This window comes from Chroicocephalus ridibundus, chromosome 17, assembly GCF_963924245.1.
Source record: "Chroicocephalus ridibundus chromosome 17, bChrRid1.1, whole genome shotgun sequence".
Lineage (NCBI taxonomy): Eukaryota > Metazoa > Chordata > Aves > Charadriiformes > Laridae > Chroicocephalus > Chroicocephalus ridibundus.
This window is the reverse complement of record NC_086300.1, coordinates 3,799,399-4,333,558: the sequence shown is the minus strand read 5'-3', so window position 1 is coordinate 4,333,558 and position 534,160 is coordinate 3,799,399. Positions and strand designations below refer to the sequence as shown.

The window sequence follows — 534,160 nt, the reverse complement described above, 5'->3', positions numbered from 1 at the left end:
AGCACAGGCCCTAATTTGTTTTACGTAGTTTCTGTGTCCCGTGACTCCTCTGTTGTCAGCCCTCGGTTTCTCTGCATCTTTCTACCGCATTAAGCTAGTGATTTTTCCAGTCAATGGAGCTACTTGGACAACTTAAAAACAACCCCAAGGTGACTAAGAAAGCACATGCTCTTGTGTGCGTACACTTGGCAAAGTCTTAGACAGGTCCGCAACCCCACTACAAAAGCTTCAGATGGTCCATAACTTTAAATAATCACTGATTTTTGATGCCAATTACACCATCACCACCTCCACATACACCCCTCCATCCAAATCGGCTGAGTAGAGAACTGAAGGGGGCAGGGGGGCTGGACTGGACCGTCTCCAGAGGTCCCTTCCAACCCCGACCGTTCTGTGATACTGTGACAGAAAATGCTCTGGATCGGGCCTGACAAGACAACCTTATTTTACTGAGTAAGGAGACGGAGAGGAGACCCACACAGGATACGGCTGTGTTCTGTCAAACTTTATTTCAGTGTACATCTTGGCCAAGACATAATCTAAATCTTTAGTTGTAGAGAGTTCCTGTCTCAGCTGCTCCGTATTTGGTTTCTGCACATCCTTTCTCATCAAGCTGGGTTGTTAGTGTGGGATAAAACGGCGCCAGCTTCAATAAAACACCCAGCTTAGGGTAATGCCACGGGACCATCGACAGACACTGTAAACCATGCTAGAAGAGCTACGTCTGAATTCTCAGCTTAAATGATAAACACAGGCAAACAACAAAATGATAAACATAGGCAAAACAACTACGTATGTGCACTGAAAAGATACAGACAACCTGTGCCTTTGAGAGGAAGGCGCCAGTGTTCTTCGATTAGCTGTGCGCGATTAGGAGATCACGTAGATGCCCCAGATAGCATGTCTAGATATCCCATATAGTTTAGAATATCCTATATTTTATTGTCAAATCTCACAGCCCCTATAAAAGCAATTGCGACACTGCCTTTTCCGTATCCAGGAGTAATAGATATCTTTCCTAGACCCAGCCGAGAGAAGACGATATCTTAGACTAATAAATAAAAGATGCGGCAATTCTGACAACAGGTACTTTACAGCTACTGAGCGCTGTATGTGTAGATGATCTGTGCAAATGTGGATGGAAAGGGAAAATTTTCCGGCAGGTGTGTTGAGCCTGTGTATAGACATACATTCGTCCGGTCGCGCCATCTGAGAGCGTTGCCCTGAAACTCCCCTGGTTGGTGTTTCCTTCTTACCCATTAGGAAAGCAGTCCTGCAGTTTCTTTCAGAATTAGCAGCTCTCCCTTTCCACCTCCTAAGGCCAGGCATCATCACGTCTTCCCGGCTCTGGGGGAGTGACACCAAACATTAATCTCTGCTGAGATGCTGCTCTGCTGTAGAAACAACAGCCTCTGTCAGCGTAATGTGGAAAAAACCTAGCCTGCCATTTTTCTCTCTCTTCGCTGGATACACCTTATCACATAGCCAGAAAAGCCTAATGTTTTGTTAAGGAGTGCAAAGGTTAACGCACACCAGATGGCAGAGAAACGCACTTCTGTGGAAGCCGGAGGAGCGTTCAGCTGAAAGTACAGCGGGCGGGAAATCTGGGGAGGAACGCTCAGAGGTTCTCTCAGCATTTTACACAGTAAAAAACCTGGTCCAGATACGAACCATTGAAAGTCCTGCTGCCTCTTAAAGGTCTCTAGAGCTGGCCTGTCTCATGGAGCATCACCTAGATCTATGGGCAGCTTGAAAATCTGCATGTGTATGACCCACTGTGGAGACACGGAAAGCCCTCGCTCAGGGCATTGTGCTAGCTGCTGAGCTCCCCCCCGCCCCCCGCCGTTTCAGCTTTACCAGAAGAGTAGTGGAAATTATGTGCCCGTGTTTAGCAATAACTAGATTTTTAGGGAGGGTGAGACGTTATTACTGACACGAAAGCAGGGGACTTGGGGGTGGCAAGAGGTCCACTTGATCACCTTTACCTCACGTTTATATTATCATCCCAGACTTCCTCCCCTCCTAGCCAAGAACTCCTATGCTCCCACCTCTAAATAGTCTTTCACATCCCAGCCACTGGGAAATGACTAATTTACAGAATGGTTCAGGTTGGAAGGGACCTTAAAGATCATCCAGTGCCACCCCCTGCCCTGGGCAGGGACACCTCCCACCAGCCCAGGTTGCTCCAAGCCTCATCCAACCTGGCCTTGAACCCCTCCAGGGATGGGGCAGCCACAGCTTCTCTGGGCAATGTGTTCCAGCGCCTCACCACCCTCACAGACAAGAATTTCTTCCTGATATCCATCTAAATCTCCCCTCCTTCAGTTTGAAACCGTTACCCCATGTCCTGTCATTACACTCCCTGATCCAGAGTCCCTCCCCAGCTTCCCTGGAGCCCCTTTAGGGACTGGAAGGGGCTCCAAGGTCTCCCCGGAGCCTTCTCTTCTCCAGGCTGAACCCCCCCAGCTCTCTCAACTCTCTCATTTCTTCCCATTCACAGATGAAACAGGTCTGGGGGCACAGAGGTGTCACGCTGCTCCCTGCTTGGCGCACACCCTTGCTGGCACCCAGGGTGCTGCGGGAAACACAGCTGCACCCAGAGCACGGGGGTGGCACACAGGGTGCCTGATAGCTGCCGAAAGCACATGTTTCCCCTCCAGCTCTCCTCCAACCTCCCAACCCGTCATGAGCTAATGAGGAGAGTCCTTGAAGTCCCCACACGTCCAGTCCTCCTGATCGGGAATGCGCGACACGACTAAGGAACCAAACATTTCAGTTCACGCTGTCTGGAAAACAAGAGAGCTCTTTTAGAAAACACTTCACAGCCAGAGATTTTGACTGTGTCATATTCCACATAAGCAAATCTTACAAATCCCACTTCCAGTAGAATTTCCTACGCACGGAGCCAAGCACACACAACGGATCAGGGCAGCTCACAGAACAGACGCACCATTTTTCAATTACCCCACTTTATTCCCCCGCCTCTAGCAGTGCTCGTATTAAGTTTCATCAGCCACTATCTCATATTTTGGGTAATTCTCTTCCCTTGAGGAAAGCGTACAGCCCCTTCAAGAAATATTATATGTCTGCGTTAGTGGCTGGGCTCTGAATGCTGGATCCGCGCAGCACTTCTAGGCAGATAGACAGGAAATCCATTTTCTTCCAGTGATTACACTAGAAGGGCTTCTGTCTGACTGGAACTTGCCTATAAAATAATCTCAGCATCAGGCTATCACCTTTCAGGCTATATTTGTGAATTACGATGGGGCAGTTTCCGCTGCAGTACTGGGTACGGGCAGGTGTCTGCAGAGCCCTACAGCTCCTTATCCTCACCCTCCTTCCCCCACAATGCCCACATTGTTTTAATTTCTACACAAAGGAAGGATTTTCATCCAGGATCGGACTTTTCCACCACTAGTCCCTCCTTCTACACCGTAACTTTTTATTTTATTGTTTTAAGTAACTTTTACACAAGGGTAAGCAGCTGGTTGTCTGGGAGCTCCTTTGGGAGCAGATTGGAAAGAGATAACGTGAGTGAGTAACAGAGGATGGTGACTTCATACCATGGAGGTTTGAGTCACATTTCTCTCTTTCCTTTTCAGAGAAGAAACATTTTTTTTAAACCTCCCTCAATTACGCCGTGGGTTCTTGGCTTTGGAGCAGGAAACAGACGTGTGAATTGACACTTATGCTTTCTTACAGGCTTTAATTTTTAGTTGAGTGAAAGATTCCGATGCCCCGCACTCATCCCCCGTGATCATCTGCAACCCAGAATCCCCCCCGCAGAGTATTTCCTACGCTGGGGAGTTTATCACCAGGCGAGCATTAGCGCAGCAATGCTACCGTGAAGTCAACGATGGGAGAGAGACGCCAGAGAAAGGATTGTTTCCTCCTTTCAACGCTCACCACAAACATCCTTACAGTTTTATACTTTCGTCTACTTTTCATTTTATATTTCTGTATTTTGACTCGTTTCTGTGTGTCTACGTTTCGACCCTTTCCATTCGGTATTTCTCTCACGAGAGACGATCAAGAGAAGTGATGTAACCGATGAGGACCTGTGCATAGTTTCCAATTCAGAGGAAGAAAAATCTCTCAGATCTAATTTCCTTGCTCCGTCCGCTTTCCTTAACTGCGGGGAGGGAAGAGGACAGACCTCTGTTCCCAGTGTCAGGGTCACTAACAAATGTGACCAGGAAGTTATTTTCCAGGGAAAAGTAGTACCACTCTCCACGATAATTATTGATGATTATTTCTGCCTGAAGTCAATTGAAAAAGGAGATTCTGGGAAAAAGTGTAGCTCAAGAAGCTGAGCTTCATTCAAGTGTTTTGAGATTTCTTGCTCGGGTCAAGTTCGGCTCGCACCCAAGGTCAGCCCTACTCTTCTTTCCTTCAGTGGGGCTATTTCAGGCTAGCTTCAGGTTATGCTTCTACATCATTAGCTGATTTTTCTCAGATTATCTAATTTAATACATACCTATCCAATAGCCTAGTCTATAGATTCTACACAGAAAGCGACACAAAGCGTAAAATAAGGCTTCTTATTTAAAAGGACTAACAGCACGAACTTGTGTCAGGCTACTCGCTGCTTTCAGGAGGCCTGAATTCAGCCAGACTGAGTTACAGCAAAGTTATAATAAATGTCTTCAAAGTATCGCCTTAAAAAAAAAAACCCAAAACTATTAAAAAGAGAATAAAATAACAAGATGAGAAATTGTCTGTCTCAGGGAAACATTTTAGGCACCTCTCTCCCTTGTTTGTTTGCAGAAGAGAACACAGACGCAAGGGGGGTATGTTTTACATTACACAACATAAGGGTTTGTGGCACTTCTGTCTGCACCGAAGACGTGTTTATACTGGTAGGTTCCATTCTGAATCTGTTTAATATCCTGGGAACGCTCAGAGTCCTTTGCGCGCTCCAGGCAGGAAGTCTGTCATGCAACATACTGAGAAGGCATTTCCAACCATTCAAACGTTAGATAAATAAGCATGAAAAAAAAAAAAAAGTCATTCTGCGGCAATAATTAAAATTCTTCTTGTGATTTTCCAAGATTTCTTAGAGAACAAGCCTCCCAATTCTAGAAGAGTTGTTCGTGAAGTCCAAGAAATGCATAAGGGAAACAAACTCAGTAGAAAACATCCCAAATCATTTACTGTGTGTTCTGTAGTGCCAGGAGATATTAGCTGAGATCAGAGCCCCACAGTGCCCAGCTCAGAGCAGGCCCCGTCTCAAAGACATTTTGCCATTTAAAATAGATAAGTATCAAGAAGAAAGTAAAATTAGTCCTATGGACTCTCCTTCTCTAGGTTGTAAAGCGGGGATTTGCCCAACGCTGGAAGAGCGCTGGTAAGGCATCCGAGACGCCTGGAGCCCTTACCTGGTAGATCAATGACAATACTGTTCTTATCCTGAGGTTATTATAAGAATCACAGAATGGTTCGGGTTGGGAGGGACCTTAAAGATCATCCAGTTCCACCCCCCTGCCCTGGGCAGGGACACCTCCCACTAGATCAAGTTGCTCAAAGCCCCGTCTCCAGGGGCTTGAACACCTCCAGGGACATAGATAAGGAATAACTACCCATCTCTGAGAGATCAAGTCTGGCCCACAGCATCTTATTACTGCTTATACGTAACAATTTCTTTTGTATTTCTTTTCTTTTTGCATTGTGAGAATTTCTCAGCCAGTAAGGAGAGCAGCTAGAGAGCGAGCCGTGCCTGAACCTTTCCAGAGCTGAAGATGAAACCACATTCTGCACCCGGGAGGGAGCAACACCAGACACAAGTAGAAATGGGGAGAGGAACCAGCAATAAGGAAGCATTTCTTTACCAAGAGGGTGGTCAGACCCTGGAACAAGCTTCCTAGAGAGGCAGACAGTGCCCCGTGCCTGTCGGTTTTTAGGAGGCATTTGGACAAAACCCTTTAACTTTTTGTCAGCCCCGAAGTGGTCAGACAGTTGGACTAGATGGTTGTTGCGGGTGCCTGCCAACTGAACTCTTCTATTCTATTCTAGTTGCAATTTCTTCCCCATCTTTTACATACGTGACGAATATAAGTCACCATTTGGTAAACACCACAAGGCTAATAATGTTGGATTTGGAATTTGTGTATAACTTCAAATATGAAACTTGGCTTGAATTTTCACTTTCCTTCACAGTCGCTAGGGCCAACTTGACCAGCGTTATTTTTAGGGGAAAAATGAGCTCTCTCTTTACAGTCTTCTCTCTGCTGTAATTTCAGTGCGTCTCTGCCAGAATCAAGATGAGATGATGCCAAGAAAAAGGATGAGCTCATTGCATCGAACGGTATGAGGTTTCACAAACGAAAACCTGCATTACTCCATTGAGAAGTAGGCAATGGTATACAGCAGGGTTAAAGGCAGGTATTTTTTATTGGAAATAAAGGGGAAAGGCTTTATTCTTCAAGGAAGAAACTGGCTGCTAATGCTGAGAGGGCATTTCTTGAAATACTAAACAGCCTACGCCACCGCTTGCCAGGCTGACACACCACTCACTAATGGCCACGTTTTCCTGTCCTACGGCTGCTTACAGGAGAGCCACGTTCAAACGCACTGGGCCTCGGCAGCCCTGACTTCTTGTCATGACATTTTGTTCCTGTTGTTTAGAATTGGAAATCAGGCCATTGCTGAAGTCAGCGAAGATAGAATCATAAGGGCACGTGAGAAGATGATGCATATGTTTTTAAAACGCACCTGTGTACTTTGTACATGGATTAAGCCCTAGAATTTAAGGTCTAGTCAGGTGTTTAAAAGCTGCAGTGCCTGAGATGCCTCCACCTCCGTTGCACGCCACCGGAGCATCGCAAGCTGCTTTTCTCCGGCTCTAGAGGATCCACCGGGCTTTTAGGCGCAGAACCGCAGAACGTAGCCTGCGAGTGGAGTACCTGAGACTTCGCAAGAAGCTCTTCAGGCACAGCGGGGAGAAGGTGGACTGGGTGCCTGCCTTGGTTGTTTGCCAGGTACTGGAATTTGTGCTTAAGTGCACGCTGCTGCTCCGTTCAGCCCCTGCTCCCATCTCGGAGGATTTCCTGCCCGCGGTCACTTATGTCTCCTGTTATACACGTTAAACCTTCCCTTTAAGGCCGGTTGTTCCCGCCCCAGCGGAGGCGAAGGCAAACGCGACTGCTGTTTGCAAAGTTACGCGTTCAAATTGTGAACTTCCAACTCCCGATGCGGCAGGTGAGGAAACGGTCGGGTACAGCACCGCTGCCGTGTGCCAAGAATTATGTCAGAAAACACAATCACCTGTTCACACCCAGCCTGAAAGCTTTCTAGTTTTAGGACTTGCCTATCAACAAATTACTAATCCAAAATGCAAGCGCTGTACTTCTACCCTGGGTCCAGTTTGCAAAGGCCCTTTCTCCAAAAGCTTCCCTTTTTCCATGCTGTGTAATGTCTACGCTATAACCAATAATATATTAATAAAGGATTTTGGTGGCCTGCTCCCGTCTAGGATACAAGCTGTCTGGGACGTAGAGGCATTGGAAATGTTGAACCTCAGAGAGTCCCAGGCAGTACGGACGTTTCCTTAGCTAGATCTTGGGGGCTTGTACAGCTGTGATTCAATTCTGCGTCTCTTTGCGTCTTATCACATGGGCTTTTTAAAGGAGAAGGGACCTAAGAAATTTCTCCTGATGGTGGTCCTTAGGGATGTGATCTGATTGCCTTTCCATAGGGACGGAATTTCTGATTATCCACCATTATTGTGTTGTTACTGCACTTTTATGACTTAATAATAAGTGAGCAAGATAAACGTTATTGGTAAAACAACAGTGAAACCAGTGAATTATAAGAAAAAAAAAACCCATGGATTTGAACAGGAAAATCCAAATTACAACTCTGAGCCTCTGGAGGGACGGATTCAGCATCCTTTCCACTCCTGGTTGATATCCAGGTCACACCGAGCTCAAAAAGTTCTTATTCCACAGCACAACGAATCCTTCTCGGTGGTGCTGCGCTAGCTCAGGGGAATCTCTTCAAGCAGAGAGATCTATCAACCACCACCTCTCCAGCAGCGCATTTTCCAAGCCCATTAAGTGCCAGAGGCACCGTCTCTTACACAAGCCCCGTGCAGCGTTTGCAGCGTGTCGCATAAGAATGAGGGCGGCTTCAAGAGGGAAAGACAATTCAGATGCCCACGGCGTAAGTCTGAGCTCATGACGTGTGTGACCGGTCGGCTGGATTTTTGCGCAAGGGCTTGGACAGATGCGACTAAATCCTTTTGTGCAAAATAGGTAGCCGTAGGTGTCAGATTGCCTCATTATGTGACCAAAATTTAAACAAAACTTAAAGGTATATAGTTTTCCTGGATCCTGATGAAACTCCTTTATGCTGCCGGGTATCCTGTGGCTCCTATTTAGAAAGCAATAGGAAGAAATGACCCGTTCTGTCTCCTTCGCTCTTCCCGCAACACAACTGGATCCCAGAGTCCCCTGTGACTTTCCCGGTGGTGTCTGCTCCAATGTCTCACTGGCACAGAATGACCTAATTTGTTATGGCTGCTAAGAACCCAGAGAAACGAAATGCAGGGTCTGTAGTTAATTGGGGTCGGGTTGAGATGATTTAGGATCTGAGGAATGTACTCGCACTCTCGACACTATCATACGAACAACGCTATCAACTGGGCTCAGCACCCTTTGGAATCGAATGAAAATTGCCGTTTTCCAGAAAATGAGAAACGGCACGAGCCGGAGCGGAGGGAGAAGGCGGAGCAGTGGGCAGAGGAGGCTGTATTTGATCTACAAAGCCAGGCACCTTCTCTTCCCACACCGTCAATCGGTTAACCTCCAAGTCCTGATTTATCTTGATTCAGAGGAGAGATGTTGCCAGGAATGGGTCTACGCCAAGAAAATTTCATCTGTCTGGAATCTGACAGGGAGGCGGGGGGGCAGGGAGAGGTTTGGAAATTTCAGAGGAAGGTGGGATTAGTCCTAGTTACAGTGTCCCTGCGTTCACTCAGACGGCCCACTGAAAAATAGCGTCAAGCGTTTTTCCATCACTCGAGAACCTTGAGCTTGATCCCGAGCCAGCGGGCTGTGCCGCGCACCCCGTGACCCTGAGCAGCGGGAGCCGGCAGCAGGGCACCCCACGCCTTCTGCTGTATACGGCTGAAATAAACAGCTACCTCTTCTCCAGGGGCTTTAGAAAAAGGATTACAGAAGAGTGACTCCATTCTCAAGCCCGAGTCACTTTATCACAGTTCAGAAGTCAAATGCAACGTGAGAATAAATTAACTCAATACCGATTTGCCTTGAAAAAAAATTCACCGGCGTTTTCTTTCCTAGTTATGACTCTGTTTCTCAATTCTTGCTAACTTTGGACGGGAAAGGAAGCAGCTGTCTCCTGATGGCATGTTATTACACCTAAGCACTGTACACATCCTGAAGACTTAGTTTTGTTCCTTTTTTTCATTGTTTTGGTTTAGTTTTTTAATCCCCATTTTTTTGTTGGCATTCAGACAAAAGCCAACGAAACAACCCGTGGAGAGCAAAAGCACTGAGAAAGATCGAAAATCTCACAGACGACGCTTCCCTACTCCTTCCAGCACTCACATACCTCCCAGAGCGCGGGGATAAGATGTTGTACTGCAGGTCTTGTACTGTTATCTTGGGCTTTTTTGTTTAAAAGAAAAAAAAAGTAAACCAAACCCCAACCTATAGCATATGGATCTAAGCATTCATATTGCTTTAGCCACCACTTCGGCTGAGATGCAGACCAGCATCTTTCATAGGTTGAATAGCTTTGTGTTAAACGGCGTTAGCCTCAGCTCAGAGGATTTGATATTCTGTGAGGGGGACAAAGTCACAATTATTCTAGAGCTCAAAGAGAAGCACCTTGAACCGGACAAGAATATCGCCAAGAGAAGAGAAGACAGGAGTCACAGGAAAACACAGGCCCCTCAGAAGGCTCGTCTACCTGAAAGCAACACGCCTGATCTCATTGTTTTGGAACTCGTGTTATTCAAGAAAAAAAAATAAAAATAAAATGGAGTAAACTCATTCCAGCATGCCCACCTTCTTCTACGCTACCACTTCCCTAGCCGTGAAATAGAAAGATTTCATCAGCACAGAAGTCATTTCATGGGAAAATTTTGCCCAAAGATACTATTTATATTTTTTTTTAAGAAGAAACATCAACTTTATTCTGCCAACGTCTATCAAAATAGGCAGAGGAAGCGAAGGAGAGAAGGAAAAATTGTTGCAAGCCCAGGCATCGGGGTTATAAGAACTCTCCGTAGGATCCTGGGCTTCTTATTTAACCCAACCTTACTTACACATTCCAATTGCCAGCAGGTTGAGGTGAGTGCATTAACCCTTTACCTGCCTGGGCCGTAAGAGGGTCTTGGCACACTGTTCCACAGGCACATGAGCCCAAAACATATAACGCTTCTTAGGAAAAAGGAATTATCACTATGGAGCGGTGCAAAAAGCTGTACAAGGGCAGAGATGATCTGGCAAAACCCAGCCTACACTGGATCATCTACGCTACATCTCAGAGACTCCATCTAAAGGCACGGGCTGAAAGAGCGGAAGAGCAGGAGACCGAGTCATCCCCCGCCCCCAGTGGAAGCCCAGAGCGCTCCACTTCCAGCGCAGGGACAGCTAGGAATGTAACTCTCTCGTTATAAATCTTTCTGACCCACTCTTATCTGCGAGACCGTCAGTGGATGCAGAGTGGGGCAATAACTACGTTTGGCAGCGCTCTCTGCTACCTGCCGCGTAACTCCCAACCGAGCAGCCCGCAACAACACGGGGTGTTTATTCAGCTGTGCCTCTCTTGGGGACGCGAGGAGAGAAGATCTGTTGGGGCCTCATTAATCACTTCGTTCTTTGCTGGAGTAAACAGGAGGAGCCACGGGGGGCTGTCTTTGCTCGGGAGGTTCTGCAGCGCACAGGGGTTGCTGAGAGGGACACCTTCACGAAAAGAGCACAAAGTTCCTTCACTGGCAGGACAGGAGATGAGCTGGGGGGACTACAGATGATACAGAGCGCAAAACAGGACTGAGCAATGGTCCGAGCAACTCCTTGCTATCCCTCCCAACAAACCAAGCAGCATCTTGACTGGTGTACCCTGTGCTGCGCCCAAGGCGGGAAGCGCTTCTGACCATCCAGACATTGAAAAAACTCACACAGATGAGCTACTCCCTGCTCCTGCCTGATTTGTGCCAGCAGAGCAAGGGCACACTCCCGTGCTGCAAACGCTTCTGGGATTGAGGGGTTTGGGATCTGGCCAGGCTGGCAGAGGTGCAGGAGGCCAGCAGCTCCAGCAAGATGCAGCCTTTGATCTGGTGGGACAAGGCTGTTCCTCACCTCTCTGGTGAAGAAAGGCTGAGGGATTTGGGTCTCTTCAGCCTGGAAAAATGTTGACTGAGGGGGGATCTTATCAACACTGATAAATACTCCAAGGGGGGGTGTCAGGAGGATGGGGCCAGGCTCTTCTCAGTGGTGCCCGGGGACAGGACAAGGGGTAACGGGCACAAACTTGCCCCTGGGAAGTTCCATCTCAACAGGAGGAGGAACTTCTTTGCTGTGAGGGTGGCAGAGCCCTGGCACAGGCTGCCCAGAGAGGTGGGGGAGTCTCTGTCTCTGCAGACATTCCAACCCCGCCTGGCCGCGTTCCTGTGCCACCTGCTCTGGGTGACCCTGCTCTGGCCGGGGGTTGGAGGGGATGATCTCCAGAGGGCCCTTCCAGCCCCGGCCAGTCCGGGATTCTGGGATCTGCTGCTCAGGAACCTCATCATCCCCACACCCCAAAGCGCACAGAGATGGCTCCTTCCCCAGCTCCAGGGAGGGCACACATCTTGAACAGCGGTGTCTCCTCGTGTCTTTTACCATTTACCTTTACTTACGGCGGGGTTAGGAAGGGGACTTTCCTAGCTTCCCCATAGAAATATGTCCACAGTCAGAAAGAGACGACACTATTCACTCCTTCAAGACCAAGGGTGGACTATTTCATGAGGTATGTTTATGCTGACTTAAAATGGCTTTTAAATTGTAAATTTTAAATTCATTTCATATAAGATACATATTCTTATTTGTGTATCTTTAGGTTTTCGGTATGCCACATACCAGTTTGTCTGGCAAAGCAGCATGAACCCCACCCCACCAGGGGCTTCATTCAGAAAGGGCGTTGTGCTGTAAACGATGACTCATTTCTTCCCCTCACTAAGCACCAAGTTCTCTCTGCCAAGCCTCCTTGGCCAAACACCAGGACTAAACAGTTTATAAAGAAAACAAGGTAAAAAAAAAAAACCACCCTGATCCTCTTTTCAGACTTTCAGAATCTGGACTTTTAACATAACGGTTACTACAGGAAGAAAAAAAAAAATATCTCAGCTCCTGCAGCTCTATGACCTTCCAGTCCCAGGGCGGCTTCTTTAGAAAATAAGTTTTCTCAAATTGTAATTCTGTGGGGTTTTCTTACTGCTTTTAAAAAGGGTTGCGCAGAGGTTACACATGTTTTTCACCCCGTCTCCCGGCGTTTACAAGCTTTCTTCCCCCGCCCCCAACTCTTTTCTTCTTACATGTAATAAAAAAAAGTCAGAGGCAGCAAGTGAAGAGAAAAGCAAAAGGGGCTAAGTGTCCCAGGGGGCAAATTTGCTGTATTCCTTCCAATACTTTTAAAACTGAAAATGAGGAAACAGATTTGACCGCTACTTCTGCTTCCACATGGATGTTCTTAGCTTCTTTACAGGGACTCATGAGCAAGGATAAAGTCTGTATTGATTGATCAAGAGCCAGCTCCGGGTAACCGATTTTCCTAGATACCTGACTTAATTTGCATTACTGCATTTCCCTTCATTTTTACGTAGTGAATGTGGATGATCCAGCGCTTTGTAAAAACATTTTACAAGTTAACTGAGCCAAATCGGGCTTAGCTGGAATTTAATGCATAGCATAACCTGACTGATTAGATTTTCAGGAGGTCCATATTAATTAATAACTTCTCTCAAGATGCTTTTCCCAGTTTTGTTGTGATTTTATTCTGTTCCCATGTCTGTTGGATCCCTGTTTAGTTTCTGACATAACAGAACGATTTCCTGATAAGAGGCAGTAGCAAGGCAGAGACTCTGCTTTTTGTCTTCTAGTCTTAACAATCAATCAATACTGTCCGAAGCTAGACAACAGACGGCTGCTTTTGGGACCAAAAGGAGAAGCCTATGATAAATGGAATAATTTTTTTTTCCCCCCACCTTCTTTTGTTGGGTGGGTTATTTTGAATTTGGGTGCCAGAAAACCCTTTCCTTGGTAATGCGCTCTTGGGTTTCCCAGATTCACCTTCCGTACTGTCTTCGGCTCAAGATGCCACGCTGATTACTAGGCTTCTGGCTGACTCCTTTAATACAAAGAGAAGCCGAGTGATAATTCTAGGCGTACAGCGAATTGATTGTTGGGCAGGGGGAGAAATCAGTTCAAAGTCTTGCCTGTCACTAGCCCAGCGATCACCGTCGTCACCACCCACGCTGCGGGGGCCTCTGCAATTCCCTGTGGTGGAACTTCTCAGCTGAGCCCGAAAGCCTGCCCGATGGCCCGGGTGTTCCTGCTGCATCTCATTCCACCCCATCGGCATCTCCTGGCCAACGAGGGAATGGCCAAGGTGTGCGCGGGGCTGTCTGCAGTGCCCTCTACGGGACTACAGCAGGACAGATGGCCCTCTTCTGGCACGGCAGCACTCGGAGGGTTAACAGTCTGCTCTGGCTTTTGTGGCTTCTTTCCAAAAGGTTTCAGTTAACACCAAAGGTCTCCTTATAGCTCACTCGCTTTAATAGATTTTTCCCATTGACTTCTCACTTTATAGACTATCATTTCCTTTTCTGCAGGGGAGCTATTTTCTGGGTCACTGATCCAACCAACTTAAAAGGGATTTCATTGATTAGGTTTTATTGGTGGTTACTTCAACCATAATGGGATAAGTTGCTAGTACCTGCTAACAGCTACGTGTCCTGCCTTGGTCCCCTGCCTCTCTACAGCGAGAAGCGAAGTCTGGGTTGCTCTCTCCCGCCTTGATTGAGTCCTTGGTGATTACCAGCGCCTTCTTTACCTCCTTTTTTGCTTTAGTCCTTTTTCTTTGCAGTACAAGTCAGCTGCACGGCCAAGCGTTGCAGACATAAATCCCTGCTTCTTGCATGTGGCCCCTTATTCCAGTAGCGTCTCTGTGTTTATCCCTGGGCATCCCTGCAGCCACACAAACATCCCCCAGCTGAAGAGCTGCACAACAGCCAGCATCACAGGAGCAGATGCAGCCAGGACATCACCACTTTCATGACAAAACCGAGCAGAGTGCTTTAGGGCAGAATTTTATTTTTTTTTTTAAACAGTGAAAACTGAGGAGTAGAGCAAAGAAAGGGAAAGAGAGCAGAGCCTGCAGATCTGACTACACTGAGGGGGCCTCTTCTCATGCTCTTGGCTTTTAATGCTTCATGGTGTTGCTTTGCCCTATACGGAAAAAGGTTGGGAGCCTTAAGGTCATGCGTGTTAGAAGCACAAAGTGGTAATCAAGGCAGGCATTTCTTCAGATGCCTTACAAAAAAAGGTACAGCTCCCTTTTGACCCCTGAACAACGCAGGCTCCGTGCTCTAAACTCCTCTAAGCTTTGCTCAGCATCATATTCTTCGTGCTGCTCAAGCTGTGTGACTCCCTTCCAGCCTTCCAGATTTTTCCCCGAATCCATAACACTTTGCAGAGTGATGGCCCACACATATCTTTCACCTGCGTATGCCTTTCAATGCCTTTGTTTTAAGTAGCAATGTAGACATTTAGGGAGAAGTTGCTGTGATTTCTGTAATTAGAGCAATAAAGGTGCCAAACTGTCTTATAAGAAAGCGATTATTATGCTTATAATTATCATAACTTTCATTGCAACAGATTTAATGCAATCCTTTCCCCTTTCTGGTCAACTTCAGTACTCTGCATGTGCTAATTAAAGATGTGCCTCCCGTGCCCGTGAAGTACCCTGGTACCTCACCCCTCTGCAGATGAGAAACCGAGGCACAGAAGCTGAGCGCGCTCAGCCCGATGCAGACAGCAGTGGGGCTGCAAGCAGGAGCCCTCCCAGCCCCAGGGACAGGCTGGTGGGTGTGCACGCATGCTCCTGATCCGCCCTGGGGAATGCCGTCTGTGACCCGAAACTAGTTTAGGTTTTTTGGGTTTGTTTCTGAGCTTCATGGAGCTGCAGGGCAGGACCCAAGCGGTCACAGCAAAGGTACGAGCCGTGCTCAAAGCGAAGCAGAAGACTGCCTGCGCATAGCGTGAAATCTGTGAGTACCAGCAAGCACAGAGTTGTCTTCAAAGATTTTAAGAAAATAATTCTTCAGAGCAACGACACGAGTGATTTGCAACTTGCTACTCCCAGCTTCATTTCCTTTCCTCCAGTACAGCTGCTTCCCTGGCCAGAGGCTGCACGCTTCTCTGTGCTACACAAAGTGCAATGGCCTCATGGGAAAGGATATCATCTTCTTCCAGCTCCTTTCAGAAAACCTCTGACTAACAGCCCAGGAGCCTTTGCAGATTGGCGAGTGCTCTCAGAAAGAAAGAGGCTGCCGGTGGCAGGGCTTGTCCAAAGCCGCAGGGCTCCGTTGCCGGTGCTGCCAGAGCAACCTCTGAGCTGCTCCCATTTTCTTCTGCATCTCCCATCCCTGTCGTGAGGAGAGCCACGTGTAACTACACACAGCCTTAACTATGTGTGACCTTGCAGCGTTAGGTTTTGGAAGCTGAAGAGAGCGATAGGGAGTTTCTCTGTACTTCCCTTCTCTTCACAGGATCCAGGGAAAAGGGATTGAGGGTGGGAGGCGGCTGCTCGCTTCCATTTCCCTAGAAGACACGTCCCTCTGCCTGCGCCCCGTCTCCATACAACTTGGTCAGACGTTTCTCTATTTGCTCTCACAACCGCCCTGATACATTATAGCAATGTGACAATCAATTAACTGCTCACTCTATCACAATAAAGAAGCCACCCAACCTTATATAATTCTTTTTAATTGTTTTCTTACATTACAACATTTTGCTAAACTTTTTCTGCCATAACTTACATCATTTAATTTCTCAAAGTGCTAATAATTTAATTGCTTCCTTCCTGCAGACAAAGTGCCTGAACTGTCTTCTCTCATTCAGAGCATTATAAAAAGCAGCTGGCAGGAATACCTAAAAGGGAGGTTTTAGTCACAAGACCTTACAGAAAACTGCTTTCTCCAGAGTCTCTGCGCTGCCTCTCAGACAGCCGCAAAGGTTACAGAAACCCACCCAGACAACTCCTTGCGCACTGGGAGCGCTTTCATTATGGAAAGTCACCTAGAGACGAAAAGCACGGCGAGTCTCGTAAGCAAACTTCTAGGGGCTCTGGGGCTGCAGGGACAGACAGCCCCATGCCACACCTCGCGCAGTGGGGATTACACCCTTGGGATAAATCTATTGCTAATGCTTTGTAAGCAAGAACCAGTTCTCCTCTGGTTTGTGTATCGCTTCTGAACCCTTCACACGCTCTACGCTTTAAGAAAAAAAGTAGTAGAAGGTAATCAATCACCCTGAATGCTAATTGCTAAGCCTACAAAGAGAAACCCCAGAATCATTTTCCCACATTTGATTAGTCAGCTTTTGAAAACAAACGTGACATATTTGTACAACAAGCACATGAGGAAAGGAGGAGAAAGCATCAAGCAAGCAAGCTATGTAATCTGTTCTTTATAATTTCTACTAACCTTTTGCCTATCCTGAATATTTCCTCACGTGAAGTCAGCAGCTTTCGCAGGAATCCAAGCCACCTCTCCTCTCTCACGCCCTGTTTATAAACTCTACATCCTCCAAATCATTTCCCAACAGTATTTTTACTGTTTCAATTTTACAAGAACAGAAGGAAGGATTCACACAGATCACGAAGGAGAGCACAGGCAGCAGGTGGCCAGGCAAAGTGATTTAAAGCGTGGTTCAGCCCCCACCAAGGCCATTGTTGTCATCAAGGGGTAATCAGAGACAGCCTTGCTCATGATCAGCAGCATCAGTTTCACCTTGTGACACTTAACTCCCCATGGAGAGCGGCCGTGCCATCAGAAGGACTGCCCCATTCCGTTCCTGCGTCTCTTGGACTGTTCCTGAAAGGTTTCTTTGCTTTTGAGGCCATGTACTATGTGCTTTTTGTTTCCAGCCCAAGAGCTCACCATAGAAGTGAAATGGGTCAAATAACTGGACTAAATTGCCCAGACCAGTGGATGAAAAATATTTTTCTGGTTTTGTGAATTTTATGCTTCTTCTCTTTTTATCACTAATTCCTGCCTGGATACTGGGACCTATTGAATCCTACTCAGTGGAGTCAGAATATTTCCTAGAGACAAAAGGAACAGCGCATCGCTTTATATTAATGTCAAACGCAGCTAATTGAAACTAAAAAACCAAATCCCCAAATATCTTGAAATTGACTCAAAGTCATGAGGTACTTTAAATGATAAATTTAGCAATTTAGTTCCATGTGTCCATTTGCTTTTTAACTTTAGCACTGGGATTCGTGCTTTCTAGCTTTTTACTGATAGTAAATTGCTTTGACAAAAAAAAAAGTGGCCAGTATGTCTAGCCCTAATTAATACCGTGCTTCTAATTAGGCTGTGTGGCGTTTTTTACAGGCTCAAGAGCAATAAAACACCTGCAAAGTTTGTCCCAGATCCTGCCTCTGTGCAGCCGTCAAAAAAAGCCTTTCACGTAGTTTGTCTTCTGTGGAGTACTTTTATGGGTGTTAGGAAAATTTCAGGTATCCTACACAGGTATGTGTAGGTGTAAACACACACACATATGTCAACAAGTACAGACATTCACATTACAGAAAGGTTCCAATACAAACGGGAATGAGTTGATTTTAATTTAATTCAAATCAATAGAAAAAGTAATGGATAGTGCTGGCAACACGTCTCAGTCACAGCAAAAAAAAAACCCCACCAGCATTACTGCCTGGTTCGTGCAAACGGTGACTTGGCTGTGTCAAACACACCCCCTCGGTCGCGGGAGCTCACACCCACGCTGCGCCCTTCTGCTTTTTCATCCACACGCACGCACTCATCAGCTGTAGTGACCGCTCTGACGAGGAATCACAGAAGCATTTCGGTTGGCAAACACCTTTAAGATCACCGAGTCCAACCGTAAGTCTAACACTGCCAAGGCCACCGCTAACCCATGTCCCTCAGCACCACGACCACGCGCCTTTTAAATCCCTCCAGGCTTGGTGACTCCATCCCTTCCCTGGGCAGCCTGTTCCAAGGCTTGATAACCCTTTCGGTGAAGAAATTTTTCCTAATATCCATCCTAAACCTCCCCTGGTGCAACTTGAGGCCGTTTCCTCTTGTCCCATCGCCTGTTCCTTGGGAGAAGAGACCGACCCTCCGTTCAGGGAGCTGTAGAGAGCGAGAAGGTCTCCCCTCGGCCTCCTTTTCTCCAGGCTGAACGCCCCCAGCTCCCTCAGCCGCTCCTCGCAAGGCTTGTTCTCGAGAGAATCTCTAGTCTCCCTTAGTGACAGGGAAGTGGAAAGACAACTGTGCTGAGACCCAAGGCTCCTCCTCCATCAGCAGTTCTGTAACTGCCAGTTGGATGGGAAATCAGAGCACCACAAAGTAAACCAATATTACAGTAGAAAATCCCATCCGGTTTAGAGTTCAGAGCACAGCCGTATATTGAAATCACATCTAAAGTAACAAAGGTTGCGTTATCTCTTAACCAGGAAAAGTAGCGCTAATAAATGAGAGTCAAACTGCCGGTTTGCTACGACGTGCGTAGGTAAAAGTGCAAAGCATGAATATCTGTTGACACTTAGACTTTGTAAGACATTTGAAGTATAAATTGCCTAACAACAATCTAACTGGGAGAAATATTCTCTTCCGATAAAACTAGATTAAAATTAAGAGCCTGAATAGATTGTTACAAAATATACGGAGCAGAAACAAATTCAGTAAAACTGAAAATTCAAAAGATTAACTCATATGCTTCAGTGATCTTCTCAGAGTCAGTTTAAATTCCAGCGCTGTATCTAACCGCGTGTACAATGTTTGGGGACGTGGGAGCAGTTGCTGGATGTAAACTTCCTGACAATTAGCATGTGTTCGTTCTGCTCTCATAGACAGGTTAGAACTGTGTTTCAGTCAGGCGTCCTGGCAGAGTGGGGTTCTGGGAGCACTGGAGCTGTAGCCTGCTAGTGTGAAGATCAAAATATATATTGTCCAGATACTTAAACATGTCATTCTGCATCACAGATACCCCTTTCATAGCAAGCATGTAAGCAGATCGCACTGGTGGTGTTAGCTATAGAGAAAACACGTCCAAGATGTACAATTTCCAGTCAGCCTTAGGGATCTTTCCCCTTTCCTTCTTTTTCTCTTCCAGAATTTCCAATCATTCCACGAATGATTATCTTCTTATCACCAGGTCCCAACTGTAACTGGTATTTTTTTTTGTAGGATAAATAGGATCAATAAATGTTAAATATGATCATGGAACTTTAAAGGAGAAATTTGAAAAAATAACACGATGCATGTGCGTTGCACAGAAGACAGCACCTGCTATGCACAAAAGCACGCAATCCCACTTTTTTGGTGTGCAAATCCCAGGACTAGGTTTTTCCTATGTGTTCTTGTCCCTAAATATTTGTGAGAGTAAAACCGATCTTGGTAGCCAGGGCTTTAATTATTTTCACTCCAGATGCATGACTGAGGTTTGTATTTTTTTTTTTCCAAATCTTGTTGAAACTTAAAAAACTTCCCCGGAACTGAACTGAACGTGCCTGAAGACTGTTTTAAAACGACTGCAGCGCGCGTGAGAACGGGCAGGCCCGGTCGTGTGCCACGCTGGGTGGGAGCCGGAAAGTGCAGGCGAAGCACGGCTGGAGCGCCTTTGCAGGCTTTCATGAATGAACTTCGGGAGGTTTTCTTATGAATGGGAGCTCCGTCCTTGAATGAATTCCAGAGTGCTGCGGTCTGATTGGCCCCGAAGGCTAAAGCTCCTCCCACTTTTGACTGGGTGAGGGCCAGGAAGAGCTGGGATTGGCGGGCGTGTCCTAACCCCCGGCTTCATTCACAAAAAAAGTCAATGAAACAAAGGAGCAGCGAGACGGGCCCCTGAGCGCGGCGATGCGCCAATGGGCGGCCGCTCCCGGGCGCGCGGCGGCCTGAGGGCGCGGCGGGGCGGGGCGGCCCCGGGCTCCGCGGGCGAGCGGCGGCCACCGGGGACCCGCCGGCCCGGGGCGGCGGGGGCTCGGCCCGGCTGGGCGCTGGCGGGCTCGGTCCCGCCTCGTATCACAAGTTTCGGCAGCTGCGGCGCGATCGCCGCCTCTCAGGGGCGGCGGGGAGCCGCGCTGCCCGCCCGTCGCCCGTCCCGCCGCCGCTGACCTCGGCGCGGGGCGGCCGCACGGCGGGGCCGGCCCGGCCGCTGCCTTCCGCAGGTGCCCGCCGAGAGGCGGCGGCTCCGCGCCCGCGGAGGCAGCGCCCGGGCGGCAGGATGAAGGGGTACCTGGACCAGCAGGTGCCGTTCACTTTCCCGCAGGTGAGCGGCGGCTCCGCCGGGCGGGGGGGCTCCGGGCCGGGCCCGCTCCGGTCAGGGACCCCGCGCTGATCTGCTCCTTCCGCAGCAGCCTCCGGGCCAGGCTCCGGGCGGCGGAGCTCTGATGGGCGCTAGGAAGAGAGCCGGGGAGCCGGGCCCGCCGCCGGCGCGGGATTCGGAAGGTGAGGGGGGGGCCGGGACTGGAGGGAGGGATGGGGACGGGAAGACGCCGGGGCAGGGACCGGGTCCTCCCCCCGCGCCTCCGCCCCCACCTCCTCGTTCCTCCCGGATCTCCGTCGCTGGAGCATCCCGCTGTTCGCTGAGGAAACCTCTCCCTTTCCACGCAGAGCTCTTCCAGGACTTGAGCCAGTTCCAGGAGACTTGGCTGACAGAAGGTAGGCTCCTTCCCCCGGCCCTGTTGCGTTTCGCTCCTCTTTCAGTTGTTTGTCTTCTGATGTTTGTCCTGCTCCTTTGCTTTGTTTGCCTAGCTCCAAACACGAAGTAGTTTTTTTTTTTCGGACTCGCCAACCTCTGGCTTGTGTAAATGAAGACGCATGAATCACACCATTGTGCTGGGTATTTGCTTATGAATGGAACTTGGCAGTTGGCCCATTTTCCTGGTTACAATTTTCCTTTCAGGCTCCTGGTAACTGGTTGGATTTTATGCTAATTTGTCACTCAATCTTTGTTGGTTGCCAGAACGTCGATATTTTCTTAAGCAAACAATAAACTATTCTTTAATTTGGAGAACAAAATGCTTCTCAACTTTTTTTTTTTTTTTCTTTTTTAAGATAATTCTTTGAGGGGACCTTCCTGTAATTTACACACCGTTCAGTTTGGTGTCTAAATTGTTTTGCCTTGTGACCTCAAGGAAGAGAAAACCTCAAATCCCAGGGAATCCCGTTAATTCCAAGTGAAACTAGTTTTAAACAGTATTGTGAATTTGCTCTAATTCCAGTACTACAAGTGATCCATTTTCTCGAAAATTCAAAACACATCCTCAAGTACAGACTCTTGATAAATCTAAAAGTACTTACTGTGATATAGGTACTTAGCGACTACTTAACAATAATAATATAAAAATACGCATGGCATTTTGAGCAGGGTTATTTCCCCTAATTTTACGACAAGCGAAGGACAATCCTGTCAAACAGTTCTTTTTTTAAACCTCCAAAATTTGCCAACTAAGTAAGATTATTAAGGGGGGAAAGAAAAAATAATCAAATGGTTTCTGTTCGTTTCAAGCTGAAATGCGGTTACGTTGATGAGGCAGCGTTCAGGAGTGTAAGGGCTGCAGGGATGAAAGAGGAATTACCTGGAGGCTCTTCCGGGATGGAAACACCTAACTTACATCAGAGCAGAAAAATGGGTATTAATCGCTGGTCATCTAATAGATCTGCTGAATGTGCACGCAAGCTCCAGACTGGTTTCTCTTAAATCTTCAAAAACCTTGAGCTGCCAACAAGATAAATTTGTCTCGGGATTGATTTCTGGTAGACTTTCAGTTTTAGGCTTTCTAAGGCTTTATAATATCTCTAGCTCACTGTTCTAAAGAACTGGCATAGAATCTCTTACAATCTGCAGCAAAATCTTCGTAGAATAAATTCATAAGTATCCTGGGGTGAAGGGAAGGTCACACGTGGTCTCACAGCGCTGTATCGAAAGAGGTAATCTGCTCTTATACGTGATTAGTAAATGATAAGGCAGATTTATTTATTTTTTTTTTAATAGCTCATAGCATCTAGTCAGAGTCCAAGTGAAATCTCTGGGAAATTCAATGCCTGTTTTAATATCCTAGTGTATTATTTTAGACCGCGTATATAGGGAGCTACTTTCTCCCACGGTGACTCCCATTTCCAGACTTTTAAGAAGGAAAGTTGCCCTCTGAAGCAAACCGTCATTTGTTTTTCTGTATTCACCAGTATGTCAAATTATTTTCCGGAATGGTGAAAATAATATTTTTTTTCATTAGTGTCTTGTACGTGTCTGTATGGTAGCATTTGTTCACGAGAAGGCAACTGAAAACTTAAGAGTGCCTTCCTAAACAATGCAGAAGAAAAAGAAAGTGAAAATATGAAATGTGTTATTTATTCTCTGCCTCTGCCACATTTACTTAAGAAATTTAGCTATTTTATTTACAGTTCTTGGTGTTACTTTTGAAATAAGAGGAACAAACCTAGGAAGGAAGCAAACTGGAAATATAATTTCACAACAAACTATCAGTCATAAGAAAAATGTTAACAAATTTAAAGCACATACACGTGTGTGTATATGTGTCAATATATGTATTTGTGCGATTTCATTCATAGGGGTATCCCTGTGTTAGCTTTTTAGAATATTTTTAGTAGTGTAAATTACCACCCGATTTCTCCTTTGCAGAATAACGTCTGCATGTAGATGACTCTTAAAAGAAAGAGGTGCTGAAAAATCCTAGGCCTTGGTACTAAAAATCTAGTTTTCCTCTACGCCGTTTTTACCTCTGGGCAGGTAGTTAGTCATCCGTGCTGACTGCAAGGAGGAGAGGTGCGCTGCTCTGCGTGTCCTTAGTCAGCCAGCTCTAGTGACGGTGCTCCGCGTCTCGAGAACGGCGCGGGAGATGGCGAGGCACGGGTGGATACGTGCAGTCTGAGGGACTGAAATAAACCTGGGCTTAGGCTTTAAACATCTGATTAGGTATCCCAGTTATTTTAAGTATAATTATAGTTCGGGCGGAGAACAAGAAAATGTCTATCTGTATTGGAAGTATATAACAAATATAAAATTTTAAATTTTCTTCTGGCAACTGGCACGGTAGCCAGAATAAATATGAACCCTGAGCCACGAAGAGGCATCTCCTCATAAAGTGACTTTTCGGGTCAGCAGACAGACACGCAGGAGCCTCACCAGTTTCTCTAAAGGAGGCATTAAACCTGAAGCCTCTTAACACTGCTAAGCTGATGTTGTTAACTATTTCACTGTTGTTAACTATTTCACTGTTGTTAACTATTTCACTGCTTACCGCGTTCAGCAGCAACTTGTTCGAGTGAGGTGGGCTGTTCCGAGGCACATGAGGCCCCTGCAGGCTTTCAGATGCCTTTATTAGGCAATCTTTGGAATACTCAAATATCGTAGACCTTGCTGTTGTCCTGGAGCTGTACTAACAGTGCTGTCCCCAGGGCGGATGCCTACAAATAAGCTTTAGTGCACTGATTTGTGGGGAAAGAGCAGCTGTTTGCTGTCAGGTTCCCTGTGACTGCACCAGCACTTCCTCCTACGTTTCCCATTTGCGAAATCACGCATACATGCAAGGCGCTATTAACAACTTCCCTCTCCTGCTACTGGATAACTTCTTCTTATTTTTTTTTTTTTCTTCTGAAATGGTCTCCTCCGGCTGATGTACCAGTGGTAGCCTGTTCCACTAGTGCCAAGCCATCCGCTGCTTCTGCAGCTCCTGAAAAGATTGTATACGAAGGCGCAGATGCTTCCTGTTCTGCTCATCGTTGCGGCATAGCCTTTCCAAATTGATCGGTTGTTTTTCCTACGCAAAATGCTTAAAAATCCCTACCTGTTCTGTTTCTAATGAAAACTGTGAACCCTGAGCTAATAAGCTTGCTGTTGTCCTTATTTCCAAGGTAAGGGAGGAAGAAGCTGGCAGGCTGTTAAGGGGTAAATCTGCGGGCAGAAGGACTGCAATCATTAATCCCAAAGGGAAACTATCCCCAGTCACTAAAGTGCATCCCAGCACAAAGCTCAGATCTTTCCTGCATAGGCTTATTTCTGCCTTACTGTTAATTATACCGTACGAAGTGCCGAATCTAAATCTCGCCCCTCTCTCTCTTTCCCCCTCCCTCTTCCCTCCCACCCCCTGCCTTCCCTTCCTCTCCTGGCAGCTCAGGTTCCAGACAGAGATGAGCAATTTGTGCCTGACTTTCATTCAGAAAACTGTAAGTAGCGTGGGGGCGATCGCATATCTCAGGGGAGGAGGGCAGGATACACTTTAACCAAACAAATATATAAACGCAACACCCAGACATTGAGGATAAAGTACTCATTTCTACATTGTGATGGTGACCGAAAAAAAGAAAAAAAAAAAAAGGCTGTCTACATCTGGACAATGCAAAAGTTATCTTTGTGAGGTGGTAACTACCGCAGTCCTTTATGCAGAGTGGTTTCAAGGGATGTGTATTTCAGTTGGTGTGTGTGTGAATAAGTAAGTACCCCTGAACAGCTGAGAAAATGCATTCCTGTGACAATCAAAGGTAAAATTTGTGCTGTTACTCCTCCCAGAGCCAAAGAAATTGGACTGTACGTGGAATTATTGGTGCTGTGTCTCCTGCAGGTGCTTTTTTGGGGGCTCTGCTCACCTCTGTGGCCTCTGGCTGAGCAGCTGCTGCCAGCGTGGCCCCTGTGAGGTATGGGTCTGTGCTGCCTGGCACGGTATCCCCGAGGCGATGCGCTCGCTAGCCTGCTTGCTCTCTGCCCCTGGGGACTGCCCACTAGACTGACTGCGTGCGTGTGTCCAGACTCTACAACTGGTCAAAGCACACTTCGCCCTACAAAGGAGCTGAACGTTGCACAGGTACAAGCGTACGGACAGGAACCTTCCACACAGTGGCCACGCAACATTTTTCTGCTTCAGCTGGACCTCACAGCGTGCCGCCGTTTCATTTGGAAGCCAGTGCTGGGCTAAGGCTACATGCCTGAAGTGAATACGGACTGTTGTGAACAGCTCTGAGTCGCAAGCAGCTGCAGGAACGCGGAGCCTGACGTTTGCCAGGCGTGTCGAGGCTACGAGAAGATGCCTCACCATTCCCTGGGGACGTACACGTCTGGCAGCTAACTGAGAGTAGAGATGTCCGCTTAAAGTCAACTTTGGTGCCCTTCCTATGCTGAAACCCCTCTCTGCCCAGGGTGGTTTTCCCCATGAAAACTAAAATGAAGCATTTTTACTGGTTCTTCTTGTCTACCTCCTTCCCCTGGCCTTGCCCCTGCAGCACAGCTGGGCTTGTTCTCTGAGTCATACATCTTGTTTCTTCCTCTTTTTGACCTAGAACTGAGGAGAGGGCTGGTCCCGTGTTTCACTCCGAATGAATGAATGAGCCAGTTGTAATGCGATAGCCTGTTCCAGCTATTAGGGGCTGGAAAGAATTGGCTGCTCCTAGCACATGTAGCTTCTTGAAACTTCAGTGGAGTTCAGTGTGCTGACCAGAGCAATTTATTATTTTTTTTCCCCCTGAGACTCAGCTAACACATCGGTATTTTCAGATGTTTACTCTACACATTGAAAAGAGCTGCTGCAGACAGAAGGGAAATGGATGCCCCAGGCATAGAAAGACCCTTTTCTCTTTCAACCCGTCCCTGGGCCTGGGGTGTTTGCGCAGATGATGAGCGTCACGCTTGGGATACTGAACCCACCCCTGGCGTGGGGCAGGCCCACGGCGTCAGCGCTCTCGCACCTGCCATCAGTTTGGACGGTGCCAAGAGCTGTTGGTGAACAGGCCCCTCGGCTACGACTGACGGCAGCCCCAGGATGGGCTACGGGAGCCAGTTGTCCCTGAGAAGGAACAAAAGCCAGAAACAATATGACTTTCTGGTATCTCACAGATTTCTTTCTTTATATTGATTCTTTATATTGGGTGCTGGCGTGATGTAAAGATGGGCTTTTCTGGTGTATGCAGAAACCGGAGGCAGGCAAAAGAGGTCAGGTTTGGGCTTGGTTTTTTTTTTCCCCTTCTGGCTGAGAAAATAAATTTTGGGGAGGGATGGTCACAATAGAAAGTGGCCTTAATATCCCGTGCTAAGAGAGACAGCAGCAGCCCCTTCTCCAGCCCTTTTGATGGCTGCTTGCTGCAGCACTTCTGAAGGGACAATTAGAGCTTCCTGGGAAGGAGAATGGCTTGAGGACAGCTGGTGCATGTGCGGTTCAGGTCAGTCCCGAAATAAACTCAGCAAAAATATGAGGTATCGACAGATCGGGATGTTACTCTTCATCCTTAAAACTGTAATCACAGCTCTGAACGTCCCAGGCTTTGCAAGCGGCATTGTGGCAGCCTGAACAGGTGGGAGTAGGCTGGCGAAGGAGGGCTGGAGCTAGCCTTATTAAAAGCTTACAGTTTTGATTTTTTTTTTTAAAAACAAGCCTAGACTTTTCTAGAGTTACCTTTATTTCCTTCCTAAGTGTCAGTGACCTCCTAACAGCGGCAGCAGAGCCCAGAGGCAAAGGTGGAAGATGCTTACCACGTCCTTCGGCCAGGACGAGCTTTCCTCAGGAGCTAGTGAAGAAAGTTTTGCTCCCTGCTGGATTTAATTAGGCATAAGAAGTAACAATAGCCACATCCTACTTCCTGTTGCTCTAAACTGCAACCCATAGTTGTTATTCATGAAATTCTAACCAGCCCAGAAATATCCCTCCTCGTCGGCATCAGGCTACGACCACAGAGCAGCGCACCAAAAACGCCAAGGAACCTTTTAACTTTTTTTTTTCTGTCACTGGTATTTCGGATGAGCAGAGCAGTTACGAGGTTCTCCCAATGCCACGTTCAGGGATGTTTGACCGTTAGCACAGAAGAGACCCAACAAAGGGAAAACCGCATTTGGAACTGATCCAGGCAGCTGCTGAGTGCCAGTGTGGCAGCCTCCTGCCCAGGAATCACAGCGTCCTGTAGAAGGGCCTGGCCTTTTTCCTGAGCGCTGAAGTACAAACCTGTTCTAATTAATGAAAGGAGATAATTCAAAGAGAAGCTGCTGAGAGGACGGCAAGCTGCTCTTCAGACTTTGAGGTATATTATAGCGAAAGCAAGGTCTTGTAAGTCAGGCTTCTGTTTCGTGCTGTGCTCTAACGCTGCCGCAGTTCCTTTGGAAAAGCAACTTTAGCTTTCTGAATTGGTTGGGTGCTCCTGAAAACACTGCTCGTGTCAGGTGTCTGTGAGCAAGTTAACCTGGTGTCAGCCCGTAATAGTATGCAATACATATAATAATATTTTCCCACAGAAAATGTTCAGCTTTGGTACCTGTGTCTACAAGAACCTTACGTTTATTGTCCTACAGGACAAACGACACTATCAGGAAATCCACGACGTGTCATCATATTAATGCGCTATAATTTAATGCAGTGCTACACGGTAATGCTACTCACAAGACACGCTTACCGGGTATGTCAATGAAAGAGCATTTTGCATGATGCAAATCAAAACTTTGCTTCTATGTGTTGAAAAATAGAGTATATGCCTGCTTCCCCTTACGAAATAACAGAAAATGTCTGTCCCAGCCCTGAACAGGTTAGGAAATACCCTCTCTAAATCCTTTTCAAAGCACTCTGGATTATCATGGAGCATGTTAACACTACCTTAGATGTGCTCTTTGAAGGTTGGTGTATCACACAGACCTTACTAAATCAAGGGCAGAGCTCAGGACAGACCAGTGAAGGGTTGTGCGTGTTGGCATTTCGTTTCTCTCGGAGCCGTCTGAACAAGGACAAGGTGGTGGCATCTCAACTGGCTTTTTACTGGCTGATAAAAACGTCTCTCCACAGACGAGGAAAGTGTCAACTTGATCTTTCATTTCTCTCCCACAGTAGCTTTTCACAGTCCTCCTGCTAAGATTAAAAAGGAGCCGCAGAGTCCCTCCTCGGACCCCACGCTGTCCTGCAACCATAAGCAGCCATTCCAGTACCGCAATAGCGAGCAGTGCCTTTACGCCAGGTAACGCGGCTTACGCAGGGGAGGGACAGGAGCTGTTATGAAATCAAGTGCTACTGCTTTCTCTAATAATGAAGCGTTCCGACAACAATCTGGTCTGCCTGCTGGGTAAGGGCAGTGCACGCGTGCTGCCACGCAAATTAGCCGGAGGGTCAGCTCACGCCTGCTCCGGCCTGCGCAGAGTAGATCCGGGCTTGCCTCTTTTTTTCTTCTCCCTAGTGCTGTTCGTCAGCTCTCCTGACGCTAAGAGCAGTTTTGAAGCAGTTTTGACGTCTATCACGTGCCTCTCCCTCTCTCTACTTTGCTTTCCAAAAATCTGTCCCGCAAGGAAATTCCTGATGCTGTTGCCCACAGTCCCAGCTACTTGCCTGAATTTTAGTATGGCTTCTTCTGTACAGACACCTTCCTCAGTTTTCTGCTTGAAGGGCTATTGCGTGTGGGGGCAACTAATAATCAGAAAGGAAGGAGTTTATGCTGGGAGTTTTCTGGCCGAGGTGGCCGCGCAGTGGGACAGCGTGTCTGCCTGTGACGCGTTCTCCCCCCGTGCTGCCACAAGTCCTTCTTGGAGAACTGTAATGCTCCGATATTTGTTTGACTGTCCCAGTGCCTATGATCAACCCAGACAAGTTGGAATCAAGTCCCCCAACCCAGGAACCCCGATACAGTCACCGCTCCAACAGTTCCCTAGACAGGACAGGAGCTTCCTGACCCCTGCGGGGCCACCCCGCCTCATATCCAGCTGTGGATACCTCAACGAAAACAGGTGAGTTACTGCCAGGAGCAGGCAGCCACTGGCAAGACGGATTGCCCTCCTTGGAGATTCAGGGAGGAGGGGCCGCAGCATCCAGATAAAAGTGCTCGGTTTCCAGCAATCACAGGATCCCCCCCATCCAAAGTACCTGGGACCCACCACTGCTCTCTAGAGTTCCAAGAAGTCTATGACCTTAAGTCCGCCAGATTCTGTGAATGATGGGCTGCGTAGCTGCCCTCAAAAACATCTTTCTTTGACGTCTCTTCCTTGCCCCAGCTTTGCGCGCAGCTCCTGCAGCCCCAGTAACAGGCTGAGGCCGAGGAAGTTTCTGTCCCTCAACCAGCCCTGCGCCAGGGCTGAGATCAGAGGGCCAGGGAAGCAGCCGTCTCATGTCCTCTCCCCTCTTCTAGCTCAGCGTACCAGCCACCTGTGGAGATGTGCCATTCCTTCCCCTCCTCCCAGGGCATGGCCCAGGAAGATCCCGCTGCCCACCGGCGCCAGATGTCTGAGCCCTGCCTCCAGTACCCTCCCCAGGGCTTCAAACAGGAGTACCATGACTCACGGTATGAGCAAGCAAACCGGGCGGGCAGCAGCCATCCGTACCCAGCAGCTGTGGTCATCAAGCAGGAGCAGGTGGACTACGTCTATGACTCAGGTAGGCAGAACGAGCTCTTTCTGATCGCGTAAGCCAGGCATCAGTGGGGGTGAGCAACCTCCTGGGTGAACACTGGTGGTCTTTGGGTTTTGAAACACTACTACTTCATCTTCAGGAGGGGCCGAGCCCTGGCACAGGCTGCCCAGAGAGGTGGGGGAGTCTCCGTCTCTGGAGACATTCCAACCCCGCCTGGCCGCGTTCCTGTGCCACCTGCTCTGGGTGACCCTGCTCTGGCCGGGGCTGTGTAGCAGGAAAAGTGAACAGTTCTGTCTGTGTCGTGGTTTGGGCTGGACTGTCCACTGATACGGCATCCAAGAGAAGGCTGGGACATTCGCGTTCCGTACCGTGTTCTGAGAAGGACTTCCTGGTAGATATTTAACAAGATACGGGAGCTAGAAGGTGATGATAAACCCATTAGATTAAAGGCAGGCATTTTTTTCCAAGGGAATAAGTAGCCATTGTGGGACTCTCAGAATTCATAATGACCCCACTGACACCACCAGAAATAGAGAAAAGGGCATTCCCAGTTTCACGGTGAGCTTTTGTTTTCAGTTGGATGCGTGAGCTGGTAGGTCGTAAAAAGGGTAAGAAGTGAGGTCAGCTTTGCAGAAATGATGCTGAAAATGTTCTGTAAATGGCAGCAGAAAGGAAGGAATCAAATATCTTGGTGCTTGTACAGAAAAACTGTCTCAGATCCCTACAGCGGGAGGGGACCTTGAAGCAGTGGCAGAGGAAAGCTGCTCTGGGTGTAGGGATGGCAGCGCACAACCCTGAGCTGCGGCTCCCGACACCGCCTGGCCCTGTGCCTTTTCCCTGACTGGAGGCAGAAGATTTGAATTCACAAAACGGAGACAAAGACGCAGCTCTCCCAGCCCCGCCGGTGGGGGTCAGCTCGCCCTGCTGAGGTCTCTCACCGGCACCCGACACCCACCGCAAACTGGCTGCAGGTCACAGGGAGAGCTGATGCTCTGTTTTGGAGCTTACCACATGAGATAAACCAGCTTTGTTCGGACAAACAGGTCTAAAAGTCTAAAACTAAAACAGTTTAAAGAGACTTGAATAAACTGGCCGATTCCAAGGACAGGCATAAGCGCGGAGCACTCGGACAAGTGCAAAAGTGCTGCTCTGTGTCTCTTGTACTGTCAGTCTCCACCTGCTACGTCCCATAGAAACAGGGCACACAGAGCAGACAGCAGCGATTCCAGAGGATCACAAGATAAAAAAGTTTATAATTCCATAAATAGCTCTCTAGATGCCAGATCAATCAGGTAATCCTCTTATTTTTCCACAAGGGATAAATCTTATTTTTTCAGCCGACCTGCCTGAAGACTTGCTACCCTGCCATCACAATACCCTCTTCTAGAGGGAATGTTACTTCTGGTTTGCTGGTATTTTAATGGACATTTTGAATAGTTTCCTTTAGCATAAATAAACATATAAATAAAAAGCTCCTATGAGGGTATAGAATCCACCTGATATTGCGCTTTCACCGGGTCCTTCTGTCCAGACAGGGGAAGAAAATGTGCAAGCCCAGAAGAGTGCTTTTTGTGAGAGTAGTTTACGATCGTAATAATACACAGTCCGTCAGCTCAGAGTACCCTTCTGCCCTTAGCATCAGCAAAACGCCTACCGAAAGCAATGGCTATACACAGGGGTAGGAGGGAAACAAGGTAAATCTTTCCGAAGCTCCCCGTTACAGCTTCCATTTCAGCTGTGGATGGAAAATAAGTTTGGTTCAGGAAATGCAGGATTCAGAAAAATGCAAGATACAGAAGACATAAATCGCAGTGCCCAAGCAACAACATACGCTGCACAAAGATAATGAAAAGACTTTCTGCTTGTTTTCAAACTCAGGCTATTTTTTCCTTTATGTTTTCGCAACGGTTTGTGAGAAGGCCCTACTGTGATGTGAAAAAGCCAGAGAGACTTAAGGCATCTGAAATGACATTTGTGAGACGCTGGCTGTAGTAAACATTCAAATGCTGCTGCTCTCCATTAACATCATCATATTACCCCTGGAAAAACGTAACGCCTCCTCACCTGTGAAAGCAGTAGCAGAGTGCACGCTTATCTTAAACTGAGATGAAGGAGAGGTGTCATACAAATTGAGCCTATTGTCCAAGATTTTGTATTAAGAGTGGTGTACGGGTGATCGACTGGCTATCCTGGCTACTCTGAAGGGTGTCGTGTAGTAGTACCACAAAAATTTACTAGTGTAATTCACGATTGGAAGTGTAGAATCATAGAATTGTCTAGGTTGGAAGGGACCTTTAAGATCATCGACTCCAACCATTAATGTAACACTGCCAAAACCACCACTAACCCATGTCCCTCAGCACCACGCCTTTTAAATACCTCCTGGGACGATGACTCAACCACCTCCCTGGGCAGCCTGTTCCAAGGCTTGATAACCCTTTCGGTGAAGAAATTTTTCCTACTATCCAGTCTAAACCCCCTCGGTGCAACTTGAGGCTGTTTCCTCTTGTCCCATCGCCTGTTCCTTGGGAGAAGAGGCCGACCCCCACCTCGCTACCCCCTCCTTTCAGGGAGCTGTAGAGAGGGAGAAGGTCTCCCCTCAGCCTCCTTTTCTCCAGACTAAATAACCCCAGCTCCCTCAGCCGTTTCACGTAAGACTTGTGCTCCATCTACACGATGAAGTTGTGGTGGGCTGGCTGAGGCATAAAAAGCCATCAGTCTGCCACAAACCCTTTAGGATGGCTCTAAGAGGACATTGATTAGACGGCTGCACTTAACTATCCACCTATGGAGAGCAAGATCATTCTGCCTCCTGTGCTTTTTAATTAAATGCAGTTGTTAATTGTTCTGTAGATGTTCCCGGCTGTCCTTCCATGTACATAAATGTTGAGAGTTATCCAAGCCATTCAACTACAGAAGACACGTTAGGTAAGAAACTCAGTGACTCTTCTTTTCCCTGCATTTCATTGCCCTCCAGTACTACCCTGGTTTTGTCTCTGACTGCCTACGTGGCTTTCTCTTTCAGGCTGCGGCTATGACAAGCAGATGAGGTCCTTTACTGATGATGTCTGTGTTGTTCCAGAAAAATTTGAAGGTTGGAGAAAGAATGATCTGCAGTTTGGGTGTAAGATAGGGTTATCCAGCCTCCTTGCTAGCCGCTTGGCCACTGTCTACATAGTCTGTTACACTGTGTTCTTGCAGGTGTGTTAGCCGTGGGTCATACCTGGCTTTTTGGTATCCCATTTCTTGAGCTTTTTTAACAGCAAACAGGCCTTCTAGCATAAGTAGCTTAATTGTGATGTTCATCAGAGCTCCTCTTGGAAGAGCTGCTGGTGAACCAGCGACTCTGTTTTATGTGAACTGAAACGCTCCAGGTAAACATTTGTGAAATGTGCTTTTTTCTGCAACTGTTTTTGCACTGTTACCCTTAGAAACGCCTTGTCTGCTCTTCTCAGCAGGAGACATCAAGCAGGAAGCCGGAGGGTACCGGGAGGGACCTCCATACCAGAGACGGGGATCTCTCCAGCTCTGGCAATTCCTTGTGGCTTTATTGGACGATCCAACCAATTCCCACTTCATTGCCTGGACTGGTAGAGGGATGGAGTTCAAGCTCATTGAGCCAGAAGAGGTGAAACCATTTATCTTCTCTGCAGGCTCAGGGGGAGCAGCCACCTTTTTTGAGGCTGTGAATTCCCAAGTGGCTTTTCCTCTGCCCCACGAGGGCTCCTGCCTACCAGTGGCACTCAGGAGACCCTGCAGCAAGTCAAGGGTTTTAGAAGAGGCCGGAACACTTGGGTGACAAAAATATGAGGTTTAAGAAAGGCTGTTTGTAAGTTTAGAGTCTCAGCAATGCAGCGAGTCAAACTACCCACTGCTTCCATTTCCCTAGACTCTTCACTCTCAAGCTTGCGGTGACTTGTGCTGTCTTATCACACTCCATACTTGAGGCTGACGTTGGGGTTTGGAGTTTTCAGCCCTGCTGATCACGTATCAAAATGATAGCTGACAGTATCTGGCAGACGCGTCTGTAATACCTGTTCATACCTTGCTCCAATTAGAACTGCATTTATCACTGTTCTTGCTACATATCAACCTTTACAGGCACTCTCAGTGCAGGCGCGTTGTTTTGGTGGGCTGACACATGATTACAAGGGATTTCTGAGTCTCATGGACAAAGCTGAAAATCATGTAGTAGGAGGAAGAAAGGCACAGGGGCCTTCCAATGGAGGTGTTCCCTCCTACTCGGGCTCCTGGTAAAAATGTCATCCTTGAAGACAAAGTGCTGCATAGGATGAAAGAGCTTTAGCAAGCTCAAGCTTTCAGAGTCCTGGGGAGAAAGGAGAAGTGGTGACAGCAGATGAGGTCTGTAGCGGCAAGGAGAATGTCTCTCTGGGACACAGGGTGCTTCAGTTTGAGTTCTACTCTTGTTGAAAAGTTGCTAAATAATTATTGTTTGAGTCCATTATTTAAATGTTGTAAATATTTGTACGTGCTGTGGCACCCTTCCTCAACAGAGAATCAGCTGGATAATGTTCTTTTGCCCCTGGGTTGGGTTCGCAGACATTCATGCACTTTGATGCTTTATTCTACAGGTAGCCAGGCTGTGGGGGATCCAAAAGAACCGTCCGGCCATGAACTATGACAAGCTGAGCCGATCCCTTCGCTACTATTATGAGAAAGGCATCATGCAGAAGGTCAGTTTGCAAAGCAGACAGAGTTTATGCCTTTAGTGATGTTTCTCATTTGAGACGGCAAGTCTTAGAGGTACAGAATGTACTCGAGCTAGCCAGGCATCCCAAGCTTTCTTTCCCCATAACTTCTCTTTGCAGCAGTTAAATGAGGAAAGTGTAAAGGCGCTGAATCTAGACAACACATGGGAAATAAAACAAAGGGGAATCACGATGTCTGTCTTTTGCTCTGTATGTCTGCAGGTAGGAGAGTTGGAATTTATGCAGCTGCAAGGACACATAACCAGCCTAGACTTGCTGCTGGGGAGAGAAAGGCTGCTTGGGGGTCAGTCCTGTGTGGTAGGGGTGGTCTCTTCCAGATGCAGGGCACTGGAGAGGGTAACTGTGAGTGCAATTATGTCACAGCACAGACTGGTCAGGGACCGTCGATGCTGTTGCTACCGGGACAAAGAGTCTGCTGGCAGCACCTCATTTCCTCGGAGCTGCTCCAGAGGAGACCAGAGCAGCAGGAGGACAGCACAAGGAAATGTTCACAACTCTGACACGTCTCAGACCAATGGGCTAGAGCAGCCAGATGTTTTTGCCAGCCTTCTCCGCTGCTGAGGAGCATTGCCTAGTGCTGCTTCTGTGCCTGCAGCATTCCTCTCATCTCTTCCCTGCAGGTGGCTGGAGAGCGCTACGTGTACAAGTTTGTGTGTGAGCCTGAAGCCTTGTTCTCTCTGGCCTTCCCTGATAATCAGCGGCCAACACTGAAGGCGGAGTTTGACCGGCAGATCAGTGAGGAGGACACGGTGCCCCTTTCTCACCTGGATGAGAGCGCTGCTTATCTGCCAGACCTCGGGAGCCTCCCTCCACAGCTTTACGGCAAAGGCTACCCGTACTAGCACTGCTGGGAGCACACCGTGCCACCCTTGCTTGTGTATATAAGGAGATGGCTGGTGCGTATTCAATCAGTACAAGCATTTTTCCAGGCCAGCCTAGGGCGGCACTAAACTATGGATACCTGCTTTGGTCAGGAAGAGTGTTCAGGTATACATGTGGATAATCACCTGACAGTTGACAGGGCCCTTGTGTGCTTGTGATAATATCCTCGTATTTGTCAGGATGGGACTCGTTCTCAGCAATGTAGACATCTTCTGAGCAGCGGAGCTGCAGCTTCGGCAGCGTATCAGGTAGTTGCTCCCTCCAGCCGGAACAAACGAGCCTGTCACAGTCCCTCTCATGGGCGAGGGAGGAGATACCGTCCTATCAGGATTTTTTTCGGATATGAGGATGCTACAATGCTGCTGCCGACTCCATTCCTCCAGCACTGAATCTCTGTATAACCTGCCCTCAGCAGGGGATGGCTCTGACCCACGTGGACACACCTCTGCAAGACCAGTCTTGCCTTCTTCCCAGGATGGCTGCAACACCGTGGTCACAGATCATATGCCTTCCCTGTGAACTGCTTGGTGGGAACAGGGAATACCTGTTGTCTTGTATGTGCATGCTCCTGCCTTATCACCTACCGCTCGTAACTCTTTGTGCCAGGGCTCTCCGGTATTTAGGCACTCTGTCTGAGCTGGGGAGCTGGAGGCACTGGCCGGTATTAGAGCAGTCCCGGAGTACATGGCACAACACACAATTTAGGGGAACCACAGAGCTGCCTGATTGCCTTGGTCCGGGGCACAGGTCACCTTCAGGTAGATGGAGCGCAGGAGGCAGCAAGGCCTGAGCCACCAGTTCATTGTAGCGTTATGGCTTTTCCAAACCGAACAACTTCTTCTACAACCATCCTCGGGATCTTTGAAGACCTGTCAGGCTCTTGAGGGTGCCCATCCTGGGCTTGGCTGCAAAATCATTCGAGGCAAGAAAAGAACCTGGTGGAGGTGTGTTAAGTAAATGCTTTGCAAAGTAATCTAAACCATACCTAGTTCTTAATATCTGAATTTAGACTTTACCTCCACAGATGTCTGCATGTTTTAGGGAAATCCTGATGTGTTGGAGTGGCAGCTATCTCTGCAGCCCAATGCAGTACACGCAACTTAACTAGATTTTGACTGGTTTTCCACAATAGTGAACCTTTATAACGGGCATCACATCCTCATTCAGAGGTGCCTCTATTTTTAATTAGCATCTGCAACCGTGTGCCCAGTTAGAGATGGCGCAGCAGAGCGTACCCATACAGAAAAAGCCTGTTTCCTCCTGCTTCAGGGTCTGTTCCAGCTGCTGAACAGAGAACATTGCCAACGCTGCCAATGTGGTAGCCTGTAGAGGAAATTCTGTATATCGATTGAAAAGCCTGATTTCCCCCAAGCCTCTCCCCTGCATGGCTAATGCCAGCTCTCCCAGCCTTGTCCCTGGGCACGAGGGCAAGGAAAGGCAGCTCTTCCTGCCCGAGAAGAGGCCAGATATTCAGAGCAGCCTGCTCTGCGTGCCCTGTGCGGTTCAGAGACTTGGTGTTCCGGCAGCTCCTGGCCCTCCTGCCTGGCCCTGCTCCCACCTGGCAAGCACACATCCTCCGGTGTCCCAGAAGTGAGGGTGAAGGGGAACCCTTCCATTGGTATAAGCTGCCTTTACTATTTATGAGTGTAAAAATACTATAATTAATAAATTGGTCTATGTCTTTGGCCAGTGCACCTTCATTCAGCCCCTGGCTAGTCCTCCCTTATCTTCTGAGCTTGCTTTGCCCATCTCCTTGGCACCAGCTTGCAGCTTCGGGTAGCTGACCCAGAGAGTTCAGGGATGCATGTTTATTTCTGAATCTTGGTGGAGTTCACGAAATGAACATTTCACTCCCTTGACATCTTCACAACCAGTCATACAACCAGGACTGAAAGATCACAACGAAATACGCAACCTCCGGCTGCACCTGGTGTCAGGGGAACAGTTCTCTGCAGCTGCAGAGAACATCGCCCACGCTCCCGCACTGCAGTACGCTGGCCACTGAGCCAAGCGCCACGGTTTTAATTAGCTTTTCCCTGAACTTCATCTCTGTCTTAAGCAGCGGCACGTCAGGTTGCTCGCGAGGAAAGTGAGCGTGTTACCGCCTGCTGAGCTGGTACCGCGAGCAGGGCAGCGCAGGGCATGCCAGCCATGAGAGTGTGCCAGCGGCGGAGCCGGGAGAGCCCTGCCAGGACAAGCCGCCCAGCGGGGACAGGAGTTACCCTGAGTGGAGGAGCCCTTTCACGCTGCACCTTCCATGAGAGTCAGGTACCTCCTAAGGGAAGTATTTATGCCTTCTGGAGGCAAATCGTGGGCTGTACCCTGCTGCAACGCTGTGTTTCTAATAAATGAGACTAGTAGCTTGCTTTTATTTGATATCGCAATCTGCAAGATTCCCAAGGATTTTATGTTTATCCAATATTCTTTGGGCTACCCTCTGCCCAGCCAATCTTCCGTCCAGAAAGGGAATTCAGGGAGCCAGCTGGCGTTTGGATGAAATTTTAGCTCCATGTTTCACTGAGGTTTGTCAAGTCAGTGCAACGGATCGATACCTGCAGAGCAGTTCTGGGAATGGGCAAGATCAGGTTCTCATAATCGAGGGGCAGTGACCTCCAAAGGGCAGAGAGTCAGCAAAGAGCTGGAGTCAATGCATACATTCTGTGTTTCCAGTTCAGCAAGACAGAGAGGCAGCCGATCAGAGAAAGATTTTGGAGGTTAACAGACAAGTGTCATAAATTTCTCATGCTTGTCCTGAAAGCGCCAGCTCCATTCCCGCCACACGGAAGATGTTTCAGCCTTGCTATCTGGTCGCTCACATTCCTGGTCGTACAGCAAAGTTGCAACAACTCTCGATACAGACAGCAGAGCTGTATTTTCCCCAGCTGAATGCTTTTGGCACTTGAGTGGGGAGAAGCGCGTGTTGCTGTGTGACAGAACAGACCGCCAGTGTAACACCTTTCAGCCAGTATCCCTTCACCACACAAACTCACAGCTGCGCTACGTCAGGCAGGTAAGAAAGGTAAGGATGACATAATTCTTAACGGAAAACCCTCTAAAGACAGAGTTCTGCTCATGGCAAGCGCTGACACCTGGCTACAAATATATCTAACGTTCTCACACTTTTTTTACTATTGTTTACTTGTTATATTCAAGATTTATTTTAGCAGCTTATTCCTCAGGATGTGATGATGCTTTGGAACCAGCCAGAAATAAATTCTAAGCAGTCATTTCTTCCTAATGTAATTTTTTCTAGAATGATTTTTTTTTTTTCCATGTGGTTGCTATTGCTGCAATGGCTTTGCTGTTACTCCTGCTGTATCAACAGTACAAAGCCCAGCAGGAAACACCATAAATCATGTTACCCAGAACATGATGCAAAGCTCCTTTCTGGTCATAGTAAATAATTAACATGCAACGTTACAGCACGTCCCAGATGTACCCTTAGAGCGTACTGTCTAGGGCAAAGGAATTACCCCTAGTATTAGCGGGTTGCCAAGCAGAGCTGAGCTATCTGATGCAATGTGCTGAAGCTAACCCAGGAAATATTTCTATTACCAGACTCCATACCCTGAAATAAGTATGAATAGTGATAACGAAGAACGAGGACCGCAGCAAATCTCACTTTATGGATTGAGCACTAAATGGGAAGGCAAGAGAGTTGCTAGAAAGCGCGTTCATCTTTTTTCAGGCTGCAAACGGCACAAAGAGCTGACGCCATCTGGCTAGGCCCAGCCTCCACAACGCCTCTCGGGGCTGCGGGCAGGTCGGAAGGGACGATGCATCGTTCCTAGCGGCACTGGTAAGAGCGCCAGGACGAGATCTGCCAGGAATGAACTCTGGCCTGGCCAGGTCAAGACTCCAAAAGCCACAGGAGCTGAGCGGTGTCACCTCGAAGAGGAGGAGAGCAGCAGAGACCCTTTTGCCCCTTTGGTGCCATTCCTGTCCCACCACACGGAGCCCGGCGGGAGCAGCGAGCGCCCTGCGCCAGGCAGACGCTGCTGTGTACAGCACACTCTCACTCACACCTATTTAAGCGGCTCAGCAGAGCAAAGAAAACCAGAGCCGGCCAAGACCCCTCCTGGTCAGTACCTTTAACCTGAGCCCAGGAGGGACTTGTCTCCTTTGCAGCACTAAGCTCTTGCAAGAACACATAACAGAGAAATTATGAAGCCTGCTTGCTTTCGTTAAGAGAAACATAGCAAGAAATCAGCACAGCAAACTGCACTAACGTCTCAGCAGAGGCTGAGGAGCGCCCATTCTGACCATCTACATCTGCAGGGCCACAAGGCCTCGCCGGCCTGCAGAGTCCCCGGGAGGCCTCCCAGGCTCCGGCTCCGGGGAGGTTTCCCCAGGGGCTGTTCCTAGAGAAAGGGGTCGGTCCACCCCCCTCGCCAGGTCGGGGTCCTGGAGACCCCTTCGCCCCAGCTCGCCCTGACGCCACCTCAGCCTGGCCCCGCCACACGGAGAACGGAGGCAGCCGGGGGCCTTTGGCTGCCCCAGCGCAGCACCGGCGCTTTCAGCTGAACGTCACCCCTTTTTCTCAACGCACGACAAACGCGGTCCCGAGTGCCTCGTGCTCTACCAGTTGCCATCGGTCCTTCCAGAGGCCACCCGCTAGTGTTCGCCCACAGCAAGGGCTCAGGAGCGGCGGGGGCCAGGCCGGAGGCTCGTGCTGCGGGACGGCGGGCCCAGCACCACGCGCAAACCCAACACATCCGAGGTGGGGCACGTCCTGCCCTGACCGCCCCCAAATCCTAAGGCTAATTAAATGCAGAAAAGACCCTAGAGACCCAACAGCCCCCGAGACGAGAGGCACAGAGAACAGCCTCCAGCCGTTCCCCTCTCAAACAGGGCAGGGAGCTCTGCTTTCTGCACCGGCAGCGGCCACCTGCGAGCCCTCGGGGCACGGATCAACACCTGCGTCACCCGGCAGGTCCTCACCCTTCTCTCTGGCTGTGCCCAACTCAACGGCGCAGACGAGTGCTCCTTACCTCTGCTGCCCGAGAGCTCGTTCCCAACACCGCACGCGTCCGCAGCCATGGCTTCCTCAGAGGACAGGCTCCCCGCAGCCCCGGGGTTGGTGGCAGCCGGTGTTTAGCTGAACACTCTAAATCCTGGATGCAAAAGCAGCCAGGGAATTCCTGCTGATCCTGCTTCTCAGCAAGGCCAAGAGCTTCCCGGCTGCAGAGAGGAGCTCGAACAGGAGCACAGCACAGAGGGCAGGGGAGAGAAACACAGCATTCTAATTACTGAAGTAATAAACAAACCCACCTGAGGGCCATGAGTCCCTCTCACCTTTTCAGGGAGGCAGGCCTATGCGTAGGGGTAGATAGGGCAGCGCAGGCATGTTTAAGTCCTAAATGGACGTGGTGGAGAATTAATCAAAGTCAAGAGAGGCGTAAAAATTTATAAGGCTTGTCCCCACACCTCTGATAGACTTTATGTTTCCTAAACTTGAAGAAAATCTAACACTAGATTTCATCAACAGCCTTTTCAGACACTGTCACTGTGGCAGACCTAAATGGTAGAAACTAACATTCACGTTCCAAAATAGCCAGGATCTGCCACTGACTATGATCCAGTTCACTTCCACCTCCTTGCCATTTTTCCTAGAAGTGAGCTAATGCTGAATTCAAATAGGAGACTTTTCAATGCTCAACAAAAAGCACCCCATTCAGCGTAGCTGGCAGAGCAGAGCTGTGTTTGGGCAGAGGGACAGGTCTACCAGCTACAAGAACTACAAGATCATCTTTGATCCAAATAAACCAGCATATTCGGATCAGTGTCAGCCCCGCTTCTCCACCTCGTGTGCAGCCAGACCAGCCAGAAGATTTATGCAGGTTACAGAACATACACATACAAAGCACATTTGCTAAAATCAGATCCTCACTCACTGTATTCCCAGCTGGCTGGAAAGAACAATACATTCATAAATGAAAAATTCCATGAAACTGCTAATGGGTCAGTATCACAGCCTTCTGCAATTGTCACAGGAATCTCATGAAAACTGAATTACTAAAAAACAAAACCCCCATTGTGTAAGTAGCACGTTGCTGTCACACCCGCTCTGGTAACAAGCCCGTTAACAAGGTTAAGGTCGTTACTATAACAGATGGAGCATGTGTGCGGCTGGCTGTGAAAATCATATTTGTCTTTCTTGCATTAGGGCAAAGGTTGGTTTGGGATGTGTGCAAGCGTGTGTGTACACGCGAAGGTGTGTGTTATTCTTGGGCTGCGAAGCCTTGGCTTGCGACGACCAGCCAACACAGGCCAACTGGCCCATGGCACACGCTGCTGGAGTTTGAGACAAAGGATTGTTTGCTCCATCCATCCATCCAGATTCACATCTCCACAAGCAGAATGAGGTCCCCAGCAGGCGAGGGACACCACGCCAAGCTCCGGGGGACCAGAGTAGGGACAGGAACCAGCAATGTTTAGTCCATGCCACTTGCATTAAATGTTCCACAATGTTTGAAGAGGTTCACAGATGCCTTGGAATTCCTCAGGGAACCATTCGGCATTTGACATCACTCCTTGGTCTTCCAGGAGGCGGGGGGGAGGGAAAAAAAAAGGCAACAATAGCTTGAGCCTTCATCCACATCCCCTCCCCGCTCCCAAAGGCTGGTGCCATATTGCCAGCGGCACTCCTTGTGATCCTTCGGTTACTCTTAGAATAATAGAATGATACTCTTGCTTCATTATTCTCACTGTGTCTGTATCCCTGTTTTCCCCCTCTGTTCACTTGTGGCTAACTACCGTCAGTTTGTACCAGCGGGTATAAGAATAACCCCAGCGCTTTGGCAACCTAAACTTCGCCCCTTAATTACAGCTGAAGCCTCTTTTCAACACCTTAACCAAGTCTTGCTGGAAGCCCAGAGTCACCCGAGCCAGAGGGCGACCTTTCAGTGCCTGTATCAGCTCCTCTTGCTGGCAGTAACGAGACGGCAGACAGGGCAAGTGCATCTCTCCTCCTGGCACGTGAGACGGCAGACAGGGCCACCAGCACTTCTTGTATGCGTCTGCAGCACAACAGTTGCTCAAGGCAAGGAGACAATTTATTGCTGACAAAGGGACACACGCAAAGACTGCGCACACCCGCGTACCTGTATTACCCAGGAAATTTTTCGCCGTTATGCTAAACATAACACCTCCAAAAAAACATTCCAGAGTAGGCCAGTGGCCTCTGCTGGCAGAATTTTTCCCTTTAGGTAAGAAACTTGTGTTACCGGTTCTAGTGCATTAACTTAATACTGTCAAAATGACCCAGAAGTTCTGCAATTTATACTATTTAAAATAAGGCAGCTCAGTTACAGGCAGGTTGGCAAGTGCTTACACAAGCACCTCAAGGAACACGCTCCCACCAAGGGGCTAAAACACCTATCCAGTGACGCAAGTACTGCCAGAACAAAGCCTGTGGTTTTATCCTAGGATCAGATTTCTTATATACACAATTTATATTCAGATTTTTTTTTTTTTTTTAAATCCACAATAAACCAACTAAGAATCACATAAACAGTAGAAGACCTTAGGATGTTACGGTCGGAAACCTCAGAGCGGTAAGAGGTTGATAAAACTCGCTTTTAAAAAAAACGTGGAAGTGGTTCAAGTTTGTCAGCTAGCATTCTGGTTTCACAGGCTAGTTTTGGATACGGAGTATTCCCAAAGCAAGCAGCTGAAGTTGACAAGGAAAAGTTGTTTGTAAATGAATTAAAGGCTATTACTGAAGAAAATACACCAAGGAAAGAAATAAGACACACACACAGAGAACAGATGACAATTGTTCACTTAAAAAAAGAAAATCCTCGCTGTTGATGTTTTCCCCTACCGTAAGTTAGAAAGAGGTTACACCGGAGAAGCAAATACAAAATTAATTTGGAACAGAAATACCTCAAAGTATGCTGCACAACCAGGACTTCCACCCTGTACCTTTTCTCTTTTACAGCTTGCATTTGACTTTTGAAAGTCAAGTGCAAATTTTCATGGAAAACAGTACCGGAGGCAGCTGCAGAGCTGGTGGAAGGAGGATATGCCTGGAAGAGTGGTCAGTAGGACAACCTTCTCTGCCCAATGCCATAATGAAAAAAGGCTCCAAACTTACAAACTTTTTAATTCTATTTAACTTTAAGAAGATGTAACACCACGGGAAAGCTCAGGGCATTTATACAACAGAGTAAAACAGTATATACACCCCCCCTGCCCACTTCTGTACACACATCCAGATTTCCAATATAGCTACTTTTGCGCGAAACATTCTTCAAATTCATTGAGTGTAAAACAATCAGCTAACTTAACTCTCCTCATTTCAACAATAATCTTAGCAAATGTCCCAGCTTTTCGGGAAGAAAAAAAAAAAAAAGGGCATCTGCAGCTGTAAGTGAAATAAGTTTCATCTATTTGCAAGAAAAAAAAAAATAATTTAGAGATAGCTTCAGCATGACATAGCACACACTGAAGAGTCAATTCCCTTTTTAACAAGGAACCGTGACACAATGTTTTACAGACATTTTAAGCTGTAAAAGCATATTCTATTAAAAAGCCCAACAGTGGTGATGTCACCAAACACTGTAAGGGGAAATAAGACACATGACATATTGTATAGAAAGCCCACACATCTGTAACCACTTATGTTCACAGACGGAGCCGTGCTGCAGAGTGGATGTGGCTAATTACCGTTTGATATACTAGCCTTCAGCACACAGGAGATGGTGATGAAGGATAAGCCTTGCAGTCTGACCCGCGCCATTGTCCAAGTATAACTGACATTCTAGCTGGGTTTCAAGGGATCCTTCCTGCCTTACCCCAACGCCACAGATACTAAATATCTCACCACAGATGGCTCGCATAAAAGACAAATAGTTACACTGAGCAGGAAAACGCATAAAATAGGTAAAATGGAGAACAAGCAGCTCCCAAAAAGCAGCCACCGTTCAAGAGTGTAAGCAGAAATAAATCCCTTTTAGCAGGGTAAAGAAACAAACTTCCAGCCTCTATTTGTCTGGTCATTCAGAACAGTCAGGCCGGTGGACAACTACTTTTGAATCATTATCTTTTTGTTGCTGCTCAACTCAGTGCCCAGATTTCCGAGTCTTAAGTTTTGTCTCTTAAAAGGGGAATGACTCAAGAAGTGCTTCAAGAAGCATTTCTGAAGTGATACAAAACACTGAGCAGACTCGGGACGTTTGTCACGCAGCTGTGGCATCTCAGGGATAGCTGACATGAGCACACATCGCCCCCTTGTGCTTTTGCTCACATAATACTTATTTTCTGTTCATTTTGTAGGTAAGCTTCAACGGAATGACCTTTGTTTGCACTTGAAACAGTGCAAAAAATCACAGTCCCACAGATATAAAACCAGTAAGAGTCTACGAGGGAGCTAGGCTCATCGCCGTCTGAATGCACGCGATATCCGCCAAGCATTGGGCTCCTCATAGCGATTGTACAGGGGTTCCAGCCGCTGCTGCTTTTTCTGTTTGCTCAGCTTGGTTGGATCAGAAACCTTGAAGAAAGCCGGGGCAAATTCCACCAGCCAGCGAGGATCGATAGTTGTCACTTCACGCATATATTCCTTGGTGGTCAGCACCAGTTCATGATACACCACCCTGTGAAAAGGGACAGCAACTCTGGAAATCAGTTTTTCCAAATGAGAAGAGACAAGGCAAGGCCTGGAGTATCTGAGCTTGACCCTTTATCTCTGTTTCATCCTCCTTCAGATAAAGCTCCCTATAAGCTCCACCGCAAGGTCCAAAAGAACCATCCAGAAGAGCTATCTTCTTTTTTCCCCCCCCCCTCTCCTACTTCACAACTACTCTTCAGCACAGAACAACTTCATTCAATTTAGAACAATTCTCTCTCTCCCCACTCCCTCCCTCTCCCTCAACACTCAGCGATTTAAACTCACTTCCACAATACAGAAAGACAGAACTGCAGGCTCCCGGCCTGGCCTTGGCTCAGAAAGTAAGTCTCATCTCTGCACAGGCGCTAATTTCAGCAGCGGAAAAGAGCCAAAAGCAGACTTGAATCTTTTCTCACTCTGCTCATCGCTAGGAAATCAGCAGCCTGTACTTTGGTCTGTACCCCACGAATAGTGCACACCACAACCTTTTCGGTTCTGAAATCCAAACTGAAAAAGAAAATTACACACTATTGCCTTGCTTACCATTCTGGCTGCCTGTTGAAGAGAGCACTGGAGGGGTGGATATAGACTACTTGTTGATCAATGAGTGTCCGATAACCTTCCTGGGGATCCTTCTTTGCTGCATTTCGGAAGAAGCCACTGCAGATGGCCTTCTGGACTCGAACTGTTGCCTTCCCACAGGATACCACATCCAGCTTGTGCCTGCCAGAGAAGAGTTAGGAAGAAGAAAAAAAAGAAAAAAAAAAAAAGAGAGAGTTCTCCAGATTTGGATGCAGCTATCAACATCAGATTAAGAATTTAGTTTAGCTACTACACTGTAAGAACACTAAAAAAACAAAGTCACTACTTGTCCTCCTTGACATGCTCACCTGTCCATAATGCCCAACATCTGCTTGCGGATGTCCTGTGCCCTGCGTAAGGATCGGGCCTGGATAAAATTTTCATAGCACCAGGGATTTGAAAACTTATTATTCTTCCAGGAATTGTACACAGCCAGTAGAGTGAGGTGGTCACCTTCTGTCTGATGGAACTTGGCTTTCTTTTGATCAGCAAGCGCTTGTTTATCCTAACATACAAAACACATATCAATCAGGTATCCACATCACAGAGACAATCCTTGTGCAACGTGAAGGAGGACACGGACTCCTTGTCATACCATGGCTTTTTAAGTCTACCAAAAAAACATAAGACTGAGAAGATAACACAAAATTTTGAGTTGTGAGTGACTAAAGACCAAGCGATCGGAAACTAAAGGTCACTGGGACTGCTCTCATTAAGCCAAAACAGGTCATCATAATGAAGAAATAACGGATTCAAGAGGAGCCTGCTGTTGAGGAATCCCACCACGCCATAGTCTGCTGCTTGCTGACTTAGAAGAAATCAGCACGGGATAGGATTGCCACGAACAAATACATTCTGTGTATCTGAAAGTGACAATGGCTTCTGAACTCCAGAGCTGGGACTGACTTGGCTCAGGGTTGTATGTGTTTACTGGGAAATACAAAAGAGAATGTGAGACTTCTAACTGCCATCTTCCCATCTACAAAGACGCTACCAACATCCCCAGCTACGGGGTGTTTAACCAAAAGGTACGTACAAACGTAACACATGAGCACAGTCTAACCAAGCCACAGGTTTACTCTGGCACGTATGCTCACTCTCTAACGCCTGAGGCACGCACACAAAACCCACCCAAACCGTAACGCTGCTGCTCCTTGGCTGCAGTCCTTACCTTCGGCCTGTAGAACACGTTCTGCACAGACAGCATGGAGACTATTGTCAACATTTCCTCACTGCATCCCAGATGTACGGACATGATCAACATCTTACACAACATCGGCTCCAAGGGGAATTCTGCCATCTGCAAGAAACCTGTTTCAGGGTACCCTGCAGCATCTTGAGCTCTCAGTGCAAAAGAGATCAACACCCCCTCTTCCATGCTTCCTTTCCAAAGCAGTATGTTTTACCCAGGATAACTTTACTGGACACGGCATAAATTATTTGTCTATATTCACTATCAGGAGAATACCCTAATACTTACAGGAAATGTTTAGACATGAATAAAAGTAACCTTATGAATAAGGAGAAATAAATAGATGCTCCTTAAAAAGCAGAAGATACGTAACCAGTAAGTGAAAAACAACCAATAAAACACAAGAGAATAATAGGAAAAGGAAACCAAAAGCGCTAGGCAAGTCCTTATACAACTACTCGCATGTCACCCCCTAAATATTTGCAACCCAGACAGCAGTAAGAAGTATTCTATTTTGCCTACCCTGCGCCCAAGTCGAGTCAGCAGTCCTTCATCATCCAGAGCTCCCAGGGTGTAGAGCTGCTCCATGGCAGTTATGAGAGTTTCCATCGGGGGAGCATCCATAAAGTCAAAGGAGAGCAAATCGTTGATGCCCATAGCCTGAACAGAGGGAGCGGAGAAAACACTGAGAAGGGAGACACCAAACTCCAGCCAGAGACATATAACCATCAAACAACGAGGCACTACAGAACTATAACCAACCCTAGCCTCATGCTCTTCGCAGTCACGTATACATGGCTGTACTTCTACACTTGAGATAATCCGCATTGGCCCATGGGTTTCACCCACTGTCCAGTTTTCCTGTCTTGTTCCTTTGGTACTGTTCCATCCACCTCAAGCAAGATGATTTCACCGTAAGGAGACATATGTGCTGGTTTTGAGGACTTCCTGCCTTATCAAAGAGCGTGGCTTGACAGCTCCAATGGACACTAAACACATCTCCACCCTTCCCCTTGTTCTCAGAAAGGGGGAAAGGCAGCAGCTTCCCCAGCTGCTACGCACTGAGTTAGATTCAGTTTGCAGACTCCCAGAGGAATGGTACACAGATGTTTGGAGATCAAAAACCACCCTAAACCAGTATGTCTCATCTGTTAAGAATATAAATGTACCTTACATAGCAAATGTGTACTGCCCATAAGATTCCTGTTTTTCAAACCTCCTGCGACTAACTGTTCTATGCAGCTGAGACTTGTAATTTCGGTGGATGTTCAACATTATAACCCCCAGCAGAAAAACGCAGGAGAAAGCTCAGTGCCTGAGAATTGCATTTGATGCAGCCTCCCTCTCAAAATACCTCTGTGCACTAGAAGGATCTGAAATTACAGAAGTACTTCCTGAAGCTCATAAAGGCAGAGAATCATTTATTGAGACACTTACGATCCTGTTGACTTGCTACACGTCGGTGAAATACCCACCTTCAGGGAAAGTACAGTACTGGCCAGATTTGTTCTCTGGATTTCAGGCACGTTGGTGGTCAGCATTTCATCTCGATAAGCGCGCTCTGTGTATAACCTATAGCATTTTCCTGGTCCTGTTCTCCCAGCCCTTCCTGCTCGCTGCTTTGCTTGAGCCTAAAGGTAACAAGGCATCTCAATGAACAGGCGCGAACAGGCACAGGTGAAAACAAGTAAAATAAAATAATTATCCACAATTTTACTTGTATTAATAGAAAGATATTTCCAATACAACCCAGGAGAGCATACATTCCTTAGGCACAGCCTCAAGGAGTCTCAGGGAGTTACCAAAAATGAGGTTTTATCATTGTCTCGCTTTGCTTCCACATGCTTGGACACCCACATTATCGAGATACACATTACCAGCAGGAAAAAAAAAGTAAAAAAAAAAAAGTTGTGAGACACAGAATGCCTACCTGTGAGATTGGTGTAACAACCAGCTGGTCAATTCCAGTCTTGGAGTTATAAACTTTCTGCTTCACAAAGCCAGGATCGACGACGTAATATATTCCATCAATAGTCAAAGATGTCTCAGCAATGTTAGTGGCGATGACAACCTGCCAACAACAGTTTGACTCAGTACCAGGTCTGTCTCTGGTTGCCAAGCCAACCATGCTGCTCAACTTAAACAACCCATTCTACGTGATACCAGCAGTTTGTTATAAGTGCAACTACTATCATTTAACACGGAAAGGCAGAGACGGATAGATTTTAAGTATCTACATTTGGTTTAGATTTGGGCAATATGGGAAAAAAGCATGATAAAATCTGTAATTAAAAGCAAGTGAAAGATCATTGTAAGTTTGTAAGCAGACTGCACTGACTTCAGGAAGAATTTCTGCCTATCACCCAAACACAATCCATATGTAGAGAACAATCTTCTACAGAATATATCTCTAGACGTTCATTAGCTGTTTGGTAGGAAATTTACATCCACCCAATGGCAACTGCATTTAGATTTCACTAAAGTTAATATCCTTTAAAGGCAGCATTAAAAAACACCCCAAGAACATCCCACACGGAGGTTTGCCACACCAGATGTTTCTATGTACATTTTCAAAGGCTTAGATAACACGTATAGGCGTGTATGCAACCAAAAACATGCTCTAAGCTACATAAGCCACCTTTTCTCCAAGACTACTTCATTTTGTCTGAAGTTGTAACTAACAGAATCAGAAGTGCTAAAAAAGAAAGAAAAAACCACCCACATCTGATTAGCAGCGTAATACACCCCACTATTAAAATGTAACAGCAGAAGATGAAGCCACACTTGGCTGAAATTACCTTTCTGCTTCCTGGGGGGGCTGGGTCAAAGATCCTGGTTTGCATTTCACTGGGTAAAGCCGAATACACCGGTAGGATAATTAACTCTGGAACATCAGGTCCTAGAGATTTCATCCTCTCATAGAGGATTTCACAGGCTGTGTCAATCTCTTCCTGACCAGTTAGAAACACCAAAATGTCACCTACACAGGAAGTAAATGAAAACATCCACGGAATCAATTCTGTTCAGTACAACTCCTGCATTACCACACTGCCATCCCTCACTTTCTCCATTTAAAGCAGAGGATCCCCAACTTTTGCTAGCCCCTGGGCAACAACTCCTAGCCAGAAGCAACATACTTCAGTCTTTCACCCAACTTTTTCAGCATATTATTTACTGTATTTGCAAAGAATAGAGGATAGTGCTGAGAGTATTTTCATCATGTTACTAATACATGACCCATGACTTACAGAAAGACCTTGTTCATAGGTGTTAAGAGTCCTTGAATCACCAACCAGCCTAGACCATTCCCCACTCACCTGGTGGCTCTGTTAAGTGGATCTGCATTACTGTAATCAGACTGGCATCCAAATAATCTGTCTCTGGCTCTTTGGTGTACAGGATTTCTACTGGGTATGTTCTGCCAGGAATTGTGAAGATTGGTGCTTCGTAGAAATACTGTGAGAATTTCACAGCATCCAGCGTTGCTGACGTCACTATCAGCTTCATATCCTGCCGCTTCTGCACCGTCTATAGCGGGATAGAAGATTCCAGTCATTTATTGCCTTTGGAACTATTAACATATGGCACTTGATTTAAGTCAGAGGAATCTGACCAGTAATATCAGGCATTCTAATGTCCGAGTAGAGGGGCACCTCATTCCGGTAGTCAGAATTTCAAACACTTGATCGCTAAGGTCACATTTCAAACTTTTCTCAGCAGCACCTATCACAGAAAGCCTTTGTCAGAGAAGGAGGAGCAAACCAAGAACATTCCTCTGTCTCATCCATCGTTATGAGCATCCTGGGCTGCCAATTCCCAGTGTTTCTGCTGAATTTTGCTTGCTTTGTCTTCACACAGAGGCTCATCTCATGAAAATTTGGACTACAAGCCCCTAGGAGCATTTGCTTTGTTTCAGGAGAGACTCTTAGAGCACATGAATGAACTTGACTTGTGTGACCTTGCCTTTCCCTGCGCGCTCCTATCCATACACAGCATACAGAGGACACTGAAGCAATAAATAAAAAAAATAATCAGATGCTACATCACCTTTTTCAGTAGTCCAAAGAGCACGTCTGTATGTATGGTTCTCTCATGGGCTTCATCCAGCATGATAATGGCATACTGAGTCAGATCCGGATCTATCAAGCACTCCCTCAATAACATACCATCTGTCATGTATTTGATAACGGTTTCAGGGCTAGTGCAATCTTCAAATCGAATGGTGTAGCCGACCTAGAAAAAAAGAGTTGCACAGAAACGGAAGCTGCAGAATTAAGTGATTAGCGTCACTAGTTCCCAGTTTGATTATTCTGCAAGCTCACAAGGGAACAGACACACGGACACACAAGCAAACTAGCTCCAATACTGATTTTTCCTACTTTTCCTCATGCTTATTTTGACATGTTCTTTGGCATGGAAATTCACCTCTTGTCCCAAGCAGCAACCAAATTCCTCTGACACCCTCTTCGCAACCGACATTGCAGCCACTCTGCGAGGCTGAGTACATCCAATCTTTCCTCTTGATGTATAACCTGCCTCAGCCAGGTATTGGGTAATCTGTGTCGTTTTCCCAGATCCCGTCTCTCCAATAACAATCAGAATCTGGTTGTCATGCACAGCCTAAAAAAGATCATAAGAGATACGCTTGTCAAAATTTTAAAACAAACAAACAAAAAAGAATCAACACAGTACATCTAGGACTAGACTGAGTATCTACTGCTCTTGCTCCAGCTGACCCAGACCAAAAATCATACAAGTGTTCCTACTGATCAAGTCAGCAAACTGCTTAACAGTTTACCCGACTCATCCCTTGCCAACACGGTCCTGGTTTCTACCTGGACTTGTGCAAAGCATTTGACACTGTCCCGCACGACATGTCACTAAATTGGGGAGACATAGATTTGACGGATGGACCACTTGAAGGCTAAGGAATTGGCTGGACGGTTGCACTCAAAGAGCTGCAGACAACGGCTTGATGTCCAAGTGGCAACTAGTGACAAGTGAGGTTCCTCAGGGGTCGGTACTGGGACCAGTGCTGTTTAACAACTTTGTCGCCGACATGGACAGTGGGACTGAGGGCACCCTCAGCAAGTTTGCAATGACACCAAGCTGTGGGGTGCAGCTGACAGGCTGGAGGGAAGGGATGCCATCCAAAGTGACCTGGACAGGCTTGAGGGGTGGGCCCATGCAAACCTCATGGAGTTTAACAAGGCCGAGTACACAGTCCTGCACATGGATCAGGGCAATCCCAAGCACAAATACAGGCTGAGAGCAGCCCTGAGGAGAGGGGCTTGGGGATATCAGTGGATGAACAACTGAATACGAGCCAGCGATGCGCACTCACAGCCCAGAACGCCAACCACATCCTGGGCTGCATCAAAAGAAATGTGGCCAGCAGGTTGAGGGAGGTGATTCTGCCCCTCTACTCTGCTCTCGTGAGACCCCCAATATAGGAGGACATGGATGTGTTGGAGTGGGTCCAGAGGAGGCAATGAAGATGATCTGAGGGCTGGAGCATCTCTCCTATGGGGACAGGCTGAGAGGTCTGGGGCTGTTCAGCCTGGAGAAGAGAAGGCTCCGGGGAGACCTTAGAGCCCCTTCCAGTCCCTAAAAAGGGGCTACAGGAAAGCTGGGGAGAGACTCTGGATCAGTGAATGTAGTGATAGAACGAGAGGTAATGATTTTACACTGAAAGAGGGGAAATTCAGATTAGATATTAGAAAGAAATTCTTTACTGCGAGGGTGGTGAGCCCCTGGCCCAGGCTGCCCAGAAAAGCTGTGGCTGCCCCATCCTGGAGGTGTTCTAGGCCAGGCTGGACAGGGCTTTAAGCAACCTGATCTCGTGGAAGATGTCCCTGCCCACAGCAGGGGAGTTGGAACTAGATGACCTTTACGGTCCCTTCCAACATGAACCATTCTGTGATTTTAAACTGTCACTTGCTCGAGCGAGAATGCCATTTCAAGAGTCTTACTTGTATCAGCTGCTCTTTCAGTCTGAAGATAGGGAGACTCTCTCTCTGCTCAATGATGGAAAGCTGGGTCTTCTTACCATAAGAAGCTTTGTTGCCACCAAATGCATGTTTCTTCCACTCTGGGATATCATTTGGCATCATCCCAATACCTCGCATGTTTGCAGCAATTTGTCTTCCATCCACTAGAAGAGAAACAATTTCACCATTATATTCAGGTTCACACAGCACAGACTCCGATGATCCTGCTCCTACTGTTCCATCATCCATGTCTTCTACACTCGTGTGTTTAAGTTCCCACATGCATACCCCCACGATTACATTAATTTCCATGTAAAAAATTGATTCACCATCTATCGCATCTTTTAGTAATGCATCCTTGAAGGACAGCAGGATATACCTGTTATCCTATCCTATTTCCACTTCAGTGGAAAAGCATTTCTTCTCTGCCTTGCTTTTGAAGTGAGGCAGACAAACACAACATCAAGACATTTCTCCTGCCTTACTCAGCTATCACAAAAAAGGCACAGTTTAGACTTAGATGTGTTCAGACATACCATCAGGGAGAGGATCTACCCAGTGTGTGTTCAGTCCCATGGGGATAGAATCCATCTCTGCTTCTCTCTGGGCTTGTTTAAGTTCTCGTCTTTCTTTAGCTAAAGCACTCTGCATCATTGCAGCCTGGGACAAGGAACCATCCGGATTCTGCAAAGCAACAAAAAGGTTAAGATTTCAAGCACTCCCAATCCTTCAGTTATCTCTTTGTCGCCACTGTCCTTCAGAAGCCTCTTCTGAAGATGTTTTAAAAGATGTTAGTTTTTTAAGTCTTTGAGTTCCAGGATATTTCCATTAGCCCAGACTCATGAACTTCCACAGTCATGACTAACATGGAGTGTTCCTACACTGTCCAGTCAGTAGGATTATGGGTACAACCAATGAAAATGAAGTATTTCTCTACCACCTTCTACTTTCAAAATTAAGAAAAGGCAGAAAAGAGAAAGCATGTTCTAACACACCTGTATGAAACGGTTGCTGCTGAATGTGCATTTTGGTTCTATTATTCCACTTCACTGTCACCAATTAAAGTAAGAAATCAGCTTTAAAAGTAAAGAAAGGATCCTCAGTTCAGTGGTAACGTTTTTCAGGGCTCTTAGTAATGTCCAGGTAGAAAACTGGTTGTTAAATTACCAAATATTTATTTAATTAAATCAAGTATATTGGTTTTAGTCCTGGAAATCTCTTACCTTTACTATTTTGATGGGACTCATATCCATGCTCTGTTTAGTATGACCTCGAAGGAACGGTGGCTCTTCTTCAACTAACTCAATCTCAAGGTCCTCATCTAAAATTCAAAAGTGACAACTTTTATAGGACAGTTAAACATCATCGTTCAGGTACATCAAATTACCTCTTCAAATGGTGCTTGCTGTGTATTCTTGATTATAATGTAATTCAATAGTTTTAAAAGTGAAAACACCACAAATAAAATGAATACGCAGACAGGGCACATGCAAATACCACTAACAGTAAGGCCAGAGGAACACTAGTTCCTAATGTTTCAGATGACAGCAAGTTGTGAGACCCTTCACATCCACTTATCATCCCTTTTTGAACCAAAACACATCCAGAAACACAAGGAATTTACAATAAAATAAGACTACTTGGGAATACTACCTTCTTCATCATCAACTTTAGGAAGAATCCCAGTCTCCTCATCAAAGTCAGGAAACTCTTCCTTGGAAAGCACATTAGCTGCAATCATCTGGGAACAAAACGAATACAACATTAATTTTTGCCCACTAACGAACACAACACAACTCATGCCTACGAGGTCTCAGTTCTAATGCTATTGCCAGACTTGTAAAACAGGAAAAAAGGAATGTTGCGATTTCAGAACAAAGGAATGGTCCTGCATTCTGGCACGTGTCTCCCCAAGTCATCCAGCCTCTGAGCAAACAGTCCTTTTGTTATTCTAAATACCATCAGTGTGAGATGCATGGCAGGACCGCATCGACAACCAAATACCACCTAAATATCGCTGGATAAAGATCGTCATCCCCCAGGTCAGAATGATCTCTGGTTACCTGGTCCAATCTCCCGCAAAAAGCAGGGCTAACTTCATAGCTAGAATTAAGCTAGGAGTGCCAAATGGCAAGAAGGCAGCAATTTAGAGGTGAGAAATAAGTTACACAAACAAACAAGCAATCGAGGAGCTATATTCTAGTTCACGAAACTCCCTAGCAATTTTACTGCCTGACACCCTATTTCCCTGACTAATAGAAAACACACCTGTTTTATTTCCCATTTTTCTGGGTCTGAAATTCGGGTAAGGCGTTTTCGTTCAAGGCTATCATCCTCCACCTCCGGCGCGTTCACCAGGGACAGGTGACTGGGTCTGTCTGGGTTTCTCATAGAGGTTTCTTCATTAGTTTCTCCAATCAGGTTTCTCCTCCGGTTTGGGTTCAAATCTTCCCCAGTGTTTTGATCAACGTCCTACATTAGATTGATTAATCAATCAGCTGTAACTGTATTGCACTTCTTATCTAGTAACACCGGTGCTTCCTCTAACACGAGGGAAAACGCAGAATACATTACTCAGACTATTGCCAACTGCAGCCCATACACGGAAAATGCTATTTTGCATGCCTTTTTTTTTTTTTTCCAGCTGGCATTGTGAGGTAAGTACACCCCAAGGCCTGGAACACTCTACTCCGCCTTGGCAATGGCAGCGATTTCATTTAAAATGAAATGCTTCGCTCATACTGAAAAAGGAAGACAAACATACCAACGGCTTGAGGTTTGCCTCGTCACTTCGCTAACACAAGTCAAAATATTGTTAGGAACATTATATCAAAAACAAGAACCTACAGAAAATGAGTAAAAAGTATTAGGTCACAAACACAGAACGGTAACTCAATTTTTTTTAACTCCCACTTGGACAGCTCTGTATCAATTTTCATCAAAAAGAGAAAAAAAAACAGCAAGAGAAGTAATCTTTAAAAATTTTGGCACCACAAGCTATCAGAAGCACTACATTATGTTTTCCATACCTTCATGCTCAGGCTGGTTTTGGATCCAGTAAAGGATAACACTTTGACTTTTACTCTTTGTCCTTTGCTCACGACATCGGCAACATTGGCAACCCGTCCTTCTCTTCGAAGCTCTGAGATGTGGACCAAGCCCTCCCAACGCTTCCTGCAGGCGAAACGAACAGAAGGGCATGAGATGCCGCGCTTTATTACTCTGACAGTGCTTCAGATCATTCAGAGTCTAGATTAAAATATTTTGTTGTCAACTGATCATTTGTGTACATTCATAAACTGGTTTTTATAAGGAGAACGTTCTCTGCTGTCGAATTCCTTTTTCTGAAACACATCTTCATTTTGGCATCAAAACCCCGCATACCTTATTGTAGCCTTACCGCCTCTTTAAGATACTAGCAGACAAGAAAACTCAGACAGAATAGTACCAGATTGATTGTGAACATCAGAAGGTACCTTAGTCCTTCCAGCTGCACAAAGCATCCAAATTGCATTATACTCGTGACTTTGCCATTGTAAATGTCTCCGATGGAAGGCTCCTCAGGGGGTGGACGGTCTACGTGTTTGTCTCTCCACCTCTCGTTGCTCTTCTCCACGTACTTCTCTCGATCCCTACGGTCCCTACTGGGACTCCGACTTCTGCTCCTTGACCGGTATCTGGATTTTCCCCTGTTCCTATCCCGAGTCCTAGAACGAGACCTAGAGCGAGATCTGTGCCTTCGTCTCCCGTCCCTGCTACGACTTCGGCTCCTCCTCTTTTTCTTTGCCCTGCCAAACAAAGAGTACACATTTGCAGTGAAATTCCACATAAGACCAGAGTGAGCAGGCGATACCAACTGCCAATACCCATCCCTCAAAGGCATATTGGAAACCTACCGGTGGTCGCTGTTCCTTTGCTTGCTGTGCCGGTCTGCACTAGGCATTAGAGCTTCAAGTTCTTTAAGTGCATCAGCTGCCACTTTCACATCATCTTCATCCAACATATTCTGCAAGAACAGAGAACCATTCCGTAAGAAGGCTGATAAAAAGTCTGTCACAGAGAATTAATCTACAGAAAGGACAAGCACATACATATCTATTTAGAAAGAACGTAAGATAAAAAAAGATCAGACAGAATATGTGATATGAGGAAAAAAAAAATAAAGCTACCACTGTATTTTGCTACAATACTGAGACAATTCTGCTTTTATACAAAAGACAGCTTAATCTCAACACCTCAAATTATTACAGAAACATAAAATGCAAGTCCCTCATAGCACGTGAACATCCAAGATTTTTATCTAGTTTGTAATCCATCGTTACTGGAAACATTATGTAAGAAAGGCCAGGTGACAAATTTCATGTCACAAAAGCCTCATTTTCCAGATATTCTGCAAAAGAGTATCAACGTGGCAATTGCTGTAACAGCTGCTCCTGATAACGACATGCAATAATACCAGCCTTCTGCCTCTTTTGCATTGATTTCTCATAGTCCACTTTTATCCACGTACTAGTAGGAGACACTCACGTTAACGTGAAAAAAAAACTTGAAACTAAGGAAAACAGAAAAAAAAAAAGAGATTTAAAAATATTATGTTTTCACGTACTCACAAGAGAAACATGAAATTATGTCCTTACCCTGATGTTGGGATTGTCTGGCCTGCAAAGGGCTGGAAACAATTCCTTCAACTTTTCCTTCTCCGATTTGGGTTTGACAACTGTCTCTGATTTTAAGATTTAAAACAAAAAAACAAACAAAACCACCCAAACTTAGAACGATTCACTCTTGTTTTTTCTGTAATTGAAGTTTAACTTTCATCTGAATGCAAAGGTTGATATAGATGTTACAGAGATTCAATTCAAAGATTACAATGTTACTTTCCTATAAATATTCTGATTATTAATAAATCTTTGAAATACATAACTACTTAATACAGGGTACTCAGTATGTTTTTAGTGCTTAAACAGCTTCGCTAATCTCCCAGTAACAACAGAGAGACTCCTACTGCAACAGTAAGATACAAAGTCTTGCCTTAAAACACTAGAACAATAACTACATCAATCTCACCAAACGTGGCCAAAACCTACAAAAGACTAAGAGTTTTGTTTTTCTTTTTACACTGAACTGATAAGAGGAACAAGATTACGCGTACCTTTGCTCGTAGATGGTTTTGGTGGAGGCCGCATCGTCTGTATGAGACGTAGCAAATTACTAATAAGGGAATCCTAAAAAATTTAATAAAATACTTTATTAGAAGACAAAAAAGTGAGGGTTTATTAGCAGGATCAAAAACCCACCCAATTCTGAAGATGCAGGTTAAGAAAGCATCACTACATCCTAAAAATATACAAGTTGAATCTGAAAATTATTACGATGATTCCATTTAAGTGACTTTTCTACTGTTATTTTCAACCACCTATTTAATTCAACTACAGTTATTTCTGAGAAACTCATGAATCCAGCATCAAAGGATCGTAAAAGGACTTATGACAACATTTGCTTTTGTGAAAAGTTGTTTCTTCTGTATTTTATATGCTCAATGAGACAACAAGCAGTTCAGATCCTCAGAAGAATGCCTCACAAAAACTACAAAAATTAAAAAAAAAGGAAAAAAAAGAGGGAGGGAGGCATGGCTTGATGAGACAGAAATACTCAAAAGCTAATTAGTGCAGTTTTAGAATTGAAGAAAACCAATAATTACTCCTCACACCTCTCTCTCTTTAAAATAAGCAGCTCTATAAAATACACCAAGACAAGAAAACCACGTAAATAACGTCCACTTACAGTGAACTCGGCACCATTCTTTAGAAGAACTGCTTTAAACGTATCAAATGTGGTATTTTTCTCAGCAAGACTTATCACAAACTCGGCTGCGAAGAAAAAGCAGAAAGTTAATTAGAACAAATAATCAAAAGGGAGCACAAACACTTCACGTTTGGACAAAGGCTGTTCTCCCGGCGAGGCCGAGACCAGCTGGGTCCATCTCCCCACGGAAAAGCTGCGTCGCCACCCGCCGAGGCAGCGGCTCCTTCCCACCTCCCTCCCCGGGAGCCCACAACGGAGCATTTTGTTTTTCGAAGGAAAATCCCGTTGTCGTGTTTCTTGAATTCGAAAAGCCCCTTGGCAAAACGCCTTCTGTCCGACAGAAACGGCAACAACAGCCCTCGGGCCGGTCCGGGAGCGCCCGGCCCGTGCTGGCCACGGCGACTCCCAGCCGCAGGCCGGGCCCGCCGCACTCACCGAGGTCCTTGTCGTTGATGCCCAGGTGGTTATCGAGCTCGGTGCACACCTTGGAGACCAGCGACAAGTACTCGAGCTTGGCGAGCTCCTCCAGGGTCGCCAGGTCCGCCATGACTCCACCGCGCGCACCCGGCACTTCCGCATCCGGGGCGCGGCGGAAGTGGCGAGCGACGGCGGCGGGCCGGCGACCATAGAGAAGGCGGAGAGGGACTAGAGCGGCTCGCGCCCGCGGACGGTCTATGACGCGGGCTCTGTGGTTCGCGGCGGAGGAGGAAGCGGGGCGGCGATGCCGGCCCGGGGCCCAGCGCCATGGCGGCCGGCGGCGGGCTGCAGCCGCGGAGCGCTCCTCGCTCGAACGCGGAGTGAGCTGCTGCCGCCCCGGGAGCGCGGGTCCCTGCCCGGGACGGGCCGCCGCAGGGAGCGGTCACCCCTCGGGCTGCACAGGGGCCTTTGTTGTGATGGAACCGGAACAAACGGGGGCCAGAAGCGTTACCAAGGAGAAACTCCTCTGTTTATAACCATATGCTAACTAAAGCGTTGTTTGTTTCCTACTAACCTTCTTACTGTGTGAGAAAATAGCTAATTACTGACCTTCTTACTGTGTGAGAAAATCGTTAGTCACGGAGCTGCTGTTACAGGTAGTGATGAGGAGACAGCCAGAAGTAGCTCGTCACCAAGGATGGGATAACGAGTAGTTAATCACTTCAAGGTTCTATTACGTCAAGTGTGTGCTCCTGTACCAATGAGGACAGAGCTGTGGCTACTTCAAGGAACATCCTTATCATCCTCAAGAAGTTGGCAAACGTACAGTAAACTTTTACTGTCCTGAGATGACTCCAAAGGATAACGTGAGGAAGGGTCTCCTTACCTAAACCACCACCGAGACACCCAACGCTTGCGCAGAAGTGTTTTGCCGACACAGCAACACTTAATACGCATGTGCAAAAAGGCTATTTGGTCATCCTCATGAATGTGTGAGTCTAGGTGGAGTTATATATTAGGTAGGCAGAATTATGAGAATCTTTCTGTCTATAAATAATAAGTGAAGATGCCCGGGGCGGTGTGCTAGATTTGTGGGTTTTCTCCCTAACACCTGACGTCGAATAAAGCAGTATCTCCTCGCTAAACTACTTTTGGTTTCAAGAGCTTTTATTTCAGGTAACAGAAGCGCAGCCGGGAGCCAGCAATGCGGCACTGGGGAGAAGTGACGGGGAACGTGGAGCTGCTTCATCCCCCCCTCAGGGACGACGCTGCCCAGATCCCATGGTGGTGGGATGGCGGTGGGATGAGGAGCACCGCTCTGCCGCGGCTCTGCCAGAGGTGCTGGTATAGGAAGCGTGTTTTGAGGACAGGATCAGAGACTTTCTTCAATAGTCTTCAACTATTCTGATGCTTTGGTTCTACCCTTCAGTGGGACCGATACAGGAAAACGCTAAACTGCTGAGTAAAAATTTTAATCCAGCAGCTCCCAGGCTCCTATTTTACCGTCTAAAAATGCATCAGGCAGCATCTAAGCTAGAACCTAAGGAATAATGTTTAACCCCTCCATCGTTTGGGGGGTACAGCTGCCAGCCCTGGGAGAAGAGAAGGCTGCCAGGGCTGCTCCTTTGGTAAAGTCTGTTGGGCAGTTCTGAAGCTTTAGGAAAAAAAAGTGAGAAAAAAAAAAAAAAAAGAGAACCTAAACCACCACATCCCAAAGCTGTTTCCTGATATTTGTGCAGACTAAGCTTTTCCAGTCAGCGATGAACTCTCTCATGCTTGTTCAAGTTGAAAGCATTAAATGCCAAAGTACACAAGAGAACAATATCACAAACGGCACGTGCTGTCCACCAAACACCACTGGCTGGAAAGCAGCAATCTTCTTGGTCCGCAATACAGAATGCATTTTCTTCTCACTGAAATGGACGCCTGAAAGGAACAGCTAGCGGATGAGCTTGTTTTAAAAATACCCGTATACAAAAATGCATATTCTCACCCGCTATAGTGGACAGCTTAACACAGCAGTCACCCAAGCGTCCTGCTCACGGGGTGTTTTGGCATGACATGTGGTTTTTCTTAAGACTCAGAGAGACTGAGACATTGGTCCTGATTCTTGCTCCTGTTGTGCAGGTTGTGCAAGTGTCAGTAGGTTCTGGTGATGTAGATGCGATCCAGCCAAAAAGTCTCAGCACAATCCTTCTTTTTCAAGTTATGAAATACTTAAATTTAGGACAGAAGTGCAAAATTATGCAAGGAGGAAACAACAAGAGTTAGTCCAACTAATCAGGCGCTGCCTCCAAAGCAGCACTGGAACAGTGCATCCTGCTCCGATCAGCCAGGCAGAGACACCCCTGGTCACTGCTGAAGCGTCAGCCACGATAAGGCACTGAAAAAAGAAAGCTGCAATCCGAGGGCAGTGGAGACCACATTCATAAGGCCAAGGATGTTGCCATCTTTGCATGAGCGATGGAATTCTTATCCAGGAAACACCGAGCCTCCTGTCTAAGGCATAGATTGAGAAGCCGCCCCATAGGTTTGTCTCCCTGTGACTTGCCTTTGTGGTGGAATATGCTGCACCCAAAAGCTCGGCCAGCCCGGCCCTGTCACGGCAGGCGGTGGTACAGTGGGTGAGGTGGCGTAGCATTCCCCCGGCAGTCCACGTACTGGTAGTCCTCAAAGGCCAGCTGCTCTGAATGGCACAGGTATGTGCAGGTCAGGGTACCCCTGGAAGGCAAAAGCAGACCAGAACCGACCTTGTGATTGTCCCGGCTGAGACTTCACAAAGTGTAAAGCTCCCACTGCCATCCTGTTTTGTCCCTGTTACACAGCCCCAGAACACAACACAGCCAAGATACCCTCAGCCCAATGTCACACGTTGGAGAGGGAAAGCATCTTTCCGACCACATTAAAGAAAGCCTTTACAAAATCACTACCACCACAACAGATGTTTTGGCCATTCCAGAAGCCTGTTAAGACTTCCTACCCCAGCACAACACTCCTGTACCATTTCACCATTCACTCGTTTCCAAAGTGCTAGTGCAAGTCACAGTGGGTGGCTGTTTATGGAGTTGGCTAGACGAAAGCATTTATCTTTCTGTCGCTATCTTTCTGTGCCACCTCGAGAGCTGTTTGCATCAAGTAGTTTCTCCTAACGCTATGCAATCCATCAGTGGGTGATGCTGGCAGGAGATGTGGTGCAGAAAAACGCAGAGATACCTGGAATCTTCTTCAGCTTCTGGCTAATAGACAGCTTGCAGGTAGAGAGTGCAAAGGCCCCGTCAGCCCGTAGCATCAGCTAAGGAGGACTAAGTTGCCTTAACAGCCAGAGCCATCCTCCATGCTGTCCAAAACACACCATTTTTACCATGCTTTGAGTAGCGTGGGGCTTCTCTGCATACTTTACCTGTTGAAACTTCACATCACTCAGCGTTGATTATGGTTAAAACCTGCATTAAGACCCATAAAACAAAAAACTTGACAACACGGCCCTTCAAATTGCAACAGAAGACCAAGATTTAAACACCTGTGTTTCAGGAGATCACCAGTGACGTTTCTTTAATGACTTGAGAGAATTCCAGCCTGGCGTGCCTCCAAGAGATTCACATACTTTCTCCCATCAAACGCTTTTCCTAATATTCACAGGCCATTTCCAGATGCAGCAGGTGAAGCCCTGGCTTTAGATTTGCACAAGAGACAACGATGCAAAAGCAGTTTCTCCTTCCTGAAGGAATCATGGACTCAGTGACAACAGTCCGCAGCAAGTGAACCTAGAGGTCCGTCTTCCAAAATGGGCTCTCAACCAGGAGTCTGTCACCTCAGACATGCAGGGAGATCCCTCTAGTGGGCACAGGCTACACAAGGAGACAATTTCTGCTGCAGTTTTCCAAATTGGCTTAAACTCAGCTAATAAAGACCACTCTTCTTTCATGGCTGCATGGAGGTATTTAGCACTGCTATATCTCGTAAGAGCTTCCCTGTCTCATGCACCGGTTTTAGCTCTAACTCAGACCAGAACAGTAGCAACCTGCCCCAGCAGGAGCTGTATTCAGCTTGCCCCAAGTAACAATGACAGCGTGAGCTGTCAGTAAGCCTGAATCCAGGGGACTTCTCAGGACAGCGATGGCTTTGGAGAAGAATTATCTCCTCCTCACACCCCAGCACACCTATCTGGGTAACAGCACATTCACCCCGCACTGGCCTCGAAGAACAGTGACTGCAGATCTCCTTGAAGGGAGCTGAGAAACAACGTAGGTGACGTGGATGTTAGTCATAGCTCTGAACCAGGCATCACTTACTGTATATGCAGCAGAATATTGTGAACGTTGATTTTTGTCCAGGTGCAAATGTTACTGCAAGAGAAAAGAGAGAGTTAATTTCACAGGAGCTGCCTGCACCGTGCGTCTCCTGTCCTCAATTACTCCATTGCTTCTCCAAAAAGGTCTGTCTTTGCAATATTCTGACAACAGCTCTGCAGGCAAAGCTCTTCAAGCACAGCATTATCGACATCAGTACAACATGTTTTTGCTGGTGTAACTCTAACTGTGGATCTAGTAATCACGGGCCTCGTAGATGTGCAATGCACCACCCTGTGTGAACAGCAGCCTTGGGTGCTCTGAACTTCACACAGTTTGCTGGTCAGCTGCAGAGAAATGCAGTTTGTACAAGGTACCTTTAGCTGCTTGCAAATGGAGCATTTAAAGCTGACGTCCTAGACATCAAACTGATATCATCACTTACTCACCAGAACGTACGGAAAACAACGTTGTTGAGCCAACTCCATGCAAAGAATACCAATAAATGGGAAATGAGTTTAAAATGGCTGTGCCAGACTTGTATCCGGATCAGCTCCACACATTAAACTGAAAATGACACAATTGCTCGGCTTTGCTCTACGGTCAGGACCAGCACAAGAAATCTCGTCACGAGCAGCCTATAAGCATTAGTGCTGCTTACTAACCCAGGGAAGAAATCTTCAAGAATTACTCACTAGGTGTTGTCGTCTGATATCGTACTGGCCACCATATAATGGATCTGCAAATGTGAACAGAAGAGAAAGCAGGAAGCATACAAGAACCGCAGTTACGTTTGTAAAAGATTCAGAGCTCTGAAGTGGGGAGAACTGGACTCTCATTAAGTGTCTGAACCTGAATTTCCAGGTCTAGCCTAACAATTGTTTTTAACAGAAGGTAAGAAAATAGAATCAGAAATTAGATCTAAGAAGGCCTTAAAAAGGTCACCTAGGCCACACACCTGACCTTCACACCAGTAATGGATCAGCTGTGCTCAAACGGTTCCCACCAGGGTTTTGTTTAACCTGTTTTTAAGCTTGCCATCATTTTAAGGCAAGCACACAATCCAGCCCACTGTTGGAAGAGCTTCAAACTCAGCAACACATAAAGCCTTACGACACCCCTTCCTGCCGCGGGATGTGGGAAGCTGCACATGGAAGAGCTTTGAGTATTTGGCAAGTAACAAAGGAGCAGATCAAGTATAAGATAAGCACCTCCCTGTCCAGGACACCCAGATTTGTTTAGGAGAAAGTGCAAGAAAGAGCAGAGCTCACCTGGCCACTCTGCAAAGGGTTCATATTCAGCAGGGTTTTCACGGTGGTCTTCCCTACTACCAGCGACTGGTGCAAAACCTCCATGTCCAGCTGCACTACAGTGACCACGTAGAAGTTGTTATTAGTTACATTCAGCACGTTCTAGGGAGAGAAACAGAAAGAAAACAACCCCCAAGTACGTATCGCCTTGCAGCGTGGCCATATGTTACTGTTGCAAAGCTACTTTAAGCATCCTCCTGCTATGACCTTAACAGCAACACTACACCACATCGTCCCCTTCAAATCCTCAGACGTACATCCAGCCTGGCCACAAAGGCATGTACGCTGCAGCGTCCCATGACGGTCAAAAGGGGACAACCAAGCACCTCAAGGATGCAAAAGAAAAAGGATTCCCAGAATTAATTACAGTGCTGCTTCTACACAGCCTCTTTAGACACTGCACGGCTTGCTCGCTCGCAGTCAGGGCAGCCACATCTCTGATGCCGTAACACACTCTGAACATTGATTCCAAGCAGCCAGAGAGTGGTCTGAGACAGTGGGAATCACAGAATGGTAGGGGTTGGAAGGGCCCTCTGGAGATCATCCCCTCCAGCCCCCGGCCAGAGCAGGGTCACCCAGAGCAGGTGGCACAGGAACGCGGCCAGGCGGGGTTGGGATGTCTCCAGAGACGGAGACTCCCCCACCTCTCTGGGCAGCCTGTGCCAGGGCTCTGCCACCCTCACAGCAAAGAAGTTCCTCCTCCTGTTGAGATGGAACTTCCCAGGGGCAAGTTTGTGCCCGTTGCCCCTTGTCCTGTCTCTGGGGATGGTAAGACTAACTTCAGACTGTGATCGGTTAGTTAGTCTACACATGGAGTGGCACAGGAGATAATCAGGGAGCGCTTCAGATCCACCCTTTGACAGTGAACCGAGCACTTACCGTCATGTTGAGGTACATACTGGTGGTGTTGGCATCAAAGCCAATGGAGGAGCCAGTCAGCCCTGCAGGCAGCACAGCAATGGAGCGAGGAAACAGGAAGAAAATACTGAGGGATGTTGTCAGCAGGCAGATTGTCACAGCAAGACACACATAGAGTTTCCTGCAAAACAGCACCAGGGCCACAATCATTCTCTTGGTTTGTCAGCTGCAAGCACCTGGAGTTCTGCTCCAGCTCAAACGCTGGGAGACAATAAAAACTTGAGTGCCAGAAAACTGGGATGGGTTCGTGCAGAATTATCTGCCAGCTACCAAATCCCAGCAGAAGCAGGGCAGAGTCCCACACACTGACACGGTGCATTACAGTACAAATTGCTGGAGATCCCCAACAACTGCTCCCAGAAGACTCTCCAACATCTGCTATTGCTGAAAAGACACAGTAAACACCAAACTCACTGCAAGACAGAGCACCAAGAGCAAAACACCCAAAGGACTGAGGCTTTCCTTCATACGCAGAGCATTCAAAAGCTGAGAAAAGGGCAAAATTTAACAGGACTTACGTTCGTCTAGGCTTCAGCCTCTGGTCACCATATGGAATGAGAGCCACCAGCTCCTTCTCTTGCTCTGAAAGAGGTGGCGGCAGATCAGAGACCACACTAAACACACAAGTAAATAAAGCAAATTGCTTCACAGACATCGCACAGCAGCCTAGTGTCCATCTGCCCTCACTTCACGGGTAGTGCAAATGTCCAATTAGAAGGCAGGTGTGATGCAACTGAAAGCATTCCCATCGCTGGGCAGAAACGACGACTCCCCAGGGGCTCCAGGGTGGGCTTTGAGCAATTACCTAGAAACAGCACTACCCGCCTTCCCACCCCATCCTCCTCCAATAGAGACAGCCCATGGAAGTCACAAGTGAGCTGGAGGTACCAAGGCAGGACATTCCTAGACTGAATAAAATAAAGACCAACCGGTTCAACCAAGGCCTTTAGGCAAAGAGACGCGTACCAACCTCAGAAGGCTCAACATGCACTCACGCAGCACACACAAGTATCGCCTACCCCCGGGGATCCTTCCCGTTCCCCGACACGTTGGACAGTTGACACAGCTTTGACGTGCGATGCCCACACAGGACGTAGCAGAGTCATTGATACTGGCATAATTGGCGATTTCATCTCCAGCATCCAGTTGCCTGGGCAAGATCTGTTTGTCTTCACTCTCCTTTTGGTCAGGTGTTTTCCACAACCGTGAAAGTTCTCCACCCATGGTTGAAGGAAGAATTCTCACTAGGCATCCAACACAAAAATGCATTAATAAAATTGTTTCTGTGAATCGACCTCCAGGAGCAGCACCATTAGTAGTTACAGTAGATCACAAGTATCCTAAGCTTTAGGAAGTTTCTTAAAGGACAGCCCTGAAGTTGCTTTAAAAGCTGAGTTACTGCAAGTAACTCCCTCTTTTAAACATTCCATCTTCTAGCATCCAACAGGGAACTCACCTGAACATCGAGGCCTTGGCATTGCCAATCAAGCACAGTATGACTGACAGTTAACAGCAGCCTGACTGAAATCAAATAGTGTGCTAACAGAAGCTAAAACCAGACAAAATAAACAGAACCTAAAGATAGTCTATTTTTAAAAGTTAAAAATAGAGTTGAACTTATTTTCCCAGGCTTTTCAAAGTCAAAATCTCTTACGTCAGCTCCCAGTAATCCTCCCAAAAACATTAACAATACCAAACTGAGTAAAAGCAACTGTATTTTCATCAAAGACATCAGTTGAATGCAGTTTCCTACCTGCGCCAGTCTCTCCTCTAGGCAGTCTTGTTTCAGCCACTCAATATACACATGCAGCTTCTACAGTTGCCCAGATGATCCAGAGGCTTTGCGTGAAGAATCCCTCAGGGCTCTATTATAAAACACGCTGGGGATGGAAGTCCCTGCCTGGCAGCGGGAGAAATCCACAGCAATTTATTGTCGTTTAGACAATTACTCCATCACTCGATGACACCTCCCCACCCGGGAAGGGGAATCGGGGGAAAAAACCCAAGGAAACCCGAGGGCTGAAATATAACTATCTCGTCTCATTCTATTAGACTTGTTTAACATTAACACTAAAGAACCAACATTGATCCTGATACCGATATAAAATATACAAGGATTATACTCAGTCCATTCTACATCAGGAAGCCGTGCACTCCCCGCAGGGACAGCAAATGTGGGACCCTGCGAGCGCTGCAGTTTCAGGAGGAAGGGAAGGGCTGAGGGCTCCGGCACCAGGGCAAGGAGTTCTCAGAATCGCAGCCATCAAGGAAGAGAGCGCACTTTACAGCAGACTTTCTAACTTATATTGAGCGTGCCATTCATGGTATGACATAATCCTGTTGGCAGCTCCGGTCAAGTGCCCAGATCTTGTTCCTCCTCATCCCTGTACCTGGGTAACTCAAAAACACTGAGCCCTTTGAACCCACACACCATAGCTGGCTATAAAGTAAGTATTTTCACAAATTCAGACACTTGAGTCTTCTAAAAGCACAGTTTTCCCAAGCACTAGATGAGAAATTAGCCCCGTGTCGCTCAAGCCAGGACAGAGGATCTGATTTGACCGGCGGAGGCGGCCGCGGCCATAGCACAGCCGATTTGGCCCCGGACCGTGAAACTCCCCAAGACGCTGCCCGGGGGCCCAGGGGGTTCCAGAGCCCCCCATGCTCCTGCAGCGCGCAGAGGGGCAGGGAAGAACAAAGCCCTGAAGGATCTGGGCTTTTCTAACGTCGTGCCACACGTCCCCATCCCCGCAGTCTCTTGAGGGCCGCAGGCAGCGGGGCTGCAGCTTCAGCTACGCCCTCAGTTGATGTTTTCTAGCTTTTCAGGAACGAGCGGCGAGGAGGAGCCGCGGCCTTTCCACAGAGCAGCCACAAACCCCCCGGAAAGCCCTCAGAGCGGCGAGGGGGCATCAGAGAGCCCCGGCGAGAGGCGCAGCGTGTGGCGAAGTCCGACCCCTCCATGCGCTGCCCTTCGGCGGTCCCTCAGGGTGGCCACGACCCCGACGCCCCGCCGGGAGGCCCCGCTCGGCGAGGGGAAGCGGAACGCGGCGGCCTCGGCCCAGGCAGCCCCGGGGGAAGGCGCCCGCCACGACCGGGAAGCGCCGCAGGGGCCGGGGGCGGCCCCGGCTCGACCCCGCCGCGCTGCTCCGGGACCAGCCCCGCCGCCCTTCCCCGGGACCCCCTTCCCCAGCCCCGCTTACCCGGCGCCCGCGGCCGAGCGGAACCGGGGGCGGCCCCGGCGGCGGAAGGGAGCGGGGCCGGGCGCGGGGCGGGCCCGGAGGAACAGGGTGAGGGAGCCAGAGCTTTACGGCACCGTACCCCACCTCTTCGCAGCCCAGGGCAAGGCCCCCACCCTAAATAAAACACAGAGGTCGTATGTGCACTATAGAATATATTATAAATTATACCATGCATCCATTAACAAAATATACAAAGCCAACAGAAATATATCTATCTGAAGCCTGAGCATACATTATCTAAACCCTAGTAAAAAGTAACCTAAGGAAAACAGCATTTCACACTGCAATGAAGTGTTCCTTCTCAAACGCCTTAGTGTTTTGTTAATTTACAGAACACACTGACACTCCAAGGATGAAGGGACACGTGTCCTGGCCCAGGCCACAGCAGATGACAAGCCCCAGCGCTTGGAAACTTCACCAGCTGCGGCACTTCATCCATCTCCTTCCCTCCTCCTCCTTCTAGAGTAGGCATAAGCCCAAAGGTACTCAAAACAGTATGTGTAAGTTCAGGTAGGGGGAAAAAAACCCCAGTAGTTTCATGTGACAGAAAGATCTTTATCTGGTCCACAGCAGACGGTTGTACTGGTCTACAGAGAGATGGGAAACACTGCAAAATAGTTCTACTGTATTTCAAAATAAACATTTAAGAGTATATCTTCCACAATCTATAAAAATAGGTTTAAAACAAAAATGGTATGATACATTTATTTTTTTTTTCTTCAATTATTTTAATGGTATCTTATCTCTAAGGGTATTATGTCTTTTAAAAAAAAAAAAATTACTACTACTGATCACCTGGTCAGTCACAATACTGATACCACCTCAGCTATCTTGTGACAAAACCTTAGTTTGAAGCAGCAGTAATAAAATATTTTAGGATCAATGGTCTCTTACTGCAGCAAGGAACAAAGTTTGCTTGAAAGTAAGAGCGTAGCCAACACTGTTGTCCCCTTCAGAGGGACTGGACTCTGAAAAGTTACGTATGGATACACCACTGCACAGCAGGGTTACGTGGCTCGTTTCTCGTGATTCTTCGGAATCAAATCTCTCTCAGCACATTTTGAAGGGAATTCTTGGGATTTCCAAATTAAATATGGGCATCTAAAAGCAAAATCTTGTGAGAAAAATGAATGCTACAGGTGTGTCAATGGAAACACAGGAGCAGCTAGAACCATCACAGGAGACTGTACACTTAAAACTACTTCAGTTAATGCGTTTTTCAAACTATAATGTAAGTCACGCAATCCCTACCTCAAGCATTCTTCCCATTCCTAAATACTACTAGAACTTGTACTCCAATTCAGGGTCTAGGTTTCTACACATTCTTCAAATCTTCTATGTGGTCTTAACAGAATAAGAGGTTTGTGCTATACTGGAAAAAAAAAGATAGTCAATTTTTTTAACACTTTTACAAAGAGCCTGTAGACATTCTTAGAAAGGTATTTCCTGCGCTTACACTCCATTTTTAACAAAATATTTGATGTAGGCTATATTTTCCTGTTGGAGATACATTTTGCACTGTCATTACTCGAGATGGTTCAATCGCTGCTGGTAAATTCACTCCCCTGCTTCATTCTGCTACAAGAAACAACTTTCCTGGTGGTTACACTTTCAGACTTTACAAAGGCTGACGGTTCAAGATGGCTTTTGTTTATGAGCAACCTTCTAAGAATCATTTGTAAGGTTTAAGTCTGTTACATTACTATCATGCATTGGACAAATCAATTACTAAATTGTATCAGAAGAAATACCTTGCTAGTTGTGGGGATCTCTCGTAAATTAGGCAAGACTACATTTTACAGCAGCATTTTACATTGGTTCCTACTCCAAAGCTTGTTAAAAGTCAACAAAACAAGTTTCCAGCTGCCTAAAAACAAATTTACACACAATAAAAGGATAAGTTCTCATCTGGGTGGAAGTTTAAATTAATTCTACAGGATTCCCTGACAAAAGGGTTCAGTATGAAATCAGAGACTTAAAGACTGTGAGTTCCAAACAACAGTTGAAATTCTGGTCTCCAATTCATAAGATGCTGTGACAAATACTGTTTGACATTTCCATGAGGAAAGGAGGAAAAAAAAAAAAAAAAAAAAAAGAAAAAGAGTCAAAAGCTCAAAGAAAAGCCAAAGTTTTAGTCACACCTCCAAACAGAAAGCAGCTGAGGAGCAGCCTGCTACTGTTGCAGTGTTTAATGCGAGTTTACTCAAGGAAGATGGTTCCTCCCTCCACCAGGAAGGTTCAGCATCTACTGCTGTACCAGTCACTGTTACTGATCTGAAGCAATTCAGTTACCACTTGAACCATATTATTGTTGTGTTTCTTCAGCAGTTGCAGGTTTAACTGCCTGTCACAGAATCCCATCTCACACAGACTGGATAGAAGGGTAGCAGTGTGCTCTTCCGTAGCTGCAGGCTGCTGAAAAAAAAAGATATTAAGGTAAGCTATAAAAAGATAATTTATTTTTGCCATTTGGAGCAGTGGTCCTGCATTATAGTGGAATATATTTAAGGCACAGAGGCCCTTTTGTCCACAATTAATCTGTTTATATTCACTTTCACTGTTCACTTAAAGGTGAATTACTACTCTTTACATGATGCTGGAAGAGCTACACTACTGTCCCCACGCTATGAACTTCCCTACCTGCTGGTGGAACAGCATACTTCAAACTTCAAAGCTGTGCCATCAAACTTGGCATTTTACTGTTGCAAGAAGTCCTATACAGAATATTGATTTTATAAAACACAGACCTATAAAATTTTAAGGCTGGCATTCTGTGAAACTCACATAGCATGCAGGAAAGACATTTACCTGTTCTATAATGGGTGGTCCAGCAAATAATGCTTTGTAGGCAGAAGCAGCAACCGACAAAGCTCCTTTAACTAGTTCTCCTGCAATGCTGCTTCCTTGAGGGTATCTGCAGAGAAGTCAGGTATTACTTTAGCGTCAGTAAAGCCAAGCCAGTGTTTCACATGAAACGCAAGTTTTTCCCTTTGATGTGCCAACTGAGACGTAGTTCTTGTTGGAGAGAACAGCCTATGATCCAAAGGAATCACCGCTGTTTGGGAACTGAGCTATCCAGGAAGCTCATTCCTTCTTTCTTGATACCTTCCATTAAATTGTGGTTTTATGCTAAGTACATTAGTTTGCCTTCCATAACATAGCCATTTGTAAAGAATTAAATATTCCCACACAGAAGAGTACACCTATACCTGAGAGGTGTGCACTGTGACACATCCATTCAGGCCAGAGTAACTCCCATTTGTTTTCCGTCAATTCTTAAGTCACTTAATATTCTGCTCGATGTTTTGTCTTATTCCTCCAGTCTCAATATCTTAAGATGCTTAGCTCTGTAGCTAACTTCAGAAATCCCTATTCTAAGAATCCTGAGATTTTCCAGAAGAAAACCCACAGAACTTTAGAAGGATTCATCTTGAGCTTCTCGTACACTTTTCCTTGCCAATTCTGCATCTTTCAAATTCCTGTCTAAGTAGAAACCAAGATCTTATGAAACCATAGCATTATGTAATTCAGCATGTTTCCTTTAAGAAGGGAGGCCTTTCTACCAAAATAGTGACTCCATCTGTAAGCCAATGCGTTTTGCTAGGCGACTGATTTAGCAGTTCTTAGTTTAAAGCAGTATTTGTGCAGTCACAGCTTCATTACCTTGGATATTCTGAGCACCTCTGTTTACTAGTGAGAAGTCCAGAAGATCCTGGTTCATGACTGTCTTCACCACTGGGTTCTGGAACAGGAAGAAAAAAATATCATATCAACATGTCGTTAATGAGATGCTGAAAAGATGCAACATGTACGTAATTGGAAAGCAGTGGGATTTAGACCAAAATTAGTACTTTCAAGTTTAGTCATCCAGACACAAACTAGGATATAGGATTCTCACTGCAGTCAAAACAATCAAAAGAATTTCCAAAGTAATTTAGCTGATTAGTCAGTGGGTGTTTACTTTAACATGACATGAACTGCTGTCTGAGCTCCCAGTGACTTTAACAGCTTAAATACATAGCTCATTAATTCCAGAGCAAAGTAATTTTCCAGATGTCTACAAATACTTCTGAGTACCCTCCTACACTTTCTAATTAACGTTCTTAGCCGATTCACAAAGCCAATTATTTCTTTATTCAAATCTTCTATACAGCAAAATTTCAACGCCCAGAAAAAAAAAAAAACACCAATCATGACTTGGTAGTTTTTTTGCTTTCCTCAAGCACAGGACAACATCAAATCCAGTACTAAGCATAAGGAATAGGTGATGACAACTGTGAATGCATCCTTCATTAAGTACTGTCAATACCTTCTCTTATTTGATTACGAGGAGTAGAAGAGATATTCTCTGAAGCTGGTATGTTTGGTTCTTGGAAGATATGATTCTGAAGAGATGCAAGATTCCTGAGAATATAGAGCAAAAAAAATTACTTTTACTACTTTAATTCTACATGTACACATGTAGGTAAGTCAAGGTCATCAGACAAGAGGAAAAGCTTCACGTGCTCCCTTCTCTCCCTCGCTCGCACTCACCTCATCAGTGAGTACGGGCTTTACAAAGAGTTGCAGGATTTAGGACATTCACTCCAGGACGTGACAAAGCTTTTGTTGCAACAAAAGCTTCTGTTTGGACACTGAACTTAAGCACAACACCCTGCAGACTCTACAGCAACCCTAACACAACCCTTCTGTTCTTGTCCAAGCAGCATACCTCTGTGTCTGGGGTAAGGTGTCCGCAGCCTCTGGGGTTAGTGGTACTACAGGCAGCGTTTGTGACGTTGACAAAATATCACTGACGCTGTGGGTCTGTGGCTGGCTGCCCCCTTCTGCATTCGCTGCTCCTGTTTCAGGTTCTCCTGTCTTTTCCAGACTGGGCTGAGAAAGAGCCGAACTATACATAGACTCCCCCAAAGGGCGACTGGTGTCAAAGCACTCAGGGAGAATAATGATATAATCCTCTGATGAAGCAGAGGAGCCTTGACTTTGAACATCATCTTTATCATCATCTTCCTCTCCATCAGAATTGCCAGTATCACTACAGGCGATTGCTCTCTCATCAGACAGCGGAAGGTCCCCTAACAGGAAAAGAAAAGTGAGGCATTAACAATTGTCCATTTTGTATGGATAACAGCAAGGACCGTATTGTCTCAGATATGAAAGGCAAGTATTCAGAAACAACTGTAAACCTTTGCTGCTGATATTAACGCTATAGTTTTCTTTGTCTATTGGGAGGAGGGGGGGGTGCAGTGTGAAAGGGTAACAGGTCTTACTGTTAAGCCTATGCAGACATGCTGCTGATACTAATGCTTATAATAAAAACAGGAATAGGAGCTACACTGAGAACTTAAACAGTAGTTTTCAGCTCCTGAATTACACGCATCACAAAGTTCAAAGCACCGACCTGGAAAAAGCACCAGCCATGCGCAACATATGAGCACTTATCTGAATACCCCACTGGAACCTTTATGTATCAATTTCACTTTTTCAAAGCAACTGTTAAACTAGCTGCTTGTTCAGTCCTGACACCAATTTTCTGATGTAATAATGATTCTCTTGATCTAATGAGGATCAGTTTCCTAGAACAGTGTCAGATCTTTTTTACACACGCAGATTTTTTTTGTAGCCCTTATTACAGTTTTATCTTAAATTCAAACCTATTTTACTTACCACAGGCAATTTCTGTCATTGCTTCTGACTGATGAATCTTTGCTTCCTTTTTGGAAGTGGAATTGGTTTTTATTCTAGGACATTCTTCATTTATCATATTGCAACCGAAGGTGTCTTGCAATGTTTGTAAAGAGTCTAATAAAACAAGCAGGAAAAACAATTAAAATGATATCGCCACCTGCACTGCAGGGCAATTGGTGGCCAGTGTCTGACTGCTAAAAAGCAAAGCCACAGAAGCCACCTAAGGCCAGTACTTACTCTGCAGGATTTTCTTTTTTTGTGGAGGCTTATGGTCAGGTGCAGCATCTAGGGTTAGAGAGCGAATTACAGTTTCACAGACAAACTGAGTCCCACTCATATCTTCTTCCCCTTCCTCCTGGTTCAACGGATGTTCAGCTTTCCCTTTCACCATGCAAGTATCTGCAGGAAAGCAAGCTTCTGTCATTCCTTTGAAAGGGAAACATAACAGGTTATTTTAACACCACCAGAAGGAAATGTAAGCATAAAAAGATATTTTTTTTTAGGCTAGCCAAGGTTAATATTGACTCTATGTGTTAATTCTTTTTAAAAATTCAAAGATTTTGGAATTCAGTTCAAGTTGAACGTGAAAGTGATTGAGAAGCATGGGGGCCACACCTGGAGTGTTTTGAGTGTGATCTAGTCTACAAGAGGCAAATTGTCAATTCTCCCAACAATTCCAGTAGTTGGACAAATCAAGAGAAGCATTTGTATTTCTGAATTCTACATATATTACGCTCCAATCTCTACAATCAGAGAGTGGGATCAGACTACAGGTTTATAAGCCAAACAACTGCTTGTTTCTCCACAGAAGGGAAAGATAGAAGTTAACATTCTTTTTAGACAACAAGACTGCTGACTGAACAAAAGTGACAATATCCTCCTCCCCTCACACCCAAGCTCCCCACAGCTACTGCTTACCAGGCACCGGTTTAAATCCGCTCCCCTCATTCTCCTCCTCTATCTGCCCTAAGCCAGGTTTCTCCAGCAAGGGGCTATCGTGTGGCAAAGGGGACATGCATGGAGTCATGTCTGAAAAACAAAGGTAGCAAAGATAATTGGCCCTAAAAGAGTAGGAACTTTCCTTCCTCCAGGAGGCAACCTTTTAAGAAGTTATCCTTTTTTAAGGGATATTCTTCCAAGACTGAAGAAGCCCAGTTATCTTCCCAGATAATTTGGAGAAATAAACAACTAGCTTTGCATTACACTGGCATTGGCTGAGCAAAGAAAGTGGCAGCCTTCTTCACTGTCTGGAATCTTAGAGTCTTGCGGATGTGAAGCTGAAAAGAAGCCAAGACTGAAAAATACAAAGGATACAAAGCACTATCAAATATATCCTCTAAGACTGCGGCGAGAATTTAAATGAAAAGACAGGAGAGCTGGGAAGACACTCCAGCCTGAAGAGCAAATATGTCTTTTGCACAAATAAGTTCAGCTTTTCATTGGGTAAGCAGTTAACTCAGAATACTAGAGACAGCACACAGAATATGAGAAGAACCTTACCAACAGGAGTATTGTGTGGCACTCGCTCCAATTCCTGCACAATATTAATGTCCAGCAGCTCAAAGGACAGCAAATCCTACATAAAGAAACACCACACGTTTTTTAATCAGCAAACCCTGAAATGGAAATCTTATGCTGTACTTCCCAGCATCAGATCCCATCAACTTACAAATAAGTCTACTCCACCTTGGTAGCTACCTGGCACGATCTTGGAGGTCAGTTTTCCCATAATATATATCTACATTGTAGAATATGGTACACAAATTAGGTTAGCAAGAGGCAAAGGTAAGTACCCCCTTGCTAGGGGCCAGAGAAAGACCCAACTCTGTGACTCTTTATTGAGAAACTTAGTCTGTCCTGCATGTACCTTCCGTACAGTGACAGTCCCCAATACTAATTTAAAAAAATAGTTCTGCTATATAAAATACAATATACTCTTCCTGAAAACACAGTGGCTATTTTAGAGCTCAGAAGCTTTTTGTTCTTATAGATGTCTATGTATCTAGATATCAAACTCAAGGTGGTTTATCTCTACCTGAATTTTAGCACTTTACCTGTGCGGTGAGAAGATCAACAGATGGGATATAAAATTCCCTCTCACTTGGCAGATTTTTGATCTTTAAAGGAATAGTTGGCAGAGGTATTTCAGCCTGCTCCATGATTTCACCCATCAGTGGAGCACCTGCTTCTGTCTTTAAGGTAGCATCCTGCAAAAGCAAAAAAAAAAAAAAATTTGCCACAGAAGCGCCTTAAGGCAGGCAGCAAATAAAACAATTGCATGAAACGTAATGCCTGAATAGTGTGTACAAGAACACAAATAACTTAAAAAGAGATTTAATCTAACTCATTTTACAGCCAAAAAGACAAGATCTAACATAAAGATAAATCCTGCAGTGTTTCAGTTCAATCAAAGAACTAGACAAATAGCTGCAACAGACTGATAACTAATCCCATGCCTGTCAAAAAGAATGACCATCTTAGAGCTCACAAATGCAATAAACATTGTTTATCTTCTATTAAAAATAGAAATTAGAAGCAAACAACTAAAAGAATCCCCTGGAAATCAATATAGCTAGGGACACTACGCCATTGCAACAAACGATATTCATTGCTCCTTCCACTAAGCAACTTATAACTGCCCCAAATACCGTGTGAGTTACTTGCCTGTTTGGTGCTGGAAGCTTTCTCCTTCCAATTGCTTTCTACAGAGTCAGTAGCTGGGGAGGGATCCACAACAATACTGCACCAGATCCTGGGCCCAAACTGTTCCCCTCGGTGTGACAGTCTCCAGTGAGAAGTGTAAGTTCCTTCTATATTAGGAGCTACAAACTCAACTGAAACAGTTCCTACTTGTCCCGATGGAAGGGATGGCACTAACACATCTTTTTTTTCAGAAGATGCCAAGGTCAGATTTCCCCACATAAGTTTCAGCTGAAATATACAACAGAAAAAAGCAAAAGTTAACTTCACAAACTTCTCTGCAAACTGCGGGCAGTAAGGAGCACTTCAAAGCTCCTTTGCTGAAAGGCCACGCAGACGCCAGGCATGGAGAAGAGCGGCTGCTAGGAGACATTCTCACATTAGTCACTATCGCCACAACTTCCACCTTTCAACAGGAACTCAGTCACTCACACAGGAAAGGCTTTTTGAAGTCAGAAAAGCAACACACCTATTGTACTCCTGCACTCCGCAGTTGTAAAGAGTACCTAGACAGCTTATTGCCCCAAAAGGCCCAGCTTGTGAATTAACAGGCCAAACAAAACGCTAAGCGGGTTCTGACACAGAATTCAAATTCCTAATGCATATAAGTATTATCTTCCAGAACTATTTTAATGTGTAAAAGGAATAGCAAAAGAAAGATACCTTTGTGTCTGAGCTCCATTCCACATTGCCAGTATTTTTCATTCGCCAGTGTTTGACAAACTTTGTTCCTGGTTGCAAGTGAGTCCCATCTGGCAAATTCTCATCCACAAATACTGCACTTAGTGTTGGGACAATTGCCTGGATGGGTTGACTAGGACTCCTGGGATTGGAGGGGAGGAAACAAACAAACAAAAAAAAAAATCAGCAAAAAACCAGCAAGACTGAGGAAGTCCTTCAGCTGCTATTTCACTGGCTAAAAAAAAAAAATGGAAGAGGCCATTTAGTTTGTTTTCTTCTTTTATCTCTAGAGGCATTTCAAAATATTTAACATTTTAGCTACTGTTTTCATCTTAAGTCTAAACACCACGTAGCAGTTTGCTTTCCTTTGCTTAAGGAAAAAAAAAAGTGCATCAAAACAAGATTTGCTTATTTGGAAGAATGTTATCATAATTACAGAACTCAGGATTAACAGAGAAAAGTTCACTGTTCTTCACTCGATTTGATTTAGTCTGACAGAACTGCGGGCTATGCTATTCTGCTAGAGAAAAGTTGTCATCTTTATGATGCTGAATCAAAAAGATTGTACCATAGTCTTAACACTAGTGTCTTATTTGGCCTTACAAACAACATTTTCAGCAAGATACTGCAGTTTTTTCCTGAAAGGGGCTCAAAGAGTTTTAATCCAAAGCTTTACTGTTAATTTGGGCACACTGAGGGGAGACTGGTGAAACGGTTCATACACATGACAACTTTAGAAGACCTAAAAAAAGACTTTGGACTTAAATTAGCATGGGTTTTGTTCCTGTAATATGCCTGTTCAGCAAAAAGGAAGCAAAGACAGCTATTTCAAGCTCTCCACAAACATAAGTAACTGATTAATGTTAATTTGACATTTAAATGCCCTAAATGGAAGGGATAAATTAAAGAAACTAGAACTATACAAGTTTTACACCTGTACATTCATAAAACTGAAGGGAACAGAAAATGCAAAATGGTTGCCTGCAAAGGCTGCTGTCTAGTGAGCCTCAGCCTAAGATCACAGAAAAAAGAAAATGAAAAGGGCGCTGAACATAAGCACACGGAATGTACTTGACTTTAGGCAGAGACACATAATATACCAGGAAGATCCAGGCTTTTTTAAAACTGGCAATAACGTGAGTTTACACCATATGCGCATGCATGCATACACATGTGATCCCAGGCATTCCCCTTCCTCCTAATCTATATAACTCTGTAAGTTTCTGTTAATAACTATCAGTTGCTTTTTTTCTTCTGCTACTCTCCTCCCAAGTAAAAAAAACAGTAAAACCACTCCACCTTCCAAGTTCCATTTAGACAAAATTCTCACAGAATCCAATGACAACTGATACTTTAAATGAGCAATTTCATAACCTTCCTCCTGCTACGCTAACTTGGTCTCACCACAAAGGACAGACAGCACAACTAAGGAATGCTCAGCTGTCAACATCTCTTACATGAAGGTATTAGGTTGGAGACTCTCAGATTTCAGAGTAGGTGAGCCACTAGTTTCCAATACATGGACGGAGTTCCACAGATGAATTTTCCTGTGCAGTTTTAGCTGCTTTTTGAGCTCTCGGACCTCTGCCTTTCGCTGTTTCTTCTCTGCTCGTAATCTTTGCTTTTCTGCCTTCAGAAATCTTTTGTCCATCTGTTTCTGGAGCCTGCAGAGAAAGTAAGCCACCTTGTTACAATACACTACATTCATCAGAATTCAGCTTTAGCCAACACAGCCTTAGTCTCAAAGGGAACACTCCAGGCAACGTCTCATGCTTTTAGACTGGAGAACAGATGATTCTAAAAGAATAACTTTATAGTTGCTTGTGAAGATATTTTGAATGGTCTCAGTGAAAGAGCAAACTCAAAGGCAAATTACAGTATTCTCAAAGAAAAAGCAAGCTCTCAAAGTTTGCTACCCACCTACAACACAAAATTCTGCCTTTTCTACTTTGTTATTAAAAATGCTGTAAGATTTATGACTTAGGCCATTTATAAGCATACAGCTATTTTTAGCTACTTGCAATGAAGTTTGAGTACCATTTCCACTTCTTGTTATCTCTAAAACAAAACATCAACCCCAATACAGGTGTTTCCACTTTGCTGTCAGCATAATCTTGTCTGGTACTGACAGATGTCACTATTTACCTAACTTGCTCCAGAGTAGCAGGCAGGCGAGGCGAAAACTCCGCAGGGCTGTAATTCTCAGCAACACATAGTACAGGTCTTCGCAGCTTTAACAAGACATGATTAGGATCGTGTGCATACGTTCCTGCTTCACACTGTTCACAGATATTGTAGGCTGGACAAAGGCTGCAAAGCAGAAAAACCAGAAGGTTACGAAGAGGCAGACACTAGAAAAAGACAATGAAGGTTAATTAATCCTTACATTTCTGCAGAGAAACAATTCTGTATCCCACTACCATTGTAAGTAGTGCCTGAGTGAAACAGAAGCTGGTCCTCTCACTTAAACATCAATATTTGGAGCCATATGGAATATCTAGATCAGTATCTCTATTCTTGGCAAAACTGCCACACAGTTCTCACTTCCTTCTTGAACACACGCTGAAAAAAACCTGACACTTCCTTTAGCACAAGTGACTAACAATTGTCGCTATAAAGGATAAAACATTATACTGAAATCCAATGCCAGAAACACCATCTTATAAAAATACAGAGGATAAAGTCAACTGAAATACTCAGGGATGCAAAGCAAATTGCTTCTGCAGGAACAGGACTGGTAAAAAACACTGTCAATTCCTGCCAGCAAGAAAAATAAACATCCAAAGAAAAACCCCTGTTGGCATTACATTCACTGCTGCTGCCTAGTCCTAAGATACTTACCTTTGCATCAGTTGCCTCACTCAAATAAAACCCTCACTTCTGACACATCACTTGAGACACTTATCAAAACCTATTTCATAATATTAGACTGACAACAGTAAGATCATTAAAAAAAACCATGACCTGCCTTAGTCTCATTGGCTGTCAGAACTAAAGGACTATTACAGACTGGTGGTTAAGTTTTGCTTTTTTGTTTAGTTAACTGAAAGGAAACATCTTCCTTTACAATTATTGCATGTTATATGCAAAAAAAGGTAAAAAGTGCTTGAGAATACAGGAGGTGCTATACAGTTCTCTCACTCTGTTTTAACAGCCACATTTTCTCAAAATAGTATTAATCCTGCTCTTACGCAGATAAAGTCTAGTCACCATGGCAAAGAACATAAGCTGTTTGTGAGACACATACAGAGGTTCTGAAATGTACAGCATGCTGCAGATCAGAAATCTAGAAGTCTACGACATCAAGATAGTTTCTCAGACTCCTTCCCATGCCCTACGTGTTAGGGGTGCCCCACACTCCCATCTCCCAGCATATGCTACCTGCACTGGTAGCGAACTCCAACAATTCGGGCCTGGCAGTTGCAGCAGGAGATCAGCCAGTCACACTGGTTTCCATTCACTGATTCACTCTCTGAAGCTGGAGGTGCTGCTGTAATAGAGCTCTCGGAAAAATCTGGAGGCTGACTGTGATGAACAAGCTTCTCATACAGCTTCTGTTCCAGTTTCTCAACAGTTTCCTTAACTACTTGTTCCCTGAACTGGAAAAAAATTAAAGTTGTCACGGATGAGACCCACCCATGTGGCTTCAAAAGTTCAACTACTTGCCCCAAGTCTCCCAATCTACAAATCATAAAGCAGCTCAGAATCCACTTCCCACCTCCCCGCAGCACATTCCAGATGAAACTAAACAAGTATCACATTCCTCAAAGAGGATTTGTATTTTAGAAAATATCAGCCCATTGGTTTTATCAAGGCAAATTAAAAATCATACATTCATGTTCGCAATATTAAGGTTCTTCCATAACCTTGCATGAAGGGAAGGAAACTAATCTCTGAGATAATTAACACAAACCCCTAACAAACCCTTCTGGCGCCTCTATCAGTAAGTCCTGATTTTGTCCACCAGGGATGTTTTAAATACAACCATTAAGTTCCCGACCCTTCAGTTTGTATAAAGAGGTGGCAAAGGAAGGGAGATTCTAGGAAAAGAAAAGCTTCAACATAAATGCATATACTATTGCACCACCGTACCTATTAGTTTCAAGAACTCACTAGCTTATTAGTTCCTAGCATTCACATCCAACTGTTTCTCAGTGATATTTATTAGCTGTTCAAAACAAGGTAACACCCACATCTTATTAACCTATAGGTTATACTCATTGGCTTCCTGAAAGTATTTTCTTAAACTGAACAATCAAGAAAAGCAAGGTCATCAAATGCTTCAAATCCCAAGAAACCCTAAGTATTACCCTACTGAAACTGGTCAAACAAGACTCTCCAACAGCAACACTGTATTTCATGCTCACCCTCATCACGAGTACCCTGAACTTCCTATGACTATCTGGACTGCAACAAGGATTCTAGCGTGGGAGCTGCTTAAAACTACACTCAAACCAATCAAATCCATAAACCAAACAATCCATTTTTGACAAGCGGCATGTATCAACATTTTTTTTTTTTTTTTTTTTTTTTTTAAGGTAACACCTACACTGTGCTGTCTAGTGATTAGCTGCCTAAATGCCCTTTAAGATCGTGGTCACAAGCACTGAGAGCAAGTGTGATCGTATGTACGAGAGGCATCACAGGTATCTTTTCCACCCACAGCCTCCTATGTATTCCTTTAAGAATACTAAAATTCAGAAGAAAATGCACTTACTGTTTCCAAGTAGCTAGTAAACCATTCTGGAGGATTATCATTTGTTCTTCCTGTTCTAGTGTGATTTAACTTTTGCTGGAGTAAAAACAAACAAACAAAACAAAAAAAACACACCACAAAAATAAATTACAAACCTTATGTATGCAAAGCTGTAAAAGCCCTCAATACAGCAAGGTAACCACTTTCAAATAGCTCTCCCCTCAAATGCCTTTACAAAAAAAAAATATTCAAGGTCTTTGGAAAATGGTGGAAAAGCAACACAAGAAAGTCACTGACATTTTCCTAAAAGATTTCTGCTTTATTAGCATTTGAGTGTAATTACACATCAAAGCCAAAGAAATCAGGTCAACTGGAAGTTATTAGATGGCAATCAGGGCTTCAGGAGACCGATACTTAAGAATGGTCAACATGAAAGAACCTGCATTTCTAAACGCAGCACCAAAATATCCTCTTGAAGACATTCAAACAATTTTGCAAGCTTCAATGACTGCAGGCAGCTGAAAATGAAGATCAACTTCTGAACTCAGAGGTTTTATACGGGTAAAGATGATGATCAGCCTATAAAGTGAATTACAGTTATGAATTCTTTGTTTTAATGAATATCCGATCCAGCTCTGCATCCTACCTGAATTGTCAGCTCCTTTTCATTTTTTAAGTTTTCCTCTAACTCCTGAGCTAGCACGGAATAGGGCGAAAGAGGTTTCTTCTCATCTTTAAGAAGTGCTAACTTTTCTGTCAGAGTTTTTTCACGTAGTTGCGAAGAACAAGAATATGAAGTTTCTTTCGGAGAAGAGTTTTCATCATACACATTCATCTGAAGTTGATTTCCTTGTTTAACTGCAATCTAAATAAACAGTACATACATACATATTTACTCCACTTACAAACAACATACAAAATCCTGTAAAAATACAGCACTAAACTGGAGAGGTTGGGCAAGACTAAGACACACAAAAAGAAAAATTGATAGAAATGCCAAGGTACGGCCAGCTGATAGTCTATTCTGCCTTTCTTAAAGGTTACCAATACGCTTATTAGAAAGTTTACTAAAAGCAAACTGTTAATTATCCAGATATTTTGCAGGAATTTTTCAATCCGCAATAAAGCTGTTCCTGAGAGCCAGCAAACAACATAGATTCTGTCCAGGAACTTACAGTAAATTTCCATCTATTATTATTTTAAAATTGTTATCAGATTTGAAATTCAGACCATGAGCAAAAAGTTTGGAAAGCATTAGTACTGTACAACTAAAATTTAAAGGAATGCAATTCTTATTTTGTCTAAGTAAAATTCGCTGCTTATAAAGTAACTAAGCATTGATACCAACTGAAGTTTTATTGCCAGAGAGCACAACATTAGAGTCTATGTGGCAAGATTTTTAAAGCGATCCCGTTAGAGCCCAGTACCTCCAAACATGAGATTACTGTTTGAGTGTTTGAGAAAGCCATTTAACCAAAGAATTGGCTGCTCAGGGCCCCGAACTACAACTGCCTATTCAACTAATTTATACAGATCAAGATTAGCCTGGATGGAAAAAAAATCATAGCAAAACATTTAAGCTCATGTCCAAAGCTAGAAACTGAGCTATTCTGATTTCCATGGGCCAGGTAATGCTGTTTTTTTCCTCAGCTACACCAAATTTAATTGGAGAAGGATGAATATATTGAAAAAAGTCAAAGAGAACATTTACCTTCAGAGCTTCTTCATATTCCTCTAAAGAACAAGAGAAAGAAATGTGAATTTTCCCTGTCTCAAACAGCAGATCTAAATTTAGCACATAGTATTTAGGGACCCTTACATCAAGGGGTGTCTCCCATAACTTCAGTAAATTCTTTTAAAATAGTGCTAATGAAGGAAGAAGTTGTATATACAGCAACAAGCAAATGTTCTCATGGCCTAGAGACTTAGCATTCCATTAATTTAGTAATTTCCAATTTGTTCCTATAGATCAAAACCTCCTTCCTTTGGGAAGAATTTGATACCCAACCATACACAAAATCCAAAAATCAAAAAGCAAACATTCTCAACTGCTTCTCCAAAACCATGAACAACAGTTGGCGTCTCTTTACTGACTTCACTTCAGTAAAATAGCAGCTCACCTTTGCTATTCACAGAGACCTGCAAAGAGAAATAATAGTGAATAATAGCCATCGATATATTTTTGTGATTCTCTTAAAATTAACACGCTTTCAGAATAAATGCACTTTTATTCACAGTTTCTAAAATACCACTCCTTCAGGTATTTGTTATTGCTGCCGTGTTTAATCATTAATCAATGTTGTGTTGGTTTTTATTAGGTTTGCACAATAAGCAAGGCCTCTGGCACCTACTAGCATCCAGAACACGTGCTGTTTCATCTACTGGAAGTACACTGGCACCAGTTCCACTGGGTTCGCTACACAAGCACACAGAGGTTGGACCCAGATGCTTTTAATGCCCAGCGTGAAACTATTCTTTGATTTAGATACAACCCAAGCCTATCTTCTACAGGTGCTCATTTATCAATTTTGCATGTAGAAATTACTCATACAAGAAGATATTTAATCACTACAGCACTGCATGATTCTGAACGACGTTACTCTATTAGTATTTGAAAAAGATCTTTAGCAGATGCAGTTATAAATTTGTATACATACAGGCTGAAAAATAAGGGGAGAGTCTCTCATAAATGTTAGAAACATCCTGACATTTCCCCTTAGGGGGAAAAAAAAATACCCACACAAAGATCCCCATCTCTGCAATTTAGTAGAGCTACAAATCAAGTAGTGGAACACAGAGTTTGCAAAAGTTACACTTTGTTTGAGAGCTACATTCTACTCTAAATCTCTAGATAAACAGAAAGAGTATGAGAGGGTGAGGTTATGCCAAGCAGGAAGTTACTCAACAAGGACAACTAGAAGTAACCAATTTGTTTCCTGAATCAGTAATCTGCTTGGAGATTATAGCATTTGCATAAAACAAGCAGAGGATTTGAGTACACCAGACCACTGAAGCAAACATGTGCTAATGACAGGGGATCTACGTTTTTCCAGAGGAAGAAGTATAGATTGAAGAGACAGGGTTTTACCATGGCTGCAAACACAAATAGTTACAACTACCTAATCCTGATTAAAAAAAAAAAAAAAAAAAAAAAAAAAAAAAAAAAAAGAGTCCCTCAACAGAAGCATCCTTCCCTCAGAGCACATAGAGCCACTGGCTGCTTCTATGGGGTGGGGAAAAAAAGGCAGTAGCTCCTAAAGTAATATTTTAAAATAAGTATGCCACATTAAGAGTGAAACCACAAGACTTATAGCTATTTTCTTACCAAAGGGGCAAAACCATAACCCCGACCCATATAACAGACACTCCCGAAAGATCCACTATAAATTATCAAGAGGCGAAAAGGTTCACACCAGTCATATTTTGGTAGACCTGCTGGGAGAGTGGGGGGCATTTTACCTCATCGTTATCCTCATCAACGTATTTGATCTGAATGTTGTCCAGGTCAAATGAAACTTTAACCTGTAAGGCAAAAGGAACACAAAACCACAATGAGACAGGACTGTAGATGTTTTCAGTTAACCATAATTATTGGCAAGGAAAAATGTTTTAACCCTTCCGTCCCTCCCTCCAGTTTCTCAGTTGAAATAAACACTGTTTTACAAAATTCATTCTTCTGAAGTTGAACAACTCTACCCAGTGCCTTACCTCCAACCTTTACTAACTTTCTATAATGAAAAGAAAAAAATTCATTTCTTTCTTGTGTCACCTTCCCTAGTTAATGTTTACCCCAAAATAAATAATAACAACCTTTCCATTATAAGAGGACTAGCTCAGGGTTAACAAACTCAGGCATGGTAAACAGTGCAATATACAAAGGCTAAAGCAAACAACCACCAAATGCTAACTTTTACATTATAAAGCACAAGGAAGACAGCTCACACTGGTGATCAGACTTTTTTTTTCCACAAAACTATTTGTACTTCGAGAAACTAGGATTAATTCAAGTACTAAAAAGAGCGAAGTATCTCATTCTGCTACTCACTGGCTGATGCACTGTTCATGGGAACATATAAATCCATTACACAGATCAGAATTAGGAGAATAAAGCTGAGTAGCTATTTGTATTTTGCCTTAATAGGGCAGAATGAACAGCATCAAATTAAACATGAATTAAGGTGGTTGTTTTCCTGTGTAGAGTAACAACAGTCTTTAAGGCTCATGTGCATTTTTGTACCATTTACCTACTCAAGATGTATTTTTCTTGACAGAAACTCTCTCTGAAAAGCTGCTATGTCCGAGACGCATTCTGCTAGCCTAGACTTAACATAAGAACACTAGCAGCCTTAGAAGACAGCAGATGGCTGGGACTTCATAGCCCCACAAGAGCACAATGACATAGCTACATACATTCTGCAAAGAATGTGCAACAGGCAGGTTCTTCCAGTGATATATCCCAAATCAGTTTTGGGAGTGCACCGAGAGAATCAATTCAGCTTGTCAAGAAGAAGCTGTGATCTGTATCTACATCATCTAGTACCACAGATTGTTCATGTAAAGCTCAAGCTAGAACCAGAGATGGGGTTATGCCTTATAAATACCGGATGTTTAATATTACATTAAAACATAGGAAAGACACAGTTTAATTAATACTATCTTGAAACAGTAATTCACACAACATAGTGCAGAGACACCCAGCGGTACTACCTTGGTTAGAGAAACATTATTGTCATAGAACACCACACCTTGAACAAACACACCCTCGCTCTCGGACTACTTAAGATTAAGGGCAACACCATGCTGACGTAGCAATCTGCTTCCAGCTTTGAGACAAGCAGGATTCTGACTAGTTCAGACATTCCTGCAGGGTCCACTCACCAACAAGTATTTTAAGCCTGAACTACCCCCTCTTCTAGAAGACTGAAATACAGTGAGCGAAGATGATGCAGGTCAAACTTTGAATTTGAGTAATTCACAATGCAAGAACCTCCTACAAGGTACACTGGAATATGTTGGCTAAAAAAAGAACTGAAAGTGAGAAAATAAAACACTGGCAAGATCTCTGAAGATGCAACTTTGAGAGCAAACTAAAAAAAAAAAAAAAAACACCAACAAAACAGCTGCCACAACACTGAAAAAAAATAAATCACTGCAGCTTCATCATAGCCAAGGGAATCCTCACTATGCAATTTCAACCTCAGCCAATACAGGAATTTTCACTAGATAACACTACAAACAAATGTCCAAACAAAAACTCTTTGATATACCAAGTGCATGATATACACACCCTCATAAAGCAACTGTCTATACGCTTACGGCCCACTACCAAAAACACTTATATCTCACCCTGCACGCACAAGGCACCAGGAAGGCAAAAACCAAAAAAGTACGTTAGTGACTTGGTATCCCCGAGAGCAAAGATAAGTCTTCAGGAAAACGTTCTGTAAGCAACACAAGCGTGTGACTCCACCATATTCACTTCAATGAGTACAAGAACGGTAGGCAAGAGGCACACACTGTACTTTATAGGGGTGCAGTGCCAAAACCAAGTATCCACAACTGCGGGAAAGAGCAAAGCACACAACTATGGCCACCTGCTCACACAGAAAAACAAGCGACCCATAAGAAGCTTTACCAAAAGAGGCTTTCCGCACCACTCTAAGTATATAACAGGAGGAAAAGTTACCGTTAACGCTAAACGCAAAACTGAGACTGCAGCAGAACAGAATCCCAGTTCTAACAGCCTATGAAACGGGGGACACGGATTAGGAAGCCGAGAGAGAAGATGCCAGGCCCTCAGAGAGACGCTTACGCCCCCAGCGCCTCACCGCGACGGCTGCCCGCGGCTGCGGCCCCGCGGCGGACCGGGCCGTACTCACCATAGCCTCCACGTCTGCCCACGTCGTGTGCGCCGAGTCTGACACCAGGAAGCTCTGGGTCTCCCCACGGCAGGTGACGCGGAGGTTCACCTGCGGCTCCATACCGCGCTCCCGAGGAAGCGAGGGAAGACCTGTCAGCCGGCCCGAGGAGCCTAACATGGCGGACCGGCCCCGGCCCGCCCCGCGCCCCCCGCGCGGCCCCATTGGCGGCCCTGCCTGCCACTCATCCCCCCCCCCGCACTGATTGGCCGGCGGGGGCGGGGCCAGGCGCAGTGGAACCACAACAACAAACAGACCGGGGAGCGCGCACGCGGGGGCACGCGGCGCGCCGCCAGCAGACACGCACTTCCGCGGCTGCGCCACGGTTCCCACAATCCACCGCGCCGGCCGCTGCGCACTCCGACGCAATACGTGCGGCTGGGTCACGCGGCAAGCGGCGGACCCAATCAGCTGCGGCCTTCCGACCCAGCGACGGGGGCGGAGCGTGACGCGACAGAAAGGAGCTAATAAGAGGCCGCTTCTCGGCCCCCTTGCTGTGGTTGGGGCGTGTGATTGGCTGCTGGGCGCGCGGCGTCCCGTGGCACGGGAAAGGGCGCGAAATGTGATGGAGGCGCGCCGTCCCTGAGGGAGGGTGGGCGGCCCCTGAGGGCGGCGCGCTGGGCCTTGGGCCGCGCCGCTCCGTCCCGCCCGCAGGACCCGCGCGGGACCCGTCCCTGCGCCCGAGCTGCTGCTGCTGCTGCTGCTGCTACTGCCGTGTAAAGGTCAGGGGCGTTCTCTACGTTTGCGGTACTCGCTGCGGGCCCTCCCCGCGCCGGTCGGTGCGAGCGGTCCCCAAGGCCCTTGGCGCGAGCGCGTCGGCTGTCTCCTTCACATCTCATCGAGAAATCTGTTTCTGCTGTTGTGCTTGTGCGTACCCTTGCTGGGTTTCTGCTGAATGCTGCTCCTGTGAACCCTTTGTAAGAAAAACCTAAGTTGTGTTTTTGCAGAGGAACAGCTTGGCCGGTCTGCAATGATGTAGCTAGGGAATGATTAACAACACAAAGGCTTATTAGGAGGTATGCAAGAATGCTCATCCCTTAGACAAAGGAGAAACCAGCCTATGCGGGTCGGTGGCTTAACGCGAGGATGAACGTTTAACTAAGACCGGCAATCATGGGTAATATTACCAAAAAAGGGAAGAAGTAAGCAGGTGAAGTAAGAGGTCTAGAAGAGGTGATGGGGAGAAGTAAACAGAGGTGGAGCAAACGGAAGCAGTTTTAGGCGAATCGGATAGGCTGTAAACCCTGAAGTACCTAGCCAATGGGGAAATAGGGGAGGGAAACTTCGGCCCGGAATAGGGAATAAAAAGAAGTTATTTCAGAAACCCAGGGGTGCCTGCTTGCTGGGAGACCCATTCTTGCAAGAGTGTTTAAATAAAACGTGCTTTGTGTCGATTATTGCCTGAGCTGTTGTTATTGGTAAGGAGCGTTTCTCTCACGTTCCAGTCTGCTCCTTGGACTACAGAGACTTGACTGGTTTTGGCTGTAAACGTTCAGAGTGAGAACACTGATGCTGTCAAGCCTCACTTAAGAAATAGCAGCCAAGTGTTCGATACTGTTCAGCATGGTCTAGAAGAGCCATACAGGAGGAAGCATGGTCATGGGATGCAACAGATCAGAAGCAAAAGTGATTGCTTTTTTTTTTTTCTTTTTTTCCTGTAGAGTATTTTTGGATCTGAAGGATGGACTTCTCAGTGATTGCTATTGGAGATGTACAAAATGTGCTTTCAGCTATGCAGAAGAACTTGGAGTGCCCAATATGGTATGCTGGGAGAATAATGTGAACTTTCTATTAATCTAGTTAACAAGTCTTTTTCTCTTCATTTCTTTTCAAATGCTTTGTCGGTTCTATGGGTTATCAGAAGGCAAAAAGAATTTTATTTTAAGGCTAAGTATATTGATGTTTTGTAAGGCTTAAGTGAGAAAGTGCAAGACAGAACTGTATTTTGCTCTTATGTTCTTGTAAATTTTGCTTTTCTATTACAACCTAAATGTATCAGTCCTCCTTTTTTTTAAGTTCAGAAAAGTGACTGTATTTCTGAATCTTACTTTGTTGCTCCTCTTTTATATGTAACTTCTGTGTTCTTGTTTTCCTTCATTTTTCTTTTTGTAGCTTGGATGTGGTAAAAGAGCCTGTTTCGACAAAATGTGATCACATATTCTGCAGGTAGGTTTGAAAACTTGTAATTGCAATGCTTAGTCAGTCTGTTCTTATTCTCCATGCGTACTTCCTCTTTAGTGCTAGTGTTTTGATAACTTAATATGTAGCTATATTAGGGGAAAAATCAATTCTGAATAAGAAATAACTGTAGTTTCACAGGTGTGTCAAAGGGGATTGATTAATTCATTGTAATACCAGAACAAGAATACAGGCATTCAACTTCATTATTAAGTTTTTCTACTAAATGCCTAGGGGCAGTTTTAAAGAAAATAAAATCCCTTTCGTTACCATCATGATTGTTCTTTTGTCCTAGGTTCTGCATGTTCAAACTCCTCAGCAAAAAGAAAAAAGGTGTGACACAGTGTCCTCTGTGTAAGACTGAAGTTACCAAGAGGTAATGCATTTTTGCAAGTGAGCTTGAGGATGAGAAGTTTGACATCTAAGAAAAAGTTAATCACTGTCTGAAAAATGTCTTGGCAGAAGACTAAAATAAAGAAGAACAGGTGGTTATTAAGTAGATTGTCAGTTTCTAAAGGAGTAATGCTTTAGTGCCTTAAATCAATATAAACTTTTTTGAGTGGTCGCAGGTGAAGACACTATTCTTAGCAACCATTTGTGCTATCAAGTATAGTCTGTAATATTGTTCAGTCATTACAACTAGTTTCTCTGTGCTAAACCTACATGAGGAAAAGTATGAATTTTTTACTTTGTGATAGTTTTAGTTCCTATAGTAATGGTTGTTTTGGGGAACTGTGTTGTTATTTCTTGGCAACAGTTTCTCATTGTCTCATCTTCCACTTTGGAGTTCTACTCTGTTTTTTGTTCAGCCTAAATTCTAGGATAACTGTTAATAGTTAACACACACATTTGTCTTAAAACAACACGTGGTTATGTTATTTCAGAAGTCTGAAAGAAAATTCCAGATTTAAGCAACTAATTGAAGGATTGTTGGAAACTATCCATGCATTTGAGCTTGACACTGGAGTAAAATGTAAGCGTTGTGAATGTATACCCCCCACTTTTATAAAATTAGATTTTGACATTTGTATTATAATTATTTGCAGGGTATCTCATTTACTGTGCAGTACTCAATATGGGAAGAATTATCAAGCTTTTTCTTGAATGTAGAAGCATAAGTTCCATTAAGTTCCCAAGTTTTTCCTACAGTAACGTTTTGGACACTCTTAAGGGGTTTTACTGTGCGTTTGATGACTCCAACCAACCTTATTTTCAGTTCCTGAAATATGGCTGAATGTGTACCAAATAATCTTTAATCTATAATTGCGTGGCAAAGTCTTGCTCTTGATTATGCCCAACCTTGCAGCTTTAACTTCTTAAACAGTCCTAGAGCCTGAATTAGGAAGTGCTATAACAGTGTACATTAACTTGTCCCGTTCAGTTATATCTTTTGGAATCCAAATTTATCCTTTCTACTACTTAGTGCCTTGTAAAGGGTATTGGCGAGTCAGATACATACTTGTTTATGTTTTGGGAAACAAGATATTGTTGTAGGGGGCAGGTGGTGGTTGTGGGTTTTAGTTTGTTGTTTTCTCTTAGTATATTGTGCTATAAAAAATAGACTTTCTTTTCAATTTTTTTTTTCAGCCTGTTCAGTCATTCTAAAATCACTGGTATTAGATCCTGTTCTTGTTAGATTACCCATGTAAGCAAAATTGGTGGGGAAAATAGTTGGTAAGATCATATTTTACTTAATACTTGAAAAGTACCCATAAAGAGCGGCTAGACTAATAATTCAAGCAGATTTTTTTCTTTGATAATTGTATTGTAGCTGTATATGTGCTAGTTGCATAGGGTCTATGCAAGGCTGTTTTATTCACATGTAATACCTGTTGTCATGCTCTGTGTAAGAAAATATTTTTGCCTTTTTTTCTTCTATTGACATTTTTCAGTTTCAAACAGTCATCACTTTCCTAAAACATCCACAGAAGCCACTGTCGCTGAGTTCCTCTGTAAAGAAAGTTCAGTCATCCAAAGCAAGGGTTTCAGAAACAGGAAAAAAAATGCTAAAGAAAATGGACAAGAAAACTGCACCTTGGTATTTTCTTTCCCCAATTTATTTCTGTGCATTGTTTAGTGTTTTATTTAGAATGTGTATACATGTATACACATAGATGAATGGAATAGGAGATTTTTGGGTTGCTTTCAGATCACTGTTTGATTTGAATATTATTCCAGACAAGGACATAAAAATATTTTTGTCTTCCTAACCTACTTTAAAAGTTGTTTGCTTAAAAGGATCTGAACTTAAAGATGATATTTCCATAATATATTCTGCTACTGAAACTACGGTTGAAACTGCGTGTTTAATGAGGCTGTATAACTGTTGGTAGGCTTCTTACTTTTTTTTGTGGTAAGGCCATGAATATGTCATAAGAATTCTTAAGACATTACCTGACTTAGGGTGATTGCTGTGTGTATGAGTTTGTTCATGGTATGTTTCTTGTCTCATCTGCTCGTTACTGAATACAATGTTAAGTAAGATAAGACTGTTAATGATTTCAGCTGTTAAATGCATGATAATTGTTTCTATTAACACATTCTATTACTGATATCAGTGTGATAAATTACATGTATTGGATTTTTGTATAGAGGCTGCAAATCTAAATATTTAGTTCCTATGTATCAGCCCCACCCGCTGCTGTAGTTTAAGTAATTACTACTTATTTTTTTGGCAATAACCTACTGTTAGAAATAACTATTCCTCTCTATTTTCCTCTCAGCAGGAAGCTAATGTGGATACACGGCTTACAGATACCAGGGTCAAAAGGTGTTCCCTGAGAAACAAAACCCAGAAATGTGCCTCTGAAAAAGGGGTTTATATAGAGTTTGGTAAGATCTGTTGTAGAGCCACACTAGTTGAGCTTATGTCTAATGCTTGCAAAGTAATGAAAGGTGATGAAGTTCAAAGTCTTTGTAAACACTGATTTCTTCTTAACACCCAAAATGACAACAAAGGGACAAATAATGGACAACTTGGAGTTGGTAAATCAAAGGGGTTTTCACATAACTTGTTATATTGTAGGAGATAATGCTGCTGTAGTAAATCTTTAAGCCTCAGTGCAAAAGATCCAAAGAAGAGAAGATGCTTATAGATGTGAAAAAAGTTATAGCTGTTATAACTAACGATAACTATGGTTTCCTAAAGAATACTAAACCTTGTAATCAGTACTTGAGGCTCTAGTTAATAACCAGAGATAAGATGAAATCTAATTGAGAAAAGAATATTTAATTTCTCTCTATCCTGGATTTTCAGAACTCCCTTTTTATCTGGTGCTGACTGCTGTGAGAAACAAGACAGACACTGTGAATAGTTTCTTTTCTCCCTGTTTCCTTAAGGAAGAAATGGCTCCTTTTAACAGAGAGTGTTCAGTGCCTCTCATTTTTCCTTATTGCTTCTGCCAAGATCAAAGAATCTGAGACAGATATTCGAATATATTGCTGACTACCAGTTCAAAATTCTAAATGCTACCAGCTGTTTCATGTATAATTTTAGAAACTAGAAACTAACTCTTAAATAATGAACTCTTAGTAGCTCTCTATAACCAGTCACTATATTTAAACAGAATTTTATGCCAGAGCCATGTAGATATTTTTACATAGGAATCATTATAATTAGGTAAAATACTGCACAATTGGACTTAATTTAATCTAATAAAAGTTGAAAACATCTACTCTAGAAAGAACTAAGCACACATGCTTCTGTGATAATAAACACTGAATCTGGCAAGTCATCTTTCTCTGAATCATTTCAACCAGAGTAACAGCTGATTTGTTTTTAGGTTCTGATTCATCTGAAGAGCTTTTTAAACAGGCAAGCAATATTGGGTAAGTAAAGGTGTTTAAGGAATTCATATTTTCTAAAGACAATAGTTCAGTATTTTAATTCCTGTGTTTTAGTTTCTTAGCATAGGACTGATAGAATTTTTCAAGCTGACAAGTGATTTTCAACTTCAAGGGCATCAGGGTAGAATGAGTAGCTGACTCCGATCAGTTTGTCATATAAGAGGCTTTAAATATGTTTTCTAAATGTTCTGTTGCTTACACAGACATTAGATCTTCAAGAGAAAAGCATGTACTATGCTTTAGAAAATAAATGTTAAATTCAGGAATGTGGGAGGAGATCAGTGAAAGCAGATTTCCTGTCCCAACAGGTTAGAAGACAAAGAAGCACTTCAGATTTCATCTCAAGAAAAGCTAGAAGAACTTAAGAGTGCTGAGAAGGGGAATGACTATTCCTGCAATACACAGCCTGACAAGCTGGGTGCTGAAGAAGTAATTCTACCAAATGTCAGAGGTGTGTTTGTTATTTTGGTGAGCAAACGATTAAGCTTGAAAAAAGACCACCAGTTAATGTTTTGATTTCACGTGATTAAATATATATATACTTGCAGTCTTGTATATTGTAGTTTTGTTTATGCCTAAAGCTAGTGTCTATACAAGACTTTATCTGTAGACTAGATACTTAAAATGTGGATGTTCTGTTGCACTGGAACAGAAGGAAAAAAAGTAACTTCATCAAAGTGCAAAACTTACTATAGTCTACGTAAGCCATATTATCCCTTCTAATACAAGTTGAGAGCGCTGTCTGGTAATTCATGTAAGAAGCTGGATGAACATGTTATATGTAATTTGATCTTTCTCCTTTTCTCTAGAGGGAGATTTGTGCAGTGTAATATTCTGTTTTGGGGGGAAATCAGAACAGTTCTTTTTAAACTTAGCAGCCATGAAGCTTGTCATTGTTCTTGTACATGTAAAATAGGGCTTAATAATTTATAATACCTATAAATCTCCAGGTGAAAGTGATTCCTCAAAGGAAGGCTTGAGCAAGAAAAGCACTCGGAGCATCACTGAATATGCCAAACCTGGCCAAGTGAATATGACTGAATACTGGAGTTCTCCTTTAAATGTTCTTGCTGTAGACCTACTCACAGAGCAGTGTGACAGAATAGGTAATGCCAGTCCCTTAAGCAACGGGGACACATCTTTCTTTAAGCACGCAGAAGAAATGGCTGCAGAGCAAACTCAGTGCAATACTGAAAGCAAAGAGTTTGACTTAAAAGATAGCTCAAAGAGCAGGTTGGATAAAAGCAAGGAAATAGATACTGTTGTACAAAGTGTGGAAGCTGTGGAAATGCACGAACCTGAGAATGATTCTGCCCATGAAAAAGAACCTCCTCTGGAGAAACTACTTCAGCCGGAGACACTTCACTGTGCTACCGTGAATCAAGTCTCTAGGAAGAGACTGAAGCGAAGCATTCAGAAAGTCAATGAATGGTTTTCAAAAAGCAACGAAACTCTGTCTTCCAGTTCTTCCCAGGATGATTCTGCTGGAGCAACTGATGTTTCAGGTGAAGGAGATACATGTTTATCAGATAAAGATTCCTGTATTTCAGAAAAGACGGACCCTATGGTAGACTCTATGGAAATTGCAGTGGTTGAAGGAAACAAGAGAAGGTCAAAACAAACAGCAGATAGCATCAAAGACAAAATATTTGGGAAAACATACAAGAGAGAGAGGAGGTCAAATGCCCCTATTATCTTGAGAGACATTTTACCTACTACAAAAAAGGAAGAAGTGACGGTTGATAAGAAATGCTTGAATAATTCCAGTAAAGGTGGACTAAAACGAAAAAGGAAGACTGCCCGTGTCCTGCAACCTGAAGATTTCATTCAGAAAAAAGATACAGAAGAGGCAGGTGGGTGCCCTCAAAGTGTTAACCGGTGCCTTGAAGATGCTGAAAAGAAAAGATGTGATGAAAGTTCTGCTGTTAGTGAGAGTCACTTCTCTGAGAATGGAGAGGATAATGCACCAGCAGAAACGGAGGAAGGAGGAGGAGGATCCATATGGAAAAAAGCTACTGAAAAGGTGACTGGCAAGCACTGTGACAGGGAACTAGAACTGAATAGCTCTGATCAGAAAAGCACTAAAAAAAGTTCTGCAGCAAAAAAATGCAGGCGTTCTACTAGAACCATGTGTGCTCTGCAGTTAGTAGTGGATAGAAATTCTGTTTCCCCTGATCCAGGTGAGCCACAGATTGATAGCTATCCAAGCAGCGAAGAACCAAAGAAACCTGATTCTGAGCAAAGACAAGTCAGGCGCAGCAGGAGGCTTCAGTTACTTTCTGAAGAAATTACAAAAGAAACAGGAAAAGGAGTAGTAATTAAAGGAGCAAAAAAGTATGACAGTGATCAGGAAGAGTTCTTTAAAGTCCAAAGAAATGTGTTAGTTCCCACTTCTGAGTGCAAAGACCTGTGTGAGCCCCAGGGTACGTTAAGTTACAAGCCACTCACTGATCTGAAGGGTGGTGATCTGGAAGCAAATGAAGTACAGGTTAGTCTAAAGAATTCATCTGACACCGCAGAAACTGGAAAAAGTTTCTTCAATCCTACATCTTCATGTCAGCGTTCAAACTATAGTTCCTTTGCACCTGATGCAGGTTCTCAAGGAGACGAAATACTTGATAGCTGTTCCCTCCTACAGCCTCCTTCAGTGACTGTCGTGCAAACTGCTTCCCACCCGACTGAAGAGATGCCTGCATCAGGTACTACCTTCCCCCAGGATAGCGGACATGATAAACAAAATGTTCCAGGGGAATTCAGAACTGAAAAGTTGCCAATGGCTAAAAATGTTTTGGAATTGACGAAGGAAGCTGAAGATAGTGAGTTAGACACACAGTATCTGCGAAATATATTTAGGCATTCAAAACGCCAATCATTTAGCCTTTATCCTACACCCACAAAAGTGTGTGCAGTAGAAGATGCCACTTCTGAATCTCTAAAGATACCATGTACTGATCAGGTAGAAAATAAGCACGACAAATATTTAAAAGCAGAAAACTTGCAAGAAAAGAAAACAACTGCTGAAAGCTTGAGTAGGGTTTGTGAGAAAGAGGAGCTTAAGACCTATGAATCTGCTTGTGTTAGTCCTGTGACTTGCTTTGTCGACAGTACTGAATGTGCGCACACAGGGGAACATCAAGAAGATGTTTCACAGGTTGCGAATCAAGGGAATCTGACGCCAGTAAGAACTGTTACTGCTAGGACTGAAAACAAAAGCAGATCACAAAAAGGAGAACAGGGAAATGAAAAGACAGTGTCAACTGACGCAGGAATAGAAAGCGAGCTGAGAGAGAATCCAATCAAAAGTAACAGAAGCCGAAGTGATCAGAGTGATACAGAAGAGCACATTTTCAAAAGAACTGATTTAAACACAGTCGATGAAATGTGCTTCAGTTCAGAAAGCTATCAAGCAGGAAAAGCCAAAGTTGTTGACAGCAGAGGACCAACACCACATTTTCAGCCCAGATCAATGATTTGTCCTGCAGCTTGTCAGCAAAAGCCTGCTGAGTTCACCTGTGAAGTCACTGGGGAAAAAAGCAGCAAAAGAGAAAGAAAACAAGTAAAGGGGAATGAGGAACAAGCAACCCAAACTGCTAGCACAGGGATGCCTGAGTGTTCAGTCATGGAGGCTCTAGAGGAGCCCCTTCAAGGGAACGGTGATTTTACAGGTTTGTCTGAAACCCCCGATGGCTTACTGTGCTCTGATGACGGTATTGAAGAGAACAGCTTTTCTGAAACCGATAGGAGAGAGAGATCTGCTGTGTTTGTAAAAAGAAGTGACAATGCCCTGGTAAAAGAACTGCACGATAGAAATGTTAATTCTAAGCCAAGTTCTCAAGGTATTCAAAGATCTCGAAGAAGAGCGCGAAAATTGCAATCTTCAGATGAAGAATCTAGTGAGGATGAAGATTTACCGTGTTTTCAAACTTTAATATTTGGCAAATCGATGAGCACACCTTTGCAGATCAATAAACAAGGGACATTTGTGGTAGCGTCCTCAGTAAGTCCTGTCACATTGCCTCACAGTGGAAGCCATGATGACAATAATATGCAGAAAATGCCTGAAGCTGCCCTAAGTAGTGGGTGTGTTTCACCAAGCCAGGAGTCAGAATGCTCTGTCAACTTGTTTTCTTCCCAGTCCAATGTTTCTGAAGAATCAGTTGATGGAGCACAAGAACTCAAGAAACCTTTAATACAAGGTCATACATCCAAACAAGTGAGCAATGAGAATGAGAGTAAAGAAACTTTTCAAAGTTGTGATGGAGAGCGGAAGAGAAGCAAAACTAACTTCAAAGATGAATGCCAGGAAGACCCAAACATGGGAGCCAACCTAGGTACAAACCAAGATTTTTATCTCTGCAGTTGTGTTTGTAATGTCATTAAACCTAAGGTTTTGGTGTTTGCATGGGAACTTTGTTCTCTATTTATGTGGTGCTTGCTCTTTTAAAGGAATCATCCCTAAACAATCAAACAAAAACCCCTCAGTGGTTTATTTCCTGAAAATTAAGTTCTCCCAGTGTCCCGTGTTCAGAGCAAAAATGAGTAGACTGGGCACTAGAGGCTGGACTGAGTCTGCCTGATGGGAATGAATTCTTGAGTGAAATGCTAGCTTTCTTACTGCAATGTGATACTTGCATCTGTCAGCAAAATTTCATAAAGCTTACCTAAGCTGTTTCCCCAGATGAAATGTTTGTTGAAATTGGCTGTAGAATTCTGTAGTGCTTATTTTGACCTTTTTATGGCTTTCATAAATATTTAGGACTCTCTCATCACTATTGGAACACTTTGAGTCCTATTTACTTTGCCGTATGTGTGACATGGTATTCAAAATATTCTGTGCTTTTAACTTCAGTGTTCTCAAAATGTGTCATTTTATTATAGTTAACAGTTGGCTAAAAGGTCTGTGTGGTAAGAGATTATGGGTAATGTTTCTTGGTTTGTTTTTTTTCTTTAATTAACTCAGATTTTCTTCCACCTTCAAGGTGAAGCATCTGGATATGACAGTGAAACAAGTAATGTAGAAGATTCATGTGGACCGTTCTCTCAGGGTGAAATCCTTACTACTCAGGTAAGTGAGTTTGTGCACTAAATTCTAAAAGTAGTTTGCATTCTAGGATATAAGCTAGTACATGAAAGCTGTGAAGTCAGGGTAGTGGGAAACTGCTTTCATCATAATTCTTTGTGTCGCTAGATTACTTTGAAGAGCATAATTAATGAAGAATTATAGAACTCCTTCTATGCCATTATTTGTCCAACTTTGCCTTCCATGGTGACATTACATTCTAATGGCCGTAATTTGTTTTGTGGTATTGATTACAGTGCTTAATTGTGGGAGATGCTAGTTAATGAATCTCCACGCTTGACCAATGCTGGAAGCCTCAGCTTCTTGTTTTTAAAAGCTTCCTTGGTAGTAATTTATAATGATTGGTGATAAGGATTGTATTTGCTACATTATGATATTAAAAGCACGGTGACTTGCCTTCTAAGGGTAAAGACTAAATCAAATCATTCCATATTAGAATATCAAAGATCTAAGACCTAACAGGAAGTGTCCAGTCCAAGGTGTGCCTAGCACAGTATGTTTTCTCTAGTATTAATTTCCTGGCTACTGCTTAATGGCCTGACTTTATGTATCGAGTCATTGGTGTGGGGGCTTTTGGCTGTTTTGGGGGATTTTGTTGTGTGTTTTGGGTTTTGTTTTGTTTGGTGGGTGGGGTTGTTTTTTGTTGTCGTTTGTAACTTCAAGGTAAGTCTTATGCCAGATCTCTCTCTTCAGCATTAACAGCCCTATGGGTTTTAATATTTGTCAAAGAAGACTGAATTTAATTTTTGTGCTTCGTGAGTGGTTCTTTACACTGCATCAGTGTAAAATATGGTTAACTGGCAGGACGTTGCTCCCTGACGTAGCTTCATTCGTAGAGATTCTGGGATATGCCTGGATTGAATGGAATAGAGCGGCATGGCTTGGTTTTGGTTTGTTGTGTGGTGGGGGTTTTCTGTGTGGTTGGGTTTTTTTTATTGATTCAGTAACAAGGAAGTTCCACATGGTGCCAGTGCTAGAGCTACAAATGCAGTATTCAGCGCTGTGGAAACTGCTTTATCTTGTATGGCGAAGGTTTTGGTTTTTCAAAGGATCATTTGAAGCCTTGAGCTCCTCTTACGGAGTTGTAGATTGCATGTTTTTAATAGAGGATACTTTTCAGAGAGAAAGTAAGGAAGAGTAGGATGAAATATTTTATTCCTTTTAAACGGTCTTTGGGGTTTTTCAGTAATGGTGGAAAGTGCAGAGGCTCCATACTTGATGATCATTATTAAATTTTAAGTGGCTGCAAACTAATACAGTTGGAGCAAAATAATTTGTAAAGAAATCTGTGCAGATGTTTGTGGGTTTTGGTGTTGTTTTTTTTTTCCTGACTGATTAAGGTCTGGTGAGCCGTCTAAACTGAAATAATTTGAACAGCAGAATGACTGTGGTGGTGGTGGTTGGGTTTTTTTGGTTTGGTTTTTTTTTTCTTTTGACATAGCACGTGTGCATTATTTATTACAGTAAAAGCCCCACAGTCCCCTCTGGAACACATGGTAAAAACCAATTCATAATAACTTTGCTGTTTCTAATTTTCAAGCTGTTGTTAAAGAAATTAATCTTACTGTTTAAAACTGACTTTGCTGATGTTGGCATAATTGTGTATCCTTTGCAGCAGAAGAATGCTATGCAAAATAATCTAAAAAAACTTCAGCAAGAAATGGCTATGCTTGAAGCAGTGCTGAAGCAGCATGGAAGTCAGGACCATGAATTTCTACCTACGCATAGGAAACTGCCACATTCCAGTACTGAAGGAACACTTGGAATGGAACAAATGGGACAAGAAAGAGGTAAAGAGCAATGAAAACCTTTCCCAGCTTTCTTACAAACACTTGTGTGACTATTACTAGTTCTTTTTTCACCTTTACCACAAGTTACAGTGTTAATTTAAAATTGATACGTTAGCAGTATTTTACCTAAATTCAACTGTTCAGTGAGGCATACATGTTTTATTTATAGCTTAGGTACTACGCTTAGTCTAAAAAACTCCTGTTACAGATCTATGTGAGATTACGTGGTGTAATTGTATAAACGGTGTGAGTAGGCCTTGTGGCTTGGCAGTGCTAATCCAGGTTGCTGTTCTGCCAGCTCTACTTGCATTCTTGTTTTCTTTTGCTGGAATGGGTAAGGGACTGGGAGCGTGGCTGGAACACCCTTAGGGACTTGGCCTCTATTGCTGTGGCAGAAACTGTACTTTAGTGTATCAAGGAACAAGACAGAAATTAGGTTAGGTACATATTGGCTGCCAAAAGTAATACCCTACAGGTCAGGCTGCTGATGGGCAAAGGAGAGGAGAATACCTGTAGTGGTGTGTAAAACCCCTGCACAGGACATTAACAAAAAGTTCCTAGCTGGGAAGTGCACAAGGCAGTAAATAAATGGTGAAAAATACTTTAGTAATCACCAAAGGCTTATTGTATATTGAGGATAAAGTGAGTTGCTGCCAGCTATGTAAGGAATAGTGAGAGGGCTTTGTTTAAGGTTTTCCTGTGTTATGGCAAGACATACTGAGATTACTGTTCTGACAACCTGTCTGCAACAGAACATAGAGCATTCTTTGAACAAAGCCTACAGGAAGTCCAGATGTTCATCGTTGAACTTCTCAGTGTTCTAGAACGGCACCCAGTGCCGATTTAAAGATTTCCAAATATGTAATGCTTATTGAACTCTTAGATAAATGGCACCAGTGCTTTATTATCCTACTTGCAGCTAAAAATTTATATCTAATTCTGTGGTCTTATTTCAGTCAGTTATCTTTCTTTTTTGAGGGCAGCTGGAATAACTAACATCCTGGATTTCAAAGTTATTTATTGTCTTATGTGTGCCTTTAGTCTGTATGTATCTGTGTCTTTAGTGCCTTTACTGTGTGTGGTTTTCACTGTGGAGTCTCTTCTATCTAAATTCATCGTTATTGTGAGTGTTAGTCAAATATCACAAAATGATCTGTAGATTGCTTTTGATCTCCTGAATGATGGTGGTGTACTGTGTGAGACCTTTAGATTAACCTCCACCCTTTAAAAAAAAAAAAGTCAGCCAATATGGTGCAGCCATACCAATAGATCTGCTGCTTGTATGTTAGTAAGTTGGTTTTTGTTGTCAGTGTAGTCTGCATCAGGAAGCTCCTTCATGGAGAAAAGGGAGCTAAGACATGGAAAAAAAAAAAATGAAGAGGCTGAGCCTTTGAAGGGTACACAGTGGTTTGGTCAAGTCATTCAAAAATCAGAGGTAACGGCATCCTTCCTTACTGTGGCTGCTGCTTTGGTACCTGGATTCCTGATAGGAAAGTAGGGCCATTTGTTGTGCAAGAAACTCACTGTAATCCTCTTCTGATTTTGTGTTCCTGATTTAACACCTGCACTGTGTTTTCAGCCTTCTCTCTCTGTCATCTTTTGGACATCTTGTGCTGTTAAAACGTTAACAGTATACTTAACGCTAAAAGACTGGTTACAGTCCACGCTTAATTAACAGAGCTCATTGAATTGCGTGGCATTCAACCTTGCTACAGTTTGAGAATATTATTTCATAGAGAAGACTTCAAAATGTGATATTTCTAAGCCCAGTAGGCCTAATTCGTAAGATAACTATAAATAGAGTGCTTGAAAATTAAGTCAGCAAATCAATGGTTAGTTTCATTCAGATGGGAAAACTATTTAAAATAATTTCATTAATACAATTCATGTTTACATTGTTATGCTAGGATATGGATTTCTGACTCATACCACTTACTGATTAGAGGTATTGATGGTTTGATAAAAATTACAGGCATCTTTAGCTGTCAAATAAATGCCTCTACTGCTTTTGAACAGAGATAGGGTAGTGCATTGAAGTAATTCGTAAACAAACGGCATTAAATAGTGTAAATTTGCTTTCGGCCTACTTTATATCCTATTTTTTTCCACCTAATACATAGCTGAGATCTTTGTTTTGTAGATGATTTAATATGTGAAACAAAATGTAGTTGTTAGCCATGCTTCAAATGGCTTAGTATTTTGTGTAGATTTCTGCTTTGCAGAAATTGCACTTGCATATCTGGATTCAGATGCTTGACTTCTTACCTGAAGAAACATTTAAGAACAGTTGCTTTTATTTTGCTTTTTTAAGAATTATTTTTCTTTTTTAAAGGGGCAGAATCAACCTCAGAAGGAAATTCTGGAAATCTTAATCACAGAAGTTCAAAGGGATTTTCAGCCAATGATTTCCATGTTATGCCAAGTGATTGTCTCAACAGTAAAATCAAAGAGTTAGCAAAAGAAAGGTAAATGTGCTTGGTTTGGGGTTTGTTTGTTTTTTTTTTTTACTTTTATTTCTAATCTTGTATTTAAAAAGGAAAAAAAACGAAAACCCCAAAAGTCTTGAAATAAATAACTCTCAGGTTTTGAGCGATGACAATAGCTTACCTGTTGCTATATGATTCTGATACTTAGAAGAGTAAAAAAAAAAAGTATTAAAAGCAATTTCCCTCTCTCAAGGTCTCCAGAATTGTTGCTTCCATCTTCTAAATCCCGTTTGTTAAAGAGACCAGATTCGGAGAAAGGCCTTCAGTGTGACAATGTTCTGAAGAACAAAGCTCCTTCTGGAAAGACAAAACCTGTGCAGGAAGCAGTGCCAGAATATAATCAGTGTCAGCTTGAAGCAGGTAACATTTAAGAGGGGTCCAACATGTTTTGATTTCTGCTCTTTTCCTGCTTTTTTCATGTTTTCACATATCAACAAAATACAACTTTTTCTTGTAAATCAAGGATTTTAATTTGTATATTGCTAGTCAATTTAAAAAGGTGTTACTTCTCATTTGGTTGGTTTTGTTTGGTAGCCAAACTGTAGAGCTGCCCGTCACAATTGGGCTGGATAGCATTTTTGACAGTAATGGGGGTTGTTATATGGCTCATGTATAAATTGTTACTTCTTGACAGATGTGCTACTGAAAGTTTCACTGGTATTCTAGTGTCTCGGCTATAGATCAGGAAAAAGTAATGATAGAGGCAAAGGTGAAGTAATAAACAAATAAGGAGAGAAAGTGACTGCAGCATTTAAACTTAAAAGGTAGAGCAACAGCCTTCCACCATGACTACAAGGATGAAATTGTTTCAAGGAGTAATTTCTCTTTTCCTTCAGAAAATGCAGATGAGCAAGAATCTGGGACCAGGCTAAACAGTGCATCTGTCTTATCAAATCTCTCTGGAAATGTGTCCAGGAGTCCAAATAAGTCTTCCTCTTCTGTAAGGCTTCTTAATCCTCGGACTGCAGAAGCAACGAGTCGTTCTGTTGTAGCTCAGAGTGCTAAGAAAAGCTCTGCTGAGGAATGTAAATCAAAGAGAAGCGTGTGTTTTCCTGTACCTGTTCTGCAAAATGCAGCTGGGACAGACAATGCTACAAGTCTACCTGTGACTAACAGGAAAGAAATGTCAATTGTGGCATCAGGTCTGAATAAAAGTGAACATGTAAGTATATTTCAGAAGTTTTAGTGATCATTTGTTAATTGTTCCTGATTTACCACTGTAGTCCTCAACATAGGTCTAAGTGTAATGGAAACTAATCTTACAGGAATTGCAGATGAGTAATACAGCAGCTCAAGTCAAATTTTTTCACTCCTAAAAATACAAAGAACGTTGTCTGTGAACAGCACTGTTAAGCTTAGTGAAGTTTGAACTTTTTAAATGACCGCCTACTGTGTAGGGGGAAAAACCCCATTATTCTGAAGCAAGAGGACTTTACTTCTAGAAAACCTTGGGGCTTGGAATGAAGGGGGACTGGTTGGTTAGTTCCCTTAATGTTCTCAGATAATGCTGTTTTTCCCGTATTCTGATCCATAGTGAGGATTTCTGTAATTAATTAATTCTGTATTGCTAATAAACCTGTTTCCACAATCCATTTTTAGGAGGATATGGCTTTTGATTTATAAACTACTGACCAAGAGCCCTTTAGCCTATTGAATAGCGCCAAAATTATTGACTTTCAATGAGATGTACATTCTGTGTGCCAACACAAATATAACCCTTACTTTAAAACGGTTATTATTATGTTATACTGCCATAAACTGCAGTTGTTGTCTTTTAATCTGTTTTGCTAACTATTACTTTTCTTAACTGTTTTTCAGTTGGTGGTCCAGAAGTTTGCCAGAAAAACTCACAGCACTTTATGTAACCACATTACTGAAGAAACAACCCATGTCATAATGAAAACAGGTTTGTTGGGAGCTTTGTGAACAAATCCTATGTTTGCACACCATATAGAATTTTAGCTCTAGGCTAAGCAGTAAGCAGACAGTTCAACAACAAATTTGGTTAAGTTTGAGGAGTAGGTATGAATTATGTTCTTCTCTGTCCTAAATTTTTGTTTAAACTTGGGAATACTTCTATTTCACAGTATTAGAGTGAGGGTGTGCTTGTTTCCTTGGGTGATTTGAAGTTAATGTCACTTAATTTTCTTCTCCAGCTGTTTGGTCACCATTTTCAGGTGTTTACAGCATGTTAACATGAAATAGTTCAGAACCAAACAAAAAGAAAGCAAGATAGTTCCTAAAGAAATAGGATACAGACATTCTGGAAATAAGATGCTGTTTTGGTTTCCTAATTCCTTGCAGAGATTATAAATGCTGTTTCATTGTAAATTTTTGAAAGAAACTTATCTTTAATAGAAAACTGGAAGTGGGATTTAACTTTATGTATAACTGATGGTAGTTGATAATGAAGGCGTGCTTCCACAGGAACAAAGCAGAACTACCGTTTCATCGTAACTATTATTTGTGTGCTTAATTACGGTACTTAAATTAGTTTTTGCTCTTTGGTAGAGCTCAAGAATCCCGTTATTAAAAGCTTGAAGGAACTTTATAGAAACTTCAGTACAATACTACAGTTTCAAATTCGAAAAATGTATTCTGGAAGAGGTAGGGTTATATTGACTTCAGAAAAGATTAACATTCATCAGTAAAATTAAGTTACTGTATTGCTGTGTCTAGGCATGGGTTATATTTAAGCTTTCTACTGAACCTAGCACTTAGCTTTTAACCAACATTTTCTTAAAGAGCAAAATATTTTCAGCCAAATCTGGGTGTGGGTATGATATATATCGTGCTTGCATTTTGCTTCGTAGAAGCACTTCTAGCTGACTCGTATTTGGGGGCGATGTATCCCACAAGCCTTCCTTGCTTTTGAAAACCAACATAGAAAAGAAGCCAGAAAATCCTGTTACTCCAAATCTATGGACTCAATTTTTGCTGCTTTCTTCAGGGAGTGTAGACATATAACCATGTTTTTGGAGATGTGGAGTGTTTACTCTTCATACAAATGCAGATAGGATAAACTGCCTTCTGAAGTTGTGCTTGTTCTGGTAGAGTAGAAGATGACCTTGAATGGCCAGTCATCTGAAAGTTTATGCTAACGTTAGGCACAGAATCCTACTGTTGGCGTCCTCTGTCTTGACCAGTATTCATGCTTTTGCTTGCCTCTTGTCTTCACTGAATAACTAGAAGGGTTCAGAAGTTGTACCATCTGACTAGTTTCTCCTCATTTCCTTCAGTTTAGTAGAATCAGGACATGAGAATTTCCTAACTTTTCTATAGATGGTGTTGATATTTGCTGCTGCACTTAGCGAAAAAACTTTTGCTTTTGGATATAAATAACCTGAGCTGGTTTATTTACTAATGGCAAAACTGAAAGAGATACTATTCTTGTTTGATCTGCAGATAAGGAGCTCGTGTGTGAACGGACACTGAAGTACTTTCTGGGTATTGCAGGAAGAAAATGGGTAGTTAGTTATCAGTGTAAGTATAACTTGTTTTGGAGCTAAATGGTCTCTGCCCTCCTACCACAAATGTGTTCCTTGCTTGTTCCAGTAAAAAAAAAAAATCTCTTCATGTCTTGGCATCTGGTGTCTTGCAGAGTTTCTTCCAAATACTTTTAAATAAATAGTAATATTTTAAAAACCCCCAACAAACAGCAGTATCAAGCTTCTTTCTCTTCTGAGTACTTTTCCTGCTTTCAAATAAGCACATTGGATTGCTTCCCACCCGGACAAAATTCTTTTCTCCCTCTTAATTTAAGTCTTTGAGACACATCGCATCAGTGCAAAATTAATATTATTTATAAAAAGTAAATAAAATTCTTTAAGATCTTTCAGGCATCATGCTGTATTCAGTTTCCCTTAGTACTAATACCTTCAATTTAATATAGCAAGGGAGTCAGGCTATTGGCAGTGGAAGAACAATTTTGCTGGATAAAATGACTTGTCCTGTTCTGCTCTTTTTATTTAGGGGTAATTCAGTCTTTTAAAGAAGGAAGGATACTGGATGAGGTAGGTCTTTTATCTTCAGAGTGAAACATCAAATGTGTAAGCAATGCTGTTACATTGATAGACCTATTAGTAGCCTCGGATATTGTCAAAGCATTTAACATATGAAAATTTGGTTCTGAAGACTGGGATTCTGATTTTACCAAATGTGAGCACGAAAAGCCACACTTAGGCTGTATCTATTCATTGCTATTGAAGACATAATGGGTCCCTGTTATTTTTTGGAACAGGTTATAGGTGTATTTTTTTTAAGTGTTCCTACTAATATTGATGGATTACAGCATAGAGGAAGCTATCTATTGTTTGCTTAAGGAAATAACATTGGAACATATCTATATATATAGCTTTGGGGATTTTTTAAACTTTAGAATATCTAGCCAACTACTGAAAACTCGTTCCAGCATTTTCTACCTTTCCTAATAGAAATCGCTTATTTGATGTGACACTGATTTAGGTGGATTTTTGTATTCCTGGGTAGTATTTGGATTCTCATGCTCTAGTAGAGATTTTTGGAGAGTGTCATATTTGTGACACAGTATGGATATCATACATCTAATGAGCAGAAATGCCGACTTTTTGGTATGAAGTCCATATGCCCCTTTGTCAAGCCAAGGGTGAAGAAAAATCTTAGCCTCAACAAAGCCCTAGGAAGGGGTAGTAAAGGCCCTCCTGTGCTTGGGGTGAAAGGAGGAAGTTGCTACTGAATTGACAGGGAACGCTAGAGTATGGGACAGCTGTTAATGTTGTCGTACATTCTCACATTGATTTAAGCAAGGAGAAGAGCCTCCAATTATAAGGAAAACCATCTTTTTTTTTTTTCTTTTTTTCTTCAAGTAAACTGAAAATATGCAGCTGTTCTTGTAGCAGGTTAGGCTGCATGGAAGGCTTGGAGAAGTTTCAAGACAGTATTGGAGATATGGGAGTTTGTCAGACATAGGCCTGAAATGATCAACTCCAGTGCTGAATTTTTTATTGATCTATACACTAAGTGAATGCGTTGAAATCAAATAGGTGTTGAAGATCTAGAGCTTATGTACTGATAATTAATTTCTATCAAGTGAGACTTTACTGGTAAGTTAATTGTAGTCCTGCAGTGTGCCCCTTCTTTTATACAGTTTGCTAGGCTACTATACAGTGTGACTATAATTTTGTTTCTTTAAAAATTGTTCTAGCTGCAGGGGTTTCGTACTGCTTTTCATCATTTTTCTTGAAAAGCCTTTTAGTTCCTTTTCTGCACACACTTAATTGTAAGATTTCCAGTTCTAAAATCTGACAACTTCTTCCTGTTCTGATTGCAGAACTCTGTCCAGGAAAGCGTTCTTAGTCTCTGACTTCTGATTGCTTGTTTGTGCTATGTTCCAGGAGAACTTTGAAGTTAGAGGAGACGTAATCAATGGGAGAAACCACCAAGGTCCCAAGAGGGCTAGACAGTCTCTAACTGAAAAGGTATGAGTACATGCGGGATGAAAATCCTGTCCTGCCGTGACTGTTTCAGATACGTGGCTACGCTAGCTGAACGCCTGGAACTTCTTCCAATTTCTCTGTGCAACTCTGTGTATACAGAACAGCAAATGAAGTGGTTTTATACATGAAAGGTGAGCTCTGTCAGCAGCAGAGCGGATATGCTCAAGTGACTCGCTATGCTTAGAGTGAATGCTATATTTTAAAAACATCAATATAGGATAGCACGGGGTTGGGTTTTTTTGCTAATATTCTTTTGTTTTGTAGGTTATGAAGAGCTTCAGATACACTTTGTGAAACAGTGGTAGCTTGATAACCAGTCCTAGAAGGGCAGTGAAACCAGCATCCCTTAAAGATACCATATGTACTCTGCTAACATGTTCCTTGTTTTTCAGATCTTTAAAGGCTTTGAGATCTGCTGCTATGGACCTTTCACTGATATGACTACAGGTGTGTCATTTTAGTGGAATTAAATGATCTCTTAGCATAAAAAATATTTGGAGGGAGATTGTGTGCATTCACCAAAGTTTTACATTTGGCCTCTTCTGGGATAATTCTGTACCTCTTTTACTCTGGAACTTTCAAAATACCTACATGAGGTATAGTGTAGGTAACGAACTTTATCTGGTTCTATCTTCAGAATGGAAACAGTGTTCTCTATGTGGATGTCCTCAGAGAGCTGCTCTGGCAATTTTGCTCTGTTTCAAAACAGGTCTTTTTATCTAATTTATCTCTGATTCTCTAGCAATGAAGGAAAAGCATTAATATCATGCTGTCTGGTAATTGCTTTAGATTCTATTGAACACTTGTATTTGAGCATTTTTCCTCTGTCTTCCTAAGTATCATTTTTCTGGCAGTTGACACATCCTCAGTGTAATCGTTCTAGCAGAAGATGTTAAAAATGAAACACACAACAAAGACAGAGGTTCATACACAAAGAAAAAACTGGGCAGGATGGCTTCTTTTTGTTAGTTTAAAACTGAATAAAGTATAGTAGATGTTTTGAAAATTTAAGCTAGAATTTTTCTTCTTAAAATATTTGTACCTCTCTTCCCATTTTCATGGCGCATTCAGCAGGTACTTTCTGATTTGTCCAATATAACTTTATTTTTGACTGGGTGAAATATCCTCACATCTCTTGACATTTACAGTAATTATGACAGAGGATGCAGTGCTTTCAGCTGCTGCAGCGATCATCAATTATGGCTCTTATACTTGAGAGACTTATTTATCCTCACTATCAATTCAACAAATTGGTGGGAATTAAATACTCTGGCTACTTTTTTTAATGAGAGATAATCACAGTTCTGACTTCTGATTTTTAATTTTAATTTCATGTCTTACCTCCTTATGATAAGAGGAAGTAAATTGTTAGTAACTTTCTCTTTAAGTTTTGGCCGTGTGATGTTTTGCTTTTTCAGGGCTTTGTGTTTTGTTTTGTTTAGTCCTGAGGGAAGCGAGGGAGTTGATGTTCCTCAGCAGGCTAGAAAGTGAAAGGACTTATTCTCTACTAAGGCTTACATTTCGTTCAAACAATGATAGTTTATATCTTGGAACAAACACGTGAGGGCTTAGGGAATAGCATCAGATTCAATGGGATATAAAACATTGAAGTAATATACTGTTTATCTGATTTCTTCAGAACATCTAGAATGGATGGTGGAGCTTTGTGGTGCCTCTGTAGTGAAGCAGCTTCATCTGTTCACGCACACAGCAGTAAGTGCTAATGAGTGTTACGCTTCCCATAGTGAATGGTCTATAGTTACGTAGCGTTGAAAGATTACCTGGCCTTTCCCGGGCTTGTCGGAGCCTGATGCACGCAGGAGCTGTCTGCACGGGAATGACACCAAACTGCATGGCAACAGTTCTTGTGTTCTAGGCTCTGGCCACTCTGGATTAGAAGACAGGCTAGTTCGTAATGGAAAACCGTTCAGAGTACTCCATGTAGGCCAGATAGCTAATCTCTCTTGAATTCCGTGCTGAGCCTCCCTTTCCAGTGCAAAAAGCCTTTAGTGCCTTAACTTAGTCACAACGTTCCTGGAGTGAAATCAGAGAGAAATCTTAGGAACTAATGTCTTTGTCCCTCTACTACTGCTTACAGTCCTCTCTGAAGTGATGCTCTGAAGCAGAGTTAGCACAGTTATCGCGCTCTGCAGGTAGGTGTGAGAGTGATTTAATGACAGACAGATAACAACAGCATTTTTATTTTCTTACCTTGAAATCCTAGAATTCTACTGCTGTCGTGGTTGTGCAGCCAGATGCTTGGATGGAAAACACGAATTACAGAGGTAATATGACACACAGTCATGAACTCTTCTATAGTACGCACCGAGTGTCTTTATCATCTCAGTCCTTTTAATAGTTAAATATCAGAGAGGTTTGTGGAGGAATTGAAATAAAATCATACTGCATCTGGAGATGGAGATAGGTCTTGGAATAAAAATCTGGAAAGACAAGGTGTATTATCTCAAGAATCAGTGGTAGAGTCTTAAAAGGTAGTCTGGCAGGCAAATCCTATTCTTGACTCAGTTGTCCTGCATGTCATAAGCTTTACAGAAACTTTTCTGATTGCAGATAGTTTCTAAAAGGTGAGGAAGCGTGCCCTTGGAGGACTAGTAAGATCTAGGAGAAAGCCTCAGGTGGGGCAAGATTCTCTTGGTCTGGAAAGAGTATCTAGCTACAGGGTGTTGAGTGCTAGAGCTTTGCCTTTGATTTAAAAAAAAACAAACAAACAGGAAAAAAAAGTGCTCCGGAGAAACCACGAGACTTTGAAAGTGCGAGTGTTCCAGATTAACTTACTTTTAAATGAGGTAGTAGGTATTCTGGGATGAATGGGAGCTGGTTAGGCTGTAGTGGAGTTCAACAAAAAAATGGAGCAGGAAGATGATGTAAAAACAACCGCTGTTTCCATGGCACTGAGAAAACGAGAAAATAAAGAAAAAGACCCTGAGATGGTGAAGAACAGTCTGGGAGCACTTCAGTAATTTTCTGTTGCTTCTCTCTTAACGAGACTCATTGCTTGTCATATACTAGTACGCCTGAGCAGACAGGAACTGAGGCTCTGTCACCGAGGTCCTAAATTAAAAGATAACAAGGACTGCACTCTTTGCTTTTAGTGTTTATTCTGTGGTGTTCATAACTTCCTGCCTGACCATTTGCCAAACAGCTCTTCTTTTTGGAGCAGCAAAATTATCTGCATTGTTAAAAGGAACAGCAGTGCCACGTTCCTGGTTTTTATCGAGGCCTTCAAAATGCCAGAGATAAAGCAAACAGCTTTAGAAAGACATCGGTAAGCTCACCTTAAGCTTGCTTTGCCTCATTGATAACAGTTTTATCGTTTGTGTCTTTGTCTTGCAGCAATCCAGCAAGAGAACAATGTTGCCATGGTGACTCGGGAGTGGGTGTTAGACAGCGTTGCCTGCTATGAGTGCCAGGAGTTGGATGCTTACCTTGTGTCCTAAGGGTGATCTGCAGTTCTCTTTCACTGCTCAGAAAGTCTCATCAGTGCTGGTAGTCTGGTAATTGTTTTAAGGACTGAGAATTTTTAAGTCACTTATGCAGAGATTATGTGCATGTAGTGTTCCTGTTCAGAGTAAAATAACTACATTTTTTTAACAATAAAGTTACTTAATAGTATTACCATATGACGACAGAATTACCCACTGTTCTTTAAAGATGAACATTTCTCATTTTGAAATAGTCCTTTAAATTAACGTAAAACAAATTTAAAAAGTTAGAAAATGTCAAACACGGCCGCCTCGAAGAAATGGTGATGTAGTTATTTACCATTGCAGCCAGTTCCTGTTTATGTACCTGAGGACACTCTGGGGACTGTCATTTAAAAAAGTAATATTGGGCTCAGGGCTTGAATTAAAATGTACTTGCGCTCCCGAGTAACCTCCGCATTTTCATTTTGCATAAATACATGCCCTGAGTAAGGGGGTATACCAATACAATAGAATATTATTTTGTAATTGCTAATGCATCGGCCTGGTTAATCTTAGGCCATGGATTATAGTTGTGTTGAAAACTATACGAACAGCTCTCCTATTGTATACAAAAGTGGCGACTTGCCCTAATCAGCCACAGGTACAGCCCCTGAAAAGCCAGTACTTGATTCTCAACATAAAGCAATCCTTAAAACCACAAGCATATACCAGTCGGTCTTATTTCTGAGAAGCGTATGTGGCACCTGTGAAGAGGTAATAAACAGATGCACTTTAGTATCCCAGTGACTTTTAATAAGCCCTATAAGAATCTGCTTCCTAATAGTTCCTGCCTGCAAAATGAGAGTGCAAAGAAAATAAATTGCTTTTTATGGAAGAAAATATGTTGCTTGTTTCTGTTGCCAAGCAATTCAGCTTCATAAATAATTTTGTACTTTCAGAGCAGAAAGAGAACCTGTTTTCATAAAGCTGTTTTAAAAAAAAAAAAAAATAAAAAAAAATGTAGCTAAGTTCAGAGAATTGTTTGGTGCCCAGATGCTGCTAGGTTGTCTTGGAAAGTTATAGAAAGTGTGTTTATAAGTATTGGAATGCTCAAAAGAAATAAAATTATTTTGGCAAGTATTTTGCTTAATTGTGTAGCTCTTCTTACATGAATCAGTCGCTCAGTCTCTGCATTGAGGCATACGGGAAAAAAAATACTTGAAGTCCAGCCTCCTGGAATGGGGGAAAGGAGTGGAGACTTAACTGGAGGAGGTCAAAAATGGAAACTAGAATTTCAGAGCTGGAATCAGAATTGTAATTTCCATCAACCTGAAAAGCAAATGTGTTATCGAGTGTCTTGGCAGTTGCCAAGAGGTGGCAAATGTAGTCTAACTAGGCATTGCTCCTGATAGCATATATGCTGAAAGTGTTTGCTTGGTTGACGTACATTATTTTTTTCTTTTATATGATAGTATTTCATAACTGCTGAGGCTGTTCAACAGAGCCTTGCCTTTGGACTGATGCTCCTCTTATCTCTAGAGCCCAGGTTGGTTGGGGGTGGTGGTGGTGATGTTTGTTTTTGTTTTTTTTTTAAATCTACATTTCAAAAGATAGCTGGGGGGGACGGCTAAGTGCGGCCTGTTAGATGTGAGTAAAAGGCCCAGCATCTGTTTTGCATCTGCCATTGAGAAATTGTCCCTCAGATCTTGACACAAAGGTTGTACTTTCTAGCAGGTGAGGTACTAGCTCCAGCTAGAGAATTGTCTGTAGGAATGGCACCTGTGACATCACCCTCCTTCCTTGGAGGTGACTAGACTAGATTTGTGGAAACTTTGTTTTTAATTAAGTATCATCTGTGGACTCTTGTAGTAACCTGTGTCTCATTTAAGATTTGAACAAAGTGAAACAGTTTGAATAAACAGACAGCTAAAGGAGGGATACGCTTCCAGAGAAGTAGACTGTCTAAGGGGAGCGGATGTGGCCTCCATTGTGGAATCCAAACTGACTTCTCTCGTCTGAGTTCCGGCTTCATTAATAAAACTCCAGCTCTTGGAGCTTCACGGCCACTACCTTGGTTGGAAAAGCCATTTTAAACATGAGGATCAAGCTGCATTTCCTCCCTGTTCACTGATATGCAGGAGCAGCTTGCTTTATGACGCTTCCCAGGGTAGGAAGCCTCTGAGGTGAATGTATTTTTGAGACATGACTAGGCCATGCTGTGCCTTTTACGGTAATTACCTGAGGGTAGTGAGTAGCAGAATCAAACATCACTGAAGAACTAGACACCCAGTTAAGGGGGCTGCATACAACCTGTCTGTAGTAAGCAGTACGTGCCTCTTATACTATTCACTAGAGTGAGGGAAGAAACAAAGGCAAGGCTGGTGTTGGCTGTAAGTTTGCCCGAGGCATTGCCATCAGGTAAGTACTGTATTTGTAATTAGAACTGCTCTGCTTTTGTAACTTAACAGGAGCTTTTCTCAATGCAGCTGCTTCCAAGAATGCCGAGCTCTGCTGCTGTTCAGGGTACGTACCCCTCCCTTGTCCCAGCTGCAGGAGGAATCCCTTGGACCAAGCTTTCACCCGCTCTTTCTGGTCAGTCCTTTCTCGACATCGTGTTCAGGCCGTGCTTTCTCTGAATCGGTGGGCGCTGGCGCGAGAGAGTGATGCTTTACTGTACACAAGTTTTCAAAACTACACGAGGGGGTGGGGCAATTGAATTCTTTCCTTCCCCTTTTCTTGAGGGTATTAGAAGCTAACTAATTCCTAATGCAAAGGAGAGGAATTTACTACTTTTGGGGAACAAAGTACATCCTGTGCCCATGAGAGCTGACCTTGCACTGGGGCAGTAGCAGCCTGGCTTCGTCTTGCAGCCACTGCACCGCCGTTGTTGCAGCTCATCCCTTTTTCCCTGTAAGGTGTTGCTGAGAATCCTTAGCATCTGGTTTTGGGTAGTATATTTTGCCTGATTTTTGGCTATGCCATACACGGTTTCTATTGTTCTTTACTTCACCAAGCCTTCAGCTATGTAGAGCAGGAATCACAGCCGTAGCACCAGCCTGGCTCGTAAAATCGTGTGGCCTGGATCTTGTCTACTGCAGCATCTGCGACCGGGCACAGCCCAGAGCCTCAGGCCCTGCGGAGGTGTTCTGGGGCTCCATTCCTGCCTTTTCACCAGCGTACGTGAGTCAAAGTGTTTCTCTGAGGCCGCCTTATCTCACCAGAGAAACTGTTAGCAAGCCAGGGAGGGGCAGAAGCTGTCCAGGGCTCGTTTTCTAATATATGGGAATGGATTCCTGGTTAAAATTCATGAATGTTAATTAGGTTTAGCTTTGTCTTGCATCCTTCTCAGCCGTGCTGATGTGGAGGCCAGCAGAGAGTAAGCAGCCTCTTGCCAATTCAGACTGTCCTTTACATTTTGCTGCTAGGCAGCATGGAGTTATGCATTGACAGAGCTCACTCAGGTTACGTTAATGTTGCCGGAATAAATGTGTAATTGCTGTTTGCTTCATAGCTACTGCAGCGGCTGCAGACTGAAGCAACGGGGAGAGGTTTGTGGACTGTAGGGGGTAATTAATCATCAAAGTAAAAATATTACTCAGTAGTTAAAAGCCCTTTGCATTTGGTAATATTGAATTTTGACGTAGGGTTCTGCGGCTCCTCAAAGGGACTTTCTGGTGCTTAAGAGAACAAAACAGCCGACTCTCCTGGAAGATGGTGCAGGACGTGTGTATCTAAAATCCATTTAACGTACGTAGGAGGCAAAGGAAGGAGAAGAGGGCAGCTGGGATTCCTGCGGCAGGTCCTGTTGTGATTGGGCTGTGCAGAGATCCCCCTCGTTCTTTCCTGCTTGGGGGCTTAGGGGGGGAAGCTCTTCAGCCTGCACTCCCTGCCTTGCCACTTCACTTTGTCAGTATTGTTTGGAAATGGACTTTATTGCAAAAGTGAGTTTTTAATTTACTGGAACTCCAACTTGCCTACCTTCTTCCCTCAAAGGAGCAGTAGCTCCCTGCTTATGGGACTGGCAGAATTTGGGGGGTGCGTTGGGGTGGCACAGGGCTTCCAGAAGGGAAGGCTGGGTTCCAGTGGGGCTGGGTCTTTCTCTGCACAGCCCCACAGTGGAGCAAAGATTCAGGAGGCTTCACTGATTTATGGAGTGTGCCTGAGCCTTTTCTACACTGGAACTGGTGCACGCTGACTAACGGACCGTGGGCTCTGGCAAACACGTTGTGCTGGTGCTGCCTGGATTTACAAGGGTCAGTCCTACAGCAATCACATTGAGTGGTGTATCTTGAAACACTTTACAGGTGTGATTGATCCTTCTCTCCTGTTCCTATTCTGCTCGGGGCTGGGTATTACTGCCCCTACTTTGAGTTGTTTCTGGTCCTAGGTAGGTCAGGAGCATTTTTGTGTAGAGGCTGGAGGTGTCCCAGCCTTAGAGAGTGCCTGTTTGCCAGACCGACTGCTCCTGCCCTGTGAAAGGAGGCTGACAAAGGGCTTGATTGTGGCTTGTGATGGCAGGGCTTTGTTCAACAAAGGTATCTTTTTGCAACAACTTTATTCTGCCGGCTTTTCTGTGGGTGCCTTAAATTTGAAGTGGTGTTCCTTTTGAATTCTGTAAAGTTGTATTTATTTCGGTACCTGACCCACTAATACAGCTGAAGAGCAGCAATGACTACGTGTGTAGCTTTTTGCTGAAGTAGTTTACTCTTTAAAATCCTCCCTCTGCATTTGGATCCGTACCCTAAGAGTTATTTCCTTGCAGATCTGAAGCCATTTATAAGAGAGCAGCTTATTCATGGATGCAATTAGAACACTTGTCTGACTCATTACTAGAGTTAATGGTAAATCAAAGAAATATTCAGTATGTTCCTATAATTATTCGTGGTGATTTGCTGGATTGTTTTCATCTTGGATCTGGTGTCAGTTTTATTCTGCTGATCTTATGAATAAAAACCTAGTGCATAATCTATAAAATCTGTCTTGGTAGAAAATGCCCATGAATTGACCTGGTTCGCAGGACAGATGACGCGAGCTGAGGCTAAGCAGTGACAGTAAGGGCTTTGTCCTCCTCTCTCTAAATTGTTCTGGAAGCTTGCTGTCTCTCCTTTAGAATCTTAACTGTGATCCCGAGACTGCAAAAGGACTGCTCAGACTCTCCAGCTTGGGTGCAGGGATTCTTTACTGCAAGTTGCAACCTTTCTCTGCTGAAGATGTGCATTAAGCGTTTGTCTTGGCTCAAAGTGGAGTCTGCTGAAGGAGATGAATTTGATATGATGTTAATTGTTTGAAGTTATAGGTTAATAGATTTTCTTGAACAGGCAGTAAGACCAGACACCTTCCCAGAAAGAGGTGAGAAGGGCTTTTCTGAAGGTATTCCAAGACTCGATCTTATGGAATCAACGCAGCACTTTCAGACAGGTGGGGAATGTGTGCGGGGGCTGCCTGCAGGGTAAGGGCGGAAGGTGTGGAGGCCGGGGTAGAGTATGGGCTCTGTTCTTCTGGGGTAGCAGAGGCAGTCGGAGACTGTTCTGCAGTTCAGAGGTGGGTTCGTAAGGTGCCATGTTGGACTCGCATAAGAATGCCTGCTGATCGTGTCTGTGCTTTAACAAGTCATTCACCCGTGAAGCACAGCAGCGTGTTTTCCAGAGGTCAAGAAATTTGACTTCTGTGGTGGCGGTGTGACTGTGTCCTGTAAAAGCTGCTGGAGCAAAGCGAAACTGTGGGTTGTCACTTGTGCTGCCCAGCTGATTTTAGGGCCGCTGCAATCGATCCTCAACCACCTCTCCCACAAGCAATGGTCTGAGTTGAGGCGTCGCTTAAGGAAAGCAGAGAAGCAGTTGGTGCTGACAGTCCTTCCAAGCATTTGCGTGTGAGCTCATCTCTTCATCCTCTCCTGGGTAGGAATGACAGAGTGCCTCTTGCTTTGCCTTTTGCCCAAAGCCTGGAGACACTCCGCCTTCAGTTGCAGCTGCCTGCTGGGTAGCAGCAAGATGAGGGCTGAAGGTGACGTTTTATTCCTTGCAGTCTATGAAAGGGCCGGGATCGGAGGCAGGCAGTTGTAGCCTTGGACCAGCGTATTACCAGGGGGTTACAGAAGAGAGGAGGGTGGTACAGTCTCTCTCATGTCATACAAACATTAGACTCTGAACTCATCTCCGCAGGTTCGTCTCTGTTTGAAAGGATGTGCTGTTTATTTTGTGCCTACCAGCAGCTTATAAGCCTTAGCTCAGACTTGAAAAACATCAATTCTTGTTTGCTTGTTTCTTTGATGTAAAGAGCACTTCTCCCGAGCAGTTCCTTGTTCTGCCGTGGAGCAAAGACGTTCACAGCTCATCAGGCTCTGAGCCTTTAATGTTGAGAATACTGGAAGGATAGCATTCGGCAGGCAACAGGTACTTATCTTCACAGGCCCATGAGGGAGGGCAGATTCTGCAGGCTGTGACTTATTCATGTGTTGAGTGCTGCTGCTGCAGCATCCAATTTAAAAAAAAAAAAAAGCTTTCAGGAGATGACTTACTGTACAGTTCAAATTTCTAGCAGAATACGAAATCTCTCCCTAAAGCAGGATGCAAAACAATCGTATCTTCATGTACGTGCTCAAATCAGTAACCAGGCTCTCCCTTCTATATTGCTCGCTGCCATGCCTGCTAAATAACTATAGCAGTTAGTCCTTAGCGGTAGATCTGAATGCAGCTCGATAGGCGCCTGGCTTGACATGGACTTTTGATGTGAAGGTGATGTGCTGCCCGCCTGCATTAAACAATTCCGGTACTGAAGTTGCTATCGGAAGACAAAAGGTCGCAGGAGAAACTGTTGCTAGGATTGTTGTTGTTGGTTTTTTTTTTTCATGAGCTACAAGTCTGGTTATTGAAGGCTTTGAAATGAAGTACTCCAGTTGTACGAAGATCGGACAAGTTCTTTCTGTGAAAAGCAAACTTTTGTCTGACGGGTTGGTGGTTTTGTTTTGTCCTCCTTCCCTGATCAGTGCCCTACTCCTGGATGAAAAGCACAAAAGTCAGACTGTGCTCAGTTAGACCAAGTTGTGCGGTGAAACGGTTCTTTCCTTCCAGCTCCCCGTGGGGATGGGACCCAGCAATATGAGAGCTGGCTTCCCTATACCCGCCGAACGGTGCTGCTGTTCAGCAAAAGAAATTGTTTGGGTGCACAGCTAATTCCTCTGACTCTGCAGTACTGGCTGTCCCAGCTCGTTGTGCCCACCGTGCAGGGGTTCATGTTTCTGTCAGGCAGGATGGGCGCGTAGCCAGTACACTCGTGCTCCTTACAGTCCTTTCTGTTTCTGTCCAGTCACAATCCACGCAGCAAACAGATTCCTGGATGCCATGGCTTTGTCAGCTGATGAAATCTGAGACTGTGTCTGTTTGAGCATCTCCAAAGCAACCTCTAAATTCTTTTCCCTGTGAGCCAAATGTCCGGAAATACTAATGCTGCATCATTACCAAAGAGTTTCCACGCGTGCGTCTTGCAGATGGGTACAGCACAATCACCCGTGTTCACATGGACGTGCCGGGTGTTTCCAAGCTAGCTGATGAAGACTCATCTGCAAACGGAGACTCATAACACCAGTGCCCTGTCCTGAGGCTGGGGAGAATTGCCCTAGCTGGATTTGGGTGGAGACCGTCGCTGGTTTATCTGTGGGCTCTGTTCTGGTAGCCTGCTGCCGATTTGAAGGGGTGGTACCGAACTAAGAGCGGATGAAGTGCTTCAGTCAGGGTACGCTGTAGTGGGTCTGTGTTAAGCTGGAAAGTTGGACGTGTCACGTTGGGCCAGGTTTTACTGAGCAGAAAGCCCTCACAGGTTGAGTGGCGAGCCAGAGGTGGAAAAGCTATCAGCGTGTGGCTGTGTCCTGCTAATGAATCTTGCTGAAATGCAGTTTGCAGGCTAGATAAAAGCCCCATTTCAGCTCAAGCTGGTGTTCGTGCACAACACTGCTGTACTCGTGCTGCTTGGAGCCAGCTCCTCTGCGTAGTGCGGAGTTGCCAACGCCGTTAGCTGTATTAGGGTCTGGCTTGGCTCTTCCAGCCAAGCCCGGCTCTGGGAGCCCGTTTGGTGGAGAGGTGCAGAACAGGAAGAAACCTTGAAGTAAGACGGGGCTTTTTCCTGAAGCTGGCAGGGCTGCTGCCGAGATATTTTTCAAGCATTTACCAGGCAAGGTTTGACAAAGGGCAGACTGATCCAGTGTGAATGCAGTGGATCAGGGCAGCTATTTATACTACTCCTGCAGGGATGCTGGGTCAACCATTTCCCACGAGCTCTTAATTCCTTTGTTCGTTTTCTCCTATTCATAAGAACCTCTCCAGAAACTTTCTTAGGCGGTGTGTTGAGGCTTCCCCCTCTGCTTGCACTATTCTCATTCCTGGCTTGGGGGACCTTTTGATTCACCGAGGCCCTATTTCTTAAGTAATCTCTCGAGGAAAATCATCAGTACTGGTGAGAAACACCTAAAACCTATTCAGGATTAGACAAACATGTATAAGCTTTTGATCTTGTAGCGGAAGGGGAGCTGGTGCCCAAAGCCTCACCATCCGCCAAGTACTGATGGACTGTCCCTGTGGCTAGAACTGAGTGTGTGAGAGGGAAATCTTTAAAGAATTTTCTAGAACCTGTTTCTCACCTGACGATTGTGATTATTTGTCACGTCAGGGAACTGGAGCCTTTACTCGGATTGGAGGGCTTTGACGTACGGGGAACTCCGGAGCTGATGCTGTTCTTGTCCCTCTTCTCAAGGCATGAGGTCTGGCCTGCCTTCTTGATGGTAATCTGGGGAACTAAGTTCTTGTGCCTGGTGTACCTGTAGCCTGTTAGGCCCTTTTACCTCACCGGGCTTTTGCTCTAGATTAGCAGATGAAGGAAACCTATTTTCCCTTGTCCCAGGAAGAAAACTCAGTGCTGAGTCCCTAAAAGGATGCAGACTTTAGACTGTTCAGTGTATCCTTATGGAGGTCTGTATCCATTCCTCGAACTGCTGAGCGCAGAAATATTGATTTTAATTTTTAAATTATTAGTTAATTTTATTTTTTCGCATGGCCAGTGAATTGTAGAGAGGTTTGTGTGCCGTGTCCTGCTGTTAATACTCCTCTTGAGAGTTGCAGAGGAGGGGGGAAAAGAAGGCTGAATTGTCTCTACCCTTAGCCAAGCAACCAGACGTGCATCTGCGCAAGTGTGTGCTGGCAATACTAATCAAAGCGCTGCTGGCAGGGCGCTGCCCAGCAAACTCTCTGTTTGATGGTAGCGGCTCATTATTTTGCTGATCACCGTGCATTTTTCTAAAGACCACTCACCCCTTCTTAATCTGAATCTGACTCTGGCAACCAGACTACAGGGGTTGCGATTTCCCGTGCCGCAGTCCCAGAGCGAGTACAATGCTTTCTGCTGTTGCCAATGAAAACCAAGCAGCTGAGAATGTGGCTGGAAGTGGGGAGAGCATACACGGGTAAACAAGCAAAGACATGGACTTATACCTGACCTACAGAGCGTTTCTTTAAATCTCCCCAATTATGGGGGATTATAACAAAAACAGCTGTAAAAAACCAAAGCTAAGTCTAGGAGTAACCGCACAGTGTAATTTTCTCATACCTCCATTGGATAAAATCTGTGGAAACCAACGTATCTACATGAACTGTCCCTGGTTGATCCTGTAAATGGGGGTAGAAGGCTGGAAGAGGATAGTCACCAAGTGGATCAGTTTCAGCGCTATGACTGGGACATATGCGAACTCTCTCTTGCAACATGTCCTGGACATGCTTCTTGGCCTTGACTCCAGGTAGAAACGCTCCAATGGGCTTGTGACAGGCGGGAGCTAAGCTCCTGAGTGAAAGTTCCTAAGGGTCAGCGTCTTGCCTACTGTTTAGAAAGGTTTTCCTTTCCTTGAAACATCCAAAACTCATGATAAGTCTCCTAACTCTAAAAAAACAATATAGAGAGTAGTTGGACCTGGGAGCAGCCGTGATGGAGGTGGACGTGCCTGATGAGGTGCTGGGGACATCTCCCGCAGACCACAGCACGGTGTGGAGGTGCCTGAGGGGGCCTGAAGGAAAAGGTGACTGCAGCGACCCAGCCCCCTTCAACAGACTGCGGCGCAGACGGAGCCTCGCCAAAGGAAAGCAAACGATTTCCCCGGGGCCGGAGGCTGCGTCTGGCTGCTCCCATGGGGGAGCTCGGCTGCGGGGCGCCACGGTGGCATCACGGCAGAGGTCGGGGGCTCTTTTGGGGCAGGGTGCTTTGAGGACATCCTGCTGCTTTCACTGGGGCAAGAGACTCCCGGAGGTGTATTGCAGAGAGGGCTAGAAACTACTCTACCCTGCTGCCGACAGTCATCACGTACCCGTGCGAGACAGTAACTGCCCGGCAGCAGGAGCATCTCTTCAGTCTCGGTTACCATTTCAAAGCAACGTGCCAGGCTTGTTCCACTACCTGGATGTTAAGCAGCTGACTCAAAATGGAGGAGGAAATTTCATCTGTGTCTTGCACGTCCTTATCTTTCCCGATCTGACTGCCTTTGTGCCTCCCCAACTTTCTGTGGAGATAAATCAAGAGCCAAGGATCTACTCACGCAGCACAGGCACAAGAGACTCGAGGAGGAGGTTCTCTTCATGGAGCCTCCCCAGGCCGGGGCCTGGCATGCTCTTACCTGCCAGAATAAGCACGTTTAGTTACCCGCATTAATATTCAGGCCATGAATTCATCAGCGTTTGTATTTATTCACTTATATAAACGGAACAGGCTTTCCAGAGCGCGGCTCCTGGCAGCGCGTTCCCTCAAGGCCCTTCCTGAGACAAACATTTGCCATTTTGCATACATGCATTTCAATTAATCACAATGGCCTGATTGATTAAATGAAATAAGATGATTAATTAAGTGACAGTTGGAGAAATCAGCTGGGGTCGGAGTCAACACATGGGAAAGACAAGCGGTTCACTTGCGGTTCGATTTTCACCTCAGATCAATGGTTCTCTGCCACGTCTTAGAGATGGGGATTTTGAGGGCTTTATGGGAACGGTGCATTGATAAAACATCCCCTTCCTTCCCTAGACTCACCCAACCAGGGTGGCATGTACGTTTCCACAAGTTGGTTTGACCTGTTGACTGGCTTAGAGTCTTCTCTCCAGCTCCCTCTGTTGCTCTGGGATAATAAACTCTTTTGTGGTTCCAGCTCCAGTGTGGAGATACCTCTTCGGTGGACGGAAAACAAACAAACACCTCAGCAGAGAAGGGCACAAGCCCATTCACCACAATCTACCTTTCCAGTCTTAAGAGGGCTGACTGATCGTTATCTGGATAATTTTGGAGAAGTAATCAGTAGGAAGTCTGTTACTGATAAGCTTTGCTTATTTATTACCGAAGTGACAGGGGTTTCCAGGGGAAGGGGTCTCATTCTGACACCTTCTACAGGAGAGACGGATAACTGAGGGCCAAAAAGGTGCCACAACAGGAGCGCTGAAATCACGACAGCTCCGGGAACCGTCACTTCTGGCAAAGTCTGGAGAATCATCTTCTGCAGCAAAGCAAGGCACCATCCCCCCTGCTCTTGTGGGTGGCAGCTGGGTCCCTATCTCTGAAATTGCTTTTCCACAAGTGCGAGCGCTGGCTGCAGGGATAAAGGCAGTGAAAACCGCCCCAGCACTCAAAGAGCCCATGAAAGAGGGCACAGCTGGAGCACTGTGTCCAGTTCTGAGCTCCCCGGTTCCAGAAGGACGGGGAACCGCTGGAGAGGGGACAGCAAAGGGCCACCGAGATGCTGAGGGGACTGGAACACCTCTCTGATGGAGAAAGGCTGAGGGATTTGGGTCTCTTCAGCCTGGAAAAAAGGCGACCGAGGGGGGATCTTATCAATGCTGATAAATACTTCAAGGGGGGTGTCAGGAGGATGGGGCCAGGCTCTTCTCAGTGGTGCCCGGGGACAGGACAAGGGGTAACGGGCACAAACTTGCCCCTGGGAAGTTCCATCTCAACAGGAGGAGGAACTTCTTTGCTGTGAGGGTGGCAGAGCCCTGGCACAGGCTGCCCAGAGAGGTGGGGGAGTCTCCGTCTCTGGAGACATTCCGACCCCGCCTGGCCGCGTTCCTGTGCCACCTGCTCTGGGTGACCCTGCTCTGGCCGGGGGTTGGAGGGGGTGATCTCCAGAGGGCCCTTCCCACCCCGGCCAGGCTGGGATTCTGTGAAATGAATTGTGAGAGTGGGAACCTCAGCAATGCCCATCTTTGCTGGCAGAGCTTTCGTACCCCTAGAATGGAATAGAAACGTTGTCTTTCTGATAGAGTATTAGGCATTTTTAATGTAAATAGCAAATTACTGCTGGCTAATTAGGGACCTTAGCCCCAGAATTAAGTCCTAGGGTAGGCCGGGTGGAAAGGTAAAAGCCCGGCTTGAGAAGCTGCATAATGAGCAGACATTAACCATCAGGCACAAACCTAGGAGAAGCAGAGGGCAGCGCGAGAGTGTTTGATAATCTCACAGATAAATATATGGGTAGACACATTAATATGTAGGTAAACAGTACTCTGTTCGGTATACTCAGTAATTATCTCAGGGATCACCGAATCCTCTTTGATTTAGCTCACTTCCATGCTACTGTATGAAAGCAATCACGGCATTATTCCTGATTGTCGGATCCAATACCGCATCTCTTGGTTTAATGAATTGCAGGCAAGTCGTTGAGATTTCGCGCTGGGAGCAGACGTGCAGGAGTGTCTACGCAGCGGGGAAACATCCGCGCTGCTGGTGAGCACGGCGGGTACAAGGAAAGGCCCTGGTCCCACCTGTTCCCTGGGATTTCGAAGAGGCGGCTCTGCGCGGAGCGGAGACACGCCTGGCACGGCCGAGCGTACCGGCTGCACCCAGGTGGGTCGTACGAGCTGTGAGTAAAATGAGATTAGTCTTGCGAAGAACACGATTCCCTGGGACGCCGCTCAGGTTGTTATACCGCTCTTCCTGGGCGCTTTCCAAAGGTCTCAGGCAAGTTCCTGAAATTTTATCTCATGCTGAAACCGGCTTTATCCCTGCGGGGGTGGGGGGAGGACTTTTCAACTGTGTGGGAAAAAAAAAAAAAATAGAATTAGTTTTGTTTCTAATTCTTATGCTAATTCCTCTTTTCACCCTGCACACGTCCTTAGGTGCATCCATTCCCACCTGTATTTCCTGACCTTTAGGGTGGTTTGTAAGGATAAATTCATGGGTTTGCAACGGCCAGCAGCAGGGGCCACTGACCCCTGGGAATAAATGCAGCGATTTGGATACATTGAGGAGGAATCTGCCTGTTTATCAGCAGAAAGTGCTAGGTGTTCTCCAGTCGGTGGGACGTCTGCAGCCCTCCGCTCTCTCCTTGTTCCAGCAGCTCCTCCCTCAGATGCTCCGGTGCTATTCCTTATGCCACCCGTGCAGTTAATGCCGACTAGCGATGCAGAGGCACACATACCGGCTTAATGACGTCAGCTATGTTCATTAATCGCCACCCAACTGGCTGATTACAAAAACCTAGGAGTTTAATTTCCTTAAAGCCCACTTGGCAACCTCAGGAACCGAAGAAGGTTCCTCATGCAGACATTTAATAAGTGAAATGACTTCTGACACCAATTACACAGTATCTCATGCTTATATTCCTTCTTCAGACAAAGACCAAGGTCAAATCTGTAATTAAAGCTTATCAGGGAGCCCATATGAGTGGGCTGCAGCACGAGGCCTGACTTCAGTTATGTTTTCTTGCATTTTGACCAAGGCACGCTATCAATGCTTATTATACTCGGAAACCGCTAAAAAGGCTGTTCTGTTGTGAACTAAAGAGATAAAGCAAACAACTCACGGGCAAATACTTCTGAGTCCTCGGTCTGTGACCGTTGCTGTTTGACCACTGCGTACGCTTTGCTGTGTTAATCAACAACAGTAATTATTGACCCCTGAAGCGCTAAGGTGTTTTCAGCAGCGCGCCTGGCCATGCGGAGAGGGCGCTTTGCGCTCCGCGGATCCGCTTGCCCTGGCTCTGCGTTACCCCATCCTCTCGCTGCCGCAGGGAGGGTCTCCGCGCCGCTGTCTCCAAATGCAGTTACCTGCCCTCAATCCACGAGCACTAAGGCGTGCGGCACACCTCTGCGGCAGCGGCAGACGAGCTGTATTCAAACACGGGCCGAATTACAGTTGTATTACAGCTCTCCTGTGGAATCACAAAGGCTCGGATGGGCTACAGATGTGGTTTTACGGCAGAGCAGCGTAAGCAGGAATTAGCATACGTAAGAATGAAGTCTTCAGGTTTTCCATTTCTCGCTCCTGTGATCTCCTCGTTCAACAGAAACGGCGGCAGCTAATACCTGAATGCGTTAACCTGAGGCCAAGGGCAGGAGTTTACAAGGATTTCAAATCCAAATATCTGGAGGAAATGACGTAGTAAGTTTTTTTTTTTTCCCTGACCCTTTGGGCTCTCGAAAGAGGATTTAGTAGGATGAGAAAAATATGCTTCAGCACAGAGCATTACACGGGTGGTTCTCCCTGAGATTAATTTTGCTGAAGTGTCATTACAAAATTGTGTCATGAGGATTTTCTTCAGAGGTTCAAAGTAGTTTTTAGGTGCATATTGCTCAAATTATTAAACACTGTGATTTTAGTGCCGAGTGACACTAGGCATGACACAACGCTTTTTTTTTTTTTTTTTTTTTTTCCCCCTCATTCCCAAGGGAAAACAAAATAAAATCAGAACTCAGGGCAGGTATTCTGAGGTTTGCTTAGAATTTCTGGCACGTTTGACAAATTTCTCTTCATGAGAACATTTCGTTGTTCTGGGAAAAATTTTTAATCTGTTAATTTCTGGCCTTTCTGGGACACGATAGCATTCCAGTAACCCAAATCAAAGCTGAAGCAGCAGAGGTCAGGTTTGCGAGGTCACATTGTTAAGAAGTCTGGCACGGGCTTGTCTCTGAGAAGGCTGAAACTCTGGCGTCTGGTAATGGATTTGGGGGCTGCTGGAAAGTCTTTTCATGGCTAATAACTCATAGCAGCGCCTGCGGTGAGAGACGGACGAGGAGCGTTTGGTTTCCCAAGGCTCGGTGCTGACACCCAACTGTTGCATTCTGGCATTAGACCCTTTCCCAGGTAGCAAAAGGGCTGTGCCCACCTCTGTACCCACCTACGCTGTCCTGCTCCCGCTGAAATTGCCGCCAGGAATTTCACTGCTCCTGAGCTTTCAATACCAGAGCTGCACTGAGTTTATAGGATCATATGGCATCCTGGGATGCATCAAGAAGAGTGTGGCCAAGTAGGTCGAGGGAGGTCATCCTCCCCCTCTACTCTGCCCTGGGGAGGCCACATCTGGAGCGCTGGGTCCAGTGCTGGGCTCCCTGGTTCAAGAAGGACGGGGAACCGCTGGAGAGGGGACAGCAAAGGGCCACCGAGATGCTGAGGGGACTGGAACACCTCTCTGATGGAGAAAGGCTGAGGGATTTGGGTCTCTTCAGGCTGGAAAAAAGGCAGCTGAGGGGGGATCTTATCAACGCTGATAAATACTGAAAGGGGGGGTGTCAGGAGGATGGGGCCAGGCTCTTCTCAGTGGTGCCCGGGGACTGGACAAGGCGTAACGGGCACAAACTTGCCCCTGGGAAGTTCCATCTCAACAGGAGGAGGAACTTCTTTGCTGTGAGGGTGGCAGAGCCCTGGCACAGGCTGCCCAGAGAGGTGGGGGAGTCTCCGTCTCTGGAGACATTCCAACCCCGCCTGGCCGCGTTCCTGTGCCACCTGCTCTGGGTGACCCTGCTCTGGCCGGGGGTTGGAGGGGGTGATCTCCAGAGGGCCCTTCAGCCCAATGCGTTCCGTGATTCTATAGAATCACAGAATGGGTTGGGTTGGAAGGGACCTCTAAAGGCCACCTAGTCCAACCCCCTGCAGTGAGCAGGGACATCTGTAACTGGATCAGGTCGCTCAGAGCCTCATCCAGCCTGGCCTTGAATGTCTCCAGGGATGGGGCCTCCACCCCCTCTCTGGGCAACCTGGGCCAGTGTCTCACCACCCTCAGTGGAAAGAACTTCTTCCTCATGGCTCATCTAAACCTGCCCTGCTCTAGTTTAAACCATTGCCCCTCGTCCTATCGCTACGTGCCCTTGCAAACAGTCCCTAGGAAATTGTGGGAAGGGGCAGGAACAGGCTCCTTGGGATGCTCAGTGCAGGCTGTGTCACGGTGGGGCTGTCAGGGGACTCCTTCCTGCTACTGTTTTAAAGAAGATGCTGAACTCAGTGAGCATGAATTAGCTATTTGTTAAAGAATAAACAATCTATGGACTGAGAAGATGTAGGCTTAAATTTAGCAGAGCCCATGCCTTGCCATCCGACGCTGTCTCTGCATTCCTGTGCCGTGGTGAGTGAGTTGAGCGAGGAGACAGCCCTTCAGCGATGCTCTGTGTCACACATGGCTCGAGAAAACAATTCCCATGGCTTTGCTTCCCCTTCCCTTCCTCATCACAGGCTGACTGACACTAATGGACAATATTCATCGATCCACATGGGATGTTATCGATGGTCCGCTGGCTGGGGAGGTGTTCCACGCACCCTCTCTCCACGGGTATCTAGCTTGTTGAATAATTTGCCCAGAGCGCGTTGAGAAATGCCAGTGAAATAAAAACCGGGAGACTGACAGGGAGGAGATGTCACACGTTGGCAGTTTCCCACCTGCTGGGTGCAAAGGTTTGCATGGGTGCCACTCCGTGGAACGTGACAGGTCTGTTTGGAGAGGGAGGGAAACCCTGCGAGAGAGGCTGTGGTGATTTGTGCACCGCGGGTACGCGTCATTAATGTGTTGCTTGGATCCGATCCAAAAAGTCTGGACAAAAGCAAAAAGTCTTTCTAGCTCGTGAACGACATTTCGTTCTTGCCTGTAAATATGGGACAACGGAGAAGTATATCCTTGGAGGGCAAAGAGAAAGGCTTGGGAGTTGTTTGGTGCCCCGACTGCTTGGATTAAGCCAGAAGAAGGTCGGGAGCTCAGGCTGAGTTAAATCTCGCCCGTGTTCCCGCGGGGAGCTGCTCTGCCCCGAGAGCGGGGGCGTCTTCGCCGCTGCCCTCTTCGGCTGGGACAGAGTTAATCCTCCCGAGCAGCTGGGAGGGGGCACAGCCGGGAGAGCTGACCCAGCTGCACAAAGTGGGTCCTGCACCATGTGGCGTCAGCTCGGTACATAACCGGGCAGTCTGGGGGGGAAATCACTGCTCGGAACGGGCTGGGCATCGGCTTCTGGGCGGTGAGCAATTCCGCCGTGTATCGCTGGCTTTGTATATTCTTTTAGCAGTATTATTGTTATTATTTTTCTCTTCCTTTGCTGTTCTATTAAACTGTTTTACTCCCAACCCAGGAGCTTTACCTCTTTCTTCCCATTCTCCTCCACATCCCACCGCGTGGTGCTCAGTTGCCGGCAGGAGGTAAACCACGACATCTGCCCAGTTTGGCGACCTGGGGCGTGCTTGGCTCCTGTCTCCTTGGGGTCTCTTCTGCGGGGGGCTCTGGGGTTCCTCTTGTGCTTGTGATCCGGGCTGGGAGCACTTTCAAGTTTGCCTCCATCAGTGAGTCAAAACACAGATTGATCATCTTGGAAAAGAGTCTTGTTAAATGTGTTTTAAGGCAAATATTTACTAAACAGAAGAGATCATGCAAAGTCGCCTCAAAATACGATTACTTTTTTTCCAATAGATATTAAATAAACATTGCTAGGAGCCATCCAATCTAAGAGCTAATGGAAACCCCCCGGTGTTATTTGCTTGGTTCAGTTCCAAAGGCAGCTTACGAAAAGGTACATACATTTTCCCATATATGTATCATATCTAACTTTTTCTTTTTTCCTTTTTGAAATACAACAGATTGCATGTTCTTGTGCTAATTTCTGGTGCAGGCACAGCACTAAATAATCAGATTGACGCTCAGTTGGAGTGCTTCCAAAGACTACAAGCACGAGTATCCGATTTCTTCATAAAGCTCTTATGACAACAAACGCATAAAGGGGGTAAAAAAAAAACCTGAAAGAATAAATAAAAAATAATAGCTGCAATTGCAAACCCTGATTATTTTTTTTGTCCGCCGTTAATGTTTGCATTTGCGATTCATCTAGTGTGTCTTAAAATGTAAGGGAAAAAAGGAGATATACAGGTTTTGAAGTCAGACAATGTGGGCACGGGAGAAGTTGGCTCCTAAAGGAGCAGACGCGCTAACAGGGGAACGGATTGTCAGGGGTTATTTTCTCCTGTTACTTGTAGAAATATTATATAGAAACAAAGATTGTTGGTAATTATCTGTTTCTCGCTGGTGAGCCCAGGGGCAGCTGAGCACGAAGCATCTCTGTTCTGTGCTGGATGGTTTGTTTTGCTGTCTCTGCGTTGATTCTTTCAAACGCTTACGGGAATTCACCGTTTCCAGTCTGGTTACCCTTTGGAAAAGCGCTGGATGTCTGTCTGTTGAACAGCACTGTGGTGTCAACTCGTACACACCGAGATAAGGCCCCATCCGAGGGAAAACGGGATCATTCGGTGAGCAAAGGGCAGAGCTGAAACGCGACGTTTCCTGACCCAACTCCTTGCAACGTGGCAAAGCGGAGCCCAATTCTGAACCAAACTGTTCCTTTGCAAAGCAGGAGCCCGGCGGCCGCTGAAAACGCGATGGTTTTTCAGATGTCTTAGCTTAAGGGAACCTGGAGACTTTGCATATTTAAAAATCGATAATGTTTAATTCAAAAGTGCGGTAGTGCTCAAAAAAAAAAAAAAAAAAAAAAGGCAGAATGGCTCATAGAGGTAGAACAGCCGTGAGAAGTGTTAAACACACCGAAGGGGAAAGGTCAACGCACACGACTGCGCTCGGGAGACCACACGGTTCCAAAGAAATAACAATAATGTGCTTTTACGAAATATACACACTTTGCCCTGCAAAAATTGAAAAACCGGCGCTCCGCTTAACAAAACTGATTTGTCCAGGTATTGTAATAATTGGACTAATAAAACCAAACTTCCAGCAATGCCTGTATCCAGAAGTGTGTGGGCATCTGCTCATACTGCCGCTGCTGAAAAACACGTTATTAAATAACAGAGTTCGGAGATTGCAAGGTCGAATCAGAGCAAAAGATGGGAGGCTGACGGTTTTGGAGCAAATGATCTCATTTCATTCCTGGAAGGGTGGAGGTCTAAACAGTCTGGAAGTGGATATAAACATTACAAAATATACCGAAGGCAAACGCCTTCTTGTACGGAAAGAACGGCACGCCTGAAACAAAGCCTGTGAGAAAGAGCTGCGCGTGCGGTGTCGGAGGGACGATTCCCTTTGGCTGCGTGTGAGCTGTGACAGGTTTCCGTTCGAAGAGGCTTTGATGTGAGTTGCGCTTCGCTGTCAGAAAGCACAAAGATGTTTCACGTTCAAAGAGGCGTTCGGCGCGCTGCGTCTCGGCCATCCCACCGTAGCCTCTCCTTCCAATGCGACGGGAGCCTAACGCAGTGGTCAAGTCTGGAAAGACTTCTTTATACCCCTTCATAAAGGGGCGTAAAGTTCATGAGCCTGAAAGTAAATTGAAGCAGAAGACGTGAACTCTTCAAATGCTTTTGATTTCTTTCTATTTGGTCATCCATTCTTCCTTTTCCCTTGGCTCCTCTGATCGTTAATCTTACAGGTCATGGAACTCCATTAAAAAAATATACCAGGAAGACGCTATTAATGAGTAATAAAGGCTTTATATGTTTCTTTTCAATAATTTAAGTTCGTTATGGTCAATACTATTATACTAAATACCAGATTAATTAGTAAAGATGGGATTGCTGACAGGAAATTTTCACTGTAACGTTACCCTGCCCTGGAAGGTGCCCATTAATTACCACTTCAAACTCAACTTGGAATCAGACCGGAGTTTTATTATGGTTCTTGCCATTCTCGCTTATACCGATTAATTATCTCTCATCAACAACGTGACTGGAAGGACCGTTGCAGAGCAGGTGACCCAGCGCTGCCAGCATGGACGTTTCACCAGCCCTTGCCGAGGGGTGGGAAGCTCCTCTGACCCCGTCCTGTCCCCCGTCCCGTCCATGGCGCCTGCTCCAGCAGCGCCCGCGTGCCCCAGCTGCCTCTGGCAGGGCTGGTGGCCGCATCCGGGGCAGCCCAGCCCAAGGAGGACCTCGGTGTCCCCGGCGGCGAGAGCACCAAGGCAGGGTTTAGACAGCTCGAGGAACCCTTACCTCATGCTCTTTTCTTTGACTTGTCATTTTCTTTCTTCTTTCTTTTCAGAAGTAAAGATCACCTGAGCTCATTACAGAGACCGTAAACTTGTCCTTGAGGAACACTTGGAGTCCTGATGAAGCTCAGGACAGGTTCGCTCTGAGTCTCTTGGTGACGGACTTCACAGGTAGACGAGGTCTCAGCGGGCTTCCAGACAGAGTAACGTGGAATTATCAAAGCAAACCTTAACGTCACGTTCGCTCCCCTCCAGGCTAACCACGGAGAATTGATTTATTTTTTTTCCTCCGCTTTTCCCGGTGCAGAAATCACTTGCAGGGCTTTTGTGGCCAAACTGAAATCCTGTACAATTAATTGCACGGGATAAGTTGCGCTGGGTGCACAGACAGGGAATGAATCCGAGCGCGTGTGGCAGCTCAAGGGCTGCTCTGGCATTTAAATTCGCATTCTAGATGCGAGCCAGAAAAATGTTGCCATACAAGAAATTATCAAGTAACTGGGGCCCTGCAGATAAAACCTATTACTACCACGGAACGCAATTATTCATTAACTGCACTTAACCTCGACGTCAAAGAACCTGGTCTATTTATAATCTCTTTCAGCAAGTGTCCAGAACTCTTAAAAACAAAGTAACCCGTTGAAAATGGGAGAGACATCTTTTAACGAGCCCCGATTGTTGAATCAGTGTCTTTACAATATCACCTTTTCCCAAGACTGTGGAAATAGTGAAATCTCACATGAGAAAAATATTTCCAGTACGTTACAGTCCTAAATGATTTTTGGAGCTGTATTTTGCGTATTCGTGTCAGATAATCGCAGATACCGACCTATTAACCCCATGATATTTGGCATTTAAAGCAGAGTTGCAGTTGAACAGTGGCAGTTCAACTCCAGGCAAACCCCTGCCGTTTCCTTGCCGCGGAGTCGGCTGCAGTGGGAGACATCGCACCCTGGGCACGTGGGATCGTTCTTAGGCCTGACTGAAATTAATGGTAAAATTCAGGTTGGTTTCCGAAAGCGAATATACCGGTTTTGGCCTGTTCATCAGCCACGTGGGGCCTGGAACTGTCCTGCGTTGTACCAAGAAACAGCGCGGCGTTTTGAGCCTCAGAAATACGTTACACAATCAGAGGGTTTTTTTAGTGTTTTCCTTCAAAACGCTTCAGTAATTCACCAAAGGAATAATGTCCCTACCATTTATTAGCATTTTCTGGTAGTATCGTTCTTGGTGACTCGCGCACGGTGTCTTTATAATCCAATAATGGTTTTCAATTTCCACATTGTGTCAGATCAAGTTTCTTAGTAGTTTGTGGAGGTTTAGGAGCGTCTCTTTTTGGAAGAAAAAAACCCCGTTTTCTTCCTACATTCCCTGTTTTCAGTCTTTCTAGGAAGTAGAAATCCCATGGAAACACGCAGGTGTGCTTTTCTTGTGACTTTGCCAGCTTCTGAATCCAATGGGAAGCCTCTATAGGTGCTGGGAGGCGTTATCAACCCTTTGGGGATCTCAGCATCCCCAGCAGAGGCTAAATAAGCAGAATCCAGTTAGGATAAAAGAGAGACATATTTGGGCAGGCTATAGCAGCCCTTCTGCTGCCCGATAAGAGCTGGGGTGTCAAGAGTAGTGGACTGACGACGGGAAAACAAGGGCTGGAGGTTCCCGTTTGTAATCCACGGTCTGGGTCAAGTGTCTGGGGAGCAGCTCTGTGGTCCCCTGTCGCGGATGCACCAGCAGCTTGTCCTCATCAACCTGCTCCCAGTGCCGCCTAAGGAGCTCCTGTGTTGCATGCGGGGTAAAAATCCAAGAAACCCCGCACAAACGTGGCGAGAAAAGGCCTGGTTCCCTCCTGGGGGCAGGCGCAGCATTGGGAAGCTGCTTTTGCAGTGTGTCCCTCTTCCCTGGGTGAGGCGAGGGGTAGAGCAAGAATGCTGATTTCTACATGCTAATTAGCTACGGCAGCCTGGGCTTGGGGGCTGCAAACAATGGTGCTGTTGTGAAGGAGTCCAGCAGCCACAAACGCGCTTTTCTCAGCGTGCGGCATCACTCGGCATCACTCGGCAGCCTTCGCCCAGCCGCGGCCCGACGCCTGGTATCCGGAGGGGGTGCGCTGGGCTCTGCACAGGAGGGACCCAGGCAGCTCTCCGCTCCCGGCTTTCTCACGTCGGGCTTCCCGTTACTTTCAAGAATTAACAACTTATACACCTGCCAATCTTATAGTGTGAGACGAGAGAAGCGACACGTTCTGTGCCTGGTAAAAGTGCTTCGGTGATGAAACCCCGTGAACCTGCGTTGGGTCTGTCCCTGGGGCGAGCCGCGGGCTTCCAGCCCTGCAGAAGTCCTGCAGGAGGAGCGGTGCCACCCCAGCGCCCGGTCTGCGCTCCAAAGAACGTCTACGGCCAGCTGGGTAGAGCTCAGGGCTCCCCGACAAGCACCGCCACCACCAGCCTAAAATCCACCCGTCTCAGGCTGGGTTGCCCGGCTGGGAACTGGTACCTGCTGGGGTCTGGGCACACGGTCCGGGCTCAGCCGGAGGCAGGAGTGAGAAACCCCGGGGAGTTTCTGTGCTAGACTGGGGAGGGCTGGCTCTGGGGACAGAGTTTCTTTCCCTGGCTCTGCCATACACACGGTCATGACCTGAAATCAGATTTCTCTCTGCGTCTACTTCTTCATCCCTCGGTACGTGCCAAAACGCCCCTCCTTTGCTTGGCGGCGTTAAGCACCTTTGACTTGCCTGTGTTCCAACAGCTCCAAGAGCAAATTAAAGGATCCATCTCTGTGCTGACACAGAAAACACCAGAGGAGAACATTCACCCAGGTCCATCGAGAAAGACCAGACGCTCAGGGTTCTGTTAACACAGTCCAAAATTCCTCCAAGTCTCTACACATTTATACAAGAGGATTGCCTTTGGGGAAAGGACCCGTTCCCATGTATACAGATGCACACACCCATTCATTTACAGGCTCGGGACTGTGAAAATCCCAGAGATCAATATTGATGCTCAGTCACATAAGGTAGTGATACATAATGAGGAGCAAGGAATCCATTTGCTTCTCAGGTGGTCTTAATAATGGAATGTTAATGGTTAGGGGGTATTTGTTGGTATAGATGTCCTCTCCTTTCCTATAGGCAGGGGCTTCCCTTTTCTTTAGCAGACCTAATTGGCCTTAGTTTCTGAGATGCGACTATTCCCTGTAGTAAGATCCTAATGACGAGAGTAATGAGAGAGTTACGTACATAGGGTATAAACATATATTGTGAGGAAGTTAATTTACTCCTAGATATCCAGAAATCACCCCAACAGGAAAACAGACCTCCTGCGGAGACAGGCAGGCAGCCGAGGACACAGGTTACTAACGCAGGCTGGCAAGAGGCACCCGCTCCTCCGTGGCCCTGCAATTATCGCAGTCAGTCACGGACGTGCGGGATCCAGCAGCAGCTGCTCTGCCGGTTCTTGCTTGAGTCACCCCTCCGTGCCCCCAGCCCGCGGATCCGTGCAGCCCTGGCGTCAGACCTCGTCTTTCCCAGAACACGTCCTCCCCCAGCGGGGCATTGCCTACGGGTGCGCCGGCACCTGCGTCCCTCCCCAGAAGCTGCAGCTCCCATGGCGGGGCACCGGCCTTGCGGCCGCAGCTGGTGCAGAGCTCTCCTGGGAGAGGTCTGGGCTTTACGAGAATTAGCAAGTTACTGCTCTCGGGAGCAGAGCGTTTTTCTGTCGTGACCCAGACTGACAGGGCTGTCTGTCCCAGTCAGCTATCTGCTCATCATACCTCATGGGGATGGAACGCTTTTTTAGGCGAGACACCTGCACTGGCAGAGTTGCTCATTAATTTTTCTGCAGGCACTAATTAGAGGCCTCAAGTCCTCCTCGCTTGCGATGTCTTTCATGTGTCAGTTCCGCTCCTTCCATCTGCTTGGGTTTGTTTCTCTCTTTTCTGAGCTGGCTCATCTGCCGAAGCAGCCTGCCCATGTCGGGAGCCCCCCAGGTGGCCGGTGGCCATGTCCTGCAGCCAGCACCGGGGGCAGCTGCTCCTCTTCTGTGCCGAGAGTCACAGGTTTGCACCGTGGAGCGGGCAAGGTGTGAAGCTGGGCTGCATCAAAAGGACTGTGGCTGGCAGATCGAGAGAGATGATTCTGCCCCTCTGCTCCGCTCTGGGGAGACCCCAACTGGGGTACTGTGTCCAGCTCCGGAGCCCTCAGCACAGGAAGGACACGGAGCTGTTGGAGCGGGGCCAGAGGAGGCCCCGGAGATGATCCGAGGGCTGGAGCCCCTCTGCTGTGGGGACAGGCTGAGAGAGCTGGGGGGGTTCAGCCTGGGGAAGAGAAGGCTCCGGGGAGACCTTGGAGCCCCTTCCAGTCCCTAAAGGGGCTCCAGGAGAGATGGGAAGCGGCTGTTTGCAAGGGCATGTAGCGATAGGACGAGGGGCAACGGTTTAAACTAGAGCAGGGCGGGTTTAGATGAGCCATTAGGAAGAAGTTCTTTCCACTGAGGGTGGTGAGACACTGGCCCAGGTTGCCCAGAGAGGGGGTGGAGGCCCCATCCCTGGAGACATCCAAGGCCAGGCTGGATGAGGCTCTGAGCGACCTGATCCAGTTACAGATGTCCCTCCTCACTGCAGGGGGTTGGACTAGATGGCCTTTAGAGGCCCCTTCCCACCCAACCCATTCTGTGACTCTATCAGCTGGCATTCGTAGAGGCAGCGGAGTGTTCACCCCAGGTAAGTACAGCCAGCTCTCACAGGGTCCAACGCTCCCAGTTGACCAAGAGCTCTCTGGGCTGGGATTTGACCAGAAGGTAGTTTTGGTGATTTGAGTCACTCTTTCGGGGACCTTGATTCCCTGCGTTGGCGATGCAGGAGTCTGGCGTATCCCATCTCCTAAGCTGACCCCCCTCCCCACCTGAGCACAGGGCCGTCCAGCTCGCGGTCGGTACCGTTCCTGCCCTCCTTGTGTGCTGGAGCCACCTACTCCCTCACAGATACGAAAAAGAAACCTCTCCAAGTGCTCCCAGGCAGGCTGCTGGCTCGGTTTGGAGAAGTAGGGACCCAACAATGGTTTTATTTGCTCTGTTCTGTGGCTGTGGCTCTCCTTTCCTCCTTCGATTTTTTTTTTTTTTATTTTTTGCCTTTTCTCTACTTCTTTTGATTTTGCTTCCTGTTTTATCTTGTTTATTCCTCTGCAGAGAAGGAGAGGGAGGGAGAGGGACTCCTTTGAAAAGTCTGGTTAAATGAACGACTGTGGGAGTCCAAATACTCTTTATAGTCAAGCAAGCTGGTGGAGCAGCGAGTGCCAGCGTATTAAGCTGCGTGCTGAATGGTGACTGCAAAGCGCAGCCCTCGCAGGAGGGGGAGAGAAGGGGACGGGGACACTCGTTTGCCCAGAATTCGATCCCACTCCGAAGGCACAAGCCCAAGCCTTCAAAGAAGGCTTCCAACAGTCGATGTCTGGGTTGTATGGGAGTGCGGCAGATGCATGTTTTGGGTTCGGTTCAGCCATGGCAGCAGCTACGTTTCAGTTTTCATTTGCTTCTAGCAGAAATGCACATTTCTGTGTCTAGCTCCGCTCCGGCAAGGTCTGCATCGGAGCTCTGCTCCTGCTCACTCCGGCACAATACGTGTTTTTTGGCTGCTACATGTTTGGTTTGGTTTTTTTTTTCATTTTATTCTTTTTTGGCTGTTGTGGAAGCAGCTGGGCACAAATTACTTTCATTCCAACACCGTTATTTTCGTACCGCAGGCTCCCAGCTATAGCCAGAGCTATACTGAGGAGAGCAGGGGGGGTGGGGGGGGGGGGTTGGCAATGACATTTCCCTTCAGCGCAGAAAATAAACAAGCTCATAAAACCAGAACCAGAAGCTTTCAAGAAAGATCCCGTCGCTTTTGTGTAACCCCAAACACCAGCTGCTTTTCTGGCGCTGCAGCTTCAACCTGGTGTCACCTGGCTGTGGCTTGTGGAAAGCAGAGGGAAGCCCATGTATGATACAGCTGCCTCTTCGCAGGGGCAATTTTGAGTTTCGCGGCCTCCTTCCCTTACCTGGGGGGGTCTTGTGGGAGCGGGCACTGTAGATTCCCCCGACTGTAACCAACCTTGTTCTTACAGCCCGCTACGCCCGAGCTGCAAATCTGGATCAGCACATTTGTTCTGTTTTCCCTAGTCTCGGCAGCGCTGTAAGCAGCGCGCCCACGCCAGCACGGCATCCCACACGGTCGAAAGAGCTCCGTCAATCCAAACAGGCGATGCTGAGGCCCCCGCGTTTCCACAAGGTGCGCTTTGGGAGGTTTATTTCGGGAGGTTTAGTCTGTCTTGCCGCGCAAACGCCGCGGCGATGCATGCGGTTGAAGGCTTGGTGGAGGGGAGGCTGCCTGCGCAGCCCCGCTCGCTCAGCTGCGGCCCCTCCGGACGGATCCCGGGCAGCGTCACGCCGTCCCTTTGTCTGTCTGACAGCTCCCGGGGGATGGCGTCCCTGCCACAGCCCCACCATCGCTTCCAACTGCGGGAATAAACCCCAGTTTGCTCCTGCTGGGGCTGTTTCGGAGCAGCGCGGTGGTGGATGCTGCTCCCGCCTCCCGCTCGGAGACGAGGCAAAGCACGGGGGCAAGAGCTGGTGGACACCCAGTGCCATTTATCCCTTCTGTCCTGCGTAACACATTCCGGCACTCGCCCATACGGCCTTTGCAGTGCCCTAACCACACGGTGCCTGCAGACAACAGCAGCACGGGGGGGAGTCAAGGGGCTCAGGCTGCCAGACGGACGCCCTGTAAATACTCTCTTGCCCCTCTGCTACAGCTCTCCTCCCTGTTCCCTCCCACTCCAAGGGCAAACAGGCACTAGATAACGCTGCAGAGGCAGCAGCAGAGTATTGACTGCCTGCCAGGGGGTGGGAAGGACCACCAGCATCCTTCCTCCTCTGCATTCCTGCGGCTGCGAGAAGCCAGGCTGCTGTGTGAAGGCGGGGATTACGGCCGGCTCCCACCGCCCTCTGCCCTCCCAGCCCCAGCCCCGACTCACGGAGGTCAGGCTCTTTCCTGCCTTGGGCTTTTGATCTGTAAAGCTTTGCCTGTCAGCGGTGACCCAGCCACGTCTCTGCGCATTTCCAGGACGCTGCAGGAACCCTTCGTGAACGTCAGTTTGCATTTAGTCCTGGGCCCGTTAACCTTGACCCCCGGCCCAGCGTGGGCTGTGGCCATTTAAGCTGGCTGTCCGGGCTCTCGTCACCATGTGGATCGTCTCTGCAGCTCTCCGGTGCTGGTGGCCTTCTGCTGGTGGGGATGGCCGGGGACATGCGGGTCCGTACAGCGGCCGTGCTGTGCTGGACAAGCCCCTGGCACCACAAACCTACCCGAGCGCCTGTTCCCGGGCACCCTCACCTTGGGGTGTACGGCCCGCGCCGCAGCCAGCCTTCTCCAGAGGGAAGAGCTGAGCCCAGGGCTTTCGTAGTGCCTTCTGCAGAGAAGAGAAGAGAAGGTTGAGGGGGGACCTGATTAATGTTTACAAGTACCTAAAGGGTGGGTTTAAGGAGGACGGAGCCAGGCTCTTTTCAATGGTTCCCAGCGACAGGACAAGGGGCAATGGGCACAAGCTGGAACATAGGAAGTTCCGTTCAAATACACGGAAAAACTTCTTTACAGTGAGGGTGACAGAGCACTGGAACAGGCTGCCCAGGGAGGTTGTGGAGTCCCCTTCTCTGGAGATTTTCAAGACCCGCCTGGATGCAGCCCTGAGGGATGTGGTTTAGGCAATCCTGCTCTAGCAGGGGAGTTGGACTAGATGATCTCTAGAGGTCCCTTCCAACTCTGAAGATTCCGTGATTCCGTGATTCTGCCAGCTGCCCCTGGTGCACCTCGCTCTTCTCTCGTGGTCTCCAGGGCACGTATCGCTGGGAAGCCTTGGGCTGTAGTAGCCTTCTCTGAGTTTGCCAGTCGCAGCCTCCTGCCCCTCCGCGTCTCTCAGCTGGGACTGTGTCAGGTCCCTAAGGCAGGCATGAGGAGAGTCCTGCTCCCACGGGAGCTCCCCCACGGGAGCATCTCCCACAGGAAGGAGATGCTCCCGCAGCACATGGCGAGAGCCCCAAGTGTTTAGGGAGGTCCTGGGTACCGTGCAGAGGCAGGGGCAGGTAGTAAATGCGCTGACACAGCAGGACTGCAACGCTCCATCCTCCTGAAACCACGTCCTTAGAGGTCAGCACCCTGAAATACCTTCAGCTGTCCCGGGTTCTGTACCTGGGCCACGAGCAGCAGCAGAAATGCTCACTTGCCTGCAAGAAAAGAGCCTGCTGATGGAAACTGAGGGTATAAGGGCTTGCCCCCATGGGCTTTAACATCTCTGCTTCACCCTGCTCACGGATCCAGCTCGGATACTTCATGATAAATGGGCTTGGAGGCTGTTTCACTTGCCTTAGTCTCTTGAGAGGTTTTGGTTGCCATTAACTCTGACTCGTTCTTCCAGAGCTGCTGCTGGGATGTGTGTCTTTACACTGCCACAATCCGTCCCCGAGGGCCATTTGAGCAGCAAGAGCCTGGGAAGTTCAGCGTACAAAAAGAAAATCAGCAGCAGCAAGGGAAGCACGGCTGTGGTCGCAGCAGAGCTGACAGCTGAGTTATCTTTCCACACCGATGCCCCAAGAAAACAGGAGAGCTTTGCTGGGAGCTGCCGGGCAGCTCGAGCCTGTCTCCATTGAGGACCAGCCCAGCATCATCCACAGCAGCGTCTCCTGAAGTGCGGGACGGGAGGGTTTGTGCTGCCTGGCAGGGCGAGCAGACGGTCCCAGCATCTCAGTCCTGCTGCTCCCCAGCCCGCCGTGTAGGCAAATGGGGTATTCTCTCTCCTGACAAACTCGTCAGTTTGGTCTGTCACAGCCTCAGCCGTCCCCCCTCCTGTTTATCTCCGCGCTGGTTAAACAGCCCGACGCTGCAGCACGGCTGCAGGCTTTGCTGGGTTTCTTGCGTGTCTCCAGACCTGGAGGGTCTGGAGTTGCTGCAGGAGCTGGAGGGGCGCAGGCACCAGCTGACAGCCCCGGGAGCTTCCCAGCCACCTCCTGGAGCAACAGCCCCTTCCTTCGGACACCTACACTCGGCACAGCTCAGGTTTGGCAACCGCTACCCACTGCTGGAGATACGCTCATAAGGTGAGCTAACAAGTCGATATAGGGCCACTGTGAGTTTAAACTAATCGACGGACCAGAAACTGTATTTGTATAGACTGCCAGAATAAATTCAAAAGCCTAAAAGGTGCTAGGTGATGGGAGGGAGATACGCTCGCCAAATACCGTTGTGCTCACGTGGAGAGGAGGAAGACACAGTGACGATACTGCACAAGGATGATGAGAACAAACGCGGGTGGGTTAAGAGGACTCGGTAGTGACACTTGTGAGCCGCGGCTCGAGCAGGGACACGATTTTGTTCACTAACGTTTGCAAAGACCCTGCAGAGGCAGAGACAAGTACGGTGATGCCGAAGGCTGTTCTTGGCATAGCGCCTTGCTCGGTTTCTTTCCTCCCAGGCCGCAGGTGGGCACTTTCATGCTCTTGCAACCCGCACCCAGCACAACAGCACCCAGTCGTCGCTTGAGCTTTCTTCGTGCTGGGAGCGCAGCTGCTCCGATTCCCAAATAGCCTCTGTGACGCAGCCGAAGTCTAAGACCTGGTGGGGGGAGAGCAGACACAAAATATTAAGTCAAAAGCCGTCTTCACTTGCTACTGACCCAGCGAGGACTCGGGCAGCTCATGTCAACTCAGAGCGGAGGATCGGGCACAGACAACCTGCAAATGCTCCACGGTGTTTAAGGGCTCAGGGTGGAGTGAGAGGTTATTCAAGGCAGGTGTTTCAGCTCCAAAAGGAATAGCTGCAGCTAAGTCCTCGGCGTTTTTCACTCGAGTATATGCGTGAGTGTGTTTCGAGAGCCAGAGAGACGCATTAGGACACAAATAGCAGGCAGGCAGGCAGAGATTTTGAGAGGATGCCTGGTCTGACTATTAGAAATGAAGAGAGTCAAGCACTGTGCATTTTCCAACGCTGTTTATTTGTTTTCTGGAGCCCACTGACACAGCTGGAGCTGGCAGTGGAGCACATTCTTTTTTCCTTAAAGTGTCTATGTGACATTAAGTCAAGGCTAACACTGTAGTCAAAGGCATTTAGAGAGGGCAGCAGCAGAAGCGATGATGAGAGGTGTTGGGAGGAGGCTGTACAGCAGGGCAAGAGGCGCAGGCAGCACCTTCCCTCCCACCGCCACAGCGGAGACGGGGTGCAGATGCGCCTATCATCTTTTTGGTTATCTGCACCAGACAAACACAGCACCATGCAACACAATCTGCAGCTGGGAATGGGCGGAGAGCAGGATGTGGATAGTTATTGCAGTCTGCCTTTTCGGAAGCGCGGCTGCCGGCGGCGGGGAGCAGCCTGACGAGTCACCAGGCTGCCAGCGGCTGGGACGCCAGCTCCCGAGTAGCGTTTGCTTGCTGAAGGGAACCACAATACTCAGGATGCATCTACTGGGATAAACCTCTCCCTTGGAGCCAGATCCACTCCGCCGCATTTCAAATGGAGTTCAAGTATCTAAAATACCGTGTAAGAGCCACCTATCTATTTCCTTCGCAGGAGGTGGACTGCCGTGGTGTCTCGGCAGGTTAAGGTTCCTTCCCAGGGTGCCTTCTCTCCCAGCTCTGGCCCAGACCTGCACCTTCTGTGGCGACTCACTGTCCAGCCTAGCTGAAAGCAGCACCGCCTCAAACATCACCTCTCTTCTAAAGGAAGATTGGAAGAATACCTTCTCCTGACCGTACTCCGCTGCTAGCAACAGCACCCCCCTCCCACCCTCCAGCCCAGGTCCCGCGCAGCCCGCCGCCCCACGCTGTGCGTGCTGTATCGCTGCGCAGAGGCTGGGCCGTGGGGGCAGGAGGGTGGCACGCACATGGGGGTCGCTCCCTTTTACTTCGTTTCACCCAGTCACAGACCTTCCAGCACCTCAATACTCCTCCGCCAAGTGGTTCCTTCACCCCAAGCAATCCGCACAGCAGCAGCCAGCCCAAGAATCTCCACGGTGGGGGTGACTCCTGCACCCCGGTTTGCAGCCGGGACCTTTGCTCAGCCCTAGAGACTGAGAGAAAGGCTTTGGAAAGGCGGGCTGGCTCCCGCAGCCAGCACCATGCCCTTGTCTCAGCCAGTAACTGTACAAAAATGGACAACACACACACGTTATTTACAGCCTGTTTTTCACATGATGGAGCAGCTCTTGGCTCGGTCTTTCCTGATCTCTGTGTCGTTGAGTAAGTCCGTCCTGCCAGACATCTGTGATGCCCGCTTCAGTCCCCGTTTGGAGTTGCTGCGCTTCAAGTTCTTGTGCACCCTGTTGACGGAGGCGAGTGTGGTCACGTGAAACACATCCCGTACGCTGTTCTCCGAGACCTTGGAGGAGCACTCTGCGTAGGCCACTGCCCCGATCTGCCGCGCCAGCGCGCTGCCCTGCGGTCCAGAGAGAGTGGGAGGAAAAGGGAGGAAGGTTAGGAGACCAGAGCTCTGCAAGGAGCATCCTTTCGCATCCCCGTCAGCCCCGCCTTGTGCTGGCAGCCCCGTCAGAGCGCCGCGGCACAGCCGGAGCGGCTCGCTCGCAATGCTCAACTCGCCACCTCTGTAAATAAAGCGCAAGCAGCTAAAGTGCAACACGGAGCCGGGCACAGAGCAGCCCAGAGCGCAGCCGCCTCTGCGCTGCACCACAGAGGTTGCGTCTCTGGGCCAGCCTGGAGACACTGCGGGGTCCCCCGGTGGCCACAACCGCCCCTCAGACCCACCCCCCGGCTGCAGCTTCTTCCCCCCTCAGTGTTTCCCCAACACTGAACCCAGCAGGAGGGTCACTCGGAGCAGAAAGAGCTGCACTGATCTAGGAGATGCAGAAGGACAACACTCCCCTTTAGCCAGTCCAACTTATCAAATCAGGCACCTCCACCGCCTTTGAGGAAAGATTGCTCAGCTGCCCACCAGGAGGCTGTTCAGCGGAGCATCAGGAATAAGTCAAGGTCTGCCAGAGCTGGGCAAATGCGTGCTGTACGCGTGAGCAGCTCAGAGTCCATCGGCCAAGACCAAACCAGCTTGAGACCAAGACCTGGCCACAGCGGGTGATTTGCCGCTGAGCTTCCTTCTACTATTAGGTCCTGCAGAAACGTCCCACCTCACCTTCCCGAGCCCCGGGGGGACGGCTGCTCAAACACACCTGCTCGTGCGTCACAGGGATGAGGCGCTGCTTGGAAAGCTCCCGCAGCGTGTTCAAGTCCGTCCGCATGTCCAGCTTGCAGCCCACCAGCACGATCTTCGCATTGGGGCAGAACTCTTGAGTTTCCCCTTGCCACTACAGAGGAGACAAGAGGGAGAAGGTGCTCAGGGGCTGCTGATGGACCAGAACACTTCAAGAGGCCCGGCAGCACCTCCACGTCAAGTTGATTTTGGCAGCAGGCAGCCTGCGAAAGGGTCAAGGTTGGAACAACAAAGGCAATCACAGGGTCTCAGCTCGTCGCTCCCAACCCCGTCCAACCAGGCCGAGACCCCCGGCCCTGGAGGGAAGGACGGGCCAGGAGACTTGTGCCATCAGTGCCTACCAGAGAGCATCATCCCGATGCTAGAGCAGGGTATCACAGAATGGTTCGGGTTGGAAGGGACCTTAAAGATCATCTAGTTCCACCCCCCTGCCCTGGGCAGGGACACCTCCCACCAGCCCAGGCTGCTCCAAGCCTCATCCAGCCCGGCCTTGGACACCTCCAGGGATGGGGCAGCCACAACTTCCCTGGGCAACCTGTTCCAGCGCCTCCCCACCCTCACAGTAAAGAATTTCTTCCTGATATCCGATCTAAATCCACCCTCCTTCAGTTTGAGGCTGTTACCCCGTGTCCTGTCATTACACTCCCTGATAAAGTCCCTCCCCAGGTTTAGATGAGCCATTAGGAAGAAGTTCTTTCCACTGAGGGTGGTGAGACACTGGCCCAGGTTGCCCAGAGAGGGGGTGGAGACCCCATCCCTGGAGACGTTCAAGGCCAGGCTGGATGAGGCTCTGAGCGACCTGATCCAGTTACAGATGTCCCTGCTCACTGCAGGGGGTTGGACTAGGTGACCTTTAGAGGCCCCTTCCAACCCAACCCATTCTGTGATTCTACGATCCAGCCAACGCCTCCGTGCCTCACCGCCACGGCAGAGCCCACCACCCTGCTGCAGGCCCACCAGCCGCTTCTCCTGCTCCCGCCAGCGAAGGGGTCTTCCCTCCACCCCAGCGAACGGCGGCGGCGACGGCAGCCGGGGTCCCAGCACCGCCTGAGCATCAGCACGCGCTGCCAAGGCACCATGGCCCGCCCCATCCGCACAGGACCCGTCAGAGCACCGGCACTGCTGCTGGCAGCCGCCGCTTTGAGGTCTCTTGCATCGGACCGGCGGTGCCCGGTGCCAGCACTGAGGCCGGCCACGGCCCCGCTGCAGCCGGCACGGCCGGGCTTCAGGATGAGGGGACGGGGCACAGGCAATGACGGTCACCACAGTCAGGGTGGGACCCTCCCGGCGAGGACGCAGACTGGGAGCGGCGCTGGAGGCCGAGCTGAAGGCGGGAAGCAGCGGGACAGCCACCTTCCGTGTTCTGGGTAGAACACGAGGCTCTAATGGGACTTCAGACCCGGACTCTGGTGTGTGTGGCTTTTCCAAACAGGGGTCACAGCTGTTTCGAGACTGATTGGCTCGTCAGGGCACTTTAACGACCGCCACAGGCAATGATGGGAATGGCCGGAGTGCGTCTCGGATAACTTTATGCTCGCTTGCTCCAGACATGCCCCGCAAACCTGCTAAATCTGAGCTGCGGTGCCCCGCGCTGGGCCAGGGGGGAACCGTCCTGGGCATGACAGTGGAAAAATCATGCCCACTGCAAAGGTCAACTCGCTGGACCTTTTGAACCGTGGTCAGCGGGGAGCTGTTTGCACAGCACACTCATTATTTGTGTATTATCGAGAGCCACATGTTAAAAACATTACGACGTTCAGAGCGTAGCTACAGCCGGGGAGATGAAGAATTGAAACGATGGCAGGAGAAGGCCAGGGCAAACATCCACGTCCTTTGTGCTAACAGTCCCTTTTCGGAGCTCCAAAAACGAATGCCCGGTGTGCAGTTAAGTGTCCCCAGCAGTAAATAAAACCGTCCCCTGTGACCTCCCCCAGGGGAGACCTGCACAGCCTCATCAGCGTGTCCACACCCTGGTTACTTACCTGGTGTTTCTGAAGTAGGATGCAGATGATAAACTGAGATTACCCCGGCTAAAGATATCACTTGTAATTAGCAATTTCCTGCTGCGCTAACTGCTGGTTAAGCACATACCCTAGGCAATTAGAAGGGGAAAGAAAACCAACCCCCCCAACCTGGGGGTCCATAACCTGGTGGGGAATGGAACTGCCAAGAATGACCCAAGTTTCATTCAACCAATATCACACCAAAGCAGCTACAAAATATGGAAAAATCTTATTTTCCACCAGGAGGTGGGCTCAAGCATCTTCACCATGACCCCCCTTTCCCTGCTGCCAGGGACGTTTGTCCACCAAGACCCAGGCACATCCCAGCACCCGGGCAGCACGCCGAGTTCACAGCTCCTGGGAGATTTCTGGTGTCATGGCCACACAACATCAAGGGCTAGCACACCCACAAGAGAAGGACGATGCAGTCCTTTTGGAGCTGGAATTCAAGCACCCTGATTTACCTGAAGAATGAAAATCCTTGAAGGGATTGAGCTATAGGGTCTGCTCTTACCAGGCAGAGGTCACAGAATCACAGAATCCCAGCCTGGCCGGGGCTGGAAGGGCCCTCTGGAGATCACCCCCTCCAACCCCCGGCCAGAGCAGGGTCACCCAGAGCAGGTGGCACAGGAACGCGGCCAGGCGGGGTTGGAATGTCTCCAGAGACGGAGACTCCCCCACCTCTCTGGGCAGCCTGTGCCAGGGCTCTGCCACCCTCACAGCAAAGAAGTTCCTCCTCCTGTTGAGATGGAACTTCCCAGGGGCAAGTTTGTGCCCGTTACCCCTTGTCCTGTCCCCGGGCACCACTGAGAAGAGCCTGGCCCCATCCTCCTGACACCCCCCTTTCAGTATTTATCAGCGTTGATAAGATCCCCCCTCAGCCATCTTTTTTCCAGCCTGAAGAGACCCAAATCCCTCAGCCTTTCTCCATCAGAGAGGTGTTCCAGTCCCCTCAGCATCTTGGTGGCCCTTTGCTGTCCCCTCTCCAGCAGTTCCCTGTCCTTCTTGAACCGGGGAGCCCAGCACTGGACACAGCACTGCTGCAGGTCATGGCTGTCGGTAATAACGTGGGGCTCCCCAGTCTACGGAGAGGGACACGACCCCCTTCTCCCAGGACTGACACCTTAGGGAGCCTAAGACTTGCTGCGCTATCGAAGCTTGTCGGAACGAAGGCACCAGCCCACGAAAACCCGCTTTGTCTGAAACGAAGAGCTGCTTGTTTGCATTCTCTCAGATGGCCCCTTCCCTTCAGCTGTACGTGCTGTACAGGCAGCCCCGGCATCCGAAGGGCAGCAGTAGTAAAGATTTCCTCTGCTGAATTAGCATTTTTGCCTGAGGCTTGAATAGGGAGTGTTATTTTCCTTATTCGCCTGATATCAAAAGCTGAAACCCATCTCGACTTCATGGTGTCTTAGGAATTTTCCTCACCTCCATAGGCTGCCAGCCTGCACCAAAGGAAACACGGCGTCTACTCAGAGGCACTTAAGAAATCCCCTGTGATTTAGGGTTTATTTTAAGTCGCCGTATCAAAAAGGCGTTGCCTAACAGTGCTCAAAGCATCTGCGAGGCTGCCCGGGGAAGACCTTGCACCGAGCAGCGCAGACCCACACGAAGTGTGTGCGGAGAGACAGAAACAAATCCCAAACCCAGCTAATTATCGATGGGTTTGCATCTCATTAAGGTATAAGTGATTTGCTTGCATTATTACCCTGCTGACTCCCGAGCTGAGCCGGGAATTCTTTCAGTCCGCATGAAAACACGCCTCCTTCCACCCGGCGCGCCTGGTACCCGGGACCCGCTTTGGAAACGAACACTGAGCCATTGACCGAGTTATCTGAAGGGTCTTTGTCCCCTCACCAGGACACCGCTGAGACACAGCCCCACTTCTCAGCCCTCCCAGCAGCTGGGTAAGAGGCACTTGCTTCGGCACAACATTTGGCAAAACGCGGAGAGGCCAAGAGGGCAGTCGGTACAATGTGACTGGTTCAGAGAGTGGCCAGTCCAGCGCCGGCAGCCCGGGGCTCACTGGGGAGAGCAGCAAGAGGAATCGCTGCTCTGTAGTGCTTTTCACGCCTCGGTGTCTCAGCGAGATTCACAAACGAGATGCTGGCCAAGACTCGCCTCTGGGACAGGATGCAGCCGCCAGTGAGCTCTCTGCAGCTCGGCTGCACAGCGGCAAGAGCTCCCTGGAACCACGGCTCCTGAATTTCATGGAAAGAGGCAGGGAACGGCCATCACCCAAGGGATGCGAGTGGCAGGGAAGCCATTTACCCTCTCCCCTGAGCAGCATCCTGAGTTGCTGGACTTCACACCATCTCGGAGTAAAGCCTCACGTGGGGACCTCTCCCTGGGTGCCACCGTCTCCCCCGGAGCGTGGCAGGCAGGGACCTCTGGGAGGCCAGCCAGCGGTGCTCCACGGCAGGTCCCCAGCCCCTGGGGGGCTCTCCAGGCCCTGCCAGACCTGCCAGCTGGAAATATCTGCTTTGCCAAAAGGCGCTAACGTGCAGGGAGAAAACTCTCAGCTGCTAACGCAGAGCATGGCCCGGCAGCTCCGCAGGCAGACGGTGCTCAGGGCCCTGCTGTCCAGTCCAGTGGCATTCTGCCGTCTCATTTTTTTCATTCCCGGGTTTGAAATTCAGTGCCACAGCTCATTATTCGTGTTGTTGAGCTACGGGGAACCGACTGTTGTCTTTCTTACTGTGCAGACGCTGAACTGAGGGAACAGCCAAAAAAACCTGAGCTCTCTACCTGCCTGGAAACAGGCACCAGGGGCCAGTTCTCCGCTGCTGCAAGCGATCCATGGCACACTCACCGGTGGTCATGCTAACCAGAGATGCACACCACCTTCCAAGGTCTTCATGAAAAGCAGAACAAACGCCCTACATTTCTCTCTGTCCCCACATTTGTATGTGCACACGCACAGGCGCCCCGCACATGCTGCAGGCTGCCATTCACTGGGCCCCTTTCAAATGGAAATATCTCGCTTTCTGCTGTCGGCAGCAGCAGACCATTCTCATCTGAGCACACAAACTCCAGCCGAGGTTTGGCCACAGGGCCGGAGCTTTTAGCCCTGATGGCTTCTCAGGGACCCCAGGGCGGCTGCGGCGGGGGACATGTCTCCAGCCGGAAGGCACGCCGGGCACTCACCTTCTTGAGCACACTGTCCAGCGTCTCCGGGCGGCTGATGTCAAAGCAGATGAGCACAGCGTCCGAGTCCGGGTAGGCCAAGGGACGGACATTATCGTAATACGCTGAGCCTGCAGAGAGGAGCGGGAGGAGAGCGGTGAGCAGAAAGTCCCGTCCCACCGACCGCCCGTCACCCCAAGGCAGGAGCCCCAGCCCTCTCTGCCAGGCAGAGATCTTTAATTCCAGAATTCCAGTAAGAACTGGAGACGCTGCCACACGACGCAATGCTCTGTCGGAAATAAAGGATGTTGACCCAAGCTTTTGACCAGTGACCAGACACCATTAAGGTTCAGCAGAGTTTGGTTTGCAGAGGATTTGGTCCCTTTGTTTAGACAAGAAGTCAGAGGTTTGGTCCTCGTGCTCTTACATTTATCCCTTTGTGAGGATATAAACGCGAGTTTTGCATCCCTCTCCCTCCCTAGGAAGCATCTGGCAAGTCCGAGGCTGGAGCTGTGCTGCCAGGGCACGCGGGCTCACTGCAGCGCAGGGACCTGGGCAGGGCTGTGACACCGAAGAGCAGCCCCCGCCTCTCTCCGCCACTCGCATCCGTACCCAACACTTGTCATGCCGTTGCCGTACCACCGACAGGGGAAAGGTGTGGCTGAGAGAAGCCAGGGAATGCTGCTGCTATTTTTCATCCTCTCTTGCTATCTTTATACGGGAGGGCTTGCTCACATGGATTGTGAGAATTTAAGGCAGGTAAAAAAAAAAAAAAAAAAAAAAAAAATCAGGCAGATTCTTTTTGGTGCATAAAAGATGTGACAGGATTTGGTGAGCGAGCTGGAAATTGGCGGGGATGATTCGGTATGCTGCAGGATTTCTCAGTGAGCAGGCAGAGAGCCCAGCCTGGATCCTGCACAGCTTCTGCCGCACACGCGCGCGCGTACACACACACACACCTTCGATGCAAATTTCAGGCATTAAAGCCATTGTCCCATAATGGTTTTTTTGAAGTGCATTCTGTGCGCGATTGTAGATGCCTCAGTAAACAGTAATGGAGCAATCAGCTCGCTGCTACTTAAAAACACTGTTTCGGTTTTATATTTGGCTTTACAATGGCTTAAACTTCCTGGAGGGATGAGAAGCAGATGTTTATTTATGAAAAGGGGAAGCGGAGACACCAGAGTCCTTGTTGAATCTGCCTCCTCTGAAGGAAGGATCGCCCACCCCGAGGCCGAGGGAACCGGACGCGCATCCTGCCCCGGCCCCTCGGGACGCCCGGACCCGGCACTTTCCCACCCTGGGGAGGAGGGTGGAGCACCCAACCCAACCCCGGTGTCAGGTGGCTCCTTGATGAAGTTCAGCACCTGATGAATTATGGATGATGGTGGCTTATGTTTCCGGGAGGATGGGAATCTGCCTGGGATAAGCGTGAGAGGAGAATAGGCTGATTCTCCCCAGGGGCTCCAACTCTGGCTCTTGTCTGCAGGGGGGCTCCCAACTGATGTACGGCAGAGAGCGGGGCACAGCCCCTCGGCACAGCTCTGCGCACCAGGTGCTTTGCAAACACCCCGGAGCCCACTTGCGAGACTCATCCGGGAGAGCAGACCTGGCTGCGACCGCTCCTTCCTCCGCCCAGAGCCCACACGGGCAGGCTGAGGGCATGCGTTGTCCTCCCAAACCCTGCCCAGCTCCCCAGCCTGGCCACGCGCTCTCCCCTCCACACCAGCCGACAGCAAAGTTCCAAGGGCGGCCACCACCGGGACCTCCGCAGCACAGAGCCCAGGGCACGCACAACCAGCTCAGCCCCAGCTGTGCCCACGCAGCCCCCACTGCTCTCGTGGGGGGATTCCAAATCATCTACAGGGATTCTAACCACCAGGGATTCTAAATCATCTACAAAATCATCTACGGGTATCTCCAGCTCTTACAGGCAGCCACACTGCCGCCAGCCCGCAGGAGCAATGGCACCCCCTGCTCCCAGCAGGGAGAGAAGCCGCAGCCCGGGTCTGTGTCCCTGCAAAGTCACCGGGAAGAGAAGCAGCTGGGATCCAGCACAGAAAAAAAAACCCCAGACCCTGATCTGTGCAGAGCCCGGCCCTCTTCCCAGAGGGAAAGTCACATTCCCTGCATGGAAAGGAGCCAGCCCCTGCGGTGCCTTGGCCAGCATCAGGCTGGTGCACCGGGCACAGCGAGCCGGGGCGACCCTGCAACCCAGGCGCGGGGATTTCTGACACAGCTTCAGGCTGACGCTGCTTCAGTCCGTGACTGGCAGAGCTGGCACCAGCGAACGCTCCCTCCTGCAGCGCAGCAAGGTGACCCAGCTCCCGACGGGGACGCTTTCGAAGGCAGCGCCAAGCTCAGTAGCGCCGAGCTCCACTTTGGGCCGAATTTTCAGTCTCGCGCCCGGTGTGGGTTTAACGGATGGGATGGGAGATCCAGCACCGATCCGCATGCTTGGATTCGCTGGGTCCTTTATCAGAGCCATACCCTCTCCCCCACGCACACAGGGGTATCTGCCTCCAGACAGGGCTCCCCAGCACACGCTGGAGGAAAGCGTTCCCACACACATCCTCTCCCTGCGGCTCCTGAGTTTTACATAAACACTGCAGATAAATCTGCCCCCTCCCAGCCCAGGAATGCTCCTTTTGTAGAGGTGGTTTTGGCTCCATTCAGCACAGACATTGCCACAGCAAACTGTATCATAGCAACCCGCTGCTCCCCTCAGCAGCCAGCCAGCTCCTCGGCCGCCGATGCGCAGCCGAGCAAGCCCTTCCGTCATCCCGCAGGACCACCACCATCCCCACCCCGGAGCCAGCAATCGAGCTCTCGCCACCCGGGACCACGGGAGGAGAGACCCCTGTGCTGGTGCCAGGAGCTGACGGAAGGGATGCACCAGGTCAAGAACCTCGTTTTCTTCCTGAGATCAAAATTGCCTTCACGTTCATTAACTTTCTGCTCCAACTCCGAAGCGCAGGAGCAGCCCCTGGCACCTTCGCTGGTAGTTCAGCTCACCAGCTGCTCCGGCAGCAGCAACAGCCAGCGCTCCCGGCCTCGGCCACAGGAGACCGATGGAGACCGATGGTCAGAGCTCCCAACGGGGCAGGAGAGCTGCTGTCCTCCAAACTTAGGTCATCTCCAGCTTTCTTCGGACATGTCTCTATACCGAATCGGCAAATTCTTTCTGTTTGGGGGATTATTCTTCTAGTTTTGGCATCTATTACTTTTTCATTGAGTGTGGCAATTAAAAAAAAACAACAACCAAACCAGTCTCAGTTCCCTCAGCTCCAGGTCTTGAGCTTCATTGATTCTAAGCAGCCGACACCTTTCAGATATTCCAGCAGGACGCCCCAGGGACCCAGAGTCTGGCACTTCGGAACACAGAGGCACCCAAGGTCGTGTGTCTGCAGATCCAGCCTCCCTTCGCTGCGTGAGTCATTCTCCCACTTGGCACCCAAGTTTGCAAGAAACAGGACCTGTGTGCATCTGTTCATGATTACAGGGAGAAAACTGGAGCAAGCCAAAAACCAGCTTAAAAATAAAATCCGTGCGGGTTGTTGTCTGAAATATGGGGGCAGATACAGCCTCTTTCTTATCAGCTGGCAGCCCCTCAAAATGCCTGGCACTGTGACTCGGAGACGCAGCTCTCGGGCAGGGGACTGAAATGTGCTGTTTCATCTATACCAACATAGTGTTAATCTTCATTTGTTCCTTATTAGCTGTTCCGAGCGATAATGAGCCTCCTCACATGGGCACCCTCCATCCCACAATAGCACGTTACAGACCAGGAAAGCAAAGACGCACGCAGAGCCGCGATCTGCTCTGCGAGGGGCTCCCGCAACCCCAGCCAGCTCTGGCTCCGAACGGAGACGAGCGCTGCCAAGACCTAAATTTTTTCAGCATCGCACTTGTCTCGGAGGGCTCACTGTAAACCCTCCCCATGGAGCCAGCAACGCTGCGGCGCACGCTGCTTTCTGCGGGGACAGCCAAGAACATCCTTCACAGGATGAAGCAGAAATTCATCCCAGCTTTCTGGAGAGCCGCATCGACAAGCCCGAAGAGCCTCGAGTTACCTCCCCGCAGAGCGGTGCCAGACGAGCAGCGGCCTTTAGGGACTACAGAGGATGTTTTCTTTGCTTGACAAATCCCACCACCAGCTCAGCCAAGCTTTTCTCTGGAGGACAAAGCTGTCAAAGGAGGACCAAGGTGCAGCTGTCACAGTAGCCTCTCTCCATGCATGGCAAGAAGCCTGTGTCACCTCTCAGCTGGCATCAGACATGAGGAGACCATCCCCTCCACTGCCAGGGGTCCACATGGCCGAGCTTCACCGGCTGCATGTCCCTCCAGCACTTCCCAACACAGGGGCTCACAGAATCCCAGCCTGGCCGGGGCTGGAAGGGCCCTCTGGAGATCATCCCCTCCAACCCCCGGCCAGAGCAGGGTCACCCAGAGCAGGTGGCACAGGAACGCGGCCAGGCGGGGTTGGAATGTCTCCAGAGACGGAGACTCCCCCACCTCTCTGGGCAGCCTGTGCCAGGGCTCTGCCACCCTCACAGCAAAGAAGTTCCTCCTCCTGTTGAGATGGAACTTCCCAGGGGCAAGTTTGTGCCCGTTACCCCTTGTCCTGTCCCCGGGCACCACTGAGAAGAGCCTGGCCCCGTCCTCCTGACACCCCCCCTTGAAGTATTTATCAGCGTTGATAAGATCCCCCCTCAGCCGGCTTTTTTCCAGACTGAAGAGCCCCAAATCCCTCAGCCTTTCTCCATCAGAGAGGTGTTCCAGTCCCCTCAGCATCTTGGTAGCCCTAACTCTTTGCTGCTAACCCTTTGGAGCTGCCGCGTACCAGCACGCATGCTCAGCGTTTCCCAAGGTTAAGCAGAGCTTCTGGAGCTGAACTCACAGCTCCCAGTGGCCTTTTGTTGCAGAGAAATTTATCCGAGTGACTGCTTCCTAGCGGCAAAGGCCCTGGGTGCAGAGGCCACGGCTCTGAGCCCCCTCGCGCCGGCCATGGCTCGTGGACGCAGCTGCCGCGGCTGTGCTTGGGGAGCAGGATGCTCGTGTTCCACCACCGCACGCTCTCCCCACTGCTCCAGAGCTGGTTAATATTACATGAGGTGCCAGTGAACGTGACGGCTTTCATGATCAGTTGTTCCTTTGCCAGGGCAGAGGATGAAGGTGTTAATAATAATAATAATAATATATTTTATTTATAACACACCTAAGAATGAAATCTCTGCCCGATTCACGGACGTGCTGGGCAGGGAAAAACCCACCCAGCTGCTCCTAGTTGGGACTGTGGCCATGGGCAAAGCGGCGGCCGGGGAAGCGGCCAGCAGGAGCCCGGCTGTGCTGGCCCAGCCCCGCACCAGCGGGCTCTCCCAGCCAGGCACCATTTGCATCAGAAAGGCCCCCAGCCCCCTCAAAGCCCCCGCTATTGTCCCCTCCCAGGGCCCACCGAGGGGAAAGCATAAAAATGCTGGATGGAAACCCTGGTGGCGAATGAAAGGGCAGAAGTGGCAGCTGTCCCAGACGCCCGGTGCAGAGGCCGGTCCCCATGGTGAGCCCGCAAAAATCTCGGCTGCTTTTTTCTGAGACGTCCAGGACGCTCCAGAGCTGCCATTTCCTCTGCAGATGCAACAAGAGGGCACGGAGTCACCCTAAAATATTTCTCACTGCTAGAAAAGGGGAAATCAGCCCAGAGAAACAATGGCAGAGTTTACGGCGGAGGGTAAAGAGGAATTCAGCCTCAGGGAACACACAAGAGCAGCGGTTAAACAGCCCCAAAGGTCATGCCCGCTCCCTTTATCCTACTGGGAGCAGACTAGGAAGGAAATTTTTCTTCTGTGGTCCTTTTACTCAATGCAGTGAACGCACCACGGCCCAGCCAGTGCCTGAGGGAAGGGGCAGGTCACGGCCCCGGCCAGGAGCTCCCCGAGTGGGCACACCTCGGGCTCAGACCTCCTTTGCGAGGACAAAGCCGCCCATGATGACAAAACATGTCACCCGTGTCCACCAGCAGCTGCCATCCCCACGGCCACCTCCACCCCGGCCAGTCCCGTGACGCGGCCCCAGCAGCTCCCCGGGTGTCTGGGGGTGTCCCCTGCGTGCGCGAGCCCCCAGGCCATCTCCTCTGCAAGACCCGCTGCAGCTGGGGCCCTGGGCATCCCAGAGCCCAGGGACAGGCATCCACAACAGAGAGGCCATCTCTCACCCAGGAGGAACCACGAGCGTGGTCAACTCTGCAGACACGGCTTCCCGCCTCGGGGATTTACTGTGTCCAGTGCTGGGCTCCCCGGTTCCAGAAGGACGGGGAACCGCTGGAGAGGGGACAGCAAAGGGCTACCGAGATGCTGAGGGGACTGGAACACCTCTCTGATGGAGAAAGACTGAGGGATTTGGGTCTCTTCAGGCTGGAAAAAAGGCGACCGAGGGGGGATCTTATCAACGCTGATAAATACTGAAAGGGGGGTGTCAGGAGGATGGGGCCAGGCTCTTCTCAGTGGTGCCCGGGGACAGGACAAGGGGTAACGGGCACAAACTTGCCCCTGGGAAGTTCCATCTCAGCAGGAGGAGGAACTTCTTTGCTGTGAGGGTGGCAGAGCCCTGGCACAGGCTGCCCAGAGAGGTGGGGGAGTCTCCGTCTCTGGAGACATTCCGACCCCGCCTGGCCGCGTTCCTGTGCCACCTGCTCTGGGTGACCCTGCTCTGGCCGGGGGTTGGAGGGGGTGATCTCCAGAGGGCCCTTCCAGCCCCGGCCAGGCTGGGATTCTGGGATTTTAGTTGCCTTTATAAAGGCAGAAGGCAATGTTTGAAGAGCAATAGCTCAGTGTGCCTGGTATACGACAGACCAGAATATGCAAATGCCCTCCTCATTCCCTGTATCATTAGTGCTGATGGGCTTTATATAAACAGCAGACCAGGAAATTAGCCACTGCAGCCTCCCAAACTGCGAGAGCTGCACATCAGGGAGACAACGATCTGAAGCATCACAAGTTCAGAGACCGACTTCATCCTCCCAGTGTGAAATCAGACCCTCTCTCCTGAGAGAGAATCAGAGGATTTTTTTTTCTTTGAAGATTGATAAACTGCAGCAATGTTCCTGAGCACCCTGCAGGTCCCCGCTCAGCCGGGGCTCGGAGGCGGGTTAAGGATCCCTGCCCTTGCCTGGCTGGTTATTGTCTGGAAGGGGAGGATAATGCAGATCCCACTGATACAAAAAACATGTTCCTGACACTAATATAGTGCTCATTAGAGTCCAGTCCAGAAGAGTGACAAGTGGCAGAGACAGGAATTAAAGCACTGGTGACAGACTCAGAGACACTGGTAATGACGGACTCTGGCAGCACCGTGGTCCAAAGCCCAGACCCGACAACTCTGGGGTCACAATTACGAAAGAAGCAGCAATTAGTGACATTAGAGATTAAAGTGAGTGGCACTAAGAGCAAAGCAGACCTGGCAAAACAGTCAGAGAGAGCCGCCATGGCGCCGCGTTCCACTCCGCAGTGCAGACCCGGCTGTCCCTGGTGAAATCTGGGCTGACAAATCCGTCCCGCTGTCCTGCCGGCACCGAGTGCCCTGTGCCGCTCGGGGTGTCCCGGCTCTGCCGGCACCGAGTGCCCTGGGCCGCTCGGGGTGTCCCGGCTCTGTCCACACCAGCTGCACCTTCCCTCCGAGAGGCCATCTCCACCACAGCCCGAGGCGCAGAGCTTCCACCACGGCATCCCCTGCACCTTCCCATGGAAAACCATTGCTTCGCCACAAGAGGAGACCCACCATCCTCGCAGGCAAGGCCTCAGAAAGGTTTTACTCCAAGTGACGGTCATGATTTGTTCTTCAGAAGTTAGGGTGTGACAGAGCCGCGCCACGGGGAAGGGCCTCAACGCTCTGACCCCGGCAGGCTCGAAACGACAGAGTTTCTTGAAACGAGACAAAGCCCTACCTGCCAGAGAGAAAGCGGGAGAAACAAGGAGAGACGAAGCATCCCACCAAAGCCGGAGGGAGACAGAAAGCAGCAGAGAGAACTGCTGGCCGCTACTCCGAGGGACCGAACGTAGCACGGCCATCGGCCCCGGGACTTTTACAAGCTTCTCTCATGGCCGGACCGTGACGTTTCTCTTGTTTGGGCGACATCACTGCAAAACCCTGAAGTGTAGGAAAGGCATCCATTGACATGGAACAAGCAACCGTCTGGAAAGCGCACGACTGAAACAACAGCTAATCAGCTTGGACAATTAACCTCTGCTCCTAATTCTTACGACGCACGTACAAAAATGAGTAAATTACTAAACAGCCCAGCTGGCATACCTTCAGGACAGCCATGATCAGGATGAAGGGAATGGTATTCACGCGGGCTGAGGTGGCATTTCTGGGCCCCTCTCCAGACCTTATTACTGGAAACCTGTCGCTCGGGAGGAGGCTGTTCTGCTGGATTTACCGGCAGAGAAATCCCCAGCCCAGGCAGGAACAGGCTGCTTCTGCCTTACCCAGCTCCTGTGCCCCGTCTCACGCGTGCCGCTCGCAGAGGTTCAGAGGAGCTTCCTCAGGTGCAAACCGCACTCTGCCGACTGGGAGGCAGCTCTAGAAGTCCCTGCCTGCTCCTTGCGGGGGTCCCTGCTGGCACCTCTGGCTGCTGGGGCTGCAGGGGAGCAGCTCGACCAGGCTTCTCACAGCGTGCTGGAGGGAAATCCCGCCCGCGGCAGCTGACACGGGAGACAAATGGGAGCCAGAAGTCCCTTCCTGGCACTCTTTCATTGTCACAGGGGCAGCTGGCATTGCCACAACCTGCCTGTCATCCTTTCTACGGGGTACAACAAGGACTAGGAGTGGCAACAGATTCCCACAGCATGGCCCAGCCAGCACACGCTCCGGCTCCAGGGAACAGGTCTGGGGCCTGAACCAACACAATTATCTTTATGCAATGTGGCACATTTCAGGTTTGCCGTGCATAAGCAGCAGATCCCTCCCTGACTGCTCGGCTACCAGATAAGGTTTCTCCCCGCAGGGAAGGCTGGGCCCGCACACTGGTGAAGTTTCACTGAGTGGAGATTTTATCGTCAGAATCTGGGGCAAAAGGAAAGCTGCAAAAGTCCTCACTGCACGCATGGGGCCCGGGGCACACGCCAACCGGCTCCTTCAGAGCTCTCCCTCCCACAAAGCCTCCTGCCGTCCTCCATCCGCCGTCCCAGAGCACCGCGTGGTGGGGCGAGAGGGGCATCCTCGGCACCGCGCTGGCTGAGGGCTGGTAGAAAGGCAAGCCACCGCAGGCAGAGGACGGGGCATGACCACCCCGCACCAGGGAGTTTCTGCAGGTCCGTTTATGTGACCACCTCGTTAAGCAGCTTCCGCTCGCCCTAAACATGCGTTGAAGTGGCATCAGGAGGTGCCACGGAGCAGCCGGACCGGCAGAAGAAACGGGGAGAGCAGAGCTGTGCTGTCCTTGCCCACGGGAGAGAGCGGGTCCCCTCCCTGCTGCGGGAAGGGGGTCTGCGTCACAGCCGGGAACAAACCCACCCCACAGAAAGCCCTTCCTTGCCTACGAGGTCACAGCAGCCAACAGGGTCGGCTGGTTGTCGCTAATGGCACCGTTCCTACTCAGCACCCCTCGTGACTCCCAGGACACGCCATCGCCCCGCTGAGCCTCCCGGCTCCGCAGGGGAGACAGGACGGATGCTGCCACGGGGCGTGCTGCCCTGGCTGAGGGAGGTGCAGGAGAAGCAGCCTCCGTCCCTGAGCCACACAGCATCACGGCACCCCAACGCTGCGCCCAGCCCAGCGAGGCGATCCTCCCAGGGACTGTCATGTCATGTCATGTCATGTCATGTCTTCTCAGGTCCATCCTCCACCCACTCCAGCATGAGCATGTCTGATGCCGTTTCTGCTGCAACTCTTTAAACTTCTGTGCGACTGGTTACTGACCTGCCTGAGAACGTGACCCAGCTGCACATATTTTTAGGCTTAACTATGTATTTGTGCTGAGGCAGAACATAAGTATGCTGGTTTCAGGCTCCCAGCCTCAACAGGGAGCATGGGAGGAGCTATTTTGGTATGGAAAGGGCAGCTCCACATTTTTTCTCTGCCTCAGAGTGCAAGCGGCATTGAACTCTTCCCAAGAGAGAACTTGCTCTTGCGCTTTGGAAGAGGCAGCCATGGCAATCCCGGAGCCACGCGCTGGGAATCCAGGCACAGACAGCTCAGCATCCATGGAGATGCCATCACTAAACTCGGCCCCTTTCAGCTCGCTAATCTCATCAACATTCCTCGGTGGTTCCCCTAAAGAAGGCTCCGTTACCGCAGCCTGTAGGTTCCCACGCAGGCTGTACCAAGGCAGACTGTTTGCTGAGCACAGGCGAAGAGGGAAGAAGAAGGGGATTTGCAAGTCCCAATGTTATTCTTGTCTTGAAAGCACATCTGCTTAAGAGACAGAAGCCCCGGCCAAGGACCGGCAACTCCCCTGTCGTGAGCCGAAGCACAGCGGGGGCAAAGTGGCACCGCTGAACCTGTGGGCACTGGCTGTTGCAGGTTGCGGTAGGCACTGTGGCTCTCGGCAGCACTGCGTCCCGTTGGTCCACAAAGGACAGAAAAGTCCTCTCCAGCAGCTCTCCAAGAGGGCAGAGATGACGTGCAAGGTGCAATGCCAGGCCTGGGCACAGAGGATGCAGATGCCCCTGTCAGAAATGGGCAGCTCCACGCTGCACCGGGATCTGCATCAGCAAAAGATGCACCAAGCAGGTAAATGGCCTCAGGTCACGTCACCGCTCCGCTGCCTGCTCCTGGAGGCCACAGACACAGAGGGCAGGCAGAGCCTCCCAGCATCAAGGGGTGCGCACCAAAATCAAAGAACTGAGCCCAGGCTGCCATGCACAGAGCAGCTTCCTCCCCATTATCACTGGAAACAAACCCAAACCCCCACCCGGGTACAGGGCAAAGCCTTGGACGCGCCAGCACGGAGGCTGCAGCACTCTGGCCTCGCCGAGGCAGTGTTGCCTGAGCCCGTCTCTTCCCCTGCTGGTACCCGGTGCTGGGGAAGGGGCTCTGCGGGGACGCCGGTGTGGTGCGTGGGACAAGCAGGGGCATCGGGCCAGTCTGGAGCTGTGGGCAGCAGGTCCGGAGTCACCGCGGAGCCCACTGAGGTCCCTGGGAAGGAGGTCAGCCAGCGCCGAACGCCCTCACTGACGGAGAGCTGTGGAGCACCGCAGAGGCTCCGCTCCAGGCGTGAGACCTCCCGGAGCAGGCAGACCCACGGACACTCCCCGATCCCACTGGGAATGCAGCTATCGCATCGCTGAGGGAACCGACCTGCCCGGCGCACACCTAGTGGTAATCGCACACCCTTTCCCACCTCTGAAGCACGGAAATGAAACTCGCCTACTCTTTGCAAAGCATTGCTAGCGATCCCAAAACCACCCGCCCTTCCTCCGCCCGGCCGCGAGGAAGAGGGCTCCTCCTGACAGGTCTGGGGCACCCCGCGGGTCCGGGAGGCACCCAGCCCTTTGGGAGCAGCACTCCCAAGCCACCAGGCATCCCGTCGAACAGGAGTTTCCCCCCCCCGCCACACGATACCGGCGCCGTGCAGAGGAGTTGTTTCTGTGCCGAGCACATTCGGCCAACAGGCAGCAGAGAAAGAATTTGCCAGAACGGGAGCACGAAGAGCAGCAAAGAGCCGTGTCCTCCATCAGGCTCAGGAGCGGAGGTGCCGGGGCACGGCGGAGCCCCGTACGGCAGGCAGGCTCCGCACCCCTTCGCTCACCCACAAAGGTGTCAAACTGCTTTTTAATGGAGGCTTTAGAAAATGGCACGTAGCGCAGGCTTTCATGGGGACGGGAGGGACGGGACGTCCCTGCTGTGCTGTAAAATGGCACCCGAAGCAATTTCGCTCCCACCGCGTGCCCCGAGGTGGGACGAACTTAAACCGAAACAAACTTGAAATGCAACCAGCACCTGCAGAGGATGGACAAGGGGTCAAGCTCAAGCTTGGTTCACTTTTCTCCCTGGCAGGTCCCGAGATCCGAGGCCCTTCAGACAGTGCCGAGTCCTCGCGTTTGCCCTGTCTGAGCGGCGCGGATTTCATCCCTGTGACGGATTCTCAGTGCTGGAAACTCTCCAGAGTCACCCTCCCGCCTCAGAAAAAACTAATCAATGGACAAAGGGATAAAAGACATTTAAAGGAAATCAGAGGGCCCAATACAATTTGATACCCATTCCGTTCTCCATCGCTTCTGCCCCCCCTTTTGTCAGTATTTCTCTAACTCGATTTACCGCCTGCCTGCCGGCTACTAACGTCACAGCTGCATTTGCCACTTCACACGAGGGGCAAATTCACCCTGAAAGGCTGCATTTTCCGACGCACTTATATCACTACCAGCCCTGGGGAGCCGACAACGTCCCGGTTCGCACAGAGATTATCAACGGGGCTTTGGAGCGGCCAGGGAGGCTGTGGCCAGGCTCAGTCGCAAAAGAAGGGAGTTTTCCGGGCAGACTGCTCTCGCCCCAACACCCATTGCTGGGTGATGCTCAGCTCACCCTGCGCAGCTTCCAGAGTCTCCGACCACTTTCACAACTAACTAGGGGAGGGGAATTGAAAAAAAAATAAAAATGAAGTAAATCAATAGTCAGCTCTTCCTTCCAGGTCTCTCCTGATTTCTGGAGGAGACCTTCAGCTCCGATTACTTACCTAAGAGATGGTGAGGGTTTAAAAGGTAAAGGGTGATCTTGAGAGGAGGAGGGGAGCAGTTTCCCAGCACCTCCCTTCCCGCTCTTGCTGGGATGGAATTTATCATGAGCAATAAGGCCCTGGGTGTGAAGCTGCTCAAAAGAGACAGGAGGCAGCACAGCGACAAGGGAAAGTGCACCCCGGTGCCCATCATTCTGCAGGAGGAGGGCAATTAGCCGCTCTCCATCCCTTCAGCTCAGCTGGGTCAATTCACTATTGTGCAAAATTTCTTTTGCTACCAAAGCACCTGTTTACAAGCGTCTCCAAAGGGTAGGGGAAATTCAACAGCAGCTTGCAGTCTACCGCTAAAAATATCAGTTTACCAGGGAAAATTGCTGTGTATTGCTTGGCAGGACTATTTATCGAAGAACTAGCTCCTGTGTAATTCAAATCAGAGCTGCAATGGAAGCGGATTTATCTGGAGAACTATCTAGCAAACTCTATCTACAACAAAGCTGTTAAACAGGTCTTACATTTTTCATAAGGAGGAGAGAGAACAAATCAAAGTCCATCTCTTGGCTATAGAGATAAACGTTAGGCAAACTTCTATCTTTTGTTGAAAAGGGTAAAAATGAATGGGTGACAGCATCAGATGCAGGTATCGGATACATATACACAGCTTTAGAGACTTTTTGTCATGTCCTTTTCTTTTAACATTTGCAAGATCAAAGCCAAGCATTCCGGAGAATTCCTAAAAAGCAGACAATGCATCAAACGTGCTTCCGCACCCTCAAAAGGTGAAAAGGTGAAGTTTTTCCTGTCAAATACAGATGCTCAAAGCAAAGCCATGCAGTGCCCAATAGACACCCCCCACCCCAGCCCCTTTTCGGAGGCTGCCCTCGGTTCGGAGCCCCCCACAGCCAGGGGGATGCTCAAGCTGCACGACAAGCACCCCGGTGACATGGGGGGTCAGCCACCCCTCATTCCCAGCGCACCCCAACCCGGACTCACCCCCTCGGAGCAGCTCCGGGGACCTTCTGTGGGGCAGCCCCCGGTCGGCCAGGATGGCTTCGCTGTTACCAAGCATGAAGGACTTTGCGCAGCCACGTCCTCCCAGCACCAGCCACGTCCTCCCAGCACCATCCACCATGCAACGCCTGCACCTCGTAGCCACCATTCTGTGCCGCAAGCACAGCTCCCCGGCGGGCGCTGAGAGCGAGCCAAAGCTCCATCCACAGCTCCAGCACCCAGAGCTGCCCGACGAGCCAGCATCCTTGCGGCTCACAGAAGAGCACACGTCATATGGGCAAAGCAAAAGGCTCCTTTTTGTCTCAGGGAATAAAAAGCAGCAAAAGCAAGACCTCCTGGGTTGGAAAGCTCCAGAGCAGACTCAACAAACGCATTTTACGCCTTAGAGCTAGTCCAAGACTCAGTAAAGCCACTGCTCTAGCTAGAGCTGTGCTGATCCTACAGCTGTAATTTGACGGATGTAAAATTATAGCAAGGAATTGAGAGTACGAGAGCAAAGAAAGTCCTAGGTCACGTTTTAATTTATTATTGCTCTCGGACACTGAGAGGACTTCATTTGTCCTAAGGACTCCAGAAATTATGGGGAAAGAGCATGAGCGAGCCTGTGAGGTATGCACACCGACATCCGCAGCATTCAGCCGCACTGTGTGTACGCAGCAGTCCAAACAGGTTGTCAGAGGCAAATTAAAAGGTGCCCATGAACTTTGCTGGATGCCAATATTTTTATGAACTCTGCGTCAAGCACTTCACTTGCAACTCGCGCCTCCACAGAAAGACAGCATTAAGTACGGGAAGGGTCTCGGGGCGGGGAGGGGAGGGGGGGCTGGGACAGCTGTGCCCGCAGCTTCATGCAGAATCACAAATGAGGACACAAAGAGCCAAAATCAAAACAACAACAAAAACAAACAAACAAAAAAAACAACCAAAAAACACAAAGAACCCCAGACGCTCTGCCAGGGAGTGATGAAAGGACGGCGCATTCCCGCAGCGCATTCCTCCCCAAGGTGAGGTCTCTTCCCAACCTGCGCCTTTGCCTTTTCCCCGTTCCTCCCCGCCCGGCAGGGATGGAGCCGTCCCCGGGGGGAGAGATGCCGCCCGGGCAGGGACGGAGCCGTCCCCGGGGGCGAAGGGGGGGGATGCCGCCCGGGCAGGGACGGAGCCGTCCCCGGGGGCGAAGGGGGGGGATGCCGCCCGGGCAGGGACGGAGCCGTCCCCGGGGGCGAAGGGGGGGGATGCCGCCCGGGCAGGGACGGAGCCGTCCCCGGGGGCGAAGGGGGGGGATGCCGCCCGGGCAGGGACGGAGCCGTCCCCGGGGGCGAAGGGGGGGGGCCTCACGGCTGCCGGAGCCAAGACCGGCACGGCCGTGCCTGGGAACCAGCCGGAGCTGCGGGAACTGCCCGGGACCGCCCGACCGGGAAGCCGGCAGGATGCGTGATGGAACGCGGGGCTCCGGGGGAAGGGGAGACCCTCGGCCGGAGGAACGGACGATCGCGACCCCACCGCCCCCCCCCTCCCGCGCCGCCCCCGGCTCACCTGAGGTGTCCCACATGTTGAGCTCGGTGCGCTGCTTGTCGATCTCGAAGCTGGCCGTGTAGTTCTCGAAGACGGTGGGCACGTAGCTCTGGGGAGGGAGGGAGAGCAGAGGTGAGCGCGGCCCGGCCACCAGCCCGCCCGGCCACCAGCCCGCCCGGCCACCAGCCCGCCCGGCCACCAGCCCGCCGCCGCACCTCGGGGTAGCAGTCCTTGGCGAAGACGTGGAGCAGCGCGGTCTTGCCGCACTGCGTGTCCCCCACCACCACGATCTTGCAGCGCGCCAGGTGCCCCTCCATGGTGCGGGGCCGCACCGCCCGCGCCGCCGCTTTACCGGGACGGCCCCGGCCTTGGCCGCGCCCCCGGCCCCGACGGCACCAACCAGGCGCGGAGCGGAGCCGGCGCTGGGCAGGGCCGTGCCGACACGGCCGCCCCCGACCGCGGCCCCGGGAGCCGCCCCCCGCCGGCCCCGCCGCCCCCTCGGGGCGTCCCTCCGCCGGCTCCGTGCGAACCACCCCCCCCACCCCGCTCCCGGGCGCGGCGCGGGGGTGGGAGCGGGACCGGGACCGGGATGGCCCCGCCGCCGCCACCGCCACCCCACAGGCCCTGCCCGGCACCTCCCACCGCATCGCGGCCAGAAGGCTCGGCCCGGAGGCCCGGGGCTACCGGAGCCCACTCCCGACGGGTGCCCCCGGCATCCGCCCCCGGCAGGGCCCGGCTCCGGACCGGCGGGGGAGGCCACCGGCCGCCGCCGTTCCCCGCACGGGGGGTGCCCCCCTTCCCGCCTCCCATCCTGGCGTTGCTGGAACGGGACTCGTTTCCCAGAGGAATATGGCAGAAATGGGAACACCCAACATTTTATCCGCCTCCACGCGAGTTTTAGGAATCCCGTATCTCCGATGCCCACGGGCAAGTTCCCCCGGGGAGGGCCGGAGCCCCATCTTTTGTAGAGGCTGCACCCCCCAGGCCTGGCTGCACAGGGCAGCGGTTCCGCTTCCCCTTCCTCCCTGAGCACAGACAGCGCGTCTATAAATTACAGGCAGTGATTTTAATTAGCAGAATTATTGAAAAAGGAAAGGCTCCTCTACTGCTTATATTTTGCTGGCCACACTGCAGAAAGATTTACCGTAATGGCAAACTTTCATTTGTCAGAAACAAGCTGTCACAAAATGCAGTAAAAATAGAAACCGTGAAGACAAAGCAAGTCTGAAGAAGTGGAAATTAAAACGTTTTGGCAGTGAAACCGGATTTATTAATGGACTGAGGGGGCAGTTTGTTTTTGCTGAAATCGCAGCCATTTTTCCTACATAAATATTGGTGCTGTGCGTGAAGTCGGGCTGCGCAAGGAACAGAGGGGTGGTGCAAGGCATGGGGCCATACAGGTACCCAGCGGTTCCACGCGCTGATTCGCTTTCTGCGGGGTCCGCCAGGCACTGATGGGGGCATGTCAGCCCCGGCCAGCGGGCGCCGAGGAGATGAGGCTGTCCTGGACCCACGGTAGCGTAGCTCACGTCCTCCCCTGGGCCGAGTCCTGCCCTGTGTGGGCCAGGAAACTGCTGCCAGCCGGTTCCTCATTCCGTCGCTTTGCGCTGTGCATTGCTGCAGCATCTCTGTGCCTCCCAGCCCTGCCTTAAGCGATGTGATGAGTAACTGTCACATGCTTGCTTCCTTCCACCCTCCCCGGGGAAAGGAGCCTGTGCGGCACTGTGTCATGTTTTGTAAGCCCCGGAGGGTTTTTTTGGCCTTCTTACATATCGTTCAGCTTTTATGTGGGGGGACGGAGAGAAAAGTTCGTTGTGCTTGCGACTGCAGGTGAAGGAGTGCTGGGTGGCCATAGGTGTCACCCGGAGCCAGCTGCTCCCCTGGCCAATACCTTTCTTCTGAGAGCTTTTCGCCATTATTTCTCAATAGGAGTTAGGGTTTGGTTTTTTGGGTTTTTTTTTGGCTTCCAACCAACAGATTCTTGTGGCCCTGCTTCGGAGGAAGCAGGAAACTTTCCGTAGTGAATACTCGCGGCCTTCGCAAAGCCACCAGCTGCATTTGGCTCCCCCCGGGGGAGGGAAAGCAGCTGAGAGCGCCTTTTGCTGAGAGCCACTTGGGGCACTGTCAGCGCTGAGCCTGGTGTCCCGTTTGGTGCAATGCACCTTTTGGCAGGCAACACTTGCAAAATGTGTTAGGCAACCTCCAGTCGCGGTGTAAATTTGCAGAGTAGGATGCGGAGAGAGACATGCTGTGACTGTCACCACGTATGGCGAGGCGACAGATGGCTCCCACACATTTGCTCCTGAAAAGGCTTCTCCGGTGGCTGGATCCTCCCTTGCTGATCCCTGCTCTCGGGGATTTTTAATTGCTGTTACGAATTAACTTTATTGTGTTACAAAGAAGCTACGAGACACCCTCAGGAGCTGTGCTAGGGAAGTGTACTAGGAGAAACCAACCCTTACCGGAGGACCCACAGCCGGAAACCCCGGGGCCTGAGACATTTTATTCTCAAAGTCCGGTTCTCTGCAGCCAGTCGCAAGCTCTGGACCTAATTTTAGATGTGACGAAGCAGGTGAACGTAATGAGTGAGGAATCTCCTGTACCGTATTGTATGGCCGGGACCCTGCAAGATGCGCGCATGTACCTCATGAGAGGTGCCTGAGTGTCACCCCTGAGGACACGGCCAGAGCTCCCGCCCATCACATTGTGCACCGGCGCTTTGTCTGGAGCTTTATGGCGGGTACATTGTTCACTTCGTACCTATCGTTTCTGTGCTATTTGTCTTGGTTTGCAACATCTTATTTCCACTGGTAAGCGGGAATAGAAATAAGGGACGCACTTTAATTTCTCATCAGATCTAGTCTTAAGTATCTTTTTGGACTCGTCAGAGATGTGACAGAGCTAGCAGGTTGCCAGGCAAAACTGCAGAGCGTATCGCTATCCGTTAACACTCAGCAGTTAAATCATTCCGTCCTGAATGGCGTGTTATTTGGTGGTGCCCCCTAGAAGATGAAGAGGTGGAGAAGCAGTAGAGTTTGAACACACACAGCAAAAAGATACAAATCAACAGCAATTAGGAAGGTTAAAAGAAAGGGAAAAAAAAAATCCCAGCCAAACCCCCTTTCATGTGTCCAGCGTGTTTACATTCCGTGCTAGAATAACGCTGATCTGGCTCGCTGCTGGCATTAATGAAGTTTGCACCTCTGGGTGAGCAATTTAATTTATCTCAGCAAGCCAAAGCTCATTATAACAGCCCATAAATGCTATCAGATGAAAGCAGCATCCTTCAGCAATCTCGGGGATTAAAGCAAGGAGGCATTCAACTGACAAGCCTTCCGCTGGCAAGCCTGCAGTCGGAGCATGTGTGTTAGAGGCTGAGGCAGCACCGTGCCTCCATTTCTGCTGCGGATTTCTCCGTAGCGAGGAAGTGAACTGGAGCCTCCGCAACACTCCTCCGGAGGAGAGCGGCTCCCTCTTTTCCCCCCCTCTCTCGACACCTCTCCTTAGGATTCATCAGCCCCGGCACCAGCCGGGGAGAGGAGTGAGGGGCCGGGGACTCCACAGGTCGGCCGCGGAGCGGTGGCTGTGCTGCAGGGAGCGGGGGGCTGGCGGAGGGGCAGGGGCTGGCGGCACGAAGGCACACAAAGGGGTCAGGGTGGGAGGAGGAAAACGGCCGATTCTCTCATTCTGTTCCCTTGGGTGTGGAAACCTCCTTGTCACACGCGTCCATCCCCCCCCTCCCCGCCCCACGCCGGATCCAGCTACTTGAAACGCGGCTTCCACCGCGGCGCCGGCCTTCCCTCCTCTTGCTCTGGGTGAGGCCGTGCAGCGCACGCTCCGTCCTTCCCACCGCGGCCTTTCCGATGGGCTGCCAACAGCTGCGGCACACAGCACCAGTGACCCCATCACACAGCACCAGTGGCTCCAGCACAGAACACCAGTGACCCCATCACACAGCACCAGTGATCCCATCACACAGCACCAGTGACCCCATCACAGAACACCAGCGACTCCATCACACAGCACCAGTGATCCCATCACACAGCACCAGTGACCCCATCACACAGCACCAGCGACCCCATCACACAGCACCAGCGACCCCATCACACCGCACCAGCGACCCCATCACAGAACACCAATGACCCCATCACACAGCACCAGTGACCCCATCACACAGCACCAGTGGCTCCAGCACACAGCACCAGTGGCTCCAGCACAGAACACCAGTGATCCCATCACACAGCACCAGTGACCCCATCACACAGCACCAGTGACCCCATCACACAGCACCAGTGGCTCCAGCACACAGCACCAGTGACCCCATCACACCGCACCAGCGACCCCATCACACAGCACCAGTGACCCCATCACACAGCACCAGTGGCTCCAGCACACAGCACCAGTGGCTCCAGCACAGAACACCAGTGATCCCATCACACAGCACCAGTGACCCCATCACACAGCACCAGTGGCTCCAGCACACAGCACCAGCGACCCCATCACACAGCACCAGTGACCCCATCACACAGCACCAGCGACCCCATCACACCGCACCAGTGATCCCATCACAGAACACCAATGACCCCATCACACAGCACCAGTGATCCCATCACACAGCACCAGTGATCCCATCACACAGCACCAGTGGCTCCAGCACACAGCACCAGCGACCCCATCACACAGCACCAGCGACCCCATCACACCGCACCAGTGACCCCATCACACCGCACCAGTGATCCCGTCACACAGCACCAGTGACCCCATCACACAGCACCAGTGGCTCCAGCACACAGCACCAGTGACCCCATCACACAGCACCAGTGACTCCAGCACACAGCACCAGTGACTCCAGCACACAGCACCAGTGACCCCATCACACAGCACCAGTGACACTGTCACACAGAACCAGTGACCCCATCACACAGCACCAGTGACTCCAGCACACAGCACCAGTGACCCCATCACACAGCACCAGCCATTGGGGTGACAGAGCGAGCCCAGCGGGACGCTCCCCGGCAGAGGTGCTTGGTGGAAATGGTTTCTCCAGCAGTAGGAGGGATCTCCACCACCTTCAAACACCTTTTGTGTTTGAAATCACTCCTCCAAATGAAACATTTTCAGTTTTGCAATTCTCTGTCCCGTGGAAAGTGGTGGAACGAACAGAAATGAACCCTCCAAACTTCAGTTTCTTTTCCATTTAGTTTCAAACATGAATTGCACAGCCGAAGAACAAATTGGGGAAAAACGGCTTTATTTTTAGAGTCTTCCTCCAAGCGGGTCTAACTCAGTGAGGCAGCACCCGACGGGCTGCGTGTGCTGGGCTGGTCGGTCCCTCCCGCACTCCCGGGGGGACCTGGGGGGCCGCAGGCTGGTGGGACAGTCCCTGTGCGGTCTGAGGGACGGGGCTGCCCCGGTGAGGGTCTCGGGCTCTGCCGTGCCCTGCCGTGTTTCGGTGCTGTGGCCACTTTTCCTCGCAGAGCAGGTGACGTGGCCGGGCTGAGGCAGGGGAACGCGGTGCAGCCGGCACCGTCGGTGCGCTGCGGGGACGCGCCGGCAACCGGGGCCCGTGAGCAGCGGCAGAGGTTTCAGCGGTGCAGAGAAAACCATCTCCCTGCGGTTTTCTGCGTGTCGTGCCGTCACCTGGTCCCTCGAGAGCCACGATGAGCACACTGAGAGGGAGTCTGGGCGTTTTCAGCAAGGTAAGACGTGCTGACCAAATAATCAGCTTCTAATGGGTGCACAGCATGTGGATGTGCCAAGCCTGTGATTTTGGGACTATAATTGTCAGTAAATTATTGGTGCTGTGGTGGAAGGTTGAAGTTAAGGATAATGATTCTTATTTCACAGGATTGCTCCAAGGGCCGCGGTACAGAAGGCGCCTGCCTCCCGAGGAGGACGCGGTGGCATGCTCTTCTGTGCACGCTTGGAAACCGGCCTGGCAGCGGACGCGCCGCTCGCTTGTGCTGCATTTCCCCAGCCTCTGCTGCTTGGGTTTGCGCCGGAGCAGCCTCAGCCCAGCCCAGCGGTATTCTTCGTGGGAACGATGCTCTGTGCTGGGAGGATTTCTCCAGTCTGCTGTCACCACCAGGAGTGAACTGACGTGCGCCGAGCATCAGTTACCCCTTGACAATCGCCTCCGTTGTCTCTGTGATCAAAACAGCAGCGCGGGGAACTGCGGCTGTGAGTGGCAGGTACGTCGGAGGGGTTGTGTCAGATCTTTTCCGCCCACTGCTCTACCTGTCAAATCTAAATATAATTTACTGTGATACAGGCACGGTGTCACCCAGGAGGCACAGCATTCCTGGTACGTGTGATGCAGCTGGGAGATCTCGTCTGTGTCTACCTCCGTGTGCATCCCAACACTCCGCAGACGCAGAACAGGAAAAACAACAGGAAAAGGCAGAACAGAGACAGGAGGAATCTTTCTCTTGAGATCCCGACAAATGCAGACAGATGGATCGAGGTCAACGCTTGCTGTAGAGTCAGGATGCTAAAATATACAGCCCTGAAAACATCGCTGTGGGCCCGGCAGCCCGTGGGGTCTGACCGCAGCCCCACAGCCCCTTCCAGAGCCACCCCCTGCGCTGGTCTGGGGCTGGAGCGGGGTCTCGGGCAGGGTGGGCAGCGCCAGCAGGGCAGAGCAGGGAGACGGCGGCACCAGCTCAGGACCTGGGCGGGAGTGGGAAACCTCAACTCCGAGCGGCTCGGTGTGGAGAAGCCCCATGTTGGGCAGCCGGCCCCTGGCCCCCAGCGGAGTCTCAGCAGCCTCCCCGCATGAGGGAAGGCTTTTGTGGGCTCCCAGGGTCCGTTCTGAGCGCGCCCTGGGGCCAAGGCCAAACTCCCACGGGCTGCTGAGCAGCAAACCCTGCCAGGCTTTCTTATCTCCTGGCCGCTCCTTGTTCCCGTGTCCTTGAGAGCAGAGAGGGGCCGTTAGAGCCCTGTGTGAAAATACAGGGAGGGGGAACAAAGAGCGGGGCAGGGGGGGCTGGCACGTCCTCCTCGGCCCTGCCAGGGGCTGGGGGAGCAGCAGGGAGCTTAGGGAGAGGCGCAGGGCTGAGCACTGGGGAGAGAGTGAGAATTTCCTCGGTGGCCTGTGCCTTCCTCTGGCTGTAAATCACAAATCAGCGCCGTTCAGAAGGGCCCAGCGCCTCGGCTGCGTGCCCCTGTGCAGCGAAAGCCCGCATTTGGAGAGCTGGCTGGAAAATGGGCCAAAGGAGTGACCAATTTCACTGGGAAAACTTGTTCTCTCTGGCTAACACATCCCCTTGGTAGCCCACGGCAGCGTCCCATCCCGGCGAGCAGCAGCCAGCGCCATGCCACGCTGGGGGTCGCAGACCTGCAGCTCGGAGCGAGCGCCCGGCCCCAGCACCCGCAGCGGCACCTCCCCGACAGCTCCCCCAAAACAGCAGCACGTCCGTCCCCCCCCCGACACTCCGGCAGGGCAGCGACCAGCCAGAACTGTCCCTCTCAAACCTGCAGCTTAAAAACTGTGGGAAAACTACCCCAGCAGACACACACAAAGTGAACGAGCTAAAGTAAGATTTATAGGGGAAATGTTACTAAACTGAGCTGATAAGATTGAGTCAGGAGCACAAAAGAGACAAAGGCAGCAAGAGCAGCCTGCCCAATCAAACAGCCCGGCCACTGCACAAAAATACCCTGATCTAATCCGCTTTAGAGCTGAGTACAGCTGGAGCGGTCTAGCAGGAGAGGAGTCTGACTCCCAAAACGCGCTGCCTTCTGCTACCACTCTCCGAGCCGTTGGGAGTCATCCCCTTATCTCAGGTGCCTACAGGGGCTCCCTCCTGGCCAGCATGTTTCGTCCACCACAAGAGCCCCGACATCTGTGAAAATAAATCACTGAAAGGACAAACTCTAGGAGAGCTCCTAGGGAGAGCAGCAGGAGACAGAGGATTGTGCTTTGACTGCTTCTTCCTCATCTGGGGCGTGGGAGATGCCCAGGCATCAGGAAGGCACATCTCTATTTCTCAGAGCTGAGCAACAGCAAACAAGGGTGGAAAGCAACCGTCCCAGCCGGGCCGCTGTCCTGTCGTGCAGCTGGACATGAGCCTCCTCCGTGTCCCCCACCGCAGCCACCCAAACACCCATAAATCTGCCACCCGCGGAGCCCGGTGCTGTGCAGCCTGCGCCAGGCCCCTGCCCTCCCCGCTGCTTTCCTGCCTTTGTGCTCCGCTTCCTGAGCAGCGCCTGCAGCGCGGCCCCGCAGGACAAGGACGCAGCCAGGCAAAGCTCCGGCTGGCCTCGGCCCGACCGCTGCGTTCGCGTGACAGCGGGCTGCCGTCGCAAACAAAGCCCCTGGAAACCCGGGGGTTTGCTCATCCGCGGGCTGGCCAGAGCCTTCCATCAAACACTGCCAGCAGTGCTGGGAGTGCCCTGCCCACAGCGGGCATCGTGCCGGGTTTTGCTTGGCTTGGGAACTCTGGAGCACCGGAGTGACACAGAAACTCCCCCAGTACGTGTTTTGATTATCCTTCAGGTGATCTTTGCTTTCTTTTTGGAGGGGGGATGTTTTTCTTTTTCAGGGGCTCTTTGAGCAGCGACCCTGCAATGGCTGCGGGTTATTAGGGACGAGGACGCGTTCGCCAAGCAGCGGACGAGCGAGGCGTGGATCCGACCCCGCTCTTCACACGCAAAACGGCACGGAATCAGCAGTCTTGATGGCAAGTGTGATACCCGGGAGCTGGGTACGGAGCCCAGTGGTGAATTCATGGCTGCTGGCAGACGCTTCACGAGCAGGGAGCGGGGCTGGATCCATTGATCCGTCTACACACCCCGCCTTATTTATTTGCCTTTAGTTGCAGGACTAGAGCTCTACTCCTCCCTCTTGTCTGTGAGCCAGTCCATGCCTCAGCTCCGCTACACGCAGCCATTTCAGGGCCACGAGCAGAGAGACGTTGATGAAACCTCCCTGCAAAGCGACGTCGCTTAATTCACCACAAACTGCCCAAGTAACGCAGCGAGATGCCGCTCCAGCGAGACAGCCGTTTCAAACGGGCCTCCAGCCAAGACGCGGGCCGTTTGTCTGCTTGAAAGGAATCGTTAAATAAATAAAAAAAGAAAGAGAAGGGTGGCGTGGGGGGAGAGGCCCGGTGCGCAGGGCAGCGCGGCCGGGGTGGGGTGGGGGGGGAAGGGGGGGGGCCAGGCTCCGCAAAGCTGCGGCCTACGGGAGCTTGCAGTAATTAACGCAGTAATTAACGCCCAAGCCGCTGCGGCGGCCCGGCGGGGACCGGCCGAGCATTTCCCCCCCCCCCCCCCCGCCGGGGGAACGGAGGACGGGGGTTCCCCTCGGGGGGGGGGGAGCGGCGGGGCGGGGCGGTGCCTCCCCCGGGACACCGGACTGCGGGGGATGGCGGTGGCGGGGCGGCCGCCGTCGGGCCGGGAGCGGGGGACGCTCGGGGGAGGCGCAGCCCCCCTCCTCCCCGCCGCTCCGCCGCCGGCCCCGCCCGCCCCGCCCCGCCCCCGGCCGCGCCCCGCGCCCCGGCTTTTCCCCGCCCGCCGCCGCCCCGCGCCCGCAGCCGCCGCCGCCGCTCCTGCCGCTCCGCCATGTCCGCCGAGCCCGCCCCGGCCGCCGCCGCCCCCCCCTCCGCCGAGCAGGCCCCCGGCCCCGAGCCGCCGGCGGGCGGCGAGGAGGCGGCGGAGCACCGGGCGCTGGTGCTGACGGGCTTCGGCGGCTACGAGAAGGTGAAGGTGCAGGCGCGGCGCGGCGGCGGCCCCCGGCCCGGCGAGGTCTCGGTGCGGGTCCGCGCCTGCGGCCTCAACTTCGCCGACCTGATGGCACGGCAGGGGCTGTACGACCGGCTGCCGCCGCCGCCCGTCTGCCCCGGCATGGAGTGCGCCGGTACCGTCCGCGCCATCGGCGACGGCGTCGGCGACCGACAGGTGAGGGGCGGCTCGGCCCCGCCGCACTGCGGCGGCCCCGCCCGGCCCCGAACCCCGGCACACCACCACCCCCCCGGAGCGCCCGGTGCCGGCACCCCCGGCCCGCCCGCTCCACCGCGCCGCTCACCGTCCCGGGACCGGGGTCCCCGTCGGGGCGGGCGGCGGAGCCCCGGGGAGCGCCCGTCGCCATCCCGCCGCGGGGGCTCCCGCGGCGGACAAAGCCCCCGGACAAAGGGGCCGCGGCTGGGCTGCGTGGGCAGGACGTCCCTGTCCCTGCCTGTCCTTGTCCCTGCCCGTCCCCGCCCGTCCCGCCTCCTGGGCCCCGCGGCAGGAGCATCGCCGCCCGCCCTTCCCCAAGGGCCGGCATCTTCGGGCTCGGGGGTCTTGGGGAAAAGCTGGAAGCGGTGGGGGTTCCTGGGTGGGGGTGGGATTCCTGGGGGACTGGCAGGTGCATTTGCACGTACAACATTTAGTGGCGTTAGTGCTAGCGGGGCGTTGGGCTCAAGCATGACTGTGCTGTTTCTGAACACGTTGGTGACCGAGCTCTTAAACTACACGAACGTGGAAGGAAAGAGCTCCAGCCGCTGCAGCGTTGTCCAGAGCCATCTGAGGGTGGCGAGGTGTGGGCAGGAGCAGGATGGATGCTCCTGGTGCTGGTTTGTGGCCCGCGAGCCTGTGGCTGCTGCGTTTCTAGCAGCTCGGGAGGGTGGGGTGGGGGGGGTGGTGTGTTGGCTCTGCGTGGCCCAGACCTTTGGATCTTACGGCTGTTGCAATTATGGTGCTTTAAGATGATTCTTGGATGCGCAACTGGCAAAACAAAGTGTCTCAAAAAAAAAAACAACCCACAACAATGTGTCAAAGATGATTCCCTCCCCTCCAGGAAAACATCTTGGTTTATTCAAGTGTAAATGCCAAACCCACACTCCAAGGAGCATTTCTGCTCCCTGCCTTGGCTCTGCCTCTTGTCTGCTTGCTGATACGACTGCTTGGTGTTTTGCTGTCTCCCTCCCATTGCAAAGAGAGCAGCTGTTCCTCGCCCAGTGGGATAAGAGCGGATTTGTCGGGGTGCCTCATATTTCAGGCGTGTGCCTCTCTGCGGGGAGAGGTGCTGTGGGGCAGTTTGCCCCACAAGAGGAGAAGGGGCTGAGCTCGAGCTCGGGGGTGCCGCAGTCCCTGCGGACCTCTGCACAGAGAATGGCGCACGTGTACCCGGCTCTGGCGTACAGAGGGCAAGGGTGTGATGCCTTCTGCTAGCCTGGGGCTTGTTTCAGACCACCTTGTCCTCCGCTTGATTTTAGGTTGGCGATAAGGTGATGGTCCTGGCTAGGTCAGGGCTCTGGCAAGAAGTCGTGAACGTGCCGGCTGGTCAGACTTTCCTGATGCCTGAGGGGATGAGCTTCGAGGAAGCGGCTGCTCTTCTTGTCAACTACATCACTGCTTACATGATCCTGTTTGACTTCGGAAACCTGAGACCCAACCAGAGTGTCCTCATCCACATGGCTGCAGGTAAATAGCTCTTGCCAGCCCGTGCTGGGGCTCTTGGCCTCAACGTGCACCTTCTGAATGGGTGTCACGGGTGAGGGAGCGATCGGAACGGAGCCCGACTGACAAAACATCGCCTGCCAGAGATGCAGGCTTCACGCCGCCCCAGGCGCTGGCAAATGCTGGACCCGTTTCCCAGCAGCCGGGCTCCGTCTCCTCCAGCGTGTCCCAGGCATCAGCCTGCTCCAGCAAAGCCTTTATTCCGTACCCTCCCGGCACTGTGCGAGCGGTACCAGCAGGGGTTATTTGCCCATCCAGAGGTTTTTCTGACTGCTGGGCTGTTTGCTTCTAAGTCTTTCTCACTGCTGCTTTTCAGGTGGTGTGGGAACTGCTGCCATCCAGCTGTGCAAGACTGTAGAAAATGTCACCATTTTTGGCACAGCATCTGCCTCCAAGCATGAGGCGCTCAAGGAGAGTGGAGTCGCTCACCCTATTGACTACAGAACGATGGATTACGCAGAGGAGGTCCGGAAAATCTCTCCCAAAGGTACCGTGTGGTGGAGGACTTCCACAACTGTCCTGCACTTTTTTTTTTTTTAAGTGGAAAGAACTTCTACTTACTTGCAATTCCCTCCAGGTGTTGACATTGTCCTGGACCCCCTGGGAGGATCCGATACATCCAAAGCATTTAACCTGTTGAAGCCGATGGGCAAACTCATCACTTACGGTAAGTGCGAGCAGCTGCCCGAACCCCAGCTCCTGCGTAGGAGGGACCCGTGATGGCAGGGTGGCCGTGGATCTGCACGGGAATGCTCCGCGCTGCTCCGTGCCTGGATGCACAGCCGTGAGGGAGCATCGCTGTTACTGACTGCCCTGTGTGTGTTGTAGTTCTGTTAGTTCACACCGGCCTTTGGGATGCTTCTCCTGGGTGAGGCACCGGGGGGACTGGCATTTGTGCCTTGTCCTGAGAGCTCCGGCCTCCAAGGCTCTGCCCTCCCATGGCGACATCCCTCTCTGAGTACGAGCCGGTGCCTGCAGGGGGAAGCTGGAATGTCCTCACGGAGGAACGCTGGCACAGCTGCTTTGTCCAGGCTGACTTAATGCACAGCACTAATAGAGCCTTGCTTTTCTCCTAGAGGATGTGTGGGTGATGAGGTTTGGGGCTACTGAATACTTATCTCTCCATTCCCCAGCCCTGAAACACTGTGATTTTTGTCCCGTAGACAAAGCCCTCACACAACCCCCAGTGGGATTCCAGACACTCGCACCACTGTGCGGCTTCTGTTGTCCCAGCCGCTGCAGCGTGTGTCTCCCCTGAAGGAGCCTGGCCGCAGGAGAAGGGGAGAGCTGCCCTCCCAGCCTGGCTGGACGGGACTCGTAACCCTCTCTTGCCTCTGCCAGTGCCCCAGTCTAGCCGCGCTGCTGCCGCCGCCCTCCTAAGAGAGGAGGTGTTCTATATTTTTGCAATATATGGGTGCCGATAATCCAAATTCTGCATATCTTGAGGCTGAGGCAGGCGCCCGTTTCCACCGAAGGTTGACTGGGCAGATCCTGATGCGATCCAGTTCTCACCTCTGTCCTCCGTCGCTCTGTGAGCTGCTGTTGTCTGAGCTGTTACATGGGATGCCCACTGCCTCTCCTGTTGGTTCCAGCTCATCTGCGGCTTGCCGCTTTTCTTTTTTTTTCCCCTTTTTTTTAGGGGTAGCAAACCTGCTCACGGGGCAGAAGAAGAACCTCATGGCTATGGCTAAAACCTGGTGGAACCAGTTCAGCATCAATGCCTTGCAGCTCCTACACCATAACAAGGCTGTGTGTGGCTACCACCTTGGCTATATGGATGAAGAATTTGAGCTCATCGGAGGCGTCGTAGCCAAGCTGATTAACCTCTATAGTCAAGGCAAAATCAAGCCCAAAATAGACTCTGTATGGCCCTTTGATCAGGTAAGTCTGAGCTAACGTATAATTTCTAGCACCTAGAAATTACCAGGCGATTGCTTTCTGCACAGGGAGCTGTGCATCGGCGTGAGCATCTTGTTTGGGGGGGCTGAACTCTTGCAGATGTTTAATAACCGTCTGCTCTCAGACATCCAGTGCCTTTTTTTTTCCTTTTAAGAATATTAAGGGGGAGTGGAGTGGCTGGGCTCTTCTGCTCCAGTGCACGGAGCTGGGCAATGCCAGACAGCGTCCCTGTGGAAGACAGGGCGGGGGCGCTCAGCTGCGCTCCGGGGGCGGCAGCAGCAGCCCGCGGAGGGGCTGGGTTATCCATCAGCCTGGAGACGGCCGGAGTCTGCACTCTGTAATTAAGCAGACAGCTGGGAAGGTTGCTGCTGCCCTTCCAGGAGAGAAAAAGAGCCCAGGCAGCGAAGCAGAATGAGGGTGTTGGAGGGGAGCGGCAGGTTTTTCGGCAGCTCTGCTATGCTCAGTGTCGGTCCATGGATGCGCCTGGGCAGAGTCAGGTTCTTCCCTTGGAAATCCTTTGCTGGGGTGGGACTTGCTGCAGGGGAGCAAAGGACCTGGTAACGATCAGGTGCTCTTGGTACCTCAGGACTAGCCTGATGCAAATGCTTAAGGAAAACTCTGTTCCTCCCAGGCCTGGCCCAGGTGCTGTTTTGCTTAAAAAATAATAATAATCTGTGCACGTCTTGTTCTGTGGCTGTGTAGATGGTAGAAGCATTGTCCTTCTGGCTGTTCACTGGGTTTCTGCAGCGCTCCGCTCCCTTTGGAAAGGAAGCTGTGCTGACACGCGCTTCATTCTCCCAGGGTTTGCGTAGCAGAGCATCCTTGTCTATGTTACGGTTGCTCTGTGGATTCTTGAGGACAGTTTCCCAGGGGCAGGCTGGGGTAGCTGCCCAGCTCTGTCCAAAATACATCCGTGCAGAGGCACCCAAATGCTTGGCGATTCCTTGGACTGCCGGGAAAGCCGCCTCCCGGGCGACCCTCGGACCAGTCGGGGTGGACCAAGGGGCGCAGGAAGGGCAGGACCACGCTGTGTGGTGGGTGTGGGTCTCACCGCATCCCTCCTCTTCCAGGTGGCAGATGCCATGAGGCAGATGCAAGAGAAGAAGAATGTTGGAAAAGTCATCCTGGTTCCTGAAGCGCCCAAGGAAGAATCCAAAAAAGAAGAGAACTAAAGAGAAGAGATGTGTGTAGATTGTGAATTCGTGGTTTAACTCCCTGATCTTTGGGACCTGGAAATGGACAGATCGGTAGCTTCCATCTTCAATCCACCAGTGCGAGAACATCGTGGTTAAAGTTCAGATGAGGTTTGCATGCTCTCGTTGTGACTGACCCTTTGCCAGACACGCCTCCTGCCCTAGCTCTCTGTTTTGAAGCCTGTTTATTTCATACATTATTTTTTTTTTCCCCAATCACTTGTTTTTTCTATTGAATTCCCGACCTAACCTGATTTTTCTCTGGCAGTGCAGCCGAAGCTTCTGGGCAGTTGGTGCGTACCGGCTGTGTAGCCTCTCACTGTAAAATCAAGATGTAACGCGCTGTACCAACTGCCGAGTGTCTCCGCAGGAACCGAGCCCTGCTGAAGCAGTCGTGCTGCCACCTCTGAGAACTTGTTCAGCAGGAGAACGGACCGACGTAGGATGTGTCCTCCACAGCCAGAGGAAAAGCACGGCTGGCCTGGTTTAATTCTAGCACGGGCTCCTCTTCCGTTTACACTAACCACGCTCTTTCCCCTCTGCTTTCGTTGGCCTCTAACACCGGGCGGATAGTAACGGGTCACGGTGTCTTTGCCTTGTGAATAACCACCCTGGCGTTTTCGGAGTCTGTGGCGTATTGCACTTAATTGGCAGTCGCTTCTCTCTGCAGTCGGCAAATAACCTGACAGGCTGGGCTGTGTCTGAACACAGAAGAATAATTTCAATTAGGTATAGCTTTGATCTTGTCCATTTTCTGATTCCAAACTGTACAGGGAGATCTAGGCCGCGTCTGATTTTTAGAGACCATGAGGACTCGACTGTGTCTCAAATGACTGGAATGATTGTTGTTGGCTCTGTGCTTTATTAATGTTGGGCTCCAAGTTGGTATTGTTAAGGCTAAACTTCACCCCTGTGTTTGTATTTCCAAGGGCTGCGGTGTTGAATCAGACTTCAGCAAGATGGGAACAAAATTAAGCCCCTGTTAATGCTCGCTTTGTGCTGTGCCCTGTGTGCTGGGGAGGTGTCGAGTCCCGTAAGCCCGGGCTTCCCGGGAGCCTGGCCTGGCTCCTTCTGTGCCACCCCAGCCGGTAAAGCTACCGCCCGGTTACCGGTGCGGGTGGTAAATGCCCAGCTCTGTGTCAGACTCTTGGCCTGGGCATCTTCAGCAGCTTAAGTTGTGTTTTCCGTTCTCTTCTACCGAGCTCGTTCGATACCCGCTCAGAGCAGCTCTCACCTCCTGGTTCAGTGCTGCGGAAGGGCTTGACTTTTATTCCCCTGAAACCGCAAGTCTTGGGACCTTTGGGCTCCCTTCCAGCACCGAGGGTTTAGGAGCTGCCTGGGGGGCTCCTCCCAGACCAGAGCGCGGTTTCTCTTCCTCTTTTCTTTCTTCCCTGCATTTGGGAACGTAGCTGCGCAGAGACCCAGGCCTAGTTCTGCGAGCGCTTCGTGTCCTGGGTGGTGCCCCCCGTCCCTGCTGGACCCCCTTTTCAGCCCTGAGGGACTACGGTGCTGTTTGTGTTTGCTTTGAGGCTTTCTCGCGGATTGTGGGTGCTGCGGGCTTTTGGGCTTCATTTGGGATCTGAGAAGGTAAACCTGAGGGTGCCAAGAAGAGCTGCCCGTCACGGGGGAGCTCAGGCTCCAGGAGCAAACCTTGCTTCCAGGGGTCCCGCCTGACCAAACCCCGAGGAGGGAAGGTGCCAGCTGGGCCGTAAGCGAAGCCCCTTCGCTGCTCGAGAGCAGCCGAGCCCCGCGCAGAGCTGGGGGTCCCTGCGCAGGTGAGGAGCCTGGCTCCTTCCTCGGCCAGCCCCGTCCCCCAGCGGGGCTCCTTCCTATGGGGCAGCTTGTATTTCGGGTGCTGGGGGCTGCCCCTGGTTCCGCTGCCTTCTAGAAACACGTAGGCACAGCCCGGAGGGGACTTGCTCTGGGCAACTTTAAGTATTAAGCCACCCCGTTCCCTGCGGCTTCAGAGGAGGGCTGGAGCCCTGTGGCAGATCCCTGGCAGTCCATCTCTCACCCTTGATACGTGAACTTCATAAAGGTGGTATCATGAAACTCGCAAGCACAACTCTTAACCTTTCTGAACCCAAAAATCTTGCTGCTTCTCCTTTCCACCTGCCCTGTCGTGCTAATTTAGTTTAAATCCAACAGTGTCTAATGCTGCTTTACCAGGTCTGACAACAGGAGGACTGTCTAAAATTGCTGAAATGGGAAGTCTTGGACCCGTTCCTTTGAGAAGCTGGACTTCACCTTGATGAAAGAGCAGCGTGCTCAGACGGCGCACACAGCCCTGCGCATCGTCAGGTTCCGCACGCTCGTAAAGGGGAAAACCATCGGACTGTGTTTCGCAGTAGCATCCTCTCCTTGCTTCTCTCTCGCTCGGTGCCGTACTTGGGTGGCCTTGGATGGGGCAGCGCGGCCGGGCTCTCGCAGCCCGACCTTCTGGGTGCAGCGGGGGTGGGGGGGGGAGTGGGGGGGAGTCTCGCAGCTCCCCGCGGGAAGCAGTGTCTCAGTGCCTTCTTCTACGTGCCTGCGAGGACTAGGAAGTCACTGGAGCCTTTTCCATTCTGGCCTTTCAAAGTATTACCAAAAACCCGTGATGACTCTTGCTAGCTCTGTCTTGTGAACTCCGTCGTAGTCTGACTTACTGTGAACAAGACGGTCCCTTTCCATGTCTTGCAGCCTTTCCAGGGCCGTCCTGGTGGTTCTGTGCTCCCCAGCTCCCCCAGGGTGGCCGTTCGGCTCCGGCTGGTCCTCGAGGGAGGCTTTAAGGACTCCTGAGGCTTTGTCCGCTCCCCATCCTTGGCTCCCGGGAAGCAGCCCCTGTTCCCGATGCTCATCGGGTGGCAGCTCCTCTATCTCCTACCTACACGCTCCTGAGGCCGTTCCGGGGCCGGGGGCTGAGCGGTTACTGCCTGTCAGAGTTTAGCACTGACTGTTTTACATCCCCTGGTAGCAACAATGTTTTTTACGCAAAAACCAAAATTAAATGTAGCCTTGCTCCTCTCTGCCTCACTGGTCAGTGCTCTGCTCCAGGGGCTCCTGGCTGGTCAGGTTTTTTTGGCTTTGTTTGGTTTTTTTTGTGTTTCTTTTTTTTTTTTAACTTTTCTTTTTAATGGACAAACATTTTCTGGGCCAATAAGCATAGAACCTACGTGAAACAACTTCAAGTGTCTTAACTCAAAGTTAACCAGCAGGTTTGTATACTAAGGACCAAAGCAAAAAAAAAAAAAAACAAAAAAACAAAACACCCAACAAAACTCCTAGGATAAAATCATTCCACTCGATGTTGCTTAACTGTTTAGGGCCGAGTTGTGCTATGGAGGAGACGGGAGATTCCTGTGTTTAAATCGCGTGTGCCATTCCAGCTTATCAGAAGTGCAATTTAATGTTTATTTTACTGATTGTCTGACCCCGAGGTTGTGCCGTGAGGAGTCCCGAGGAAAGCGCAAGGGGCTCGGGAGCAGGGGAGGGGGGTCCCCATCCCTCCCGCGGCCGCTCAGCACAGGGGGGACCGGGCCAGTGACTCCCGTGCTGTCACTGCAGTTGCCTTCCCTCGCCTGCGCTGCCACTTTCGGACAAAACGCAACACCTTTGCCGTCACCAGGCAGCTTTTGTCACGTTTTTTGACTCTCTGGACTCTCTCAAGCTCGCTCGTGTTGCGTACAAGCTGCAGGAGGGAGGAAGCAGCCTGGGCTGGTGCAGGGGAGCATGGCCCCAGCCGAGCACCCGGGGAAGGGGTTTAGTCGGATGCTTCATTTCAGAATTGACTGAGCAGGGAGAAGTGAGGAGCGTTGTGGGCCTCAGGCTTTAATTGGTGCAGGATCCTGGCCCTCGTGCAGCTGCTGTTATAGGTGTAAAACCACTCTCGTTGCCTAATGACGTCTCCGGTGTGCCAAGCCCTGGCGCTGGCAAAGCGCGACGGGCGCGTAGTGCATGAGCGTGATGTGACATGCGTTAGACTCTGAGCCTCTTACAACATACGGTCTGGTCCCCCCTGTCTGAGTCGTGTTCATTCGCAGATCTGTGACATGAGTGACATTCATCCGACAGCCACATGGGAAAAATCTTTGTTTAAAAAAAAAAAAATTAAAAAAAAAATATATATTCTGCTTTGTGCGTGTAACCCAGTTGGACGGAAAGCAAGTGTGCCAATGCTGTTTACATGACTATAATGTGTAATGCTCCTGTCTAATGTTACCATATGCCTTATGTGTTTCGAATGTTAATTAAAAGCATAACAAACCCCCCCCCCCGTGCTACGCTGCTCCCTCTTTTGTTGGAATGAGCCCTCTGCCCCCCGCTCAGCTCTGGGGCGCTGGCGCTGCTTCTCCAGGCAGTCAGTGGGTGGACACATTCGGTTGATAAATTCTGACTCTCCCGGGGTGAGAAGATGCCTCTGCTCTCAAGCACAACTGTTAGTTGTTGCCTCGAGTGGTGCGTTGATCTTCTAAGCCCTGTTCGGGAGGGCAGCTGCCGGGATTTTTGTTTGCAAAGCGCTCGGCTGCTCTCTGCGCTTTACTCTGTGTCCGGGTTTCTCTGTAGCCAGTTGAGATCGAAACGGGTGCCTGGGGTGAGGGTAAGACAAAGCGCGAACAACCGCTGCTAAAAAAACGCGGGGAATAAATCTCGTTTATTTGTGCTTTTTCACCAGCGACTGTCCATGCCTGTATATTCCCCGGGGGAGGCAGCTCTCCTCGGCGCCGAGAGCTGTTTGTGCCCCGCAAGAGAGCAGCCGGTGGCCTGCTGGCCCCAGAGCAGGTGCTGGGGAGGGACAGGAGCCCGGGGCTGTCGCTCCGGGACTGAAATGTCTGGGTGAGCAGCTGCCATTAATGACAGCCCAGCCCTGGCACAGGCTCTGGCGGGGGCCGAGCTGGAAACCGCCTGTAGTGGCTGGAACGGGGAGAGGCTTCCAGAAGATGGGGCTGGGCTGCAGGGAGGCTCCGGAAAGCCGGGGCTCAGCTTGGAGCTGGTGTGGGAACACGCTGCCTGGGGAGGACAGGAGGAGCTGGAGTCCCAGGGAAGCTCTGGTGGGTGCTGAGGGGCAGGGATGGGGGCGGCTGCTGTCACTAACGTGCAGATTTCTGGCTGCCTCCGGGGACAGCGGAGCTCCTTGGACAAACGTCGGCTTTTTGCTGAGTTGTCTGTGTCAAGCTGCAGTTTTGCCAGCTGGAAAGGAAGGAGAAGCGAAGGCACGGGCTGCGGCTGCTCAGGCGATGCCCAGTTTCTTCAGCACTGTGCAAACCTCGCGGAGATACTGGGCATCCGGATAGCCGTTCCTGCGGGGAGAGGGAAGCGCTGTCAATCCCGCTGACGGTGCTAAACACCCCCCCTCACCCCCCCCGCCAAAAGGGAGCAGCAGTTTATTTTTACCCCATCCCTTCGACAGGGGCTGAGGGTGGAAGTCCTGCTGCCGGGGAGCTGCTGCTGCTGCCCGCGGGCACAGCTGGCGCCCGGAGCTGGCTGCGGAGCGCTGCCACGGGAAAAGGCAGGAAAGCTGGGAGTGAGCAGGGCCCGGAATTCTTGGCCATTGGGAACTTACAGTGTGGGGCGGGCAAGGGCTTTAGCTCCAGCTGGAGGGTGCCAGGGCTGGTGTCCCACACCACAGCTGCCCTCAGAGCTGAAGCAAAGGGAGGCACCAGCTCTGCCATGGTGGGAGCCTGGGAGAGCCACCCCGTGCCAGGGTTTGTTGAGCTGGAGCCTATGGTCTTCCTCCTCCTCCAATTGCTAAAAAAACCCAAACCACCCCACACCTGGAAGCTTGGGGCGAGCTGGGCCATACCTGGCTTTGCCTCCATCCCAGGAGGTTTTGTGGGGGATAAGGCCCCACGTCACTCTCTCCTCGCCATTAAAGGACTTGATCTGGAAGGTCAGCCCCTGCTCAAACGCTTTCTTCAGCAGCACCGCTGTCTTCTGCCCTTCCCTGTTGTCAGGCAGGAAGGCACAGAAATTCCCCCCCTTGTAAGGCTGCCCTGGGCGGGGGTCGCCAACCTTAGAACAGGAAAGAAAGCATTTTAAACAACCAACCTGAGCGCGGTGCCGCTGAGCTGGCTTATGAGATTCTGTCAGTATGAAAATACACAGACGAGCGTGGCTTCCCCCCATGGGCTGCTGGTCTTTTTGAACTAAAACCGGAGGTCACACGCTCTTCAAAAGCAGCCAGCTGCTCCCAAACCCAGTGTGGAGCTTTTTGCCTTCCCCGGGTTGGTACCTCCGCTGCTTTGCATGTGGGGCACAGAGCTGTAGCTGCCCCCCAAGCCCACCAACAGGCCAAGTGCAAGTTCCTACACTTGGGGCGGGACAATCCCCCTTATCAATACCGGATGGGGGATGACGTGACAGAGAGCAGCCCTGCGGAAAAGGACTTAGGGGCACTGGTGGATGAAAAGCTGGACACGAGCCAACAGTGCGCACTCGCAGCCCAGAAGGCCAATCGCATCCTGGGCTGCATCAAAAGCAGTGTGGCCAGCAGATCCAGAGAGGGGATTCTGCCCCTCTGCTCCGCTCTGGGGAGAGCCCACCTGGGGTACTGTGTCCAGCTCTGGAGCCCTCAGCACAGGAAGGACACGGAGCTGTTGGAGCGGGGCCAGAGGAGGCCCCGGAGATGATCCGAGGGCTGGAGCCCCTCTGCTGTGAGGACAGGCTGAGAGAGCTGGGGGGGTTCAGCCTGGAGAAGAGAAGGCTCCGGGGAGACCTTGGAGCCCCTTCCAGTCCCTAAAGGCGCTCCAGGAGAGATGGGAAGCGGCTGTTTGCAAGGGCATGTAGCCATAGGACGAGGGGCAACGGTTTAAACTAGAGCAGGGCGGGTTTAGATGAGCCATGAGGAAGAAGTTCTTTCCACTGAGGGTGGTGAGACACTGGCCCAGGTTGCCCAGAGAGGGGGTGGAGGCCCCATCCCTGGAGACATCCAAGGCCAGGCTGGATGAGGCTCTGAGCGACCTGATCCAGTTACAGATGTCCCTGCTCACTGCAGGGGGTTGGACTAGGTGACCTTTAGAGGTCCCTTCCCACCCAACCCATTCTGTGATTCTAACAGAACCGACAGTCCCGCAGCGGGATGGGGAAGCCCCCGGGGCAGGGCCGGGGGGGGGTACCTACCCCTTGCACGCCGTCAGGGATGGTGTAGGCAACCTGGAGCGTGGGGTCTCGATAGTAGCCAGGCAGACTCTGAGACAGCAAGGAGGTCTTGAATGTCCCCGAGATCTTGCGGCTTGGGGCAACCGAGGCGGAGCTGCAGCAAGCCGGCTGCGTACTGTCCTCTGCGAAACACGTCCTGCACAAAGCGTGACCGCAGGGGGCCTGGCAGGTCACACCTGAGCCCTGGCAAGCATCACACCGGCCCGGGGGGGTCTCGTCGCTTTCCTGTCCGAGGCTGGGGCCTCTCTGCCACGAGGAGGGCTCAGGCTGCTCCTGCACATCGCTCCTGCCCGCGGGGAGCAGGGCCCTTTCCTGGCCCCTGGCCTCCGGTGACAGTGGCTCGGTGGCCGCAGCCCTGTAGAGCCACGTGGGCAGGGAGCGAGGGGCTGCGTCTGCCGAGCGCAGCGGTGCCATCGCTTCACCGTGGCCTCCTCTGCTCTTGTCTCTGGCAAACTGGAATCTGTCTGGCAAAACCTGCTTTCGCCGTGCAATGTCAGGCTCCCCCACAGAGAGTTTTGTCTTTGGTGGTTCCTGGGAGTCCCTCAGACCAGCGGGACTTGCCTTATCCACCGCAGCAGGGCTCAGAAGACTGCTTCCTCCCTGCAGGGCCCCAGGACCAGCATGGTCACCGGCCTCCTCCTGCCCCATTGCCTGCTGGAACCTCCAAGGACTGGGGGACCTCTCATCCTCTGCCTCTGGCAGCCGGGGAGCCCTGAGCACGTCTGCGTCGTCCGCTCTGTCGCTCGTGTCCAGGTGCCGCAGGTCCATCTGCAGGGACTCCAGGCTGCCGGGAAGGGCTGAGCCCAGCGCCATGTCCCGGCTTCTGCTCGCCTGGTTGGCACCCGGGTGCCCTGTACTCTCTGGTCCTGGAGACAAGGAGGAAGACTTCAGGGCACGGAGCCTCCTGGAGGAAAACACGTGGAAAGCCTCAGTCACTGCTGGCAGCATCTCCTTGGGGCAGGCAAGACAGAGCTTGTCCTTGTCTTTGCTGAGCCCAACCCGGGGGGGGTTTCCTCGCAGGAGGCTGCACAGTTCACCCAGGGCACTGTCATCTGGACCATCCACGGCGAGCTCCGAGTAGCTCACGCTCTGGCACACGAGGTCAGGACATTTCTGCACAAGAGCTTCCACTTTCCACTTAGCCTGGAAGAGCTTGCTCCTGTCCGCCGCCCGTAGCGCCAGCACAGCGCAGTCCCCGGCACGGCGCTCCGAGATCTGCACGGCTCCGTCCCTGCGCAGCTCATCCAGAGCAGGGCGGCAAACGTCTTTCAGGTAAGACCACTGCAGGGCGTCCAGGCTCATCTCCTCACTCACCCTGCTGCCCGCGTCCTGGGGCTTCTCGCTCTCCTTTGGCCTCGGCAGGGAGAAGCTGTTGGAACGTCGCAGCGGAGGCCTGGATTCAGGGGGTTTGGAGTCTAAATCAGAAGAGGTCCTTGTCATGTCAAAGGTACAAGACGTGCTAGCGCGGGGTTGGTGCTTGATGGGACTTGGGCCTTTAGAGTCCCCAGGATGCTGCAAAGTGCTGTTTTCTTTGTCCCCGAAGGAAGACAAAGCCTTGTGTCTTGTAAGCCTGGCACCTCCTTTCACATGGTCCCATTCTTCGGGGTCCTTCTGCTGAGATCCTGCAGCTACAGCCACATCTGCGCTAGAGACGCGAGGCTGGGGCTGCTGGCTGAGCGCTGTTGGGTCACTTGGACCCAGAGCATCTCTCTCGGGTAAGTGTTTTCCAAAAAGCTGCGCCCGTCCCACCGGCGGCGAGTCCTGATTCAGCAAGAGGCCCCGGCTGGCCTGAGCCCTGCCAGCTTTCAGAGCGCGGAAGTTGGCAGCCAGCTTGAGCTCAGCTTTCAGCTCCGTCCTGCCCGGGCTGAGCCTGGAAGCCGGGGTGTCCGCGGGCGCTCCGGGCTCGTGCAGCACGGTCCCTGCGGTGCGGGAGGCTGCTGGGTTCGAGGGCAGGGAGCTGCCCACCGCGTGTGCGGCACCTCTCCTGCTGCTGAAATTCTGAAGGTTCTGCTTGGCCTGGGAAACATCAACGAGGTTTCCAATAAGGTAAAGCTGCTTCTCGTCCTCGTGGCAGAGCAACTGGGGATACAGTTTCTGCAGCTCACGTGTCAGAGCCCGGAGTGCCTGGCTGTCCATACCCAGCCCACCCTTGGTGATCTTCTCCTTGCGCAAGTGCACCTCCAGCTGCTGGTAAAGCTGCTGCAGGGCCAGGCGGGCCTCTCGCAAGGCGTCCATGTCCCCAGACATACCTGCAGATGGTTGGAGGTACAGTATGGCGATGCCATCGCTGCTAATATCCACCACGTCCACACGATGCTGGCGTAGCACCCCTTGGTACTCGGCAGCACAGAACCTCTGCATGTACAGGTAAATGTCCGAGTCCAGCACCAGGGAAAAGTCCTCCAGCTGTTCCACAGCTTCCCCATCCACCGGGTCCCGAAGCGATGGGACTTTAGCTGCCTTTTCACACACCTGGTCCCAATTCGGCAGGTTTGCTGTTTCTTTTGCTGACTCAGAGGAGTCAGGCACTTGCCGGTGATCATGCGTTCCGGTCTCTTCGGCCACGTGGCTGGCACCTGGCAGGAGGATCTCTCCAGCAGCTTGGCTCTTGAGGTTCAGGCTGCCCAGCAGGTCCCTGGTGAAGGCCTGCAGCTCAGTGAATGGTCCCTTGACAACACAGTGGGTGTTCTTGGAGTCGAAGTTGAACTGCACGTTGCTGTAGCCTTTATGCAAGTCCCTCAGGAGGGTTTTGCCAGCAGGAAGCTTGCCATAGTCAACTATCACGCAAGCGCGTATGAAGATCTGCAAATAGATAGCAAGAGAGTGAGAGAGCAAGGACCAAAAATAACCCCCCTCCCAGGCACAGGGGGAGGCAAATACACCCGACGCTTGCCACAGCCCCTGCGTTATTACGACGGCAGAGATGACGCGACCGCCACCTCTGTCTCGGCATCTGCTTTCAAATGAGACCGAGCGTAACGCGGGCAGGACTGAAAGGCCCAGGCAGCCCAACCAACTCCTGGAGGTTGCACGCGTAGTCAAAAGCTTTCTGCGAACAAGGAACGCGAGGGGCAAAGCGCACAGAGATGCAGCCCCCACTTCTACATGCTGGCAGCTCTGCAAACAGCCCAAACCCAGGAAACCCCCTGTCCCTCCTGCATCTGAAGTGCCGCTGCCCTCTTGCTCTCCCAGAGCTTCAGCTGCCGATCTTCAAGCAGTCTGGCACCACAGGCTTGCGGGAAGGTCTGCGGTGCCAGGCTAACTCCCATGCCCTTGTTTTCAGTGCTCAGACACGAAAACGTGAGACGTGGCTACTGCCATACTCTCTTGAAACTGGAGGAAGAGGCAAGAACTTGCCAGTGCTTCCTACACACCAGCACGTCTGTCTCCTAAGCTCTCCTGAGAAGCAGAAAGGAAAAATAACTGCGTCCAGCTAATGACACGGCAGAGGCATTAACGGGATCCCTTGTGTGGCACCAGATGGGCTGGGGAAAGATGCCCCTTCCCTCCGGTCTGACTGTTCTCCCTTGCTGTGACAGGCACAAACAGCCGAGTGCGCAGCCGGCCGGGCTGTCCCTGCGTTATTAGCACAGGAAAAAAAATAATTCCTCATTTGAATATGAATAAAGATGGGCCTGCTTTAAGCCTAATTAAGATTAAAGTAAAGAGAGCGAGGTCTCCCGTCCCAAGCGAGCCTCCGAGCGGGTCTGGAAGCAGCTGGGGCTGTCGTGGCCGCATGGCCAGGAGCCCTCTGCTCCTGGCTACCTCATCGGGGCTCGGCTCCGCGACGTGCGCCGTCACCTCCAGCGGGTATTTCTTCCCTCCGACCGACAGCGTGTGGTTCTTCGCCTTCAGGATCCTCTGGGCCACTGGGTGGGAAAAACCAGTAGCCACCGGAGTGAGCCCGGCCCGGTGCCGAGGGGCCGCAGCCCCGGCTCTGCCCTGCCCACGGGGGGACAGGGGCCGGGGGCTCGGGGGCGGGCGGGGGCCGGGGGGGGGGCCCGTTACCTTCGGGGGCCTCGAAGGTGATGAGGGCGCAGGGGGGGTCCCCGGGCACCAGCCGGAGGTCGGCGATCTCGCCGCCGCCGTTGCGGGAGCGCAGGAAGTGGATGGTCAGTTTGTCGGCCACCCTGTCGGGGGGCAGCTCGGCGGGGAGCCCCCGCACCCGCACCGTACGGCCCGCCATGCCCGGCCACGGGCCCCGGCCGTACCGACCCCCCCCACCCCCGGCTCCCCGCCCGCCCGGGACCCCCCCCCGCCGCGCCGGGACCCCCCCGCCCCGCTCCGGCCCTGGCCCCAGCTCCGGGCCCCGCTCCGGCCCCGCCGCCGCCGCCGCCGGGAAGCGAAACCGAAAGCGCGGCCGCCCCGCCCCGCCCGGCCCCGGTGCCCGGGAAGGGCCCAGCCGCGCCCACGGCTCTGGCGTGCAAGGCCCGGCCCGTCCCCGCCCCCGGCCCCCGTCCCAGTCTCGTCCCCGTCCCCGGTCCCATCCTGTCCCGTCCTGTCCCGTCCCCGTTCCCAGTCCCGTCCCCATCCCCGTCCCCGTTCCCAGTCCCGTCCCCGTTCCCAGTCCCATCCCCATTCCCAAACCCGGCCCCCGTCCCAGTCCCGTCCCCGGTCCCATCCTGTCCTGTCCTGTCCTGCCCCCGTTCCCAGTCCCGTCCTGTCCCGTCCCCGTTCCCACTCCCGTCCCCATCCCCGTCCCCGTTCCCAGTCCTGTCCCCGTTCCCAGTCCCGTCCCCGTTCCCAACCCCGTCCCCGTTCCCAGTCCCATCCCCATTCCCAATCCCATCCCCATTCCCAACCCCAGCCCCTGTCCCCGGTCCCATCCTGTCCTGTCCTGTCCTGCCCCCGTTCCCAGTCCCGTCCCCATCCCCGTCCCGTCCTGTCCCGTCCCCGTTCCCAGTCCCGTCCCCATCCCCGTCCCCGTTCCCAGTCCCGTCCCCGTTCCCAGTCCCATCCCCATTCCCAAACCTGGCCCCCGTCCCAGTCCCGTCCCCGGTCCCATCCTGTCCTGTCCTGTCCTGCCCCCGTTCCCAGTCCCGTCCTGTCCCGTCCCCGTTCCCAGTCCCGTCCCCATCCCCGTCCCGTCCTGTCCCGTCCCCGTTCCCAGTCCCGTCCCCATCCCCGTCCCCGTTCCCAGTCCTGTCCCCGTTCCCAGTCCCGTCCCCGTTCCCAGTCCCGTCCCCATTCCCAATCCCGTCCCTGTCCCTGTTCCCAGTCCCGTCCCCGTTCCCAGTCCCGTCCCCATCCCCATCCCCATCCAGTCCCCATCACGACAGACACCCCGCTCCTGACAGATGCTTTAATTGCCGCCGTGCCCAGGGGCCAGCGGGCTGAGGGGGGCTGGCTGGGACAACGCCACGTCCTCCGTGAAAACGGCCACCCCCCACCATCCCGCCGGGACGTAGGCGAGGGCGTCCACCTCTCCCCCGCCGCGGCTGGCCTTCTGGAAGTGGATCTCCAGCGTGTCCCTCATGGACTCCTGGCCCAGCACGGGGGGGATCCCCGAGAGCAGGACGGTGCGGGGGCAGCAGCAGGGCTGGAACTGGGCAGAGCCGGGGTGAGCCGTGGGGCCATGCGCTGCGCCCTCGGGCGAGGGGGGAGTGGGGCTTCAGGAGCCCCCCCGTGCTGGCAGGTGCTGCTTGGCACCAGGGTCCGTGCTCTTACCTGCAGGTTGGTGATGTCTCCATTCATGCACGGTGATATTTTGAGCTCGTATTTTCCTTTCCCAAGAAGCACCTGGATGCGGCCCCTCGCAATGAGCGGCTCTGCCACTGTAGATGGAGAGGGGAGCCCTGAGCCCCCCCCCTCCAGAGCCCCGGGGCGGCTGCGTCCCTGTCACAGACAACCAGGCTGGCACTGCCCAGCCACGCTCACTTGCGCCATCCCAGCCCTGCGGGGGGACAGGACAGCCTGGGCTCCCTCTGCCTCCCCTGCTTCCCACTCCATCTGCTCCTGGGAGACCTCTGCCCACTGCTGAGCCGGTGAGGTGCTCCCCCCTCGCCGTCAGCCCGAGCTCAGCCCTCCCCACGCACCCCCGTCCTGCGCGAAGGTCAGCACCACTTGGGCAGGGTCGTCCAGGAACTCCCTGCTCTCCACCTCGCCGCCCCCGTTCTTCGTCTTGCTGAAGAAAAGCTCCAGCTTGTCCAGCAGCGACTCGTCGGAGATGCCCAGGCTGGGCAGGTCAGACACCAGGATGCTCCTGCTGCTCCGCTTCAGGCGCATCTAGGGGTGGCAGGGGGCGGTCAGTGGGGGGGCTTGGGGGAGCCACGCAGAGCTGGGCTACCAGCGACGCGGCAGAGACGAGCGTGGGTAGCAGCGGGGCATAGCCAAGCTGGTGCGTGCCCAGGTGCTTTGGGGGAGCAGCGGCCCCTCGGACCCCACCTCCAGGGCAGATGGCAGCAGCAGCTCCACCGGCGCTGCCTGCACCCGCACCCTGCACCGGTCGTGCTCCTCCAGCTCCTCCCCGTAGCTCAGCTCCACCACGTGCTCCTTCGCCGCGATGATCCTCTGCGCCACTGCAAGCAGGGAGAGCCCCCGGCACGGGGGATCGACGCCGGCTGCGAGCGCGCCACGGGGCAGGGCACGGGGCAGCTTCGGGGAGGGGACAAGGCCCCGCACGGCGCCGGCGGAGGGGACAGAGCTCCGAGCCGTGGCCCCGGGGCGGGGGATGCAGGGCAGGACCCAGAGCCCACGGCCCAGGATGTCCGGCTGTGGAGAGTCTTCTCCCTCTTACCCTTTGCCTTCTCAAAGGTGATGAGAGCCGAGCCCCCCGGCAGGGGGTAGCGGATCAGTGGGGCGAGCATCAGCTTGTTCATGTCCTCCTTGTTTGTCACAAGTCCCTTAAACACCATTTTCTTCTCCGGCAAGGTGGGCAGCATCTAGGTTCGAGTACACAGACAGCACCTGGAGGAGACCAGACCCCGCGCGGGGCCTGTCCCTGCCAGCCCACAGGCTAGAAACAAGTTCATGGCTCAAAACAAACAGCTGGAGCCTCAGCAGAGTCTCTGCTTGGGTCCGGCTGTGCCTGGCGTCCCAGAGCCACGACTGGCGCTCCTGGCCCGGCAGAGGAGCCGTGCCGGTCATCACGCAGAGCCCAGCTGCGTTCGCCTGCAGCCAGGCCAGCAGCCCCCAGTGCCCGCCCGCTGCGTTACCATCACCGGATCCTCCCAGGCGACCCTCTTCCCCACTTCTTCCAGTTGCTTTTTCAGCAGCTGCTTCTCCTGCCTCAGCCTGTTGTTCTCCTCCTTGGCTAAAAAAATGCCCACCTGGAAGGAAAGAAAGAGGGGGCAGTGAGGGAACTCCAGGACGCGAGGGGCTGCGGCGTGTCCTCCGTTTTTAAGCCCCAAGTTCTTGGACACAGCTCCACCCGCCCCGTTTTCCTGCCCTGACCCCCTCGCCTTCGGTCACAGCCGCCCCCGAACTCGCCCAATTCTTGGCCCAGCCCTGATGTGACATCCCACGAAACCTCCACCGGGTCCAGATGTTGAGAGCTGTTAGTTGCTTAGCTTAAACAAGTAGTGAGTTTTAATTAGAATAAATTACTTAGGGTTATAATACGGTGTGATTTATGCTGTTTGCCCAGCTTTACTTAGCATGAGTAGCCAGATTTGCTGAAGGCCGCGATAGAGTTAGTTTTCTCAGTAATTTTGCTAGCAGCTGGTGCAGCGCTGCGTTTAACCTTTCAGTACGAGGCAAATGTCGATAACGCACTGACGTTTCGGTAGCGTTTTCCCCGAGTCTGGGACTTTTTTTCAGTTCTGCCAGCGAACGCCTGCACACAAGAAGCGTCAACGCCAAGATAAGGAGGCTCCAGCCCTCGGCAGAGATTGCAAGTCAACGAGATAAGAGCAGCCAACGGCCGGCCCGGGCACCCAGAGAGAACCCAGCGCGGCGTTAAGACGACCCCAGACCAAAAATCCCCATTGTGCTAAAAGGCAGGCGAACGGCGCGGGAGGAGCAGGCGTAGAGATGGCGAGGGTGTGACGGCCCAGGGATCCCTTTGTTCGCCCTCCCCGCCCCGGCGGCGCCCATCCTGGGCTGACGCTGCTGCTGCACCTTCCAGTTACAGTATTTATTCTTATAAAATCCAACTCCTGAGACTCTGCTGCGGGAAGGTACAGCACAGGGCTACCGAGATGCTGAGGGGACTGGAACCCCTCTCTGATGGAGAAAGGCTGAGGGATTTGGGTCTCTTCAGCCTGGAAAAAAGGCGACTGAGGGGGGATCTTATCAACGCTGATAAATACTTCAAGGGGGGGTGTCAGGAGGATGGGGCCAGGCTCTTCTCAGTGGTGCCCGGGGACAGGACAAGGGGTAACGGGCACAAACTTGCCCCTGGGAAGTTCCATCTCAACAGGAGGAGGAACTTCTTTGCTGTGAGGGTGGCAGAGCCCTGGCACAGGCTGCCCAGAGAGGTGGGGGAGTCTCCGTCTCTGGAGACATTCCAACCCCGCCTGGCCGCGTTCCTGTGCCACCTGCTCTGGGTGACCCTGCTCTGGCCGGGGGTTGGAGGGGGTGATCTCCAGAGGGCCCTTCCCGCCCTGGCCAGGCTGGGATTCTGTGACACCAAGGGTGGAGCCTGAAGAAGGAGGGAGCTCGCCCAAGAGCAAGAGCGTGGGTGAGGAGTGGGAAGGGGCCCGTGGGCTCACGGGGGTCTCCCGCTGCGAGGGGACCCGGCTCCTGGCAGTGACAGACTCGGGTGGGGGGTGCGAGTCCTGGGATGGGGTGTGAACGCTCCTCCTTGAACAGTTTGGGATGTTTCCGGAGATGTTTGCCCAGCTGTATGTAGCACGAGCAGCTCCTTCAACACAGGGCAAAGCAACCTTGGAGCAGTGAGAGACTGTTGCAGCCCCGCCACCCACTGCTGCCTTTCCGAGCCCAAGACACCTCCTCCGACCACCAACCTGGCAGGATGGCTCTTCGTTTCTGCTTGAAGATGTTTGTTGCCCAAGATTTTTACGCAGAAGTTCTCCCTCTTTCCTCAGCTCCCGTGTCTGTTGCTCTACAGCCTCCTTGGCCGTTTGCAGCTCCGCGTGCTCTTGCTCCAGAGCGCGGCAAAGCTCCTGCGAGAGGCACCATCAGAGCGCGAGATCCCCAGGGACGCTGTGCCACCCCCGGCACAGGCTGCTCGATGGGGAAGGGGGGGGCCTGCCCCCACGCCGAGCCCCAGCACAGGCTCTCCTAACCCTGGGACACCCCCTCCCCAACCGTTAGCCCTGGGACACCCCCCTCCCCACCGTTAACTCTGGGACACCCCCTCCCCACCGTTAGCCCTGGGACACCCCCCTCCCCACCGTTAACTCTGGGACACCCCCTCCCCACCGTTAGCCCTGGGACACACCCCCCCCCAACCACTAACCCTGGGACACCCCCCTCCGAACCGTTAGCCCTGGGACACCACCCCCCCAGCGTTAGCCCGGGGACACCCCCCCACACACACTGTTAGCCCAGGGACACCCCCCTCCCCACCGTTAACTCTGGGACACCCCCTCCCCACCGTTAGCCCTGGGACATACCCCCCCCCAACCACTAACCCTGGGACACCCCCCTCCGAACCGTTAGCCCTGGGACACCCCCCTCCCCAACCGTTAACTCTGGGACACCCCCCCACACACCTTTAGCCCTAGGACACCCCCTCCTCACCGCTAACCCTGGGACACCACCCCCCCAGCGTTAGCCCTAGGACACCCCCCTCCCCAACCGTTAACTCTGGGACACCCCCCACACACACCTTTAGCCCTAGGACACCCCCTCCTCACCGGTAACCCTGGGACACCCCCCCCCCCCGTTGGCCCTGGCACACCCCACCCAACCGTTAGCCCTGGGACGCCCACTCCCCCCCCACTGTTAGCCCTGGGACACCCCCCTCCAAACCGTTAGCCCTGGGACACCCCCTCCCCAACCGTTAACTCTGGGACACCCCCCACACACACCTTTAGCCCTAGGACACCCCCTCCTCACCGCTAACCCTGGGACACCCCCCCCCAACCGTTAGCCCTGGGACACCCCTCCACACTTTTAGCCCTGGGACACCCCCCTCCCCAACCGTTAGCCCTGGGACACCCCCCTCACCGTTAACCCCTCCCCACCGCTCCCGGCTCAGAGTCCAAGAGAAAATAAAAAACTCCCGGTTCAAGAAAAAAAAAAAAAAAAGGAAACCCCAGCTCAGGGCCGGGGCGCGTCCCGGGGCCGAGGGGGGGGGAGTGTGTTTGGTTCCGACCCCAGCCGACCCCCCCCGTCCCCGGCGGTTCGTACCTGGCAGCGCTCGATCTCCCGCCGGACGCCCTCGGGGGTCCCCTCGGGGGTCCCGTCCCGCGGCTCCACCGGGGGCGGCGGCGGCAGCAGGAAAAAGTCCTGATGGCGGGAGGGGGCCTCAGCCACGGCCGCCCCCCCGCCGCCCCCAAGCAGCCCCCCCCCCCCGGCCCCGCTCCCCTCGTCCCCCCTCGCCCTCGCCCACCTCGTCCATCGCCGGCAGCGGGGAGCCCGGTCCGGGGAGGGGGGAACCGGCGACACCCCTCGCCCTTCACTTTCGCTTTCGGTCCCGCGGCCCCGCCCCGGCCCCGCCCCGGCCCCCGGGACGGAACTCTGCCACGGTGATCATGATTTAGCCACTATTTATTATTAGGTAGATCAAAAGGTTGAATTTTAGCAGCACTTAATCACTAACCGATTTAAGGATTAACAAGGTGAATAGTTAATTAGCAACTTATTTGGGGTTTTTTGGAATTACAGATTCGAGAATGACAAGATTCACACTCATTTACTACAGGGTGTATCCTAAATCCAGGTAGACGGATGTTGGTTAAGCGTAAAACAAAACACACAAACACCCCACCCGAGGAGTCGCACCCCCCACCCGGGTCCCTCACTGCTGGGACCGGGAAGGATCCCATCGCTGCAGGAGACCCCCGAGGGCCGGGGGGGGTCCCTTCCCGCCTCCCACTCCTCACACACACACAGACAGAAATATTTGGATTCCGTGAAATAAAGAGACACGCCCCCCCCCGCCCCACAAGGGCTGATGTACAGACTCAAACCCATGGAGAGATGTTGGCCCAGGAGGGGGTGGGGGTTGCACCATCGCACAACCCCATCCGCGACAGCCCCAAAAACCTCATCTTTCCACTCATTCCCCACAGGGACGCCCACCACCGCCCAGCCACCCCCCCAGAGCACCCTGACATCCCTCAGCCTCCCCAGGAGGGTCTGTCCCCCCCTGCCCCACGCATCCGTCTTGGATTGAACACCTGGCCGCCGTCCCCGGGCAGCGGGAAGGCCGTCGCTGGCACGGACAAGAGGTTTTGTGAAGGCACCCAAAAATCTGACAACCCTTAAGTCGTCACGCACCGCGCTGCAGGCTCCGCTCACCTTCCACCCCCACCCCCCGGCAGAGTGCTGCAGGGACCGGGATGACAGAAATCACCCTTCGGCGAAAAGCCAGAGGAGCCGCAGCCCCGGGGCCAAGCGGGAGCTGCCCGAGGACAGTCCCGGGGTTGGGGCCACACGAGGCTGCGCGGAGGCGCTGGAGCTCACCCGGATGGAACGGCTCTCCCCACTCTTACAGACACGCCACGCAACAACCTCCACACCACAGGGAAAAAGGCCTAGGAGCACTCTTTTTTTATACACCACCACAAAATGGTTTTTAGTAAACATTTATTGATGTAACCTTTTTACACCTTTAGAATCGCAGCTTCTGGAAGAACCACTTATTCTTGCCTGTCTTGTATCTGAAAGAGGAACATAAAGGTTAGAGAACACTCTGTACCATCAGGCGACAGCACAAGGCCTGCACCTGAGCTGTCTGTACCCTCCTCGAGGCAGGACGCAGTGCCCGCGTTGCCCAGAGGTATTTCACCTGGTCTCTTCAGCCTGGGCTCCAACTGGACCCACTTTAAATGTGGGGTTTAAACAGTTTAAACTGCCAAGGGAAGCAAGTGTCAGCTTCCAGATTTCCTGCTGAAGCCACGTCGTGAAGCACACCTGCACTACGGCGGTTTCCACCCCAAGAGATGAGCGTAGCCCGTGGCAGCCCCACCACCACCTCGCGCAGAGGGCAGCCGTTGGGACCCTCCCCTCCGAGAACAACCACCAACAGCCCAGGGTGCCCGCAGACACCCCGCATCCCGCTGCGGTCCCACAGCTCCTTCCACTGAAGGAGTTTCTGAACGGAACACTGAAAAGACGTGGACACTGCTGGGGAAAGCACCAGCGCTGCCCTGTCCCACTAGGCCGCGACAGGCAGTGGATGAAGTGGCAGGAGGCTGCAGCACCGTCAGAAACCTCAGGCTGAGCCCACGGCTCTTGGTAAACTGTTCCCATCTCATCCCACCAACTCCCGGACAGCCATTTCTGTGAACACGCACAGAAGGTGAGGAGGAATGCACTCCACCAAAAACGTATTCCAAACAATCAGGGCAGAAGTGTCCGTGCTGGGGCTCACTCAGGCTGTGGCCCAACTGCGCCGAGTCCTGGCCCTGGGGACATTTACCGACACCACTGGAGAGCGAGCTTCCAACTCACCTTTCCTCAAATTTCACCTTGGCTTCACGTCTCGCTTTGCGTTTTAGAGCGGGGTCCCTGAACACGTCCTTGTTGACCACTGTCTTGTCCAGTGGAATATCAACAGAATACCTGGGCGAGAGAGCAGCAAGGTTTGCAAACAGTCGTGGTACCTGGCACGGGGATGAAAACACAGCGGGCAGCAGCCAAATGCACGTACTAGTGCCAGGTTAAGGGACTGTGACTCTTAAACCGTTCTTGGTTCTAGAAATCACCAAAGCACTACGGCATCCAAAAAGGCATTTAATTCAGCCTACAAAGGAAACAGCTAATCGCTTCACAAGCTGCTCTTTCCACACTCTGCCCTTGGCAGCCTGGGCCAGCAGGAGCTCCGCGGGGAAGGGAAGAGACATCACTGGGCACAGCAGCTCTGCCAGCACCCCCAGACCCACGCAACCGCCCCAAAGGCTCCTCCACTGGTACCCCATCATCAAGAGGAAAGTGAGAGCTGCTGAAATAAGAGCCAGCTGCCTTATTTCAGAAAATCACTAATATTTCCCCTCAGCCTCACACCCCCAAGCCCCTTTTTGGCAGGGTGGATGCCCCGGATTCATCCAGTCATGTAATTAAGGACCTGAGCGGCTCCCAGCGCTCACTAACGAGCACACACCAAAACCACGGTCACTGAGGGTAGGGGAGACCTCTCCGCCCCCCCCGGCCCCACTCACCGGGTGGGCATCAGGTGGTTGTAGTTGTAGACTTTCACGAAGGACTTGATTTTGGATCTCTTCGCGATCTTCTTCTTGCCCATGGCGGCCGTCACCTTGCGCGGGTACCGGTCGATGCCGGCCACCAAGGCGTGGCTGTACGGCCGGTCCGAGGTGCCGTCGTCGATGTTCTGAAACACACCGACCGCGACCGGCGCTGGCACCGGAACGCCGGCAGCCCCACGGGAACCCCCACAAACGGGCAGCGCTCCGGGACGCTCGGGAGCCCCGCGGGAGCCCCTCCGGGGCCGCCCCGCCGCCGCCCCGCGCTTACCTTCACGATGACGGCCTTGCGCCCCGAGTATCGGCCGGCCAGCACCAGCACCACCTTCCCCGGCTTCATGAACTTCCCCATGGCTGCGGAGACACCGTGCGGCGGTCACAGCCCGGCCCCGGCCGCCCCCGGCCCGCCGCGCCCGCCGATGGCGGCGGATGCCGCCGGTCCCGGCACTCACCGAGGCTCCCGCGGCGATGGCGCCCACACCGGAAAAGGAAGTGGCCGCCGCGCCTCCGACCTTTGACCTCGCGTCACCGCGCGTCACTTCCGCTCCGTCCCGCAGGGGCAGGTCGCGCATGCGCGGGGCGAAACTGCCGTTGCCGGGCAACCGCCGCCGGGCGTCCGTCCGTCCGTCCGTCCCCGCGATCCCCCCAGGCCCTGCCGATCCCCCCCGATCCCGGCCGCCCCGGGACACCCCGGCAGCGCGGCCTCTCCCGGCGGCGGCGGCAGGGCGGGTCCCGCCTCCCCGGGCACAGGCCGCAGCAGGGCACCCGCTGCTCCTCAGCGCGGAGCCAGGCCGTGTCCCAGCGGGAGCGGCAGCCAGTTTAAACGGCGACTATAAACACCACAAGCCGCTGCGGGCAGGTTAGTGAAGAACACAAATAACACGTCACGGGGCCGGGCTCTGCCCACGCACTTGCCAAAGCCATTTAATGCATCCCCTCTACAACACCGGGCCGCCGCGGCGCTGATCATTGCACAAAAGCCTCGAAAAAGGAGCTCTGGGATTGCTGGGCAAAGCCACCGCCGCCAGTCCCTTACCCAGCTGCCTGCAGAACGTGGCCGGGGCTGTGGATAGCCGAGGGGCCGGAGCAGCACAGCCCCCGGCCCGCGCTCAGCAGATCTGCCCCCGTTTTCTCACACATTCACGCTGCGGAGGGCAAGTCACTCGCGACCCGGCCCCCCCAAGGCAGCCAGCACCTGCCAGCTCGTCCGCGAGGCGTCGCGTCGGCACGTCATTTAGACCATGAACTCTGAGAGGGAACCACACAGATGCGGCACGGGAGCTGAGCCGAGTTCAATGGGGCTGGCGGCCAGGCCTCACCGCGCTCGGGACGGCCAGCCCCACACACTGAATGCTCACTGGCATCCGCTCGCCAGCGGGGCAGTTTGGCTCTTCAGAGCGACACACAAAGGGCAGGGCGAGGTGCTGCACAGCGCGCAACCTCCAGCAGCTTTACACAGGGAGTCTTGTAAAAACACAGATTTCCAGCATCAAGACACCATAAGATTTCCCTAAAAGCAAATATCAATTAGGAGCCAAACTTGGTCTTAAAAAAGCCAGGCTTCTTGAGCCCAACAGCTGCCTAATTTGTGGAAAATGGATGATCTACAACAAAAATACATCAAAAAGCGTCTTTGATGTTTTTCAGCTGCCGGACAGCCAAGTCAACCGGAAGGTTGAATTTCAAGTTGCTCAGGCGACTGAGAACGTTGAGGGCGCTCTCAAAGCCTGTGTTTGCCATGTAGCTCCACGGCTGGTAGTGGGACTGTACCAGAGCTCCAGATTTGCAGATCAGATTTACCCAGGAGACCAGGCGCTGCTCGTTTAGTGCCATACACACCAGGGCTTTCAGTTCAGAGTCCGCACTGCGCTTGAAGGGGTCGTGCTCCGTGAGCACAGTGTGAATGGCTGTCAGCAGGCTCTGTTTGGGGGTAATGGCCACTCCTCCCGTCACAGGCAGGGCAAAGGACTGGGAGAGCTTGCGAGCCGGGGATTCCACGAAGGCTTGCCCATTCTTAGTGTTGTAATACTTCACAAAGAGCTCCCAGGGGTGCATGGTCTGCGGCGACGAGGTGAACGCAGGAATCAAGCACGCGATGGGTGCCAGTACCAGGCTCATTCCTTGGGAAGAGGCGTAGAGCCCGTGAGCCATCAGGTCTCGCAAAGCGATGGTCAACTCCTTCCGCACAGCTAGAGTCAGCTCATCTCTGCCTCCTAAGGGAATGTCCTGCAGATCGGAGGAACTGATAACGTGGTCTTCCTGCTGGTGTTTCATCGCCAGCTGCCTCACCCGCTCTACCGACAACTCCAGTTTCTTAATTAAGGGGGAATAGTCCTTGTTGGCTTGGTCCTTCTGCCAGAGGGTGCGAGGAATCTGACCAGTAGCACAACCAAACTGACTGACAGCAAATATTTGTAGCACAGCAAGCATGCGACGCATGAGGTGCAGGCCCGTTTCTCGCATCCTCCTGGCATCCTCCGGGTTCACTGATCGGGTTAGAAAAGAGAAAAAAATACTCTTCTTAAGGAATCAACGGCTCTGCTCTTTCATGCACACAAAAGGAGCACAAATGTCTGCTCCTCCTCCGCCACAGATTCTCCTCCTCCTTGGGAGCTTTTGTCACTAGGACTGACGCTACTTTTTCTAGTTTCAAAGCACTGAAGCCAACCAGAAAAGCAAACATTTGCACGGCCTGTTCTTGACAACAGCTTTCCTAGTGGGCACATACACAGTGAGGAAAGATCATTCTTTAGACATGACGATATCACACAGGTAATTAGCAAATACCAAATCCTTTGCTGAAGGAGATCACTGCCTGCTTTTTCCACTAAGTATCAGAAGTCCCTTCTACTCCTGACTTCAGCTGAGGACCAATCCCACCCTCTGTGCCACACGTTCAGGTTCTGTGACTACTCTAACGACCCACGGAGGAAGGGTAAAGGAACTGGACACAGGCCTTCTGTCAGCGGGAGTAGGAAAGAACAGAAACCACCTGCCAGGAAAAAAGCAAAGTGCCCTAGCACGTCTAGATGCCGGTTCATGCTGGCTGAGCCCAAACGAGTGATGGCAGGAGAAGTGCCGGCAGCTCCGAGCCAAGCTGTGCCCACCTCGATTTCCAGAAGGCCGTGTATTTGGTTTGTAGGAGCCACCGCCATCTTTTCTGCCTGCACACTCACAGTGTCCATCTTCCGCCTTACCAGAGCTTCCAACTTCATCTAGAACAAGAATTTCACAGTATTATTTCACACTCATGAATTTAAGCTGCATATCCCAAGTATTAAGGTCAATATTCCTTAGACCTCCCTGCACCTTTTTTGCAAGTCTCTCATTCTCATCACCATCGGTTCAGAGATCTGTACTTCCCCAAGACCCAGAAACCCTTCCTGCATCCTCTGACATCTGTGACCTCCCGCCTCATAACTCTGTCAGGGAATTACAAAGCAATTCAACCTGCTCATCTGAAAACTCAGCACTGACCCTGAATGAAGTTGATGAACATTTCGAGGTCTCTTATCTGTGTCTTCAGTTGTTCCACCAGCTGCTCCTTCACCCTGGCTGGGTTAACGATCTGTGCTATGGCAGCGTCCACACGCTGTCGCAATTCCTCTGGAGAGAGCGTTGCAACATCTTCGCTCAAGTCCATGTCCAGCTTCTTTATCAACTCATTTATGATCATCTGCAAAACATGAGTCAGTAGCACGGTAACACTGCGGGGCACTGCGAGCTTCAAAACACTCCTTTCCCCATCCACCATCTTGGAAGGAGCGACCTTGACACAGATGACACAGGACAGGTCTACGCATGAAGATGAACTACTGATACGCTATTACAGCCAGTGAGAAATAAGGACTGACCGACTCCTACGGTCTATAAACTCAGAAATGCTACGAGGAAATGAGGCAGAAGGGGGTTGTGAGCCTCACCCGCTGTCTTTCCATAACCACCGACTGTGGCAGGGAGTCGTAACTGCCCTCCTGGTACGCAAACGTCTCCAGGTCATCCAGCTGCGTCTTGAGCTGCAGGATCAGCTCTCTCTGCTTCTCCTTCTGCACCTCGATCTGCTCCTGCTTCTCTTGCTCGCTCTGAGAAAGAGAAACCCGCTAATGGGATGGGGGATTCACTGTGAAGTCAAGCCCCAGAGAATCCCAGCCTGGCCGGGGCTGGAAGGGCCCTCTGGAGATCATCCCCTCCAACCCCCGGCCAGAGCAGGGTCACCCAGAGCAGGTGGCACAGGAACGCGGCCAGGCGGGGTTGGAATGTCTCCAGAGACGGAGACTCCCCCACCTCTCTGGGCAGCCTGTGCCAGGGCTCTGCCACCCTCACAGCAAAGAAGTTCCTCCTCCTGTTGAGATGGAACTTCCCAGGGGCAAGTTTGTGCCCGTTACCCCTTGTCCTGTCCCCGGGCGCCACTGAGAAGAGCCTGGCCCCATCCTCCTGACACCCCCCTTTCAGTATTTATCAGCGTTGATAAGATCCCCCCTCGGTCGCCTTTTTTCCAGGCTGAAGAGACCCAAATCCCTCAGCCTTTCTCCATCAGAGAGGGGTTCCAGTCCCTGGGAGGGGGGTCGTGGTACTGATGTGGCCCTGTGCGACCTGCTCGAAGCAGGGACTGGACGGGACGGTCTCCGGGGGTCCCCTGCACCCCTCTGCCCTGCCGTGAGGGGCGTCTCCTTCAGCCCGTGAGCACCACCCGGGACCCCGGGCCAGCCCCAAGGCCTCGCTGACGCTGGCGGGGCCACTCCAGCCCCTCCCCACTCCCCCGCCCGCCGCAGCCGCCCGGGACAGCCGCTCCGTGTCCGGGCCGGGCGGTGACGGGCACCGGGGGAGGTTTGGGGCTGTGGGGTGGGTGTGGTGCGCGCGCACTCACCGGGGCGCGCGGCGCGGGGCACGCGCGGAAGGCGAACTCCTCCAGCTCGCGCAGGAGGCGGCGCTGCTCGGCCGGCGCGGCGCGCGCCACCTGCCGCAGCCGGAACTGCACCTGCGCGAAGTGCGAGGCCAGCGCCAACAGCGCCCCCTGCAGGCGCCGCCGCTCCGCACGCAGCCGCGGCACCGACCCGTCCCCCGCCGCCGCCGCCTCCTCCTCGTCTTCCTCCTCCTCCTCCGCCGTCGCCGCCGACACGGCGCCCACCGGCGCCCAGCGCTCCCCCGGGCCTAGCGGGCCGCCCTCCGCCTCCATGGTCGTCGCTACCGGCGCCGCCATACCGCCGCCATCTTGCCGCCGCGGCGCGGGGCGGGGCCTGACGGGGGCGGGGCGGGGCCTGGGCGGGGCCAGCGCGCCCCCTGGCGGCCCGGCAGGACGGCTGCGGCGGGGCCGGGGGGCGCGGGGTGCCGGGGGGCGCGTGGCCCGGGGCGGAACGCGACCACCGAGAGCCCGGAGGGACGGAGCTGGGACGGCGACCGGGCCGCGGGGGTGGCCGCGCCCAGCCCGACCCGGGCCCGCCGACCCCCGCACCCGGCCCCGCCGGCAGCCGCGCCCCCGGCCCGAAATAGCGCGGGGCGGGGCCGGCACCGCCATGGCGAGGTGAGGACGGGACGGGACGGGACGGGACGGGACGGGACGGGACGGGACGGGCACCCCCGCGCGGCGCCGGGCCCTGGGCAGCGCCCGGTCGGGGCTCGGGCACCCGCCCAGGGTCCGGAGCCTGAGCCACCGCCGGCCAGGAGCCCCCCGCCCCGGGCAGCGGGGCAGTGGCGCCGGGAACGGCAGGGGAGGGCGAGGGCAGGGCGGCCCAGCCCCGGCGGCCAGGCCGGGTACAGGCGGGGGGCTTCTTCCTCGCCCCGGTGCCGGCCCTGCAGGGCACCCACCCGCTGCCCCGCTGCTTCCCTAGGCAACCGGCAAAGACGTTGTGGTACGACCGGCCGCGGTACGTCTACCTGGAGTTCTGCGTCGAGGACAGCAGGGATGTTAAGGTCGTCATTGAGGACCAGCGGCTGGTGTTCAGGTGAACACCGGGACAGGGCCCTGGTGGGGGGGGGCTCGGAGGACGGGGAGGACTCTGTCAGAGCCAGGCACGCGGGGCCTCAGCCCTCCCTAAGCCAGGCTGTTACGGTGTTTTGGCAGTTGCAAAAATGCAGACGGCGTGGAGTTCTACAACGAGATCAACCTGTATGCACGGGTCAACTCCAAGGTGAGGCTTCCCCCCAGCAAACGTTCTCCGACAGCCCGCGTCAGGCTCTGAGTTAAACCCAGCCTGTGCCGGTTGAGCAGCGCCGCTTCGCGTTGAATCCTGCCCCTTTCCCAAGAGCCCGAATGGGGTGAGCACTAGCCCTGGCCCTGGGCCTGGCACTCTCAGTGCTGCCTAGGGCCAGGAACAGCTCGTCTCTGTGGATCTGTGTGTCCCGCAGCCTGCGCGTGCCTCAGCTTTAATCCCGTGCATGTCTGCAGTGGGTTACAGAGGTGGGTCCGGCAGCCACGGAGCTGAGGCACCCCCAATCTCTTGACAGGACTCACGGGAGAAGCGCTCCGACCGCTCCATCACGTGCTTTATGAGGAAGTGGAAGGAGAAAGTGGCCTGGCCGCGCATCACCGAGGAGAACATCAAGGTGCGTGTGTGGCGTGGGGCAGCCAGGACCAGCCTCAGCACGTGTGCTGTCTCTGCACCGCATCTTGCAGCTCCCGGGGAACAACCTGCCCCGGGACAGGCACCGAGGGCCCCAAGTGGGCACCCCAATACAGCGCTCCCAAAGAGCCTGACCTCACGGTCACCCCCCATCCGCAGACCTCTGCCGTCCCCGAAGGACGGGACACCCCTTTCCCTTGACACAGGCTGGGTCGGGACCAGCACCCGCAGGCGGGGGGACGCACTCCCCTTCCCCAGCCTGCCCAGTCCCTGCGCCTGCCCATGGAGCAATCCCTGGGCTGCGAGGAGGGGGCTGCCCAGTCCCCTCCGTGCCGCCCCCTCCCTCAGGGGATGCCCTCTCCGCCCACAGCCGGCCTGGCTCTCCGTCGACTTTGACAACTGGCGAGACTGGGAAGGGGATGAGGAGGTGGAGAGGGCCATGGTGGAGCAGTACGCAGAGGTGAGCCGGGGGCCGGTGAGCCGGGGGCCGGTGAGCTGCAGCCCTCGGGGTCCTGGGGCGTGTGTGGGGTGGGTGCTCGGCATGGGGGGAGCTGGGCATTCCCACAGCCATTTGTTTCCCGTCCAGCTCCTGGAGAAGGTGACAGACAAAGGCCCTCCGCCGGCCATGGACGACCTGGATGTAAGTATGGCCACCGGCTGCTGCCCCCGCCGAGCCCAGCCTCTGGCTCCAGATGCTCTCCTGGGGCAGCCCGGCCCGGGGCCAGCCGGGGCCGCGCTCCCCGGGGCCGCCCCTTCCCTGGCACCTCGCTCCTCTCTCCCGCAGGACGACCTATGAAGCCGGGGACGCCGCGGGAGGCCGCCCGGTGCGCCGGCAGCGCGCACCGCCGAGGCGGGGCTCCCGGAGGCAGCGGAGCCCCCCCCCTGCTCCCCCCCGCCGGTTATCCGCCGAGAGCGGCGGGAGCCATCCGGCCTCCCCGTGCCCGTTACCCGCGCGGGGCACGGGGCAATAAACGTGAGCTGCCGCCGCTGTCTCCTGTCTGTCGGGGAGCCGGCCCGGCCCCGCCATCGGCACGGCCACCGGCAGTGCGCGCACCGCGCGTCACCCTGCGGGCCCCGCCCACCTGCGGCGCGGCCGTCGCCGCCAGCCCCGTGTCCCTCCGCGGCCGCCGTCGCCGCCAGCCCCGTGTCCCTCCGCGGCCGCCGTCGCCGCCAGCCCCGTGCTTCCCGCCGCCGGCGCGGCCATGGCGTTCCGGTGCCAGCGGGACAGCTGGGCCCGGCAGGTAGCGGCGGGCCGGGCGCGGCGGGGCGGGACGGAGGCGGCAGAGCGGGCAGGCCGGCCCTCACGCCGCCGCCTCCGTTACAGTTCGCCACCAGGGTGGTGTCGTGCCAGGCGGCGGAGCTGCGGCCCGAGGGCGGCGGGGCACCGGTGCGCGGGTTCCAGGTGGTGCTGGAGGACACCATCCTCTTCCCCGAGGGCGGCGGGCAGGTACGGGCCGGGCGGGTGGGGTGAGGGGGCCGGGGCGGGTAGTGCCGGCGGCGCTGACACCCCCCCCCCCCGCCCCGTGCCCGCAGCCGGACGACCGCGGCCTCATCGGCGAGGTGCCGGTGCTGCGCGTGACGCGGCGGGGCCCCGAGGCCCTGCACTTCGTGCCCGCCCCGCTGGAACCGGGCGCCGCCGTGGTGCTGTCGCTGGACTGGGACCGCCGCTTCGACCACATGCAGCAGCACTCGGGTGCGTGACCGGACTCCGGGGCCGGTGCCCCCGGGGAGGGGGTTGGCCTGTACCGGGGGAGGTGTTGGCCAGTGCCTGGAGAAGGGGTTGGCCGGTGCGGGGGGAGGGATTGGCCGGTGCCCCCGGGGAGGGGCCAGCTCCATGGGCCAGTCCAGGTCCAGTCCTGGGGCGCCGGCCCCGGCAGGCGCCTCCCCTGCGGGTCTCCTCGGTTCGTGAACAAACACCCCCTGCCCCGCGAACAGCCCAGGGAGGAAAACTTGAACTTGCTTCGAAGTCTGGCATGTGCCGTGGTGCCCTCAGGGTCCCGGGGCCATGGCCAACTCCTCTGTCTGCTCCGAAGCAGCAGCACGAGCCCCGCAGCACCCAGTATGAGTCCCGCAGCACCCAGCACATGCTGGGCATTTGCAGATGTCCTGAAAGCACAAAAAACACAGTCTGAGCGAAAATCTCTTTCTATATCCAGTGGCGCTCAAAGCCGTTGCTTGCATGTCTCTTCCAGGACAGCACCTCATCACTGCCATCGCAGAACAGATGTTTGGATTCAAGACAACTTCATGGTGAGCAGGGAAAAGGCTCCTTTTGACCCCAGCCTTACCTTGTCTGGCGTGTGCCAGTGTGCTGGGCCACGAGGAGCTGAATAAATGAAAAGCAGTTTGCCCTTGGACATTTCACTCTCGCTCAGAGGGGCTGGGAGAGTGACTGAACTGGAGAGAAGCTGTGCAAAGTATTTGCTCTGTCTTCTCCTCCTCCAAGTGTCTGGTATGGATCTGGTGCTCCGTAAATACCAGGGAGAGGAGGAAAGTGTGTTTTGTTTCAGTCGCCACGTTCCCAGCAGTGGGATGGCACTTAGGGCCGCACAGAGGGACCTTCCAGCCGGTCTTAGCTACAGCAGCAGGTGTTCTCCGTCGGTGCAGGGAGCTGGGCCGCCAGCGAAGTCTCATTGAGCTGGACACCCCCTCCATGACAGCAGAGCAAGTAGAGGCCCTGGAGAGGAGCGTGAATGAGAAAATCCGGGAGAGGGTACCAGTGACAGTGCGGGAACTGGCTGCAGATGACCCTGAAATTGAAACAGTGAGTGGTGGGGAGAGAAATGATGGTATCGGTGGGACCAAAATAACGGCGGCGTGGATGTCACCCTGTTTGCCATTGTCCTCCTTTGACTAGGTGAGAAGCCGTGGCTTGCCGGACGACCACGCGGGGCCAGTGCGAGTTGTTGACATCGAAGGCGTAGACTCCAACATGTGCTGTGGGACTCACGTCTCCAACCTGAGCGACTTGCAGGTGGGGGGCTGCAGCGGGAGCCTCGCGCCATACGTTCAGACCTGGCACAGCAGATCCAGGGTCTGCTGGAAATTGTCCCGATGGTAAAGGGGGTGGCGGAACCCCACGCTGGGCGAGCCCCCCCAGGGCCGTACACGGCCTGACGTCTGTGTCCAGGCAGGCTCTTTCCCGCTTTGTCACAGAACTCAGCCCTTGTCTGCAGCAGTGACATTTTCTGAGCTGCCTCTGCGGAGGGCGCGTGGTGTGGGGCCGGTTTGGCGGTGCATTGCTGGGTGGCAGCCGTTTGTTCCTTCTGCTTAAAGCTCTGATGTTTTTGAGCGGAGATAAAATTCTTGAGCTGCCTTTAGGTGTTTCCGTCTTTTCAGTCGTTTGGTGGCGTCCGTATCCCAGCAGAGACATCCAGATGCGCTGCAGAGCAGCCCGTGACTAGCAAATTGTATTAATTCCACTGTCTCACCATCTTTTCTTTTTTGTATGGTGACCTTGTGGCTGATTTTAAGCAGTTTATTTTCGCTGGCAGAGCGCCAACATTCACAAGAAGGCATGGCCTAGTAGGAACCGACCCACCTGTGGGAGCATAAGCAAAGTACTGTTCTTTTCTGACCAGGGTGATTTTCTTTTTTAAGGTTATTAAACTCCTTGGCACAGAAAAAGGGAAAAAGAACAAAACCAACTTGGTTTTCCTGGCAGGAAACAGAGTGCTGAAGTCAATCGAGCAAAGTCACAGCACTGAGAAGGCTCTCACCTCGCTGCTCAAGTAATAACCTTTCCGCTTTCGTTGTTTCATCTTTACTTACTATTCCTTCTAACAAACACCACGTAAGCCTCAGGGTACACCTACACGGTGCTTTTCTGATGTTACCTTCAAAGTGGCGATCCAGACGCTGCTTGTTCTTTCAGAAACGGCCCAGGTGAGCACGTAGAGGCGGTGAAGAGGCTGCAGAGTTCTGTGAAACTGCTCCAGAAGGTACGAGGGGGGCTGAGAAAAGCGGATTGCGGCTGCTTCCTCTAGACCTGAGCTTTGGTCCTGATAACTGGGAATTGAATCGTAGACATCAGTTTTTAGGGAAACTGCTCCCGTTCTGGGAACGCAACTCAGTGTTCACGCTGACTTCTCCGTCTGCAGTAAGGTTTATTTGCTTTCCTTTCAGAATAACTTGAACCTGCTTAGAGACATTGCTGTTTTGATAGCCCGGGACTTCAAGAGCAAACCTGTCCGAAGTCAGCTCTTTGTGCTACACAGGTATGGGGGAGTTCGGGGAAAAGGGTAAAATGGAATCTTACACCTTTTGTGGCAGTTGCATCACTCTGACACCTAGTCAGGCTTGTTTCTCGAGGAGGAATATAAACACGGTGAATAGAATATTAAACTGCCCCAGCCTGCTGGAGGGTTGTGGACTTAAAGGGATGCGTTCGTAGTTCAGTCGCTGAATTCTTCTGCTTTGATAGCTGAGAAATAACTGCGTCTACCTGATTTTTCTCCCTGCCCTTGATATTTTCAAATAAAACTGAGGAGCTCTATTTTTTAAAGATAAACACTTAAATAATTCCTAATATGTCCACAGGAATGCACAATGAGGATTTAGATATAGACGAAAAACCTCAGGCCTTTGGTTTCCAATTGATATTTTGGACTCTAGAGGGGACTTTTGCTTTTTTCTGAAGCGTTTTTTTTTTTTTCACCCATCCATACAGGAAAGAGGGTGACTCTGAATTTATGAACATCATCGCTAATGAGATTGGGACAGAGGTGAGTCGCTGATGAACACTTACCTTTCACCACTGGCCTTTTCACTCAAGCTGCAGCACAGGCTGGGCCAGGCTCTTCTTTGTACCAGAGTCACGAGCTGCAGGTCCGTGTCCTTTCGAAAGTACCGTGTCCAGTGCTGGGCTCCCCGGTTCCAGAAGGACGGGGAACCGCTGGAGAGGGGACAGCAAAGGGCCACCGAGATGCTGAGGGGACTGGAACACCTCTCTGATGGAGAAAGGCTGAGGGATTTGGGTCTCTTCAGCCTGGAAAAAAGATGACTAAGGGGGGATCTTATCAACGCTGATAAATACTGAAAGGGGGGGTGTCAGGAGGATGGGGCCAGGCTCTTCTCAGTGGTGCCCGGGGACAGGACAAGGGGTAACGGGCACAAACTTGCCCCTGGGAAGTTCCATCTCAACAGGAGGAGGAACTTCTTTGCTGTGAGGGTGGCAGAGCCCTGGCACAGGCTGCCCAGAGAGGTGGGGGAGTCTCCGTCTCTGGAGACATTCCAACCCCGCCTGGCCGCGTTCCTGTGCCACCTGCTCTGGGTGACCCTGCTCTGGCCGGGGGTTGGAGGGGATGATCTCCAGAGGGCCCTTCCAGCCCCGGCCAGGCTGGGATTCTGTGGTAAGCTACATGAGGTCATTGTCCCCAGCAGCCTCAGCCTGCAGGGGAATCCTCCACAGTCAAGAAGTACAACAGTGAAAATTCAGAGCCTGTCCCCTAAAGAGCCTTACAGAACCTCATCGGCTGTTTTAGACTAGACCAGACTATTTTGGTTGGAAGGGACCTACGGCAGTCACCCGGTCCAACTGCCAACCGTATCCTTTTACCTTAGGATACCCCAGTACCCGTTCTGTCCCCCACAACATGCGATGAAGCATAACAGGTTCAAAATCCCTCTCCCTTTTGCTTTCTTCACATTGAGTCTCTGTCTCAGCAGCGCACACAGGCTCCTGAATTGTTTGCGTGTGGCCAGTGTCTCTGTCCTCTTCCCGGAGGAGGAGGGCACTGGTTATTCTGGAGCATGATCTGTCTCTGTCCGCAGGACACCCTGCTGTTCCTGACTGTGGGAGATGAGAAAGAAGCAGGACTCTTTCTTCTAGCAGGACCTGTTGAAGCAGTTGAGAATTTAGGTCCCAGGTAAGACGTTCTACGGTTTCTTTAAAATTAGTAAGAATTCTAGGATTGCAGACTAAGCAGCTGAGGGGTGTCATTAGGGCATGGATCCTCGTTTGCTCTCTGGAGCAGGTTAGGCCAGGCCACTCTTCCCCGCAAGCGAGTGGCCTCCAGCCCGTGCTGGTCTTGCAGGGTGGCAGAGCTGCTGGGAGGCAAAGGAGCTGGCAAGCGAGGCCGCTTTCAGGGCAAGGCAGCCAAGATGAGCCGGCGAGGAGAAGTGCAGGCTCTGCTCCAGGAGTTCATCAGCCATCGAAGCCCTGAAGCGTAAGAAACGATTCTCGAAGTAGGGCTGTCTTTCCTGCTTCGTATGAGCTCCACCAGCTTCTCTTCTGGAGAATAAAGACGTAAACCCAGCCGCGGGTGTGCACAGGCTCCGTGGGAGCTGGTTTAGTGCTCATGGAAAACTGGGGGAGAGGATCTGCCATCCACGCTCTGCTGTAAGGGTTCTTTCATTTCTCTGGACGAATGGTCCACACTCTTACGTGATTAAATGTAGACGTTATTTAACCGTTTTGTAGGCTTTCTAAAACCGAGAGAAGGGCCCTCCCGTTTGCAATTTACATTGTGGGTCTTTGACGAGGAATAACTGCTTTGTGAGTGCGTTTATTTATAATGGGCTGGATGCATTTGAAAAATCAGAAGGTTTGAGTATGATATTTGCCAACCAGCGCAGAGAAAACGAATCACGCTTTTGCTGCTGTAATTCGCCGTTGCAGTCTCAGCTGCAGAAACTAAAGGGCGCTGTGGAGCCACAGTGGGGAAAAAGCATGACACAGGTAGTTTGGGAACTTTTTTTTTTTTTCCCCACCTTCTTGCTAGAAATGGTAGGACAAGTTTGGTCTAGCTGTTGGTAATGAACAGAAACAGAAGAAGGGCCTACAGGAAGGACGGGGAGGGACTCTTTATCAGGGAGTGTAATGACAGGACACGGGGTAACGGCCTCAAACTGAAGGAGGGTGGATTTAGATCGGATATCAGGAAGAAATTCTTTACTGTGAGGGTGGGGAGGCGCTGGAACAGGTTGCCCAGGGAGGCTGTGGCTGCCCCATCCCTGGAGGTGTCCAAGGCCGGGCTGGATGAGGCTTGGAGCAGCCTGGGCTGGTGGGAGGTGTCCCTGCCCAGGGCAGGGGGTTGGGACTAGATGATCTTTAAGGTCCCTTCCAACCCGAACCATTCTGTGATTCTCTGAAAAGAAAGCTCTCTCCCAAGGAGATTTACCTGTCATGAACACGGGCTGGCAGCAGCCCCCGCACACAGGGTTTCCGCAGACGGCTGACGCGGTGCCATTCGGCCCCGAGCCCGTTGGGCTGTTGGTGAGTGGCAGCAGCAGGAGCAGGCACAGGGTCCTGGCTGCCGGGGAACAGCAGCCCTGGTTCCCACCACGCATGGTGGGCTCCCAGTGAGGGGCCTCCTGCGGCCACCTCCATGGAGTCTGGCTGCCCTGTCCCAATCCATCCTGGTTGGGACAAGCGCTGGGCCAAGCCTGCCCGCTCCCCAGCTGGAGGAAACTATCTTAGGGCCACCGAGATGCTGAGGGGACTGGAACACCTCTCTGATGGAGAAAGGCTGAGGGATTTGGGTCTCTTCAGCCTGGAAAAAAGGCGACCGAGGGGGGATCTTATCAACGCTGATAAATACTTCAAGGGGGGTGTCAGGAGGATGGGGCCAGGCTCTTCTCAGTGGTGCCCGGGGACAGGACAAGGGGTAACGGGCACAAACTTGCCCCTGGGAAGTTCCATCTCAACAGGAGGAGGAACTTCTTTGCTGTGAGGGTGGCAGAGCCCTGGCACAGGCTGCCCAGAGAGGTGGGGGAGTCTCCGTCTCTGGAGACATTCCAACCCCGCCTGGCCGCGTTCCTGTGCCACCTGCTCTGGGTGACCCTGCTCTGGCCGGGGGTTGGAGGGGATGATCTCCAGAGGGCCCTTCCAGCCCCGGCCAGGCTGGGATTCTGTGAAACTTGGGGGGGTGTGTGCTGACCCAGGTGAGTTTTCTACAGGGAATTAGGGCCAGAGCTGAGCTCCGTACCGAGTGAGATTTACAGCAAACTTTGTCATGGAAGGCATTTTAGCGGGGCTGGGTTTTAGCGCAGGGTTCTGCTGGGAAACAGTTCGGTCAGGGGGAAGGTGCTCTCTTGTTCTCAGCGTAGCGGTGGCGGGAGGGCTCCCGTCAGAGAGCTGGGAACGGCTGCAAAGCCTCTACGCTTGGCAAAGGCCCATCCAAGCCGCAGCAAGACAAGGGACGTGAGCACGGCGCTGCTGGACGCCGTCTCCCAAAGGCAGTGGAAGATGTGGGCAGGGGAGGTGGCATCTCTCAGGTGGCCACGGCGGAGAGTGCGGCTGACTCCTACAGCTGGGTGTGGGGTAAATGCTACAGGAGCTGGTGTTTGGGGAGATGCTGCACATGCAGACGAAGGGTCTGGCAGGAAGAAAGTACCTGTGCCTTCGAATCTATTTTAAACCGTCTCAGACTGACAGAGGATGTTGACTAACTGAGTTAATTGGCATCTGCACTGCCTGAACGGCTTCGACATCGGCAGGGCGAGCCCGCGGCCACCTTCCTGCTACCGAGCGGAGGCAGGAGCCAGGACGCGGCAGCCGGGGAGCCGAGCCGGTGGCAGCCGCGCAGCTGGACCCCGCATTGATGCAGTCAGCACAGCCCCCGCAACCTGGGGGCTCAGCACAGCCCCAGCCGGCCGGTCCCAAAGCCGCGCTTGCTTCCATAAGCAGCGAGGGGACACGAGTGTGTCCCTGATTCTGGCACAAGGTGCACCCATAAACCCACGATAAACGGTGCAAAAAGCGGCTTGTCGCCCGCCGCTGTGTTGACTGCGCCCAAGGGTGAGGACCGGGGATCCTGGCACTGCCTTTCCCCATGGATTGGCCGTGCCTTGCAGGTGATGGTGGGGCAGCGCCCCGGGACAGCGGCCCCCCTCCACCCCCGACACCACCAGCAGCCCCCGCACTTGGGAGCCGATCCCCCATCCTGCCCCACCAGCCAGTGAGACGTCGAACTCGCCGGCTAAACACAGCCTCGGCTTTAATTAAATACCTCGTTTGCAGAGACGCCCATATGTATATGTGTATATAGATGCGCGTCGCACGCGTATACACACATATGCATTGGCGTACCCCGCGGTACTGCACACCGCAGTGAATACTGAACACCCCGGGGCTGGGGGCGCTCCCGCAAAAGCCGGTGCCTTGTCTCCAAGTCACAGTGTCCGCCCGTTCCTGTAACAGCCGCCTCGCCGGCAGACCCCGAGCACCCGCGGGTGAGCCCCCTGCTCCCGGTGCTGCCGTGCCCGGCCCTGCAGCTTGGAGGTGGCACGTCCCCATGAGCTGCAGGGGAGCACAGGGTCTTCCCCCCGCTGCCGCCGCATCCCGGGCTGGTGACCCTCCACCCGTGGGCACGGGAAGGGCAGCAGGAGAGCCCTGTGCTGCCCATCAGCTGGCCGCAGACCGCCCGAGCCTACGGGCACGACTGGCATCGTGGGTCCGTGCCGCGGGAGCCACCCAGCACCGCCGCCAGCCCGGCCCTCGCGGTCCGCTCCCGAGTGGAGTCAGTCTGTGCGGGTTTAGCGGGGAGCAAACAGTGGGTGGGGGCACCCATGGTCCGACGGCTGCCCCCGAGCCCGGGCACAGCGTTACCAGACTAGGCAGCCTTCTTGTTCTGCGTGGCCAGGAGCTGGGAGACGCAGTAGGGGATGAGGCCGACGGTGGCCAGCGGCACGGCCGCGCTCTTGCAGAAGGAGAGGATGTAGAAGAGCAGCTGCATGTGGGAGGGCGGCTTGAAGGCGTCGAAAAGGTGCAGGATGAGGAGGGAGGCGGCGACGCAGCCCAGGCGGAAGGGCAGCTGCCGGCCCTGCTTGCCCCGGCAGCTCTCCAGGTACATGTGGGAGTTGAGGGCCAGCCCCAGCCCGAAGAGGATGCCCAGGTTACGGAGGAGGCTGGCGAAGGGGGTGGTGTCGATGTGGACCCACTCGGGGTGGGCGCACCAGTTCCGCGCCCTCTCCAGCGTCCACAGCAGGTCCACGCCGAGTACCCGCAGCAGCAGGTAGAAGCCCATGGCGAAGCTGAAGAGGAAGAAGGTGATGCCCAGGTACTGGCGGAGGCTGGCGTGGTAGATGCTGTGGACGTGCTGGAAGGTTTTGGCCACGGCCATCCCTGCGGATAACAAAGCGGGAGAGGAGGCGGCGCTGATCAGCGAGCGATCGCCTGCCTCAGGGCGGAGGAGCCGAGCGGAGCCCACAGCCCTGGGCGCTCCGGTGGGGAACATGAGCCAGGGGCTACCCAGCTGCTCCCGCACGGTGCTGCCCGCCCCGACGGCCACCGCTGTGCCCCGCTGCTCACGATTCTGCTCCCTCGCCCAGTGACGACCCTCTCACGCCCCAAGCCTGCCCTGCCTGTGCATTCGGACACCTTTGCTGTCCCTCAGAGCCCAGCAGCGGCTGGCAGTGCCCTGCCCACCCGACTGGGACTCGTGCCTCAAATGGGATGGGGACAAAGGCACGTCCTGGTGGGCATCCTGCCCGTGTCGATGAGGCGGTAACTGCAGAGCCACGGACGCAGCTTTGCGTCATGACCCTGCACACGTCCGTCAGGCTGTGCACCCGTCCTGGCCGGCACCATGGGTGCTGCCGTCCAGCACGGCGGTGCCGCGGGGAAGGGGGCGGGGGTCCGAGGCACTCACCTGAGATGACCCCCGCGATGACCTGATGGGGGAAGTGGGCGGCAATGAAGACTCGGGACAGGCAGACGCAGACCTGAACTGCCCAGAACCCCGTCCAAAGCACCGTCCACAGCACCCTGTGAGGGGCAGGTGGCCACGTCAGTGCCAGGGCCGGCTCCTGCTGTCCGGGGCACCACCGTCGCGTACCCCGAGCAGTGCCTGGCTGCCCACCGAGCCCGGCCTCTTGCACACCCCATGTCCCTGCCGTCTGATCACAGCCTTGTGCCTCACCGGGCTCAGCTGCGCCCGTCGCCTCTGGGGCAGCCTCTGCCCAGCACGGGAGGGTTTGGCACACAGCTTACCAGTATTTAAGTGTCCTCAACCGCTTCTTCCCCATGGCAGCAGAGAGGAGGGCCGTCACCATGGTGTAGTACACGCCTGCTGCACCCATGGCGTGGCCAGAGGGGCTCCCTGGGGGAGAAGAGAGCCCCAGGTCAGACCCCCCCCTGCTTCGGAGCGGGTGTCATGGTTTCAGCTGGGATGGAATTAATGTTCTTACAGGCAGCTGGTATAGCGCTATGTTCTGGATTTGGGATGGGAAACGGCACCCAGCACCTGTACCCCGGCACCAAGATTGGGAGAGGGCACTGGCCATCCCCGACAGCTCACGCTGAGTGTGCCGGGGATGCCAGCAGCCCTTCCCTGGCTCCCGTGGAAAGCCGTGGGCAAAGTACAGACAGAGCTGCTCCGGAACCGAGCAAGCCCCTTGCCCATGGAATGGCTGCCTGCATTTGGGGCTGGGGGCTGAGCACGGCCCTGGCCCGGGGCCAAGGCTGGGCTGAGCACCCGCAGGGGTTTGTGCTGAGCTGCCACGTCTGCGCCGAGGGTCAAGGTCTGCGCAGGGGCTGCCCTGCCTCCGCTCGCCGCAAGCACGGCTGTCGTCCCCGCAGCACGGCGGGGGCCAGTGACGGCTCGGCCGTAACGGCCCCCTCTCGAGAGCTAGCAGGGGCCTGTGCTGCCGGCGGGCTGCCGGCCACGGCCATGGTCATGCCAGCACCCCCCGTCCTGCAGGAACCGAGAGCCGGAGTGAGAGCTGCGTGTGCAGCTGGGGACGGGGGACCCTACTGGGGCTAGGGGACCCTACCGGGGATGGGGGACCCTGCCAGGGACGGGGGACTCTACTGGGGCTAGGGGACCCTACCGGGGATGGGGGACCCTACCAGGGACGGGGGACCCTACCGGGGATGGGGGACCCTACCGGGGCCGGTCTCGCAGGTGAGCGGGAACTGCTGGATCTCCGGAGCAGAGGTGTTGCTGTAATAGTCCGTCTCGTGGACCCACCAGTACGGTCTCTCCCCAAAGAGGATCCTGAAAAGAAAGAAGAACGGAGGCTGTCAGGGTCCTGGGCACCAGAGCGGGCAGACATGGCTGCGGTTTCAGCTCTAGCCTGGAGCTGGAAGAGGCGAAGGAGCCATGAGTGGTCCAGGGCATCCCGCAGACACAACATCCCACTGGTCACTCGGTCCCAACAGCCGGCACTGCCTGTCCATGTCCCCAGACAATGCTCTGAGAAAGAGGAGCAGCGTCCGCTCCCTCGAAGCGTTTTCCAGGCCTGGAGTAACTGTCTCATGGTGGCATCAGAAGCAGAGGCCACCCGTCCCTGTCACACGTGCAGGCAGCGTGGGCATCCCGAGGGATGTGAGCGGTGGGGCACACACATCCCCGGCCGTGCTTTGGGGTCCTGCCGCTGGGACGTGGGGCGCAGCCCCTGCCGTGGGCACACGCAACCCCGGAGCCTGGGGACGCTGAAAAGCAGCTGCGGGGATGGCTCCGTGCTGGCACACCGCTGCCCCGTGGGGATGGCACCCACCGCTACCAGCTGGCACCCAACCCTGCCGGGTGTCGGGAGGGATCGGCCCCACGGTACAATTAACGCTGCCCACGGGGCCGTCCCGCGCCTGAAGTGGTGGCGGGTCCCTCGCGCGCTCCCCACCATGGCTCCCTTGGCGGCAGCGATGCCAGCGTTACCAGCCGTGGAAAGGAAGGGGGTATCGGTCTCCTGGTTTACCCACGGGAAACGCTCCCCTAAAACATCGGGGGAGCACCAAGCCCTAGTCCCGCGCATCAGAGCCGTGCCAGGCTCCCCCCGCCACCGCGGTGAGAGACTCTGAGCAGCCCCCGCGCAGAACCGCAGCCCCGGCCGACGGCGAAGGGTCTGTTTGCAGGAGGGTCTGTCTCTGCCCGGCTTCTGGGGAGGGGGGAGACGCTGCTGCAGGCTCAGGAAGGAGCAGCCATTCCCGCTGCCAAGCCGGGGGCTGAACTCTGGGCTTTGTTTTACACCAGCGTGAAGGCTGCGCCTGCACATCTGGCCCGCGTTAGTCCAGCTGTGCCAACAGGCCCGCGGGGAGCCGTGGCACGGGGCCACTCACCACTTGAAGACGAGGTTGAGCCAGTCGCCGATCACGGCCACCCAGACGAGCCTGATGCCCACCGACTCGCTGAAGTGGAACCAGATGGGGAAGAGGACGAAGAAGGCGTTCCTGAGGTCGGCGGCGAAGGAGATGAAGAGGAACCAGTCCTGGGAGCCCTGGAAGTGCTGCTGCAGCCAGTGCGTCGCCTGGATGCCCATGTCGTGCAGGAGGTTCATGCTGGCCTCCATCCTCCCCTCCAGCTGCTGCGCCTCGGCGCGGCTCCGGCTCTCCCGCGCTCCACCGTGCCGCCGGGGTTTTATACTCTGCGGGCTCTTGTTTGCCGCGGGCAGGTCACTTGTCCCAGCACCGATCTTTGGACCCAAAACCACTTTTGCCAAAGGTGCATCACCGGGGGGGGTTGTTACAAACATGTTTGGAACACCTTACATAAAAGGGAAAAACAGGCTTTGGGGGCGCGTGGAGCGCTCCGGCACCGGCACCTTAACCCTTCCCCGCACCGTCCCTCCCCGCAGCACCGGGGGGATCCCGCGGCCCCTGCTCCTCCTGCCGCCCCATAGAGCAGCTCAGCTGCTCCTGCTGCCCCCGGCCATCGCTGTTAGCAGGGGGGAGGCCGAAGCACCCGCTTGCTATGGGACCCCACTGCGGAGCTGCCGCAGCCCCCAGCGGAGACACTCCCCCCATCCCTCTGCCGTCACCCCCAGCACCACCGGAGCATCGCAGGGATGCCCGGGAGCACGGACTGGGCTGTGGGGTGGGGTGGGGGGCAGGCTGCCCACCCCCTCCACCACCACATCAGCTGAAACCTCTGGCTGACGAAAGAAAACCTTGCTGCCACGGCGTTCGCCAGGCTGATTTATCCAGGGCTCCGTGCGATGGGAAAACTTTGAAAGCCCGAGGGAGCGAGGCTCGGGGAGCTGCTGGCTGCCAGCCACCTTCTCCCGATCTCTGGTGTGGGGTTAAAGGACCTTTGCAAATGAGGTCCCCTGGGAGGGAAGGCATTCCTCCCAGCACGGCTCCCCTGCCTTAACCCCCTCCTGCACCAAACTGCCCCGCCAGACCCCGGCTGCGGGGACGGAGCCCAACACGCCGCTCATCCCGCCGGAGCCGGGTCCCTGCCCGTGGCCTTTCCCCCCACCCCAGCCACGCTGCAGTGTGGTGCCGGCACCGCAGCTCTGTCGTCCCGTCCCTCCCTGGGAGGTAACGGTGAATGAGTAACACGGAGAGATATTTCCAGGAGCCCGAGGACACAGGGTCAGCCTGGCAGGAGGAACCTCCTTCCCCAGCTCTGGCCGCGCAGCCCCATGGCGGCGGCGTGGGGAGCCCAGCCAGCGCCCGCCGCAGCGACGCAGGCAGCTGCCCCCGCCAGGGGAACGGGCAACGGAGGCGTTAATGATTAGCAGCCAGTGAAAATGCATCACTTATCTCCCTCCTCGAGAAAGTTCAGGTCAAGATCCTTGAACCGCTGCCCCGGTGCTGTTTGCCAGGCGCGGAGCGGGCGGAGGTTGTGTCCAGCGCCGAGTCCTGCCCGCAAACAGCGGGTCCTGCGGCCACCATTCCACCTCCTCGCCTGCACGGGCGCCGCGGGGCCTAAAAGGCAAAAACACGGCAAACCTTCCTCCTTGGAATAGAGGCACGTGCTCTTGGAGCTGCCAGGCCGAGGAAGAGGGATGGTATTTGCAAACGCCCGAGCTCTGAAGGCACAGGGAAAGGTGGGCGCAGGCAAAGCCTGACCCTGCGCTCAGCATCCTTGTCCCAGGCTGGCCGGGTCCAACTCCGTCCCCAGGGAGGGAGCGCGGCCGGAGCATCCTCGCCGTGCTGGGGAGCCCCAGGGTAGCGCAGGGGGGGAGGCAGAACCAGGGACTTCACGTTGGTCCGTGCCATTTCCCAGCTGCCCTCAGTGAACGGGAAATGTGTGGGAAGGAGAGGACGAGGGGCAAATGCTGCAGGATCAGCCCCAGCCACGGACACATCCCTCCCTGTCCCTCCCATCCCGGCCTCGCTGCGCCCAGGGGAGATGCACCCAGCTGTCCCAGCCCCCGACTGAGCTCCCAATCTACAGGAAAAAAAAAAAAAAAAACCAACAAAGCAGAAGTTTGCACGGAAATCAAATTACTCTTGCAAAACAAATTCCCCAGCATCTCATCCCCGGGGTCCTCAACCCAGAGTGGCTTTGGCCGGCGTGAAGGAATGCGACAGACTTGGCTTCCGCGTTCAAAAATATTTTGAAACAGTCAGCAATAAATTCTCCCCGAGAGATTTCACAGCAGAAAATGGGGGCAAAAGGTGTTGGGGGAGGGGGAGTGGCGTGCTCCGGTCGCCTTGGAAAAAGTCACTGCAGGAAAACTGGGGCCGCAGCGGGGAGAGTCTGGGAAAGGGGACAGGAGCAGCCACCTCCTCCCTGCCGGCGGGCGCGGGAGCGAGCAGAACGCTGCCCACAGAGCCGTGTGCCAGCGGCGCGGCGCGGGCCAGCGTCCCCTGCACGGGGGCCAGGTTGCACGTGCCACAGGACAGGTCTGTGCCGGAGCTGCCGGGGTCCGTACGGCAGAGGTCTCCCAGCGCCGGCTCCGTGTCCTGCGCTTCAGGTGCATCCCCGGCCTCGCAGACGCCGCACGGAGCCGGGGCTACAGGGGCTGCTCCTGGGTACCATGAATGAGGTTTTGCACCCTGGTCAGTTTGGCTACCGGCTCTGGGAGCGCCATGCCAGGCTCTGGCTCATCCCCTGCACCGGGCAGCCGGGCTGGCAGTGCCGCCGGCCAGGGACGTGCCTTGCAAACTGGCCGGGGTGGCTTTCCCGGGGGAGGAATGGGGCCAGACTGGGGGTGCTCTGTTTCTGGCACTGGGGTCTGAGCGCAGCGAGCCCGGCATCGGCTGGCAGCCCAGGAGCCTGCGGTGTGCCTGCGGTGACAGGGGCTGGCTGGGGGACACGGTGTCCCCGCAGTTCCCAAGGCACCGGATGCAGCTGCGGGAGGCGCGGCACACGCGTGTGCCGTAACGTGATGTGCCGCACGCGGTGCCAATGGTTCATCCAGAAAGTTCCCAGCTTGCCGCAAGGTCTGGGGCCGTCGGCGAGCCGGGTCGCTGCCAGCTCGGGAGCACGCCTGCTTGCGTCAGCACACGGGCAGAGTCCAGGCAGCGCTCGCAAACACCCGGGCACACAGCGGCCGGCACCGAGCCGGCTGGCGGCCACCTTCCCCTCGCAGGGAGCATGCCGCCTGCTCCCCCGAGCCCTGGAGGTGCCTCTGTGGCAGGGTCCCCGCTGTCACCCCAGGGAGCGCCGCAGCCTCGCGCTGAGCCGTGTCCCGGAGCTGCCCACTCGTGCCCGACATCCCCTCCCTGCGCCGCAGCGAGCCCAGCCGGCTCCCGAACACCGCCGCCGTTATGGCTTCTCGAGCCCATCGCAGGGTGGCCCTGGGCAGACCCAGTTCCACGGCGAGGGTTCGGAGGGGATGATGCCCACCCCCAGGATGTCCCCTCAGGGACACGTTGGCCAGCACTTGGCAACTGCAGCCACATGGCAGGGCCGGGCCGTGGGGCTGGGGCTGAACCGCCCTCGCCAACCTCTCCATGCGTCCGGCCTGACGCAGCGGGGATGGGCTCTGGAGGCTGCGGGATCCCACAGCCCAGGGCTGTGCGCACAGACGGGCAGCAGCCAAGGCCAGGACCGATTAATGGGGAGTTACACATTAACTCCCTTGTTTGTCCCATATTCCCTGTCAGGAGCCTCCCACCAGCACCCGGGGGCCAAGAGCATGGCCGGAGCACGCGCCCGCAGCCGTGCCGGGTGCTGTACTAGCCCTGTGGCCCTTGGACCCCGTGAGTGCCGGAGCTGAGCCAGGACCCTCCGTTACAGGGCACCAGCGCCCACAGCCTCGGCAGCCGGCAGGAGCCGCAGGAGCACCCATGAGCTACACAACAGTTTGGTCAGGAAAAGCAGCCGAGTGCCCGTTTATTGGGGAAGGGTGGACATGGGCAGCGCAGCCCAGGGAGCGTGTGTCCCGTGCTCCTCCCGTGGGCTCCTGGCGCAGCCCGACCCACCGTCCCCGTCCCCAGGGCTTGGCACCGCGGCAGCAGCCAGAGCTCAGCAGCGCCTGGGCCCCGGCAGCCCAGGACCTGCAGTGGCCACGGGACCAGGGTGGACAATTCGGGCTCCCCACGGCCCCTGGGCTGCGGACGGGCCACAGCGGCTGCCATGCCGCCTGCTCCCGCCACCCTGGGCAAACCCTCGGAGTGGACCATGGCTCCGAGGGAGCCGTGGGTTGGTGCAGTGCCCAGCCCCGGCCGGCGCCATCGCCCTGCGTGCCCCGACCTACCTCGGCGAGGTGGCAGGAGCCCCGCCGGCCCCAGCGGAGGAGAGCGGCCGCGGGCACCCCGCATCCCTTTGGGTGTCCTCCTGGATGCGGTCTCCAAAAAATCACCCCTTGGGGCTGTTTTTCAGAGGCTTGGAGTCTGCCTTTGGTCACAGTCCTGAAACGAGAGCTGAGCTCCTCCGAAAACCTGACCCTGAGCACGCCGCGTCCCGCGGTGGCAGACCCGGCCCGCGCCCCACGCCGGGCACCGGCCGCCCGCCCGCGCCGGCGGGGATGGGGCAGCGGCAGGCCCGTCCCGTCAGAGCCCGCCGGGCGGCGGGGCCAGGCTGAGGTTGAGGAAGCCCCCGTATCGGAAGGGGGGCAGGCGGGGGGCGCAGGCGGCGGCGGGGGGCAGGCAGGCCAGCGGGTTGGCCCCGCACGCTCCGGTGTCCTGCTCGCCGCTGAAGTAGACGCTGTCGGGCGAGTTCACCGAGGGGTCCTCGTCGAAGTAGTTGTAGGGCCTCAGGAAAAAGCCGACGCCGTTCCCCACGGTCACCGTGTTGGGGACATCTTCGGCGTGGGGGACGTGCAGGAACCCCACGGTGATCCAGGCGACCAGGTCCTGGGCAGGAGGGAAGCCGGGCACCCCGTCAGGCTGAGCGGGACCCTCCAGCCTGGTGGCCACCCGTTTTGGCCACAGGATGGGTGAAACCTCTGGCCAGGGCAGGAGCCGGAGCGGTGCCCACAGTGCTCGACTCCCCTTGTCCCGGGCAACCCCAGCTCACCTCGTTAGTGATGGTCTCGTTATCAATGAAGTCAGCAAAGACGACGGTGGGCGTCCAGGGGTCGTTCTGGTTGTAGACGCTGGTGCTGGTGGGCTCCTCCTCCTTCCGCCGGGTGACGGCCAGCTGGTACCTGCCGGCACAGGGAGCAGAGGGGCTCATCCGTGCCGGTGCAGGGCAGGGCGACCGCGGCATCGCCGCCAGGGGCTGCACCAGCAAACGGGGGCTGGAGGCACCCTCAGCGTGTGCCTGGGGACACGGTCTGTCCTGGGTCGGGGAGGGAAGGGGCTGGCAGGGGCCAGCGTGGGACCGACGGGCAGCAGCCCCGGCACTGTCAGGCTCACGGAGGTTCTCTCACTGCCCGTGGCCACTCCGGCACGGCAGGGAAACACGAGCATGTCCAGGCGCGGAGGCTGCTGCTTGTTGCCCGACACGCTGCAGCCGCGGCCACCTCTAACTCCCACGGCCTCCCCCAGAGCGTGAGCCCTTAAATTTCACCCCGGCATTAAGCCAGCTACGTGCTCGTCCCAAGCGTTTTCCAAAAGACGTTCTGTCCTTGCATGAAGATGTCAAGACCCAGGGATGCCAGTGCTTCCCTTGGGAGTTCATCCTACAGCCTGGTTGCCCTCAGAGGGAAAAAAACCACATGTGATTGCTCTAAATTAATCTTATCTGGGGTCAGATTCCTGCCTGTGAACTGTTATGAACAGATGTCGTTGAGCAACTTTTTTCAAGGGATTTTCAGAGCCAAAAAAACACGCATGTTGGCTGTTTAACCCTTCCCTGCAGCCCGACACAGGCTTGCTGGGGGGCAGGAGCAGCTGGGGGACAGGGATGGGACAACCACACGCGCCCCAGCACCCACCTGCCCCAGCTGATGGATCTCTCCATGGGGCTGCTGGGGGGCAGATGCTCCCCGGCGAAGCTGACGATCTGGACCCGGTAGCTGCGCGGGTGCCCCCACTTGTTGGGCTTGGAGCCGGTAAAGGAGAGGTAGCGGGGCATGGGGGTGTTGAGTAGGAACGCCGCCTCGCCCTCCCTCTCCAGCCTCTCCCTGCGGAGGTATGGCCGCTCGATGGTGTGCTGCATGCTCCAGGGGTCTTTCACGAGCTCATACTCCATGTCCTGGGTCTCAAGAGAGTTCAGCTGCCCTGGGAAGCAGAAGCGAAAACCCTCTCGAGCTCCGCGCCCCGGGCAGAGCTGCAGCCCACAGCGAACCGCGGCCGCACACGAAGGCACCCAGACCTACCGTCGACATCCAGGTCCACCTTGTAGTGGATGTGGTGGAGGTGCATCGTCCCCAGCGTGTGGGGCCCGACCCTGTTGCCGTAGTCGGTGCCTCGGCCATGGAGGAAGGAGGAGCTGATGTAGCCGGTGGCGTGTACCCGCACCTCCACGGCCCCGCTGCCGTGGAATATGAAGTCCCAGATGTAGTCGTAGTTGATGAGAGTGGAGACTGCACGGATGACCAGCGTGTTTTTCCGCAGCCCGCCATAGTAGAAGGAGTGTGAGTCGGAAAAGTGGCGCCGCAGAGGGAGGGCAGCATCGTGCTCAAAAATGCAGAGTGAGTTTTGGTTGGTTTTGGGGGTCTCTGACTCCACCAGGTAGTGCCGGTCCACGTAGGTCGCTGTGTAGGGGCAGTCGAGGCCCCGGACAAGCTCGTAGGCAAACCTGCCGATGCCAAAGCTGCCATCAAAGTACCGGGTGGACATCCCCCCGGGGCAGTTGGAGCCGTAGAGGGCTAAGGCTTCCTGGAGACTCAGCTCATAGACAATCCTCTCCCCACGGAACCTGATGTCAAAGAGGCGCGGGCCGGTGTTGGGGTTCATGCCGAAGGTGATGCTCCAGCCCTGGAAGGTGACGCGGTTGTTCCTGACGCTGTAGCGGGGACCCTGGGGCTCGTACTGCAGCGGCCCTAGGGACCCAGGCGGGTGCCGGGGTCTCATGGAGCCCAGCACCGCTTCAGCCTGGGGCTTCTCGATCCTGACGACCTCCAGCAAGTTGGATTCAAACGCATGCTCCAGATCCCCCGTGCTGGCAAAGTACTGGCCATTGTAGAAGACTTTGCGCAGCCGCCAGCGGGAGACGTGGAGGTCCCCGTGCTCCACCAGCACCTCCAGCCCCACTGGCGAGAGGTAGTAGCCGGTGCCGGCCACGCCGCGGAAGAGGACAAACCAGGTCACGCGGTCGCCGGACTTGAAGCCCCGTGGGGCCGTCGTGAGGATGGCCAGGTCGGTCCCGTCGGACTCGCAGCACGCAGCGAGGAAACGGGGTGCCTTTCTCAGCTCCCGCTGGATGAGGGCGTTGATATCCACGTACTCCTTGCCGGTGACGGGTCTGCGGTGGTACGGCACCTTCCCCCCGTACTTCTGCACTGTGACGTCCCGGTGATACACCGGCGTCGGCAGCGGACCCACCACGTACTCGGTGACGTTGGGGTCCGGCTGGTTCCCAAAGTAGAGCACAGCCAGCGCCTCCCGGCGGGGGCGAGCCCCCCCGCCATCCAGGAACTGCAGCACCTCTGCCTTGGCGGGGACCTGCACGTCCACGGAGGCGATGCAGTTGTCCGAGGGCTTCGCACGCGAGGCGTCAACCAGCTGCACCCCAAGGTTTCCCTGCAGGTACCGCACCACTTGCGCCAGCTCTTCGGGTGTCAGATCCGCAAAGACCAGGCTCTGGCCGTCATCGGGATCCTCCTGCTCCGGGGGCTGGTGCTGGCAGGTGCTGGGGGCTCTTCCTCTGGTCAGCAGCACACAGACCAAAGCAAATATCGTGGCTAAAGCCAGAACGAGGAGGATGAGCACCGTTTTCATGTGCATGTCTGCCGAGGCACTGAGAGCTTCCGAAGTCCGGCAGGGCGGGTTTCCAACTGCAGAATCCTCCCAGCGACCCGCCGACAAAAGGGGCTGGGTTTGGTTGGGTTTCTTTTTTCCCCTCGCTTTCTCAACAGGGAACAGCCTGGAGGAGCTCGCAGAGGGATGTTCTCAGACATGCCCGGGATTTGCTGGGAACCATAAAAGGCAACTTTGCTCTGCTTCCCCCAGCGGGTCATAATTTTCAGTAAACTTAATGCTTCTGCATCCGTCCTTCCCCTCTTGTCCCACACGCTGTGCTTCAGACCTCGGAGAGGACAGATCCAGTCACTCTGGGGGGAAATAAACACATCTCCCTGCACCTCCTTCGCTCAACCCTGCAGACGCAAACAGCCAGGGGCAGCGCAGACCGCAAGGACGATGCTCCTCTGCGCAGAGCTGCTGAGCGCGGCGTCGTGGCCCCGTCCTGCCAGGGCTCTGCCTTCGCCAGCGACGGCCCTGCAGCCTGCGCAGAGACAGCGCAGCGTCACGCGCTGCTGCCAACGACCCACGCGCGGGAAGAAACCGTCCTGCAGCCGGGAGGGAGGGAGGGATGCGATGCTCGTCACCTCATCGAAGATGCCTCCTGATCCTGGGATACGTCCTGCCACAGACACGGGGCTGGGAGGAGGGGGACGAGGGCTCCAGAGCCCACCTGGGGAAGGGGCAGCGGCACTGGCCGTGCTGCACCGACAGCAGCTGCGTGGCCCCCGCGCCCTGGCTCGAGCGTGAACCCGGCCACCATCGGGCTGCCACGGGCCGGGCTGGGCCACAGGCCGCCCGCAGGGCTGGAGTTGGGCTGGTTGGCGCAGAAGTGCCCGTGGGGACAATGCTGGCGCAGGGACAGCGAGACCCCTCCCCGCAATAGTCCCCTCCGTTCCCCTCGCCTGCGCCCAGCGGTAAGCGCCCGAGAGCTGCAGCCCGAGCGGGTCCTGGCTGGCCCCAGCCTCACCCCGAGCACCCAGAGCTCGGTGCCAGCACCCGTCTCGGTCCTTCCCCCCACCCAGACCCCCGGGACTCCCCCGCCCGTCCCTCCTGCCCTTCGGCTGGACTGTCCCTGCGCCCGACGGGTGCCCAGAGCCGCGCTGCTGGGTGGTTTGTGGATGCAGGAAAGACGGCGGAGACCCAGCACCGTGCCCCGAGCAGACGCTGCTGTGAGGCGTAAGAACAAGACATTCGAGAGAGCACTGGACCAGAATCATTTTCTTTTTTTTTTTTTTTCTCTTTTAACCTGAGATAGGCACTACACAGCACTTGCTTCTACAGCAGAGGAACTGGATTTTCTCCAGGCTTCCCTCCTGCGACAAACTCAAATTCAGCAATTAACAGAGATAACGCAGACTCCCGTCTGGCATCATGCCAGGAAGATCATGCTTCCCTTTTAAACAGCACTATTTTAAAAGCAACGATAAAAAGTTAAAGTCATCAACTGAGACGACTTCACTAAAAAAAAAAACAAACAAAAAAAACCACACAAAACTGAAAATCTGAGACAGAACAGTCAACCTGGTGCCTCTGACTGTGTCTCCTAACGCCGTCCCGTAGCGTCAAAACCTGCTCGTGTTTTGGAAACCGTCGTAGGTGAATGGGGGGAAGTTTGGTAAACAAGAGGCGGTTTTGGGCAGGCAGGCAAGAGGGTTGATTTCACAGGCCGTGAAGTCCTGCTCGCTGGTGAAAAACACGCCATCGTGCGAGTATATGGAGGGGTCCAGGTCATAGTAGTTGTAGGGTCTCAGGAGAAAGCCAACCGAGTTTCCCACCGTCACAGTGTTGGGAATATCCTCAGAGTGCGGGATGTGAAGGAAACCAGCGGTTATCCAGGCGACCAGGTCCTAGGGCAGGGAAGAGCCACGAGACCACAGTTATTTCGGAAGCTTGCAGTGGCAGTGACCGAAATCTGGGCAGGAGCCGTGGGAATTTACAGGAGAGATGGAGGGGACCTCCACGGGCACCAGCCCAGCCGCGTTCCCATGTGCTGATCTTCCAGCTCCGGGAAGGATCCCCTCCCTTCCCCAAAACCCTGCCCGTAGCCGCAGGGCATCCACCCAGCAGAAGGGCCCTTGCCCTGACCCTTGCGGCCAGGCCCTGGCCTCGCAGAGATGTTCCTGATGTTCTGCCAGCATTTCTCCGTAGGGAGAGACGAGCTCCTGCTCCGCACTCTGATCTACGCGCGCTGAGCGGATCCACAGGAAAGGGGATGCTCAAACCCTCGTTCCCCGGGGGCGGCTGCTCTCCCAGTGGAGCCCCTGCTCCTGCGGGCGATGCCGGGGTCGCTCGGCGGCTCCCGCTTGGCCCGGCGCTGGGTATTACAGCTCCGGCCCTGGGGACCTCAGCTCACCTCGTTAGTGATGGTCTCGTTGTTGATGAAGTCGGCAAAGGCCACGGTGGGTGTCCAGGGGTCGTTCTGGTTGTAGATGCTGGTGCTGGTGGGCTCCTCCTCCTTCCGCCGGGTGACGGCCAGCTGGTACCTGAGGACAAGAAAAGAGATGGGAGCAGCCCCCGGGGCAGGGCAGAGCTAGAACCGGCTCCTCCGAGAGCCTGCAGAGCAGAAGCCTGCTCCTGCGGAGTAACCCCAGCCCAGGAAAGCGTCTGCCCGGTGCCTCCCCATCAAGGAACACCCATGCCATCCCTCCCCCGCTCTCTGAGAACCTGCCATTCCAAGTCCGAGCAGCCTGACCTTGCCCAGCTGATGGCCCTCTCCATGGAGCTGGCTTCGGGGATGTGGTCCCCCGCAAAACTGGTGATCTGGATCCTGTAACCACGCTGGTGGCCCCACTTGTTTTTGCTGTTGGCCGCGAAGTAGACGTATCGGGGCATCTTCGACTGGAGCCGGAAGGCAGCCTGGTCCTCCGTGTCCAGGACTTTCTTGGTGAGTCGTGGCCGCTCTATCTGCTGCTCGGGGCTCCAGGGAGCCCGCGTCATCTCAAACGCCATGTCATGGGCCACCAGGGAGTTCTTCACCCCTGCGAAGCAAAAGCAAAGTTGCTGAGGAGCGTCGCCCGCAGCCCCCTGTTCCCCACGGAGATCGCTGCAGCCGGAGCTCGCTCTCCCCATCCTCCCTTCCCAACTCCGGGCTCCGAGCAGCGGCTCCTGCCCGCGAGAGCGGCTACTGCTCCGCAGCTCCATGGCGGCACGACTGTACCTCGTGTACATCCACCCATGGCTGTGGCTGAACGACTGTACGTTTGACCCAGGCAACACCACGCTGTGGCAGACACCACCATCCACGGGGACTCTCGCCCTCCAAGAGGGACAAGAGCCTCATCCCAGTGCAGAAGAACAGGTTTGCTCCCCAGTGCAGGCACAGTCTAATTAACTCAAGCGCCCGACGGCCCAGACAGCGCGTTTGCGCTCCATCGGCATGTGTCCCGTGAGCTGGAGAGCACTGGGAAGGGCACGGGAACATTTGCACATCACACAACTGGAGGAGCGGCGGAGCAGTTCTGGTCTTTCCACAAAGAAGAGCCCTGAGCCGGAGGCTCAGAGCGACAGGAGGGGCACAAGGGCAAGGAAATCCGGGGATGAGATGGCAAAGAGCCGGCTGAGAGTGCTCATGGGCCAGCGGGGCTCTGGCAGAAGGGCCAGTGCTGGCCCCCGCTGCCCGTCCTGGCCGGAGCGCACGGTGTAACACCCCCCGCTCCTCTCCCCTCCCCTCACGCGTGTTTCCAGCTTGCGCCAAGGCCACCGCAGAGCTGGACCTCTGGCCACCCTTGGGCCTGAGCCCCGGGACCACCACGGGGGTCAGTGTCAGAGCGCGAGCCCCACGGAAGAGGATCCACGGCCAGCAACCGCCACCGTGCTCATTCTCCTCCCTTTTCTGATGCGAAGAAAACTCCCAACCCCACACCTCCCCTTCCAGTGGCAGTAGCGACACCGACTTCATCTGCCTTTTCCCCGTTCTTGCAGTTTTGCCATCCCCCATTTTTTACCCAAGCGCTCAAAACTCATCCTAAAACCACCCGGAATGGCCTTTAAATTTGTGTTTCCCAACTGAAAGGAAATTGGGATATTTTTAATAGGTGGCTGGAGCATGCAGCAAACGCGGTTGCAGCAGCCGGAGCGCGAGGACAGATTTGTGGCATCAACGGTAGGGGAAGACCGAGAAAACTGCAGCCGACGCTCCCATTGCTGCTGTGAGCAAAGGATCCCTTGTGTGAAGGATCCCCGGCAAAACGCAGCCCAGCCCTGGCTCGGAGCTCGTCGCCAGCCCAGCATCCGCCTGCGGTGCCCGCAGCCCCACGGCGGGGGCGGCCGCCCATCCCGTTCGCACGCGAGCGGGCAGGAACGGCTCGACAAAGCTGTAGGAAGTAGGAATGTGAGCTGGAAACCACATCCCAACAAACCAGCTTGAGCGACGCCGACTATCGTCTGGGGCTGGGGAGAGGGGGAGGGCGTGGAAGGAAAAATCCCAAGTTCTGCAGAGCCCTGGAGCCATTGAGGGCCACGGGGCAGGGTCGGGGCTGGGCCCGTCGGCCCAGGTGGGAGGGGAAGGACCCTCCCCATGGCGGGCAGGGGCTGGGCACGGGGCAGCGATGGTCTTACCCAGCCACAGCCCTGCACGGAGAAACCGCAGGGGACAGAAGGGGAACCTTTCCCTGTAGGACACCAGCTTCCCACTGCGCTAAAAACAGAAGGGAGGCAGCTCCGTGTCAGCGCACCATCCTACCCCACACACGGAAAGCAAAAACTATGTAAGGACCAAAAAAAAATGCCAAGTTTGGTGAGTCTAAAAGGACCCAGGGAGGGCACAAAGGAAAGACAAAGACCCAGACCTACCTCCCACATCCAAGTCCACTTTATAGTTGATGGAATGGGTGCGGATCGTACCCAGCGTGTGCTCCCAAACCCTGTTGCCGTATCGCAGACCATCCCCATGGAGAAACGATGAGCTCGCGTATCCCGTGGCCTGGACCTTGCCTTCGATGGCCCCGTTCTGGTAGAAGATGAAGTCCCACACGTAATCGTGGTTGCCCACGGTCGCAATGGAGCGAACGACCAGCGCAGAGTTGACCAGCCCCCCGTAGTAGAGCGACTGCAAGTTGGAGTAGTGGCGCCTCAGAGGGGAGCCCAGGTTCTGCTCAAAGATGCAGAGCGAAGCCTTTCTCTTGCTGGGGCTCAGGGTCTCAGACAGAGAGTGTGTGTCGACGTAGGTGGCCGAGTATGGGCAATCGACCCCTCGCACCAAGGGGGAGGTGTAGCGCCCGATGCCAAAGCTCCCGTCCATGTACCTCGTGGACATCCCTCCGGGGCAGTTGGAGCCGTACACTGACAACGCCTCTTGCACGCTGATTTCATAGGCAACCCTCTCCCCCTTGTGTCGGATGTCAAACAGGCGCAGGCCCGTGGTCACGCTCATCCCAAAGGCAAAGCTCCAGGCCTGGAAGAGGACGTGGTTGTTCCTCACGCTGTACCGGGGACCTTGGGGCTCGTACTGCAAAGGCAACAGCGCGGCCGCCGGGGCTCGCGGCTTCATGGACGAGAAGTCCCCATCCCGCGGCGCCTTCCTCACCTTCTCCACGCTGATGCGACCCTGCACGTAGGCGCTCTCCAGCTGGACCATGTCCCGGTAGTACTGCCCGTTGTAGAAGACCCTGCTCACCGCCCACCGGGAGATGTCCAGGCTGCTGTGATCCACCAGCACCTCCAGCCCCACCGGGTGCACAAAGAACCCGCTCACGTTCTGGAACACGATGAACCAGGACTTACGGTCTCCAGAGCGGAAGCCATGAGGAGCCGTGGTCTGGAACGCTACGTTGGTGCCGTCATACTCAAACACTTCTTTCAGGAAGGTCGGGGCTGCAGCAAACGCCACTGTCTCTAAGAATGCTCCCACCTGCTCATACTCACTGCCCAGCATTGGTCTGCGGTGGTACGGCACCTTCCCCCCGTACTTCTGCACTGTGACGTCCCGGTGATACACCGGCGTCGGCAGCGGACCCACCACGTACTCGGTGACGTTGGGGTCCGGCTGGTTCCCAAAGTAGAGCACAGCCAGCGCCTCCCGGCGGGGGCGAGCCCCCCCGCCATCCAGGAACTGCAGCACCTCTGCCTTGGCGGGGACCTGCACGTCCACGGAGGCGATGCAGTTGTCCGAGGGCTTCGCACGCGAGGCGTCAACCAGCTGCACCCCAAGATTTCCCTGCAGGTACCGCACCACTTGCGCCAGCTCTTCGGGTGTCAGATCCGCAAAGACCAGGCTCTGGCTCGTGGACCCCGTCTTCTCCACGATGTGGGGCTGGGATTCACAGCTGGGCGATCGCTTGCCCCTGCTCAGCAGCATGCAGGAGAGAATGAAGATTATCACCCCAGCCCCAACCAGGAGAACGTAGGGGAGTTTGGGGTTCATCTCTGCGAGCGCAGAGAGACAGCGCGCGGGGCTCGGCAGCAGGCTCCAGAACACGTCCCTCGCCGACCGACCAGGCTCTTAATTCGTTTGCCGACTGTGGGCGTAGAGGCGTCACTTGTGAGGTGGGGAGGGAGCCTGGAGACTCCAAGAGCAGATCACAGGTCCCGGCCAGTTCAGCCTGTTTCCTCCCCACCCCAGACACACCGAGGAAGCCACTGGGGAGCCGGTGCCTGACTCACTCCCCAAGCCACTGATGGGTTTCTCCCCTGCAGGGTGACACCCTGAAGATCTCCATCCTTGGTCTGCCCGAGGGGCCTTTGCTTCTCCCAGCGTCTCCCAAGTCACCCCATCCCATCTCCCACGGGAGGGCAGCGATGCGGTGGGCACCGGATCCACCCCTCCCGCAACCCGGTGCCCTGGGACCAGATCCGTTCCCCCGAAGGGCTGGCTCCCAGCACCTCCATGTTCCAGGAGGGCCCAAAACCTGCTGGCTCCCAGTGCCTCCATGTTCCAGGAGCACCCAAAACCTGCCGGCTCCCAGCGCCTCCATGTTCCAGGAGCGCCCAAGACCTGCCAGCTCCCACCGCCTCCACGTGCCTGTTCTCCCCATCGCCTCCAAGACCCTCCCAACCCTGAGGGAAGGGACCTGGCAGCTCCAGCCCAGCTCCAGCTGTGGGCAGACTGGCCAAGATGGGAGGAAGATCCCTGGCAAGAGCAGGTAGCACCCACCGAACCCCTGGAAGCAACTGCCGCCGCACCTGGAAGAGCAGAGGCTGCAGGACGACTAACAGGACACATCGTCCCCATTCAGCCATCCCAACCCCACTCCAGCAGACGCGATCCTCAGAGAACTGAAAAGGTTACTGCCAGGAAACCGTTCGGCACTCCTGACCCCGCGCGACGGACCCTCCCGGGGAGGAGAGCATCGAGCAGCCCTTCAGAGGCAGCCACCACGGGGCCAGGGTGCCCGGGCCACCCCGCCACGCTGCGAGGCCACTGCTCCTCCACAGCCACCAGCCGCTGCAAGGCTGGCCCCACCGCAGCCAGCCCCACGCGAGGCGGCAGCGATGCATCACCCACAGCCCAGGACAGCGTTCCAGGGGTCGTGGTCCACTTCACGCCCTCCTGGTGGAGACAGTTTGAGGAGGCAGGAGATGCTGAAACCCCTACAGCACCGGGTCAATTTGCCACTCTTGCGACGACGTTAATTTAGGAAGTTATGTTTTCGTTCTCACTTCCAGTCAGGGAATAATTGCCCCTTTTTCCCTGCAGGTCCCACACCAGCCTCAGACCAGCATCCAAACCTGTGCGGGAGATGACCCAGTTTTGCCTTCCTGGCGCTCGGAAGGCAGGGATCCTGCCGGGCACCGCTCAAGTGCCCCGCGTGGCCCCGAGCCCTGCTGCTGGGGACGGGGCCCCCCCCGTCTCGCTACGGGAACAAGTCTGGGATCTTACACAACTCTTCTCAAGAGCGTTTTTCGCAGCAGCCAGAGCTCGAGGGCTGTAAACAGAGCAGGGAACTGAGCGGCGCAGAGAAGGACCTTGCCACCACGGAGACCTGCATTTTAGCATGTTTTCAAGCCTTGCTTACAGGAAGGGAACAAGCATCAGTCCCATTTTGGACCATAACAACAGCAGCAGCAGCACCTTTCAAGGCCACACAAACCGCTGCATCGCAGGCGGGTACAAGAGAGGACACGTGCTGGGACCAAACGCTCGCAGCGGAGTCAGCCGCAGCCTGACGCACGGAGTTCTCCGATTACTCCCCGCCATCCAGGAGACAGCACAGGTTACTGGAGCTGCATTCCTCCTCGGGCTGGAACGGACACAATCCGCTGCCTACCCGCGATCTCTTTGGTCCCGTGCAGACGTTAAACAGTCTCCCCCTACTTTTCACAGGAGCGGGTTTCAGTCACAGACGCCTGATGCTGCCGGGCTGTGCCCCCAGCACCACCACTGCCCTCGCACCTTCCCGGACCGCACTTACTGGAACGGCCTTTAAGGGGAAGCAAATCTGTCCTTTGGGGCTGAGCATCCTTGCGGCTCCCAGGGCGGCTGCCAGCACTTCACCGCTCAGCCCGCCAGACGGTGCAGCAGGAGCTGCTCCTGGACTCAAATAACCCTCCGCGGGGATCCGCTGCCAAAGACCGTGACTCTGTGCAGGAGCCGGGGAATTCACTGGCTCACTGCAGCGGCTTTGTATCCGAGACACGGGATCCAACTTACAAGCGTTTCCTCAAAAGAGAAACAGGGACGGAAGCTGCACGAGCTCGGCCCTGTAGAGCACCAGCGCAGCCGCCCTGCTTTGCGCTGAGCAGTCGGGACACAAAAAGGACTTTCCCAAGTGAGAAGGAGCACCAGGACCAGCGTCAGGCGCAGGAGGAGCAGGCTCACGCCTCCAGCCCTGCAGACAGGGCTGCGTCTGCCCGGCCATGCCTATGGCAACACGCGCTCTGCCAGACGTGAGGCCTCAAGGAAAAACAAACATTTTTCAGCTGCTACCTTTCATACTTTCCCTGGGCTGAACCCAGACAATTCACGCTGCCTTCGACTCCATGACCTTGACGGACTATTTTATACGTAGAAAAATAACTTTGCAATGAAAGAAGAGGTTAGGAGAGTGAAAAAGCAGAGTTCTGAGGTCATTAGGAGGGATTCCACAGAGCAGGAGGCTATCCCACCAGTCCTCTGGAGTTTACCAGTATAATAGCAGGCATTAGACCCAGACCTACCTCCCACATCCAAGTCCACTTTATAGTTGATGGAATGGGTGTGTACCGTACCCAGCGTGTGCTCCCAAACCCTGTTGCCGTATCGCAGACCATCCCCATGGAGAAACGATGAGCTCGCGTATCCCGTGGCCTGGACCTTGCCTTCGATGGCCCCGTTCTGGTAGAAGATGAAGTCCCACACGTAGTCGTAGTTGCCCACGGTCGCAATGGAGCGAACGACCAGCGCAGAGTTGACCAGCCCCCCGTAGTAGAGCGACTGCAAGTTGGAGTAGTGGCGCCTCAGAGGGGAGCCCAGGTTCTGCTCAAAGATGCAGAGGGCATTTTTACTAACTCTAGAGACCTGGGAATGAGCGAGGTAGTGCACATCCAGGTACGTCGCTAAATAGGGGCAGTCGACCCCTCGCACCAAGGGGGAGGTGTAGCGCCCGATGCCAAAGCTCCCGTCCATGTACCTCGTGGACATCCCTCCGGGGCAGTTGGAGCCGTACACTGACAACGCCTCTTGCACGCTGATTTCATAGGCAACCCTCTCCCCCTTGTGTCGGATGTCAAACAAGCGCAGGCCCGTGGTCACGCTCATCCCAAAGGCAAAGCTCCAGGCCTGGAAGAGGACGTGGTTGTTCCTCACGCTGTACCGGGGACCTTGGGGCTCGTACTGCAAAGGCAACAGCGCGGCCGCCGGGGCTCGCGGCTTCATGGACGAGAAGTCCCCATCCCGCGGCGCCTTCCTCACCTTCTCCACGCTGATGCGACCCTGCACGTAGGCGCTCTCCAGCTGGACCATGTCCCGGTAGTACTGCCCGTTGTAGAAGACCCTGCTCACCGCCCACTGGGAGATGTCCAGGCTGCTGTGATCCACCAGCACCTCCAGCCCCACCGGGTGCACAAAGAACCCGCTCACGTTCTGGAACAAAACGAACCAGGTGATCCGATCTCCAGACTGGAATCCACGGGGAGCAGCCGTCAGGGTTGCTAGATTGGCTCCATCGTACTCCATTACTTGGCGCATGAAAGACGGAGCTGTGGGGAACACCTGGCTCTTTAAAAACCCTGCAAGCTGTTTGTATTCAACAGCCAGGGCTGGTCTGCGGTGGTACGGCACCTTCCCCCCGTACTTCTGCGCTGTGACGTCCCGGTGATACACCGGCGTCGGCAGCGGACCCACCACGTACTCGGTGACATTGGGGTCCGGCTGGTTCCCAAAGTAGAGCACAGCCAGCGCCTCCCGGCGGGGGCGAGCCCCCCCGCCATCCAGGAACCGCAGCACCTCTGCCTTGGCGGGGACCTGCACGTCCACGGAGGCGATGCAGTTGTCCGAGGGCTTCGCACGCGAGGCGTCAACCAGCTGCACCCCAAGGTTTCCCTGCAGGTACCGCACCACTTGCGCCAGCTCTTCGGGTGTCAGATCCGCAAAGACCAGGCTCTGGCCGTCATCGGGATCCTCCTGCTCCGGGGGCTGGTGCTGGCAGGTGCTGGGGGCTCTTCCTCTGGTCAGCAGCACACAGACCAAAGCAAATATCGTGGCTAAAGCCAGAACGAGGAGGATGAGCACGGTTTTCATGTGCATGCTGCTGCTGGTCCTGAGGCACTCCCAGCAGCTGTCGGAGCAGGGTTTCTAGCTGCTGCCTCTGTCAGTTTACTCTGCGCTGGATGGATTAGCACGGAAAGTACAAAAGACTGGGAGAGGCTAGGGGAGGAGATCTGAAATTCGTGGTGACCAGAAAGGGCAGATCTCCTCTCTCAGCTGCAGCCTTCTCCGTCCTCCTCCTCGAGCAGTGCCCTAAAAGAACTAGTGGAGATGCTGGGTCAGTGACTCAGACACGTTTCACATAATTCTGTTACTTTTTCAGTCCAACCTAGCTTCCTGAGGCTGCCTGTAAAAACGAAGATCCTGTAGTCAGCCCGAGGTGGCTGGGACCAGCGTGAAGCTCTGACAAACTGGGAATTGTTGCCACCCTGTAGAATTTCACCTCTTTGCAACTCACCGAATCTCCTTGTTTATCAGGCTGTTTCCTTGTAAACATTCTCCCTGGCAGCGCGATTCCAACCTTGGAGTTACTTTTTTATTTTATTTTTTAAAATCTTCCACGGGGAAGCCTTTGCTGAAAACACATCCACGTGTGTAGTAGCAGAGAAACTTTGGCAGGCGTGGAGAGAGGTAGCTCAGGATGAGAATCAGGCCCCAACGCGCTGTGAACAACTAGCTCTTAGTTTGCATCTCTGAACAGCTATCGACTAATTAATCCCACGGAAACAAGATCACGCGGCTTTCGCCTCTGCCTCCGATTCACGGATAAACTGAGGTGCAGCTTCTGAGAAGTTCCCTCAAGGACAAAACCATCCCAACCTGCGGCATCGGAGCAGGCAGCCACGGCAGTGCCCGCTGTCACGCTGCTGCCAGGATTTCTCCCAAAGGTTGTGACAGCTGCCCTCTGCCATCCCACCGGAGGCGCCTCTGCTGGTCTGGCAGCACCGCTGAAAGGCCGTGGCAGAACAAGAGGGCCAGACACGAGGACTCGGTGCTCCATCCCGCCACGCGGCAGACGCTTGGGGTAGACCAGACACAGCGCGTTAGCTACAATCCCCGCCTGTCCCTCAGCTGGTGCTGAGAAGCACGAGGCATCCAAGACAACCAGGGCTGGAGATTCAACCCAATATTTCCACTCCTCCTGCCAGCCTCACCTCACCTCACCCCGGCCTTCTCTTCCTCCTCCCGTCAGAGTTTCCTGGTGGGAGACAGCCCCCCCCCAGCCGCAGCACTGCCTCCAGTTCTTCCTCTGCAGCGGATCTCGCCCTGGACTCGGCCCTCCTGCGGTTCTCCGGCCGTGCTTACCAGACAACCACACGGGCGGGCAGAAGGCCACGTTGCCATAGGACACACTCCATTATCCTCACCACCGCTGGCAGCCTCAGCCTTCTTTAGCCCAGGCTGCAGCTGTGCAGGCCAGGGACACCCATGTCCACTCCGTGCCAGCACACGTCATCGCTGCCGCACCGACCAAAGCCTGCGGAGCCACAGCAGGCAATTCACGCGGCCGCTGCGCCAAAAGAGGGGCTCGCTCTGTGGCACGGACATGAGCAATGGGGAGAGAGGAGGGACGAGAAGAGAGCCTGGGCCACACGGGATGCAAGAGCTACGGGGCTCGGAGGTGCCCTGCCCTCACCGACCTTCACCTGGCCCCCAGTGGCAGAATCAGGTGCCTCTGAGTAGCCCCAAACTAAGCAAAGAAGCCCTGACTTCCAAGTCATTCTTTGGACAAGTGACGACAACAAGGTTTCGAAGATTACTTAGGGTTAGCTTAAAAGAAAAATTCCCTTTCGGTGTAAGCCTAGCACGTGGCATCCGTTTCACGAGAGCGCAGAGAGAAAGCGCCGTTGCCACCGTTCAGGTTTAGAGGAGAGCCAGGACCTACCTCCTGCCTCCCAGGAATTCAAGCAGCCTTGTGCTGCAACACACACCTAACCGCCGGAGCCAAGGCTGCAGGCACAACACTCACATCGACATTTCCTTAGAGAAATACAAAAGAGAGCAGATCGTTCAGTTTTGACTTCGCCTCTTGGTTTTGCATCCCGAGTCCCTAAAGGTCAAGGCGCAGGCTGCAATTACAGACGGTCACTTTCCAAGCAGCACAGCGGTAGTTTCCGAAAACTGGACAAACTCCACAGGCCTTACTGCCCCACAAATCACAACTCAGCCCTGCAGCTTGCCTGGGAGAGGTCTGAAAATAAAGTGTGGGAACACTCTTAGTCCTGTGCGCGTCGGGTGTTTGGGGGAAGAAAAAAAAAAAAAAAAAAAAAAAAAAGAGAAACCCTGAACCTGTAATGACATCCTCACGACAAACCACCCCGCAGCACACACCCCGGCTCTGCAGGATACGGGTGACACAAATGAAACTTCCTTGCGCTGCCTCTGCCCCGCTGCAGGCTACGTCCCGTGGATGCCACGTCTAATATTTAATACTGTCCATTTCTGCTGTACTTTTCAAGCTGGGGACTTTTAAAGCTTATTACAAGCAACAGAAGAATCAGCCTGGGCTTTCCGGGAGCTCTGTTTCCGAATAAACAGAACAGCCCGAAATCCACCTCCATCTTGCAGTAGAAATTTCAGGAAGCAGAGTAATTAACTGAGCCCGCAGAGCCAGGAGACCTGCATCAATACCTTATTGATGAAAAGCGATCGGGTATCTTTAAGGGCAATTGCTTGTGTACCTTCTCCGAAAGAAGCCCGCAGCAGCTTAAAGCTAACCTAGAATTTAAAAAAAAAATAAATTACATGTCTCACTAACAGCAGCATAACTTGTTTATGACCTGTTTGGTGCACATACCTCTTCCCACAACTCAGCTCCCCAGCCTGATTAGCCCATCACGCTGTCCCGCACCTAATATGGAGAATTCACATCCTACCTGTGTTTATTTTGGCTACGTGGTTGCTTTTAGGTACTGCCCGTCAGGACCTCTTATATCGGCTAAATTACCCACGTCTCCCAAACAAAGCAAGGAAGAGAGGAGCCTGCTGGTTTTCGCTCGCGCAGAAAGGTAGAGGTGGCAAAAAATAGTCTCCGAAATTTATAGAAACCAAAACCAGAGCCAGCTTTTGGCTCAAGGAAACTTGGAGTCAGCGACTGCCAGACAGCTGGGTAAAGAGTACGGTACAGAAAACCCCCTGCCAACTCTCCTGACACGGGCGAGACTTCAGCATACCCCAAGCCAGACCTCAGACTTCGGAGAACTCCCACTGCCATTCCCTCATCTCACAGGGCCAGCTTGTGTAAAACAGAAGGCTGGAAATTGCTTGACCCTTACCCATGCCGGCTACGTTTCTGGCAGCGTTTGTGTCTGCACACAACTGCTGTGCCCTAATTCTCCTCTCAGAGTTTTAACTGTCACTGCATATAAGCTGTCTCGAGAGCCTGTGCTGGCACGCTGCCACTTCTCCTGGAGAGCAAAGCAGAAACCACCGCGCTGAGACTGGGGGGTGACCATCACGGACAACAAACCCTCCCCTGCTCCTGCGGATGAGCCACGCTCCTGCCAACAACCGCCCGGGATGCTCCATCCTTCCACAGGATACTGGAACAGGCCTCCTGGGACATTGGTTTCTTCTGGCGGTGGCGAGGAGCCCCTCGCGCTGCACGCCATCGAGTCCTGCCAGCAAGTCCTTCCCTTGAGCTCTGGCTCCAGCCGCCTCGGCCCCCAACGACCCGTTTCCACCTTGGCTCCCACCTTCCCCACGGGCACCGGCAGGACGATGCCCACGGCAGGGAGCACAGGGCCATGGTGGGGAGCATGGCGGCCCTGCGGGAGGCTGGCAGCGTCTGTCCACAAGCGGCTGCTCCTGCTCCTCGGCAGCCGGAGATTCCCGGTCGGTGTCGGCGGCCGCTGGGGCCGGGCACGGGCCCCGCCTAGCGGCACCGGGGGAACAGGCGCTGCGGGGACAGGAGTGCCACCGGAGGGGTCTCGCACCCCAGGCTGTGGTGCAGCAGAGACGGGAAGGAGCGCAGCCAGGAGGAGATCCCTGGGGAGAGCAGAGGACGCTGCGGCCGGGGGACAGCGGGGCGGCCACGGCCCACGGGTGACAGGTACGGACCCGGCAGCGCCCCGGGACAGCGGCAGACAGAGGTGCGGGAGCGGCCACGGAGCTGGTGCAGACTCGGAGAAACACCACACACATCTCCTGCCTCCGTTTTAACCCAGATGGGCCAGAGTCCCGCGCACTGGGCTGAGCTGGGACAGGTCACACGAGACCCAAGACCGTGGCCCTAACGTAGCCCATGCTAAAGAACAGAAACCATCTGCGAAGCAGAGCACAGCATCACACCACAGTCAAACAGAGCAATGAGGAGAACGCAGGGAAGGAGCAAACGGATGCGAGAAAGGCAGGACCAGAACAAGACGTTGACACTGCGCAGCCTCAGAGCTCAGTATCACACACAAGGGGCTACCTTAAAAGAATTCCAAGTACCTTATTTTAATTCCTTGACATGGTAAAAGTTTACATACTTTCATCTGGCAAAGAGAGCCGAACAAATTAAAAGGAATCAATACAAAGAAACACAAGGGGAAGTGCTGCTTCCAGACAGCAGCTAGAACGCAGTTGGTTTGTTACTGAATATTTATTAGCGGGAAGACTAAGAGTTGACTTACTACAAACAACAACAGAGGAGTCTATAGCAAGGGCCAGTGGCCCTCCACACTCTGGGCAAATCCCTGGGAAACCAGCAAGAGACAACATGGCTCTTAGATGTGGAAGCAGAAGAAACAAAAACAAAGTTAAAAAAAAAAAAAAAAGAGGAGGGGAGAGAGTTCATTCCATTTGTCACTGTTGTTACAATGAGGTTAACACAACTATTAAGGCTACTGCACAATAAGAATATACGGGTGTAACAGCGAGACCCGGGAGACAGCGAGGTTCCTGAAACAAATGGTTTAACGTTCCCTGAATAGGGGACTGAAGTAAAAATACTATAAATAAGAAAATTTTGGAGCCTGCAGCGTTATGGGCCCACTTGCCACGCACAAAAACTGACGCAACACAACCAGTCATTCCCAAAGGGGTTTGTAATGGACCATGAAACGTTCCGGCGGCTTAGAGGAGTCACCAGGCACGAGAGCGTGCCCTTTGCAGGGGGGAAAGACTACAAGGTCTGCAGTGGTAGCGGGTGGGCATGGGCCATGCTCACCCCGCGCACCGCCGCGGCTGGCCTGCTCGGCCCGGGCAGCGGGGAGCACTGCCAGGAGACAGCGGGGCTCAGGCTGACCGTGGGCGGAGACTGTCAGGGCTTTAGCATCGGACCTCCGGCCACTCCCTTCTCTCAGCCTGGGCAGAAGCATCTCGTGCTGAAGGGGCAACTAGGACGTACGTGAAGTAACGTTGGTTTTAGCCAAGAAGAGTGGCTCTAGTCAAATCGCGACCAGGAGCAGAAGCCACCTGAGCTCAGGATCAGCCAAGGAGAGCAACCAGCCCTATTTTCAAGCACCACCTCACGCTCTGCGCTGACCCAGCCAGAACTGACAAGGCAGAGACAGCCGGGGCAGGCTCTGCTGAGTCACAAGAGCCATAAGAGGAGTGCAGACCGCTCAGCAGCGCTGGAGCGTGGCTGCCACCACCAGCCCAGGAGGGGCAGGTTCCCTTGTCCTCGCAGCGGGTCAGCGCAGAGCACCGGCAGCAGAGGGGCCCAGCGACAGCCAGCAGGGAAGAGCGTGAGCTCCTCCACCGCTGCCCCGCCGCCCGGGCTTGCTCTCATGCTGAAGCCTGCCCCATTCCCAGAGACCCCAGTGAAGCCTCCAGCCAAGAGATGGGACAGGGTGAGGGCTTGGTCTCTGGTGTCCTTCCTACTCAGGTAGGAAGAAAGGCGTCAGGAATGTTCCTGCCTGGCTGGTGCTCTCACTCTGCAGTAGCCTCTAGGGCACCCCACAGCAGCACGACCTTCTCATTACCAGTTACTAGAGGGAGGGAGAGCTCCTGAGACCTGAACAAAACCAATCACAAAACTAGGCGATAATTTCTTTAGAGTTTAACTAAGAATGCGATACTATTTCCAGCCAGTTTCCCATCTCGATAGTCACGTAACAAACCAAGGCAATGACGGTCTTTAGTTGACTGAACAGTTCTCAAGTTCAAACGTTGACACTTAATAGAGGGTCTCAGCATTGCTGCTCCGAGGCCTCTTGATCTTCTCAATGTTTTTAAGGATCATGTCATGCAAAGTGACCTGCAAAAAGGGAGAACGGGACTCAGATAAGAAGGACAAAGACATCCAGCATCCAGCTTTCACAATGAGCGCTGGTTAAAAGAGCAGCACTGCTCACCTCGGCACCACCCTCAGCCCCTGCGTGCCATCACACGCCTAGTTAAGGTAAGGGCTTCTTTCAGCCAGACTTTACAGAAGCCACCGCATGTAACACCAAAAAGAGAGGATTTCTTTAGCGATCCCAGGAATGGCTTGCACTGCATGAAGAGTTTGGGGTCACCGGTTCCCACAGAGGTGGAAGGAATATTTTGCGCTAGAATCCTGTGAGCGCTCAGTTAGAAACACCTGCATTTCCGGGAGATGGTGGAGAGGCAACAGTTGGCTTTTCTCGTTAGAGCCAAAACGGAGTGGGGAGGAGACAGGCTCCTTGCCAGGACTAGGTGTACTCATCGGGAAGGGGGAGAGCAGCAGCAGCAGCGGGGTCAAAAAGTCTCTCTCCGCTGCTGTGCGGGAAGCCAGTGCGAGCGCAGTTTTTTCACTTACATATTGATTCCTCAGCTCTGAAATGATCAGGCGCAGACTAATGTACTCCTTCTCATCGATCTCTGTCACTGTGCGGCGGTAGTCCTCCTACAGAGAGCAGACGCGCGGCTGAGTGGCCTGAGCTCAGTTGTGCCTCCCACACACCAAGTGAAGGTCCATCCGTTTACAAAGGAATCCCCCCTTCAGCCTGCCCTCCTCTAACGCAGATATTCCGCATCCTGTACGATCCCCCACCTTTACCCCCCAGACCCTCAGCTCAAAAAGGATAGTGATAAGTGGCCCAAAGAGTCCCAAAAAGCAGCAGCGCATAACGTGTAAATCTCCACTTCCCCGTTTACTTACCACATGAGGGTACTTAGCTATTTTGGAAACCAACTTTGCTCTTGTGATATAATATCTGGTAGGAAAAGAGAGAGGCTAAAGATCAGATAAATAGCACCAAGATTTTTTCTAGGCCCAAGCTACCCTACAAAAAGCTAGGGGACCTTTCCCAAGCACTTTTTTTTTACCCCCAAGAGGATCCCGAAGAAGAGGTCTGTTCTTGCATGCCTACCTAGAAATCTGGTCCAGGTAAGATGCCGCCTCACTCTCCACAGTTCGAAGCTCAGCAACTGTTTCCTCCTGCAGGGAAGACAAGGAAGCCTTTAGCTTCACGCGACTGCAGCTGGCCTTCAGGGCTGCAAAAGCAACATGTCTCAGCAGCGCCAGGTCAAGCTCAGGTTTGGGTTTTAAAACCTAAACCAACCCCATGACTGCAGCTGCTGGATACCATCAAATGAAAGATTCAGAGGAACCCGAGATCCACGTCCCTGGAGCAGAGCTCTCTCCCAGGGCAGGGCACCGAGCCAGCGCTGCCTTACCTGAATAGAAACACCAAAGTTGTTTCCATCTTCTATCCTGGGGATGAGAAGCTGCACCCACATTTTCACCTGCGGTTAAAAGATCACAACACTGATCAATGCCAACATCTCCATAGAAACACCTCTCGAAAGTTTTACCAAAAGCACCCCCAGGACCCTGCCTTTGCCGTGCAGTTCATGATAAACCCCTGCAGGCCCTTCACGCTCATGCAACACTCCTGAGGAGACCATTTCCCACACGGCTGGGACACCACACAAGCCCAGCTCCCCACGGGAAGCTCTCCTGGCTGTGCCACGGCAGCTCTCAGCAGCTGTCTGTGACCGTGCAAAAGGAGAGTGAAGAAAAGCCTCAAGGAAGGAGCCTGCGTAACAGACAGCATCCTCCTTCAGGAGGGGAACTCCAGAGCTCCCCGAGGGCTCAGAAAAGCATCGTTTCCCTACACCTACCACTTTTAGACGCTGCAATACCTTTCCTCATCTACTGAACACAGAAGGGCTGGCTCCTTCCACTCAGAGCAGATTTGCCTCTCCAGGAGCAAAAGCGTCCCACTTTCTCCGCTCGCTCCAGAGCTCATACCCACCGTATTACACTTCTCAATAAGCAGCCTGATTTCTGGTTTCACTTTCTCAATGATGTCCACCAGCTGCTGGTTGCTCTTCAGCATCCCATTGGGCATCACGAACACTTTGGTACCTAGGGGCAGAGGAGAAAAACACCTCGCATCAGCAACGCGTAGGAACAGCTGCACCAGGGGAGCAGCCCGAAGGTCCGCCTGGGCGTCTTATCTCCCGCAAAGGCCAGTAGTGGCCACTGAGCCAGACTATAGCTAACCTGTGGGGAAGGGGAAATTTGACATGGGATAACAGCGATTACCACAAAGGAAGGAGGGAAAAGAGAAAAGATTGAGCGGAGACAAGAGCTCTAGGCTGCTGAGGCTGGGCATAAAGGATTTTCCTGATGCATGTGTATGAGGTGTTTCTGCCTCATCTTAGTCCAAAGCCTGGTCTCTTCCTCCAGACAAGGAGAGCTTTCAGCACAGAGCCACAGGGAGATCAGCTGCCTCTGTCAGCAGGCCAAGCTCAAGCAAGTACTACTTATGTCTATCAGAGAAGTCCTAATTATGCTTCTAAGAGCTGGAACCCGACTCCTCCACAGCAGAACATCCGTAGGTCAGGCTCTGAGAGGCTGCGGGGACAGGCCTGCACAAGCAGCAGCTGCTGTCAGGACAGGGCAAGGGCAGGTTCACGTGATTTCGTACCCCGAAGGCACGGCGCACTGGTTCAGGGGGCAGGCAGCAACACAAGAGACTTGGGGACTCTTACCCTGAAAGGTCTCTTCGCGGTCTTCCAGCTTCCTCTTTTTCATATTTGGCTAAAATATACAAAATGTTTTACTCACAAACTAGTCGTAAGCTATAACAGTGTTGCAAAGGAAACAAGAAAATCTTTAGAGTCCCTGCTACGCTTCTGGTTTCTAAGCACCCTTCTTTAAAAAACAAAGGAGGCCCGCAGAGCACGGCGTTTACTCCAACAGACTTCCCAGGCTCGACAGACCAATTCCTAAAGCCTTTGGGAGAGCCACTGCCTGTTATTAAATAAGAATATCCTACTCCAGCACAGAGCAAGACATGCAGTTTTAATTAACCGAAGCAGGGATCACAGCCAAGATAGTAACCTTACCCCGTCCAGTCCATCGTGGCTGTTTGTGAGAAGAATTGGGTCAGGCACTGGGAGGTTCATGTCCGAATGGATCTGAGTGAGATCGTGAATATTCAGGATAGGCTCCTAGAAAATAAAGCAGATTTGTTATTTAATTATGAACTAAGAAGTTTTGTCACACCAAACACAATGAGCAGACAAAAGACTCGGACCTCCCTCTTATCCAACCATAAAATAAGGATGAAAGAGAAAAAAAAAAAAAAGCCTAACAATAGGCCTGTGACAAGACCTCCCTCCACCCAGGAACAGTGTGCCAGCTCCAGACTGCGATCAAAGCTATCGACTGCCTGCAACGCTGGAGGCCCTGTGAGACCACAGCATCGTGAAGGACATCCCGCCCAAAGTTGCCGAATCCATGAGAAAGATAAATGTGGCGATCACACAAAGAAAACTGAAAAAGGAAGTACCCCCTCTAGAGCTAACGGCACTCAAATGCACACACGCAACCAGCCACTGCTTCAGGCCTTCGTAACAAGGTGAAATACGCAAGAAAATACACAGGACGAGACCTGCCAGGTCGCTTTCAACACGTGGCTTGAAAATGAAAAAAGATACAGAAGACAAGGTATACCTTACCTTAAGGAACCCATCGAGCTCTAGCAGCTTCTTTGGGAAAAAGTTTGCCACCAGGTCTTCAGCCTGAAAGAGAAAGAACAGACGATGACGTGAAACAACGCTGCGAGGTTCCTGCTACCAGGAAAGAACACCGGGGAACCCAACCGTCCCGAGGCAGGGAACAGGAGAGAGCACAGGCTCTGCCTGCTACCGGCCACCACGCCGTGCCAAGCGGAGAGGAGAAGACACCAAGAGAGCCATGAGGCTACGCAACCTCACTGCAGGTGCTGGCTGATGCTCTGAGCACTGCCGAGCTCCCAGGAGAGGCTCAAATCGCGCTCAGGTGTGTCAGACGGTGACGGCCGAGCGGCCTCTCCCCCGGCCTGCCGCGCTCCAGGCAGCGGGACACTCACCTCGCTCGTGATCCGCTCCCTGAAGGAGTCAACCTGCGGAAGGACAAAAGCGACAGTTCAGAGCTCCCTCAGGACGCCGGGCTCGGCACAAACCAGGCGCCCCGTCCCGCCGCTGCGGGCTCGGCCCCATCTCCGCAGGTGTCGCTCTCGGCCTGGCGGGAGGATCCCGCGACGGCAGCTGCGTCGGGAGCAGCCTCGGCCCGCCCGCCTGCCCCGGGCCCCAGAGGCGCGGAGCAACGTGGGGAACCGCACACCGAGCAGCTCCTGCCTGGGGCCGGGAGAAAGGGCCGTCGTGCCCGGGCCCGCGGCCGCCCTCCGCCGGGGAACGGCCCGGGGGCGGCCGCAGCGCGGCCCCAGTCCCGCCCCCGCCCCCCGGCGCTTCGGGGAGCCCCGGCGCATCGGCGGCGGGGCGCGGGGGCGGCGGGGGGGCCGAGCCGTGCTAGGCGGGGAGGGGGGGGGCCGAGCTTGGCGGCCGCACGAACCAACGGCCGGGGCGGAAGGGCCTGGCGGCGGCCCGCAGCGCGGTGCGGAGCCGGCGAGGCGGCGGGGGGCGGCGGCGTGGCGGGGGCGCACCTTGAGCTTCACCTCGGGGTCCACCTTGAGCAGCGAGGCCATGGCGGCGGGGGCGCGTCCGGGCGGGCTCTGCGCGGGGCCGCGCTGCCGCTGCCCCACCACCGGCGTCGCCGCCACCGGAACTGACCTCACGCCGCGCGCCCGCCAATGCCGCGCGCGCCCGCCGCCCGCGTGACCGCCCCCCCCGCGCCGCCGCCGGGTCCTGGCCGCTCAACGCGGGCCGCGCGGGGCGGGGCGGGGGAAGATGGCCGCCGCCGCCTCCCCCCCGCTACACCGCTGCCAGGACCGTGCCCCGCCGCTCGCGTCACGTCCGTCGCGCGGCGATGGCGGGGCGGGCGCGGGGCTGAGCGGAGGCATGGAGGGCCCGCGGGCGGGCGGCGGCGGCACGGCGCAGGTCAGCTTCGTCTGCCAGCGCTGCAGCCAGCCGCTGAAGCTCGACACCTCCTTCAAGATCCTCGACCGCCTCACCATCCAGGAGCTCACCGGTACCGGGGCGCGGGTGGACGGGCGGGGGGCGCGGGGTCGGGGCCGGGCCCGGCTGACGCCTCCTCTCCCGCAGCCCCGTTGCTGGCCGCCGCTGCCGCCCGGCCCGGGGACGCGCCGGAGGAGGAGACCGCTCTGACGGAGGTACGGCGGGGCTGGCCGCGGCGGCGGGACCCCCGCCCTCCCCTCCCGCGGAGTCCCCCCCGGGGAGTCCCGCCCGGTGACGGTGTCCGCTTGCCCCGCAGGAGGCCTTCGCCGAGAACCGGCAGGATGGCGTCTCCCGGCGGTTCATCCCGCCCGCCAGGTACGGCCGTCGCCGCGCCCCGGGCAGGGGGCGACCCCCCCCCGGGACCCCAGCGGCTCCTCGGCAGGTGGTGCCGTCATTTGCATATATGTAAATCACGGTATTTGGGACGCTGCTTGTTAGCCATGGGCTGACGCCGAGCACGGTCCCGGCAGAGCCCCTCAGGAGCACGGCCTGCCCGGCCCCCGCATCCCCCCCGACCCTCGGCCGGTCCCCGGTCCCCATCCCGCCCCTGTTCCACACCCCCACCGCCCCCGCACTCAACTCCCCGTAAAATTCTCTCCAAGAATGATGTCGACAGAGAGCGCCAACAGCTTCACGCTGATCGGAGAGGCCTCGGATGGCGGCACCATGGAGAACCTCAGCCGGAGACTGAAGGCAAGTCTGACGTGCACCGGTAGCATTAGGCACGTGTGAGCGCGGTCTCGGTTCTCCTGGATGCTCTGCGGAACTGAGCCGTGGAGCTTCCCGGGGCGCGGGCCTCGCCAGGCTCCCGCGGGCGAGGAGCTCAGTAAAATCAGAATCTTCAGTTTCAAACCAAGATTTGACCCGCAAAAAGCGCTTTGCCAGTCGAAGGAGCGCAGGCCCGTCTGTTGAAAACCAGCCGGCAGCTGCCCGCGGTGCCAAGGGGACTCAGGGGGGACTCTTTCCGCAGGTCACCGGCGACCTCTTTGACATTATGTCCGGGCAGACGGACGTGGATCACCCTCTGTGCGAGGAGTGCACCGACACGCTGCTGGACCAGCTGGACACGCAGCTGAACATCACCGAGAATGAGTGCCAGAACTACAAGTGAGTGACCGGGGTGACGCGTCCCTTGGCGCCCAGGGAGAGAACGCAGCCCCGGTCTGGCCTTCCGTGGCCAGCGAGAGATGGCCCTGACTGCAGCCCTTGGTTTTCCTGGTCTGAATGAGATGAAAAATGTATTTTTGAGAGTCCTGTGGTACACAGCTGCTCCGGCTGAAGTCTGTGAGCCCATCAGAACGTGTGACACCAGCGCACGGCGCCTGCCTGGCAGCGTTCCCGCGCGGGCGAGGCCTTCCGAGAGGTGGCTGCTGGCAGGAGCAACAGTCCTCGGTCACCCTCTTGCTCCCCCGTTCTCCTGCGTGTTCCTGACTCGTGGTGCAGGATCGACACGGAGAGCTCGGGATTAAGGAGAGGCACACGTGAGAACAGAGCCCTGTCTGCTCTTCTGGTGGCCTGCGCAGGCTGTCACGGAACCGGGGGCTGTTGGCGGAGGCTTCCCGGGATCCTTGTGGTGGTAACCCTGTCCCTCTCCCATAGGAGATGTCTGGAGATACTGGAACAAATGAACGAGGACGATAAGGAGAAACTGCAGACTGAACTGAAAGAACTTGCACTGGAGGAAGAGCAACTGATCCAGGAGCTAGAGGACGTCGAGAAGAACCGCAAGATTGTGGCTGAAGACTTCGAGAGAGTGAGGGCAGAGGCGGAGCGGCTGGAGCAGGAAGAAGCTCAGTGAGTGAACTACAACCGCAGTTTAGGGCAGGGATTTTAGGTAATAGACAAATGAGATTATAACCTGGAGAAACCTGTAAATAATGCCCAAATGCAAGTAGCTTGTTCTTTGCAAAATTGAAGTTGGCCAGACCAAAAAGACCCTAATATACACCGTGTGAGCGATGGCTTCTCTGTAAAAGCCTGCACTTAGCATTTCTTGTCTTGCTTTTATTAAAAGGTATCAGAAAGAATACTGCGAATTCAAGAGGCAACAACTGGAGCTAGACGATGAGCTGAAAAGCGTGGACAACCAAATGCGCTATGCCCAGATGCAATTGGATAAATTAAAGAAAACCAACGTGTTCAATGCAACCTTTCACATCTGGTAACGTAGACGCTGAAAAGTGCCTCAGTTCACTAAAGAATCTGCCACGCGGGAGCATTTAGGTAATGCTGCATTCGAGAGGGACGGTGCTAGCCAGGTCATAGTTGCCCCACGACAAAGCGGCTGGTCACGGCTCCCAGCAGCGTCTGCTGGGAGAGATTTGCGACGCTGTGCAGATGTCCGAGTACTGAAATGACAGTCACTAACATTGTTAACGAACCGGGCCCGACTGTGCCAGCCAAGGGTAGTGCTCTAACATCAAGCTTCACGGAGCAGGTAGCTCAGGGGGGCTGGGTGTTTGATTTGGTGGGTTGGTTGTTTATTGTTAAAAAGAGAACAACTGGTTGGTATTTATATGCACTTTTTAACCAGAGCACCCAAGCCCTCCTTTTGCTGGGTTAGCAGTGTGTTCCGTACCTGTTGGTATGGGGCCCTTGTTTGGTTAGCGCGCTAGAAGCTGTTCCGGCCCCAGTGCGCTTATTTATAATTCCTCTTATCACAGGCACAGTGGTCAGTTTGGCACAATAAATAACTTCAGACTTGGCCGTCTCCCCAGCGTTCCTGTAGAATGGAATGAGATCAACGCTGCCTGGGGGCAGACTGTGCTGCTGCTGCACGCCCTTGCTAACAAAATGGGCCTGAAGTTTCAGAGGTATACGCAATATAACACACATCTCACCTCCGCCCTGGATAAAGACAGACAGACTCATCTGCCTGTGAATCGTATCTCCTTTCAGATACCGTCTGGTACCGTATGGCAACCACTCGTATTTAGAGTCCCTCACGGACAAATCAAAGGTAAGAGACCCTGCACAAATGGCAGGACATTGACCTTGAACGCCACAGAGCCCTGCTCACGCTGGGGGACACAGAAGACAAACTCAGCTCTTCATGAATTTATGGTACAGGGGAGCTAGCTGCCCCAACTTTAACATAACAACATCTCACTCGGTATCCTGTATCGAGCCACTCACTCCACCATCCAGCAGGATAAAACCAACAGGACTCGCAAACCATGCCCCACAGCCAGAGGAAGGCAGCATCATTGGGATGATTGTTGGTGATTAGGAACCCACACCAGCACGCAGCAGGCACTTGCCACAAAACAAGTCACACTTATGTGCCACAAACCATTTCTAAGCATCCTGTGACAAATTTAAGCCTTGCACAAGACTAAAGAGCTGCAGCGACTATATCTAAAATGGAGTGCTTGGGGTGCCTGAAACAAATCTCTTTTCCAGGAGCTCCCCCTGTACTGCTCTGGAGGCCTGAGGTTCTTCTGGGACAATAAGTTTGATCATGCAATGGTGGCTTTCCTGGACTGCGTGCAGCAATTTAAAGAGGAAGTGGAAAAAGGCGAAACTCGGTTTTGTTTGCCTTACAGGTGAGTGTTGCTGTATAACATGTCAAATTAACATCTCCTGTGCTGTCCCGCGCAGCGCTGCTAACCATCCCCTGCACCAGTCTACAGCAACGCTTTCTGTTTGTCCTGTCTCTGTGAAATCGTCTGGCATTCTTTATAATGGGCAGGATTATCACATTTGCTCTTAGTTTAACTGAAATTTAAAGCTAGTTCCTCAGGCGAGGACCTGAGGCTTGCTAGATTTCCTTTAAAAACAAAGTTTTCTGACATAGAATAATATGAATGTCAGATTTAAATTTTAGTACTTGATGTCATATTGAGATCAAATGCTTGCAATAGTACTGCACTAATAAAACTTTGTGTGTGATACAGGATGGACGTGGAGAAAGGAAAGATCGAAGATACAGGTGGCAGTGGAGGCTCTTACTCTATTAAAACACAATTTAACTCTGAGGAGCAATGGACAAAAGCACTAAAATTCATGTTAACTAACCTGAAGTGGGGTCTTGCCTGGGTCTCATCCCAATTCTATAACAAGTAACCATGTAAAGAACTCGTCCTGGCAACTGTAGGGTGTCTGCGTTTCGTTGGAGAAAGTCAGATTAAGATGTCTCTTAATATTAACCAGTACAAAATGTTTACAATACCAAAAATCCACAAGACACTTTATTTAAAATACCATTATTACAAGTAGTATATAGAAAAGCAATATGTAAAGTTATATCATTGAGCTGAACAGAATAATAATAAAAAAAACAGCTATTGAATAGATGCTAAACTGGTACTTCTGGGGTTTATAGATATGCGTATAAATCACTGTCAAACTTCGAAACACCACTGAGTTTGATACTACTCAGTTACATGAGTTAGAAAAGCGAAATGTTACAAACAGTGAATAACGTTAAAGAACTGGCGGAAGCTCTGCTTGGTCATTAAAGGGTAACTACAGTTTGAAATAAAGTATTTTCTAAGTCATATCAGCACTTCTTTGTGCCACTGAACTTAACAAGGTTTGATACTGTTTAAAATACTGTTAGCTATGATGATACTAACTATTTGTAATACTTCCTGCAGCCTGTTCTTGCACAGAGGTGCACCGAGTAAATAATAAAACACTATTCTACACAAAGAGTGCTTTCATCTAGCGTACGCCAGGCACAGCATAAACAGCCCCTGGCACTTACAGGGACGTGCTGAATAGGCACCTGCTGTCGCAACAACTGCATCGCTTTCAAAATTGGTGGGATTCTGTCCTTTTCACAACACTGGTCAACTAGCTGGCTTTCTTAGGGTACGAGCAAACAGGCTCTGAGCACTGGCAAAGAGGGAGCACAGTAAGAAGCAGCCGGGCTGCAGCAAGCTGCCTGAGACAATAAGTAAATTTTTTAAAAAGCAGCAAGTGGAGAAAGAAAGTACAGCCCTGTTTGTAAGGGTGTGCGAGTTGCTTCCAGCAATACAGATTGCCAAGCAAAACACCGTGCACGTTAATGCCTTGTGAAAACAATGACTCTTCTTTTCCAAGGAAACTTATATTCATAACTTAGAAGATGTAGCTCTTACAATAAATCTTTTGGTGCTGAAAGAGATATCTCTAAATGCTACTTGGCTCCTGTGTGCCTCCCTTCACGGCACTACTGCACTGCCTGGAAGGACAAGCTTTCTAATTAGCACCTAACACACAAAATGTTACAGAATAGCTGGGGTTCAAAACCAAAAGTAAAACTAAATTGCCTTTGGTGCCCTCTGCAGTGTCGCAGAAGACAGACTATTGCAAGCAGCGTAACAGTTTGCTACTGATACGCTAGGGACTGGCCACAGAAGATAGTTCTATTTAAGAGTCATAATTCTGTTCTCTGGGGCTTTTGTTCCTCAGTTCCTATAGTGCTGCTTTGGAGTGGCGCTGCCAACAACGTGTTTCAGCACTGCATAAGAAAATTCTAAGATACTTTGTGAAGTAATGCCAGTGATATAGTTCAAATGCTCCACAACCTTAAAAAAAAATAAAAAATGAAGATAGATACTTACAGTGCCTAAGAGACATTAGTTTACAGACATACTTCTTAACCCTCCAAATCCAACGAGAGTAATAGCGCCTCATGGGCGCACTTGAACAAAAGCTGAAACCTCTCGGTATGTTTTTTGTTTTATTTGGTTGGTTTTTTTGTTTGCTTGCTTGCTCGTTTTGGGGTTTGGTTTGTGCCTTTTACTTTTTTTTTTTGTAATTGCTTCTACTAAAGTAGTAAAATGAAGGAGCTACTATCTGTAATAGGCTCTTGGTTATAGCATTGAGCAGCAGTTTGGGCACATTGTCCCATGGGATTGCGTCTCCACCTATGAACAAAACGATGCCTGGGGGGGTTATTCTGAGGAAATCTAATTCTAAGGAAGCTGAGGCGTGAGGATAAGCTCGCACTAGCGCGAGCCCGAGCCCTCCTGCACAACTGCCCATGTACCCCCATCATACTCTTACAAGAGTACACGCGCTTCCTTGCTAAAAAACCTGAAAGATGTCACCCCCCTCATGCTACTCCCAGTAGAGTCTGCCTGTTTTCTTGCTGTGCTTAAACGTATAAACAGCCTTCACCATTTCACACGTAGAATGAATGTGTTTAGAAGCGACTGTACCTGCTTCCAGTGCCCAGGGTTTAGTATGAACACGCTTGTGCTGATGATTCCAACAGCCAAGAGCATGAAATCTTCCTTTACGGTCAGAAACTTTGCTCTGCAGAAGTAAAAGCGTCTTCTGGTGTAAAATGCTGATTTTACAGTTCAGAAGCACCTACTTCTGTAATCGCTATACAGCCTACGGACAGGTTAGCTTATTCAGTCCAAATAAAGCCTGATACTGTTAACTTTCACTGACAGTGCTAAAGCTGCAGTTTTACAATTAAGTTAAACACTTTCCTAGCTTGCCCCTAAAGCAAATGTGGTGAAGCATGTTCCTTTGAACTGGTATATTAAGATCAATAAACAATGCTGAAAGCCCCGCAAATTAAAATTTTTTAAAACTTGCCCCCAAAATAGCATAACGGGAATTATGCTACTATTTCTTAGGGTTTTAATTTCAACTAGTTATCTTAAGCAATAGTCACGTAAGCTACTTACACCTGCAGTTTGCTTGGTGTTGAATTTTCAATGGCAATCTTCAACAAAATGTCGTAGATGGAATCTCTCATAAGATAGGAGAAGTCCAGTAGCTGCATACACATCTGATGCAACGGCTTTGAAGGAAGCAGGCAGCCGTTATGTCCTAGCACAGAGATCATACGTAATCAGCCGTAGGTTTTGAGCCATTACACTGAATTAGAAAGTTTTTAAGCGAGGGATGCAGCTTTCTGGTGACAGCTGCCCTTTGTTTCCAAATACCACAGGTCTTCCTCAATCTCAGTCTAATTTCACTCATTCTGAAGTTCAGGTTCTCAGACCTGGGCAAAGAAAATGGTAAGTCATTGTAGAAAACGTGGCCTTACAATAGGTTTTGGGGGTTTAAAACTCTTTTACTGAATGAGCCATGACTCCAATAACATTCATCAGATTCTACGAAGGAGGAAGTTCTCATCTGAAAAGTAAAGCCTTGGACAATCTGAAAAGTTTCATGTGCCTTCACAGTATGCAAAAATCTGTAATAAGAGACATTCTGGTTCAGATCACTAATAGCTCTATTACGCTCTTAAAAAATTCTTTCCCATTCTCTCCTATTAATACTCCTACCTAAAACCTCTAGAAGCAATTCCACGTAAGCCAAGGGAGTTGACACGTTAATCTGGAAGTGCAGACTTTTTAAAACGGCAAGTTCTGACTCGAGCAATTCCTGTTTAGTGTATGAGTATTTTAAGGATTGTAGAAATTTTAAAGCTGTGTCACTGTTAACTATCTGAAGAGGAAAAAAAGAGACAAATTATCTCCTAGGCAATAAGGGGCTTTCTAAGAACTAAGTACTTCTTGCTTTACTCCTCCCACCGAATTTAAGCGTGAGCCACAGCAGTGGTGATACGGCACGCTCACCCAGCTCTGTTACTCGGCTTTTAAGCTGGCACGAGGAATCCAGCTCGGACCTTCTTTCCCACAGGTTTCCTCTACTCCACAAACCTTCCCCAGCCCCAAACCCTCTGCAGCCACACAATTGTTGACAACCACAGGCCAAGTTTTTCTGCTGCCTGTGCTTTTTTCCCAGTACCAAGAACATTTCCTGACAAGTTGTTACTGGATAAGTGACAATTAATTTGCCCTAAACAGAAGAGATTTAGGTCTCCATTTCAATATCCTTTGCATTTCATTATCACTACTGCCTTCCAGAGAGAAAATCATTTTTTCAAGCGAGATTAATATAGTACACAATTTACCACACTGCTCAAAAGATGCTATAGGAAAAGCTTTGGCTGGCTTACATTATAGTGTAAGGAAAGTTTGCTTGCAAGCTGAATACATGACACAAGTCGCAGGACAAACGTGTCGTATATCTGATCTTTCAGAGAGCTCCAGCTGCTGCCTTGTCCTTGTTCACGACTTTTAACGTTCTCTCTGGAAGTCTTACAGATTTGTTCTACTTGCTTGATCATAAACCTACAAAAACCACAATTCCTCAGAAAACAGTTCTCTTCTGCTAAGGAAAAGGAAGAAAAGCAATTCTGCATGTACTTAGAATATAGGGACAGCTGTTAATTTGAATTAAATGAGTAAAGAGGCAAAGCTCTACACAGGCAAAAAAATTATTCATTGTGCGGATGAGTGGTATAGAGCATGCATAGTGTAACCGTGTGAGAGAAACGGGAAATGCACTGAGCATTCAGGATATTTATTACCTTTCAAGTAACTCTACCGCTTGGTACCTTGCCGATTCGTCCAAGTGCCATTTTTCAGACAAAAGGAATATAAATTCTGCAAAAAAGCACAACAGTCGTTCACTTGAGTCAACTGAAGGTAATTATACAGCTGTTAACCTCCTCAGGAGTTAGCTGTAATTGAGAAAAACAGTCTCACCCACTGTCCGTGTCTCCTTGAAGCATCCAGCCTGATCCGACAGTTCGCTCAGGTACTGTTCATTTTCCGTGGCCAGATGGATCAGCGCGTCCTCAATAATCTCAGGAGCGACCTTGCCGAAGATGGGGTTTGGGTCATAGTACCGGGATGCAGCTCGCTCCTGGGACCCCATTTAGCAGTTCAGGTCAGGGACCTTAATGACAATAATTACTTCAAGGGCAGCACGGTGCTTCCTCACCACCGGTAGGAAAGGGCCCTGAGAGCCACCACTGAGCTGGGCCTTGGGGTCCCAAAGGCAAAACTAGGAGCCTGCAACCCCTCCAAAATGAGGCTGCTTTCAGGAAGGGGCCCACACTGGCCACCGGTGGGGCAGGCCCGAGCACAGACCCCCCACAGGGGCTTGGGGGGGAGCAGGAGGAACCGCCGCTGCCGGGGCCGTCAGGGTGGAGCATGTCCCACCTCAGCGCCTCCTGGTCACGGGACCCCGCCCCGCCAATCAGAGCGCGCCCGACCTCAGCGCCTCCTGGTCACGGGACCCCAACCCGCCAATCAGAGCGCGCCTCCTCCGCGGCCAGCCACGCGCCGGGCCTCAGCCACTCGACGCCCCGCTCCCACTGCGCCTGCGCGTAGCCAGCCTGCCTGGCCCGCCCCCTTCCGATTGGCTGCCCTCCCCGCCCGGATGTGACGTCACCGCCCTGAGCGGAAGCGGCGGCGGGGAAGATGGCGGCGCCGGGGGAGTCGGGAGGGGAGGCGGCGTTCGCGCGGCGCATCGACCCTGAGCGGGAGCCGGGACTTAGCCCCGAGCAGCGCCAGCTCATGGCGCAGGTGGAGCGCGCCCAGCGCCATCGCGCTCTGCAGCGGCGGCTCCGCGGCCGCAACACGCTGCTGGCGCTCGGCATCGGCGCGGTGGCGGTTGGCATCTGTATCCTCTGGGCTGGGCCGGGGGGGCCGCGCCGGGGCTTCTACCGTTGTTTTCCTTAACACCGCCCCCACTTCCCAGACGGCTACACCTTCTACTCGGTGTCGCAGGAGCGGTTCCTGGATGAGCTGGAGCAGGAGGCGGAGGCGGCGCGGGCGCGGGCACGGGCGCGGGCCGAGAGCGCAGCGACCTGATTAGGGAGCGCCCGGCCCAGCCCCGGTGAAGCCCGCGAGTGAGCTGCAGCCCCCGCGGGGCAGGACGGGCTGGAGCACTGGGGGATCGCCTGGCCGTGAGCACGGGGTAGCCGGCCTTGCGAGGGTCTGGGCTGCTCAGTGCGACCCAGGGAAATGCACTGAGGGGCTCCCCTGCAGGCAGGGCTTCCTCCCCTGCAGGCAGCCGCCTTTCTCCTGAAGAGCAGACGGGGACTTGGCCAGGGACTTGCTCTTGCGAAGGGCAGGGGTGCCCAGGTCCCTGTCGCTTTCCACAATAAATACCCTGTCTGGAGACCGCGTCAGCGCCTGTTGTTAAAGCAGTGGGTGGCCAGAGTCCAACTCAGGATCTCACCGCCCACTCAAGTCTCTGCTGAGGTGGGGGAATTTTCTGTTTTATCATGAACCGAGGGCAAGGACGGTTACACATCCCACTGAACAGACACAGACAGACCCCATTTGTATTTAATTTGTATTTATGAAAACACTTTCCAGACATCAGTTTGTAACAAAGTGCACCCCCTGCTGTTGCTGGTGCACCGGCCCCATCACGTTATGGGACCCAGGGAAGCTTCTTCCTGCTCTGCAGCCAGCTTGTTCCCAGCTGCGCAGAGCGGGACGAGGGCAGCAGCGAGCAGGGCAGCCCCAGGGTGGCAGATCGAGCCCCACACGTGGTCCCACGGAGGGATCGGGGCTGGAGGACTGCGTGGTGGCAGGGGTGGGGATGTATCATGACGGGGACGCGGAGAGGGGCAGGTTCTGCTCGGGGCAGGGTGGCAGTTGGCCCAGTTCTGCTTGCGCAGGTTCAGCTCGAAGTAAAGCCGTGGAGGATGGCAGCGCCTTGCAGGGATCCTGCAGCTGGGGCTGGGCTTGAGCAAAGGGGTTGGGAACAGTGGGAGGGGGCCAGGGGAGGACAAGGAGGGAGGAGAGGGGAGGACAAGCATGGGACAGGCCTGCCCTCCCTGTGACAGAGGCACAGGGGCAAGGAGGCAGGCGCCAGGTCCCCGGGTGGGCACCCAGCTGGCTTGTCCCGAGGGCACCGGCTGCCCCCAGGGCCATCGCTGTCCTTCCGGGAGGTGCAGGGGCTCTTGCCCACCCCCAGGGCAGCAGGCACTTGGTTGAGGTAGTTCATGAAGTCACTCCTGGCCAGCTGGCTACTGGGGAGAGAAGCAGCGGTGAGCCAGGGCATGCTGGGAGCCCCATGGGGCCACCGGCAGTGGGATTGGCCCCCTGCCCCTTACCATCCGGCCGAAGTCATCAGCGAAGGTCACCCCCTTGCTGAGCCGCTGCTCCTGCGAGCCGGTGCTGCTGCCGCTCAGCGAGTTACGGCGCATGATGCCTGCTGGGATAGACCGGCCCTGAGCTGGGGGCACTGGTGGGGGCCCAGAGCTGTGCCCCGCCCAGGACCGACCCCCCTTAGCCCTGGGGATTCCCATCCCGCAGCCCCTGCCCAGCCCACGGGGGTCCCAGGAGGGAGTGGGGGTGGTGGGGGTGGTACCTGGGGGCTGCGCCAGCTCCAGGCGCTGCAGGCTGTTGCGGCGGGAGGGGTTGAAGCTGCCCTTGGAGAGGCGTCGCTGGCGGCTGGAGAGCATGGCGGCGGGGGAGACGATGCCCAGCGGCGGCTGCTTCCCCATCCGCAGGTAAAGCTCCTCGATCTCCTTCTTCTGGGCACTCTGCAGCAGCTGTACCTCGGCCAGGTGCCTGGGGAGGAGACGGGAGCTGCAGCCAAGGGGGCTGCAGCCGAGCCCTGCGCCGTGCCTGGCTAAGCCAGGGCTCCGTCCTCCCGTCTGGTGGAAAGATCTGTCCCCTCCTGCAGCCCCTGCGCTGCCTCCTGCTGCAGCCCACCGCCCTGCTCCCCCTCCTGCCTCCCGCTGCAGCCCACCGCCCTGCTCCCCCTCCTGCCGTGGGGTTGCTCACTTCTGGCGCAGGTTCTGCAGCTCCTCCCAGATCTCCTCATCCTCGCTCTCGGTGTCGTCGCTGCTCAGGTAGGACAAGCTGCGGGAGTAGTTCAGCCACACCTGGCTCACCATGGCCTGCGGCACGCTCTCTGTGCCCTCCTCCCCGGCACCTTCCCGGTCGCTCTCCGGCGGTGCCACCGTGCCCTCCTCGGCCTCCGGGTCCTGCTCCACCCGCTCCAGCGCCGAGTCCGAGTCGCTGCTTGAGCTGCTCTCTGTGTCGGGGGCCACGGGCAGGGGGGAGCCGCTCGCTGCCGGCTCCGCACCACGCTGCTCACCCTCGCTGCTGCCCTCACTGCTGCCCGGCACCGAGGAGGTGGCGACTGGGTCCCTGATTGGCATCACTTGGAACCGGCCCAGGATCTGGGGCTTGGCTTCTGCTGGGGACAGGGGGCAGCTGGTGGGTTTGGGGCACATGGGCTGGCAGGGACGTCGTGGTGCCCGGCGCAGACGCGGCCACACAGCACAGCCTCAGCCGTTCCCCATCTCACCTTCCTTGATGGGCGAGAGCCGGGCTTTGGGCACGCCAGGGGCTGGCGACTCCGAGATGATGAGTGGGTGGCTGGGCCTGGGGGAGCCGGGCGACACCTGCAGGTACCCGAGCACCGTCAGCCGCCCCACCCCGGGTCCCCCCATGTCTCCTCCCACACCCTGGGACCCACCGCCTGCTCAGCCCCCGCTGCATCCCAGGGACTGCCCACCCCATGGGGCTCCCTGTTCCATCCCAGGGCAGCAGCTGCAGTGACAACAACCTGCCGCCCCCATACTCAGCCCCACCTTAAGTGACCCCGGGGAGCCCCGCCACCCCTATACTCACCGTGCTGCCCTCCGGGCTCCCGGGCGTGGATGTGCTTAGTGATGGCAGGGGACTCCCCGCAGCCTCGCTGCCTGCGGGACACGGTGGGGCTGGTGCTGGGGGAGGGAATGGCACGGGTCCCCCGGCAGTGGGTACATTTGCCCCCACTGACTCCAGGGTCCCACCAGAGGCCGGGGCTGGCTTGGCCATGCTGGCAGGGTCAGGGTAGACAAAGCGCGGGGGCCCCAGGACGAGGTTCTGCGGCCGCAGCAGCAGCGAGGGGTAGAAGTGCCCACCCGAGCTGGCGATGGAGGAGACAGCGGGCAGCAGCGTGTGCGCCACGCTCATCACTGCCAGGGAGAAGACGTTGGCCAGGGAGAGGAGGGGGGCAGTGGGGGACCAGGCTGTGCTGGTCACAGGGGGGCTCAGGGGGCTGCTGGGCCCGCTGGGGACAGGGGAAGTGGGGAGCGGCAGTGGGGACAGGAGGGCTTGGGGCAGGGCCGGGGGGACAGGCCCCCCCGGGGTGCTTGGGGGGGTCTGCGGGAACGCTGGGAATGCAGGTGACGCCGTCAGCCAGGGGGGAGCCGTCGAGACGAGGGGCCAGGTCTGCACGGAGCCTGCGGAGAGAGGAGCGTCAGGAGCAGCCCCGGACCCCCATGAGCCCCCTCCACCCCGACAGCCCGGGCCAAAGTGCTGCGGACGGCAACCCCGGAGGGACGGAGGTGCCTGGCCCTGCCAGGGCTGGTACCTGCGGGGGAGCCCAGCAGCGTCGGCCGCGGCTCCCGGGCTGGAGCTGCCGGCGGCTCCGCGGGGCTGGCGAGGTCGTTCTCCGACAGGGAGCTGCTCAGCGACGGCAGGACTGGGGACTGGACCGAGAGGCTGGGACTGGTGCAGCCCAGGTCTGCGGCACAGGGGTGAGAGCGGACACTCAGCCCAGGCAGGATGTGCCCCATGGGATCCCCTGGGCTCAGCCAGGACTGTCACCCGCCCTGCACGGGGCTATGGGGGACGGGAAGGGCTGCAGAGGGGCAGAGACGTACCGCTGAGCGAGGACGAGGAGGAGATGGAGCACGAGAGCTCCTGCAGCTGCAGGTCCGCCTGCGGAGGGGGATATGGCTGAGCCCAGCACTGGGGCAGACACCCAGGACAGGCTGAGCCAAGCCCCCCACCCCAGCCCCACGATGTGCAGGGAGCCAGTGGCTCCATCGGGCAGGGGGGCACCACCACCCATCGCAGTAGCAGGCAAGTGACCTGGAGCTGCAGGCAATGGGGCTGGAGGATGCTGCACCCCATCCCCCTCCCCGCAGGGCTCCCCGGGGCCGGGCAGCACCCCCAGCCGCGCTCAACGTCGGCTGCCGCCCCAGCGCTGCCAGGGCCGGGGTGGGCACTCACAGGGCTGCCCACGCTGCGCTCAGCCTCGGGGCTCTCGGGCAGCTCGGCGGCGCTGCGTCCGTCCTTGCGCAGCAGGGTCTGCACGCGGTGGATGATGTCCCGGATGCGGTGGATGAAGCCGTCCCGCTCCGACTTGAGGATGAACTCGTTGTGGACCTGGGGGCAGAGGGGCCGGTCGGTGCCCGGCCTGGCAGGCAGGACCCCACCGCGCACCCGCCCCGCGCTCACCATGACGGCTGCAATTTCCTCCGGGTTGTCCCCATCCAGGTCGAACTTGAAGGTCACCATCTTGTTGTTGTAGGTCTGCAGCTGGCACTCCACCACCCGGTCATTCTTGTCGGAGATCTGTGGGCGGCAGGGGTGGTCAGCCCGGGGAGCGCCTGTCCCCCCACCCGCCCGCTGCCCGCGGCCCTCACGTTGGTGATGCGCAGCCGGGACCGGGCTCGGCGCCGCAGCAGCTTCCCCGAGGCTCGCTTGGGCGGCACCTCGGTGCCCCGCTCGCTGGCCGAGAGCCCCTCGCAGCCGTCGCTCATGCCGGACGCCACGTCTGAGGCATAGCTGCGGGAAGCCCCAGCACTGGACCGTCAGCGCAGCCGTTCCCTGCCGCGCTCCCCCCCCAACCCCTGCTGGATCCCCATGGCCTCACCTGTCCACCGGGGAGGAGAAGCCGCTGGCGGGGGGAAGGCGCTCGGTGGGCAGCTGCACCGCGATGCTCTGCGGGGAGAGGGTGGCGTGAGCCGGCGCCGTGGCTGCCGCAACCCCCAGCCCCGCGGGGCCCTGCTTACCGTGGGGAAGCAGCGTGCGGAACGGGCAGGGGGCGGGCTGGCTGGGTCCCCTGCTGAGGAGCTGCGATGGGCCGGGGCCGGGGAGTCCAGGAAGCCGGAGGAGCTCAGGTAGCCATCTGTCTCGCAGTCGGCTGCAGGGGAAACACTTGGGTGAGGGTGGCCGGAGCCAGAGCCCACTCCCAGGCTTGCACCCCCGGGAAACAGCTTTGGGGCTGGTTGCGTGGCACGGCTGGAGGTGGGGAGGGACCCCCAGCAGGGACCCCCCTGCCCGCCTCCCACCCCGCGTCACCCTGCTGTCCCCCTGCCCGGCGCCCACGCACAGGTGGCCGAGGAGTAGCTGGTGTGTCGGTAGGCGAAGTGCTGGTCGGCCTCGGGCTCCTCGGGCTCCGGGGGGAAGGTGCTGCTGAAGACGGAGTCCCCGGAGCCAGCGGTGGCCGGGGTGGGAGCGGGAGCACCTGGTGGCAGCGGGGACTTGAGCTCTTCCAGCAGCCGCAGGACGCCTGGTGGCTGCTCCGGCTCCGCAGGCGACGGCACGTCCTGGGCGCGCTTCAGCTTCTCCCGCTTGCGCTTGATGGCGACCACACGGTCCCGCACCGCCTTGGCGACCAGCTTGTAGTCGGCCTCGCAGACGAAGCCAAGGACCACCTGCGTGGGATTGGGGTCATCACGCCAGGGCGTGGGGACCCCACGGCACCCCCGGTCCCTCTGCCCCTGCACCTACCATCTCCTGGGCCACCTCCTCCGCCACGTCCTTGTAGAGCTCGAAGAGGAACTCGATGGCGTTGTTGTCCTTGTACTTGCCGTGCAGCTTCTTTGTGTCATCCATGCGCAGCCAGAGCTTGAGCCCAGACTTGACGCCATCGTCCTCCTCGGCCAGCTCCACGTGCACCCCGGTGTCCTCCTGGAAGAAGGAGTGCTCCAGCAGGTCCTGGATGGTGTACCTGCGGGGAGCGCGGCTCAGCACGGGGCCGGGGGCCAGAGGGGGCTCTGCCGCCCCGGCCCCCACTCCCCCCACCCCACCTCTCGTTCTTGTCCATGCGGATACAGCCCTCAATGATCTCCTTCAGCTCCGGAACCTTCACCTTGTAGAAACTGCTGGGCTTCAGGCCCTGGGGGCGACGGGTGTCAGAGGTTCCTGCGCCGGACCCTGCCGCAGCACCGGGTTTCCAGGGCCCGGGGCAGAACCTGGGCTCTGCGGGGCTGCGGAGCCACCAGACACCCCCGGGCAGCCGTGGCCCCGCAGCCCCCAGGCACAGCCCCGCTGGCAGCGGGGGACACGTGGGGACAGGGCTCCCAGCCCAGGACCCCACTGGCTGGCCATGGCTCCTGCGGCCAGGCCACGCGTGCCTGCACAGAACCCGGGCCAGGAGGCCCCGGAGCTCCGAGTTTCCACCCCAGCGGGCAGGAGCCGTCCAGGACCGGCCGCGGTGCCTCGGGCATGGGGTGGCCGAGCCACTCGCTGCCGTTCCACCCCATTAACGCGCTGGCAGCGCCTGGCGCAGGGCGAGGAACGCGGGGTCTGGCCAAGCCGCAGCCCCGCCGCCCCGGCACGGCTCCCTCTCACCACCCTGACTATTTCCAGCTGCTCGCACAACCTGCAGGGTGACACGCTGGGGGCGGCGAGGCACGACAGCTCCATCTGACAGCCCCCCCAGCCCCTCACCCCGCTCCCAGGACACCCCCCCTGCCCGCCCCAGCCCGGGGGCCGCTCACCGAGGTGACCTTGCGGTAGATCTGGGCGGCGTTCTGGCACTCGGAGTAGGGGTACTCCGAGGTGGCCATCTCCAGCATGCACATCCCGAAGGCGTAGACGTCCACCGCCTCATCGTACTTCTCCTCGTACATCTCCGGCGCCATGAACTCGGGGGTGCCTGGGGGCGGCAGCAGGATGAGCACCCCCCGGGGCGCCCACCCCCCCGCAGCCACCGCGGGGCAGCCGCAACCCGTCCCTGCCGCGGCCGCGCCGGGACCCCACCTATGACGCTCTTGGCGAAGGAGGCTCGCTTGAGCGTGGCCAGGCCCAGGTCCCCGATCTTGACGGAGCCGGTGGGGCCCGTGATGAAGATGTTGTCGCACTTGAGGTCGCGGTGGATGATGGGGGGCGAGCGGGTGTGCAGGAAATGCAGCCCCTTGAGGATCTGCCGGCTCCAGCGCTGCAGCACCTTCAGCTTCATCTCCTTGAACCGCTTCAGATAACTGCCGGGGGAACCATGGGGCTGTCTCCAGCTCCCAGCCCTGCCCCATCGTCAGCCCACGTCCCACCTGAGCCCCGTCGTCAGCCCACGTCCCACCCGAGCCCACCACAGCCCGTCGTCCCCACCCGAATGCTCATGTCCTTTGCCCAGGAGCGGGGGTGCAGACCTGTCCCTCACCTCCCCGTCACCGCCGGGACCCCGTCCCCTCCCCTGCACACCCCGACCTGGTGGTCCCCGCTCACGTTTTCAGGGTGCCGGACGTCATGAGCTCTGTGACCAACACGATGCAGATCTGGCCTTTGATGGACGACTTCCAGGAGTCGTAGAAGCGGACGATGTTGGGATGCTGCAGCCCCTTCAGCATCTCCACCTCCTCGCTGAACCGCTGCCGCTCCGTCTTCGACAGCTTCCGTGTCTGCAGGGGGCCAGCAGGGAGGTGAGGGGGGCCCACGGGGGCCCCGGCAAGCACAGGGGGGTGCCCTGGCTTATGAGAGCCCCTCACATCCTTGTCCCCGCTCCCTACATACGAGGCAGCGGGGGCTGCTGTGGCCCCCAGAGCAGAGCCGGGGTCAGACCTGCTGCCCCCCAGCACGGGCTCACGCCGGGCTGGGGCCACCCCAGTCCATGGTCTCACCCCAGCCAGGCGGTGCCAGCACCCCGTCCCTCCATGGCGCTGCTCGGGATGGAGCCGCTCTCCCCTGGTTTGGGGAGAGAGGCCACAGTCTCCCACGACAGACGGCGCATCGAGAAGTCCGTCTGCTTCCCTGCCCCGAAAGCTGCCTTGCGCCGGGGCATCTGCTGCCCTTTGCCCCCAGCCGGTGCCCACCACGCCTCCGCCGGACGGGGGTGCCCAGCCTGCAACCACCCAGCCGAGAGGACGCGCGGGGGCTCTGCAGTGCCCGCCAGCATGCCCCATGCAACCCCGACGGCTGCGGCCCCTCTGCCCCCCAGGACAGCCCTGCCCCCCGGCCAGAGCACCACCGGCTCCAGCACCGGGCCACCGGCATGGCAGGGTGCCGGGCCAGCCTCAATGAGGCCTTTGTTGGGGAAAGCAGGCGGGGGAGGCACCAGCGCAGGTTTTTCCATGTTCCTCCTGCTCGAGTTAATTAAAGTGGAAACCGAAGCCAAGCGCTGACACGGGCACTGAGTGGAGCTGGGGCCGGGGCCAGCGGGGAGGATGCAGCCCCCTCGTCCTGGAGGGACGCAGCAGGAAGGGGGGAGCCGGACAGACCCAGATGGAGACAGGTCCTGCCTGGAGCATGGGCAGCTGCGAGCGCCGAGCCCCGGGCAGGAGCAGGAGCGGGAATGGGAACGGGGGTGGGAGCAAGAGCAGGAGTGGGAGTGAGAGTGGGAGCAGGAGCAGCACCCCCTGTGATGACTCCAGCACAGCCCAGGACCCCGAAGGGCCCGGCCACTGCGGAGCCCTGGGCCGCCCAGCCGGGACCCCCGTCCGGCCCCCACTCAGGGGCTGAGGGAAGCGGAGCTGCCGCAGGCGGCCACTGCTCTCCCACCGCCGGGCGCTGCCAAAGCCGTGCTCAGCTCCTTGGCTGGCAGCCGCCATCCATCAGCCCGGGCAGCTTTCGTAATATTTTCATTGCATCACAGCCGGCCCCACGGCCGGGCTGGAGCCGCTCCATAATCCCCTCTGCTTTTAACACACGCTCGGGGACCCGGCTCAGCCCAGATGAGAACCTGAGCCCTGCTGCAGTGGGATGAATGGGACCTTTCATACCCGAGGAGGAAAACAGCAACCGAAGCCCCCGCGCAGCCCAGCAGCACGCCCGCTGCCCTGCCCTGTGCCACGGCCGCCCTCAGACCCCCCACTCCCCACCGAGGAGCCCAGAGGCTTCGCTGCACCCCGCAAACCTGCAAGGGCATGGGGGAAGCCCACACGGGCTACAAACAGGGGCAGGGAGGGAGTCATAAGTGGCCACGGCTCTCCCAGCTCAGAAAGAGGGGACCCCGCTTGGAGCGGTGATACCAGTGCAGCCCCCGCCGAGCCACCCCCCACCCTAGGCAGAACCCCCAGCACGAGGCCACCTCTCGCCGGGTGGCCGGAGCAAGGGCTGGGGGAGTCGAGCTCATCCCCCATCCTGTACCAGGATGGCTGGGCTCGCCCGGCACCATTCTTCCCGCACGACCGAAGTGGCCACCGGTCCCACTGCTGGGTGTCCCGACACTCCCCACCGAGTGCCGGCAGCGAGGAGCGGAGCCCAGTTGGGCCCCAGCCCAGCCGGAGGAGCTGCTCAACCCAGGACTGGGCACCGGGGCGGGCAGCGCTGCCAGCAGAGCCCCACTGCCCCGCACGGCACGCAGGGACACCGTGTCCTTTCCGAGCAGCACCTCGCGCAGGGCAGAGGAGGACGCTGGGGATGGCGGCGCGGGGCCGGGTGAGGAGCTGGGTGGCAGCGGTCCAGCCCCATCCCAGCCAGGAGCTGGCTGCCGGGGAGCTCAGCACGGCCAGCAGCGGGAGCCGGGGCCAGCGCAGGAGGAGGGAGGGCCAGGCACAGTGGCCGAGGACGGCGCTCACCCCCGCGGCAGGAGGCTCTCCCCAGCGCTCAGCACAGGGTCCGCAGCCCTCGCAGGGCCCTGGGCAGGGGGTCCCGGCAACCCGCGCGAGCCCCATTGTGCGGGGCTGACAGTCGCACCGGAAAGGGGACACTCATGCACCGAAGGAACATTCATAGCGATGCCATGGTGGGTGCGGAGCAGGCGCTGGATGTCACCCTGTGCCCTCCCTCCGGCCATACCGCCAGCCGTGGGGAGACCCTGAGCCCCCCAGCTGAGGAGCCGGCACTACAGCAGCGGTGGGTACCTGTGCCCCACCGCTGCCCTCCGTGGGGCTGTGCCCCACCACCTGGCGAGCGGTGACCTCGCGTACGCTCACAGGTGCTCGAGCGCGCCTACACTCGTGTTTCCAAGCCCACCGGACCCCTGTCGAGCAAATCCCTCCGGTCTCCTGGGTTCGTCTCCCGGACAGGCAGAGCTCCCGGGGAGCTCGCCAGGCTCAGTCACAGCACGATTCCCAACCACAGCGCAGGCAGACGATGGACGGGATTTGGGGAAGGTGCAGGAATTTGGGAAGAAAGATGCCCCACAGCTCCCGGGGCGTCCGGCTGGGGTCACCTGCCCAAGCTGGGCAAGGGACTGGGGGAGGCACGGCAGCGCCTGCCGCCCAGGCTGCCCGAGGGGACCTGCAGGAAAACCGCTCACGGCCAGGTATTTACAGCTCAATCCCGCTCCGGGCCTCCAGTTTCCTCCCCGCTTCCTCCTTCCCCGCCGCCCGCAGCACCTATCAACAGAAATAGTGCCCAGTCTAAAGCTGGAAAGCACAAACAGGTCACAGCAGGGCTGCGGGACGCGGGCAGGAGGCGAAGACAGACGCCACATTCAGGACTGGGGGGCAGTGGGACGGGGGGACGGGGGCGGGCAGGTCCCCAGAGGGGTCCCACGGGAAGGCAGGGGACAGGAAAAACGGCCTCCAGGTCGCCAGGCACCGGGGAGGGAAGGGCAGGGCAAGGACGGAACGGAGAGCTGGGATTTGGGATCAGGAGCCATCACGGCAGCTGGACGAGGCTCTCCGGACCGGAACAGGTCAGGGCTGAGGTTAGGTATTCATTTAGAATTGAAAGGCAATAAAAGGAGAACTGTGAAAGACACAGGACAAAGCTATTTTTAAAAGGGCAGAACCACAACCATTTTTATTTGCGGTTCCAAATCCCATATTTGTGTCACAGTGTCTGATTCTTTGCACGATTGCTGAAAAAAACCAAACTTTTAAAAGTCTGCTTCTGTGCTCTCGGCCCCTCGTGGGACGTGGATTTTGGGACAAGAGACACTGGATAAAGAGCCGTCAGTGGGCTGGGGAAAGGAGAGGGCTGGGGGGGTGATAGGGGGCTGGCGCCAGGGCTGCGTAGGGTGGGAGCGGGACCGGGGCTGCCCGCGCCGGCCGCCTTCGAGGGGCTCTCACCGGCAGCTGGGAGGGTGCTGGCTGGCGATGGAGGGGAGTGGGGGCTGCTGGGTCTCCCAGGCACCGGGGCAGGCTCATGGGACGGTCCTGGCAGGACCCCGGCTTCTCCGCACACGTCCCGCGCCAGCTCCCTGTGAGCCAAGCCAGCGGCTCCCACAGCTCCAGCCCACACCGGCCCGGTGGGCTCGCAGGGCTGGGATGTGAGCCTGGGGGACTCGGGGCACAGGAGCAGTTTTGCTTCTTCACCCCCTTCCCTCCTCCTGGGAGGGGGCAGCCTTGTCCCCCCGGCAGCCACCTCGCGAGACACCAGAGCTGCCCGTGCAGCCGCAGGCACACCCTGCCTGCGCCCCTGCCTGCCTGCGCCCCTGCCTGCCTGCGCCTCGCCAAACGGAGCCCCATGTGCAGGCAGCCCCTGCCCTGGGCTGCAGGACAGGCACCGGGGGCCACATCCAGCCCCAGCAGACACTCAGGAGCTGCCCTGACACAGCGGGCTGGGGACAGGGACCCCGCAGGGCAGCGCAGCCCGAGCAGGAGGGCAGGGAGGGAGCCACGCGTGCCGGCTGCCAGCGCAGGGGAGCTGGGGCACGTCCGCAGCCAGAGGCTGAGACCCGCAGGGAGGGACACGGAGCCAGCCAGGAGGGCAGCGCTGGGCACAGCTGACTCATCCCGAGAAGGTCCTGGGCTCGCCAAGGAGAGCCCTTCCCTGCCAGCATTGGGCTGCTTCTTCCCCTGCCACCGGAGGGACACGGGACTCAAACGGAGATCAGGAGCGCTCGGACGGAGCAGTGGGGCCACAGGAGGGAGGGAGGGAGCGCTGAGCCGGCTCTCGGCCGCCAGCTGAAGCAGTTGTGCAAGCCACGAAGGCAGGCGGAGGCCCAAGACCTCACCTTCCTGGCCGAGAGGCCACAGTCGGCCCCTCAGAAATCCCCCGCCACTATCTCAGCATCTCTCCTTGCGCTACTGGGCTGCAGCCACCCCACGGACCCGGCCCAGGCAGCCGCCTGCAGCTGCACCAAGGTTTTAGGAACAAGACAACAAACTCGCAAGACACGTTTTTCTGTGTAAACAAGGACTTGGACCTTCCAGCCACAGCAGCCACCCCAGGGTCAGGAGCCTGTTGGAAACTTTGGACTTTGCAGAAGCCCCTCCCTGGGGGCTCCAAGGAGAAAAGGGAGCCCCACGGCACGGCTCTCCCTGTGCATCTCTGTGGACATCATCAGGCCCATCAAAAGCAACGAGCGGGAGAAGGTGCTGCAGGGGCAACATCCTCACTGCTGCCCTCAGCATCCCGCTTTTAGCATCCTGCTGCCGGGCTGTGGGACAGGAAAGGGGATGGAGGACCTTGGTGGCAAAGAGGAGATGGGGACGCTGCTCAGGGACCTGGAAAACCAGAGGTCCTGGTGCTCCCAGCGGGGAGCTCCTGGCAGCATCGCAGGAGCCACACACAGGTGCCCGCAGACACCGCTTCAGCCAAGGACAAGCAGCCGGAGCGCACCAAGGTCGCGCCGTACCCTGCTCCCGACTGACGCCCAGCCACAGGCGCGCTGCAGGCACGTGCCCCAGAGCATGCCGAGGGCTATCGGAGCAAACCGCGCAGCCAGCTCCAGCGCTGGCACAGGCGCGCGCGGAGGTCGGCACAGGAGAGGGCACCCCTGCCCTCACTGCCCTTCCAAAGGGAAAGCCGCAAGCTGACGGGCACGGAAGAGGCAGGGGGTTGCTCAGCCCTGGCAGGCCGTCCTGCATCCACCTGTAAACCCCCGGAGCGGGCACTGGCACCGGGAGCGCGGGCGCCTTGGTGCGCTCCATAGCGCAGGCAGCAAGAAGGCAAATGGAAAACAGCACGTGACGGGCAGGAGGGCCCGGAGCAGCAGCGCTAAGCAGGAGCCTGGGCCCGGGCCAAGAGCCCCGCGCGGCACCGGGAGAGGTGGGCACAGGGCAGCGAGGGGGCCCCGAGCCCGGCTGCAGGCCCCCTGCTTTGCTCTGCCGCTGCAGCCTGACTGCAGAAGGGCACCGACGTGCCAGCCAGAACCAGGGGATCACGGGTCCCTGCGTGCTCTGGCACCAGCTCCAGCCCTGCGGAGATGCCCCGGGTTCCCGCACGGCAGCCCGGGCAGGTAGCAGCAGGCAGAGGGGCTCCGGGCCGGGAGTGGGGGGCTGCCCACACCGGGGAAACTGGACGAAGAAGGGTCCAACGGCCCCCTCCCCCGAGGCGGAGGTCTGCGGGGACAGGCAGGGGCAGGGGCGCGGGCGGCCGTACCTGCAGCTCGCACCAGGCCACCTCCACGGTGGTCTCCGTGTCCAGCCCCTTGTAGACGGTCTTGAAGGAGCCGCGGCCGATCTCGATGTCGAACTTGAGGAACCGGCCGTCGGGGGAGGTGGCGACGGCGCGCGTCTCCACCTCCTCGCTCTCCGTCTCCTCCGGCTCCCGGCGACCGCCGGCGACCGCCGGCGGCGGCGACCCCCCGCGCTCCCCGCCCGGCGCCGGGTAGCCCAGCAGCTCCAGCTCGGCCGAGCTCCGCCGGTTGAAGCGGGAGGAGGCGCGGCGGGAGTCGCGCCCCGAGGGCCGCCGACCGCGGCTGCGGTGCGGGGCCCTCCCGGGGAGCCCCGGCCCCGGCTCCGGCTCCGGCTCCGGCGCGGAGCCGCCGCCCGCCCTCTCCGCCTCGGGCTGGGACATGGCTCCGGCGGCGGCGGGCTCGGCCGCCAGCATCGGCTCAGCCCGGCCCGCGGCGGCCGCTCCCGCGCAGCTTCGCACCTGGTGCCGCCGCGGCCCCGCAGCCAGCGCCGACCGCCGAGCCCCGCACCGGGCACCGGCACCGGCCCCGGCCCCGCCGCGGCCCCGCCCGGCGGCCCCGCCCCCGCCCCGCCCGGGACCGCCCCCGCGCGGCCACCGCCCCCCGCCAGCGCTGCGCCACCGGCCCCGCCACCGGCCACCGGCCCGGGACGGCGCCCAGCACTGCGGCAGCGGACACGGGCTGCGGGCAGAGAGCCCCGCACCCTGGCCCCGTCCCGGGGACCGTGGGCCCCCCCGGGGGGACCCTGCCCAGCTCCCGTCCGAGTACCGGCGCCGCGCCGATCCGGGGGCTCCGAGGTCCCGTCCCCCCATCCCCGCAGGGCAGTCCCTTCCCCCCGCAGGGCCCCTGGCGATGGGGCCGCTGTGACCGAAGCCCCAGGCGGGTGACACCGCCTCGGCCGAGCCGTCAGAAAGTGCCTGGTTTAGACTTTCTTCGGAGCTTCTGACCCGGGGCTCCAGAGCAGCGTGTTGGGGAAAAGCCCCGTCCCGCTCACCGGGATCAGCCCGGCCCGGCCGGCTGTTCCTCCCCGGGTTTACTGCAGTCCAAAACCCCGAAATTAGGGTCATGGCAATAGGAAGATACGAGTGTGTGTGTCAGCCCTGTGCGAGCCAAGAGCCCGGACAAGAGCTTGTTGTCTCCCCAGGTTAAACGAGGAGGTTGTTCTACCCGGTGAGGCTGTTTACACAAAACACAAAGCAATTGAGGCCGGCGCTAATTTCTTTTCCCTAAGGTCAGATTGTTTCTACTCAACGATACAGGAAACATTAAGGAGAGGATCAACGCGGGAGCACGGCCACATCCTCCTCAAACACTGACCTGGCAAACGCAGGTTGACGCTGGGTGATGGGGGCTACAGGCCATGTCCCGCACCGCCGCAGCCCCACAAATCCCCCTGTCCGCCAGGAGGAGGGAGAAGCTTTTAACGCAACCTTGTTCCTACGGAAGCCCTGGCCCGGCTGGGTGTCCCAGTGCTGGTCCCTGCTGTGACCCTGCTCGCCCAGCCCTGCTCTCCGACTCACCTGAGGAGCCGGTGCCACCTCCCAGGAAGGGCTTTGACCCACGTCTCCCAGCTGAGCCGCCTGCCTGCGAGCCAAGAGCAGTGACCACATCCTCACCTGGTCCTGTGCTCCCCAGAGCATGCATGGGGTACAGTCCCGGGGGAACAGCCACCGCCGGCTGAAAGATGCGTGCTCAGCACCGGACACCCCATGGGGCTCTGCCTGCTGCCTGTGGGGGCACCGGGGCTGCCAGGGACAAAAGGCCGGGGCAGGTGGGTGATGGGTGTGGGGTTGGCACTAGCCCAGCCACGGGAGACGCTGGTGTTGTAAGATGTGACACGGTTTGACTCAGCTCTGCCGAACAACGGGCTTTGTTCGGATGAACCCTGCCCCAGACCTACCCAGAACCCGCCCTCTTCTCCCCGGGTCCACTGCCAGAAAGAAGTGCACCCCTGATCCCCTCACTGCTGCCAACGCTGCGTCTCTCGGCCCTTCCTGCACCTGCTGAACTCTCTCCTCGAGCATCTCGCAGGCTGCACAAAGCGATGAGCCCACGCGGGAGCTGGGCGATCCCTATCCCAGCCCGGGAGGGCAGGAGGAGGCATGCGAAGAGCCGTCCCCAGGCCCCTTCGGCTTCTCCTTGGGACCCATCACAGCACACGACGCTGCAGCTTTAAATCACATAACATGTCAGCTTTAAAAACCGCCCTGCTTAAAAAGTAATTGCTTTTATTTTTATCCTGTCCTGACTGGAGTTTCCAGCAGAGGTGATTTCAGTCCTTCCTCAGCCTGATCCACAAGACCGGCAGCACCGCGTCTCGCCCCGCAGCTGCGGGAGCAGAGGAAACCTGGCGGCTGGGGCAGCAGCGGGACCCACCAGAGGAGCAACTCCAGCACCGCAGCACATGCCGAAGGCTTCCCAAATTAAACCGGACAACGGACACTGGGTGGGGAAGGAGCTCCCACTGCGCTGGGACAGGCATGTGCTCTGGGGACATCCCGCTCGGCTGTCCCCAGCCTGGGGAGCCCAAAGAGAGAATACCAGTCCCAGCTCGGCACGGGAGCTGCGGGACGGACCCAGCACGTCCATGATGGCATCCCAGGGACGGACAGCCCCAAGACCGAACTGTCGCAGCTCCGAGCAGCAGCAGGGCTCCCGGCCAGCCAAAACACTGCCCGAGTCCCCGCAGGCTGGCTCTGCACCCCCTGCCCTGGGGGTCCCTGCCAGGGGCCCCGCGCTGCCCAGTCACAGGGACACAGGCCAGGCTGGCAGCGAGCCCCAGCCCTTCGGAGAGAGACACGGAGCCGGGCAGGGATCTCGGCTCGGTATCTGGTAGGCTCCTGCTCCCTTATCAAGTGTTTTCATCGTGAAACGAGATGCCTGCGAGGATCCCAGAGGAGCAGAGGAGTGTCCCGGTCCTGGCGAGGCCCTGCAGACGAGAGAGGAAATTCGGGGTGATGTTTGCTCCAGCTGCTGCCCTTCCCCCCCACCGGTGAAGGGCCTGAGAAGTTCCTCAACTGCCCCCCCCAAATGCTGTCCCATGCCACGAGTTTGGCTGCGGGGGCGGGGGGCGGGGGGGAAACTCGGGAAGGGGTGCGGGTCCCCTCCTGACCGGGGCTGGGACACCCAGCTGGAGGCAGCTTGTCCCAAAATCCGAAGGTTCCTGCTCCGCAATCAGCTGCCCGTCGCAGGGCCGCGATGGTGCCCGCAGCTCCCCGGCCGTTATCAGGGTGACATTTCTGGGCTGCGGGTGCCAGCGCCAGCCCTTCGCTTTGAGGAACCGCTGCAATCAGGCAACGTAACCCATTTCTCACTTGGCGTTTGGCTGCCAGGAAGAGAACAGGGGACTGTGTAATCGCTCTCCTCAGGATTAGATCATGAATCACAGCCCTGCTCAGCTCCTTGCTCCAGCCCAGCAAGCCCTGCCAGGAATTGTCCGTTCTCATCCCGGAGCTCGGGGTGGAATCGCGGAGGGGCCAGGATGGGTCCGACCGCAGGCGTCCCTGCGGAGGGGGGGGCACAGGGCTCCGCTCCTGGGAAGGGTGAGAGCGGAGGAGGCTCCGCAGGGATCCAGGGCTCGTTTCATGGTTGGCTTCAGCAGCCGGTGCCTGCGGGAGCTCCATCCTCCTCCTGCCCCATCCCTCCTCACCCTGACGCACGCGGAGCTGCCACCCAAACCTCAGTCGTGGCTTTAACCCCGGGCAGATAACTCCTGTGACTCTGGGCTAAGAAAATCCTCAGATGTAACCCGTGTGCAAGTTTATCCCAACATATAAATTTATCAAACTGAAACAACTCTTGCTCCAAACTAACTGTGTTAAACAAAAAACCCCTCGGCGTTTTCCCTTCCCCGAGCAGCGGGACCCGCGTGTGCAGGGCCTGATAGCGCCTTATCGCAGCACCAGCCCCAGGGCTCTGCCTCGCCCCGGCCAGCGAGCCCTAATCGCGGTGGCCAGATGTGGCAACGGCCTCAGAGCAGCCGGAGGCAGGGGCCACACTGCCCCCCAGAAACGCCGCCTCCTCCGGCGAGCCCCTCCATGGGGCCAGGCTTGGCAGCACCTCGGGGTGCCGGAGCCCGAGTCGTGCCTGCAATGGCATGTCTGGGAGCACAGATGGGGCTACCGAGATGCTGAGGGGACTGGAACACCTCTCTGATGGAGAAAGGCTGAGGGATTTGGGTCTCTTCAGCCTGGAAAAAAGGCGACCGAGGGGGGATCTTATCAACGCTGATAAATACTTCAAGGGGGGTGTCAGGAGGATGGGGCCAGGCTCTTCTCAGTGGTGCCCGGGGACAGGACAAGGGGTAACGGGCACAAACTTGCCCCTGGGAAGTTCCATCTCAGCAGGAGGAGGAACTTCTTTGCTGTGAGGGTGGCAGAGCCCTGGCACAGGCTGCCCAGAGAGGTGGGGGAGTCTCCGTCTCTGGAGACATTCCAACCCCGCCTGGCCGTGTTCCTGTGCCACCTGCTCTGGGTGACCCTGCTCTGGCCGGGGGTTGGAGGGGATGATCTCCAGAGGGCCCTTCCAGCCCCCCCCCCCCAATTCTGTGATTCTGTTTTAAACTCCGTAATGCCAAAACCCCCGTGAGAAGGGCCTGGCCGTGCCGCAGCCCTGGGTGCGCAATCCCCTGCGCAGGCAGCACGGCCGAGGCAGGGAAGGGGCAGGGGAGGGAGCAGCGGGACAGGTTTCAGCCATGTCCCTACACAAACACAGGGCAGCCCTGCCTGTCCCTTCACCCCGGCAGCGCCCGCAGCACCGGGGAGAGGCGCGAGTGCTCCCATCAAAGGGAAAACTGTGCTGGCGGCTGCCACGCGCTCTCCCTCCGAGCCGTCTAATTACGACTCCTCATTTCTACCCAGCACCCGAGGGCTGCCGCACCGGAGCAGCTTCACACAGCGTCTCCAGGCTGGCTCTGGTGTCCCAATCCCACGATTACACCATCAAATGCTATGAAGCACTGAATAAAGATAAGGAAGCCGGTTTCAGGGGACAATTAAAAGGTTCTGTTTCCCCTGCCAGCAGGAGCTCACATCACCGCGAGCTCCAACGCGCCCCGTCCCCAACCAGGGAATATCTGCTCCCTCCAGGGCGGCAGCACCAGCAGCTCTTCCATCACCGGCACCGTCCCGCGGCAGCGTCTGCCAGCACCTTGCTGCGGCGGCCGTGGCAGAGCCGAGTGCCCGGCCCAGGGAGCGGGTCCCACAAGGATGTGACCTTTTGTAACCAGCCGAGAGCGTGTGGAAAAAGGAATTTTACACCATGTCCATTCTGAAGGAGGGGACGTACTCTTCCTCCTCCTCTCACTAATTAAGCAACTAAGTAGGAAGCTGAAAAAAGACCAGTGAATCACTGCCAGGAGCGCCTTGGAAAGAAAAAGGCTGGTTTTAGGCTTATCTAATGTCACATCAGCCATTTCCTAAGAAGGGAGCAAATTTAATTAAGAATACAGACTCACTGAAGGACAGCCAGGTTACATACAGCACATGCAACTCGGAACACAATGCCGAGAGGTCAGCAGCACATCTACAGAGAGCAAGGAATATAAACATCCCAGGCCTGGCTGCTAAAGGCTCGTTATTCAGCATCAAACGAATTCCTCCATGGCACTGCTGTCACCGGCACAGAGGAACCCTGGTCACCAGCCTCCAGCCGCAGCTCCAGAGCTACGTGCCCAGATCAAGCCCAAGTTCATCCCGCCGAGTTCAGGTCAATGGGCTCCCGCTACAAAAAGGAAATACTTAAATTTTACGCCCCCACAAACTCAGCCTGGACTCCGGCATCTTGTCTTACACTGAACATTACCTACCGTTGATGAGGGGTGTCAGCAGCGCGGCAGCTGAACCAGTGCCGAGTTCTCCTCCCAGGGCAGGACGTGCTGTTCAGCGCCGGCTGAGCACAGACGGCCGGAGCGCGCCGGGGAGCGGGCGCCGTGTGCTCGGCAGGTCCCGAGAACGACCACGCTGGGTCCGATCAAAGGTCGCTCCAGCGCAGCATCCCCCTCCTCTGCCCGCAACAAGCACCAAATGCTCGGGCAAAGAACGGGCAAGGCAAGCGCAATCCTTGCCCGGTACAGCCGTCCAGCTGCCCCAGTCAGCCGTTAAAGATTTACCGGGTCTTTGTAGCCAGCTCGTGGTTTCTGACAAGCTGGGTACTTCCTTATCGGCACCCAGAATCTAAAAAACTTAGTCATACCCTCTACCAGCCGCTGTTGCACGGAGCTTACCCCGCCACCTCGGCAGCGAACCCATTAGCTTTCAGCGGACCGCAGATGGCAAATGAAATCAAAGGTTGCCCCGAAGACAGGCAGTAAGGGCCCACACAGTCCGTAGCTCCGGCATGTGGAAAAAAAGCACCTGCGCTGCTGCTTCCCACTGGGGTGGGGGGTGGCTCGGCAGGGCCAGCCTCCCCCCGGCACGCGGCTGTGCTCATCTGGTGCAGTGAGGAAACGCGGCTGAAGGGCAAGAATCTGGTACACTGCTCTGTTTTGTTTCTGATGGAAAACTAGAGATAGACGAAAACACCCGGGCTGCTCTATAAATACATCTCATTTTAATTACTTCAAATTAGTTCCTTGGCATCCACCCCCACCCCGCTGCACAGCCTGCTTCACAGCAAGCACGTATTCCGCCATTGAGGGCTTCTACGGCACAGCAGCGACAGCAAGTTCCTTGTGCTCGCTCTCACCCTGCCTGGCAAAGCCGCGGGGGCTGCAGAGCCCGAGCACACGGCTGGCGGGAGGGAAGGAGGTGCCCTTTGAGGCCAAGCTTGACCAGGCAGCTGAAGAGACCACGCTGTGTCCTTCGCAGGAACGGGGATGAGCAGCAGCAGCCCAATTATTTCACTTCTGGGTGGTCCCTCTCAGAAGCGCCTAGAGCAGCTTTAGCCTCTCAAACACAATCAACAGGGAGAAAAGACAGACAGAGGACCTCTGAATATTTCTAACAAGTCACGTCTTTGGAAGGCTTCGCAGATTCTCCTTGCCCCAAGAAATCCCGAGTACGCAGCTGCTTGCGGTCACGGCTTGAAACCAGGCCAGGAGAGCGAACCTTCACAGCGAGAACTGTTTCAGCAGCCGGAGTGGAGGGGAGGGTGCTCCTATCAGAAGAACTTCACACCTCGGCCATCGTCCAGCGTGATAATTTCAGCCTTGTGCTCTTGCTGCAAGGCTTGCAGGGCACGGAGCAGCATGGTCTCATCCAAGCCGTGGAACTCTAGGGAAGGACAGAGATCCCCATCAACAGAAACGAAAAAAATAAATCACATCAGGAAACAGAGAGGCTTACAAAGTCCAGGGACCGGTGGCAGTGAGGCAGAGGGCTCTGAAGAGCACCTTTCAGACTCCAGCGCCACAACACTACGGCAAATCCAGAGTCACGGCTACACTGACAGACTCATCACTACGTTGCTGCATCAGGAACAAAGCCTGAAGGTCGACAGACAAGGGAATGAGTCACAGCAGTCTCAAAGGCAGCGCAGAAGCCAGGCATAAAACCAAAACACCCCGCACCTCACGCCAGATAAGAGCTGCGCACTAGGGAGGTTTGTGGGGTGGGGGAAGGTTTAAAATGCAAACAGTGATAACAAAGGGAGATGCTCACTCAAAGTGGTAAAAAAGCCTTCAGAGCAGCATTTGCCAGTGGCGGTTGGTGTGAGCTTGCATAAGCAACCTTAAAATATTTAATCTACAAAACCATGGTCTGACAATCAACCGTCTACACGCTCAAATCAGGCGAGCTCTGAAAACCTGCTCCGGAACATAACATATGACATTACCTTCGTTCTCTGTGTCATCTCCACTGGTCAGTTCATACAGCGTGAATACAGAGTTGGTCAAGCCGTTCTTCGACACCTGGAAACATAAAAGCAATACAGCAAATCTCACCTGTGTGATTTAACATCCTCAGCGTGATCTCTCGTACATTCCAGTGCAAGCGAAATGGAACGTAGACAGCACTTGATGAGCAAAAATACTCTGGAAATGCTCTGGGGCACTGGAGAGTCAAGAAATGACGACTGAGGAAACTAAGATGGTCGCTTTCCCTGACCCTCTGCTCTTTCTGCCCATGCGTTTCGCAACAAGGACTCTGCCATATGAAGGCAACGCAGCAACACTGCTCTGTCCTCACAGGGAACAGCCAGCTGCAGTGGGAGGGGACGACTGCGTCGGCTGCTCAAACTGCATCTTACAGCAAGTGAAAAGCTGTAACATCTCTACGCTTCTCTACAACAGAGAGAAACGGAAGAAGAAAGGTAAACGCAGTGAGGAAGCAAGAGAAAAATATTACAGCGGTCTTCTTCACAAAGCGCAGCCAATATCCCCTGTCCTCTCGGACACAGAAAGCCCGTTCAGGGACCAGGAGCTTCTGCATTCTCACCCACTGATAGATGAGCTTTCCCCATTCTTCTGGTCTCCTCCACATGATCAGAAAACTGGTTTTGTTCTTATCTAACCATTCCAGGTTCCCTAAAATCAACAGGGAGAAGGCATTTAATCAGAGCGCGAGTCTGCAGTAACAACCAAACCCGCCGATTTCAGGACGCGGGCTGGACATTGCGCCCACCGGCAGCTTCAGGTCCCCGCCTCTGCCCACCACGCGGCCGCTCGTGCCAACTTCATAAATACCGCTACATTTACAGAAATTCATTTCTCTTTGGAGCCCCCTCTTCCCCCCACAGCCTCACCCACCCCGGGGAGCCAGGGGCCCTGCCAAAGCAGTGGCACGGCCCACACCCGCTGGCCGGGCTACAGAGCCCCAGGAGCCGGCTACTGGCGCCGGGAGGGAGGCTGTCCAGCAGCTCACACCCTCCCTGCACCCCTAGCTACGGGGGCCGCGGGACAGATGAACGGACAGACGAAGGGCACCCACCGTTCTTGCGGAGCTCCTCCAACACCACCTGGATGGACTCCAGCGGGAGCTTCCCTGGGCGCGTGTTAAGGAGGCGGTGGCCGAACGGGACAGGGAGGGAGGGGACGGGAAGGCAGCGGGGCCGGGCCCCAAAGGATACGCTGCAGGCGGCGGTTGGTGAAGAGCGGGCTGTCCTGGGCCTCCCGCACCGTCATGGCGGGCAGCCGGTGCCGCTGGCTGTAGGCCAGCGCCAGCGCGCACCAGGCCGAGAGCTGCTTCTGCCGCGTCTCGCAGTTGGGCTGCAGCCTACGGGGGAAGGCGAGGCGGTAAGGCTCCGCTCAGCGGCCGCGCCGGGACCGGGCGGCTCCGCGGAGGGACCCGGCGGACCCAACTCGGCCTAACCTCAGCCCCGCGCGTCCCGTCCCGCACCACCCGCCCCGGCGCCGTCCCCTGCCCGCGCTCACGTGAAGAACGGCGGGAAGCTATACTGCCAGGGCCACGCGAAACTCATCGCCGCCACCGGAACCGCTGCCGCCGCCGTCTTCCGCCCCGCTTCCGGTCCGCTTCCGGCCCGCCCCATTCCGCTTCCGGCCCGCCCTCCGCCAGGCCACACACCCCTACGTAACCCCGCCCTCCGCCGAGCCACGCCCACACACCAAACCACTCCCACGCTAAACCACGCCCTCTATTAGCCCCGCCCGCCCACCACACTAAGCCACGCCCCCGCCGCGACGCCGTGTCGCCACCAAGCCACGCCCACCAACCAAGCCCCGCCCGCCTCGCTAAACCCCGCCCTCCGCTTCTTAGCCCCACCCACATCGCTAAGCCACGCCCCTCCCGCGGAGCCACACCCCCCCCCGCCCAGGTCCCCGCGGGGCGCGGAGCCGCAGCAGAAACAGCAGCACGTTTTGGGGGGAAAAAGCCTTTAATTCCCCATCCGTGGGGCTGAGCCGGGAAAAGGGGGCAGGACCCACAGGTCCGCCACTGCCCCGTGGTCTGGCCGCCCCGCCCCACTGCCTGCGACGGGCAGACCACCCAAGCGTGGATTGTTAGGGCTGAGCTTTGCCGTCCTTGCTGCGCCAGATGACCAAAGTGACCAGGAAAGGGATGAGGCAGATGGGGGCGATGATCATGGCCAGCAGGACGTCCTCGGGAGGGTCGAAGTAAACCTGGTGCTCCAGGGTGCAGTTGTGGAAGTAACGGTGGTGGCTCTGGAAGATGTACTGCTCCGCCAGGGCATTGGGGTAGCCGTAGCGCAGGTGGTCAGCCCAGTCCTCCAGGCAGGCCTGCAGCAAGCTGTAGGGCCTGGGGGAGAAAGATGCGGGGTGCTAGGAGGGCATGGGGATGGTGGACCCCCCGGGGGAGCCACCCCCGTGGCACAGCAGCACCCCTCCGGACAGCCCAGGGCTTGCTCTGCACCCAGCAGGAGCTGCTGGAGGTGGCCCTGGGTTCCTCAAGAGCTGGTGCCCGTTGGCACAGCCCGGGGGCTTTTCCCTGATCAAACACTTTCACTGTCTTGGGAGCTGCTCCGCTTGTATGTCCCTGGGGACGGAGGGAATGCCCCCATCAAAGGCTCCCCACACACGGCTTCCCCAAGTCGAGGATGTCCCCAGAGCCTGTCACAGCCCGCCCCTGCGTCCCTGCAGCACTGCCCGGGAGGGTTCTACATCCACCCCGTACCTGCTGATGACTTTCCACTCGCACAGCTCCGACGCCGTCACGTTCCTCATCAGGTCGACGAAGAACTCCCAGCACTTCTGCGTGATGTTGGTGTACGTCTCCTCTGCGGGGGACAGGCGCTGAGCGCAGGCTCCCTGCCAGACACCCAGCACCCAGCGCCCGGACCTGTGCCCAGGCCAGTGGGGGTGACACCGGTATGGTGGGGGGCTGGATCCCCCAGCAGCCCCGGGACAATGCCCAGCAGGAGGGCAGGCTGCTGCCGGCTGCCCCCACTATGCCCAGTGCCAGGGAGGGCTCCACAGCACAGCCTGGCTATTTTGGGGACAGACAGAGGACAAGCAGCCAGGGGAAAGCCGGGGGGGGGTCACACTGCAGCGCAGAGCTGGCCCTGGCCAGGGCACTGTCGGCACCGCGGCACTGCCCAGCTCTCGCTGAGTCCCAGCACTCACCCACGAGCTGGGCCGTCCAGTTGAACGCGGCCACGGGTGGGCTCGTCCTGGCGTCCTGGTTGAAGCCCTCCGGCTCGGCGCCCGCCTGGCAGAGCCCAGTCCCCAGGAGCGCTGCGGAGGGGAGGGGACAGGGTCAGAGGGGGACAGGCGCTGGTGGGGGAGCTGCCCCGGCGGAGGCTGGGGTCTGCAGGAGGGAAATGCTGCCAGGTGTCCCTCGGGGGCCTCTGGAGCCGGCGGCGAGGGTGTGGGGAACTGTCCTGGCCAGAGCCCGGTACGCTGGGGCCGGGGCATCCAGCCCCCCATATGGGCAGGGTGTGGGCAGGGGGCATCCAGGCTTCGGGCAGCTGCCCACGGGCTCGGAGGGGCTGCGTGGGGACCGTGGAGTGTGCCCCCCCACCTGCGGGGAGCCATCGCGGGGGCCACCCCATTGTCCCGGGTGGCTGCAGTGCAGCCGGACGGGGCCAGGGCAGGAAGAGGAAGCGCTGGCCGTGGCGCAGCACTGCCGGAGAGCCCCTCCGCCCGCCATCTGCCCACACCCAGCGCAGACCGCCGTGCACCGCCTCCACCCCTCTGGCCGCTTGCCCGCTGCCTGGCCCACCGGAGCCCCACGGCCCAAGAAAACCACCCCGTCCATATTCCACCCTTCGCTGAGGGTCCACGCCGTGGGGCAGCGATGCCGGTCGCGTGGTGAACCACCCCGCTGGGCCCTGCCTGGGCCGCTCCTGCGGAGCTCGGGCACGGCCGGGCTGGCACCATGGCTGCGGCAAGGGCAGCCTGCCCGGTCCCGCTCCCTGTCCCCGACGGCCCCGTCCAGCCCCTCTCTGTCCCAGCCCGGGGCTTCGCAGGGCTCCCCAGCCCTTCCCGTGGGCCATTTGCGGGAGGATGGGGGATGAGCGTGGTGGGGGACGCCCCGCAGCGCCCGGTGCCCGCCTGCCCCTGGCCACACGGGCGATGGCCGCCCCCGGTGCTGCCAGGCTGGCCCCATGGCGGGGTGGGCGGCGGGCCGGGCTGAGCCGGGACCCCGTCCCCGGGCCCCACGCGCAGGAGGGCGGCCGCGTGCGGGGTGGTGCGAGGCAAAGAGCCTCCCGCCGCCGGCAGCCGCGGCCCCGGGGCCGCCCCGCACTTACCCCAGAGCAGCAGGAGCCCTCGGGAGAGGCGGCCGGAGCCCGTCTGCGCGCGCCGTGCCATCCTGCCAAAGCCTGCCAGCTAATGACCGGGACAAGTATTTCAATGGAAATAACAGGAAGCAACTCCTTTCCTCTGACAGGGGCAGTTTGACTACAGGAGACGTGTGAAAAATGAGATTGCTCAGCGCTGCGCGAACGCGGCTCTCCCGGCGGGACCCCGCCGCGCGGTGCCGGCCCCCGCGGGCATCGCCCGGGCAGCTCGCGCCTCACCCGGCCGCCCGGAGGCTCCGCTCCCCGCGCAGCACGTCCAGTTTTACCAAACCGCTATTTGTTTACTTGTGTATTTCTCTTTAATCCTGTCTGGGCTGGGTTGTGAAATCCCTCGTCTCCTGCGTGGAGGGCAAGCAGCCCGGCAGCCGGGGGGAGTGGACGGGGAAGCGTAACGTCCCCGGACAGGCGCTGCCGCCCGGGCGTGGGGGCGGCGGGGGGACCCACGGCCGCGACACCCCGGGATCTGGCTCCCCGGGGCACCTGCCCCATGGCCGGTGTCGCAGGGGCAGCCCCACAGCCATGGAGGGAGGGCGGCAGCAGGAGCCGCAAGGCTGAGGCAGGGTGGCGGGGAGAGGGCAGAGACTTGGCCCAGGTTTCCGCTCCTCCATCCGACGCCTTCCTCCTGCACCGCCCAGCCTGGCGCCCGCCCGGCTCTGCCGGCGCCCCCCGCTCCTGGCGCCGTGTCCCCCCGCACAGCAGCACCACCGGGGACGACCCCAACCCCACAGCGTTCCCACCCGAGGACCGGGCTGAGGCCGGGTGAGCTCGTTTCACCTCTGGCCCAGGGCAGAGCGCCAGCCCAAAGCTTTCCCTTTAACAGCCGGCCCGTGGGACGCCGAGCGAGAGTCGGAGCGCGATGGAGCTCGGCTCGGGGGGACCCTCCCTGCTGCGGAAAGTTGATCTCGCCGGGCTTCAGCATCCTGGCAGAGCCACCCGACGCTCCCTGGGACGGGCAGCCACCACTCCAGGGCACACGGCAGGACCTTTCACGGGCCAGTGGCCACATCTGGAAGCCATCAGGCCCCGGCGCTCTAGTGGCCACAGGGTGGGAGCCCCCTGGTCCTGCTCTTTGTTGAAGCCTCCGGCCGGGCGGCGGGAGCCTCTGCCAGGGAGACACCCAGTGATCTCAGCGCAGCCTCCCGGCGTCCGGAAGGATGGGATGGGATGGGCAGGGATGGGACAGTGGCTGCCAGCCAAGGCCTGAGGCTCCCCCCTCCCCAGCCTGGCATCCCTGGCACTCTCTGCCAGCCCCCACCTCGGGGTGCCGAAGAAGGGGCTTGGCCCCGGTAGGGTCGGGACCACCCACCCGGGACCCTTCTCCTGATGCTCCCCCTCCCAGGGCAGATGCGGGGGTCCAGAGCCCCGGGCCCAGCCTCCCCCCGTGCCACAGGACCCACTCCATCCCCAGGGACACCCAGACCCCCGTCCCTGCTCTGCCCTGTCCCCTCACCCTCGTCCCGCTCATCAGTTCCCAGGGCTGGGAGGGACGGGGGCTGCTGCGGGCCCCTCGCCGGCGCGGGGGCAGGCAGGGGCTGGGCAGCTGCCCGATGGTGTTTGAGCCCCTCTCCGGGTTCTGCTGAGCGTGAGGGCGGCTGCGAGGGGCACGAGGCAGCTGAGCCCCACAGCCGCAGCCACGGCCATGCCGGGGGGCAGCCTGTCCAGCCCAGGGGGCCCGGTGCCCGTGCAGTTGGTGAAGTATTCGGCATGGACCTGCAGGAAGAAGGTGTCGAGGACGGCGCCGGGCCAGGGGCAGGAGAGCAGCTGGGCCAGCAGCTGGGTGCAGCTGGAGAGCTCGCTGTAGGTGCTGTGGGGACGTGGCATCAGGCCACCCCACTGGGACGGTGACACATCCACAGCAGCAGCCCCACTCTGAGCGTGCGTTCGGCACCGCCGGGGTGACACCGACCCACCTGCTGATCTGGTCCCAGCGGCAGCGGCTGCCCTCGGGGGTGGCCATGAGGGTGGCGTGGAAGGGGGCCCAGCAGTAGAGGGAGATCCAGTCCTGGTAGGTGTCCTGGCAGCGGGCTGCCCCCCCCAGCACCTCCGGCGGTCCTGCAGAGCACCGGCCAGACCCTGGGATCCTACCCAACCCCCAGCTCTCTCCTGAGCCCAGGTTCGGGGGGGGCTGTTTGGGGACACCCCCGGGGAAAACTCCCAGCTCTGCCCAGCGAGGGCTGGGTGCCCCATTGGCCATGCGGGAGCTCAACACATGGCCCTGGGGGTCCCACGCTGGGGCTGCCAGGGCCCCACGGGACCCCAAAACGGGACCTGGGCTCTTGTCATCCCCTGCACAGATCGCACGGGGCTGTGGGGAGGACAGGCAGGGTGGCAGGAGGGCAGCTCCACTCACCGTCCTCGTCCAGGTACAAGTAGAGACCTGGAAGGACAGATGGTGCCATCGGCGTTGGCGGGACCCATGGGACCATGCAAGGGCCAGGCCCCGTCCCCCAGGGGAGCGGACACCGCCTCTGCCAGCGGCAGCACCCAGGCAGAGCTGTGCTGGGACAATGGCACCAAGGTCTTACCTTCGTCCTCAAGGTCCCCGTACTCGGTGTCCCCGCACCCTGCAGCAAGGAGACACGGGGTGCCAGGGCTGCACCGCCAGTGCCAGCCTCGGAGCCCAGCCAGCTTTGGGGCAAGGACCGGGGTGGTCCCAACACACCAGGGACCCCTCCTGCTCCCAGCGTGAGCTGAGCACAGCAGAGGGGACCGGGCCGAGGGGAGGGAAGAGCAGCAGGAGGGCTGCGGGGGCAGCAACTGGGGCAGAGCCGTTTCTGAGCCAACCCCGACCCCGGGGGCAAACCCTGCCTGGAGCATCCCCCGAGGGGAGGCCGGGAGGAACCGGGGGGAGCTGCCGCCCAGCACGGACGCGTTGGGACGGAGGGGAGAAACGGACCGGGGACCCCGCGGGGGCTCGCTGTCCCTCCAGACCCCACACCCTCCAGACCCCACACCTCCGTGCACACCCAGCCGCCACCCCCAGGATCGCCCCCCGGGTGGTGGGGGGGTGAGGGTCCGTGCTGCCCTTACCCCGCTGGAGCAGAGGCAGGAGCAGGCAACAGAAGAGCTGCACCCCGCGGAACATCCTCCCGGCACCTCTACTGCCGGGCTGGGGGCTGCGCCCGGGGATTTATCCCGCTCCCGGTCCGCCCCCCCCCGCCACCTCCCGAACCAATGCCCGGGAAGGTCCGGGTGGCGGAGATGGGGACACACCGGGCTGACTCAGCGAAGCTTCCAAGGCGTCAGATGCGGGATGCGGGATGGGGGGCGGGCACGGGCCGGCCCCGCTTGTGTGCCCCCCGCGGTGTCCCGGATCTCCCGGGAGCGCGGAGCCCCCAACTCCCGTCCGGGGGGGGGAAACCGGAGGGGAAGGACGGGGCAGGACCGGTGCTGCTTCCTTCCCGGCCCCGCCCCGGCGAGGGGGGTCCTGCGCGACCCCGGCCCGACCGGTCCCGGTCGGGCCGGGGTCGCGCAGGACCCCCCCCGCCGGGGCGGGGCCGGGGCCACACCGCGAAGGGGGCGCGGCCACAGCGCAGAGGGGGGCGTGGTCTGATTTGGCCCCGCCCCACAGCGCGTAGGCGGGTACACGAGGGGGCGTGGCCTCTGCGCGCAGTGGGCGTGGCCTGGCTTGGGGACCGCCCCACAGCGCGGAGGCGGATACGGGAGGGGGCGTGGCCGCGGGGCCTCGGGGGCGGGGCCTCAGCGGGGCGTGGCGCGGCTGCGCAGGGGCGAGCGGCCTGGGCCCCCCCCCGTCCCCCCGTCCCCCCCGCCCAGGCGCGATGGCCGAGGAGTAAGTGCGGGATCGAGGAGGCGGGGGGGGGGAGAATCACCGCGGGGGGGCCCCGTGGAACCGGGGAGGGTCCGGGAGGGGAGGGAGCGGCCGCCGGGCGCCTTTCCGGGTGGGGGGGGCCGGCGCTGGGGTGCCCCGTTGCCAACCCGGCGGCGGCGGCGGTGGGGGGGGGCGGTGCGGGAGCCAACGTACCCCCCGGCGGCGTGTGGCGGGGGACACGGTGACCCCCCCCCCGCCCCTCGGGGTTTCTGGGGGTCCGTGTCGCTGCCCACAAGGGGGTGGTGGGGGCTGGGGGGGCCAGGAACCCGGCCAACCTCCCCCCCCGGGTTTGTCAGGGCGCTTTGAGCCGTGGTTGTTCCGTAAATAGAGGAGATTTACGCAGTTATTTTTTCCCCCCAGTTAAAGTCTGCGACGCGTTTAAAATCCGCAGGGGTTGTTTTTCCTAATAGCGCTTGTTTACAGCGCGGAGCTCTCCCGTCACTCGGTATTTGTCCTTTCTGCGCTTTTATAGCAAAATGGAAATCGCCGCTCCTCCCACGTCGAAGTGCATTATCTACTGGAAAAGAAAAGTCAAGTCGGAATACATGCGTCTCCGGCAGCTGAAGAGGTTCCAGGCGAACATGGGCGCGAAGGTGAGGACGTGGTGGTCGCGGGAGCAGGACCGGCGTCTCCCGAGGGCTTCGCTCGAGCCGCGATCGATCGGGTGGGCCCCGGGAATCGATAAGCGGAGTTTTAGCTGCACGCGGGATGAACAGATCTGGAGCGCAAGCCTTGCGAGGAGCGGCTGAGGGAGCTGGGGGTGTTCAGCCTGGAGAAGAGGAGGCCGAGGGGAGACCTTCTCGCTCTCTACAACCCCCTGAGAGGAGGGTGTAGCCAGGGGGGGTGCGGGCTCTTCTCCCAAGGAACAGGCGATGGGACAAGAGGAAACGGCCTCAAGTTGCACCAGGGGAGGTTTAGGATGGATATTAGGAACAATTTTTACACTGAAAGGGTCATCAAGCATCGGAACAGGCTGCCCAGGGAAGGGGTTGAGGCACCATCCCTGGGGGTATTTAAAAGCCGGGCAGACGCGGCGCTTAGAGATACGGTTTAGTGATGGTTTTTGTCAGTGTCAGGTTGGTGGTTGGAGTTGATGGTCTGAAAGGTCGTTCCAACCCGGGCGATTCTGTGATTCGATGAGTTGGAAGGGATCCTGCCTCTCCCCGGCTCCATCCTTAGCCCCGAGCCGTGGCAGCATCCGGGGGCCGATTCGTGCAGAGCCGCGGCAGGAGGCTCATTCCGCTCGTTCCGTGCGGTGTCTCCCCCACTAGAGCCCCCGCCACGCTTGCGGGTCCCCGGACACTCCGACGCTGCTCTCCTGGGCCGGCAGGATTTGGGAGAGGGTGGCTGGGATCAGGAGCTGTCAAAAGTCACCGGCCGTCGGGTCGATTTTCAGCACGGTTTTGTACCAGTGCTGAGTTCAATTAGGATTCCTTCTAACGAGTATCATCGATTTGGAATGCTCTGCCTCGCATGCGTTTTGATACTTGAAACAAAATCTCCGGAGGGGTTTTTTTAGTGTTCTCAACGTGGTTTCTTCAATTTTGAGTGCCGCTTTCTCTCGTTTCAGGCTCTCTTTGTGGCCAACTTTGCGAAGGTGCATGAAAAGACCCAAATCCTGAACGAAGACTGGAAGAAGCTCCGAGTTCAGCCGGTGCAGCTGATGAAGCCGGTCAGCGGGCACCCCTTCCTCAAGCAGGTCTGGAGGGGAGAGGGCACGGCGGCAGCAAGTGTGGGCTGGAACTGGCTTCGCAGGGGGCTGCGAGGGGCCGGTTTTTGTGTGTGCTGTCCTGTGTCAGTGCCAGGCCGTGCCTCGCACCCTGCTGGGATGCAGAAATGGGGGGGGGGGGAACACCCCAAAGGCTTTTCCTATGCAGGAGCCCCAAAAAGTGATCACAAGGCTTCACCACATGTGTCCTGGAGGGCGGTTTCCTCACTGCCCCTCTTGTTAACTCTTTTCCAGTGTACTGTTGAGAGCATTTTCCCAGGATTTCCGAGCCAGACGCTGTACATGAGGACCCTAAACACAGTGGCGCTGGTGCCCATCATGTACTCCTGGTCCCCTCTTCAGCAGAATTTCATGGTACGTCGGAAGGTCTTGCTGCGATTGGTGTGTGGTGGTTACGTGGTCGTGGGGTGATTACGCCTTCCTCAACCCGCTTGTTTTGAGCAATATCTGCTCGAGAGATGACGGAAAGTGTTGTTTTAGTTGCTTGTTTTGTTGAATCCCGTGAAACAGCCGTGTATCCACGCTGTCTCACCCACCTACTCTCTCCTCTACACCTGGCCCCTTGATAGGGCCACCATTACTTCACAGGATTCAAGGTGTAAATGTTTTTCTGGGGGGCATTTTTGGTTTTTGGTTTGTTTTTTTTTTTTCTTAAGGCTTTTCTTCCCTTTTAAATGCAGGGTTTTAATTCTTAGGCGGGTCCTTTCCTTTGTGACTGGATTACGCTGCTGGTCTTGTTGTAAAGATGCTACCGAGGGTTGGTTCCTCCATCGTGGTAGTGCGGGGAGCGATTTAAACGCAGGTTTTGGCGTGCCGCGGTGAAGATTATTTGTCAGACGAGCCGGTGGTGTGTGGCTGGCCTGGCTCTTTGCCTGGCGCGAGGTGTGGATGTGTTTCCCGCACCTGCAGGGCTCTCCGCAGCCTCCCGCAGCAGCCTGGGGAGCAGCGTGACACCAGCCCTCGGCCGGTGGTGCCATGGCAATGAAGGTCCAATGTCCTCGCTCCTGCGGCTAACGCGAGAACGCTCCTCACTTTGGCTGTGTTCCTGCGGGGAGCGAGTTACCGGTTTGCCTCTCGCTGTTCCAGTTTCTGCTCTGCCTCGAACACAATCTCTCCGACGCGTTTTTGGCTGTTTATTATTCTTGGCGATGTGCGTGTTCCTGAGTTTCTGTAAGCCTCGGAGGCACAGCTCTTCTTTTTTTTTTTTTTTTTTTTTTTTAAAGCCAGTTGCGCTTTCAGGGGTCAGAGCTGTGCTGCTGGCCTGGGATAACAGGGAGATGTCAGTGGTGGGACGTCGGAAGCTGCAGGCCGGGGGGGCAGCGGTGCCATCCGCGGGGGCGGAGAGAGCGGAGCAGCCCCAGAGACGCAGCGGGGCTGGGGATCGGGGCGCCCTGGTTTTCGGAGTTGTATCTGGTCTCTTTTCAGGTGGAGGATGAAACTGTTCTGTGCAATATCCCTTACATGGGGGACGAGGTGAAGGAAGAAGACGAAACTTTCATCGAAGAGCTTATTAATAACTATGACGGGAAAGTTCACGGAGAGGAAGGTAAGCCGGGAGCAGCCAGCGCTGCCCGCTCAGTCTCTCGCAAACAACTTCTCAAAGTAGTTAAGAAGTCAAAAGGTGGCAGCAGTAACCAGCTGTTCCGTGGGAGCTCTTAGAGCAGAACATCAGGAACATTCCTTCTGCTCTGGTTTGCAAGGACATGGTCCTGCTTTTTGATACCCCGCTCTGTTCTGGGCCGGGGGGAGCTCGGGAACTCTTGTTCACGGGGCTCTGGGGTGCTGGAACACCTGCTAGAGGTCAGGAGGAGCTCGGCAAACTCGTTTCGCTTGTGACCTTCAGCTAAGGCTTTAATCAGCCTTTTCATTTCTGAAAAGGCAGCACCTTTCCCTACAGCGCTGCCTTCCCCATCGTAAAACTCTGCCGGGAGGGGAGGAAGGCCGGGGAAACTGTCTGGAATGGCCTGTCCTGGGATTGCTAAAAATGTAACGCCACTCTTGTGGCTCTCTAGCGTTAAAATCCCACCTATCCCTACAAAACTGAGAGGGGGATTCTGGTTGCTGACGACGTCGTGTGGGTGGCTTGTGGTTTACCACCATGAGGAGCGCGCAAGACGATGGCACTCCCACAAACGGGCTGACATCTCTCTGTGTTTTCAGAAATGATTTCGGGATCGGTCCTCATCAGCGATGCCGTGTTCCTGGAGCTCGTGAATGCCCTGAATCAGTACTCGGACGAGGAAGAGGAAGGACACAATGATTCTGAGGTTAAACAGGAGGATGGGAAAGAGGAGCTGCCGGTCACAAGGAAAAGAAAGCGAATTGCGGTGGAAGGTGGGTTTGGCCGCAGGAACTGGGGTTACGTTGGTCACGTTTCCATCCTGCCCTACCTGAGCAGCTGCCCCACGGCTCTCCTGCCACCGCTCCTGGTCACTGATGTGTCACCGAGGTGGTGACCCGCTGGGCGAGCTGTGGTGACTGGCTGGGCGAGCTCTGGTACGGCAACGGAAAGCAGAAGGGACGTGGGTTGTTCTCGCTGTCCCTTGTGGACAGAGGAAGAAGTCACCGGCATAAAGTGTCGGGAGGAAGAATTCAGATGAGTCATGTGGAAAACCATTTCATGGTCAGATGAGCAAAGCGGCGGGGTGTTATCCGGGGAGGCTGCGGGATCTCTGCTCTCGGAGGTCTCCAAGCGCCGGTCTGGCAAGCGCCTGTCAGTAGGTTTGTAGGTAGATCTGACCCTGCTGTAGGCCAGGGAGGCGGACCTTTTCGAATCCCTTCCAGACCCATTTTCCATGTATTCGTGTCCCTCTTCCCTCTCCTGTGCCACCCGGAGTTCTTGTTGCTCTGGTTTGTGGGAATTCTGTGTGTCCTGCGTGACCTTAGGAGTGCTGACTGGCAGTTTCCATCTTCGTCTTTGGTTTGTAGCGATACGGGTAGCACAAATACCAGGACCAGAAAAGCGTTGTCTGCAAATCCTCTCTTGGTAAAAATAAATAGTAATAGTCCTGAAGGAACTGTTAGTACTTCCAGAAAGACATTAGGTTACTCTGGAAGTTGCAGTGTCCTGCATCTGGAAATGCTTTTTAGCCTGGTTGCAGGATAAAAGGTTTATCCGTTGTATGTGGGATTATATTTCTGTCTCTTAGAATATGGTCTTGAACAGCGAGTGGAATCGGTCTCTGTAGAGGAAGGAAAGACACGTTCACCTCCATCTTAACGGAGGAATTGTCTCTCTTCTTTTCCTTAGGTAACAAGAAGTGTTCGAAGAAGCGGTTTCCAAATGACATGATATTCACTGCTATTTCTTCCATGTTTCCTGAATACGGCTTCCCAGATGACATGAAAGAGAGGTAGAAGATCTCCGCTTGTCTCTTACCTTTCATAGAGTCACAGAATGGGTTGGGTTGGAAGGGACCTCTAAAGGCCACCTAGTCCAACGCCCTGCAGTGAGCAGGGACATCTGTAACTGGATCAGGTCGCTCAGAGCCTCATCCAGCCTGGCCTTGAATGTCTCCAGGGATGGGGCCTCCACCCCCTCTCTGGGCAACCTGGGCCAGTGTCTCACCACCCTCAGTGGAAAGAACTTCTTCCTCATGGCTCATCTAAACCCGCCCTGCTCTAGTTTATAACCGTTGCCCCTCGTCCTATCGCTACGTGCCCTTGCAAACAATTTTTTGCGTAGCAACAATTGCCGTCTGTATGTCAGGAGGCAGCAGTGCGCTCTCACCAGAAGGGAGAGCTCAGTTGGCTGCAGGCACCATCAGCAGAGCGATTTTTGAGCATTAGAAACTTGAGTTTGGCCTCAGGCTACCCGGGCCGGAGTCCTGCTGGCCCAGATAGTAACGTAGTCGTGTAAAATGTCCCAGATTAGAAAAAGCAGGCACATCTGCGGGTGTTTGTGTTTGTCAAATAGGTACCGGGAGCTGACGGAAGTGTCGGACCCCAACGTGCTGCCGCCGCAGTGCACCCCCAACATCGACGGGCCCTGCGCCAAGTCGGTGCAGCGGGAGCAGTCCCTGCACTCCTTCCACACCCTCTTCTGCCGCCGATGCTTCAAATACGACTGTTTTCTGCATCGTAAGTGCAGTCTCGGCCGGACGCTTCCCTAGAGCCCTTTTTTTTCCTCCTCATTTTTCCTCAGTGCTTCATTCTCTGTCCGCCTTGCTTAGTGTCTGTGCCGCAGTTTTTACCGGGCGGTGCCCGCCCGGAGTTTCCGTGCGGCCTCGGGAGCTGACGGGTGCTCAGAAGCCTTTTTGTAAAGACGGCTCCGCTCAAAACGGATGGTAAAACCCGACCTGCGTGGCCGTCCCCTCTCTCACCATTGCTCAGCACGCCGCGTTCGAGCCTCCTGGCAGCATCTGCCAGAAGCACAGCCACGAATAGACTTTACTCTTGCTTTGCAGAAGCTCGTCAGGGAAAGGCTTGAATGTTTCGCTTCCAAAGTCTGGACATGCCCCTGTGTTTTGTTGCCTCACTGGAACTTACAGCTTCACCTTAGTCATGTTCCTGCGGTTTGTCCTGCCAGAGCCTTTTGGATACCGAGTAGCTGTTGGACCTGCTGTTTCCCAGGTCTGAGGGCTTCTTTGGAAAGTCACAGGACTCCTTCCAGTGAATTATTTATTAAAAGATATAACATTAAGATCATGTGGTCTTTTTTCTTTCAGTCCGAAAGCGGATCTTTTTCCTATGGCCTCTCCTTCCCCAGCGTGTCCCGGTGCTGCTGGGTCCCGTCGCGGGTCGGAGCGGGGCTGGCCGGGATCTCCTGCCCCTGCTGGGGCTCCGACCGCCTGCCCCTGTCCCCTGCAGCGCCGGGGGGAGACCCTCGGAGGATGCTAATAGTAAAAATAACTATTATTTTTTCAGCTTTTCATGCTACTCCTAATGTGTACAAACGAAAGAATAGAGAGACCAAGATCGAGCCAGATCCTTGCGGCGCAGACTGTTTCCTCTGGCTGGTAGGTTTCTGCATCGCTGCTTTTGAAACCCCGAGAGAAGTGACCCGGCCAAATCCCGCTCTGCAGAACCCTGCGGGTCCTTTTCACAACTTGTGGTGGTATTTCAGGATTAGTTCCGATCCTCACTGGATGCAGGGGGAGCGTGAATCCAAAGACAGACCTTACCAGGTTTTAGCAAATCGCTAACGAAGACTAATTTCATAGCTAGCAGATGGGAAGTTGTGGCGACGAGCGATTTCTTGTGACCTCGGTGCAGTGTTTGAAAAATGAAGCCCGGGTTCAAATTGCTGAGGAAGGAACCTAGCGGGTGGGGAGAAGGCTTGAAATATTTTTAAATGGTCTTTTCAGAAATGTATCCTCGCTGTGTGGCCGGGGACGGAGCTGCGGGTGGGGAGAGAGGGTGCTTGGTGGGGTCGGAGCTGGTCGGCTGCTGCAACACGGGGTGTGCGGGGGAGCTGCAGGGCTAGGGCTAGGGCAAGGGAGAAATTCATTGTCAGGGCAAGGGGACCAGAGCGGAGAGGCCAGGGAGCCTCTCCCGACCAGGCAGCGGTGCAGAGGGAAGCAAAGCCGGCAGGGCCTTGGCACTTGTTGAAGTGACTGTGAAGAAGGTCTTCCACCTTCTCTGGGTGGTGGCAGGGCTTGTCCCGGGGTCTGTGGAGAAGCCGTTCTGTGTTCCCTGGTCATCTGCCACCCGCCTTGTCTTCTGCTCTGGTTGCAGGAAGGAGCCAAGGAGTTCGCTGCGCTGCACAACCCCAGGTCCAAGTGCTCGGGCCGGCGCCGCCGCAGGCACCACATGGTGGGCGCTTCTTGCTCAAACGCCCCGGCCTCCTCCGCCGTCGCCGAGACCAGGGAGGGCGACAGCGACCGAGACACGGGCAACGAGTGGGCTTCCAGCTCCTCGGGTACGATGCCAGCCCGGCCCCCCTCTCCTCCGTGAGCAGTAAGGACGGCGGCACCGCGCAGCTGGGGCTCTCCGTGGCTCCCCGCGGCGGAGCTCGGAGCAGGCAAACGGAGTCAGGGTTTCCAGCTGGGCTTAAACAAACACGCGGGACGCCGTATCCTGCCCTCCCTGCTGCGAGAGAGACCTTTGCTGGGACCTGCAAAGCCATGAGCCCCCAGCTTCAAGCACCTTGCCCGGCTGTGCCGAGGACGGTGTCCCCGGCCGGCAATGCCCGTCGGCCACCCGTCCCCAGCACGGCACAGAGCAGTGGATGGGGCAGGGAGGCCTGTCCGTGGACCTGCCAGGGGCAAGCACTTCCTTGGGGCCGCAGATGAGCACCGAGCTGCTCCTGCCATGCTGGGGGACGTGGCGGTGGCTGGGGCAGAATGAGGTCCCAGGGGACAGAGCGGTCCCATACGTCTGGGTCCCCTCTCAGGTGCGAGAGGGGAGGGCAGCTTCCTCGTCCTCGGGCCTCACTGATGCTGCTGCCCTGGTCAGGGATCTCTGTCCTGGGCCATCCCTGGTGGGGGGAAGGTGTCATGGTGGCTCTGGTGCTGTGAGGGACCAGTGCCACCATCCCAGCTGGTGTGGGACTGCCATGAGGTGCAGGGACGGTCGAGGCAGCGTGTCCCGGGGGCCACTGCCCTCGGCAGCCGCAGCAGCGAGGGTGCGCTGCCATGTTGTGCTCGGCCCGACGTCCGCCTTTTCCCCCCCGCCAGAGGCCAACTCCCGCTGCCAGACCCCCACCAAGCAGAAGCTGAGCCCGGCCTCCTCCCAGCTCTTCGCCGTGGAGACGCCGCAGGAGCCCGTCGAGTGGACGGGAGCCGAGGAGTCGCTCTTCCGCGTCTTCCACGGGACGTACTTCAACAACTTCTGCTCCATTGCCAGGCTGCTGGGGACGAAGACCTGCAAGCAGGTGGGTGCCGGGAGCGGGCGGGAGCGAAGGGAGGCCTCGGAAGCGGCTTGCCGGTTGTTTTTCCTTCTCTGCCACACACCGCCTGGAGGAATGTGTCGCATCAACGCTCTGCGCAGTTCGATGTTGTTATTTTGCAGCCCCGCGTGTGCCCGGTGCTGTTGGCTCTCTCCGGAGAGCCCTGTCTGAGCCGGGCGCTGTTGTTTCCCAGGCACGAGGGACAATGGCACCCGCGGTCCGTGAAATGGGGCAGAACTGCCCGCGTACTGCTCCTGGGACCCCCCTGTGTGTGTTTACTTGTGCTCCCTGTTCATGCTTTAGATAAAAACAACTTGAGCACGCTGAACTTTATTCTTTTTCGCTTCTGTTCTTTCATAGGTCTTTCAGTTTGCAGTGAAAGAATCACTTATAACAAAACTGCCAACGAACGAATTGATGAATCCATCCCAGAAGAAGAAAAGGAAGCACAGGCAAGTGTTGGACAAGCTTGTTTTGTTCTTAAAACGCAACCAGATCCACCGCTTTTTGTGCCAGCACATTCCTGGTAATCCCCATCTGGCTCCCATCTGCGCGCACGTCCCGCTGTCGCGGGGGGCTGCCCGTGCTGCCGGCCGGCTGCTGCCCCCGGCCTCCCCCCGCGCTGCTGCCACGGCTGGGGGCTCCGCGGCCCCAGCTCAGCCCGAGGGGAGGGTGGCAGGGCGCTGCAGGGCCGTACCGCCATCCTGACAGCAGCCGTGGCCTCAGCTCCCCGGCGTACAACCTGCTCTGGTGTGCTGATCCCGGTGTGTCCCGTATTATTCTGGCACTAGCGTTTCCCTTAAATAACAAATGCTATAGCTGTGTCGTTTCTCATCTTCCTCCGCTTCGCGGCCGGCTGGTGGTTATTAATGCATGAAGCAGCCAGACGGCCTCGCTGGAGTCTCCGTCTGGCCGCCGGTGCCGAAGAAGCCATGGCCGGCTCTCCCCGCCAGCATCCCGTGCGTCCCCTCAGACCCTCTCTGCTTCTCTTCCAGGCTCTGGGCCGCGCACTGCAGGAAAATCCAGCTGAAGAAAGGTAGCGTTTGCTGAGGCTGCGTGGCGCCGGGTTTGCGTGGCCGCCCGCCCGCCCGCGGGACGGAGTTCTCGCCGCCGCTGAGGCGTACGGTGCGGGCGGCCTCCAGCCAGAGGGCAGGCTGGGGTTTGGCGTGCAGCCCCGCTGTAGGACGGGGCCGATGGGGGCAGAGCAGGCACGTCCGTGGGTCGGTAACCGCAGCCGTGGGTCTGCGGGAGCTGCGCGATGGGAGTTGCGGGGCTCCCTGCCCTCTGCAGGCAAACGGGGAGCTGGCACCGTCCCTGCTCCAGAGGCCCTGGCCCTGCTGCTTTTAAACGTTTCTGCAGCGTGCAGCTTCTAATCCGGGCGTTTCTCCTCTTGTTCTAGATAATTCGCCTACCCAGGTGTACAACTACCAGCCCTGCGACCACCCCGAGCATCCCTGTGACAGCTCCTGCCCCTGCATCATGACTCAGAATTTCTGCGAGAAGTTCTGCCAGTGCAACCCTGACTGTAAGGAGAAACCTGGGGCTGGGGGGCGGGAGAGCGGCCAGGTCTCCTGGCACAGACCGGCGGGAGGGGGCACAGCTGGGGCTTGCCGGAGGCTTGCTTTATTCCGGCGTTCGCTGCTCTGTCCGTCTGCGGCAGTTTGAATAGCAGCCCTGCTGAAGGCCGAAGGGAAGCTGTTCTGCGCTGCCCCGCGACTCTCGGCAGCTGAGATACATGCTCTTGTTAGGGAACGCTCATCCGCGCGTCTCCCTCCGGCATCAACGACCGCAGGTGGTGCTGCTGGTTCCCTGGGAGCGGGGTTTGTGGCCAGCAGTTGGGGTGGGAGTTGGGTTGCTGCTCTGCCGGGGTTATTTTTCCTCTCTGGGCTTCCATTCCCAGCTCTGCAATGGAGGTAACCCCACTTGCCCACATCAGTGGGGCTTCTGAGGGTGGATTCGTTCAGGGTCACAGCACGGCTTGTGGCTGGGAGGACTACAGAGAGACAGGGAGCCAGCTCAGGCTCCAACATTCTCTGTACTGATCTGTTACGCTTACGTTATCCCACTTGTTTATTTTCAAATTGCACAAAATGAGTCCTAAGAGGCAGATCTCCAGCCACCCAGGTGGGAATCAGAGAATCACAGAATGGTTCGGGTTGGAAGGGACCTTAAAGATCATCTAGTCCCAACCCCCCTGCCCTGGGCAGGGACACCTCCCACCAGCCCAGGCTGCTCCAAGCCTCATCCAGCCCGGCCTTGGACACCTCCAGGGATGGGGCAGCCACAGCCTCCCTGGGAAGGACCCTGTGCATGGTCCGTGCTCTCTGGGTGTGAGCGCTGCTCAAAGCCCCCGGGCACCCAGAGCGTTTCTGGGATTTGCGTCCAGCTCCCGGTTGCCCGGGCTGCCTCTCCTTCACCGCGTCTCCTTGTGTCCTTAGTGAGCGCCGTCCTGGTGACTTTTGAGGGCAGGAAGGTCTGGGGGCTCCTGTCTCTGCTGAAAAACCTCCTGGTGTGAAACCCCTGGTCTGTGTCGCTGCAGGTCAGAACCGCTTCCCAGGCTGCCGCTGCAAAACCCAGTGCAACACCAAGCAGTGCCCGTGCTACCTGGCCGTGCGGGAGTGCGATCCGGACCTCTGCCTGACCTGCGGGGCTTCCGAGCACTGGGACTGCAAGGTGGTCTCCTGCAAGAACTGCAGCATCCAGCGAGGTCTCAAAAAGGTACCGCCAGCAGCGTGGCTCCAGACCCCCGCCTCAGGGTGGAGGGGATAAACAGCGAGAGGGTGAGCGAGCCGCCCGCAGCTCTCGGGTGAGGAGGTCTGGAGGAGAAGCTGCTCTGCCCCAGGCTTCTGCGGCACTTCATCCGGAGTATGGATTGTGGGTGTGGAAAGCAGGAGACGGGAGTTACGTGAGGAAGGGAGTGTAAAAATGACTGCAGGGAAAGGTTAGGTCTTGAATTCTGCTGGTCAGGGCAGGACTGCCTGTGAAAAAGGCCAAAATTCAGAAAAAGGTGCACATCGGTGGGTGTTGAGTATGTGCAGCTCCAGCCTAATGGTGCTGCGACCTGTAACGGTGCTACAGCTCCGCAGGGAGCTGTGTGTCACCTTAAACCAGGGGATGCTGGATGCACACTGGCTCCCCTTTGCTCCTCGGAGTTACTCGACCCCGAGACGTTGGGACTCGGAGCATGGCAGCCAGCAGAGCGCGGCCGTTCCTGGGCACTGCCCTAACCCCGGCGTGTGCCGCTGCGCCGGGAGGTGGAGACCTCTTCTCTGCTGCTTTCTGGCATGCCCGATGCTCAGGGGTGATCTCTGCGTGCTGGGGGTGGTGGGCCTGCCGACCGCAACCGTTTCCTCTTCACCTTGGCCTCCAGCATTTGCTACTGGCACCGTCGGATGTCGCCGGCTGGGGGACTTTCATCAAGGAGTCTGTGCAGAAGAATGAGTTCATCTCCGAGTACTGCGGCGAGGTCAGTGCTGCTGCCCACGCTGGGGCTGCTGGCCGGTTGTGTTCAGTGGCCGCTGGTCCGGCGGGTCAGCGTGCCTTCCCCAGCCCGGCCGTGGCCATGGCTCGCTCTGACTGGGTCTAGAGATTGAATCTTGCACCATTTTGGGACCCATCTCAGTGCCCCTCAGCCCCCACACCGCAAAGGAGCGTGTTGTGGAAGGGGTTAGCCCCGCTCCTGTCTCTGCCCCTCCTGGGGAGCCCTGGGGACCTCCTGCCGTGGGTGGGGGGGTGTTTCCAGGAGGAAGGGGAGCACCGCTCCTCGCAGGGATCCTCGCGGTGCCCTCAGGTGCTGAGTCTCTCGGGGCCATTCTCCTTCTCCAGCTCATTTCACAGGACGAAGCTGACCGGCGAGGCAAGGTCTACGACAAGTACATGTCCAGCTTCCTCTTCAACCTCAACAACGGTAACTCGCCTGCAGCTTCGAGGGCTGGAGGAAACTTGGGCTTCCTGGCAGGGGGCTGGTGGCCGGGCGGGCAGTCTCAGCCCGTCTGTTGCCAGAGCGGCATGCCTGTCTTTACACCACAGTTTTCTTCTTTTTTTTTTTTTTTTTTCTTTCTTAACAGATTTTGTCGTCGACGCCACCCGCAAAGGAAATAAAATCCGCTTTGCTAATCACTCGGTGAACCCCAATTGCTATGCCAAAGGTGAGATATCCTTGCCCTGTCAGATCTCGGTGGGGGAAGGTTCTCCGGGGTCCTGCTCAGCTCTGGGATTGCAGCGGGTTCTCCGGGGTCTGCAGTCGCCCTGAGCCCGGGGGAGCAGCAGAACTTCAAAAACCTGGGCAAAGTCTCCTCTTCTCTGCAGCAAATCACGCTCCTGCTGGTGAGGGCCCCGTTCCGCTCTGCGGCGGCCCTGGCCTGGGAGGAGACGTCGCCGCCAAGAGCGGCCGGAGCTCCCCGGGGAGTGCCCGGAGCTCGGGCACCGAGGGCAGCGTGGCCCCGGGGACCGGCGGATGGCCAGGCAGGGCCAAAGCACTGCGAGAACCCCCTGGCCTTGAGCTGGAGCCTCCCGTCTCTGATGCCGTCTCTCTGGTTGCAGTTGTGATGGTGAACGGAGACCACCGGATAGGGATCTTTGCCAAGAGGGCCATCCAGGCGGGAGAGGAGCTCTTCTTTGACTACAGGTACCCTGGGGCTGGCGACGGGCGCAGGGCTGACCCCGCTTTCCCTGCGCACGTTTGCGGGGAGCGCGGGAGGTTCCAGCAGCCGTGACTTTCCTCTCTTGTAGGTACAGCCAGGCAGACGCGCTGAAGTACGTCGGCATAGAGAGGGAGACGGATATCATCTAGGCTGTGCGGGGCGGTCCCCAGCACACCTTGCTGCTGCACCTTGTAAGCGATGCCGTGTTCGCTGCACGCTGACGTGACTGCTGCTCTTCCCGCTGCTGTGTGTGTCACAAGCGCTACTTCCCATCCAGACGCCCGGAGAGAGACTCGGGCAGGAGTGTGAGTGGCTGCTGCCCCGCCGGTAGCTTTGCTAGCCCCGGGCTGGGGCGGGCTCGGGACCAGCTCTGCGGGCTGCAGGGAGCCCACGGACCAAAGCGGCTGGGGCTTGGAGAAAAGCTGTGGTGCAGGAGGAGGGACAGCCGCGAATTCGCAGTCGTCTCTTTCCGTTTTCTGCCAACCGCTGGGAGAACAAGAGCGAGTGAGGTACCGCCTGCACCGAGAGGCAGGTCACGGCATGGGGGCAGAGGGGCTGGTGGTCCCCTGTCCCCGGGGATAGGCTCTGGTCTCGGGCGCTATCTCTTGCTGCCTGTTTTGTCCCGTTGAAGAGGACAGTGACAGGGTTGGAAGCCATAGAGAAGAGGCTGCAGCGGTCCCCAGGCCCCGAGCTGCCGATGCTGAGGCTCTGTTTCCCCTCTGCCCCCGCTGGCGGGGGGGCCAGGGACCGCCTGCCGTGGCACGGTGCCCGGGGATGGGCAGAGCAGCACTATGCAAAAAGTCACTTTGGGTAGGGACGCCGCTGAGCCGGTCAGAGACCGTGATACGGGGGTGCTGCTGCAAGCGCAAGAGTCCGGAGGTGGCAGGAGCCGCGAGCCCGCCCAGCCTGCGGCGTTCTCTCGTGGCTGGGGGTGACTGGTCAGCTCGTGCCCGTCCCCAGCTGCCTGGCACATCTGGGGCTGGTGTGTGGATGCTTCTGTGGGGCAGCTTTGGGAATGGGGGGGGAACCCTGCTGACCGGCTGCGGCTGCACCCGGAGGGGGAGATGGGGCTCAGCCACCCCCGCTCCGGGCAGGAGCTTCCTGACTGTGCGGCACCGGAGCTGGTTCCTCTACCCTCCCCTGTCAGGACAGTCACCGGCAGGAGCGGCACGGGCTCTGTGGGGATGTCGGGCACTTCAGGAGCCCACAGAGCAGGTCCCCAAGGCTGGGAGAGCCTTCCATTGCACAGGGCTTGTGAATGTTGCTACGCCGAGGTTTGGGAGGCTCCTCAGAAACCTGCCGAGGGGTTTCTGACGCTGGTCCTGGCCCTGGGGATAAAGGGGAAATGTTCTCTGGCAGGGGGAGGTTTGGCTTTAGCACCCCATGCAAAAAGAAAAAAGCACTTTAAACTCTGCCTTCTCAGCCGGCAGCTGGCCCCGGGTACCGCTCTGGGAGTGGAGGGACCACAGATGGCTGCCGTCCCCCAGCAGCACCTTTGCAGGGACCTTGCTCCAGGTCTGGGACGGGGCAGTCTGGATGGGGGGGTCTTCCTTGAGCAGGGCCTGGAGTGGCCCGAAGGATGGGGCTGTCCCCTGGGAGCCGCGTATGCTGCAGCCACCGACAGCCTGTCCCGGTGCTGGGTGCCGGAGGGGGCCCCGGGATGGTGCGAGGAACCCGGCTGAGCCCTGACCCAGGGGCCGGAGCCCCTCACCCCCTTTGGGGACGGTGGGCAGTGGTTGTCTGGGGACACCGTGCAGAGGTGAGCAGCGCTGGGTCCTCGTCCGGCTCCTCTGGGGGAACGTGGGGGCTCCCGGGGCACAGCCCCGTGCCAGTGCTTGGTCCAGGAACGCAGAGAGGTCCATGCCTTTCCCAGCCTCCCGCCGTGGCGGGTGAGGCTGTCCATCCATCTGTCCTTCCTGCTGTCCGTGACACCCTCCCGGGGCTCGGGGGGGGTTTGGGTCTGTCTGGAGCAGCGCTTGTACCCCAGCACCTGCCTGAGCCCCCCTCCCCGTTACCTCCATCCCCCCAGCTCTCCCCGGCCCTGCTCTTGGCTCAGCGTCCTCTGCCACTTTGGCCATATCTGCACTACGCCAGGCTTGTGTCTGTGGTTTGTTGACGGTGAATAATAATAATGCACTTTAAAAATAGCGTGGCTTGTAGCCTTCGTCATAATAAAGTGGTAGCGAGCATCCTCCCGCGGCTTGCTGGCCTCTGTTAGCCCCGGGAGCAGCTGGCGGCGGCACGTCCCCTGCCTGTCCTCCCCCCGGGTGTCCCCCCACGGCAGTCGGCACCCCGGAGCCCAGCGGGGCTTGTGAGCGCCCCAGTGCCGCCGGCCGAGGGCTGGGGGGTGTCAGAAGCGTGCAGGGGGGTGGAGCAGGATGTACTTGTGTGTGTAGGAGGGTAGCAATGGGCCGAGCTGCATCCAGCCCTGGCTCTCTGCATCCCGCATCCCACTCCAGGAGTGGAAATTCCAGTTGTCTGCGCCGGTCCCTCCCCAGGCTGAACCGCGGGGCCGGGAGAGGAGCCGCTGCCCCTGCGCAGGTTGCCGAAGCGAGGGCTGGGGAGTGTCAAACGCCGTCATTCTGCCTTTATTTGAGTATCTTCACATCTCATTCAACGAAACTGGGGGGTTTTTTAAAAAATAAAGTGCCCAGTGGAGCTAGGCCTTTGGGTAGATAAATGCATTTCTGTAACGTCGTCTTACCACAGTACAGCGAGTGAACAGGAGCTTTCCCTGGGCTGGAGGTAATCGGCAGGACGGGCACCTCGTACAGAGAAGTAGCAAACTACAGACCACGTACCACGACACGCGGAACGTAACACCCGACAGGAGCTTCCGTTTGGTTTTTTTATACAAACCGATAGAATAAAAAAACCGGAGTGTAGTAGAATATCCAGCAACAAAAAAATGGTAGAAAGGATCCGTACCTGATCATAGGAAAGCAGCATCTCAGCAAAGTGCGGTGGGCGTCATGCGCGGCAGCGGCGGCCGTCGCCGGCGCGGCAGGGTATTGCTGGGGGCGCCCCGGGCTGCGCCGTGGGGCTGGGTATCGCGTGGCGTCCGTCTCGTGGCTCTGGCTAAGCGAGCGAAGCAGCGGGGCATCTACGCGGCGCTAACGGGGCGGCCGGGGCGCTCCCCTGGGGAGGGAGGGTGGGCTGCCCGGCCCGGGGTCCCCGCCGGAGGCAGGGCAGGATTTGGCAGCTGGTGGGAGGCAGCAGCCTGCCTTTGGCGCGGGGGCCACCGGCGAGCCCGGGGCCAGTGGGGCTGGGGTTTGGCGGGTCGTGGCCGCGCTCCGGGGCCGGGTCGGTGGCGGCCACGGGGAAGAGCTGGCGGTCGGCGCGGTGCGGTCCGGCCCGGAGGCGGGTGGTGGCAGTTCAGGTGTGCTCGGCCCTTTGGTCCCGCGACGCTCGCTCGTCCCCGGGCAGCTCCGGGGCTGCGAGCCCATCCCACACCCCCCTCCCCAACCCTGCTAGTCCCCTTTGGCCTCCTCCAGGATCTGGGGCAGGTTCTGGTCCTTGCGCGCCGACAGCGGTTTGGCAGCGCTGCCGTAGTCCTGGATGGCTTTGGGCTCGTTGGTGTGGTAGGAGCCCTTGTAGCGGTGGTAGTAGAAGTACAGCAGCACCAGCAGCCCCCCGATCAGCAGGAGCAGGAAGGTCACGACTGTCGGGGAGAGGCGACGGTGAGGGGCTGGGGGGGTGCAGGGCCAGGGCAGGGGTGGGGGGACACCGGCCGGGCGCTTCACTTACACCCGATGATGATCCCGATCCAGCCGTCGTCGTGCACGTGGGGGAACTCTACGGAGACAGAGGGGGCGGCTGAGACCGGGCTGCAGCAGGGTCACGTGTGGAGCATCTCCTCCACAGCTGACACTCGCCGGGGGGGCGTTCCCTCCCCGCTGGCGTCCCACCACGGCACCCACCTGTGCCCATGTACCAAGGGTCCATCTCGGGGGGGATGAGGATGGTGGTGAGGGGGAGCATGGAGGCGCAGCTGGACTCCACCAGCTCCCCGCGGATGCTGTAGGGCCGCACGACGCTGGTGGGGCGGAAGATGGCTTTGAGGGGGACGAGGGTGTTGAACTTCACCCCCGAGAGGCAGCCCGAGAAGCCGGGCGTGTTGTAGCGCTGGATCTCGGGGTCGATCACGCCGGTCTCTGCGGGGGCACAGAAGGAGAAGGCTCATCCACCGCGGAGGACAAGGACCGTGCTGGGCAGAGGAGACCCCCGGCCATCCCAGCGGGGGCGGCGGAGGGAAGGACCCAGCTCACCCATCACACGCCCCAGGTACAGGTTTTTGGGCGAGTCCAGCTTGCTGTCCACAAACAGGGAGAATTGCTGCTCCATGACGGGGAGATAGTCCACCTGGGAGACAGGCGCACGGTGGCAGCGCCCGCCGAGCCACCTCCTGCCACCGTGCCCCCTCACCCCGCAGCCCCCGGTGGGGAGGACCCCAGCCCCATACCTGGGTGTACAGCGTGCGGTGCAGGCGGGTGATGTTGACGCGGTGGGGCCTCCCGTCTGTCACCGGCTTGGTGGTGAGGGCGAAGACGTAGGGGCTGGTGCCCAGCTGGTAGCGCAGCTGGAGGCTCCCTGAGGGCAGAGCGGGGCCGTTGGCGCTGCCTGGGCTCTCGGCACCAGCCCACCCCCTCCGCAGGGCCGGGTCCGCGCGGCCCCAGCGCCCGGGGAGGTCCCGCAGGCTGTGGGTGAGCCCCTGTGTGGGGAGCCCTGCCCTCACCGTCATCCTTGATGAGCACGGCCATGTAGTCCTTGACGAAGGAGCTGACGTAGAGCAGCACGGCGGGCGCCGAGGTGGTGCTGAAGCTGAAGCTGACCTCCTCGCTGGTGAGGTTGTAGCCGGGCAGGGGTTCCCAGGGGCTGCTGATGATGCTGGCGAACTCGCGGGCAGCGTACAGCGACATGGGCAGGATGTTGTACCGCACCCAGGTGCCCTCCTCGAAGTACCCGCCAATGTCTGCAGGGGCGGGACGCACACGAGGTGACAGGACCGCTGGCTCCTCTCCCCCATCCCAGCCCAGGGAGGGTCCCCACCGCAGCCGCCGCCGCCGTCGCCTCTCACCATGGTTGCAGAATGGCCCGTCAAAGGCAGAGATGCTGCAGTTGCAGCTGTAGTGGCTGTAGCGCTCGACGCAGAGCCCGCTGTTCTGGCAGGGCACCGGCGGGTCCTGGCAGTGGCCGGTGCAGTTGACCCGCACGCCCTCCGTCTCGTTGGCCTTGCCCTCCAGGTTGAGCGTCACCCCGTTCATCCGCAGCGCCCGCAGGCACCCCAGGAACGGGCGCATCTTGTGCTCCGCCGCGCCTGCAGCGGGGCCGAGACTCAGCGCCCTGCGGCACGCGGGGACCTGGGGATGCGGGGACGGGGCCGGGGGCTCTCACCGACGTAGAGGGGCCTGTCAAAGTCCAGGCGGACGAAGCTCTGCGGGGGGGCCGGCCGCACCACCCAGGGCAGCTTGTCCACCCGCAGCCGCGCCAGCTTGACGTTGAGCTCAGCCTTCACCTGGTGCCACTCGTCATCGTTCCAGGGCACCACCGACCGCACCGTCAGGTTCTCGTCCCCGTTCCCGATGTCGTAGGCGAACACCACGTCCCTGGTGGCTGCAGGGACACGGTGTCGGGAGGAGCCCCCATCCCTGCCGCCCACCCATGCCCCCACAGCCCCCTCCCGTACTGTTGAGCTCGACGCGGATGTAGTTTCGGGTGCCAGGGTTCTCCAGAAAGACACCGGACGTGGCGGTGGTCTTGAAGTAGAAAGAGATGTCGAGGCTGTGGTTGGCCTGGAAGGTGGGGAAGAGCAGGGCTGCGCCCCTGTTGAAGGAGACGGTGTTCCAGGTGTTGCCTGCAGGGAGCAGGAGGGGCAGTGAGGGACGGGCATGGACCCTCCATGGGCACGGGACCCCCTGGGCATGGGACCCTGCAGGCAGGGGACCCCCGTGGGTCCTGTCACTCACGGTCTCCGTAGCACCGCAGGGGCCCCAGGAGGAACTGAGCTTCGGAGCCGGAGCGGTTGGTGTCTCCAACCACAACCTGGGTGACGGGCAGGTGATCCACGAAGGTCAGCAGCCCCTTGTCCGTCCTCCTGCAAACGGCGCGTGCGTCGGAGGGGCCATGAGGGGCTTCTGCCCCTTCACCCCTCTGGTGACCCCCAGCCTGGACCCCCAGACCCTACGCCCGCCGTGCCCGCCGCCCCTGTCCCGCAGTCCCTGCCCGCTCACCACAGCGTGTGGTCGGCGTCGCAGTTGCAGAAGTACTTGGGGTCGACGCAGTTCTTGTCCAGCCCGCAGGCACAGCGCTGGATGCCCGGCCGCGAGCCCCCCCAGTAGTAGTGCCGCTCGTCATGCCGGCCCATCCAGAAGCTGAAAGGCAGCCCGGCTGCGGGCACAGGGGAGGGTGAAGACATAGCCCCACAGCACGGCCCCACGGAACAGCCCCACGGAACGGCCCCGCTCCCCGCCGGCGCTCACAGGGGGTGTTGAGCAGGCGGGAGCTGTAGCAGTGGAACTCGATGCGCTGCTCGCAGTACTCGGAGGCATTTGCCAGCGCCGAGACCTCGGCCCACGAGGCGTTCCAGTACTCCACGGCCCCCAGGTAGGGCTGGTCCACGCTGGAGCCCGTCACCCGTGTGGCGTAGTGGCGGTTGTGCCGGATGATGGTCCATGCTCGGTCCTCTGCGGAGGCCGGGGGGATGTTAAGACCAGCCCCCTGGGACGCCCCAGCTCCCTCCATCCTGCTCCAGCCCTGATACACTGGCAAGGGCTGGTCCCTGGGGGCACTGGGCAGAGGGACCCTCGCGCCATCCCGCCGCCCCCACCTCGGATATCGCAGTACACCGTGAAGGGTTTGAGCGGCCCGCTGCCATCCGGGTCGATGGTGTAGTTCCCTGAGGTTTTGCCGCTGACCCGGTAAGCATCGCATGACTCCTTGTAAAGGGCTGGAAAACGGGGCTGGGGTCAGCACGAGGGGGGCACCAAGGCAGCAGGAGGAGCTGCAGGTGCCCGTACTGCACCCCCCAGACCCACGAGGTGCCAGGCTCACATTTGTGGCAGGTTTCCCCCTTGTAACCCGTCAGGTCGCAGATGCACATGAAGTCATCCCAGGACTGGATGCAGCGGCCATCATGCTCACACAGGTTGGGGGTGCACCTGAGGGGGCAGAGGGCTCCTGTCCTGGCACCAGCACAGCCCCCCCAGCCCCCGCCCGCTCCCAGACGCTGCCCCCGTCCCGACCGATACCTGTCCGTGATGCCGCAGACATTGAAGTACACGTTGAAGTACTGCCCCAGCCGGTGCAGCACCAGCAGCTCCACGTCCACGGGCTGCATGTCCACGTTCAGCATCTGCAGGCAGCCGTGGAAGGCCGTCTGGTTCGACCGGCAGCCGGTGACCGAGGCCGGCTTGGGGCAGCCTGCAAGGCACAGCGGGGTGAGTGGCCCCCGGGCACCCATCGCCCCCAGCCCCCGCCCCGCTGCCCACCTCCGAAGAAGTACTGGCTGCCGGTACGGAGCTGGAAGGGGTGCGCCACCCGAAATTCAGCGCCGTCGTCATCATCAATGGTCACCACGGCCGAGCCGTCCCGTGCCACCAGCTGCACCGAGTGCCAGAAGCCGTCGTTCAGGCGATGTCCTGCGTGGGGAGAGGAGGGTGCATGGGGAGGTACCGCCACCAGACCGGCCCCTGGCCCCGCGCCGGCTCCCCAGCCCACCTGCAGCAAACTCCAGCTTCTTCTTGCCGGGCTGGGTGATGGAGACGTTGATCTGCCCCTCGCTCAGCACCACCTCCAGGGAGCCCAAGCGGTCGGCGAAGCTGGTGTAGAGCAGGAGCCCGGCGGTGTCCCAGGAGCGGAAGCGGAAGCTGACGGCCAGGCGGTTCCTCCGCGGGATCCCCGGCACCCGCACGTAGTTGTTGATGCCAGCAAAGGTGATGGGGTTGTTCAGCTGGTCCTGGCAGTAGTGGCCCACGCTGCCCTGGGGAGGACCGGGGGGAGGCAGTGAGGAAGGGGATGCTCCTGCAGTGGGGAGACCCCCCCATTCCCATCCCTGGCCCTGATTGCCCCCGCTCGATCTCGTCGCCTAGCTGTGCCGGGCGGGTGCCCCGGGCCAGGGACGACCTCGTGCGGTCAATGTGGCACCGCTCGGCTGAGCACGGCTGCTGCCCGGCCTCGTGTCACCCTACAGCAGGGGGGGCAACGTGGCCCCGGGGAAGGGGTCACCTCACAGCGGGGCTGAGGACCTGGCCCTCCTCCAGGAAAGAGGGTCCTCCCCCAGCAGGAACAGGACCCCCGGGCAAGGGGCCACCCCCCCGGGCTGGACCTCGAAGCGGATGTTGGATCTCCGGTGCCGGGCCAGGTCGGCGATGTTGACCCCGTTGAAGATGATGTTCTCCACGCAGCCCCGGAAGTTTTGCCGGTAGGTGAGGTGCTGCTTGTCCTGGTCGATCACCCCCCCAAAGAAGAGCTGGGGGGCAGAAGGAGGGTGTCAGCCCCTCGCTGGGGTCAGCATGGGTCAGCGGACCAGCAGCTCCCCACCCACCGCACCCACCTCGGTGTCGAGGTCGAGCTGGTCGAAGGTGCCGTGGCAGCGGAAGCGCTTGACCTCCCCATCCAGCGTCAGGTTGACGTGGCGGCCGTAGCGCTCGATGTGCAGCGAGTGCCAGTGCTGGTCGTCCAGGAGGCTGCCCACCGTCACCGTCGTGTGGCCCTCGCTGGCGTGCAGCGGGCTGCTGCCTGGGGAGGGGCAGCCTCAGCCGGTGGCCCCCCGGCCCCACGCCCCCCGGTGCCCCGGCCCCGGCTCACCTAAGCTGATGTGCAGGAAGAGCTGGGCCTGCTTGAGCTCCACCGTGATGTAGTCACCCTGCGAGCCCTCCCCGTGCATCAGCACCCCGTCCTGCTCCAGCGTCTTGAAGTTGAAGGAGATGTCATCCTCGAGGGTGCTGATCCTCTTGGCCCGGAAGCGGTAGGAGATGGCATCATCCCCGTCGAAGTAGAGCACGTGGGACCCTGGGGAGAGCAGAGCGGCTCCAGCCACATCACTGCCCACGGCAGCAGGCGCCCTGGCACCGGGAACACTCCTTTCTGCTATGGGTTATGCCAGAGCTAATGACTGCGGGCTGCTCGGACACAATCCCCTATGGGAAAGGGTTTTCCGGGCATGCCAGAGCCAGGAGCTGGCCCCCTGCCACGCGGGTGGCCAGGCCAGGGCCCCACCCCAGGTACTCACGGTAGGGGCAGCCGTAGAGGCCCAGGCGCAGCCCGATCTTGCCGCGCGGGTTCCAGGCCACCGGGATGATGCGGATGTAGCGTGCGAGGATGGGGTAGTGCAGGTCGTGCCGCACCACCCCGCTCTCGTTCACGTTCCCAAAGAACGTCTGGGGACAAAGGGGGCCATCAGGACCTCACTCCGGGCTAGTGGTCTCCGCTTCCCCCAGGGGATCCCATCCTGCAAGGACCCCCGGGCACCCCCCTACCCAGTTGCTGCCCTGCTGGAAGAAGGGTTTCCAGCTGGTGGGGTGGTCTCCAAAGAGCACGATGTAGCGCGTCAGCCAGTCGTAGGTGTTGAAGGTCCCCTGCGTGGCCACCGCGTTGATCCGGTGCTTTTGCATCAGATCGATCTGGAGCCAGGGCTGCTTGTCCCGGGGGTCGGGGGACCAGCCACTGGTGCCTGTGGGGAGAGCGGCCACAACCTGGCACCCAGCGGCTCCCACCTGAGCGGGGGCTGCCTACTTGGCCCCACTGCACTACCCCACTGCGGGTGGGAGCTGGAGGGCTGCGGGGCTCTCCCCCACCCCTAGGGATGCTGAGGTGGGCGCCCAAAGACCCCTGAGCCCCACACGAGGCAAGACCTTTGCTGGGGACACCCCCTGCCCACATCCCCCCCACCCTGTCTGCACCCCAGTCCCGCGGGGGACTCACTGTGCAGCCGGGCGAAGCTGGCTGAGTAGAAGATGTTGTATCTGGAGGAGGCACCGATGGAGGAGGAGTAGAGGGGAGCGACGAGCTCATCGTAGCAGGGTCCTGCGGGGAGAGTGGGGCTGGGGGCTGAGTTCGGGGCGCTGAATTGGGCGGTGGCCCCTGCGGTGGCCCCCCGACCCGGCCCTGCAGATCCTGGGGACCCTGTGGGCTCTGGGGAACCCCCTGGACCCGTGGACTCTGGGGACCCTCCGGACCCTGAAGACCCCAGGGACCCCGTGGACCCCGCGGACCCCCCAGACCCTGCAGACCCTGGGGACCCCGTGGTCCCTGCGGGCTCCGCGGGTCCCGCTCCCGCTCTCCCCTCCCACTGCAGCGGAGCTGACACACCTCTGCGGGCCCCGCCGCCCGCACCAGCCGCCTCCGCACTGACGTGGGCGCCGGGACCGACCCCCCCCCCCCCGCCCCGCCCCGCCCCGCCCCGCCCGGGCACGGTCCTGCGGGGGGAGCCGGGGGGGGGCCGCGCAAACCCTGGCGGCATCCGCAGAGGAGGCTCCGGCGGGGCCGAGGTCCCTGAGCCCCTCGCAGAGCCCCCCCCGAGCTGGGTCGGACGGAGCCCGGGGACCCCCAGGGGCGTTTGCTGCACCCCCAGCCCTCACTGCGGGCCAAGGGCAGCCGCGCTGCGCCCCTGCCCGCATCGGCCCCTGCCCGCATCGGCCCCTCCCCGCATCGCCCCCTGCCCGCATCGGCCCCTGCCCGCATGACTCCCTGCCCGCATCGGCCCCTGCCCGCATCGGCCCCTGCCCGCATCAACCCTTCCCGCAGCGGCCCCTGCCCGCAGCGGCCCCTGCCTGTTATCAGCCCCTTCCCGCATCAGCCCCTGCCCGCATCGGCCCCTTCCCGCATCGGCCCCTTCCCGCATCAGCCCCTGCCCGCATCGGCCCCTTCCCGCATCGGCCCCTGCCCGCAGCGGCCCCTGCCCGCATCCCCCGCATCGGGTCCCGGTGCCAGGCCGGCGCTGGGGGAAAGGGCCAAGGGCCCCGGCTCGGAGGGGCGGCAGGGAGCCGCTCGGCGAGGCCAGGGCCCGGCCGGTCCCCTCCCCGTGGCCGTGCCCGGGCAGCCGCACCCCGGTCCCCCCCGCCCCGGCCCCGGTCCCGGCCCGGTGCAGCCCCGCGGCGGGCCCGGCCCGGTGCGGCGGCGCTGGCCGAGGTGCTGGCGGCGCCCGGGCGGCTCCCGCGAGGTTGCCCCGCCCGCCGCGGTGCCCGGGGACGGGAACGGGGACAGGCCGGGGGTGCCGGGGCCCAAGCCCCCTCCCCGGTACGGACACGGGCCCGCGGCGGGCGCAGGGATGCGGCGCAGCGGGGCGGATGCCCGGGGCACACCTGGGCATCCCTGATTATCCCGGATTCCCCGCCGCCCCCCCCCCGCCCCGGGCATCCCCGGGCACCCCGGATCCCCCGGAGGTTCCGGGCGGGTGCGGTGCCGCCGGCGGGGGGGCTGCGGCGGGGCGGCCCCGGGCAGGGTGCGGGTGGGGGCGCCGAGCGCCCGTGTCCGGCGGTGACCTTGGGGACGAGGCGGACCGGAGCGCCCAGGGGTTCCGGGGGATGCCCGGAGGAGAACGAGGGATGCTCGGGAGAACGGGGAGACCGGGGGCGGCTCGAGGGTGCGGGGCCGGGGCGGCGGGCGCGGTCCCGCAGTGCGGAGCTGCCGCTCCCAGGGCTGCGGCCCCACTTACGTGCGAGGCAACCGGGACCGGGGCTCAGGAGGCCGGCGCAGGCGGCGAGCAGGAGCCCGAGGAAGCGGCGAGCGCCCATGCTGGAGCGGCCCGAGCGCCCTCGGCGCCGCCGCTCCCGGTGCTGCAGCCGCGCGGCGGAGCGGCGCCGGCGGCTCCGCCTACGGGGCGGGGGGGGGGCGGTGGCGGCGGCTCCGAGAACGGAGAGGGGGGCGCGGGGGCCGGGCTGGGAACAGCGCAGAGCGTCGCCCCCCCCCCGAGGTGTGGTCCCGCCGCCTCCCGGTTGCCCCGGTCCTCGGCGTCGGGGGGGGTCACAGCTGCCCTCGGTGGGCTCGGGGCGGGGGTGCGCGGGCAGAGCAGGGCGCGGGCAGCGCAGGGCGTGGGGCGGACGCGAGTGGGGCCGTGCGGGAGCACCCCGGGCATCCCCGATACCGGCGCAGCCCCCGGCCCTCGCCCTGCCCCGACCCCCCGCCGGGCCGGGCAGCGCAGCCCCCCCGCAGACCCGCGGCGGCGGCAGCGCGGGGGGGCGGGAGCGGTGCCCCACAGCAGATGTGGCGGCGGTTTGTAATCAAGCCGCAGATTAAGGGCTGCGGGTTTCGGGGTCGCCGGTCTCCAGCGGTGCAGAAGACGGGATTTAGCCTGTCCCTGCTCCCAAACATCCCCAGGCACCCACGGAGGGGCCGGGGGGGAAGGCTGGCAGCCGCTTGGCCTACATACACTGCCTGCCCCACAGCCCCCGCGGTGCCCTGTGTCCCCCCGGCCCTGCGGGGAGTCCCCGGAGCCCCGAGCCCGGCCCCGAGGGACGGGGATGCACCGGGGGCCGCTGGATCCAAACCGGCTCCGGGGGCTAGGCAGGAGCCCGGCCCGGCTGTGCTCGGTGCGGCCACCTCCCACCAGACCGGCAGCGCCAGGCGGGCACCGGGCAGCGGTGGGCACCGGGCAGCGCTGTTGTCACCTGCGGGCAGCGGGTGCCGGGGCCGCTTCCTGCGCAGGCAGAGCCGGGGCCGGGACTGGCGGGCAAAAGAGGGAACAGAAACCCACAGGTGCGGCGGGGCAGACGGTGGCGCACCGGGAGTTCTGATACCGGGAGCTGGAGCCGCGTGACGGGGCCGCGGGCACCGGCCCTCCGTCCCCCAGACCCCTGCAGTGCCGGTGGGTCCATTCCCCGGCGAGGCATAGCCCCATCTGGCCTTATCCCAACACCCCAGGGGTGCTGCCTGCTCCGGCCACAGCCCCACGTCCCATCCCTGGACCACACAGGGTCCCTGCACTGTGCCCACAGCTGGCCGTAGGGCCAGCGTTGGCCCCGGGACCCTCCTCCCTCCCCTTCCCCCAGGGTGCAGGGTGCAGGATGGCACCCCCAGAGCCAGGCACAGAGCGGAGGTCTGCAGCCAGTGGCCTTGCACTGTGGAAAGAGCAGGGGAGGGGTGAGACCCTCCAGCAAAGAGCCCTGGGGACACCCCAGGGCCCAGCCCCGCTCCAGCCCCGCAGTGAGTTCCCGGGGCCGACAGGGGCCCTGCCCGCTCCCTGTGCCCAGCTGGAGGCAGCGGGAGGGATGAGGACAGAGCTGGGATAAACCACAGCAAAGATGTCTGTAGCGGGGAGAGAGGGGGATTGAGGGATTACTGCGACAAGCGGCCAAAAGCCCATTAAAGCCGGGGATCAACTTGTTCCCCCCCTGGGGAGAGGAAAGTGGGCCCTCAGCCCCGCAGGAACTAATCTGCCCCTTAATGAGGAGTTGGGAATTTTGTTGTCAACAACCAGCAACACGCCTGCCCAGCGCTGCGGGGGCACGGGGGTGCAAGGGCAGGGGGGCACGGGGGTGCAGGGATGAGGGGTTTCAGGGGTGCAGGGCAGGGCTGGGACCCCTGGGCAGGGGGATGCCCTGCACCAGCCGCTGCCCCAGTTCTGCATTTCCCATCAGAAGGAGCCATCCCTGGACTGGACGTGGCTCTGCTGGTCCCGCTGGACCAGTGTCCTGCCTGTGCCTGGCTCGGCGCCAGCCAATGCTCCACTCCACGGCCCTGCTCCCTCCAGCCCCAGAGAGGCAGCCCCTGTGGGGCAGGAGCCACAAACAGCTCTGGGGCGGGCTGGGGTCTCCCGCACGTACCCTCGGCCAGGCCCCACTCCCCTCGCCGGGCCCTCCCCAGCATATCCCCCATCTCCGTGTGGCAGGGGCTGGGCAGAACTGCCATTTCTGGCCAAAGCATGCAGATACCAGCCACAGAGTAGAAGATGCAGGACAGACTCTGGAGTGGGGTCGTATCTGCCTCCTCGCCTTCCTCCCCCGGGGCTGGGCTTGTGCTCTGCATCGCTCTCGGTATCAGGAGCGGCACGTGGTCAAACCACAGGTTGCAGAGCAGAGACGGGGGAAAGATCCCGCTGAGCGATGCAGGAGCAGGTGAGGGGCCGTGGGGCGAGCGGTTTGTTGGGGGCTGGGCAGGGACCCCCGTCACTGACTCTTCTTTTTGCTTTCAAACGCTTCTCTTGTGAGCCGTGTGGGTTCGGGCTGAAAGACAAAGCCCCAGGGAACACTGGGCAGCGCCCAGTGCTCCAGGTCCATGGGGCCCGGAGCAGGGAAGGTGCTGGGGGAGCTGCTGGGGGATCAACCTTCCCCGGCACCGGGTTCAGGTCCCACCTGCAGCCCCAGAGCAGGGAGGGATCAGGCCTGGCCTCCTGGGCTCGTTCATGTGAGCCAGGAACAGCGAAACTGCTGCTGTGAGGCTGCTCTGAGTCAGAGCCGTGCCGGATCCTGTCCCCCATAGCAGTGGGGTCCCGGCCGGCTGATGTCAGGCTCCAGTACTGTCCCTCCAGCCCGGAGCAGGAGGGAGAGGCCATGGCCTGGGAGCACCATGCAGAGCTGCCGGCAACCTGTGCGAGGCAGCGGGATGCCCAGGACCTCCCTGTCTGGGAGCAGGATCAGGCCGTGTGGGGCTGCACCAGCACTGGGGTCCCTGGGGTGGTGCATGGGTGGGTGGGTGCTTTGGACAGGTCCCAGGGGTGTGTGCGGGGACCTGCCCAAAGCACCCACCTGGGGATGGAGCCCCGAGGCCCAGCTGCACAGGGCGACCAGGGACATGGGCTGGGTGCTGAGCCCCAGCGGACACCATAAGCAGCTCCCCTGAGGCGGGTGCATGGTTAGTTTGTGGGACGTGGTGCTGTGCCGGGGACGCCGCGGCCAGGGTCACGTCTCCTCACCAGCTCTGCACCGCAGGCAGCTGCTCGGGAAGCGCACGGTCGCTCTCGCAATGACTGAGCGTGGTGAGCCTCCCGCTGCCTTGTGCTGGGTGTGAGACGGAAACCACCCCGAGCGCGAGGCCGGGGGCTGGAGCACACCCGGGCTCCCCGTGGCGGGGCTGGGTGGAGGAGGGCTGCTCTGGGTGCGGTGCGTTGCACGCTGCGGCCGGGCTGCCACCTCCGAGCATCCCTCACTCGGCCTCCCCCTGCGCAGACGACCCCCAGCCCTGACGCAACGGAGCCCACCGCCACCACCGACTTCTACGACGGGTCCTCCCTCTACTCGTGGGAGGACGGCGTGCTGCCCGAGCTCTGCGAGAAGCAGGCGGTGCAGGGCTTCGCCCGCACCTACCAGCCAGCTGTCTACCTGCTGCTCTCGCTGCTGGGCATCGTGGGGAACGGGCTGGTGCTGCTCACGCACACCCGCTACCGCCGGGCACACAGCATCACCGACGTCTGCCTCCTGCACCTCGCCCTGTCCGACCTCCTGCTGCTCCTGACGCTGCCTTTTGCTGCCATCGACACACTGCAGGGCTGGTTCCCGGACACGGCTGCCTGCAAGGTGCTGCAGGGCCTCTACGCCCTCAACTTCTATAGCGGCTTTCTCTTCCTCACCTGCATCAGCATGGACCGCTACGTGGCCATCGTGCAGGTGCCGGCTGCCTACCGCCTACGCCCACGGGCTCGCCGCCATGGCTGGCTGACGGCAGGGCTGGCCTGGCTGCTAGCCATGCTGCTGGCCCTGCCCCAGTTCATCTATGGCCAAGCCGAGCAGCACCAGGACCTCTGGCTCTGCCGCGTCGTCTTCCCCCGGGCAGTGTCACGGGTGGCCCGGGGTGCCACCAACTTGGTACAGGTCGTGCTGGGCTTCGTAGTGCCCTTCCTGGTGATGGCGAGCTGCTACACGGCCGTGGCCCGGACGCTGCTGGCGGCCCGCGGCGCTCAGCCCCATCGAGCGCTGCGGGTGCTGCTGGCCCTCGTGCTGGTGTTCGTGGCCCTGCAGCTGCCCCACAGCCTGATGGTGCTGCTGGACGCGGCCGAGCTGCTGGCCAGCTGGGAGGTGAGCTGTGCCCAGAGCCGCCGCAAGGACCTGGCGCTGCTGGTCACTGGTGGGCTGGCCTACCTGCGCTGCTGCCTCAACCCCCTGCTCTACGCCTTCCTGGGCCAGCGCTTCCGCCGGGAGCTATGGCTGTTGGCCAGCGATGCCGGCTGCGTGGGGCCCCTGGACCCGCGCTGCCCCGGCTGCCCCAGTCCCCGCCGGCGGACATCGCTCTCCACCTGCCAAGACGTGGTGTAGGGTCGCGGTGGCCACGGTCGGGGCAGGGACCGTCACCCCGGGGGCTCAGCCTCTCCGTGGCTCTCCGGGAGAGCCGCCTTCCTGCACGGACCTGCCCCCAGCCCCGGGAGAGCGGCCTGGCCAGACAACCCGCAGGGTGCCTGCGCACGCGTGGGCAGAGGGAAGAGCAGCCCCGCAGCACCCGCACACCCTGCAAGCGCCTCTGCTGCCCAGCGAACCACCAGGACAGGGGGAACGTGCAATGTCACACGTGCTCCAGGGGACCATGTAATGTCACGCATGTTTTTGGGGGGCCGTGCAATGTCACGCGTGCTCCAGGGGACCATGCGATGTCACGCGTGCTCTGGGGGTGCGGTGCAGTGTCACGCGTGCTGCGGGGCTGTGCGGTGCCGGCGACCTCGGGGCGGCGGATGCACAGAGAAGGCCCCGGGCCGGCAGCTGGGTCCCCCCCCGCCTCACAATAAACCTCGGTCAAGTCCCCATGGGTGAGCGCCGTCTCCGTGAGGGCCGGGGCTGCCCCGGGAGGGGACGGGACGGAGCCGCCGGGAGGGTTGCGGGGCGGGTGCGGGGTGCGGGAGCGGGGAGGCGGCCCCACCGGCGCTGGCCGGGTGATGCCTGCAGGCGGCAGCAGAACCCCGCGCTTGCTGCCTTCCCTGCCTGTCCCCGAGGTCCCCTGCCCGGGCTCTCCCGCTCCCCCCCGCCGGGGGTCCGGCAGCCGGGGAGCGGGCAGGGACAGGCTGGGGACGGAGGGACCGGGTCCCGGAGCAGGGCTCCGCGGGGGCGTGGGGAGAGGTGGCCCAGGGACCGGCGCCGGCTCCACGGCGGCTCCGGGGCGGGGGGGGGGGGGCGGGGGTGGTGGCATGTGCGGGCCTGGCACCCCCCAGCCCCGCCGTGCCCCCAGCCCGGCCCGGCCGGTCAGAGGGGGCCTGTTGGGGCAGAAGCAGGAGTCGCCCCCCCAAGCACAGCCCAGCCCTGGCCGAGGCAGAGCCGATGCCACCGTCCCCGCGGGCTGCGTGCCGGAGGAGCTGGGAGTCCCCGGGCTGGCCACAGCAGAGACCCCCCCGGAAAAACCTGCCCTGGGTCCGCCTGGAAACCCCCTCCCGCGGCGGGGGCCGGAGGGGCCAGAGGGACTTTCCATTCCCCTCCGCACTTCCCCATGAGCTCCTCTGCCCCGGCACATCCCCCAGGGCCGGGGCGCAGCGGCTGGGGCTGGCACGGCCCGGACGCCCCCTCCCTCCCGGGGCTGGCACCCCGCCGAGCGCACCGGGCCCGGCTGAAGCAGCGCTCCGGGGTGCCGGCACCGGGCCGGGACCGCCAGCAGCGGCCCCCGCTCCCTGCCCACCCCGCTCCTCCTCCGCCGGCCCCACGGCAGCGCAGGGGTTAGACCCAGAGCCCCACAGCCGTACCCGGGGTTGCCCCACGGCCGGGCCACCGAATCCCCGCATCGTCCGGCCCCACGCTGGCTCCGTCCCGTCGTCCTCCCCCCCGGCTGGCGGGCTCTGTCCCGGTGCCCCGGCGGCCCCGCAGCGGGGCTCAGCCCCCGGTGCAGCCCGGCGGTGGCTGCGGGGGCGGAGATCTTGCAGCCCAGCACGGCGGCTCCCGGGGACGGGGCCGGACCCCACGGCTGGAGCGGTGCCAGAGCTGCGGCTGCTTAACACCCCCCCCGGGGCCCCGGGAGCTGGGCCTCGCCGCGGCACCCGCCGCAGCCCCTCCGGTGGGACGACTCGGGCGGACGGCGGGACAGGCTCGTCCGAGCAGGGCCCCGGCGGCTCGGCAACAGCTCCGGTGCCGCCCCCCCGGGACGGGTTAAGGCAGCGCACGGTGCCAGGGGGCAGCCCGACGCGGCGGCCAGTGAAACCGCGGGGCTACCGGGCGCGGGGGCTGTGCCCGGTGCCCCGGTCCGCCGGCGCGACCCTCCCCGCGTTCGGCGCGCGCGCCCGCCCGGCAGATGACGCAAGCGGCGGCCCCACCGCCCCGGGCGCGCTGGCTCCGCCCCGGGCCGCGCGCGGCGATTGGCGGGGGCCGGTGACGCGCCCGACCCGGCCCGCCCGGGGCGGCGGCGGCGGGGCCGGTCCCGGCGGCGGCGGCGGCGGCGGCGGCCGGTGAGCGGCGCGGGCGGCGGGCCGGTCCCGTCCCGTTCCGGTGCCGTCCCGTCCGGTGGCGGCGGGGCGATGCCGTTCCCGGGCGGGCTGTGGTGGCTGCTGTGCTGCCGGCAGGGCTTCACGCTGCTGCGGCGAGACTACGGCGAGGCGGACCGGGAGGCGGACGGCGAGGCCGAGGAGGAGGAGGCGTCCTTCGAGCTCCGCGCCCAGGGAGACCAGGTAGGGCCGGTATCGGCGCCGGGACGGGCACCGGAGCCGCGGCTGGGCACGGCGCGGCGGGACCGGCGGTGCGCGGCTCCTCCCGCCCGGCTCTGCCCGGCCCTGCCCGGCTCTGCCCGGCTCGGCGGCGCTGTCTCGGCCCGTCTCGGTCCCCGCCGCCCCGGGAGCGTGGCTGCCGCCTGCCCGGGCACGTCCCCGCCGGTCCCGCCGCCCGGGCTGCCCTTGGCGCGTCCCCGCCGCCGGCCGGGGGGGTCCCCGCAGGGCGGCGGGGGAGGGGATCGGCCCGTGGGTGCGGGGGAGCCGCTGCCCCGCGGCAGCCTCCGGGAGGGCGCTGGCGGTCCCGGAGCCCGTGGGGGCAGAGCCGAGGGGAGCGGGTGCCGCTGCCGGCCGGATCCCGGTGCGGGGCCCTTGCAGGGCCCGCGGCGGCAGGACCTGGTTGCCCGTCGGGTGCTGGGGGGCAGCCGAAACCGGGGCACTGCCAGGCCGGCGGGGCAGCGGGGCCGGTGCTGCCCTGCCCTTGCCGGCTCCTCGGGGCAGGAACCGTGGGGCTGGCACTGCCAGGTCCTGCACCGGGGCCGCTGCCGGGGTCAGGTTGGCTGGGGTGCGGAGGGTCCCCGCGGGACGGGTTCCTCAGGCTCCGCCGGAGGAGGCCGGGTCCGTTTGCGGCCCGTGGTGCCCCGGGTGCACGTGCCGGGCGCGGGGAGCAGGCCTGGATCTCCCCGATCCGGCTGCTTCCTCCTTTTGGGGAAACGGAGCGGCGGAAACCGGCGCTTCCTCCGGCCGGGCTGCATGAGGGACAGCTGATAGCGTGGGGCGGCGGGGGGAACCCCAGCTCCCTGGGGGTTCCTCCTGCCTGTCCCGGCTGCCTCCTGCACCCGGAGCCACGGGGTCCTGTCGCTACCCAGAGGGGACACAGAGGGTCGTGACAGCCCAGTCACACTTACTGCAGCCCCTCTCCTCCTGCCTGCGTCGGGGTCTGCCCACGTTGGGGGCTGCCATGGCTGCGCAGGGCTGGGGGTGGCTCTGAGACCCACACACTGTCCATTCCCTGCCAGCGGGTCCCCTTCTCCAGCAGTGCCAGCCCCATGGGACAGCAGGCAGTGGGGACAGTAGCAGGGCTGGAGCTGGGCCCCCTGGGCGCCGGTGGCAGTGCCAAGGGCACGGCAATGGCAGGAGTTGTCTTTAGTTTCCCGTGTCCCATGGGCCGCGCTGGCTCCAGAGGTCCAGGCTGGCGTGGGCGGTTGTGACGCCAGCTCCCCAGGGAGCCCTTCGTCGTGGCCGGGGGGTCCTCGGAAACCCGCAGCGCCGGCCGCCCCTTCCTGGGAGCGTGGGAGCAGCTGCCCCAGCCTTGCCACCGCAGCTCCTCTCTCCCATTTATTTATATCCCTGAGAAGAAGCCGGCCACCGCTGCCTCCTCCTCCTGCAGGCAGTGGCTGAGGAGCTGGGCACCGTCTCTGTGCCCGCAGCCGTGCGGGAGCGCACGGGGCCCTCCCCGGCCTTGGCAGCGGGACGGTCGCTGGAGGAGTTGGCCCCATGCACGGTGCCAGCACTGCACGACAGGTGCCTTAATGCCACGGGTCAGAGGTGCCCGGCCCTGGCCCACGGCACAGCCGTACCTGCAGCAGCTCCCCCCTCCCCGCCCCCCCTTCCCGCTGCTATTTTTAGCAGCCGTCTCTTTTTCTTGGCGTTTCATGGCGTGCTCTGGCCTGTCACGCCTCCGGCTGCCCCGTTGGGCTACAGCTGGCAGGAGCGCCCGTGCATCTCCCGGGGCAGCATCCATCCCCGCTCTGCCGGGACACCCTGCCCAGCCCGGTGCCTGCCCGTGCCTGGGCCCTGCCTCGTGTCCCAGCACGTGTGCCAGGGTCGTCACGTGAGCGGCACCGTCCACGTCAAGTTGTGCTGCGCGAGGAGGAACCGGCCCCGGTCCCGCTGCTGGGCCAGGGACTTCCCTGCGCCGCGTCCCACCGCCGCGGGCAGGAAGTCAGTGGCCCCATTACAATGGGACTTTGTGCCGTAAGCGTATTACTCAGCACTGACCTTGTGCAATTCTGCACGGTATTCAGCCCGCCGGGTCAGCTGAGGACGCGTGGCCGGCATGCCCGGTGGCTGCCCCCGAGCCCCCGGGGTGCCCCAGCTGCAGCCTGGGCTCCTGCCACGGCTTTGGGAGCACTGGGGCTCCCTGCCCCGCGGCAGCAGGACACAAGCCTGTCCCCCTGGGCCGGGAGCTGGGCTGGCGAGGAGGCAAGCAGTCATTGGAGGGACATTTGGAGGTGCCAGGTGGTGACCACGGGGCTGAAACATCTCCTCCTTCCCCAGGGATCCCTGGAGGTGAGCCTGAGCCAGCCCACCCGCAGCAGCAGCGGCTCGGAGCGGTGAGTGACCCCCTGCCTCCATCCCATCGGGCATCCCATCGCGTCCCTCGCCTGGTGCTGTGGGAGCTGGGGGCCTGGCACGCTGCGGGAGGACGCGCTGGTGCCAGCGTGTGCCAGACCATCCTGCCCGTGGGGCCGGCACCGTGCTGTGCCCGTCCATCGGCTAGAGCAGAGATGGCAGAGCCAGGACTCCCACGCTCCGTCCCAATCCCTGGTGCATCCTTGGGCATGTCGCCATCCCTCTGCTGTGCCGGATGGCTCGGCTGCCGCAGGCTCAGCCGATGGGGCCGTGCGTGGCTCCTCCTGTGCCAGGAGGCTCTACCGGGCCATGTCCACCAGCGGAGGCTGTGCCCTGGGGCCGTGTGTGCCCAGGGAGATGGGGTGCCACGGCACAGGGGCCTTCTCGCTCCTCGTCCTCACAGTGCTGACGCTGCTGCCAACATTCCTTCCTGGTTGTTCATTTTCCGAATTCCTTGGCAGGGCCGCGACTGCAAACAGCTTATTTTTAGCCAGGGTCATCTGCACCCGACGGTTCTGCTGCGTTCCCACCGTGGGGCTGTGGGGTGCCCGGAGCCCCCGGGGACCCGGCTCACCCCAGACCCCGGGGCCGGCTCCCTGCTGGGGGGCCGTGGGAGGCGCCCGTGGGCAGTCGGGCTCAGCCCCGTGTTGTCCCCAGGTCCCTGCTCGTCGCAGAGGAGATGCGCAGCCTCATCACGGAGAAGGGCCCGGAGCCAGTGGAGGATGACCCTGACGCTCTCGTGAAAGGTGTGCACAGGGGTCTCTGCCTCTGGAATAGCCAGGGCTGGCAGGATCATGGCCTGACTGTGGCTGGATCCCGTCCTGGAGGGGCAGGAGGCACCGGCTGGGCTGGCGGGCAGCGGGCAGACTCCGTCCCGCACCACAGAGCCGCCGGGGTGGATGGTGCTGGCGGCAGGGGCTGAGGTTTCCCCTTCCAGGCTGGCTGCAGCGGGAGGTGCGGGGCGGCGTGAAGACCCCCTGGATCCGGCCTCGGAAGTACTGGTTCGTGCTGACGCCCGATTCCCTGGACTACTACAGCAGCAACGAGAAGGGGGCTCGGCGGCTGGGCTCCCTCGTGCTCACCAGCCTCTGCTCCGTGCTCTGGCCGGACAAGCAGACCTACAAGGAGACAGGTAGGGTGCCCGTGCCCCTCGGTCGGGCTGCGCCTTTGCAACCCCTCATGCCCTGCGTCGCCCTCCCAGCCCCAGGAGGTCTCCGTCTTCCCGAGGAGCGGCTGTGCCGAGCCCCGGGGCACCGAGTAGCCCAGCTTGGGTGGGGGTCCTTGGGGCGAGGGCGCTGGTGGGCAGCGGGTGAGGTCTCTGTCCCTCACAGGCTACTGGAACGTGACGGTGTTTGGCAGAAAGCACTGCTACCGCCTGTACACGGAGCACCTGAACGAGGCCGTGCACTGGGTGTGCGCGGTGCAGAAGGTCATCGACAGCAAAGTGCCCGTCCAGACGCCCACCCAGCTGCTCATGCGCGACGTCGAGGTGAGCCCGTGGCACGGGGCTGCCCACGCCTGCAGCCGTCGGGCAGGGCTGGGATGGACGGTCAGGACCCCACGTGCCGTGGGGCGGCGGCGGGTGCCCATGCCGGGCTCTCGGCCGGGCGGCCCTTCTGCAACTGCCGCCATCGCTTTGCCCTCCCAGGAGCACTGCGGCAGCCCCGAGGTCCTGGAGCAGATCTACCGCTGCAACCCCATCCTGCGCTACACCAGCAGCCCCCTCTACGCTCCCCTGCTGCCCTTCCCCTACGGCAGCCTGGACCAAAGCGGTGAGGGGCGAGCGGGGGTCCTGTGCCCGGGCTGGCAGGAGCGATGGTGGGGCCAGGCTGGGCTGGGTACGGCGCCTGGATGGCCGGGGGGGAACCTGGGGAAGCCCACAGGGCTGTTAACCCCCATCCCGTCCCGCAGCCCCCGGCCCCCGCAGCTACACCACGCTGCGCGACGAGGCCGTGAAGCTCTTCAACTCGCTGCAGCAGCTGGAGTCGGAGCGGGACCCGGTGCCGCTGATGCAGGGCGTCCTGCAGACCTGCCTGGACCTGCCGCCGCTGGTGGACGAGATCTACTGCCAGCTGGTGAAGCAGACCACGGAGCCGGCGGCGCCGGGCGGGCAGGGCGACCTGCACTACTGGCAGCTGCTCACCTGCATGAGCTGCACCTTCCTGCCCTCCCCGCCCGTCCTGCGCTTCCTGCGCTTCCACCTGGACAGGCGAGTGCCGGCGGAGCTGCCAGGTGCCGGGGCCCCCATCGGGTTGGCGCCACCGTGACCCCCCCCTCCCCGGCATCTCTCGCAGGACAGAGAGCCGGTTCCCTGCCTCGGAGATGGCCAAGTACGCCTGCTTCATCCGGGAGGCGCTGGGGAAGACGAAGGGGCGGGAGTGCGTGCCCTCTCTGGAGGAGATCCTGGTGCTGATGCGGCGGCAGGAGATGATCTGCACCGTGCACTGCCCGGGGGCGCCCGCCTGCAGCGTGGCCATCAGCTCCCACACCACGGCTGAGGAGGTGAGGGGCCGCGGCCGCGCCGGGCGGGGGACTCGGGACATTTTGGCACGCGGGGCTGGGAGGGTGGCCTGCCGTGGAATGGTTTGGGTTGGAAGGGACCTTAAAGATCATCCCGTGCCCTGGGCAGGGACACCTCCCACCAGCCCAGGCTGCTCCAAGCCCCGGCCAACCTGGCCTTGAACCCCTCCAGGGATGGGGCAGCCACAGCTTCTCTGGGCAACCTGGGCCAGGGGCTCACCGCCCTCACAGCAAAGAATTTCTTCCTGATATCCATCTAAATCTCCCCTCCTTCAGTGTTAAACCGTTACCCCTCGTCCTATCATTACACTCTTTATCAGAGTCCCTCCCCATCCTTCCTGTAGCCCCCTTTAGGTACTGGAAGGCTACTAGAAGGTCTCCCCAGAGCCATGGGAGGTGGGGGGCTCCTGCAGGTCTCCCCCAGCTCAGCCGCGGTGGAGGGGGGCTGAGGGCCACCTGCCTTTGCCCGCTGTGACCTGTCTGTGTCCCTTTGCAGCCCTGAGCGCCGCGGCCAGGGGTGCGCAGTCACCGTCGGTTGCCTTTGTCTCGCCCCAGGTGGCCCGGGAGCTGGTGTCGCGCCTGGGGCTGTCCCAGAGCCCCAACCTCTTCGCTCTCTACGAGCAGTCCCGGCGGCGGGAGCAGCCCGTGGCTAGTGCCACGCTGCTGGCCGACGTCCTCACCAGGTTTGAAAAGTAAATGTCCCGCTCTGCTGCCTACGGGGGAGAGGGGCTGGGGGCGGGAGGGGACAGTGGTGGGGTGCCTGTCCCCGTGCTGATGGGGCCGGTCCCTTCTGCCGCAGCCTGGCTGGGGAGCAGCGGGAGCAGGACCCGCCGTGCCGGCTCTGCTTCAAACACTACGGCTTCCTGGACACGGACAACGTCCCTCGCGACAGCCTGGAGTTCGCCCTCCTCTTTGAGCAGGTGAGAGCCGCGCCGTGCCAGGGTAGCTATGCCGTGCCGGGGTGGCCGTGCTGCCATGGCCATGCTGTGCCGTGCCGGGGTGGCCGTGCCGCCGTGGCCATGCTGTGCCGGCTCACCCTGTCCTCCCGCAGGCACAAGCCACACCATGCCGGAGTGGCTATGCCGTGACAAGGTGGCTGTGCCACAGTGGCCATGCTGTGCCAGCTCACCCTGCCTTCCTGCAGGCATGAGCCACACCATGCCGGAGTGGCTATGCCGTGACAAGGTGGCTGTGCCACAGTGGCCATGCTGTGCCATGCCGGGGTGGCCGTGCCGCCGTGGCCATGCTGTGCCGGCTCACCCTGTCCTCCCGCAGGCACGAGCCACACCATGCCAGAGTGGCTATGCCGTGACGAGGTGGCCGTGCCACAGTGGCCATGCTGTGCCATACTGCGGTGGCCACGCTGTGCCGGCTCACCCTGCCTTCCCGCAGGTGTGAGCCGCACCGAGCCGGGGTGGCTATGCTGTGCCGGGGTGGCTGTGCCACAGTGGCCATGCTGTGCCGGCTCACCCTGCCTTCCTGCAGGTGTGAGCCACACCATGCCAGAGTGGCTATGTCGTGCCTGGGTGGCCATGCCGCCGTGGCCATGCTGTGCCAGCTCACCCTGTCCTCCCGCAGGCACGAGCCACACCATGCTGGGGTGGCTATGCTGTGCCGGGGTGGCTGTGCCACAGTGGCCATGCTGTGCCGGCTCACCCTGCCCTCCCGCAGGCGCACGAGATGGTGCTGCGGGGCTACGTGCCCACGTCGGAGGAGACGCTGCAGACACTGGCCGCGCTGCGCCTGCAGAGCCTCAACAGCGACTTCTCCACCCACGCGCCCTTCCCGCGCCTGGAGGAGCTCTTCCCGCCCCACGTGCTGCACGCCCGCCTGCCGGCCCCCCGCCACCGCACCCCCACCAAGTGCCGGGGGGCCCGGCTGCGCGCGGGGCTGCTGGCCGGCGGGCTCTGGGGGCAAGCGCTGGCCAAGCAGCGGGCGGAACGGGACCAGCGCCTGCGGGGCCGCCTGCGGGAGGAGGGGGCCAGCACCATGGCCGCCATCGTGGAGAAGTGGAAGCTGCTGCAGGGCATGGGCCGGCCCGAGGCCATGGCCGCCTACGTGGCACTGGTGCGGGAGTGGCCCGGCTTCGGCTCCACGCTCTTCGACGTCGACCTGCGTGCGGTGAGGCGTCGGCGCGGCGGGGGCAGTGGGCAGCCCTGGCAGTGGGCAGCTCTGACGCCCCTCTCCCCGCAGAGCCCGGTGGGGGCCGGTCCCCAGCGGCTGTGGCTGGGCATCGGGGCCAAGGCTGTCTCGCTCTACAAGCCGGGGGAGCCCGAGCCCTTGGACAGCTTCTGCTACGGCCGCATCTCCTCCTTCGGCGCCTCCGACAGCAGCACCTTCCGCCTCTCCGTGGAGGACCGGGACCTGCTCTTCGAGACCTCCCAGGTACGGGGCCGCCATCCCTCCTTCCCTCCATCTGCTCATCCCACCTCTCCTCCATCCCCCCATCCCCTCATCCCCTCCTTCCCCTCATCCCCCCTCTCCTCCTTCCCCCCTTCCCCTCATCCCCCCTTCCCTCCATCCCCTTATCCCCCCTCTCCTCCATCCCCCCCTCTCCTCCATCCTGCTTCCCTCCATCCCTCCATTGCCCCTCTCCTCCATCCCCCCTTTCCTCCTTCCCTCCATCCCCTCATCCCTCCTTCCCTCCATCCCCCCTTTCCCCCATCTCTCCATTCCCCCATCCCTCTTTCCCTCCTTCCCTCCATCCCCTCATCCCACCTCTCCTCCTTCCCTTCATCCCCTCCTTCCCCTCATCCCCCCTCTCCTCCTTCCCTCTATCCCCTTATCCCCCCTCTCCTCCATCCCCCCCCTCTCCTCCATCCTGCTTCCCTCCATCCCCCCTTTCCTCCATCCCCCATCCCCTCATCCCTTCTTCCCTCCATCCCCTCATCCCACCTCTCCTCCATCCCCCCTCTCCTCCATCCCTCCATCGCCCCTTTCCTCCATCCCCCCATCCCTCCATCCCCCCTTCCCTTCATCCCCCGGGGGCTGCAGGGGGCCGGGCACCCCGGGCTGACCCAGCGCGTCCCCTCTGCCCCGCAGGTGGACGAGATCGCCCAGCTTCTCAACACATACCTCGCCTCCGCGGGTGCCCGGCGGCCGCCACGGCCCCAGGAGCCAGCCACCAGCCCCCCAGCCCCAGATCCCACCGCACCACCCCAGGGGCTCTGCCCCACGGCAGGGCCCTGGCAGCACCGGCCGCCCGTGGGCTCCTTCCACAGTTAGCCCGGCGGCCACGCAGGGTGCTCCCGACGGACGGTGTGGGGAGGGCGGCCGGGCAGCGAGTGGCAGGTCTGTGCCGGTCCCCAGCTGCTCCCCGGAGCGGGGGGACGGGGGCTCGTGCTCCCTGCACCGCTGTTGCCTTTCTGGCTATTTCCTTAATTTATTTTGAGACGCCCGCGCCCCCCCCCCGCCCGTCTCCCAGCACTTTCCCTGGAGGGCAGCGGGGCTGCCATGCCGCGGTCCCCTGCGCTGCTCCCAGGCTGTCCCTGTCCCCTGGTCCCCTGTACCCCGGTGCCTTCGCCTCCAGCACTCGTGCTGCCTGGCAGCTCTGCCGGCGCCCCAGCTCTTGCCGCCCCGGGGGGGACTTTGCCCGGGGCGAGGGGTGCCAGGCAGCGGTGCTGTGCCATCGTCTGTCTGTCCGTCCGCTGAACCCACCCCTCCTGGAAAGCTGCGGGCGGCTTTTGGCCGAGCCGCCTCGGGGACCACCGGGCTCCTCGTGGCCGGGCCCTGCCGCATCACGGTGGCCCCATGGCGGGGCTCGTGGCGTGGGGTGGCCGGCGGGGTGGTGGCTGGTACGGCTGGGGCTCGGCCCCTCAATGTTGCCTCTGTAAAGTTTGTCGGTTCTGTCTTGGGGGGTGGGGGTTGGTTGTTTGTTTTTCTAAATAAATGCACAAAGGAAAGGCTGGGCCTCCCGTCCCCGAGCTCCGGCCGCGGTGGGAGGCAGGGACGCTCTGATCCCCGGGGCGGCGAGGGCAGCGGGGCCGGGGACAGGCGGCGGGAGGAGCGGCACAGCGTGTCCTCGGGGACAGGGACCGCCGTCCCTCCGGCCAGCGCCGCAGCCGGGCTGTTCACTGCGCCCTTTGGCATTTCACCAACGGCGCGGGCCGTGCTGCGGCTCCGCTGCAGCTCCCCGGCACCCCCTGGCACTGGCCGCCTCGGCGGGGGGAACTGCCCCGGCCGCGGGCGCCGCTGCGGGGCCGGTGCCAAGGAGGGCGTGGGAGCCCGGCGCTGCCATGGCGGAGGGGGGTATTTTTAGCCCGTCGCTCCACGCCGCAGGGTCAGAGGAAAAGGCTAATTCTCACCTTGGGCTGCCGGGGCTTGGGCCGGCGCCAGCGCTGCCCCACACCGTCCCTCACAGCCTGACTCACATGGGGGCAGGACCGCAGCGGCCGTGTCCGACCATCTCCCCCCTCCATCACGCATCCTTCCCTGTGCCGTCCCCTGCCCTGGCTCCAGAGCGGACAGGGACCCCCCTCCAGCTCTCAGGGACCCCCCTCCTGCATGGGCCCTCGCCCCCGTGAAGCACTAAATGCGGGCGCCGCGGGCACCGCATGCTCTGCGGGCACGGCAGGGCGGTGCCGGCTCCTAGCCCCGGTCAGCCATGCCGGCAGGTCCTGCCAGTATTTCTGGCTCTGCCGCGGCGGTCGCCCAGCGCCGCCCGGGCTCAGACAGCATGCTGCCGGCTGGCTCCCGGCCGGGGCAGGGCCAGCCCCGCGCGCCACCGGGACGTGCAGGGGAGTGGCAGCCCCGGTTCAGCGCAGCCACCGAGCCGGGACACCGGGCTGGCCAGCTGGGCAAGGCGAGCACTGGCCCTGGCAGCATCTGCCGCTGCTTCCCTCCCCGGCTGCTCACTCCAAGAGCCGTGCAGGCAGTGTCAGTGCAGGAACAGCCTTTATTAAAGCAAAATAACCTACAAAAATATAGATACAGCCTGTGCCCCAGGCCTGATCTGGCGAAGGAGGAACAAGGCTCCTGCCCAGGGCAAGGACTAGCTCAGCCACACAGAGCCTTTGGCCACAGGGGTTGCCTGCACCCAACTCTTTGGGTCAGGCCCGTTCCAAGCCCCCTGGGTTCGCTCTCCTCCTCCTCCTCCGAGCGAGCGTTGCTCTCACGGGCAGAGGTTCCCTACCAGCACAGCGCGCAGCTGCCCCAGTCCCGTCCTGGGCCAGGGCAGGTGGTGGAGCAGAGGCTGTCCCCCCGGCCAAGGGTCTTCAGGAGCAGCGCTGCTCCCTGCAGAGCGGCTTCTGCCGAGGAGTGCAGCGTGTGTGTGCAGCCAGGGTGACGACTCCACCGCCGCCGGGCAGCGCTGAGGGGTGCTAAACGTGGGCACGGCAGAGACAAGCCCTGCCGGCATGCGTGGAGGTGGCCGTGGGACCCTCCCGTCCCCTGGCAGGGCACTCACTGCTCCTGCGTGCCCCAGGAGATGTAGTCAGGGCGCGTGGCCGCGTGGTACTCGTCGATCAGCTGCTGCACGATCTCCCGGGAGTTGTCCAGCTCGTCGAAGTTGTCCTTGAAGATGTCCTCCTTGCGGAACTGCTCCAGGAAGGCCTCCCGCTTGCGTAGCTTGTCGTACTGCCGGCACGTCCGCTCAAACAGCTGGGGAGCAGCGCAGCAGTCAGACGGGCCACAGCTCCCCAGGGACCCCCGACCTCCTCGGGCTGCTGCCTGGGAGGAGGCAGGCAGGGCAGTAGCTGCTGCCCTGCGCCCAGCCAGCACTCGGGATCAGCTCCTGCTTCCGCAGCTGCCTTTGGCCCAGGGAGAGGGAGCCCTGCTGCTCCTGGGCGAACGGCTCCACAGGTGCAGTAGGGCTGCCCGGACCCCAGACCAAGCCTGTGCCCCAGCTGCTCGCCCTCCCCTCATCCCCAAGCCCTGCCCTGGCTTTGTGAAAGCCCCCGAGATGACGTGTTTGGGACTGAAAGGACACCGGAGCTGCAGCCGTGGGACCCCCAGCGCTGCCCGCGGGGGAGAGGGAAGGCGCTCACCGAGGAGATGTTGGTGTGGTTTGCCATCATGAGGCCGCTGACACGGTGTGCGGACGGCAGGTAGGGGGACTTGCGGGACAAAGCCACCTGGATGCTGGCAGGACCCCAAGGGATGAAGTTGGCCAGTTTCCTCTCCCGGATCCGTTGCAGACTCTTGTGAACCTGGCGGGACGAGAGCAGCAGGGTGATGGGGAAAGCAGCCCGGTCCCAGCAGACCCAGGCGCTGCTCCTCACTGGACGTACAGCCTCAGGAAGGTGGATTTCAGCAACGGGCAGGTAGGGAGGCTCCTCATGGCAAGGGACTAGCGGCCTTTCCATGAGGACAAGGCCCACAGGGGAGCAACTCGGAGCCAGTTCTCAGTGCTCGGTCTCACCCCAGGGTCTCCACACAGGAAGATGGTGACCGTGCCCTTCCCTGGCATGCCATGCCATTGCTGTCAGCATCTGAAATAGCCATGGGGACTCACCTGCGTAGGATCCACCTCCCCCTGGATGATGTTGAGGATGGCGATGTAGCAGTGGTTGGTCTGCCTGTCTCGCCCTGTGGACACCATCACGTTTTTAGGTTGCAGCAATCTTCTCATCACGTCCAGGACCGTGGTCTTCCTCACGCTGGCCACCTGCAAATGCCAGCTAGGGGTCAGAGGGAGCAGGCGTGCAGCTCCCTTGCCCTCCCGCTGTCCTGCACACACAGACACAGAGGAGCAGGGGGCAGCTGGACAGAGAAGCCCTCGCCCCGGGGACAGAGCCACGTGCAAGGCCACATGCAGGACAGGGAAATCCCAAAGTCACACAACAGGCGCAGCCAGGCTGAGAACCGGAGCGTTGGCGGAGGCTCCAACACGAGGGCGCTGAGCTGCCCCCCCCAGCAGCACACCAAGGCTCAGCTGAGACCAGAGTGACCGGGACAAACTTCTGTCCTGTTCCACTGCTGAGGCAAGGCGCAGGGCTGGCAGACAGGAGGGGTCATTCCCCACTGCATCCCCCTCCCCACCTTGCCCTGTGCTGAGCCCGGGGGCAGACGGGCCACTGCAGTCCCTGAGGGCTGTCACAGCCTTTGCCGGCTGCTGCCTGCCACGGGGGCCACAGCCGGGGCCGGCACCCGAGGGAGTGCCCAGAGCAAGGACAGGGTGTCAGCCCCGCTCCAGGCACCGTCTGAGCTGCTGGCTGAGCCCTCCCCACACTCCTCCCTGGGAGGACAGATCACACACTCGATACCCTTTTCAGAGCCAGCAGTTTTTCAGATTTGCTTCTCTGAGTAACATCCTGAGGAAATGCACACAACGAGAGGAGAACAGCAGCTGTTAGCTCCCAGCAGAACTGAGACGCGGCCAACGCAGGTGAGTGCCTCTCAAAACAGAACCGCACCGTTCTCACCGGGGGGGAGCTGAGGGAGCACTGGCTGGGGACGAGCTAAACGCAAGCGGTAGTGTTTGATGCGGCTGAGGGCTGGCAATCCCCTCCCAGATCACAGATCAAACCCTGGAAGGGGCTGATGCCTGGAGCCCACGCTCAGTCTTCGCATGACAACGATCACCAGTGTTCTGACCCAAAAAGCCCAGGCCACTGGCCCACTGGGGTGGCAGGACTGGCCGGGCCACTTTGCTGGGCTCAGTCCGATCGTTGCTAAGGGTGGCTTTTGTCAGATGGGATCCTGTCGGCTCCCCCACAGCTGCCGCAGCCACGCTCATGCATGCAGCAGGTAGGCCAGCATAAGCACAATTGCCTGCTCACGTCTGAGTCATATCGCATAGCGCTGTCAGGTGGTGTGGGCACACGGGCTGGGCTTTGGAACGTGCAATTAGGGCTCACGCCAAGACCGTGGGACTGGCGGATGTTACAAGGTGAGCGTGGCGCTGCCCCTGCCCTCGGGGAAGGGGAGGAGTGCCCGGTGGGCTGCCTTACCGACTGGTCGGTGGTGAGTGGCGTGTACCCCGTCATGAGGAAGTGCAGCCGCGGGGTGGGGATCAGCGAGGCAATCAGCCCGATGAGGTCGTTGTTCATGTATCCCGGGTACCTGAGCGTGGTGGTGCTGGCAGACATGATGGTGGAGACCTGGGGGAGAGCACGGGGTCAGCATCTGCATCACTGCAGGGCTGCGGAGCACGTTCAAAACCTGCTCCGCACAGCCACGCGGGGGGAAGCTGGAGGCCACCCCTAGGAAGGGCAGAGGACCCTCGTTCACAGCCCCAGGCTGCCCACCACCGCGCCCAGCCCATGGAGACCGCGCTCAGACCGAGTCGAGGGCAGCGGGGAAGCCCCCCACCAGCTTCCCCAGAGGGAAGAGCCCTTCTCACCAGCTGGTTGATCTGAGAGAACGACGGGTTCTGAATGTGCAGCCTGTCTGTCGCGATGCGATTCAAGGCCGTGTTGTCCAGAACCACCTGCAAGAGAAACACCGGCTCTGTGAAGAGCCTCGGAGGCAGCCCGAGGAGGGGCAGCCCGGGCCACGTGTCCAAGGGCACCAGCTTGCCCAGCATAGGCCCCGAGCGCCACAGCCCTCGGCGGCAGGTGGCAGACACTTGAAACCACAAGCTGACTCATCTGTGGAGCGTAACCGACACTGTCAATGGAAGCTCTTCCCTCCCATCTTGGCTGTGCTCCCCAGCGCTCTCCCAAAGAGCAGAGCACTGCCTCTGGGCCAGCACCTCGCAGCAGCCTTCAGCCCCAGCAGCTCTGCCGCAGCCGCTCTTGCCCCTCATGTGCAGAGATGAGCTGGGAGGGACGAGCAGCGTCTTGGTAAGGATCTGACTGAAGGCCTCGGTGCAGGCTGAAGACGCTGCCTGGCTGGGGCTTGTGGGTGCTGAAAGTCATGCTGGAATCGAGTTCAAGTGGAAGGCTGCAGCGCAGCTATGCAGAGGAAGCACAGCCAGTCCTCGCTGCCATGGGAGGAAATCTGCTGGGTCCCAGGGGCAGAAATGCCAAGCCGGAGAGCTCAGCAGGGGGTAGCACAGAGCCCTTGTCCCTGGAGCCACCACATCTGCTCAGCCCTTCTGGATGGGGGTGCGCTCCTTGCTGTGCCTGGGGCTTCACCGGCTCATCGCTCGCTGCTGTGGCACTCACCCCACAGAGCTACAGCACCCACCCCACACGGCTATGGCAGTTGCCCCAGGAAAAGCGGTTTGTGAGTGGCCGGGGACAAGGCTGCCAGGCGGGAGCGGGCTGCAGTGCTGGCCTGACACGCACTGGGACTCTTACCACGCAGTCAGCGTTCTGAGTCAGCCTCTTCAGCGTCAGCAGAGAGTTGTACGGCTGGACTACAACATCGCTCATCTCATCCTGGTTTGGGAAAACCGAGTAGGTCTCCACCAGCTTCTTGGGATACCTGGTGAGAAAGCGCGGCCACCTCAAGGGTTAACACCACCAAGCCAGCACTCTCTCCTCCCACAAGCTGCCTTTGCAGTCTCCAGGGCTCAGGACAGCAGTGAGTCACCAGGACTTCGTGCCAGAGTCTGCTCCCAGGGAGGGAGAGAATTTGTCCCAGCAGTGCCTACCCTAGCAGTACAGGAGCAGGCTGCCAGACTGAGCTACAGGCGAGGCTGAGCCATCCACAGGCTGATTAAGCAGCTGCTTACAAGCCTTTTCAAGAGGCTGCAAGCTGAAACAGGCAGGGATGGCCGCTCAGAGCCCGCAGCTAGAGCCTCTCACTCTCCCCTGCAGAGTCAGGGTGTCAGGAGGCAGCTGCCTGATAAGAATGTCTGAGGGAAGGCAGAGTTTGGACAGCACAAGTCCAGTTTCAGAGCCTCTGAAGTCCCCAGGCGTATCAGGAGCCGTCCCTTCCCCGGGCAGCGTGCCAGGGATTGCACAAGACAGTGTTTGGGTGGGGGCGGCGGCTCTGAGTCAGCGCTCTCCAGCTCCCGGCTCTGGAAGGGTGCCCAGCCCAGGCCAGGCTCTGACGAGGACAAGATGAACACTCACCTGTCATTCAGTCTCTCCAGCAGGTACGAGCCCAGCCCGGAGCCCGTTCCACCGGCAATGGAGTGGCAAAGCACAAATCCCTGGAAGGAAGCAGAACACAGCTCAAGGTCCAGCTCAGCCCCAGGGGCAGGCAGAGCAAAGCATGCTGTGCCACCAGCACCAGCTCCAGCAGAGACCTGCCAGACCTGTGAGAACTCCCCCTGTGACAACTGAGCACGGAGCTGACGCCTGTGGAGGGACCGGAGGTTAGCCCTGGCTCCTGCAGAGGGAGCGGAGGTTAGCCCTGCCTCCTGCGGACCACAGCCACAGCCAGATGCTCGTCAGGCCACTTCTGCCAGCGTGGGTGGGATCCACCTCTCTGCACACACCACAAAGTGCAACTGCTGCTCAGGAGCCTCCTGGATTCCTCCCACCCCAGAACAGGCTTCAGAATAGCTCCAACGTCACCTTCAGGATCCGGTCAGTCACACAAAACAGAGGGATGTGTTCTCAGCCCTTTCCCTGGGCCCTCCACAACATTCCCCTCCTTCCAGAGTGCCCGAGGCCAAATTCCCTCTACCTGACTTCAGGGCAATTCCCACCTGCTGCAGGTCCCACAACGGGCTCTCAGATCTTCTGCCAGCTCACTTTTACAATGACATTTTCCCTTCCCCTGTTGCCATGTGACAGCCTCACACAAACACCAGGGAGCCCTGTCTGTCTACGCACAGGAAACGGGTTTACACGGACGGTGGCCAAAGTCCTGCCAGAGGCATGTGGCAAAGCGTCCGAAGAGCTGTCGGTACCCTGGTGTCCCTTTAACCCAGCTGGAGAGACAATGAAGCTGCAGCTGCCTGCACTCATTCCGTGGATTTCAAAGCACTGGGCAACTCTGGGTCTAAACACCTTCCTGCTGGCAGCCCGAGGCCCCTCCTCTGCTGCAGATGCCTTGTTCCAGCACAGCCCCCCATCCCGCGAGGGCTTCACTGGAGGATGAGCAGCGTGTCCTGCTTCAGCTGGCATGGGGGAGAGCCACAGGAGGGAGGGAGAACAGGGAAAGGAAGAAGCACCACAATGCCTGCAACTCTTCCTGCCAACTGTATCCTGCGGGAAGTGCCCAATGCAAGCAATATTTGGGGCAGAAAAACGCCTCACTGTGCATACGGTAAGGAGATTTCCGGGGAAGCCTGGCAGATGTAGTGATGGGAAAGACCTCTCTTTACATGTTCTCTGCTCAGCACCCAGAAGCGTGTTGAGCAAGTCTGCATACACCAAAGGGCTGCGCTCGGCCTTACAAAAGAGCAGCCCAGCTCTGAAAACAAGAAGCAGGACAACTGGATCCAAATCCCCTGATTTACTTACTTCCAAACTGTCGCTCCCATCAGCCTCTCTGTCTATTATATCAAAAATGTCTTCGTGGATTTTTTCTCCCTGCAAGAGAGATCAGACCAGGGTTTGCTCCTTTCCCACAGAGAACGGAGAAGAGCTGCTCAAGCCTGGTGTTGAAGCCAACTCAGAACGGCAACGTGCCCCTGGGCCCAGGGTGCCATGAAGTGTCAGGTGTAAGTCCCTGCTGAATGATGAAGTGTTCTTCAAAAGCCACCTACTGAGCCTGACATGAGAAGGCCACGATAAAGGCTCATTCCTAATGAGCTGGCCTGTGTTTGCACCCAGGAGCACTAGAGCTGTTACCTGTGAGAAGCCGCTGGCCCAGTTGTTCCCAGCTCCCCCTCCATGCTCCGACAGGTAGATGTTTTCTGGGTTGTAGAGGTTGGCGTAAGGGGAGTTCAGGATGGAGTGGATAACTCGGGGCTCCAGGTCCAGCAGCACGGCGCGCGGGATGTAGTGCTCATCGTCTGCCTTTAACAAGGAGCAGGAAGATCATGACGCAGTCGCAGCTCAGCGCCGCTTCACTGCGAGAGAAGTGCCGCTGCGTGTGCCACCCCCTGGCCGCGGCGGAGCACGGCACAGCCGGCGTCTGACAGGGAGGAGGAGGAAGGGAAACTTGTTATGTACGGCCTGTCCGTAATGCAGCATCTATACGTGCCCCTGAGCATATCCTGGATGCTGGGCAGGTGGGGGAGGGCGGCTCTAACAGGCTGCGCTGGCGGCAGTTACGTACGGCGGTATCTATGGCAGCCTCAGCCTCGTGCTTCTGCCTCCACAACACATCCATTTCCAGAGCCTGGAGCGCAGACAGCAGCCCTGGCAGCGTGCTGCCCAGCAGGAGCGCTGGGCTGGGGCTGTCGCTCCAACCAGCCCGGGGTCAGCATCAGCCCCACCAGTCCCTGAACGGGGGGCCCGCTGGAGGGAGCTGAAGCGGTCACAGGCAGCGCTGCCTGCGTTCACCCGGGCACGGATCGAGACGGTGAGAGGGGCAGGCTGCAGCGCGCCGGCCCCATGGCGGGCAGTGCCCGGCAGTACCTGGTAGAAGAAGACATCCTTGCGGTCAGTGCCCTCGGTGGCGAACTCCTCCACGATGCCCTCGGGGCTGATGCCGTGCTCGGCACAGAGCTGCTTCCAGAACTCGAACCCGACTGTGGGTGGGTGGGGGGGGAACGGTTAGCCGGGGCGGGAGCGGAGCCGGGCCCGGGCCCGGTGCCCCACGCCGGGCCGGGCCAGAGCCTGGAGCATCCCCGGGTCCGCCAAGCCCCGCCCCCCTCCGCCAGGCCCCGCCCCCGCACGCAGATACGCCCCTCCAGGCCCCGCCCCCAGCTCGCAAGACCACGCCCCTCCTCGTCAAGCCCCGCCCCCGCCCCTCACAGCATCCCCGCCCCTCACAGCATCCCGGCCCCGCCCGGTGCGCGCTGCCCCGGCCCGGCCCTGCCCTGCCCTGCCGTCGCCCGCCCCGTTTGTCCGCCCGCCCGCCCGCCCGCTCACTCTGGTTGCCGCACTGGCCCAGCTGCAGGGTGATGATCTCCCGCGGCATGGCGGCCGAGGCTCGGCTCCGCTCCGCTCCTCCCGCCCGCCGCCCCGCCGCCTCTCCCGCCCGGCGCCAACGGCACTGCGCCTGCGCGCCGCGCACTTCCGGGAGGGCGCCGCTCCTGGCAACGCGCCTGCGCCCTGCCAGGCGACGCCCACCGCGCCTGCGCCAAGATGGCGGCGCCCAGTGCGGCCCCCCTTCCGGCGGCGGGGGCCGCCATGTCGGCGGCGGCCTCGAGCGCGCGCGCGCGGGGCGGGCGGATGTTGATGCCGAGCGGGAGCCATGGCGGCGGCGCGGCCCGGCGGGCTCGGCGAGCGGCAGCGGCGGGTGCAGGAGCTGAGCGCGGCGCTGCGGGGCCGCCTGGGGCCCTACGAGCCGCTGCTGAGCGCCGCGCAGGCCGCGCTGGTGTGGGAGCGGCCGGGCCGCAGCGCGCTGTGGTGGGCGGCGGCGCACGGCCTCTTCTGGTGAGCGGGCGGCGGCGGGCCCGGGCGGCGGGACGGGGTACAGGCCGCCCCGGCGGGGCCTGGGGCCGCTCCCCCGCGGGGGGCCGGGCCGCGGAGCGGTCCCTGTGGCGGAGGGCGCGTCCCGCCGGGCCCCGGTATAAGGCGGGGGGGGGACGCGGGTGCGCGCAGTCCCGGGCCGGCCCTGCCCGGTAGGGCCGGAGCGCCCCGGGCTGCGGGAGGTTCTCCGCCGCGGTGCCATGAGGAGTTTTACCCCTGTGCAGGGGACTCGGGTAGGGGCCAGGGCCAAGGCCTCCCTGCAGCCGCAGGGCCCGCTCATGGCTCCCCCGTAGCCCCGGACTCGGGGTGCGTGGGCTCCGGGGAGGAATGCACCCTCCGGGGATGACGCTCGCTGCGGAACAGCCGGCCCCGCCGTGGCTGGGAGCAGCTCAGGGCAGAGGTGTCAAAGAGCTTGAGCCCGCGACCTGCTTCAGCAGACAAGAAGGAACATGGAAGTGCTGATGTCTGCTTCAGCTCTGCCCCTCTCGGCGTGTTTTCCCCTTTATTGGAAAGCGTAAAACTAATCAGCAAGCCCCAAACTGTTCTGTGAACAGTGGAGGGAGGGCAGCAGGTTCCACTGGGCTCTGAGCGGTGAGCTGTAAAGCAGGGCTGTCCGATTAGAAGCGACAAGAGCAGATAAGGGTCCCCAAAGCAGCCTGGGCAGCTGCCTGATAAGCTCCCCCCTGGCAGCCGGGTGCTGACCGATTAGCACTGGCTCGCTTTTCTCTGGCTATAACTATTAACCGAGTGACTGATTTGTTTTGAGGTGGTTTAGTGTTACCCCTTTTGCGTGCATGACACAGATCTGGCCGGTACCAATTTGTTTGTTTCTTCCCCGTAGGTTTTTTGCTCTGACTTCTCTTCGCTTGCTGTTCCTGGTTGCGCTTACACTTATAGTAGTAGTTTGTCTAGATCAGTGGAAGAACAAAATCTGGCCTGAAATCGGAGGTAAGTTGCAACACTTGAGTCGATACCCACAAATCAAGCACTGGTTTTATTCCTAGAGGTATACGGGCCCTGACCACCTGGAGTTAAATAGTTAAAATCCTGGAGTTTTTGCTTTGTGAGTCTAGAAGCGGTCGAGAACACTGTAGGCAGGTTCTTCCTGGAGCTGTAAAATCCTAACCTGTATAAACATAAGAAGAGCTTTTCATTCTTGTGACACTGGTATTTGTCTCATAATCTTGAAACATCTGGTGTACGTGAACTAGTGCAGGTTTTCAGGCAGTGATTCACCCTCCCAGCATTCAGTACAAGAGCAAGAAATTGAAGCATATGTGGAATACGTCTGGATTTATGTGTAATAAACCAGCTTCGTGTTTTAGGATGAAAATGAGTCCCAGCCTTGCTGTTGAGTAGAGATTTCTTTGAAAGGAGAGGCGTCATAACAGCTGTTAATGAAGTTAGTCTAAAGCTTCTGTCTAAAGTAAACAAAGCAGTTCTACCTATCATTTGGGATATTAATATACTCGTGAATACTACCATTCTCAGCAGCTCAGGGTTCCATTGGCTTTGCACGGACAGGTTCTGGAGCAATGCGTATGGTTTGCGTGCTCTCAGAGCTGGTTCCCTAACTAACGAGCAAGTACGACTCCCAGCTTTCTGCTTCAGCCGGTGGTCTCCGGAGTTCTGGGCAAGACATTAAAGCTCTCCTCGGTTTGTAGCAGCAGCTTGGCTCAGGCTCAGTAGCTGAAGTGACGAGGAAGTGTCTGTCTCGCTCCCTCACAGCCTTGATTTCGATTTGTCGGGGTAGCTGGTACATCCCTGGGTCACTTTCCAAATCCCAGCTTAGGGGAGCAAGTATCGAAAGACTTAAATTTCTGATGCCTCTCAGTAAGCAAACTGTACTTCCTTCACCATCTGGGTGCGTGCAGGGGAAGGGAGGGAGATGAAAGTGGTATTTTTTGCTAAAACCTGTCTCTGTAACCAGAGCAGCCTGCCAGACAACGTCCAAAAATATTGAGGGGCAACGAGGAGACTCTCTCGCAGTCTTGTACTGTCACACGCAAACGTTCAAAATGTGTTATGGAGTGAGGTGTCTCCGGTTCTTAATTAATGTCTTTTCCACGTATTCCCCAGCTCATTAAAGCTTTACTTAAATCCCAAGAGCTAAGCGTTCTCATGGCAAATTCCTTGCAACTAATGTAGTGTCTGTTCTTAATATTTTAGTGGCAAGACCTGACGAATTAGACAATGAGAGGTAGGAAACTAATTGAATCCTCTGCTGTTTGGTATTTTGCTGTGATACCGTGTAATTATGACCTGCACGTGCTTGTAATGTTGGCTCCTTTCAGCGAGGAAGGAGGGGGAGAAGGGAGCTACTTAGTGGAGGGAGGATGGAGCCCTGGACTCCGTCAAGCCCTTGTGACAAGTTTTTGACTTGCCCAAGCCGTTATAAGATATGTAATCTTTGCCTCGTACTGACCTCCAATAATGCTTGCTCGAGTGTTGTAAAACATCCCCTGCCACTTCCCCCCGCGCACCCTGAAGCGAGCCTTAAAAGCGATTCCTTTTGTATGGGCTTCCAGTAGCAGGAAAACAACATTTTATTGGAAATAATGAAGTCTTCTGAGACTCCATAAGGAATGTTTAACAGGCTTGTTCCAGAAGTTGTTACTGCATAGTTATGATCTGACTACAGCAATAATAATGGGTTGAGAAATGTCGGGGTGTTGTCTTACTAATAACACCTTCCTCTCTCTGGGCACACCTTTCTGCCTGCCTGTGCTGCCGAGCCACGCTGGATGCTCAGCTCCTGATTAAATCACTGGAGCTGTTGCCAAATGACAGGTTTTTGTTTTGTTTTTTTTTTTTTTTGCAAGAGGCCCAAGTACAAAAGGAATTGCTCTTCCTAATCTTCACGTACTTGTGACCAGCAGTTAAGAAGCACTAATAGAGCTTGCCAAAAGACAATGCCTCCGACGTAACCGTATATATTAAGTAAGGTACAAGGCTGCTTGTAAACCTCCTGCTGAATTCTTGGGGGTTGCTGTTGACCAAATAAATGCAGAAAAAGCAAACGGATTGCCTTGATTTGCTTCTGCACTGCCCTTTCCCTCTGCTAGCTTGGGAACTAGTCTAAGCCAAGAGACCGAATGACTGAAATTACTGCTCCTTAGCTGCTACGGGAGAACCGGGACACTTGTAGAAGGGTACATAGAAGTGCTGCTTTTGGCTAAGCGATGTTTGGAGAGGCAGGCTGACCAGGCAGCCAGGGGAGAAGAGAAGGTAGTATGGAGGCAAGTGTTTGTAGCAGGTGATTTCTGAACTGACGTCGATGCAGTAATATCTGTGCCCGAATTCTTCCCTTTACTGCAGCTGGGGATATGTTCACCCTCGGCTGCTCGGAGTGCCAGAACTCTGCCACCATTTGGCTGAAGGATGGGTGGCTGGGACCAGCTTCTTAAGTAATCTCTTCATTTTCAAGAGGCAAAACCCAGGAAAGGTAAGAACGTACAGACCTCAGCAAATGAAATGTTTGGTGTGGAGCCTCTGCTGGGCGCTCGTCTCCTTTTGTGGTGGCATCCAGCGTTGGCTGAATGCGTTCAGCCATGGGAGGTTACCACGGGAGGTCTCCCACAACAGCATGGCTCTTCAGCGGCGGAGAGGAATAGAAAGCACAGGCAGAATAATCAGGTTGCGGAGGAGGGAGGAGAAAACGAGTGTCGGCATGTTGATTGCACTAGCGAAGTGAAAATGTTGCTGCTCCTTCTGGAGGTTTCTAGCTTTTTAAAGTGTCTGTCAAACTCATCTCCCTCATTGGCTCACTGGATTTTAACAGTTTGAGAAAGTGTGGCAAGCTTTTTTTTTTTTTTTTTTTTCCCCCTCCTTCTTTTTTTGAGGCTTATGCAAAGAGGAGCCTGTAACGTGGTGGTACTATCCCTGTCCTTTTCACCTCAGAGACTTCTGTCTTCTTTAGCCTCTTCCTTGCTTTTAGGGTACCTGCTTTGGGAAGCTCCTCATATTCCGAGGCAGAGGCCTTGGCGTCCTGCCTGTTGCTGTGAAGCCAGATACCTCCTGTGCCTGCGCTAGTCCTGGAGCGGGGTAGTTGAACGCTAGGAAGCCTTCGCTGTCGTTAGAGTTATGACTTGACCTAGAATCTGCAGAGAACGAGACGGTCAGGAACTGAGTGAATCCACTGCTTAACCTTGGAAACTCACTGTCTCCGTGTCTTCAGTTTTGCCTTCTAGTGTGTGGAGTCTTCACTTTCCTGGCTGTCCTGGGCCGGTATATCCCTGGACTCGTGCTCTCATACTTGCTGTGTAAGTAGATCTCTGTGCCAGTACAGACTTACTAGTGAAAAGGGGTAAAATGAGTGGGATCTGAATGTCCGAGGGATGGGGCTCTTCTCCTGAAAAGCAAAACTTGTGTGAATGGCTTTAAAATTTACAATAATACATTCTGCCTGGAATGCGGTGGTTCTTGACCAAGACTCTAAGGTCTCTGGTCCAGACAGAACATGTTTGAGTGCTTAGTAACTATAGATCTGAGCACTAACAGGTTGGCCTGGCAATTTTGTTAAATTGGCAGAGATGATTGCACCAATTCTGACTGCCTCCCGCAGCATTGCCTTCAGTACTCAGATCTTGCATACTGTGTGTGTTGTACTGCATCGCAAAACGGGCGAGATGTTTGCCAAGTAGCATCCTGAACAAACTTCTAATCAGCATTCCCACTTACCTCAGTGCTCTTCATCCTGCTGTGGCCCCTGGCTGTGTACCACAGGCTGGGGCAGCGCATGTACATGAAGCTGGAGCCAGCTCTGCAGCGGCTGGATTTCAGCGTTCGAGGCTACATGATATCAAAGCAGCGGGAGAAGCAACGTAAGTTTCTGTGCTGTGTTTCTGACCCTTGGTACCTGAAACAGCCGTGAACTGAGCCCCTGGAGTGGGATAGGGCTGCACGTTGGCACGACACTCGCTCCAGCGCCCTTGGCAAATACTTGCGACTGCTGTGGGAAGGCAGCGAGGCAGCTCTGCCTCCACAGGCGTCTCTCAGTTCGCAGTTGGTGTAAGCTCTTCACGGTGCTGAGCCGCTCCGTTTCTCAGCTGCCAGAACTGTGTGTTCCATATTGCAGTTGCACTGAAAAAAGAGGAAGGACTCGGTGCAAGGTAGCTGCTAAACGTGTTCATCTCGGCAAAAGACCTGCAGCAGCCCAAGTCAGAAATGGTCACGTTGCTCTGCTGTGGAACAAAGCATGCTGTGTTACGTCCGAGCTTGCCAGTTTAGGGTTTTTCTGCTCGGCTTAAGGCTGGTCCTGTACAGCCCCCTGTCCCAGCAGCAATAATAAGCTTTGACTCTGGTTTCTGGCAGTGCGTCGCCGATCCCTTAATCAGGAGGCTGTGGATGACGGGAGTGACAGCGAAGAGGAGCTTGCCGCATTCTGTCCCAAGGTAACAAAGCGTCTCTGAAACAGCAGAGCTCAGCCGAACAGAACAAACGTGCTGCATTGCGTGGACGTGCAGTGCGTGGTCCTGTATCCCCCACATAGTAGCTGAGTTGTGATGGAAAATGGGATGAGGATATTCTCCTTACAGAGAGGTCTTTCCTATTCTGCCTCACTCAAGTGTGTCCAGTGCTGCTTGTACCAACTACAGTCGCCTGTGCTGGGCAGTAAAGTATGAAATGAGCCTCAGGTACCAGCCTCCTGTGAGGACTGGGTTTAACTGGAGGCCGCTGGATCACGTGTTTTGTCTTGAGGCACAAGAATAAACTTTCCAGTGTTGATGTTTTCAATTTTGTCTCCTATTTCAAAGCTGGATGACTCTGTGGTCGCCAAGGAACTAACCATCTCTGACTCGGAGCATTCGGATGCAGAGGTTTCCTACACTGAAAACGGGATGTTTAACCTCTCGAGAGGCCAGACTCCCCTGACAGAGGGATCGGAAGGTGAGAGGAAATGGGCAGTTTCTGGAAGGTGCAGAATGCTGAGCAGGCGTCGGTGTGACGGGTGGGAGGGAGGATGCATTCGCTGCCTTGTGTCCTTGAGCTCTAGCTGTTTGATGTCTGTCTTGCTGGCTAAGATGAGAGGCAGCTACCTGTTTTTTTTCAGAACTGAAATTCCTTCTTAATTCCTGTGGCGCTTTAGTAGCGCAATGACAGCTGCTCTTCAGAGGCAGATCCGGCTCTGCCGGTCTCTGGCTGTGGGGACGCAGGTTGCAGTGCCCGGTCTGGGAGGGGATGCTTTTCCCCTGCAGAAGGTGTCTGGGTCAGCATCTGCGGTTCCTTGGAGTGAACTGGGAGGCCAGCAGGCATCCCAATAGCTGTGGGAGGGGGAGATGAAAGAGTGTTTGGTCTGTGGGATGAGGAGAGACTGTCTGTCTTGGGGAGTTAATGGCCCAGCTTTTGTGTGCTGTGCCTGCAGGGTGTTTGGTGTGTACTGTGTATTTAAAGCACTTTCTCCTCTTCTAGACCTGGATGGTCACAGTGACCCAGAAGAATCCTTTGCCAGGGATCTCCCCGACTTCCCTTCCATTAACCCAGAAGCAACTGGCATAGATGACGAAGATGACACCAGCATTGGGATCCCAAGCCTGGCTTACCGCCCACAAGTGACAGAAGATCTGCGTCTCCCTTATGACCAGGAAGACTCCGGCGCACTGCCATCTGTACAGAATCTCACTAACAACATAGCCGGATTTGTCACCCGAGGGATGATCCAGCTTGCGCTGTCAGGAGCCCCTCAGCCAGGCTCTTCACGCAGCGACAATCCCCAGAGAGGTGCAAAGACTTACCTGAGAACGGCCAGCTCGGACTTGGACACTGATGCGGAAGGGGATGACTTTGAACTGCTGGATCAGTCCGAGCTGAACCAGCTGGATCCTGCGGGCTCTCGGGGCCAGTAAGCAATCCCACCACTTCCCGCTGGTTTTCTGTTGTGCATCATGGAGGGGAATCCTGGAAGGAAAAGCCTTGCACAGTTATCTCGATCGTCTCCTGCGTGAGTATGAGTGACGTGACAGCCAGTCCTGGCTGGGAACACCACTGTGACTTGTGACTCTGTAGCCTCGCTTGGATTTTAAAATAAACTACACTGGTAATTCATAGGGAAAAGACGTTGATGTGATAGCTCCACAATCACCCCTGCGCTGTCTGCCAGGACGCTGCTTGCTCCGAACGTCCTCACCTGAGACAATAAATCTGGTGTCTGCAGCTCTAGAGACCCACTTGGCATCGCCAAGGACAATCGTGGAGCCGATCTTCGGGGCTGGTGCGTAACCAGGTGAACAGGGTTGGTTTCCCTCAGACTTAGTGTCTGGGACTTAATGCTCTTCTGTCTTTGAGACAACCATTTCTGCCCCCCTCCCCCCTAAAATGTGCACAGAATCCAGGTCTTCTTCCCAGCAATATCCAGCTCCGGGTAGAAACAACCCCCTTGCTCCTGTTGTGGACACGACGGCATATGGCCACCACGTTTGTACTTGCAATGGCCACTCCTCTCCGGTTCCCGCTTTCTAGTGACGCTGTTTTGTAAGAGACGTAATGGCAATAAGACACCGACTGTGATCACTCGCGTCCTGCAAAGAACGTCTGCGTGTGGCAGCTGCTCTTGTGTTGCTTTCCTAAAATACCGGACTAATGCGTTGCTGCCGCTCCCCTCTGCTCCTGCAGCAGACCTTGGGTGAGGACATGACGGCGCTGCCGCGGGGAGCTGCTGGGGCCGGGTGTTCCGGAGGGGGGAAGCGGGGTGCTGATGTGCCTAGTGCCGCAGGGAGCCCCCGGCAGGGACCCCATGGGGATACAGCGCAGGGGATGGGGGAGCTCCTGCCGTTGTGGTCACGCACACAAAGCAGCAGCCTCCGGGGGAGAGGCTCTGCCGTCCCTGGGCCCCCCTTGCCCCGCTCTCCCATCGCTCTCTAAGCCATAGCACCCCTTTGCCCGCCTTCGTGCAGTGAAGAACGAACCTCTTCAGGGAACCCGCCTCTGCTGCCGTTTCTCTCGATCCGCCCAGCCCAGGTTGCTTCTCGCGCCGTCCCGGGGCTGGGGGGGTGTTAACGGGTTGTGTTATACGAGCCCGGGGACGGGTGCGGGCAGGGAACGGTGGGTTTGGGACCGGCAGCGGGCCCTGCTTGGGGGCGCGGAGCCTCCCCCCGCCCCAGCGCTCTCCGGCCTCCGCTCTCCCCTTCGCCCCGCGGCGGAGGGGCCCGGCCCGCTCCCGGCGCTGCCCCGGGAACCGTCCGTTCGGTCCCGTCCCGTCGCCGCCGGGAGACCGGGGCTCGGGGGGCGGAGCTGCCCTGGCGCCGCCCGCGGACACCGCCGCCCCGCCTCTTCGGGGCGTGGCCTCGGCTCCTCCACCAATCAGGGCCCGCCTCTCTTCCTTCGTCCCGATTGGCGGAGAGAGGGCGGCGCAGCGGAAGTGCGTCAGCGCCGCCGGCCGGGAGCGGAGCGGGAACGAGCGGAGGATGAGCAAAGGCCGGGAGGGGCCGGCGGCGGGCGGTGAGCGGGGGGGGGGGCGGGCAGCGAGGGCCGGGCGGCGAACGGGGGCCAGGGGAATGAGCGCTGGGCGGCCTCCTCCCTCCCGTGGTGTCCCCCGCTGGCCGCGGTGACCGGCGGGCCGTCCCGCAGGAGGCGCCGCCGCCGTCCTGCTGCGGTACCTGCGGGAGCAGAACCGGCCGTACAGCGCCCAGGACGCCTTCGGGAACCTGCAGCGGGAGCACGGGCTCGGCAAGGCGGTGAGCGGGGCCGGGGCGGGGGCGCGGGGTAGGGGCGCGGGGCCCGGCTGACGGCGCCCGTCCCGCAGGCCGTGGTGAAGGCGTTGGAGCAGCTGGCGCAGCAGGGCCGCGTCCGTGAGAAGGCCTACGGGAAGCAGAAGATCTACTTCGCCGACCAGGTGAGCCCCGGCCCCGGGCGCCGCCCCCACCGGCAGCCGCCCCCGCCGACCCCCCGCTTCCCCGCAGGAGCAGCTCCCGGCCGCCAGCGACGCCGAGCTCCGCGGCCTGGATGGGGAGATCACCGCGCTCTCCTCCAAGGTGCAGGCGCTGCAGCAGAGCTGCCGGCAAATGGAGGCAGGTGGGTGCGCCTGGCCAGTCCCCATGGCACCGGGAGCGCCTGGGGGCCCGTGAGCACCGGCGGCTGCGCCCAGGCTGCCGGCCCTGCCGGTGATCGGTGCCTCCCTTCCAGAGCTGAAGGAGCTGAACAGCTCCATGACAACCCCTGAGATTGCTGGAGAGATTGAGGATCTGAGGAAGGACTGTGCGAGTTACACAGAGAAGCTGGAGAGGATTAAGTCTGCCACCAACCATGTGACTCCAGAAGAAAAAGAGAAGGTAAAGAGCTGCCACGGGCTGAGCTGAGCCCGGGCCAGGGCTGGGCCAGTTGTACCATACCCTCTGCTGTGTTACCCTGTCCCCAGTCTGATACCGGTACAATGGAGGCAGGGGGTCGTGTGGGACCCCGGCTGCTCCACAGAGCCCATGGCGAGACTTGGCTGTGTCTGCGATGGCAACGGCTCTCTGGGGTGCCTTTAGGAAGCAGTCTGAGCTGCCCCTTCCTTGCAAACTTTTGCGTCACGCAGTCACCAATCACTTGATCAATTAATCTTTTCCTCTCTTGGGTGATGTTTCACAGAGATTCACGTCCCCACAGGGCCTTTGTGAGCCCCTTGTGCTGCTAAATCACACTCTGGCTGTGGCTGGGACCTCTGCTGGGTCCTTGGCACTGGGCATTCCCTGGTTTGTTCTCACTCTGTGTTGCTGTTTGCAGGTCTGCAGCGAGCAGAAGCTGTACTGCAGGGAGTGGCGGAGGAGGAAGCGAATGGTAATGGCCGTGCCATCGGGCGGGGGTGGGTGGGCAGCGCCTCAGTGGTGGCGGTGACAGCCCTGCGGTGACCCTGACGCTCTGACGGGGACGTGGGGTCGCTGGGCAGCGCGGGGAGCAGCGCCTGTTCGAGCTGAGCGCCCTCCCGCCGCTGGTTGAGGAGAGCTCGGGTGAAGGCTGTGGAGCAGGGAGTGCCGTGCTCGGTGCTGTGCGGGTTTGCGGGAGACTCGCGGGTACTAAGGGATCCCCTGGGAAAAGGCCGTGTCACTGCACTGCCCAAACTCGCAAGTCCCTGCTGAGCTCGGCCTGTCCTTGGGAAACAAACCACTCTCCTGGCATTAGAGCTGCTTCCGCGCTGTCACCCGAGCTGCGCTGGCTTGTGACACCCCTGCGGGGGACAGTCCCTGAGCGCTGCAGTGGGGCTGCCCAGCGCGGCCACCCCGCAGCCCTCACCGTGCCCTGTCTTGCCAGGCGACCGAGCTGCTGGAGGCCATCCTGGAGGGGTACCCCAAAAGCAAGAAGCAGTTCTTCGTAAGTGCGGAGCCCGGGCTCTGCCCCGTGGCCCAGGGCGGCGGCGGGGGCTCTGCCTGCGCTGCGGGGCCGGGGCAGCGCCCTTCTGAGCTGCTCCATGCTTCTACAGGAGGAGGTTGGGATCGAGACGGACGAGGACCATAACGTCACGCTGCCGGTGGCTGTGTGAGGCTCACCGGGGCAGAAGGAGCCAATGCTGAAACTCAGCTGTTAGATCGGGTTTTTTTTTTTTTCCTCTTTTTTGCAGGACATGGGTTCATCCTGCGTATTTATATGCGTTTGTTTTAAAATGCTTTGCAGCTGGGAGGGTGGTTTGGAGTGAGTGTCTGGGTACTGGGCTCTCCCGCTGTCTCGCTTAGAGCAGGGATTGTATTTATTCCTCCCCTCAGTGCGGCTGCCGAGGTCGGGCATCCTCCGGGGCTGGGGGAAGGTGTCAGTGCACCGTTACGGAGTCCCTCGTGGTCGGTAAGAAAGAGAAGCGGGTGCCGCAGCGAGGCAAACGAACCAGTGCCTGGTGCTGCCGCGGGGCTCAGCGTGTATTCCAGCCGCTTCCCGCAGTGGGACTGAGCAGTACGCGAGACTGTGACCCATTAAACACGGGGCTTTTCGTTCAGCTCTGCTTTGCTGTGGCGTTTTCTCTGTTCACAGGGGCTCGGGGCTGGGCTGGGGCTCCCAGGGGGTGGGGAAAGGAAGAGCCAGGAGCCCCCCGCGGCTGCACTGAGCCTCCAGAAACTACCAGTTCGTCTCCAACCAGCTCTAGGGGAAGGCTCCGGGAACTCAGCAACAGAAATAAAAGCAGAAGAATCATTAAAACATTCGGCAGAATTTATTTAATTACTTTTCACAATAGAAAAATATGTTGCTTTCACATGTGAGGTCTGTAAAACTCCAAGTCCTCCTCCCAGGGCAGGAGGCGACTCCGGGGGCTCAGTCTGTGCCCCTAGTTCAGCCGCGGAGCCCCACTGCGCAGCCCCGGGAGAGGATTTTCTTCATCACACAGCAACATCTTCCAGGCGAGACACGGCTGACCCTGTGCGTGCCGTATCGGCGATGAGCATCACCACAGGGTTATCCTCTGGGGCTTCCATGGCATGGCATTGAAAAGGACACCCAACCCCCGGGCTTGAAGAATAATTTTGTGTAAAAATCAACTCCACAAGTGGGGTTTTTTTAATGCTACTAAATGCAGGTAGAAGCAGTAGCTTAAACATTCTCGTGCTGCAGCGTTCAAACCACGTAACCTGGAGCTGGGAGCTACCTCATCGACAGTGGAAAAACAGCGTAAAAATAAATATCCACCACCCTGGAGTGGGAGCACGACCGTGACTACCGAGCCCAAATCCTGCTGGCCTGCGTGACTGTCCCCGAGAGCATCCGTCTGCAAAATCGACACTGCCGATACTGCAGGGTGATTTCAGTGATTTATAAAAACAAAAATGAAATCAAATCAAGGCTGGTTATGTAGATGTGTGTGTGTAGATACAAGCTGTAAGGAGGAGCGGCAAGAGCTCGCGGCAGCGCTGTGCTACAGCCCCTGGGCGACGTCCCTGTTTGGTACGGCCCCATCGAACCCCGCGGGCAGCCGAAGGCTGAGGCGCTGCAGCGCTCGCTCGGGAAAAGCCGGCGCAGAAGGCACGGGGCCGGTTCCCTGTCAGGGGGACTATGGCTGCAGTGAACGGGTCAGGTTTTATTTAGCAAGTCCCCGGTGCGTGCCGTCAGCTCCGCGCCGGGGAGGCTGCGGCTGAGCTGAGCGAGTGTCCCCGGCAGCGAGGGGCTCGTCCTTCGGCCAGTCCTGCCAGGCTTCCCCAGAGCAGCCACACAACTCAAGACTCGTGCCCCGTAAGAGCTGCTTCAGAGGGAGGTATGAGAAAGCCCGCAGCGAGGAGAGAAACCTATTCCTAGTCTGTTTTAGCAGAAACCATACCTTTTAGCATGCATTCGTGTTTCATTCCCCCTCCCCTGGCATCAGAAGGGGTCGTATCAGCAGCCCGATGTTGCAGAGCAGATCTGCTCCGCGGCGGAGAGGCAGTGGCACAGGCAACCCCCCCACCGCGCCACCCCTGCCTGAGCTACCGACTCTCTGTCACCGTCAAAGGCCTCAAAAACACACTTCTTTTTTTCCCCTTTGCTGAGTCCCTACAAATATTTGGTAATAGCGACTGACAGCACCCGTGGCGCAGAGGTGTCTGCACAGCTTCGGTTTGGTTTCGTAGTTAGCACAATAAATAATTCAGAGAAGTTTTACCGACAGCCCCGCGGGAGACGGCCCGGCCCGGCCCTTCCTGGGGCCCCTCACCCAGGCAGGAGGTGCCCCGGCGCCGCAGGGAAGGCTCAGTAGAGCTGGCTCTTCAGTTGGTGCAGGACCCCGATGACAATGTCCCGCAGCGTCTGCGGCAGAGAGAGACACGGTCAGTTGTTCCAGGGGAGGAACAGCCCATCCCGGATCAGCAACTCCCACAAGAGCCCGGGGCACGTGCTGCAGGCACCCCCTTGGTCTCAGCCCTGGGGCAACCACCACGACCCCTGCCCGGGAAACGCTCCCACTCCTGTTCCAGGGTCCGAGGAAGCCACAGTGGGGCAGGACCCATCTCTGCCTGAGCATCCGCCCCCCCCTCCCCCCCCCCCCCCCTGAGGCTTCTTAATTCCCAGAAAACCTTTAAGTGTCCCGAGGGAGCAACGGGGACCAAGCAGGACTTTCCTTCTGAACTATTCCACCCTGGCCAGCATCAAACCAGCCCAGGGGCTGGAGTGGGAGAGGCTGGAGCTCGGGCACCTTCTCCTGTCCCCCCCACCTTGCCCCCATCCAGCCCTTTCGGAAGCCCCAGGAGAGAGGGAAGACGCAGACGGTCCTGCACTGGGTGCAGACCTGCGCAATGGTCTCTGCCTCGTGTCCCTCTGCCATGTCAGCAGCCCCCCCACGGCTCCTGCACCCACCTGGGGCTTACAGTGCTCCTCAATCCAGCTGAAGACACAAGCCGAGAGCTCCTGAAAACTCGTCACTGAGATGGAGGCGTTAAAGGACTGGAACAGGGAATCCATGATGCCTTGGAAAACATTGAACTTCACCTCGTCAGAGACCTGGTCCTTCCCCTCGTTCGGGTTGTCCTGATGAGCTTTCACAATCTGCTCGTAGTTCCTGAAACAAACCAAGCGCCCCGTGTTCAGCAGCAGCGTGAGGCCTCCCCACGCCCGGCCTCAGAGCTCGCTGCCTGCCACGGGCTGCAGCGATGGGGAGGAACAAGAGTTTGCGGAAGATCCTGCAAGTAAATAAACGCTAGGAAACTGCAGCCGCATCCACCACTGGGAGCAGATTCATTTTCCGACTCAGTTCCGCCTTTATACTAAACTCCGCCACCTGACCCGAGACAGACCCACACTAACGAGCCGCTGGAGGAGAAATGATGACAGCAAGCAGGGACGAGTTTGGTACGCAGGGTACCAGGCTGCCTGCGAAGCACTGAGGGCATCCAAGGAGCCTTGCAAGGGCCAGGGGGAAAACAGCAGGAAGATGAGGGCAGCACCCCGACCGCTCTTCCCTTACACTTTCATGATCTTCAAGGCCATCACGTCTTTCCTGAGGGTAGAAACTTCCTCCTCTTGCTTCTTCTTTTCCTTGTGCAGGAACTGGATGTAGTCAATGGCTGAGCATGAAAATAGAGAGTGAGGATTTGAGAGCAAACGCGGGCCCCCGAGATCCCCACAGAAGGTGGCAGACGATGCCCTGGGGCGCCCACACCTGGGCAGCATCAGCTCCTGGCTGCCCTGACTCTCCTCGGGGAGGTGGGCGGAGATGGATAGCACCTGGGCTCCCCCAGAGCATCGTCACACCAGAAGGTCCCCAAGTGCTGAACCTCTGCCCTGCGTAGCTCTCGTGAGGCGTTTTGGGGGTTGATAGCACCCTCTTCCCTCTCCCCACCCTCGAGACTCACTTTTCTGGAGGACGATGGCCTTGCTCAGCTTCTGGCAGCCTATGGAGAAATCCTGCTGCTCACAGGTGGGAACGATGGCCTGCAAGTCATCGTAGCCTTTCTGTGGGAAGGCAGAGCCACAGCTCAGGTGTTTGGAGTTCAGCAATGTGGGAGTGGTTGTTTCAAAAGGTGTCAAATCCCAAATCCCAGCTCCCACTCTACAACCGGCCAGAGGCGAGCTGGCTCTCAGCAGACTCGTGTCTGGGGAGGGTAGATCCAGCAGCAAAACAAAGGGGAAGGTGCCGCAGGGCCCCGGGAACCGGCGAGTTGCTGCGCTCAGACAGCGCGCGCAGCCTCCCGGGTTACCTTGATGGCATCTCGCCTCTTCTGCTCCGCCTGGGTGTGTGCCCGCCTGCGCCGGTCCTTGTACGACTCCTTGTAGGGCTCCTGGTGATAATCGCTGTCCTCATCGTCTGCGTGGAGGGAACTCGTGTGAGTGTGAGCTACCCGGGGAGCTCCCTAAGCACGGGGGGCAGAGGTGCACGGAGGGGCAATGGCTCAAGGTCCCGGCTGGGCCCCATGGGCCGTGGCCAGGCTCAGGCAGGCCCCGTGCCCTGGGGCCGTAGTCGGTTCCAGCAGGTCAGGACAAGGACAAATGCCGCGAGGAGCACTGCCAACTCTCTCCTGGCGGAGCTGGGCAGGAGGAAGATGCCAGCAGCTCCCTTGGGAAGGCATCAAAACCGGACCGATTCCCTCTCCCAAATACTGCTGGAAACAGCAACGCCTTGAGGCTGCTCCCCATCACCCTCCCGGGGGGGTGGATCCTGCCCAGCTGTTATCCCCGCCTCGGCACGGGGCTGAGAGCTGGAAGTCCTGCTCCGTGCTGGGCATCCCAGTGAGCAGAAAGACCCCCGGTCACAGAGGACGAACCCCCCCAGACCCACCTGTATTGGGGACAGAGGAGGCGCTGGTGGAGCCGATGCTGTTGGCCCGGGACACGATGCTTCCTTTCCTCGCATTTTCCATGAAAAGCGCTGGAAGGTTTCACGGAGTCAGTGACAACATGGGATGGGATGGGATGGGGGGGGCGGTCACCGGCAGCCGTTGTCACCGCCGTGCCGGGGACAAGCGGCCGCTGCGACCCCGCGGTGAGGGGGGGGGGGGGGGGCAAGGCCCCGGCACCTACCCGAGTCCAGGCCATTGTCGCCGTAGGCTGCGTCCACCTTGCGCGGGGCCGGCGGGAGGGGAGAGGAGGCGTCAGGCGTCGGGGGGGGGGGGGGGGGAGCTGCCACCGGAGCCCCCCCGGCAGCACCCCCCGCCCCCGAGCTCCGGTCTCCGCGCGCTCAGTGACCTTTGGCCTCTGCCCCTCGCCTTGACCCTGCCCCTCGTGCTCTCCCTCGGTCCCGCCGCTCGTCCCTCCCGCAGCCCCCGCCCCGGCCCGGCCCCCCCCGCCCCGGCGCGGAGCCGGCGGCTGGGCCCACCTTCGCCCAAGAGTCCTCGGCCGCGGCGCCGGGAGGCTCCGCCATCTTCCGTCCGCCCCGGTCATGTGACCGCCGCGGGGGCCGACGGGAAACGCAGTCCGCCCCCCCCCCCGCTCCTCCGCCAGGGGGCGCTCGGGTGACGCCGTGACGTCAGCGCGACGCTACGACCCGGGGCGGGCTCCGGGCTCAGTCCCGCCTCCCGGAACCGCTCGGTCGCCCCGGGCCGGGGTGTTCGGGGTCGCCCCGGGGAGGGGCGGTGCTTCGGGACTCGGAGCCGCTGGGTCGCCCCGCGGGCGGGTGTCGGAGCCGCTGGGTCGCCCCGGTGCCGGGGGGCGGCGCTCAGAGCATCTCGGTCGCGCCGGGTGGGGGGGCAGTCGGGGCTCGGTGGCCCTCGGTCGCCCCAGGGGCGGGGGTCGGAGCAGCTGGGTCGCCCCGGTGCGGGGTGGGGACTCAGAGCCTCTCAGTCGCCCTGGGCGGGGGGGGGGGGGGGTGTCGGGGCTCGGATCCGCTCGGTCGCCCCGGGGTGGTGGCGGGTGTCGGAGCCGCTCGGTCGCCCCGGGCGGGGGGGTTCGGGGCTCGGTGGCCCCGGGCCAGGGTGGGGGCTCAGAGCCTCTCGGTCGCCCCGGGGCGGGGGGGGGTCGCGGGGGCGGCAGCCCGGAGCACAGACACGCAGAGGGGGAGCAGCCTCTTTACTGTCACACGGGGGGGTCCGGGCTCAGCGCTACAGCCGAGGAGCCGCTGCGGCGTCCCCCCTCTCACCAGGGGATGGCAGAGACCCCCGGCCCCTCCGGGCGCTGGAGGGTGCAGCCCCCGTGCTGTACCCCACGCTGACAGCGGCAGGACACAGACCCCCGGCTCCCGTCCCGCCGGTGTGGGGTCCGCGGGGTCCGCAGGGTTGCGCGTGACGGAGTGCGAGCCCCCTCATGGGCCACGGTCCGGGCTCAGGCGCTGCTGCAGGAGGTCCCAGGCCTTCTCCACCTGCCAGAGAACCCACACGGGGCCGCACCTCAGAGCCCGCCGCCAGGCCAGGGACGAGGCAGGTGGCACCACGGCACGGGCAGGGGCGTCACATGGGGGTCCCACACCTCCTCTCCCTTCCGTGCTGCATTGGCACCCCCAGATTTATCCCTCGTGGCAGCCTCGCTGGCGAGCAGCACGCCCAGGCACGCCACACGTGACCTGGGCACTGAGCCCTCCGCTCACCGTCACCCGCCTCCCCCTCCGCCACCCGAACCGGACCCCGGTGCTGCAGCCAGCCCGGGGCTCACCTGCTTGCGGGTGACGTCCGGCTCCCAGAGCGTGCACAGCACCACCTGCGACTGCTCCACTCGTTGGCTGTTGGTCATCTGGCTCCGCAGCCGGCCGCGAGCCACCTCCTCGCTCAGCCCATCCCTGGCCATGATGCGCTTCACCGCCTGGCAGGACCCGAGGGGACATCAGGCGCTCGGAGGGGCCGCCGAGAACCAGCCCCAGCAGCGAGCGAGGGGCCCAGGGGCATCGCCCACCTCCTCCTCGGGGATGACGGCCGTCCACACCTCGTGGACCATGTCTTGCCAGCCAGCCTCCAGCAGCACGGCAGCGTCCAGCACACACACGGCCTTCCCTGCGGAACGAGGCCATTCCTCATTACCTGGCAATCGCGACTGCTCCTTGGCGTCCATCCCAGCCCGTCCACTTACGCGCGTAGAGTCAGGCCTTCCTGCAAAATGGCAGCACAGACGCTTTACTGCTGAGCCAAAGAACCACGGGTGGAAAAGAGAGCGGCAGGCAGCGGCTGTGCTTGTTTTAAGGGCACACCTGGGCTGGCAGGTCACGGCAAGCCAATGCCTTCAGCCAAACGTCTAGCGAGCTACCAACAGCATCTCCCAAGAGGTGGAAAAATTCTCCTCCCAGAAGGGATACGCACCACACGCGCTGCTGGAGCACTTCACCAAAACCGAACTTGAAGTCGTGCGGGAAAGAGAAAGCAACCCTCCCTCAGAGCAGGAAGCCTGAGAAAAGTCCGGTCCCGCTGAGCCGAGGGGTTTGCTCAGGGATGTGCTAGTGAAAATCCCCAGCGAGCTGCCCCGCAGAGAAGAGGAGCACGGAAAACACTCACGGTGCTGCCAAACGCTGCAGATTCCCGGGGCTCCGGGTCGTGGCGTGCTGCACAGGGCCATGCCCCCAACTCCCACCTTTGTGCTGCGATGGGAGCCCCCCCCAGTTACCGTTACCTTGAGCATCTGCCTCCCTGATCTGCTCCTTGACCATCCGCGCCATCTCAGGCCACACAATGTCCGTGAGACTCTTCAGCCGCTCCTAGAAAGGACCAGGACGGGAGTCGGTTACTTGCCCTCGGAACTCCCGGGCAGCCAACAAGGGGACGGCTGGCGGCAGCAGCGGTCAGAAGGCACCCAGAAAGAGCCTGCTAAAGCACAGGGGATGGACCCATCCCGTCGCCTCTCGCACAGCGCACGGAAGCAGAATTCCACGGCTCCCGCGCCCGCTGATGGGGTCAAGGCTCTTTTTCCTATCATTTTCCCTGCCCGGCCAGGCACGGCAGAACCTCGGCGTCCGCTGCGAGGGGCGCTTTGGAAAGACCCGCTCGCAGCAGCACCCACGCGAGACCCGTCCGTCCCGGGGGACCCCTCCAGCTGCCTTGGCGCCTGGGCTGGGGCAGCCCGCGGGACCCCAGTGAAGGGCCAAGCCCTGCCGCGGCCAACAAAGCCCGGCGCAGAGGGTCGGGTTCAGCTGCCACGTCACCCAGCCCCACCGGGGACAAGTCCGAATGACAGAAGGGTGAGAGAGCACCGGGGCCGCGTACGTCAGGGCTGTTGCTCCGCACTGGGTGAAGGACAGAGGGGATGGGGACGGGGATGCGGCAGCAGCTGCCGGGGCGAGAGGAGCAGGTCCAGCACGGCTGCTGCCTCGGCTACAGAAACAAGATCTCTGTGTCCTGCCCTGTCCGTACACCACTGCCGGAAAGTACAGTCAGGAAGGCGTCACCAGCTCAAAGGGCTGAAAAACAAAAAGCCTCAGCACAGAGAGTTCCCCGCTCAGGAGATTAAACATTGACAGTCTCTGTGCTCCTCTTACCTGGTTTCCAAACACTTTGGCCCCGAGGACTTTCCTGTTAATCGTCCCGTCTTCATTCACGATTTCTGCAAGAGAGAAGCAGAACAGGCTTGGGAGGAATGAACCCAACTCACGTCCCCGCCGCAAGCCCAGGTGAAAGGGTTTCAGCTCTCAAAGGGACCCAGAAAGGAGCTGTAGGACCTGACCGGCAGCTCTTCTCCTCACTCCAGAAATGCACAGGGAAGAGCTTTTCCTAGACAAGCTGCAGCCCGGTTCAGCCTTCCACACCAGGCGCTTTACAGCAGCTCCGACGTGGGACGCGCCAGACTTGGGGAAAGCAGGGGTTCGCCCCGCTCGGGGCCCCGCCATCACCGAATCAGCTGCAGAGCCCCATGTGGGTGGTGCGGAGCCCAAAGCCCGCGGGGAGGGAAGGGAGCGCGGGCCAGGACGGCTTCTGGGGACGCGAGGGTGATGGCACATCCCTCCCTCCTCCCAGTCTTCCCCGCAGCCTTCGCTGGCTCTACCTGCCCCAAAGGCCGCCACCACCCGCTCGTAGGCAGGGCCACCAGGGACGTAGACAGCGTGGCCCAGCTTGTCGGCGTCGATGAGGAATGCTCCCAGCTGCCCCAGGAGTTTGGCGATGGAGGTTTTCCCACTCCCGGTTCCTCCAGTCAGGCCGATCACGTACGGGCGCGAAGGCAACGTCGGGTCTTGCTATGGGAAGAAGGAAAGCCGTTGCCAGCAGACAGAAGACATGGGCTCTGCTGGAGAATCCCGACTACCCAGCCTGGAGATGGGCACAGAAGGTCCTGGTCCTGCAGAGCAGGGTCCTGCTCCTGCCAGGGGCCAGTGCAGGCGACAGGCAGGGAGTCCTCCAAAACTTGTCCCGCTGCGGCAGGGGGACGGGCTGGCTCTCCAGCCCCCGAGGCTGCCACCCCTCCTCCCGGGCACACCCGTGGCAGCCCGTGGCTCCCCAGGCGTCCTCCCTCACCCGCGGGGGCCGCAGCAACGTCCCCAGCAGCCTCTGCCGGAGGCTGGAGGAGCTGATCTTCTCCTCCTCGTTCTGACTGTGGTCGGGGTCCTTCATCAACAGGATCTCGTAGAGAGTCAGCTCGGGGAGCCCCTGCCGAGAGAAGAGAGCCCCGAGGGCCGTCAGCCCCGGGGCTGAGGGAGGGGGGCTCGGCGGGGGGTCAAGGCCTGAACGAAGCAGCACAAACGAGGCCGTGGCCGCCCTCAGTGTCCCCACGGGGGCAGCTCCATCCCTGCGAGGGGCATGTTGCTGGCAGCCAAGAGGGGAAGGGAGCCCACAGATCTGCCCGTCGGAGCCTGACCCTCCCCACACATGGGGCTGGCAGCACTGCCCAGGGTCGTGCCACGCACGGGGGCTGCTGCACCCGCCTCGGGGCGCACGTGGTCGGCAGCAGCTCGGTGCAAAGCACCCATCTGTGTGCAAGCTGCCGGCAGACGTGTGCGCTGGCATCCTCCCCTCAAGCCCGGGCTGCGGCACCCCGGAGCACACAACGGCCGCAGCTGCTGGCCAAGACCCGATCTGCCCCGAGCCAGCGGCCGAGGGGGCGGGAAGGGGCAGCCCAGCGGGCTCCTGCGCAGGCATTACGTTTTCGAGTCTCTTCTTGTTCACGGCCTCCCCTCCCCTGCGGGTCTCCTCGCTGACCACCAAGCACTGCAGGTCGGGGTCCGTGATCGAGGGGCCGTAGGGGTCGGCCAGAGGCACGATGTCGTAACGCAGTGAGGGCTTCACGTCCTCCAGGAACTCGCGCAGCTTCGCCGCTCGCACCTCGTACGGCTCGATCAGCTCCGCCAGGACCTTGTCTGCCAGGAACCAGGAGGGTGGAAAAGCAAGAGAGCGTCCGTTTAACAACACGCAGCTCCCCGAGCGGCAGCGGAGAGCGATGGAAAAGTGAGACAGGGAGATGGAGATAAAACCCATCAGTGACTTTGGGAGGCCGCCACCTCCTGCCCCCCTCGCCCCCGCTGCACCCTCAGCTCCTCGTCTGCGCGCCTCGCTCACTGGTAAAGATGGGACACCGGGTCCCCACTGTCGCCCTGCTGGGATAGCGCTGCCTGGGTGCATGGCAGCCGGGACCCCCTGCACCGCAGGGACCCCGGACCCTCTCACCACCCTGGGCTGACCCCTCGGCCCCATACCGACGACAGGGCCGGCCGCCCCCGTCTCCCCCCGTGCCAGCCCCGGGACTCACGGCGCAGCAGGTCGCCGTCGGCCACCCCGGCCAAGAGCCGGTGCCGGGCCAAGAGGCAGCAGGCGCTGAGCAGGAGCCGGTGGGCGCCGTGGAGGCGGTCGAAGGTGCCGCCGACCGCCACGTCGGAGAAGTCGGGAAGCGCTTCCTCGGGGTCCCCAGGCTCCTCCGGGGGTTGGCCGTCGGGGGCGTCCCCGGGGCCGCCCAGCAGCAGGGCGGGCAGGCGCGGCGGGCAGCCGTAGGCGGCGGCGGCCAGGTGCTGCAGGCCCAGCTGCACCGGCCCCGGCGGCCCCGGCGCCTCGGCGGCCGAGGCCAGCAGGACGCGGGGCGGGCGGGCCAGGCGGCGGCCGGGGCCCAGCAGGACGCGCAGGTCCAGGCCCCGCTGCGCCGCCGCCGCCTCGTAGAGCGCTGCCAGGGCGCGGAGCAGCGCGGGGCCGGCGGGCGGCGCGGCGGGGAGCGGCGCGGGGGCGGCCAGGCGCAGCCCCGGCTGCAGGTGCACGTACAGCGGCCCCGCCACCACCCCCGCCGCCGCCGCCAGCGCCGCCGCCGCCCGCCGGGGCAGGACGGGGAGAGGCGCCGTCAGCACCAGCAGCCCCGAAGCGAAGGGCGCCATGGCCCCGCCGGAAGCGCCGCCGAACGCGACCCGGAACGCGCCTCGGCACCCGCGCCGCCTCCCGGGACGGCGGCGGGGAGCGGTGTCGGTGCGCGGCGGAGGGGAGGGACGGGCGGCGGCGGCCCCGGGGCGGGCGGGCGGGCGCCGGGACCGGGCTCCGCCCGCGGAGGGAGGGGACGGGCAGACCCGGCCCCCCCCGCCCGGTACCCTCGGGTACGGCCCCGCCGCATCCCGGGGACACCCTGCCCCGCTCCCCGCGGGACCCCGGCGCGGAGCCCCCGGGCTGAATCCCCCGGGCAGGGCTGCTCGGCGAGAGGGGACAGAGCCGGGAGCCATGAAGCTGCGAAAGAGCTTTATTGGCAACACGGTGGGACCGAGCGCCCCCGGCCGGGACGGGCACCGCAGGGCCGGGGGTCTCCGCCGCAGCCCAGCCGCCCCGGTGTCCCGGGGGCTCGGCTCAGGGCTGGTCGTCGCCGGCCTCGCCGCGGCCGAAGACGAAGTCGTGCATGGCCTGGACGAACGCGCAGCCGTCGGGGCTGGTCAGCCTCAGGCGCGAGAGCGGGGCGAAGAGCTGGGTGGTGACGCAGCGCAGGGGAGGGCAGGGGGTGCCGATGGCCTCCAGGAACGCCTGGCACCGCAGAAGGGTCAGACCCATCCCCGTCACAGCCCCACGGCCACCCTCCGGCACGGAGCCCTTCCCAGAGCCTTTCCCGCCTGGACTGACCTGCAGGACGTCCTCCACCTCCTGGGCCGTGTGGCAGAAAAGGCTCTGGCAGTGCTGCAGGTACCGGTGATAGAGGCCCCGCGTCTCGGCATCCAGGTCCTGCAGCTCCTCGGGGTCCGGGCGCTGCAGGTTGGCCAGGAAGCTGGTCTTGACGGGTCCGCACTCCACCAGCGTCAGGCTGCGGGAGGGAACGGGGCGGCAGCCCCCAGCCAGGCGCGTGAGCCTTCGTGGTGTGGTCCCAGCCTCCCTCCATGCCGGCATCCCTCCATCCCGGCACCTGGGGGGCAGGAGCGCAGCCCCCCGCAGCACTGCCGGTACTCACTGGATGTTGAAGGGGCGCAGGACGATGGCCAGGCTCTCGCACAGCCCCTCCAGCGCAAACTTGCTGGCGCAGTACACGGAGTTGAAGGGCAGCCCTGGGGCAGAGCCAAACCCTGAGCACCGGGTCCCTTCCTGGTGGCTCCCCGTGCCGCAGGGTGCTGGGGGTCCCACCTTGCAGCCCCCCGATGCTGCTGGAGACGATGATCCGCCCGGCCCTGCGACGCTTCATGGCGGGCAGGAACGCCTGGATGGTGCGGATGGCCCCGAAGAGGTTGACGTCGAAGACGGTCTTCATGGCTTGGTCGGAGCAGGTCTCCAGGGGGCCCATCAGTCCCACCCCCGCATTGCAGACTGCCGGGCACGGCGCTGGTGAGCTGGGTACCGCGTCCCCCTGCCCACTCCCCAGCACCGTCGAGGTGCCAGAGGACAGGAATGTGGGGGCCTTTCCCTGTTGATGGGCCAGCGACCCTCGGCACCCCCAAGCCCAGCTCCTGCCCCGCTGAACATGTGCCCCCCCAGCCCCGGGACCGCCAGCACCTCCCATGATTTGGTATCTGCTCCCGGTGCCCCGGGGAGGGTCAGCAACCCCGGAGAGCCCCCCCAGCCACCCCAGGGACAGTGGGGGCACCGGGGAGAGCCATACCCAGCACGTCCAGCTGCTGTCCCTGCACCCGCTGCGCGGCGGCCGCCAGCGAGCGCGGGTCGGTGACGTCGAGCTGCAGGACCTCCAGCGTGTCGGGGCAGTAGCCCCCCAGGCGCTCCAGCAGCCGCTCGCCCTTGGCCAGGTCGCGCATGGTGGCGTACACTGGGGGAGAGAGCGCGGCTGCGGGCAGCGCTGCCACCGAGCTGCTCGGCCTCGCCAGCCCCAGCCTGCCCCGGGCACTGCCTGCCCGGCCCGGGGAACCCCCAGGGGTGCCGGCTCCCCCCGGGGCAGCGTCACCCCTTTACCTTTGAACCTGCGAGCGGCATCGGCCGCCAGCCGCGCAGCCAGCCCCAGGCCGATGCCGGAGGAGCAGCCTGTGATCAGCACCGTGGTTTTCTCCATGGGCCAGCAGTGCCGGCCGAGGGGGCCGCGGCGTTTAAAAGGGCTGGGAGGGGGGGTCCCCCCCGCCCCACTTCACGGGTGTTGTGTCTGCCACCTTATCTCAAGGCCCCTCCACCCGCCTCCCTGCCTGCGCCCGGGGCTCCCCGCGCCTTGATGCTGGCGCAGCTGCCGCGATAAAGACCCCAGAGAGCTGGGACTCCCCCCGCGGGAGGAGGCTCTGGGGCACAAGGGGAGCCGCAGCCCTGGCGGTCGGCACCAGCTGGGGCCAGAACTACCCGTGCCGCGCCGTGCCAGGCGCCCCGGCTGCCAGCATGCGTCTGGCAGTGTGTTTTTCCTGCTATGCAGGCTCAGGGGCCAAGCGCCGCCCCACTGGCCCCCCATTTCACACAAGTCCCAGGCTGGGGAGAGGAGAGGGACACGCATGGGAGAAAACAGTACTCGGCAGCCAGGCCTTTAATCGCTCTGCCGGCTGGCAGCTCCACGGCCAGGCACTGCCCAAGCCCCAGCCAGGGCAGGGGGGGTGCATGGAAAGGCCTAGAAACCCCTGTCCCGGGGAGCGCAGCCCCAGCGTCACTGTAGAAAACTCCACAAAGTCTCTTCCGATACAAAAGGCACCAAGCGTGGTTGGGGCCGTGCAGCGGCAGGTCCCCGCAGGCACTGGGGTGCAGGGGGCAGCGCGGGGAGGCCCAGGACCACACCAGGGGGGCAGCTGGTTCCCCGCCTCCCCCGGGGCAGGGGCTGCTCTGCCCCGGTCCGGCTGCCACCTCCCTGGCTGCTTCTCCGCCATCACCACCCCCGCGGAAGGAACATGTGTGTGCCCTGTCCCTCTGCACAGTCCCGGCTCCCATCGAGCTTCCAGCTGGAAGTGCCGGGGCAGCGGAGACGTCACCTCCGCGCTCACGCCTGGGGCAGCCCAGCTTCCCCGGGGACAGGCTCGGGGCAGGCAGGTGGGTCCAGCAGGGCTGAGCACAGAGCACGGCAGGTCACTGGGGCAGAGCCTTCCCCCAGCCAGCTGCCAGCTCCCCTCGGGGTTCGTCCACGCCGGGGGGGGCAGAGGGACCAGGCTGGCTGGGGGCCACCAGGGCTCTGCGCCTTCATTCCAGCGTGGCCAGGACTTGGCCGTCAGGCCAGGAGCCGCGGGACCCCGGAGGTGGGAGGGTGTGAGGTCTCTGCCCTCCATCCTGGGAGGAACAGCCCAAAGTCACGCCGGCCCGGCCCGGCCACGCCGCAGGGCGCTGGGGTAGTATTTGAGGAAGAGCTTCCTGGAGATTTCCAGCGTGTCCCCAGCCGGCACGGCCGGGTAGCGCTTCTTGTTGTAGACGAAGCCTCTCTCCACTTGGAAGACAGCCTGGTTGAACTGGTCCTGGTGGAAGGGGCTGCCCGAGTTGAGGCTCTCCACCAGGGCAGAGACGAAGAGGCTCCAGCGCACGCCGTAGTAGTCCAGCACCAGCCCCCCCAGCTGCTTGTTGGCATAGTCCAGGATGTTCCCGCTGGGTCCCCAAAGCGTCACCTGGTTCCGGGCGTTCAGCTCGTACTGCTCGGCCTCCCGGTCGCTGGTGGCCACGGCACGGGCGCTCTCCAGCCAGCGGCCCAGCAAGAAGAGGCTGTGGCTGGAGAGGAGGCTGTCGAGCTCCGGCAGCAGGTCGTAGACCAGCACACCGCCGGCCGTCAGCAGCTCCGGCAGCGCGTGGCTCTGGAAGGCGCGGCGGATGCTCAGGTAGTATTCGCTCACCAGCTGCTGAGCCGCCTGCCGCGTGACGTCCACCAGGTCGTAGCGGAAGGTGGGGCTGGCGCCCAGCTCCGCGCCGGCGCTCAGCAGCAGGCGCCAGGCCTCGTAGACGTCGCTGGCGTTGTACCAGAGCTCGGTGTCCATGCGCAGGGAGGGCCGGCGCACCAGCGGGCTGCGGTTGTGGTTGACGCAGACGCCGGTGCAGTTGTACACGCTGCGGAGGAGCAGCCGCCAGGCACTGGCCGCGGCGGCATTTGGGGCGCCGTAGCGGCGCTCGGCGTAGCGGGTCACCCAGCTGGGGAGGTCGAGGGGCTCCTGGGTCCAGCCCAGCTCGTTCATCAGCTCGTACACCATGTCGTTCTGCTCGATGCCCTCAGGCACCAGCCCGGTGCCCACCATGGTGGAGTTGGGGAAGCGCCGAGCCGCGAAGGGGCCATGGTTGATGGCCTCCACGGTGCCAAAGAGGCCATGATTGCCCCCGAAGTTGTGCAGCATACACCAGATGAAGGGCTGCCCGTAGAAGGACTCCGTCCACTGGTAGACGGGCTTGGACTCGGCAAAGAGGTCGAGGACGATCATCCGGCCGAGGGGCACGCCGTGCAGCAGGGCCCGCACCTGCGCCGGCTGCCAGAAGTCCGGCTGGTGCTGGAAGAGCCAGCCCTGCATCAGCCACAGTGCCTCGGGGTCGGCTGGGGACAGAGGTGCACGCGGTGAGGCTCCCCTCCGGGCAGGCCCCGGGGCCATCGGCCACCCCTCCTAGAAGGGGCTTTGAGGGGCTGGCACCGACAGGGTCTGCCCAGCGCAGGCAGCTCAGCGCCCATGAGGAGCCCATGGCCACCTTCTCCCCTGGCCCCCGGCTCTCCCCACCGAGCCCTGCGGCCGGGCCGGCCCCACACGCTAACCCACCTCCCGTCATCGACCTGAAGACGGCGTTGCTGACCCTCGAGAGATAGGCAGGGTCAGAGGAGAGGGGGGTCATCTCGTTGAAGGTGTCGGCGCTATAGACGTGGTCTGTGCCGAACTCCTTGATCAGCTCCTTCAGGAAGAGGGTCCCGATCACCTGGAACATGGGGTCCTCCGGGTCCAGCAGGTAGGTACAGGAGTAGGTGCAGTCGAAGTGGCTCCAGCCCCCGAGGCGAGTGGCGTTCACGCGCGGGAAGACCCTGCGCCGGAGGCAGAGATGGGGATCAGGATCGGGACAGGACCCCTGCAGGGACAGGGCAGCCTCCTGGGGCGGCCGGTGTGGGCACGGGAGGGCCAGGAACCACCTCGGCCCTGGGAGCCCCATGTGCAGCCGGCGCTGGTCGGAGGTGGGACCCTGGGAAGGGTGAGGGGCTCAGGCAGCGGGGAGGGGGCTGATCTGCCCCACGGGGTCCGTGAGCGCGCAGGGCTGCACCTACCGAAGAACCCCCTGGGGCACGTGGCCCGCGAAGGCCGGCAGCACCGTGATCATCCCCAGCGAGCGCATCCTCTCCACGATCCGGTACTGGGAGAGAGAAGGAGGGAGGGAGCGGGGGGAGAGGAGCCCCCACCTCCCCGTGAGCATCCCCCGGGTGCCGCTAGAGCCCAGGGAAGGGAGACATGGCCCCCGAGCCTCTGCCAGCACCCTCTCAGCCCCCCAGAGCGGGGCAGGGGGTCCCGTGGGTCTGCCCCCGGCAGGCGGGGAGCCCCCGGTGCCCCCGGTACCTGCAGGTAAAGCTGTTTGAGGTGCCAGGCTGGCGGCAGCGGCCCTGCCCAGCTGCGCAGGTTCCCCATCCGATTCCAGGCCAGGAACGCCGGCCCGGTGAAGTAGGCGTTGATCTCGGACTGGTTGAGACCCAGTGAGCGGTACACCTGCGGGGCGACCAGGGGCTCAGTGGCCCCGTTGGCTACCCCGCCGCCCCATCCAGCTCCCCGGTCGCCCCGATACTCAACCCGCTGCCAGGCCGCCTCCTGCCCGGCGAAGGCCGGCGCCAGGTTGATGCCGCTGAGGGCCATCCAGTCGATCTCCCGCTCCCAGCGCGCCCAGTCCCACCAGGCGTAGGAGTAGCTCTGGGTGCAGGCGTTCTGGTAGTAGCGGTACCTGGGGGGAGCGGCGGGAGGCTGCGGCCGGGCCCCCCCCCGCCATGCCCGGCCCCGCTCCCGTTACATAAGGGCGCCTTGTCCCGGGCTAACGAGGCGCGAGCGGCTCCCGGCCCCGCGCCCGGAGTCCCGCCGGGACCCCCCGGCCCCGTTACCTGCCGGCGGCGGAGACGCGGATCTCGTCCCGCAGCCGCGGCAGCGGTTCGGGCAGGCGGAGCTGCGCCCCGGACCAGGAGATGTGGCAACCGCAGAAGTCGCGTAGGTAACGGTAAAGCCCGGCGGCCGCCGCCACGCCGCTGGAACCCGTCACCGCCACCGCCACGGCGGCGCCGGGCGGCGAACGCAACCGGTAAGTGTCGGGCCCGCCCGCCGCCAGCGCCGCCTCCACCGACAGCGACACGGCGGCGGCCCGCGGGCCCAGCAACCGCCTCGCCAGCGCCCGAACCGCCGCCTCCTGCCGTGCGTCCCCCACCACCGTCCGCACCGGCGCCGCCGCCGCCGCCATGAGCAGCAGCGCCAGCCCCAGCCGCGCCGCCATGGCCGCTGCCTGCCCCGGCGCCGCCGCGCTCAGCCAATCGTCGCCGCCGAACGCTGGGCGCGGCCGCCGACAGCCAATCGGAAGAGGCGGGGGGCGGGACAAGGAGGGACCGAGACGGTATCGGGAGCGGAGCGCGTTCCGGTCCCGGTGCCGGTCCCGGGGCGGGGGCGGAGGGGACGCGGGGGCCCGGGGCGGGGGTAGGCGCTGCCCGTGCCCCGGGACCGGCCGGTCCCGGGGCACGGGCAACGCCTACCCCCGCCCCGGCGGTAGCTGCGTGACCCCCCGCGGGGAGCAGGAGCCACCGGGGCTTCCCGGGGTTGCGGGGGGGGGACTCCGGTGTGTTTTCATATCACGTTTTCGACCCTTCCTCCGCGTCCCCGGGGAGAACCGGGTCGCGGCGGTACCGGAGCATCCGCCAGCCCCACGGGGGAGCGGCGCTGCCCGGTTCCGGAATCCCTGGGATGGAGCCAGAGACGCACCCCTCTCCCGGTTCTCACCCCCGCCGCCGCACCGGCCCGAAGGGGGCGCTCCGAGACCGGCCCACCGGGACCCATCGGGCCCCGGGGTCGCAGCCGGTGCCCCGAGGGCCCCAACAGCGTCCGGAGCCCGTCCCGACCCCCGTTCCCCTTGCCCTTGCCGCCGGGGAAGCCCCGAGGGGCGACTGCTCCCCGGTAGCGGAGGCGGACCCCCGCGGGCAGGGCAGAACGGGGGACACAGACGTGACCCCCCCCGGGGAGCGGGGGCTCCCTCGGCTCCCGGAGGGGTTGGCAGCGAGGGGCGGCCCCGACACCCCCCTCCCCCAGCCCGGGTGCAGGAGGGAAGGACGAGCTGGGGGTCCCCCCATCGTCGTCCCCCCCCCCTTCGAGGGGTCCGGCCCTGCCAACCCGCACCAGGGCTCCCCCCGTGGCCCCGGAGCCGTGAAAAGCGGCCAAACAAGAGTCATGGAAACGGGCAGAAATAGTGCGATTGCAGAGCGGTGGTGCAAGAGGGCAGGGGAAGGGGTGAAAGGGGGGAGCAGCCCCCGACACAGCTGGCAGCAGCCAGGGCCGGAGGGAGGACAAGGGGCTACGCAGACCCACTCCTCGACACCCCCACCCCGGGGACGGGGAACACCCCGGGCTGGAACGGCCCCACAAACACAATCCCCGAACCCCTGCGAAACCTCCCTTCCGCATGTGGAAACCCCCCCGGGGCAGCTCCAGCCCTGCAGGAAAGGCCTGAGAAAACATCTCCATTGTCCCCCCCCACCCCCCGGCAGGTCCCCACAGGGACACCCCGGGACGGGGCAGCAGCCCTGACTGTGTTTGCCCCAGTCCCCGTGAAAGGGCTCCACAACCCTCGAGTTTAACCAAGCCTTAGTTTTTCCTCCTGCAAAACTGCCCGTCTCGCTCCGTTTGGGGGTTTATCTGGGCAGGCAGGAGGCCCCCCCTCGCCCCGGCCGGCCCCAGCTCAGGATGTCAGCCCGAGCGCGATAAGCACAGCAGGGCACGGTCACACCGGGATCCTCGTACAGCCTGGCTCTGCCCACGCCGCCATACCGGCCATCTCGGGGACAGGGTCCCAGCGCAGGCAGCCGAAGGTCCCAGCTCCCCCCCGCCGTCCCAGGCCCAGCGTGGGGATCCCCTGGGAGAGCGCAGGGGAAAGAGAAGAGAGGCCACAGCGCTTGTTGTGCAGTTAGTTTAATTTATACAGTGACTGGCAGCAATGCATTTCACGGGGCAGCAGGACTGGTGTCACTGCTCCACCTGCAAACAAGTTTTGATTTTGTCTCCCATTCTGCAAACGCCCCTGTAAACACGCGGCCGCGGCCCCCTGTAAACACCGAGATCCCCCCTGACGCTGCCCACGTGGACCCTGGCGGGAGCACACACACGGCTTTCTCACCGAATTTTAACCAGCCCTGCACTGCGAGGCATTTCCAACCTCAGTTCCCGGTTATAATGATTCTCATTACGGTTCTAATCTGTTCATACACAAATAGTTCAGATCCACTGCGACAATTAAACACGACGGTTACACACAGCACTAACACACACACACACTCACCACTGCTCCTACAGCTACATCGAGTTGAGGAGGGCAAGAAATGAGTCACATCTTGCACAGGAGAAAAAGCAACAGCTACCGCGGGGAAATGCCACCGAGACGCCGCTGCCACGGGACCATCTGGGCAAGACTCGGCCTCTTTTCTGCCTTACAGGGCTCCTTAGAGCCCGAGCACACACCACGGCGTGTGTCACCGGTGCCTCCGCCGCTGCCAAGCCCACACGGCACTATCTGGACGTGCCTCTAGGGCTCGGCAGCCTCGGGGCTTTGCTTTTAAACAAGAAACCCCAAAAGTGCCACTGCTGGTGGGCAGTACCAAGGTGACAGTTTGGGGCACAGCTCGCCCCAGGCCGCAGCAGGGCAGCCGAGCCCCTGCTCTCACCCCTGCCTCCAGAAACAAGAGGTGGAAGGGCCTTTGCCCGGGACAAGGAGGGTGCAGGGGCACAGTTAAAAGGAGCATCTCTTCTCCACGGAGGAAAGGAACAGCCTTTCTTGCAAGGACAAGGTGTTTCCCCAGCGCTAGAGCAGAGCGCGCCACCACACACTTAGCCGAGGCCGAGTCCTACCCCGTCATATCGGCTCCTCGAGGCCCAGCCGGAGTTCACAGAGCTGAATCCCTGCACGGGATGAGACATGGGTTGGGCCAAATTAGAACACGGCCCGTGTGGAAGCCCTGGAGGCAGCAGAAGCACATCCCGGATCGTCAACTGCCCGCTGCTCCTAATTTGTTTGATCAGAGGCAGAGAGACACAGGATCCACATGTAAAACCTGCTTTAAAAGAAGTCTCTTCCCGAGCAGCAAGCTCTGTGACGCTGGAGCTGTTACGCCTTTTCTCCGTGCGCCTGAATGCCCCCTCAGCCAGAGCGGTGATTCTCTCGCGCTGCCCCGATGCGCCCGCCGGGGAGCTCACAGCACGAGAGGCACACGCTACACACCGCACGCGGACGCTTCATGCATTTGGTATCTTCAGGGGTAAACTTAAGGAACGAGGAGTTTCTTTGATCCAGTGTCACTCGTTACCCAAGAACATCAAAGCTCTTGGCTCTGAACCACCAAGGTAACACCGAGGGTGCTGCAATAAGTTATTTTCGCTATGGGGAATTACATGCAACTCGGACACAGGGGAGGGGGTAACCATAAACACACGACGTGTAACACTGCCGGAGCGGAGGGATGTCTAATCGTCAAACCTCCCCTCGCGGATGGTATCAAAGGAGAAAGGGAGAAACTTGAATCCAGTGCCAGTGTAGAACTTGTTCTGGAACTCAATCCTGCAGGAGAGGGAAGAGAGATTCTTCATTAAAAAGGCAGCTCTCGGATAGGAGTTAGCAATTAGCAAGAACTCCATTAAAAGTATGATTGTTGACTATAAAAATAATAAAGCTTTGAAGGGAAAAAGTGCCGTTATAGTGTAGCTTATCTTCTGGCACAACCCCCATATTTTTGTTCCATGTTTCTGTAGCAGAGCAGGGAACTGCCCAGGAACTTCCATCCCAGCCCCACGGCAATAACAGGGCAACACGAAGAGAATGACCTCCCCGAGCGCCGTACCGCTTGAAGGAGCGGCGAGCACAGGGCGCTTCCGACAACATCTCGTTCCCAAAGTTCCCATTTTAGTTAAAGAAGCCTCAGTGGCGTGATGCTCTGCTCAGACTTCCCCCGCCAGCTAATTCTGTGTATCTGCCCCAGCACGTTGGGTTCACCCCCAGCGCGTTGGGTTCGCCCCCACCCGACGACTGCTGCCGAGCCGGAGACGTGCCCGCTGCCTCCCGCTGAACGTTAGCTTCGCCCCGCTCGCCTCCTTCCCCTAATAAACTGCGTTTAAAAAAAAAAAAGAACAAGAACTATTCTCGAGAACCGTCCGATGAGCAGCAAGAGCCAAACAGGGAAAGGAAAAAAAAAAAAAAAAAAAAAGGAATCCCGTGATTCACAGTAAAAACAAGCACAGCCTTTCATGAGCCTCGTGAGAGACACTTTCCATTGCGTGATCCGCGAAAAAAACAAAGTCTCTGCAGGAATCAAGTGACAGCAAGTTGTAGAGCAATTTAACACAATTCGGGAGCAGTAGTTTTATGAAGCACAAAAAGGCCAATTTAGGTATTTTTTTTCCTTCACAAGTTGGGAATCACGGCAAACTCCAAAGCTTTTGGCATTCCAGCCGGCAAAAAGCCATTTCCCAACAGAGCCCAGGAGGGAAAGGTTCAGAAAACCCAGCTTTCTGCTCCCGTCTCCTGCTGCCTGTCGGTGCGGATCCGCAGAGCTCCCCGCGGAGGAATCCCTAGGATGAGCAGGATTTTCCGTGTGGGAGGAAGGGCTCCTTGCCAAGACGCTCCAGTTTTTCAGGAACCCTGATAATCTCCATAAGTATCCTGTGACTAAGTCACTATTCTGTAAGCAAAGGGAAATAAGAGGCAGAGGGTTGGGTACGTGAGTCACACAGAACCCACTGTAAATGAAATTTTAACCCTGATGATTAAGTGTTCCAGCTGGCCCTGACAACCGAAAGCTGCTTTTGGACGCACTCGGTTACAACTGGCCACAACTGGATGCCTGAAGCTCGAGGAGAGGCTGTCGTAAGGTTAGGGAACTACCGAAAGAAAGATTCTTTAACCAAATATCATGGCTTAAATGTTCTGCGTGTTTTTTCTGCGCTTGTCTAGAGGAACACCCAGAACCCAAGCTCCTTTTTTTGGCACGAAACACGGCTGTTTCCAGGCTGTCAGACGCGCGAGCTCGACTGCTGAACTCGGCACCGCGTCTCTCTCGTCAGTGATCGAGTCCTGCAGAAGAATTTACTAGACAGCACTGCGGATAAACAGACTAGAAAGCTTTCTGGCAGGCAGAAGAAAACCCACTCTTCAGCTTTTTTGTATTAATAATTAGCTTAAGTGTTTGTTGGACTGTAGTATGTGGATTTTCCAACCCAGAGCCGCAGAGTGCCCGCACTGTCTGGAAAACCAGGCAGCTCCCAGTCCGTGGGAAGCCGCTGCAGAGACGGTTCCTGCACCGGACCATGACTTTCACCCGGTACAAGTGCAAACTCCTAACGCGGTGTTTGTGCGTGCGCCAACGCCTGGGGTGGGCCGCGATTCCGAGCGACCCCGAAGGGGGCAGCCCGCGGGGCACCTCACAGCGACGGGGGCGTTCGTGCGGAGACGGTGCAGTTGCTGTTTCCCAAAAAGGAGAGCGGTTTGGTGCGCGGCACGGCGGGTCACTCCGTCCTGCGCTGACGGGACACCGCCTCTTACAGCGGCGGTGCGCTCTGACGGTCGCACTAAAAGACAAGCTCTGGCTCATGACCTTTGCAAAGAAAAATAAAGTTCTGGCGAGCGGGAGGGGAGCTGGGCTTCACCCCTCCTGGCTGGACCGGGCGCGGGATGCTGCTCCAGCTCGCCCACGCCTCTCGGCAAGCAGCACTCCCCCGCGGGGGCAGAGGGCCAGGGGCTCTCAGTTTACAGCCCACAACAGCCGTTACACGAAGCGCCGCATAATTGCCGCTTTTTATGTATTCCGCATGGTTGTTTGAGTTTGGCCGCATTTGCTGTGTTTGAAATCTATTTCGGGGTCCCTGCGCAGAGCCACAGCGCTCTCCAACTTTGCCATTTACAACAAAACAGACCTCGCGTGAGCTGCGTGCCTTCAGCTGCCCGCTGAGAGCTCTGCTTCGGCTCCTTTCACCGCTCCCAGGGGCTGAGCTCGCACCGGGGGTGTTTATGGACCAGCGGCAAACAGCGCAGGCACCCGGCGGTAAAGGAAAATCAGGTTTATGTCCGTCTCGAGCACAGCCCTGATGAAGTGCCCACACCCACCAGGAGGCTGCTGGGGCACCCGGGAGGGAGAGAACAGACTGAAACCTTCAGCGGGAGCAGATGAACACAAATCTCTGCGTCTGCCAAACCTACGCTCCCGCGTGGCCGGGACCCACCGATGACGGGAGACCGGCTGAGAGACACTTGGGTGACCGGAGCCAAGGCTGAACAACGTGGTGTGACAGCTCCAAACTCTGGAGCTGAACCCTCTCCATCACGACGCTCATTTAGCACCAACTTCTCTCCTACAGAGCGATACGGACCCCACTCTTCACTGCTCTGAATTAACCTTATTTGCTTTGTATTATGCCCGCTGCTACCTGTTCTTTCTAGCTGCGGCCGGGTCTCGGGACATATTCTAGGGAGAATAGCTTCCAGTTCCGAATCAGGCCTAAAACTGAGCCTAAAATTCTGCTCTACCCAGGAAAACAGCTCCGCTGAAACCATATTCCTGCATCAACCCATGATGTTGGGACCTTTTGCATCCAGTTATAGACTTCTCTCCTTTTGGGCAAAGTCTGTGTTTGCTCACATTAGAGCAGCTGACCAGCTTAAAAAAAAAAAAAAAAACAAAAAAAAGGCAAGCTCCTTTAATCTAAACATTCATATCAAACTACATTACTGAAACGCAAACACAAATGTAAAATATTCCAGAACGGCGATGGTACAGTCAAAGGAGATAACAGGAGATGTGGGGTAGGGCTCCGAGAGCCGCCGCGCTCCAGCAGATACACCCGCCCGCATCTCGGCAGCACTCGGAGCGCTTCCTCCACCCCGGGATGCCCGAGCACCACCCAGCCTGCTGAAAGAATGCACGCTTTCTGAAAAAGCACAAATCTTCCTCATTTGGAAGATTCCGTGGCAGAGCACACGGAACAATCTGTGCTCCCCCCGCCCCCGCCCTCCCGAGTAAGACACATGCTAAATTCCTCCTCCTTTCCAGGAAGGCTGAACCACCCACACCTTCGGAATTCTTGATAGGTGATTCTTCTCCCACGGCCAGAAAATCCCATCTGCTCCTCCCAGGACAGCTGTGTTTGACCCCCTCCCCCCTCCTTCTAAAAAAGGGAACACCTACCACTGGAAACATCCCGATTTCGCGTTCAAAAGCAAAAAGGAATGTTAACAGCACGTTCTTTTGAACAACTGCAGGTGCCTTCCTCTCCACCGCGATAACAAAAAAATCCAACAAACCCAAAATAATTTCAGCAGATTACTTGCGGTCTGAAACATTGCCTTAAACCTGCCTTTTTTTTTTTTTTTTCTCCGAAGCCTGATCAGGTTTTCCTCTTTGAGAACGTATGTTAAAGTTTTACAAGTTTGAAAAATAGGTTTAGGGGAAAACATGACTCTGTTAAGAGCTTCAGTTCTGCAGCTCGGCAGCAAGCGCCCTGCACTGGTCTGCAGGGAGCAGTGACCCACGTGCTTATTGCCATCGCCCAGCTGGGCTTCGCTGGTTGCCGTTTCAGTCACACGCATCTTCCCTTGATGCATTTCCAGGCAGTTGTGTTTTTTTTTTTTTAAAAATCACACTTTAAAGACAGCCTGGCAATGTGAAAAGCCACCTCTTGGCTGAACTGCAGCCTCCAGTTCACACTTGTTCCAGGTGCTCTGCGAGCGGCATCCGTTAGCACTGTTCGTGATTATTAAGAGGCATCTCCACAAAAACATGCTTTCTTATCTTAGCCCATCCCTTTGGGTGAAAGGGAAAACACAGAGCCTGCCAAGAGGGAAAGGTGTTCAGAACTGTTCACCTGCTATTGTTCAGAAACGCGCCACGCAGCGCCGCGGACCAGAGAAAGGAGACTCTGAAAAATCCACGAATCCACAAGCAGTTGCAGGCGGGGAACGGCGCGCACACACAGAGCCGGAGTGCTGCGGACCTTCTGCTCTGCCGGGACTGCCAGCGGTAACTCCAGGCTGGTTTGCAGAGCTCGCTCTCTCCCGCTAACGCAATGGCGTAGCACAGTGACAGCAGGATGAGGATGAGGAAACACCGGCCCAGTCAGCAACAAGTTCTCAAGTGACTGGTATGAAGATTTCTAGGCTGGATGCCAGGAAAAACAGAAGCACCATCCCGCAGCCATTTTCAGCAGCCGCCCACCGCCCCCCCCAGGCTCCCTCAGCACAAGATGGCTTCACCTCGGAGTACCCGGGCGAAGCTCCGCGGCCTGAGCCCCAGAGACCCCAGGCACCCCGGGACACTCCGGGCTGCACCCCGCAGGCTGCCAACGGAGAGGGCAAAAGGACTGAGTTTGCCTTCCCCAGAAGCAGTGCAGAGAGGCCAATTTTCCTTTTTTTTTTTTTTTTAAAGGCACCAGCTTCCCTTTTCACTTACAGAAGTACTTTTAAGAAGTGCTCACAACCTTTCCCTCCCATTTAAGCAGGGCAGAATATTCCTTATGAACTTCACAGAACTTCACTTTGTTCTCCCGACCCACCAGGAAAGAACCTTCCTTAGGAGATGGCAGCGACCCGGGCTCTGTGGAGGCGCAGCCATTCTCTCCTACACTTCAGGCTGAAGAGAACCCGAGGGGAGCAAAGCTCGCTCCCACTTCGCTCCTTTGATCCCACCAATGCACTAACCGGGGAATCTGAAGTGGAACAATGAGCGCTTTAAAATAGAGATTAGAGAAAGCGCTTGAATACTTTCCATGCTTGGGTGCAGAGGAAGCGATGAGCATTCTAGTGAGTTAATTCCTCCTTGCTTACTGCCCATCTGCACACACAGGAGCTTACGAATCACGGGAAAGGGGCTACAAAAGCATCGGCCCATAAACAAGACCAACAAGAAATAGCTGCTACTGCACAGCACCCCAAAGGGCAGACAGAGAAAGCTGCCCCCGTTCAGTGCAAGGTCTTACAAAGACAAGCAAGACCACGGGAAGGAAACTGCAGTCAGTAGCCTCTGCGCACCAAGGAAAACAAACACTAGAACCGGGCAACAGACCAAAAGGCAGAACAAAGAAGTCCTACGGAAAGCCAGGAGGATGCTCATCCATCCAGCACAACCTTCCCAGCCCGCTGTTCACAGAGCTTCAGTCTAATTTATTTTTAAGCAGCGATCGGTTCCTCTCCACAACTCCTAAGCAAGGTTTACGCATGCGGTCAGTGCGTATCACTAGAAACGAGACTGAAATCTCTGACCCTTCTAAAGGCTTTCTGCTGTCAGAGCACATCTGCTGCAGGACATTTCGATGTTCGGGTGGATTTGTGGTGCTCCAGCACTTCTGAACATTGCTGATCTCGGCTCACTATTACCCACTACCCCAATTTTACGGCCTTAGCTTTCCTGTGTAAGGGTCAATACAGTTTTCCAGAAGACGGCATTTCTGCATAGCCCAGGTGACATCAATTTTCTTGCTCTGAAGAGCTTTAACGTTTCTGCATGTTCCAGTCACTCACCAGTGCAAGCGAAGAGCATGGAGAAAAGCAGAGAGCCCCTCCATGACCAGCAGAATTGCGACTGTCAGGGTGGCGAAAGCAGCAAATATGAAGAAGAGGCCGAAGCCTCCGCCCAGACTCCTCACGCTGAGGCCGATGTGGATGACCATGGTCCAGAGCACCTCCGAGAGCTCTGCCAGGAGAAAGGGGAGAAGAGGGCTCGTTTCAGAGCGACTGGCAAGAACGGAGGGTTGCTCCAGTTTACTTACAAAGCAAAAAAAACTAGAGTCAAGCCAACTCCCGCTACAACGAGGTGGGAAACTCAAGAGGGACAACAGCTTCTGCAGCCAAGTTTGCCAGGACATTGCCTCCAACTGTTGGCCACAGCGCAGGGCAGCGTCCTTGTTTGGCAGCTCTTTGCTTTGTTCAGAGCTTTCAACTCCATCCCTCCCGTCTAGATCCGGACAGCTTTTAGCAGAGCACTAGGGCAGCAGACGCTGGTGTTGAGACCTCATCAGTCCCAGCTAATGCAGACACGGCTCTGTCCTTCTCCGTCAGCGCTGGACAGCTGAGCTCTGCCCAGGGTGATCAGAGACACGGATCCGAACCCCCCGTTTTCCCTGAGGAATACTCACGTGCGTGGGCTAAGCTGAGAGCCCAGAGCCTCAAGTAGGAGGCGGTGTTTGAAATGCAGCCCAGGCAATACTCGATGGTGTGGATGGCCTGGTACACCACCGTGTCGCCAAAGTCGAACTGCAAGAAGAACAGAGAAGGTGAAGGGAGCTGCGAGCCTCGCCAGCAGCAGGGGGTCGGCCCACGGGGAAAACGAGCCACTACCTGGTGCTATCACCAAGGACATCGTGTTTGAAGTGAGACACTGATACTGTCTTCTCCTGGTTTGGCATGTCATGTTTTATAAATGAAAATTTAATTCTCTTGTCTTGCTAGGTTTTGTGGAACAACAGTTCACTGCTGCGCCTCGAATATTATTGTTTGCACATTCTGGCATACGGAAGTAAGATATTTCAAATTCAACCGTGGGCTTTGCCAGGAAAAGACTGTTCAGCAACAAGATGGTATTCATACGAATTCACCGGTAAATTGTATGTACTGCTACGGAAAAGGAGGCAGCATTCTAAGTCAATACTGTGTATGTGCCTTTGCTACAGGATCAACGAGAGCATTTTGTGAGATATGAACTTGCCCTGTTTGAAAGCAAAAAAAAAAACCCCCAAAAAAAAAACCCAAGCAAAAAGCAATCTTGAAAAAGTCACATCTGTGCACCATTCATTGGCAAAGTCTCTGTGTCTTGGTAATTTTCTGAAATAATAAGAGAAGCACTTATAAGGAAGTCTGCCGTGTAGCACAGTTTCTTATTTTGCAGCTTGGGAAAGCATTCCCTACATTTTGGATTTAATCCATGCTTCAGAAACCGCTCGTATTTAAGTTAAGTGAACACGATGTTTTAAATTCATCAAGTGACTAACGCTCTAAGCATGCACAGAAAGCTATTTATATTCTTATTTCTCCCCTAATATATCCAGAGCAATAAATATTTCAAACAATTAAGTTAAATTGGCCGTCAAAAGCCTAATTCTTTCTCCACAGAATGTGAACTGTGAAGTTCTTTAAGAAAGCCTGCCCCGGTGAACAGTACCGCCTCCCCGCACAGGGCAAGTCAGCGTGCAGCAAATGGAATGTGACAAATATTCAAACAACGACAATTTACAGCCCCGTGCAACTTCTGGAGAGCGCTACCACCACGCCAGGGAGTGGGAGAGCCAGCAGGATTGCTCCGGCACATATTTTTTTTTTTAGTTTTACACATTTTTGACAGGTTTAGTGATAAATAGAATTAACAGGCACACCAGCGCGCTGTTCCACCCCCCCCCTCAATTCCAGAGGGACCTGCGCGTAACAGATCTCTAAGCAAAACCACTTTCAGCACAATTTACAACAGCATCGCTGTTGCGAAGCTACTCATAATTTCACGGCATTTAGATTTTTTGTAATGAAATCGGTCAACTGACAGTGCTGAAGCGTACAATCAATCCTGCATGAGTATTCCTAAAAAAAACACTACTTCAATACTCGTTACCGGTGTTTATGAGCGAGCAGTTTCTCAGAACAGAGCTTCTCTTTTACAGAAAGGTACTGGGTAGTGGAACTGTTTGAAACTGGACTGGTTTTGCTGGATTTGCCCACTGGCAACAACCAGTACCGTCCTTAAAGCGGCAGACAGTTTGGGAAAAAACATCTTTAAAGTTTGTTGCGGTGCAGAATTACCAAAAGACACACCATAAGGCAAACGAGACTTCTTCAGAAGTTTAAAAGCAAAAACGTTTCAGTTTCAGACTTCCAGTTTTACAGCTCCCATGTAAACCAAGATAGATCTGCAGACAGGGGCTAAGACAAACAAGCTGTATAGATGAAGTAATTAAAAGTCTGTTAATGGGCAGGTGTGTATGGAGAATTAAAAATGGCCTGTAACATGTAAATAGCCAGATCTTTTGGAAAACAAGATGTCGTGACATAACACGTGTAATTCAGCATGTGCTTTACACCAATGGGAAATGGTCCAGATAGACATGAAGGCAAAGCTGGCTGTAGTCTTACCACCTCGTCCTCTGTAGGCTTGAAAACATAAGTTTACATTTAGTGCAGTGTCTCGATCACAACATTATCACGAACGCACTCGATAACTCCCTCCTACACGCGGCACAGTAAAGCAGTAACGCGTCACATGCACTACAGAGGCAAGATGCTGCTGCAGAATTGTTAAGAGGCACCAGAATACTCCCAAACTACGAGGGATCGACTCCTTTTTCTTCTCCACCAGAGGTGTGGCAAAGCAATTAATATTACCCCTGATGGTCAAAACGGATACAAGATTTCACTGCTGCAGAAGTAGAGCCCTTGGATTCTGGCTGAGGCTGGTGCAGCCGGCGGCACAGACACACTGCTCTCAGCCAGAGCAGAAGCTGCGTGTGCCACTCGGAGCACTGCGCAGCTCTCGCTGTAGCCCCGAAGGCGATGGCTCCTTGTGATGAGGACACAGCCCCATTTCCCTTTATGTGCAAATTATACTGCTTTTTCTGGAGTCCTGGGAATGACCAGGAGATAGTCCGCATGAAAACACTTCACCGAGAATGATGCAATTTAATTCTAAGCAGCGTGGAAGTTGGTAAATACAGCCAAAAGCTCGCGCGTTCTGCTACCAAGTGCGTCGCCCTGGGAGGAGGACGGGCAGGCGCTTACCTCTTCCCCCTCCTCGGAATGGGTAGACAACTGGTCATGTTGAATGATCTCAGCATCCTCCTCCGTTGGTCCATTGCCCACCCGGATCCCACCAAAGTTGTGCGTTCCCTAACACATGCAGAAAAAGAAAGAGCAAAGTAGTGTTTCTGTTTTACTGCAAAAGTGCATATTGGGTTTTTTTTGTTTGTTTTGGTTTTTTTTACGACTCCATGTGCAGCAGCAGCTCACAGAAGAAAGCAAAATATTAGGTATTAAGGCCCAGGTTAAGCCAGCCGTACAATTCTATTTCCCCGCTTGGATGGGAAAGATGCTGATTCCTGCTAGGGCTGGGGGGGGGGGGGGAAAAAGTCTGTCTGAATGAATAATTGATGTATTTCCACAAAGTAATTGCAACCCTAAGTAAAATAAAAGGCACATCTCTCAAGAGGACGTTTGCTGGCACCGATGTGCAAACAAAGACCAAGGTTTTGCCCAGCAGGCGCTGGACAGGCACAAACACCAGTGCTGGCTAAATGAAACCAGTCACATAGCGGCGACTCCATGCAGAACAGGCTGAGACAAACACACACACACACACACACACACACACACACACACTTGCTCCACACCAGCATCAGGCACACGAACACCACACACGGGAAATCAGACCTGCCCTTACTTGGAAATCCGACGTTATGCCAACAGCCCCTTTTATAGGCATTTACTCTGACATTCAGCATTTGACCCTCATCCGTAACTCCGCTGCACTCCAAATTGAACAGAATCGTCTACAAACTGGGTTGAAACTTTGACAGTCAGAGGTTCCTCCCGCCCGACAACTGCAATCGCTGCCCAGCGAGTGTTTGATTTATGGCAGGCTCCCTGCCCCGTGCCGCCCTACCACCGAAAGGACGACAAACCTGCGCGTCGCCTGACAGCGCCCTCGAGAAGAGCTTTTTCTGCGCCGTAAACGCACATTGAACAACGAAGGCGTAACCTGCACATCACTACCTTTCCATTTCTGTTCAGCCAGCCGCTCCCAGCGCTCTACTGCAGGATTTCTACCTCCCTCCAGGTCTCCAAGGACAGAAAATGCTCATGACTGATCTGAGGGACTATAAATCGAGACCTGGGAGCGCGACCAAGCTGGAGAGGCGAAAAAACGCCACAAATGGCAAGAAAAGCCCCACGTTCAGCTTTAGCACTGCACCGGGCCCCTCTGCGACATGGAATGCCAAGGAGCTAACTCCATACACCACGACTGCAGGAGTTTCGGGATGACTATATAAACCCAGGAGGCTTCAGATCCCGTGGCCCGTCCGCGTCCACAGCTCACACCCCGGCACGGCAGCGGAACGGCTGCTCCATGCTCTTAGAATCCTCCTTTTATTTTAGGCTGAACCATAGATTTGCCCAAAATGCTAGATGCGAATTAAAGATTTTGTCAGGTTTTTTAAAAACAAATTAGGTAGGCATTTATGCTCTGGAAATAGAAACAAAATGAAAAAGAAAAAAATAACATAAGGCAATGCTTTTATTAGGATTTTCAGCATCTTTGGGACATTACAAGTGACTGATGACTAGTAACGGTACTCTATGTATTTCTAGCCTGTGTGAATTTGCACTTTTGCAGCTTTTCCCTCACACTTGACTTGCATCCATTCTTTGTAAACTGTCCAATCTAAACATGGCTCCAAAAGCCCCAATCGTTTACTTTACACTTCTATCCAGACCTCATACAAAGACCTTCCCTCACAGCTTCTTGTATTGAGATGCGCTTAAAACGCTGGGCGGATTACGCACAAAAGATCCTTTTTCATTTCTGACATTTCTGTGAGGCTACTTAAAATGTCATGATACAAACACCGGCCAACAGCTACAAGTGCCTCAGAGTGTGCACTCCACGCGTCGGAGGCAACGGGCTCCACACGGTTTGGGAGACCGACGCTCCCGAGTTGGACGAGCAGCATTCACAAGCAAAACCAAGTTGAAATACGCAGCACCAGGGAAGGGACTAAGTTCCGGGAGCTGCTGCAATCTTCACTCCGCCAGAAAGCTTTGGCAGCAAAGGGCTGTCCGTAGGTTTAGCCAGAAATAAGGAGAAACAGCTGCTACCAAGAGGCTTCTTTGTGCACAACCATTTTATAATAGTTTCAAGTCAAAGTGTCTGCAAGGGCACGGGTGTCAAAAATGCAGTAATTACCGATATGAAGTTGTTGGGAGGCCATCACATAAACATGATGTTTGGGAACACACAATGCAAACAGAAATGCTCCACTGAGAAGAGTCCTGATCTATCTTAAACAGATATGCAAGAAAAGGAAAAAAGGGGAACTTAACCTGGGGGATGTGGTAGCAAGGGATTCTCGTGCTGCTCTGCAGGCTTTGGTTTCGGCAGCGCTCCTGCAAAGCAGTGTCTCTGCATTCTGCGCACACATAACTATTATCCTTCAGCCTGGTAGTTCTTCCAGAATGTATCAGTTTTGCTGAACTTTGCTCTTTCCAAGAGAAAGTGTTTTTCACCCTAAAGGTGCAGTTGCCATTCACTTATGAAATTCAGATACATTCCATGCTCTCTTGATAATTAGATAGAAAGCCAACTCCCATCTTTCAATCCATCAGGTGATTTTTAAATCCACTCACTGTTGCAGCCGCTGCTGCCTCTAGTGCCTGCTCGTTCGGGACTGTGCTGACCTGGGCCTCCACGGGCTGCCCTTCCTGATAGTGAATGGAAGAAAAGAAAGGGAGGAGGAAGAAAACAAAAAGAGAAAGGGAGACGAATGGAGGGGACATGGGAGGATGAAAGATGGTCAGAGAAGGGAGAGGGAGTGTCTTTAACTGAACTGATCTTTGACTCACTTAACATCCTAAAAGCTGTCTGCCATACATGCAGGGAGAATTTTCAAGTATCCTCGGTGCACGTGTGCCAGGTTCCTGCATTTTACATACAGATACTTTACGGTATAGTTGGAAACCTAGAGAGTGCCCCAGAAGACAGCCTCTCGCACAAGGACTGCGTAAGTCTATTTTTTTTTTCCCTTTGTTATTTTTTTTACCATCCAGACTGCTTTAACAAAGGTAGCTGATAAGTCTGCCAGCCAATTCAGCTTACATCTCTGTTTTTACACTGCCAGCCTAGCGAAGGCACAGAAGTGCATCCAGCAACCAGTAAGAGAGCGCTCCTAAACCAGCTGACAAAGCCCAGGCCAAGTACGTTGCTTTTATAGTTACCAACATAAAGGGTTTTTAAAAGCAGGTTTGATGCTGGATCCAGATCTGAGAAGCAGGCAGGCAATACTCTGTCTCCAGTAAAACCCACCTGCCTTTATGCCTAGGAATACGCAAAAACATTTTACAGGTCATAATGCAGTGTGAACCTACGTATCCGAGATCAAGACGGAGAACATAGCTTTTCAAACATGATCAGTTTTCATAGTGAAAATACAAGCGAGAGTCACCCACCAAGTGCTTCCTCCTTAAATACTGATGGCGAAGGACCAGGGGTTTAGCTACCAGCATCCATGGCACGCACAGTAATGCCACCACCACAAGGAAACACTGCAGCCCTTTCTGTAAAAGAAACAAGTCTCAGATGATCTAGTGGCAGCCCGTGCTCAAACACACACACAAAACCCAGCAAGGTCTGATGCAACACCGAACGACTGAATTCCCAGAGCATGGGGACGCTTCCCTGTCTCTCTCTCTCCCGGGAACAGCAAGATGTGCTGTGCTCAACGCCTGCTTGCAGCTGCCCCTCCGGGCTGCACAGCACGTAGTGCTGATGCTGGTTTAGATTAGGGAAAAATCCAAAAGATTCTGCAGGGAATGAGAATTTGGCAGATGTCTGATAGCGCTGGGAGGAAACGGCGTTAAGTGTCTTAGCTAAGTTTAGAGGCACCACATTGCAGATGCAGGACAATATTCCTAATCGCTTTCCACAATTAATCTGGTTCCAAATGTTCTGGAGCCACCTATGTTCAGACTGATATATATCCCTGGTATATGGATTGTTCTTTCCTTCTTCAACATCACATAGTGTCAGCCTTTGGAAATGATGCCACATAATTGATTTCACAATTATTAGAAGGTCAATGAAAGACTCTAATATCATGAAGCATTTCTGACCGTATTCTAGCAAGAGCACGCACCTGCCCTTTATAAAGCATCTTATTACTGGTATCACCGTAGGAGAACAGAAACATGTTGATAAAGTGTATTAAAAGGCTTGGTGCATCCTTCGACGTGTGAGCATCATAGGCTGTCCATTTGTAGAAAATGAGAATAACAAGGTATCCAAACAGTGAAGACATGAAAATCATTTCTGGAATAAATCCAAGGTATATGTTCAGTGGCTTCTTAAAATAGCTACAGGGGGAAAAAAAAAAAAAGGGAGAATTTAATATTACATTTGGTTAGCATTAGGCAAGCGTAGGGCAAAAACTTTTAATGAGAACATGAAGAACATCTCTGGAACAAACCTGCAGGGGCTCAGCATTTCAGCAATAGCTGGAATACACACAGTAACTACTTGCCATGCCTCGTTCTACAGACGCAAAGAGCCGTACGGCACCCGTCAATCAGCAGGTTAAGGTCTGACAGGCTCCTGCCTCTTAAACTCATACTGACATTACACCCAAAGACTCTTCCCCCCGCCACCACCACAAGAAAAAAAACAGAACAAGGCACTTACATATGGTTGAGAAGACTCAACGTGACACCAAAGAGCATGTGGATAATGCCAAGAATCACGGACATTTTCATCTTAAACGAATTGAGGAAGGCCAGCTTATTGCTGGCAATATTCCAAATCTGTGAAAAACAACACCGAGTCAGCCAAACACCCAGTAGAAGAAAAACAGAGGAGGATGAAAGTGTAAACTTTAAGCTAAACAGTATTAACCATCCAGGGAGTATTAGGCTGCAAGAGCAGGGTTTTCTTAAAGACGTGTTTGTCACACGGATATCTTTCGGGGAAATGAGCAGACAACCTTTTCTGCCAGGAACACCGCCTTCCAGCAGCTGATCCCACCATCAGAGCGGGAATCAAACCTCCCTTGCTTTTGTGGTAGGCAAAAGTTGCAGGGAAAAGGGGGCTATATCCTTGACAGAAAAAAAAAATATTATCCATTTACATGAAAAATTACACGTAGTTCTGATTTTTGGCACTTCCTCTTTAATGTGGAAGACGCCAGTTTTGTATCAGATATTCTAAGCAGTGTTAGAAGCAGCGTTATCGATGGAGGCAGGTATAAAAATGACAGGATTACTTGGAAACCTACATTGTCAAGACTGACCGAAAGAGAGAGGTATGTAAATTTCACCAAGGTAAAAAAGTAATTTCATAAAACTATTTGCAAGTTTAACCAGATGCAATTAAAACTCTGCAGGTTAGAAAGGCTGAGAAAGAAGCTTGTAATGGACCTGAGAACAAGTCTTCTCTACCCTGAATCTAGTGTCACAGAAGGAACTGAATTAATTTTGTCGTTTGCAACATTAATAAAGAGTTTGCGAAGGGAATGGCTGGGCTGTGGAGATCTTTCACAGGGAATTGGACAGGTGCTTTTTCTGTTGACACAGAGGATGTTCTTACTGGGTCAATGCCGAAGGGGTAGGGCCCACCGAACACCCCTGGGATAGCAGGGTTCAGCTGAAGCAGAGGGGTTGTCTCAAGCAAGGCATCTCTGTTTGGGTACAAGCAGATTATACAAACGTTAACACAAGCAATGCTGTCCTCTTTCTGTAAAAACTAATAACGTTCTTCTCCTGTGAGAGCAAGGAATATCTCAAATTGAGAGAACTTTAAGGTTTCTGCGTGGTCCTAAAGATCTTCCCGAATAATAAACCTGTTTCTTGACCTGTTACTCAGCGTCACAAGGAAGAGAGACGCAGGGGACAGCAATATTGCTACGTCTATGAGGAGAAAGGCGCTAAACTGCATCTTTACAAGTTTTCTGGGGCGGGGGGAAGCTGGTTTGAAACTTGATAGGTATCACTTTTACATCCCTCTTCCAATTCTACTTGAGACTCAGTTCAGAAGTTTTTGTTTTCCCCAGCTGGGAGGACAATGGGGAAAGATAAGTCACCTGCTTATCCCTGTCACTCTCTATCTAGTTACCAACTGTTTACTCACGACCAATTGCCTTTTGTGAACATAGGCCGGACACTCCACGACGAACCGAACATATTAAGAGACTTGGAGAAACAGTCATTGTAGATGAGGCCCGTGTAAGTGGAGAACAGTCCCATCAGCAGAATGATGTATCGACCACTAAAAACCATGTTGAACATCTAGTATAAAACAAAAGAAAAAAAAACAAAGAAAGTCCATGGGAAGAAGGAAGGTCTCTCATAAGGACAAAACAACAAAAATCAGTCAGTTGCAGGACAAACAATAACGGGCCACATGGACTAAAGGCCCCAAGTCTTTATTTCCCCATGGCAGGGATTATGGGTATTTCCCCATGGCAGGAGGTAGCGCTGCAGAACAGAATCAGAACGCAGGGGATAAACAGGCAGCGTGACTGTCCACAGGGAATCTGGGATTAGCCGGAGAGGATAAATTGCATCCATGCACTGATGCAAGCCCCAGCTGGCAGCATTAGCCTGGAGCTGGGCAGTGCAGACCCTGTTCAGGTTTCTCCACACTCTGTCAGCGTGTCTTAGCTCTGGTTCACCTCCTGCCAACCGAAGCCCTGGGCAAGCAAAGCCCACCTCCGTCAGCAAATAGGAAGAATCTCAGAGATACAGTACACACCTACAGAAATTAGGAGTTCCGCAGTGACTGAACTCTTTGATGATCCAACTAAGTTTTGGGTGATTTGTTTACAACAGCTTATCTACTACCCTTGATAAACAGTCTCCTTCAAACAACCAAAAGGAGTAATTTTCTACGAATATCCGAAAGGAAAACCAAAGGAACTCACTACTATTACGAAATTATGCCACTCAGTCTGTGGTCTACAGGCTCCCCAGTCCGTCTGCGTGCTCCACAAGTTTCAAACGTAGGGAGTAACGCGCGCGCAGGCAGTAACACGGGTTGTCAGCTCGAGGGGGGAAAGATGGGAGTAAAGCCAGCTGCAACTTTTAAATGCAAAGCTCAGCATTGACCCAACACTTTACCTCGTTGTCGCTCTTCTGTGACAGAATACGACTTTCCCTAAACACCATCCAGACAGCAATCAGAGACATGAGGATTCCATGGCCAAAATCTCCAAACATCACAGCAAACAGAAAGGGGAAGGTAATGATCGTATACGGTGCTGTAAGAGAAAAGACGACGCTCCTGGTGCACTGTACCCGAGTAAGCCCAGATGTACTACAGTAAAATTTACACAATTTAGCAATGTAATTCCCAAGCTTCCCCTCTACTTCTGCAAGGTGTCAAGTAATCTATTAGAAGTTTTCACGCAGCACAGACAATACAGAGAAGCACCATGACTAAAAATTGAGATAGGTGTCTGGGACTTTTATAAGTATGAAGTTACCTGGATTTATTTCCCGATAAGTTCCAATGCCATAAGCATCAACAATGTTTTGAAAGCCAGAAGTAAACTTATTAGTTTTGTTGTACGTTGGTGGAGTCTGATTGGTTTGCATCCTGTTTAAAATAGATGGGACAGTGGATCCGCTGTGCTCCTGTTTACAAAAAAAAAAAAAAAAAAAAAAGAGAAAGATTAGAAAACCCATCCTCAGAGCACTAGAGGACAGAGTAAAACACGACTTTCTTGTTAGCATTTGGAAAACTACAAGCTTGCATTTTTTAGCGCGCTTGCACAATGAGAAATACACTTGAGCAGCTGAGGAAGGCTGCCAAGTTTCCGCTGCTCTCCACTTTGTATAGCAGGAGGAGAAGCACTTGCAGCAAGGATGAACGTTGTCCGATTCGGACAGACAAGAAAACTCATGCAAGAGGTTTTGGGTTTTTTTAAAAACAGCAAATAAAGGACTTCAAAGCACCCAACTCTATTATCTGTCTATCTGAGCAGAGGGGAAACTTGCTCATGCCCTGGAGAGCTGCTTTCGGTAAGTTCTGCTATATATCCAGCCAGCGGGACGACAGAGCACGGCCAGGTTAATTAAATGTACCAAAGGACACAAACAGAGAAAAGCGCCTACCACTACAGCACTTCCCCGAACTTAAAAGCTTTACACAATGTCAGGTATCTGTTACAAAGTTTATCTATAAACATTTCTGCATGTTAAATAAACTGTCCTCTGGGGGGACTGATTCAAACAGCCCAAAGGGATGGATTTCAGAGACTCGCAAATGGGAAAAATCAATTAATCCACGCTGTGCTTGCCGACAGTTGCCAGTCTGCTTGCTCAGCAGCAGAGGGGAGCGGTAGAGCAGCTACTCACAGTGCCTCTCCTGAGAGCAAACTGGATAGAATCGAGGTCAGCAACGGGACACCAGACTTCAGCAATCAAGCACTTCTGCGTCACGTCGATATTGCACAGATTCAGGGTATGGTAGATGGCCTTCATCTTACGTACTTTGATGAACCAGACACGGATATTTTTAGCGGCTGCCTGCAAAACCCTCTGGCGATGATCCTCTGTTTGGTTCAGCACCTTTCATAGAGAAGTGGGATAAAGATGAGGCAAAACCATCAGCCAAAACTCGCAGCGCACACAAACGCGCGGTGAAATTGGGCTGACCAACAAGAGAAGCCATACCCAGAGGATGGAGGGCTGCCCCCTCTCCCCCACCCCATGCACAAGGCCACCACGTGCCAGCAATATACGCTTTAGTCTCCATATTAATAAGTTCTGCTAAAAGGTTTTAAGGCTTCCTTCCAGTGGTACTTTTTGACTACTTCCCTCCTCCAACTCCAAGGTCAGGAGTGTTTCAAACAATAAACTGTTCAGAGATCACAGAGAACATGTTTTCCTCCACCCAGGTTAAAAGAGCAGAGTTCTACAAGCGAGGTGTGCGTTGCCTTAAGAAAACACACAAAGATTACAATGAAAGACTTTTTTACTGAAGGGAAAAGGAGAAAGTGTTTTCTACTGAGGGTGTTTTCCAACTGGAACATATCTAACTCACGCCAAGTCAGATTTCCAGACTGGAAAGTCTTAGACTCAAGGAAAAGCGAGGGCAAAGGGCACATGCAGCTTTGAATCCTACTAGTTAAATTGCTTCTGAGTTCTTGTCTACTTTAATATTACTAAAGAGCCACACTAACACAACTCCCAGCTTGAGACAGTTTCTCTATCAAATAAGCAGCCCAAATTCAACCCTTTTCACTTTTAGTTTCTCAACCTTTTCTTATTTTTTAGTCTCAAATCCCTTAACTTTTTCTGCATTATAACCTACTGCCTTTCTTCCTTGAAGCAAGCAGCAAATATTTCAGAGCTGGCCCCCAGTAGATTTGTGTGCTGATTACTTTTTACCAACACTCAGGCTGCTGCGCAAGAGATTAGCTGTAAAGCAGAAGCTCTTCAGGACAGCACAACGTGAAAATATGAAGACAGGCAGAAAAAAGAACAGCTAAGTTAAAGTCAGCATTGTTATCTCAACTCGGAAATCAGTTTAAATGCTTTCAAAGTTCTTGCAGATGAAACTGGCAATTATATAAGCATGCTTTCAGAGCTGGAAAACATGATATCTCCTTACACATGCATATTCCTCTCCGCTCCCTGGCATGCAGCTCTCTGTTGATGCTGTACTTACATGTATAGAATTAACTGCTCAGCCCTCCAGAACGGTCAAACCACCCCACCACCCTAAACCCTGACAAAGAAAACATCGGAGCAGACAGTCTCCAAAGACCTTTCTTGCACTGCTGAGTTGCTGGTCTCAAGCTATCCGGAGCTGAAAACACGTCCATCTAACAGGGCCAAAAATTCTCCTGTTTTAACAGGATCCAAGTAAGTTTTCACCTATATTATTACAGAAAAAAGGGGATTGACCCCAGTTATTTTACCATCTGAAGATCATCAATTCTGGTATTGACACCAGAAGCCATTTCCTTCCGCTCCTGTGGTGTTTCTGGGCATGGGTAGAGGGAGGCACGGAATCTGGAAGACATGCAAGCCACGTTAGTAACAAAGACGGAAAGAAGATAAATCAGTCAGGGAAACAGATGGCTGAGCCTGAACGCAGACGTAAAGCAAGAAGCACCTTAAGAGAAGTTTCTGATCAGCAAAGACCGCCAAGCAGAGTTGCAGTCTTTAAATCAAGTGGGCACAGAAGTTTGCTTTAGGCCAAAGCAGAAGTGGAATGCTTAAGAAAATGGAAGTGGGAGGAAATCCTCTGTTCCCTGTACCGACAGTGTCCCAGGGGCACTGTCACAAAGTTGATCAGCCATCCCGGTTCAGGGTGTTGCTATCATACCAATGCAGCTGCTCCTAGAAGCCATCACCGTTGATCTGCCCTGTGAGAACATTGCCTGCTGACATCCCACTAGGTCTGTCCGAGAGTCCAACACCCGAACTCCCTTGTTTTTAGGCATTCTCCATCAAAGCAGTCAGCTACTTGGAGCATTACAGGCTCGGGCAGTGGCTAGTTTGCCTGTAAAATATGTTTCAACTACTTATGGTACAGTTTATTTGCTGTCAAAATATGTACTCCTACAGTCATTGTGAAATAAGGAGTTGTAAAATACTGATATTAAGTCACGTCAATGTGTTTCAAATATTTGAGAGAGCTGCCAACTCTAAGACTTTCATACCCTTCACATATCTTCTTGACTCTGTTCTTCAGCTGGTCGCCTTGGAAGAAGATGATAAACACAGACTTGTGCACATAATCCCCCTAGAACAAAAGAAAGGGTGCCCTGTAATAGCTCAGCTATTTACAGAAGTTAGCATTATAGCAAATTACAACAGAGTTCTACTTTTCCTTCCTCTGAATCTGCGCATACAGAGCCCATATCTGCACAGCGAGTCAAGAACGTACCTTAACATCACTGAAACGGTCACAAGGAAAGCAATTTTCCGAAGCCTCAGTATGGAACACCCCTACCGTACTTGTGTTTACTGAAGCAAAATGTTCTAGATTATCTGTTATCTATCCTCTGTAACACAATAAACAGGAAAACCTGGGAAGGTCTCCAAAAGAACAGAGATGCAATGAAATATTTATCAGCATTTACTGCAGTCAGCTCACCTACGGAACCAAGCAAAAAGCTAGAGAGTGAATGAAAATAAGACGAAGCGGAGTTTAACAACTTTGATTCTCCAGGGAGGCCAACGGCACATTCTTTGTACAGCTGTTTTCATGTTGGGAGCCAGGTCCCCTTTCCTGCATTTGTTGACAAGTTATTGTTCTACCTTACTTAGGAAATTTTAACGTAATGTTTCAAGAATAATTACATTAGGTGTAACCTCAATTTAAGGAAGTGTTGCACAATTGAACAAAGTCTCTCCTAGCAGACAGATAATTCAGCAGGTCAACTACCAGCCGTCAGTGGGAGAAGAGAACCAGTCAGCCTTACGTGAGAAACAAAGGGACGGTTACCGAGTTCAACTCTTCTCTCTTTGTTCCAGTGCAGCCTACACACAGCCTTTCTTTTTACTGGCTAAGAGCAAGAGTTCCCGAAGTTTGGGCATCGACCGTTGATTCGAGCAAAGAGGACACTGAATGCAAAAAACAGGCCCCGTCACGCTTACTAGGTAATAAAGCCAACAATTCTCAGGTGGATGTTTAAATGATTGGTTAGCAAATTAAGAAAAATGAAAGGTCCAAGTTCACAGTGAATGAGGTCCAGATGTTACGCTGCTAACGTCCAAAAGAGCCTCTTGCAAGGAGGATCCCTACTTACTCAGAGCTGCATACAGGAACTGCGCTTGCAGTCTGTGCCAGAGAAGCAACTATGCCCTGCTGCAGTCCAAATTTTGAGTTGTTTTTCCCACTTTCAACAGCATTCACCACCCACCCTGCTATTTTTGTTTTAATTAAACGGGAAAACATTTGTCACTAAAGCCTCAGAGGCTGCACGTATTTGCCGTGAAGGGACGCAACGCAAACATTTGACTGTGTGTAGCTCAGTGAGGGATAAAGGCTTAGATCTATAAGAAAATCCCTTTACACGTCTGAGACTTTCGCTGCTGTAAACAATAGTTCCTTTTACCGTTACAGGATCCTCCAGGGGGTTTTCAATTTCCGCTTGACGCAGGAATACGTTCCCTCGGCACACTCGCCACAGCATGCGCTCAAACATGGGGATCCGCTCACGGTTGATCACACCAGCCACAAACCTGTGAAGGGGACAGCATAAATGTACGTTCTGCACCTAAAAGAACACAAAGCCTGACACCCGAACCACCGACGGCAACTGGAGATTGAAAGCTACAAAAATCTTACGTTGAAATTAGTTCTTTAAGCAAAACTGAAGGTCCTCTAAGTACGTGGAGATAAAAACACAACAAAACCAGCTGCGCTACAGCAAAAGCTATGCCTTTCCACAGAATTAAATAGCCTATTAAAAAAAATGCTAAATAAATCACTGGCTAAATGAACGTGTTTAAGACATACAGTTTCTACGCCTGCTAGTCTTCATTTCAGTAGGTTCCTGGTACGTTACATGGCAAGGATTATAGCAGTCACGCCACCATTGACTACGTTCCAGGCACGTGCTTCAGAAGACCTCGCTGCTTCAAGCCCTACGTCCAGATAAAGAATTACAGACGTACACAGGCAGCCTGGAAGCAGCTAACGAAGAGGACACAGAACTATACAGATTTTTTCGGCCTATTATGTGCCCACAGTAGTTACTAGTTTCAAAACAGCTGCGAGAGCTCAGCACGTCTGAAAAAACAACCAGAACAGATTCACAAGGAACAAATTAGTAAAATTTTTTTTTTTTTTGGGGTGAGGGGGGTGGGGCAGAGAGAAACGTGCCAAGCACAAATATGAACTGGGAAGTTAACGTACGCAGGACAAAAGCAGAGGACGACAGCTAGTTTAGGATTAGCCTTCATCGGCTTGATGTGTCGGTCTGGAAAGTTGCACAGCTGTGCTCAAACGGCTGTGGGTGCCACAGGACGAATGTTAAGGCAACAACCCAACGCGGGGCAGGAGAAAACAAACTGCCATTACCCGAGTCGTAGCGGGGCACCTCTTCCCATCTCGCTTGGTTCCAGGAGCGAAGAGGATTCCTCCAACAGGTCTGGATCCGCCATCTGCTGATGATGCAATTCAGCCTGAATTCACAAATCAATTAATATCTAATGAAACTAGTTAGTGGCATGCAGGGAACGAGGAACCAGGAGATAGTTTGGGGAGACGAAAAAAGAAAAGGAAAAAAAAAAAGAAAAGAAAAAGAAAGAACGAACAAACGTAAGACAGCAGAAAGAGGAACTAGATGATAGAAAAGACAGCAAGAATCACACAAGGAAGGAGAAAAACGAGAGGAGAAGTGGAATGGCCCAGCAAAGCTTCCACACGAGAAAGGTCAGAAGATTGCAGTAACAGAACAAAGGGGCAGTGGGATATATAAGTCTGAAGAAAGGCAGAATTCAAAAAAATTTATCAAGTTTTAAATACAAGTGATGTTCCCAAGAACCATTTTTAATGGCATAAAAGAGTGACACACCTTACTCTCCTCTTTCCCTAGATCTTAAATGGAGAAAAAAAAAAAAAAAGGAAAATGTTGACTCCCTCTTATCCTATTTGTGCACCGTCTGCATTTCTGAGAGGTGCCTGGGAAATGGTACTTGGTGTAAAGTACCCTGGGAGCCTTGTTCTAGGCCACGGGAAGAAGGATGCTCAGGTAACTCTTCCACGGAGGGTTTAACTGACCTTAGGGCAACCTCACACGGCTGTACCCCACAACCCATCACGCGAGACCTGCACACCCTATATGTGCTAGCCTCCTGCTGTACTCCAAAGCAAAAAAAAAATTCCTTTCAGAATTAGGTGACGATAGTTTGATTGATTCCACGTTACTCGCCACATCAGCGTAGAAACAGGGTCAGAACCAGTAACAAAACCTGGAAGTACCGGATGGTAGTTTTCTTAATGGCTTTACAGAGTTCTCCTCCAGGAAAAACACACAATACTTCCAGCCTAAAAACATGCTTCCTGATTAAATCTTTACATTCTTCAAGATGTTTATCCTTATACACTATATGTGTTATTGCCAGACTCACAAGACGCATTTCTTGGGGCAGTCTGATGATGTTGCTCGTCTTTTCGACCAGCCAGGCATTAAAATAGGACGCAGTTTTATACTCTCCTTCATTGCAACTGATTTGCAGGCTAAAATTCTTGGGAATATACCTTGTAAGTGCCAGCAGTACAAGTCAGGAGGGATGCTCAAAGCACATCCTCTTGTGCACCATCTTCATCCAACCCCAGACCACAGTTATTTCTACCTCTGCAGCTTATATAGTGAAATGACAAAAATTACAGTTCCTCAGCACAAAGAGAGGGCCAAATTCTACCCTCCTGGTATCCAGGAGGTCTTCCCCACGGAGCCAGCAGGGGATCTTGCTAAAACGCACCTGAAGGTAGAGTTTGACCCTTGAACATTTAAAACGCATGCACACGTACAGCACAGCCTTGCAAAAGCATACAGCAACTTTAACGACTCAGCCAGAGTTTCTTCCTTTGCGCAATAGTTGCGTCTTAATTGTAGTGAAAAAACTCGACAACATTTCACTTGCATGCCAAATAAAAGTATTTACCATCTAGAAGACAAGTTTTTGCAAGGCTGACATCAAACACAGCCCAACGGCTTGTACGCCCGTACGGATGTTACAAAAGGGAGGGAGCCCTTAATTGAGTTTGGAAAGCCAGCACGGAGAACTGCTGACCCTCTCAACTTCAAGGCAACTTGTTGCAACATCAAGAACAGAATGAAAATTTTGCTTCGTACAGAACACAACCAAAAGAAGAAGGTTTGGTACCCAAAACAAAACATACAGACCAAACACACCGGTGAGGACTTGACAGCTAGATTTCAGGATGTTGAAAAACAGTAAGTTAAAATTGTAAGAGGCTTGTATTGTATTTATCAGTAACCAAGATGCTCTGTGATAATTTTTGTGAGGTGCACCACATTTTAGCATATGAAACATAAAAAAAAAAAAAAAAAAAAAAAGGATAGCACATGCAAAAACTCTGGATCCGCCTCACTTGAGAGAGTAATTCTTGTAAATGTTTAATATTACCTCTGGCCCTTTCGGGCTGTGTGCCCTTTACTCGGGACACTGTATGAATTAAAGACAAGTCCTGCTTGGAGGAGTTGAAATTACAAAACAAAGCAGCTTAGATTAAAGTTGGATTAGACCAGTTTTGCTAAACAAGAACTTTCTTACACAAGGATTATTTGTGTAACAAAACCCTATGTCCTTTAATTCATCTCTCAACTACTCTGATTCGATGATCACAGCCTTTCTAGAAAGGAAACGGCACAGCGATGTCAGCTCTGATCCTGGTGGGATAACTGAAGTTATACATACTTATAACCTTATAACCAGTGTTATAAGATTTAACAGAGAAAAAAAAAAAAAAGAGAGACTATGTGGAAATGAAAGAGCTATCCAGCTGCAATGCAGAGGAACAAGACTCTTGGAAATTTACTTGGAGTAAGTTTTCACCAGCAGCGAGCGAAATGTCATCGTTATTGTGAAGTATTTTTTTACTATGTCTGCTCATTCAGGATCGCAAAAACCCCAGGTATTTGCATGCCAGTAATCAGAATGCAGATCTTTTATTATTAAACATTTTTAAATTGCTTATTGTTCACCCAGATCAGCACCTTTAATCTCAAGGCCAGAAAACCCAGTTCCTTTTCCCCATTCTCGATCACAGTTCTGCTCTGTAACGGCTCTGGATCGCTACGCGCAACGCCATACAATTCAAGCCCCTTCCAGTTCACAAACAGAACAAAAGTCAATTTTCACAAGAACTAAAAAGGATTCATTTCACCATCTAACTTATTAACCCAGAGCCCAGACAGGAATGACAGATGCAAAACAAAGAGAAAAAAGCAGATGGGGAGAAGAGTCAGAGGAGAGAGAGACAGGGGAACTGCATGCCATTAACCATTACTTTTCCAGTCTTCTTTTACGCTCACACTCTAGGCAAAGCTTTCAGAGAAATCTCTCCAGCTCATACTGTTCTTCATAAGCAAAGACAAGAAGACTGAGAAAAGGAGCATAATCATCAACATGGTACGTTGAGACAAGAAATGGCTGTTTTGACCAGAACCATGGTAAGAAGAACAAGTGAAAACAATTTTGCCATCCTCCCCCCGCAGCGCACAGGCTCCGCAGAGCGGAGCAAACGCCAAGTGTACTTTGGAGAGCGAGCCATTTCTTGTGCAACTTATTACTATGAATAACACAATCTTAATTACAAGTTATTGAAGTCTTCAAGTGTTGAAGGTACTGTGCAAACGACAGCAGGAAGAAATGAAGTGATCGGCACTTTGGGACAACGGGATTGCACAGCCTCAAAGCCCTGGACTAGCCGGGGGCTCACACAGCTGTCTGCAGTGTGAACGGAAAGTTTTAAATTTTCAACACTTATGTTTTCATGAACTTCACACATGAGCTGTTCAGTCTGCTTTTACATACAGCAGGGCATTGTATTTGTTGTATTTTGGTTTATTATTACAGAAAACAGGTACCAAACAAGAGCAGGAACACATCTGAACTTTCTGTGGCCAGTTCGCTTAAGGCTGACGTGAGTTCCTTTTTGTGCTGACCTGACGCAGACTGTTTAGAAAATTGGGTTTGATCTTTAAATTTTGTATGATCATACTGTACTTGAAGAAAAGCAGTAGGCAGCTCTCACCAGAGAGGACCGTAATTAATAAAAAAAGCGCACAGCACTCACTGTACGCGGTTTTACTCAATACTCAGAAGAGGCGGGCAGCGGCACCTTTAGCGCAGGTAAGTAATAGCTTAGCAGATTAATGCTGTGTGTCCAAGGAGACACTTGTAAGTGAACATTCAACACTCGAAGACAAGGGTTTTTTTGTACTGAAACCAACCCCATGACCAATCAAGTGATCACACTAGTAGCAGGATCTATGTCAGCAGTGACTACGACTTGTGTTGGCACAGGAACACCCTCAATGCCTGAGCAGGCAGCATCCTGTGCCAGAAAAACAAAAACCAAACCGTTAGATAAACGGTCTGAAGCTTGCAGGAGCCCAGCTCTACTTGATCACAGCCTTTGTAAAGGCCAGAAGCCAGATCTATCAAGAACTCTTTGATCAAATCCTTGGATTAGGGGAAACAGGACGTGTACTCAGCAAAACCACTTCCTTACCATTCAAAAACACACACAGGAGCTCTCTGAGAAAACTCCCTAGACTCTGAGATACTTAAGCTTTACGCGGAAGGATTACGCCTTCTTCTGCGCAGGCTTTATATCTGTATAAATGACATCAGAGAAGCCCTTCTCAGGTCCAGTGCCCGGCCCAGCCGGGCTCCCACAAAACGTTCCAGATGTTAAACGGCAGCTTCGCTCCAGAACTGACCTCTGAAAACTTTAGGGTTCGATCAAAGGCTCAAATAAATAAATAAATAATCTATTCCTTCAGTGGACTTTGTGTTATGACCCTAATGAGTAATCTCCATATAACGCTTCAAAGGCTGAAGAGAAATTAAGCTTGATTGTCGTATCTCTGTGTCAGCGAGGCACGACTGCTTATCTGCACACGCTCCAGAGAAACGCTTACCCACTGAAGAAAGTGCTCACTGTAACACCAAGTTTTTGGTCTCTTGGTGTGCTTTTAAAACTACTAGCATCTCATTTGTTTTACACAATTTTTTGACAAACCATTTCTTAGCTAAAACAAACCCAAAACAACATCGCAAGAGGTAAATCATGGGTAGCTATGCGCACTGCATGAAAAATGGCAAATAATTTAAGAAGCTTTCTTAAACAAAGCATAAAAATGATCCTGCTGTCCGAAACAGCAACTAAAAATACATTTGAGAATAAAAATGGTAATTTGTGGGAGAAGAACCAGCTGCCCAAGTGTTAACCCGCCCCCGGTATTCTGACCTCATCAAAAAATTGCTGAGTTTTACGCAGTATAAATTTTAATTCTGTCAGCTCCAAAAAGTTTCTCTTCAGAGCTTCCTGGTTTGTGTTGATTTCCTTAAGCTCATTTTCAATTTTCTCAAAGTTTGCCTGCAAGATGGGAAAAGAAGAGGACAGAAAAAGGACTTAAAGCAATTCCATAAATAACTGCTGTTAAGTCTATTAAAACAAGAAAGTAGGCAAGATGCTTTACATTCCCACACGATTTGCGTACAATTACAGATGCGTCGCCAGTCTGCTGTGGCACACAGCTCCAGATTGTGACATTCTCTTCAGGCAACGCTGAGACTTTTCATGCTCAGCCAGTCTTTTATAAGCTGGATTTAATACGGCGTTCTTTAAATCACTAAAGCCCCTTATAAACTTTATGACGGACCCACCATGGCCCATGCAGTTCCAGTGGTTTTTGACTCTTTTAAATGGGTGAAATTTCTTTGAAATACCTTCACTTCTAACTGTATTTGGATAAACACACAAACAAAACAATGCTCGTGAATCCAGATCAACCTGATGTGAGTGATCAGAGCTCCCGTTTCAGGTGATGGCTGGGGACTATGGTTAGAGCACCTTTGCCACTAAATTCAACATGTGTCTACCAACGGAGATAATCTCCCCTGTTTCCATCTACGTTCAAGTACTACTTGAGTCTTAACACACATCATTACCTCCAAATCAATCATGTCACGTGGAAAAGGCACCTCCGGGTTTTCCCCAGTGTCCATGATGGGAATATTTGCCTTTTTAATCTCCTTCTCCACAAACCCTGGTGAGACAGCATCGTTATCGTTAACCAAAAGGATACTTCAATGTCAAACTGTCACCGTAACGCCACCCAGCCCCATCAGCAGCTGTGAATTCTTTCACCTCCTATTCCGAGAGCCTCTGATTTGGCTGAGGCAGGGAGGGGATCCCTGCTGGCTGACACACAGAGGAAGGGCGGCCTTCGCTCCTCCTCAGCACCCTGTTCTCTAGTGCTGCCGTGCAGGTTTAGCCTGTACTATTTTCCTTCTAAAAGCTACCGGAGCCAGAGCCACATCAGCCCCAGAGAGAAACGTACGGAGTTTTCGGTCCATCTCTTCGCACCTCCTGACTTCATTAACGAATTTACGCTGGAACACGTTCACGTCCGGGTTCAGCTGCAGAGAGAGAGATGGTTTCAGCCCGGCCCGGCACCCCCGAGCCCCTGGGAGCGAGCGCCGGGGGTACCAGGCCCCGCTCCACCGCAGCGGGCCGGGCCCGGGGTTGGCGCCGGGGCCGGGGGATACTCACGTCGCGGAACTGGACCTTCCCCAGCTCGCCCAGCTCGCTGACACAGCAATAGGCGGCCTCGGACTGCAGGAAGAGCTGGGCCAGGGTCATCTCCTCGCTGCGGAACAGCTCCCCCATGGTGCCGCCGGCTCCGCCGCGGGCTCTGAGGAGAAGAGCCGTCAGAATCGGGACAGGGCCGTCAGAACCGGGACAGGGCGGCAGCAGGGGCCGGCTGGGCCGCCGGGGCCTCCAGGGCCTCCCCGCCGCCACCCCCTCATAGCCCCGGTCTCGGTCTCGGTCTCGGCCCCGGCCCCGGCCCCGGCCCCCGCTGTCACCGAAGGGCGGGCGGGCGGCCCAGTGAGCCCGAGCCCGAGCCCCGGCCCCGGCCCCGGCCCCGGCCCCGGCCCCGGCCCCGGCCCCGGCCCCGGCCCCACCGCCATGTTACCTGCCGCCGCCCCACGCCGCCCGCAGCCGCCGCCGCAGCTACCACCAGCTGATCCGCTGCGGCTCCCGTCCCTGACGTCACCGCGCACGCGGGGCGGGGTCACGCGGGCGCGTCTCCTAGCGACGGCGCGCCTCGGCCTGGACCGCACCGGACGTGATGGCGGCGGCGGCGGGGCGGGATGGGGCGGGGCCGGGCCGGTCACCGAGCTCCTGGTCCCCCCTGGAGGGGCTGCTGGCGTGACGCAGGGGCTCCCGTGACGCAGGCGGTGACGTCACTGGCAGCGTGGCCGAGGCGCGAGGGCGTGTCCCGGCCCTGCTCTCCGTGAGGCGGCCGCGGGGAGCAGCGGCGGCCACAGGTACGGTCCGGGGAGCCCGGGGCGGAGGGGGCGGCCCCGGGGCCTCCCCCCGCCGAGCCCGGCCCCGCCTCGCCGCCCGCTCCCTTCCGCTGGCCCCAAGCGAGCGTTTCCGTGCTGAAATCAGTGGAAATGTGGGAAGTGAGAGAGCAAAAAACCAGCTCTTTGGGGTTAAACCCAAGTGTTGTACAAGCACCCAGCCATGGAGGCCATTCCTCCGGTACAGCCCTTCATAGCACGGCAATCCAGTGAAATACAAGAAAACCCCGCTGTGGTCAGGGGTTTCTGCACTAGGCTGTTAATGGAAACGTGGTTTGTTGGGAAGGAAGCCAAAAATCACAGCCGTTTAAGTTAAAATACAGTAAACTTCCCAGTCCTTCTACTTGCTGACCGTGTCTTTGAGTAAGTGCTTGGTCTCAATATGATTCAGAGAGGAGCTTTTGCAGTAGCAAAAATATGATTTAACCACAGCTCCCGTTTCACGCGGTTGTCTTTGCTCTGAAAGCCCCTCGTGGTGCGCAGCAAAGCGGAGGTGAGATTCCCCTTCGGGACCTGGGCGGCCGTTGGAGCAGAGTAATTACTGTGTGCTCATTAGTGGTGCTGCGACAGAGGGGCACCGGTGGGGGGGTGGGTGCTGCTCCAGCCCGGAAGAGCAAATCCCTGTCACTGCTCCTGAGAGCTCCCGTGGGACAAAGGAGCAGCTGCAGGTGTGTCAGGAGCCAAGGGCATGGCAGGGGTCAGCGTGGGGGGCTGCCGTCACGGCGAACGACACCCTGCGCCAGCAGATTCAGGCTGTGTTGGGGAGGGTGGTGGTGCTGCGGGGTGGAGATGGCAGTGGTAGGGCTGCTAACGCTCTCAGGTTTTGCTTTTATTCCGATGTTTGACGTCTCTCAGTTATGAAAGTGAGCAAGTTAGAAGGTCAGATAACATCTTAATTTGTCATTAAATTAGTTTGGTGACTGAGAAATGCATTGCACTGCCAGCGGCTGATAAAACTGAATTTTCATGGTCTGTGAGATGCATCTAACAGCACTGACAGTTGCACACATACTGCACATTTCCTCCCCGGTACTTATCCCCAGGTCCTTGCAAAACAGAGAGGACAATTTTCTTTCTTTGTCTCTGTCCAGTCCGTGTCCTCTGTACTTAAGCTACAGGTGAAGGGACAAATTTTTGTCAACTGCAGTTGGTGAAGTTTAGCAGAGTCTGTCCACTGCAAGCCCAGGCCATTCCTTATTTCTGCCAGGCCCTAAGCAGCTGTATCTTGCTATTTAAGAAGTTAGTGAGCTGCGTGGTTTCCTTTAGTCGCAGGAACTTCCACAGGCCGATGTGGAAGCAGATGCTGCACGTTGTATTCCTTTGTTGTCCTGCATATGTCCGACAAAGTTTTTCTTTGAGGCTGAAATACGCTCGTTTTTGTTTGGACTGTCTGTTCCATGTCCATACAAGGGATTCAGTAGTGGCGCTATAAAATCGCTGGGATATTGGAATGATCAGTAGTATCTAACGCATCGCGCAAACGTGGAAGAGCCAAAGATCAAACTATATCTACCGTGCAACGAGAGCAGCCAGAAACTGCTCACGCTGGAAGAGGTTGAGGTGGATTTCACTGTCCTGTGAGCTGAGGTTTGCCACCTATTGGCTTTTCCGGGTATGTCTCCACGGCAGAAAATGGCTGAAATGAAGTTAGTCCTAATATAGAAAATTACTCATCGCATTTTAGCTTGGGGTGTGATTGCTACGTGCCCAGCAAGACCTGAGCGCGGCCCTTCATACCTTCTACTGAGTATCAAGAGCAAATACAAATTCCTGTTCTCTTGTTTTATCTGATTCTATCTAGGTTGACCTACTAAGTCTGATTTTTTTTAATTATTCCCAAATGGGGAAACAAAGGCAGAGATCGCAATGAAGTCATACATGGAATAAATGGCAGATCTGCCCCGTTTGCATCCTCACCCATACATGAAAACTCACAGGAGACGTCTGTGGAAATCCACTCTGAAGCAGATATCCCCAGCGAGAAACAACCGCGGAGCCCAATGCTATCTGGCTGGAGTCAGGATTTTTTTCATGGAACTGACTCATCAGCAGCAAACACTGGAAATAAATCCTCAGGAAAAAAGGTCCCTCCAGGAAAAAACAGGGTATAGAAAAGCAACCTATTTTTACTACATGACATAATACCTATTGTGGAAGCTGCACAGCACAATTTACTGAGGCACAGCAAACCCAAATCTAGATGAATGGTGCAGTGCGGGTACAGCGGCGGTAAAAAGGGAGCTGTCACATGGTGGAGAGCACAGGGCACGGAAAGTGCTGACTGCCGTGAGCATTCATCGTTAGACAATGTTCCTGCACATCTCTTTGTGCGGCGTGGGTTTCCCAGCATTGTCCCGAGGCAGGCGGAGAGCCTGGAGAAACCCAGCGTTGTGAGCGTTCGTTTTATTTGCCAGCCTGTGGCAAATTGCAAGGGGAGGCTTGACCCCGGTGGGAGGCAGGATGTGCCGAGTATGAATTGCTTGTTGTCAAGGCTACAGGACAAGAGGGAAGCTGCAGCCTTCCCAGTCTGCCCACAGCCTTCAGCTCAGCCTGGGGGGGGCTCTCCACTGCCCAGGCCAGCAGAGGCTTCGCGGCAGCCCTGCCCGTGGGGGCTTGGTTTCCTTTGGCCGAGCCAACACCAGTGGCAGAGGGGTCTCACCCAGGGTGACTCTCAAGATCTGAATTTTTCTTCTTCCCGTTCCCGTGCTCGTTCCTGACGGGCTGTTGCAGACAGCCTTTGGTAGCACCTCCCGCCTGTCTCTAGGGCAGGACGCTGAGGATGGTTCCACAGGGCATAAACATCTGCCAACACTGTATGAGACTCTATGAATTGCTTTGTGTCAATACTGAGGTTAAAAGTGAGCAAAATAAGCGTTATTTCTTCCCTATGTTTTCCAAAGCAGTGTGTACTCTATTAAGTTCTGAAACAATTAGTTGGGGTTTTTTTTACCAATAAAGCCTTATGTAACACGATGTATTTGGGCATTGCTTACAAGTACAGTTTTGCGTGGCGTATGCTGAAGCATATCGCACGTTTGGAAGTCTAGTGGCTAGATTTGTCGGTGGATGGAGCACTGCAGAGCTGAGAGAGCTGCTTCTAGGTGGGAATGGCCAGCTGCTTCGCTGTAGGAGTGAATTGTATTTATCCTTTCTGTGTTAAATCTGTGTAGAGACACGGTGCACACTGTGTGTATCATGTGTATGTCTGTTGTGTACATTCACACACATGGGAGTGTGCATTTTTATGATCCAGAAGTTACGTCCCATAACTACTCAACCCTAATTGTTGCCTTTCTTTGAAGCTCTCGTAGTCCTGGAAATAAAACCTAAGTATTGGCAAAAGATCCGAATTTTTCAGCTGCCCTTTAACGTGTGCGGTTGTTTAAACCAGCCTTCCTTTTATGTGTACAGCTGTGCCCAGATGGGGCTGCTTTCATTCCGGCAGCTTCCCCGAGCCGTTTACTCAAGGTTTTTTATTTTTTCCTCTCATTACTTATAGTGCCTTTAGAGTTACGGTAAAGAAGAGGCGGTTGTAGTTTCAGAGCTTTGCATTCCTCGCCGAGCTGTGCCTGTGTTTGCATGCAAAGCCATCGCCTCCCCTCCAACTATTTTAATCATTTCAGAAAGGGTGGGTCGTCAGGCATTTGGCAGCGGGCTCCTTTTATATAGCTGAGGTGGAGTCAGCCAATGACCTGCAAGCCTGGAAAATTTTGCAGGGCAGTTTCACTGGCCGGCTTTGCGGAGCTGTGCCATTTGAATTTCAGCACAGACGTCCACACACTGTGCTCTCCATTTCTGGCGTCTCTCCCAGCGCAGAGTTTAGCTGAGGCTCGGGTTTAGTTTTCCCTCCTCTCTCTCCCTGCAGTGACAGCTTCTCCGGGCTCTGCTAGCCAGGACTCCCAGGCGATCATGGAGGATACTACTTTGCAAATTATCGAACCACCAACCGCCTCCGAGGCCTCTGAGGAGCAAGCGCCTGAAGAACCCATCAAATCAGACCAGATCAATGGTGTGATGGTGCTGACCCTTCTGGACAAGATCATTGGAGCAGTGGATCAGATCCAGCTGACCCAAACACAGCTGGAGGAGAGACAGCAAGAGATGGATAGCGCAGTGACCAGCATCCAGGGCGAGTTAACCAAGCTGACGAAGGCACACACCACCACCAGCAACACCGTCAACAAGATGCTGGAAAAAGTGCGCAAGGTGAGCGTCAATGTGAAAACCGTTCGGCAGAACCTGGAGAAGCAAGCTGGGCAGATAAAGAAGCTGGAGGCCAACGAAGCGGAGCTCCTGAAACGCAGAAACTTCAAAGTCATGATCTATCAGGTAAGGAGCTGTTTCACGGCGTTATGTCCTGTCAGTGGGTGTTTTCTTGCCACACTGCGTGGTCAGTCCCTTGCTCTCCCGAGCTCCCCTGACTGGTGGTCCAGGTGGGGGTGGGTCCAAAGTGGCGCGCTCATTCATGATTTAACAGTCTCTACGGGATCTAAGACAAGGTTTAATAAGAGTTGCTACATTTAACAGGAATTTTAACAAAGATGGGGAGAATGGCCCCAAGCACTCCTTGCAATGGAGCAGAAGTATCAAAATAACCAGATTTTACTGCTTAGCTAAAAAAAGAACAAGAATGCACTGGGTTCTGGAAGGCAGTATTGTAGAGCTGTCTGCCAGCGTCTTTTCTACTGAGAGGCAACATGTGTATTGCTACGGGGAGAGCAGTAATATTTCAGATTTGTGACATGCAACTGGTAACAACAAGAGTCAGTAAGCCCAGCATCAGGGTTAATCTCACTGACTAGGAGAGACAGAGACATTAAAGAAAATACAGAACAGCTCCTCGAGGTCCCTGGTACGCGGGTCTGCCTTTGCCCTTGTGCTTGTACAGATTTCCACGTTCTTTTTTCTGCAACCCGCGAGTCTTGAATCTTCTAGTTGTCTGGTTTCAATAACAACTTTGGTTTGCTTGATGTTCAACCCCTGCGCTAAACATTGATTTTTTTTTTTCCTTTAATATTAAACAAGAAGAAAGAGAGGAAAATGTTTCTGTCAGTTTTCCTGTCTGGAGTCAGTCTTCCTTAGCAGAGTGAACTCTTGCATTGGGCCATGGAAGAAGAGTGAGTGAAATAGTTAACGATTCAGTTAGAAGCCTCTGGGTTAATAATAGACAGCGTCAGGGACAAATAGAGAAGCATCCAGTGCTGATTACAGGAAGAGAGAAAACCAGAAAAAAAAAGGGAAAACACTTCTTACTACAGCATTTGGAGGGAGAGCTGATCATAATAGGCTCAGGAATCTACCCAGTGCAGGGGCCTGTGTGACTCTCTGATTCAGAGCTTAAGCATTTGTAGTTTTATCATGCCTGAAAGGCTTAAATACTCGAGCCTATTGAGATCATACGGGCAACCTAACCAGTTATATATATATATATTTATTACTGTTTGTATCAGGCTTTTGGGGGAGGATAGGTCTAACTATGGAAAAAGAAAATAGAACTCCACGCGTACTGCAGAAGCAACAGGAATTGCAAAATGAGAAGAGCGAAGGGGATTGTTTAAGCATAACATTCCTTGTGGGTTACGGAAATAGGTAGGAAGCTGGCAAGTTTCTAGATCCTTTGGAAGCATCCTCAACATTGTCAGACTGTCATTTTGTGAGCTGTTCATTTCGGTTTGCTGTTGCTTATGAATATTGAATAGAATTTCTCCTTGAATATGAAAAGGCAATCGTGCTTCTAAAGGAAATCAGGGGCGATACTCTTGCTGATGTAGTCAGGACAGAGCAGCCTCCGAGGGGATCAGTGGACAAGGGACTGGGGCAGGGATTTTGTGAATCGTGAAGATATTAGGAAAAAAAAAAAAAAAAAGAAAAAAGAATGATTTGTAATTCAGAACAATTTCCCAGCATGTGATTTGACTGGGAGGCCACAGAGCACAAGCGAGAAATTCTCCAGGTTTGTTTTATGTGAAATGGAGCTTTTTGCGCCCCCACGGAAATCCTGGCGGTTGCGCGGGGAGCCTGGGCACCCCTCGCCTCAGAGGGTGAGGATCCAGCTCTGGGGACACCGAAGGGGTGGCAGCAAGCGCGCAGGCTTGTGACGGACACTGCTCAGGCAAACGAAGGTCTCTTTTGGAGGAGAAACTCTTGATTAGCTCTTAATTTGGTGCTTAAACAAGATAAGATGCAACAACAGATAATGCTGTCCTATTTAAGAATAAAACTCTCTACAGAAAGAAGTGATATTTTTGTGTGTACATTGTAAAGGCATTTATCAAACCGAGGATGATGTTCAGCTGCTTTACTGATATTGAACAATGTTGTTTGTTGCGAGAAGCCTTGTTGATCCCCGCTGGGTTACCTGTTTACTAACATCCTTCTGTGTTTCAGTATTAATAATCACGAAATTTTTAAAAGATGTTTCAAGAGTCTATAAAACCAAAACTTTATGATGGGCTCCACCCTGGGAGTTTAAAAGAGGAAACTTCACTGTGTTTTCCTAACTCTGTCTATCATTTAAAAAAGTAACGGCAAAATAACTCTTTCCTAATTCGGTGTTTCACTTCTCAAGACCCACCACCTGTGGAGGTTTGTGTTAGATACTTTGTTGAAAATGTAATTAATTCTCCAATGGTGAGCAACATTATTACTACTTTCTAACTCAGAAAAACCTGCTTTGGGAAAGCTGTGATTAACTTTGCTGTGCAACTGCATTTGCAGTTGCTAGAGCTAAAAATGCAAAGATTTATTAGTCTTTTCTTTTAGAGAACAAGAGAGAAACTCATCTTAAGAGACATAAAGTATTACATGAACCCAGCGGTGGCTATTTTCAAGCAAGATAGCCGAGTAAAACAGTAGTCGTGCTCTATAGGGGTTTAATATTGCCTGATTCTGCGGTACGAAGAAATAAAAGGAGGTAAAGCTAAATCAGTTCTTTACTGGTTGTAGATGTTTGATCATTCTCTCAGTGTTGAATACCGAGTCTCCACCAGTTACGGAGGGACTATTTCAGGAGTGCAAATAAGACCTTTTGGCACCTTGGGAGAAGAGGTCAAACTACTCGTGGGGGTTGTATTTTGCTCGCTGTTAGATTAGGAGGAAATGAAAATCAAATTTGGTTCATGGGAAGTTTGACCTGCCGAGATGAGCGTAAAGCACATCTGCCTGCAGGGTTTCAAAATCTGGGGGAGAAAGTGCTGAACTGGAAATCACTTTCACTGGGGCCAACTAAGGGTGGGGCATTAAGCAGAATGTTTACGGGCCGTTACTCGCAGTCACACATAGATGTGGATGTGCTTTCTCACTTGCTCACTCTCTCAAATACACCTTTACCTGATTTAGCCGGGAGTTGGTAAGAGTTTTTGTATTGACTTAACGTAGGGAATTAGATCAATTCTTGAGAATAAAATTTGAAAAACCAACCCCCCTCCAAATTACCACACCTTTTCGTTTTGAAAAGGAGCTTACCAAAACCAAAGGTGCCAGACTTTTGAGGAGCTGCTGTGTAAACAGCAGTTCAGGACCCGCACTGTAAACAGGACTTGCCTTCCTGAAGAGTCTGATGTCAAGTGAGTACGTGCAGCTCCGAGCAGCCCCTGGGAACAGAGCTCCTCAGTGCCGCCTTTGTGCCACACGTCCTGGGCTCCCGTCTTTCAGAGAAATCAGGACACCAACAAATTTGGTTAGAGTGGTTGCTGATAAAAACAAATGAAAGGGAGTTCATCCCAAATCTCCTGGGTTTAGGATACGAGAATCCGGGGCTGGTTACTACAGTTCACGATTAAATAACAGATGTCCCATGCAAACAGGTACTGCTCTAAAACCAGACAGTGTGCCGCAGTCGTCTGAAGAACGGCATGTGTCAGTGCTGACATAAGCATGGCATTTTTCCTCCGAACGTTTTTCAGCAATTAAACTTAGCGCAAATGTCAAAGGCCTGATTTTCTTACAGACATCCGCATGCTTGCAGCACGCTGCGCATATATCGAATGCTGAATTTTGAAAACGAGCTGGTCCTTTATGCTGAGGCTTCTGCGGGGCCGAGCCGGAGGGAAGGCTGGCTCCTGGTGTGCGGCGTTCTCTGGTGGACAGAGCGGCCCTTGGCGGCGGTGTGCGGACGGGCTGCTCCCCACGCACAGATCCGGGGGCTCCGTGGGTTCCTCTGCTCTTCAGGTGACTCTGGGAGAAGTGGGGTTTCTCCGGGAAGGGCCGGGCGGTTACAAGAGCTGGGCAGAACAGGAGTCTCAGCCATACAATGTGTAGGGTAGGTAGGGCTGGACTAGGAAATATAAATAGCACAGCTCGGCTTTTGTGCCTTGAGGGGGCCTTATACGGACGAGAGCAACAAGATTGTCGATCATGGGGAGGAGGGATGAATTTCAAACCCACGCATTAATGCGACAGATTCCGAGGCCAGACTTGAAGTGCCTCATTTTTAGGTCTGTGCTCCTCAAAAGAGAGTGTGGAAAAGAACATGAGCTCAGGGGTCTGCTGAGAGGCACGGGGCAGGGAGAACAGGGCGTACAAAGCCACATACCGCAGCCGCCGCACCCTCTCTCCAACTCCTAAACAGCATGTCTGCTGCCCTGAGCTATGGTTTTGTTTCAAATTAATCATTCTGAAAGAAAAACCTTATGAGCCTAATGACAGCAGAGGGTTCATGAGAGTCAGCGTGATCCGCAGTCCCAAAGAACAGCCTGAGTGGGTCGCATACTTTGGATTCAGTGGAGCTTGCCCAACGGCCGGAATTAAAAAATAGATAGAAATTTCAAATAAAATTTGAATGACGGTACTGGGGCTAGGCAGGGCGCTGGGCACGCACCTTACGCTTCTCCTGCCACAGCAGCTGGCTCCATGTGCTTGGGAGCGCTCCGCGCGTGGGTCCCGCTGGGGCTGGAGCAGCGCTCTGTGCCCCATCTGGTTTTCCCAGTGGTTCACTGCAGAGATTTGCATTGCAGCAGCCAGTGGGTTTTGTAAGTATTTTCTGATAATACTTAAAAAGAAAAGGCTGCTTTCGTTTTGCTGTGAATCCACCCCAAAGCAGCTCCCTTTGTAGCCACAACATTCCTTAACCCAGGTTCAGCAGAGAATTACTGGGAGCTTCTTGCTGGTGGGTTTGTGCATCAGCAACCTGCCAAATCCCAAGAAACACCCCCTCCCATGACAGTTCTGGTGTGGTCGGTAGGGACAGAATATTCCTCTGGTGATGGATTTGCTTTTACTGTATTCTGTTCTTAAAAGAAGTACCAAAACCAAAGAGAATTCATCATTTAAAGGTCCCTTCCAACCCAGGAGATTCCGTGATTCTATGAAGCCTTCATTAGAAAACACAAAAAACCTGAATCATACAAACTGATACCCATTAATTAATTAAGAGTTGATACTGTTTGTCTCTGATCCTTTGTCTTTTTTGCTGGAACAGAGGGGTCCCAGCCCAGAAAGCCGTTGTATCTTCCCTTCTCTTCTCCTGCTTTTGGTCACAGGAGTACCAAAATTAGAGGTGAAAAAATGCCACCCCAGGGGAAGCAGAGAAATATCATTCAACTCAGTTTCTTTGGGCTGCAGTGCTGAATTCTCCATCCATTGTAAGGGACACCATGTTAACATCCTGATGTGCAAAGAATCCTTCATATTCTCCGCACATTACTGCATTATAAGATAATAATTCACAGGAGGCTGAACCTTAAAAATATTTCAGGATGTTTATAACTCTCACTTCCAGGATTTTTATTAGTGCAGATTATCAGTCTTTCTACCAAAAGACAGCTCTGGAGCATGGATTTCTCTGTTGCTGCCTGGAATGAACTGCATTAATATTTCATTGCTCAGGTATTATTTATAAGCAGTTAGCGCCAGGGCTGTTTGCGTTGCTGAAATCCTTTCAGTGTTATAGTTACATATGGAGCTGTGCAGCAGTAAATCGTCTCAGAGCAAAGGGCCAGAGGCTGCTCAGCCAGCTGGGGTACGTTAGATCGCGTGATTAATGGCTCATGAAAGTAAACCCAAAGGTAATATTCCTTCTGATCACATATTCCTCTCTCGGGCCTCTCCTGTGCCTATCAGCAGTGGATCTGAGCATCCGTCGTGTCTGTGTGATGCCGGTGGGGCCACTGCTCACGGGAGTGTAACGAAGTACAGAGTTTGCCAGCCATGCTCACGGGGCCGGATGGCTGCAGCGCTCTGGTTTCCAGTGAGATTGTGGCTTATTTTCCCGTTCTTAAGCTAGATACGAGCCCCCAGCAAAAATAAATTAACCCATCATGGACACACAGCAGGAAAAACTCTCCAAGGCTGCATGTAACCAAGTTTGCGGGTCTGGGATTAGGAACCAAAGAATTCAAGAAGCCGGTCAGTGCTCAGACCGTGCCTCTCTGGAAATCCACAGTCCCGTTACTCTCCGGGCCCCTGGGTGGGAATTTGACCGGCGGATGGTAAGAGCCGCTCAGTGTCAGAGGCCCCGCAGAGCACTGGAAGGCTGTGAGCGTGGTGGGAGAGGTGGTGCTCCTGCATACGATCTGTGTTTCCCCCATTTTATGTGAACGGGAAGGCTCTGCAGCTGGCAGGCGTCCCTCTGCGCCCTTCGGCGTTGCGCCCAAGGCTGGCACCGAGCGTGCTGCGGGTGACTCACCGCGCTGTCACCCGTCCCAGCTCCAGAGGAGGCAGGCGGTTTGTGCCGGGCGGGAGGAGTGGGCCACCACGCTCAGCCCAGCGCAGCTGCTATTCCAAAGAACGTCCTGCGTGACCTGGGCACAGACTTGGTGACACCCATGGCTCTTCCTGCATCTTCCCTGAAGCTGTTTCTTGCTACCCTGCCCCGAGCGCGATGTGCTGTCCCTGCCTAAGTAACGAGTAGAAAAATACGCATTCTCCATATAAAGCACGGCAATGACTCACGAGCTTTTTGGCAACATGCTTAGCCCTCTTTTTTTCCTGTTTGGGATAATGTCGTCCTCTTGATTCTGTAAGATCTTCTACAACTTACAAAGTACCTGAAGAATTGTGGGTCCACTGTCCAGCTGCAAGATAAGACAAAGACCAGAAACAAAGATGCTCAGTGTCAGTGAGGGAAAATCAAATATTTAGAATAAAAAAATTCAGGATGTTTAGTCTATAGCTTTATGTGAGGATGCAAATGTCAATATCAGCACAGATCTATCTGCATATCGTCTGTCAGGCAAACTCCACCTTTACTGGTTTGCTGTGCAGAAATAGCTCTGGAGTTATTAATCAGTCGAGACAGGTTTATCCGGGAGGAGCAGTTCTGAGGGTGAAGCCAGTTGTACAAACAGACCGATAGTAGGATCAAAACTTTTCTGCTGTCGGGGGGGTGGGGTGGGGGAAGCCTTTTCACTCTGCAATCTATTTACTTCTCTGTTTCCTACTGCCCTGCCTTTCTTCTGACTCACTGGGAGGCAACAGCACTTTTCCAAACGCAGCCTCCCCCTCTGCCCGCGCCGCTCCTCCCTTGCCTTTCACCATCAGGTTTGAACTGGCTCCAGTGCCTGTACCGTGCTGCTCATTCTCACCAGCTAATGAAGAAGGTACGGCCCTTTAGGATGTAGCTTCCAGGACACCTGATAGATGCACCTGATAGAAAAAAGTGCCAAGAAGATTGCACAATACACAAAATTGCAGAGGGAAGAAAGGCTTCTGCTAGTCAGGGAGGTACCACTTGAGAATGAAATAGTTTATCCCTTTAACATTTACCTAATCCCAACCTATTTTGCTTTTCGCCTTCATATTTTAGATCTTTTCCTTTGGCTCAGCAGTGCTCTTTGGTGACTTCTTACTGCGGGATTCAGTAGTCTTCTCTCTAAGGACTTGAGGCTTCTCTTTTTATGGACCTCTTGGCACTATTGGAGATAGAATCTGTCCAACCTTTGGAACGTAAGAGTCGAGGCCATGCCTATTGCATACGGAGGGGTTAACTTTATATGCCAGCTGCTGCTAGGGATGCTGAGTAGCCACCCCCTGCCCTCAGAGTGTGTTCAGCAGAGAGAGAGGGTTTGATTTTGCGGTGAACGCGTTTGCCGTGTCGCTGGGTACAGACGTCTGTAAGCTGCTGGGTATTGTCCAGTGTTGGTTTAGGGTACGGTCGTATGCAGACGAACTGGCCGATGGAGTTCTGGAATCACACCCGGCTGTTCTGATCTTTCCAGCTTGTGTCTTTGAATTAATAAACATGGGGGTTTAAAATCACTAGCTTTTCATAATCTTACACAAGCAAACTCTACTTTGGGGTACACCACGGAAATTGGAGATCTCTCCCAAACAGCTGACATCAAATCACTCAGCAGTGTGAAAAGAGAGCAGAATCCGGCCCTATGGCAGCGTTCAGTGTAAACCTGCCTGAAACCATAGAAGGGGTTCTGCATCTCCTAGGACCTGCCGTAAATTAGAGAAGGACGCTCTTCCTTCTAATAAATCTTTGCTCACTGTCTTATCTGTCAGATTTTGCTACCTGGCTTCTCCCTTTACTAAATCATCCCCCTCTGCCTTTTCTCTCTGCCTGTTCTCACGCTAACCTGGATTACTTTGTTTCTGGTGTTCCTGACCAGATTGCCATGGGGACAGGTAAGTTTTTCCATTGTGCTTCCTTTCTGCCAGCCATTGAAACGCAGTTTTCCTCGTCTTAGCCCAAGAAGATCCCGAGTGTGCGCTTTGAGTCACCAGGGACTGCCCTCTGAGCCGTCTCCAGGAGCGGTTCCCTCTGCCCAGCGCTGCGGAAGGTGCCATGGCCCAAATCAGCAGAAGACATGCGAGGAGGCGGCAGTTTAGGGCCTCAGCGGGAGGAAACCCCTGAAGATCGCTTTGAACCTCTTCTGAAACTCTGAAAGCTGCTGATTCCGAAGCCTTTTGCCTCTCCGCCTGCTTGGGGCTGCTGCAAACCTTCAGCCTGCCAGGCTGATCCTTCCGTCGGCAGAAATGCCTCCGCTTTTGACTAATCCGCTTGCTGCTTGCTGCATGCTCTGCCCTAGTTATAGTGGATGGTGGGGAGCTGGGATTTTCTCTCCGGCGTTGTGGGACTTGGCGTGCACTACTTCTGCAGTCTGGGAGGGAGGGATTGCTGTGCTGCTTGCGTGGAGGGCTAGCAGCCAGGAGCGGTTGGCTCTGTTGGCATCTGCTGTGACTAGGTAAATCCGACCTGTTTTCTGAGCCTCAGTTTCTCCTTCTGAAACACTGACTGGATAATCCCTACCTCCTCAGGCTTCTCGTAAGGTTGAGTTTATAAGTGTTTGTGAAATGGTTTGAAGTTGTTGTTTTAAATAGATAAAAGGCAGGCAGAGAACACAAACTGTGACGTAAAACTACGGTGGTCCCAGGCAGGGGCTGCAGCACCCATTTCTGTTCGGTGGCAGCCCCCAGCGCTGTTCACTGGGAGCTGCCGCCCACAGCCTGGAGCCGCTGGTGACTTTAACTGCTGTTTATCTAACGCTTATCTCGTGCCACAGGGGCTGCTGGTAACAGCACGGTGCCCTGTTAGCCTTCCTCTTATTGTGCGGCTGCTGGAGAAAATACTCTGAGCCCCCGTTGCCTGCACTGTGGGTGTGTGCAGTGCCGTCGGGTGGCAGCGGCCGTCGGTCGGGGGACAGGACTCCCCCGGAGCCGGGCGAAGGTGAGCTCAGCCCGGGAATCAGGGTCTCTGGGAGAAGCTGCCAGGGGAAATTTCTCCTTTTCAAGGAGAGAGACAAGATATTTTTTTTAAAAAGGCAGTTTTTTTGTGATACAGCAATAAAGTCTGATAGCAATTATGATCTCCACAGAAAAAGCCTGTTCCAACAAGGCGCTGGAGGAGAAAGCGCAGCGCTCCTCTTCCCTGCGCAGGGCACCCTGACATCCCTGAGCTCTGCTGGGCGGTGGGGGCTAATCAGGTGTGCTGCCGTTCCTCGGGAATGACCGAGTCCTTCCCCTGATGCTGACGGATGGTCAGGACACAACAGCATCCTCTGGGGACTGGCAGAGCAAAACAGCCATTGTGGCAACGGGAGTGCAGAACTACTTCTCTGGCAGGGCTCGATCTGACCGAGAGGGCTGTCTTCTGCCCAGATGCTTTTAACCCTCCCTCAGCGTGCCCGGCCTGCCCCGGGTGGGCAGAGGGAGGACTGGCGTGGGGCAGGAGGTGCAGCCGGCACCGCTCACCCAGCAGCGGCCAGCGTCAGCCCTTCTTGGTCATAGCAGAGCCTGGGGATGTGAGCTGGTCACGTTCTGCATGTTAACGGCTGCATGTCAACCCAACTCAACTGTTCCTGCTCTTGCAATTGCGTAAAAATAGCTGAACGAAATGAATTACAGATGTGATTAGCATGCGCATGTGAAAAATCCTCCATTAAACCTTCAAACTGGAGATCGGAGTGGCTGGGAGTTCTGGGACTCTTTTCTCCGCGCTGACACTAAGAGCCTCTTCAAGAGCAATCCAGGAGCCCTTCTCGCCTTTTGGGAACGTTCCCTGGATTTGCTGGTGATCCTGCAGTGCCTGAAGAGCTCTGCGAGGCTGGGAATGCAGCTCAGCTCTGTCTCTCATTGGCCCTTTATAGGACAGGGGAAGTGTTTACATGTGTTGTAGCAACCGGGCGGTGTGTACCCGGCCATTCGGGGCGGCCTGCGTGACTCACGGCAGGGGAACTCGGGCTGGAAAACAACGGCAGATAAAAAAGCCCACTTAGCGGAGCAAGGCAGAGGCCGCTCTGCCCCACGGATCTAACGGCTCTGAGTCGTTTGAAGCAGGAGGAATCCAGAGCAGCCCAGCACCCCGTCAGCTGGCAGCCGGCTGCCTTCGCGCTGGGTACGGGCGCCAGGGACCCCCCGGGCACCCGCAGGGTCTGCAGGAGGGAGCTTCCCAAAGTAAACCGCTTCCCGGGGAGCCCTGTGCCAAAGGGACGGCGCGGATTGTGACACGGGCTAGGGGCTGGCGCACTGTAAATGGGGAAAGGCAACGTAGAACTTGAATTGGAGCTGAAGGTTTACGTGAAGCGCATCAGATGTCGGCACGCTCAGTCCCAGCACGCACACCCGCTGCCTGTCCTTCTGCTGGGGGTAGCTCTGCTTTAAGCACGGAGCGGGGCAAGATTTTTCTGGTATAAAAATCTTCTGAGAAATCTTGTTTACTCGCTGTCTTTGTGCCAGCTGGATTCAAGCTGTCTCAGAGAACAGCACTGGTTTCTGTCTGCTGACTGGGAGCCAGGGTTTGAACACCCCAACAGGCAGGGATGCCAAGAGCCAGGATTTTGGACTCGCCCACTTCAAGGGTCAGTGTTTTCCCAGTAAAAAATATAGTTGGAATGCCTAGTGTTAAAAATGTGGCTCATCTGGATGAGTCATGAGTGAAACAAAGTGCACAGACCCTCGTGCCTTGCCCCGAGTGGGGGTTTGTGTAACAGCCACCCCTCTAGACCCGGGATGGTTCTTGGTTGTTCCAGCAAGGTCCCCTCGTCCTCCGCCACGGGCTGTGTCTGCAGGCGCGTTGTTCTGCCCATGCTGGGCAACCCCCCTCCCCCTTCCCCATGGGAGAAACACCCCCCGGCAGGGAGGAGGAGACCCCTGGGGGCGTTCGGGCAGTGCCTGGGGGCGGGTGGGGAGCTGCACACGAGGGATGCTCAGCAGCACCGTACTCGTCCCTGTTAGGCTGTGCCAGAGCTGTTGGTTGCTCTCATACCAGCTGTCCCGTGCATCAGCCCGAGCCGCAGATCCAGCAGGAATGCTCCAGGATGCAGGTGGGCAGGAAAATGACCCAGGGCACACAGCGCTGAAAATCCCCCAGCTGTCCCCCAGCTGGTTATCTGCGGCTCGGATAAGCAATCAGATTGAAGAGGAGTCAGGGGGAAAAAATGCAGGAATTATACCAGGCATAGGAAAGAGAGATGCACTATCTGGTGGCCCTGGGCCAGCCCGACAGCCCTGTGGCAGGCATGCTACCCCGTCACCCGGCCTTGCGGGGAAGGGGCCGGGTGAGGGTTGCAAAGGGTTTCCCAAGCGCAGCTGGAGAAAAGCTCTCGGAAACAGCCTCGAGGGGAGAGGCTGGGATTGTAGGCGTCCTTACGCATGGGAATAGCCGTGCTCCATCTTTCCCTCCGTGTTGGAGCAATGGCAGCGCTCCTGAAAGAGGCCTCAGCAGGGTCTCGAGTCCGTGAGCGGGGCAGCTGCCTGCGGGGACGGTGCGCGGGACAGCAGCAGAGTGGGTCTGTCCGTGAGGGCAGCCTGGGGGAGTTGGGATCAAGGAGCTGGTCTCAGGATGAGGTGACAGGGATGGCAGAGAGCCACACCGTCACCCCGACAGGGTTGTCCCAGCTGCCCCACGTACTGGGAGCTGCTGCTGGCCATGTCTTCATGGCTGTAAAGAAAGAGTTGCAGGATGCCGCTGAGGTTGGGTGGGTGTGTTGCTGGTGCAGCGCATTCAGCCACATCAGAAAATTCAGTCAGGAGATGGATTTGCTGGTGTAATACAAGGAAAGGAGGTTATTTATGTGGCAGACCTGGAGTTTTTGAGGTGGCGTTTCTTTCTGCATACGCATGTTCTGGAGCTCACAAGGGGCCGATAAGTATCTGAGTTTGCAGGATATGGCCTGCTTCCAGTGACAGTCGTGCCAGGCGAGAGGGGGATGCCTTTGTTCTGGCTCATTGTGTTGATTCGGAGGGAAGGAAGTGGATGGAGTTCCTGATGTTCTGGGCTCGGCAGGGCAGGGTCCCTGGGAGTCTCTGGGATTGCTCCAGCAGGTGTTGTTGTGGAGAACAGGATCCCTGCCTTCCCACCGATGGAGTGACCTGACCCTCTGGAGAGCGTGTGTATTGTTTTCTCCTGGAGTGGCTCATCAAATGAAGAAAACATATGTTGGCCGCTTCACCCCAGTCTCCAAAAAGTATTCGGGACCTGAGCTGTGATCCAGAGCTTTGCCCAGTGCAAAGGGATAAAACCCAGAATGAAACCCCTGCCCTGGCAGACTCAGTGTTTTGACCCTGGACGCTGCAGCCCGTGTCACCTTCCCTGAGCCCAGCGCTCTGCAGAGCTGACTTTTCATTGTTCACAAACTTTTTCCAGGTGAAGCTGTGCTAGAGTCACGTATTCAATAAGCTTATATCAGCTCTCAAGTGGTGTAAGGGAACGAAGGGCTGGGGACAGTGTAGCTGGCCGAGCCGAGCAGCCCCGTGTCTGCCCCGTCCTGTCCTGCCTCCGTCCAGGGGCTCAGGAGACGCAGCACGTGGTGACCTTGGTCAGCCGGAGCAGCAGCGCCTCGGTGCGTGGTGGGAGAGCGCTCGGGGCGCAGGGCGAACGCGCCGTCCCTTCTGGTGCTGCACAAGGGACTGGGACATCCTCTGCCATGGCAGCACCAGAGAAACCTGCGCTGCAGCGGGGCTGGTGTCAGCACGGCTCTTCGGGGCCGGGCCTCAGTGGCTGTTGTGATGGTGTGACCATCACGAGTGTCCCGGCTCGAGACATCTGCGTAGCTCGTTAGTGTTGCTGCAGTGGCTGCTGCTGTGCAAGCGTGACACGCAGAGGGTGCAGCCTTGCACGGGAGATGCCACGGCAAATTCACCCTCCCGGGACACGTGGCAGCTCCGCTCCCGGCATCCCCGAGCTGGAGGATGGCAAGTCGCTGCAGGCATTTGCCACATGCTCCAAGCACTTGGGCCTGGGGTACCCCAGGGTCTGGCACTTGATTTCCCTGGGCCCTGCTCCTGCTGGTGCGGGACTGGGATCCCCTGACCTTGCTCCGTTCAGCTCCACTCTGCCCCAGGGCTGGGAATGGTGCCCGGCCATCCTTTTCCCAAAACCTCAGCCCGGCAGCTTCAATCTCTGTGCGCCCGTCCCGCACACTGCCCTTCGGCTGCCGCTGGCTGTGTGACAGCGCTCGTCTCGGCGGCTCTGTGCCTCTCCCGCCCAGCTCCGTCGATTAAAACCACTCGGGCAATAAATTTCTGAGCCATGGGCTGCAATCGCACAGCTGTGACGCTTCGCACAGTGATGGGCTATTTCCAGCCTGTCCTGGGAACAGAGAGGTGATTCATTGCCGCAGGGACGCACGCTATGTGCTGCTCAGATGAAAACCAATCCCACTCCAGACCTGTGCCCCTCGCCTGGGCACATGCTTGTCCTCTGCCACTGGGATCAGAAACTTGGCTGAGCCGGGAGAGCGGAGAAGCTGAATGAATTCACCTCCTCTCCGAGGGGAGAGAGCGTAACCTTGCAGACCTAGCTGGGCGAGTCGGGGCCACCTTCAGATATGGGCTCGGACAAATTCCCTCAGTCCCCAGCGGAGAAATGGGAAAAACAGGGTGGCCTGCTGCATCCCAAGAGATGTCCCAGCCCCACATCTGGATCCTGCAAGGCCTTGGGAAAGTCTGAGCGCAGACCGGGGTCGGCCAGGACAGTTTGTGCGGTGGCCGGACTCCCGGCTCCAGGCTGTGCTGCCATCTGCAGCCCAGCACCGCACTGTGTCCATGGCCACTGCCGGACTGGGCCTGCCCAGGCCAGAGAGCTGGGGGCGGCCAGCGGTCTAACCAGGAGAAGACCACCTGCGGGAGGGCTGGCGGGGACGGGAAGGACCCTGTGCAGGCGCTGGGGGGCCAAGGGACACCACGTTGCCCAAGTGGGTTCCCTGCGCCCCGCCACAGCAGGATGCGGGGCCAGGAGTGAGGGCATGCGGTGGCCAGACCCGGGGATGGAGATGAAACTGGAGGGCACGGGACTGTGACAGGGGCACAGGAGGAAGGGAGAAGTCGCCAGTTTCAGGGCTGGCCCCTTCCTGCACTGCTGGAGTCACGGATGGGTTTGGAACCAGCCCAGAGTGAGCGGAGCTGGCGTACGTGAGCTTAAATACAGCAGAGCCCTAAGCTGCTGCAGGTTGAGCAGATCCTATTTACAGGAATTTATCGGGTGCACTAAGGGAGGATGAGCCCAGGCCTGCCGTCGCCTGGGTGTGTTTAGCCATGAACCCTGTGAATCGTAGCTGTGCTTCTGCTCTGCGGTGCTGCCGGGCAGGGGGGGCTGGCTCCCGAGGCTGCGTGTGTGTGTGTGTGTGTGTGTGTGTGTCTCACTGGCTCCGCTCTGTGTCTTGCAGGATGAAGTGAAGCTCCCGTCTAAACTGAGCATCAGCAAGTCTCTGAAGGAGGGCGAAAAGCTAGAGAAGGAAGGTGAGGGCGAGGAGGTGCCAGTGGGTGAGGACCATGCGGAGGAGGACCACGTCCAGCTCTCCTCGGATGAAGAGGTGGAGATTGAAGAGATTATTGAAGAGTCACGGGCAGAGCGCATCAAAAGGAGCGGCATGAAAAGAGTGGATGACTTTAAAAAGGCATTCTCAAAGGAGAAGATGGAAAAAACTAAGCTAAAGACCAAGGAAAACCTGGAGAAGACCCGCCACAACTTGGAGAAGACCCGCCACAACCTGGAGAAGAGGATGAACAAACTGGGCACCAAGATTGTGACTAACGAGAGGAGAGAGAAGATGAAGACCTCTCGGGACAAGCTGAGGAAGTCTTTCACCCCTGACCACACCATCTATGCCAGGTCCAAGACAGCCGTCTACAAAGTGCCACCCTTCACTTTCCATGTCAAGAAAATAAGAGAGGGCGAGGTGGAAGTGAAAGCTACGGAGCTGGTGGAGGTTGGCGGAGAGGAGGGAGAAAACTCGGATCTGCTGCGTGGGGAGAGCCCCGACATGCACACGCTGCTGGAGATCACGGAGGAGTCCGACGCGGTACTGGTGGACAAGAGTGACAGCGAGTAGGACAGGCTGCAGCACGGAAGGGTTGCGGACGACGGCTGAACACGTAATCATTCACATTTCGAGATCTCTCTGCCCTGGTGCCCCAGGGGAAGTGTACACAATGCATCTTTACTACCCTGCAGAGCCGACGCCAATCCCCTGCCTGCTTGGACAAGGTGTATTTTATATTTTAGTTTTAGCACACAGAAACGTTAGGAACACGGGACTGTTTTTCTTACACTGTTAAATCACCCTCGGAGAGCATTCCTGCCGCAGGCTGCGCAAGAGCCTTCCAGCACCAGACCTGAAGACGGGGACCCGGCCCAGCTGGAGAGTGCTAAAACCAAGATAACGGCTGTACACCTGGAAAGCTCAAGCGTCCTCCATAAGCAAAGACCCGGTGTCAAGAAAGCTTCCTGCCAGGCAGCCCGCCGGACCCTGGTGCCAGCCCGCGTGGCCACCCCAGCAGGCAGGAGGGCTGCCGGCGCCCTTTCGGGGGAGCAGAGGAGCTGCCATGCCCCCGGCCTGCGGGAGGGAAGAGCTGAGCGAGTCCTTTCGATGGAGCCAGCAGCGTGGCAGGCGGCTCTGCTCCTCTCTGCCCTCCCGAGGACTGGGTTACCTGGCAGTGCCTGGCACGGCTTCGGCACAGAGCCATCCTGCTGCCAGCACCGACGCCGGTGCCCGTGTACGCATCACACCCCCGGGCCCGCTGCTCCTCCCCGCTGCGCTGGGGCCATCGATGTGACCACCCTGGGGCTGCGGCAGGTGCAGTGTGGGCCACAGGCTCCTCTGCCCGGGCTACTGATCTGGCTCCTGGAGGCCTGGTGGCCATGGGAACGTGCTGGCTGGGGCGGGGAGCACGGCGGAGGTGGGGGGGTGTGCTGGGTCTGGCCTCTCCACACTGCAGGGGTGATGGCGATGGGCAGCAGGGTACCGCTCCCTGACCAGGTTCCCGGAGGGATGCGGGATGCACGGATGCCATGCCAGGCCCTGGGCTTCACAGCGGCCCTGACACCGGCCCAGCGCATCTCTCAGCCTCTCCCTCCCCAGGGCTCTTGCACGGCTCGGGCTTCGGCCACCCCCCGCGCTTTCCTCCCCGCAGCTTCACCCCCCCCAGCCCCCCGCGGGCACCACGGCGAGGGGGCACCGGGCCAGGCTCTGCCTTCCCCGGGCTCTCCCCGCGGCGGGGAGCTGCTCCCGCTGGCGTAACGAATATATAAACACGCTTTTCCTCTAAGATTTATTTTTCTTCTTATCGCCTGGTGCATCCAGCCGGTCCTGGCTCCCCTGTCCCGGCGCCGCCGCCACCAGCCCCGCGACACCGGCGGCCCCGGGGCTCCCGGCGGGGCAGAGCCCGGCTCCGCGCCCCGGACAGCGGGCACCCCCACCCCCGGAACCTCCCGCGAGCGGTTTCCACGCGGGAATTTCTCCCCGCGGAGTGACGGGGCCGGGGCGGCCGGTACCGAGGGCAGTGCGGTGCCGGGGCGGCGGGAGCCCGGACGAGCCCCCCCACCCACCCACCCGCGGCTGCGTCCCGGCGAGCGGCGCGACTAATAAAGTCTCTTTTCTAAAGCACCAGCGTGGAGCGTGTTCATGGCGGGGGGAGGAACGGGACACCCCGGGAACGGGACAGCCGGGGCTACGCGGGGCCGCCCCACGCGGGGTCGCTGCCGGGCCCCAGCACGGCGCGGCCCCTTTAAGAGGCGGCGGCGGTGGGCCGCGCGCTGACGTCACGGCGCTGCCCGGAACTCAGCCGGGTTTCCCGCACGGCCGTTCCCGGCAGCCACCGCCCCCCCCGCCGCACGGCCCCCTCCCCAGCGCCGCCCCGCGGCGGGAGGCGGCGCCGTCCGGGAACAGCCGGCAGGGGGCAACCCCCTCTGCCCCCCCGCTCCGCGAGACGTGACGACACGGGGGACGGCCGCGCTGATTGGCCGCCAGGGCCCGTCCCTCGCGGGGCAGCGGGAGCGCCGCGCCGCCATTGGCCGCGCCCGGCGTGACGCGGAGGGGCGGGGCCCGGCGGGCAGCAGGTTTCTCGTCACTCCGGCGGGGACCGGACGCGATCGTCGCCGGCACCGGGAGCCGCCGCCCCGCCCCGCCCGGGACCGCCGGTGAGAGCGGGGGGGCCGGGCCCAGGGTTCGTGGCTGGGGGGGCGCCGGGGCCGTTCCCGGGGGGCGCGGCGGTGGCCGCCGCCGCGGGGCCTCGGGGAGGCGGCGGCTGTCGGGGCCCCGGGTGCGCAGGCCCGGGGACGGGGCCAGGGCCCGCGGTGCCATTGACCCCTGGAGCTGTTGGGCCGCGGGGCCGGGGCTGCCCACCCCGGTGGGGCTGAGCCGAGGGGCGGCCGTGGCCGCGGGGGGCCGTTCCCGGGAGACTCCCCCGCCGGTCGAGCCCGTCCCCACCGCGGTTTCGCTTTTGTCGGGGGGCGGCAGTTTCGCTCCGGCTGCGGCCCGTCCCGGCGGTGGGGCCGAGCCCGGTGCTGCTGTTGAGGGCAGCACCCCGTGCTCCCGCGGAGTCGTCATTAGGGAGGTACTAATTAACTTAATCCTCTGGTCTTACAGCAGATGGGATTTTTCTCCTTCCCGCAGCTCCCGGCGGATCGGTGCTGGGCGGGGGCAGCTCCCGGAGCTCCGGGGGCGCAGGCGTCGGTGTGTGCCCCACACAGGGTCCCCGGGCACCGGGGCAGAGCGGGCGCTGCCGGTGAAGCTGCTTCCACTGCACAGACCCCGACGGAGAGTTCAAAGCCCAAACGGGCCTCTGTGAGAGGGAAGAGTGTCCGGGTGTGCAGAGCAGGGCCGAGGAGCTGCCACCCAGGCCGGTGGCACTGGGGCCTGGCAGTGGCCTATCGCAGGATCCCTGCCCTCTGGGGGGTTTAACTGTGGGATGGCCCCTGGGCCACCAGCTTGGGGTGCCCTGAGCCAGGGGTTAGGACAGATGCTGACACAGCCTGTCCCACGTAACTGAAAACCGAGCTGCGGGTTCTGCGCCTGGTCAGAGCAAGGCCCGAGGACCTGGCTGCCGTCTCTGGGAGCTGTGAGCTCAGGGCTGCGGCTTCCCCCGCCCCCGGAACAGAACCGCTCGGCAGCGTCTCGCTTGGGATCTTCTGCCTGACCAGGCTTTGGTTTGACAGCCCTCCTTGCCGGCGGTAGGTGCGATGCCGAGGTGCGGAGCAGAGCTGTCGGGTCGTGCGTCTCGTGGAAGGTTTGAGCCGTGCGGCTGAGCCGCCCCAGCGCTCTGGGGGGGCTGACAGCGCTGCCCACCGCTCCTGCCCGCTGCCAGCCTCAGCACAGCACCGCGCTGTCCCACCGTGTGCGTCACCCGTGTCCCGCAGGCTGCCCGCACACGCGTGTGCGCCCGCTGGGGGACATGGCCGGGGGGAGCAGGGTGCCATCCCTGCGGGGAGGGTGGGCTGCCCTGGGCCCGCTCCAGGGACTCCTTCTACCTCTGTGGGGCACTGCCCCTGCCCGTCTGTGCACATCGAGACAATTGGCCCCGTTTCCACCCTGAAGGTGATCGATGTCGCCACCACTCCCTGTGCAGCCCCTTCTGCTGGTTCCTGTGGGTCTGTTGGAGGTGCCGGCACAGCGGTGGCAGGGGACAGGAGGGGCGTGTGGCCTGTCATCCTCTGCCCGGGGGGGTGGTGACCGTGTTACAGCCCCCGCAGCCGGAGTTACCTGTTGGGATGAACCCCGGAGAGCTGCTAAGCTGCGACAAGGAAGAGCCAGCTTTGGCGTGTGTGTTGATCAGGGAACTCAGCGCTGTGGCTGCGAGGTGGCCCAGAGCCTCCCGCTGCCCTGCGCTGTCACCCTCTTCTCCTTTCGCAAATCTCTGCATCGCTGCTCTGGTTTTCCACCTCCAGGGCTGGCTTTGAAAAGGCTCCAGAGGAGCCGAGCCAAGTTCTCCTAATAGCCTTTTCAAAACTTGCTCTTGTGTTTGCCTGCAGCAATTAGCTGCTTTGTTGGAGAAGAGCAGTTTTTTCATCAGCCTGTTGATGGTTGTGTGGAAGCGGGGGCAGCTCCCATGAAGCGTTGTTGATGGCATCTGTCATGAGTCTGTGATGCTCCCGTCAGTGATAACTCTATTAGTGTGACCTATGCAACGCTACCGGTCGCTGAATTTCCTCCTACTCCTGGCACTGCAGGGGACGAGGGGTGCCGCAGTCCTTTCAGAGCCCTCTCCGGTGATTCCCCCCATTCTCGTTGCCCCGGGAGTCGTTGCTTGCCGTGGGGGTGCAGGCGAGGGCTCTTCGGGTGCATCCCAGAAACGGGACAGTGGATGGAAGGCAGTTGTGGGGTGGCTTCCAGCGTAGCAGCCCTGTTTGGAATAACGCTGTTGGAGTGTGCGGAGCTGCCAGCGAGGCTGCACACCTCGGGCCCGGCTCTCGTGCTCTGCCCTTGCAGGGGAGCTAAAGAAAGATGAACTTTAGCTCTTGAGCTACTTTTAGCAGCTTCACTCTGAGCTCTGGACAGCGTGTTTACCCCTGGGCTTGCATCATGCCGTGCTTGGCCCTGGCCGCTTCGGCTGCTCCCTGGCTCCGTTCCAGAGCCGGGAGGAGAGGCTAACCGCAGAGACGGGCGAGCCCAGCAGAATCGGAAAGGTTCAACCCTCAGATCTCTCAACCCAGTCAAGGGAGGCTTCCCGGCGGTGGGGCTGGCTGGGGAGAGGCTCCTGCACCGGGGTTTGGGAGCTGGCGAGATCAGGACTTCCCTGAGGCTGGTGACTGTGACGGTGAGGAGCGTCACAGGGACCCTTTCCCTGCACGGCAGTCGGCGCTTCAGGCTGCCTGGCCGCCTGCTGTTGATGCTGGAGGAGCTGGAGCTCGGTCTGCACCGAAGGAGCCCCTCAGCCCTTTGGCTTTCGTCTCCTTCCTGACCTCTCCCCGCTCCCGGCCGGCCCTGCCTCCCGCATCCCCTGCCTTGATGATGGGCCAGTGGCCTGCGTCGCAGGGGGCCCCCTTCCCGGGGCTGTGTGCCCTGCTGTCGCCCGCTGTGACAGAGCTGTCTCTGCTTGAGCCCATGTCCTGCCAAAGCACGTCTCAGGGCTCTTCCCAGCCGGCTGCTCTTGCTGCAGTGTCTGGAGGGGTCGCCAGGTCAGGCTGCGGTTGAACTGGGGGGTGTAAAAACCTCAGTGTGATCTGCTTCTGCTGAGGCTGAGACATCCCTGGAGGTGAGAACTGGATGCAGCAGAGCCCCCGGGGACGGCGAGCAGAGGCCAAATCCTGCGCTGGGCTGGCTGCAGGCGCAGCGAGCAGGCAGCGGCCGACCCTGCGGGCTGCGTGCTTCTTCCGTGGTCTGCAGCCACTGCCTTGGCTTCCTCGGCCGCTCTCCCCGCGCGATGCCTGCGGTGGGAAGAGGCAGAGCAGCTCCTGTTTCGCCGCGTTTTAGTTTTGTTTTTCAGGGATCGTCGCGACGGCGCACGGTGCTGGGGCCCTGCCGGGGCACCGGCTTCCTGCAGCCGCGGAGCATGCGCTGCAGCGGGGGCACCTCGAGCAGGGCCCGGGCTGCCGCGGCGGCTCGCTCTGTGGCTATTTGTGGCAGCGAGAAGTGCCTGATTCCCGTCCAAACGCTGCTGCCGCGTGGCAGCCCGGGAGCTTTGCCTTAAGCCTTCCGGTGCTCTGCAGGCTGGGGCTGCAGTACTGCCCTGAAATACCCGGGTTGTGGCTTTCTCGTGGAAGATTTGCTTGGATCGGGGTTCAGTGAAGCAGCAACTGGTTCAGCTGATAGGGGAAAGCCCATCCGTGAGCCATTCCGCAGCGGGGGCTGCCCAGGAAGCCGGGTCCTGTGCCACAGTGACACCGCAGCGGTGGCACGGCAACACCCGTCCTCGGCTCCCGGCTCAGGACTGGGGATGCTGCTCCAGCAGGAGACGGGCTGGGGCAGCGGCTGCCGTTTCCCCACAGTCTGGTGAAGCACCCGCCGTGCACGGGGCTGCCATCGCCGTGGTGCAATAGGAAACGAGGTGGCTGAGCTCACCAGCTGGCAGGGGACTCTGGTGGCTTGTAGGTTTTCAGCTCTTGCCTGGCCCATGTATTTCTTGGGGTTTTTACCCCCAGAAGAAGCACCACAGGGTTCACGCTGGAGTGGGAGCAGCCACCAGGGCCAGGTTAAGAGAGCCGTGAATGCACCACAGCCGCCTGCGTGGAAGGATTGCTCCTGTGCCGCTGCAGGCGGGCAAACGGCCAGCAAAGAGCTGAATCCACTGCAAAATGGGGGCTCTGAGGCAATGCCCGGTCGCAGTGGCCCTGTCACATCAAGCCAGGTCTTGCTCCGAGGCTGAAGGAGCGTCTGTTGTTTACAGGCTCCTGCGTGGACCAGTGTTTCTCTCTCTCTCCCCTCCCTTTCACTCATTGCTCCATTAAAACCAGGCTTGGTTCACGTGGTCTTCTCTGAGGATTGCACCAGAGGGTGGCTGGTCAAGGTTAATGGCCTGGGGATGTGGCCGCTGTCTCTGGGGCTACTCAATGCTGTGAAGTTCTAAAAACCCCTCTAACTCCATGCCGGGTCCCAGTGTCTGTCTTCTCCCTGTGGCCCAGTCCACGACAGGATGTTCCCCCTTTCTCTCTTCTTACAAAAAGAATCCAGAAAAATGGGGAAAGTGTGAGATGCAGCAAAGATCAGAAGAGCACGACGTACTGTGCCGCTGAAAGCGTCCGGTGGCAGCGATATGATACGTGGGGCTCAAAACTCCTCATGCTGCTCTGTGCCCCGGGATGTCTTATTTGCTGGTCTTGCCTGATGAAAGCCTGCCTGGCTCCTGCGTGGAGCGGCTGCTCTCGCCATGGGTCTGGGTCTGGTTGTTTTGGCTTTGCCTGCTCCCAGCGCACCCTGGGGCTCAGGGCAGAGCAGCCCGGTTTGCTGGAGGGGAGTAAATCCCATCCTGAGGAGTGGCACGGCCTTCCTCCCGTCTGCCTCCTCGCTGAGCAAAGCTCTGCTTGCCGGACGCAGCCCTCTGCCTCCCGGCACCCCTCCTGCTGCCGGCCCCTTCCCAGACCTTCACCCGTCCCGGTGCATTCGCTGGGGTTCTCTTTGTGCCGGCTCCATGGGGCTGCCCCACTGCCATGGTTTGCTCCAGCGCTGCCGCAGGACGGAGCGCAGTGCCCCGGCCCATGCCGAGCCCGGGGCCAGCCTGGGACTTGTGGCTGGTGCCGGCCCCTCGTCTGCTCCTGCGTCACTGGCGGTGCCCGCTGCTGCTCCGCTGGCCGTCCCCAAAGCCCAGCTGGCGCGTCGCCCGCTGCGGTGACCTTTGGAAAAGCAACAGCCCTCTGCAGGGGAGTGACTTGCTGCTGGTGTGGAGCAGAGCTCTGTGCCTTTGCTCCCTGAACACAGCTTGCCGTCCCCTCGTTAGCGTCAGTTTGATTTCCATCCCTACGCAAGTCGCTAACTCGAAAATTGCTCCTTCCTTGTTTCTGATGTTTCCCGGCAGTCTCCGCCTTCTGCACTTACTGTAAGCTCTGCAGCTCTTCCCTGCCTCCCGGAGCAGAGGCAGGCATGCGCTGTCTGGCCGGAGGGTGCCTGGAAGACATTGGCACCAGATTAAAGCCTTGTACCTGTCGTTAGTGACCTACATGCCCGAGACCCCTCCCTTTCCCCCGGGAAAGAAGGTAGGAAAGCTTTGGGAAATGATGCCTCTCTCTAGGAGAAAGCTTTGCTGAAGGCAGGCACTTGGGAGGTTGCTCTCTGCGGGGAAGGTGGGTTCTCACCAGGCTGAAGCCGGACAGATGGAAGCTCAGCTCCTGAAGCCCGGGGCTGCGTTCCCTCTGGTGGGAGAGCTCCTGCGCAGCTCTGAGGGGTTTGGTGGCGTTGGGAGCTGCCTGCGAGGTGACTTTTACCTCTGATCTGACCCTGCGGTGTGAGGCGCAGCATGAAGCGAGGCTTCCTCTACCCGTCAGGGTTTGTAAGAGCGGCTGCGTCTGGTCTCACCCGCCTGGGGCTGCGTCCGGCCCCGCGGGGTTGTGCCCCCGGGGTCTGTGGGGCGGGAGGATGAGCCTGAGCTCGCAGCAAGGGCCTGTCTGCGCTCCTGTGATCCGGTGCGAATCGCCACCGCCTGCCAGCGCCAGGGCTCGCTCTGCCCTTCTGATCTCAGATGTTTCCGATTAATTTCACGATGTGCGGTGAAAAGAGAAAGAGTGAGGATCCGAGCTTTATTCAGCTTCACGGCTGGAGCGAAACCTCTCTGCCGCCGCTCTTTTTGGGACGCTCACCCAGGCTGGGGCCGAAGCTGCTTTCTGAGCTGGATTTCAAGTTGAGCTCTGGGGCTGGAGCGGTGCTGCTGGGCCCTCGCGTTTGGGTGCTCTGGCTGCTCCGCCGCTCGGGGGAGGCTGCGTTGCCACGTCCTGCGCTGCCAGGGGCTCCGGAGCCGAGTGCTGGGACGCAGATGTCTGTGTGTGTGAAAAGGGCTCTTCCCTCTCAGCCAGGCTGGTTCCTCTCCCAGTGCGTGCCGTTATTCCCGCAGTAATGATGCAGTTTCGGTCTGTGGTTCCACCTTCCCGTGACCCAGACCTGCCCGTGGGTGATGGCAGCGGCGCTTCCCTGCCAGCCGGAGCTGGCGGCTGCTCTCGCCTTGCCGGAGCCCAGCCTGGAGGCACAAACTGGTGCCGGTCCCAGTGCTCCTGGAACTGCTCCCGCAGCTGCCGGCTCAGGGTGGGTTTTGCTGAAGAGGAACCAATTCCTGGACGTGTGAGCGGCTCCACGGGGACCCAGGGCCTGGGCGCATCCCTCGGGGTGTGTTGGAGCTCTGCAGTGTTGTGGGCTCGGATGGCACACAGCATCTGCCCTCGGAGGGACGGGCGCTGCCCGCACCAACCCTCCCAGAGCTGCGTGCCCTGGGCTCGCCATGCCCCGGCTGTCTCCAGTTCCGGCCCCGTCAGCTCTTCGGGGAGCAGCCGTCGTGGCTGGGTTGTGCCGAAGGGCGGGCAGGAGGGAGCCAGGAGGGTTCCAGCTCTGAGCAGCACGCTTCCCCATCCCGCAGGTCTCCGGAGCTGGCCAGGATGGCGCAGTGGAACCAGCTGCAGCAGCTCGACACGCGGTACCTGGAGCAGCTCCACCAGCTCTACAGCGACAGCTTTCCCATGGAGCTCCGGCAGTTCCTGGCCCCATGGATTGAGAGCCAGGACTGGTAAGGCCTTGTGAAACACCGACATGGGGACTTTGCTCAGGACACCCTACCCTCGGGTGGCAGCAGGCACCGAGGCGGTCCGGAGGAGCTCTCATGCTTTCCCTGGGCTCTGGACATAGCAGGACTGGTCTTCCTCCCTGAGGCTTGTGTGTCACGAAGGGGAGCGGGGCTCTGCGCGTGGTGTCAGACCCTGGGCCAGGAGAAGGGGGAGCTCCAAGGCGGAGGTGTCCTCAATGCAGGGCTGTCTTGCGTTGGCCTCTATTGTAAACAAGGTTGTCACAGAGCACCAGTTCCTGGATCCCGTCCAGAGAGCACGCGGGACTGGCGAGGTGCTCCCGTGCGCCGTCTGCCTGGCTGCAGGCCAGGCTTTGAGCCCGAGTCCAACACCCCTCTGTCGCCCTGCCCTTGCGGGCGCAGACGAAGGGTTCGGTTTATTGGCGTGAAGCGAGTCAGGCCTGCTCTGACCCATGCTGTGGCGCAGCTTGGGGAGATGGCTGGGGTGTTACATTGCGGGGGGGACGATGGCGTGAGCGGAGCCGCGCTGCCCTTTCGCGCTGCCGTGCCCCTTCCCCTGTGCCGGCACCCAGGATCCTGCCCTCCCTCGCGCAGGGCGTACGCTGCCAGCAAGGAGTCGCACGCCACGCTGGTGTTCCACAACCTGCTGGGGGAGATCGACCAGCAGTACAGCCGCTTCCTGCAGGAGTCCAATGTCTTGTACCAGCACAACCTGCGGCGCATCAAGCAGTTCCTGCAGGTGAGGCGGGGAGCACTGGTTTGGCAGGGGGGAGTGCGGGGGGAGCCTGTGGAAGTCCGACAGCTTCCTCGGCACAGCTCACGACCCGCAGCCCTAAAGGATGCAGAGATCCTGGGAGTTACATTGCGCCTGCTAACCTTGGGGGTTTGAACCTTTTACAGAGCAGGTACTTGGAGAAGCCGATGGAAATCGCCCGCATCGTGGCTCGCTGCCTGTGGGAAGAGTCCCGGCTGCTCCAGACGGCTGCCACCGCAGCCCAGGTCAGTGGCTGGGGTGTCCTGGGGCCGCCGTCCCGCCGCCCGCCCGGCAGCGCTGCGCGAGTACTCGGTGCTGTAGGGAAGCTGCAGTCTGAAGCTCCGCGCTTGCTTCCTTCGGTAACGGTAGCTGCTTTGTGCTGAGGGATTGTCCCGCTGCAGCAGCTGATAACTTCTGCTTCCCCCGGGATGCAGCCTGGGTGCTCTCTGCCCGGGGGGGCTGTCAGCTTGGGTGCGCATCCGTCTTTCCTCTCACCCCTTGCGTGGGCTGTGCCCTGCACCGTGCGCCTTGCGCAGCCTGAAGCTGGTGCCGCAAGCGAGCAGCCAGCCCCACTGGCTTTTGTTAGCGAGGGGGTGAAGACCCTTCCTGCAGAACCTCCCCAGGCTGGGACGGGAGCATCCCTGGGTCGTGTCCCTGATGTGTAATGCCCTCCTTGTCCCCTCTGCAGCAAGGGGGACAGGCAACGCATCCAACAGCAGCCGTAGTGACGGAAAAGCAGCAGATGCTGGAGCAGCATCTGCAGGATGTGAGGAAGAGAGTGCAGGTACGCGTGCTGCCTAGGCACCTTCTCCTTTCCCCACCGTGGTGAGTTAGTGCTTTGAATAAATCCCCATCTCTTGCCTTGCAGGATCTGGAGCAGAAGATGAAAGTGGTGGAGAATCTACAGGATGACTTTGATTTTAACTACAAGACTTTGAAAAGCCAAGGAGGTAATGGGAGCTCATTAGCATCCGGCAAACCGAAGTGTGTTCCTGCAAGGAAACTTGCTGGAGGGCACGTTCCAGCCCTGCCAGTGCCTCCTCTCCAAGCAAGAAGGGTGGCTTGGGCTCAGGGCATTTGCATGGCAATTGGAGAAACCTCCTCTTTTGTTTCTGCCACTGCCTCCAGGGGAGCTGAACCAGAGCTCTGCCTGTGAGCAGGGAAATGGCGTGTGGAGGTGATGGCGCTGCTGCGCTTGCAGGAAAGCCGGCAGGTGCTCAGAGGCTGTGTGAGATCGATGCTTAACTATTCACAGCTTTCTAGGGTGCCTGCTCCTTTGCAGTGGAAGTCTTTGTGTGATGCTTGGGAGGGTAGGAGGATCCATGCGCTTGTCTGAAGCTCTCTCGCCTCTCTGCACAGACATGCAGGATCTGAATGGAAACAATCAGTCGGTGACCCGGCAGAAGATGCAGCAGCTGGAACAGATGCTCACGGCGCTGGACCAAATGCGAAGGGTATGTCGTGCAGCTGACCCTCCAGACCCCCCTGCCATGCGGCGCTGCCCTTCCTGGGGTATGAGTTTGATGTTCCTGCGTGGCCAGAACTGAGAGCAGCGCTGGAAACGCAGCCCTGGGCGACTTCTTTCTTGTCTGCAAATGTGAAACTTGCAGGTCTCGGGAGGAGTCAGAGGGTGTTGAAGGTTCTGCTTTCTTTTCTGACAGGGTATTGTGAGCGAGCTGGCCGGACTGCTGTCAGCCATGGAGTATGTGCAGAAGATGCTGGCAGATGAGGAACTGGCAGACTGGAAGAGACGGCAGCAGATCGCCTGCATTGGCGGCCCACCGAATATCTGCTTAGACCGGCTCGAGAACTGGTAGGAGCTGGCTGGGGGTTGCATCAGTCCCTAGAGGTGGCGTTCAAACCACCTGCAGTGCAAATGAGCTCTTTGCCTCTGGAAATATCCTTGCTAAATGGCTTCTGATGCCTGCAAACGTAAATGTAATGCATTAGTCGAACTGATCCTCACCAGCGGGCACTAGCGCTGGAGTGATTTGCCCCAGACCTGTGGGATTTTAAGGCTGCTGTGAGAAGTTTCTGGTCCTGGTGTCTCTGCAGAACTTAAGTGGGTGCAGGTTTCTTTTGTAACGGGTGGCCTGGAAAAATGCACTGGGTTGGGAACCATAGACATGTTCTGTTTTCCGCTGGTTTGGTACGGAGGGTGTCGTCTGTCACACAAGCGAGGGAAGAGGAAGGCTCTGCGGGCTGGGACCGTGCAGGGCTCGGCAGCCGGCGCTAACCCCGGTTCTTCCTGCTCCCCTAGGATAACCTCTCTTGCCGAATCACAGCTACAGACCCGGCAGCAGATCAAGAAGTTGGAAGAACTGCAGCAGAAAGTGTCCTACAAGGGTGACCCAATCGTCCAACACCGGCCCATGCTGGAGGAGCGGATTGTGGAGCTGTTCAGGAACCTGATGAAAAGGTGCCGAGGGCTGGCGGGGAAGCTGCGGGCGGTCCCCTGGTCACGGGCAGCGGGTGGAGGGGTGGGCAGTGAGCGTGCTGGGCTGGGCCTGAGGTTTGACCGTGGTTCTCCTGCCTTCCCCTGCAGCGCTTTCGTCGTGGAGAGGCAGCCCTGCATGCCCATGCACCCCGACCGGCCCCTGGTCATCAAAACCGGCGTGCAGTTCACCACCAAAGTCAGGTGAGTGTCGCTGGCCCCTGCGATCCCGCCGCGCTGCGGGCGAGGGAAAGGAGCTGTGCAGGGGGGAAACAAAGCGGGATCTCTCTCCGAAGGAGATGCTGGTGCGGATGCAGCCTCCAGCTTGCCTGGGGAGCGCTGGTGCTGGGAGGGAACGGATCCCAGCAGGCTGGCCCTGCCGGAGTGCCGCCTGCGTGACTCAGTGCAGGGATGGCGGCCGCTGGCTGGGGCTCTGCCACGTTCCTGGAGGCAGCCGGGATTCTGGTAAATCCCGCTATGGGGGCGGGCAGCAGGAAGCGTCAGCACGTCCCTGGCCAGCTGCCTCTCAGCTGGCCCATGTTTCCTGCCAACCTCCACAGAGAGCGGCTGCTCCGACACCGGGCTCTGCCTGGAGATTGTTCACCATCTCCCAGCTGTGCCCCCGTTGTCCCCTTGGTGTGTGGCAGCATCTGGCCGCAGAGGAGCGCGGAGGGTGTTTGGTCAGAGCAGATACCTGCCTGGTGCGGGCAGTCACAGCCCAAACGGGCCTTCCTCGGGGGGCTCAGGAGAGCATCAGCACCTCCATGGCTCTGGGGACAGGGGTCAGGGCTGACATGTCACAGCCCTGCACGCAGGCGGGCTCGGGGGTGCCCGAGGAGCTGGGTAACGCCGCGTCCCCGTGAACTTTGTGGTGCTGCCTGCTGGGGCGTGCAGACAGCACTGCTCTGCATCCAGCTGTTCTGCAGCCTCTGCCAGATGCTGTGTCGAACTGGAGTTGTTTGTGTGTGCAGGGTGTTCAGGCTCACGCTCTGCTGACTCTTTGCAGGTTGTTGGTCAAGTTTCCCGAGCTGAACTATCAGCTGAAAATTAAAGTCTGCATTGACAAGTGAGTCCCATGCCCTGATCCCGGTGGCGTTGGGTGGGATTACTGGAGTGGGACCTGTTCCCGCTGCCCTTGGAGGGTGCGGGGTGGTACTGTGTCCCAAGGGTTTGTTCCCATGTGGGGGGACAGCCTGGGGGGCTGGAGGGGTACTCGATGTTGTGATGCAGCCAGCGCCACGCACCAGCGTGTCCGCCTCAGGCTGGGAAGGCCATGGCCATGACCAGGTGTCTCTCTCCCCTTTCCCAGGGACTCCGGGGATGTTGCAGCACTTCGGGGGTAAGTGCAATGGTGGTTTTCTTTTCTCTTTTTTTTTTTTTTTTGTTTTTTTCTTGCTTCTGCTTTTAATCCTGGCAAACGTCCTACCGCACGTTTGCTGTGTCAGCCACGCTCTGTCTTTCCTCTTTTGAGGTCCCGGAAGTTTAACATCCTGGGGACAAACACCAAGGTCATGAACATGGAGGAGTCGAACAACGGCAGCCTCTCAGCAGAGTTCAAGCACCTGGTAGGTACCACGAGCCCTCGGGCTGCTCCTGTTGAGGCCGTGCGCCGTCGCGGTGTTGCTTCAGCCTGTTCCTTCTCTCCACAGACCCTGCGGGAGCAGCGGTGTGGGAACGGAGGCAGAGCCAACTGCGACGTAAGTGCTGAGGGGGTTCCCGGTGCAAGAGCCCTTTGCTGCGCCTCGAGGAGAAGCGGGAGCCCTGCCCCGCGGGGGGCTCTCTGCAGACACCTTCTGGCGCGTTGGCAGCTGCTGGACCAGCCTGGAGTGGCGGCAGCAGGCCCAAAGGCCATGCGTCAGGCCAAGGGCTGGCATCTCCTGTGTGCTCATTGTGTCCTCTTCTGCCCTAGGCCTCGCTGATAGTCACTGAGGAGCTGCACCTCATCACCTTTGAGACAGAGGTGTATCACCAGGGGCTGAAGATCGACCTGGAGGTGAGCTGTGGCTTATTGCCTCTTGCTGCCATGGGCCTGGGTGCAGAGGAGCCCTGGGAGATGTCCCAGCCCGTGGTGATGTCCTGTCTTTGCAGACCCACTCGCTGCCTGTGGTGGTCATCTCCAACATCTGCCAGATGCCCAATGCCTGGGCATCCATCCTGTGGTACAACATGCTGACCAACAACCCCAAGGTAGGGCTTTGGGACCTGAGTGTCCCAGCAGGCAGGCTGCAGGCAGGGAGAGGGAAGCTGTGGCCTGGGAGCAGGGCTGGGGCAGGACCTGGCTCTCTTTCTGTCCCACGTCTTGCTCAGGGCTGCCTTTTCCCTCGTACAGAACGTGAACTTCTTCACCAAACCCCCCATCGGGACCTGGGACCAGGTGGCGGAGGTGCTGAGCTGGCAGTTCTCCTCCACCACGAAGCGCGGCCTCAGCATCGAGCAGCTGACGACGCTGGCGGAAAAACTTCTAGGTAACCCTGCGTGGGTGTCCTGCCCGTCCCTGCTGTCCCTCAGGTTGCTCCCTGGAAACGGTGTCTTTGTGAGAACAGATCAATCTCACTCTTGATGCTCCTGTTCTCTGCCAGGGCCAGGTGTGAATTACTCCGGCTGTCAGATCACCTGGGCCAAGTTCTGCAAGGTATAACTCCCTCTCTTCCCCGAGCACCTTCCCTTGGCCGTTCTTTTCCTCTGAGCCGTGCTCACGGCCTCTCTGTCCTCTTCCTCAGGAGAACATGGCTGGCAAAGGCTTCTCTTTCTGGGTCTGGCTGGACAACATCATTGACTTGGTGAAAAAGTACATCCTGGCGCTGTGGAACGAAGGGTGAGCCTCAGCCAGCGTCACTCCAGAGACCCTTGGTTGGGCTGGGCCTTGGGAGGGGTCCCACGAGTCCTCTCCTGGTGCAGGTGGGCTCTGCCGGTGTGGGTGCTTTTTCTGTCCGGGCCTTGTTGGCTGGTTCAGAGTAAAAACCCTCCTTGGGAATCCTTAAAACATGGGTGGCTCTGCCGGTGGCTGGGCCAGGTCCTGCTGCTGCCTGGTGCTGTGCAGAGCTGGCAGGGTTCGTGTCCTGGAATGGCTGCCCTGGTATCCTGACCCACCCTTCCTCTCCTCGCTTCCTGGTGCCCAGGTACATCATGGGATTCATCAGCAAGGAGCGGGAGCGAGCCATCCTGAGCACCAAGCCTCCGGGAACCTTCCTGCTGCGGTTCAGCGAGAGCAGCAAGGAAGGTGGCATCACCTTCACGTGGGTGGAGAAGGACATCAGTGGTACGTTGCTCTCCCCATCGTTGCCCTGATTGCGGTGTCGTGCTCAGCCAGCGTTTCTGGCTCTGAAGGGGGCTTGGACCACGGCAGTGTCCCCTGATTTGTCCTTCATCCTTGTCCTGACAAAGCCATCTCCCTAGGTTAAGTCTTTGAGCCTAGGCGCCCTTTGCTGGTCTCTGCGTCCTGGGTGCCCCTGCCCATGTGGCACAGTTCCCGGCAGCACCAAAACGCCCTGGCAGGTGCCCGTCCTGCCCCGTGGTCTGCTGGGTCCCTCCTGAAGCTGAGCACAGCCCCAGGCTTACCTTGTCTCTGCCGTTCCTGGGGTGTTTGGGGGAGGAGGCCTTTCCCGAGGAACGCGGGTGTCAAAAGTCTCCTTGTACAGGGAAGACCCAGATCCAGTCCGTGGAGCCTTACACCAAGCAGCAGCTGAACAACATGTCATTTGCGGAGATCATCATGGGCTACAAAATCATGGATGCCACCAACATCCTGGTGTCCCCCCTGGTGTACCTGTACCCGGACATCCCCAAGGAGGAGGCGTTTGGGAAGTACTGCCGCTCGGAGAGCCAGGAGCACTCTGAAGCTACTGACTCAGGTAGTCGTTGACTTTCTGCGCTCCAGCCCAGCTCCTGTCTTGTGAGGTGGCTCCAGGGACGGTGCTGGTGGAAGAGCTGTCACCAGACGGGGGGTCCTGTGCCGGTCCCCGGTGGGCAGCGAGGGCCGCGCTGGGGCTGGGAGGGTGGGCGCAGGGCTGTGCTCTGCGGGGAGGAGAGCAGGGTTCCTCCTCTGGCGTCCGCTGATGAGGCTGCTCCCTCCTCCGCAGGTGCCGCTCCGTATCTGAAGACCAAGTTCATCTGTGTCACCCCGTAAGTGTTCCTGGGGGTGTCTGTGAGTGAAGGGGGGCTTTGTGTGTGCTCAGTCTCGCTTGAGAGGGGTTTCCATCCCACCACTGCCCCGACTGTCCTGGGCAGCGGGAGACTGTCGGTGCTGAGCCAGGGTCCGCTTGCTGCCCTAACCGCAGCCCCGTCCCTCCCCTCCCGGGGCCCCTTTCCTCCGGAGAGCTCTTGGGACAGCCGGGGCCCCGTCGGGGGGAGAGGGGGTGTCAGAGAGCTCTGGCCAGGCCCTGACTCCGGAGGTTTCTGTGCTTTTTCCCTTCCTCCCCTGGACAGCACCTCCTTCAGCAACACCATCGACCTGCCCATGTCCCCGCGCACCCTGGACTCGCTCATGCAGTTTGGCAACAGCAGCGAGGGCGCAGAGGCCAACGCAGGAGGGCAGTTTGGTGAGTCTGGCGGGCCGTGGCACCCGGGGGGTGTCCTGGCTGTAGCCACACATGGGCCCTGTAACCCCCGGCTGTGTCTCCCCGCAGAGTCACTGACCTTCGACATGGAGCTGACGCCGGAGTGCGCTTCTTCACCCATGTGAGGTGCTCTGCCGGCGCTCGCGGGGGCCCTCCCGAGACTCGGGCTTCCCACCTCCAAAGAGCCCCCCCGGTCTCGCCCTGCTTGGTCACGGCTGCTCTGGGCCGTTCCTCGGAGGAGCTGGGGGGGGGTCCTCGCCACCGATTCCTTGTTTGACCCAAACGCACACCCCCCTCTCGAGGGTGGTGCCGTTCGTCTCTTTGTGGGAGGGGGGGGGGATGGGGGATGAACCTTTTTCTATTTCCTTCCGTAACAGTTTTTTATTATTGTTTTGCTCATTCAAGTGCCTATTAGCCTCCCATCGCAGCCTCAGTTTTTACAAACGCTTCTGCAGCCCCAGGCGTGCTGCCTGCTGCTGGAAGCTGCTTTCCCCACTGCCAGAGTCCAAAAGCCCACGAAGATCCCACGAGCCCGGATTTGCCTCCGGGTGCCTGAGCCGGGGACGGGGGGGGATCGGCCGGTCCTGGCCTCCACGCAGGTTCCCTGATGCACCACGGTGGGCAACTGTGCCCCAGCAGCCCTCCCAGGGGGCAGAGGGGTCTCCTCTCCACACCTTTGGCCCTGGTTTTGCCCAGGAGTGACCGGCAGACGGCTCGGGGCTGGAGGTGGCCGGGCCCAGGCGCTCCCGTAAGAGCCATGTTCCTTGCTGGGCTCTGCCGGGAGCAGGGAGTTTCGGTGGCTGCCTCCGCTTGCCACCAGCTCCCTGCTGCGGGCACCCAGCTCCGACTGGCTCTAGCAGCCCCAGGGATCCTGCTGGGACAACTGGTTTCCCTGGGGCAGGGCAGTGATGTGTCCCAACACCAGCGCGTGCTGTGCAGGGTGAGACCCGTCGGACCCCCGGGGGCAGGATGGGAGGCCGCTGGATCCAACGTGACCGGCAGTGGACGGCCTGGCTTGGCCCTTTTCCCCCCGGTATGGCTGGTGCTGTCCCAGGCAGTGGGTTTGCAGCTTCTCGGGGGCTTCACGTGGCATTTTTGTTAGAGGTTGGCTGTGGCTGTTAAGGTAGGAGGTGGCAAGAGTTGAAGGGAGCAGGATGTACGTAGGGAGAGGAATCCGCTGTCGGCCAGCGCTCGCCAGAGACGTGGGTGTTGCAAAGGGCAGGTTTCCTCCTCGGGGGGGGGAGCCGGGGGGCGGAGGGGGGGTGTCGAGGAAAGCGGGAAGCCGTGCTTGACCGACGGTTGTGGTTCTGTGCACCCCCAAATGGGGGGAGCCCTGCCCTTTCCATGCGGTGGGCACACAGACAGTGATGAGCGAGGAAGAAGAGGGAGCAGGAAGGCTGCCTGTCCCCCTCCCCGGGGTGCTAACGGAGCTGTGGCTGCCCGGGGGGTGGCGGGGGGGGGAGGTTGTGTGCTGTGCTTGGCCGGGCCGGTGCTTCAGGGCTGGGCTGTCACCGAGGCTGTGGGTGACAGCGGCAGAGAAACGTTGTAGTGGGCACCAGCCCTGGGTTGGACACGTCTGATGGGTCTTAACTGGGTCCTGGGTGGAGAGAAACCCTCAATCATCTGTACCGGTGATGCCGCTGCGGCGCAGGGTGGACCCGACGCCCGGCTCTGGCACTTGTGCCCAGTAATGGCGGTGGGGTGTCCCCCCGCACCGGCTGGGGGCTGCGCTGTCGGCATCGCAGCCTGCGGGCAGGGGGAGATCCCCGGGGAAAGCAGAGGGCTGGGGGGTCCGGGCCGGCCCCCGTCCCTGTGTGGGCAGGAGACGGTGGCTGTGGCTGCCCCAGGGGACAAGAAGGCCCTTTGGAGCTGGGAGGTGCCCCGAGGGGACGAGGGCCGTGCCCCTTGCTCGCGCGTAGCTGCCTCCAGCTGCTGTAGCCCCGGGCAGCACTCAATACTGTAAAAAAATTTTTATTTTTTTGTATATTTTATTGCTGTATCTACAGGCTTTAACTTTCTCCAAAATAAAGGCTCTGAAGCGACGTGCTCTGGGGCTGTGAGTTCAGCCGGCTCGCCTGCGCCGCCCGCCTTACCCCGCTCCGGGAACTGGGGCCTCTCGCAGCGGAACGCCGGCCCTGACGCCAGAGCTGCGGTTTGCGGGGCGCGAAGCAGCTGCTGCCGCCGCCGCCGCCGCTGCTGCCCCGGCAAGCGTGGGCCGGGGGCGTGCTCAGGCCCCACTCCCGGGGGGCTGCCGGGGCAGGGGGGGGGAGCATAGCCCCGGGCTGGTTTCTCTCTGCCCCCGAGCGGCGCTGGGTCTCCTCCGCTTGCGTCAAGGAAACGCCGGTGCCAGCGTGGGAGGAGGCGGTTGTGCCGGGGCCCTGCTCGCTGGAGGCCGGGGGCTGCAGTGGGACCCCTCTGCCCTTCGGCTGCCTCCGCCCCCGGGGGGCTCTGGGGGCAGGTGGCTGTCCCCACTGTCCCTCTCCTGGGGCTGTGGCCCTGGGGTGGCTGCATGGCCGCCCTGCAGGGACCTGGCCCCGGGCTGCAGCGTGGGCCTGTCCTGCCCTCTCGTGGGGATGCGCCGGAGCTGGCACCCTTCGCCCCACGGGGACAAACCCCGGCCAGCGGCTCTGAGCCTCGGGGACAGCGGGTCCCAGGCTTGGTGGGGCCAGGAGCAGACAGACGGCGCCATGCTGCCCATGGAGCACCCCTGTCTCCCCCTGGATCCGCACCCCAGCCCTTGCCACCCGCAGCCCCCCGCAACGCCACGGAGCAGCAGGATCGTGGTGGGGTTTGGGCTCCGAGATTATCGCTCCGTCAGGGCGGGATTAGCAGGGGGATTTTTCATGCAGGTCATGCTCAATAAATCCCACCCCCCCCCCCTATTCCAGCCCCCGTGGGACCGGCTGCGCTGGGCTGGTTCGAGGGGCCAGAGGTGGCCCTGAAGCCTCCTGCGCCCTCCCCAACCCGGGAGCATCCCGCTCGGGTCTGCGGCCAGCGCTAGTCCCTACTCTGGGAACCAGCCCACCCCCCCAGGCCCCTCCATTTCACCGCCAAAACACACCAGGGCTCTGCATGGAGCTGGCAAACCCCTTCCAGCCCCGAGGCAGCGGCGGGGGGACCATGCGCCCGCTCCTGGCAGCGCAGCCCGGGTGCCGTTGGGGGGTGGCTCGCACGGGGACGTGCCCCAGCCCAGCCCCAGGGACACCCCCACCGCCCCCCTCCTTCCCCGGCAGTTCCCAGCTCCCCTCTGCCAGCTGCAGGACGGGGTGGGAAACCCCAGCACGAGGAATTTTCTTACCGACACGCAAACCCCTGGGGTTGCCACAACCGTTTGCTGTCAGGAACGCAGCGTCCCGTCCCACGCTCCTGCAGATAAGTGGTTTCTTATCTCCCTGCGCCCACACGCCCTGCTGCATCCCTGTCGGAACCTGCCCCACTCCCCGGGTGTAGGGCGGGGGGCCGGGCCCTTCAGTAACGGGGTTCAGTGGCCCCCCCCATCCCATCTCGGGGGGGGCCGTTGCCGTGGGCAAGTGCCGCAGCCTGATTTGCAGCAGGAGAAAGTGCCAGGGGAAGGTCCCGGTGGCACCGGGGGGCAGCCAGGGCAGGGGCACCCGCTGCCCCTCTATCCCCCCCCCCCCCCCCCCGACACCCAAGCCATCCCTGGGGGGCTGCTGATATGTGGGGCTGGGCTCCTCGCTTTCTCCCCACGCTGGGCGCTGCGGCGGGGCCGGGCGCTGGGGAATGGGGTTGTTTGTGACTCCGAAAGGAGGTCACGGGGGCGGCTTTGCCCCTTCCCCAAGGCCGCGGCCCCCCCTCCCCGCTCCGGCAGCGGGGACAGCATCTGAGCCAAATGTGCCAACGGATTAGGGGTTTCCAAATGCAGATAAGCCGCTTGGGAAGCAGACATTTGCGTGACAGGGATGGGGAGGCCCCACGGGGACGAGCGGCCACCCGGTGCCGCTGGGACCCCGGGGCTGGCAGCTGTCATGGGGCCGTGGCTACCGCCGGCCGAGCCCCGGGGTCCTGCCGGTCCCAGATGAGCCCAGCTGGTGCCATGTGGGGAGTTCCCGGGGGATGAACCCTTGGATAGGGATCAGCGAGGCTGTGGCAGAGCCATGGGTCCAGCCCCAGCCCTGCGGGTCCCAGCCCCCCCTTTCCCCTCACCCCCAGGCTGTGGGTGCCCCCACCCGCCCCGAGCCGCCCCTGCGGTGGCTCCCACGCAGCCCATCATGGCCACTGTTTGTGTTACCAAACCGCCGCCGGTTCAGCTTGCGCAGACCGAGGTGCGTCCCCCCCAGCTGGAGCAGCCCCCCCTTGTCCCTGAGGGGGTGGCAGCGCTGACCCGAGCGCCGTGGGTGGGCAGGAGCATTCGTTCGCCCGTGGCTCGGTGGGGCGATGCACGTGGGCAGCACGAAGACCCCGGGCAGTGCCGGGGGTCGGTGCCCAGCTCCCCCCAGCCCCCTGTGCCAGCCCCTGGCTGAGGCCGTGCCCAGCGCTGCCTGGAGCCGTGAAACGCTGCTCCGTACCTGCTGGTTTGCCGGGGCGAGACGGGCGCTGCGGTCTCCTCCTCCATCCTTCCCCTGTCCGGTCGTGTGCTGCCATCGTGGTGGAGCGGGGCAGAGAGGTGGGATGCTCTGCTCCGAACGTCCGTCCAAGCCCCCTCCTCGGCAGGCCCTCGTCGGAGGCGGCTCTGAGCTGAGCTGCGGAGCACTGAGCCGTGGCTGCCCAAGCCAAATGCCATCCCTGCCTCCCAACGCTCATAAAACAAGTCAAATATTGCACCACTCTCAAACTTTAATACGCAGCGGAGCTGGGCCAAGCAAGGTCTCGGCGGCGGCGCCCGCTGCCAGGTGTGGGAGAGGTCAGACCCCGAGCTCAGCACAGCGCGGTCCCCAAATGCCACCCTCTGCCAGCCCTGCCCACGGCTGCCGGGCCAGAGGGACACGACCTGCCCATTTTCACGCATTCATCCCATCCCAGCTCAGAGCGCGGCGTTTGGCTCTGCCGGCACCGACGCCGAGGGCTCAGCTCGCCCCGTGTGGGGTAAAGGACCCGACGCGGCTCCTGACCGCCCCCACGGACCAACGCTGCCTGGGAGGCTGGTGGGGCTTGGCCAAAATCAGCCTCCGAGCCCTGCGCGCCCTGAGATGCCAGCCCGCCACAGTGGGGCTCCTCGGGTGGGGTTTTTCCCCCTTATTTTCTTGCCAGAGGCGCGCGTTCCTCGGTGTCCCTCAGCACGCGGCCTGGGAATGAGCACACGCCACCGTCGGTAGGAGCCCTCTGTGTCCCTCTGCCTTCCCCCAGCCACAGCAGCTCTGCTGGAAACCCACCAGCCCCGGGAGCACGAGCTGTCCCCTCCCCGCCACCCCCCAGAGCCGGACCCCACGGGCAGCGCCCCATGGCTGCCCTATGGCTCCCGCCTCGCCCCGCTGCTAGCCAGGATGGAGCCGGCGGCCGCCTTTCCCCTCGGAGCAGCCCACTCGCCACCTCTTCCGGCTCCGGCCACCGCGGGGGCAGGACACGGCCCTGGGTGGGTTTGGGGGCTGCTCTGGCTTTTGGGTTCCTGCTTTGGCTCCTGTGGCAGCGTGTTGATGGCAGCAGCCGGCTGGGACCGAGCGGTTACTGTGGCAACCTGGGCTCTGCCGAGGGGAGCGCTCTGGCGAGCGCGGGGACGCGCGGCTGCATCGACGTGGGGTGGGGGGCGGCGTGCTGCCCGGTGACCCCCTCCTGGGTGTCCCCCAGCCAGCCCGGGCCCCGGGGTGGGCACGAGATGCTTGTGTCCTTAGTCCCGGCTGGGCCACGGGTGCTGGCTGGGCCCCCTATGCCCCCCCGGGGTGCAGCGGCACCCGCTGGGATGATGGGGGGCTCTGGTTCCCATCGCAGAGCCGGACTGGCCATTATTGCCCCGTGTTTTTCAGTAGGCAGAAACCCGGATGGTTTTTTTCCCAGCTGGATGAATGATGTGAGGGAACAAAGAGCTTTTGCCCAGGCAATAACGCCTGTGGGCTGCTGAGACCGAGCGTTCACTGGGGTTGTTCCCAGCCATATCCCAGTGGCTGGAAGCAGAGGTTTCCTGTGGAAATTCCCCCTCGGACAAAATGCCATTTCCCAGGTTTTTGCTGGAGCAGGTCGTCCCCTCCCGCTGGCACGAGGCACCGTGGGGCTGAGCCGGCTTCCGATGGGGATGAGCTCCCCGGGTGGCTCCCGCTTCCCCTGCCCGTCAGCTCCCCGCTGTGCTGGCTGTCCCCTGGCAGGGTCCATGCTGCCCCTCCGTCCCCCAGCCGGTGCCGGCCCCGCTCTCCGCAAGCAGCGCGTGGGACCAGCCTCCGCCATCCCTGGGGTTTGGCATCCTCTCCCTCCCGGTGGGATCAGAGCCCCGTGGGGCTCATCTGGGCCAGCTCTCCGATGGGACCTCCCTTCGCATCCTTCGGCTGTGGCAGCCTGGCAGGAAACGACTTCTGGGGTGGCCATGGCAGAAATAGCCCGTCCAGCTCCAGCCCGACCCCTCTGCGTCATGCCGGGTCCCGGGGGACGGCAGGGCCGTCGTGGCACAGCCTGAGGAGCCCTGCACCCACCCCGGCTTTGGCAGCACTGGGTGCACCCCTGTCTCCCCGGAGGAGGATTCATGGCCGGTGTCAGGGAAATCGGGACGGGACGTGCCTGGGCACCAGGATGGCACTTTCCTGGGGCAGGGGCAGACAGACCCCTGGCTACCCTGGAAACTGGGACCACAAGGCAACGGCCTCGGCTCCTCGCTGCAGCCCGAGGAGCTCCTGCCTGCTCTGCTCCGCAGAGCCCGCGGGGAGCAAATGCTGCCGGGGCCAGGAGCTGGGGACGGCGCTGGCCGGGAGACCCGGGAGCGGCTCCAGTGCTGGGAAATCCGCCGCAGGGGGGATGGCTGCGGCTCGCTGAGCTCGCATGGCCGAGCCCGTGCCGCCATCCCTGCCATGGGCACCCGCACCCGGAGCAGAAGGGGCTGGGGGCCACCGGGGGGGGCCAGGAGGGCATGGTGCCGGGAGCTGCGGGTCCGCGGTGCCAGCGCAGCCCTGCCAAAGCTTCGCCCTCCCTGCGTTTGAAACCGAGTGGGAAAACATGTAGCTGTGACTAATTTGGGGATTCATCTGGTTTGCATTAACTGGGCTGGATTATCACAACAGGGTTTTCTGGCCTCGGCACAGAGCTGGGACCACGTGGGGACCCAAAGCAGGGATGGGTTGAGGCCGGGGTCCTCGGCAAGACACCCCCCCCCGCCCCGATAATCCTGCAGGGATGGGGCAGAGACTGCGCCGTGCCCGCAGGCGACATGGTTGGTGTGTTTGTGCTATGGCCGAGCCCTGAGCCCTGCGCCCTGCGTGTCCCAGGCATGGCAGAGGGGGATGCGGAGGAGCCTCGGGTACGGGATGTGCCGGGAGGGCTTTGGGGAGGGGAGGGCAGTAGCCAGTAGCCTTGGGACCTCTCCAGAGGCTGCCTAAATAAATGCTTCCACTCCTGAGAAATAATTAAGACCCTCGAGATGTCACTTAGAGAAGAAGGCTGCTCTGCCTGCGCTCCTCACGCTCCTGCTCCAAACACAGAGGCAATTTTCTAGGAAATCAATTACGAAGCCCCATGCTCCCTCTCTCCCCTGAATGTGCAGCGTCACTCGCCATCCTGTTGAGCTCATCTGAGATGACAACGTGTTTGGCCGCAGCTCAGCCTGGGCACTGTTTACCTTCCCAGAGGCTTTTGTGAGACTTTCCGAGGACCAACACAAGAGACGCCCCGATGAGAGCAGGGACCCAGCTGCGCCGGGAGCTTGCCGGGGTTGTGAGTGGGCTCGGGCGCTTTGCGGTGCTCGGGCGGCTGGAAAATCTGCCTTTCCAGCCCTGCCCGGAGGTGCCGGTGTTGCCCGTTAGATCCCCTGGCAGATCCCCGGCTGTCCCGCGGCAGGGTCTGCCCACTCCACCGGAGCAGGGCCAGGCGAGACGGCGGCGAGGGGACACCAGCCGTGCCCAGGGACCGCCTCTGGCGTCTGCAGAGTCCGTCCTGCCAGGACACATCCTGGGGCTGCCTGTCGCTGGCAGGGTCTGGCCTGGTCCCCTTGTCCCCAAGAGCCACCACCAGCGCAGCCGCCGCGGCGGAGGCAGCACCGGGGCAGAGTCGGGGCAGAGTCGGAGCAGCCTCTCCATCGGTTATTGCTGCAACTGCCATTCCCCCGTTCCCTTCCTCCCTCCAGAAAGGAAGAATTTCTCTTGGGTAACATCCCCACCACCCAGCTCAGAGTTTTCCTTGGGATCTGTTTGAAACAAAGCTTTGATTTGATTCAATTCAATTTGATTCCATTTGCCCTCTCGGCATGGAGCACTTTCCACTTTCTCTCCCATCCCTAATTTCTTCCCCCTGTTTTTTTCCCCCTTTCCTACCAAAACGGGGAGGGAGAAGTCGGAAAGAAGGGGAGAGGGAACGGAGGATGTTCTGTGTACATTTCCCAGCTCTCCCGAGCACACGTGGCCGTGCGGGTCTCTGGCACAGGGAGCCCCGCACCCCTGGGACCCTCCGGATCCACCCGGACCCGCTGTGCCCGGGCAGGGGCCCGGCAGAGGCAGACATTGCGTGTGACCTTGATTTTCTCAGCCGGAGCAGCCAGTGCCTGGATGACTGCGCCGATGGGTTATGTGGGCCGGGGATTGTGAAAGCCGTTTGCCCGCGTGATGCAACTCGCTGGAGCGTGAGCGTCCCCAGCCAAGGCAGGGAGGGCAGGGAGTGCAGTCCTTTCGCCGATTTCCCCATTCCTTTCCTTTGTCTTAGTGGAAAAAAGACGGCGTGGGACGTGCTGGCCCCACGCTGGGAGCTCACCCCCGGGTCGCCGGCGTCCCAGCTCACCTCCCCACGAGGTCTGGAGCGCCGTGGGAGCACTGGGAACGGCAGCCAGGACTGTGCTGGCAGCGGCTCAGCCCCGATGTGTCAGCCCCGTGTGCGTGAGATGCCGCCCAAGCGTATGAGCGCAGGCGATGAAACGTTTGGTGGGAGCTGGGAGCTACTCGAGCTGGAGCCACTTGTCCCTCCAGGCTGTCCCGTTCATCCCGGGCTGCTCTGGGCAGGTGGCGAGGGCTGGCGGGGAGGAGGCGAGCCGAAAAGCACCGGTTCGTGGCTGGCATTTGCATGGGAGCAGGTGGAGCACCTGGACACGTGGAGCCAGGCTGGGCGTGAGGAGCTGGAGCTGCAGAGAGGCTGTTTGGGGGTGTCACTGCGGGCAGCAGACCCCCAAAGGCCTTGGCTTTGCCAGCCGGACAACGGTCCGTGGGCATCTTGCCGCATTCCTGCCACGGCCCCGGCCTTCGGGGCTCACAGCGCTGTCCCCTGGGCTCGCTCCCACGGCTGCGCACTCCGGAAGGAAAGAGAATCACAGAACCACAGAATGGTTTGGGTTGGAAGGGACCTTAAAGATCATCTAGTCCCAAGCCCCGGCCCTGGGCAGGGACACCTCCCACCAGCCCAGGCTGCTCCAAGCCTCATCCAGCCTGGCCTTGGACACCTCCAGGGATGGGGCAGCCACAGCTTCTCTGGGCAACCTGTTCCAGCGCCTCCCCACCTTACCATAAAGAATTTCCTCCTGGTATCCAATCTAAATCTCCCCTCCTTCAGTTTGAGGCCGTTACCCCGTGTCCTGTCATTACACTCCCACTTTAATACAAAAGCAACATTAAAAAAGATGGAGAGGTGACAACTTGGAACTGCGCTTTTACCTAATTGCCAAGAGATTTGCAATTGACGGCGCATTAACTGTCCCGAGAACCATCCTGTCCCAGCGCTGGCACCTGAGCGAGGAGAGCCGGGCCCGTCCCTCCCGGTGGGCACTGGGTGCTCGCCAGCGCCGGGCAGGGATCACCCACGCTTCTCCCAGGCCGGAGAGGGACGGCGCCATGCACTGAATTTCCCTCCAGAGTTTCTTTAGGCCGCAGAATATTAACTGGTAACGAAAGTGAAAGCCCAGGAGATCCCATGCGGCTGGCGAGAGCGTTCAAGCAGAAACAAGCACACCCAGTATTGCTTCCTGCCCGGCCGCCTCGCCCCGCCGCCGCACGCTGCCCGGGGAGCCCCGTCACCCGGGGAGCCCCGTCACCCGGGGTGCCCCATCGCCCTGGGCAGGTGTTTGCTGTGGGTGGGCAGCTGTGCGAGGGCCCCTTGGGCTGGTTTTCTCATGGCAGCTGCCGCCTGTCCCTGTTTGGAGGATGCCAGAGGACTGGGTAGTGCCTCGGTTCTCCGTACAGCTCGCGGGGGACGTGCCAGCTCGGGAGAAGGTGATGCACTGGTGCCCATTCCCCTGCCTTCACTCCCAGCGTCCTCGGCCCATGGGTGCATGAGGCTGCAACACCGCTGGGGACCCGGCTGCGGTGCAGACCCCGGCCGTGCACGTGTCCTCACGTCCTCAGCCCAGGGCCTGCAGGGGGAGAGGGCGTCCGTATCCAGCCAGGGGAACCGAGCTTGCTTCACACGGAGCGCCCGGTGCGGTCACTGGCGAGAGTCAGCACAAGGCACCCCCACAGCCGCGCGTGCAGCCACCCGGTACCACAGCAGCAGGGGAGCAGGACGGTGGGGCAAGACCTGGCACAGGTGGTCTTGGTGGGAGCTGACAAACCCCACAGACCCCGCGACGCCGGGCCAGTGCTCCCGACCTGCAGCGGCCCCCAGTGCTGCACGCCGGCGTGGGGGTACCAGCTCGAGCTCTGTCACTGGGAGGTGGCTCATGGTGGCTGCGCTCGTCCCCGCTGGTCTCGCCTTTTGCATGACTCCTGTCCCCGTAGGCTCCTTGCCCCAGGAGCTTCCGGGGCTGGTGGATTCCCGCTTTCTCCAAATTTGGATGGCGGCCTCCCCCTGCACCGCCAGCCCCACGGCGCCTGTGACTTTCCCTGCGAGCCCGGCGGAGCGGCTGGAGCAGCCCCAGTGCCACGTCCTCGCGCCGGGTCCCCCCACGTGCCCATGGCTGTGTTACCGGAAGGGAGGAAGCCTGTGGAGAAGAGGGAGCCAGGGCGATGGTGTTACTCATCCCGTGCTTTTTGGGATGGGAGTTCCTTTCTCTCCTCGCGCTCTCATGCGAACCCCGGCAGGGCCCACACGGCTCCCACGGGAAACCCGTCTTCCCCGGGCATGGGAGAGCGGGAGGCAGCCGGGGCCTGCAGGCAGCACAGCACAAAGAAACCATTAAGAAACATTAATAAGTGCAACGGGCAGCGTTCGCACCTTCGCCACAGCCCAGCGGCTGGCGGGGATGTGCCGCAGCGGGGCCGGGCACAGCGGCGTGGGTGGGCGGCTGGGGGGCTGGGGGGAAAGAGCCTGTCCTGTGGGCAGGGACAGTGGCGGCGGGGGGGGAAATGGCTGGAGACCCAGGGGACTGGGAAGGGCGTGGGAGGAGAGGCGCAGAGGAGGGTCCCGGTGCCGGTGGGGGGTCCCAGCCGTGCCCGGTGGCGGGGGCCTGATCCCGGTGCCCGTGCCTGGTACCGCGGTGGTCTCCCCCCACTGCCAGGGCTGGTGTTGGAGTGGAATCCCCCGGTGCAAGGGCCCCGTGCCGATGCTGGCTCCTACCGCCACCAACGCCCGGTACCGGTTTGGGCACCTCCGTGCCCGGCACTAACGCCCGGTACCGGTTTGGGCTTCCCCGGTACCCCGTGCCGAACTCCGGTGACGGATCGTGCCCCGCCGTAGCTGGTACTGAATCTCCCATCGGCTTCGTGCTGTGCCCGGTGCCGGTGCCGGTGCCGGCGGCGCGGCGGAGGCGGGCGGGGGGCGGTGCCGGGGGGGGTGGTGCCGCGCGGGCCGGGCGGCGGCGGCGGCGGCGGCGGGGGGCGGCGCAGGCGGCGGCGGCGGCGGCGGCGGCCGGAGGGGGCAGAGCGGCGGCGGAGCCCAGCGCCGAGAGCCGCCGGAGCAGCGGAACCGCAGCCGCCGCCGCGGCCGCAGGTAGGGCCGTGTGCTGGGCCGCCATCGCCGCCGGGACCGGGATCGGGACCGGGCACGGGGCCGGGGCCGGGGCCGCTTTCGCTTTCCGCCGCCGGGGCGGGGGCGGCGGCGGCGGCGGGGCCGGGGGCACCCGCGGCGGGGGGCGGCCGGGGCGCGTCCCCTCCCGCCGGTAAATATTGTGATATTTTGTGCGTTTCGTAACGGGCGGCGGGGCGGTGCGGGGCCGGGCGGGCCGCGGCCTGGCTGCGGGCGAGGGCGGGGGGGGGGGGGGCCGCGCAGGTGCGGGCGGGGGCGCGGGCAGCCGCGGGGCCGCCCCCGGGGCCGCGCTCCCCGCGGGGGCGGGCGGACTTTGCGCGGGCCGCGGCAGGGGCCGGGGCCGGGGCGCTGCTCGCCCGGTGGAGCGGGGCCGGTGCCCCCCGCCGCCGCCGCCACCACCACCACCACCACCGCGGGCCGGGCCCAGCTTGAGCGGCGGCCGCGGGGGGAGCTCCTGGACCGGCGCTGCGCGTCCCGGCGCGGGGGGAGGGGGTCCGGCCGCGGGGAGCACAGCGGGACGGGGATCCCGCTCGCCGCCGGGGGGGGGGACGCGCGGCCCCGCGCTGCCGGGCAGGGTCGAAGGCGGCCGGGAAATGTTCCCCGGTGCGAGGCGGGAGCGGTGACACCCCGGGGGCCTGCAGCGCTCGGTGGCCTTTCACCCAGCTCGTGCGCTGGCCGGGACACGCAGCCGGGTGACTGCGAGCCCAGGGAGCGGCGGCCACCTGTCCGGCGGGATACGGGAGCTGTCAGGGCCCTGCGCCCGGCCGGGCTCCCGGTGGCTCCTCGCCCTGACGCCGGGCGGCTCCGGGGCTCCAGCGCCCGGCTCGTGTCGGCGCCGGGGTGCGGGCACTGTCACTGGGGTGCGGGCACTGTCACTGGGGTGCGGGCACTGTCACTGCCGGGGCTCCCCGGCTCTGCCTCCGCCTGAACTGCTGACGGCGGTGACACCTCCGACACGCGCTGCAGCGCGGAGCTGGGGCCGTGGCTCGCGCGAACTCACGAGCGAGCCCCATGGCAGGGGACAGGCAGTGACAACAAACCATTTGTTGAGGTGCGTTGCCGAGGGGTGCAGTGCACGGTGCTGCCGTGGGGGGACCACGGTGTAGGGCCACGTGGCTCATCCGTGGCCGGGACATGGTGCCCAAAGTCCCCGCAGCACAGGTCGCCTTGTTGCAGCAGGATGTTCCTGGCCCCGGGCTGGCTCACCCCGACACCTGCCTGTGGCCAGGCCATGTCCCTGGTGTCACTCATGGCTGCAGCCGGAGCTGTGCAAGCCCTGGTAGCCAGCATCCATGGATGCAGCTGGTGTGTTTACCGTGGGGTGGTCTGGAGAGCCTGTCCACCACCGCAGGCACCAGGGGGCCAGCCCTGAGCTGCGGGAGCTTTGTTCCCCCTCATCCCTGTGCCCCGACTTCGGGAGGAAGGCTCTGAGCCTGTCATGGGGAGCGCAGCCCTGTGCTGGCGTGGGAGGGCTGGCTGGCTGTGGTGCTCGGGGTTTGCCATCGTGCTTCCATGCGTTTGGCCCCAGCGCAGCGATCCCACACTGGAGGGAGGTTTGGTCGGGGCCCAGCCCCACGTGTGGCTCTCTCCCGTCTGCGTGGCTCCGGTGAGCGGGAGGCGTTGGGGGTGTAGGGGTCACCTGCCTGCGGGCAGCTGCAGCGAGCCCCGGGTGCTCCCAAAGCCGTTGGGATCGCAGCCCGACCTGGCGTGGCTCCCACGCCCCCGGGATGCTGGATGTGAGGATGGAGACCATCTCCTTGGGTTTTATAACTGTCCCTGGAGAGCGGGGCTTGTCCCCAGGGCTGTGCCGCGCCGCGTGTGCAGCCACGTGGAGGAGGAGCTGCGGTGCAGGTTGAGAGGTGCCAACAGCCCGTGCCCGGGGACGCGGGAGAGCCGGGCTGGGAACGGGGCGTGGTGGGCAGCGGTCACCCAGGCTGCGTTTCATGGCACCTTGACGGTGTCCCCCTTCGGGGGGGGTGTTTGCCCCGCAGCAGTTGTCATTAGAGCCACCTTGCTGGCTTTGGTGCCCCCGCCTTGTCCCGAGGACGACGCTTTGGGGCAGGACGAGGGATGCTGGCACCAGCGCTGGGGACGGGGAGCCGCAGCCGGGGATGCTCGGCGCAGGGTTGCACGGAGCCTCTGGAGGGACCTTCCCCTCTCGCTGCAGGGGAAGTGCTGACTCCAAAACGGCTGTGAGGTCTTCGCCGTGGGGTTTCCCAGCTCTCTCTCGAGTGATAGCAAAACCCAGATACTCTACTTGCGAAAAATCCCTGCTCCTTGTACTCCTCCACGGCGTGGGTGGTGGGGCGGCGAGTGGTGACTGTGCTGTGCCGAGTACAGTAAAGCGTCCCCGTCAGCTGGGAAATGACTTTCTGGTTTGCAAGGAATTACTGTAAGCCGGTCTGGGCTCGACGGACTTCGCGGCAGCCCCGGGGAGCTGGCGGGAGCGCGGGCACGGGCAGGACGGCGTGGGGGTTGAGCAGGATCGCCCTCCCCTCGGCATCCCCTGCGTGCCTGCGCTGAGGGCCATGGACCTTCTGCCCGGCCACCGGCTTCCCACCGTGCGGGTGCTGCCCTTGGAGCAGCCTCCGCATTACGTGTCCAATGCACCGCGGCGGTGCCGACGCAGGGCTACGGGTGCTGGGGGACGGAGGCAGGGGCTCGCCGGTCCCCGCCTCACCGGGGTGGCTTGGGGCTCGCGCAGGCAGCTCCGGCCTGGGAAGCCTGTGCCGGCTGCTGGCTCCGGGGCTCCAGCATGCCCTGGGAGAAGTAGCCTCGACAGCTGTAATGTTTCTGTGGCATGCCTTTCCTTTCATGGGGTGTCTATTTTGCAACCCCGAAGTGTTTTGATCCCGGAGGAAGGGGGCGGGTGTTTACCCTGGCACCGCGTGGCCGGCGCAGGGATCCAAGCGGGCTGGGCATGCCCGAATTCTACACGCAGCAACAGTTCTAGCAACATCTGCTGGCTGATAAAAGGTAGGCTGCCGTGAACCGCTTCTCCCGCCGCGTTGGGAAATGTCGAGGGGGAGGCACACATGCGAACACGGCTTCCTGGCCGATAGGGCTGAGCTGACTTGCTGATAAAGCAGAATCCACCCATCTGGCTGCCCCAGAGGGGCCGGGAGCGCTGGCTGTCGCTTCTCGCCCCGCGTTTCCCTTGGTGCCGGCTCCTGCTTCCCGTCAGGCTGGGGAGCGATGTGCTGCCGGGTGGCTCCTGGCCAGGCTGGGGTGGCCGCAGTGGCGGAGGCGAACCGTGCCATGGTCACCACTCGCTCCCTGTTCAGTCACTGGTGAGTTTTGCAATCTCCATTCTCGCTGCAACTTCGTGTCTTCCTGTTGTTATGAGACGTAAACGCTGGTTTATAGCGCGGCTCTGCCAGGGAGGGAATTGGGGAAAAGGCTGGTGCTGGGGCAGAGCTCGGAGAGCCGGTGCCCATCGGCAGAGCTGCGGCTGCGCGCTCCGTCTGTCTCTTTGTCCCCTCTCGCTTGATGGCTGTCCACAAAGCTTTTAGCGGAGAAAGAGGCAGCTCTCACTTGCGGCGTATCCAAGCCCTTCGCACCGGCTAAAACAGCTGTAAAATGATCTTTGTCCTATCTGGTGGCATTAACACGCGGTTGGGGGGGCTGCAGCTCAGGGTGGCACAGCTGCCTGGGCCCGGCGCGCTCCGTTTATATCCCCATTAGTCACCTGAGCCTTTTGGAAACGCGTCGGTGGGGTGCTGGCGGGGCAGCCAGGGGGCCGGGGCTCTGCTCACCCTCCTGGGGCCGCTCCGCGCTGCGGGGCGAGGGAAGCCGAAACCCGGCTCTCCCACCCAGACGCATCTGTATGCGTTGGGAATGAATGCTGCGTTTAACCCCCGGCCAGGTTTGGCTGTGGGGTTTACCCGCTCTGACTGGGGATTTTGTTGCAGAAACCAGTAGTGTTTTGGTTTTTTATTCCCATTCTGACTTGTCCCTCCTCCTGCCAGCATCCCCATGTGTCTGCGTGCCCCCTCTTTGGAAGCCAAGGCTTTACCCCTCTTCCCTTCTGCTTCGCTGACCGGGTGCGGGAGCATCACCTTGCGTGGGGCTGCTGCGGCGGCTGCGAATGGCTCGGAGGGGGATGCGGGGGTGACGGGTGCTGCTGTGCTGGGACGTCTGCGGGGGCTGGCGAGGGTTCCTCAGGCACCCTGCAGGCTCCACACCGGCAGTTGCTGGCGGTGGGTGCAGAGCCGCACCCGGTATCCGCCGTTGCTGGAGCATCCTCGTGCGCAGCCGGGTGCTCGCAGCCCGCGTTTGGTGTTTACTCCCAAAGACGAGGGCGTGAGGGTTTGCCCGCCCAACTGCGGCTGCACGGTGGCTCCCGCACGTACCCTACGCTGTCTCGCGGCGTGGTCGGTGCCTCTTCCCCGGGCAGGGCAGCGGGTGCCCTCGGGGGGCTGGCATCCCTCTGCCTGTCCCTGCCCTGCCCCAGCCCCCGGGTGCCCGCGCCGTGGCATGAGACTGAGCTGGTCCCGGGGGATGGGGGAGGCTCCTGCACCGTCTCCCCTGCCCCGCGCGGAGCACGAGGGGGATGGATGCGGTCGGAGCGGTGCTTGTGCTGCCCGTGTCTGCCCCGGCCCACCTGGGTCCCGCTCTGCAAATCCATCCCGGTCGGCGACTGGATTAGTGCGATTGTGTGTGCTCGCCGGAGCGTGGCAGATAAAATGAAATTATGTCTCCAGACCCCAATCGGGCCTAATTCGATGCTGAAATGAGCTTAATCCTCAGGTCCTTCTGACCAGCCCATCCCTCCAGGGCTGGCGCTGGTCTGAGCAGGGATTAGCAGCGAGCCCGGGGCTGGGGCTGTGCTGGAGGTGGCCCCGGTGCCAGGGGCTGCGCTGGACCCGGGGGTGGCTGCAGGGTTGCTGGGAGGTGGCTGCTCTTTTGGGCTGGTTTGTTGGAAGGGACAACACAAGGATGAACCGGCTGTTGGGGGTGCGGGGGCTTCTGCCTTGACCTCCTTGAAGCTGCCGCCCCATCCCTGGGGGGCATCGCTGGGATGCTGTCACCTCCCTGCCCTTCCCCAGGGCTGCGTTGATGCCTCTTCCCTCCTGGGATGCAGGAGGGGACCGGAGCTGGACCCTCCCCGCTGGGCTGGAGTGGGCACCAAGGTGGCATGTGAGTCCCTGAGGGCTGCACCTCCTGCCGGCGGGTGCTTCACCCCCAGCACGGTGTTCCAGGGGTTGGGATGGGTGATTATTATCATGGAGGAAAAATAACTTCATCAAGTGCCCTGGCACGTGGTGGCTGCGCATCCCCTCCGGAGTGAGGATTGGTGCCTGCCCGGAGCTGGGATGCTGTGGGTGGGCAGTGGGATGCAGTGGCTCCGTGCCTTCCCCGGGATCCCCCCACCGAGCCTAGGGGAAGCCCCGGGATCCGGAGGCGTCAGAGCTGGGAGCTCCCTGCCGTGCCAGCCCCGCAGCCGGTTAATTCTGCTGCTTGGCCCCAGGGAGCCAGGAGTAAGTAAAGCTCTGCCCAGGCCTCTCTAATCCTGTCTGCGGGCTTACGGCGGGGGCAGCACAGGCGCTGGTGGGGATTGGGGTCCCCGCGGCGGGTGTCCCCGCAGGATCCACGCTGGACTCGTGCCCGCAGGGGGCCGGGTGGGCGCTGGGCTCTGCCGGTGTGGCTGAGTGGTGTGTCCTGCCCACCAGCGCCTGGCTTCTGCTCCGGCGCTGGCTGCCTGCAGCTGGAGGGTGGGCAAGCTGCCTGCACCGCGCTGCTCGGCCCCCAACCCCCCCCCTCGCCCCCCCCCCCCCCCCCCCCCGGCACCCAGACAGACCCCTGTTGTTCCTCTGCGGCCGCAGCCTCCAGCCCAGCCCGCGTGGGGTCCGGCACAGCCGGCTCTTTGTGCCGGAGCTGAGCGGGTGGTCCTGGGTGCCCGGTGTCCCCAGGGATGGGGGGACTGGGATGGGGGGACTGGTGTTGGCTCTCGCTGCGGCGAGCTCAGCCGGGGAGGGCAGCAGCGTGGCCATGGCCCCCCTGCTCTGCCGCGGGGACCTGGTCCTGCCGGTGCTGGTCCCGCTCCGTGCTCGGCATTTGGGGGAATCCCACCGGTGCTGGGGCAGCGGCTGTATCTGTGGCTACACCGGGGTGGTTTGTTTTTTTTTTTCTCTAGGTCCCGGCCCCTGGATTCAAGGGAATTTGCTGGGATTTTGTAGGGTATTTTGGTGGTTTTGGTTTGACGCAGGTTTCTGGGCCTCTGTGGTTGGAAGGGAAAATCTGAATAGGGGGAGAAAAACCGTTCCCGAAGGTGGCAAATGCCAATGGGCAAGTACAGCCCCAGGCCCCTGACCCCCCACCCCAGCACCTGGGGGGCAGCGCCGGTCCCCGCCTGGGGCGTCTCTGCTTGTGTGGGGCCAGTTTCTCCCCAGCATCATGCCGTGCGTGGGTTTTCCTTGTTCCTGTAACGGTGCGACTTCCCCGTTTTTTGGCTCCCAAAGCTGCCGGGACGCCCAAGCTGTTGGCTGCCGCCGCTTTTCTGCCGAAGACAAACAAAAGCCACCAAAGCACCGAGCTTCCAGAAGGAGCTTGTCTCCCAGCCCGAAGCTGGAAACCCCAGGCGGGTGTGAAACGGGTGAACCACCCCCTTTCCCGGTGCCGCGACCCACTGTGCCCCGGTGCCCACCACCCCCGAGCCCCGTCCGGCAGCTCTGAGGGGGGCCGGGGGCTGCTCACCAGCCCCCCAAGTGTTTGCTGGTGTGGGCTTTGCCCCAGTGCTGTGTGCCGGGGGGCATGGAGTGGAGTTGGGGGGGCACAGCGAGTCCATCCCGTCTCCCCCCCTGCTCCGAGCTCCTGCGTCGGTCCCTGGGGTCCCATTCCCAGCTGCCTGTGGGGGGTCGGGGGGGCTCAGCCCCGCTGACCGGCTGGGGCAACAGTTGTGCCTGGCTCTGGCACCGTGTCCGAGCGCGGAGGGGGTGCCAGACCCGCTCCCTCGGTGGGCACCGCGCAGGCAGCGGCGGCAGAGGAAGCTGCTGGCAGCCCCGGGGCTGGCTGCCCTGCGCAGGCAGCTGACATTTTGGAAGGAAATAGCTGCTCTCCGCTCCTTCCTGTAGCGCGCAGCCTGCGAAACGGCCGCCCGGGAGCCCGGCTCTGCCGGCAGCGCCTGCCCGGAGCCGTGGCTGGGCTGCCCCGGGGCCGGGACGCCGGAGGGGTGCGAGGGGCAGAGGGGAGCCCGACCCCGGGTGAGTGCGATGGCGGGACGGGGCACGCCGAGCCCCCGCTGCGGTTCCCGTGCCCTGGAGGAGCCGGGAACCGTGCCGAGCCCCAAGGCTCTGCCGGCCCTGCCATGCCCCGTGCGTGGGGAACCCCCCAGCTGGGATGGTCCTGGGGCTGCGGGGCCCCTCGAGTGGATGCGGAGCCCCCCGTGCCCCCCGGCGGCGGGGCAGGACGTGGTGCGCAGCGGCGCTCGCTGCCAGCAGCAGGCAGGCCCAGGGGCAAGAGTGAGGGGGGCCGCGCTGGGGGAGCCCATGGCAGGGACCCAGCCCCGTGGGGGTGCTTGGGGGCTCCAGTGTGTCCCCCAGGGCGAGCCGGTGTGGGCAGGGGGGCGAGATCGTATGGGCAGGGGGGTGGGTGTCTGTGCTGGGGGAACGGAGCCCTTCCAAGTGCCAAGCGGCTGCTGTCAGCTGCCGGCACCACCGTTGCCGGGGCTTGGCTGGGAGCCGGATCCTGCCCCGTACGGAGCCTGCTTGGGGCTGCCCTTCCTGAGGGGCGCAGGATCCCTTCTCGCCAGGGCTGCCGGGGGGAGCAGGAGCAGTGTGGGCTGGGGCAGGACCGGAGCCCCCTGGCAGCACCGGCCACCGGGGCAGCAGGGTCCGGCCCTGCGGCCGCCAGTGAGGCCGGCTCTGACCTGGAAGCGATCGCGGCTCCCGGAGGTGCCGAGGAACCACGTGTCCGTGTGTTTACTGCAGCGGGAGGAGGCCGCTGTGGCTGCTGCCAGCCGGAGCCCAGCGCCAGGCAAGCGCCGTGCCACTGCCCAGGGCAGGACACCGCTCCGGAGACCCCCGGGCCGGGAGAGTGCCGGGCGAAGGGCAGTGCAGGAGCCACCGCAGCAGAGGGGCTGTGCGGGGCTGGCGTGCGGGAGAGGGGGGGTTACGGCCAGAGCCCTTTGCTGTGTCCCCCCCCGAGCCTTGCCTGGCCCTCAGCCCCTGCCCGGGGCTGCAGTCGGCAGCTGTGCCAGTGCCAGGGCGGGGGGTCTCCTGCCCACGGGGAGGTCCCCAGGGTGGCTGCGTGCTGTGAGCTTCCCGCGGCTCTGCATGCGGTGAGCATCCTGTGAGCTTCCCGCGGCTCTGCGTGCAGTGAGCATCCTGTGAGCATCCTGCGGCTGCGTGCAGTGAGCATCCTGCGAGCATCCCGCGGCTCCGCGTGCACCGGCTCCTGGGTGGGCATTGCCCCTGTTTGGGCTTTGCTGTGCCCGCAGAACCATAGAATCACAGAATACCGGGTTGGAAAGGACCTTGAGGATCATCTGGTCCAACCTTTCTGGGCGAAAGCGCGGTGGGAACGTGGGAAGGCGCCGCTGCTGGGCTCGCCCATGAGGCATTTCCCCCCTTTTGTCTGCCTGTGGACGTGCTTGGCTCACTCCGGCTTTCCTGCAGCTGGTGGCCATGGCCGGGAGTGCCACCGCTCCTGTCACTGCGGATGTGGCCATCCCCGGTATGATCACATCGGGTGCCCTGGCCACTCCCTGCCCCCAGCGGTGCTGCCAGCCTCCCCCTGCCCATCACCCCCCTGTCCGCTGCCTCTGGTGCTCTGGGTGCCCCTTTTGGGGGGGTTTCACCCATTTGCAGCCGGTTTGGCGGTGCCTCCCCGCGGGGAGCGGGGCTGTGGGATGCAGAAGTGATGACCGCCCGTGTCTCCCCTCCCTCTGCGCCTCCCCTGCCCGCGCTGTCCCCACGGGGCTGGGATCCCTCTCCAGGCCACTTGTCCTACCTCCGGGAAGCCGCCACATGCTCGGCTTCGCAGGCGATAAGTCACCGGTGAGCGCGTTGCTGTGGCTTGTTGAGTTGCTGCTGGTTAACCGAGCTGCGGTAATGGGTGGGTTATAGCTCGCTGCCAGCAAGTAAATGCAAAGTAGCTTAAACCACTGCAATTATCTGTCTCTTGCAGTTGTTTGAGTGCATGTGTGGCCGGCGGCTGCAGCACGGCTGACCCCTGGCAACGCGTGACGCTGCGGCAGCGCTGCCCGGCCCTGCCGGGGCTGGTGGGCTGGGGATGGCGCCGGGGGTGGGTAAACGCCGTTGGGCTGGAGCGGGGTCTTGTGGCCAGAACCCCTCATTTGCTCATGGCAGCAGGCGCTGGTGACTTGGGCTGGGGCGCCCGGGGCACCCTGCGGCCCTCAGGGAGGTTTGGTTTGTCATTCCGTGGGTGAGACGCGGGAGATAAAAGTGGGTGCTTTTCCAAGCGCCCGCTGCTGCATTGATGATGCCCGTGGAGGTCGTGTCGAAGCCTGGCATGAGTGTTTTTGGGGCGTGCTGCGCCCTGCCTTGCCTTTGAGCGAGCCACGCTGCTGCTGGCCGCTGCACGGTCCCCTGGTAAACACTGACACGGCGCTGGCTCCCTTCCGACGGGCGCTCCGGCGGCGATGCTCGCGCTCTCGCTCCCAAGCCGGGCTCCCTTCTGCCGGGTGCTCCGGTGGCGATGCTCTCGCTCCCAGGCTGGCGCTGGCCGAGCGTGGTGTCTGCCGGCTCGCCGCAGCAGCAGCCCGAGACTCGTTGCTTAACAACACGCTGGAGTGGAATAGGAAGTGTTTTGTCACCGCAAGATGGGAAGAGATCACCATTTTCTCGATAGGCAGGGCGGCGTTTGTTCGCTCCATGTCCCTGCCGATGTCCCCGCTGCTCCGGGAACTTTGGCCGTTTGTGGTGTGGTGGCACTGGCGCGGCCGTGGCCGCTCTCCTCGGCTCTGCCGGGGCAGCGGTTCTCACCGACGGCCCTTATCAAGCGTCCGCAATTTCTAACCGCCGGCGCGCGTCCTGCTGTCGGCCATCCCGCCTTCCCTTTCCCTCCTCACCCGCCTTTTTATGCCTCCCCAGGCCCCTCCTCGCCAGCAGGATTTCCAACCGGCTGATTTCTCTCAATGTGGAAACGTTCCTCCCTTTTTATAGGGGAAAATTTCATTTTTTTTAGCCAACTCTCGGTTATTGGTCCTCTTCCTGCGCAGGGGGCGGGTGTGCGCGGCTCGAGGGCCCTGGCCGTGGCTGCTCAGTTTGGACCCGCTGCCACCGTCCCCCACCGTGTGCCCCTGCCCGCGGGACGGCACCGGCTGTTTTCGGAGCCCCTTGGGCCGCCGGGTATTTCTGAGGCTGAACAAAGCACTTTGGGGAGGGAGGGAGGCTCAGCCCTTGCAGTCCCCGGCTCCCTCTGCTTGTCACCGGCCGGTGCAGTAACTGGATCCCGTCTCGGCCACCCAGCCTTGGGACGCAGCCCGAGGCCTCGCGCCCCTGCCCGGCACCCCCACACGGCACTAAATCCCAGGCGTTTTGGGGGATAAAAGCTATTTATTGCTGCCTCCTTGGCTCGGAGGGGCTGTGAGCCCCCTGTGCCCTCCCTCATCGCTCACCGTCGGGTCACCCTCAGCGACTCGACCGCCAGGTTGTGTTTCCAGGCCCCACCAGGCTGCACATACAGCTGCGGCCGGGGACGTTCGGGCTTTTTATAGGTGCTGTCCCTGGCCGTCCTTTCTCCGTGCCTGCCGCGGCCACCCCGTGTGAGCCAGGCGGGATCTGGCAGCGCTCTTGCACGGAGCCAGAGCCGCCCCAAAACTTTCTTTGGGAAGCTCCGTGCTCCGGCCGGCGTCTCCTCCGCGGCGTTGGTGCATGCGGTGGCCGTGGGGCCACAGACCCCCGGCGAGCTGCCGGGTGGGTCATGTATGGCCCCGGCTCCAGGGCTGCTCCTACCCGTCTGCTGCCGGCGCTGCCAGGGTGTGGGCAGGAGCCGGGGCGAGCGCGGGGGGGGCCTCCGCTCTGCGTCACCCTGGGTTTCTTGCCAGCCCTCCCCCCAGCCCCGTTTCCTCATTTGCGTGGCCAGCGATGGCTGCGATCCCGCGGCGCAGCAAGGGGAAATGATTACCATGTGCGGAGGCAGCGCGGAGGCGCCTTCGTGGCCCCAGACACCCCCAGGGCTCTTCCTAGAAAAGAGGGGGTGACACGGAGCTGGGGTCCCCTGTCCCCGCATGCCCATTCTGTCGGCAGCTGGAGGCGGCTCCGGCAGCTCTGGAGAACCCAGAGGAAACTGCAAAGGGCTTTGGGAACCCAGACGCTCCTGCAAAGGGTTTGTGGGGGAGGCCAAGGCTGGCCCCTCACCCCAGCACAGCACTGGCCCATCCGCGGTGCCCTGACGAGCCCGTCTCCGGCAGGTGGTGAGCCATGGCGGTGTGGATCCAGGCGCAGCAGCTCCAGGGCGAAGCCCTGCGGCAGATGCAGGCGCTCTACGGGCAGCACTTTCCCATCGAGGTGCGGCACTACCTGTCGCAGTGGATCGAGAGCCAGGCATGGTAGGTCGGCGGGGTCCCTGTCCCCAGGGCAGGGGGATGCTGGGCTTGGGAGCACCCACCCTTGGGGGTGCCAGCGGGTGCCCCCCCGACACCGCCCCTCTGCTCCGCGCAGGGACTCCATCGACCTCGACAACCCCCAGGAGAACGTGAAGGCGACGCAGCTGCTGGAGGGGCTGATCCAGGAGCTGCAGAAGAAGGCGGACCACCAAGTGGGCGAAGACGGCTTCCTGCTGAAGATCAAGCTGGGCCACTACGCCACGCAGCTGCAGGTGAGCGGGGGGTCGCAGACGGGGGCTGCGGGGCCTGGGAGGGGATGTCCCTGCCCCGTGCCCGGCTGAGGCTACGCTCTCCCTGCAGAACACGTACGACCGGTGCCCCATGGAGCTGGTGCGCTGCATCCGGCACATCCTCTACCACGAGCAGCGGCTGGTGCGGGAGGCCAACAACGTGAGTGGGGGCCACGGGGGGGCGAGGGAACGGGTCCCCCAGGGCAGGGGGGATGTTGGGGGGCTCCAGCGTGGGAGCAGCCCTGAAGCAGGGGGTGCTCTGGGTCCCCGCTGCCCCGGCACCCAGGGGGTGGGGAGGGTGCCCGCGCTATGCTGAGCGTTTCCCGTGCAGAGCCCCTCGCCGGCCGGCTCCCTGGTGGACGCCATGTCCCAGAAGCACCTGCAGATCAACCAGACCTTCGAGGAGCTGCGGCTCATCACGCAGGACTCGGAGAACGAGCTCAAGAAGCTGCAGCAGACGCAGGAGTACTTCATCATCCAGTACCAGGAGAACATGCGCCTCCAAGGTGGGTGGGGGGCCGGGGGGGGTTCAAGGGCCTGGGGTGCTGGCGGTACCGACCCTAACGCCGCACCCGGTCCCCCAGCCCAGTTCTCCCAGCTCTCCCAGCTGGGTCCCCAGGAGCGCCTGTCGCGGGAGACGACGCTGCAGCAGAAGAAGGCATCGCTGGAGGCCTGGCTGCACCGGGAAGCCCAGACACTACAGCAGTACCGCGTGGTGAGTGCCGTAACGCCGTCCCCGCGCCCCGTAACGCCGTCCCCGCGCCCCGTAACGCCGTCCCGCCTCGCAGGACCTGGCTGAGAAGCACCAGAAGACGCTGCAGCTGCTGCGCAAACAACAAACGACCATCCTGGATGACGAGCTGATCCAGTGGAAGCGTCGGCAGCAGCTGGCGGGGAACGGGGGCCCCCCCGAGGGCACCCTGGACGTGCTGCAGACCTGGTGGGTCCCGGCGCTGGGGGTGGGACGGGGCGCTGAGCCCCAGCGCGGTGCTGAGCCCCTCTCCCCCCAGGTGCGAGAAGCTGGCGGAGATCATCTGGCAGAACCGGCAGCAGATCCGCCGGGCCGAGCACTTGTGCCAGCAGCTGCCCATCTCGGGCCCGGTGGAGGAGATGCTGTCGGAGCTGAACGGCACCATCACCGACATCATCTCCGCCCTGGTGACCAGGTAGAGGTGGGGGCCCAGCTCGGCTGAGGCACCCAACAGGGGTGGGGGTACCCTGCTTGGGGCTACTCTGCCCGCCTGCCCCTGATCCCCATTCCTCCCCCCCAGTACCTTCATCATCGAGAAGCAGCCCCCCCAAGTGCTGAAGACACAGACCAAGTTTGCGGCCACCGTGCGGCTCCTGGTGGGGGGGAAGCTGAACGTGCACATGAACCCCCCCCAGGTGAAGGCCACCATCATCAGCGAGCAGCAAGCCAAAGCCCTGCTGAAGAACGAGAGCACCCGCAAGTAATGCCCGGGGGGCTGGGGTGGGCTGCGGGGGGCTGTGGGGAGCAGGGGGTGTGGGGGGGCTTCCCCTTGCGGGGGGTGGTCCCTGGTGGTCCCCTGACCCTGTGCGTTCCTGCGGCAGTGAGAGCAGCGGGGAGATCCTCAACAACTGCTGCGTGATGGAGTATCACCAGGCCACCGGCATGCTCAGTGCCCACTTCCGCAACATGGTGAGCGCCGCCAGCTCCCCGCTCCCGACGCTCGCACCCACCTTCCCGTCCCCTCCTGTCCCTGCCTGTGCCATGTCCCCCTGTGGTCACCCCTTGTATTGCCATCTGTGCTGCATCCCCCTCTCTTCACCCCTTGTGTCCCCATCTGGGTTGCATCTCCCCTGCGTTCACCTCGGTGTCCCCCCGTGCCCCGATCCGTCCCCCTGTGCTCACCCCTCGTGTCCCTGCAGTCCCTGAAGCGGATCAAGCGCTCGGACCGCCGCGGGGCCGAGTCGGTGACGGAGGAGAAGTTCACTATCCTCTTCGAGTCGCAGTTCAGTGTTGGCGGCAACGAGCTGGTCTTCCAGGTGAAGGTAAAGCCACCAGCCGTGTCCCCTCTGCAGGGCCCCGGTGAGCCACGGGCACCATCCCCATGGGTGTGGGGCCACAGGGTGCCCGTGCAGGCTGGGGTGGCCCAGGGGGTGCCCACGGGCGATGCTCCCGCGGTGCCCCACAGCCCACCCTGGTCTCCTTCCACCCCGCAGACGCTGTCCCTGCCAGTGGTGGTGATCGTGCACGGGAGCCAGGACAACAACGCCACGGCCACCGTGCTCTGGGACAACGCCTTCGCCGAGCCCGTGAGTGCCAGCACCGGGGGGGTGGGACAGGCCCCGTCTGCCCCAGGGGGCTGCGGGAGTTGGGGTCGGTCTCCCGGCGAGGAGAGGCGGTGGGCAGAGCTCAGTGCTGACCCTGCTCTGTGTCCCCCCGCCCAGGGCCGCGTCCCCTTCGCCGTGCCCGACAAGGTGCAGTGGCCGCAGCTCTGCGAGGCGCTCAACATGAAGTTCAAGGCGGAGGTGCAGAGCAGCCGCGGGCTGACCAAGGAGAACCTGGTGTTCCTGGCCCAGAAACTCTTCAACAGCACCAGCTCCCACCTGGAGGACTACAGCAGCACCACGGTGTCCTGGTCCCAGTTCAACCGGGTGAGTGGGCTGGGCTCTGAGCTGGGAGAGGCCGCCCCGAGGCGCTTTGGGATGGGGGCTGTGTTATGCTCGCTTGTACTGGGGGGGCTGGACGGGTCATATCCAGCCCCCAGTAAGAAATTCTTTACTGTGAGGGTGGGGAGGCGCTGGAACAGGTTCCCCAGAGAAGTTGTGGCTGCCCCATCCCTGGAGGTGTCCAAGGCCAGGTTGGATGAGGCTTGGAGCATCCTGGGCTGGTGGGAGGTGTCCCTGCCCAGGGCAGGGGGGTTGGGACTAGATGATCTTTAAGGTCCCTTCCAACCCGAACCATTCTGTGATTCCCTCCCAAGGAGCCGTTTCTTGCTGGAGGGCTGCAAAAATGAGATGGCTGTGGGCTGTTAACGGGGTGGGAGGTGTCACCTTCCTCGCTTGGAGGGACACAGGGTGCCGTAGGGCCCGCAGATGGAGTCTGTGTCCTCGGGGAGGCATTGCTGGCGCTCCCCCGGGGCTGTGCTGCCCGGCTGGGCTGACCCACACCTGGTTGGGCAGCGCTGGTGGCCGTCCCATGGTCCGGGTCCCCGAGTCCCGGTGTTGCGCCCAGCGCTTGTGCTGTTTAACAGCAGCAACGAGGCTGGAGCCGGGAGCGCTCATTTTCCGGGCATTTCAACAGGAAAACCTGCCTGGGAGGAATTACACCTTCTGGCAGTGGTTTGACGGGGTCATGGAGGTGCTGAAGAAGCATCTGAAGCCGCACTGGAACGATGGGTAAGAGCCGCCCTGCCCTCGCCGCCTGGCCCCGAGCCCCCGGCCCTGACACCCCCGCTCTGCCTAGGGCCATCCTGGGCTTCGTCAACAAGCAGCAGGCGCACGACCTCCTCATCAACAAGCCCGACGGGACCTTCCTCCTGCGGTTCAGCGACTCGGAGATCGGCGGCATCACCATCGCGTGGAAGTTTGACTCCTGTGAGTTTGTGCCGGGAACCGGCAGCCCCTGGCCCCGCTGTCCCTGTCCCCAGCCTGGGACTCGGCCGTCCCCTGCCCATGGGGCTGGTGCTGCTGCTCCGGCACATCCTGTCTCGGCTGGGCACCGGCACCGCCGCGGCCTCGGGAGCCTTCCTTGGGAAAGGGGCAAGCATGGGAGCCTGCGGAAACGCCTTGGCTGCCCTGTGGGGACCGGTGCTGCTGTTGCTGCAGCCGTGGCCGCGTCCAGTTGTTGGCGGGGAGGGAGTGGGCGAAACCGTCCAACCCAACCACCGTGTCTGACTCGTGGCTGTGTGAAACGCAGCGACTGCGTGGTGCCTCCTGGTGCGACGGGTTTGCACGGGTTGCCTGACCCCATGCAGCAAGTCCGCTCGTTACCGCTCTTCGTGAGAGCATCCCTCGGAGGAGCACCGCAAATCCCTGCGGAGTGCCCCACAGCTGGGGGGGACCTGCCCCCGGCGTGTCCAGATGAGGCCAGACCCGCCTGGAGTTCACCGTGCCTCCTGGCTGATCCTGTTTTCTGGCGACCTGCGTTTTGTCCTTAAACGTTGCCGGGGGAGGGATGCAGCGCGGGAAATGCCGTCTGCTGTTCAACGTGATCTCGCAGCCAGCGTCTGGAGCGGGGCCGGGAGCCACCACCAGCTCTGGGCGTCACCGCGATCCTCACTCTTCTCTTCCAGCCGAGAGGATGTTCTGGAACCTGATGCCTTTCACCACCAGGGACTTCTCCATCCGCTCCCTGGCCGACCGCCTCGGGGACCTCAGTTACCTCATCTATGTGTTCCCCGACCGGCCCAAGGACGAGGTTTTCTCCAAGTACTACACGCCGGTTCTCTGTGAGTCCACGCCAGGTAGCGCTGCCCTTCACCCCGCGCGCGTCCCTCTCCTTCGTGCATCCCACTGGGGTGGAGCTGGGGCTCAGGGCATCCCTCTGCCCCGGGGACGCATCCAGCCCCGCAGCGGAGCTGCAGTTCGCCGTGGTGAACCCCCAGCCCCGCCGCAGGCTTGCGGCGAGGACCGGCAGCTCGGGGCCTTAGTGCTGCCTTCTTTCCTCTAGCTAAAGCCGTGGATGGATACGTGAAGCCACAGATCAAGCAAGTGGTGCCAGAGTAAGTCTGACCCTGAATGCAGACCCTGGGGGGTCCCGTGGGTCGCCCCCGGCTGGCTGGGGCAAGCAGTAGCCCGGGGCACCTCGGCTCGTGGGCTCTGGCACCACCAATGGCCATGTCGGTGCTGAGCCGGTGCTGGGGGCCAAGGAGCGCGGGCCCATGGCCGAGGCAGGGCTGTGCGTTCCCTGGAAAGGCAGAGGCCCCCCCCTCGCCATGCTGCCACCGAGGGGGCTGGGACTGGGGACCCCCCCAGGTTGTCAGGCTTCATGGGTGTGGGGGTTTGTATCCCCCGCCTGCACCCTGCCAGCCTTGGGAGATGCCAATCGGAGGTGATGGGAATTCCCAGAGCACGCCATCACCTGGGGGGAGCCCCTCCTGTCCCCTGCCAGCGCTCACGAGCCCCCTGTCCCCGCAGGTTTGTCAGTGCATCAGGCGATTCTGCCCCCGGAGGGGCCACCTACATGGACCAGGCTCCCTCACCCGCCGTCTGCTCCCAGCCCCATTACAACATGTACGCCCAGAAGTAGGTATCGCATCCCCTGGCCCCCTCCCCCCGCAGCCGGTTCCCTCCCTCACCCCCTGCCTCCCGCAGCCCCGACGCCGTGCTGGACCCTGAGGGTGACTTCGACCTGGATGACACCATGGACGTGGCGAGGCACGTGGAGGAGCTGCTGCGGCGCCCCATGGACAGTCAGTGGATCCCCCATGCCCAGTCGTGACGGGCGGGCGCCCGGCCCCCCGCCCCCAGCGCTGCGGGGACTGTGCTGTGTTCGTGTCTCTGTGCCGGGGGGGGCGGCGGGTGGGCCCTGCCCCGGAGATTTGCTCTGTGCTGCCCCGAAACGCAGGCTCACGTCCGGCTCTTTGGTGTTTATGCCCTTGTATAAACGGCAGCGGATTTGTCGCATGGTTTTCCTGTATGTTCCTTTTAAGAGGCCCAGCTTCGGCTTTCCGCTTCTGCAAGCACCGGCCCCGCGGCCCCCCTGCTCCCCGCCGGGGGGCTGCTTGGGGTGGGGGCCGGCTGTCCGGCCCCGGGTCCGCTTTCGCAGTCGTCACTAAGAATGTACGTGTCGCCTTCTTGTTCTACCCCGTGGCTCCATTCCCCGGGGGTGTGTGGGTGCACCAGGCTTGGGCGCGGGGCGGGGGGTCGGGGGTCGCCTGGGGCTCCCCCCCCAGCCCCTCCTGCCGCTCTGCTCCCGAGCAGTGGGGTCCCCTCCCGGACCTCGTCTCATCCTCTGGCCCCCCAAGGATGTGGGAGCCTCTTCGGCTCCTGATCTCGGCATCCCCCTCCGGAGCCGGTGCAGCGCGAGGGAGGCAGGGCGCGAGGGCACCCAGCGAGGGCGGCCGGGCAGTGCGGGTGGTCTGGGGGGAGCAGAACCCTCTGCCCCCCCGCCCCCCTCCCCCCACCTCTCCCCTTGCCCTGGCCAAGAAGCTCTGGGGTCCTGGCCATGTTATTTTTCTACCACAGAATAAATAAAGCACGGAATATTTTTGTAACACAAAAGCTCTGGGTTTCACGTGTGTCTTGGGAAGGAGGCAGGTCCCTGCCCTGATAAGTGGGGGGCAGAGGGGGGGACACGAGCCCCTCAGCCCCGGGGCTGTGGGAGACACGGGTGGCCCCATGCTCCCCAATCTCTGGATGACACACAGCAGGCCAGCGGCGCCCTGGGGCCTGGTGCAAGGTTGGGGTCCATGTCCCCCTGTCCCCTCCCCAGTGCCGGGGGCGAGCAGGGAGAGGGGCAGCCCCCACAGGCCGGGGGGATGCTCGGGCAGCGGCGGGGGGGGGCCGGGGGCCTGGCGCTGGGGCCCAAGGGCTGATGGAGGTGGGTCTGGGGACGTTTACACAGGGCAAAAGCAAAACAAAACCAAGACAAATTGCACAATTTTATTTATTTTTTTTTTTTTAAAGGCGGCGCTTTCTCTTGCCGAGGCGTGGAGAAAGTGGCGGGGGGGGGGGGGGGGGGGGGGATCGCTTTTGGGGTTTAATTGTGATTTAATTCTCCGCTGAGCGGGGGCGGGGTGGGGGGTGGGGGGCCGGGGCCGCGCCGCGTTTTTTGTAGAGCGGAGAAAATGAAAATAAAAACAAAGGCGGAGCCGACTGGGGGGGGGGCGGCGCCGGTCGCGGTTATTCCCCGTCATTTCTGCCGGAGGCGGAATAGCCGGGGTTGGCGGGGGGGGTGGGGGTGAGGGGAGTCCCGGTTCCCGGGTCCCTGCAGGGGGTCGCGCCCCGGGATGCTGTCGGCGGTGGCGGTGGCCGTGGCGGTGGCCGTGGCGGTGGCCGTGGCGGTGGCGGTGGCCCTGGCACTGCCCGCCGCCCCCGCGCTGCGGCACCGCCTGGCCCGTTCCGCGCTGCTCCGCGCCGCGGGCCGGTACCGGCGACGGCTGGAGCTGCGGGGCAGCGAGGTGCGGCTCAGCCAGGAGCGGCGGCTGCGGCGGCTGCTGCCCCCCGGCACGGCCCGCGGTGAGCGGGGGGCGGCGGGGCGATGGGGCGGAGGGGGGTCGGTGGTGGTGGTGGTGGTGGAGGAGGGGGGGGTCGCGGCGGTCGTCGCCCCCCTCACCCCGCGCCCCTCTCGGCAGGCTCGGAGGCTTTCCGGGAGCGACACCCCCTGCGGCAGAGCTGCCCCGCCGGGGCGCTGGGGGAGGAGGTCCCCCCGCTGCGCCCCTGGGCTCTGCTCCGCAGCTGCTGGGGCACCGACCCCCCGCTGCAGGTAGGGGGGCGCCGGGGCAGGGGAGGAGCGCAGGCACCCCGCACAGGGAGGGCTGCGCTGCTGCCACCGTCTGCCCCCCCTGACCCCCGCTTCTCCCCGCACAGGGGTCCCTGCTCTACCTGGACACCCTCCACGTTGCCTTCCCGCAGGCGCTGGCCCCCCAGGGCACGGCCCTGCTCTCCTGGGCACCCGCTGGCCCCCGCGCCCCGGCGGGGTGGCCCTTGCCTACCCTATACTGCACCCCGGCCGAGGCGGGTGCTCTGCCCTCGAGGGCCGCCGCGCTGCGGGTGCAGCTGCTCTTCGCCCTGCGGATGCGTGCCCTGCACGTGCTGGAGGCCGGGCTGGCCACCGAGCTGCACGACGCGCTGGCGGCCCTGCGTGCCGGCTGGCCCGGCCTGGCCGAGGACCTGGCGCTGGGCAGGCTGAGCCCCCAGCCCGGGTTGCCCGAGGATGCGCGGGGACGGCTGCAGGCGCTGCTGGCCCCCGATGCTGCCCGGGCAGCCGAGCTCCGGGCCGAGTGCGCCCAGGGCTTCGAGGGCATCGTGCAGCGCCTGTGGCCGCAGCTGGAGGTGGTGGTGGTGGGGACAGCGCATGGCGCGGAGCAGCTCTACTGCGACGCCCTCCGCCAGGCCGACTGCAAGGGGCTGCCGTTCTACTGCCCCTTCTACCGGGCGGCAGGAGGTGAGTGTCCCCAACGTGGGACTGTCCCCGCAGCCTGCCCTGGCCGCATGGGGGGAGCCCCTGCCGAATGGCAGCACAAACTCCCCCTGCCCTGACAGACGTGGGTGCATCTCAGTGGCACATCCCTCTCTGGAGAGACCTGCCTGCTCCCCGAAAATGGCTCTGTCCTGGCACCAGCCAAGAGGTTCCCCCTCAGAGGGGGGTGAGGCTGTGTGAGCAGGGACGGGAGGTCTGGGGGGGCTCGTGCTGACCCGTGCTGCCCTCTGCCCAGCCCTGCTTGGTGTGAACCTGTGGCCAAAGGAACCAGCGCCCCGATTCTTGCTATGCCCCGACTGGGCTTTCTGCGAGTTCCTGCCCTGCCCGGCCGAGGAGGAGCCACAAACAGTGCTGCTGGGCGAGCTCTGGGAGGGACGCGAGTACGGGCTGGTCCTGACAGCCCGGCCTGGAGAATACAGGTGCCTCCTCCCTGCTGCGGTGGTCCGGGGGGGCTGCCCACCCCAGCCCCACACCAGCCACCCTCATGCTCCCCCTGCCCACACAGGTGCCGTGCCGGGGAGGTGCTGAGGGTGGCCGGGTTCCACAAGCAGTGTCCCGTGGTGGAGCCCGTCCGCAGGTGAGGACACCCCAGTCTCTGCCCCTCACCTCGGGGGGCTGCGGGGGGGCCCTGCATGGGCAGGGTCCGGATGGGACGGTGCCAGCGGCACCCCCGGCACGGGGCGCCCACCCCTGACCCTGCGCCGCAGGGAGAGCCAGGCGCTGAGCGTGCGGGGCGAGAGCATCCCCGAGGAGCGGTTCTGCCGAAGCCTGTGCCGCGCCGTGGGCATGTGGCCGGGCGCTCGCCTGGTTGACTACGTCTGCGTGGAGAGTGCCTTGCTGGGTGAGTCCCCCCGCGAGCTGCCTGACTCCCCCCAAAAGCGTGGCCAGCACTGCCCGGAGCACTGCTGGCCCTCCTGCGCCCTGCTCGGCCCCGAGGCACCGGTGCTGGGGGGCTGCGGGTGGCTTTAACATGCAAGCGGTGGTGCTGCAGGTGCCTCTTCGGGGGCCTGCGCCCCCCACTACGAGGTGTTCGTGGAGCTGCGGGGCCTGCGGGACCTGTCGGAGGCACAGCGCTACAAGGTGAGGGGGACGCAGGCTCTGCTCCGGGCACAGCCTGGCACTGCCCGGGGGGCTGCAGCCGCCAGCAGGATCCCGGGCGTCACAGGGGGGAATGGCTGCTCTGCTGGGAAAGGGTGTCGGGGCAGCATGGGCAGCCTGGCCTCTCCCTGCAGCTGGACCAGTGTCTCCAGGAGGATTTTCCCATCTATAAGTCTTTCCGCTTCAAGGGCAGCATCGGGCCCCTGCGCCTGCACCTGGTGGGGGCCGGAGCCTTCGCCCGGCTGCGGGAGGCGCTGGGCTCCCCCCTCCCCATGCCCAGGGTCCTGCGGGAGGAGCGGCTGCTGCAGCTCATCCAGAGCACCGTCATCTCCTAGGGCAGCTCCGGGGGTCCCGCAGCCCTCCTGCCCCTGGGGTTCGCTTGCCGTGAGCCCTCTGGGGAGGGAGCGGGGCTGAGTCCCTGGCGGGGGGTGCAGGTGCCAGGGTGCCCAGCACTGGAGGGTTTGGCTGAGCGGAGCGGATGGAGCCAGCAACGTCAACCGTGCCCCTGCTCCGTGGTGGCGGCAGGTGCTGGGCACTGGTGGGAACGCCAGTCGGTCCTGCCCACGGGGACGGCGCAGGATGGAGCAGGACCCAGCCAAAACTTCCCTGGGAGCCAGGAGGAGCAGCGGAGCCCCGGGCCCGCGCAGGAGCTCGGCTCATCCCTGCACTGTGGCATTTTGTCCCCAGGCAGGGACACCGGGGGCAGGGCACAGGGTGGTCTGGGCTGGCAGGTGCTGGCTGGTTTAGGAAACAATGAGCTCCAGCAAGGGCTGATTTTAATGTTTAAAAAAACAGAAGCAAAATAAAGGAGGATTATCTCTCAAAAATAAATAAAGGGCAGCGCTCTGGAATTGATTTTTTTTGTATTATTATTTTTAATCCTCATTAAAGAGATTTCTTGATGACAGCCCCGACTCTGCTCTGGTGGTTGAGATGCTGCTGTTGTTTCCTCGGGGGTCCTGGGGAAGGGGCAGCCATGAATATTTAACCAGTTCAGCGTCTGGCTGGGGCTCTGGGAGCATTGGGCTGTTTGTGCCTTTGAGGCACAAATATACCAGGCGGGAGGGACTGGTCCTTTCTCCTTCTGCTCGTTAAGGTTTATTTTAAGGGCTGGAGAGCTGTGGTGCTTGGGGAACCTGCTGTGCAGGCAGCTGCTGCCGGGGTGGGGGCAAGCCAGGCCGCTGGCAGAGGACAATGTCTTGAACAGGGTCCACACAAAGCATCCCCCCAGCGCAGCCAAAACCTCCGCCAGGGATGGAAGCCCGGCTGAGGCTCCATCCTGCCAGCCCTGCCAGAAAAAAACCCTGGGGCAAAATTCCTGGTGCAAACAGGGGAAAAGAAGTGCCTGCGGCTGGGGGGAAAGGATGCCCTGGGCGGAGCTGTGAGCCTGCAGTGACCTGACCCCCGAGCAAAAGCCTCAACCCGCTGCCCAGGAGAGCGGTGCCAGCCCAGGGCTTCACCAGGCGGCTCTGGCTTGTCTCAGCATGGCACCGCCAGCTCTAGTTGCCCCCTGTCGTCGCCTGGGCACTGACCCCGCTGGAGGCTGCAGAGGGGGCGGGTCCCCTAATGGGCATGGCTGGGCTGCAGGGTGCAGGCTCAGTTTGGGTGGCAGGCTGCAGGATGCAAGGTTGATTTGGGTGCCAGGCTGCAGGGTGCAAGGTCGGTTTGGGTGCCAGGCTGCAGGGTGCAGGTTCGTTTCGGGTACGAGGATGCAGGATGCAGGCTGGGTTTGGGTGCCAGGGTGCAGGCTCGTTTCAAGTACCAGGCTCGAAGGGTGCAAGGTCGATTTGGGTGCCAGGCTGCAGGGTGCAGGTTCGTTTCGGGTACCAGGGTGCAGGATGCAGGGTGGGTTTGGGTGCCAGGGTGCAGGCTGGTTTCTGGTAGGAGGGTCTAGGGTGCAGGCTCGTTTTGGGTGCCGGGCTGCAGGGTGCAAGGTCGATTTGGGTACCAGGCTGCAGGCTCGTTTCGGGTACCAGGCTGCAGGGCGTGGGCTGGGTGGGGGTGGCCGGCTGCAGGGTGCGGGCTTGGCCCGGGTCCCGCCGGGATGGGGCGGCCGCCGGGCCCGGGCGCTGCGGCGCTGGGCGGAGGCCGGGGGGGGTTTTCCCGGCGGCGGGAGGTGCCGGTGCCCGCTCCCCGCCGCTGCAGCCCGGGGCGGGGGGGCCGCGCCGTCCCCATCCCCGTCGCCGTCCGCGGCCCCGCCCCCGGCGCGGCCCGTCCCCTCCTCCCGGCCGCGCCGCCTCCCGCCCGCTCCGCCACTGAGCCCGCAGCGGCGGCGGCGGCGGCGGGCGCAGGCTCCGGGGGCGCCCGGGGCCCCGCGGCGGCCGCTGCCCTGAGGCCGCGGGGGATGGCGGAGGGGCCCCGGGGCGCCCCGCCGCCGGGATCGCCCCGCCCCGCCGCCCCGCTGCCCAACGGGCCCCGCGGCGGCGGCGGCGGCGGCGGCGGCGGCGGCAGCCCCGGCTCGGGCTCGGGCAGCAGCAGCCGCGAGGACTCGGCGGAGCGGAGCCCCGCGCCCGCCGCGCCCCGGGCCAGCATCATGAAGGTGAGAGCACGGCCCCGGCCCCGGCCCCGGCCCCGGCCCCTCCCGCCCCGCCCCGCCCCGCGGCGCACTCCGGTGTCCCCCGGGACCGGCGCAGGGGTCGGGGGTCCGAGCGATGCCCCCCCCGCGGGAGCTGCGTGTCCCCCGGCCCCGGAGCCAGCGGGTACCGGCCCCGCCAGCCCGCGATGCCCGCCGTGCCCGCCGCCCCCCCGAGTCCCCGCCGAGCCCGGCCGGGCACTGCCCGCACCCGTGGGGAGGGTTTGGGGAGCCGGGGGGCAGCTGCAGCCCCGGATCGGTGCCCGGGGGTCGCCCGCCCGGCCGGACGCCGGGCTTTGCCTCCGGTCCGCGGCACCGGGCTCGCCGGGGATGCTCTTGCCAGGGCCGGCACGGCATCCCCTGGCCCTGCTCGGCACCCTGGGTCCCCAAGGGCAAAGCCTGGCTCGGGCTTCGTGCGCTGCCGGGCCAGGCCTGTCCTCTCTGCGTGGCCGTGGGTTGCCCCGTCCAGCCGCCGCCGGTCCCGCGGGTCCCCTGCATGGCCACGCTGCTCCTGCCGCGGGAGCCACGCCGCAGCATCACCCTGTCCTGCTCAGGGCACCCATGGGTGCCGGCGAGGAGACGCCTGCTCCTTGCTCCCGAGCACCTTGGGCCCGGCCTGGCCGGCTCCCGACCCGCTCCCGACATCTCCCCGGAGCCGTGCCGCGGCCGGGCGGGGGCACCGGCGGGGCCGTGGGGCAGGGAGGCTCTCTGGGGGTCTCCCGCGTGGGTGGGCAGTGGGTCACATGCGCCCTTTCCTCAATGAGCCCCCCCCTAATTGCGCTTGTGCCGGCGATGCTCGCTGACACAATAGGTCGCGTCCGCCCGGGACCCGCCTCCCCGCTCTTGGCAGCCTATTTTGAGCCGGGATTGCTCCGGTGCTATTAATACCCCGTGTGGGGGCTGTTCCCGTGGTGCCGCCCCAGCCCCGCTCCTCTGCCCCCGGCACCCGGTTCCCTGGGCAGAGGCGTCGGCCGGAGGGACCCCGCGCCCCCCGGGTTCCCGCTGCAAACTGTTGCGGGAGCGGCCGGGCTGAGCCCCGCGCGGTGGCGGCGAGGAGACCTCCCGGGGCTCCCGAGCAGCCCGAGGCCGGGACCGGTGCGCCGTCTCTGCCCGGTTTCCCTGGGGACCTCGCTGGGGTCTCCCGCTCCTCACGGGGTCGGGCAGCGACGCTTCCCGCCGCCCCCTGGCCGGGAAGCAGCCGCGGGCGGGGGGTGAACCCCCGCTTGCCCCCGGGCTGGGGGCACCCCCCCGTCACCGCCGTGCGTCACCGCGGGATTTGGCCTCACGTGAAGGTCGGTGGCCCCGGGCCAGCGCCGGGGGTGGGGAGGGCTGGCGGGAGCGGGTCAGGCCTGGCCACCGTCCCCAGCCTGTGCTGGTCCGCCGTGCATCTCCGAGCCCCCTCAGGGCCTGATCCTGCCCCGGTGCTGGAGGGCTGCAGGTCCCCGAGTCCCACAGCCGGGAGCTCCCCGGGCTGGGCCTGGCTGTGCCCCGGGACCCGTCCTTGGGCGGGGGGGGGCGGGCGGGCGAGCGGTCAGGGGGCGGTGGGCAGACACGCTGCCCGTGGGCACCGGCCGCCCGCGCCGCGCTTCTCCTGCCCTCCCCGCTTCGGAGGCAGCGCTCCTGCCGCTGCCTCAGCACAGCCCTCCTGTCCCTGAGAGACGACAGGGGACAGAGCGCGTCCCCCGCCAGCCCCTCACCGGCTGAGACCCCTGTGTGCCGGGGCCGGGGAGGGGTTGGCTGCTGGAGACGTGGAAGCACATGTGGGGAGAGCTGCCGGCTCTGTTATTTTTTGGAATTTCCAGAAAAGGCTGGAGGAGTGAATCTGAAAGCGAGAATCGGCGGCTGGGCTGGGGCAGGGGGAGCCCGGGCCCGGCCGTGCCGGGCAGCGATGGGACATCCCCGTGCTGTGGCTGGAGGAGCTGCTCCCGGCTTTCTGAGGCTGGAAGCGGAGGGTCTGGAGATCCGGCGGGCTGGAAAGATGCTGGAAGGGGACTGGGAGCATGCTGGATCTGTTCCTCCCTGCTGCAGGAGGTGACCCTTGCCCAGCGCCCCGCTGCCCCGTGTCCTGCGTGGGCCCCGTCCCGCGGCAGCCCCAGGAGCCGTACGGTGCCTCTGTGCGGGGCTCCGGCTCCGCGGCCCCTCGCTGCGTAGCGGCAGCTGGTGCCGCGGGGAGTGGATGTGTCACTCGCTCTCTTCTTGGCAGGGAACAAACGGCGGCAGAAAAGCCCTGGCTGTGCCTGGCCTCCCACTGCCTCCGCTCCGGTGCTGCCGGCTGTCGTCCGCATCCCTGCTCGCGCTGCCCGGCCCGGGATGGGAGCAAGTGGGAAGAACCGGGATGCGGGGAAGCCGGCTGTGGATGAGTCCCGACACGGCCAGGTTGGGGGGGAACAACCCCGTACCCACGGCCGGGAGAGGGGTGCTACTGCCGGGGCGGCGACAGTCCCGCTCCCCGGGCTGGCCAGCGGAACCGCGGGCGGGCGGGACGCCTCAGCCCCACGGGCTTTCGGTTCCTCTGTCTGCTGCTGCGCGGCGGGGACCCCCGCCGGCCGATAACGGGAAGGGACGGGAGGCCGATGGGCCCTTCCCCACCCCCGGGCTGCGGAACCGGTTGCTTTGGCCGGTAACGCCGGCGGTCACATGGCGGCTGAGATTAAAGCTGCCGCGCTGGCCGGGGCACTGATCACGGGAGGTAATTGCCTGAAGAGGTGATTAGTACACGCTGCAGAGCCGGGAGGGGCGCGGGTCGGACGTGCCCGCCGTGCCCAGGCTGATGCCCGCGCTCGCCGTGGTCGGCACCGGCACCGCGTCTTCCCCCCACAGAGCCGGGCTGTGCGGGAGCGGTGCGTGTGGCAGGAGCCCTACGTGCGGGATGCCCTGCTCCTGCCGGAGCCCTATCCGTGCCCGGGGACGCTCCCTACTCCCGCGGCCGTGGGTGCCGCCTCCTCCCGCCTCCGCTGCTCGATGGGGCTCCGCGGCCCCGGCTGCCCGCACCGCTCCCGCTCCTGCCCGCACCTCGCGGGGCACCGAGCAGGGCGTCCACAGGCGCGAAGCCCGCCTGGGAAGCGCCGTTGCAACGGGCTGCCGGGGAGCAGCGGCTTTTCCCCACCGGTCCCGGGGCCGGGGTGTGAAGCCGGCGGGCGGGAGGCCCCGCACGGCCGCCGCCACCGGCTCGCTGGGGGCAAACACCGGGAGCTGCGGGAGCGGAGCGTCTGCACCCCAAGGCGCCGCAGCAGGCGCCCCCTCCCCTTGCCCGAGCCTTGGGGGGCTGCAGGGAGGGCGTTCGGGGGGGGGCCCGGCGGGGCTGTGCCGGAGGGTGGGTCCGGCTGGCTGCGGTGGGCGCAGCGGGGGCAGGTCCCCGGGCGCTGGGTGCTCGCAGGCCCCCCGCCCGTGTTTCCTTTCCGGATGGATTTCCTGTTTTCGGCTGTGGGGCCCGCTGCGGAGCCGCCCGGGGTGGGGTGCGCCGGTGCGGGGGGGTCCTGCCCGGGGCAGGAGGGGGCCGCTCCCCGGTGCCAGCCGTCACCCCGCGGGGGGGGTGGGGGGGGGGGGGGGCGAGGGCCGGGGCTGCCCGTCAGTGGGGCGCTCAGATTGCTGCTCGCAGGAAGCCACCCGGCGGCGAGTCCTTCCCCGCGGGGCTGGCCCCATGGCGTGACCTGCCGCTGAGCCCCCCCGCTGAGTAGGGCTGGTCGGGGTCCTGCTCCCTGGCACGGTGGCCCCCGGCTCAGCCCCGGGGACGATTGTCCCGGCTGGATACTGGGGCTTCGGGGGATGCCGTGCGTCGCCACCCCACTGCCCGGGAAGGCTGCAGAGGAGAGGGGGCGGCTGCTGGCTGTTGGGGGGCCCGGGAGGCGGCCTGAGCAGGGGACACCCCCCCGGAGCCGGCTGGCACAGAGGCAGGGTGCTGGCGCTCAGCCGGCTCTCGGAGCAATCTGGCAGCGAGAGGATGCGAAAAGCTCCCTCATCCGAGATGGAGGAAACAGCCCCCACGCGAGGCCGAGTGGGGTCAGGGAGCAGAGCTGCAGAGGAAGGGCCGGATCCAGTGTGGGGCCGGGGGCTGGGGCTGATCCCCCTCCCCAGGACGTTGTGTCCTGGGTACCCCTGGGGGGAGTTGGCTGCCACCTGCGTCACCTGTCCCGATTGCCCTGGGTCAGGGCTGCCTGGCCCCACAGGGGCAGATTCAGGCCCTTGGGATGAGGCACGGGGACGTGCTCGCCCAGGCCACCAGCCCGCTCTGCTGTGGAAATTGTCGGGGTGCCTGAGGGGGACACCCCCTTGCCCTCAACCCGGGCAGCTGGGCAGCACCTGCCTCTGCCGGAGACACCACCAGATTAGAGGTGACTCACCATAATCTTGAAGTGGATTAAATCTCCTCCTGCTGCACTACTTAATGAAATCCATCCCATAATATTCGCCCAGCCCTGCTGTTCCCCCTCATCCCCCCGCCCCCTCCAGCCCCTTGGCAGCAGCGTCCCCCTTCCCTGCTGAGGGTCAGGGCTGGCGCAGGGGTACGGACAGATTGTGGGCATGGGGTGCAGGCAGCAGACAGCCCTTACCCCCTGGGACCCCCATCGGGGCAGCAGCGGCCATGGGCTGTGCAGGACAGGGCCAGGGGACATACTTGTCCCCAGTGTGTGGCACTTGCAGGCGGCTGTCCTGCACCGCTCCCTGGCAGATGGAGTGTGGGGGGGTCTGGCTTGGGCTCCCCAGGAGCAGCTCTGCCCCCGCTTCAGGGTGCCCCAGGCATCCTCGCACCCCACTGCCATGGTGCCCGGGGTCAGTGCAAGGGACACAGGCGTGAGGGCCCGTGGCGTGTGTCCCTCTGCAGGGATGCGGCTGCCGTGGGCACAGGCTGGTCCTGCCAGGCGCCTGTTTTCCTCTGGTGTCCCCGGGCCAGGGAGACGGGGACCATGCCGGGCTGCCTGTGCATGGCTGTGCCTCCACGGGTGCATGAGAAGTGGGGAAGGATCCGGCTCAGGGCCGGGAGCAGGAAGGAAGGAAGGAAAGCAGAGTTAAAATAAGCCAGGCAGTGAGCTGTGGGGGAGGCCAGGGCTGGAGCCGGCTCCCAGCCTCCAGGGAGATGGTCGGACTGGGGTGGACTGGGCTTCACATGGCACTGGGGCACCCTGGAGTGCTGTGCTGTGCATTGGGGATGGGGTGGGGAAAGAGAGTGTGGCTGGGGGGTGTCAGGAGCTGGTGGGGCGTACGCTCCCTGTCCTGTCCCTGACGGCTCTGCCCCCTTCTCCCACCCTGGCAGGATGGCTCCCGGCAGCGCCCGCCGCAGAAGAAGAAGACAGTGTCCTTCAGCACCATGCCCAATGACCGCAAGATCAACAGCACGGCCGCCTGCATCTCGTTCATGCTGGAGGGCTGCGAGCTGAAGAAGGTGCGCTCCAACTCCCGCATGTACAGCCGCTTCTTCGTGCTGGACGCTGACATGCGTTCCATGCGCTGGGAGCCCTCCAAGAAGGACTCGGAGAAGGCCAAGATTGAGATCAAGTCGGTGAAAGAGGTGCGTGTGGGCAAAAAGACTCCCGTCCTGCGCAGCAACGGCCTCTCCGACCAGTTCCCAGATGAGTGCGCCTTCTCCATCATCTACGGTGACAACTACGAGTCCCTGGACCTGGTGGCCAGCTCGGCTGATGTGGTGAGCGCCTGGGTGATGGGGCTCCGGTACCTGGTGTCCTATGGGAAGCACACCCCTGAGGCGCCCGGGACCGGCCACCCCAGCCTCCGGACCTCCTGGATCTCTTCCGTCTTCGATCTCGCCGACCTGGAGAAGTCTGGCCGCATCCCCGTGTCCCGGGCTGTGCAGCTGATCAAAGCACTTAACCCAGGCATGAAGACCTCCACCATCGAGCTGAAGTTCAAGGAGCTGCAGAAGGCCAGCGAGCGTCCTGGCACGGAGGTGGCCTGCGACCTCTTCGTGGAGGCGTACTGCGAGCTCTGCACCCGCCCCGAGATCTTCTTCCTTCTGGTGCAGTTCTCCAGCAACAAGGAGTACCTGGGTCTGAAGGACCTGCTGATGTTCCTGGAAGTGGAGCAGGGCATGGAGGGGGTGACGGAGGAGAAGTGCTTGGAGATCATCGGCAAGTACGAGCCCTCCAAGGAGGGCCGGGAGAAGGGCTACCTGGCCATCGACGGCTTCACGCGCTACCTGCTCTCCGCTGACTGCTCCATCTTCGACCCGCAGCACCGCAAGGTGTGCCAGGACATGGCGCAGCCCCTCTCCCACTACTACATCAGCTCTGCCCACAGCGCCTGCCTGCTGGAGGACAACTTCTGGGGCCGCTCAGACATCAGCGGCTACATCAGCGCCCTGGGCTTGGGCTGCCGTAGCATCGAGCTGGTGCTGTGGGACGGCCCTGAGGGCGAGCCCGTGGTCTACACCAGCCCCTCGGCCGCCTCCTGCGTGCCCTTCCGTGCCGTGGTGGGGCTGATTGACCAGCACGCCTTCACCGCCTCCGCCTACCCCCTCATCCTCTGCCTGGTGGTGCGCTGCTCGGCCCCCCAGCAGCGCCTCGCCGCCCAGTGCCTGCGCAAGACGCTGGGGGAGAAGCTGTACCTGGAGCCCCCCAACCCCACGGCCTCCTACCTGCCCTCCCCGGAGCAGCTCAAGGGCCGCATCCTCATCAAGGGCAAGAAGCTGCCGCCGGGCTGCGAGGACAGCGAGGGGGAGGTGTCGGACGAGGAGGAAGGCTGGGAACTGGCGCGGCGGCTGGGCCAGGAGGAGCGGGAGGCGCCAGAGGGAGGTGGCCCGCGGCGGGTGCGCCTCAGCCGGGAGCTCTCGGAGCTGGTGAGCCTCTGCCAGGCCGTCCCCTTCCAGGACTTCGAGAGCTCGCGGCGCGGGCAGCGCTACTGGGAGATGTGCTCCTTCAGCGAGGTGGAGGCGGGACGCTTCGCCAACGAGTGCCCGGCCGAGCTGGTGAGCTACAACAAGCGGTTCCTCTCCCGCGTCTACCCCAGCCCCATGCGCATCGACGCCAGCAACATGAACCCCCAGGACTTCTGGAAGTGCGGCTGCCAGATGGTGGCCATGAACTACCAGACGCCGGGGCTCATGATGGACCTGAACGCGGGCTGGTTCCGGCAGAACGGGGCCTGTGGCTATGTCCTGCGCCCCGCCATCATGCGGGAGGAGGTCTCCTACTTCAGTGCCAACGCCAAGGACTCCTTGCCCGGGGTGCCTGCCCAGCTCCTGCACCTCAAGGTCATCAGCGGGCAGAACCTGCCCAAGCCCAAGGGCTCGGGGGCCAAGGGGGAGGTGGTGGAGCCCTACGTCTGCGCCGAGATCCACGGCATCCCAGCCGACTGCGCTGAGCACCGCACCAAGACGGCCCTGCAGAGTGGGGACAACCCTGTCTTTGACGAGAGCCTGGAGTTCCAGATCAACCTGCCGGAGCTGGCCGTCCTGCGCTTCGTCGTGCTGGACGACGACTACATCGGGGACGAGTTCATCGCCCAGTACACCATCCCCTTTGAGTGCCTGCAGCCCGGCTACCGCCACGTCCCCCTCCAGTCCCTGGCCGGGGAGCCCCTGCCCCACGCCACCCTCTTTGTGCATGTGGCCATCACCGACCGCCGCGGCGGGGGCAAGGGGCACCGCCGGGGGCTGGCAGGGCGTCGGGGCCGCCGGGTGCGGGAGTACACCTCCACCAAGGCCACTGGCATCAAGGCCATCGATGAGGTCTTCCGGACGGCCACCCAGCCACTGCGGGAGGCCACCGACCTGCGGGAGAATGTGCAGGTACGGACCCCATGGAGGCGCTGGGGACCTGGTTTCTGCGGGGGAGGACGGGGCTGGACTGTGAGCGGTGGGGAGCCCGGGCGTCCCCCACTTCCTGGGGGATGCGGGTGAGGAGCCTCGTCTGGAGCAGAGAGCTGGGGGTAACTGGGCAATCCAAGGGGGGGCTCTTGGGGGCCCTCTGGGGCTGAGCCTCTAACGCCGGTGTCTGCCCGCAGAACGCACTGGTCTCCTTCAAGGAGCTGTGTGGCCTGACGCCCGCTGCCAACATGAAGCAGTGCATCCTGACGGTGGCCACGTGGCTGCTGCACAGTGACAGTGCGCCCAGCGTCACCCTCAACCTGGCAGAGAAGTACCCCCCCATGGAGGCCCAGGGCCCCATCCCGGACCTGCTGCGCAAGGTCCTCACCGCCTACGAGACGGTAAGTGCCGTGCCACCGGGGCTCGGCTTCTCGTGGGGATGCTCCGGCAGCATCGGGACCATCGTCCTGCCCAGGACAGGGGACCCCAAACTTGCTGCACCCATCCCGGTGCAGGGGGAGGCTGGCAGGGGGCTGCGTGGGGGGCTGTGCAGGGAGGAGGCTTGTGGAGGCTCAGGCTTGCCTGGCTCGCTACGAGCCCTGGGGGTGCCCGTCCCCCTGCCCGTGCTGCCTGCACCCTGTGCCGGGGCTGGCTGGCAGGGTGTCCCGCGGTCCCGCCTTGCGGGAGAAATCCCATTAATGGCCCAGCCCGGAGCTGCTTCCTTCCTTTGTGTTGGAGGGGGACCTGGCCGCCGGCCAGGCGCTGGTCACACCACACCTGGCTGGACCAGACCCCGGCCACCACGCTGCGGGGAGGGGCAACCCCTGCCGGAGCCCCTTCTCCCCATCCTCTCTGCCTGGGGGTGCGTGAGTCCGGGGGGGGCGCGTGGGTCCAGGGGGTGCCCAACTCCTCACGCTGCCCCTCTCCCCAGATGATCCAGACCAGCCGGACGCTGATCGAGTCTGCCGACGCGGTGTATGGGAAGCTCATCCAGGCGCAGCAGGCAGGTGGGTGCTGGGGGGGGGCTGGCCTAGTCCCGGTGCTGCTCTGTGCCAGACACATCCCGGGGTGGGGACGATGCTGGGCTGGGGGCTTGTGTCCCCACAGGACTCGGTTCAGGGGGGGCTGGCACCACTCTCCAGCCCCACGCACGGGCATGGCAACGCGCGCCGGTGTTTTTGGCTGTGCACAGGGGAGGACGAGGGGTGCGTGTCTGCACCCCCCCGGTGGGTGCGTGCCATGGCTGGGGTGCAGCGGCAGAGCAAACGGGGCCGAGCGGCTGTGGGAGAGCCATTTGCGGCTGGGGCGGCCCCGAGCCCGGCTCCGCGGTTTTCCCGTGTCCCGGCAGCACCGGGGGAGGGGCCCGGGGGGCGCTTCCCCGTGCCGGGGCAGGGTGCGGGGCTGCGGGGACTGCAGGGGCTGTGCGGGAGGGAGGAGAGAGAGGGGAGCGGAGGAGGCTGATGAGGAAGCGGGGAAGAGTCATTAGCTGCCAAACGCCGGAATATAATTAGCACCAGAAATAACAGACTGGGGCTGACGGTAGAAGTGGCAACTGAATGTTACGACTTCCAAGACACATGGCTGAACCCACACAGGCAGGTGCTGCCGGCTGCCTGCCCCGGCCTCCCCCCCCCGGCCTCCCCTACCCCCCGCCCGCCCCGCGGCGGCTGCCCCGGACCCCCGGCCGCACTCCGGGCACCGACGGCTGCGCGGCCCCGCAGGGACGGCCCCGGCCACCCCTCGTGTGGGCTCCCCGCGGGGCTGGGAGAGCCGCCAGGAGCTGGAGGGGCCGGGGGGGAAGGAGGGGGCCCCCTCTGCCCCCCCCCCCGCCGGTACCAGCCTTGCTGCCAGCAGCCCTGTTTGTTCCCTGCCGGCGCGGCAGCCCGGAACTCCCCGAGCTCTTGGCTTTGGGCTCCGCCACCGCTGCCAGCGCCGGGGGGAGCGGCGGTGGGGATGGGGGGGGGACGCGGGCTGCGGGGCTGGGGTGCGGGACACGGTGGGGGGGCTCTGCGCCGCTCTGCTTGGGGGAGCCCCGCTGCGGTGCTGGGAGGGGGCGGGTCGCCGCGGGGCAGAGGGGCTCTGGGGGCGGCGACCCCTCGCGGCGGTGGCAGGGGGCAGTTTGGGGGGGCTGAACCCCCCCCCCCCCCGACAGCCCCATTGCGCCCGGGCCAGCCCCGGCGATGCCGACCCGATGCGGGGGGGGTGGGTGCTGCGGGGTCCGGGGAGGCGCCGGCTGCGGGCGGGGGGTGCGGGGCCGGGGGGGGTGGTGCTGATTGACGGCGCGTGGGCGGGCGGGCGCGCGTGGGAGCCCTCGCGTGGGCCTGGAGCCGGTGCTGCGTCAGGGCGGGGGGGGGTAAATATAGCACCCGCTCACGGGGACGTCACGCGCTGCACGGCGCGGGGGCTCGCGCTCCGGGGGGCGGGGGGGGGGGACACGACGACGACGACGACGACCCTCTCCCAGCCCCCCGTCCCCAGCGCGGGGACGGGGCGGGGGGGGCTCCCCCGTTGTTCCCGGCACGGGGTGGGGGGGACGGGACTCGGGGCTCTTGGGGCGGCGGGGAACCTACCCTGCCCGCACCCCCCCCGTGCCGGGCGGGGGGCGTCCCTCCGGCTGTGTCCCTGTGAGGAGGGGGGGGTGGTGGCCGTCCCCGTGGCCCCGCGCCCGCTGAGCGCCGCCCCCGCCCGCAGGGATGGATTTCCACAAGGAACTGCCCCGCATCGAGGCCAAGGAGGGGCTGCGGGGCCGCAAGCTGCAGAAGGCGCTGGAGAGCTTCGCCTGGAACATCACCGTCCTCAAGGTGAAGGGCGAGGGCCGCCCCTTCCCCTCCCCAGCCGCCCCCGGGGGGCGCTCCCTGAGCGCTGGGGGTGTCCCCGGCCAGTTCAGGGGGTCCCGGCGGTGACCCCCCCGGCCTCCCGCAGCCCACGCTCCGTCGGTCCCCGGCCCTGACGCCTCCCTCTCCCCGCGCAGGGCCAGGCCGACCTCCTGAAGCACGCCAAGGCGGAGGCGCTGGACAACCTGTGGCAGATCCACAACGCGGGACAGTCCTGCGGTATCGGCAGGAACGGCTCGGCCTCGCCGGAGCCCTCCCGGCTGCGCGCCCCGCTGGAGCCCATCCCGGAGACGGAAGGAGGCGGCGACGCGGCGTCCTGCTGACCCCGGCCTGGGGCTCGGGGGCCCGGACTGAGCACCCCCCCGCCCGCAGGGGCCGGGGGTAGGAAGCCCCAGCCTGTCCAGGGACGGGCAGCCGCCTGCCCGCAGGCTCGGGGTGCGGGGAGGGACGCCTGCGGGGCCGCTGCCCGCGCTCCGCCGTGCCGAGGGGCTGCGGCGGGGCCCAGCGGGGAGGTCGGGGAGGGGTAGCCCCGCTCCCGCTTGCCCCCACCCCCGAGCTCGCCGGGGACTCATCCATCTCCCCCCATCCGCTTCTGGAGCAAGCGTCCTGCCGCGGGGCCCGCGGGGATGCTGGCACCCCGGTGCCCGTGTGCATGTGCCCCCCCACCCTACACTGCCCGACCCCCCTCATAAAAGCAGCCCCCGGACTGGGCTCCTGCCCCTCTCCAGGGCCGCGGGTGTTGTCTTCGCCAGCCCCTGCCTGGCGGGAAGGGTCCTGGCCGGTCGCTGTCCCCTCTCCGCGGGGCAGCGGGTCCCTCCCCCCTCCCTGGCGTCCCCAGCCCCGCCGCTGTGCAGAGGGGCCGGGCGGCTCTGGGGTGCAGCGGGCGGGGGGGCCGCTGCAGACCAGCCTGGGCAGCAGATGTGGCTTCTGGCATCAGGGAAACGTCGGGGCTCGTCCCCCGGGCTAGGGGGGCCCCGCGCGGGCCAGGGGTGAGGGGTGGTCTGGGGTCGGACCGGGGCTGCGGAGCGTTATAAAGAGTGCGAGACCCAGCCCTACGCCCTGCTGCTCCCTCCATGGCGGGATGGGGTCACCAAAGGGGTTGTGGCACTGGGGACAGGGATCATCCCTCCCTTGGCACCGGCCCAAGCGCAGGGTGACGGCTCCCCACGTCAGGGAGCCTGCGGCTGCCGGCGCCCCTTTGTTCGGGGAGGTAATTAGCCTAATGGGGCCGCCGGGAGCGGACCGGCGCCTCCCCAGCGCTGCCCTGCAGCCCCTTTGTGCCGGCCCGGCCGCAGAGCCCGCGGGCAATTAGGGCCTCATTAGTGCCACGCACCCTGGCCACCGCGCCCGGCCCGCCGGCACCCGCACAATGAGAAGCTGCAAATGAGGGGAAAGGCCTGGCTAGTCTCCGGGCTACCGGCCCCAGCGAGCCCGCGTCTCCCGGAGACCGGCCGCTCCCGCCCGGCCCCGACGGTATTTTTGGCCGCGCCATTGTGCCGGGTCCTATAAAGCAGCGGCGGCGGCGGCGGCGGGCGGGAGGGCGCGGGGTTCTGTGCGGGACATGCCCCAGCACCGCTCGGCTGCCTGAAGACCCCGGGAAGGATGGAGGTACCCAGCGCCAAGGTGGGGCCGGGGGGCTGCAGCCGCGGCGCTGGGAGGGCAGCGGCTGCGGGGAGGTCGGGGTGGGGGGTCCGGGGGTGCAGGGGGCACGGCCGGTTCCTCCCCGGGGCTCCCCGACCGTGGCCAGCAGTCTCTCGGGGGGGGTCAGCCCCGCGTGGGCTTCTCGGGAGGGCGCTGGGCGGGTGGTGCCCGCGGTGTCGCGCCTGGATGTCACCGCTGCTCGTCCCGTGGCACTCGGGGACGGTGTTTGCCGTCGCTGCCCGGTGCTGGGGGGCGGCAGCCGCCTGTGGTCGGGGGCTGGGGGTGAGGTGCTGGCCGCGGGACTGGGGCACCCCCGGGAGCAGGGCACCCCCGTGGCAGCGGGGACGAGCAAGGAGCGCTGCAGCGAGCGGGGCGGACGGGAGCCGGGATACCGGCGGGCGCGGCAGCAGGACCTGGGGGCAGCCCCAGGGCTGTGCGGGCCCCGCTCTCCGGTGCTGCCGGTTGCCCCGCTCTGACGCTGCCCGTCGCTCCGGTAGCTCCCGCGGGCTGCCTGCCTCCTGTTGCTGCTGCTGCTGCTGCTGGGCTCCATGGCCGCCGCCCGGCAGAGCCTGCCCGAGTGTTGCCGGCAGAAGACCTGCTCCTGCCGCATCTACGACCTGCTGCACGGCATGGGCAACCACGCCGCCGGCATCCTCACGCTGGGCAAGAGGAAGAGCGTCCCGCCGGCGTTCCAGAGCCGGCTCTACCGCCTGCTGCACGGCTCCGGCAACCACGCCGCCGGCATCCTCACCATGGGCAAGCGCGGGGAGCCCCCCGGCCCCGCCTGCCACAGCGCGTCGGGCTGCCCCGGCGGCGCGGATCCCCAGCCCACGCCGGCGCTGCGGGGCTCGGCCGCCAGCCCCGCGGAGTGCCAGGGACACTCGGGGAAGGACCTGACGAAGAGCCAGGCTCAGGGAGCTGCCAAGAGCTTTTACTGAGCGGGCTGGGGTCAGCGGGAGCGGAGAGGAGGTCCCTGGGGGGACGGACCCCGGAGCTCGGTGTAAATAGCACTTTTACATACCTCCTCCTGGCCCCGAACGAGCCTGCGCAGGGCACCGCGGGCACCGCTGGCCTTTTACAATAAACGGTAGCCTGACGTTTGCCGGCTCTGCCTTCTGCCTGGGGAGGGGCCGGGGGGGCACAACACCGCGCCGGGGGGACACAGCACCGCAGCGGGGCAGCCGGTGAGGCTGGTGCCTTCCTCTGTGGTGCCGGCACTGGGGGCATGCGCGGGACCTGCTGGTGGATGCGGGACCAAAACTGGGGAGAAGCGAGCCTCCGCCAGGCGGCCCGGAACTGGAGGGGTATGTGAAGCCCCCCTAAAGGGCTCAGAGCACCCCCCACCACAGCACAGGGAACCTTTGGTGACCCTCTCGTGGCCACAGGTCCCTGACTTCCACCCCACCCCACTGCCCTCCCACTGTCCCGTCCCCACGCAGGGTCCTGGGGAGGGCTCCGTCTGGGTCCTGTCACCCCTGGGTGCCCCTCAGGGGGTCCCGCAGGGCATTGCCTTGCCCTGCAGCCCCCGAGCTGACTGTCCCCAGGGTAGAGCCCCCAGCGGTGGGGCTGGTGTCCCACAGCAGGAGCCCCCGGGGACGCCGGGTCCTGCCCCCTCCTCAGCCTCCATGGAGCCCGGGAGGGCCGGTGCCTCCCAGTGCTGAGCGGGCTGGTACCGAGCAGGTCCCAGTGCAGCCGGTGCCTCCCGGGGCCGAAGGGTCCGGTGTCCCCGGGACAGAGCGACCTGCCCCCAAGCGGGTGCCGGTGCCCGCCGCTGCAGAGGCCCCTCCCGGTGCCGGCGGCGCGCAGGGCCCGGGGCGGGGCGGGGGCGGGGCGCGAGCCCCGGGCGGGCCGGGCCGGGCCGGGCCGAGCCGAGCCGAGCCGGGATCAGCCCGCGGCGCCGGGGCCGCACCTGCGGAGGGGCCCGGGGCGGCGGCGGAGCCCAGCCCCGCGGCCGCAGCCCCGCGGCGGGCGGCGCGGCAGGACCATGCCGGTGATGAAGGGGCTGCTGGCGCCGCAGAACACCTTCCTGGACACCATCGCCACCCGCTTCGATGGCACACGTAGGGCCGGGGGGGGACCGGGGAGGGTCCGTGCCGGGCACGGCGGGGCGCGGGCAGGGGGAGGCGCTGCCCCCCGGGAAGTGGCGGGAGGGCCCGGGGCTTGTCCCGGCACCGAAGCACCAGCGGTTCGGTGGGACGCGACCGTCCGCGCGCTCTGCGCCGTCCCAGGGACCCCCCGTGTCCGTGGCCGGGCTCGGTTCTCCCGGACCCTCCGTGGCCGTGGCCGGGCTCTGTGCTCCGCGACCTCTCGTGTCGCTTGTGTCCCGGGCTGCCCCCGCTGTGCGGCAGGGATGCGTTCGCCGCGGTCGGTGCCCACTGCCGCTGCCCGGTGCCGGTGCCCGCGGTCGGTGCCGGCGCGGCCGCGCTCAGCACCAAGGACAGATCCCGGGCGCGGCGGGAGGGGCCGCGCGAGCCCCGGGCAGGGGGTCCCCGGGGGGCCCTCGGCCGGGCTCACCCCCCCCGGCCGCCCCGGGAGCCCCCACGGGCCCCGCTTTGCCCCGGTCCCGGGGGGGACGTCTGGGTCGTTATGCGCGGGCGTCGAGTTGCTGCCCCAAGGAACTCCCCCCCACCCCCGAGACAGGGTCCCCCAGAGCCAGGGGGGCGGCCGTGGGGCGCAGCCTGTGTCTGTCACCTCCACGGCACACGGCGTTGCTGCGAGGGACATCGCGGGGCCCCCGGGAAGTCCCGGTGCTGCACAGGGCGGCCACCCCGAGCCCCCGGTTAGCAACACGCCCGCTCGCTTGGGGTTATCCCCGGCCAGGTGGATACCAGTGGCGGGGGGGTGTGTTTTGGCAGGGGCGGGGAGCAGGGACTGTGTTGTCCCAGCACCATCCGTTTTGGGTCCACTTCCCATAGCTGGAGGTTCTGGCGTGTCTCCAGGAGCTGGGCTCCCCTCCATGTCCGTGTGCTGGGGTCAGGATGGATTAAGGCGTTGGCATGTTGGGGAGGGGATCATGCCGGAGTGCCACGTGCCAGCTCCTGGCACCGCTGGCTCCATGCAGCCACCTGGGGACAGGTCGTGTTCGGAGCTGACCCCAGGTTCCCCCAAATCACCTGGAGAAGAGTCCTCCCAGGCCAGCTGCCTGCGGGGCTGGGTGTCTCTCACCTTGCTGGGAGGGACTGGCATGAGGCGGCACTGGGAGCCTGCAGCCACCTCCCACATCACCATCAGGGCACCAGGAGCACCCTGGGGACGTGTGTTGGCTGCGACTCTGGGCTGGCTCCTGGCCTGGTGTGATGCAGAGCATCCCAGATGACACGGGGTGTCGTTTGCCCACAGGAGCTCGCATTTGGGATGTTACCTTTGAGACGGCAACGCGTAACGAGGCAGCCAGTGCCCTCATCCCTCCCCAGCTCAGGCCGAGCTGCACCTGGTGGTGCCAGGGCAGAGCCCCGGGTGCTCACACTGGTGATGCCAGCACTGTCCCTCCACGGGAGCAGAGGCCAAGCATGGCACTGGGGTCCACATGCCCCTGCTGAGAGGAGTTCCCGCAGAGGAACCGGGGGAAAGTCCCCAGAGGCAGCAGGGACCGGTGTCCCCAGCTCTGCTGGCCCTGGGCTCCCTGGGGCTGGCTCTGGCTCTCCAAGGAGAAGGTCCCCGCGGGAGCTGCCTGAAATGACCCAACGCAAAGCCCGGGGACACGGCGTTTGCCCCACAGCCCCACAGCATCCTGCCTGCAGCTGCGCCAGCCGCCTCCCAGGCACTTTTAACCAGTGTCCGGCTTTGCGGGTTTGATGTGTCTTTTATCGGCTTTATCTGCCATGGAGAGGGGCTTTAGCCGCAGTGATATGCCGTGCGAGTTAACCCTGCCTCTCCCAGGCAGCCGCTGCCCACTGGGCCTGAGAGTGCCTGTCCAGGCAAGCTGGCCACCACAGCAGGGGGCCGCCGAGCCCCCCCAGAGCTGCTTCACCCTTCTCAGCAGAGCTGCTCCCAAATGCAAGCCCTTTTTTTCTTTTCTAATAACACATCCTGGACACCGCCGTAATCCTGGCTCCCCAGAGCCAAAATCTGGCCTTAGTCACAGCTTCAAGCTATTTTTGCTTCTCCAAGCTAATCCCGGGTTGAGCTGTGCTGTGGCAGCCCCGCTGCACCCCCCATGGTGCCAGGGCTGCCATCCTTCCCTTCCCGCAACCTCCCCTACCCTTGCCCTGCCCGCGCTGCCCTGGCACGGCTCTGATCTGCTGCGGGGTCCCCTCCTGCGCTGCCAGAGGGGCACAGCATGTCTCCTGCTCCCGGTGCTGGGGCTGAGGGGGTGCAGCGGTGCTGGGCTGGGGCCCCAGGGGCTGAAGACTGTGTCAGGGCTGGGGGACACCCTGCTCTGCACTGCAGCCCGGCGCCTCTGGGCTGGCAGCGCCCAGCCGGTTTTGCCGCTGCTCCGGCTAAGCCGCCTGAGCCTTGGTGGGAGATGGGAGCAGCAGATGGCAAGGGGGAGGCGTGAATGGCCTTGCTCAGGATCGCAGCTCCCTAGATGGGAGCCAGCAGCTGGATCTGGGCTCCTTCCCCTTCTGGTGTGTGGGGCTGGGATCCTGCCCAGGGCGGGCCCTTGGGGGCGGCAGGGCAGGGGATGAGCAGGCTCTGGGAGCAGCTGGGGGCAGATGGATGGAGACCTGGCTCCGCTTCCCAGAGGGACCCATGGGGGCCGCAGGGCTGGGCTCCCCTTTGAGCCCCCCAGGGTGGCCCCGAGCCCTCAGGGGCGGCTGCGTCTCCTTTCAGACAGCAACTTCATCCTGGCCAACGCGCAGGTCCGCCGCGGCTTCCCCATCGTCTACTGCTCCGACGGCTTCTGCGACCTCACCGGCTTCGCCCGCACTGAGGTCATGCAGAAGAACTGCAGCTGCCGCTTCCTCTACGGGGCTGAGACCAGCGAGCCCGTCCTGCAGCGCATCGAGAAGGTGCTGGACGGCAGGCAGGAGTACCAGACCGAGGTCTGCTTCTACAAGAAGGGGGGTGAGTGGTGCATGGGGCTGGGTCCCTGCCCCCTGCTCCGGCTGGGGCTCGGCCCCGTGCCGGCCCTGGGGTGAAGCCGCCGAGTGGCGGGGAGGCTGCCTGGCCTTCACCACCCCTCTCCTCCTCGCAGGAGCTGCCTTCTGGTGCCTGCTGGACATCATGCCCATCAAGAACGAGAAGGGGGAGGTCGTGCTGTTCCTCTTCTCCTTCAAGGACATCACAGAGAGCCGGGGCAGGAGCCACCTGGGTGACAAAAAGGAGGGTGAGCCATGGCTGAGGGATGGGGACAGGTTTCAGGGAGCGGTGTGTGCTGGGGGCACGTGGCAAAGGGGTTCCCGGTTCCCTGCTGGGTCCTGCCTGCCTTTATCCACCTGTGCAAGGAGGGGTCCGCGAAGCAGCCCCTGCTCTGTCGCACCAGCAGCGCCACAGCCTCCCACTAACCCAGCGTGTCTTGTCCGCTGCAGAGAAGCAGAGGAGCAAGAAGTCGGGGAGCTCACACCTGCGGGCAGCACAGAGGCAGGGCCGGACGGTGCTGCACCGGCTCAGCAGCCAGTTTGCCCGGAGGGACCGCGGCGAGATGAAAATCAACCGTGTAAGGACCTGGGGGAACCCTCAGCTTCTCCCGGTGCCTCCCAGGCCGGGGCCGTAGGCAGGCTGGCAGCGCTGCGGCTCTCCCGGCACCAGCCCCGCAGCACAGCCCGGTCTCGCTGGGATGCTCTTCCCATGCACGCATCTCGCCGGCCTCCCCAGACACCGAAATGCCCTCCATCCCCGGCAGCCGCGTCGTAGCCCTGGCTGCAAAATGTAGTTTGTTGGCAGCAGGAGAGAGACCAGCGGGTGCCCAGAGCTTGCCGTGGGGAGACCAGATCTGGCAGCTCTCACGGGGCTGTCTCTCTCCTCACACGCTGGCTGTCAGGAAAAGCCGGCCCCGGGGAGCGCCGTTACCAGGCTGCGGGTGCGAGCAGCGGGGCTTCCAGCAGCAGCGGGCACCGGAGCCATCTCTGTGCCAGCCCATTCGCGTGGTTGTGGTGCCCCATGGCACCGCACCGCCTGCAGATGTAGGGCCAGGGCAGGGGTCTGTCACCGGCTGAGAGCGTCCGGGGGCCCAGAGCTGGCAAGCAGGCAAAGAGTTTCAGTACGTCAGTCTTCAATCACGGGGGCTTGGGTGGGATGGACCCGGCTCTCCCCTTGCCCAGGCTGGGCTCTCGCTGTCCCCGAGCAGCGCTGTGTCCCTGCAGAGGGTGAGGATGGCTCTGCCCCGGGGCACGAATTGGCACCTGGGACGGTTCTGGGCAGCAGCTGGCAGTGCCAGTGGATTACTGTTAATAGCATTAGCATAGCGTTAATTTATGTGCCGTAATCGGGCGTTCTGTGCCCATCTCTGAGGGTGACCTCGGCGCAGCCCACGTGCCCCGTTGGAAATGTGTGTCCATCACCCCAGGCGGGCAGGACGCAGGAGGAGGGGGGGGCTGCGGTGGCCTTCCCCCCTCATGCGGGATGGCCCCTGTGCCACCCGTGTGCCACCCTGCTGCTTGCTCCCCCAGAACGTGTTTGAGAACAAGCCGTCCATCCCCGAGTACAAAGTGGCCTCGGTGCAGAAGTCCCGCTTCATCCTGCTCCACTACAGCATCTTCAAGGCCCTCTGGGACTGGCTGATCCTGCTGGCCACCTTCTACGTGGCCGTCACCGTCCCCTACAATGTCTGCTTCACGGGCACGGAGGACAGCCTCTCGGCTGCCCGCAGCACCATCGTCAGCGACATCGCCGTGGAGATGCTCTTCATCCTCGGTAGGTCCGTGCCCATGGCTGAGCATCTGCATGGGATGGGGGACGTGGCTGAGCGGGGCAGGGATGTGGCCGGAGGAGCGGACCTGGGGGGGTGATGGCGAGGGGAGCTGGCATCACTTTGCCCCTGCTGCTGGTGCCGAGCACCCCGGGATTGGGACCCAGGTTGGCCACAGACCCCGGCCCAGCTCCCCCGGCCACAGCGGGGGCGGTGAGGGCTGGTCCTGCTCTCCCGGGGCAGACATCATCCTGAATTTCCGGACGACGTACGTGAGCCAGTCGGGCCAGGTGGTGTACGACCCCCGCTCCATCTGCATCCATTACGTGGCCACCTGGTTCTTCGTGGACCTGATCGCCGCTCTGCCCTTCGATCTGCTCTACGTCTTCAACGTGACCGTGGTGAGTGCCACCGACGCTGTGGGAGGGGGACAGCAGTGGGGGAGGTGGCCCCTGTCACAGGGATACGCTCCTCGCGTGCCCGTCTGGGAGTGGCGCGGGCAGCGGGGGGAGGCAGCGATGGCAGCTGTAGCGGGAAGCTTCCCATGCCTCTTAATTTAACCAGAGGCTGCCACAAATGACAGTAAGTGCCAAGCCACCGCTCCAGGAGCTGCAGGAAGGTGCCTGCCCCGTGCCCTTCACCCAGCACCCAGCGCCCAGCACGCCTGTGCTCTGCCCCGGGTACAGAGCAGCTCCGAGCAGCTCCAATTCGGCACGCAGATACCTTGTGCACGCACACCCCACCGCAGCCAGCGGCACTCGCACGGTGCCCGCTCTGGCAGGGGGGGTTCCAGGGGTGCAGACACACAGGGCACACGCCGGTGACGAAGGCAGGTCCCGCCTGAGCCTCCCCGGGCTCTCGAGGGGCCCCGAGCGCAGCGGGGGCGATGGGCTGCGCCAGTGCAGCGCTGGCACCAGCCCCTCGGCTAATTGGGGCGGGCAGGGGAGGAGGGAGGCGAGCGCGGCGGCTGTAATTACGCTTATTGGAGGCAGAGCAGCGTGCGGGGACGACAAAGGGCACTTGGGGCTGGAACTGCCCCCCTGAGCCAAACCCGGCTCCGCTGGCGCCCCGGCGGTGCTGCCGGCAGGAAAACAACCACGGCCGAGGCAGGGGCCACCGCTGCCGGGGCCGGGCAAGCCGGCAGCACGGAGCCGTGGCTGGCAGGATGGGCAGCCTGGCAAAGCCATTGCTGCCGGCTCCCACTCCCACCGGTCACCTCCCTGCCCCGCTGCAGCACCCCAAATCTCCCAGGGGGATTCAGCGCCCTGACAGGCTGTGACCCCGGCTGCCCGCTGGGCGCTGGGCACGGTGGTGGAAGGCACGGTGATGGAAGGCTGCTCGGGGACGAGCTCGTCCCGTAGCCCACGGCCCTCCTGGCGGCTGTGGGGGGTGGTGAAGGGTCCCTGCCCCCTGGGGGAGGTCTGGGGGGGTCCCTGCCTGCAGCTCCGCCCGGTTCACCCACCTGCCCCGCTCCCCAGACCTCGCTGGTTCACCTGCTGAAGACGGTGCGGCTGCTGCGGCTGCTGCGGCTGCTGCAGAAGCTGGACCGGTACTCGCAGTACAGCGCCATGGTGCTCACCCTGCTCATGTCCATGTTCGCGCTGCTGGCCCACTGGATGGCGTGCATCTGGTACGTCATCGGCCGCAAGGAGATGGAGAGCAACGACCCCCGGACCTGGGAGATCGGTGAGCGGGGGCTGCCGGGGCTGCTCAGGATGCCTGGCTCCCTCCGTGCTGCCGGCAGGAGGGAGCGGGCAGAGGGCAATCCCGGGGGGCACAGGGTGGCCGGGGCAGGGACGGGAGCTGTGCCGAGCCCCCCGGCGAGCGCTAACCCCCCGGCTGTGCTTGGCAGGCTGGCTGCATGAGCTGGGCAAGAGGCTGGAGGCTCCCTACATCAACAACTCGGCGGGGGGCCCCTCCGTCCGCAGCGCCTACATCGCCTCCCTCTACTTCACCCTCAGCAGCCTGACCAGCGTGGGCTTCGGCAACGTCTGCGCCAACACCGACGCCGAGAAGATCTTCTCCATCTGCACCATGCTCATCGGGGGTGAGGCGGGGAGCGCGGCAGGGCTTGGGGGGGGCTTCGTCTCCGGCTGCCGAAGCAGAGAGTGCAGCAGGTGCCGCAGGGCACTGGGGGGGAGGCGATGAACGCGTGTGCCTTGTGGGACAGCCCTGGGGCTGGGGTTAGGGGAGAAGCCCCCCCCCGGTGCTGCACCCCTCGGCCTCGCGTTACTGGCGGGGGCAGAGCCCAGACTCCCGTACGCCGCAGCCCCCACCCAGCCGTCCCCTTGGCGGGCCTGACGCTGGCCCTCCCACCGCCCCCAGCGCTGATGCATGCCGTCGTCTTCGGCAATGTCACGGCCATCATCCAGCGCATGTATTCCCGCCGCTCGCTCTACCACACCCGCATGAAGGACCTCAAGGACTTCATCCGCGTCCACCGCCTGCCCCAGCAGCTCAAGCAGAGGATGCTGGAGTACTTCCAGACCACCTGGTCGGTGAACAACGGCATCGACGCCAACGAGGTAGGAGGTGTCGGATGGGCTGGGCCAGGTCCCCTCTGGCCCCCCCCGGGTCCTGCGCCCAGCGTGGGGGTGATGGGGCTGGCACGGCCGGCTACGAGAGTGCGAGTGTGTGTACGTGCGTGTGTGCAAGTGTGCGCAGATGTGCGCGTGTCCGTGCGCTGTTGCTGGAGGGACCTGTGCCAGGTCACAGAATCCCAGAATCCCAGAATCCCAGCCTGGCCAGGGCTGGAAGGGCCCTCTGGAGATCATCCCCTCCAACCCCCGGCCAGAGCAGGGTCACCCAGAGCAGGTGGCACAGGAACGCGGCCAGGCGGGGTCGGAATGTCTCCAGAGACGGAGACTCCCCCACCTCTCTGGGCAGCCTGTGCCAGGGCTCTGCCACCCTCACAGCAAAGAAGTTCCTCCTCCTGTTGAGATGGAACTTCCCAGGGGCAAGTTTGTGCCCGTTACCTCTTGATTCCTGCCATCACGGGGAGCGGGACAGGCACATGGAGCAGAGGCAGCCCATCAGCACGGCCAGAGCTGGCCCGTATCTGCTGGCCGGGATTGCTGGGCTCTGCCGAGGCAGCCGGGGCAGCTGGGGGGTGAGACGCTCCGCTCCGGAGGGGGATGTGTCCCCTGGGCTGTGGGGGGAGGCTGCTCCTCGGCCACCCGCGCCCCAGCCCCGCTCTCCCCAGCTGCTGCACGACTTCCCCGACGAGCTGCGTGCGGACGTGGCCATGCACCTCAACAAGGACATCCTGCAGCTGCCCGTCTTCGAGACGGCCAGCCGGGGCTGCCTGCGCTCCCTCTCGCTCCACATCAAGACCTCCTTCTGCGCCCCGGGGGAGTACCTGCTGCGCCAGGGTGACGCGCTGCAGGCCAACTACTTCGTCTGCTCCGGCTCCCTCGAGGTGCTGAGGGACAACGTGGTCCTGGCCATCCTGGGTGAGGGCAGGTGGCGAGGGCTCCCCCCCAACCCCTTCTGCTGCCCCGGCCGGGGCTCACGCCGCTCGCCCACCCCCGTCCCCTCCTGCAGGCAAAGGGGATTTGATCGGAGCCGACCTGTGCAGCACGGACCAGGTCATCAAGACCAACGCGGACGTGAAGGCGTTGACTTACTGCGACCTGCAGTACATCGGGCTGCGGGGGCTCTGCGAGGTGCTGCAGCTCTACCCCGAGTACGCCAGCAAGTTCACGGCCGACATCCACCAGGACCTGACCTTCAACCTGCGGGAGGGCAGCGAGATGGAGGTGGGTGCGCGTCCTCCCTCGCGGGCCCCTTCCCGTCCTCGCGACCCCAGAAACCGGAGCAGGGCTGGGACTCCCCAGGGTCATGGAAAGGGTTTGTCCACTCCCTGCTCGCGGTCCCCAGGCTCTGTGGCTGGGGTGGGGGCTGCGGCTGGGCCACCCCGGCCATCCAGGTATGTCCCGTGCCCAGCTCCTCTTCGCTCCGTGCAACCTGGGGAATTGGAAGCAAGAGCGTTTGCAATGCAGGGTCTGAGGCAGATGGAGGGTTTGGAAATGGGGGGTGAAGGCGACTGGGGGGCACGGCGGGACAGGCAGCCAGGGCATAGCCCCCCCAGTGCGCAGGAGGCAGCGCCTGGGGCTGCCGGGTTTAGTCACGCTGCCAACACCAGCAGCTGGGGGGATGTTCTGCTGCAGAAATAGCTCTGCAGCACTTTTTCCTCCCCCGTCTCTGCTGCCGGGTCTGCTCTGCGGTGGCACCGAGCGGCTGGGGGCTCCTCCAGAGCATCCCCACGCCCGGTACCCACCACCCTCAGTCCCTGCAGAGGTGCAGCAGGAGGTAGCTCTCTAGATCCCAGATAGTCCTACCAAAACCCGACACGTCCATCGCCCAGGAGGGGTATAAATAAACCAAGGGTGGGTGCGAACGGAGCTTGTCGGGTCCTGTGCCCCCTCCCCTGGCTGGCGGCACATGCCCGGGGGAGCTGATGTTCTGATGGCTGAGCCGGGGCTGGGAATTGGGCTCAGCCGTGGTTCTGGCTCTGAACCCACAGGCCGAGGCCGGGCAGCTCATCAGTGTCACGAGAGCAGCAGAGGAGGCAGAGCAGGCGAGGGTCTGCAGGGCCTGCTGCTGGGGCTGACCGGGATGGGGCGGATGCATGGTGCAGGGGGAGGTTTTGCCGTCCAGGGGGGCTCTGAGAGGCTGGGAGGGCTGCATGCCAGGGTGGGGAGGGGGTGGGCGTGTGCTCGGGGCTGTATCTGCACATGGCTGGTCCCTGCAGAGCCATGTGGGGTCCCACAGGCCACTGAACCGGTGCCATCCACTCTCCCCGCAGGGGCTCTGCCGCTACCCCCGGTCCCCGCGGCTGTCGCAGGCACCCCAGGTTTGTGCAGGGGGGGGGATGGGGCAGGGGGGGCCATGCCTTAGCACCTCCACAGGCATCAGCCCTGACCTCTTCCCCGCAGTCTTGTCTGGAGAGCGGCGCTGCCCCGGAGAAGCCCCTTCCCTCCATCCTGGAGGACGAGGAGGAGCCCGACGAGGTCTTCCAGCCCTCGCCCCCCGCCGTCACCCGCCGCAAGTTGCTGCTGCCCCAGCTGAGCAGCCCGGCGCGTCGCGGCTCCCTGAGCAGCCTCCTGGGTGATGAGCTGTGCCAGATCTCAGCCCTGCGGCGCAACTGCCACTCCCCGGCCCGCTGCAACCGGGGCCGCAGCCCCTCGCCGCAGTGCCGGAGGGACGCCCGGCTCCCGGAGCAGGAGGGTGATGCGGGCAGGAGGCCGGCCAAGCTCCTCATCCCCTCCCTGCACACCTACGGCCCCCCAGACCTCAGCCCCAGGTAAGGCTGGGACATGCCAGTGGCTCGTCCCGCTGCCATGGGAGGCCACTGAGGATGGTGGCAGAGGGATGAGGGGGTGACGATGGCCAACCCTCACCCCCTCCCTGCCCTAGAGTTGTGGACGGGATTGAAGACAACAGGGGGATGTCGGAGCCACAAACCTTCTCCTTCAACGTGGATGCCCCGCTGCAGAGCGCGGCGAGGGGCTCCCCCACGGCAGGTACCCCCGGGGTGGGGGCTGCGGGGCTGGGGGGCTCGGGGAGCCCTCTGCCACCAGCCGTGTCCTCCCCGGCAGGGACCGAGGCGGGGGCCCCAGCCCTGGCCACGGAGGCGGAGGAGATAAAGCAGAACATCAGGAGGCTCAACCAGGAGGTGCGACGGGGGCTGGGGCCGAGGCGGGGGGGCGCTGGGCCGGGGGTGTCCGCCGGGGCTCACTGCTGTGTCCCCCCCTGATTCCAGATCACCCACCTCAACCAGGAGGTTTCCCACCTCGGCCGGGAGCTACAGCGCATGATGGAGCTGCTCCAGGGCCGCCTGGGCGCCTCGCCGCCCCCCCGGCCCCCGCCGCCCCCCTCGCCACCGCCTGCTCCCCCCCGCTCCCGCAGCCCCCCCCCCGCCAGCCCCCCGCCCCAGCGCTGCCCGCTCCGCAGCCGCTCGGCCCACGCCGCCGCCGGCCCCTGGGGGCTCTGCCCGCCGCGGGGGGACACCCCCGGCCCCGACCCCCGCCCGGTCTCGGGCTCGCCCCCCCGCTCGCTGCCGCCCCGCTCCGCCCGTTCCTTCCCCGGCTGTTCGGCCGGCGGCCGCCCCCGCGCCCACCCCCAGCCCCGCTCCGGCTCCGCCAGCTCCCACTGACCCCGCCGCACCGGGTGACGTCGCCCCGGGAGGGGGGGGATCGTCGCCCCAAAGGCGGGGGGGACACCCTTGCCCCGGTGGGGATCGTCGCCCCTAGGGGAGGACCCTCGACCCAGGGGGGATCGTCGCCCCGAGGGGGTGGACCCTCGCCACTGTGGGACCCTCGCCCCGGGGGCGGGGATCGTCGCCCCGGTGGGACCCTCGCCCCGAGGGGGGGACTCTCGCCCGCCGCCCCGCTCTGCTCCCCTCGCTGCCCGGGACACGCCAGCGCCGGGCTGCCCCCGCTCCCCGCGTCCCCCCCGGGAGGGGGCGGCCGCGGGGAGGGCAGCGGGGAGGGCGGGGGGGGCAGCGCCCGGCACCAGCAGAGATTTTGATACGGTTTTATACTCGTTGCCCGCGGGGGTTTTTGTACAACCGGGACCTGCAGCCCCCCCACTCCCCGCCCCCCCCTTGCCCGGGGCAGTGGGCGCTGCACCGGGACCCGCGGGGACGGGGCGGGGGGGGGTAGATTCTGTACGCGGGGCGGGCTCGGGGGCTCGGCGGGGCACTGCGGGGGGTGCCCCGGGGGGTCGCGGCTGCTCCTGCCCGGCCCCGCGGTGCCGGCTCTCCGGTGATGTCGTTCTCCCCCCGCCCCAATGGGAAATAAAGGCTCTATTTTTCCAGCCCCGGCTCCGGGTGAGTCTCTGCCCGCGTCCCCCGCCCCGCCCCGCCCCCTCCGGGCCGCCATCCCCCCACGCCGGTTCCCCCGTTCCCGCAGCCCCGGCGGCTCCCCGTCCCCCCGGACTACAGCTCCCATCGGCCCCTGCGACGGGCGCGCCGCGACGTCACTCCTCCCGGCTCACGTGAGGGGGGCGCGGCCGGGAGGGGGCGGAGCCTCCGCGGGGCGGGGAGCAGCTGATTGACAGGGAGCGCTGCCTGTGGGCGGCGGGCTGGGAGCGGAAGGGGTGGGCGAATCCGGAAGCGGAACGGGTAAAGGCGGAAGTGAGGGCCGGGGCCTGCGAGACTCACCTGCGGCGGGGGGAGCGGCGCTCCGGGCGGTGAGTGGGGCCGGGGGTGGCGGGGCCCTCTCGGCCCGCGGTGGGGCCGGCCCGCGGGGTCGCCGGGCAGGCGGGACTCGGCGCGGCTCGGCGCCGAGCCCTGCCCCGGGCGGTGCCTGGCCTGGGGGCCCGGCTCCTCCGGGCCCGTGCGCCGCAGAGCCGGCGCCCCGGGAGCCCGCCCGGCGGGGGGGATGCGGGGGCAGCCGGGGGCCCCGCGGTGGGAGCGGAGCAGGGCGAGGCTGTCGGGGTGTGGAGCCGAGCAGGGCGGGGAGTGGCGGCCTTCGGGGCTGCCCGAAATAAACCTCCCGGTGCTGGGTCGCGGGCGGGCCGGTCCCGTCGGGGGCCCTGTCGAGGCGGGGGAGCGGCGGAGGGTGGCACCGGTGTGGCCGGGAGCTGTGCTGGCCGGTGAGAGCCACGCGTCAAAGGGGACAATCTCAAGCTGGAGGGGAATGGCGTGTCTGCATCGCGGAGCCGCGGGTTTGAGCCTCCTTCGGGCTGGTTTCCTTCACCGGGAGGGGCTCGCTCGGCAGCGGGTACCGGTGCTGCACTCGGTGTGCTGCGCCCGCCCCGCCGCTGTGTCCCAATGCCTCTGTCCCTCTCGTAGCAATGACTGTGTGACAGTTAAATGCAATTTGGGGAAGGTGTGGCACCTGTAAGGTCAGAAGGGGTGTAATATCTTGTAGCTAGTCAGCTGCCAAAGTGGGAATAGAAACTCTAGAAGCCTGAAAGCCCGGCCAGGTTCCCGAGTAGACAACTGCCTAAATGAAGGATGTGACTTTATCTGCTGAAAATAGCTTCCAGTGGAATGGAGACTATTCTGCATTGCTGCTGGTGACAAACACAGCCCCCGTGTCCCCCGTGGGGTGTCTGTGAAGTGAAATACGTGGTGCTGCAGGCTCTCGAATGAGGCACAAAGTCTAGGAGAAAGTTCTGTAGCTTGTCTGGAAGGAAGTGGGTGTGCTCAGGACCTTCAGTGCCACGGGAGCAGCCACTGCCCGTAAGCTGAGATCTTGTGAAGGCCAATAGTGCAGATGTGAGCGTGAGCAACAGGTTTGTAGTACTAAAGCCTGTGAAAGCTGCTCCAGTCTTATTCTGGTAACGTTCAAGGTGCTGCTAAGACTCCTGTGGGCTGTGAGGAGCTGTGACAGTCACAGTTGCTCTCTGCTGACTGTGACTCTCACTGTAACCGGGTCTGCCAGTGAGACCAAATACAGTGTTGACCCGATCTCAGCTGACCTTTAGCTTGTTGCTTTTGTACGTGGCTGTCGGAGTTCTGACCTTGACTGTTCCCAAGCGCGTAAGGAAATCGGAGGGAAGAGAGTACACCCAGGTACTATTTTAAGTCTTATGTGGAACAACTTGCATCTACTATTCTTAGCTTTTTGTGTGGTGGGTCAACACATATTTGAGCTGCCCTGCTTACAGCATGACATCAATTACGCTTTGCACTAAGTTAGGACTCCTGAGCCGACTCTGAAGGCAGGACTCTGAAGTTTGGTTGAGACCAAAAAAAGAAAGGTACTTCTGATTCATATTGGCTTGACATGCCATGCTGTCTGAGTGAACTTTCTTGGAATATCCCCTTAATCTTCACTACTGCCTTAACTCAAAGAGGGTTTTTTGGGTTTTTTTTCAGCTAACTGGACAATAAGGTGAAAGAACTGTGACTGAAATGGGCGAAGAATTCAGAATAGTGTGTGTGTAGGCAGCTACAAGACAACATTGGTCTTATTGCATCCTTGGAGTGAGGAGAGCAAGTAAAGCACAAGTCTGTAGACACCTGTGAGGTTAAGAAGAGCAGTGCTTAGATTCAGTAAGTAGGTCTCAGTGCTGAAATCATCTCAGACATCTCTTGAGTCTCAACAGTGTGCCCGAACAGTCAACTGCTTTCATAGCAAAAACCTACCTCTAGAGGCAACCTTTCCCTCTAAGATACTATAGGCTAGTGTAGGTGACGCTTGTTTTAAGGTAGGGCCAGGCAGCGTAGGTCCCTTGAGGGCAGCTACTTACATCCCTTCGGGTGAGGGAGCAACACAGGCAAGACGAAATGGGGCTGCTGAAGATGGGTTTCAGTTACCAGAGAGCAGTAAGGGGAAGGCTAGCTTGATGTGTGGCTGTGAATATAGGAAAATAAAACATTTGACTAGTTATGCTGTGAACAGAGTTGGGTTTAGGTCCACTTGAGAAACCAATAATGGATTGGGCAGTGTCTGGAACAAAACTGTCCAGTCATGTATTCATACTTGGTGTGCTTGGCCAAATTTAATGGTTGGGATGAGAAGTGGGACTGTCTCCGTCACAGCAAAGCTCTTCTGCATCTAAAGAGGGGTCAGCTCTAGAATTGCTCTAGGCCTGGCTAGCCATTAACTCTTGATCCTAACTTCTTAAGCCGCTGCGTGTTTAGCAGAGAGGTGGTCGTGGCATCTCCCTGCAAAGTGTGTGTGGGGGGAAGAATGCCAAGTACTTCCAGACACAGGAAATGAAATGGGAACGCTTCTAATGAAGTGGGTGTAGCCCAAAGTATTTCGGTCAGCGTACTTAAAAGAGTAGAATGTAGAAATGTCGGAGTCAGCTGTTTTCTTCCCTTGGGGTATGAAGTTTGAAGTCCTCTTATGCAAGTTCTGTGAAGTTGTCAGGAGTAACGCTCCGCATGCTAGGCAGGAACAACGAACCTTCCTGCAAGTGACAGTATCGGGGAAGAATAAAGCTTCGTGTAAATGCTAAAAGGAACGCTTTCCTCCCCTGGAGCACGGGAATGAGCTGCTGGAGTAGTTCTACATAAACAGATAAGAAAAGACTGATTTTCATGTTTGCTTTTATTTGGTAGAGCTCCAAATAAGGAGCTGCCAGAGGCAAGAGATCTTTGTGCTGTCTGGAAAAGATATTATGAAGGTCACTGATTCTTTTGCAGTGAAGATAGCAATTTTCTGCTTTGCGTTGTTAATGATCTTGCCTTCTTGTTCACAGAATAGTAGGTGCTGTCTAAAGGCACTTGTTGCTGGATTTCTGGTCAAAATTAAGCTGAGCGGTGGACAATATCCAGAACAGGAGTTAAAAGAACCTTGCCTGCAGAATTAAAAACTTGATGCTTTTGTTCAATTTGTAGTTGGTCCAGACTGCACTCATGAGTCACTCCTTCAGCCCAGCTGTGCCTCATCTCCTGTGAAACAGGACTAAGTTTTTGCAGTATCAAGGATAACTATGAGTAGGTAAGACCTCCAAGAGGGAGTTAATGTGGGGAGAGGGAATATGGAAACTTTGCTCCAGACAGCTGGTGAGAAGGTAACGTGAAATGAAGGTGAACTCATCCATGGCAGTGTGTTGCTGCAATTCGTGCCTTGATAACGCTTGGTAAAAGCTGTCACTTCTCGTTCCGTTCTTTTTAAAGCAATCTTTGCAAGTGCATTGTCTCCATAGCTTAGCAAAGTGGAGCTTGACCGAAGCAGTGCTGACAGCTTGCGTTCATGGGTCTTCCATCGCTCGGATTTGGTGTGAGTTCACTTGCTGCCGTGGGTCAACGCAATGAGGGGTTCAGCGGTCGCTTAGAACCTGAGGTCTGGTGTAACGCCTGGCGCTTTCCTGACACACGAGGACCAGGCAGAAGCACCATGCCTCAGCCTGCCCTCACTGCAAGTTTCTCTGTTCAGCTGCGGTGATCTAATAGGACACTAACTGCAGCTTTAAAAGCAATTAGTCACGCTATTTGGCAGAATTAAAACCCCCACTGGATTAGGCATGGAACTTCCTTGTGCTGCCAGTGTGACCAACATGGTAATAACTCTTGTTGCTGATACCTAGTCAACTGTCTTTAAGTATTAAAAAAACTGTAGCTCCAAGGCGGCATCAGTAAGTGTAATGTCTTTTTGCCTCCTGAGGGGTTTTTGTGATTTCCTGGTAAAGGATAACCACTTAAACCTAGGAAATCCTTCTGCGGGGGTGTGGATGGGGTTTGACTGGCTAGCAGAAGGCTTGAGGGAGCTCGATAACACGCTTTGACCAAAGTACTGTGCTTCTTGACTCAGTCGTGCAGGCTGTGATCTTTGCCTCATCTTCCAAAGAGTCGGATCGGCTTTGTAGGATGCGCGGGTGTTCCTGGCTTCAGAGTTTCGTAAGAGTTTTTAGAGGTGACTCGCCTGGTTCAAGCAGATGACGTCTAGCAAGTGAGACTGTCTCAAACCGAGCAGTAGCATTCTGTCCATGATGATGGGTTCTGCGTGGATCTGTGTGTCAGACGGTCTTGTTCCAGTACGGTGCTGCCTGTTTAGGTCGGATCTTCAATTTGGCCACTTGTGCTCAGCACCGAGCAGCAACCTGGCAGTAGGGCCTCACACACGGGGCCCTGAGAAGTAGCAGAAACTTGGCCTTTTCATCACGATTTCTTCTCTTGGGTTTTGTCTTGCCCTGAAGGCTTTGGCTCTGTTTCACTGTGCTTGGCAACTGTCCTTCATAAGGCCAGGCTTCAGCTTGCGTGGTGGAGCCATGGGAAGGTCTCTGCTGGCTCGGCCCTGGGTTGCCCGGCTGGGGGTAGCTGTGTTGTACCATCCTGCGAGCTCATCCATGCTGGATTGACTGGTAACTGCAGGGTAGTGGCCTTGAAATCTCTGATAGAATTGTTTTTGAAAAGCTGTTTTGAAAAACAGCCGGCTGCTGGGGCTGCTTTGGAGGCCGTGGCTCTGCAGATGTCAGGGAACAGATGCCAGTATTAAAAACATGACAAGGAGCTGGTATTACAGATCCTACTATACTTTTTTAGGGCTCTAGCTACCAACAAAAAGTGATTTAATTCTTTGCCAGTGTAAATCCTATTTACCTCTAAATTAAAATGAGTGTGCCCAAGTCTTTGGGAGGCTTGGGCATGAAGGGTCTACAGAGAAGTTGTGGCTTCTTGTAACAACCGTAACAGTACTTCTGAAACAGCTTTCTGAGATGATTTAGGGCTGTGAATCTACATTTTAAGGCCGTAGCGCAGCTCCTGACGACTGCAATGACTACTTCCCCTGTTTAGAGCTGTTCTGGGAGTTCTGGATTATAGCCTTACTGATCAAGAGACGAAGTGTTCTTTGTTTGTGGAGGGAAGGGTGTGTTCTCTGTAGAGAGATGAAGGATTACAATTGATCAGAGTTTATGGGGCTGGGGGACTGAGGTCTGTACTTCAGGTCTGTTTCCTGGTTCATCTCCTGGGTAAGAGCTGGATCTGTTATTCCTTCCTCTGCAGCACGGACCCTACTGCAGTAAGGCTTTGGAAGTTTGTTCTTCTTCATTGTATTATTGTGTTGGAAAAATCAGGTTGATGTTCCAGGTGGGGGCTAGTGGAGTCTGTGTGTTGCTCTGGTGGGTCCCACGCTTGCTGCTGGTCCTGCTGGTGGAAGTTGCTTGTGACTCTGGGTCCCGAATCTGGCTTGCCAGTTCTGGGTGGGAGCAAGGTAGCACCAAGCTTCCTGCTGGCGGTGGCTCGCTGCCCATTCGGTGTTAGGTGAAGCTAAACCACTCCGTAACTTCAGGGGTGGCTTTGCCAAGAAATTCATGTAACGCTGTCAGCTATTTAACAAGATAAATACTTCACTGGGGCTTTTGTCTTGAGTATTTTGACTCTAAGCCAGCAAATCCCCGGTGAAATGGTTTCTTGCATAGCTGAGAGCAAAAGCAGTCCTCTTGGGTAACGAGATTCTTCGGGACTGGGTTTCTAAATATCGCCAGCTTTCAGTGTAGTCCTCACTACTGGGTGAACACAGGGCAAAAATATCAGATTCTGTAACTTCTGCCACCTTAAACTATCAGCTTCCCTGCAGCAGGGAGTCTTGTAAAGCGTTTTTCATACGGGGTTAACATGGGGATCTGACAGTCATCGCCCTGCGGAGATTGGGGTGGTTGTACTGGGTTGATTTGTTTGAAATGAACACTTTTGTTCTTTTTGAGCATTCTAGTGGCTCCAGAGAACTTCCTTGCTCTAGATAGGCAGGGAATGCAGCAGCGCTGGCATGCCCTTTCTCACGTAGGGCACTCAAATTCTTGAATTCAATATTCATGGGAGTGTACGAGCCCCTACAACAAATCCTGGGAAGTGGGCGAGGTGTTGAGGAGCACAGACCTAGAGAGCTTGGCCGTTGCACAGCATCGGGCATTGAAACTTATCTTTGATTTCAAAGCAAGAAAGAGACTGTTCTAAGACTTTACAGTTAAAAAACCGGTACTTTTGCCTGCGTGATGCAGAGCTCCCGTGTGTGCTTCAGTAAGCAGGAGGCGGGCAGGGCCCATAAACAAACCAGCACGTACCTTTTTATGGGTCTTGTGACATCACAAGCTGCTGAGTTTAGCTAGTTAGAAGAAGCTAGCATGAAAATTAATACTTGTTAATCTTGATTACGTGCGTACCCTATCATATCCTTCCTTCTCATGGTCTTGACTTCTTGAATTAGTGTGGCAAGTGGCAACTTCAGCTGCTTTTGCTTGTCTGTGCGGCATTGCTGTTGTTATTTCGGTCAGTCTGACCCGTGGCTCGAGTGTCCGTGTTCTCACAGGAGCAGGTAGGGCTGCATGCCCGGTCTCCCCTGCTGGAAGAGGGGATGAGCAGCCTGCCTGGGCATCACGGATGGCTTCATCCAGCATGGAGCACTCCCCGCTTCTCAGACCAGTACTCACTGAGCGGGGTGGGCTGATCTAGCACAGATCCAGGCTGTGTGGTCTACTGGCTGGTACTTCTGCAGTCAGCAGAGTGGAGTTCTGTTTCTGGAAGGAATGTAGAAATCCTCAAAGATGTTGGCATTAGCAAAAACTGACCCTCCTGCAATGGAGTGTTCTTGCCATCTACAGCTTTGGTAGTCACTCATTCAATTGTTTGGTCATCAGCAGAAATGCTGAGTGGGTCATTCTGGTCTTGTGTACGTCCTTAGCCCGAGACCCTCGGGGAGATGGCTGCAGTTAGGGTCATCGGAACTGCATAAACTCCACCCAGTCATCCTAAAGATGTGGCAGCTTCTCGGGTGATCATGTAGTCCTGCAGCCAAACTTCAAACCATCTTTAGATGATCATCAGGTTCTCTGTAATTGAGTGGTCAAAGGCTCTAGCTGCTCGACTGCTTGCTGTGATCAGTAGCTCTCCATGATGAGCTGGACATACAGACATGCTTGCTTAATTCTGTTTGAGTTCCTGTAGCACAACCAGATGGCAAAATGAATGGAGATCTGTGAAATATAGGTCAGGCTAAGACTTGAGGATGTCAACAGGCTCATTTCCTTGTTTTGCTCTGGGAATCACCCCTATCATATTTCAGGAGGTCATAACTCAGGAGAGGCATGATTCACGTGGCGTTTAATGTGCAGAGTGTTGGTCTGAAACAGTGACAGAGCTTACGGATTGCTGATAGACTGCCCTGGTAAATGAATACAAGGTTAAACAAGCAAAAGCCGTTCCCTTGCAAACTCTGGTTAGAGGAGAAACTCTAAAAGGTGGAAACCTTTTCAGGCTGATAGCGATGTAGAGCTCCTGATGTGCCCCTCGAACCTGGGGGTAACCAAGCCGCTCCTGGCCAGAGCGGCAAAATGCTCCTTCCTCACAGTCCAGCAAAAGAAGTTGCTGATTTGCTTCCTATCAAGCTTGCTCATCCTGTCAAACCAGCGTTTGTCCTTCCTCGGAAGAGGCGGTGGGGATCTGACAGTGTTACTGGCCTTTGCAAGGACCTGGCTCTGAACTGCAGTTTCGTCACTGACTTAACCCCAAGACTGGACAGGCAGCTCGAATCAACGGCTTCTTCACAGCTCAGGCTGCTGAAACATCTCACTGCGCTGAAGTTACTCCTCGTGGGTTCTTTCCTACCCGCCAGCTTCAGTGAACGGTCCGGGCTTAACAGTAGGTTTTCTGACTTGGCTCCTCATCACAGCAACTCGAGGCTGAATGTCTCTGTTAGGTCAGAGTGTGCTGAAGTGCTTCTGTGTTTTGAAAACTGAAGAGGTTCTGCAGCCGCGGACACTCGCGTCCCTCCAGTGGTTCTGCAGCTGCGGACACTCGCGTCCCTCCAGTGGTTCTGCAGCCGCGGACACTCGCGTCCCTCCAGTTAAGCGCTCAGGCTGAAATGGCTGTGGGTTTCCTATCAAACTATAGAATTGAATTGAGACCTGAGACATAGTTATAAGTGGTCTCACAGCACTCACAGCTGGACAGGCTTTGCTCTGCAAAGCTGCTGTTTGAAACTCTTCTTTTGAAACTCTTCCTCTCTATTGAGGCAGGCCTGAGCCTTGTTCACAGCATGCACTGCTCCAGTTCGGACCCAGTTTAACTTGCTTTAAGCTGCTTATTCGTAGGAATCTGGTAGTTGCTGGGTAAATGCTGGGTGTACTCTGAGCATACCCAGAGTTTTCTTGGGGGTGCAGGCAGAGAAATCGGCTTTGGGTTTTGGGTTTTTTTTTTTTGACAGTTGTCTCTGTCAGCGAGAAGCTTGGGTTACGAAGGGAAAGTGGTGATACAGAGCAGATGCAATCAGTTGTAGCATTTGTCATTGACAGGAAGTGGGAGTTGTGATGAGAACAGGAAATATGCCTAAATCTGTATAACTGTGCGCTCTGAAAGCGCTCCTGTTCTCTGCTGCGTGCAGTTGAGGAATGGTTAGGAAGGCACTGAGACTTGTGGTTAACGATGGATGTAAGATGGCTTGTCTTGCTGCTCTCACCACGGTTTTGTGCTTCTACACAGCTCTGGAGCTTTGGGGCTGGGGAGGTGGGATGGCAGTTCTGGTCATGGGTGATGCCTGTTTGTGCCGCTCAGCACAGCTGGATTTGAACAGCCTTCTCAAAGAATGTGGCCAGTAGCCTGGTGGCCTGCAATGGTGTGGGATAAGGGCAGTAAGGCAGTTGGGATGGGGTGTGGGAAGCGTTCGGTGTTGCCTGTTCCTTTGGACTGAGCTGTGGAGTCCCTCGTTGGGTGGTAAGGAGCCGTTTGCAGCAGGGATGGGGAGTAGCTGCTGGCAGCCTCTGCCCAGAGAGGGGCTGCTACCAGATGACTTCCCTCTGGCAGGCCGCGTGCGTAGCAATCCAAAGGCCTTCTTCAGGACTGCGCTGAGGTGCAGCCTTTAATGGCTTTGTGTGAATGCCTCTAAACTAACAGGCTCAATATAGAAACTCCCTTTGTCTGAGTGCCTTGTGATCTGAGGGACTGACATGCAGAACCGCTCCCCGTAATGGCTTACGTGTGGCACTTGAATATCTCCGTGCTGCATTGATAGTCCCAAGTTGCTGCCTTGTGAACTCAGAGAGGAGGAGGGAGCTAAAGGTCAGCCTCAGTTACCTCCATGAACTGCGTAATTGTTGTTTTAATAGCCGAAGCTCTAATAACACCGGTTGGCGTGCTGGCTGTTCTTTACCTGCCTCACCCTAGCAAGGTGTGTGTAACTTCTACAGTGGAAGTGCTGGAGGGCCCGCTGGTGGGGAGGCAAGCTTGTGTCACCAATACCCCTTCTCCGGGGAGGCTCAGGAGACTTCAGATGCTGCTCCAGGAGCTGCTGACTGACGGAACCTGCCCGATAGTGTTGTGGTGCATGTGGTGGATAACTTTCCACCGTGGGAAGGAGTCACCACCTGCCTGTGCTGATGGTGGTTGCAGATCAAACCCACCCTCTAGAACTGGTATGGCTGGTCCACGAGTGTGTCACTAACTCTGACCTCCTCTTCCAGTTGCAACCTGCCTCCAGGTGGATCCCAGCGCAGAGCCTGCAGCATCCTTACCTCTTGGCACTCCTGCACTTAGGCCACGATGGCAGGTCGAGGTGGAGCTGCTCGACCGAATGGACCAGCTGCTGGAAACAAAATCTGCCAGTTTAAACTTGTTCTCTTGGGAGAATCGGCAGTGGGGAAGTCCAGCCTCGTCCTGCGCTTCGTGAAGGGGCAGTTCCACGAGTACCAGGAGAGCACGATTGGAGGTGAGTGCCAACTCCAGATGCCTGTGGCGGCAAGATGCCAACCTCGCTAATGCAGTCTGGGGGTATCAGAAGTAATAAAGGCTATCTCAGTCTGGTCTGGGGTTTTTGCTATAAATAGTCGAGCAGCTAACGCGTTAACTCCTGGTTTACAACTTGTTTGTTGGTGTGAAGATCAGCGCAGCAGAGAATAATGCTATGGCAACCGTGCGCGCTGCCTCTAAGGCGTCGTCACTTCCAGTGCTTGAATTCCTGCTTGTAATTAGAACTGAAGCCTTCAGCTTGGTTTATAGCCCTTAATTATCTTTTCAGACCATGACCTGGGATTTTGGTGCTGTTTCTAGCCCGATACTGTTAACTACTTCCACAGCTCTTTCAGGTCTAGTAGTTCTTGAGCTTGAAGTCATTAGCACAGTGTTACCAATCAAAGGTCAGTCGGCACCCAGGTCTCTGGGCATTAATATTAGGTGTGTACTGAGAAAAGGCTTGATTTGTCCCCATAGTAACCCATGCGGAGTTAGTATAGCTGTAATTATAACTTATGGGCAAGTAGGGCCTAATGCTGTGCTGCAGAGGGCCATGTGGGCGCTCTGCTGTTCTGCTTCGGTCTGTATCCAAGGCCGGTTGCCTTTATCCTAGTCGTAACGCATGGCATTATACTCGCTGGAACAAGAAAATAACCAGTTACTAAATTGGGGAGTGCAGGGTAACTGGGCTGACTCCAGCGCTTTGGCACTGGGTGCTCCCCAAAGCGGATCCCGGCGATCTGGGGGATCTGTGTGATCTGGGGGAGGAGGCCGCTGGGGCAGGGACCGGCAGCGCTGCCGCTCCGGTGGCCGTCTGCTGCCCGGGCTCTCAAGGCCACCTTCCTGTCCGCTGTGCGGTGGCTCTTGGGTTCCTGTGTGCAATGATGCTTGATGATACAGCAGAGCTGTGACTTCCCCGGCAAGTGGCACCGCGCTAGCCCCCGTCGGGGGCTTCTCCTCGCTCCCGTGCAAAAGCAGCACTGCTCGGAGCTCCTGGCGCTCGCTGCAGGGGCTCTCCAGCTGGAGGTAAGGCAAACATGTGCCTTCTCTTCCAGCTGCCTTCCTAACACAGACAGTCTGTCTGGATGACACAACGGTGAAGTTTGAAATATGGGATACAGCGGGACAGGAGCGGTATCACAGCCTGGCACCAATGTATTACCGAGGGGCCCAGGCAGCCATTGTTGTCTACGACATCACTAACACAGTGAGTACTGCGTGGGGCTGAGCGTTTACCGGGGAGGAGGCGTCCGCGCTTGCGGCTGGTGCTTCTCGGTTCCCTGGGAGAGTGTCTGGGTTCAGAGTCCCCGCAGGCAGGCGTCTGCGGGGACTGAGTTTCTTGAAAACTGCTAATGGCCTCTTCCTCAGTTCTGACCAAGGCTGTCTAAGCTGATAAAGGATCCTGCTACAAAGTGCTGTAGAGGCAGAACACTTCTTCCAGGAAAGACTTGTTCTAATCATATCTTCACTGTGGATTAATAAGAGGCTGCCCTTCCTGACTGCTGCCTCCTGTTTGCTTCCAGGACACATTTGTACGAGCCAAGAACTGGGTGAAAGAGTTGCAGAGGCAGGCTAGCCCCAATATTGTAATTGCACTAGCGGGAAACAAGGCAGACCTTGCTACCAAGAGAGCTGTGGACTTCCAGGTGAGTGGGAATCCAGATCAGTTGTTACCTGAGCAAGTCAGGGAAGCAGCTTTTTTGCTTAAGTGGGGGGAAACGGTGACTGCGTGCAAAAGGCTTTGAGGGAGAGCGGAAGTCAAGATTGACGCTGCTGAGGACCCCGGGATGCCTCGCAGAGGGAATTGTGGCCTGCCTTTCCCATGCACTCCTTCTGCAGCACTTCTAGCTCTTGTTGGTAACAATTGCGATGAACGTGGAGAATAAGGCCCACAGAGCACAAGCTCCTGTCTGCAGTCTTTTCTGGTGCCTTGCTCATCTGGGGCTGTCTTCAGCAGTGTACGAAACGGCGTCTTTTAGACACAAGACACATGAAGAATCATTCCCAGCTTGTTCTCTGCTCTTCGCAGCTCTTACCTTGTCTCAGACAGGCTTTCAAGGAGAAGCTCTTATCTCAGACCTCTGCACGGGATTGCTGGTGGCGCACTTACAGCGTGCGTTGCTCTCCCAGCTAACCAAAGTACAAGGCGCTGTGCCGCTCGGGACACGCTGTGTCTATATTTGGCTCACAAACAGTCTGTGCTGCTGTACCCCAGCCCTGCTGCTGGGACACCAGCCGTGCGGCGCTGTCAGTGGAGCATGTCTCCCTGCTGCGCTGGCCAGGCAGGGTCAGGGACTGGCGGGGGAGAGGCGGGGGGAGGATGTCTGCCCTGGGGTGGGACAGGGTTTCTTCGGTGTTTAGCGAGCCAGCAAGTGAAGCGCGTGAAGGCTGCTTGGGCCTCCCTTTGGCAGGATGCCGTTACCACTCTCACGTGATTGTTTGTAGGATGCACAAACATATGCAGATGACAACAGCTTGCTGTTCATGGAGACGTCGGCAAAGACAGCGATGAATGTGAATGAAATCTTCATGGCAATAGGTAACAGCCTGCGTGCAGAAGGATGGCTGGAGCGGTTCTGAGCACCAGCAGGGCAGCCCACTGGAAACCCTGGGAGCTCCCGTGTCAGCCAGGGTCTGGGAGCTCTTTCTGGAGCCCGTGACCGTTGGCTATGGTTCTGTGAACAGTCGCTCCCTGAGGGTTTGGAGCCTTTGCCTTGCAAAGCCTGTTTCCCCCTCTCCCTATCCCGGGGTGGTGAGTGAGGAAGGAGCGGGATTGGTGACAGCCAGGACTAGAAGTGGGGTGGTTTGCTGTACTCGTGCTGCCAGCAGTGCCCGGTCCCGAACACCCGAAGAGGTGAGGGCTTGGGGCAGAGCAGGGCCGAGCCCAGCTTGTGGGCTGCGGTGGGGAGGAGGTTGGCCTCTGTAGCGGAGCCCACTGACATCTTGTCTCTTTCTAGCCAAGAAACTGCCAAAAAATGAACCCCAGAACGCTCCTGGTGGCCCAGGTAGGAATCGGGTGGTTGACCTTCAGGAGAGCAGTCAGCCGAGCAGGAGCCAGTGCTGCAGCAATTGAGCACCCGTTCCCGCCTGACGGAGCCCTCGAATGACGTGACTGGAATCCACGCTAACAATCGCACTTACCGTAGAGCGGCTGCTGCCGGTGGCTGCTGTGATTTCTCCATCCCTTTCTGATCATAGGCTGGAGGGAGTTCTTCCACCTGCACCTTTCTGTACAAATACTAATTCAATTCTAAGTCTTAAGTCACTTTTTTAATATATGAACTTCTGCTCTTCCCTCTTCCTGGTGGTGGTGGATGCGCGACCTGGTGTCTGCCCAGCCAGCCCATCCCTTCCCACGGGTGAGGCCAGCAGCACCCAGGTCCCACGTACTGTAGTTCACTATTGGAAACAAAGGGATATTGAGACTAGACGACCTGGGTTTAAAATTACCCGTCTGTAAAAGCTAAGGCTAATCCCAGTACGATATGCCTAGAACAACCACTAAACTGTAGCATTATAGTGACAAACTCTGGCTTTTCAGCCACTTTATTGACCAAATCACTTACGAGTATTCTGGGGTGGGGCAGAGGGAAGCAAAACTGGTTTCTTCTGTATTTTGTATTGTATGTTTCTTCATGTAACCAATCAGTATCTTGTCAATATAGTACATACAACTAGCTGCCTGTTGTCTTTATTTGTGTTGGACTCTAGCATGCCAACTCTTTTATTTTTTTTTTCTATCTCCGGTTCTGTCGTAATGCACTAATCCTGTTGCAACTTTTGCAAAAAAAATCTTGTATAGAAAAATTGTCCTTTTTCTTTTTTTTTTTTTTTTGATGGTTGTGATGCCACTAATGTTGTTAACCCTACTCTGGTGTGAATACACATGGTTTACTGATGTACAGAGGTGGGGTGGGGGAAACCTCGGCTAACTTGTCAGTGGAAACAATATGTATTGCAAAAGCCTGTAATTCCACAAAAGTATGAAGGGAGGTATTAAAACGGCTTCTGTTGCCAGACTCTAACTGATGTTGGCTGCTGCCTAGTGCCTAATGCAATGTCTTATGCATACTGGTATTTAAGAGGAACTGTCAACTTAGTCTTCATCACAAACTCCAGTTTTGTGTGATTAAAACGAAAAAAAAAAAAATTTTTATAAACCTATCATAATCAACAATGTTCATGTTTCTTAATCAGCTCAAACCAGACGGGGAGCGGACCAGAACAGAGCAGTTGTGCTGGAAGGCTGAGCTGGGCCGGGCAGGACACCCGGCTCTTCGGTAGGGCTGCGTTTCTGCCCCGGGGAAGGAGGAACTCGGGCTGCTGCCCTCGGACCTCTGCAGCCCCCCCGCTACCCCCCGGGCTCCCTCCAGGGGCAGGAGCTCCCTCTGGCCAGGCTGCAGGTGGCTGGGTAAGCTGGTGGGGTGCTGCGCCGTGGCACGCGAGGAACTTTGAGGTGAACAGCGGGGGGAATTTTTAATTATCTAATACTTTTAGGGAAACCGTTTACAGCTCAAGCAGGGAAGAGGTGGGGGGGGGGGGGGGGAGCATGGCAGCGGGGCAGGCTTAGGAATTCTGTGCTCAGGTGTTGATGAATGGAGTGGCTCTGTCCCGGGAGGAGGATGGCTTTGAAAGGCGCTGCTCTCCTGGGGCTGCCGCGTGGACTCAGCTCCTCACACCCGGGCTGAGACCTGGAGTCGATGTGGGAAGCGGAGCAGCCCCTTGCAGCCCTGCTGATGGTGCGTGCGCTGCTGGGCCAGCGCCAGGCGTGTTGGCAGAGCCTGAAGGTTGGGATGCGTGTGAACCCCCTGCCTCTCCCCAGCGCGTGCCGCTGCTGGAGCTCTGCGGGCGGCGCAGCCGCAGTCACTGCGTCACCGGCCCCGGGCTTGCGGTCTTGGGGCTCTGAAAGCTCCGCTGGGTACCTGCCAATAAAGTTGTCTGTGTGAACAGCCTTGGCTCATGTGGGCTTCATCCTCTGTCTGAGGCCTTGGTGCCTCTTGCTCGTGCTGGATTTCCTTAAAATCCTGGAAGCAAGAAGGGTCTGGAGCGACTCAGTGACTGAGTTCTTGCTGCCTCCGGCGGCCTCAAATGGGTTTCATTCGTCTGGTGCTGTGGGTGCTGCTTGGTTCCATCCCCTGCTCATCTGCCTGAGGAGCGCAGGATCCCTGCAGGACGTCTGAGGCCTCAGCACTTCCACTGCGGTTGGGACTGATGCTGCCCGTTTCCCAGGCAGCGCGAGATGGATCTGTTGGAGAAGGGCTTCCCTACTCCCAACTCTTGTGACCATAGCATGAGGTGCTGTTGCCATCTGCTGGCTTCTGATACTCGGTTCCTGGGTGACAGGGCTTCATTTCAGGGTCTCCCTCTCTGTGCGGGAGCCTGTGACGCTCTGAGCAGTGTCTTGCTGCTGCCTGAGCCCGTGCAGTTCGGCTGTGGGGACGCGGTCGGGGCTGGGGACGTGCTGCCGGGGCATGTGGCAGAGCTCCCTGGAGCGGAGCCTCCTCGCTGCCGGCACCTTGCTGCCATGGGGAAGGGCTGGCTGAGCTCAGAGCAGCTTTGACACAAGCAGGCGTTGCTGCCTGCATACCTGCTGCCTGCCTGGGCCTGAGTGTGGGTGTTTGTGGTGTTACACACCGGGCCTGAGATGGGCTTCCCCCTCCCTGCGCCTGGGAGCCCAGAGAGGGCTCCAGTAGCCCCTTTCCTAGCTCATTGTGGGACAGTGTGGCTACAGCAGGGGCACCCTGCACCCAGCCAGACCCCCCAGCATGGCCATCTTCCCATTCCATGGCATTGGCCAGGGAGCGAGAGGCTGTGGAGCCGGTGCAGATGCTGACAGCAGCACGAGGAGGGAGTGAAGGCGGCCCCAGCCTGCCTGTTCCCTGGGTGAGCTGGTGAGTGGGGCCGCTCCTGCCCCCTTGGGAGCTTCCCGCATCCCCCCACCCCAAGCGGCACCCTCTCACAGATCCCTTCCCTCTCTCTGGGTCTGCTGTCGGCCCTGGTTTGTGCTGCCCTGGGGCACCAAGAGAGGCTCTTCCCTCTCTGTGCATCCACCTCCCCTGGCATCAAGAGCTGGGACCAGGTCCCAGCCTCCCCTTCAATCAACACCAAGAGAACACAAGCAGGATCTATGCAAAAGGATTTTTATTGGATACAAAAGCATTCCAGTATAGCGAAAAAAATGACATCATTGCTGAGGGAGCTTGTCCGGGCTAAAACCCGAGACTCGCTGCTGACTGCTCCGGTCCTGCCGCAGGCTGTCGGTTCCTCTCCCATTACATCTGGGCTTTCTTGGTGGCTCCATCCTCAGAGGCTGGTCCGGGCTGTGGGGCTGCAGGGCTGACCTGGATGGGCACGTTCCTCTCCGAGGAAGCCGGCAGGGCCAGCCGGGGGGCCTCGATGCGCAGCTGCCCTTCCTTGGACAGGGAGCACGTCAGCGCCTCGGCGTCCACCTCCTCGGGCACGTCCCACTCCCGCTTCAGCACCTCGTACTTGTAGGAGAAGGAGCCCTTCTCGTCCGTGTTCTGCGTCTCCTTCTGCCCCACCAGCACCACCTTCCTGCCCACCACCTTCACCGACAGCTCCTCGGGGGCAAAGTTCTTCACGTCCTGGCAGATGGAGAAGCCCTCCCCGGAGCCCTGGGTCAGGCTGGTGCTGGGGGCTCGTTCCAGGGCGGCGGCTCCTTGGCTGGTCAGGAGCTGCTCGAAGCTGCTCATGAACTCCCGCGCTTTCTCCATCTCCTGCTGCAGCTCGGTGAAGATGGTCTCCGCATGCGGCCAGAGGGTCCTCACCGTGCCCAGCCGGCTGGCCAGGGAGCTGGAGGCGAATGGTGCGAGGTGCATTCGGCAAAGCATCTCTGGTGCTGGTGCTTCTGGTGCTGGTGCTTCTGGTTCTGCTTCTCGTCTGTCCCCTCCTGGGAGCGCTCTGTCCCTCCGCCGCTGACCGGCGGCTTTTATTGCCGTTACCGGGAGGCGGGGCCCGGCCCCGCACATGACGTCACCCCCCGGGAGAAGGGCTCAGCTCTTTCCAGCCCGTTCCAGCTCATTCTTGTCGCTGGGGCGGGAGGGGCGGCCCCCGCTGCCGTCGCACCCCGCATACCTTCGCCCTTAGTCTCGCAGCTCCGCTCCCGTGGCTTATAATTAGCAGCATCACCTCAGCCCCCGGCCGGGATGCCTGAGCCGCCCCTGCCAAAAATCTCTGCCCTTTCTACTTCCCAGGCAGGGCGCGGGGCTGGGCTCCTCTCCTCTCTGCCTTCCCCCCCCCCAGCTCCTCGCCTGTGGCCCGCTCCCCACCGTCTGCAGGCAGGGGAGCCCCTCCGCCCCTCGCCCCATTTGCAGGACCCACATCTCACCCCCAGGTGAGACCAGAAACCAGCCCAGGGGGTTGTCAAGGGGCCGGGACAGGATAAGGGCAGCCCCTGGGGGCAGGGGGGGACCTAGAAAGTGCGAGAGGCATCTGGCAGTGGGTGACGTAAGAACACGCTGCTTTGGGGGTGGGACTGTCCCCGTGCTGGCCGAAGTGTCACACTCCTGGCACAGCGTAACTTGCGCTCTGCCGAGCCCCCGGCGCGAGGGCTGCGGGAAGGGCTTTGCTCGCCCCCCGCCCGGGGGTCCCGCAGGTGTTGCTGCATCACGGTGGCTCTGCAGAAACCCGAGCTCCCGGCGGTGACTGCGGCTCCCTATTTGCGGCGCGTGACGCGTCCCCAGAAGCAGGCGCTGCTATTTTGGCTGGCAGATAATCAGCCTCTCAAAAATAGGCGATGGCTCCAGGAGGGTGCGTGGGGAGAGAGCATTCTGGAAGGGGCACACCCCTGGGCCGGGGAGGATAAAACCCGTCGCTCCCGGCCCCAGCCCAGAACCGCTCCAGCCCCTGCACCCAGCAGAGCCACAGCACACGTCGGGAGCACACTCCGAGAGCAGAGATGCTTTGCCGCCTGCACTTCATGCCACCCACCTCCAGCTCGCTGTTCCCCTGGCTGGGACCTGTCCGCACCCTCTGGCCGCATCCAGGCACCCTCTTTGCCGAGCTGGAGCGAGAGCTGCGGTTGGAGATGGAAAGGGCTCGAGAGTTCATGAGCAGCTTCGAGCAGTTCCTGAGCAGCGGGAGCAGCCCCAGCCGGATCGGCATCGCCGCTGAGCGAGCCCCGAGCACCAGCGCGGCCCTGACCCAGGGCTCCGGGGAGGGCTTTGCCGTCTGCCAGGACGTGAAGGACTTTACGCCCGAGCAGCTGTCGGTGAAGGTGGTGGGCAGGAAGGTGGTGCTGGTGGGGCAGAAGGAGACGCAGAACACGGACGAGAAGGGCTCCTTCTCCTACAAGTACGAGGTGCTGAAGCGGGAGTGGGACGTGCCCGAGGAGGTGGACGCCGAGGCGCTGACGTGCTCCCTGTCCAAGGAAGGGCAGCTGCGCATCGAGGCCCCCCGGCTGGCCCTGCCGGCCGCCCCGGAGAGGAACGTGCCCATCCAGATGGGGCCAGCGGTGGCCCAGCCAACAGCCAGCACTGATGACGGAGCCGAACGGGCCAAGGCATGATGGGGAACGACACGGGGCCGGGCTGAGCCCGGCTGCCAGGGCAGCTGCCGGCCGCAGAGCGGGAACACACCGGGGTTTGCGTGACAGCCCGGCGGGGGGGGGGGTGTCTCTGCCCAAAACATGTAGCTTTTTTGATATGTAATAAATATTCCTGACTTTTATTTGTGCGGTTTCTGTGTTTGCTGGTATCGCCTGGCCCCACGCTTTGCAATTCTCCTGGCAGTGCCCACACAGTGTGAAGGCAGCCCGGGAATCCGGGCTGTGCTGGCACCGGGCATGTTCCTGGCACCTCTCCCCTCCCTGCCGTGGCGGAGGAGGTTGTTTGAGGGGCTCCAGCTCATGCAGGGTGTTCAACATCCCTGGGGGGGGCCCTGAGCATCCCCCTGGCTGGCCATTGGGCACCGGTCCCCAACTTCGGGATGGTGCTGGGACATTCCCCTGGGGTACCCGCTGGGCCACCAGCCGTGCCAGCATCTCCCGTGCCGTGCCAGCATCCCCCGGACCGTGTCCCCCCCGGCTCGCCATTGCTGGCACCTTCCAGGCGCTGCCCGCTCCTTCCCCGCCCAGCCTGCCGCCAAGCCACGCCCCTCCAGCAGCCAAATGGGCGGGGACTACCATAAATGGGCATGCGGGGGCGGTCCCACTCCATTGATCCCTCCCGGGGTAGGCGGGCATATGACCAAACAGGGGCGTGGTCAAACTCCATATTAGGAGGAGGGGGCGTGGCACAACACTCGTGTTTGCACTTAGGAGGCGGGGCGCAGGAGGTAGGGGCGTGGCCTCACCCCATATTTGGAGGAGGGGGCGTGGCCGCAGTCCATATTTGGAGGCGGCTGCGCGGCGCGCCCGTGCAGCACCGAGCACCGTCGAACCGGGCACGGTACCGGTTACCGGAGGGGCGGCTCCGCCGGGCAGTGATGGTCCCAAGCCGCCAGCACCACCCAGGGAGGGTCTCTTGTGGCGGTCGGTCGCCATCGGGCCCGGACCTCGACCCTTTTTGGCCGGTTCGCGCCGCCCGCAGCCCCGGGCGGGAGCTGCGCTCCCGTCCGGGGCTGCGGGCGACGCGAACCGGCCCCGGGAGCGCCGGATTCACCCCCCCGCCGCAACGGACTACCGATCCCGGCGTGCCCGGCGCGCAGGCGCAGTGAGCGCAGAGCGCACGCCGGGCCCGGCATGGCGGAGCCGGAGGCCGCGCAGCCCGGGCGGCCCCCACCGGGCCCGGGAACGGCGGCGGGGAGCGGTGGAGCTGGAAGCGGGGGGACGGCGGCGGCAGGAGGAGGAGGAGGAGCGGGATCTAGTGACCCGGCTCGGCCCGGGTTGAGCCAGCAGCAGCGGGCGAGCCAGCGCAAGGCGCAGGTGCGGGGGTTCCCCCGCGGCAAGAAGCTGGAGAAGCTGGGGGTCTTCTCGGCGTGCAAGGTGGGATGCACCGGCACCGGGAGGAACCGACGGTGTGGGGGGGTGTGAGTGTGCTGCGGCGGGAACGGGCGGGGGGTGCAGGAGGGGGATGCAGGAGGAGGTCGCTGGGTGGTGCGGGGGGTGCAGGAGGGGGATGAAAGGACGTGGATGGGGAGAGGGTGCAGGAGGGGGACGAAAGGACGTGCGTGGGTGGGGGATGCAGGAGGAGGGTGCTGGGTGGTGCAGGAGGGGGATGCAAGGACATGGGTGGGCAGGGGATGCAGGAAGGGGGCGCTGAGCCGTGCAGGAGCGGGGTGCTGGGTGGCGCAGGTGGTGCGAGGACACATGTGGGTTGGGGGGTGCAGGAGAGGGGTGCAGGAAGGTGGTGTAAGGATGTGCATGGGCACGGGGTTGTAGGAGGAGGGTGCTGAGCTGGGCAGGGGTGCAGAAGGAGGATGCAAGGCCATGCATGGGCAGGGGATGCAGGAGGGGGGTGCTGGGCGGTGCAGGAGGGGGTGCAAGGACACAGGTGGGCAGGGGAAGTGGGAGGGGGATGCTGAGCTGGGCAGGTGGTGCAAGGATGGATGTGCACGGGCAGGGCGTTGCAGAAGAGGGGTGCCGAGCCATGCAGGGGGTGCAGAAGGAGGGTGCAAGGCCGTGCATGGGTGGGGATGCAAGAGAGAGGTGCTGGGCTGGGCAGGGGGTGCAGGAGGGGGACACTGGGCCGTGCATGGCTGGGGGGTGGAGGAGGAGGGTGCAGAGCTGTGCAAGGGAGGTGCAAGGACATCCATGGGCAGGGGTTGCGGGATCCTGGGGCTGCACACGGGGGAAATGTAGGAGAGTGTTGGGGTGCTGGGCCGTGCAGGGGGGGTGCTGAGGAGAGCTGGGTGCTGGGGTGCGTGGGATGGGCGGAGGGGGCTTTGTTGATGGGGGGAGTTGTTTGGCGGAAGAAGGCGGCAGCCTTGGCATGAGACAGTGCATGGGCTGCTGTGTGACACCCTCTCCTGTCCCTCCTCCCAGGCCAATGACGCCTGCAAGTGCAATGGCTGGAAGAACCCCAACCCTCCCACCGCCCCCCGCATGGACCTGCAGCAGCCGGTGACCAACTTGAGCGAGCCCTGCCGGAGCTGCAGCCATGCGCTGGGTAATGCCCCCCCACCGGGTGCCCGGGACCCCCCCGGGGAGGGGGAGCAGTGCTGACCCCCCCGGTCTCACTGCGGCTTTCTCTCCACCCCAGCGGACCACGTGTCCCACCTGGAGAACGTCTCGGAGGAGGAGATCAACCGGCTGCTGGGCATGGTGGTGGACGTGGAGAACCTCTTCATGTCGGTGCACAAGGAGGAGGACACGGACACCAAGCAGGTGTATTTCTACCTGTTCAAGGTGCGTCTGGGGCTGGGCACGTTGCACAGGGTCCCTCAGCACTGCCGGGGAGCTGGGGCTGCTGTCCCACCGTGTCCTCTGCCTGCTCTCCTGGGAGCTGGGGCTGTGACCCGTCCCGCCAGCCCAACTGGAGACCTGAAACACCGACCCTGTCCTGGGAGCCACCGCCCTCCTGGCCCTGAGCTCCTCTGGGAGAGAGGTTTCCTCTCCCCGTGCTCCGAGATGGACGCTGGCACCTCCCTGGCTGCGCAGATCGGTGCAGCCCCACGGCAGAGTTCTGCCGCTTCCACCACTCCCCGTGTGCCTGGTTCTTGGGACTTCGGTAACCGTGTCCGACGGTGTCCCCGCAGCTCCTGCGGAAGTGTATCCTGCAGATGAGCCAGCCTGTGGTCGAGGGCTCCCTGGGGAGCCCCCCCTTTGAGAAACCAAACATTGAGCAGGTGAGGCCGCTGTCACTGATGACTTGTCCCGTTCTGCTGCTCTTGCATGGTCCCCTTCCTCTTTGGGGGCCAGCACCTGGCGCCCCTCCACCGCCCCTTTCTCTCCCCAGGGAGTCCTGAACTTCGTCCAGTACAAGTTCAGCCACTTGCCACCCAAGGAGCGGCAGACCATGTACGAGCTCTCCAAGATGTTCCTGCTCTGCCTCAACTACTGGAAGCTGGAGACGCCATCCCAGTTCCGGCAGCGCTCGCAGAACGACGATGTGGCCACCTACAAGGTCAACTACACGAGGTGAGAGCGCGAGGGGGTCTGAGCCAGCCAGCCGGGGGTCTGCCTGCCCCGTGGGGCTGACCCCTGGCTCCTGGGCTCTTCACCTCTCCCCAGCGCTCCCAGGCGAGGAGAGCAAGCGGCCAGTGGGGAGGCTGCTTCCAAATAACATTGGCTGTGACCCCCCGGACGCCCCCTGCCCTCATCCCTGCTCCCAGCAGTGTATTCCCAGGTGGGATGAGTGGTCCCAGCCCCGTCACCGGAGCGTGTTCCTGTCTCCTAGGTGGCTGTGCTATTGCCACGTGCCGCAGAGCTGCGACAGCCTTCCCCGCTACGAGACCACCCACGTCTTCGGGCGCAGCCTCCTGAAGTCCATCTTCACGGTCACTCGCCGGCAGCTGCTGGAGAAGTTCCGGGTGGAGAAGGACAAGCTGGTGCCGGAGAAGCGGACGCTGATCCTCACCCACTTCCCCAAGTAGGTGCCCGATGCCGGGGATGGCTGCTGTGCCATCGGGGGGGTTCTCCTCCCTCGGGGCACTCGCACACCGTGCGTGATGGCGTGTGGAGCTGTGGGGCTGCGTGGGGCTCGCCACCGACGCGCTGCTCCCCGCCAGGTTCCTGTCCATGCTGGAGGAGGAGATCTACGGTGAGAACTCTCCCATCTGGGAGGCCGATTTCACCGTGCCGGCCGCAGAGGGTGCCCAGCTGGTGTCTCGCCCGGGTATGTTGGGGAGCAGCTCCCCCAGCTCAGGGGTGTAGGATAAAGGACCGAGGTGTGGGTGAGCCGGTGACGGTGGCTGGGCTGCTGCAGCGTGGCGAGCTGCTTGCTGGCAGTCGCGGGCATCGTTGGGTCTCTTCCAGCCGCGGTCAGCACCGTCGCTGTGCCCACCACTCCGCTCTTCAGCAAGAAGCTCAGCAGCAGCAGCTCTGCCGCGAGCATGGACGCCAGCACCCCGGAGCCGCTGCCAGGTAGGGACGGAGTGTGCCCGGCGCCGGGGAGCTGGGACCTTCCCCGGTCCCTCCGGGTGCTGGATGTGCCGCTCCGCTCCCAGGGGAGAAGCGGAAGCTGCCCGAGAGCCTGACGCTGGAGGACGCCAAGCGGATCCGCGTCATGGGAGACATCCCCATGGAGCTGGTGAACGAGGTCATGCTGACCATCACGGACCCCGCTGCCATGCTGGGCCCCGAGGTATGGGGTGGAGGGCACTGAGGCGGCACCGGTGCTCTCCAGGGCCCGCTGCTTTCCTGGTGTGCCAGGGCCTGGCTGGGCCCTTCCTGGGGGAGGGTGTGCGGGGGTCGGTAACACCCCCCCACCACCACCACCAGACCAGCCTGCTGTCGGCCAACGCGGCGCGGGACGAGACGGCGCGGCTGGAGGAGCGCCGCGGCATCATCGAGTTCCACGTCATCGGCAACTCGCTCTCGCAGAAGTCCAACAAGAAGATCCTGATGTGGCTGGTGGGCTTGCAGAACGTCTTCTCGCACCAGCTGCCCCGCATGCCCAAGGAGTACATCACTCGCCTCGTCTTTGACCCGTGCGTGGCTGGGGAGGGGGGGGCGAGGGGGGGGGAGTTGTGGGGGGGGCTCCCCCTCTCACCCTCGGCCGTGCTGCCCGCAGGAAGCACAAGACCCTGGCGCTGATCAAGGATGGCCGGGTGATCGGGGGGATCTGCTTCCGCATGTTCCCCACCCAGGGCTTCACGGAGATTGTCTTCTGCGCCGTCACGTCCAACGAGCAAGTGAAGGTGGGAGCGGGCAGGCGGGCGGTGGGCACGGCACGGCATGGCATGGGGGTCCCCGGCAGCCCAGAGAAGGGGGGCTGCAGGGTGGGGAGGAGCCGAGGCGGTGGGGGGCAGGATGGCCTCGCTGTAGCTGGTAGAGCCTGGGTGGGGTCCCAGCCCCTGGGGTAGCCAGGCTCACTCATAACTAGCCACCCCCAAGCGGCAGCAATTGCTCTGGGACACCTTCAGCTGCCCATGTCCATGGGTGGGAGGGGGGGGCTGTGTGTCCTGTCTGCCTGGGGGGTGCTTGGCGGGGGGGGTGGTGTGTCCCTGTCTCACGGTGGCTCCCCCAGGGCTACGGGACGCACCTGATGAACCACCTGAAGGAGTACCACATCAAGCACAACATCCTCTACTTCCTCACCTACGCGGACGAGTACGCCATCGGCTACTTCAAGAAGCAGGTGGGCTCCTTCCCCCGGGGCGGCCCCCATCGGCCCTCCTGCCCCCCATCCCTCCCCCCCACACCTGCCCCCTCCCTCCTAGGGCTTTTCCAAGGACATCAAGGTCCCCAAGAGCCGCTACCTGGGCTACATCAAGGACTACGAGGGGGCGACCCTGATGGAGTGTGAGCTGAACCCCCGCATCCCCTACACCGAGCTCTCCCACATCATCAAGAAGCAGAAGGAGGTACGTCCTGCGGGGGAGGGGGGGGGGCGGTGGGGTGGGCACTGCCCCCTCTGCCCCTGAAGGCCGGGGAGAGTGTGGGGATGTGACAGCCCTTGGGAACTGGCCCTTGAACTGCCTGGGAGCAGGCTGTCGGGGCAGAGAGGGGACGCTGCGGTTTATGGTGGCCAGGGCTGGTTGCGGACCCCCGTGGGGTCCCGTGTCACGGTTTGTCTCCCCGGAGCATCCCTGCTCACCCTCCCCCCTTCCAACCCCTCCACCCTGACGCAGATCATCAAGAAGCTGATTGAGCGGAAGCAGGCGCAGATCCGCAAGGTCTACCCTGGCCTGACCTGCTTCAAGGAGGGCGTGCGGCAGATCCCCATCGAGAGCGTCCCCGGCATCCGTGAGTCCTGCCGGCTCCTGGCGGGGAAGGGCTGGCTGGCGGGGAGGGCTCCATCCTCCCTCGCCCGCGGGTGTGGGGCAGACCTGGTGATGTTTACCCTTGATTTCCAGGAGAAACGGGCTGGAAACCGCTGGGGAAGGAGAAGGGGTGAGTGCTGCGCTGGGCAGGGGGAAGGTGTCCTGCGGCAGCTGGGCTGCGAGGGCTCGGCTCAGGCTGCTCCTCGCTCCCGGCGGTGACCCAGCGCTGGGCTGGGGGAAGGCTGCCCGCTCTGGGGTGACTTGTACTGGTTTTGTCCTGCAGAAAAGAGCTGAAGGATCCGGACCAGCTCTACAACACCCTGAAGAACCTCCTGGCGCAGATTAAGGTGCGGGAAGGAGGAGGAGACCCTCGGCTCCAGGGTGTCCGTCCCCCTGGCAGCCCTCGGAGCTGCGTTCCCTGGGACAGGTCCCCCCTAGGCTCTGCCCTCAGGGGGAGATGGGGTGACCTGGGTGCAGGGGGAGCAGGACCCCTGTGTGCGGGGGCTGCCTGCGCTCGCTGCTGTAACTTGCCCCTCCCCGGCCCTTTCCCCAGACCCACCCTAGCGCGTGGCCATTCATGGAGCCGGTGAAGAAGTCGGAGGCGCCAGACTACTACGAAATCATCCGCTTCCCCATCGGTAGGTGGTTGTGCCCGGGGCAGGATGGCGGAGGGAGGGCTGCAGACCCCCTGTCTGGGGAAGGGCGTCCATGCTGGGGAGGGGATGTCGTGGCTGGGGGTGTCGGGATGCTGGGAGCCCCGGGACGGTCCAGAAGAGAGGGATAATTCGGGACCCTTGGTCGGTGTCCAGCTCCATGGCTGGGGGGGAGCAGGGACCTGGGGGGGGCGGTCCTGACCCTTCCCTACCCCCAGACCTGAAAACCATGACGGAGCGCCTGAAGAACCGCTACTACGTCACCAAGAAGCTCTTCATCGCCGACCTGCAGCGCATCATCACCAACTGCCGCGAGTACAACCCGCCCGACAGCGACTACTGCAAGTGTGCCAACACCCTGGAGAAGTTCTTCTACTTCAAGCTCAAGGAGGGGGGGCTCATCGACAAGTAGGGGAGCTGGCCTGCCACTGCCCCCCACCCCAGGAGGGACAGGGCCGCCTGTGGGACTTGGCCCCACTCCGTGGGCTGGAGGGTTTGTTGCTGCTGAGCAGCCTGGGGGAGCTGAGCCCTCCCTCTGGGGGGGCGGTGGGGGTGTGAGGGGAGCAGGGGGTGCCCGGTGCTTTTATCCCCGAGCTGCTGGCTGCCTCTCCTGGGGGCGTGCGAGCAGCAGGGCTGGAGCTGCCTCATGGGGCTCTGCCCAGGGCAGGGGCAGCGCTGGGGTCCTGCCTCTCCCTGGGGGCCAGGAGCCCCCCGGGACCAGCACTTCCCTCCTCCCCAGGGTTGTGCCTTCTGCCCCGGCTCTCCCTGACAGGGCAGGGGCACACAAGTGCTTTGGTTTTCTGCTTCCGTCCACGCAGGGGCAGCCCCTGCCCCTCTTCTTGAATGTAGGGCACGGCTCAGCCCTGCCTGCCCCGGGCTGCGGGCAGAGATGCTGCTCGTGGTCCAGGGTCCTGCTGTGGGGGGCTGCTCTGCCCCTGTGCCCCCCAGCTCCTGCTGCCTCAATCGGCTCTTCCTGCCCCTCCCCGCTCCTGGAGGTAGCTCTGCCCCCAGGCCTGCCCCTCGCCTGGCCAGGGGGGTGGTGAGGGCTGGGCTGGCCGGGGCTGCTGCTCCGGCTCCCGGGGCAGGGGGATGCCCGTTCCCCTGCTCTGCCCCTGGGTGTGGGGTCGGCTCCTGCTCTCGTCTCCCTTCCCTGCCCTCTCCTTGCACCCCGCAGGCCCTGTTGCCCCCCAACGCCTGCCTGGGTGCTGGGCCCGGGGGCTGCCTGACCCTGGCATTGACTTGTCCCCCACCCTCGCTTGGTCGCCCGCTGCCTTACCCTGTGCTGCCATGGCCGTGGGGGTGCTGGTGATGCTCTGTGGCTCGCTGGCCTTGCCAGGTGGGACCAGCCCCCTCCAGCCCTTCCCCGCCACCCATTCCTCATGACTGTTGTTTTGTTTGGGGTTTGTTTTGATTTTGGTTTTTGGGTTTTTTTGGTTTTTTTTGTTGTTTTTTTTTTTTTTTTAAATAAACGTCATTGTGCAGACTCAGCTCCATCCTGGAGCCTGGCCCCCCAGCGCAGCCAGGCGTGTTGGCAGCCTGGGGTGCTGGGGGGGGGTATTTGGGGGTGGGAGGGAGAGGAGCAGGTCGTGGGGAGGGGGATGCTAAGAGCCCCTGCGCTGGGCGGGGGTGCACAGACTGGGATGAACGGGGGTGTGCGGTGCTGCCCTGGGGGGCTGGCCAGGGAGCAGGGGCCGGTTGGGGTGCGGGGGTCGGGGCCGGGGGGGGACGGGACTGTACCGGGGCTGCGGGAGCTCCGCCAGCTTTCGGTTTCTCTTTGTGTCCGGGGCCGGGGCTCCCTGGGGGGGGGCTCCCGACAGGTCCCGGTGCCGCGGCCGGCGGGATCCCCCCTCGCTGGGGCTCCGGCAGGAGGAGGCGCCGCCCGCAGTTTCGTTTCCCGGCCGGGCCGGGGATGGGGGAGCGGCGGAGCGGGATGGAGCTGCGGGGGTACCAACGGGAGGCGGTGGGGCCGGCGCTCCGCGGCCGCAACAGCATCGTCTGGCTGCCCACGGGCGCCGGCAAGACCCGGGCCGCCGTCCACGTCTGTCGGCAGCACCTGGAGAGCCGGCCGGGCCGCAGGGTGGCCGTGCTGGTCAACAAGGTGCCCCCCCAAACCCCCTCCCCTGCCCCGGTGGTGACGGGGCGCCGGTCACCCGCCGTCCCCCAGGTCGGTGGTCCCGGGCTGGAGCTGAGCGGCGGTGGGGGGGTCTGTGGGCGCAGGTGCACCTGGTGGAGCAACACGCCAAGAAGGAGTTCCACGTGCTGCAGAAGGACTTCAGGGTGACAGCCATCAGCGGGGACAGTAGCCACAAGACCTTCTTTGCCTGCGCGGTGAAGGAGAGCGACGTCGTCATCTGCACGGCCCAGATCCTGCAGAACGCGCTGGCCAGTGGGGAGGAGGACACGCGCGTGGAGCTGACGGGTGGGTGCGGGACCCCCAGTGCTGCTCTCCCCATGGCTGGGCTGGGGTGGGACCGCCCTGGCCGAGCCCCCCGCCGCGGCTCACCCCGCTCCCCTCCCTCGCCCGGCGCAGATTTCTCGTTGCTGGTGATCGATGAGTGCCACCACACGCACAAGGAAGCCGTCTACAACAAAATCATGCTGAATTACCTCCAGCGCAAGCTCAGCGGGCAGCAGGACCTGCCACAGGTCCTGGGCCTGACGGCGTCCCCTGGCACCGGGGGGGCAACCACCTTCGAGGGGGCTGTAGAGCACATCCTGCAGGTGGGTCCTGCGCCCCGTCCTGTGCCGAGACAGGGTGCAACGGCCGTGGGCACAGCTTCCCCTGGGGTGTAGTGGGCCATCCCTTGGGCTGGGTGTTGATAACCCTGTGTGCAGGCGCTGGGCAGCTTGGTGGCCCGGGGGGGACATCCCCAAGCTCGCCGGGGTGCCAGCGAGCACCACGCGGCGTGTCGCCCTGGGCTGCTGGGGCTTAGGGCTGGAAGCGGGGTCTCGCCCTTTCAGATCTGCGCCAACCTGGACACCGAGAAAATCATGTCAGCGCAGGAGGAGCTGCAGCAACTGCAGAGCCACGTCCCCCAGCCCAGGAAGCAGTACGACCTGTGCCAGGAGAGAGCGCAGGTGAGGGCGGCCAGGGGCCAAGTCCCTCCATCCCCTTAGCACAAGCCACGCTGAGGAACCGCTTGACCCAGTGCTTTGGTGCAGGGGGATCCTGCAACCCTCTGGGTCCCACTGTGCAAACATCCCCTAACGCTGGGCCAGGCTCTGGGCTGCACCTCCGAGGCTGTCCGGAGCAATGTCCCCGATTCCCCGGGTCCTGAGCCCCCCTCTGCTCCCAGGACCCCTTTGGCGAGCGGCTGAAGATGATGATGAGGCGGATCCAGCAGTACATGGAGGTGCCCGGCCTGCCGCAGGACTTTGGCACGCAGGTTTACGAGCAACGCATCGTGGAGCTGGAGAAGAGAGGTGAGGCGGTGGCAGCCGCAGGTGTGGTGGGGCAGAGCCGGCAGCTGCGGTGCCAGGCGGTGACCACGGCGTGCCCCGTGCCTCGCCAGCGGCAGAGACGTTTTGTCGCAAGACGCGGGTGTGCGCGCTGCACCTGCGCAAGTACAACGACGCTTTGCTGATCAACGACACGGTGCGGATGATCGACGCCTTCCAGTGCCTCCAGCAGTTCTACGCCTCCGAGCGGGACACGAAGGACCCCACCGAACAGTTCCTCACCGCCACGTTTGAGGGTAACGGGGCGGGGGGGCCTGGGGGAGGTTGGTGCTGGCTGCGTTTGAGGGGACAGGGAGCCCCTCTGATGCCCCGCTCGCCTGCGCAGAGAACAGGACGGGCCTGCAGGCGCTCGCCGGCGACCGGCGCTATGAGAACCCCAGGCTGGGCAATCTGGAGGAGATCCTGCGGGAGCACTTCCAGCCCCTGGGGGCTTCTCGCGGCATCGTCTTCACCAAGACCCGGCAGAGCGCCCACAGCCTGCTCAGCTGGCTGCAGGACACGGCCGCGCTCCACGGGCAGCACATCAGGGCTGCCGTCCTCACCGGCGCCGGCTACAGCAACCAGACCAGGCACATGACGCAAGTGAGTGGAGGGTGGGGAGGAGCCGGGGCTGCCCCTCTCCGCACACTCTGTGGGTGTCGCGGGTGCTGCCAGGGTCTCGGAGCCCTACGCAGCTGCTGAAGCTTCGCCCCCTCTCCACCCCCCCGCCCAGAACGAGCAGCAGGACGTGATCAAGCTGTTCCGCGAGGGAGCCCTCAACCTGCTCTTCTCCACCAGCGTGGCCGAGGAGGGGCTGGATATCCCCCAGTGCAACATTGTGGTCCGCTACGGTCTGATGACCAACGAGATCGCCATGATGCAGGTATCTGCCCGGGCTCCCTCCGGCTGCTCTGCCCGGCCCCATGCCGGGGGCAGCCTGCCAGGATGCCCCAAAGCTGTGGGGGTGGGACACGGGGGCTCCTGCGTTCCCTGTGCCCGCTGGCAGCTCCCTGGGGATGAGCCCAGCCCCTGGCAGAGCATCTCTGCGAGGCGCAGCAGGGTGCGGAGAGCGGATCCGTCCTCGCGGGGTGGCACGGAAAGGCAGGGGGGATCGGCCGTCTCCCTCCTCCGCTGACCGCAGCGTTTGTCCCTTCCGCTGCAGGCCCGGGGCCGTGCCCGTGCCGAGAACAGCGTCTACTCGGTCCTCGCCAAAGCCAACAGCAGAGAGGTCTCCCGCGAGCTGCTCAACGAGGACCTCGTGGAGCTCATGGAGCGGGCGATCAGAGCGGTGCAGGCCATGCCCGAGCAGGAGTACCGCCTCAAGGTGAGCGTTGGGCACTGCCCTGGGCACCAGCAGGGCCAGGCAGCTCCTGCCCGCGTCTGCTGCTTGGGGACAGCCCTCTGCACCCTGCTTCTGGCCGCCTGCTCTCCCCTTGGGGCAGCATCACCTGCACGGGGCAGCGCGTGCCCATCCTGTCCTGCTCATCCTGCTCTGCCCACCCTGCCGTGCGGCTCGCGCTCTCCGGGACGGCGCGTCTCCCCGCGGCCGCGTATCTTGCCGTGTCTGCAGTCTGCCCGTGCCCATTGCCCCGTGCTGACCCCCGTCCTCCCCGCCGTCCTGTCCCGTCCCCCACCCCCACCCCCCCGTGCAGATCAGGGAGCTGCAGCGAGTGGCGGTTGCCAGCTGGCTGATGAAGGAGGCCAGGATCAGCGAGAGGCGGCAGCTGCATGACCCCGATGCTGTTTACCTCTACTGCGTCAACTGCAACACGGCGGTGTGCCGCGGCAGCGACCTCCGCACCGTGGAGGGCATGCACCACGTTAACGTCAACCCCAACTTCGGGTAGGAGCCAGGCGCTGGCGGGGGCGAGCGGGCAGAGCCCAGCTCTCGGCGTCACTCGCTGGAGCTGCCGCACTCTCCACCCAGGACGGGCAGGGGGTGGCAGCAGCCTGCTGCCAGCTCGCTCTTGGGGACACCGGTCCAGGGAGGTCGCGGGGGCCTTGTGGGACTGTGCGACTACGGTCGCACACCCCTGTTTCTTTCTGTCCCTCAGACCATTGTCCTTAGAGCGCCTTTTGGCCCCTTCCGTGCAGGTTGTATTACAGAGTTTCCGCTGGGAAGCTGCAGTTCCAGCGGACTTTCAAGGATTGGGAGCCCGGCTGCCGCATCGTGTGCAGTGAGTGCAGCCAGGTGAGTGCGGCACGCGGCAAAGACCGCGTCAGCGCTGGAGGGGCAGGGGGGGCCGTGCCTTGTGCCCCAGCTCCCAGCTGTGGACTGGAGCTGCATCTCCCTTCAGCACATGCCCGTGTGACGTGCTGCTGTGCGTGTGGGACATGGACACGGGCAACGGGCTCCAACGGGGGACTTACCCTGGGAGCAAGGAGCTGCCTCCGTCCCGGGTGTGCGTGGTCCCGCAGAGGATGCTGTGACTGTCCCCCCCTTGCCCACACAGGACTGGGGAATGGAGATGATCTACCGGCACGTGAAGCTGCCCATCCTCTGCATCAAAAACTTCGTGGTGGAGACACCGGCTGAAAAGAGGAAGTATAAGAAGTGGAGCGCCGTGACGTTCCCTGTCAAGGAGTTTGACTATGTGGAGTACTGCTCCAGCACCTATGGCCAGTCCTTCTAGCATGGGCTGTGCTCAGAAGAGGACTATTCTCTGCGACAGTGGGACCCTTCCCTGCACCCTTGGCGTGGGACCCTCCCTCCAGGCCCGTGCAGACAGAGAGCCAAGGCTCGTTCCTCTTTTCCTCACTGCACTGAGCTGCCGCAAGCACATCCCTTGCCAGAGCCCGCGACTGCAGGAGGAGACTTTGCTGTGCCCACGCAGAAAGGACGAGACACGGGGATGGGAAAGCACCCGGACCCTTCCCTGCCCGCTGGTGGCTTCTCCTCATGCTGCTGCCGTCCCCTCCTGCCCCCCAGTGCTGCCAGGCTCGGGGGGTGTCTCCACAGCCAATTAGCCACCCTGCCAGGTGAACCAGCCATTTCTCATGGGCTCGGGACACGGCCCAGTGTTTCTCGGGCAGCCTGCCGCCTGCTTTGCGAGTTTGATGGTCCTCCATTAAAAATATTTATGTGCGCTGGGAAGGAAGGAAGCGTTGGCAGTTTCATTCGTCGCGACAGCTCGCTGTGCGCAGGCAGGTTCGATGCGGGACAGCCCTCGCACCGGAGCCGGACCACCTCATCGCCCGATGAAGAGCCAGATCCCACTGTGCTGGCAGCGCAGCGGTCCTCGGGGGGGGGACAGCTGCAAGTGCCTGGAGTCGCGTGTGTGGGGCTGCCCCAGTCCTACCCCTCCCTGCAGGCCCACTTGAGCGACCCACATCACCCACCCCCCCAAGACCAAACCTTCCCCCGTCCCAGAATAAGGCTCAACCCCTCCAGGTTGTCTCGGCCCCACAGGAACACAGCTGGATTTGACCTTCTGGCAGCGATGAAAGGGCTGCTGGGGCTGAACCGGGGCACCCAGCGTGGTGCAGATGGAGTCACCCTGCCTGGGTGCTGGGCTCGGGGAAGGGGCTGGGTGTCCCTGCCCCGGCAGCTCATGGTCCCCCGTCCCCACTCCAGGAGCTCAGCTGGAGCCGCCGCGGGCGATCAGGGCTGGCCGGACCCTTTCCTTCCGAGCCGCGGAGGCCTCGGGAGCCGCAGGGCTTGCAGCAGGACCCCGGTCCGGCCTCGGCGCGGGGCGTTGTTCGGTGCCGGGAGTCGGGGTCCCCGCGGCCGGTCCGGGATGCTGCGGCGTTCCCCCCGCCGTGCTCTCCCGCCGGCGGTCGCTAGAGGGAAGCCCCGGCCCGGTCCGGCGGCGGGAGGAGGGCGATACCCGGGGAGCCGGGGGGCGCCCGGGGCAGCGGGACGGGCCCGGGGGCGCCGCCGCCGGCGGGAGGATGCTCGGCCGGTGCCTGGCCGATGTCGGGGGCGCTGCGGCGCTCGCACCCGCCGCTCCGTGCGCGCCCCTTCCCCGCGGGATCCGGCGCCGGCTCGGGCATCTCCCGTCCCGGTAAGCGGCGCGGTGGCTCCCGGGGGGTGCCGGGTCGCTCCGGGGGATGCGGGGAGGCCGCGATCTGTCCCTGCTCCCAGCCCGGTCCTGCGGGGCACAGGAGCTCCCGCGGCTTTTCCACCGAGCACCGGTGGCGGCAGGCGCAGGCGGGGACACCGGGATGTCCCGCAGCGATCTCTGCCCCCGACACGTCCGCTCCCTGGGCAGCCACCCCCGGGAGCGTGGTAGCCCAGGGCTGTGGCCACCGGGGCTCCTGGCCGCGGGCCACTGCTGGCAGTTACCTCCAGCCAGGACGGGTGCTCGGAACAGCGTGTGGCTCCAGCCTGACTTTGAAGGCAACTGCTTCCGCCGTAATGAGGCATAGCCCAGTTTCAGGTGGAGTTAGCCCCCGGGGAAACATGAAATCAAACTCCTGTTCATCAGAAACTGGGTAATGAGGCCGTTTGAGTTATTTGTAGCTCTCTGTGGGCTGGAATGGCCTCTCCTACCTCTCCCCAGGCAGAATCCCTCCTGCAGGGACCCCAGATCGTTTTGTAAAGCTCAAATTGCCCTGATTTGTGCTCAGAGAATCCAGGCTGTGAGTTAACCTGATGGGTGCCCACAGTACTGGGTGGTACAATCCCTCACCAGCTTAGATGGATCTGGTTGTCCACTTCGGTGCCCAAGACCAGAATTTCTGCAACATTGATCCAAACTTGCCCGTTTTTGAGGGGGCACACCTGACCCCATGGGGTACAGGGCCAGGACAGCATCACTCTGTGGGACTCTGTGGGTTTTGCAAGTGGGTCTGCTTGTTCCTCCTTGTACATTTCTGCTTTAGCCCCAGCCCTGTCTGACTTCTCCGTCCCAAGGGCTCGGTCACCTTGGGCCTGGCGGCAGGGAGCAGCTGAGCTGCAGCAATTGGTGCTGCGACCTTGGCCGGTGTCCTTCAGAGCCAGCTTCATGCAGCCAAGTCCCCAGGCTGCCTGTGGCTGGGCCAGCCCGTGTCAGGGCACAGGGACACGCATCCCTGAGACCCCATTAATCCGCCCTGGCAGCAGGGCAGCCTCCTCTGAGTGCGCTGTCGCTGCATCCCTCAGCCCGGGGCAGGGGCAGTGGCTGCTCCCCTCCAATCAGCCATGCAGGTCACTCCCACATTGATCGGGTCTGGAGTGTGCTGATAAACCGGCTTCAGAGCCACAGGGACTCAGGAAGGGTGATAATCCCCGTCTGACCAGGTTCAGCTGCCACAGGGCTGCCCAAGTGTGTCCCCAGCCCCAGCCCGCTCCTGGCAGGCTCTCCCCGTGCACTGGCACCGCGTCTTTGCTTTGCACTGCTCGTCCTCCCGCCATGGATGAGACCCCCTGGCCAGGGGGTCCCTCTGCTCCCCCCCCCAGCCCATGGCCGGGGTCCCCCACGGGGGCTGCCCCCTGCCCTGTGCCACCCCGCTCTCTCCTCCCCATGGCGCAGCGTGCCCGTGCCTCCACAGAGAACCACAGCGGTCCCCGGCCCTTCGGGCAGCGCCAGCCAGGCTTGTCCTGTGATTAAACCAGCCTGAAACCCCACTTCATCGCTCCAAGTGCCCTGTCGATAGCCGGGCATTAGAGAGGGCTGCTGGACTGGGTCTGGCGCACTGACACATCTCCTGTCAATAACCTCTGGATTTAAGCCTGTGGCTCAGAGCATCTTTGCTTATCTCAGCTCCCCGGCTCCCCGAAGCACTTACGTTCCCAGCCACCATAACTCCCCGCCTGTAAGTGGAGACAGGCACCATTAGCCCCGCAGCAAACAGCTGCTGCAGCAAGTTTGGCTGGCAAAAGTGTGGCGAAGGTGTTTTCCAGCTGCGCTTTTGCGGGTGGGCTTCCAGGGCAGGGCTGGGCGAGGGGACGGGCACAGCCCCAGCAGCGCCCGCGTCCTCCTCCCCCGGCACCCTTCGCGCCTCCGGCAGCCGCACGCGCGCTCACAGAGCTCTCCAGAGCGAGGGCGATGCGGCGATTTATTTTTATACAGCCCATTTCATTTATCGTCAGTGCATCAAGAAAGCGACAATTCACCTTTCAATGCACCAGCTGGAAAAAGAAAAAACAAACAAAAAAACCCAAAAAACCAAAACCCTGGCTCCACTCTGCTTGGCAGCTCCTCAGATTGGCCCTTTCCCGAGGCTGGGTGTTTAGCAGAGCCTTAGAGCCCAATCTGTTCAGCTTATCGAAAAGTAGCCTGAGATGTGACTTGATTACAGTGTGCAAGTACCTTCCCAGGGAGAAAACTGCCAGGTATCAAAGGGCTCTTTAACTTAGCGGAGAGAGGAATAATAAGAACGGAGGGCTTGCAGATAAAGTCAGACAAATTGAAACTCAAAATCAGGTGCGGGTCCGCAGCGAGGAGGGCGCAGAGCGGCTGGAGGAGGATCCCTGGGTGCGTTTCTCAAAGCCATGCCCTGGCTGGACCGCGGGTGCCCAGGGCTGGGGGTCCCGATCCCACAGGGATGCAGCCTTGGGCAGCGGCAGGATGAATCCGGTGGCACCGTGGGCGAGGGGGATGGGGGACTGAATTCTGCTTCCCAGGCACATCTGAAAATCTCGCTGCCGCGTGGTATCGCTGCTGGAGCCTGGGAGCACGTCAGCCTCCGAGGTGACCTTTCCTGGGACAGCTGGAGCCTCCCTTTCTGTACCAGAGGAAATGCCAGCCTGGTGAAAACTGCTCATCGTGGAGGAACTCGATCCTGAAAACCAAAAGCCCTCTCTCCACGCGGCTCCTGCCTCCCCTCTCCTCTGTGCCGGCAGGGCGAGGGAGCCCAGGAAGCGCGGGGACGTCCTCGTCCTGCTCCGCTCCATCGTCCCCGCGACCAACGGCTGCTCCTCTAACGATTCCCCGCCGGGAGTTAATCTCGACTGTTAGCATGTCAGGTTGCCAGCGGATTAAACAAGGGGATTAGCATCAAACAATTTCCCTCCCGTCCCAAGCGGGGAGGCAGGAAATATAATCACTGTGGTTTTATTCTGCTTAGGCTAAAAAAGCTCCCTGGCCCGTGGCCGGGCGATGCCAGCCGCGCCGGTGGCACGGGGAGGCATGTGCCCGGGGCGCTGTGGGGACATCACCGCCTCTGTCGCACATGAGTCCCCGCCGGCACCATGACGGGGATGCCAAGACCAGGGGCTGCTGGTGCCGGGGGGGCTCGGAGAGGTGTCCCTGCTGGGGGGCACTCGTGTAACTGCTGCAGCCTGTGCCCGGGGTGGTGGGTGCCACCACAGCTGGATGAGATCAACCCATTGTCCAGCTGTGATGGGGTGCATGTCGTCAGGGGCAGCAATTCCCTTGGCAGGACACAGCTGCCCTCCAGCCTGGGGCAGGGGCCGCAGCCAGTCATTAAATGCCCCCCCCAAGGAGGGCACAAAAGCCCCCAGGCAGCGACCGAGCTGCCCCAGCACCTTCCTCCCTGCCACTGCCGCTGCCAGCCTGGGCTCAGCTGTGGACGGCAGAGCATGGAACAGCCTTGCAGGTGCGAAAGCAAATCTGTCTTCCCAACGGCTCCGATTCCAGAGCCAGGGGACGGGTGACGCAGCTCTGCTCCGATGGCTGCGGTGCTGGGGACTTGCCAGCTCCCAGCCCGAGCCTCCTCCCCACCTGCGATCGCAGGAGCCGCTGGCAGCACCGGGGCACAGCGCTGCCCTCTCAGCCGCTACAGAAAAAGAGAAATAAACCCTCTAATCCGCGGTGTTTGACAAAAGGACGTAGCGCGGCTCTGGCTGGGGGTAGGGCAGAGCAGAGGCTCCACATCCCTTTGGACCAAAGCGTGGCAGGGAGCAGCCGGATCCACAGCCCTGTGGCCTCTTCGGCCCGGATCTCCTCGCTCCCTGCAGGTCACTCGGACGCTTTCATGGCTTTTCATCCCCAGCGGCAGTGCAGGCGAGACGCGGCTCCTCTCCCTGCAGCTGCCTCCCCCGAGCCATGGCCCC

General features: G+C 57.3%; 49 protein-coding genes and 2 long non-coding RNA genes across 103 annotated transcripts; 25 read left to right on the top strand and 26 right to left on the bottom strand.

The window, feature by feature from the left end:
• The first annotated feature begins 20,185 nt into the window (after positions 1–20,185).
• Positions 20,186–39,016, top strand: ETV4 (ETS variant transcription factor 4). 11 transcript variants are annotated; one of them, XM_063354564.1, is made up of 12 exons: positions 20,186–20,525; positions 20,614–20,704; positions 20,870–20,917; positions 24,392–24,445; positions 28,075–28,201; positions 28,803–28,961; positions 29,360–29,604; positions 32,434–32,508; positions 32,606–32,674; positions 33,036–33,208; positions 34,173–34,274; positions 34,931–38,382. In XM_063354564.1, the coding sequence occupies exons 1-12, from the start codon at positions 20,481–20,483 to the stop codon at positions 35,150–35,152; spliced, it is 1,410 nt and encodes a 469-aa protein (XP_063210634.1). In that variant the 5' UTR covers positions 20,186–20,480; the 3' UTR covers positions 35,153–38,382. The 11 variants fall into 11 exon arrangements, 9 of the variants coding, with proteins under 9 accessions (XP_063210634.1, XP_063210633.1, XP_063210632.1 ...); XM_063354563.1 differs by having other exon boundaries at positions 20,611–20,704; positions 33,039–33,208; XM_063354562.1 differs by having other exon boundaries at positions 20,611–20,704.
• Positions 39,017–42,733: 3,717 nt separating this feature from the next.
• DHX8 (DEAH-box helicase 8) lies at positions 42,734–58,946 on the bottom strand. Its single transcript, XM_063354397.1, has 23 exons — positions 58,810–58,946; positions 58,354–58,439; positions 57,722–57,794; positions 57,207–57,292; positions 56,466–56,575; positions 56,046–56,357; positions 55,599–55,743; positions 54,838–55,041; positions 54,223–54,310; positions 53,793–53,890; positions 53,106–53,253; positions 52,552–52,733; positions 51,005–51,199; positions 50,627–50,812; positions 49,897–50,107; positions 49,378–49,559; positions 48,510–48,650; positions 48,055–48,210; positions 47,102–47,239; positions 46,559–46,687; positions 45,696–45,892; positions 45,349–45,528; positions 42,734–44,791 (listed from the first exon to the last, which is right to left on the bottom strand). The coding sequence occupies exons 1-23, from the start codon at positions 58,919–58,921 to the stop codon at positions 44,572–44,574; spliced, it is 3,579 nt and encodes a 1,192-aa protein (XP_063210467.1). The 5' UTR covers positions 58,922–58,946; the 3' UTR covers positions 42,734–44,571.
• Positions 58,947–58,987: 41 nt separating this feature from the next.
• TMEM106A (transmembrane protein 106A) lies at positions 58,988–68,555 on the bottom strand. Its single transcript, XM_063354670.1, has 9 exons — positions 68,509–68,555; positions 67,062–67,208; positions 66,328–66,552; positions 65,827–65,890; positions 65,270–65,429; positions 64,352–64,492; positions 63,776–63,819; positions 63,084–63,137; positions 58,988–61,512 (listed from the first exon to the last, which is right to left on the bottom strand). Exons 3-9 carry the CDS (start codon positions 66,530–66,532, stop codon positions 61,392–61,394), a joined length of 789 nt encoding a protein of 262 aa, XP_063210740.1. The 5' UTR covers positions 66,533–66,552; positions 67,062–67,208; positions 68,509–68,555; the 3' UTR covers positions 58,988–61,391.
• Positions 68,556–68,679: 124 nt separating this feature from the next.
• On the bottom strand, positions 68,680–88,458 carry NBR1 (NBR1 autophagy cargo receptor). Of its 5 annotated transcripts, none has more exons than XM_063354342.1 (21): positions 88,192–88,458; positions 85,772–85,834; positions 84,433–84,451; positions 84,024–84,046; positions 82,959–83,177; positions 82,334–82,408; positions 80,998–81,215; positions 79,762–79,926; positions 79,074–79,280; positions 77,599–77,758; positions 76,900–77,166; positions 76,290–76,442; positions 75,736–75,811; positions 75,154–75,264; positions 74,473–74,634; positions 74,215–74,349; positions 73,259–73,622; positions 72,857–72,951; positions 72,211–72,289; positions 71,356–71,461; positions 68,680–70,959 (listed from the first exon to the last, which is right to left on the bottom strand). In XM_063354342.1, the coding sequence occupies exons 1-21, from the start codon at positions 88,393–88,395 to the stop codon at positions 70,786–70,788; spliced, it is 3,075 nt and encodes a 1,024-aa protein (XP_063210412.1). In that variant the 5' UTR covers positions 88,396–88,458; the 3' UTR covers positions 68,680–70,785. The 5 variants fall into 5 exon arrangements, with proteins under 5 accessions (XP_063210412.1, XP_063210409.1, XP_063210410.1 ...); XM_063354339.1 differs by having other exon boundaries at positions 74,473–74,661; positions 88,192–88,455; XM_063354340.1 differs by having other exon boundaries at positions 68,680–70,962; positions 88,192–88,455.
• Positions 88,459–88,745: 287 nt separating this feature from the next.
• BRCA1 (BRCA1 DNA repair associated) lies at positions 88,746–113,592 on the top strand. 3 transcript variants are annotated; one of them, XM_063354527.1, is made up of 23 exons: positions 88,746–88,952; positions 89,892–89,991; positions 90,343–90,396; positions 90,704–90,784; positions 91,293–91,381; positions 92,301–92,446; positions 93,135–93,240; positions 94,191–94,236; positions 94,563–94,705; positions 95,205–98,585; positions 99,234–99,319; positions 100,950–101,124; positions 103,457–103,589; positions 103,804–103,970; positions 104,447–104,772; positions 105,429–105,516; positions 107,016–107,093; positions 107,583–107,623; positions 108,983–109,066; positions 109,477–109,531; positions 110,724–110,797; positions 111,309–111,369; positions 112,439–113,592. In XM_063354527.1, the coding sequence occupies exons 2-23, from the start codon at positions 89,912–89,914 to the stop codon at positions 112,540–112,542; spliced, it is 5,598 nt and encodes a 1,865-aa protein (XP_063210597.1). In that variant the 5' UTR covers positions 88,746–88,952; positions 89,892–89,911; the 3' UTR covers positions 112,543–113,592. The 3 variants fall into 3 exon arrangements, with proteins under 3 accessions (XP_063210597.1, XP_063210595.1, XP_063210596.1); XM_063354525.1 differs by having other exon boundaries at positions 93,132–93,240; XM_063354526.1 differs by lacking the exon at positions 88,746–88,952 and adding an exon at positions 89,562–89,648 and having other exon boundaries at positions 93,132–93,240.
• Positions 113,593–123,316: 9,724 nt separating this feature from the next.
• Positions 123,317–140,943, bottom strand: LOC134524335 (uncharacterized). 3 transcript variants are annotated; one of them, XR_010073557.1, is made up of 3 exons: positions 132,700–140,943; positions 129,858–132,028; positions 123,317–125,553 (listed from the first exon to the last, which is right to left on the bottom strand). It is a non-coding gene; the product is annotated as an uncharacterized LOC134524335 (long non-coding RNA). The 3 variants fall into 3 exon arrangements; XR_010073559.1 differs by lacking the exon at positions 123,317–125,553 and having other exon boundaries at positions 128,292–132,028; positions 132,700–139,183; positions 139,702–140,943; XR_010073558.1 differs by lacking the exon at positions 123,317–125,553 and having other exon boundaries at positions 128,292–132,028; positions 132,700–140,662; positions 140,788–140,943.
• A 1,746-nt stretch (positions 140,944–142,689) lies between these two features.
• RND2 (Rho family GTPase 2) lies at positions 142,690–165,767 on the bottom strand. The gene is made up of 5 exons (XM_063354269.1): positions 165,470–165,767; positions 165,276–165,363; positions 150,086–150,195; positions 144,895–145,029; positions 142,690–144,149 (listed from the first exon to the last, which is right to left on the bottom strand). The coding sequence occupies exons 1-5, from the start codon at positions 165,569–165,571 to the stop codon at positions 143,901–143,903; spliced, it is 684 nt and encodes a 227-aa protein (XP_063210339.1). The 5' UTR covers positions 165,572–165,767; the 3' UTR covers positions 142,690–143,900.
• A 949-nt stretch (positions 165,768–166,716) lies between these two features.
• LOC134524674 (uncharacterized) lies at positions 166,717–174,326 on the top strand. The gene is made up of 4 exons (XM_063354870.1): positions 166,717–166,769; positions 170,760–170,953; positions 171,102–171,445; positions 171,526–174,326. Exons 1-4 carry the CDS (start codon positions 166,717–166,719, stop codon positions 172,030–172,032), a joined length of 1,098 nt encoding a protein of 365 aa, XP_063210940.1. The 3' UTR covers positions 172,033–174,326.
• A 457-nt stretch (positions 174,327–174,783) lies between these two features.
• On the top strand, positions 174,784–180,695 carry VAT1 (vesicle amine transport 1). The gene is made up of 6 exons (XM_063354264.1): positions 174,784–175,154; positions 176,453–176,660; positions 177,013–177,183; positions 177,274–177,363; positions 178,336–178,577; positions 179,666–180,695. The coding sequence occupies exons 1-6, from the start codon at positions 174,819–174,821 to the stop codon at positions 179,765–179,767; spliced, it is 1,149 nt and encodes a 382-aa protein (XP_063210334.1). The 5' UTR covers positions 174,784–174,818; the 3' UTR covers positions 179,768–180,695.
• Positions 180,696–184,195: 3,500 nt separating this feature from the next.
• Positions 184,196–191,192, bottom strand: LOC134524328 (uncharacterized). 2 transcript variants are annotated; one of them, XR_010073555.1, is made up of 6 exons: positions 190,931–191,192; positions 190,688–190,791; positions 186,884–189,724; positions 185,568–185,776; positions 184,860–185,064; positions 184,196–184,353 (listed from the first exon to the last, which is right to left on the bottom strand). XR_010073555.1 is itself a non-coding variant. In XM_063354263.1 (5 exons), exons 1-5 carry the CDS (start codon positions 191,106–191,108, stop codon positions 184,995–184,997), a joined length of 3,402 nt encoding a protein of 1,133 aa, XP_063210333.1. In that variant the 5' UTR covers positions 191,109–191,192; the 3' UTR covers positions 184,386–184,994. The 2 variants fall into 2 exon arrangements, 1 of the variants encoding a protein (XP_063210333.1); XM_063354263.1 differs by lacking the exon at positions 184,196–184,353 and having other exon boundaries at positions 184,386–185,064.
• A 1,018-nt stretch (positions 191,193–192,210) lies between these two features.
• Positions 192,211–197,494, bottom strand: IFI35 (interferon induced protein 35). The gene is made up of 9 exons (XM_063354966.1): positions 197,382–197,494; positions 197,180–197,278; positions 195,829–195,987; positions 194,077–194,190; positions 193,659–193,803; positions 193,307–193,440; positions 192,958–193,147; positions 192,590–192,696; positions 192,211–192,467 (listed from the first exon to the last, which is right to left on the bottom strand). Exons 1-9 carry the CDS (start codon positions 197,388–197,390, stop codon positions 192,225–192,227), a joined length of 1,200 nt encoding a protein of 399 aa, XP_063211036.1. The 5' UTR covers positions 197,391–197,494; the 3' UTR covers positions 192,211–192,224.
• A 1,069-nt stretch (positions 197,495–198,563) lies between these two features.
• Positions 198,564–200,725, bottom strand: RPL27 (ribosomal protein L27). Its single transcript, XM_063354371.1, has 5 exons — positions 200,649–200,725; positions 200,468–200,550; positions 200,155–200,324; positions 199,448–199,558; positions 198,564–198,654 (listed from the first exon to the last, which is right to left on the bottom strand). The coding sequence occupies exons 2-5, from the start codon at positions 200,546–200,548 to the stop codon at positions 198,606–198,608; spliced, it is 411 nt and encodes a 136-aa protein (XP_063210441.1). The 5' UTR covers positions 200,549–200,550; positions 200,649–200,725; the 3' UTR covers positions 198,564–198,605.
• A 178-nt stretch (positions 200,726–200,903) lies between these two features.
• Positions 200,904–205,426, bottom strand: RUNDC1 (RUN domain containing 1). Its single transcript, XM_063354716.1, has 5 exons — positions 205,064–205,426; positions 204,120–204,278; positions 203,674–203,872; positions 203,304–203,411; positions 200,904–202,682 (listed from the first exon to the last, which is right to left on the bottom strand). The coding sequence occupies exons 1-5, from the start codon at positions 205,394–205,396 to the stop codon at positions 201,817–201,819; spliced, it is 1,665 nt and encodes a 554-aa protein (XP_063210786.1). The 5' UTR covers positions 205,397–205,426; the 3' UTR covers positions 200,904–201,816.
• A 69-nt stretch (positions 205,427–205,495) lies between these two features.
• On the top strand, positions 205,496–207,741 carry PTGES3L (prostaglandin E synthase 3 like). The gene is made up of 7 exons (XM_063354967.1): positions 205,496–205,717; positions 206,025–206,138; positions 206,258–206,324; positions 206,641–206,739; positions 207,127–207,216; positions 207,343–207,396; positions 207,541–207,741. Exons 1-7 carry the CDS (start codon positions 205,710–205,712, stop codon positions 207,550–207,552), a joined length of 444 nt encoding a protein of 147 aa, XP_063211037.1. The 5' UTR covers positions 205,496–205,709; the 3' UTR covers positions 207,553–207,741.
• Positions 207,742–207,837: 96 nt separating this feature from the next.
• On the top strand, positions 207,838–213,166 carry AARSD1 (alanyl-tRNA synthetase domain containing 1). Its single transcript, XM_063354965.1, has 12 exons — positions 207,838–207,997; positions 208,081–208,203; positions 208,290–208,449; positions 208,949–209,006; positions 209,364–209,520; positions 209,614–209,730; positions 210,357–210,487; positions 210,631–210,697; positions 210,882–210,973; positions 211,426–211,480; positions 212,529–212,623; positions 212,792–213,166. The coding sequence occupies exons 1-12, from the start codon at positions 207,959–207,961 to the stop codon at positions 212,925–212,927; spliced, it is 1,230 nt and encodes a 409-aa protein (XP_063211035.1). The 5' UTR covers positions 207,838–207,958; the 3' UTR covers positions 212,928–213,166.
• Positions 213,167–215,678: 2,512 nt separating this feature from the next.
• On the bottom strand, positions 215,679–220,230 carry G6PC1 (glucose-6-phosphatase catalytic subunit 1). The gene is made up of 5 exons (XM_063354963.1): positions 219,757–220,230; positions 218,586–218,695; positions 217,690–217,798; positions 217,349–217,464; positions 215,679–216,822 (listed from the first exon to the last, which is right to left on the bottom strand). Exons 1-5 carry the CDS (start codon positions 220,167–220,169, stop codon positions 216,311–216,313), a joined length of 1,260 nt encoding a protein of 419 aa, XP_063211033.1. The 5' UTR covers positions 220,170–220,230; the 3' UTR covers positions 215,679–216,310.
• Position 220,231: 1 nt separating this feature from the next.
• Positions 220,232–228,033, bottom strand: LOC134524793 (membrane primary amine oxidase-like). 3 transcript variants are annotated; one of them, XR_010073612.1, is made up of 5 exons: positions 226,077–228,033; positions 225,693–225,978; positions 224,831–224,960; positions 224,070–224,667; positions 220,232–221,812 (listed from the first exon to the last, which is right to left on the bottom strand). XR_010073612.1 is itself a non-coding variant. In XM_063354962.1 (4 exons), the coding sequence occupies exons 1-4, from the start codon at positions 227,644–227,646 to the stop codon at positions 224,365–224,367; spliced, it is 2,289 nt and encodes a 762-aa protein (XP_063211032.1). In that variant the 5' UTR covers positions 227,647–228,033; the 3' UTR covers positions 221,830–224,364. The 3 variants fall into 3 exon arrangements, 1 of the variants encoding a protein (XP_063211032.1); XR_010073611.1 differs by having other exon boundaries at positions 220,232–221,346; XM_063354962.1 differs by lacking the exon at positions 220,232–221,812 and having other exon boundaries at positions 221,830–224,667.
• A 900-nt stretch (positions 228,034–228,933) lies between these two features.
• On the bottom strand, positions 228,934–242,079 carry LOC134524403 (membrane primary amine oxidase-like). Of its 2 annotated transcripts, none has more exons than XM_063354422.1 (4): positions 241,981–242,079; positions 230,357–230,642; positions 230,018–230,147; positions 228,934–229,511 (listed from the first exon to the last, which is right to left on the bottom strand). In XM_063354422.1, the coding sequence occupies exons 2-4, from the start codon at positions 230,611–230,613 to the stop codon at positions 229,227–229,229; spliced, it is 672 nt and encodes a 223-aa protein (XP_063210492.1). In that variant the 5' UTR covers positions 230,614–230,642; positions 241,981–242,079; the 3' UTR covers positions 228,934–229,226. The 2 variants fall into 2 exon arrangements, with proteins under 2 accessions (XP_063210492.1, XP_063210491.1); XM_063354421.1 differs by lacking the exon at positions 241,981–242,079 and adding an exon at positions 232,456–234,212.
• LOC134524461 (membrane primary amine oxidase-like) lies at positions 236,457–238,324 on the bottom strand. The gene has a single exon (XM_063354522.1). The coding sequence runs from the start codon at positions 238,322–238,324 to the stop codon at positions 236,600–236,602; it is 1,725 nt and encodes a 574-aa protein (XP_063210592.1). The 3' UTR covers positions 236,457–236,599.
• A 625-nt stretch (positions 242,080–242,704) lies between the features above and the next one.
• Positions 242,705–249,284, bottom strand: PSME3 (proteasome activator subunit 3). Its single transcript, XM_063354274.1, has 11 exons — positions 249,112–249,284; positions 248,539–248,571; positions 248,147–248,209; positions 247,532–247,636; positions 247,175–247,223; positions 246,433–246,545; positions 245,852–245,920; positions 245,545–245,612; positions 245,334–245,388; positions 244,992–245,078; positions 242,705–244,469 (listed from the first exon to the last, which is right to left on the bottom strand). Exons 1-11 carry the CDS (start codon positions 249,151–249,153, stop codon positions 244,389–244,391), a joined length of 765 nt encoding a protein of 254 aa, XP_063210344.1. The 5' UTR covers positions 249,154–249,284; the 3' UTR covers positions 242,705–244,388.
• On the top strand, positions 249,278–255,368 carry BECN1 (beclin 1). 2 transcript variants are annotated; one of them, XM_063354271.1, is made up of 11 exons: positions 249,278–249,596; positions 249,671–249,738; positions 249,840–249,898; positions 250,186–250,276; positions 250,554–250,690; positions 251,183–251,377; positions 251,598–251,744; positions 252,301–252,396; positions 252,482–252,542; positions 252,986–253,128; positions 253,480–255,368. In XM_063354271.1, the coding sequence occupies exons 1-11, from the start codon at positions 249,356–249,358 to the stop codon at positions 253,646–253,648; spliced, it is 1,407 nt and encodes a 468-aa protein (XP_063210341.1). In that variant the 5' UTR covers positions 249,278–249,355; the 3' UTR covers positions 253,649–255,368. The 2 variants fall into 2 exon arrangements, with proteins under 2 accessions (XP_063210341.1, XP_063210340.1); XM_063354270.1 differs by having other exon boundaries at positions 249,286–249,596; positions 252,247–252,396; positions 253,480–255,352.
• On the bottom strand, positions 254,977–258,753 carry CNTD1 (cyclin N-terminal domain containing 1). The gene is made up of 7 exons (XM_063354273.1): positions 258,088–258,753; positions 257,910–257,985; positions 257,496–257,670; positions 256,819–256,981; positions 256,213–256,357; positions 255,733–255,829; positions 254,977–255,096 (listed from the first exon to the last, which is right to left on the bottom strand). The coding sequence occupies exons 1-7, from the start codon at positions 258,257–258,259 to the stop codon at positions 254,977–254,979; spliced, it is 948 nt and encodes a 315-aa protein (XP_063210343.1). The 5' UTR covers positions 258,260–258,753.
• A 16-nt stretch (positions 258,754–258,769) lies between these two features.
• On the top strand, positions 258,770–259,510 carry LOC134524340 (cytochrome c oxidase assembly factor 3 homolog, mitochondrial). Its single transcript, XM_063354275.1, has 2 exons — positions 258,770–259,009; positions 259,088–259,510. The coding sequence occupies exons 1-2, from the start codon at positions 258,808–258,810 to the stop codon at positions 259,198–259,200; spliced, it is 315 nt and encodes a 104-aa protein (XP_063210345.1). The 5' UTR covers positions 258,770–258,807; the 3' UTR covers positions 259,201–259,510.
• A 166-nt stretch (positions 259,511–259,676) lies between these two features.
• On the bottom strand, positions 259,677–273,132 carry WNK4 (WNK lysine deficient protein kinase 4). 6 transcript variants are annotated; one of them, XM_063354465.1, is made up of 20 exons: positions 272,566–273,132; positions 266,581–266,753; positions 266,119–266,339; positions 265,857–266,014; positions 265,164–265,252; positions 264,865–265,084; positions 264,464–264,788; positions 264,144–264,274; positions 264,005–264,072; positions 263,775–263,916; positions 263,587–263,703; positions 263,359–263,514; positions 263,007–263,064; positions 262,715–262,867; positions 261,988–262,583; positions 261,662–261,758; positions 261,133–261,550; positions 260,714–260,916; positions 260,457–260,557; positions 259,678–260,369 (listed from the first exon to the last, which is right to left on the bottom strand). In XM_063354465.1, exons 1-20 carry the CDS (start codon positions 273,013–273,015, stop codon positions 260,352–260,354), a joined length of 3,894 nt encoding a protein of 1,297 aa, XP_063210535.1. In that variant the 5' UTR covers positions 273,016–273,132; the 3' UTR covers positions 259,678–260,351. The 6 variants fall into 6 exon arrangements, with proteins under 6 accessions (XP_063210534.1, XP_063210531.1, XP_063210535.1 ...); XM_063354466.1 differs by having other exon boundaries at positions 260,457–260,554; XM_063354464.1 differs by having other exon boundaries at positions 259,677–260,372; positions 260,457–260,554; positions 263,359–263,703.
• Positions 273,133–279,126: 5,994 nt separating this feature from the next.
• On the bottom strand, positions 279,127–282,065 carry VPS25 (vacuolar protein sorting 25 homolog). Its single transcript, XM_063354618.1, has 6 exons — positions 281,910–282,065; positions 281,606–281,751; positions 281,467–281,520; positions 280,975–281,063; positions 280,373–280,448; positions 279,127–279,810 (listed from the first exon to the last, which is right to left on the bottom strand). The coding sequence occupies exons 1-6, from the start codon at positions 282,023–282,025 to the stop codon at positions 279,698–279,700; spliced, it is 594 nt and encodes a 197-aa protein (XP_063210688.1). The 5' UTR covers positions 282,026–282,065; the 3' UTR covers positions 279,127–279,697.
• Positions 282,066–282,345: 280 nt separating this feature from the next.
• RAMP2 (receptor activity modifying protein 2) lies at positions 282,346–285,067 on the bottom strand. The gene is made up of 5 exons (XM_063354420.1): positions 284,972–285,067; positions 284,702–284,852; positions 283,575–283,685; positions 283,126–283,228; positions 282,346–282,750 (listed from the first exon to the last, which is right to left on the bottom strand). The coding sequence occupies exons 2-5, from the start codon at positions 284,760–284,762 to the stop codon at positions 282,495–282,497; spliced, it is 531 nt and encodes a 176-aa protein (XP_063210490.1). The 5' UTR covers positions 284,763–284,852; positions 284,972–285,067; the 3' UTR covers positions 282,346–282,494.
• A 3,413-nt stretch (positions 285,068–288,480) lies between these two features.
• EZH1 (enhancer of zeste 1 polycomb repressive complex 2 subunit) lies at positions 288,481–304,215 on the top strand. The gene is made up of 20 exons (XM_063354268.1): positions 288,481–288,542; positions 289,054–289,174; positions 290,152–290,280; positions 290,545–290,664; positions 291,736–291,856; positions 292,471–292,644; positions 293,561–293,663; positions 294,227–294,390; positions 295,177–295,268; positions 295,987–296,170; positions 296,928–297,124; positions 297,500–297,591; positions 298,135–298,175; positions 298,539–298,664; positions 299,679–299,857; positions 300,510–300,605; positions 300,965–301,046; positions 301,207–301,287; positions 301,682–301,766; positions 301,871–304,215. Exons 1-20 carry the CDS (start codon positions 288,532–288,534, stop codon positions 301,929–301,931), a joined length of 2,259 nt encoding a protein of 752 aa, XP_063210338.1. The 5' UTR covers positions 288,481–288,531; the 3' UTR covers positions 301,932–304,215.
• Positions 304,216–304,354: 139 nt separating this feature from the next.
• On the bottom strand, positions 304,355–313,594 carry CNTNAP1 (contactin associated protein 1). Its single transcript, XM_063354267.1, has 24 exons — positions 313,436–313,594; positions 311,704–311,805; positions 311,259–311,452; positions 311,012–311,159; positions 310,588–310,791; positions 310,334–310,518; positions 310,106–310,249; positions 309,499–309,760; positions 309,270–309,419; positions 309,030–309,201; positions 308,833–308,939; positions 308,609–308,728; positions 308,262–308,465; positions 308,013–308,169; positions 307,749–307,876; positions 307,469–307,636; positions 307,177–307,395; positions 306,860–307,099; positions 306,518–306,754; positions 306,245–306,372; positions 306,051–306,144; positions 305,703–305,936; positions 305,530–305,577; positions 304,355–305,443 (listed from the first exon to the last, which is right to left on the bottom strand). The coding sequence occupies exons 1-24, from the start codon at positions 313,512–313,514 to the stop codon at positions 305,253–305,255; spliced, it is 3,915 nt and encodes a 1,304-aa protein (XP_063210337.1). The 5' UTR covers positions 313,515–313,594; the 3' UTR covers positions 304,355–305,252.
• Positions 313,595–315,821: 2,227 nt separating this feature from the next.
• CCR10 (C-C motif chemokine receptor 10) lies at positions 315,822–317,966 on the top strand. The gene is made up of 2 exons (XM_063354869.1): positions 315,822–315,833; positions 316,884–317,966. Exons 1-2 carry the CDS (start codon positions 315,822–315,824, stop codon positions 317,964–317,966), a joined length of 1,095 nt encoding a protein of 364 aa, XP_063210939.1.
• Positions 317,967–320,025: 2,059 nt separating this feature from the next.
• On the top strand, positions 320,026–329,677 carry PLEKHH3 (pleckstrin homology, MyTH4 and FERM domain containing H3). Of its 3 annotated transcripts, none has more exons than XM_063354668.1 (13): positions 320,026–320,287; positions 322,604–322,659; positions 323,336–323,424; positions 323,616–323,810; positions 324,010–324,167; positions 324,327–324,450; positions 324,590–324,887; positions 324,973–325,180; positions 325,754–325,881; positions 325,998–326,118; positions 326,870–327,319; positions 327,392–327,583; positions 328,241–329,677. In XM_063354668.1, exons 1-13 carry the CDS (start codon positions 320,138–320,140, stop codon positions 328,421–328,423), a joined length of 2,352 nt encoding a protein of 783 aa, XP_063210738.1. In that variant the 5' UTR covers positions 320,026–320,137; the 3' UTR covers positions 328,424–329,677. The 3 variants fall into 3 exon arrangements, with proteins under 3 accessions (XP_063210738.1, XP_063210737.1, XP_063210736.1); XM_063354667.1 differs by having other exon boundaries at positions 325,754–325,890; positions 328,241–329,675; XM_063354666.1 differs by having other exon boundaries at positions 325,754–325,890; positions 326,870–327,583.
• A 397-nt stretch (positions 329,678–330,074) lies between these two features.
• Positions 330,075–338,119, bottom strand: TUBG1 (tubulin gamma 1). The gene is made up of 11 exons (XM_063354587.1): positions 337,960–338,119; positions 337,504–337,616; positions 336,772–336,939; positions 336,442–336,510; positions 335,101–335,180; positions 334,381–334,507; positions 333,480–333,566; positions 333,088–333,237; positions 331,650–331,802; positions 331,183–331,344; positions 330,075–330,796 (listed from the first exon to the last, which is right to left on the bottom strand). Exons 1-11 carry the CDS (start codon positions 338,006–338,008, stop codon positions 330,599–330,601), a joined length of 1,356 nt encoding a protein of 451 aa, XP_063210657.1. The 5' UTR covers positions 338,009–338,119; the 3' UTR covers positions 330,075–330,598.
• Positions 338,120–338,179: 60 nt separating this feature from the next.
• RETREG3 (reticulophagy regulator family member 3) lies at positions 338,180–345,555 on the top strand. The gene is made up of 9 exons (XM_063354589.1): positions 338,180–338,466; positions 339,344–339,450; positions 340,672–340,702; positions 341,821–341,947; positions 342,680–342,764; positions 343,188–343,325; positions 343,816–343,895; positions 344,259–344,391; positions 344,914–345,555. Exons 1-9 carry the CDS (start codon positions 338,285–338,287, stop codon positions 345,345–345,347), a joined length of 1,317 nt encoding a protein of 438 aa, XP_063210659.1. The 5' UTR covers positions 338,180–338,284; the 3' UTR covers positions 345,348–345,555.
• A 145-nt stretch (positions 345,556–345,700) lies between these two features.
• PSMC3IP (PSMC3 interacting protein) lies at positions 345,701–349,402 on the top strand. Of its 2 annotated transcripts, none has more exons than XM_063354593.1 (8): positions 345,701–346,938; positions 347,071–347,174; positions 347,243–347,332; positions 347,400–347,511; positions 347,623–347,768; positions 348,205–348,258; positions 348,730–348,789; positions 348,899–349,402. In XM_063354593.1, the coding sequence occupies exons 1-8, from the start codon at positions 346,905–346,907 to the stop codon at positions 348,956–348,958; spliced, it is 660 nt and encodes a 219-aa protein (XP_063210663.1). In that variant the 5' UTR covers positions 345,701–346,904; the 3' UTR covers positions 348,959–349,402. The 2 variants fall into 2 exon arrangements, with proteins under 2 accessions (XP_063210663.1, XP_063210662.1); XM_063354592.1 differs by having other exon boundaries at positions 347,068–347,174.
• A 194-nt stretch (positions 349,403–349,596) lies between these two features.
• MLX (MAX dimerization protein MLX) lies at positions 349,597–354,407 on the bottom strand. Its single transcript, XM_063354591.1, has 8 exons — positions 354,179–354,407; positions 353,884–353,920; positions 353,642–353,731; positions 353,064–353,170; positions 352,719–352,818; positions 352,331–352,430; positions 351,724–351,925; positions 349,597–351,177 (listed from the first exon to the last, which is right to left on the bottom strand). The coding sequence occupies exons 1-8, from the start codon at positions 354,221–354,223 to the stop codon at positions 351,121–351,123; spliced, it is 738 nt and encodes a 245-aa protein (XP_063210661.1). The 5' UTR covers positions 354,224–354,407; the 3' UTR covers positions 349,597–351,120.
• Positions 354,408–354,850: 443 nt separating this feature from the next.
• Positions 354,851–360,192, bottom strand: COASY (Coenzyme A synthase). 4 transcript variants are annotated; one of them, XM_063354584.1, is made up of 9 exons: positions 359,452–360,178; positions 358,848–359,062; positions 358,224–358,355; positions 357,757–357,946; positions 357,254–357,318; positions 356,392–356,476; positions 355,684–355,781; positions 355,447–355,593; positions 354,851–355,156 (listed from the first exon to the last, which is right to left on the bottom strand). In XM_063354584.1, the coding sequence occupies exons 1-9, from the start codon at positions 360,059–360,061 to the stop codon at positions 355,100–355,102; spliced, it is 1,599 nt and encodes a 532-aa protein (XP_063210654.1). In that variant the 5' UTR covers positions 360,062–360,178; the 3' UTR covers positions 354,851–355,099. The 4 variants fall into 4 exon arrangements, 3 of the variants coding, with proteins under 3 accessions (XP_063210654.1, XP_063210655.1, XP_063210656.1); XM_063354585.1 differs by lacking the exon at positions 354,851–355,156 and adding an exon at positions 355,858–355,877 and having other exon boundaries at positions 355,455–355,593; positions 359,452–360,190; XR_010073597.1 differs by lacking the exons at positions 354,851–355,156; positions 355,447–355,593 and adding exons at positions 355,858–355,877; positions 355,976–356,119 and having other exon boundaries at positions 359,452–360,192.
• A 199-nt stretch (positions 360,193–360,391) lies between these two features.
• HSD17B1 (hydroxysteroid 17-beta dehydrogenase 1) lies at positions 360,392–362,451 on the bottom strand. The gene is given in 7 exon segments (XM_063354590.1): positions 360,392–360,689; positions 360,786–360,963; positions 361,108–361,201; positions 361,278–361,457; positions 361,750–361,937; positions 361,939–362,033; positions 362,035–362,451. Coding segments are annotated over 7 exon segments (1,023 nt in total). The 5' UTR covers positions 362,152–362,451; the 3' UTR covers positions 360,392–360,518.
• A 138-nt stretch (positions 362,452–362,589) lies between these two features.
• NAGLU (N-acetyl-alpha-glucosaminidase) lies at positions 362,590–366,498 on the bottom strand. Its single transcript, XM_063354583.1, has 6 exons — positions 366,097–366,498; positions 365,795–365,942; positions 365,567–365,713; positions 365,281–365,366; positions 364,787–365,043; positions 362,590–364,569 (listed from the first exon to the last, which is right to left on the bottom strand). Exons 1-6 carry the CDS (start codon positions 366,477–366,479, stop codon positions 363,353–363,355), a joined length of 2,238 nt encoding a protein of 745 aa, XP_063210653.1. The 5' UTR covers positions 366,480–366,498; the 3' UTR covers positions 362,590–363,352.
• A 1,644-nt stretch (positions 366,499–368,142) lies between these two features.
• Positions 368,143–398,816, bottom strand: ATP6V0A1 (ATPase H+ transporting V0 subunit a1). Of its 7 annotated transcripts, none has more exons than XM_063354596.1 (23): positions 398,657–398,816; positions 398,233–398,374; positions 398,021–398,099; positions 397,629–397,726; positions 396,925–397,053; positions 391,999–392,102; positions 391,031–391,157; positions 389,630–389,712; positions 388,883–388,976; positions 387,315–387,527; positions 386,441–386,591; positions 386,076–386,215; positions 385,087–385,244; positions 384,547–384,637; positions 383,647–383,765; positions 383,105–383,321; positions 382,419–382,526; positions 381,600–381,674; positions 378,978–379,085; positions 378,336–378,353; positions 376,355–376,472; positions 375,741–375,912; positions 368,143–369,797 (listed from the first exon to the last, which is right to left on the bottom strand). In XM_063354596.1, exons 2-23 carry the CDS (start codon positions 398,347–398,349, stop codon positions 369,704–369,706), a joined length of 2,613 nt encoding a protein of 870 aa, XP_063210666.1. In that variant the 5' UTR covers positions 398,350–398,374; positions 398,657–398,816; the 3' UTR covers positions 368,143–369,703. The 7 variants fall into 7 exon arrangements, with proteins under 7 accessions (XP_063210666.1, XP_063210668.1, XP_063210667.1 ...); XM_063354598.1 differs by having other exon boundaries at positions 391,999–392,081; XM_063354597.1 differs by lacking the exon at positions 378,336–378,353.
• Positions 398,817–402,729: 3,913 nt separating this feature from the next.
• Positions 402,730–420,314, top strand: CAVIN1 (caveolae associated protein 1). Its single transcript, XM_063354317.1, has 2 exons — positions 402,730–403,376; positions 418,097–420,314. Exons 1-2 carry the CDS (start codon positions 402,957–402,959, stop codon positions 418,760–418,762), a joined length of 1,086 nt encoding a protein of 361 aa, XP_063210387.1. The 5' UTR covers positions 402,730–402,956; the 3' UTR covers positions 418,763–420,314.
• LOC134524353 (uncharacterized) lies at positions 407,078–413,395 on the top strand. Its single transcript, XR_010073569.1, has 2 exons — positions 407,078–407,216; positions 411,680–413,395. It is a non-coding gene; the product is annotated as an uncharacterized LOC134524353 (long non-coding RNA).
• Positions 420,315–420,734: 420 nt separating the features above from the next.
• STAT3 (signal transducer and activator of transcription 3) lies at positions 420,735–437,651 on the top strand. Of its 4 annotated transcripts, none has more exons than XM_063354249.1 (24): positions 420,735–420,849; positions 427,704–427,850; positions 428,460–428,604; positions 428,766–428,864; positions 429,308–429,403; positions 429,488–429,569; positions 429,979–430,073; positions 430,281–430,432; positions 430,880–431,038; positions 431,165–431,257; positions 432,060–432,119; positions 432,363–432,392; positions 432,525–432,618; positions 432,703–432,750; positions 432,963–433,046; positions 433,142–433,240; positions 433,383–433,518; positions 433,633–433,685; positions 433,774–433,868; positions 434,173–434,312; positions 434,692–434,907; positions 435,133–435,175; positions 435,479–435,591; positions 435,679–437,651. In XM_063354249.1, exons 2-24 carry the CDS (start codon positions 427,723–427,725, stop codon positions 435,732–435,734), a joined length of 2,316 nt encoding a protein of 771 aa, XP_063210319.1. In that variant the 5' UTR covers positions 420,735–420,849; positions 427,704–427,722; the 3' UTR covers positions 435,735–437,651. The 4 variants fall into 4 exon arrangements, with proteins under 4 accessions (XP_063210319.1, XP_063210320.1, XP_063210321.1 ...); XM_063354250.1 differs by lacking the exon at positions 420,735–420,849 and adding an exon at positions 420,943–421,265; XM_063354251.1 differs by lacking the exon at positions 420,735–420,849 and adding an exon at positions 422,154–426,336 and having other exon boundaries at positions 434,692–434,904.
• A 9,752-nt stretch (positions 437,652–447,403) lies between these two features.
• LOC134524378 (signal transducer and activator of transcription 5B) lies at positions 447,404–464,928 on the top strand. Of its 4 annotated transcripts, none has more exons than XM_063354373.1 (19): positions 447,404–447,543; positions 458,954–459,091; positions 459,204–459,360; positions 459,449–459,538; positions 459,710–459,884; positions 459,963–460,093; positions 460,167–460,318; positions 460,389–460,544; positions 460,650–460,829; positions 460,951–461,038; positions 461,269–461,391; positions 461,563–461,655; positions 461,791–461,997; positions 462,647–462,741; positions 462,809–462,939; positions 463,638–463,808; positions 464,015–464,066; positions 464,482–464,589; positions 464,659–464,928. In XM_063354373.1, exons 2-19 carry the CDS (start codon positions 458,964–458,966, stop codon positions 464,783–464,785), a joined length of 2,364 nt encoding a protein of 787 aa, XP_063210443.1. In that variant the 5' UTR covers positions 447,404–447,543; positions 458,954–458,963; the 3' UTR covers positions 464,786–464,928. The 4 variants fall into 4 exon arrangements, with proteins under 4 accessions (XP_063210443.1, XP_063210445.1, XP_063210446.1 ...); XM_063354375.1 differs by lacking the exon at positions 447,404–447,543 and adding an exon at positions 449,363–450,869; XM_063354376.1 differs by lacking the exon at positions 447,404–447,543 and adding an exon at positions 454,399–454,781 and having other exon boundaries at positions 463,638–463,793.
• Positions 464,929–466,295: 1,367 nt separating this feature from the next.
• On the top strand, positions 466,296–469,416 carry GHDC (GH3 domain containing). The gene is made up of 8 exons (XM_063354393.1): positions 466,296–466,524; positions 466,641–466,771; positions 466,876–467,452; positions 467,724–467,907; positions 467,994–468,065; positions 468,196–468,329; positions 468,480–468,568; positions 468,721–469,416. Exons 1-8 carry the CDS (start codon positions 466,296–466,298, stop codon positions 468,919–468,921), a joined length of 1,617 nt encoding a protein of 538 aa, XP_063210463.1. The 3' UTR covers positions 468,922–469,416.
• A 1,514-nt stretch (positions 469,417–470,930) lies between these two features.
• Positions 470,931–483,328, top strand: LOC134524419 (inactive phospholipase C-like protein 2). 2 transcript variants are annotated; one of them, XM_063354447.1, is made up of 6 exons: positions 470,931–471,125; positions 476,410–478,899; positions 479,115–479,318; positions 479,849–479,924; positions 481,609–481,718; positions 481,889–483,328. In XM_063354447.1, exons 1-6 carry the CDS (start codon positions 470,931–470,933, stop codon positions 482,072–482,074), a joined length of 3,261 nt encoding a protein of 1,086 aa, XP_063210517.1. In that variant the 3' UTR covers positions 482,075–483,328. The 2 variants fall into 2 exon arrangements, with proteins under 2 accessions (XP_063210517.1, XP_063210518.1); XM_063354448.1 differs by lacking the exon at positions 470,931–471,125 and adding an exon at positions 473,432–473,534.
• HCRT (hypocretin neuropeptide precursor) lies at positions 483,245–484,459 on the top strand. Its single transcript, XM_063354456.1, has 2 exons — positions 483,245–483,374; positions 483,890–484,459. Exons 1-2 carry the CDS (start codon positions 483,354–483,356, stop codon positions 484,328–484,330), a joined length of 462 nt encoding a protein of 153 aa, XP_063210526.1. The 5' UTR covers positions 483,245–483,353; the 3' UTR covers positions 484,331–484,459.
• An 817-nt stretch (positions 484,460–485,276) lies between these two features.
• KCNH4 (potassium voltage-gated channel subfamily H member 4) lies at positions 485,277–496,339 on the top strand. 6 transcript variants are annotated; one of them, XM_063354455.1, is made up of 16 exons: positions 485,277–485,452; positions 488,166–488,399; positions 488,530–488,661; positions 488,864–488,991; positions 489,944–490,187; positions 490,426–490,583; positions 491,661–491,868; positions 492,035–492,229; positions 492,508–492,707; positions 493,385–493,634; positions 493,726–493,940; positions 494,990–495,037; positions 495,120–495,487; positions 495,601–495,707; positions 495,783–495,859; positions 495,947–496,339. In XM_063354455.1, the coding sequence occupies exons 1-16, from the start codon at positions 485,377–485,379 to the stop codon at positions 496,337–496,339; spliced, it is 3,033 nt and encodes a 1,010-aa protein (XP_063210525.1). In that variant the 5' UTR covers positions 485,277–485,376. The 6 variants fall into 6 exon arrangements, with proteins under 6 accessions (XP_063210525.1, XP_063210523.1, XP_063210522.1 ...); XM_063354453.1 differs by having other exon boundaries at positions 494,936–495,037; XM_063354452.1 differs by having other exon boundaries at positions 493,454–493,634; positions 494,936–495,037; positions 495,601–495,859.
• A 923-nt stretch (positions 496,340–497,262) lies between these two features.
• Positions 497,263–510,986, top strand: RAB5C (RAB5C, member RAS oncogene family). Its single transcript, XM_063354329.1, has 6 exons — positions 497,263–497,376; positions 507,040–507,284; positions 508,363–508,514; positions 508,831–508,953; positions 509,753–509,846; positions 510,265–510,986. Exons 2-6 carry the CDS (start codon positions 507,119–507,121, stop codon positions 510,378–510,380), a joined length of 651 nt encoding a protein of 216 aa, XP_063210399.1. The 5' UTR covers positions 497,263–497,376; positions 507,040–507,118; the 3' UTR covers positions 510,381–510,986.
• Positions 510,987–513,431: 2,445 nt separating this feature from the next.
• Positions 513,432–514,246, bottom strand: LOC134524360 (heat shock protein beta-11-like). Its single transcript, XM_063354328.1, has one exon. It carries the CDS (start codon positions 514,156–514,158, stop codon positions 513,580–513,582), a length of 579 nt encoding a protein of 192 aa, XP_063210398.1. The 5' UTR covers positions 514,159–514,246; the 3' UTR covers positions 513,432–513,579.
• An 826-nt stretch (positions 514,247–515,072) lies between these two features.
• Positions 515,073–515,995, top strand: LOC134524362 (heat shock protein 30C-like). Its single transcript, XM_063354330.1, has one exon. It carries the CDS (start codon positions 515,226–515,228, stop codon positions 515,832–515,834), a length of 609 nt encoding a protein of 202 aa, XP_063210400.1. The 5' UTR covers positions 515,073–515,225; the 3' UTR covers positions 515,835–515,995.
• A 665-nt stretch (positions 515,996–516,660) lies between these two features.
• On the top strand, positions 516,661–524,291 carry KAT2A (lysine acetyltransferase 2A). The gene is made up of 18 exons (XM_063354481.1): positions 516,661–517,250; positions 518,250–518,373; positions 518,467–518,612; positions 518,963–519,052; positions 519,163–519,344; positions 519,604–519,795; positions 519,935–520,041; positions 520,182–520,289; positions 520,373–520,509; positions 520,647–520,855; positions 520,939–521,065; positions 521,395–521,505; positions 521,588–521,731; positions 521,999–522,113; positions 522,224–522,260; positions 522,414–522,477; positions 522,684–522,768; positions 523,002–524,291. The coding sequence occupies exons 1-18, from the start codon at positions 517,008–517,010 to the stop codon at positions 523,193–523,195; spliced, it is 2,415 nt and encodes an 804-aa protein (XP_063210551.1). The 5' UTR covers positions 516,661–517,007; the 3' UTR covers positions 523,196–524,291.
• Positions 524,292–524,372: 81 nt separating this feature from the next.
• On the top strand, positions 524,373–529,326 carry DHX58 (DExH-box helicase 58). The gene is made up of 12 exons (XM_063354480.1): positions 524,373–524,881; positions 525,001–525,202; positions 525,314–525,504; positions 525,745–525,861; positions 526,080–526,206; positions 526,296–526,478; positions 526,568–526,824; positions 526,955–527,104; positions 527,384–527,545; positions 527,874–528,064; positions 528,316–528,412; positions 528,675–529,326. Exons 1-12 carry the CDS (start codon positions 524,693–524,695, stop codon positions 528,852–528,854), a joined length of 2,046 nt encoding a protein of 681 aa, XP_063210550.1. The 5' UTR covers positions 524,373–524,692; the 3' UTR covers positions 528,855–529,326.
• Positions 529,327–534,160: the final 4,834 nt, after the last annotated feature.

Coding starts and splice junctions, on each gene's coding strand:
- STAT3 (XM_063354249.1), top strand. CDS start 427,723: ATGGCGCAGTGGAACCAGCTGCAGCAGCTCGACACGCGGTACCTGGAG. Junction 428,605..428,765: donor GCATCAAGCAGTTCCTGCAG/GTGAGGCGGGGA, acceptor AACCTTTTACAG/AGCAGGTACTTGGAGAAGCC. Junction 432,751..432,962: donor GAGGCAGAGCCAACTGCGAC/GTAAGTGCTGAG, acceptor CTTCTGCCCTAG/GCCTCGCTGATAGTCACTGA.
- KAT2A (XM_063354481.1), top strand. CDS start 517,008: ATGGCGGAGCCGGAGGCCGCGCAGCCCGGGCGGCCCCCACCGGGCCCG. Junction 519,345..519,603: donor TACAAGGTCAACTACACGAG/GTGAGAGCGCGA, acceptor CCTGTCTCCTAG/GTGGCTGTGCTATTGCCACG. Junction 522,114..522,223: donor CGAGAGCGTCCCCGGCATCC/GTGAGTCCTGCC, acceptor CTTGATTTCCAG/GAGAAACGGGCTGGAAACCG.
- NAGLU (XM_063354583.1), bottom strand. CDS start 366,479: ATGGCGGCGCGGCTGGGGCTGGCGCTGCTGCTCATGGCGGCGGCGGCG. Junction 365,367..365,566: donor TCAAACAGCTTTACCTGCAG/GTACCGGGGGCA, acceptor TCTCTCTCCCAG/TACCGGATCGTGGAGAGGAT. Junction 364,570..364,786: donor CTTCAGGTCGATGACGGGAG/GTGGGTTAGCGT, acceptor CTCTGTCCCCAG/CCGACCCCGAGGCACTGTGG.
- LOC134524461 (XM_063354522.1), bottom strand. CDS start 238,324: ATGCACATGAAAACCGTGCTCATCCTCCTCGTTCTGGCTTTAGCCACG.
- RAB5C (XM_063354329.1), top strand. CDS start 507,119: ATGGCAGGTCGAGGTGGAGCTGCTCGACCGAATGGACCAGCTGCTGGA. Junction 508,515..508,830: donor TCTACGACATCACTAACACA/GTGAGTACTGCG, acceptor GTTTGCTTCCAG/GACACATTTGTACGAGCCAA. Junction 508,954..509,752: donor AGAGAGCTGTGGACTTCCAG/GTGAGTGGGAAT, acceptor GATTGTTTGTAG/GATGCACAAACATATGCAGA.
- MLX (XM_063354591.1), bottom strand. CDS start 354,223: ATGGCGGAGCCTCCCGGCGCCGCGGCCGAGGACTCTTGGGCGAAG. Junction 352,431..352,718: donor GGCCATCGTCCTCCAGAAAA/GTGAGTCTCGAG, acceptor TTTCATGCTCAG/CCATTGACTACATCCAGTTC. Junction 351,926..352,330: donor GCCTTGAAGATCATGAAAGT/GTAAGGGAAGAG, acceptor GGTTTGTTTCAG/GAACTACGAGCAGATTGTGA.
- EZH1 (XM_063354268.1), top strand. Junction 297,592..298,134: donor AAGAAGAAAAGGAAGCACAG/GCAAGTGTTGGA, acceptor CTTCTCTTCCAG/GCTCTGGGCCGCGCACTGCA. Junction 301,288..301,681: donor CCCCAATTGCTATGCCAAAG/GTGAGATATCCT, acceptor CTCTGGTTGCAG/TTGTGATGGTGAACGGAGAC.
- LOC134524360 (XM_063354328.1), bottom strand. CDS start 514,158: ATGCTTTGCCGAATGCACCTCGCACCATTCGCCTCCAGCTCCCTGGCC.
- KCNH4 (XM_063354450.1), top strand. CDS start 485,377: ATGCCGGTGATGAAGGGGCTGCTGGCGCCGCAGAACACCTTCCTGGAC. Junction 492,230..492,507: donor CTGCACCATGCTCATCGGGG/GTGAGGCGGGGA, acceptor CACCGCCCCCAG/CGCTGATGCATGCCGTCGTC. Junction 495,860..495,946: donor TCAGGAGGCTCAACCAGGAG/GTGCGACGGGGG, acceptor CCCTGATTCCAG/ATCACCCACCTCAACCAGGA.
- GHDC (XM_063354393.1), top strand. CDS start 466,296: ATGCTGTCGGCGGTGGCGGTGGCCGTGGCGGTGGCCGTGGCGGTGGCC. Junction 467,453..467,723: donor CTTCTACCGGGCGGCAGGAG/GTGAGTGTCCCC, acceptor CCCTCTGCCCAG/CCCTGCTTGGTGTGAACCTG. Junction 468,569..468,720: donor CGGAGGCACAGCGCTACAAG/GTGAGGGGGACG, acceptor CTCTCCCTGCAG/CTGGACCAGTGTCTCCAGGA.
- DHX58 (XM_063354480.1), top strand. CDS start 524,693: ATGGGGGAGCGGCGGAGCGGGATGGAGCTGCGGGGGTACCAACGGGAG. Junction 525,505..525,744: donor CTGTAGAGCACATCCTGCAG/GTGGGTCCTGCG, acceptor TCGCCCTTTCAG/ATCTGCGCCAACCTGGACAC. Junction 527,105..527,383: donor ACGAGATCGCCATGATGCAG/GTATCTGCCCGG, acceptor CTTCCGCTGCAG/GCCCGGGGCCGTGCCCGTGC.
- TMEM106A (XM_063354670.1), bottom strand. CDS start 66,532: ATGGGTGGAGAACTTTCACGGTTGTGGAAAACACCTGACCAAAAGGAG. Junction 64,493..65,269: donor GTATGTACCTCAACATGACG/GTAAGTGCTCGG, acceptor TTCTCTCCCTAG/AACGTGCTGAATGTAACTAA. Junction 61,513..63,083: donor AATATTCTGCTGCATATACA/GTAAGTGATGCC, acceptor TTTGCCTTCCAG/GGGTACCCTGACCTGCACAT.
- VAT1 (XM_063354264.1), top strand. CDS start 174,819: ATGTCCGCCGAGCCCGCCCCGGCCGCCGCCGCCCCCCCCTCCGCCGAG. Junction 175,155..176,452: donor ACGGCGTCGGCGACCGACAG/GTGAGGGGCGGC, acceptor GCTTGATTTTAG/GTTGGCGATAAGGTGATGGT. Junction 176,661..177,012: donor CCTCATCCACATGGCTGCAG/GTAAATAGCTCT, acceptor GCTGCTTTTCAG/GTGGTGTGGGAACTGCTGCC.
- PTGES3L (XM_063354967.1), top strand. Junction 206,139..206,257: donor GACCAGCGGCTGGTGTTCAG/GTGAACACCGGG, acceptor GTGTTTTGGCAG/TTGCAAAAATGCAGACGGCG. Junction 206,740..207,126: donor TCACCGAGGAGAACATCAAG/GTGCGTGTGTGG, acceptor CTCCGCCCACAG/CCGGCCTGGCTCTCCGTCGA.
- CAVIN1 (XM_063354317.1), top strand. CDS start 402,957: ATGGAGGATACTACTTTGCAAATTATCGAACCACCAACCGCCTCCGAG. Junction 403,377..418,096: donor TCAAAGTCATGATCTATCAG/GTAAGGAGCTGT, acceptor TGTGTCTTGCAG/GATGAAGTGAAGCTCCCGTC.
- LOC134524328 (XM_063354263.1), bottom strand. CDS start 191,108: ATGGCGGGCCGTACGGTGCGGGTGCGGGGGCTCCCCGCCGAGCTGCCC. Junction 185,777..186,883: donor TCCCTGACGGCGTGCAAGGG/GTAGGTACCCCC, acceptor TCCTGTTCTAAG/GTTGGCGACCCCCGCCCAGG. Junction 185,065..185,567: donor TGGGATGGAGGCAAAGCCAG/GTATGGCCCAGC, acceptor CTCTCCCCGCAG/GAACGGCTATCCGGATGCCC.
- LOC134524674 (XM_063354870.1), top strand. CDS start 166,717: ATGTCAGCCCCGGCCAGCGGGCGCCGAGGAGATGAGGCTGTCCTGGAC. Junction 170,954..171,101: donor GTCTGGGCGTTTTCAGCAAG/GTAAGACGTGCT, acceptor CTTATTTCACAG/GATTGCTCCAAGGGCCGCGG. Junction 171,446..171,525: donor ACTGCGGCTGTGAGTGGCAG/GTACGTCGGAGG, acceptor ACTGTGATACAG/GCACGGTGTCACCCAGGAGG.
- ATP6V0A1 (XM_063354596.1), bottom strand. CDS start 398,349: ATGGGGGAGCTGTTCCGCAGCGAGGAGATGACCCTGGCCCAGCTCTTC. Junction 389,713..391,030: donor CCCTGGAGGATCCTGTAACG/GTAAAAGGAACT, acceptor CTTTTGTTCTAG/GGGGATTATGTGCACAAGTC. Junction 369,798..375,740: donor CATGCTCTTCGCTTGCACTG/GTGAGTGACTGG, acceptor CCTCTCCTGCAG/GATTGAGTTCCAGAACAAGT.
- LOC134524419 (XM_063354447.1), top strand. CDS start 470,931: ATGGCGGAGGGGCCCCGGGGCGCCCCGCCGCCGGGATCGCCCCGCCCC. Junction 471,126..476,409: donor CCCGGGCCAGCATCATGAAG/GTGAGAGCACGG, acceptor CCACCCTGGCAG/GATGGCTCCCGGCAGCGCCC. Junction 479,925..481,608: donor CATCCAGGCGCAGCAGGCAG/GTGGGTGCTGGG, acceptor CCCCGCCCGCAG/GGATGGATTTCCACAAGGAA.
- RETREG3 (XM_063354589.1), top strand. CDS start 338,285: ATGGCGGCGGCGCGGCCCGGCGGGCTCGGCGAGCGGCAGCGGCGGGTG. Junction 342,765..343,187: donor CGTGCTCTCATACTTGCTGT/GTAAGTAGATCT, acceptor CACTTACCTCAG/TGCTCTTCATCCTGCTGTGG. Junction 343,896..344,258: donor TTGCCGCATTCTGTCCCAAG/GTAACAAAGCGT, acceptor CCTATTTCAAAG/CTGGATGACTCTGTGGTCGC.
- CNTNAP1 (XM_063354267.1), bottom strand. CDS start 313,514: ATGGGCGCTCGCCGCTTCCTCGGGCTCCTGCTCGCCGCCTGCGCCGGC. Junction 311,453..311,703: donor CAGCTTCGCCCGGCTGCACA/GTGAGTCCCCCG, acceptor CTCTCCCCACAG/GCACCAGTGGCTGGTCCCCC. Junction 308,170..308,261: donor CCGCCTGCTCAACACCCCCT/GTGAGCGCCGGC, acceptor CTGTGCCCGCAG/CCGGGCTGCCTTTCAGCTTC.
- LOC134524362 (XM_063354330.1), top strand. CDS start 515,226: ATGCTTTGCCGCCTGCACTTCATGCCACCCACCTCCAGCTCGCTGTTC.
- BECN1 (XM_063354270.1), top strand. CDS start 249,356: ATGGCCGCCGCCGCCTCCCCCCCGCTACACCGCTGCCAGGACCGTGCC. Junction 250,277..250,553: donor ACCTCAGCCGGAGACTGAAG/GCAAGTCTGACG, acceptor CTCTTTCCGCAG/GTCACCGGCGACCTCTTTGA. Junction 253,129..253,479: donor CGGTTTTGTTTGCCTTACAG/GTGAGTGTTGCT, acceptor TGTGTGATACAG/GATGGACGTGGAGAAAGGAA.
- RUNDC1 (XM_063354716.1), bottom strand. CDS start 205,396: ATGGCGGCGCCGGTAGCGACGACCATGGAGGCGGAGGGCGGCCCGCTA. Junction 203,412..203,673: donor GTTCATCAACTTCATTCAGG/GTCAGTGCTGAG, acceptor TTCTTGTTCTAG/ATGAAGTTGGAAGCTCTGGT. Junction 202,683..203,303: donor ACGGCCTTCTGGAAATCGAG/GTGGGCACAGCT, acceptor TAACCCGATCAG/TGAACCCGGAGGATGCCAGG.
- CNTD1 (XM_063354273.1), bottom strand. CDS start 258,259: ATGGGGTCCCAGGAGCGAGCTGCATCCCGGTACTATGACCCAAACCCC. Junction 257,986..258,087: donor CAAGGAGACACGGACAGTGG/GTGAGACTGTTT, acceptor GCTTTTTTGCAG/AATTTATATTCCTTTTGTCT. Junction 255,830..256,212: donor ACACCAAGCAAACTGCAGGT/GTAAGTAGCTTA, acceptor TTACTTCTGCAG/AGCAAAGTTTCTGACCGTAA.
- BRCA1 (XM_063354525.1), top strand. CDS start 89,912: ATGGACTTCTCAGTGATTGCTATTGGAGATGTACAAAATGTGCTTTCA. Junction 103,590..103,803: donor AAAGAGTTAGCAAAAGAAAG/GTAAATGTGCTT, acceptor CCCTCTCTCAAG/GTCTCCAGAATTGTTGCTTC. Junction 110,798..111,308: donor ATCTGTTCACGCACACAGCA/GTAAGTGCTAAT, acceptor TTGAAATCCTAG/AATTCTACTGCTGTCGTGGT.
- PLEKHH3 (XM_063354666.1), top strand. CDS start 320,138: ATGCCGTTCCCGGGCGGGCTGTGGTGGCTGCTGTGCTGCCGGCAGGGC. Junction 320,288..322,603: donor TCCGCGCCCAGGGAGACCAG/GTAGGGCCGGTA, acceptor CTCCTTCCCCAG/GGATCCCTGGAGGTGAGCCT. Junction 323,425..323,615: donor CCCTGACGCTCTCGTGAAAG/GTGTGCACAGGG, acceptor TTCCCCTTCCAG/GCTGGCTGCAGCGGGAGGTG.
- G6PC1 (XM_063354963.1), bottom strand. CDS start 220,169: ATGTTTGTAACAACCCCCCCCGGTGATGCACCTTTGGCAAAAGTGGTT. Junction 218,696..219,756: donor CTCAACCTCGTCTTCAAGTG/GTGAGTGGCCCC, acceptor CTTTCTTTTCAG/GATCCTCTTTGGGGAGAGAC. Junction 217,799..218,585: donor CACCTGCGAGACCGGCCCCG/GTAGGGTCCCCC, acceptor CTTCTCCCCCAG/GGAGCCCCTCTGGCCACGCC.
- COASY (XM_063354584.1), bottom strand. CDS start 360,061: ATGGCGCCCTTCGCTTCGGGGCTGCTGGTGCTGACGGCGCCTCTCCCC. Junction 359,063..359,451: donor CGACGGCGACCTGCTGCGCC/GTGAGTCCCGGG, acceptor GGTTCCTGGCAG/ACAAGGTCCTGGCGGAGCTG. Junction 357,947..358,223: donor CGTTGCTGCGGCCCCCGCGG/GTGAGGGAGGAC, acceptor TTCTTCCCATAG/CAAGACCCGACGTTGCCTTC.
- LOC134524793 (XM_063354962.1), bottom strand. CDS start 227,646: ATGCACATGAAAACGGTGCTCATCCTCCTCGTTCTGGCTTTAGCCACG. Junction 225,979..226,076: donor GGTGGACCTGGATGTCGACG/GTAGGTCTGGGT, acceptor TCTGCTTCCCAG/GGCAGCTGAACTCTCTTGAG. Junction 224,961..225,692: donor AGATCCATCAGCTGGGGCAG/GTGGGTGCTGGG, acceptor CTGTGCCGGCAG/GTACCAGCTGGCCGTCACCC.
- DHX8 (XM_063354397.1), bottom strand. CDS start 58,921: ATGGCGGACCTGGCGACCCTGGAGGAGCTCGCCAAGCTCGAGTACTTG. Junction 50,813..51,004: donor GTTGCTGCTTGGGACAAGAG/GTGAATTTCCAT, acceptor CTTTTTTTCTAG/GTCGGCTACACCATTCGATT. Junction 50,108..50,626: donor TCTTTGGACTACTGAAAAAG/GTGATGTAGCAT, acceptor ATCCCGCTATAG/ACGGTGCAGAAGCGGCAGGA.
- RAMP2 (XM_063354420.1), bottom strand. CDS start 284,762: ATGGCACGGCGCGCGCAGACGGGCTCCGGCCGCCTCTCCCGAGGGCTC. Junction 283,686..284,701: donor AGGGCTCCTGCTGCTCTGGG/GTAAGTGCGGGG, acceptor TCCCCTCCGCAG/CGCTCCTGGGGACTGGGCTC. Junction 283,229..283,574: donor CTGGACGGCCCAGCTCGTGG/GTGAGTGCTGGG, acceptor TGTCCCCCGCAG/AGGAGACGTACACCAACATC.
- IFI35 (XM_063354966.1), bottom strand. Junction 193,441..193,658: donor CACCTTTGAGAAGGCAAAGG/GTAAGAGGGAGA, acceptor CCCTGCTTGCAG/TGGCGCAGAGGATCATCGCG. Junction 192,468..192,589: donor GAGACATCACCAACCTGCAG/GTAAGAGCACGG, acceptor GGCTCTGCCCAG/TTCCAGCCCTGCTGCTGCCC.
- HCRT (XM_063354456.1), top strand. CDS start 483,354: ATGGAGGTACCCAGCGCCAAG. Junction 483,375..483,889: donor TGGAGGTACCCAGCGCCAAG/GTGGGGCCGGGG, acceptor TCGCTCCGGTAG/CTCCCGCGGGCTGCCTGCCT.
- TUBG1 (XM_063354587.1), bottom strand. CDS start 338,008: ATGCCGCGGGAGATCATCACCCTGCAGCTGGGCCAGTGCGGCAACCAG. Junction 333,567..334,380: donor CTCAGAACGCTGACTGCGTG/GTAAGAGTCCCA, acceptor TTTCTCTTGCAG/GTGGTTCTGGACAACACGGC. Junction 330,797..331,182: donor ACCACACCAACATCTCCTCG/GTGAGCGCCTTC, acceptor GCTGCTCCCCAG/CTGTTTGAGCGGACGTGCCG.
- WNK4 (XM_063354460.1), bottom strand. CDS start 273,015: ATGCTGGCGGCCGAGCCCGCCGCCGCCGGAGCCATGTCCCAGCCCGAG. Junction 265,085..265,163: donor CGCATGGACAAGAACGAGAG/GTGGGGTGGGGG, acceptor CGCTCCCCGCAG/GTACACCATCCAGGACCTGC. Junction 262,584..262,714: donor GCTGCTGGGCTCCCCCGCAG/GTACCAGCCCTG, acceptor CTCTCTCCGCAG/GCTCCGTGCAGACCTGGCCC.
- PSMC3IP (XM_063354592.1), top strand. CDS start 346,905: ATGAGCAAAGGCCGGGAGGGGCCGGCGGCGGGCG. Junction 348,259..348,729: donor GGCGGAGGAGGAAGCGAATG/GTAATGGCCGTG, acceptor CTGTCTTGCCAG/GCGACCGAGCTGCTGGAGGC. Junction 348,790..348,898: donor AAAGCAAGAAGCAGTTCTTC/GTAAGTGCGGAG, acceptor ATGCTTCTACAG/GAGGAGGTTGGGATCGAGAC.
- AARSD1 (XM_063354965.1), top strand. CDS start 207,959: ATGGCGTTCCGGTGCCAGCGGGACAGCTGGGCCCGGCAG. Junction 207,998..208,080: donor GGGACAGCTGGGCCCGGCAG/GTAGCGGCGGGC, acceptor CCTCCGTTACAG/TTCGCCACCAGGGTGGTGTC. Junction 210,974..211,425: donor CAGCTCTTTGTGCTACACAG/GTATGGGGGAGT, acceptor CCATCCATACAG/GAAAGAGGGTGACTCTGAAT.
- LOC134524340 (XM_063354275.1), top strand. CDS start 258,808: ATGGCGGCGCCGGGGGAGTCGGGAGGGGAGGCGGCGTTCGCGCGGCGC. Junction 259,010..259,087: donor CGCGGTGGCGGTTGGCATCT/GTATCCTCTGGG, acceptor CCCACTTCCCAG/ACGGCTACACCTTCTACTCG.
- PSME3 (XM_063354274.1), bottom strand. CDS start 249,153: ATGGCCTCGCTGCTCAAGGTGGACCCCGAGGTGAAGCTCAAG. Junction 247,637..248,146: donor AGCTCGATGGGTTCCTTAAG/GTAAGGTATACC, acceptor TTTATTTTCTAG/GAGCCTATCCTGAATATTCA. Junction 246,546..247,174: donor CCGCGAAGAGACCTTTCAGG/GTAAGAGTCCCC, acceptor CTCTGCCCCTAG/GTACCAAAGTGTTCGTGATG.
- VPS25 (XM_063354618.1), bottom strand. CDS start 282,025: ATGGGGCGGGCCGGAAGCGGACCGGAAGCGGGGCGGAAGACGGCGGCG. Junction 281,752..281,909: donor AGCTTCCCGCCGTTCTTCAC/GTGAGCGCGGGC, acceptor CTTCCCCCGTAG/GCTGCAGCCCAACTGCGAGA. Junction 280,449..280,974: donor GAAAGCTCATCTATCAGTGG/GTGAGAATGCAG, acceptor TTATGTTTCCAG/GTGTCGAAGAACGGCTTGAC.
- LOC134524403 (XM_063354421.1), bottom strand. CDS start 234,025: ATGAACCCCAAACTCCCCTACGTTCTCCTGGTTGGGGCTGGGGTGATA. Junction 230,643..232,455: donor AGTGGACTTGGATGTGGGAG/GTAGGTCTGGGT, acceptor TTTGCTTCGCAG/GGGTGAAGAACTCCCTGGTG. Junction 229,512..230,017: donor ACGAGACCATCACTAACGAG/GTGAGCTGAGGT, acceptor TCCCTGCCCTAG/GACCTGGTCGCCTGGATAAC.
- ETV4 (XM_063354560.1), top strand. CDS start 28,270: ATGAAGCGTTCCGACAACAATCTGGTCTGCCTGCTGGGTAAGGGCAGT. Junction 29,605..32,433: donor GGACTACGTCTATGACTCAG/GTAGGCAGAACG, acceptor ATTGTTCTGTAG/ATGTTCCCGGCTGTCCTTCC. Junction 33,209..34,172: donor AGCTCATTGAGCCAGAAGAG/GTGAAACCATTT, acceptor TTTATTCTACAG/GTAGCCAGGCTGTGGGGGAT.
- NBR1 (XM_063354338.1), bottom strand. CDS start 88,395: ATGGGGCCGCGCGGGGGGCGCGGGGCGGGCCGGGGCCGGTCCGCCATG. Junction 85,835..88,191: donor GGGCAGACGTGGAGGCTATG/GTGAGTACGGCC, acceptor TTTGCCTTACAG/GTTAAAGTTTCATTTGACCT. Junction 83,178..84,023: donor AATATGAAGAAGCTCTGAAG/GTAAATGTTCTC, acceptor CTGTTTATTTAG/ATTGCAGTTAAACAAGGAAA.
- RPL27 (XM_063354371.1), bottom strand. CDS start 200,548: ATGGGGAAGTTCATGAAGCCGGGGAAGGTGGTGCTGGTGCTGGCCGGC. Junction 200,325..200,467: donor GCAAGGCCGTCATCGTGAAG/GTAAGCGCGGGG, acceptor GGTGTGTTTCAG/AACATCGACGACGGCACCTC. Junction 199,559..200,154: donor AACCACCTGATGCCCACCCG/GTGAGTGGGGCC, acceptor TCTCTCGCCCAG/GTATTCTGTTGATATTCCAC.
- RND2 (XM_063354269.1), bottom strand. CDS start 165,571: ATGGAGGGGCACCTGGCGCGCTGCAAGATCGTGGTGGTGGGGGACACG. Junction 165,364..165,469: donor CCAAGGACTGCTACCCCGAG/GTGCGGCGGCGG, acceptor CTCCCTCCCCAG/AGCTACGTGCCCACCGTCTT. Junction 145,030..150,085: donor TGGACAGTGTGCTCAAGAAG/GTGAGTGCCCGG, acceptor TCTCCTCTGTAG/TGGCAAGGGGAAACTCAAGA.
- LOC134524378 (XM_063354373.1), top strand. CDS start 458,964: ATGGCGGTGTGGATCCAGGCGCAGCAGCTCCAGGGCGAAGCCCTGCGG. Junction 461,998..462,646: donor CCTGGTCCCAGTTCAACCGG/GTGAGTGGGCTG, acceptor GCATTTCAACAG/GAAAACCTGCCTGGGAGGAA. Junction 463,809..464,014: donor TCTCTGTGAGTCCACGCCAG/GTAGCGCTGCCC, acceptor TCTTTCCTCTAG/CTAAAGCCGTGGATGGATAC.